This window comes from Microcaecilia unicolor, chromosome 2, assembly GCF_901765095.1.
Source record: "Microcaecilia unicolor chromosome 2, aMicUni1.1, whole genome shotgun sequence".
Taxonomy (NCBI): domain Eukaryota; kingdom Metazoa; phylum Chordata; class Amphibia; order Gymnophiona; family Siphonopidae; genus Microcaecilia; species Microcaecilia unicolor.
The window spans coordinates 359,942,589-360,519,304 of record NC_044032.1 but is presented as its reverse complement, the minus strand read 5'-3'; the positions used below and the strand labels follow the sequence as shown (position 1 = coordinate 360,519,304).

Here is a 576,716-nt window from a genome sequence, read left to right as displayed (position 1 = left end):
AAGAAAGAAAGAAAGAAATATCTGGCCCTATATATCTAAGTGGTGATTTTAGAAAAGCAGCTGCTCACATACATATATCAACAGCATGCAATTTTGACTGGGGTGTGTTCTGAGTGTAGTTTGATGGGCCTGGAAAGTATGCACTCATGTACTACCTATTTTACAACAGCAAAGTGCGGGGTACAAATGTAATAAAAATGTAACAATACATGTACACTGTGACTTAACACCTTCTGCAAGGCAGCTGTGGTCTGTCCAACTTCTCCCCTCAAAATTCTCACACATAGCGCTCCGGAGCTCTCTCATAAAACTCAAAAAGGTCTACTTGCATCCTGTTACACATGAGTGCACATCTCTACAATCTGTACAACAAATGGGCATGTGCAACTGGACGCTTTCCCCCAGATCCTTTTGCCCAAATTTGGGTGCAATCTCAAGATACGCATGCAACTTAGGGGTATGTTTACTAAGGTGCGTGAGCATTTTTAGCGTGCCTTTAAAGTTAAGGCGCGTTAAACGCTAATGCACCAATATATTCCTGTAGGCGCATTAGCATTGGACACGCATTAGCATTTAATGCGTGTTCAAAATGCTAATGTGCCTTTAGCGCACCTTTGTAAACACAGGCGTTAATGAGTCAATTACAGTCAATAATTGGATGTTAACAATCAATTATTGACTTTAATTGGCACTAATTTGTTTATGCATGTATTTGGGATCTGCATCCAAGTTTGGTTGGCCTATAGAGAATCCAGAGGGATAGTGCCTAGATTTTGGGTACTCACAAGGCATATACTAACATAACTGGTGAAGGGAGTACATCAGTCAACTACTTCATTATACTCAGCTTCACATTAGATAGATTCTTAATGTATAGAGATCTAATTAGGCAAATATTCTTTCAGTGGGATCATCAGATCAGCGAGTGTGCTTCCGTACTGGCTAAACTGAGCCAAGCGGTTTTCAAGGGGCACCACCGCAATCGGGTCTCCAGCATGAAGTGTATTAAAGCTGAGAAAGCTAAGTACTTTATTGAAGATTAAATTAATTATGAAAATAAGTGAGAAATCACTATATAATTGAAAAATAGAAAAAATAAAAATATGAACTTTGAAAATATTGGTATTAGGATCAATGAGGATTGCGGTGGTGCCCCTTTGTTACGTCTGTGGCCGTGACCACCCTCAGACTTACCCTGTTTCTGGGAGTCAGTGGCTGTGCTGGCTTCTGCTTGTCTCTGTGTCTGTCTCTGTCTTAGTTTCTCTCTGGCTCTGTGTGCTGATTGCCCTACTGAACCTCACCTGTGTGGGCTATGCCTTTTCCAAGATGGCTGCCGCCGACTCCTCTATGCCAGTATCCAAGATGGCTCCCGCTGGGCTGACTTCTCTGTGTGTCAAGCCTCTGTTTGGATGCAAGGTGATGGCTGCAGCTGTGCCTCTGGTGTGGAAGGGCTTTATTAATCACTTAGAGACTACAGCCCTGGCCTTTGCATTTCATTTAGGGCCCTGGTGTATAGAGTGCTCTGTACACTGTTTCAGTGTTTGCTCTGTGTGAGTTTCTATGTTTGACTAGATATCTTAGGCACCGTGTGGCTTGTTAGCCTGTGCATAGCTTTGCTAGTGCTCTGTGTTTGTTTAGACTAGCCAGCTTAGGCACCGTGTGGCTTGTTAGCCTGTGTATAGCTTTGCTAGTGCTCTGTGTTTGTTTAGACTAGCCAGCTTAGGCACCGTGTGGCTTGTTAGCCTGTGTATAGCTTTGCTAGTGCTCTGTGTTTGTTTCCAGTGCATGACTTGTTAGCTTGGGCACAGCTTTGTTGTTAGCTGGTGTATAGCTTTCAAGTCTCCTGAGTGTGCTCTGTGTATGTTTCTTGTGTAGGACTGGTTTGCCTGGGTATAGCGTTTCTATTAGCCTAGGTACAGTTTACTAGTCATTGTGTTTAAACCTGCCGACTGCCAGAACCCGGACAGTCCCTGCCTGTCGGCCTTGCCTGCGCCTAGGTGCCAGGGGGCACTCCTGGATCTTCATTCCTGCTGTTCCTGCTTGCAAGTTCCAGTTCCGGGTTTTCCTGTAAGTCCTACCGGCTGCCAGAACCTGAGGGCTCAACTCTCGGGGAAAGGTGGTCAAGCGTAGGTGAAGCCTAGGTCCAGTGTGTTCCAGTCCAGCGGGTTTCACTCCTGTATGTTCCAGTTCTGTGGGGCCATCCAGTGTATTCCAGTCCAGCGGGCTCCACTCCAGTGCGCACCCGTCCGGTGCGTTCCAGTTCCGAGTGTTCCGGTGTAGAACTCCAGTCCGGGGTTCCGGTCCAGTTTTGTCTCATCTCTACCTTGGAGGTGATCTTGCCTGCCACTGCCGCTCCACGGTAGTGGTCCATGGGCTCACGAACCCAGTGCTCCCGGGGAAGAAGCCTGACAGTATGCCAAGGTCCTCGAGCACGCGACAGAACCCCCACCCAGCCGACCCAGCTGGGGTCCGGCTCCGTCATTGTGCTTGATCCTTCTATGACTCTTCGTCAGTATCGTGGGAAACTGTTGTCTCATCCTGTTTTGAAGAAGACCCCTGAAGCGGCAGCTGAGAGAAAACGTGTCCGGTGGCTTGGAATCACTGAAAACCCAGTTTCAAATATGGACCCTTTCATCACGCTCTCAGAATATCGCCGCAGCCTTGTCCTGAATCCAGCTTTGTGGGATACTCCGGAAGCTGTCGCTGAGAGAAGACATCTTGGGAATTCCACGCTCTGGGCCCAGCAGGGGTCCAGTCCCATTCAAGCAGAGCGCCCAGACAAGCCTCTGAATCCAGTCCGAGCAGCACGTTCAGCCAAGCTTCAGAGTCCAGTCCGAGGGACGCTGCTGACCGAGCCTCCGATGCCAGTTCAAGGGGCGCTTCCACTCAAGCCTCGGAGCCTAGTCCAAGGGATGCTCCTAACCGAGTCGCCCACTCCAGTTCAAGTGGCACTTCCACTCAAGCCTCCGAGTCCAGTCCGAGGGATGCTTCTGACCGAGCCTCCGAGTCCAGTCCAGAGGGCGCTTTGAACCGAGCCTCCTATCCCAGTTCAGGTGGCGCTTCCATTTGAGTCTCTGAGTTCAGTCCGAGGGATGCTTTCTACCGAGTCTCCGATTCCAGTCCAAGCAGCGCTTCAAGCCAAGTCTCTGCGTCCAGTTCAAGTGGCGCTGTCTACTGAGTCTCCTAGTACCAGTTTGGATCCCAGTTCCAACCCCATTTTTGATCTGGATCCGTTTCTGACACTCCAGGATTACCGGGTTGCCCTTTTGTCTGATCCAGCCTTGAAGGATACCCCTGAAGCTGCCGCAGAGAGAAAGCGTGTCTCCTGGCTTGGGTTTGAAGAAAACCCAGTTTCTGCTATTGATCCCTCTACCAAGCTGTTCTTTTACCGCTTCCAACTCCTCTCGGAGCCAACCCTACGGGATACTCCTGAAGCCCAAGCTGAAAGAAGGTGGCTTAGTAGTCCCGGATCAAATGCGAGTTGGAGTTCCAGTCAAGATGCTGAGTCTGGATCGAGTTGGAGTTCCAGTCAAGATGCTGAGTCTGGATCGAGTTGGGGTTCTAGTCAAGCTGCTGAGTCTGGATCGAGTTGGAGTTCCAGTCAAGCTGCTGAGTCTGGATCGAGTTGGGGTTCCAGTCAAGCTGCTGAGTCTGGATCGAGTTGCGGTTCCAGTCAAGCTGCTAAGTCTGGATCGAGTTGGAGTTCCAGTCAAGATGCTGAGTCTGGATCGAGTTGGAGTTCCAGTCAAGATGCTGAGTCTGGATCGAGTTGCAGTTCCAGTCAAGATGCTGAGCCTGGATCGAGTTGCAGTTCCAGTCAAGATGCTGAGTCTGGATCGAGTTGTAGTTCCAGTCAAGATGCTGAGTCTGGGTCTAGTTGCAGTTCCAGTCAAGATGCTGAGTCTGGATCGAGTTGCGGTTCCAGTCAAGATGCTGAGTCTGGATCGAGTTGCGGTTCCAGTCAAGATGCTGAGTCTGGATCGAGTTGTAGTTTCAGTCAAGGGGTTGATTCCAGTCCGGGTCCAAATCCCGGCTCCGTTTTGGATGCCAACCCAGGTTCCAGTTCCAGATCTGCTTCTGTTCAGACTTCTAGTTCCTGTCAAGACTGGGATGCCACTTCGGGCCCCAGCCCGGCTTCTGATGTCAGCTGGGGTAGTGGCTTCAGCCTTGCTCTTGCCATTACACGGAATTGCCAAGAGGTCCAGGACATTGTGGGTTCCCTCTGGGAAGGGTTACTTTTGAATTTTGTTCCTCTTGATGCATCCATGTTCCTGAGGTTGCCCCGTGGTGATTCGAAGGAGCCTCCTGGTCACAGGTGCTACTTTTGTCTGCCAGTTTTGAACTTCCTTGTGACTTCCAGTCCAGTGATCTATGTCTGGCTTTTGAGACCCATCAGGAGGTATCACCATAGTTACCCCTGGACACCTGAACTCCTCAGGGAGACCGAGAGGGGGGTCTTGAGGAGGGGGTACTGTTACGTCTGTGGCCGTGACCACCCTCAGACTTACCCTGTTTCTGGGAGTCAGTGGCTGTGCTGGCTTCTGCTTGTCTCTGTGTCTGTCTCTGTCTTAGTTTCTCTCTGGCTCTGTGTGCTGATTGCCCTACTGAACCTCACCTGTGTGGGCTATGCCTTTTCCAAGATGGCTGCCGCCGACTCCTCTATGCCAGTATCCAAGATGGCTCCCGCTGGGCTGACTTCTCTGTGTGTCAAGCCTCTGTTTGGATGCAAGGTGATGGCTGCAGCTGTGCCTCTGGTGTGGAAGGGCTTTATTAATCACTTAGAGACTACAGCCCTGGCCTTTGCATTTCATTTAGGGCCCTGGTGTATAGAGTGCTCTGTACACTGTTTCAGTGTTTGCTCTGTGTGAGTTTCTATGTTTGACTAGATATCTTAGGCACCGTGTGGCTTGTTAGCCTGTGCATAGCTTTGCTAGTGCTCTGTGTTTGTTTAGACTAGCCAGCTTAGGCACCGTGTGGCTTGTTAGCCTGTGTATAGCTTTGCTAGTGCTCTGTGTTTGTTTAGACTAGCCAGCTTAGGCACCGTGTGGCTTGTTAGCCTGTGTATAGCTTTGCTAGTGCTCTGTGTTTGTTTAGACTAGCCAGCTTAGGCACCGTGTGGCTTGTTAGCCTGTGTATAGCTTTGCTAGTGCTCTGTGTTTGTTTCCAGTGCATGACTTGTTAGCTTGGGCACAGCTTTGTTGTTAGCTGGTGTATAGCTTTCAAGTCTCCTGAGTGTGCTCTGTGTATGTTTCTTGTGTAGGACTGGTTTGCCTGGGTATAGCGTTTCTATTAGCCTAGGTACAGTTTACTAGTCATTGTGTTTAAACCTGCCGACTGCCAGAACCCGGACAGTCCCTGCCTGTCGGCCTTGCCTGCGCCTAGGTGCCGGGGGCACTCCTGGATCTTCATTCCTGCTGTTCCTGCTTGCAAGTTCCAGTTCCGGGTTTTCCTGTAAGTCCTACCGGCTGCCAGAACCTGAGGGCTCAACTCTCGGGGAAAGGTGGTCAAGCGTAGGTGAAGCCTAGGTCCAATGTGTTCCAGTCCAGCGGGTTTCACTCCTGTATGTTCCAGTTCTGTGGGGCCCTCCAATGTATTCCAGTCCAGCGGGCTCCACTCCAGTGCGCACCCGTCCGGTGCGTTCCAGTTCCGAGTGTTCCGGTGTAGAACTCCAGTCCGGGGTTCCGGTCCAGTTTTGTCTCATCTCTACCTTGGAGGTGATCTTGCCTGCCACTGCCGCTCCACGGTAGTGGTCCATGGGCTCACGAACCCAGTGCTCCCGGGGAAGAAGCCTGACAGTATGCCAAGGTCCTCGAGCACGCGACACCCTTGAAAACTGCTTGGCTCAGTTTAGCCAATACGGAAGCACACTCGCTGATCTGATGATCCCACTGAAAGAAAATTTGCCTAATTAGATCTCTATACATTAATTAAGAATCTATTGTGAAGCTGAGTATAATGAAGTAGTTGATAGATTTTGGGTACTGGCATTTACATCTGATCAGGAGTAGGCCTAAATGTTAGCCTATAAATTATATACCTATGTACATATTTTGTAAAATACATGTGTAAAGCAGAACTCTGCCCACGATTCACCCAAACCTCTCCCCTGAACATGCCTGCTCCTCTCTTTCCCTTTTTGCTTGCTATCTCTCTCACATTATTATATGATGTAACCTATCCTCTTCTTCCTTGGATTTATATTTCCCTTTTTAAAATTTAGTTTTAATTTTAAACCACCTAGATATATCACTATAGAAGGCAAGATAGAAAATTATAAATAAACCAAACTACTTGGCGGCATTTTACTGATTTACGTATAAAAAAGAGTTATAAAATTACCCAGAGAAGGTACAGATATTGCCAATCTTAGTCATTTTCAGTGGAAAGCAACATTTATGCTGATGTAGCCAGTATGGCTGCCATATTCCCCGACTTGATACAGAGCAAGCAAATTACGTGCTCTATCACTGTGGTATGATTTATTTGGTGTTGCTAGACCTCCAGGCTCAGTCTATACCTCCCGCATGGCTTTATGACCACTCTTGCCACGTACAGACACTGCACAACCAATGTTTATCTCTGTTTCAACTGGAATCCAGTGCCAGAACCTCACCACACAACAGCATTGAGTACTACCACCACATGTGCAAATGGGTACCCCTCTCTCTCTACTTTCCCAGAATACAGGTTGGACCGTGGACTTAATCTAGGTTAATAAACATGAGTATCTAAATGTGTAGCCTAGAAACCAAACATAAAGATACCTTACCCCAAATGTTATAATGGGTCGCCTACATTGAAACTCCATTTGCAGGCTTAAATGTATTGAATATTGTCACTGACGAGCATACGTGTAGATTTACGCATACAGATGGCAGTAGTGTGGCTAACCACTATTCTGTAATTATGCACTAAAATGGCTTAGCATGTAATTACAAGTGGGGGTATTTTATAAGGGAAGAGCATGGATGTGCCATAGGCATGGACAACATTTAAGTGGACAGCTTACAGAATACTGAAGATACATGTGTAAATGTCGCATTTTGGAATGCCCATCTAAGCCAGCCATAGGCCTGTCCTACTTTTAGTTGCCAAGAACAACCACAAAAGTGGAGAAACTGGATCTGCTATGAGGGGAAGCACAGAAACAGAGGATTAGGGTGATCAACAGGATGCTTCCAAAAAACCAAGGACATGGCGATATTTTTGTGGACAAGATTTTCCTTTCAGTTTTGCTTGTGCTTCTACCAACGTATCATTCATATCTACCAATCATTAGTCTTTCTAAAGGCTCGATTTGGTTCAGCTCCACCCACTGGCGTTTACCATTTACAGACTCCTGAGGCAGGCATTTCTCGCCAAAACATGGTGCCGTGTCAAGACTTATTTTCTACTATTATTGGACATTTTTACTACTTATTCTTTGTCTCCTTGTTTTTTTGGAAGTGTCCTGTTGATCATGCTACTCCTCTGTTTCTCTGCTTTTAGGTGCACCAATGCCATTTTAAGCTAGTTTTCTATAAAAACATTTATGTGCGTAAGTGTTCATATAGAATAGGTTCACAGCTTGCCGAACTTTGGTGCTTATATTTTGGTGATCAGCTGTAGAATTGCCTCTCTTATGTGCATGAACACAGATAGTGTGCTAGTCAATGTCATTCACAAAAGTGAAATTTCTTATTCTACTGTGAGATAAGTTCCAGTGGAGTGCTGCAGGGCTCAATCTGCTACTTTTGTGGGAAATGGCTGTTCTCAATGAACCTGCCTCCAAATATATGGGTTATTCCTCCATCCTTATAGGTATGGTTCAAAAGTCTTCACATTCAGGGGTCCTTTTACCAAGCTGCAATAAAAATGGCCCTGAGCCAACGATGGGAGCAATTTTTGTCACACACTGCAGCCCTTTTTACCACAGCGAGAAAAAAAGGTTGAAAATAACCATAGCCATGCAGTAAGATTGCTCTTACTGTGTGGCCATGCAGGGGGGAGCACTTACCACCACCCACTGAGGTGGCAGCAAGGGCTCCCACACTAACTCAGTGGTCACCGGGTAGCATGCGGCGCTGCCCGATTACTGCCGGGTTAGAGCTGCACTAAAAAATACAGGTCGATTTTCCCTAGGGCTGGAAATGGCTGGATCTACTGCCACTGCCTGCATTGGGCCAGTGGTAGCTCCAGATTAGCATGTGGCAAGCCCACATTGGGCTTACTGCTACTTTGTGGCGGAGTGGCCTAGTGGTTAGAGCACCAGTCTTGCAATCCAGAGGTGGTTGGTTCAAATCCCACTGCTGCTCCTTGCAATCTTGGGCAAGTCACTTAACTCTCTATTGCCTCAGGTACAAACTTAGATTGTGAGCCCTCCTTGGACAGAGAAATATCCAGTGTACCTGAATGTAACTCACCTTGAGCTACTACTGAAAAAGGTGTGAGCAAAATTTAAATAAATAATAATAATTTGTAAAAGGGCTTATCAGTGACCCTTTGTAAAACACACTTCAAATTGTGAACATTTCAGCTTGGATGTCTCTTTTCTTCCTTATACAATCTATGAAAAATCAGGCTTTATTTCCCTTTCAGTGTGTGCTATTTTCTTACCAGGATTTGCTTGCAAATAAGTCTGGTATCAAAATGTTATGTCTATTTTTTTTTATGGGATTATTCAACTGGTTGAATGAGCACAAATCTCAGGGGTCCTTTTACTAAGGTGCACTGAAAAATGGGCTGCGCTAGTGTAGGTGCATGTTTTGGGTGCGAGCCTGTAAAAAAAAACGCCTTTTTAAAATTTTTGACGAAAATGGACTTTCGGCAAAATCAAAATTGGCGTGTGTCCATTTTGGGTCTGACACCTTACCACTAGCCATTGACTTAGCAGTAAGGTCTCACACGGTAACCAAGCAGTAATGATCTACGTGCGTAGAATGACGATTACCACCGGTTTTTGCAGCGCACCAGAAAATAAAAATTATTTTCCAGCATGTGTAGCAGACGCGCATCAAAAATGATTTACCACAAGGGCCAATGTGGTAGCCAGCAGTAACTCAAAATTGTTGTGTGTTGGGCCTCGGAGGTCACATGGCTTAGTAAAAGGGCCTCTCAGTTACTAAGAGCATCTTTTACAAAGCCGTGCTAGCGATTCCCGCGTGGTAAATGAGAGGAAGGCCCATAGGAACTGAATGTGCTTCCTTTCATTTGCTGCACTGATAATCGGCAGTGTGGCTTTGTAAAATAGGCCCTGAAAATTTTATGGAACATTTCGCAGAAACAAACTACATCCCATGAAACTGTAGTTACTTGTTTTTGCTAAACGTGTGGAAATGGTTTTTGGAGCATGGTTTAGCTGTGTGCTCGTAGTTAATGGACTGCTTTGCAAGAGTGGCTCTGGGGGACAGTTTTCTCTAATTCACACCATGGATTCATTTGATCTGGTGATCATGACATCCAGCCTCATAGTGGCAGTTTAAAAAAAAAAAAAGATTTCTTTTGACTCCAGTGCTGGAGTTTGTTTTGTGAAATCATTTTCTCTCTCCCTCCCCCCATGGCTTGAAACAGTGGCAAATTTATATTCTTTCCAACAAAGGCAGTTTGTTATCAAAGGAAATGTCCTCACAGTCAGAACTTAGTGTTTTTATGTTTTATCTGACAATACATTCCATCAAGAGAAGAAATGTAATGCCAAAGCCCTTGGAGCTGCATTCTTTCAGAATGACTGTTCTGGGTATTATTTCAAGACAAAAAAAAAAGAAACAAGCTGATAAAATACTTTTTTTTTTTTTTAACTATTTATTCAACCACCTTTCACTTGTTAAATACTACCATAAAATTCCAACGGGCAAAAGTATTTTCTCATTCTTACACTGGTAAATTCTATAGAAAACAAAGTTGTTCAACTGTAAGAAAACATAGAATTAAAATAGAAACATAAAAACATGACGGCAGATAAGGTCCAAATGGTCCGTCCACAGCAAACACTATCTCCTCCTTTCCCTAAGAGATCCCATGTGCCTATCCTACACTTTCTTAATTCAGACACAGTTCTCGTCTCCATCACCACCACCCTTTCCTTGAAAAGGTATTTCCTTAGATTACTCCTGAGCCTATCACCTCTTAACTTCATCCTATGCCCTCTCAATCCAGAGTTTTTCTTCATTGGAAAGAGGCTCACCTCCTGTACATTAACAACCACAGAGGTATTTAAACGTCTCTATCATATCCCCTCTCTCCCACCTTTCTTCCAATGTATACATATTGACAGCCTTAAGTCTGTCCCCATATGCTTTACGATAGATACCACTGACCAATTTTGTAGTCACCCTTTGGGCTGACTCCATCCTGTTTGTAGCTCTGGTCTCCAGATATGCACACAATATTTTAAATGGGGCCTCACCAGAGAGTTATACAAGGGCACTATAACCTCTTTTCTTCTGCTGGCCATTCCTCTCCCTATGCACCACAGCATCCTACTGGGTTTGACCATCGGCTTTTCTGCCTGTTTGTCCACCTTGAGATCATCTGACACAATCACCCCCAAGTCTTGTTTTTCTTTCGTACACAGAAGTACTTCACCCCCTATACTATACCGTTCCCTCAGATTTTTGCAACCTAAGTGTATGACCCTGTGTTTTTTAGCATTAAATCTGAGTTGCCAATTGCTGGACAATTCTTCAAGCTTCACCAGATTCCTCTGCATGCTATCCACAGCCTCCGGGATGCCCACCCTATTACAGAGTTTGGTATCATCTGAAAAGAGACAAACCTTACCAGACAGCCCTTCCACAATATCATTCACAAAGATGTTAAAAAGAGCTCGCCCAAGGACAGATCGCTGCAGTACACCACTGATAACATCCTTTCCTTCAGACCAAGCTCTATTTATTACAACCCTCTGTCTCCTTCCACTTAACCAGTTTTTAACCCAGTCACTTTAGGACCCATACTGAGGACACTCAGTTTATTTATCAGTTGCTGGTGTAAAACCATGTCAAAGGCTTTGCTAAAATCCAAGTATACCACATCGAGCAGCCCTCCTATATCTAACTGTTTGTTCACCCAGTCAAAGAACTCAATCTTTCAATCTTTTGACTCCTAACCATGACTCTCTTACTCAACACCCTCACTTATCACCCCTACCACTGCAATTTCCCCACCCTAGCTGTCTGTTCGTCTGTCCAATTTAGATTGTAAGCTCTGTTGAGCAGGGACTGTCTTTTCATGTTAATTTGTACAGCGCTGCATAAGTCTAGTAGCGCTATAGAAATGTTTAATAGTAGTAAGTCTAGTAGCGCTATAGAAATGTTTAATAGTAGTAGTAGTAATCTGACAAGACCTGCCTCTAATGAAACCATGCTACCTTGGGTCCTGCAGTCCATTTGATTCTGGAAACCTCACAATCCTCCGCTTTAGAAGTGTTTCATTAGTTTACTCACTACCAAGGTCAGAATAACAGGTCTATAATTCCCAACCTCCTCCTTACTTCTGCTCTTGTGCAAAGGGACCACATCTGCCCTTCTCCATTCCTCCGTGACCACTTCAGACTCTAAGAAAGCATTGAAGAAGTCAGACAATGGAGCCGCCAAAACTTCTTGAGCACCCTTGGATGTCTCCCATTAGGCCTCATCGCTTTGTCTTAGTTTAGCTAGTTACTCCCAAACAGAGTCTTCTGAAAACTGGTTCTGTTCTACCAAACATCCACTTCCATTAACAATTGTTTTCTGCATCCCTGCTCCTGGCCTTTCATCCGTGAATATAGAACAGAAATAATTGTTAAGTAGTTCAGCTTTATCCTTATCAGTTTCTACATATTCCTCCTCATTACCCTAGAGTCTCACCAGTGCCATAGCCAGACAGCCAATTTTGGGAGGGCCTGAGCCCAAAGTGGGTGGACACAAAGTTTTCTCTCTGCTTCCCCCCTCCCTAGCACCTCCCAACTCAAAATATAAATACTTTAGCTGATGAGGATCCCCAAGCTCTGTCAGCTGAAGACTTTCTCTGAAGGTACCATAACTCCCTTTTACCAAGTGTGGCAGGCAACAGCAACTCCTTGAGCCACTGATGCCGGCACCCCATGCATGCTCAATTATCGGTGGCTCAATGATGATGCTGCCTTTCCTGCTGAGCTTAGTAGAAAGGAGTTCTGGTTACCTTCAGAGGAAGTCCTCAGCTGGTGGGGCTTGGGGATCCCCACCAGCTAACAGCAGGTCCAGGGCTGGTGTTAGCCATGCTGGGGCTCAGGGAAGAAAATAAAAAAGTTCTCCTCCCCCCACCCCCACCAATTCCCTCTCCTCCCTGCCTCCCATCTAATCTCCCCACCTGCCATTATAATGAAACCAACAAACCCTCATCAACTACAGAACAATGGATCACAAATTAGAAATAAAAATATGTTGACAAAAATTAAACTGTGAACCTCAGCACACACTGAAGAAATAAAAATAGAAATGCATTTCCTTTTCTATTGAACACAGTAAAAAGACATCTGCTATGCACATTTTCCAAAGCTTCTCAATAGTCTACTGTCTTAGAACTGGTAAACTCAACAAAAAGTAGACACAATGTTCACTTAAAAATATTCTAATAGAGGAAAAAGGTCTCATTTGTCACTGGGATATGGAGTCAGTTGACAACACCAAATAAATAGGTGAATCCCACTAGTGACTGAAATAATCACTGACAAAAAAAAAAAAACCCTCCTACCTAAATCAGTGCATTACAACTTTTTATATGATTTTTACAATTATTTTGTATCTTTCTTTCCCATTGATCTATCGTTTATCAAGCTTCAAAAAACATTGCTGGCACTCAAAAAACTGTAACGGAATGGCTGGCAATTGGCACAAGGTTAACAAATGCAGTATCACTTATCTGAAAGCTCAGTGGACCCCAGCAGGCACCTGTTTTGCTGTCACTTTTTCGAGGGATCTGAGCCAGTAGATATTTGCAAAAAATAATAAGTGTCATTCTGTGAACAAAAACATTCTAGAAAACCTGACTAAGGCTTACATCGTGCTAACATGCCCTGCACTTCTGCCTCCAGAATGAAAAACGGAAGTCTATCCAATATGGCAGGAACTGATGGAATATTGATGACATCATCAGGGCAGCTTACATGAAAAAGCCCCAATGAATGCTCATGTTAAGACCCATAGGTTCTAAGGATTGTAAAAGATATACAGTGGTGGAAATAAGTATTTGATCCCTTGCTGATTTTGTAAGTTTGCCCACTGACAAAGACATGAGCAGCCCATAATTGAAGGGTAGGTTATTGGTAACAGTGAGAGATAGCACATCACAAATTAAATCCGGAAAATCACATTGTGGAAAGTATATGAATTTATTTGCATTCTGCAGAGGGAAATAAGTATTTAATCCCTCTGGCAAACAAGACCTAATACTTGGTGGCAAAACCCTTGTTGGCAAGCACAGCGGTCAGACGTCTTCTGTAGTTGATGATGAGGTTTGCACACATGTCAGGAGGAATTTTGGTCCACTCCTCTTTGCAGATCATCTCTAAATCATTAAGAGTTCTGGGCTGTCGCTTGGCAACTCGCAGCTTCAGCTCCCTCCATAAGTTTTCAATGGGATTAAGGTCTGGTGACTGGCTAGGCCACTCCATGACCCTAATGTGCTTCTTCCTGAGCCACTCCTTTGTTGCCTTGGCTGTATGTTTTGGGTCATTGTCGTGCTGGAAGACCCATCCACGACCCATTTTTAAGGCCCTGGCGGAGGGAAGGAGGTTGTCACTCAGAATTGTACGGTACATGGCCCCATCCATTCTCCCATTGATGCGGTGAAGTAGTCCTGTGCCCTTAGCAGAGAAACACCCCCAAAACATAACATTTCCACCTCCATGCTTGACAGTGGGGACGGTGTTCTTTGGGTCATAGGCAGCATTTCTCTTCCTCCAAACACGGCGAGTTGAGTTCATGCCAAAGAGCTCAATTTTTGTCTCATCTGACCACAGCACCTTCTCCCAATCACTCTCGGCATCATCCAGGTGTTCACTGGCAAACTTCAGACGGGCCGTCACATGTGCCTTCCGGAGCAGGGGGACCTTGCGGGCACTGCAGGATTGCAATCCGTTATGTCGTAATGTGTTACCAATGGTTTTCGTGGTGACAGTGGTCCCAGCTGCCTTGAGATCATTGAGAAGTTCCCCCCTTGTAGTTGTAGGCTGATTTCTAACCTTCCTCATGATCAAGGATACCCCACGAGGTGAGATTTTGCGTGGAGCCCCAGATCTTTGTCGATTGACAGTCATTTTGTACTTCTTCCATTTTCTTACTATGGCACCAACAGTTGTCTCCTTCTCGCCCAGCGTCTTACTGATGGTTTTGTAGCCCATTCCAGCCTTGTGCAGGTGTATGATCTTGCCCCTGACATCCTTAGACAGCTCCTTGCTCTTGGCCATTTTGTAGAGGTTAGAGTCTGACTGATTCACTGAGTCTGTGGACAGGTGTCTTTCATACAGGTGACCATTGCCGACAGCTGTCTGTCATGCAGGTAACGAGTTGATTTGGAGCATCTACCTGGTCTGTAGTGGCCAGATCTCTTACTGGTTGGTGGGGGATCAAATACTTATTTCCCTCTGCAGAATGCAAATAAATTCATATACTTTCCACAATGTGATTTTCCGGATTTAATTTGTGATGTGCTATCTCTCACTGTTACCAATAACCTACCCTTCAATTATGGGCTGCTCATGTCTTTGTCAGTGGGCAAACTTACAAAATCAGCAAGGGATCAAATACTTATTTCCACCACTGTATCCAAAAAAGCTCTCTTTGCAGTAAAGTTCAATCAACATTGCCTCCACACCATCCACATGATCAATCGCCAAGCAAACTAGGGGGGTCCTTTTACAAAGCGCACTGAAAAATGGCCTGCGATAGTGTAGGCGCGGGTTTTAGGTACACACAGAATCATTTTTCAACGTACCTGTAAAAAAGGCCTTTTTTGCCGAAAATGGACGTGCGACAAAATCAAAATTTCCGCGCGTCCATTTTGGGTCTGAGACCTTACCACCAGCATAGACCTACCGGTAAAGAATTTGGGCGGTAATGACCTACATGCGTCAGATGTCACGGCGCGTGTCCGCTATGTGTGCCAGAAAATAAAATATTTTCAGATGCATGTAGCGGACGCACGCCAAAAATTAAATTACTGCAAGAGCCATGCAGTAGTTGGGCGGTAACTTACGCAGCTTAGTAAAAGGATCCCTAAATCACTGAAGTTCTGTGATTGTGTCACACAATGCTGTACTAACAGTGCTCCCAAGAGTTCTCTGGTGATCTGGGAACGGTGCTCTGTAATACGAATATTTGGAGGTCTTTATGCCGTGTCTACATAAATTTTATTACAAGGACATCTCAACATATAGATAACATTAGTGGTCAGACATGTTGTATGATGTTTTAAATAGTAATGTCTATTGTTTGCAGCATTCTGAAAACTGCTTGTTTGTAATGTAATTAGGCAAGTCTTACAGCCTGGTTTTCCACATTTAAAATGACCAGCAGGTGATTTATCCCAACTTATCTCTCCTTACTGGATAGGCAATTGAGCTTTTGAGTGAACATTGTATCTACTTTTTGTTGCATTTTCCAAAGCTAGCATACAGTGGGGGAAATAAGTATTTGATCCCTTGCTGATTTTGTAAGTTTGCCCACTGACAAAGACATGAGCAGCCCATAATTGAAGGGTAGGTTATTGGTAACAGTGAGAGATAGCACATCACAAATTAAATCCGGAAAATCACATTGTGGAAAGTATATGAATTTATTTGCATTCTGCAGAGGGAAATAAGTATTTGATCCCCCACCAACCAGTAAGAGATCTGGCCCCTACAGACCAGGTAGATGCTCCAAATCAACTCGTTACCTGCATGACAGACAGCTGTCGGCAATGGTCACCTGTATGAAAGACACCTGTCCACAGACTCAGTGAATCAGTCAGACTCTAACCTCTACAAAATGGCCAAGAGCAAGGAGCTGTCTAAGGATGTCAGGGACAAGATCATACACCTGCACAAGGCTGGAATGGGCTACAAAACCATCAGTAAGACGCTGGGCGAGAAGGAGACAACTGTTGGTGCCATAGTAAGAAAATGGAAGAAGTACAAAATGACTGTCAATCGACAAAGATCTGGGGCTCCACGCAAAATCTCACCTCGTGGGGTATCCTTGATCATGAGGAAGGTTAGAAATCAGCCTACAACTACAAGGGGGGAACTTGTCAATGATCTCAAGGCAGCTGGGACCACTGTCACCACGAAAACCATTGGTAACACATTATGACATAACGGATTGCAATCCTGCAGTGCCCGCAAGGTCCCCCTGCTCCGGAAGGCACATGTGACGGCCCGTCTGAAGTTTGCCAGTGAACACCTGGATGATGCCGAGAGTGATTGGGAGAAGGTGCTGTGGTCAGATGAGACAAAAATTGAGCTCTTTGGCATGAACTCAACTCGCCGTGTTTGGAGGAAGAGAAATGCTGCCTATGACCCAAAGAACACCGTCCCCACTGTCAAGCATGGAGGTGGAAATGTTATGTTTTGGGGGTGTTTCTCTGCTAAGGGCACAGGACTACTTCACCGCATCAATGGGAGAATGGATGGGGCCATGTACCGTACAATTCTGAGTGACAACCTCCTTCCCTCCGCCAGGGCCTTAAAAATGGGTCGTGGCTGGGTCTTCCAGCACGACAATGACCCAAAACATACAGCCAAGGCAACAAAGGAGTGGCTCAGGAAGAAGCACATTAGGGTCATGGAGTGGCCTAGCCAGTCACCAGACCTTAATCCCATTGAAAACTTATGGAGGGAGCTGAAGCTGCGAGTTGCCAAGCGACAGCCCAGAACTCTTAATGATTTAGAGATGATCTGCAAAGAGGAGTGGACCAAAATTCCTCCTGACATGTGTGCAAACCTCATCATCAACTACAGAAGACGTCTGACCGCTGTGCTTGCCAACAAGGGTTTTGCCACCAAGTATTAGGTCTTGTTTGCCAGAGGGATTAAATACTTATTTCCCTCTGCAGAATGCAAATAAATTCATATACTTTCCACAATGTGATTTTCCGGATTTAATTTGTGATGTGCTATCTCTCACTGTTACCAATAACCTACCCTTCAATTATGGGCTGCTCATGTCTTTGTCAGTGGGCAAACTTACAAAATCAGCAAGGGATCAAATACTTATTTCCACCACTGTATCCAAAAAAGCTCTCTTTGCAGTAAAGTTCAATCAACATTGCCTCCACACCATCCACATGATCAATCGCCAAGCAAACTAGGGGGGTCCTTTTACAAAGCGCACTGAAAAATGGCCTGCGATAGTGTAGGCGCGGGTTTTAGGTACACACAGAATCATTTTTCAACGTACCTGTAAAAAAGGCCTTTTTTGCCGAAAATGGACGTGCGACAAAATCAAAATTTCCGCGCGTCCATTTTGGGTCTGAGACCTTACCACCAGCATAGACCTACCGGTAAAGAATTTGGGCGGTAATGACCTACATGCGTCAGATGTCACGGCGCGTGTCCGCTATGTGTGCCAGAAAATAAAATATTTTCAGATGCATGTAGCGGACGCACGCCAAAAATTAAATTACTGCAAGAGCCATGCAGTAGTTGGGCGGTAACTTACGCAGCTTAGTAAAAGGATCCCTAAATCACTGAAGTTCTGTGATTGTGTCACACAATGCTGTACTAACAGTGCTCCCAAGAGTTCTCTGGTGATCTGGGAACGGTGCTCTGTAATACGAATATTTGGAGGTCTTTATGCCGTGTCTACATAAATTTTATTACAAGGACATCTCAACATATAGATAACATTAGTGGTCAGACATGTTGTATGATGTTTTAAATAGTAATGTCTATTGTTTGCAGCATTCTGAAAACTGCTTGTTTGTAATGTAATTAGGCAAGTCTTACAGCCTGGTTTTCCACATTTAAAATGACCAGCAGGTGATTTATCCCAACTTATCTCTCCTTACTGGATAGGCAATTGAGCTTTTGAGTGAACATTGTATCTACTTTTTGTTGCATTTTCCAAAGCTAGCATACAGTGGGGGAAATAAGTATTTGATCCCTTGCTGATTTTGTAAGTTTGCCCACTGACAAAGACATGAGCAGCCCATAATTGAAGGGTAGGTTATTGGTAACAGTGAGAGATAGCACATCACAAATTAAATCCGGAAAATCACATTGTGGAAAGTATATGAATTTATTTGCATTCTGCAGAGGGAAATAAGTATTTGATCCCCCACCAACCAGTAAGAGATCTGGCCCCTACAGACCAGGTAGATGCTCCAAATCAACTCGTTACCTGCATGACAGACAGCTGTCGGCAATGGTCACCTGTATGAAAGACACCTGTCCACAGACTCAGTGAATCAGTCAGACTCTAACCTCTACAAAATGGCCAAGAGCAAGGAGCTGTCTAAGGATGTCAGGGACAAGATCATACACCTGCACAAGGCTGGAATGGGCTACAAAACCATCAGTAAGACGCTGGGCGAGAAGGAGACAACTGTTGGTGCCATAGTAAGAAAATGGAAGAAGTACAAAATGACTGTCAATCGACAAAGATCTGGGGCTCCACGCAAAATCTCACCTCGTGGGGTATCCTTGATCATGAGGAAGGTTAGAAATCAGCCTACAACTACAAGGGGGGAACTTGTCAATGATCTCAAGGCAGCTGGGACCACTGTCACCACGAAAACCATTGGTAACACATTACGACATAACGGATTGCAATCCTGCAGTGCCCGCAAGGTCCCCCTGCTCCGGAAGGCACATGTGACGGCCCGTCTGAAGTTTGCCAGTGAACACCTGGATGATGCCGAGAGTGATTGGGAGAAGGTGCTGTGGTCAGATGAGACAAAAATTGAGCTCTTTGGCATGAACTCAACTCGCCGTGTTTGGAGGAAGAGAAATGCTGCCTATGACCCAAAGAACACCGTCCCCACTGTCAAGCATGGAGGTGGAAATGTTATGTTTTGGGGGTGTTTCTCTGCTAAGGGCACAGGACTACTTCACCGCATCAATGGGAGAATGGATGGGGCCATGTACCGTACAATTCTGAGTGACAACCTCCTTCCCTCCGCCAGGGCCTTAAAAATGGGTCGTGGCTGGGTCTTCCAGCACGACAATGACCCAAAACATACAGCCAAGGCAACAAAGGAGTGGCTCAGGAAGAAGCACATTAGGGTCATGGAGTGGCCTAGCCAGTCACCAGACCTTAATCCCATTGAAAACTTATGGAGGGAGCTGAAGCTGCGAGTTGCCAAGCGACAGCCCAGAACTCTTAATGATTTAGAGATGATCTGCAAAGAGGAGTGGACCAAAATTCCTCCTGACATGTGTGCAAACCTCATCATCAACTACAGAAGACGTCTGACCGCTGTGCTTGCCAACAAGGGTTTTGCCACCAAGTATTAGGTCTTGTTTGCCAGAGGGATTAAATACTTATTTCCCTCTGCAGAATGCAAATAAATTCATATACTTTCCACAATGTGATTTTCCGGATTTAATTTGTGATGTGCTATCTCTCACTGTTACCAATAACCTACCCTTCAATTATGGGCTGCTCATGTCTTTGTCAGTGGGCAAACTTACAAAATCAGCAAGGGATCAAATACTTATTTCCCCCACTGTATTCCATATAAAACATTCAGAGTAAAATGTTTTTTTCTACCTTTTTTTGTCTGGACATTTTATTATTCCATCATGCTGGTTCCAGTTTCCCTTTCCAGCTTTCCTGTGCCTTCTGCTAATTCTCCTTCAATCAGCTGCAGTCTACTTGTCTTCTCTCCCCTCTTGTTCCATTTCCTCTCTACACATGCCTCTGACATATTGATCTTTCCATTTTAGCTCTTTCCTCTTTTTTTTCCTCTTCTGCTTTCTGTCCAGTCAAATTTCACCATCTTTCTAACCCTTTTCATTCTTTTTGCTTTTCAGATACCTATCAAATTTCCATCTCCTTCTTTCACCCACTAACATTCCTATTCCCCATCTTTCTCAGACTTCCATTCCCTTCCATCTTCAATTTACTCACAATTACCATATTTCTATCCCCTGTAATCACTATCCTCTCATTCATTTTCTTGTCATCCCCTACCCCTAACCCCTTAGCCTCTCCCACATAATTTCCACCATGCCTAGTGTCTTCCACCCTCCACCCTTCTAGCTTAGCATCTGATCCCTCTTTCTTCCCTCCCTACCCTCAAATCCTGACATGTCCCTGTCCCTTACACTCCTCCCCCACCAACATCTTCCTGACCCTCCTTTCTTCCCTCCCGCCCCTTCCCATACTCCAGCATTTCTCCCACTCTCTTCCCTCCCACCCATCCATCCAACATCTCCCTCTTTCTCTCCTACCCTCTCTTGTACAGCATTTCTCCTTCCCTTTCCTCCACCCTCATGTCCAACATCTCTCCTTCTGTCTTCCCTCCTCTTCTGCCATTGTCCACCACTAGGGTTACCATATTTTGTCCCCCAAAAAGGAGGACACATGCCCCGCCCCGCCCCTTTCATGCCCTCGCTCCGCCTCCTGTCACATTTTTCCCTCCCCCCTGTCACACACCCCGTCACTCCCCCTCCCCGTAACCCCCTCCCCTTACCTTACTAATGCCCTGGTGGTCTAGTGACCTCTTCAAGGCAGGAAAGAGCCCCCTCTTTCCTGCCAGGAGCGCTGCCCTGCATGCATCCTTCCTGTTGTTGATCTCAGCGCCGATTCAAAATGGCCACCGAGAGTTGAAGTCTCGCGAGGTCACTTCAACTCTCGGCAGCCATTTTGAATCGCTGCCGAGATCAGCAACAGGAAGGATGCATGCAGGGCAGCGCTCCAGGCAGGAAAGAGGGGGTTCAGATTTCTGGACAAACGGCCCGCCCACCAGCCTGCCTGTTTGTCCAGAAATCCGGACAAATGGGCAGATTGGCAAAACCTGCCTGGTTGCCCGGACATGTCCTCAAAAAGAGGACATGTCCGGGTAAATCTGGACATATGGTAACCCTATCCACCACCTCTCTCTCTCTCTCGCAGGCTACTACTTCACTGGCATTTCCCCCACCCCCAGCTGGCATGTTCCCAACTTCCTTCCCTCACTTACTATCATTTCTGGGCCGTGTTTTTTATTCTATAGCAAAGCCGCGCCGTACTGGGACTCTTTGCATGCTGCGGCTGCTTCCTTTGGCCCGGCCCTGCCTTCTCAGATATAACTTCCTCTTTTGAAGGAGGTGGGGCTGGCCTGTAGGAAGCAGCTGCAGCATGCAAAGAGTCCCGTTCCAGTGCGGCTTTGCTGTAGAATAAAAAATGTGGCCCAGAAGTGATAGTAAGTGAGGGAACAAAACTTGCAGAATGCTAGCTCAGGGTGGGGGCAATACCAGTGAAGTAGCAGTCAGCGGAAAAAATGTATCCCTGAGCTTTATATTTTGGGTGCCTATGGAGTGCACTGCTGCTGGGTGGGCCTGAGTTCAAAGTGGGTGAGCCCAGGCCCACCCAGACCCACCTGTGACTACGCCCCTGAGCCTCACTATGCCATTTTAGCTCTTCCTCCTATCACTTACACATCTAAAAAATGTCTTGTCCCCCAGTTTTACTGCACTGACTATATTTTCTTCCATTTGTATCTTTGCTTTCCTGACAGCTTTTCCAGCCTCTCTTAGTTCTTCTAGGTAATTTTGCCTGTCTTCTAGGTATTTGTACCTGGGTCCCATTTTTGCCTGTCTTTCTGTATCATCTTGTACCTTACGAAGGGGAATCTTTTTTCTCTTACCTTTTCAGCTACTACATTTGAGAAGCAAAACGGCTTTCTTTTCCTTTTATGTACTTTTCTAACATGAAGGTTTGTCACCTTTAAAAGAGCTGTTTTCAGTTTTCCCACTGCTGTTCTACTTCCTTCAGATGTTCCCATCCAACTAACTTCCTTGAGATATTCCCCCATTTTGGAAAAGTTAGTTCGTTTGAAGTCTAGAACATTCAATCTTGAATAAGCCCTCTCCTCATGTGTCTTAATATTGAACCACACCATCCAGTAATAGCTCAGTGCCAAATAAGAACATAAGAATAGCCATACTGGATCAGACCAATGGTTCATCTAGCCCAGTATCCTGCTTCCAGCAGTGGCCAATCCAGGTCACAAGTATCACCATCCCACACTACCAATCCTAAGCAGTGGCTTCCCCATGTCCATCTCAATAACAGACTAAGGACTTTTCCTCCAGGAACTTGTCCAAAACTTTTTAAACCCAGATATGCTAACTGCCATTACCAAATTCTCCGGCAATGAGTTCCAGAGTTTAACCATTAGTTGAGTGAATAAAATATTTTCTCCTATTTGTTTTAAAAGTATTTCCATGCAATTTCATTGAGTGGCCCTCTTGTCTTAACAGCCACATTAGGGAATCGGAGAACGGAAGAGTTGTGTTATGTCCATTACGTGCTTTAGTGTGGTTGTGTTGCAGAGATTAGGCATTTAAGTTGGATCGGTAGGGTATGCCTTTTTAAACAGGTTGGTTTTTAGTGATTTCCAGAAGTTTAGGTGGCCGTACGTCATTTTCAAGGCTTTTGGTAATGCGTTCCACAATTGTGCGCTTATGTAGGAAAAACTAGATGCGTAAGTTGTTTTGTATTTAAGTCCTTTAAGTCCTTTGCAGCTTGGGTAGTGCAGATTTAGATAAGATCTTGTTGATTCGGATATATTTCTAATTGGTAAGTCGATCAAGTCTGTCATGTAACTCGGGGCTTCTCAGTAGATGATTTTGTGAACCAGGGTGCAGATTTTGAAGGTGATGCGTTCTTTGATTGGGAGCCAGTGTAGTTTTTCGCGGAGGGGTTTTGCGTTTTCAAATCGCGTTTTACCAAATATAAGCCTAGCTGCCGTATTTTGAGCGGTCTGAAGTTTCTTTAAGGTTTGTTCTTTACATCCCGCATAAATTCCATTGCAGTAATCTAAGAGGCTTAGTACCATTGATTGTATCAGGTTGTGAAATGTTTCCCTCGGGAAGAATTGCTTCACGTGTTTGAGTTTCCACATTGAGTTAGAACATTTTCTTTGTTGTGGATGCCACTTGGTTCTCTAGTGTTAAGTTACGGTCCATTGTAACACCAAGGATTTTCAAGCTGTCTGAAATAGGAAGGGTGTGATCTGGGGTGTTGATACTTGTGGGGATGTCCGCGCTGTGTTGGGATGAGAGGATGAGACAATGAGTTTTTTCTTTATTGAGTTTTAGTTGAAATGCTTTTGCCCATGAATCCATGATGTTCAGGCCGAGCTTGATTTCGTTGGTGATTTCTGTCAGTTTGGTTTTGTAAGGAATATATATTGTGACATCGTCTGCATATATGAAATGGTTAAGGCCATGGTTGGATAAGGACTTAGCAAGTGGGGTCATCATTAAGTTGAATAGGATCGGTGATAGTGGTGATCCTTGCGGTACTCCACAGTCTGCTTTCCATGGTGATGATATGTTCGAATTTGATTTTACTTGATTTGTTCTTGTGGTTAGGAAGTCCTTGATCCAGTTAAGTATGTTTCCACCAATCCCAAACTTATCTAGTAATCTTATTAATATATTATGGTTTACCATGTCGAATGCTCTAGACATGTCAAATTGGAGGAGGAGGATGTTTTTGCCTGTTGCTATGTTCATGGATGCTTCTTAATCTTGCCACCTCTTCTCTCAGTTCTTTCACATCTTTCATGAGGGATTCAAGCTGAAGACATCTTGCACATGGAACCAGCAACTCTCCTAGGATCATATTTTCCCCCAATTCTATATAGTGCAACTTGAGTAGCACTCGCAAATCTGGGTATATTCTGGATTAGCATGTGCAATTTAATTAGCTTAGGGGCCCTTTTACAAAGGTGCTGGAGAGCTAGCGTGTGGGTAGCATATGCCAAATCGGCACTATCACAGTGGTAGCATGTGTGCTCAGTGGAAATTCAGATTTTGGTGCCCGCTGAATCCCGCGGTAGAAAATAATTTTCTACTGCAGGGGAATTCCTGGCGGTAACTGGAAGTGCCCACATTGGTGCACACTACATGGTTACTATGTGGGTAGTGCATAAGCCCTTAACCGCTAAGTTGATGGGTGTCAGTAAGGGCTCAGGCCATAAATAGGCATGCTCTAGTTTTAATATTAGTGCATGCCCATTTAAAAAATTGCCTTTTTCCCAGCCATGGTAAACAGTGGCCCAGCGCATGCCCAAAAGATGTGCCCACACTACCACAGGCCACTTTTTACCACAGCTTAGTAAAAGGGCCTCATAACAAGCCAATCAGTGCCAATAATTAAACTTAACAAACAATTATTGACACTAGTTGGCATTAATTAGAATTTACACACACAAATGTCTAAGCGCATTCTATAAACTGATGTATATAAATTCTAAGACACGGATCTGAAAATGGGGCATGGCATTGGATGGGTCGTGGGCATTTCTAGAATTTAGGCACACTGGTATAAAATACGCCCTTCTGCAAATAATTTAGGCGTCAGCATTTACACCAAGTTTTCATTGACGTAAATAGGCGCAACTAAATATAGTCGCACAAAACAGGTGTTGGGCGTATACTATAAACTACACCTAGATTTAGGCATATTCTATAAACTCTGCCTAAATTTAGGTGCAGTTTATAGAATACTCCTAGGTGGACTTCCGGTGAGGACATGAGCTAAGCAGCAACACGCTGTGAGAGCTCCAAGACTCCTGCCTAAAATCTAACTAGTTTGAGAGTGCCCTGGTACTGCCCCGTCCAGAAAGATAGCCTAATATATGGACAAATATCTAAAGAGATCTCCAGAGGCGATGGCGCAGAGGTTGGTGAAAAAAGAGAAAATAAAGATGAGCGGCATGGACAACAAGATGGCGGAGGAGGGCACCGCGCTCTCAGGAGGATTCTCCGAAGTGCAATTACTACAACTCACCACTGCAGTCGCAAAAGCCTGGGAACCAAAGTGGGCCGAGGTGGAACGTAAACTTGGCCTCACAGATGGACGGCGTATGAACCAGGGTAGGAGACCTGGAAATTAGGGTATCCACCCTGGAGGATGACAGGCATGGGTATGGCCCAGACATCACCAATTTAACGCAGAGGCTAAAAGAACACCATGAGAAAATGGAAGATTTAGAAAACCGCTCACTGCGGAACAATATCCGAATAGTGGGATTACCAGAGAGTGTCCCGGAAAGAAACTTAAAGTGTTGGTTGGAAAACTGGCTGGCCAAAGAATTGGCTTTATTGGACACTGCATGGGGCGTAAAACAGCTGAACAGACACGTCCACTTGTGGTAGTCGCCAGAATATTCAATTATCGGCACAAAATGGAAATCTTGCACGGCTTCAAGATGCGACGAGACTCTCTGGCTTGCGAAGGGAACAAAGTGATAATTTTTCAAGATTTCTCCTCAGAAGTGCAATAGCAGAGGCACCAATATCACCCGTTATGCTCAGCACTGGTGAATAAAGGAATAAGGTTCTCACTGCAATTCCCGGCAAAACTACGGATCCTGATACAGGGCAATTGGAAACTGTTTAAAATGGTAACTGAAGCGAAGGCAGGCCTACTTGAAAACATATGAGCCTTGATGACCTACTTGCAAAAAGCTGAACTGACAAAGGTGCACCACCAGCACCTAGAGTGCTTGAATGCGCAATTAACAATGGAAGAACTACAGAAGGCAGTTAAAGCATTGAAATTAAGATCTGCCCCTGGCCCGGATGGGCTATCGGGAGAATATTACAAATCATTGCACCCCAAAGCATTGGTACATCTGCTTAGCTACTTTGAAGAGGTGTTGACGGATGGCAGCTTTCCCGCTAATGCCAATAGAGCTCACATAACATTAATCCCAAAAGCCGGTAAACCGCTAGAAAACTCAGGGTCATGCAGGCTAATATCCTTATTAAATGTTGAAGTAAAGCTACTTGTGAAAATTCTTGCAGAGTGCATAGGCGGTCAGTGGCCCAACTGGGGAGGCTAAAGGGGGCGGGGTTAGGGGTGGGGCCAGGGGTGGAGCTTAAATCCATAATTGTCTGATAACACGTAGAAAAAAATAAATAAATAAAAATAAAAGTCACAATTAATACCTTTTATTAAATTTAGATATTAGATATGTATCATATGTCAAAGAATAAAGTGGTTGCTCAAAGCATATTCTAACCAGAATCGCTCAGCTGCAAAACACTATGCACAACTTTGTCCAAAAACACACTCAGAACCTTACTGTACCATAAATATTACACTGGGCAGACCTAATACACCAATATACCACCCATACGGAAAATGTAGACCGTCAATAATATGAAACAAGGGATCATATCATCACAATTCTCATGTAGAGCCACAAAACACCCTAATTCATGTTTAATGTGGGATAAAATGCCATAAATAAGTAAATAAATATAAACTTTTAATGTTGAGCACCTGATTCTCAAAGTGGACATATTCCAAACACTATAATGAAAATAGAATGATCTTTTCTACCTTTGTTGTCTGGTGACTTTTTCTGATCATGCTGGCCCAGTATCCGTTCTGCTGCTATCTGTCCTCAGTGCAGGTCAGGAAGTCATCCTCCAGCCAACCCCCCCTGCTTTCCCAGCAGTAAGGTAAACAAACCATAAACCAATTTCTACAACTGCTAGAGGGCTTTCACTGCAGCTCCTGCTGTGAGGATGGAGGTAAATCAACAATTTAATCCCCTCAGAGCAGCTGGACTCCACAGCTGATTCATTCTGCAGCAGGGGGGAGGCTTAGCCTCTCCAAGCCTCTTATACCGGGCGCCTATGGCAGAGCGGTTAGCGAATGAACTGTTTACCAGACCTGATAGGCCCGGAACAGGTGGGATTTATTAGGAAACGGAGAGCAGTGCACAATTTGCGGAAGCTACTGTTAGCAATGGCAGCGTGTAAGATCAGGGAGGTCCCAGCATGGGTTATAAGCTTAGATGCAGAGAAGGCGTTTGATCAAGTTAACTGGGATTACGTATTTCAAGTTATGTCAGCAATGGGTATAACAGGGTGGTATATGAGGGCAGTAAAAACACTATACAAGGACCCTAGAGCGAGTGTAATAATTAATGGAGAGAGGGAGAGCGAGTTTCTGATAAATAGGAGAACTTGCAACTGGAATATGGACTGTTGAAAAAAGAAGAATTCTATTACTTACAACTTAAGCATTACGTAGACCAAGGGCGTATCTGACTTTCCCTGGTAGGGGGGGCCAGAGCACGATGTGCGGGGGCCATTTTTCACCCCCCCATAGGCTTCCATTGGCGGAACAGGGGGGTTGGCGGCGGTAGCAGGGGCCAGGGCCAAATGTACGGGGGCCAGGCACCAGTTGGCCCCATTACAGATACGCCCCTGACGTAGACTCCTTAGAGTGGGAGTCCTTGGCGGAAGATGTATAAGAAGAGCTCTCCGATGCATTTTCACTGGCAGCGCAGCAAGAGGTGCACCTCACCTTCTACCATAGGCACATACGAGACACGGCGGCGGAATTGGACAATGTGACATTGGCACAGCAATGGAGTGCTGATCTCTTGGAAACTATAGATAGTGCGCAACTGAAAGCACACGTACTGTCAGACGTTCGTCCAAAGCAGCGAGTTATTAGGAGCTACAATATAAATTTGCCTTATGCCTATACATAGCCCCTAGATGAGCCTTTCACATGGGTGTGTCCCCCTGGGGCTCATGCTCGAAATGTGGCCACGAAGGAGCGACACTGGGCCGCATGTTTTGGAGCTGTGCAGCGGTGAGAAGGTTTTGGAGGGGTATCCTTTCTAACGTATCCAAGATTTGGGATTCAACATGGAGTTATGATGTAACATTATTGTTTGGCCAACCCAAATTAGAAGTACCTAGCTTCAAAGGATTTACAGAATTTGTACACAAGACTGTTATAGTTGCCAAGCAAGCCATACTAGCCGAGTGGATCTCCCCTCATCCACCCACTGGACAGCAATGGCGGGGAAAGATGCTGTTATTGATGCACCTTGATCGGATGGGAGTTACGAACTGGGACTCGGAGGTGGGGAAAAAGTTCCAATCATGTTGGGCCCCTTTCTGGGAGACCCTCACCCCAGCGGCTCGAAGTCATCTGCTGAACTGTTAAGGTTAAAGGAGAATAGCCATACAATAATGAGGAATAGAGAGTTTGTGGGGGGGGGGGGGAGGGAAGATGGGATGGGATTTAAAGAAATATTGTAAGCAATGAATGAGAAATGCAACATGAGAAATATGTAATGTGTTAGGCAATTTACGAATAAACAGGATTTAAACATAACATGCAGGGGGGAGGGGGAGAAAACGGAAAATCATTGACGTTTATGGTATCGTTGGTGGATTGTTGTTTTTGTATTATGACATTCTGTATGTATATTCATAATGGTTTGTATTGCTATTATCGTCAATAAAACAGATTAAACATAGAATACTCCTAGGCATATTTTTTTCAGCACTGATTTTTTAGACGTGATATATAGAATCTAGCCCTTTTTGTCTGCACAGAAGCAGAAGCTGTGACTGGGGCAATAGCTTTGATGGCATGTTGTTTCCCAGCCATACTGCAGTTGCAGAAGTATTCAAACCTATAGAAAGAATACAGAAAAAGTCCTACCAAAGTGCCTAACTTTTCCTCAGCTGTCCTGTAGGCAAAAAGTAGCAGCTGTCTTCTTTCCTGTAAGGTCTAATCCTCAGAAGCGTGGGGAGATTATTTAGGTCTCCTCTCCTTTTGAAATGGAGGTAAAAAAGAAATCCTGGCGCAGACAATCAAAGAAGCTCCTTAAAGAGAAAATAAACTAAGTCCTCTCTACTAAGATAAGAAAACACATAAAGCAACAGTTTCCCCAGCAATATAAAAATAAAGTTTTAAATAAACCCATTCCTAAAATAAATAAATCAAGCACAGCATCTGTTGTAAAAAAAAAAAAATAAACCAAAATATCTGCTTCAATCTACAATATTCTCCTCCTAATTGACTGGACAACCTATAAATCAAAGATCAGCCTTGGGGCAGGTGGGAGGGAGGGAGGGAATTAAAGACTAAACAGAGGCTTCCCTTAACTGGTATCTGTTCTCTATACTGTTGTTATGCCAAGCTCTAAAATGCAACCTAAAGTACTAAACTAGACTCTAAAATACTATTTTGATAAAACCCTAACAGACTTAAAAGACCACACTATTGTCTAAACTGACTTTTCTAAATAAGTAATGTAACAAAAAAAAGCCAATCCTCCCGATATTCAGCTGGTGGCAGTCAGCGTTTTTTTAAACACTGATTGTCGCCGGCTAAATTATCCCGCAATATTCAGTGCCGGGCCATGTTTGGGCACCTGCACTGAATATTGGGGATAATTCTTATGTGGGTACGGCCAATATTCAGCTGGGGTCACATAAGTGAATATTGGGCCAGGACCCGCATAATCTTTTTTTCTTAAAAAAAGCAGCTCCCAAGCCCCATTTGCCCCCCCCCATGCCAATATCCCCTCCTTCCCTGCCCCAACCCACATCAAGAAGACCCCCTGCCCCACCAACTGTAAAGGTATGACCCTGGGCTTACATACTTCCCTGGTGGTCCTGCGGGGTCGTTGGGGACAAGAGTGCAACCTCTTCCCTCCTGCCTCATGTGACACCTCTATAAAATGGCTGCTGTGACCTCTAACAGCATGCCGTAGTACTACACTACAGAGGTGCCACAAGGGGCAAGAGCTACGGGGTGGCACTCCTGCCCCCAACGACCCCGCTGGATCACCAGGGATGGGGATCACCAGGGATGTAGTTAAGCTCGAGAGCTTATCTTCCCAGTTGGGGAGATGGTGAGTCTTGTGGGGGGGTCTTCTTCATGCAGGCTGGAGGGAGGGAAGGAGGGGAAAAGGGGACATTAGTGTGTGTGTGTGGGGCGGGGAGCTAGACAGAGCTTGAGGGCTGGGTTTTTTTTTTTAAGAAAACAAAACTTTTTGCAGGTTCTGGCCCGATATTCAGAGTCCTCACCCATATTGCTAAGCAGCCTTATTTAGGACAGCTCTTGAGCTGTCCTAAATGAAGCCACTTACAGTGGTGGAAATAAGTATTTGATCCCTTGCTGATTTTGTAAGTTTGCCCACTGACAAAGACATGAGCAGCCCATAATTGAAGGGTAGGTTATTGGTAACAGTGAGAGATAGCACATCACAAATTAAATCCGGAAAATCACATTGTGGAAAGTATATGAATTTATTTGCATTCTGCAGAGGGAAATAAGTATTTAATCCCTCTGGCAAACAAGACCTAATACTTGGTGGCAAAACCCTTGTTGGCAAGCACAGCGGTCAGACGTCTTCTGTAGTTGATGATGAGGTTTGCACACATGTCAGGAGGAATTTTGGTCCACTCCTCTTTGCAGATCATCTCTAAATCATTAAGAGTTCTGGGCTGTCGCTTGGCAACTCGCAGCTTCAGCTCCCTCCATAAGTTTTCAATGGGATTAAGGTCTGGTGACTGGCTAGGCCACTCCATGACCCTAATGTGCTTCTTCCTGAGCCACTCCTTTGTTGCCTTGGCTGTATGTTTTGGGTCATTGTCGTGCTGGAAGACCCAGCCACGACCCATTTTTAAGGCCCTGGCGGAGGGAAGGAGGTTGTCACTCAGAATTGTACGGTACATGGCCCCATCCATTCTCCCATTGATGCGGTGAAGTAGTCCTGTGCCCTTAGCAGAGAAACACCCCCAAAACATAACATTTCCACCTCCATGCTTGACAGTGGGGACGGTGTTCTTTGGGTCATAGGCAGCATTTCTCTTCCTCCAAACACGGCGAGTTGAGTTCATGCCAAAGAGCTCAATTTTTGTCTCATCTGACCACAGCACCTTCTCCCAATCACTCTCGGCATCATCCAGGTGTTCACTGGCAAACTTCAGATGGGCCGTCACATGTGCCTTCCGGAGCAGGGGGACCTTGTGGGCACTGCAGGATTGCAATCCGTTATGTCGTAATGTGTTACCAATGGTTTTCGTGGTGACAGTGGTCCCAGCTGCCTTGAGATCATTGACAAGTTCCCCCCTTGTAGTTGTAGGCTGATTTCTAACCTTCCTCATGATCAAGGATACCCCACGAGGTGAGATTTTGCGTGGAGCCCCAGATCTTTGTCGATTGACAGTCATTTTGTACTTCTTCCATTTTCTTACTATGGCACCAACAGTTGTCTCCTTCTCGCCCAGCGTCTTACTGATGGTTTTGTAGCCCATTCCAGCCTTGTGCAGGTGTATGATCTTGTCCCTGACATCCTTAGACAGCTCCTTGCTCTTGGCCATTTTGTAGAGGTTAGAGTCTGACTGATTCACTGAGTCTGTGGACAGGTGTCTTTCATACAGGTGACCATTGCCGACAGCTGTCTGTCATGCAGGTAACGAGTTGATTTGGAGCATCTACCTGGTCTGTAGGGGCCAGATCTCTTACTGGTTGGTGGGGGATTAAATACTTATTTCCCTCTGCAGAATGCAAATAAATTCATATACTTTCCACAATGTGATTTTCCGGATTTAATTTGTGATGTGCTATCTCTCACTGTTACCAATAACCTACCCTTCAATTATGGGCTGCTCATGTCTTTGTCAGTGGGCAAACTTACAAAATCAGCAAGGGATCAAATACTTATTTCCACCACTGTAGCTATACGGGTGCCGGTACTGAATATTGCCGGCACCCACATAACCTGGGTCTCCCCCCCAGTGTTGCCCCCAGCATCGCCCCAGACCTTTCCATTTTTTGTTTGGGTGGTCTCAGGGGATATTCAGCGGCACTGTCCAGTTAAGTACCACTGAATATCCCAGGTTAGGTGGCAGGAAGCTATTTAAGTGGGCAGGAGAAGCTCCTGTCCTCTTAAATTGCTTTGAATATCGACTTCATTAAATTACCTATTCAACCCCAAGTTTACCTTTTCCCCAAGTTTGAATGCAATTTCCAGCAGGTAACATGTACCAACCAGTGAGGTTTTCCTCCCCTAAGCAGGTCCTCTTTCAGCACCTCTTCAGAAATATAATAAATGCACCACTGAAGGGAGTACTGTAATTGTTATGATATCAGTTTAATTGTCAGGATTATTGAAATATATGTAGCATAATTATTGATAATGCTGAATCAGATATACCAATATAAAAATGCAGCTTTAAAAGACTTAATGAAACTGCAACAGGGAAACTGATCTGAACTCCAAATCCCTCTTCCCCCTCCCTTTGGGAACATTAAACAGAGACAAAAGGTACTGGCTTCACAGAGATATAACTTCCTCTGCCCTCCCACCTAAAAGACCTAACAAGGACTGGTAACAAAAGCTGACTGGGTGGATTACCAAGACACCTCCAAAGATCAAAGATACAAGGAGACAGAAAGTCTGGAGAAGCCATTGAAGACAAAGGCTTCAGAGGAAACCATAAACTACTACTACTACTTAACATTTCTAGAGCGCTACCAGGGTTACGCAGCGCTGTACAATTTAACAAAGAGAGACAGTCCCTGCTCAAAGAGCTTACAATCTAATAGACAAGTGAACGGTCAGTCCGATAAGGGCAGTCAAATTGGGGCAGTCTGGATTCACTGAACGGTAAGGGTTAGGTGCCGAACGCAGCATTGAAGAGGTGGGCTTTAAGCAAAGACTTGAAGACGGGCAGGGAGGGGGCTTGGCGTAAGGGTGGGGGTAAGGGTTATAAACAAAACATTTGCCTGTCATCAGATGTATACCTGTCCCCTCCCATCAGCTATTAGACAGGAAGACGCCAGGACATGAAAGGAAAGACTTATAATGTGATCATGTGAACAGACTACAATAACCATAATGCCTTGCAAACTATCCAGTGCAAACCAGGAAGCAAGTGCTGAGGTTCATGTGATCCTGTCCTCCTGCAACTTGCAATATATAAAAGGCAGAAGTTGTTCCACACAGCTCTCAGATCTCTTGGGACCTGCTGCTCTTTTGCAACATTAATTACTGAAAACTGTATTATAAATAAACTCCTTTTGAAGCTAAATATATGGTCTGTTCTTTACATATGTTCTTAAACCTGGTAATGCAGGTTAATATAATCCAATAAATATACTTAATTCCTTTTATTCTTGCGATTGCGAATATTATTATCTTAATAGATAATTGGTGGAGAAATAACCAAAATATATCTTAAAGCTTATAAATAGTAGCGAGTGCTCTGGAGCAATTTCCCCAAATTAAATATTTCTTATAACGTTACATTGTAATTCTTACAGTACCTGTAGTAGAAATAAATTCTTTTTAAGGTTAAATATGCACAGCCTTTGTGTGAGACCACATGGTCGGAGCACATGCTCTTAAAGGCTTAGAAATACAGCACGTGCTTTGAGCAATTTCCCCCTGCTCTTAAATATCATATTAGAACTGTAACATTTTTATAACGTTTTAATGGATATTAGAACTATAAGTTATTTCTTGTAACATAATGATAATGCATGTCTATGATGGTTTTCTAGGGTTCCCAAAAGCCATTTTTCTAAGGTAACAGTTTATTTATTTTCCAGTATTTAATATATAGCCATCACTATCATGTTCAAACTGTATTACAATATAAAATGCAGAAAATACAGAAAAACACATTTGTTCTAATCTAACCCCAATAAAATTACCCTATTTGCCAAGTCTTTGTCTATTGTCCTATTGTGTATTTCTAATGGTAACAAGTTCCATAACTGGAGGCCTGTGAGATGTACACTGTAAATGGACTTCACTTGGAACTACTAAAAAAAAAAATGTTGTTTTCATGATCTTAGTTCATTCCAGGGACATAAAACTATATACTGACCCCCCCCCCCCCCCCCCCCCACAAATAAAGCTCAAAAGACCAACCCTTACTAAAATAGTAAAGATACAATCAAAAGACCAAACTTAACCAAAGTAGGAGAGATGTGATCAAAGAATTTTTTGTTCATCTGAGTCACTCTACTTTGCACAGTAAAGTCTGTTGAAAAAAATCCCATTTTGTTGTTATAAATGCATGGATTAAAGTAGTAAGATCTATGTGCTGCAAAAAATGTCTAAGGCAACTGAGCAACCTAAGGCTAACAAGTGACGTATGAAGAGCACTAGAAATCTTATCATGAAAAGATAAGGTAGTATCAAATGTAACGCCAAGATTTCTCAACTATTTAAGGAAATATCACTTATTTTTGGAAGAGATTTGAGTGGCTTATCATATCTACTGATCCACAGATATTCTGATTTCTTAACATTTAATTTCAGCTTAAGAAATTTGTAAAACCAAGTAGCACGAGCTGCCAAGCATTTGTTCAGCTTATACAATGGCTGTCTGAAATCACCATCCACCAATATTCTTAATTTCACATCATCTACATGTAAATAGCTAGTTTTTCTGTTGTCAGTTCCTTGTCCAACAGTGATTCATTTTACTTATAGACTACTATCAGGCTCATCTTCAAAAGAGAAGGACATCCATCTTTCGACATAAAACAGAAGATGGACGTCCTTGTCCCAGAGATGTCCAAATCGGTATAATCGAAACCCAATTTTGGACGTCTCCAACTGCAGTCCGTCGCAAAGACATCCAAATTTCAAGGGGGGAGTGTTGGAGGCGTAGCAAAGGCGAGACTTGGCCATGCCTAACACTTCGACATCTTTGACCCATAATCTAAAAAAGCAAGGACGTCCCTGACGAACACATGGATGTTTTCACTCGGATGTGGTTTTTTTTTACGAATAAGGCACAAAAAGGTGAGAGAATCGGGGATCACCTCCCGTTACTTCCCCAGTGGTCACTAACCCTCTCCCACCCTCAAAAAACATCTTTAAAAATATGTTGTGCCAGCCTCTATACCAGCTTCAGATGTCATACTCAGGTGCATGGCAACACATGGAGGTCCCAGGAGCAGTTTTAGTGGGTACTGCAGTGCATTTCAGACAGGCGGACCCAGGCCCATACCCCCCCCCCCTACCTGTTACATTTGTGGAGGAAACAGCGAGCTCTCCAAAACCCACCACAAACCCACTGTACCCATATATAGGTGCCCCCTTCGCCCGTAAGGGCTATGGTAGTGGTGTACAGTTGTGGGTAGTGGGTTTTGGGGGGGGGGGTTGGGGGCTCACCATGCAAGGAAAGGGAGCTATTTTCCTAGGAGCATTTTATGAAGTCCACTGCAGTGCTCCCTAGGGTGCCCGGTTGGTGTCCTGGCATATCAGGGGGACCAGTGCACTACAAATGCTGGCTCCTCTCATGCCCAAATGGCTTGCATTTGGACATTTTTTACATGGACATCTTTGGTTTCAAAAATCGCCAAAAGTCAGAAACGTCCAAATCTAGGGACGTCCAAATTTAAGGATTTGGATGTCTCTGATGATATTTTCGAAACGAAAGATGGACGTCCATCTTGTTTTGAAAATACGGGTTTCCCTGCCCCTGGATTTTGTTGTTTTGCAAGGAAGTCCAAATCGCAACTTGGACGTTTCTTTCGAAAAAGCCCCTCCACACCACCTGCACAGCTATTCTTTTAAGAGCCCCAGTAACCAGGGACAGGATTTGCATCCTACCACCAGTAATAGGTGACACACTACTTCAGAGAGATCAAAGAAACTTGACTCGGTCACCGTCAGTGATATGGCACGTACTATAGCAGCAATTCTATAAACTGGTGTGTGACATGACCATGCTCCACCCACATGTATGTCCCCTTGAAAGTTGCATGCTAAGAAATCTAGGTGAACTGTTTATATAATAGTGCCTAACACTTATGCATGTAAGGTTATATTCTATATATAGTGCCTGAAAAATCCGCATGGTAAGAAAAACTACCCCTAGGTGTAATCGCTAAAGTATGCCTAAAGTTTATAGAATCAACATAAATTTCCACGCGGTATATAGAATACACCGAGCGCTTCTCCATGTGACCAAATTTGATCGCATCTATTTAGGCCTTGTTTTATTTGGTGTAAATCCCTACACCTAAATTAGGTGCAGAGCAGATCTATTCTATAATAATGCACATAGATTTTAAAAACACCCAAACCCTGCATATTCCATGCCCATAGCCACACCCCCTTTTGAACTATATGCGACTCAGAATTTACGTGCATCATGTTATAGAATACATTTAGTGAGTTATGTGCGTAAATCTTAATTAATGCCAATTAGTGCTGATAATTGCTTGTTAACATCCCATTAACAGTGCTGATTAGCTAGTTAACGTGCATTGTTATAGAATACGCTTCAATTTCCATACGGAAATTAAGGCACGATATACAGAACTTGAGGGTAATGCCAATTATCAGTATGTTTATGTTTATTGTTTCTTTGACATACCACCTTTTCAAAAATGGTCAGGGTGCTTTACAATCAATAAAATACAGAAAACTTGGGTTAAAGAAACCAATGCAGTGATAGGAAAGGTACTACACACGTCTGTCAAAATAAGAGAAAAGGGGAACTGGCAGAAACATAAGGAAAGGGATCAAGCAGAGGCTAAGCATTTGTCTCCTAAGCATACCGTTATGAATAGTGGGCTTTTAATTGAGATTTCAATTTTAAGAAGGAAAATTCAGGACTAATACAATGGGGTAAATCATCCATAATTTAGGAGCTAAAAAAGGCAGATGATCTAGTCCATTCGTACTGGGCCTTTTAAGAAGCAGGAAGAGATGGACAGTGATTACCTAGGGAATGCAATGATTGGGCTGGAGTGTATGGAATCACCTAGTTAGACAGGTACAAAGGTGTACCTAAAGGATAAACCTTTGAAGCCAGGCACAAGATTTTAAAACGGAAATGTAAATCAAATAGTAACCAATTTAGGGCAAAAGAAGGCCTGCAGTGGCATCGGCGCGTGTTTGTGATGCGCGCTGAGGCCCCATTGTACTGCAGCGGGTAAAAGTTAGGTCTTTCTTTCCTTCAGAAAATGGCCGTGCGGCAAGTGAAGCACTTGTCAAATGGCCATTTCAAGGGGGGAGCCCTTACTGCCACCCATTCAGGTGGCAGTTAGGGCTCCTGTGCTAACGCAGTGGTAACCGGGCAGCACAGGGCACTGCCCGATTATTGCCAAGTACACACCTGTGCTCCAAAAATAAGCATATTTTTGTAGTGCCAGCTATGAAGGTGCACTGGGGGTGGGAACTATAACCGGGCTGCTGTGGTAGCCTTGCGACCATTTATTTATTTAACACATTTATATCCCACATTTTCCCACTTAGTTGCAGGCTCAATGTCGCTTACACAATACCGTAGAGGTAGGCTCTGGTTCAATAATACAAATACATAGTACAGTAGTAAGCATGTAAGAAACATCAGTATAAAACAACAAAGAAATAAAGAGGGGGTGGTGATAGAATTCTAGTACAGTCCATATTTTGCTGTGTCGCAGGAAGTAGGAAGTTAATTTGGGTCAGGTGGGTAGGCCTTCTTAAACAAGTTGATTTTCAGTAGTTTCCTGAAGTTAAGATGGTTATGGATAGATCTCACAGTTTTGGGCAAAGTGTTCTGCAGTTGTGTACTTATTTAAGAAAAGCTGGATGCATAAGTTGATTTGTATCTAAGTCCATTACAGTCTCCTTTTCAACCAGAGATAAGCCCGCCCTTGTTGGGCTTACCAGCACTTTGTTAAAATGACCCCTTAGGGAACAAAGCAACATGGTCGTAGTTTTTAGCACTGTGCAGAAAGTAAGCAGTGGTATTTTGTAGTGGCAGTAAATGCCTTAACTATTTTATGGTATCTGTAAGTGCCTTAACTGTTGTTTGGTAATACCTGTGTAGACTGTATTATAATATTTTTAGATTTTGCTCACACCTTTTTCAGTAGTAGCTTAAGGTGAGTTATATTCAGGTATTGCAGATATTTTTCTGTCCCAGGAGGACTCACAATCTAAGTTTGCACCTGAGGCAATGGAGAGTTAAGTGACTTATCCAAGATCACAAGGAGCAGCAGGGGGATTTGAACCAGCCACTTCTGGATTTCAAGACTGGTGCTCTAACCACTAGGCCACTCCTCCACTCCCTTACAGCCATGGTCAAACCATACAACCAGGAGGGCCTGTAAGAGTGTATGTAAGCCGAAAAACTCAGAAGATCAATCATGTATGTAAGAACTACTGTTCTATAAACTATTGACACCTAGATGTAGATTCTAGCTTAAAAAATTGCCTTTTAAATTGTTAACTGGGCAACCAAAGTGTGTGCAATCTTTTCTGCACTTCTTCACTTAAATTTTCATCAAAGCTGAATTATGTCAGTCTTTTGGCATGACATCATTCTCTAAGTTAGCCCGAGTATTGTTTTAAAATATGTAAGGTTCTGCTAGTAAAGGATGCCTGTTTTGACTTCTTGAGGATTATCTGAGGGAAACATGCAGCGTATTTGTACACCAGCTGGTTTCTACTGCTAAGCATATCTGGACTTTCGGGATGTTTTGATGACAAGTTTACAAAGTCTGTAGAGTGGCAAGAAAAACAGAAGCACAGATTTTTTAGACAGGGAGTGGAAACACGATGGTAGCTCACTGGCAAGACAAAAATCTGATTGATGCAAAACAGCCTTCCTTCCACAGTTTTCCTAGCCAGGAAAAATAGTATTGTGAAAAATGCAGGAGTCTGGAATGACTGCAGTAGACAGAAGTTGTGCTCTCTCCCAGCTTGGTTCCATAGCAAAACTTTATTAGGACAAACTGTAATGCTATTCACCTCCATGTGTTCAGCAGAACCCACCTAATCACAGAGCTGCACAAGGAGAAGGTCTTCCGAAAGGATAACCTCTTTCATGTTCAGCTCAGGACAGACATAGCAGAATTCTTTAAAAGAAGGCAGTGTTTGGGCTGCGAATGACATTAGGATATGGAGGTGTTTGCCTTCGGGTTACATATTTAAAGCTGACTCAGTTCCGTAGCAAACAAACCATTCTCATATGATATATGAAAAGAGTTGGTAGTTGTGCTCCAAGTCTTAATGCAGAGGATTTCAACTCTAGTTCTCCAGAGCCATGATAAGTTTGGTGTTCATGATCCCCCACTCTGGGAATTAGACTTCACTTGAGATCATATGTATGCAGCTAATATCTGCTGAATATTCTTTTCAGATAGCCTGGACACCAGACCGATGTGCAGCCCTTGCTGAAATCCTTTGTAGCACAGCAATATTATTATTATTATTATTAATCATCATCATCATCATAACTAAAGGGCCAATGTTCAAAGCTCCTGGCCATTTATTAGCATTCAACAACTTAACCAGAAACCTTATTACAAAATCAAAAAAAAAAAAAAAATTAAATTAAATTAAATGTGCTCAGTTTTTGTGGGGTGCTGTGGAGGGGCATAATCGAACAGAAACGCCTATCTCCATGGGCGTTTATCTCCGAGAACGGGTCCGTGAAGGGGCGGACCCAAGCGTATTTTCGAAACAATTAGACGTCCATGTTTTATTCGCCAAGTTGTGAGCTGGGCGTTTTTGCTTTTCAGCGATAATGGACAATGAAATCGCCCAGCTCAAAAACGAATAAATCCAAGGCATTTGTTCGTGGGAGGGGCCAGGAGTCGTAGTGCACTGGTCCCCCTAACATGCCAGGACACCAACCAGGCACCCTAGGGGGCACTTTTACAAAAACAGAACAAAAGGTAAAAGAGCTCCCAGGTGCATAGCACCCTTCCCTTGTGTGTAGAGCCCCCCAAATCCCCCTCAAAACCCACTGCCCACAAGTCTACACCATTACTATAGCCCTAAGGAGTGAAAGGGGGCACCTACATGTGGGTACAGTGGGTTCGGGGGGGGGTTGGACGACTAAGCATTAAGCAGCACAATTGTAACAGGTAGGGGGGGGATGGGCCTGGGTCCACCTGCCTGAAGTCCACTGCACCCCCTAACAACTGCTCCAGGGACCTGCATACTGCTGCCAGGGAGGTGGGTATGACATTTGAGGGTCAAAATAAAAAGTTGTGAAACATCATTTTTTGTGGTGGGAGGGGGTTTATGACCACTGGGGGAGTCAGGGGAGGTCATCCCCGATTCCCTCCAGTGGTCATCTGGTCATTTAGGGCACTTTTTGGGGCCTTATTCGTGAAAAAACAGGGTCCAGGAAAAGTGCCCTAAATTCTAGCTAAAAACGCATACTTTTGTCCCATTATCTGTGAAATGCGCCCATCTCTGTTCGGCAGATAACCACGCCCCAGTTCCGCCTTCGCCACACCTCTGACATGCCCCCATCAACTTTGTCCGCATCCGCGACGGAGTGCAGTTGAAAACGTCCAAAATCGGCTTTCGATTATACCTCTTTAATCGTTTTTGTGAGATAAACGCCCATCTCCCGATTTAGGTCGGAACTTGGGCGTTTTTCTCATTCGATTATAAGCTGGATAGTGTCTCAGAGTTTTGAGAAGCATTTACACTCCATTCTCACATCATCGCACGTCCTACCACCAGCCAAGTATTAATGTTAAAAATTATAACAAAAAATCTTGTTCATTAAAGATAAAATCAGCTGTTAGATATTTGAAATTACTTAGCTTGGGTGCTGGTGCAAACAAAATTATCAATGTTCATAGAATATCTTCTCAAAACCGCGCCCCAGTCATCTTGGACTTCCTGGACGCTGATCTACAACAGAGGCTCCAATAGCTTTTTTTCTTCTCAATTCATGTGATATAAATTCCTAAATTCCCTGTTCCCAATTTATTAGCATTGCCATACAGGGACAGACTGAAGGTCCATCAAGCCAAATATCATGTTTCCTACATTGGCCAATCCAGGTCACAAGTGCCTGGCAACAACCCAGAACAGTAAAACAGATTTTATGCTGCTTATCCTAGAAACAAGCAGTGGATTTTCCCAAGTCCATCTTAATAAGGTTTATGGACTTTTCCTTTAGGAAATTATCCAAACCTTTTTTAAACCCTACTAAGCTAGCTACTTTTACCACATTCTCGGGCAATGAATTCCAGAGTTTAATTACACATTGACCAGCTTATAATCGAAAGAGAAAAACGCCTATATTGCGACCCAAATCGGGAAATGGGCGTCTTTCTCCCATGGGCACCCAAATCGGTATAATCGGAAGCCCATTTTGGGCGTTTCCAACTGCAATCCATTGCGGAAACGGGTAAAGTTGATGGAGGCGTGGTGAAGGCGTAACTGGGGGCGTGGTTATCGGCCGAGGAGAGATAGGCGTCTTTAGCTGATAATTGAAAAAAAAGGTGTCTTTACTGCGATTTTGGGTTACTTTTTTTGGACCCTTTTTTTTCACGAACAAGTCCCAAAAAACTGCCCCAACTGCCCAGATGACCACTGGAGGGAATCGGGGATCACCTCCCCGGACTCCCCCAGTGGTCACGAACCCCCCTCCCATCAAAAAAAACCCACTTTAAAAACTTTTTTTCCAGCCTCTATGCCAGCCTCAAGTGCCGTACCCACCTCCATGACAGCATAATGTGTTCGATCCTCTCACAGCCTTTCCCTGGGTCAGATGTGGCTCTCGGGTGCACTACCGGGTCACATCAGCATTGCATTGTGGTGGGTGTAGGGTATTGGGCTCCAAGATTTCATTAGCTTGTGTTACAGTCTCACGATGTTGGTAGTTGGTAGGCTCTTCTCCCATGGTGCTTTTCCCCCTGCCTACTGGGTCAGAGTGTGCCCTGTTGTGTTTCCTGTTGTAGTCCATGCGGTAGTGGCCATTTTTGTAAGCCAGTTTTAGTTCCCTTTCCTGTGTTAGCCACGTTACAGAACTTAATTCTTACCTTGAATGTGGCTGAAAGAGGGCATTGCACAGCTCTTTGAGCAGGGGCTGTCTTTCTTCTATGTTTGTGCAGCGCTGCGTATGCCTTGTAGCGCTATAGAAATGCTAAATAGTAGTAGTAGTAGTAGTTGTACAGCATTCTGCCAGCTCTGACCTACTGCTCATCTCAGTACCAGGGAGACTCGTTGCCAGTGGGGCACAACCTCTGCAGATAACTGAGTAAACGCGGTTATTCCAATAAAGGACATTTTCGGAGAGATTAGTCTTCAGGTGTCAACTGGTGTGCCAATGTTATACAGCAGCAACAAATCCTAGAGGCCTGCGTGTATGCAGATCCCTGGAGCACTTTTAGTGGGTACCTCAGTGCACTTCAGCCAGGTGGCCCCAGGCCCATCCCCCCTACCTGTAACACTTGTGCTGGTAAATGGGAGGCCTCCAAAACCCACTGTACCCACATGTAGGTGCCCCCTTCACCCCTAAGAGCTATGGTAGTGTTGTATATTTGTGGGTAGTGGGTTTTGGGGGAGGGGGGTTGGGGGCTCAGCACCCGTGGTAAGGGAGCTATGCATGTGAGAGTGTTGTCTGAAGTCCACCGCACTGACCTCTAGGGTGCCCAGTTGGTGTCCTGGCATGTCATGGGGGCGAGTGTACTACGAATCGTGGCCCCTCCCAAGACCAAATGGCTCAGATTAGGACGTTTTTGAGCTGGGCGTTTTTAATTTCCATTATCGCAAAAAAAAAAACCGCCCAGCTCAAAAACGTCCATTTTTTCGAAAATACGGTTCGGCCCGCCCCTTCACGGACCCGTTCTCGGAGATAAACGCCCATGGAGATAGGCGTTTCCATTTGATTATGCCCTTCCACGTAGCTTAGCAGCTTCATTGCATGCCCTTTAGTCCTTGTACTTTTGAAAGAGTAAAGAAGTGATTTACCTCTACCCGATGCACTCCACTCATTATTTTATAGACTTCTATTGTATCTCCCCTCTCAGCCATCTTTTCTCCAAGCTGAAGAGCCCTAGTCGCTTTAGCCTTTCCTCATAGTGAAGTCATCCCCACCCCTTTATCATTTTTGCTGCCCTTCTCTGTACCTTTTCTAATTCTGTTATACCTTTTTTGAGATATGGTGACCAGAACTGCACACAGTATTCAAGGTGCGGGCGCATCGTGATACAAAGGCATTATAATGGCCTCATTTTTGTTTTCCATTCCTTTCATAATTATTCCTGACATTCAAATTTCCTCTCTTAGCTGCCGCCACACATAGAGCAGAGAGTTTTAACGCATCAACAATGACATCTAGATCCCTTTCCTGGGTGGTGATTCTTAAAATATTCTTATCTACGGTGAGGCCCTGGGATATATGATTGATTTAACAGATCTTCCAGCCAGAAACTGAATCAGTTCATCCCGTACTTAGCTGAACCTTCATTATCCAAGCTGCATTGGACTCAGATACAAGTCAACCTACGCATCCAACGTTTTTTATTTAAGTACGCAAATGTGGAATGCATTACCAAAGAGCGTTAAAATAACGCACGCCCATCAAGACTTTAAACGAACTTTAAAGACATACCTGTTTTGCAAGGCCTACCCTATTGATCCTACTTAATTACCTCAACCCTACATTGCATCCTCATATACATTGCAATGAATATTTTATTTTTAATCTCCTTGTCCCTTATTGTATCCATTTACCTCTACCTTACCTGACTCTTTTAATTATTGTATTTGTTTAAAACCTACTGTACTTGATGTCCACCAGTACGGTATTTTGTAAGCCACATTGAGCCTGCTAATATGTGGGAAAATGCGGGATTCAAATGTTACAAATAAATAAATAAATAAATAAAATTGCTTGTCCAGGGCTAAGGGATCTATGCTGGTTGCCGGGACTATATTCTGAAACGGCTTCAGACAGCTGAAAACACGGCTGCTAGACTAATACTGAGGAAATCTCGCTTTGTTCCAGCTCAACCACTACATTTTCAACTACACTGGCTCCCTGTCAAAGACCGTATTACATTAAAATTTTGCTCACTTACACACAAGATAATTTATGGAGAAGCACCTGATTACATGCTCAATCTAATCGATCTACCATCTAGAAACGCCCTAAGAACTGCAAGGACCTACCTCAATCTATGTTACCCCACCTGCCGGAATGTTAAATACAAGACCCTTTATGCTTCGTCCTTCCCCTACATCAGTCCAAAATCCTGGAATGTTCTGCCAAAACCACTTAAAGAGCTCGTCGACCACTAACTGTTTAAGAAGTCCTTAAAAACATTCTTATTCGACAAGGATTATTCCACTGGCAACTCCAATGTTTAACCTCTCTCGCCTGTTGGCTCTTCACCCCTGACATTTACCCTGTGTCATCTCATGTACCTTCCCCTCCTGTCACATTCCGATTCTGTGCCATCAATGTATTGTATTGTATCCTCTTGATTTAATGTAAGCCACATTGCGCCTGCTCATGCGGGAAAATGTGGGGTAAAAATGCACCAAATAAATAAATATTCAGTAGCACTTAACCAGATAGTGTCACTGAAAATGCCTGTTGAGCACCCAAACTGAAACTGGCTACTTTGAGGGCATTCCAGGGCACAGTCAGCACTTAGACAGCTAGGAAAACCATATAAATAAGACTGCATAAAACACAGTCCTATCTTAGCTGTTTAACCACTGAATATCACACTTAGGGCTCCTTTTACTTAGCAGCGGTAAGCCCAATGCGGGCTTACTGCTCGCTATACAGGAAGTACCACCGGGCGACCGTAGCAGCCCAGCAGTACTTCCCACCCCTACTGCGCTGTCTTTTCCGGCGCTACAAAAATGTATTTCTTTTTATAGCGCCAGAGTGTACCCAGCGGTAATCGGTTACCGCTGGGTTAACGCAGAAACCCTTACCGCCACCTCAGTGTGTGGCGGTAAGGGCTCCCCCCCCTCGAAATGGCCATGTGACAAGTGCTTTTCTTGCTGCACGGCCATTTCCTGTAGGAAAGCAAGACTTCCCTTCTACCAGCTGCAGTAAAAGAGGGCCTTGGCGCACATGTAAAACATGTACTGACGCCGACGCTGGCCACCTTTTGCTGTAGCTTGGTAAAAGGGGCCCTTAGGGCCCTGTTTACTAAGGTGCACCAGTGTTTTTAGTGTGTTCTAAAAATTAGCGCGCCCTAACCATGTAGATGCTCGTAGGAATATTATGGGCACCTACACATATAGCATGTGCTAATATTTAGCACACGCTAAAAAAACACTAGTGTGCCTGTAGCGCAGCTTAGTAAACAGGACCCTTAACCAGCTAGGCTTTATCTGGCTACATATGTCCAGATATTCAGTGCTGGTGCCTGGACATGGCCAGGCATTGAATATCCAGGAATAAAGCCAGTGGTGGTCAACTGATCACTGGGGACTGAATATGGGCCTAACGTTTATGCAACTTACATCAAAAATTAATCTTAACAAAATGAACACTGTTTACAAGTGACAAATCTCTTCCTAGAAGAAAGAAAAGAAAGGACTAAAAAGTTAAGAAATGAATCCAAAAAGAATGGTTTTTACGGTGGCAGTGTAATTTTTAGATGTAAAAGTCATCATCCATGTTGATGGTGGCAGTGGCGTTCCGACGGTGGCTGACACCCGGGGCGGATCGCCGATGCGCCCCCCCGGGTGCAGCTTGGCGCCCCCCCGGCGAAATGACACCCTCCTCCGGGTGCACGCCGCTGGGGGGGGTGCCATGGCGCACGCCTGTCGCCCTGTCGGCTCCGAGTTCGCATGTGTTCACTGCTCCCTCTGCCCTGGAACAGGAAGTAACCTGCTCCGGGGCAGAGGGAGCAGTGAACACATGTGAACTCAGAGACAGGGCGACAGGTGCGCGCCACGGCACCCCCCAGCGGCGTGCACCCGGGGCAGAGCCCCCTCCCCCTTGGTATGCCACTGGATGGTGGTGCAATTCTTGGGAGCCTAAGCTGAGAAGTTAAAGCTTGAAAAGGATGTAAAACTACTGTATGCTTTCTTCCCTGGTAAAATCAAGTCTGAAGACAGCTGATAACACACTGGAAGGGCAGCTAATTTTTTTAATTTTTTGTTACATTTGTACCCCGCACTTTCCCACTCATGGCAGGCTCAATGCCATGAGGGTTCCCCCCCCCCCCCCCCCCCCTCCTGATTGAAAAGTCATCTTCTCAATGCATTGCTCTTCAGACTTTGTGTTTGAGAACAATAAGAGCCTGGTTAACAGCAACTAAATTTTGCTTGAATGTTGCAAAGCCACGGGACTTACTTGCAGTGGCGTAGCCAGACCTGAGATTGCTAATATGGGTGGGCACTGTGTATATAGTAGTGTTTCTTGTGATACTACAAAATAATGCCTTAGAAATCCATTATCAAGGACATTCTAAGTAGTCTGCCCAACAGCCGCCCTGCATCAATATAACCACATACATATTTAATAGCTGTAAAGGGCTTAAATACAAGCAAGCACACGCCACCACCTTCTCGTATAGAAGCACACAGCTATGGAATGCGCTACCCCCAACCTTAAAAACCATGGACAATCTAAATAACTTTCGCAAATCCTTGAAGACACATCTCTTCAACAGAGCCTACAAAAAGAACCTCTAAAAATACAAATCACTATACAACCCACCCACACAACCAATTACACCTCCTACATCACCCTACTTAACACCCTCTTCTCTTTCTCTAAATATCTTCATCCTACCACTGACTTTCCACCTTATAATCGAAAGAGAAAAACGCCTAGATTTCGACCCAAATCGGGAGATAGACGTTTATCTCACAAAAACGAATAAATCGGTATAATCGAAAGCCGATTTTGGACGTTTTCAACTGCACTCCATCGCGGATGCGGACAAAGTTGATGGGGGCGTGTCAGAGGTGTGGCGAAGGTGGAACTGGGGCGTGGTTATCGGCCGAGGAGAGATGTATGCGTTAGGGCGATAATCGAAAAAATAAAGGCGTTTTTAGCGAACATTTAGGACACTTTTGTTGGACCCTTTTTTCACACAAACAGGACCCAAAAAAGTGCTCTAAATGACCAGATGACCATCGGAGGGAATCGGGGATGACCTCCCCTGACTCCCCCAGTGGTCACTAACCCCCTCCCACCACAAAAAAATGATGTTTCACAACTTTTTATTTTCACCATCAAATGTCATACCCACCTCCCTGGCAGCAGTATGCAGGTCCCTGGAGCAGTTGTTAGGGGGTGCAGTGGACTTCAGGCAGGTGGACCCAGGCCCATCCCCCCCACCTGTTACAATTGTGCTGCTTAATGCTTATTAGTCGTCCAACCCCCCCCAAACCCACTGTACCCTCATGTAGGTGCCCCCTTCACCCCTTAGGGCTATAATAATGGTGTAGACTTGTGGGCAGTGGGTTTTGAGGGGGATTTGGGGGGCTCAACACACAAGGGAAGGGTGCTATGCACCTGGGAGCTCTTTTACCTTTTTTTTTGTTTTTGTAAAAGTGCCCCCTAGTGTAACTGTGACCTCACCCTGGGCACGATACTTTACCCTACAATACCCTTAGAATACCTCGGGCAAAATACCGTGTATCGGACAGGGTTAAGGTACAGACATTAACACTAGCCACGTCTCCCTGTTTCTAAAACGGGGAGAGGAATGAAACTAAATTGGTTATATATTTTAATGTAACTCAGGAAAACAAATGACATTTACATTGATAATTCAAAAACTTATTGTTTTTATTTATATGATGGGTATGTGTAAAGTTCAGATCCGTTTAACAAATTCAATATTTTTTTTTTTAGTACATCAACAATCCAACAGATCAACTTCTCCTACGTTTTATCAGATAAGTATAATTTGATCTTAGCAAAATTCATTAACTAAATATTCATTTAATCTTAAGTTTTGTCTAAACATTCCCCTCTTCTATAAGAATTGATTCTTTATTATTATTTCTTTTTCAGGTCCCTCATCCATCAAGCAGGTAAGTATAGTTTGTGTTTTTTCTCCCTTTTCTTCTTATAGGTATATCATGGCTCACATCACCAAATCGCAAAGACAAATTAGATAAGTATATTTTACTAATCTAACAAAATTTTCTTCTCTAATATATATAACACAACAGTACAGTATTTCTTAAATTCTCAACAACTGTAAGAGCTGATTCTTTGTTTTGTGTTTTCTTTTGCAGGAACTTCTTCAAGGAAAAATAAGGTAAGTATTATAAGTAAATGTTTTTAAACAGGGCCTGGTTGATTCTGGCTGATATATTAAAGGATACTCCTCTCCAGCACTTTTGTATGAATCTCTCTCTCTTTTATTGTTGGGTACCGGTACCGTGCTGTTTTTCTTTTCAAGATGATAGCGGGTATACTGCAGGCAGGAACTGGAACTCCTCCGAAGGACCTACTACTCTAAGCTGTAACCAACTTAATAAGAAAAACCTTAAACCTTTTCTATCCAGTCCACTCATATTAATATGCAGTGGCTCATTATAATTATTCCTTTCCCTATCTAGCTGTTCCCAGGTAAAATAAAATATGATTGAACATCCCTATCTAAACCCTCCCAAACCAATAAATCCCCCAAAATGTATCACAATTTAATATAAGCACTAGGATTATTAAATCCTATGTGTTGATTTTTTTTTTTTTCTTTCTCTGCAGCAGGTCACCGCTCTTTCAGAGACAGGGGTATTATAATCATGAGACTTTTTTCCCCTCTTCCTTAAATTGATGAAGCTCACAATTACTGGGGTGATTATTTAGTTAAACCTTGTCACAAGGCAGATAACCCCTCACAGAAGTATTTTGAAACTCACACCAGTTCCTTACAAGTTCACTTCTATTAGTGAGCCAGACTGGTACTGCGCCCAAATATTTTATTTATCAAAGACACTTCTAACATATGAAGTTAAATTAAGATTCAGGCAACAGCTTTCCCATCCAAACCAAAATCACTTGCCTAAAGCCTCCTGACAACACGCGAGTGGCTTTTAAAATTAAGTTTTCCCACTGCAGACACACACCAATATTTTTAATTGATTACCCAAACCTCTCAAAACTCAATTTAAATGTATTTCTTGGCTGAACTGCGCAGAGACCACTTTTACAGGTCTGCACAGCCTTTAGCTTACCTCCCAACTGCCACACAAGCCGTTTAGAACTTAAGTATGTCATATATGGCACAAGCCCAGCATGAGCCCCTGCACTAACCTAACACTTTGCAATCCCCTATAAACATACACTTTACATTAAATTATGACATTTTCAGCAATATACAGCACTTTACACATATTTGAATACATTTTCCTTACCTCATTTAGCATTTAACTGTGTTTATTTTTAAGTTTTCTTCTGCACGCGCCTGCTGCACTGCCTGGCACAAGCCAGCATCTGGCTCGTGCCATCAGCTGCTTCTCTCCCTCCTCGTGGCTTCCCCTCAGCGCGTGCCACCCAACAGCACGCCCGCCAACACATTTAGAAAATAAAAAACACCGGAGAAGTGCACCGGAGCACTTCCCCCTTCTTACTCTGTTCCATGCTGGGTTCCCCACCCCGGAGCTCACCCTCAGAGGCATCCCAGGTAAAATAATTTAACCCTATATGGGTTACATTCGTGCGGGCTAAAAAAATAAAATTGTTACCTGTAACAATTTTTCTGTAAAATTTACTACTTAAATTTTCCATTTACTATCTTAACATCACTTCATTCCCACTTTTTTTTTTTTTTACACACTAACATCTTACTTTCATCTGTACTGAAACCATGTCATCAAATACAGTAATGTTCCGTAAGGAACGGAGGTCTCTTTCCCTTAGTTACTCTAGTGGAAGTTCTGACTCCTTCCAAGCAACTAAGGGGAACAGTTACATCTTCACCTGAATCAATTACCATATCATTTGATAAATCAATATCTGATTGTACATTCGTAACGGTTTGGATAATGTACCATTCGTTCTTTTTGACTGGTACATTACTTAGTGTAACTTCCGAATGATCATTTGTTTCCTGAATTACCTCTGGTTCTTGAAACTCATCAATATTTTTAACTTGCGACTCTGTAATTTTCCGAAGTTGATCTCTATGTAGGACTCTCGATACCCCCCCTATTCTGTACTTTGTACACATTAGGCCCCAAAACAGTGACTACTTGAAATGGTGTGGAGTTCCAAATGTTCTCCAATTTATGCCTTCTTTTGAATCCCTGATTTCTTACCACCACCCAGTCTCCAGGTATTAGCGTCTCTCCTCTGTTCCTATGGTCAAATTGCTTTTTGTTCTTCATCTCCGACCTCTGAGACCAGGTTTGCTATTTCCTGTGCTTCTCTAAAACATTGTCTTCTTTTGTCAAACCATTCATTCAACGTAACATCATTTTCCTCATATAATTCGTGTGTCTCACAAGGTCCTGGCAGGAGAGAGTGTCTACCCAGAAAAAGATAGGCTGGCGCTGGCGTATAGCCTATGGTAGCAACAGTCCTTTTACTGAACTCTAATTCTTTCCCTTTCTCCAGCAGCTCTCTCCTCAGAGTTTCTATGATATACTTTTGCGCAGATTGGGTTAACCTGCAACTCTCAAGTATCTTTTGTAATTCTGAGGTCTTCTCCTTGTGCTGAAGGACTTCTGTTTCAAGAGTGTGAAGACTGTCTTGGAGATGATCTGAAACCAAGATCTTCCCTGAGGCAACCAGTTTAACTACCTCTGCTTCCTTTTGCAAACTAGTAATAACCTTGTGCTGCTCTTTGCACTTCTGCTCCAATTCTTCCATTTTGGAATGAAGAGCATTGTTTTCTTGGACTTTTTCCTGATAAAGGTCTCGCACAGATACTGTCTCCTGTCCTCCAAGTTGAATCTTCTGCTCCAGATGCTTAATTTCTTTCTCCTTGACCAGCAGCTCAGACTTCAACTCACTTATCTTGGTTTTTCCTACAGTTATTGTTCCAGTATAACATTGTATTTCATTATTCTGTTTAGTTATTTGTTCCTTAAGCCCTTCTATGGTTGCCATATTTTCTTGCAGTTGAATAATAGTCTGCTGCTGACCTTTTATCTCTTCTTGTTTTGAAGCACCTTCTTTAAGCAACCTATCTATTTCCTCTTCCTTCTGTTTTAACAGTTCAAGAGACTGGGACAACTTTTTCTGCACGGCATGGAAATTTGCTTTAAGATCATTCATCGACTTCACCACTTCTGCCTTGGTTAAATTCTCTGCTTTAAGATCTGCCTGACCGGCCGTAAGAGACTCACAATCAACTTTTATCCTTGGAATCTCCTCCATACTATTATCTTGACCTCCCTCGGCACGTTGGTTAAAATTTGCAACCTCTTCTGGACACAAGATGGCATCTGGTTTCACCACTTCCGCAACTCGGGCTCTTGGAGGAATCATCAGTTCTTTACCGCCCACGTTCATAACTCTCACAAAAATATTACCTTGCTCAGGTGTTACTAAGGTATTTGCTACTAGAAGATTACCCGGAGAGTGTCCATTCTTGGTGGCAGTCACCATCATTGAACATGCCCTCATCCCTTGAACTTTTTGACACTTTCCCTGCAGAATCTTCTCCGATCTGGGTGGAATCACTAACGGGTCTCTCCCTACCGTTTTCACAAAACCCAGGTGTTCCACATCCGTCCTGTCAAACGTTTTCTTCCTTTCTATGGCTGCCGAAATCATTCTCAATTCTTTGTTATTCAGATCTTTAGTCAAAATAGTCAGATCCTTAAATAAGCCATCCAGATATTTTAGGACGTTCATTCCCACTATACCTGGAATTTGCTCTTCATCCTCTGCCATCGCTTTGGTGTCCCGTACCACGAAAATGCACCGTTCCGGGATCTTTTGACCCAAGCATTGCACCTCCGCCGCAATACAGCCAATAACCGGGAGAGCCGTCCCATTAGCCATGGACACATTTATCCAGCTTGCATCCTGGAGATCCTCACAATGATTAAAATGTTTGTAGAAATAACTAGCGAGGATGATGGATACATTGGATCCTGTGTCCACTGTGCACTTGGTCTCCACATCTCCAATCCGCAAAACAAGGACCGGGCTCGTTCCCATAGCCTTTTCTTGAAGCACACCCCAATCTTGCTGAAGTATTTCAGACTCTAGACTTTGTAATTTTGCTCTGGGTACAGTAACATCACCTTGACCTTTTTCTGCTACTTTTCCTTGCATGCTAGTACTCGGTTGTTCTTCCTCACATCTCTGCAGTCTCTTGACTATTTTCTCACTGTGACAATACCTAGCCAGATGTCCTGGTTCTCCACAGTTGTAGCAAGTAATGTTGGAGAAATCTCTTGGGCGGGATGCCGACTCCCCTCGCGCGGCTAGAGATAATTCTTTCCTTCTTTGTTGATACATGAACTCTTCTTGCCTCTTCTCCATTCTCTCAAGCCTCCTGATGACATCCGACATAGGATCCCTTTCCAGGCCAGACCCTAACACTGCTGCTCCTGATCCACCCCTAGGCAGTTCCACTGGTTCTCGCTGCAGTATTTTAACCGGCATGTCAGAATACCGAATGGGTCTACGTTCTTCTTCTGCCCAATTTATGGCTGCCTGCATCAAATCCTCGAAAGTCAGCTCCGGATTCAATTCCAGTCTTCGGCTCATCTCTCTCCTGAGCACATCATCACGCAATCCCAGAATCAGCTGTTCCTTAAGGACGACGTCCGGGTTTCCCACTCGATAGGCATCTCTTATTCGTATTGCCTCCAACTTCTCCTGCAGTTTATAAGAGAACTCCCTTATGGTCTCTCCCACCTTCTGTCTTTGGTCGTAGAATTCTTTTACACGGATACCTAACGGAACTTTATCTCCGTAGACATGCAGAAGTAGTTCAAAAATCATATCTACTGTGCAGTGTCTTCTTGGAGCGGAATATTTAACCGTCTCCCTTGCTTGACCCTTGATGTGATCCTTAATGGTCTCCAATTGATCCTCTGGAGGAATTCTCAAAATCTTCACCGCCGACTTAGTACTTTCTACCCATTCCTCCACAGACAGGTCCCCAGCATTCCTAGGAAATCCAAAAAAATCCGGGATCTCTTTGTCCTTTCTCAGAACAATGGTGTTCGTCACTACAGGCGCCTGGCGTGCATCTCTCAGAGCTTTTACCGTCTGTTTCAGTTCCTCCAACTCACTTCTCAAATCCTCCATATTCACCGGAGACTGGGTCGTGGCTAAAAAACAAGGCTTCAAATTTTTGCAAATAAAATTTCAAAACAGTAGTCACCTCAAAAATTGTATTCAAATTCTTATCCCTCACTTAAACAATTCTATTCCCCACACCAAAGTTCTTTAATAAACAATAAATCCTGTCACCGTGACGCCATAAATGTAACTGTGACCTCACCCTGGGCACGATACTTTACCCTACAATACCCTTAGAATACCTCGGGCAAAATACCGTGTATCGGACAGGGTTAAGGTACAGACATTAACACTAGCCACGTCTCCCTGTTTCTAAAACGGGGAGAGGAATGAAACTAAATTGGTTATATATTTTAATGTAACTCAGGAAAACAAATGACATTTACATTGATAATTCAAAAACTTATTGTTTTTATTTATATGATGGGTATGTGTAAAGTTCAGATCCGTTTAACAAATTCAATATTTTTTTTTTAGTACATCAACAATCCAACAGATCAACTTCTCCTACGTTTTATCAGATAAGTATAATTTGATCTTAGCAAAATTCATTAACTAAATATTCATTTAATCTTAAAGTTTTGTCTAAACATTCCCCTCTTCTATAAGAATTGATTCTTTATTATTATTTCTTTTTCAGGTCCCTCATCCATCAAGCAGGTAAGTATAGTTTGTGTTTTTTCTCCCTTTTCTTCTTATAGGTATATCATGGCTCACATCACCAAATCGCAAAGACAAATTAGATAAGTATATTTTACTAATCTAACAAAATTTTCTTCTCTAATATATATAACACAACAGTACAGTATTTCTTAAATTCTCAACAACTGTAAGAGCTGATTCTTTGTTTTGTGTTTTCTTTTGCAGGAACTTCTTCAAGGAAAAATAAGGTAAGTATTATAAGTAAATGTTTTTAAACAGGGCCTGGTTGATTCTGGCTGATATATTAAAGGATACTCCTCTCCAGCACTTTTGTATGAATCTCTCTCTCTTTTATTGTTGGGTACCGGTACCGTGCTGTTTTTCTTTCAAGATGATAGCGGGTATACTGCAGGCAGGAACTGGAACTCCTCCGAAGGACCTACTACTCTAAGCTGTAACCAACTTAATAAGAAAACCTTAAACCTTTTCTATCCAGTCCACTCATATTAATATGCAGTGGCTCATTATAATTATTCCTTTCCCTATCTAGCTGTTCCCAGGTAAAATAAAATATGATTGAACATCCCTATCTAAACCCTCCCAAACCAATAAATCCCCCAAAATGTATCACAATTTAATATAAGCACTAGGATTATTAAATCCTATGTGTTGATTTTTTTTTTTTCTTTCTCTGCAGCAGGTCACCGCTCTTTCAGAGACAGGGGTATTATAATCATGAGACTTTTTTTCCCCTCTTCCTTAAATTGATGAAGCTCACAATTACTGGGGTGATTATTTAGTTAAACCTTGTCACAAGGCAGATAACCCCTCACAGAAGTATTTTGAAACTCACACCAGTTCCTTACAAGTTCACTTCTATTAGTGAGCCAGACTGGTACTGCGCCCAAATATTTTATTTATCAAGACACTTCTAACATATGAAGTTAAATTAAGATTCAGGCAACAGCTTTCCCATCCAAACCAAAATCACTTGCCTAAAGCCTCCTGACAACACGCGAGTGGCTTTTAAAATTAAGTTTTCCCACTGCAGACACACACCAATATTTTTAATTGATTACCCAAACCTCTCAAAACTCAATTTAAATGTATTTCTTGGCTGAACTGCGCAGAGACCACTTTTACAGGTCTGCACAGCCTTTAGCTTACCTCCCAACTGCCACACAAGCCGTTTAGAACTTAAGTATGTCATATATGGCACAAGCCCAGCATGAGCCCCTGCACTAACCTAACACTTTGCAATCCCCTATAAACATACACTTTACATTAAATTATGACATTTTCAGCAATATACAGCACTTTACACATATTTGAATACATTTTCCTTACCTCATTTAGCATTTAACTGTGTTTATTTTTAAGTTTTCTTCTGCACGCGCCTGCTGCACTGCCTGGCACAAGCCAGCATCTGGCTCGAGCCATCAGCTGCTTCTCTCCCTCCTCGTGGCTTCCCCTCAGCGCGTGCCACCCAACAGCACGCCCGCCAACACATTTAGAAAATAAAAAACACCGGAGAAGTGCACCGGAGCACTTCCCCCTTCTTACTCTGTTCCATGCTGGGTTCCCCACCCCGGAGCTCACCCTCAGAGGCATCCCAGGTAAAATAATTTAACCCTATATGGGTTACACTAGGGTGCCCGGTTAGTGTCCTGGCATGTGAGGGGGACCAGTGCACTACGAATCCTGGCCCCTCCCACGAACAAATGCCTTGGATTTATTCATTTTTGAGCTGGGCGCTTTCATTTTCCATTATCGCTGAAAAACAAAAACGCCCAGCTCACAAATTGTCAAATAAAACATGGACGTCTATTTTTTGCGAAAATACGGTTCGGTCCGCCCCTTCACGGACCCGTTCTTGGAGATAAACGCCCATGGAGATAGACGTTTTTGTTCGATTATGCCCCTCTTTATCTACTATTCCCTCATGAATATGTCATAATAACACTCTGTAAGCCACATTGAGCCTGCAAATAGGTGGGATAATGTGGGGTACAAATGTAATAAATAAATAAATAAATAGAAATTTGATATTTTTAAATATGATTACATTATCCCATATCTTAAAATTGACCATCCATAAGTCTACTACAACGGCAAACTTCTCAACACACATGGCAGGATCCTGCAATATAATTACATAGAAAAAATGTATTCAAATTCTGGTAGCACCTCAATAATAGCAATACAAAATCCCTTCACTGCCAGGTACTTTGTGAAGTAACACTAAAGGCTGCAAAGAAGCTCCTTAACACCAATTCTGAACACATTTACCAACAGCAGTACTTTTATAAAGGCAGAAGTGAATATACATAGCAGCAACACACAAAATCCAATTGGAAAATTCAGACGTCAGACTCATACCACACAAACTACATGCCAGCAGAATCTCTCACCTCAGTTACATGCAGAACATATACCAACCCTCATCTATTACAGAATAGAGGACCAAAAATTAAAAATTGTCCTGTAGCCAGGCATCAGTCCTTCTCTGCCCTTTCCTACTCCCCCAATCCATCCCATAGCCCGGCATCAGCCCTACCCTTCCCTTCTTTTTTCCCCCCATCCATCCTCATAGCCCAGCATCAGCTCTTTCCTTCCCTTCTCCACCATCTATCCCTGCAGCTAGGCATCAGCTCTACCCTAACTCCCCCACCTCTCCCTGTAGCCTAGCGTCAGCCCTGTTGTACCCTCTACCTATCCCCCCATAGTCTGGCATCTACCCTGCTCTTCCCAATCTCCTTCTCCCTCCACCCTGAACCAAACTGCAGAGACCACCCCCACCTAACAAAAAACATACAACCTTTTTAAAAATTATTTTAATCTTGGCACTGAGCCTATCCCTGCCCAGAAACTTACCAACATACCTTCCCCTCCCTTCCCCCCTCCCCCCCCCCCACAGGGAAGACAAAGGAGGGGGGGGGGCTGGAAAGCCAAGGAAAAAGGAGGAGGCCGCACTCTGGGAGACCAGACATCTAATGGGATAAGGATGGTGGGTCCAGCTGGGGGCGCAAATCAAGGACACAACCAAACAGGGCAAAGACCATTTCTGTCAAGCTACTCAGGGTGGCTAACGCCGGGGCTGTCGCTCTTACCTCAAGATGGGATAAACCAGAGCAGCGGCACAGTCACACCACTTCTCTCTCACCTTTCATCCACCCGCCATGCAGCAAGAGATCCCTCCTGTTGCACCTCGCCAGGTCTGCGCTAATAAACAACCAAGGCAGAGGCGCGGGACCACTGCTCTCTGCCTGCCGCTACTGTTTCCTGTGCCAGTCCTGCCTCTTCTGAGGTAAACTTCCAGGCCGGCACAGAAAGCAGTAGCGGCAGGCGGAGAGCCGCAGTCCTGCGCCTATGCCTTGATTGTTTATTAGCGAGGACCCAGCGAGGTGCAACGGGAGGGATCTCGTGCTACATGGCGGGTGGATGAAAAGGGTCACAAAAGACTGGGTGGGCCTGAGCCAAGATTGGGTGGGCCTGGGCCCACCCAGGCCCACCTGTAGCTACGCCCCTGCTTACTTGTATCTGTCTTATGTCTAGTGTTGGGCAAGTCACTTTGTAAAAATGTAAAAACCATGAAGGGACATTCAAGCATAGGATAGCCAAGAGAACCTTATTAGCAGAGTTGACATGTGCCGTATTTCGGAGTCAAATGCCTGTGTCAGGAGTCACTGAAATCAAACAAGTTAAAATGGTTAAAATAATGAGCTAAAAGGTGGAGGAGTGGCCTAGTGATTAGGGTGGTGGACTTTGGTCCTGAGAAACTGAGCTCAATTCCCACTTCAGGCACAGGCAGCTCCTTGTGACTCTGGGCAAGTCACTTAACCCTCCATTGCCCCATGTCAGCTGCATTGAGCCTGCCATGAGTGGGAAAGCACAGGGTACAAATGTAACAAAAAAAATATACTCAGCAAACTGAAACCAAGTAAAGAAAAATCATCAACGAGGATCAGAAAGTGCATTGTTGCACACAGCATCCCCAAATTGGGTCTGCTAATAAAGGACTCTTGACTAACCCATGCTTGAACAGCCCTTGCTGCTTTTTGCATTTTTATTGTTGCGTGTACCTTGACCTTCTCTTTTGCTACTTTATCAAATTACTTTTTAAAAATAATATATTAAAATTACTAGTTACTGCAAGGAAAAAGTAATATATTACACTTACTAGTTACTTGCTTAATGAAAGCAATACATTATGTTACTGTGAAATTCCTTTTATGTCATTACATTATGTCACTGTGAAGTTACTTTTTAATTCCTGCATGTAAACAGTTGTTTCCACATCACATAAAATTAATTCTAGCAATCGGAAATCCATCCATTATCAAAGAAAACATCTAAACAGAAAATGCTCAAGTCCTCACTTATAGGGATCCTATACAATTAGGAGTGCACCGAAAAGTGACCTGTGCTGGTGTAGACACGTGTATTGGACACATGCCCAGGTCCATTTTTCAGCGCACCTGCAAAAAAGGGCCTTTTTTTTGGCCGAAAAAGGTTGTGCGGCAAAATAAAAATTGGTGCGTGTCCATTTTGGGCCTGAGACCTTACCACCACCCATTGACTTAGTGATAAGGTCTCACACTTACAATGCCAATTACTGATGGAATTCAAACATGTGTGGGATAAACACAAAGGAATCCTGTTTAGAAGAAATGGTTCTGTGGAATCTTGGCGGAGATTGGGTGGCAGACTGGAAAACTCTTTTTATTGGAAAAAACTAAAAACAAATAACATACAAATCAAAACCAAGCCCCTAGCTATACACGGTCCTCCTATCTATGTACACCCCCTCCCCCTCCTCAATAGTACAGTGGAAACTGTTTATTAGAAAGACCAAAGAAAAAAACCGGACATGCAAATCAAACCCCAGGCTCCTAGCTAGACATGGTCTGCCTATCTATGTACACCCCCTCCTCAATAATACAATGGATCAACCCCCCCCCCCCCCGACCCCCCACAACCCCTTCAGACAACTGGCACACAATCCCCTGGGAAGCATGTCCCCTCATGGCGGCTTAAGCCTCACGTGTCTCCACCACCTCGAAGCCACCCCCACCCCTTTTTCCACCCTTTCCCACTTCGCCGCTTCCTGCACCGCCCTTACCACATCCCAGCTGACTACCTCCGCCGGCCGGACCTCCTGGTACAGGGACACCCTGCAGCGCGCCATCCAGAGGCAGTACCGCAATATCACCGAAATCAGAAAGCGTGTTACCGGATCCCCGCGTCCCTCTCCACCCTCTGGGCCATACACCCAGTCCGCATAGCTGTAATTGCGGAAACTGGGGATCTGCAGCAACGAGGAAACCCGGTCAGAGACCTGGACTGTAAATGGGCACCTCACCAGGAAATGCTCCATCGTCTCTTCAGTTCCAGCACATTCCTCCCGTGGGCACCCTCTATCCCGCACATTGCGATATTTCAAATTTCCTCGGACGTACAGTCTACCGTGAAAGGACAGCCACGCCAGGTCTTTATACTTCACCGGGATGCGGTTCGAAGCAATCAACCGTAACCCCTGCTGCATCCGTGGGGCCGGCGCGTCCCTCAGCGCCAGAGGAGCTGAGAACACCTGCGCCCGTACTCTGTCCATCCAGACCCCCCGTTGTCCTGCCTTCACCTCCCCCACCGTCAGCCCCCACACCCTCACCAATTTCACTAGGGTCTTGCAATAACTCACCCCCCCCGGAGCCCCCCTTCGCAGTGCCACTACCCTCCCCCCCTCCCGCCATAGGTCCCAATATCTCGGCCACCACTGCAGGACACTCCTAGCCCACCCCGGTGGCTCCCGCCCTACCGCCCTCCCCAGATTGAACTGCAGGAACAAAGCGCTGAAAAACAGGACTGGGTTTATCATGCCCACCCCCCCTCCCTCCTAGGCAGATAGGTAACATTCCGTTTTAACCGGATTCGTCCTGTTGCCCCAGAGCAGCCGGAAGAACACCCCATACAAGGCCGTGTACCGGCTCTCCGGCAGCAGGCAGATGTAACTGACGAACAGAAACAAAGGAACTAAGTGTGCCTTGATGAGCTGTACCCGCTCCCCCATGGTCATTTTCCACCCCTTCCATCTATCCACCCTCCCCTTCACTTCTTGGAGACACCTATCCCAGTTGTAGAGCCTATAATCCCCCTTCTCGAAGTATATTCCCAAGACCCGTATACGTTCCACAGCTGTAGGAAACCTACCTCCCAACTCAAATTGCAGCCCCTGATCCCCAACCCACAGGCTATTGGACTTTTGAAAATTGACCTGCGACGCTGTTGCCTGCGAGTATTCCTGGATCAGGTTCTGCAATCTACCTCCCTCCCTCTGGTCCGCTACCCACACTGTAACGTCATCTGCATACGCCACGACCCTTAACTGGTTATTGTCCCCCACCTCCACCCCTTCCAGCCCCTCCGCCCCCCCCTTCTCCAGCCGTCTTATAAAAGGGTCGATGGCGTATGCATACAACAGCGGGCTGAGTGGGCACCCCTGTCGGACCCCTGCCCCTACCTCAAACCCCTGCCCTCTCCACCCGTTAACCAGGGGAAAACACCCCGCATGCCGATAGAGTAGCTGTAATTGCTCTATCCAACCCTTCGGAAACCCATAGCGCTCCAGAATGCTCCATAGGACACCCCACTGCACTCTATCAAACGCTTTTTCCTGGTCGAGTGTTACCAACAGCCTACCATGCCCTCCCACTCTACTGCGTTCTACCCCCTCCCGCACCCACGCTGCAGCTTCCAAGACCCCTCTCCCTTTAACCCCACATGCTTGCGAGGCTGCTAGCAAATCCCCAGACACCTGCCTCATTCTCTGGAATAGCATTCGCGCAAAGATTTTTCGATCCGTATTAAGCAGTGCTATAGGCCGCCAGTTGGCCAGCATCGCCGGGTCCTTCCCCTTACTTAGTAGGATAAGAGCCGCCTCTGTCAAGGAACTAGGCAAGGAACCCTCCAACTGGGCTGCCCCCCATACCCTCACCAGGATCGGCACCAGCTGCTCCTTAAAGGCCTGGTAGAACTCAGTTGTTAGCCCATCCGGCCCCGGCGAGGTCTTCCTGTGGAGCGCCCCGATGGCTTCCTCCACCTCCTGTTCTGTCCACGGGTTCAAGAGGGCCTGAAGCTGGGGTCCCCTGTGACCTATCCCCGGGGTTCCTTCCACATAACACTCCATCTGCTCCATATCAATCTGCTGGGCTGAAAGGAACGCCGCAAAGTGGTCCCTCACTGCCCCCAGAATCCCCTCCTTGGTGTCCTGCAGGACCCCCTGTGCATCCCGCACCCCCTCCATCACCCTGCGCGCCCTCCGCTCCCGGCAGCATGCGAAGGGGTCCGGGCTACACATTTTCCCGAAGTCCCGCTCATACACCAAGGAGGTGTAGCGGTTGTACTGTACCTGCTCCAGGAGTGCTTGGAGATCATGTATTTCTTCCTCCCTCCCCCCTTGTGAAATCAATGTGTCCCTCTTTTCTTTATTGCCATGCCCAACTTTGTCCTTTCCCTCCCCTCCCTTCTTGCCTGTCTGAGAAAGAATCCCCGCGTTCGTCTTTTCACTGTATCCCACCACTCCCCCAATGACTGAAATGCCCCCTGCACTGACACCTGATCTTCCAAAAACCGGCGGTACTCCTCCCGCACCTGCTCGCTACCTAACCACTTTAAATTTAGTCGCCATAACCCCCTCCCTGGCCTCTGCGCTGCCGCCCCCCCCACCTGAAGGAGGACCATGTGGTGGTCTGAAAAGTCCACGTCCACGGTTCGTGGACCCCCCAGACAAACCCCCTTCTTTACCAGGAATCTATCGATTCTACTTTTACACTGCCCTCGAAAGAACGTGAACCCCTCCTGTTCCTCACAGAAGGCCACATGCGCGTCTACCAGCTCCGCCTCCCGCATGATCCCTGCCAGCCTCACCCCGTCATAGCCCACCTGTACCGATCGTCCCCCACTATCCTTTTTCCGCAATATGGTGTTAAAATCTCCCCCCCAGACTACTTGGCGCGAAGTGTATAGGTAGGGCTTGATCTTCCCAAAGAGGAGCACCCTTTCCTTCTTGCTTTGGGGCCCGTACACATTCACCACCCTCAGTGCTCTATCCTCCCAAATCGCATCCACAACAAGACATCTCCCCACCCCCAGCTCCACCACTCGCTGAATATTCACCCGGTGGGACTTAAATAAGATCCCCACCCCACCATACCTCTCCCCCGCCCACCCCCCACACCGAGGGACCCCACTTCCAGGCCCGCCTTGCCCGCCTGATCACCTCAATGGACCGCAGCCGAGTCTCCTGGAGCAGGAAGCAATCTGCTTGGACCCTCGCGAACCAGTCATACGCTAAACCCTGCTTCTTCGGAGAGGCGATGCTGGCCACATTCAGCGTGGCAAATGTCAACACTAAGCCTGCCATCCTCATTGCGAGTCACGGGTCTGCTCACTCCCAACTTCTTTCCTTATCTCCTGGGATACCCCCTTCTTACCCTGAAGCAGGTCCTCTGCTATGCGGTCTACATCATCCCCTGCCAGATCCCCCTCCCCCCCCCCGCAGCCGTCCTGTCTGCACCTTACCCCCCCCCCCGCCCCTTTCTTCCTTCCTTTCTTCTTTGCTCTATCCGGACCCACCCCCTGATCCCTCCCTCTCCCCTCTTCACCCCCGCCCCCTACCTCCTCCTCCGAGTCCTCCACCTCCCCCAAGTCCTCCAAGTCCTCCAGATCCTCCTCTAGCTCCACTCTGTCCCCCCAAGCCTGCACTTGGGCCTTCACCACCTGCCCGGCCCCCTCAGCTTTCCTCTTACTCCCCTTTCCCCTCCCTCCCTCCCTTCCCTCTTCCTCCTCCCTCACCCCTCCCCCTCCCCCCAGAGCCTTCCCGCCCTTCTTCCTACCACCAGTACCCTCCTCCAGTGCTTCCTCATATTTCCGTTTGCCCTCTCCAATCCCCCCTGCCGCCCCCTCTTCCTCCATTAACTCCACCTCTTCTCCTTCCCCCTGTTCTTCCTCCTCCCTCCCAACCTCCCTATCCTCCTCCTCCTCCTCCAACACCTGAAATCTGTTCCTCCCCCTCTTCCCCTGCAGCGACCCCTCCCTGCCCACCCCTACTTCCCCCCCCTCCGAAACTTCCCTTTCCTCTGTGGCACTTGTACCCACTCCCCCTCTCCCCCCTGCTCCACTCCTGACCCAGCCCCCTGCCGCCCCCCCTCCTGCATCCCCTCCTTCTCCCCCCCTTGCCCCTCCCTGCCTATCACCCCCTGCCCTATCCCCTCCTCCATTACCCCCCCTCCCCGTCCCTTCCCCCACATATCCCACTCGTTATGGGCCGCCCTAGGGCAGTTCCGATATGCATGGCCTAACCCGCCGCAGAGGTTGCACCTGATCACGGTGCAGTCCTCTGTGGCATGCTGATCCCCGCATCTTCCACACTTTACCACTGGGCATGACATGCTGAAGTGCCTAAACGAACCACATCTGAAGCACTGCCGCGGCTGCCCCTTGTAAAAGCACAGTATCCTGTCACGACCGATAAAGGCAGCCGAAGGAATGTGCTGGACCACATGGCTCTCCTGTCTCAATTTGACCAGGGCTCCCCAACCTCCTGCCCAAACCCTGCTTGGATCCGGTAACTTTGTAAGTGGGGATCTCAGCTCCGCGTACCTCTGTAGCCAGTAGGCTAAATCTGCCCCAGAGATAGACTCATTTCTCACGAGCAGGGTGATCTGCACCAGGTCCGGCTTGCTGACTGGAATGGCCCTGAGGTCCCGCCACTCCCCCTTTCCCCTCACCCCCTCGTACCTTTCCCAGAATATTTCCATCCCCCTCTGGGTCATGAAGCTCAAGTCATATTCTGGGATGTTGATGGGGTGTATACACGCGTAAAAGTCCTCGGGTATAAACCCCATCCCCATCACCAGCCTCAAGACCCGATCCCTGGAGGGCATTGCCCCCTCCCCTATCCTTTTGAGCTGTACCACATTTCGCCGCTTAGGCAGCTGTCCACCCCCTGTCCCCGCTCCCCCCCAACCCCTCCCTGGGCCCTCAAAACCACCCGATCTCCCCCCCTCCCTCCTTCCCCCTCCCTGGACTACTGCCGCAAAGGACTTGGACCCCAGCCCCCACCGCCCCCCCTCCACACTTGTTCCAGCCCTTCCCTCTGCCTCCCCCCCCTTCTGTCCCTCTGCCCCTCCCCTCATCCCTCTCCCTTCCTCAATATCCACCGCCCCCTCCCCCTCCCGTTGTCCCCCGTCCCCTTCCCTCTCAGACAAACATCCAGCAACGTCCATAGTCAGTTCTGCGGCTTGGGCTGCCTCCAACTGATTGTCCTGCCCATCACCACTTCCTGGAACGTCCCTGCTCGTCCCTGCCACTGCAGGCTCCAGCCTCTGGGCTAATCGCCTCCTCTCCTCTGTCTCCTGGCGATACTCTGGCACCTGCCCAGTCAGGTCTGCAGCTGGCGATACCAGACTCCCTGCTCGCTCTGCCCCCGAACTCCCTCCAACCTCCGGCACCAGGGGCGAAGCCTCCGGAACTCCGCCGCTCCCCTTGGCTCCTCGCTCCCAGCCGTCCTGCTGGCAGGTCTGCTCCACCACCCGCTGCACATCTGTTAGACTTGCCATGTCCACTTCTGTAGTCAACGAAAGTCTCTCAACAATCGGGTTACTTCCCTCTTGCTTCTGGTGCAGTCCCTCCTGCGTTCTCCCAATGGCTGGCGCTTCCCGGGGGCATGGCTTGTCTGTTCCTGATTCCGCCACAGGCTGGCTGTTAGCACCCCCCGATTTCACCTCTTGTAATGGACAGCTGGTCAAATGAGCTCCCAGCTGCTGCCCGCTCCTATTCCTCTCTCTCCGACCCCTCTCCTGTAAACCGCCAGCTACTCCATGCTCAGGGAAGACATCCCCTGCTCCCGGACTTCGTGGGCGGGGCTTCTCCAGATGCCATGCTGCTTCGGTTTCCACTTCAGTCATTGCAGACCCGGCCAAAAATACCGGAGTCTGCCTCTGCTGACCCTTTTCCAACAGGGCCTCCTTCACGGCAACTGTCTCTGCTGTTTGCACAACTGCAGGTAAGCCCTCTGAGACTTCGACCACCACCTCTGTAGAAAACAGGCTGCTACCTGCGTCTCCCTCTGCTGCCTCCATTATCTGGAGTTTTGAAAAGTTACTGAGTTCTGTCCTCCCCTCCACAGGTAGGATCTCTACTCCAGCCCCCACCTCAGAGCCATGTCCTGCCGCTGCCTCCTTATCCTCTGGCTGCTGGGTAAGTGCTCTAGACTGTGTTGCCAACTGTCTCATGTATTTTAAAGTGGGGTCACCTCTGAACCCAGACAACTCTTTTGAGTCTAATGCTGCTGAAGACACTGAAGCTTGCTGCAACTGTAGTGTTCCTGAACCCCCAGACTGTGGTATTGAAGCCATCCTTTCTCGGTTAACATAGAGCTCCCTCAAAGGATTCACAGAGCCCTTTTTTAAACAGTTCAACAAGTGTTCTTTTTTCCCCAACAACTTTGATATCCGGGCTTCCTCTTTAACATACATTTGTCTGTGCTCCGCTGGGGCAAATTTACACATAGTTCTTGCCATTTTCAGACGTTTTCCTAGCTCCACTACTTCTTTTTCCACCAGCTTAATTCGTCTTACAATATTTACCACACTACTTGCTGGATCATCAGGGTCATAGCTCACTTCAAGGAACTCCTCATCTGACGATCCACTCTCCTCACTCTCACTCTCAGCTGCCTCCAGCAAAGGCTTCTGGCAAACTTCCATCGCCTCTTCCTTCTCCCTTCCTTGGAAGCGCCCTTCTGGGGCCTGTACTATCTTCCTCCCCCCTCCACTGTCTTCTCGCTTACCTTCCGCAAGCTGGGCCATGGAGGGGGAAATGCTCTGGTGGCCTCCACTGGGCTGCTTCTCCCTTCGGTCCACTGGACTCCTTTCCCTTCTCCCGGTAGTCAAACCAGGGAGAGAGCCACTCCTTTCGGCCTTCTGGTCCCGGGCCCCAGGAGGACCAATAGCCTGGGACTTTCCTGAGGCCTTCTCCCCAGGGACCCTCCTCATCTTTGGGGAGGGAGCTAGGTCTCACTCCCTTTCCACTGGAAGTCAGCAGAGCTCTCTAAAACACCTCCTTCCTCCTCAGCAGACTGGATGGACCGTACAGGTCTTTATCTGCCGTCATTTGCTATGTTACTATCCTGCTTATTTTCGAAAGGAGAAAGGCGCCCAACTTCGGGAGATGGGCACCCATCTCCTTAGGGCGCCCAAATTGGTATAATCGAAAGCCGATTTTGGGCGCTTTCAACTGCACTCCGTTGTGGAGACAAACAAAGTTCACGGGGGGGGGGGGGGTGTGTCGGCACAGTAGCGAAGGCGGGACAGGGGCGGGCATGGGAGTGGTTAACAGATGGCCGACTTCAGGCTATAATGGAAAAAAGAAGGGTGGCCGTAGTGAGAATTTAGGTCGCTTTTTTTGGACCCTTTTTTTTAGGTCCAAGTCCCAAAAAGGTGCCTGAACTGCCCAGATGACAACTGGAGGGAATCAGGGATGACCTCCCCTGACTCCCCCAGTGGTCACTAACCCCCTCCCACCAAAAAAAAGCACTTTAAAACCTTTTTTTCCCAGCCTTTAAGCCAGCCTCAACTGTTATACCCAGCTCCATGACAGTAGTATGCAGATCCCTGCAGCAGTTTTTAGTGGGTGCAGTGCACTTCAGGCATGTGGACCCAGGCCCATCCCCCCCCACCTGTTACACTCGTGCTGGTAAATGTGAGCCCTCCAAACCCCCCCCAAAACCCACTGTACCCATATGTAGGTGCCCCCCTTCACCCATAAGGGCTATGGTAATTAATGGTGTAGAGTTGTGGGGAGTGGGTTTTGGGGGGGATTTCAGGGGCTCAGCACCCAAGGTAAGGGAGCTATGCACCTGGGAGGTATTTTAATGTTTTTTTAAAATTTTTAAAAGTGCCCCCTAGGGTGCCCGGTTGGTGTCCTGGCATGTGAGGGGACCAGTGCCCTGCGAATCCTGGCCCCTCCCACAACCAAATGCCTTGGAGTTGTTCGTTTTTGAGATGGACGCCTTCAGTTTCCATTATTGCTGAGAACCGATGCCGACCATCTCAAACCTGCCCATCTCTGACATTTGGCAGGCCCAACCGTATTATCGAAACAAAAGATGGCCGCCCATCTTTTTCGATAATACGGTCGGGACCGCCCCTTCTCGGATCCGCCCACGGAGATGGCCGCCCTTAGAGATGGGTGGCCCCTTTCGATTATGCCCCTCTATGTTACCACCCGGTTAGCACCGCACACCTAAAAATAAAATAAAATTTCCACCTGGGCCATGCGGTAGCTGGGTGGTAGTTCCAAATTGGCACACGTTGGGCGCATATAAGCACCTAAGCGGCTTAGTAAAAGGACCCCTAAGAGAGCTATTTAAATCAAATAAGGAAAGAAAACACAAAAATAACTAGCATATGAGTGCAGAAATCAATCAAACATAATCTATATTCAGCAGTCCTCATATGGCAGCACCAGGCAGAGCCTTCTTCTGGCATCAATGCCAGCAAAGAAACAAAAACTTGTTCAATCAGAATGGTCGATCATAGGGTTCCAGTTTTTGAAGTGTCAGACATTGGAGCCGACTCTGTGGGTGCTGTGGGTGCTTGAGCACCCCCAATATTGAGAAAATTCCTTGTATGTATCCAGGGAGGGGTTATTTCCATTGGGCTTAGCACCCCCAATAATTTTGAAAAGTTGGCTCCTATGGTGTCAGAAACAGGTCCAAAAACAGTTTTGTTGTACCCGAATTGCTAATGCTTTAACTAAAACAGTTTCTATTACAATGAAAGAGCAATTACATTTCAAAATGTTTGTCTGCCATACTGCATCTTCTGGGAGTCGTAATTTGTCCACCCCTGCTGAAAAGTCTTTAACGGGAGCACTTGAAGGCAAACCTGCGTTATACTTCAAAAACAGTGCCTTAATATGAGGAAAGTGTGATACACTGATTATTTCATAAGAATTGTCATTTAAAAATAGATCCAATTTGGCAGCAATATGACTTCTGGCACTGCCATGAACATTCTGAAAACAGAGCAAGTCATCTTCATCATCGCTTTCATTGATAGATGAAGCCGGTGCAGCTTTACTGTCTTCATTGCTTCGAAAAGAAATTCTTTGTATTTCTTCACTTTCAACCCATAAGTACATAAGTATTGCCATACTGGGACAGACCAAAAATCCATCAAGCCCAGCATCCTGTTTCCAACAGTGGCCAATCCAGGTCACAAATACCTGGCAAGATCCCAAAAAAGTACAAAACATTTTATACTGCTTATCCCAGAAATAGTGGATTTTCCCCCAAGTCCAGGGCCCTTTTTATTGCAGTGGGTAAAAATCCCCCAAAACAAAATGGCCATGTGGTAAGAGAACCACATGCCCATGCAGCAGGGAGCCCTTACTGCCACCTCAGGCTCCTGCGGTAACCCAGCTGTAACCAGGCAGTGCACGATGATGCCCGATTACCACTGGGTAACCGCCAAGCTAACCATTTCTGGGTCCCCCCCCCCCCATAAATGGCATACGCCCAGCCCCAAACTACCGCTGGTGGCTGCATTGGGCTGGTGGTAGTCCTGGAATAGCGAGCAGTAACATAGTAAGTGACGGCACATAATGACCTGAATGGTCCATCCAGTCTGCCCAACCTTTTACAGAACGGTGGTAAATTGGGCTTAACACCACTCTATAAAAGGGCACCAACATTATTTAATACACTTTCTTACACAGAGGTTTCTGTGGTAAAGCCATCCCAAACCCTTAGCAGAGACAGAGAAAAAAACAAGCAAGAACTGAACCTAGCTGCTGCCAGATCCAGACAATAGCCACTGAGGGCAAGATGCACTAAACTAAATGAGCCTTTAATGAGCATTTAATGAGCCTTTAAGGAACAAGTAGATTACCCTGGCATGCACTAAAGCCCAATTCCCGACGATGGTAGCAGCGAACGAAAACGGAATGCAGATGAACAAATTGTGTAGAAACCCTATTGAAATGAGATGCACTAAGGTTTTCCGCTTGCCCTAATGCTGGAAAACTCCGTGAAAGCTAACGAGAGGTCTGTACCTCTCGTTGGGGGCTGCGTGAGCCTCGAAAACTGAAATTAAAAAAAAAAAATCGGGAGGGGCAAAAACGCTCGTCAGGAGCGTCCTTTATTGAGGGCCTTGCCCCCCCCCCGCCTGAGGTCGCCGCTGCTCCCTGCTCCCCCCTGCATTGAAATCATAACTTTAGGCAGCCCCGGCCCCCCTCCCTCTCTTTCTCCTCCTTTCTTTGAAATGACAGCTCCCACCATCCTCCGCCCCCATGCCCCGCCCCCGCCACCCCCCCTGAGGTCGTCGCCGCCGCTCCCTCCCTCCACCCGGCCCCCCTTCATCTGATACCGGGCCCTTACAGCGCATCTCACCTCTGTGTGAAGGCGCTGCATCGGCAAGAACAGCTGATCGCCTCTTCGGACTTCCCTCCTTTCCTCCTGGGCCCACCCTCTTCTGACGTAAGTAACCTATTATCCTAAAGCATGCAGCCATATTTTGGATCAATTGAAGCCTCTTGTAGTAGTCTAGCCTGCTGATGATTATGACATGTATCATTAATAGTAGATTAGACAGTGTGAAATAAGCTCTGAAGTGACAAACCATATGTAGCTGAACAAAATAGGTGCACCCTGGCAGTGTGTGCCTATTTTGTTTAGTCACATATGGTTCATGACTGCTTTACTAATCTGTCGCCCTATTTTTGATCCACTATCAAGAGTCACACCTAAACTAGCCAGTGACTCAGATATTTGCACTGGGAAGCCTGCACTTACTGGCAGAATTTCTTGCTGGAAATTATTTCTATCAACACACAAGGCAGCAGGCTTAACATTTGATTTAAGATTAACCAGTGGCATTACAGCCAGTCCTCTGCTGCAGTGACTCAGTTTCTCAATAGTTACAATCTGATTATTTGAAAAATAAACTAGCAGCTGCATGCCATCCGCAAACAAGTTTGAAGGTTCAAGTATAAGCAGTTTACAAAAAGTAAAATATTAAAAGAAATGTTTAGAAAAGGATAAGCCAGAACTAAAGGAACCCTTTTACTAAGCTGTGCTAAGAAATGTGTTTAGCATGTTCTTATGCTAGACTTTCCTGCATGCTAAACCCAGTTTTAGTGTGGTTGTAAAAAGGGTTTTTTTTTTCCTATTTGTTGAATGTATGGCTGTGCACTAATGTTGACTACACCAATATAGAAGAGAGAGATCCCTAAAAGATAGTCCTAAACTGCAAAATTATAAGTAGTAGGAATACTCAATGGAGGTCCAACTCAAAGTAATTAGGAGGGTTATGAATTTTACCAAAGGAAAAAGCCTCAAGAAGCTCCCAGCTGTGTTTAGCAGCAGGACTGCTTCATCAAAGGCACAAAAAACCTCCTGGTATCTAATAACCACTCCTTAAAAGTATATCCATAAACAAAAAAAATATATTTTATTATTTTTTCATTTTTCTGAAACTATTGCTTGTTCTTAGGCTTCATGCAATGCTATCAAATGCAGGAGAATAAATATGTCTTGTACTTAGCTTAAGGGTGCCTGCTTTTCAAAGTCCAGATGGTGACCAACGGTGCGTTTCGTCTGCCTGCTTCTGCAGGCTTGGGTAGACAGCACACCCCCTTCAATAGTTGCTTGGTACGGCCTTATGCGCGAAATGGCCAGTTGGTTACTTACCTCCCTTAGGTTCTCTTCCTCACTAGGGCAACGCCAGTATCAAGACCTATGGAGTACAGTCTCTTCTTTGCTTATGGTAGAGCATCAGGCTGAAGATGCTACCTCCTGATAGCTCTCATAGTCCCTTGGGTGAAGGTAGAAGGGGGGTGATCCTGATTCTGACAGATATAAATGAGTGGGGGCTGCCCCTTAAAGACATGGGTGCTGGAAAGTTGGGGGGGAGGGGAGGAGCAGGAGAGGGGCTTGGGGGGGGGGTTATTTCAGTTAAAACTTGAGTCAGGAGTGAATCTCTTGTGCTTTGTTTTTTCTGAATAGTGTGTCATATGTAGGCTAAGCAACTATTTGTAATCAAAATCATTTTGCATTGGCCGCAATGTGTTATTATGGTTTATATTTTATGATTGTCAGTGTTTTGCTTCTGACTTAATAAAGATATTTTAAAAAATCCCAGGGCAAGTAGTTGCTTCCCATGTCTGTCTCAATAGCAGACTATAGACTTTTCCTCCAGCAATTTCTCCAAACCTTTTTTAAACCCAGATACGCTAACCGCTGTTACCACCTCCTCCGGCAAACAGTTCCAGAGATTAACTATTTGTTAAGTGAAAAAATATTTCCTCCTATTTGTTTTAAAAGTATTTCCATGTAACTTCCTTGAGTGTCCCCTAGTCTTTGTACTTTTGGAATGAGTAAAAACATCGATTTACTTCTACTCATTCTACACCACTCAGGATTTTGTAGACCTCAATCATATCTCTCCTTATCCATCTGTTTTCCAAGCTGAAGAGCCCTAACCTCTTTAGCCTTTCCTCATACGAGAGGAGTTCCACCCTTTTATCATTTTAGTCACTCTTCTTTGTACCTTTTCTAATTCTGGTATATCTTTTTTGAGATACGGCGACCAGAACTGAATGCAATACTGAAGGTGCGGATGCACCATGGAGCAATACAAAGACATTATAGTATTTTCGGTCTTATTCACCATACCTTTCGTAATAATTCCTAGCATCCTGTTTGCTTTTTTGGCCGTCACCGCACACTGAGCAGGAGAATTCAGGGTATTATCTACAATGACACCCAGATCTTTTTCTTGAGCGCTGACCCCCAAGGTGGACCCTAGTATCAGGTAACTGTAATTCAGATTATTCTTTTCAATGTGCATCACCTTGCATTTGTCCACATTAAATATCATCTTCCATTTGGACGCACAGTCTTCCAATTTCCTAAGGTCTTCCTGCAATATTTCACAGTCCTCACGTGTTTTAACAACCTTGAATAGTTTTGAATCATCTGCAAATTTGATCACCTCACTCGTCATTCTGATTTCCATATCATTTTTAAATATGTTAAATAGCACCGTCCCAGTACTGATCCCTGTGGCACTCCACTGTTCACCCTCTTCCATTGAGAGAAATGACCATTTAACCCTACCCTCTGTTTTCTATCCAATAACCAACTCCTAATCCACACCAGAACACTGCCTCCTATCCCATGACTCGTTAATTTTCTCAGGAGTCTCATAAGGAACTATTAAAATCTTTGACTTTGTTTGAGTGGAGGAGTGGCCTAGTGGTTAGGGTGGTGGATTTGGTCCTGAGGAACTGAGTTCAATTCCCACTTCAGGCACAGGCAGCTCCTTGTGACTCTGGGCAAGTCACTTAACCCTCCATTGCCCCATGTAAGCCACATTGAGCCTGCCATGAGTGGGAAAGCGCAGGGTACAAATGTAACTAAAATAAAAGCTTTCTGAAAGTCTAGATGCACTACATCAACCAGCTCACCTTTATCCACATTTTTATTCATGCCTTCAGGTTACAGACAACTCAGCAACTGTCCACTCTTTTTCACAAACCAACAACTCCACCTCTCCACTCTCCAACTCAACAAAATCACAAATGGGTCCAAAGAAAAGTGTGGTCTTGAGCTAATGCATGTCTAATTCACAAGGTTTTTCTTTCTGGCACATGAAAATCATTTTGCTGTTATCGCAAAAAAAACCTACATCATGTAAGACTGCCCATTTCACGCCCCCAAAATGCCCACTCTCAAATAATTTTTCTTACAGCAAATATCGGACTTAAACTTTTTTTATGTGATTTAAACATTTTCCTGTAAGAAATACATCCCTTTGATCTTTGTGACATTTTTTGATGTTCTTTTCTTTTGAAAATGAGCCCCTAATATCCCTTTACTTTATATATTCACAGTAACTTAACATTCCTTTTATGAAAAAAGTAAGTAGTAACTGTAATATATTACTTTTACACAAAGAAACTTAACTTATTACTTTTATTAAACAAGAAAATTGTAAGTGTGATATACTACTTTTACAAAGTAACTTGGGCAATACTGTTTATACATGAAGGTCAATAACATTCCTAGCAGCCTGCACAAAGAAAATTAACAAATACGCCATATAATTCACTGCCATGAAAACAAAATATGATGACCGAATGAACAAAAATTGATACCAGAATGGTCTTTCACCCTATACTTCTGTCTTTCCAGGTAGTTGCTAACACTATCAAACAAGTCTTGCTTCGTTCTTGTATCCTCCAACAGTTCCACTGATAACAAAACTCAGGTTAACTAAGTTTGCTCAGTCCGCTTTCTGTGTATACTTCCCATGGCCTCACAGACCACATGTGGCCCACCCCTGTGCTAGCATGTATTTTCTGTGTAGAGATCTGTAGCAGTCCCCTTTGTTTTATTTTCTCACTAGGTGGTGTTTGGTGGTTTTGGGCCCGATGTAATACTTACAGTGCTGCCTTTTCAGATAAAATTGTTGCTCTTTGACTCCTAGGAGTTAGTGCTGTTATGGTATGGTAAGGTTCTGACTGTGCTTTAGCTATGAAACCCTGTGCTAAAACAGCACAAGTGGTAATAAAATCACCTGTCTTAATGGTTGCTCATGTTGATAACTTCCCCTCGTAGGCATGCTAGGTATTTTCCTGTCCCTGGAAGGCTTACAATATAAGACACACAAAAAGAAAAGTGGAAGAAATAGTTTCAAGAATGGCTAGAAGTCCAGTATCTCCAAAATAGGTTTATTCTCCAATGAAAGTAAGATATACCTTCCAGACCTTACACGGCCCATGTTTCTGCACTATGCCTTCTTCAGGGGTTACAACTTGATGGGATGCAACCCCCCCCCTCCCCCCACATACACAATATGGAGGAAAAACACAATATTAGCAAGCAATCCAAAGGTCAACAACTACAGCAGATGCATTGAGCTGCACTTGTTGACCTTTGGATTACTTGCTAATATTGCAATTTTTCTTCATAATGTATTTTTTTTTGCATTCCATCAAGTTGTGACCCCTAAAGAAGGCATATTGCCGAAACACGGGCTGTGTAGGGCCTGGAAGGTATATTTCTTCCACTCATCTTTTGTGTGTTTGATTACTGTGGAAGTAATCACCTGCCTTGTTTGGTTTTACAATATAAGAGGTCATTTCAAGGCTAGTTAACCATGTTGCTGCAACTGCTATCTGGATAACCAATGTTTACTGGGCCCATTCAATAAGAGTTAGTGACCTTATCCATATGCTTCTATCATGTCTGACTGCCTGGGTAGTTGCAAGGTGGTCCATAATGGAACTGAAGCAAACCCCATAAGTCATCCAGATACTGCTGATATTTGTACCAATACCTGGCTAGCAAGTTAGGACTGTCTGCCAGTTACCCTGGTCCAAGAACCAAGAAGACTATCCGAGCAAGTGAGGAGGCAAAGTACTTGTGCTAACTTGTCCATATAGTGATGCTGTTTAATGGTGCTGAATATTGGTGATACCTGGATAACTTGTGTCAGCTGCCACATACCCCCATATTCAGCACATGTATCTGGGTATGGCTTGGTGCTGAATCTGGGAATAAAAACCCATGGTGACCAATATTTTAAAAAAGATGACTGGTGCAGGTTAAATATTTCCCCCCAAAAGTTTGTACCTGAGGAAACGGAGGGTTAAGTGACTGGCACAAGACTATAAGGAGCTGCGTTGGAATATGAACCCTGGCTTCCAGCCTGCTGCTCTAACTGTTCTTATTTTACTTCAGACGATTTGCAAAAAGCAGTACAGACAGACTCTAGTTTTTTTCCCCCAGAATCGGTTACTGTAACTCTCTTTATTTAGCATTACCTTCCAAATCTCTATCTAAGCTTCAATTACTTCAGAATACCACTGCCCATTTATTGTTTTATTAGTCTAAGTATGAGCATTTCAGCTCTCTACTAAAAGCCCTTCATTGGTTGCTTGTTCAAGCTAGAATGCAATTTAAAGTTTTGTGTTCGACTTACAAGATTATACACTGTTTTTGTCCTGATTATCTTGTATCATTAATTATGATCTAAACTCCTAAGAGTACAACTAGGCTTTTGCATACTAACAAACTTAAACAACCATCTTTTTCCAAACCTATGCTGGCTGTCACTTTTTTTTTTTTTTTTTGTAATTATTTTTATTGAAGTTTTTACATATGTAACACAAATGCTGATAATCACAACTTAATCATACTTCTAGTACATTACCCCCCCTCCCCCCCAACTTTCCCCTAGTGCGGTTGCTAACCGGTATAGGTTTATGATATGTCTTTATTTTATGTCCAGATCATGGAGCTGTCATTAGTCTGGGGGCATCCAAGTCCACTCCATCCTTCAGCCTCCAGGTTGAATATTGGTCCCATTGTTTGTAGAATTGTGGAATCCTACCTGTCTTTATTGCTGTCAACTTAGACATTTGATAAACATAGTCCATTTTATGCACCACCCGTACCACCGGTGGTAAAAAAGATTGTTTCCATGCTGATGCTAATACAATTTTTCCTGCTACCAACCACATCGACGCCAAGCGATGTGTTATTGATTTTATGCCTGCCGGTTGGAATTGCAATAGGCATGTCTCCATCTTCATTGGATAATGGCTCCCCAAAAATTTCTCCAATGTCTTAATTAGTTCTAGCCAGTATGCCTGTGCTTTAGGGCATGTCCACCAAATATGTGCCATATCTCCAGGCTCTTTACACCCTCTCCAGCACCAGCTACTTTCTTTTTTATACATTCTCGCTATCTTATTAGGCGTCAGATACCACTGGTATAGCATTTTATATCCGTTCTCAACCAAAGAGCTAGAAATAGATACTTTAAGCAGATAGCTCAGTGCTTTTTCCCAGTTATTACTGTCATACTTCTGTTGCATAACCTTTTCCCATCTCTGAGTGTATTGTTCTAATGGGTTTGAGTGGGATCCCATCGCTCTATATAAACGGGAAATACATCCCCTCTGACTTCCCCCTCCTATAGCCTGTTCTAGGGCTGTTTCGTCAAGGGTAAGCTCTCTTTTAGCTTTTCGTTGTATGTAATCCTTAACCCTCTGGTAGTGATATAAGTGGGACACAGGGAGTTCAAATTCCTCTTGGAGCTCTGCAAATGGGATCATATTCCCCTCTTCCCATATCTGATGTATTGCTACCAGCCCTTTTTGTTTCCAGACTCGAAATACATTGTCTGTCGCCCCTATCGGACATCCCATAGCTGTCTGTATTTTCATTCGTTTAAAGTGTTTCCTGCCCGGGAGGTGTTTCTGTCGTAACACATTCCAAGTCTGGAGGGGAAATCTTATTGCGGGTGGTGCCCGCCGAATGCATGTTAGTAATTGATTCTGTGGAGCCCATAATATGGCATCTGGCCTCTCTATCTTCAACCAGTATTTTTCAATTTGTAGCCAAGGAGGTGAGAGATTGGAACCCCACCCCGCCAATACCCTCAATTGGGCTGCTTGATAATATTGTTTAAAGTTGGGTACCCCCATGCCCCCTCTATCCTTTGGCTGATACATAATGTCTGCCCTCACCCTGGGTGGTTTGTGCTGCCAAATATATGCGAAGACTTTACGCTGCAGGTGATGAAAAAAATGGTTTGGAATCGGTAGGGGTAATGCTATGAATAAATATAAAATCTTTGGTAGGAGCATCATTTTTACTGCCGATATCCTTCCTATCCATGATAATTCTAGCCCTTCCCATCTTTCCAGTTCCTTCAACAATTCCTTGATTTTTTGTGGGAAGTTAGCCTCATATAAATCTACTAATTTAGCTGTAAGGTTAACCCCTAAGTATCGCAGGCATCTTGGCTGTCACTTTTAAGAGACTTTTTATTCATGCATAGTTCCTTTATGGAAGTCATTACCTTCAAAAATTCGGATGAAAGCCCATTACTTGATTCAGGAACTTATTGGCTCATTACACTTAGGCTCTTGTTACTGCAGTGGGTAAAAAAACTGCAAAAATACATGGCCATACAGCAGCAGTTCTCAAACTGTGCGCAGTGGCATCCTGGTGCACCGCAGTGAACTCTCAGGGCTGCCGTGGCGCATCGCTAGCTACTTTCTCCTCCCACAGCTCTGGCATCTGCCACTTCCTCCTTTTTCCCCCGCTGCCGCTACATTGCTTGCAGCTTACATTTTCGGGCCGTCCGTGATTCACACAGGCACTTCGGAGACTTCTCTCTGCTGCATCCGGCCCTTGCAACAGGAAGATGCATCAGAAAGGGCCGGGCGCGGCAGACTAGGAAGACCCCGGAGTGCCTGTGTGAATCATGGACGGCCCGAAAATGTAATCTGCAGGCACTACAGCGGCGGCGGGGGAAGGAGAAGGAGGCGGCAGCGATCCTGGACCTACAGGAAGGAAGGTAGCGAGAAATGCTGGATTTAGGGAGGGCAGAATTGTGCTGGTGTGAGAGGAGGGGCCTGCAAGGAAAGGGAGACCATTTGGGGGGGGGTGCAGAGACCCATATGGCCAGGGTAGGGGTGCCGCGGAGACCCAAGTGGCCTGGGGCAGGTGCAGCAAACTGAAATAGTTTGGGAACCCCTGCTATATGGAAAGATTGCTCTTACTGCATGGCCATGCAGGGGGGGGGGGGGGAGCCCCTTACCTAGGGTTACCATATGTCTGGATTTACCTGGACATGTCCTCTTTTTGAGGACATGTCGGGCGACCGGGCGGGTTTTGCCAATCTGGACAAACGGGCAGACTGCTTGCCTCCCCTCCCCTTAGTTACTACTGCCCTGGTGGTTTAGTGACCTCTTCCACCTTCGGGGAAGGAAAGAGGCCCCTCTTTCCTGCCTGGAGCGCTGCCCTGCATGCATCCTTCCTGTTGGTGATCTCGGCGCTCATTCAAAATGGCCGCCGAGAGTTGAAGTGACCTCGCAAGACTTCAACTCTCGGTGGCCATTTTGAATCGGCGCCGAGATCAGCAACAGGAAGGATGCATGCAGGGCAGCGCTCCAGGCAGGAAAGAGGGGGCTCTTTCCTGCCCCGAAGAGGTCACTAGACCACCAGGGCAGTAGTAGTAGTAGTAAGGGAAGGGAAGGGGGTTATGGGGAAGGGGGGTGATTGGGAAGGAGGGTGATGGGGTGTGTGTCAGGGGGGAGGGGGAAATGTGACAGGGGCGGAGCGAGGGCATGAAAGGGGGCGGGGTGGGTGTGAAAGGGGGTGGGGCGAGACATGTGTTCTCCTTTTTGGGGGACAAAATATGGTAACCCTACCCTTACCACCACCCATTGAGGGTGGGAAATGGCACACGCTGGGGCTCAAACAACTGCCTGAGCCCACATTGGGCCAGTAGTAGCTGCAAATTGGTGCATGGTAAACCCGCATTGGGCTTTCTGCTGCTTTGTAAACTGTTCTGAGCATTTGAGTGCGAACAGTATGTAAGATTTCTTGATATGTTCTGTGATGTTATGTTACATAAAGGCCACATTTTATCAGTCTAACGTAAGCTGGACAGGGAGAAGACAGCTGCTGTGTAGCAGACTTGTGCATTCAGGGCTTCAGATTCACATTTTGTCATTTGGTATGAGGATTTTTTATGCATTATTCATTTGGTTTCCCACTATCTCATTAAAACTACATGGTTCTGTAAAAACAGCACTTTTGAACCACAGGATGAGGTAGTCACAGATGAAAAATAAACACTTCAAGTAACAGTGATTCAAGGCTACAAAAAAAATGTTTAATCCTTGTAGTGCTAAACAAACAACATAAGTAACAATAATTATATTTTATTTCAAACCTATAACCATGACGGCCAGAGGTCAAGATGGTAAAGAACCAACCAGCCTAATATTTTACTGGTCTTAAGAACAATTAGTGAAAAAAAAATTTCACGCAACAACCATACTCCTCCTTTTAGATAATTTCAAGATGCTTGTTTTTATAACTTAATAACAGGGCCCTTTTACAATGCCATAGTAGAGTTACCGCGGCATTGGCGTGCGCCAATCCGGCACTACCGCTGGCCTACCACAGGAGCTGGCGGTACTGCTGTCCCCACCGCACACCTTTTCTGGTGCATCAGAAACTTTTGTGATTTCTTAGCACCGGGGGCTTACCCAATGTTAATCAAGCAGCGGTGACCGCTGGGTTAGCGCGGGAGCCCTTACCGCCTCCTAAATAGGTGGCGATAAGGACTTCCCCTGAAAACAGCTACACGGCAAATGTACACGGCCATTTCCTTTTTCTCTTTTTGCCTTTTACCCGCTGCGGATAAAGGGGCCTAGGTGCACAGCAAATCCATGTGCCCTCACTACAGCAGGGCCCAGTTTACCACAGCTTGGTACAAGGGGCCCTATGAGATGTATTCCATGGATGGATTATAATATTGTATGCTTTAGATTACATAGAACTGTGTACGTTACCAGTAAATAAACGTTCCAGGTGGCTCTGAGGAAACCATTACAGAAGAGGCAGAACAGTTGGTATAGGTTTAAACATCTCACAATAGAGGAAGAAAGAAACCGAATACTAATAGTTACACTAAATTAGGTTTAAACATCAACAGAGTGTTAGGCAAAGGAACACTAGAGAGCTTGTGGCTGCATATGTGTGTATAATAGATCTGCTTTGTGAGCAGCAAGCCAAAATTCAGTAAACCCTTCACGTTTAAAAAAAAAAAAAAAAAGAAGCTGGCTTTTCCAAATACTTATCCTGTGAGGTAATTGTCATGGTCCTTGATCAATCAAAAAACATAGCAGTGAATTTTGTAGTGTCTCATGGAATCATCAGATCCAAACGTGGACATCTTTCACCATAGAAAATGATTGCTGGCAAAGAAACAGAAACTTCCCTTACGGAACAAAATCCCTAAAGGGGCTCATTTCAAAACAGAAAAGAGTCCAAAAAGGAGGATAAAGTAGCAGATGAACTTTTTTTTGCTTTATATACCACAATGTCCAAACCCATTTTTAAGATGGGTTTCTATACAGTTTGTGTGCAGTACATCCAAATGAGAAGGGGGTGTGCTGGGGGTGGGATATGGGCATGCTCAAAACTTTTACATCTTTCTGCCATAATGGAGTAAAGCAAAAAAGTTCTGAGCTAAAAGTTAGATGTTTGGTCTAGACGTGTTTCAATCGCAACTAAGTCACAAAATGGTGCCCTAAATGACCAAAAGACCACTGGAGGGATTAAGGCATCACCATCCCCCAGTAGTCACTGACCCCCTCCCACCCCCAAAGATGTGAAAGAAACAGTACATACCAGCCTCAATGACAGCATCAGATGTTATGGTCAGTCCTATTAAAGCAGCAAGCAGGTCCCTGGAGTAGCCTAGTGGTCAGTGCAGTGGACTGTAGAGAAGGAGACCAAAGCCCATAACCCACTCTAACTGTTACATGTATGGTAGAAAGTACGAGCCCTCCAAAACCCACCAAAAAGCTACAGTACCTACATAGAGGTGACACCTGCAGGCATAAGGGTTATTGCAGAGGAGTAGAGTTGGGTACAACAGATTTTTTTTTTTAGGGCTTCCTATATAACATAGGGAGATAATGGTGAGATGTGTACCTGGAACCTTTTATGTGAAGTCCACTGCAGTCCCCACTAGGCTTCCCCGTACATCCCAATGACTTGATTTTGTGTATTTTTACCTTGGACTTTTTATTTTTAATGGTCTTCAAATATAGATGCACTGAGCACAAAAACATCTATCAAATGGTCATTTTCAAACCAGAAAGTTAGCTATATTTCTGGTTTGAAAATGGCTATGTTCACTATTGGATTTTTGGACATTTTTTTGCAAAACATCTGAAATACCCCTCCACATGTATTAATGACTTCAAATTATGATACAAGAGGAGAAACTGCAACATAAATTACTAACACAGATTGGGAAAATCCACTACTTTTTTTCTATGATAAGCAGGATAAAATCTGTTTTACTCTTTTGGGATCTTGCCAGGTACTTATGACCTGGATTGGCCAATTTTGGAAACGGGATACTGGGCTTGATGGACTTTTGGTCTGTCCCAAATGGCAAGGCTTATGTTTTTATGTGCAGTGTCTCTGATCCTGTTTCCATTCTGGAAACTGATTTAGATGTTATTGCTGAACAATCTATATAATAATTTGTACCTCAGGTTCTCTGGCTGGCTGGCTGGGTTCATAACATCCTGACGTTAGCTTGCCTCCAGCGTTCCCATCCCTCTCACTGTCCCTGCCCTCGCGTAAAGACGAAATGACATCAGAGGAGGGCGGGACACTGAGAGGGAAGGGAACGCTGGAGGCAAGCTGACATCAGGATGTTATGAACCCAGACACCTGTCAGAGGAGGGCGGGACACTGAGAGAGAAGGCAATGGAATGCTAGAGGTGATGCGAGCCCAACCTGCCTGCATGGAACACTGGAGGTGACGCAAGACCAACCTGCCTGCCGCTGCTGCGATCTGAGGTAAGATGGACGGCTTACAGGCAGGGCGGCAGGAAGGACAGAGTCACTGGCCATGTAGGGGAGGGGAGGATCACTGGACATGGATGAGATGGGAGGGCAGGGCACAGAAGAATCGCTGCACATGGATGGGATGGGAGGACAGGGCAGAAGCGAATCACTGGATATCCATGGGATGGGAGGCAAGGGGAGAATCTCGGGACACAGATGGGAGGGGAGGCCAGGGGAGAGGAGAATCGCTGGACATGAAGGGGAGCCCAGAATCACGGGACACAGAGGGGAGGGGAGGGCAGGGCAGAGGAGAATCACTGGACATAGAAGGGAGGGGAGGGAAAAATCACTGGACATGGAGGAGAGGGCAGGGGACAGATGAGAAGCAGAGGAACACTCCAACGTACTGTACATCAAAAGTGATTACAGCACAGCGCACAGGCGAATCGCAGGATATGGATGGCATGGGAGGTGAGGGCAGAATCTCAGAACACGGATGGAAGGGGAGGGTAGGACAGAGGAGAATCGGTGACATGGCGGAGAGGCCAGAATCGCGGGAGATGGAGGGGAGGGCAGGGCAGAGGAGAATCACTGGACATAGATGGGATGGGAGGGGATGAAAAACACAAAAAAACCCCACTTCCAACACCATAGAAAAAACAATCAACATCCCCTACCCACACAACATATTCCTCATTCTGCACCCTTCCCAATTATTCCTTACCATCATACCACATTTGTCCTAACGGTTCCCTTAAAAACATAATCGCCATTATATGATAACCTTGCTAGCGCCCGTTTCATTTTTGATGAAACGGGCTTTGTTGCATTAGTGTGTTTATATTTTGTAACATAAGGACATAAGAATTGCCACACCAGGTCAGGCCAGTGGTTCATCAAACCCAGTATCCTGTTTCCAACAGTGGCTAATCCAGGTCACAAGTACTGGCAGGATCTCAAAAAAGTAGCAACATTCCTTGCTATTTACCCTCAGAGATAAGTAGTAGCTTTCCCTAGATATTCCTTAACAGTCTACTTTTTCTCCAAGAACTTCTCCAAACTTTTTTTTTTTTAAATGCATCTATTCTGTTTTTACCACATCCTCTGGCAACAAGTTCCAAAGCTCAACTTTTGCACTGAATGAAAAACTATTCGTGCGTATTTCTTTTAAATGTACTTCTTAGTAAGTTCATAGTGTTTTTGTAGTTTTGGAAAGAGTAAACAAGCAATTCCACTCCACTCAGTATTTTCTAGACTTCTATCCTTTCTCCCCTAGGCCATCTCTTCTCCAAGCTGAAGAGTCCTAACTTCTTTAGCCTTTCCTCATAGGAGTCGTTGCATCCCCTTTGTCATTTTAGTTGCCCTTCCCTCTACCTTTTCTAATTCTGCTATCATTTTTTGAGACATGGTGACCAAAATTGCACACAGTTCTTGAAGTGTGGTCGCACCATGGAGCAATATGATATATTTTGGTCTATTCTCTGTTTCTTTCCTAATAATTCCCAACAATCTGCTTGCCTTTTTGGCAGAACGTATCAATGCATTGCCCACAATGGCACCTAGATTCTTTTCCTAGGTAGTCAATCCTAATGTGGAACCTAGTATTATGCAGCTATAATTTGGGTTATTATTCCCAATATGCATCACTTTGTATTTGTCCAAATTGAATTTCTACTACTATTACTACTCGATGTACGCAGTGCTGTACACATTATATGCAGGTACTTTGTCCCTAGAGGGCTCACAATTTAAATATTTTTTTTGGACTTGGGGCAATGGAGGATTAAGTGACTTGCCCAAGGTCCTGCAGTGGGAATAGAACCCAGGTTGCCAGGATCAAAGCCTGCTAAACTAGCCATTAGGCCACTCCTCCCTCCATCTGCCATTAGGATTCCCAGCCTTCAGCTGCTCCCGAAATTTCTCATAATCAGCATGAGATTTAACAACTTTGAATAATTTAGTGTTACCTGTAAATTTGATGACCCCCTCCCCCTCCTTGTACACACTCCCAGATCATTTATAGATATATTAAAAGCACTGGACCCAATATGGATCCCTGGATCTTTCATCTTTGAGAAAATTAGCCATTTACTGGCTGATATACATAACTAATTATCTGGCCAGGAACTGATCCTGGCTGGTTAAATAGCATTTTAGCACCTAACTGTGGATATTCAGGAGTTAACTGGTTATCTACTGCTGAACATCCATGGTTAGCAGCTAGCCCCTAACTGGCTATATCTCTTGACAGAGCTGGTTAGGTGTGGATATTTGACACCAAACCGACTATGTCTAGCTTTTAAAATAAACCACATAAATAGCAGGCATCTTTAACCACTAAGCACTTAACCGGTTAGTGCTGAATATTGGCTTAACCGGATAAGTTGTTGCAGTTGAAAATTAAACCTGATATTCAATGCTGGTCACTGGAAACAGCCCGGCATTGAATATTTAGGTTGAACGACAGCAGCTGGAAGTTAAAGCACACTGCCTGCCACTAGCTAAATATCGGGGGGGGGGGGGGGGGTTAAATGGCATCCTAAACCTATACAATCACATTTACACACGTGGAGGGGCATAATTGAATGGGGACGACCATCTCTAAGGACGTCCATCTCTAAGGGCGTTCCGGCGAAGGGGCGGGGAAACCCGTATTATTGAAACAAGATGGACGTCCATCTTTCGTTTCGATAATACTTTCGGGAATGCCCAAATCTCAACATTTAGATCAACCTTAGAGATGGTCATCCTTAGGACATCCTTAGAGATGGTCATCCCCGGTTTTCGGCCATAATGGAAACGGAGGGCGACCATCTCAAAAATGACAAAATCCAAGCCCTTTGGTCATGGGAGGAGCCAGCATTCATAGTGAATTGGTCCCCCTCACATGCCAGGACACCAACCGGGCACCCTAGGGGGCATTGCAGTGGACTTCACAAATTGCTCCCAGGTGTATAGCTCCCTTACCTTGGGTGCTGAGCCCCCCCAAACCCCCCCCCCCAAAACCCACTCCCCACAACTGTACACCACTACCATAGCCCTTAGGGATGAAGGGTGGCACCTACATGTGGGTACAGTGGGTTTTGGGTGGGTTTTGGAGGGCTCACATTTACCACCACAAGTGTAACAGGTGTGAGGGGGATGGGCCTGGGTCCGCCTGCCTGAAGTGCACCTACTGTTAACTGCTGAGCAAGTTGTAAATAGGAACAACAAACATTGTTTGAAATGTCTGTACATAAATGCGAGAACATAGAAGGTGTAATGGGACAATTTCACAAACTGAAGAGTAGTGAATTGCCTGGACTGGATGGTAAACATCCTAGAGTACTGATAGAATTGAAAAATGAACTTGCAGAGCTATTGTAATTTATCTTTAAAATCAAGCATGGTACCGGAAGATTGGAGGGTGGACAATATAACGCCAATTTTTAGAAAGGGTTCCAGAAGTGATCTGGGAAATTATAGACCAGTGAGTCTGACATCAGTGCTAGGCAAAATTACAGAGCTTATGCATAATCATAGATTAAAAGTTTATATTTATTTACTTATTTATGACATTTTATCCCACATTACACATGAATTAGATTGGAACCTGGGATTATTTAAATTTTTTTTTTCCTGGAGTAATGCATTGCCCCCCCCCCCCCCAGGCTCTCTCCCCAGCTGTAGCCAGCTGTGCAATTTGGGGGGGGGGGCACAGAGGTGGATGAGGGGGGGCACAGGGGTGGACCGGGGAGAGAGAGCCTGTTGTTAAACATTTACCAGCACACCACTGCCCAAGGGGTACATGACACAGTGTCATCCAGCAAACCGCCCAATGTAAATATCAATTTTTTTGCTGCAGCTACCTGTTCTTCCCACCCACAATACATACCCTGTATAGCCTGAACTATGACCCTCCTCTCCGTCTCTTCCCTGGCCCCCATCCTCCCTGCAAACCTTGCTGTCTTTTCAAGTCATCAGCAGGAGCAGATATAATGTGAAGACATGCAGGACCATTTCCCTGCTTGTGCCACTGCCTGCTTTGCTAGTCATGCACCCCTCTGATGTAATTTTCTGCATGGGAGGGAGTGACTGGTAGAGCAAACAGAGACATGTGCAGGGAAATGGACCCATGCATCTTAACATTGTTTCTGCTGCTGCCATGGTATTTGCAGTTGATGTCTTGGAAAGACAACAAGTTGCGGGAGGGGGAATTCTTACCTGGGAGGAAGGGGGAAACAGAGAGAGACTGGGTGATGCTGATGGTGGGTGGGGGTGGGGGGTGGGAGAAGACAGACAGAGACCAGGTGATGCTAACCCAGGGAGGAGGGAGAGAGACAAAGAGAGACCGAATGATGCTGATCTGGTAAGGAGAAGAGAGACAAAGAGAAACTGGGTGATAGTGAACTGAGGGGGGAGAGACAGAGAGAAACTGGGTAATGGTAACCTGCGGGAGGGGTGGAGGAGATACTGAACCAGAGAGTTGATGACTGCTTGGCAGGAGGAAAGAGAGAATCACAGAGGAGATGGCTACATGGTGGGGGAGGGGGGAAAAGTGAGTGTCACACAGAGGAGAGGGCTCATGGCGGGGGGGGGGGGGGGAGAAGAGAAGGGCAATGTCACATGGTAGAAGGCTGCATGGCAGGGGAGAGACTGAGTATGTCACAGAGGAGACCCTGGCAAGAGAGTTAAGAGAAGGCAGAGGAAAGCAGAAACCAGATACTGTGATCAACATGATCAGAGAAATAAAATGACTACACAACAAAGATAGAAAAATTTTATTTTCTATTTTGAGATTAGGATATGTCAGTTTGTGGAATGTACATTTGTGTAACCCTGTTCTCAACACACAGTTCTGGGCACCAGCTAGCTCTTTGGCTCAGTACCTGAAACCAGGGTCACTACAAGAGTTTTAATTTCTTTCTGTGCTTGGTGCAATCTAGGGCCAGACTTCAGTAGGCCATAGGGTTTAAGCCACGCTTTTGCTTATGTTTCTTTATTAAACCAGGAGCAAATGAACTTCACTCTCACTCCAAAGAATTCTCCATGCCAGTTTTTATTATTGTTATTATTTTTAAATGAAACAAATGCAAACTTTACTTGAATAATGCAAAAAGCAGTTTATCCAGACTTCATATTCTCTGGTAACAATCAGTTCTCTCAAACACAGTTCAGTTTGTATCCACAACGGTTTATAGCTGCAAGAGATTTAAGTACTGGTCTAAGACTCTTACGCTGGGGTTTACTAAGCCAGTACTGCAGCTGGCTGTGCACTGGTGCTGACACAGCAGGGCGTAGCCAGACTTTGGCAGGAGGGGGGTCCAGAGCCCGAGGTGAAGGGGCACATTTTAGCCCCCCCTGGCGCCGCTGACCTCCCCCCCTTCATTTTTTACCCCCCCCCCCCCCGGGCACTGCCGCCACTGCCAATGACCCTCTCAACCCCCCTCCAGCTGCCAACCCTCCCCTGTCGCTGCCGACGCCGTCAGCTACCTTTGCTGGTGGGGGACCCCAACCCCCACCAGCCGAGGTCCTCTTCTTCTGGCGCAAGGCTTTGTTCTGTTTCTGTGAGTCTGATGTCCTGCACGTTGTACATGCAGGACATCAGACTCACAGAAACAGAACGAAGCCTTGCAGATCAGGCAGCAACAAGGCACGTACAACATGCAGGACGTCAGATTCACAGGAACAGAACGAAGCCTTGTAGATCAGGCAGCAACGAGGCTGCTGGCTGATCTGCAAGGCTTCATTCTGTTTCTGTGAGTCTGACATCCTGCATGTTGTATGTGCAGGACGTCAGACTCACAGAAACAGAACAAAGCCTTGCGCCGGAAGAAGAGGACCTCAGCTGGCAGAGGCTGGGGTCCCCCGCCAGCAAAGGTAGCCGACGGCGGCGGCAAGGGAGGGTTGGCGGTGGGAGGGGGGGTCGAGAGGGTCATCGGCAGGGGGGTCCAGGGCCAAATCTAGGGGGGCCCAGGCCCCAGTGGCCCCACATAGTTATGCCACTGTAACACAGCCCATTCACTTTGAATGAGCTGTGTTGGCAATGCCGCATGAAAGACGCTAATAGTTCACTAATGAATCCTAAGGTATTTACATACTTACAGCTCCACCAGTCCAATACCCAACCCTTTGGACAGAATAATCCAAAGTTGTACTTACAGCATTTTTGCAACTAGCTGTCCTGTTAGGCTTTATCCAGCTGCAGGGTCCATTTAGGTTCAGAGCTCCCTGTCTGTCCTTCCTCCACAGGTACACTTCTTTGAGTTGCTGCCTCCAGTACCGAACAGGCTCTTTCCTGTTCTGCTACCGGGCTGTGTTAACTCTTCTACCCCCCCCCCCCCCCCCCCGGAGCACCCCTCACTTTCCAGTTATTGCTTTTATTGGCAAAATCTCCTCTTAATACAGCCTTAGGTTATTGGGTCTATCTAGGACACCTTTTGTCCTGAGGGGTCCTGGTGTGTGTGTGTGTGTGTGTGTGTGTGGGGGGGGGGGGGGTAGAGGTAGAGGCAAGCCAAAACCCTGTGCTCTGCACAACAATAGTTTTTATTAACTCTTAATTCCACCCCTACATGACATCTCCTATCCATCTAAACCCACAAACATTTCCCTCAGCAACTTTCCCATAAACACTCCCCTTGCTGCTGGGCTTCTCAATCTCCCTTTACAACCCGCTCCCTCCCCATAGTAACTCTGAAGGAGGGGGTCTTTCATCAGGTCTAGTAATCGCCAATATAACAGGGGATTACATTTGCCTCAGCTAGTCAGAGTTTGGGGGTATTTATTTGCAATTCTTAGGGTGTACTTGGCTTGAAGAAGTTGGAAAACACTGTCTTAGATGATTATTTTGTAATGTACAGTATTTATATTATGAAAATACCCCATATTTTCTAGTTTGAAATCCATTCATTTACCCATCATGTTCTCTTGTAGTCATGCTGCATGTTAACCAAGTTTATTTTACCACCCCCCCCCCCCCATTTACAAAGCCGTGCTAGCAGCTGCTGGTGCAGTAATACCGACACAGCCCATTCACTTTGAATGGGCTGTGTCGGCATTGCTGCATGGCTTTGTAAACAGGGGGTTAATTTTTAATGTGGAATACCAAAGTGCCATGGCTGCCGATATCCTTGGAAACAAACACATATTTTTTTCTTGGACAGGTAGACATACAGATAGACAAAAGCAGTTTTCTGTCCCGTCTCCACAGTGAGACTCATAAGGCTAATACTGCAATAAAAAAAATTGTAATACTTATTAATGCAGTCTGTGATTTATAGTACTGTGCTGAACTACTCTGACCTTTTCAATATTCTGCATTTTGAACAGTGGACATTTTTATCTGCTTGGTATTATTTCATTACTATAGAGAAATGAGAAAGATCATCTAATCAAAATGGCAGGGTATTAAAATTCTGCCATGTGACTAGTTTTTAATGGAAACTTGAAAAGAGCAGAAAATGAATTCAATCCACTTAAAAAGGCAGTAATGAGAAAGACAATCTTTACTAACTTCTGCTCTAAAATAGCATTATAGATAGAACATTGTAGTACTCTATTTTGAGTTATATTAATACATTCTTTTCCTGCTTCGGGAAGGTATGTAGAATCTTACAGGAATTCACCTACATTTACACAAAATCAAACTTAATCCTCATTCTGTGGGTGATATGTGTGATCGACTCCACAGAGGTTACTGTAAGCAGGGGTGTGCAATGTTGGTCCTCCAAGGACAGAACCCAGTTGAATTTTCAGAATTTCTCCAATGAATATGCAAGATATCTATTTTTCTTACATTTGTACCCCACACTTCCCCACTCATAGCAGGTTCAATGCGGCTTACATATTATATACAGGTACTTATTTGTACCTGGGGCAATGGAGGGTTAAGTGACTTGCCCAGAGTCACAAGGAGCTGCCTGTGCCTGCAGTGGGAATTGAACCCAGTTCCCCAGGACCAAAGTCCACCACTCTAACCATTAGCCACTCCTCCACACTGCCTCCAAAGGTATGCAAATAGATCTCATGAATATTCATTGTGGAAATCCTGAAAACCCAACTGGGTTGTGACCCTCAAGGACCAACATTGAGCACCCCTGCTGTAAAGGAAAAATAAAGGGTCCTGATGAGCAGAAGAGAGAGGGGAGGTATCATCCCTAAGATTCTCATAGGCTGACTGACCTCCTTTTTCTAAAGACAAAACAGAAAGAGAGAAGGTCAAAGGAAGACAAGTAACGCTGCAGGAATCATACACTGGTGATTATTTTTGTTAACTAATTGACCCAACATGGTCTTGTTTCAGCATGTGCTTGCATCAGGAGTCCTAATAAGAAACAAAAATAATATAATTTTTTTAAAAAACCTGTTGGTTCTCTTAAGCTGCGCTAAAGAATGGGCTTAGCGTGGAGTGGCTTAGCTAGGGTTGAATGGACCCTGAGCAGAAAAAGTAAGATGGGTTCCCCCATTTCTCTGAAGGTACTGGGGATTGGAGAGTGGAGGAGTAGCCTAGTGGTTAGTGCAGTGCCCTGGAAACTGAGTTTGATTGCCACTGTAGCTCCTTGTGACTCTGGGCAAGTCACTTAACCCTCCATTGCCCCTGGTACAAAATAAGTACCTGAATATATGTAAACCGCTTGTAGTTGCAAAAACCTCAGAAAGGCGGTATATCAAGTCCCATTTCCTTTTCCCCTTTCAGAGCTCCAGTATCCAAACCCTGTCAGAAACAAACACATTCCAGACATCTATAGAAAACCCGTCATAACAAAGCAGCACCAGGACTCAAAAAGCAACAACCCTACCTACAAAAAGAGGCCTTTATGATAATACTAATACTAATACTTCCTGCTTGAAGAACAGAACAAGTCAGACTGCTAACTATCACTACAATGAGATTAAACACTAGGGATTCAATATTCAAAAGGGTCTAACCGAGTAGCAGAGGCTCCTGCTCAGTTAAGCCCGGCTGAGCTGGCTAATCCTGGATATTCAGCAACAGTTAAGTAGGTAATGCCACTGAATATCCCCCCTAACTGGTAAATTTAGTGGTGGTCTGGGGATGGAGGCTAGGAGTTTGGTTAGTAGTGATATTCAGTCCACTAAATGGTTAAGTAAGCATATGTAACCCAGGCCTCACCAGCCAGCTCACTCCATACTACTCAGGCCACAAACAAGCCTAAGGTCTACCAACACTTTCACTTAGGAGCCCTTTTACAAAGGTGCAGGAGGGCTAACCCGTGGGTAGCCCACGCCCAATTTTCACTATTGCCAGGGTAGTGCATTCACCCAAAGGTAATTCTGAGTTTGGCATGCACTGAATCCTGTGGTAGAAAATAATTTTCTATTTTCTACCTCGGGGACATTCCCGGCACAACGGGCTACATTGTTACTACGTGGGTAGCGTGTGAGTCCTTACCACTGGGTCAGTGGGTGGCAGTAAGGGCTCAGGCCGCAAATAGGCACACGCTAATTTTAATATTAGCACAGGCCCATTTCCTAGCCCACTAAAAAATTGCCTTTTTCCCAGCCACGGTAAACAATGGCCCAGCACGTACCTGAATACATGCCCACACTACTGCAGGCCTCTGTTTACTATGGCTTTGTAAAAGGATCCCTCAGTGCCTGGGCTCAATCACATGAGCTTGGGCACAGGCTGGGGCTGGACTTACTTCAGTAGGATATTAAACAGGGCTTGCTGGAGTATTCTTGATCAGTCCGGGAGCATGGGTGGTTTCACTCTCATTTCCAAGAAATACTCTCCACTTCAAGGATGTTATTTTATGCCAACTCTAACTTGCAGAGTTTCAGTAAAGCTAGAGTTGGCATAAAATAACATCCTTGGTGTGGAGAGTATTTCTTGAAAATGAGAGTGAAACCACTCATGTTCCCGGACTGATCAAGAATACTCCAGCAAGCCCAGTTTAATATCCTACTGCAACAGGCAGTTTAAATCCTTCTCGAAACAACAGTCCATTTGTAATCCAGTTTGATATCAGATGTGAGCTGTAAGTCCAGAACAACTTAGCAATACGGTGTATCTTCTTAACTACAATTTATAATCCTACAGCATGTTTATATTTACAGCTCCTCCTGTCCATATCCATCCCTTCTGGGTGAAACAGTCTAAGGCTGTGCCTGCAGCACTTGTGCAGCAAGCAAATCTTCCTCTTTGGACATGCCCTCCCTGTCTGTCCACACTCTTCTCAGAAGGAGTACCTCTCCGGTCTACCACCTTTGGTTATGAACAGCTCTTCACTGCTCCTGCTCTCCCGCTGAGATCTACTACTTACCACCTGGAGCACTCCTCCTTCTCATGGTTAATGCTGGAATTAGCAGAAACCGCCTGTTTGGTCAGCCTTAGTTTCTTGAACCTGTCCAGGATTCCCCCTCTCCGCAAAGGGTCCCGGGATACAGGCAACCAAAGACCTAGTGCACACCCCACCAACATTATTTATTAACTCCTAACTCCTCCCACACTGTCATTCAACAAATAGAAACATTTCCCTCTGCAACTTACCCAGAAATCCACCCCCTTGGACTGGATCCTTCACCTCCCACAACTCAGAACCCCTCCCCTCAGAAAACTCTGGAAAGTTCCACATTCTTAACTCTTAGTGATCCCCATTATAATGGGGGATTAAACACAAAGTTAAAACAGCAAAAATGCTATCGTAACTTACGCCCTCCTTTTTACAAAGCCACACTAGCGGCTGCTGTGTTGGCATTACCGCACCAGCAGATGCTAGTGTGGCTTTTTAAAAGGGGAGGTTATGTACTGACTTAATTGGGCATCAGTCTGAATATCGGCCCATGCCCTGTTAATTTCCAGGTCAGCACACAAACCTGAATATTCAGTGCTAGAAGCCATGCATGCCTTTGGCATTATATATCCAGGGTTAAGTCAGCCTACGGCTGTGAGCGGCTTACAAGCTGCTTAACAACATGAGTTGACTATTACCCCAGGAGAATACCTCACAGAAACTGCATGTTAGCAGAATATTGCCTCTTGGTCAGATGTGCAAAATACAGACAGACTATCAAGAAATAGGAAACAAAAGACCACAAATCAGTAGTAGAACTGGAAATTTCATCAAGTCAGACTCTACATGTATAGCAATATTAGAGAAATAGATACTTAAAATGCAAGATATCAGAAATGCACATTTCACAAAGCAGACATATTCTAATTAATAAATTCAAAATAAAATAGTTTTCTACTTTTGTTGTCTGAGCATTTTATTATTTTTTCATTTGTTTTGGTCCAAGTGCCTCTTTTCTACTTTTCTCTGTTTTTTTTTCTCTCTCTTCTTTCCAGTGTCTCCTATCCATTTGACATTTCTTCTCTTTCCAAGTCCAACATCCATCTTTCCTCTCTGTCCCTTACCAGTCCTGTCCAGCACATCCTCTCTGATTCCCTGTCTCCATCTTTCTCTTATGATTAACATCTGTCCTTTCACGTGCCTATTCTTCCTCCTGTGTCCAGTATCAACCTTCAATGTTCCCTGAAGCCTGCTCTCTCTCTCTCTCTCTCTCTCTCTCCTTTCCTCCCTTTGTTGTCCAGTATCTCTATATCTTTTCCCTCTGCTCCCTTCTCCCCTCCATCCAGCATATCTCCCCCAACTGGTCTCTCCCTCTCTTCCCTCCTCTCCTTGCCTGGGAAGTCTAGCATCTCTGTCACTATCACCCCCTCCTCCCCATGAGTCTGGCATCTCTTACTCTTAATCTCCCTCCCCTTCCCCTGAGGCTGGCATATCTGTTTGTCACCACCCCCCCCCCCCTCAGTTGAATATAGAAGGTGAAAACCAGATTGAAGTGGATGAAGAATACCTTGAGATACAAGAAAGTCAAGACAATGGGGGTGAATAGCATGTTCAAATAACTTGGATAAGAAAGGGAGGAAGGAGATGAGGTGATAGTTGGAAGGGCAAGTATGGTCCAATGAAGGTTTTTTGAGGAGTGGTGTAACTACAATATGTTTGAAAGCATCAGGAATAGTTGCAGTGGAAAGTGAAAGACTGACGATATAACAGATAGAAGGGATGACAGCAGGAGCGACGATAGTACTGAGTAGAAATAGACAAGAATTGAGCTGGAAACCCCAAGAAATGAAACTTGGCATGTGCTGCAACACTGGAGAAATAAAAACAGAAATGCATTTCCTTTTTTACATTGAACACAATATAAAGACGTCTGCCATGCCATTTCCCAAAGCTAACACATTCCAGTTAATTAATCCAAAATAAAATACTTTTCTCTGCTTTTGTTGTCTGGAAACTTTCCAGTGGATATTGAAAGTGATTTAAACAGACAAGAGAGGTGTCTGCCTGCTTAAATCACACTCAGCAGCTTGGCCGCTGATAATCAGCAAAAGTTAACTGAACAGTGCCTCAGTTCTGAACCAGCCATTTGTGAAATAGACCAGAAAGGGGCTTCTGAGAGTGGAGTTGGGGAGGAGCTGGCAATATTCAATGCCAGTGCCCGCATAACTAAGTGGCCTTTTTACTAACTCGTTTAGGTGCCTACGCTCGCCCAATGCTCGTCAGTTTGGAATTACCGCCCATCTACTGCGTGGCCTGGGTGGTAATTTCATTTTTTATTTGTGTCCACTACGTGCGCCAGAAAATAATTTTTATTTTCCTGCGCGCAGTGGAAACCAGGCAGTAATCATCATTCTATGCGCATAGACGATTACCGCATGGTTACCGCATGAGATCTTACGGTTAAGTCAGTGGGTGGCGGTAAGGTCTCAGACCCAAAATGGACACGGCAATTTTTATTTTGCCACACGTCCATTTTTGCCCAAAAAAATTTTAAAGGCCTTTTTTACAGATGTGTTGAAAAATGGATCTGCGTGCGCCCAAAACACACGCCTACACTAGCGCAGTCCATTTTTCAGTGCACCTTACTAAAAGGACCCCTGAGTGTTCAGATAAGGCTGCATAAATAGCAGTCCTAATTTTGGCTGCTTAGCTATGTGGGACTCAATGCAGAATTGGATCTTTCTGTATTTTCTTAAAGAATATATATTTTTTAAACAATATTCTTGCCAACAATACAAAAAACACAGGGTTGATTTTTATCTTCTTTTTTTATTTTCTTCCCTAGCTATCTTTACTTTTGTTTATGTTTTGATTTATGTTAAATATGAATTCGACCCATTTATATTTCATATTTACCTCAAGACATGTATCGTACTTATTGATTCCAATTATCATAGTGGTATGTCCATGTTTTACATATTCCTATAGATGTTATATTTTGCATATTGTATTGATGTTGATTTTACCCATGTCATATTCACCATTCTTTTAAAGTACATGTCTACATTTATTATTAATATTTATTATTATTTTTATATACCTATGGATGCTGTATACACTACAACAATGTTGATGTTACCATTATTGAATACTATGTTACACTTTAAGGTGTAAGTTCATTCTGTCTTTCTTTCTCTTATATTCTTAACTATGTGGCATGGGGCTAATGCACATATGTGATGTCATTCCCTCACCATATCACTTCATGGCGCCATTTCTAAGTTCAAATACCCATGAGCACGCCAGCACCATTTACTTTGGCGGTTTCACTGACCAACGGCGTTTTATAGGAGCCTTTGACTTTTCTCTTGTGAGTTAAGCATTTTTTAACACTCTGTGTGAGCGAATCCACTGTTTTTATCCTTGGACAATAGCAAATTTATGGCCACGTCTGTTTGGGACTCTGTCGTTCTAATTTAAGGTAACATATCTATGTGGTGGCTGTATCTTTTATTACAGTCTGTGTGAGCAGATCCACTGTGTCTATCCGAAAATATGGCTACCCCCTTTTGGGACCTTTTTGTTATAAATTTAAGATAACATATCTCGGTGGGCACTCTATCTTTTATTGATCAATTTATTTTCCCATTATGTTGGCCCCAGTTTCTCTATTCTGCTTTCTTGTCTGTCTTCTGCTAATTTTTTTTTCTAGTGGCTTCTGTCTGATTGTCTTTTCTCCTCTCTCCTGTCTCCTCCTGTCTTGTCCCATTCCTTCACTACACCTATCTCTAACTTATTGCTAGTTCCTTTTTATTTTTTTCTTCCTTTTTTTTCCTGCCTCTCTGTTCACTCAAATTTTATCCTATTTCTCACTCCATTTCTCATCCTTCTCTTGCTTTTTACATTTCATCCAGTGTCATAGCTATGGGTGTGCCCAGATGGGCCTGGGCCCACCCAGTTTGGCCTCAGGCCCACCCAAAATTCTGACACCTTTTTTATGACTGGTGGGGATCCCCAAGCCCCCCCCCCCCCCACCAGCTGGAAGAGGTCCTCTAGTGGCCACAACAAGTCATTCTCCTACTTGCTGCAGCTGGTGGCCCTGTCCACACGTTGCCAACACACCATTCCTCCCTCCTGCATGTGCTTGTTTTTTGCGCATGCATGAAAACTGAGCATTTGCGGAAGGGGAGAGGCTGGAGTAGCAGCAGTATGTTGACAATGCATATAGGCTTTGACCTTTTCTTTGCACACCAGTTTTGTGGCCCTCAAAAGATGGTAGCACGTTCTCCAATAAACTGAACTAAAACTAAGAAGTCTAGATCACAAGTGCCTGGCAGATACCAAAAAGCAGATGCATTTCATATAGCTCATTTTTTTCAGGAATCAGCAATGACTCACCCACCTACTTAGCTAATAATTTTTAATAGATTTTTTTTGTCCTGGAGCTTGTCCATACTTCTTTTGAATCCTGTTATGTTAGTACTCTTGATCATTTTTCTGGTTTGATTATGGCTGGGTGATAGACATTGGGATGAGATGTTTTCGACAAAATATCTCAATTCAGACATAGACACCATATTAAAAATGTCCCTCCATTTACTAAATTTAAAACAAATTGAAGCTCTGGATCCCTTTGCTGAAGGATGTGGTAAGAGCAGTTAGCATTGCTGGGTTAAAAAAATGATCTAGCAACATTTCTGAATGAAAAAAATATGTAATCCATTATTAAGGTAGACCTGGGGAAAGCTGCTACTTATTCCTTGGAGTTAAATAGCTTGGAATCTTACAACTTTTGGAATTCAGACAGGTACTCGTGACCCAGCTTGGCCACTGTTGGAAATAGGATACTAGACTGGACAGACCCTTGACCTGACTCATTATGGCAATTTTTCTCTTCTAGAATTTTTAAAGTTAATATCTTTATTTGAGCAGCATTTGTTTAACTTTCTGACTCTGTTATATGAGTTTTCTTTACAGACAGATTCTAAATTAACAATGTAAGATACTGTCATAAAGATTTGCCAGTCCATGTGTGAGATCAGAAAGGTACTATTGAGGCCCTTAAGTCTAACAGCACTATATTCTTTCATCCTCATTCTGGGGTCCTTTAACTAAGCTGTGGTAAAAGGGGACCTGAACTAATGTCAGCATGTATTTTTGACACATGCTGAGGCCCCTCTTTTATCCCAGTGGGTAAAAGGCTGTCTGTTGTTCTGGAAAAGAAATGATCGTGCGGTAAGTGAACCACTTGCCGCAAGGCTATTTCAGGGGGGAGCACTTACCACCACCCATTGAGGTGGCAGTAATGGCTCCCACTCTAATCCGGTGGTAACCGGGCAGCGATTACCACCAGGTAATTCCGGCGCTACAATAATAGAAACTTTTTTGTATCACCAGAAATGACACACACTAGGAGTGGGAACTACCACCGGGCTACTAGTAGTTCCAGATTGGCACACGGCAAGCCTGTTCCTGCTGCACACTAACCCTCTAGTAAAAGGGCCCCTCTATAACTTGGTATCCAACTTTATGTGCTGATTGAATGTATAGATTTATAGAATACTACCACTTCTGTAGGCAATGCACATTTTGCTTACCCCCACCCCCTTTTAAAAGTCGCTCGGTAATGCCGACACACCCCATTCACTTTGAATGGGCTGTGTCAGCATTACCGCACCAGCAGCCGCTAGCGTGACTTTGCAAAAGGGGGGGGAGGTTAGAGCATAATTGCAAGGGGGCATTCACAGAGGAGGGGCATGCGTTGGTCAAACATTTCTGTGCATAACTTAGAGAATACTGTACGTCAGTGCCACATTTGGGCATGCCCACTTAAGCCTGCTATTGATATGCCCCCTGGATTCTAGATATCACACCTAGTGTTCCATGCCAAAATCCAAGCATATTCTATAACAATGTGCATAACTTAATTGGCTTAACAAGGCAATTAGAGTTGATAACAGCACTTAATGAGCACTAATTGACAATAATGAAAATTTACACACACAACTCACAAAGCATATTTTGTAATGCAGAGCACCTAAATTCTAATGCACGCAGCCAGAAAGGGCTATGGTTATGGGCAGGGAAATGGGCATTTTATGGGTGTTTCAAAATCTACCCACAATGTTACAGAATATGCCCCTCTGTGCCTAAATCTACATGCTGGTATTTATGCCACATTTCTCTTGGTGTAAATGGAGGATGTAGTTTTAAGCACTGTGATATCAACTAAGCATATTCTAGATCTAGGCAACGCTTATAGAATATGCTTCGGTGGAGACTTATTCCACTTGGAATTTTCAGGCACCATATATATAATATGGCCCATGGTATAAGTGCGTGTGCCAAAATACAGACACAGAGATATTGACTTATGCTAATATTCTATAACAGAATCTTGGCAGCAAGATGTCATTGTAGAAATAATTCTCAGCATGTTGCAACTAGGCATGTAACTTGTGGCATAAGTTGTAGAATTGCCCCCATTGAGGGCCATATGGCTTTGCTGCAAAAGGTAGAGCACTTAGAATAATTAGCATTTTTAACCTTCCCTTTAATGGGTTGATTTCATTGTAGGATATGTTTGTGATGAACATGCAGGAGGTTTTGACTATGAAGACCATCTCGCAAACTTATTATGCTCCTGGGTTTCTGAAAAAAAACCTGACAAAGAATGGTAACCTAGATCAATTAATCATGCAAATTAAAGTGAATTTGATGGCTCCCCTACTGTAGATACCACAGTAGAGGAGTTGGTAAATAGGGAAACACTGGTTGTCTCCTTTTTTATAGCCTCCGATAGGAATCATATTTTGAAATTGATCTTTAAGTTTGAAGATGCGATTTTTCATGGTCAAAGAGTGAATGTATTTCTGAATGTTTCTCCAGCCACTCAGATAGCTAGGGGAGGATTTCTTCTCTTGTAATTCTTGGCTTGAGCTTTGGATATGGCTTTCTTTCTTAACATTCTTAAAAGGTGCACAGTAAGGTTTCAGAGGAGGGTGTATTTTATTGAGCCCTCTTAATTAGTATTTTCTTCAAGCTAAGCCAGTGGATAGAGCATGGTTTGAGTAACAGACTTGGGGCCTTGTTTATTAAGCTGCGCTGTAGGTGCACTAGCATTTTTAGCTAATGCTAAAAATTAGCATGCGCTTACACTAGAGACACCCATGGGTGTCTCTAGTGTTAGCACATGCTAAAAACACTAGTGCACCTTAGTAAACAGGGCCCTTGGTTCTCTCTTGACTAGCTGAATAGGATTTTCTTGGTACATCCTGAATTTATTTCTTTTGATTTGACAGTGTCTCTTCCTATTGGGTTCTCCTGGTGTAACTGTACTTTATTCTTTCACATTATCCTTAGTTTTGCTTTGGAAACATAAATAAGGGCAAAATAAGAACATTATTTGGGGGCCAAACCAGGGGTGTAGTCAGACCTCGAGGTGGGAGAAGACCAGAGCCAAAGTGTGTGGGGGGGGGGGCACAATTTAGTCTGCTGCCCTGCTGCCGCCCCCCTCTGCCACTGCTGCCCTCCCGCCGCTCCCCACCCACTGCAGCCGCTGTACATATCTTGGCTGGCAGGGGTCCTCAACCCCCGCCAGCTGAAGCACCATCACCACCATACATACCTTGGCATGTGGGGGTCCCCAACCCCTGCCAGCTGAAGCCTTCATCCTGCGTTGGTCTCTGGCACTGCAGCATTGCCTGCTCTGCTCTCTTTTCCCCTCATGGTCTGGCACGCTTACTTTACTGAAACTGAGCATGTGCGCGCATGCTCAGTTTCACTAAAATGAGCATGCCAGACCATAAGGGAAAGAGAGAGCAGAGCAGGCAATGCCGCAGCGTCAGAGACCAATGCTAGACGAAGGCTTCAGCTGGCGGGGGTTGGGGACCCCTGCCAGCCAAACCATGGACCCAGATTACATTTTGGAAGGCCCAGGCCTCTGTGGCCCCACTGGGCCAAACTGAAGGCACAGTAGGCTGAGAAGCATTGGGCCACCATGTTTTTAAAAAAATGGCATTTCCTGAATAAGAGGGCTTTGTTGGGTCACTCGTTAGCCCAAGCTGGCACTGAGGAGAGAAGAGCTTGCAATAGTGTTGGGGGTGTTGAAGAAGGACTGCCAGTCTGTGTACTTTCAATTTGAAATTCTGAAGGAACACTTTGACAAACTTAGGGGAAAACTCTGTGAAAGGACTTGTAAGGGTGAAGCGTAGGAAACCATGAGCTGTCCCAGGTTCTGAACTACTTCTATGTTTTATTTTATTTTTCTGTGAGAGAATGTGGGTAAGTGAATTTGTCGTTCTTTAATTTCTTTAAATACAGGAATACTTTTACAGATACAGTAAAGCTGTTTTTTTTTCTCACAAGTAAATTTATCTGAAAGATTGACTATTAAAAATTAAATTGTAAGTAGGATCATGGGGGGAAACTGTCCCTAAGCTATTGAATATTGTGATAAAGAAATAAAATGAGAATTCCTGTTGCCAATTTTGAAACTAATGTAAAAAAAAAACAAAGAAAAGAAAACCTCTGAAGTGCTGGTTGACAGAGGTCAGGAAACCATAACATTTTTGAAGTGGTTTATGAAATCAGAGAGAGAGAGAGAGAGAGAGAGAGAGAGAGAGAGAGAGAGAGAGAGAGAGAGAGAGAGAGAGAACTGACCATGCTGGGAGGAATAAGAATAAAATTCAGTAGAAACTCATTAGAATTTATTATACAGAGAAACTAAACTATTTTTTTCCTGAAGAAAATGAAAATTAATGGTTGCAAAAAAAAAGAAATGTTTTGTCTAGTAAATTCCAAGAGGGTGCAGGAAGAAGCTGGCAATATAAGAAGGTAAACATACACGGTGTGAGAGTTCACGCAGGATTATGGCATCAGCATAATTTTCAATCAAGGTAGTAAATCAGACTGCTGTAGTTGTGGCCAGTCTAGATTTTATACATAGGACTGGTAAACAAATTATTTATTTATTTGTTACATTTGTATCCCACATTTTCCCACCTATTTTCAGGCTCAATGTGGCTTACATATTACCGTAGAGGCATTCGCCATTTCTGGTATGAACAAATACAAGATGTTATTGTGGTAGAATAAGGTTCATGTAAGGTAGGTATGATGGGGTATTTAGAGAGTACGAGGGAAGTTGGGTGTGTCCATTAAGATCTTTGGTTTTGTTGTGTTGCAGGTACTCAGACTTTTATGTTGGGTTGGTTAGATATGCCTTTCTGAACAGGTTTGTTTTTAGTCCTTTCCGGAACTTTAGGTGGTCATACGTTGTTTTTAATATTTTTGGCAGTGCATTCCATAGTTGTGCACTTAAATAGGAAAAGCTGGATGCATGCGTTGATTTGTATTTGAGTCCTTTGCTACTTGGGTAGTGAAGATTTAGGCATGATCGTGCTGATCTTATTGTGTTTCTGGTTGGGAGGTCTGTGAGGTCTGTCATGTATCCCGGGGCTTCACCGTAGATTATTTTATGAACCAGGGTGCAGATTTTGAAAGCGATACATTCTTTGATTGGGAGCCAGTGCAGTTTTTGTTGGAGGGGTTTGGCACTTTCAAAACGTGTTTTTCCAAATATAAGCCTGGCTACTGTGTTTTGAGCGGTCTGAAGTTTCTTTATGATTTGTTCTTTGCAACCTGCATAGATGCCATTGCAGTCAGTGTGGGATTCTTTTACAAAGGCACGGTAGGGCTGTCATGCAGGTAGCACACTGCAGCACGCTGTGGTAGGTCTGTGTTTGCTGTGCAGCGTTTCGTACACCAGAAAATGTTTTCTAACTTGGGGTGGGGAGTAGATGTGCATGGCAGTAATCGGACATTGGAACACACTTTCCAATTACTGCCAGGTTAACACGTGAGCCCTTAATGCCTACTAAATAGGTGACTCTAAGGGCTCAGTCAGTAAATTGCTGTACATCAATATTTTTATTAGCGAGTGGCCATTTCCAATTTCCATTAAAAATAATGGAAATAACTGCTGCGGTAAAAGTGACTTCAGCACGTGGCAATTTTCACGCTCCCATCCTATCGCAGCTTTCTGAGGAATATGTTTGAGGAGGCTGGTAATATTATAGGACTGAAAGGCTGATGGTCAGTGAGATCCAATCTAGTGAAATTAGAGCAAACAACAGGGCACATCAGTGGGAAAAATGTTTGTTTTGCTTTGCTATTTTGTTTTCATTTGTCCCTCTCTGTTGGTTTTCTTTGTTTGATTTTCTGAGCTTCCAATCTATTTTCTAAGTTTTATTTTGTTTCCATTAAAGCCAAAGCCTAACGTATGTTCTGCCCTTACTTCTGCATGGGAAAATGAAATTAAATGTCTCACTGTCCAGCAAGGGGTGGGATCTTTTTTGGACAAAAACTATGCACTCCTCCTTTTCAGCTGCTCTTCTACAGTCTACCTATTATATTGTTCATAAATCCTACTGGACGCCTGTAAAGCTTGCCAAAGTAAACCACAGTACATCAAATCTGTGTTTGGTTCACTAGATCATTTGCTATTTTCCTGTTGTAACCTGCAGTCATATTGGCGTTCGGTTTGGAACACTATTCAGAAGCTATTTGAAATTCAAGATGCTCTGTCCTTCAAAATACTAATCCTTAAGGCTTCCACCCCCTGGCCTGTCAATTCCGCAAAAATATGTTAAACTGTTCAATTTAATGATTTCACTTGTGCTACATCTGATTGTTTTGCATTGGAAAAATAATCAGCTTGCTTCGTTTCATGAATGGTGGAACTTGCTGTGTTCATATAGGCGTTATGAGGAAATAACTGCCGAAAATTTGGTCATACTTTGTCCTTTCATAAAGCATGGTCACTGTTAGACAGTTATGTAGCTTTGTAAGATGGAATTAACTCTTTTGGAGTATGCTGCATACACTGTTTTGCTTTACTTCTTACCAACCCACTGATATATTTATTTTTTTTGGTTGGTTGTTTTCAGTTTAACGCTTTTTGTGTTTCACTTTAACATTGTATATTGATGTATGTTCCTATAAGCATGTACTATTCTAAAATTGCTAAATAAAGTTTTTAAAAAAGTCAAAGAAGGAAGCAATTCTTATGTTTGATTCTAATATTGTGGCTTTCATCCAAGTGCTATGGACTTGTAGCAGAGGGGATAAAACAGCATCAAATGTGGCATAATGACTGCCAATGGTCCATCAAACCCAATATCTGTTTTGCAGCAGTGGCTTACACAGGTTACAAGTACCCAGTCAGATCCCATAGAAACAATACTGCCTACTGGCAAGCTTTGTGGCCTCCTTCCTGGTTTCTGTCTGGGGTCCCAGCATTTCTAATACCAACCATGCCCTTGGTTAGTTAACATGGCTGCTTCGGGATTTGACACAAGTGACTGGCACTGCTGGTGCTTCCATTACTCAGAGTGAGTTACATATGATGTGCAAGTGCATCTCAACATGAGATAGGGGAGAGAATGAAAAGACTCAAAGGAGACAACCCGGGGGAGGGAGGGGGGAGAAGAAAGCACTGCATACAATCTGTTCACTGCACAAAACAAGACCTGTTTATCCATGCCTTGAATGCTGCTCATTAATTCTCACACTACTCTTCCTGTAGCTAGGAAGGAAAGGCATGCATATGGAGTGCATATGGAGGAGTAGTCTAATGATTAGTGCAGCGGGTTGAGAACCTGCGGAACTGTGTTCAGTCCCCACTGCAGCTCCTTATGACCCTAGGCAAGTCACTTAACCCTCCATTGACCCAGGTACAAAAACTTAGATTGTGAGCCCACTAGGGACAGAAAAAGTACCTGCAAATAGTATATGTAAACCACTATGGTTGTATCCCACAGAAAGACGCTATTTGAAATCCATGACCCTTTACACATTTGAGAGCTAGAGCTATTGTCTCTGGTTGCTGTGAGGTGCTAGTCATTGAGAAGAGGTGATTTGTCCATGCATGCATGATTCAGTCCGACAGCACATCAGTTGGAAAACTCTGCTGTAGATGATCTTACAATAGGGAAATCTGCAATTGTTAGTGCAGTGAAATTTTTAGTTGAGTGAGTTGTCAAACTTGGAGACCCAGGATGAAAATTCCTGGCCATCACTTAATTGAATGACCTAGAGCAAATGCCTTTCACTTCCTTGAGTTAAAATTTAGACTGCATTGCCTTTTGGGAGCAGTGGTATAGCCACGGGTAGACCCAGGTGGGCACAGGTCCACCCAAACCTCTTGCACCCTTGTTATAACTGGCAAGGATCCCCAAGCCTACCAGTTGAACAGGTCACTCCCTTTCTCTCTGCAGCCAGCAGCACTGTCCATGTGCTGTGCTGACCTCCCCCTTCTGCGCATACTCTTTGTGCCAAGCCGAGCATGTGCCAGCATGGGAAGGTCAACACAATGTGGCATGTGGACAGTGCCACTGGCTATGTAAAGAAAGGGAATGACCTGATCTGGTTGGCAAACCTCTTCAGCTGGTGGGACTTGAGGATCCCCACCAACTCAGCTATTTATTATGTGTTGTGGGTCACTGGGTGTTGAGGTAAGGGAATTGTGTGCCCACCCACCTTGAGCTCAGGCCCATCCAAAAGGCAGGTCTGGCTACACCACTGCTGGAGTCAGAATAGCAATGATGCAGATAATCACATATAGCATATTGCTGCAATCACCTCATTACAAAAATACTAACTATTCTTAGATACTGAGTACAAATTTCTTTCTTTCTTTCTTATTTATTTATTTAGTACTATTACTTGCCAGAGAATAACTCATATATTCTGGCTTTGAGGTCATTATTATGAACTGAGATTTTAATTTGCAAGGAAGTTCCAACAAATAAACATATTCAAGACAAAGGCAATCTCTGGTTATTTCACATAAAGAGGTTAACCAATTATGATCTGTCATCAACGAAAGAAGATACACAGGCAATCACATTTGGTAAATGGAGCACAATAAACCATTGTGCCAATAGTTATAACAGAAATTGTTCTCTGGAAATATTGTTTGACTACTGAGAGCAATATATAAGCCTCATAATTAGTTGAGAGGGTAAACTGAGATTGTTTTAGACTAGCAGAGGAGTGGTCTAGTGGTTAGAGCACCATGCTGAGAATGGAGGAAATGGGCTTCAAATCCCACTGATGGTACTTGTGAATTAGCGTGAGGCACTTCATTCTCCACTAGCTTAGGTGTAAAACTAGATAATTTCCTCTGTGGAAAGGTAAATATGTACTGTACCTGATGATGCACAATAGAACACATTTGCTTTTGTCATTGGAAATTAGGTCCACCTAGGTTGTCATGAATTGGGCTTTTCAGAGGCCTCTCTCTAAGCATCTAAAGCATTACCTTTGGCCTCACACCTGTTTGCTTATATGACATGCCCATGTTTACACTGCTTTCTTACTAAATCCCCCTGTCACAGCCAGAGGCTTTTACCCTCCCTTATCAGCCAGGAGAATAGCAAAAGGAGGTCTCGGGGGCCCAAGCCCCCTAATCTTGACTCAGGCCCCTCCCCCCAGTCAGGTGCACAGGCTTTCTGTATGTGATTGTCTGGCATTCTCTCATCTCTGTCATTGCCAGGTATCTCTTTCCCTCCTCCCACCAGTCCAGTATCTCTGTTCTTTCTGTTTCTTTCTCACCACCCCTTCACAGTCCAACATTTCTTTTCCTTCTCTCCCCAGCCTCTGGCACTACAGTCCTCCGACCTTCCAGCAGAACTGAAGATCAAGGCAGCCTTGCCTCCTGCTGGCCCAGAAGTCTGCACATCTTCCCGTACTGACATAGGTGGGACAATGCAGAGGGAAAGCTGAGTCCAGCAGGTGACAAGGCTTCCTTGATCTGCAACACTGTTGGAAAGTCAGAAAACTACAGCAACAGCACCAGCCAGCAGGGAGTGAAGGGAAACATGCCAGACCACAGGTAGGAGGAGGAGGGAAGGAAGACAGATATTGGGCTGGGGGTGGGAGGGTTCTGGAGAGAGAAATATGATGCACCTGCGAGAGGAAAAACAAATAATGCCAGTGTGGGGAAGCAGGATGGGGTGGGACAAGAGAGCTCAAATGACGGGTGGGGGCTGAGAGAGAGCAAGTTGACACCTTAGAGGCAAGATGCAGAAGTCACTTCTCCATTTACCTATGCCTAAAAACGCCATTGGAAAGTTGCACCAGCAGCTTCAATGGCAGTTTCCTCAACACCTAAGTTGATTCAAACAACATTGGAGGGTTTTGCAACTATGTCATCATCCAGGTATCCGCTACAGGCATGGTGAGCAGAAGTGTCTGTTTTGTTGCCTCTGGATAGCAGCATTTTGCTGTCCCCGAGATGCGGGAACCACTGAAGGATCCAGCTGAGCAGAAAGAGAGAGAGAGAACTGCACAGGGACCTGTGCCAATTCTGGAGGCATCGCGATCTCAGCAGTTTCCTCACCGGCTGCAGCTGTGACTTGTCATTCTAGCAGCTCAGGTGATGCAAGAAGCAATACCAATGGCGCTATGTATGTTACAACAACTGCTACAACAAGAGAGGAGGGAGTTTCTGTGACTGGCAGGACTACCTTTGCTCTGGTAGTATCATTGGGACAATCTCTAGCTGCCCAGATGAATGTAGATGCTGCTAGACTTGGTGCTTTGGAACAGCATGTGGATTCCCAAGAGTCACAATTAGAAGTAGTGCAAAATTTTACTCAGGGAATGGATACTAAATTAAAATCTGTGAGCTCATTAGTAACCTCTTTGGTGAAGGGAGCTATGAATGTGTAATATCCAGTTGAGAATTTAGAAAATTCTATTCGTAGGAGGAATCTCCATCTCATTAATTTTCCAAGAATACCTGGTATCTCCCCTGAAGAAATGTTTAGGCGATATATGTTGGAAGTTTTAAAAGTGCCTTCACAATCATTTCCACCAATTTCTAGAATTTTCTACCTTCCCTCATTTAAAAAAAAAGAAAGGTCGAGGTGGAATTGACCAGCTATCCCCTATATCTAAGGACAGTTTGGATTTAACTGCCTTTTTGGAATCATCAAAGGAGGGAACAGCTAGTCCTTCTACACTTTTGGTTACATTGACTCTGGACTATGATACAGACTGGCTCATGAAATTATACTTTAAACATTGTTTTTCTACTTTTTGTTCTTTAAAAATACAGGTATTTCCTGATGTTGCTTAAACAACTCAAAAACATAGGAAACAATTTCTGTTAATGCACCCCAGAGTTTTGGCTCTGGGCGGTTTTTTTTTAAGTTTCCTTGCAAATGTGATGTGAAGTATCAGTCTCACTTGTATATTTTCTTTGACCCAGCTCAATTAACTGTCTTTCTGAGTAATAAGGTTGTCGCTACTGGTCAGGCCCCCGACTTGGCTGAACAGAATGTCTAACCATTTTTTTTCTCACTAAGTAACAATTTATTTATTTATTGCATTTGTACCCCACATTTTCCCAACTATTTGCAGGCTCAATGTGGCTTACATTTTTCCTTAGTGGCAATCGCCATTTCCGGGATGAGAAATACAAATTGATATTGCGTTAAAGTTCATAAGTGATAGTTCATAAGATTAGGCGATCAAGTATAAAGGGTTCATTTCCGGAGTGGAAAAACAGTGGAATAGCGTTAAGGTACATTGGTGACTATAGTGAATGAGGTAGTCATGAATAGAGAGTTCGTTTTTTTCTGTTCAGGTATAGGCTTCGTTGTCTGGTGTTTAGGTTGGATCAATTGTAGTATGCCTTTGTGAACAGAGGGATGGATGCTACCAAGCAGTAGTTGGTTATGTCGTTTGCTTTTTTTTTTTTAATCTTTAGGTATCGGAGTGAGTAGTATGTTTTCTTTATCCTTAGGGAAGCGTCCATGTTGTAACATGTAGTTTAAGTGTGACGTGAGGTCTACTATGAAGCGTTGGGGGGGCAGATTTTATTAGGTTGTTGGGGCATGTGTCCAGTTTGCAGTGGGATTTGGCGAACCAGTTGATCGTTTGGGTGACAGTTTCGTCGGTAAGTAAAGCGAAGTCTGTCCATATTCGGCCTGCAGGGTATTGATCGGGGATTGGGTCCAGACAGTCAGTGTGAATTTTTTGAGGTCATTGGTATTAAGTAGTAACGTGCTTCATAGTTTTGTAATTTTCTCATTGAAGTATTTAGCAAGGTTGTCTGCTGATGGGGTGTCTATGTTGGTTGTGGTAGCTGGTGTAGTGTTGAGTAGCTTGTTCACGAGTTGGAAACGTTTTTGTATGTCTTTGTAGTCTGGTCCAATTTTAGTTTTGTAGTAAGACCTTTTGGTTTGTCTTGTTGCATATTTGCATTTTCTTTGCATTTGTTTCCATGCAGTTTAAGTCTTATCTCTAGGGTTTTTTTTTTCTTCTTAGTTCTTAGATACTGTTAAGTATAATTTTCCATTTTCTCAATTATTTCTTCCTCTCCTCTTTAATGAGGATTTCTTTTTTTTTGTTCTAATTGTATGTTTTTACCTAATATGCTTTCCTGTGTTAGGATGCTTTTGTTAAATTAGACCAATTTTCTGTACAAGTATTTTCTTTGCTTGGATGTGTTTAAAAATGTTCATAGATAAAATAATAAAAAAAAAACAAATGAGGGAAGGTGCAGAACCCATAAAAGGGGAGGGGTAGAGAGAGAAAAAGAGAAGATGGACCCAGAGAGAGAAATAGAGATGCTGGAATGATGGGGGGGGGGGGGGGGGGGGGATCAAGCAGAGGGACAAGAGCAATAGAGTGGATAGAATTTTATCTTGGGTTTATGTTATTCCCAGGGGAGATGGGGAAATACCTAGAGGGAGAGAGAGAGAGAGAGAGATGCTGGCTCTAGGGTGGGGGGGGGGGGGGGTTGCAGAAGAAAGAGAAGGAAAGAAGCTGAACACAGAGAGGCACAGGAACACAGGGTGAGGGACATGTACATAGAAAGGTATGGACAGAGAAGAAATATCAAAGGTCAGGAAACCCTGGAAAGAGCAGAAGATGGATAGGACTTGGGGGGAGGGGAAAAAGGAAACAAAGTAAAAAATGGAAGGGACTTGGGGACAAGGGGAACAGAGTAGAAGATGAATGGAACTAGGAGGTAGGGGAAGGGGAACAGAGTAGATGATGGATGGGACAGGGCCAGCTCAAGGGACTGGGGTGCCCTGAGCCAACTTGCTTTGGTAACAACCCCCATAACATCACGTCCAGCACCCCTACCCCCTCCCATGAGCTTGTCATCTCTCCTTCCCAGATGGGCCAGCATCTCCCCCCACCAGTTCAGTTTCTCTATCCCCTTTCTTGTGGGTCCGGCACTGCTCCCTCACCTCTCTCACTACCCTGTGGTCCTGTAAAGTTTACATTGGTCACTAGTGGCAGCAGCAGCAAACCTGGCTGCCTTTGGCCAGCCCCTGAATATTCCCTGTGCCTTCTCTGCCACTTGAGGTGGGACATGGCATAGGGAAGACCCAAGGGCTGGCTGAAGGCAGCCTGTCATGCTGCTGCTGCTGCAACCGGTGACCAATGTAAAACTTACAGGACCAAGGAGGAGTGGAAGAGGTGAGGGAGCAGTACTAGACTGAGGGGGGAGGAAGAAAGGGAAAGGGAGAGACCAGACTGAGGAGGGGGGGGGGGGAAGAAAAGGCTTAACCTGTACACCAGGTGAGGTCAGAGGTTGGGTATTTTGGCATTCTTAAGCGCCAGTGCCCTGGGCCACAGCCTCAGCTGGTCCAATGGTTAAGCCAGTCTTGGGATGGGACTAGGGGTTGGGGAGAGAAGGGGAACAGAGCAGAAGATAGATGGGACTGTGGGAGGGAGAAAAGAGCAGATGACTAGGAGAGGGGTAGGAAAATAGAGCAGAAGATGACTGGAACTTGGTGGTTGAGTGGGAGAGTGTTGGGGAGCAGATCAGGGAATTTTGGATTGGAGAGATGTCTATTTAGGAGATTCATTTTACAAGAAGTTTAGTATTTTAAATTAATGGTATTTATTTGGGTTTATGTTATTCCTAGGGATTTTCCTGGCTTCTTCACCACTGTGACCTGTTTAGAACTGTAAGGTGTTAGCGGGATATAAATCAGAAATGTAATAGAAATTTTGAGAGGATAGTGAGTAATTGGCAATTGGTAGATATGAGTGGCGGTATGTTGACAGTCTGGGAGAATGGGTGATGGTGTGAAATGGGGGCTAAGAGAGAGGGGATGAAGTTTAAGGAATGGTTTAGATAGTGAGAATGACCTGGAAGAATGCAGAGAGGATGAGCTGTACTGAATATTTATATTCAAACCTATTTGGCCATGAATAGTGCCCTATAATTAGATTGTAAGCTCTGTCGAGCAGGGACGGTCTCTTCATGTTCAAGTGTACTGTGCTGCGTACATCTAGTAGCGCTATAGAAATGATAAGTAGTAGTAGTAGTAAATACATTATTCATAATTAGCTGAATAGTGATTTAAATTCGAATATGAATAATCTAAGGCTCTACTGTGCACACTCTCCCTACTGCCATACCCTTCAAAACCCCTTTTAGTTTCTCCTCACTCACCTGCTCAACCACAACCAGCAGGTGTAGCATGATATAATGAATTTTCAGGGTTACTAATTTTTCTGGATACAGATATTTGCAATAACTTTGTAACTTGCTCAGAATCAGAAAGCAAATCTGACCCCCCTCCCTCCTCCTTCAGATCTTTGAAAGCCTGAAGCAAATGAACTGTTAAATGGTCAACCAGTAAGTAACAAGAAGCAGGCTGGGTGGACACAGGAGAGATAATTACCATCTGTCACAAAACGCTTAGCCACCCACCTGCTGCTCGTGCTCTACACTAGCACCCTCCTCCCATTGACTAATCACAACTGCCTCTGGGTGAGTCTCCCACTCTCAAATTATCCCCAGTGATTTTTAACTATTTGGAGGCCACACTCCCAGTGGTTCCAAGAAAGCATTCACAGACTCAACACACAAACCACCAGGATTCTTTATCAGTCCAGACAAAGAGGCAATAAACTAAATTGTTTATTGTCTTTAAAAATATTGAACAGTGAAACAAAAAATGTGCAACCAGCAAAAAATAACTGAAATATGGATCAATTATAACACTAACAAAACATTTGTTTACTTTCTAGAAAGTACCTAAGAAGATCAGGATATATAACTGTTCACAGAGCCTCAGCAAAGAGATCTGTCGAAGACTGGAGCAAAAGCCAGTAGTCCTAGGTAATTTCAAACTCCAGGCCAATCAGAGCCCAGAACAACATTAAAAAAAAAAGCTGGCCACCTCACTGCAGGCATTTTCTTTTTCTGTGTTAACTAAAGAAAGGTCAGTTCTTTGTAACATAGGGAACATCTATGACCCCAATTTCCAAAAGGTAGAATGATGCAGAATAGAACAAACCTGCTTTTGTCATTGGAAATTGGGCAAACATAGGCTGTGAACTGGGCTTTTAAGAGACCTCTCCCTAAGTATCCAAGGCCTTACCTTTGGCCTCACATCTGTTTTTCTTATCTGGCATGCCCATGTTTATACTGCTTTGTCACTGAATCCCTGTACCACAGCCAGAGGCCTTCTCCCCCACCTCCTTATCAGTTAGTAACTGAGAGAACCATTTCTGTGCACATGCACATTAACCTGGCCAGGTTCTGTATACATGTACATGTTCTGATTGGTTATCGAGGACAGGCCCTGCTCCATCTGGGCTGTGTATAGCAGGAGAATAACTGCACTATGCACTGGTATTTTTTAGGGATCTTCTTTAGAGGTTTTTTTCCTTTTCTTTTTGCTCCGTTATTCCATCTCTGAGCACTGTGGAGATATAGCTGCAAGTCTCTGCAGTACAGACCCTTCATGTCCCCTATCTTAAGGCTGCCATGGATAACCTCTATATGTATCCAGAAGCTCTGTGAGCTGATTATTCTGCCAGCATCATATTAAAGGTATCTATTGTATCCTATTTCCTGAATGAGTTTATGTGAGTCTGTAGTTTATGCACATTTGTCATCCAAAAATACAAAGGAGCTGTAACTTGTCATGAGCTAAATACAAAGCAGAACTGTAATTATCTTTGGGGTCCTTTTACTAAGCTCTGGTAAATGCTAGCATGTACACACCACAGCTTGGGGTTTACTGCAGGATGTGCTGAGGTTTCCTGCAGTAAAATGCAAAAATATATGTGCAACCATGCACTAAAAAAATCCTGAATTTTTCTTAGAGAGGGCATGTCCGGGGGACACAGCGCAAATTGGTTAGCACTGACACATTACCACACACTGAGGCTAATTTTCAAAGCACTTAGACTTACAAAAGTTCCATAGATTACTAGTCTAAGGTGCTCTTTTACAAAGGTAAGGGCCTATGCACATGCAGCATGCGTCAAATCAGCATTACCGCCCGGCTAGTGCATGAGCCTGGTGGTAATTTCAAGTTTGTCGTGTGCCAAAAACACGTGGTAGAAAATACATTTCTGTTTTCTACCACGGGGGCATTCCCGGCAATAATCTGTAGTTGGCACATGCCGGATGGTTACTGCAACATGTGAGCCCTTACCACTAAGTCAATGGGTGACATTAAGGACTCAGGCTGTAAATAGATGCGGGCTGGTTTTCATTTTGCCGCACATCCATTTCCCGGCCACAAACCCCCCCACTTTTTTCCAGACGCGCTCGAGAAATGGTCCAATGCATGTCTGATACATGCACCCATACTACCGCAGGCCACATTTTGGTGTGCCTTTGAACGTGCTTTGAAAATACGCCTCTATGTAACTTTGTAAGTCTATATTCTTTGAAAATGTTCACAATTGACTGATTAGGGCTGGATTAGTGTGTGAGTCATTATCACCCACAAAATAGGTGGTGTAAAGGCTCATGTACATATTTTTATTGATGGCAACATTAGCGTATAGTCATTAATTGGGGGAAAAATGGAAGATTGGCTATGACTGCAGTAAAAATGGCCTTGGGCATGGAAAAGAGCTACGTAAGGACATGCTAAGGCTACTTTTTACTGCAGCTTTGTTCAGCTTTGTTCAGCACTAGTTTGCCCTATTCTGTACCCTCAGCAAAGGTTTCAATGAGAAATACATCTGCTTTCCCAGAATAATACATGAAACTCATTTTCCTGGGAGATTCCTCTATCTTTATTAAATGCACCACAGAGAATTCATACATGTTTACCAGGTAGCATCAACATACATACAGAAAAGTACCCTGCCCAAACACAACCTATGGTCATTGATTGTCTCTCCACACTGCCTACTCAGTGAATCACACTTTCTACTTCATGTTTTTGACTCATTGATTGGTTCCTCTCAGAGCTTTTACAAGCTCTATCTGCAAAATTGTGCCCATATTTATTCTATTTTTCTTGGGAATTTATAACAGTTTATTGGAATTTAAAGGAAAAAAATGTGAAAACTGAGGTGAAGGACTATTTTCATATTCTTGGGAGACCACAACAACATGGCAGACATTTTCATTGCTTAATTTTCAACAACTACTTTAGAAGTCTTTGATTCTATAAAAACAGGCAGTGCCTTTCTGAAGGTAGCTATCATGAACAATATCTTCTTTATGGTTAGCACATGACCAGGTTTTGAAAGAAAACCTACAAGCTGAAAATGCAGGTCAGTGAAAATATAGCAACACAGAGGAGGGAAGTTGTCAATGTGGTCTACCATTAAAATGTGTTTTAAAACAAATTTTACTGTTGACCCTAGTTATTAGTAACTAGGAACCCTGGGGACCTTTTGCTAAGCCGCGTAGGTGCCTACACATGCCCAACACATGCCAAATTGGAGTTATCGCCCAGTTATCGTGTGGCCCTTGCAGTAATTTCCATTTTGGCGTGTGTCTGAAAAATATTTTTCAGCTACGCACGTCAAGTGGCATTTGATGCGCATAGACTATTACCGCCTGGTTATTGCTAGGTCAATGGCTTGCGGTAAGGTCTCAGACCTAAAATGGAAGCGTGGCAATTTTCATTTTGCTGCACGTCCGTTTTTGGCCAAAAAAAAGGCATTTTTTGTAGGTGCGCTAAAAAAATAATTCTGCGCGCACCCAAAACATGCATCTACACTACTGCAGGCCATTTTTCAGCGCACCTTAGTAAAAGGACTTCCCAGTTTACTAAGGTGCACTAGCGCTTCTAGTGCTCACTAAAAAATAGCACACACTGACCATGTAGACACCCATATGAATATTATGGGCATCTACATGGTTAGCGTGTGCTAATTTTTAGTGCATTCTAAAAATGTTAGCGCACCTTACTAAACAGGGCCTTAGATCTCATTGCATAAAATGGCACCTGTGCTAAAAAAGCATTAGTTAGTGGGAAAATATCGTATCTTACCAGTGGCCCCCATTGAGAACTACACTCCTCAGTACTGTATCCTCTATTTTTAGGAAGAATCCTTTTATATACATCGAGTCTTCTTGCTCTAAACTACTGTTGGACAAAAAGAGAACATTAGACATTTTTCAAGCTGGCCTCAAAGAGCCAGAGAAATAAATCTTCTTCTTCTTCGTTAACCTAAATTCTTGCCCCGGGAATTTATGGAGACAAATTCATCAACGCGGATTTTATTGATCCCAAATCCTACGTTAACCCTGGGAAAGGAAGATTTGTTCAGTGCTTTGGTTTTCACTCCCGCAAAGTGAATGTAGCTTGGCAGAAATACTCAAAACTGTATTCTAAAAATCCTTTCCAGTGATATCAGAACAATTAACATTGATAATTTTCAAAATGATTTCTCAATCTATGGTCCAGTAGAATGTGCCCTCTTTGTATTATTGAAATTTGGTCTATAATTACAGGAATTTAAAATGCAAGGATCTAATTTTCTTAGGGTTAGATTGAGTACAATGTACTCCTAACACACATTAATGCATATTGGGAACATGGATTCATTAACACACATTCAGTTAATTAGAATACCTTAAACATTTAGTGTAAGATAGATCAATTTAATGGATGTCAGCATATAAATTAATATGCATTAAGTCAACTAGCATATGTTAAAACGTTCTAATGCATATTTAAAATGTTTTATACAAAATGAATGAGTAAAATAAACTTCAAAATATTTGAAAATTGGAGGAAAGTCCAAATGAACCATTTTTTTTGTCCCTAATGCACATTGCAGGAATTTCATGACCACCAGAAGTTATCTGGGCAGTGAAGTTATTTGGGTCTGGCAGCAAACAAGAGACGGTCCAAAAGTACACAGAGTAAAGCAGCAGAAAAGGGCCTCCAGAACTGGAACAATGGTACCATCTTTAATTATAGTGGACCTGTGGTTTTTTCAGAAGCATGGCGAGGCGGATGAGAGTGCTTGGTACAATCTGCTTAAAGACCTAGAAAGAATATTTGCATTTTACCCCTGAGGCAGGCACTGTTGATCGCTGAAACACGGCCTGTGTTGGGTCCACTTTATTAAAGATCGTACCATTGTTCTAGTTCTGGAGGCCCTTTTGTGCTGTTTGGGTCCGTGCCATAATCAGTACTGATACCCATATAATAATCCAGGCAAGTTAAGACTGTTTAGGCCCTGCTTGCCCAGATAGTTATTGGCTATTGCTCAGATCACTTCCAGGCCTACTCTGACTCTACTCCCGGATCATTCCAGCACTAGCTGAAGAGTGCCGAAGTAGTGAGAGGAGATATTGAGGGCCGTTATCTGGTTCAGTGCAGCAGAATATCTACTCCCAACCTGCATAGCACTGTTTAACTGGGAAAGAGCTTCTGCTCTCTGAGTAAATAACATTGAATATCGACACTGTATTTTACCACAGGTTAACGAGTTCCATTTTATGCAATAAGACCTATTTAGTAGTAACACACATGCTGTTGTACCGTGGGGCACGCTAAGGCATTCCGTGGTAAGTTGGAAATGTGTACGCACTACCCACGTGCTAAAAAATATTTTTTAGCTGAGGGAGTGTGTCTAGGGGTGGAGAGGGGGCGTTTCTGCACTAAGCATTAGCACAGCTACATTACTGTGTGCTAACTGATTAGCATATGATTCCTTACCACCTACAAATAAAGGGGTAAGGGCTCACATACTAACTCCCCTATTTAATAAGCTGCGCTAGTAGCTGCAGTGCGGTTTAGTAAACAGGGGGGATAATTTTTGTTAATGGCTGTGTTAAGGGTGAAAAATAAAAAAATCGGCCATTGTGTGGTGGAGGCAAAAGGCAGCCTTAGCACTACTTTTTGCCACAACTTTGTAAAATGGCCTCTACATGAGTTAATATGTGGTAGTGCAGTAACACACTTTAGTAAATCTATCCCATAATAAACAGCTCCACTTTTGCATCTGAATATTTGGTTTCGTGTTTTCTATAAGATACCATAGAACTTGTGCATTATTCTGGTTTGAAATTAGTTTTTTAAGGACCTTAAAGACTACAATTTTTGTTCTTGTTGATAAATTAACAAGTCAAGCTTACTCATCCACGTTATTTCAATCCCTGTGAATGCAAGTTTTTACAGAATGTTCGATTTGTAAAAAGAACAGGCTTAGAATTCTCATGACTGCTCATTAGAGAGTATATCTTTATTCATATTTTTGGTACACTTTGTTTTGTCAAATGCTAGTCAAAATCTGAGAACTTCAGTCACTTATTGACTGACCGCAGGGAATTTTTTTTATGCCATAAAAGAACACATGTAAAGGATGTTTGTCTTTTGAAACATTAGCAAATTAGTGGTAATTATTAAGACTGGCTACAAAGGAGATCGACCCTTTTTCAAAAAATCTGCCTTATTTGAATCGTATTACTGTCTGAATAATTTTAACCTCTTAAACTATACTTCTCAATCTCCAATGGCCAGCCATCTTTTTCTGCCATCTTATCAGCAAGTATAAGCCTATAAATAAATCAAAATACCAACTACTCTTGGTTTAAACAAATCAGACATGAGAAACATGAAAGTGAAAATATCTCTATGTAGTGATTCATCAATCAACATCGAGACAATGGACTACCTGAGAAACAAGCAGATGAGTACATGTGTGTGCAACCTAAGTATCTAGACAACCAGATGGTAATGCAAGAATTCCAAGCTGGTTATCATGTATTACTCTACTACTGAAAACATGTCATACAAGGTTTCAAAGGCCTACATTTTTGTTTGCACGACAAAATGTCCAAGCTCTACAAGGTATTGTTGCATCTTATTTCCACATTATGCTTCTGAACGGAACAATAGCCTGAAATAAAACAATAACTTATTGCTTAATATTTGGGATAATAAATTCTTTAGTTTATCAGTACCTTGTGACTTTCAACTGTGCATTCTTTGAACAATTTCCATTTATAGATACATTCTTTCTTCTGAACAATAAATTATTCTTTAAAAAAAAAGGGATCAAAAGAATAAAATTTTTTTTAAAAAATAAAAAGTAAAACTTTTTAAACATTTTCTCAAAATAATATGAAAACTCTCTCCATAGATTAGATGCCTAATTATAAATAATAAAAGATAATATATTATTTACAGTGTTACACAATAAGCCGAGAGAGTAATAGTGACATATAACTCATAAAAGACAGTAAGTGGTTAAGAAAAACATCCAGGAAATGTACAATATGTATTTACAAATTAATCTTGCAAACTTACAAATCTTGGACTCGTGATATGTGGCCATTCAATTGTTTGCATATCTCTGCCATTTGTATCATCTATAGTTTCACGTGAAAGCCTACATAGTTAATGTGGCAAAAGCAAGCCTTCCTTAAGTTCACCAGTTTCAGATCTGCCTTTTTTTCTTAATCACGTTATCTATTCAGAGCAGCCATTTGTAATCCATATCTACTGTCAAGGTAGTCCAGAAAAACAGAAACATGGTTTCATTGTGTTTAAAGAGAAGAACAAGAAGAAAAGAAAGTGTAGATTTTCATTTAGCAAAGCTATTCAGAATCAGTTAAATTTTGCCGGACCAAACGCAACCAAATGAGGGAGAGGGCAACACAATTTACATATGACCTTCAGTGCCTGAATTACTAAGGCTTTTCTCCCATTCTTTGTTTTCTGGGAAAATAAAAAGCTTTGCAATTACACGTTTGCTACTATAAATACCTGAAGGATGTCACCTTCCCAGACATATTCACTGTACGCACACTTACAGAAAGGTATAAACTGAGGTATTTTAAATAGAATTAAGATACCATGAAAGAAGTGGAACATAAGGGATTGACAATGAAACTAATACTTCTTTGAAACTTTTCAGTTTCCTACAGAGTACCTAGAGACACAGAAGGCCATAAGAATCCTGGGTTGGTAACTCCCCAGGAACCAACCATTTAGTTCTAATACATTGGCAGTGGCCAGGCGATCACTAGCAAGATTTTTAAAAAAGGGAGAAAACAATAGGGCTGAAACAAGCATGATCTAAAGAAACCACAAGCCTTGGTACAGCTGGATTGGTATCATCAGGCTACATTTCCCCAGAAATCAATGAGGTCAGTGTGGACAGGTTGGTGATAGAGTGTATAATCCAGCAAGACCATAAAGATCTAGTAGGTCATATAATATAGAGGAAGAAAAGCAAAAGGGAAGGGAATGGGACTTATATACTGCCTTTTTGTGGGTTTTCCAACTACATTCAAAGCAGTTTACATATTACATATAGGTACTTATTTGTACCTGGGACAATGGAGAGTTGTGACTTGCCCAGAGTCAGTTGGAATTGAACCCAGTTCCCCAGGATCAGAGTCCACTGCACTAATCACTAGGCTACTCCTCCACTCTAGAATTTAGGGGCCCTTTTACTAAAATGCATTATAATCTGGACTTCACGCAGGACTTTCCCAAGCGCTAAGCCCAGATTTCAAGTAGAAGAATTTAGAGCTTTTTAATTTTTGTTTGCAGGTCCCACACTAATTTTTCCTATTTAGAAGGTGCTAAGTGCTCCCATGTTGTCTATGTTATCCACTAAGTGCACGCTAACCAGAATGTGCGAGCCGGATAACACTTCCAGACCCACTCCCTGCCCATGATGTGCAAATCAGAAGGCGCTAGCTGGACAATGCTTCCAGGCCCATTCCCTGCTCATGATATGCTAATCAGCAAGCGCTAGCCGGATAATGCTTCCAGGCCCATTCCCCGCCGATGCGCAACCTAGAAGGCACTAGCCAGATAACATGCATGCAAAATGGTTCAACGTATTTTGTGGTATGCATTTTCTCACACATTAAGCAGGTTAGTTAGGGCTTAATGCCCTTTAGCAAAAGGGTCCCTTAGAGCTTTCATAAGTAGAATGAAACAGTTAAATGCAAATTGCTTAATTACTCTTTCAATAAGCACAAAGATTACTGGACACTTCATGAAGTCACCAAGTAGCACATTTAAAAAAAAATCAAAGAAAATATATATTTTTTTGTACTTGACGCACAATTAAGCTCTGGAATGCACTGCTGGAAGCAGTAAGGAGGTAATACTATAAAGTATGCACTAACATTTATACACCAATTAAGTGTATAAATATTTAAAATGTTATGTGTGCACATACATGCTTAAATGCCAAAATTGCACTTAAGTGGTATTCCGTCAATATGCGTATATTTTACCTAGTGTGTATTTTACAGGTAGATATACATATAGGAGGAGTCTGCGTAAAGCATGGGCAAAACTCACACTTATATGTATAACTTATAGAATAATAGAAGTTACTTGTGTATCTCTGGCATTTCGGTGACAACTGTTCTGTAGCTGGCCTAAATTATAGGTGCCTAAATTATAGGTGAACATTTGTCCCATTATTCTAGTATTATTTTTAAAGAAAAATAGGCACCTGCTTTCCGTTATAGACTAGGTGCTACATAGGCACCTTCTATACATGCACATACAGCTGCACTGGTAAAAAAAAATTACCCCTTACCCCGGGATTCTATATACGGTGCCTTAATTTCTGCAAGGAAATTGAAGTGTATTCTATAACAATGTGCATAACTTAGGTGGTTAACTAGGTACTCAGCACTGTTAATTTGGATGTTAACAAGCAATTATCAGCACTAACTGGCATTAATATATATTATCACAACTCACTAAGGGGTCCTTTTACCAAGCTACGGGAAAAAGGGCCCTGCTCTACTGGCAGGGGCTGTTTTCCCCGTGCACCAGGGCCCTTTTTACTGCAGTGGGTAAAAAAAAGTCCCAGCACACATGGCCATGCGGTAAGAGAACTCTTACCGCATAGCCATGAGGCAGGGAGCCCTTACTGCCACCTACTGAGGTGGTGATAAGGGCTCCTACGCTAACCCAGCGGTAACTGGGCAGTACACGATGATGCCTGATTACCACTGGGTTATTGCTGCACAAGCCATTTCCAGGGGTTTTCTTTCCCCCCCCCCCCAGAAACGGTGCACGCTTGGGGCAGAACTACCACCGGGAGCCACGTTGGACCGGTGGTAGTCCGGAGGATCGAGCGGTAAGCCTGCATTGGGCTTACTGCCACTCTGTAAAAGGGTTCCTAAGCATATTCTGTAACGTGGTGCACCTAAATTCTAAGTCACATAGTTGAAAAGGGGCATAGCCATGGGTGGGGCATGGGTGTTTCTAAAATCTTTGCACGGGGTTACAGAATACACCCACTGTGTGCCTAATTTAGGCATCAGGATTGATGCCAAGTAAAACATGGAGTAAATGGCTGTGACTCCATTTGGTGACATGGAAAGACGCTCAGTGTTATTCTATATACTGTACAGAAATGTAAGCCTATTCTATAAAATTTAGATATATGTTACAGAATTTTGCAGAATTTTCAGGCCCCATATATAGAATCTAGCCCTTAGTCTAGCTGCATTTAGTAAAGACTTGGATAACTTCCCACAGGAAAAGTCCACAAACTGTTAATTAATAGGCAGATTTGGGGGAAGTCACTGCTTGCCCTTACGCGTAAGCAGAATGGGTTCTACCTACTTTTTGAATACTGTCACATATTTGTGAGTTGTACTGGCCACTACTGGTTTTGATGGACCCTTGGTTTGACCCGGAATGGCAGTTCATGTGTTTGAAAGGCCAACAATCTCCCTAGTTCTGGTAGCTGTTTAGGCAGTTTAGATGATTATGAAGCTGGGTATTAAGACAAGATGGGTGTGGGGAGGGATATGGAAAGGTTGCTGGATGTTTGAGCACGTATGGAATCCGTTGTGCTTCATCTACTCAGAAGAGTAGAGAATCAACTAGAGAAGAAAAGAAAAACTGATACAAATAAAGAATGATATCTGACAAATAATAAAATTTCTGTGGGTGGCTTCTGGGATATATCCTTAGCAGCGGGGACAGAAATACAGTTGGATACAGCAACTGATCTTTTTCTGACATCATATGCTGTTACTATATTTTAATTTTGTTTAGGAAAGTTAAAATGGGAAATGTAGCTTGGTATACACATGCAGTTATAAATCAACAGCTGGACCCCCACTCCCTGAAATTGCCTGTCAATTTGCTTCATTTGCATAAGACCACCACCAAGGGGTCCTTTTACTAAGGTGCCCTGAAAAAAGGCCACTTGGTATGCGTCCAAAAATAAAAATTATTTTTCGGCTGCACGTATCAGACACTCGCCAAAAATGAAATTACCGCCAAGCGGTAACTGGGTGGTAACTCCATTTTGGCACACATAGACGCTTACGCAGCTTAGTAAAAAGGTCCCTAAATATCCACCATCACCACTATGCTTTTTTGTTCACTCAGTGCCCCCAAATACAAACTTTAATTTTTAACAGATTACTTGAGACAAGGAATAAAGAAAGTTGGTCTGGCAATGTTTCATTCTTAGTACCAAACAATTTCACTTCCAAACAGCTCAGATATTCTTTCTAAAGTGACTGTACTCCAGAAACAAATTTAACAAGCCTCAACATCCCAAAACTACTGGAAGGAAGAGAAGTCAGAAAGAAACCAAGTTCAGGTGGTATATACATTCTTTTTTATAAGAGAAGATGAAGACACCTAAAGGAATCATGATGCTGTTTGATTTACCTACAATCAAAAGGAAAAAAAACAGAAGTAGCTTGGACACTCAATAACTAGAATGAATTGTGAACAGAAAAGGATAGTTTCTGCTTGTAAAGGTGCAATATTTCCAACATTGATACCACACTATCAAAGCCACTAACAATCACAGGTTCTCTTTTTTTTTTTTTTAGCACTGTTCACATGCACATTACTAACATATACTCATGCACACTGAGGGCTTTATTAATGCAAGCGTGCTTGTATACATACCGGGCTTTTCAAATAAATATTTGTTTGGGTTTTTTTTTTCTTTTTCTTATCAAAATAGGTTACACAACTGCTACCTCAGTGATTCTACAGCTGTGTTTTTCTATAAAAAAATTGCAATTGTTTTAAAACTGTCCTTTAAAAAGATTGCATGTTACAAGAACTTTCTATGCACACGGGCAAGTATGAAGTGTGCCCGTCACAGAGCAGTTCCACCTTGCTTTCTTTTTGTTGTTGTTGATTTTATTTCCTTAACCATGCTCTTTTTGAAATTGAGAAAGCATCACACAGTGAAAAGTAAACATAAAAATGTACTAGAGGTCAAAAATGATTGCACCTTTATTATTTTGGGGATATGTTTACTAAGGTGCATTAGCATTTTTAACGCGCCTGTAAATTTAAGGTGCATTAAACGCTAACACGTCTATACATTTCTATGGGCGCGTTAGCGTTTAACGCGTGTAAACCATTTACGCGTGTTAAAAACGCTAACACCCCCATAGCGCCGCTTAGTAAACCTAGCCCTTGATTTTTTACGCCGGCCACTTTTTTGACTGTGTGGTTATAGCTAGCTTCTATAGAGCATAGTCTGAATGGCAGGAACTGAAGTGCAGCACTGCACCTCTGGGCCTCCAGTCAACCGATGGATAGCATGGACATGTATAAGGGAGAAGAAGACACCCTGGGTGAAAAGACTTTATCCTGGATGGGTGTGTGACAAAGTAGTCATTTTTATCTCCTTTATGACCACAACAGACTCTCAGATGGGGGCCAATATTGTTTAAGGGTGGACAGCTGCCACCTCTTCAGTCACCTATAACAAAAATGATGCGGGAGCTCTTAATAGGAGAAAGCTGAGTTTGTGATTGACCATAGCATTTTATCACAGAATGACTTTTATTCCTAGTATTTATTTAACATTCCTTAATGCAGTTTTGTTATCCTGCTTTTATCAATAGTAGCATGCTGTCGAATCTACTATTATTTGCAAGTGCTCAGTAAAGCAAACCTTTGGCTGGCAGAGAGCAAACAAACCTCAGTTCATATACTGAAGTCAATAAAAACCTCTTACAGAAGGAAAACAGTCATTGCAATGGGCTGAAGGAGGGGGCAGAAGAGAGGTTACTACTACAGGCAAACAGAGGGACTGCTAAAACTCTGGCAAATCATACATTCCAGTCAACATCATCAATGCGATGCAGAAGAAGCCAGGAAAACTGAAGGTCGGAGCTTCCACAAAAAAACATTGTGGGACAGCAATCACTGGAACTGTACAAAACTTGCTCTCAACATAACGTAACATAAAGGCACCATTGATATCTTTCTCATCTCGAAATACTGTAAAAAATTGCTACATATGGCACATAACACATTTGTACATACATATATTTAATTTATAAAAGTTTTTTTTTCTGTTTTCTACTTGCTGCACTGCTAAAATAAAATAAATTGTTTAATTTAAGGTGGAATACTTCATTATATAAAATAAAGTTTTACAGACTATGTGTTTATGTTTTATACAGCAATAGGGTCTTGATTAGCTATTACATTGGACAGCCTTGCTTGCAATTCTTCCTGGGTAGAAAAGCGATTAGTTGGGTTAGTCCTGTTGTCAGACAGTCGATATGCAGTGGCTGACTCTAGGCTGGTAGCCAGAGGGTTCTGTATGCTCAGGAAAGGCGTATCCTCACCTATTCTTTCATCTTCTGTTTCGCTTTCTGAGCTACTGCTTTCTGAGCTCGTGTCAGTGTCCATTTCCAATCTATTGGAAATATGACCATTAGGCTTTGTTCTTTTTGCCCTCCGGCTGTTGACTAGTTTCTTTGTAGGTTCCTGCGTGGGCTCGTATTCTTGTGTGGTTTCATACTCCTCATCCTCCACTATCCTCAGAGGACTGGGGGGAAGGCTGTTGCTGTCATGGCCAGGATTGTGGTGGTAGGTGTTGTACTGCTGGTTGGGGTAGTCGTATCTCTTTTCTCGTAATCGAGGGGGTGTCACCAGAAGTAGAGGCCTCTCCTCTTCAATAAAGGGACTGACAGCCATAGAAGGAACGGAAACTGTTAAGCTTGACACTGGGGGAGACATTTCTGAAGGAGGGGACTTTGGAGAACATGGAGACTGGAAGTCCACTGGTGACATGCGAGCTGGTGTGGTCATAGCTGAGACATACCTGAGGAAGCACATGAAAAGAAACTTATAAATAAAGAGAATAAACAAGGTTCTTTTTCACAAAACATCACATTTTAAGTGGTATGCTAAAGAAAAAATTTCTTATCACCAATCCCAGAGCCAGATGTAAAAATGGTGATTTTTCCCATTTATCCCTTCATTCTGTTCTGTTCCAGTTATTTATATTCTGCCTAATCCTTATGGGCTCAAGGTGGATTAATAGGCAAGAAGGCAATACCCAAAAAGTGAGAATTACAAACAGCAACATAATCTATTTTTTAAAAATATTTATGGAATAAAAATGTTTTCAAATAATTTTGAAAAAGTAGGAAGGATGAACTCTAATCTGTAATGGAAGTCAATTCCAGATTTTAATGGCTTGAAACATAAATGAGTTATACTGATTTGGGATCATGCCAGGTAATTGTGGCCTGGATTGGCCATTGTTGGAAACAAGATGCTGGGCTTGATGGACCTTTGGTCTGTCCCAGTATGGCAATGCTTATGCACTTACAAATTATATAGTTAGGAAAACTCCATTTATAATAAGCCCATTCGTTGTAGGAGGAAAATGACTTCTATTGAAGGAGGAGAAAAGATAAGATATATCTAATAAAGGAGGGAAAAGCCTCAAGCAGCTCCTCTTTAATACACAACTATGTTAAGAGAGCTGGGACTGCTTCATCATAGGCAAAACCCCTCCTATTTTTATAATATAAAGCCCCCTTCAGCTAATAACTAAAGCTCAAGTGAAACAGATCTCATTAAACACGTAGCTTAGGATGTAGAGTCTCGCCATTATTCTGTCTCTTCTACCTCTTCTTTATTGACCATGGTCAACGTTGGCCACTGTTTCGCCAATGCTGCGTCAGAACCACCAGTCAAATTGTCAAAATCTGTTCAGTTATTAGATGAAGGAGGCTTTATATTATAAAAATAGGATGTTTTTGCCTATAATGAAGCAGTCCCAGCTCTCTAAACACAATCATGTATTAAAGAGGAGCTTCTTGAGGCTTTTTCCTCCTTTTGTTAGATATATGGTAAATGTCATTGGCATAAATGAATGGATGCAACCCAAGAGAGGCCAACTTTTTCCCCAGTGGAGCCATGATGATATTAAACAAAACTGGGGAGAAGGGTGAGCGTGCGGTACATTCAGATCTCCATTCAGATCAGGAAGACCCTGATGACTTCACTCTATAGGATCTACTACCCATAAAACCCTGAAACCACTGATTACACTTAATTGGCTAACTGCTGACTTTGGCCCTGGAATGCCCTCCAAAATAGCTGGTTTTCACTTAAGCACTAACCGCTAAATTTCAGCAGCAATAACCAAGTGCCACTAAAAATTTGTGAATAGCTCTGAACAAGTGATTTAACCAGTCAGCAGTCAGGTAAATCATTTTGAATATTGACCATCTAGTCTCAGGATACACAATAAGATGGAAAAGGTATACAGAGCCCAAACCATTCGAATCTTAAAAGCTAAACAGACTGTTTTGACATCAGTACACACTTGGATACTTAACCAGTGTAGTTGAATCATCAGCGGCTTAATTGTGTCAAATGTTCGGGAGCCAAAAATCAATTTGGCAGCACTATTTTGCAACAATTGAAGCTTATGTTATAATTTGCACACTATCCCAAAACAAAGCAAACTGCCATAATCAAGCTGAGGAAGAATCATTGCTTGATCTTAGGCCCTAATAGTTCACCTACATTTAAGTGCCATTTGTGTGCTTAAATTTTGGTGCCATATATAGAATTTGAGGGTGTATGTGTATATATGCACATAACTGCCAGTATTCAGGTTATTTATAATGTTCTTGGTGCCTAATCTTTGATTCTCTCCTTACAGAACTACCCCATATACGCACATAAGCCCAGTTGTAAAATAGCACATGAAGTATTTCTACAGACCTCAGTACTAAATGTTTAACTACACTTCTTGGAGGCGTAGAAAAATTATGGATACGTACCCTCCAATATTCAGCCAGCAACTGTCAGTATTTATTTTATAAACACAGACCGTCGCTGGCTAAATTAGCCCCCAATATTCAGTGCCGGGCCCCCACTGGATCACCAAGGATAGAGGTAGGCCCTCAGAGACCTACTTAATGGTACGAGGCTAGGGGTGTTCTGGGGAGAGGAGACGGGGACTTCTTGCTCTCCACGGGCTGGGGGAGGAGGAGAGAAGGAGGGGGCTCATTCAGTGGAAACGGGAAAGAGATCCAAAGGCTCATATTAAAAAAAAATTATGTGAGTGCTGGCCTGATATTCAGTGCCAGCACTCGCAACCGCTCAGTGGCCTAATTTAGGAGCACTCTAACGTTGTCTCCTCACCTGCCCATTTCTTTTGTGAATGGTCAGATGTGATATTCAGCAGCCCTGCCCAGTTTAATGCCGCTGAATATTGAGGGTTAGGTGGCCCCAGGAGATTTAAGTAGGAAGGAACCTCTCCTGCCTGCTTAAATGGCTTTGAATATCGGTTCGATAGTATTTATAAAGCTTACCGAATTGCAGGGAGAAATGACAACATTGAAGCTAAACCTGGTTTTAACAATGCTGTATTATCTGGTGCGTTAACAGATAAGCTGTAGTGATTGTCTCTGTGTTAACAATATAGCACAGTCCCCATGCATTCTGTACTCTGTCTGACTATTAACCTGAGAATCAGTGCATGTGCAAAGATGCCACTGGGGTGGAGGAGTGGCCTGAGAATCAGAGGTGCTACAGTTCAAATCCTGTGTCTCCCACTTACACTTCTTGTGACCTGGGCAGGCCATTTCAGACTCCACTGCCTCAGGTACTATTTAGATTGTCAGCCTACTTGGGCAGGGAAATAATTTTACTTAAGCCTGGATTTGGAAAAGGTGAATAATGAAATCTAAAATTCAAATCCAAACTTAAGTCAACACCTATATTAACAGATAACACAGTAAAGAGGCTCAGATTATTTTACCCTACAATAGTTCTCTCTAGCATCTTAGGATCCTTGAATTTGTGCTAACAGAAGCTGGAAAAAACAAATTTCCAAAATGTATAATAAGGCCCTTTTTATCTTCTCTGGTAATTTATAGGACAACAAAACGTAAACTGAATATAAGCTGCTGCCCAGCAAAATAACTGGTCAAATGTAATTCACAGTTTTTAAAATCTATCTGGTCAATATTCAGAATGATTTAACTGGCCAGAAATAGCCACTGACCAGTTACATTGCTTGTTCAGGGCTATCCACTAATTTTCAACACCACTTAAGCACTTATTGCCCCTGAAAATCAGCAGTTAGCGCCCAAGTGAAAGATGGCTATTTCGGGGATGTTCTGGGGTGAAATTGGAACTTGGCCAGTTAAGCGGCAGTGTTCAGCATTTCCAGGGTAATTGAATAAATGGGATCGTATAAAACACAGTCCAACTCACGGCTGCTTATGTGGCCTAATGGTTAGTGCAGTGGGTTGTAGACCTGGGGAACTGGGTTCAATTCTCTCTATAAGTACAACAGCAGTACAATGCCCTACTTAGATTGTGAGCTCACTAGGGACAGTTCCAGTACCTGTAAAATGAAACTGCAAATCGCTTAGGTCTAAGTAGTATATAAATACTTGAATGAATTAAAAGCATATTCAGTGTCATGGCCTAGCATTATCCAGGAGTAATTATGAAAGCAGTTAGTAAAATGCTCACTACCACCAGAATATTTACCCATACTGACATATGACTGTCATCACATTTTAAACCCTATTTGTATCGTGGGGAATTTTGAAGTGCTAAGCTTCAGCAGGGATAACATGCTATCTCACGCTGAATATTAACGCTTAGCTGGCTAAGCGCTGTTTAACTGGCCAGGACATATCACTGGCCAGTTAAATAGCATGGAATATTGGGCTCTGTATGACAACTTTCAACGTGAAAAGTTCCATTTGGAAGTTGACTCAGAATAATATGTTCACAGATTTGATTCTGCTATTTGTGCGGGTACTTTATCTATAATAGCTTACATGCATAACTTTTGGAATGTCAAAACTATGCACATAAGAGCCCTATCCGATCAAACCCAATCCCAGAATGATATGCATACATATGCATGCATTGCACAATTAAAAGAAAAAATTCTACCCATAAGTCCCTGTTCTATGTGCAGAAATGCCTTCATAATTGCCCTCTTTTTCCCCTCTTTGGAGTCCAACTCATAAGATTAGTACCATACCTTTCGCTGTGAGGTGAATCTCTGTAGGAATCCGGAGTATCTCTTGCATGCCTGAAGAAACTGTTGCATTCTCGAGGGCCACCAAGTCCGTTTAGGCGCCCTCTTGGCCCTGCTGGGCTGGTATGTCTGCTGTTGTCTACAGATGAGGTGACTATTACCGAGTGGCTTTCTGAGATAATGCTTTCAGTCTGACCATTGCTCCAACTGGTAAATAATAGTAAAAAAAAAAGGCCAGTAATCTTTTATTACAAAAAAGATATTCATTTTGTAAATGGATGGAGGTAACTATTTGGTCTTTTGACATACATAAGTCATCTCTGGTGGAGTTATTACACCCCTTGAAGTGAGATAATATTATTATAGCATGGGATAGTGATCCCACTGCAGATTATTTACAATAACCATAAGTCTACAACATTCCTGAACCATGTATAATGCCAAATATCTGGAAATATTCAACCTACGGCATTATTTCACATAAAAAAAGATATTTGATCAGACTCTGAATATGTTTACCTCTGTTTTGCATAAATGTATAATAAAAACAGAAGGACAAAAATCCTTGCAGAAGAAATACCACTCAGGAAACAGCGAAGATGACAATAAAACGTTGATGCTTTATGGTCCAAAACAGTTTATTGATCAGTGAAAGTAACTCATCAGTGTGTCAACTTGACACGGCCGTATTTCTTCCCACTGGCCTGCCTCAGGAGTCTTCCTGTGATGTGTGGTTGAGTCTATCAGTGTCACTTCCTGTTTTAAAGTATTACTAATCTGATTACTAAAGTACGCCAAAAGGTGGGAAGCTCTGTAAGAAGCGCCATACGCCCTGGATAAATGCTGAAAACTTCTCCTACATTTAGGACAGCTAGTCTTAGCATTAGCTGTCTTGTCTGAGAGAAGTTTTCAGCGTCTATCCAGGGCGCCGCCTTTTGGTATATTTTAGTAATCAGATTAGTAATACTTTAAAACAGGAAGTGACACCGATAGACTCAACCACACATCACAGGAAGACTCCTGAGGCAAGCCAGTGGGCCGAAATACGGCCATGTCGAGTCGACAGTGATGAGTTACTTTTACTGATCAATAAACAGTTTTTGACCATACAGCATTATCGTTTTATTGTCATCTTCGCTGTTGCCTGAGTTACATAAATTTACACCAGAATGTTCTTTGAATTTTGCAAATTCAAGGTGACAAGCACTGTACCTCATGATTTTAATAAAAAATTGAGTTTCAAGTTTATTAAAAGCAGTTCATAATAATTCAAAAATATTTAAAAGGTTAAAAAGGAAGGTACAGAGTGAAGCAAATTAGAGCAAGGAACTTCATTATTGGAAAAGGAAAGAGGAAGGAGAGACATGGTAGAAATCATGCAGGTCTGGTAGTTTCATCACTGAGGCTCTTCCCAGGAGGGGCTAATGGGAGAGAAAGGCATCGGTAACTAAAAAGGTTTCTAAGTTGGTCTTAAATCTCTCAATTGATTGTTCCATTTGTAAGACGGGAGGGAGGGTTTTCCTTAGAGAGGAGCCTATAGTGCTGAAGTGGACAAAACCATAACAGAACTGTTGAAAATAACAGATAACCAATGAGTTTGATTGAGAAGATCTGACAGACCTGACTGGACAATAAGGGGATGAGAACTGTGCAAAGGTAAGGTAGGGGGCCTGAATAATAGACTTTGGACTAGATTCTATATATCACGCCTAAAAAATCAGCACTGAAATGAAATTCGCCTAAGTGTATTCTATGAAGTACACCTTAATTTAGGCGTACTTTTTAGAATAAGCCTAAATTTCTGCATGGTATATAGAATACAGCACACGCTGGTCCACGTGGCTAAATTTAGTCATGGACAGTTACGCCAAGTAAAACTCGGTGTGAACCCTAATGCCTAAATTAGACATGGTCCGGGTGTATTCTATAACAATGTGCACAGATTTTAGAAATGCCCATGGCCTGCCTATTCCACACCCATGGCCACGCCCACTTTTCAACTATGCGACTTAGAATTTATAAGCAGCATGCTATAGAATAAGCTTAGACAGTTCTGCATGTAAATTCTAATTACTGCCAATTAGTGTCAATAATTGCTTGTTAATTGGAAATTATCAGCACTGATTGACTTGTTAACTAATTAAGTTCCGCACGCAAATACAGAATATGTTTGTACTAGCAGTTGAGCCCGTAAAAACGGGCTGGTATTGGGGTTTTCCTTCCCCCTCCCTCCCCCCCTTCACCCGGCCCGGGCCCTATCTTCGTTATTCAACTTACAGCAGCGCCAAAACAGCAGCAAGCAGCAGCTCCCGTTGGCCTTCCTTCACTGCCTGTGCCTCGCCCTCGTGTGACGTCACGTCGGCGAGGGCGGGGCACAGGCAGGGAAGGAAGGCCGACGGGAGCTGAAGCTGAGCTGCTTGCTGCTGTTTCGGCGCTGCTGTAAGTTGAATAACGAAGAGAGGGCCCGGGCCGGGTGAAGGGGGGGCGGTGGCGACTCCGGGGGGGGCGGTAGCGGCTACCTTGTGGGGGGAGCGGTAGCGACGTCAGCGGTTCCCTCCCTCCCTCGCAGTTTCCCTCTGTCCCGCCCCCCTCCCCCCGTCATCACGTATTGACGTGGGGGCGGGGCAGAGAAGGTCTCTACTGCGCATTTGCGGTGAGTACGGTCACTCGCCGTTTATATGTTTGATGTGCATGCACAGCATTTTTTTTTTAAATTATTTATTCATTTAACATATCATACAAGAAACAATCTTGTTTTAGAAAGCATCCAGTAAATAGGAAATTACATATAATAATAAAAAGAAAAATTATCAAGAAACATGACGCTCCAGTCCATAAATTGAGATTCAAGAATTCGGAAATAGGAGAGAAAAAAAAAAAAAAGAAAAAAGGAAAATATACAGGATTAAGCATTCTCTGTTAAGTAGGGTTATTATCTCTTCTTTAGCCCTTTTCCTGTTTCACTGAGGTTACAAGTGCAGAGAGATGGACAGGATCTGTAAATACATATTTCTTCCCCTCAAGCCTAATTATGCACTTGCAGGGGTATCTTAAAAAAAAGGTACCCCCCAAGTGCAAAACTTCAGGCCTAAGGAGCAAAAATTGTTTCCTCCGTCTTCTTGTCTCTTTAGAGACATCAGGAAAAAGCAATATATTAAAACCTAAAAAAGGTTTTTCTTTATTCCGGAAAAACAGACGGAAGATCCAATCTTTGTCAGGCAGTAATGCAACAGTTGCCACAAGAGTGGCAGCTGTTGCCAATTCAGAGTCAGAGGATTCAAGCAAAAGAGAAACCTCTAAAGGTTGTTCAAGCGGATTCAAGTCTTTCCCTGGAATATAATAAACTTGAGAGAATGGTGGTAAATTCTGAACTGGTATATTCAAAACAGTTTGTAGGTAACGTTTTAACATCTCAAGAGGGGCTACATTAGGAACTTTAGGGAAATTAACAAATCTCAGATTATGATTTTTAGTATAGTTATCAAATATTTCCATTCTTTGTCTTAGATTCGTTAAGTCCTTTGTCATCATTGGCTGCAAAGTTTCTATTTTCGCAATTCTTTGATCGAGTTTATTCATTTTTTCTTCCAAAGCCTTATCCTCTTCTTCTCTTTTTTGCAACTCAACTTCCAAGGAATTTACTCTCAATGCAATGTCATTATTCTGTTTGAAAAATATTTGTCCCAGTGTAGACATTAAGTCCCACAATACATCCAACGTTACTTCCTTAGGTTTAACTATCAACTCTTTAGGAAGCTCATACCTTGCAGATAACTGTCCACTCTTCTCACCCTGTTCCTCAGTTCCTCTCCTCTCAGACCGCGGCGACTCCTCGGGCAAACTGCCCTCTGTTCCTTCCATTGTAGTAAACAAACTCTCCAACCGACGTTCTTCTGAGTCCTTGATTCCCACTTGGGGCGACCCTGTCGGTTCCAGCAGGAAGGAGCTTGCACCTATCGGCTGAGGGGGTGGAGAGCGCGCGGCGGGGCTCAAGGTGGTATCCAAACCGGAGGAAGCTGATTTCTCCCAATTGCCAGCGTTCCCTACCGGAGGCATTCCGCCGTTGTGAGTAGCCCCCAATGGTCGCACAAATCGGTCTATTGGACCCGGTAATGAGGGAGTAAGCGGGGAGGGTCTGGCCGCTGTCTTCCCTCGGCGCTTAGGCATTTTCAGGACGAGTGCGATTCAAAGCGTCCTAACAGAGCGCGGCCATCTTGAATCTCCCGGCATGCACAGCATTAATTGCGCTATATAGAATCCGGGGCTTTATGTACGATTGTCAGTATTTTGTAGGTGAGTCTGTGGGAGCTACATAATCGTATTTTCACGATCCTGCTATGACTTTTCCTGTCATTCTGGACTTGCTGAAGCCATTGACTGCTAAAATTATAGACCCATTTCAAACTTAAAGAGCCAACATTTAAATAAAGCTGAGTTTCCAAATTTATGCTGCTAAACTAAGCTCCTAAAATTTGTGCCCCCATTTTCAGCCAAACTTATGAGCATAAGTTTTCAGCTGAAAATTCTTCTTAATTTAGGAACTTAAAAGTTAAGCTTCATTCATTTGTCTATATGTATAAGTCTAATTTACGAGCCCAGTGATAAAAATCAAGTACTAAACTCTTAACTTTTTTTTTCCTGCCCTTAATCCAACCCTGTTGCCATTTGCTGTTCATTGCTCCTAAATGTGAGAGTTTGATATCATTGTGAATATAGTTATGCACTCAGTCCTAGTAAATTTTTAAAGAGGTCAATTTACGAGCATAACTCTCAAAGTGGCCCTTTTAATAAACTGTGATAAGGTTTGCACTAATTGCACATTTAAAGCAAAAATTGATGCGTGCAACGTACGCAGACTGGGCGTGCTCTGAATCTACCCTGCATTTACCAACAGGACAGTTACTGCACAGCCACCATCTTGCATGTTAAGCTGCGACCCAGAAGTTAACTGAGCATCAGCCAATAGTCAAGTTTATTAAGGGTTACTATCCCGCCCATCGAGAGGGTCAGCTAGACGGCTTACAGTTTATACTCGAAAAGGGAGGAGAGGGGGGATAAATAACAAGACATGACTAAAAGGAATACGGGACAGAGAAAAGGGGGGGGGGGAACACTAGGAGGGGCAAAGTCGATCAAGCACACCTCAAATGATGAACAATTAGGGGTAGGTATCCATAAACTAAAAGGCTGTTAAATCTGCTTTAAAATTTAGAAACGAGGTGCTGGTGCCTGGATAGCTAGCTGGCCAAAGACAGGACTGCTTTTTATGTGGTCCTATCTGCTTGGTTAGCTATCTGAGAACTGGTGTGGAATATCGCTGGTGCCTGGAAAAATGCTGGCTCCATCCAGATTTCATCCTTGAACCATTCTAGCAGTACCTGGATAGTGTGGAGACATTTGCTATTGAATATCAGTGGTTAGTCAGCCCCATGAAATTTAACTGGGCAGCATTCTCTCCTTGCTGCTTAAATCCCTTTGAATAATGATCCCATACAGTAGCATAGCCAGGAAGTATTTTAGAGGGGAGAGTCTCCCCCTCACCCCCCTATGCCACCCCCATGCCCCTGTGCCGCCCCCTCCCCATGCTGTCATCCTCACTCTATACCTTAAAATCCTCCCTGAATCGTCCTGCTTCTTCTGATGTAACTTCCTGTTTGGTGAAAGGCGGGGTGGTTCAGGGAGGAAGTCCTGGTGCAGGCTGCAGGCAGCCTATGAATGCGACTGTCACTGCCTGGGGGACGACTGCAGCAGAGAGAGAGGACTTTAAGGTGGGGGAGGGGGCAGGGTCTGACCTAGTTTAAATACTCCACCGATCCCATACTTTTCAGGCTCACCCGGTGCCAGAAAAAATCTCCTTCCAAACTCTCAATGCTGTGGATATATATATGCAAATAGCCACTTTTCTATGGTTTATGGTTTATTCTACTTTATATCCTGCCTTTCACTAGCTTATAGCAAAGTGGTTCAGTCTCTAAAGTTTCGAAAGTCCCTACTTACATAAGTAAACCCACTATTTATCTGTGTAAATGCCACAGGAGCCTTGTAAAATTTACCTCAAATATGAAAGGCTCAAATGCATATAATCCCAACAATATTTGAACCCCACAGCCTGCAATTGTTTTAATATGATGGGATATTCAGATATAATATCTGGATAGTGGCCTGCAGTGACTATCCAGATTCAGTGGTCAATGCCGGCTTTATTCAGATAGCAGTGAAATTCAGAACCAAAGAACACCATTTCACTGCCCTACACTATCCAGAGAGGAACTGAATATTACCACTATCCATATAACTGGCAATTCTGCCCAGCTCTACTCATGGACCGTCCCGACAGTACTACTACTACTACTACTTATCATTATCCAGATAATACCACCAAATATGTTTATGCTTATTAAGTCCACGCAAAAGAGTGGTGAGACCAGTGAGACACCTCCAAAGACAACAGGGAGACGGGGATACAATAGAAAAACTTTATTTATAACACCTGAAACGGCACCGTGTTTCAGTAAAGTGCCTGCCCCAGCGGTCTACAGTAAACAATATAGATATACTGCCTTTCAACACAACAACCATTGTCAGAGGTAGTTATCCAGTCAGCGGGTCATGCTAACTAAATACGTGGCCACCCAATATTGGACAAAATATTTGATCTGGTGAACAGTAATAAAATCCGGTTTTCCACATATACATTCCGTGTAGGAATAATTTTCATTTTCATACCTGTGGCTCGGCGTCTGTGTGACAGTTGTAGAATGATGAGTTGTTGAAGTATAGTGACTTGTGGAGAACGATGTCTCTGTTTCTCTTTCGATGACATGCTCGCTTGATATTACATTTTTAGACACGTACTGCTGAATGAACACAGGCAGACACTGTTTAGACTGATATATATTCTCATTCTGACAGACATATACATTTATTCATACACAGCTTTCAGAAAAATATCCTAGATGGCTGTGGTGTTTACATGATCTCATGTTGGTTTTCCTTTTTGTGCTTATGTTTAAATATTTCATCATGTTTTCCCTTGAGGTGGACTATTTAATTGTAAATTGTTTCCTTTTACTGTTTTTTGTGTGTACTTCTTGTTTCATTTGAAACATTAATAAAGAAATTTAGGGGTCCTTTTACCAAGCTGCGGTAAAAGGGGGCCTGCGCTAGCATCAGCGCGTGCTTTTGATGCACGCTGAGGTCCACTTTTATGGCAGCAGGTAAAAGGCTATCTTTTTTTTTTTTAAGAAATGACCGTGCAGCAAGTGAACCACTTGCTGCGCAGCCATTTCGGGGGGGTGGGGGGATTATGTAATGCCACCCATTGAGGTGGCAGAAAGGGCTCCAGCACTAACCCAGCGGTAACCGGGCAGCGCGCAGCACCATCGGGTAAACATCAGCACTACAAAAATAAACATTTTTTGCAGCACTGGAAGTGGCAAGGATTAGCAAGTGGTAAGCCTGCATTGGACTTACCGCCGCTTCATAAAAGACCCCCTCAATGAAAATGTGAAAAAATAATAATGAATTATCTCTGTATCTTCTTCATCACTATTCAGATAGCAAACAGTGCTGAATGTGTGTGGAGAGCAGTGACCGCTGCCTTTGTGTTGTCCTAAATGAACTTGTTCCATTCCACGCATGCTATAAATGTCTACATAACACCTCTCCACCATCTCTGTTTCAGGCTGAAAAGCCCTGACCTGTTTATCCTGTCTTCATAAGGGAGACATTCTCTCCTGTATCGTTTTTGTTCCCCCTTCTTTGTACTTTTTCCAGTTCTGCTGTATCTATTTTCAGATCTGGTGACCAGAGTATTACACAGTACTCTAGATGCAGTTGCACCACAGATCGATAAAGAAGAACTATTATATTTCCAGTTTTGCTTTCTTTTCCTCTTCTATTCCTAACATTCTATTTGCTTTTTGGGGCTCCCACCACACTGAGTATTTCAACGTGCTATCATCAAAGATTCCAAGATCTTTTTTCTGGGTATTAATCCAGAACCCAAAGCCAGCATTAAGCACACCTAGTGCATTTTGCACTTGTCCACATTACATTTAATGTGCCATTTAGATGCCAGTTTGTCATTCTGAAAAGGTCCTCCTTCCATACCTCACAGTCCTCTCAAGATTTAACAGACTATTCCCACCTCCATTACCATTTACACCAGGTATTGTGAACCACCGAGAACTGGACCTACAGTAACCGCCTCTCGCCAGTGAGAGATGTGGGCAGCTTGTTTCTGCAGGGCATTCATAATAGAAACCTTGGAGAGGGAAGCAGAGTATATGAGGGGTGAGGCGCCAACTGGAATCCTCTTTTGAGGCTCTAGTCAGTTGCAGGTAGTGTGGTTTTGGGTAAGAAGATTGTAGTTATCAACTAGGCACAGCTAGGGAGAGATAAAAGAGATCAGCCCACAAGGGTAGGAGGTGTTTGGGATATTGATGGTTAGCTTATCTTAGGTCTGGATGATGAGGGCATTTGCACCATCCTACAGTATAACTGGGAAACATTTGGAGGGTGTCGGGAGGATACAATCAGACAGGAAGGAGTAGGTGAAAGAAGTGGTGATGGTAAAGATGCTGGTAGTGGTGATGAAGGGGGGGGGGAGTTATCTCTGACAGAGGGTTAGGCGTGAGGATGGTTAAATAGATTAGGAAAATGGGCATGGAACAGCAGACAAGAGTTGAGGGTTACACATTTATATAAGTTATCAGAAAGTAGGGTCTTGGCTAGAGTGGCAGCTCTAGAAGGTCTGGGATGGAACAGCAAGGTAGGGTGTGACAATATCTATGTAGTGAAAGGGAATAGGTGAGAGTGACTTAGATCAACAAGGTTTAGACATTGTACTCAATTGGCCAGCATGTTGAGCACTGTCAGTATTATGTTCAACGGTTTGGTCACACAGATGTGTCTACAGAACAGAGGAGAAGCCTAGTGATTAGTGCGGTGGATTGTAAACCAAGGCACACAGGTTCAAGCCCCACTATAACTCTTTTTTTTTTTTTTGTAAATGTGATCCCTCCAGGACCTGAAAAATATCTACTGTACCTGAATGTACACAACTTCAATAGCCTTCAGGTTTGCAGGTGTCTTATACATTTAAGATGTGTTACGTATTTTTCTATTTCTGGAAGGCTTAGAAATATCTATCTATATAAGAGATGAAGCATGATCCTGGGTCCCTTGGCTCACAGTCCACTGCACTAACCACTAGGTTAGTCCTCTGGCCTGTTTGGTACTTAGTTCAGAATGGCTACAATACCTGCCACCAACATAGAGCCTCGTTTTCCTTTCAAGTTTCACTTTCAGGAGAGAGGGAGGACACAGCAACCATTGGGGGATTAAGGAGGGGTTAGGCCAGTGGTTCCCAAACCTGGTCCTGGAGGCACCCCAGCCAGTCAAGTTTTTAGGGTATCTACAATGAATATTCATGAGAGAGTTTTGCATGCATTGCCTTCTTGGTATACAAATCACTGTCATGAATATTCATTGTGGATATCATAAAAACCTGACTGGATGGGGTGCCTCCAGAACCAGGATTTAGGACCCACTGAGTTAGGCCTTAATCTCTCCAGTGGTAGATGCTCAATGAGAGCAACGTTTTGTAACTTGGACGTGACTGAAACAGGTCTAGATAAAAATGTCCTTCTTTTTAGACATGAATGTTTCTTCCCATTCGAAAATCCCTGTTTGGAAATCCTACTCCCTAGTCCTGCCCAAAACACACCCACAGCACACCCCCTTGCTATCTGGACAAACTGCAGTGTGAAACATCCAAATTCTGACTTTCCAAAATAAGGACTTGAACATTTTATTTTAGCAGATAGATGGTTTTTAAAGGCATTTTAAGATGTCCATCTGCTTTGAAAATGAGCACCATAACGTTTTACACTAGAATATTGGGCCAGATATTATGTTTATTACATTTGATTTATGCTGATTTATTTTTACTTAGCATTAATATGTAACTTTAAGTCATTTGAGATATTATTTGAATCTTATTCTTGTTGTACATTGCTTTGGTCTAGTCTGTGAATCATAGTAACATAGAAAATGATGGCAGATAAAGACCTGAACGGTCCATTCAGTTTGCCTAATAGTCATACTCATTATCAAATCATGATTAAACCAACAATGAATGTGATATAAAATATTTGATCATTGTCTCCCTTTGGCATTTCTGGGACATATAGACCATAGAAGTCCACCCAGTCCTTTCCTTAGGTTCCAACTACTGAAGTTGCCACCCAAGGTCACTTCAGCCTATCCAACTCCATCTTGCTATAGACCGTAAAAGTCTGCCTGGAACTGCCCTCACATTCCATATTATTGGAGTTTCTGTCGAAGCCCTTTCCAGCCCATCCTAAACTGAATTGCCATATATGAGGCCCAGACCATACAAGCCTGCCCAGCACCGGTTTTAGTTCTTCACAGCCGGAATCATCATCTAAGCAACACTTGACATGCAAACACACATGCAAACATTTAAGTTTTGTTTTTTATACCATTCTTTTTCTAATTAGAGATCCTCTGTGGTTATTTGTTTAACTTAAATTAAATGACTCAGTGTGAATTGGACCCATAAGTTAAAGATCTGTATTATTACATATAAAATAAATTATGACTACCAATTAGATATGTTTCATTATCACTTGTTGTGAGCAGAAAGGGGTCTAAATTTATTTAAGCAAATCCATTTTTGTTGAATCTAACAAACCTGAATTTGGGGGTGAATCATTTGTTTACTCTTTCCAAAAATACTAGGACTAGGGGGTACAAATTAAGCTACAAAGTAGTAAATTTAAAACAAATCAGAGAAAATATTTCTTCACTCAACATGTAATTAAACTCTGGAATTCGCTGCCAGAGAATGTGGTAAAAGCAGTTAGATTAGCAGGGTTTAAAAAAGGTTTGGATAGCTTCCTAAAAGAAAAGTCCATTAACCATTATTAAAATGGACGGGGAAAATCCCTTGCTTATTTCTATGATAAACAGCCATAAAATATTTTGTACTGTTTAGGGATCTTGTCAGGTACTTGTGACCTGGATTGGCCACTGTTGGAAACCCTTCGGTCTGTCCCAGTATGGCAACACTTATGTTCTTGTGTTCTTAAAGCTTTCTCATGCATTAGAACCCAATGTAGTATGTTTTCTTTACTTTTGTTTTGCTTTGTGTATCATATATATATATATATATATATATATATATATATATATATATATATATATATATATATATATATAAAGAGAGAGAGAAAGAGAGAGAGAGATGCTTGAATTGGAAGGTAAAACCTACATTCACCAGCTGAACATTTTCTGGAGGTGGATTTGGATGGTGTGGTCCATTAGCCATATTCACCATGTTGTTCCGTTCAGAGCGAAGACTGTGCCTAAGACGATCATGCAACTTTTTTCGCTGCTTCCTATAGGTGAAAAAAAATCAGTAGTCTAAAGAGGACAATCATATCTTTTCTCTCTTACTGTTTGTGTGACTTTTATCTGAAATCACAGTGTTATATAAAATAATCGTACTCTGGGCTGATCTTGGTGTGGGTGACTCCCATCTACTTCAATAATTAACAGGAGCTCAAACCCCAAATAACAACTAAATAATCAGTGATTCTGTTCTGCACGGCTGAAATAATCACACTTCAAAGAGAAGGGCGGTATTGAAATATACTGTTCCGTATCTGCAGAAGCGCGCTAAGGTTTTGCAGTCTCTGGACATGAATAGCCAAAATTAACAGGTGATAGCTATAAAACCTCTGCGTTATCTGTTGGGGGGGGGGGGGGGGTTCTCAGCATTTTTAGAAGGGTTGTCAGATGGTAACACCTTGTGCATTAATTGTAAGACACAACCCCCACCCATCCCCTTCCTCAGAATGGTGCTTTCTGTATTAGCTGCATAGCATAGGAATCAGTGCATATCAACCATTAATGTACTGTGAGAAACTGTTGTCCTGGTCCCCTGCTAGGTGTCAGCAAGGAGAAATTCCAATATTAAACAGCTAATACAGTTTAGTAGGGGAGGCCTCCTGGTATGCTCTCTGCTTCATTTCCTGGGTATTCCTAGCCCCAACCACATGGAGATCTAAAACTGACCAATTATATCCTGATGCTATCGCAAAGCTGACTTGCTTTGATGCAGATTAATGCAGAAATCACGTACAAGGTGTTTTATTCCTAACATAGGCATTTGCACCGCAGGCACACTCCCTACAAATTTGTCACAAAGAAACAATGACCCACTGAATATGTAGCAACTAACTGGCCGCAGCTTTTATTCAAAAATTTGCATACTATCATAGATCTAAAGCTTATAAGCAATTTTCCAGTAATTAAATTCAGCAGAACTTTTCAATATTTTTGCAATAAACATGAACCCCAAACAGTGATTCAGTGACAAACTAGCCAATTAACTCAGTACCCAGCAAGGAGCCTGCGGTGCTGCAGGGACCAAACTTGCAATCCACTCGCTGCAGTGATGCCCTTGAGCCTGTTAAATTCCCTCTTTTGCTACACACATAACTTACAGTGCCATATCATCCCTTTTCTCCCATCCAGCTGCAATCAACCACCCAAAACTCAGCTCCTCCTAATGCAACCCACAACTATCCCACCACCCAGAGCCCAGGAAAGGGAAGGGCTAGGAGGGACAAAAAAATCCTCAATCTTCCCTCCTCTCCCAAAAACAAAATCCTGCCAGAAAATCTTTTGTGCTCAGAGACTCCTATCAACCCCCCCCCCCCCCCCCGGCGAAAGGCCACTCCCCCCGGGTGCATTTTTACCTGCTGGGGGGGTGCCACGCACCTGTCTGCTCCGCTCGTTCCATGCTCCCTCTGTCCCGGAACAGGAAGTAACCTGTTCTGGGGCAGAGGGAGCACGGAACAAGCGGAGCAGACAGGCGCGCACCCCCCCCCCCCAGTGGCGTGCACCCGGGGTGGACTGCACCCACCGCCCCCCCCTAGGAACACCACTGCCCTACTGACTGCACTTTCTTATTACCAATCCTAACCTGTCTAGCTCTTGTAATCATCCACCCTGATTTAACCCCCTTGGTGCCAGCAGGCTCAGCCATGTTAAACAGCTCAATGCTAGTTCCTTTTGAGCTTTCCATTATGGCTGTGTACATAGGAAGCATATATATATATATATATATATATATATATATATATATATATATATATATATATATATATATATATAGGACATTTTTTCCTTTAAGTTAAATATTCTTTTTAAAATGCATGCAGAAGAAAAGTAAGAAATGCCATCTTGTGATTACATATGAACCTTCAAATGGTGAAGCTAAGAAACTGCTGACATTGCAGTTTGCTTTCCATATGATGGTCCTCTGTTTTCCTATGCTAAAGCAGATGAGAGTTCATGAGAGTGAAGCATAAAGTATAGGTGACACTCTTATCTGTGAGTGAGGCTTGGTGTACCTCCTGCCTGAATGGGTTTAACAAAGATCCGTGTGTTAAATGTATATAAGCTAGAGGCATACTGATTTGGGTGGGGGGGGGGGGGGGGGAGGCATGGCTTCCAGGCGCCAGCCTGAGACGGACAGTGGAGAAAGCGCTGGATATATAAAAATTAAGCAAATGAATGTTTAAAAAAATACCTAATAGAGTAAGGAAGAAAGGAAAAGAAAATACAGATGTATTTTATTTTCCTCAACACTCCAGTGTACGTGATAAAGCACTTTTCTTAAAATAGAGTGATTCTCATAGCAGTTCAACACTTTTTCTACATCGCATTAATTGCTCTGTGGAGAGAACACTTTTGAATTAAAGATTCAGAGGTAAATGTCACCACCTTAATCAGCAATTTTGCCTGTCACACCACCCACATATTGCTTGCTTTTTGTTCGCTGTATGTAAAGTATCACCTTCAGTTACCCCAAATTATTTTTTGAAGTGATAAAAAAAAACTTTAAAAAAGTCTCTCGTTAACCCAAAGAATTCCTTGCATGAACTGCTACTACCAACTATGTAAGGGCTCCTTTTACAAAGCGACAGTACCGATTAATGGTGCACCGAAAGACCATTCCCATGGGCCTCTTCACATTCAGCGCATGCTAATCAGTAGCGCTGTTTTGTAAAAGGTACCCTAAGGGATTTCACTGAGTACATAAATTATACTTAGGGCCCCTTTTACTAAGCCGCGTAATCGTCTACGTGTGCCCAATGTGTGCCAAAATGGATTTATTGCCCAACTACTGCGTGGCTCTTGTGGTAATTTCATTTTTTGCGCGCATCTGATATGTGTGTCTGAAAAATATTTTGTTATTTTCTGGCGCGTGTAGTGGACACGCGCCAAGTGGCATCTGACACGCGTAGGTCATTACCGCCCAAATTCTTTACCACTAGGTCTATGGCTGGCGGCAAGGTCTGGGACCCAAAATGGACGCAAGACAATTTTGATTTTGCCGCACATCCATTTTTTTGGAGGGGGGGGGGGAAGAGAGGCCTTTTTATAGGTGCACTGAAAAATGGATTGGCACGCACCCAAAACCTGCGCCTACACTACCATAAGCCATTTTTCAGTGCACCTTTGTAAAAGGGCCCCTTAGGTTGCCAGTGTGGGACTCCCAACTGCATTTTAGTTTACCAATTTGCATTTTTAAACTTTAAAACATGCTATGAAATATAGGGGACATGTTTCATACTACCCAAATAGCTGCAAAGTCTTGGTTACCTTTTATCTGTCGACGGCATATTTTCAAAGCACTTAGCTTTCCAAAGTTCCATTGAAACCTATGAAACTTTGGAAGGCTAAGTGCTTTGAAAATGAGCAATTTTCAAAGTGAACATATGAGTGAGCTTTTATTTTGAAAATTACCACAGGCAAAAAGTATCTGAAGAAACCTATCTCCTTGTTCTGTGGATATCTCCTTTCATGAAAACAATATCTATACAGTACTTTTAAAAATACAGAAGAGACAACATTGTTGCAGACCCTGTTCTAGCTCTGTTCCTGGTAACTTGTTCCATAGTACATGCACTTTTACTTAAGCAAACCTGAAATTTTTTTAAACAGGACTTAAAACACTCTTTTACCTATAAGAATGGCTTTACAAATTGCCCTCTCTGAGGGTAAGCTTATAATTTTTGGTCATGAAAAAGTATCATGACAATTCTATAAAATAAGCACAATGACATACCAATTATGCACGTAAATCACTGAAATAATGGCATATATGCATGAATGTGTGCACATACCCAGTGCCAAAATGCCAACGTATAGTTAAGCTCTGAAACTCATTGCTGGAGCAAGTGGTAAAAGCAGTTAATGTGGCTGGGTTTAAAAAATGATTTGGACAAATTCCTGGAGGAAAAGTCCATAAAACATTAAGATAGACCTGGGAGAAACCACTGCTTATCTTTGAGGGTAGGCAGCATGGAAGCTTGTTATTTTAAGGAGTCCTTTTACTAAGCCATGTAGGTGCCTACACACGCCCAACACACGTCAATTTTGAGTTACCGTCTGGCTACCACATGGCCCTTGTGGTAATTTCATTTTGGACGTGCATCCACTATGTGCGCTGGAAAATATTTTTATCTTCTGGCGCACAGGCGGTAATCGGCATTTTACGCACATAGACCATTACCGCCCAGTTACCACGTAAGACCTTACTGCTAGGTCAATGGCTGGTGGTAAGATCTCAGACCCAAAATGGACATGCGGCATTCTCATTTTGCCGCACATCCATTTTCGGCAAATATTTTTAAAAAGGCAGTTTTTTACAGGTGCGCTGAAAAATGATTCTGAGTGCGCCCAAAACACACGTTTACACTACCGCAGGCCATTTTTCAGTGCACCTTAGTAAAAGGGCCCCTTAGACTCCTCCAGGTACTTGTAACCTGGATTAGCCACTGTTGGAAACAGGATACTGGGCTTGATGGACCTTCAGTATATCCCAGTATGGCAACGCTTATTATGCATGTACTACTGCTCTGAAAGCTACCTCAGAAGGTTTATGTGCTTACCATAGGAATGGGAAAGTTATAGCCCATATTCCAGAACTGGTCCACTGCCTTTTAATATGCCATCATTTAAAATTATTCAGCTGAATAAAAGATTTACTGGTTTGTTATCCCACAGTTCTGCAGCTGTTCCTGTTCATCAACAAAAGGCTAATGTCAGGGGCCTTTGAAGATGATGTGAACAGGGGGATCAGTGGAGCTAGAATGTGTTAAAAAAGGTGGAGGGATCTTTGACTATGCAGGGCAAGAGACATTTGTGGGTAAAGAATGGAAGAGATAGTTGTAGGCATGTGGAGAAAAAGACATGTATACCTTGGAGGAAAGGAGAAACAGGGGTGACATGATACAGACGTTCAAATATTTGAAAGGCATTAATTTGCAAACAAACCTTTTCCGGAGACGGGAAGGCGGTAGAACTAGAGGACATGAATTGAGGTTGAAGGGGGGCAGATTCAGGAATAATATCAGGAAGTATTTTTTTCACAGAGAGGGTAGTGGCTATGTGGAATGCCCTCCCGCAGGAGGTGGCGGAGATGAAAACGGTAATGGATTTCAAACATGCGTGGGATAAACACAAAGGAATCCTGTTTAGAAGGAATGCATCCACGGAATCTTAGCAGAGATTGAGTGGCAACACCGGCAATTAGGAAGCAAAACCAGTGCTGGACAGACTGGGCAGACTTCTATTGTCTATGCCCTGATTGTGAATGAATAAATATGGATGAGCTACAGTATAAATTTTAAGGGGCTTCGACGTTGGCTTCAGAACTTTTAGTTCAAGAAGAGTGCTGGGCAGACTTCTACGGTCTGTGCACTGAGAATGGCAAGGAAAAATGAAACTCGGTTAAACATTTAAAGTATCACATACCATGTAAAATGAGTTTATCTTGATGGGCAGACTGGATGGACTGTACAGGTCTTTATCTGCCATCATTTACTATGTTACAGCTGCAGTCATGAGGAGGATGTCATGGCTACAGGGAGAAAAACAGAGCCACAACTTTGCAGAGGAAGGCCGATGTGGCTACGCAAGTGGCCAATGGAGATAGCAGGATGGAGCAAAGGAAGAAACGGTTATGGCAGAAGCCTGTGGTAGCTGCTTGGGCTGGGATGAAACCTCAGAGATAGAAGGGGAGGTGCTAAAATCAATGGAGAATGATGGTGAGATGAATGGGCTCAGAGAAGAATGCTGGGGTCTGGTTTGAAGGAGATGCTGGGAAAAGTTCTGGACTTTGCTGGCTGAATGCTGGGGTCAGTAGGCTGAATACTTGCTTTCTTTTTCCACCCAGGCTCTTAATAGCTAATTTGAAGGCATGTTTGTCCTTCTAGAAATATGAATAATTAGCTTTCTCATTTTTGATCCCTTTTTTAATGAGGCTTATTTACACATTCACTGTTTCGATGGCTCTACCAAAATGTGGCATACAGCAAGATTATATTGTATTGTATTGCAAGGGCCGGACATTGGGTTTGGTTAAAGGGACTGTAGGGTTCAGGAAAGGGTGAGGTGCAGCTGAGAAGAGTACTAGGGTCACGGAGGAGGGGGTGCTGGGATTTGGATGGGGACAGGGAGGAGGGACACTGGTATCTCATTGGGGAAACTACCAGGGTCAGAATTTTTTTGTATTTTCCTCCCAGGCTACAAATCTGCCACATACAGCAAGCATTGCGAAGCATTAGTGGGTAGATATTCAAAGCAATATAAGTAGCCAGGAGAGGCTCCTGGCTATTTAAATCACTTGCCAGGGCTAAGTAGGAATATTCAGTGGCACTTAATTGGACAGTGCTGCTGAATGTTTCCGTTAACCAGCCATCCCCTAACTAGTGAGGTTAAAGGAGGGCTGGGGTGGAGTTACGGCAGAGTGATGATCTAGCCAGTCAGCAGAGATATTCAATCCACTACCCAGATAGGTAACAGCATAAAGTTAGGACAGAAAACAGGCTGTACTAATTTTATGCAGTGATGTTAACAAGGCACTGGTCTGGATATTGGCCAGTGGCCAGTTAACCTCCAGGTAGCATCAGGGAAGGATTGAGGCTGCCCCCTCTTCCAAACCACCTCTCACCCCCCCCCCCCCTGGAACAGTTCCCCCTCTGATCCCTCTCCCATCCCCTTGATGAGCTCTCCTTTTGGTCACCCTCCCTCTGGCAAGAATAGACCTGCTTCCAACCCCCCCAGTCATGATAGCCCCCCCAGGCCTACCTAATCTTTGGTGGTGCAGCAAGGGTGATAGGAACAGGAGTGGCTGCATTAACAAAATGGCATCCGCTGGGGGCAGGAGAGAGTGGGGTTTGCTCCTGCCTCCATTGCCCCTGCTGGAGCTCTAGGGATCTTAGTTAGGCCTGGAAGAGCTTATTGTGACAGGTGAGATTGGGAAGGGGGGGTCTATCCTTGTTGGGGGGAGGGAGATCAGAAGGGGCTGTTTTTTGGGGGGTGGGTGGGAGTGAAACCACAAGGGGGGGCTGTTCTGAGAAGATTGGGAGGGTGATTGGAGGGACTGAGGACCCTCATGAACATTATGTGGGCTATGGCTGAATCTCAGCTGGGACCTGCATAAGCTCTGATGACCTTCAAGGGTCCAGTGAGCTGCCTATACTGAATGCTTATGCCTAGTTTTGGCCTAGAATTGAAATTGGGGCCTAATTGCTACTGGCTGAGCATCTACCATTACATGTTTTAAAAATATTATGTAGTTTGGGAGTATAAGTTGTGTTCTTTTTTTCTTGGGGCAAACAGCCTGGCCGGTGTTCGAAGAAGGACTTCCAACCCACGGCAAGCCCACTGGATCTCTGAGAAGGATGCTCCCTGTATCCCACAGCTTTGGCTGCAAAAAAAGAGCCCCAAAAATGGCTCTGCATGTATAATGTTTACCCACCCCTGGTTTGCATTCACATCTATTCCTCAACACACAACATTTTCCAGGTTATTTTCTGCACAGATATGTGAATTAATAAAAAGAAAGTATGTTCAGTAACTCCTCACTTTCACTCACAGAAACACCTCCCCTGAGTCAAGATAAAGTTATGCATACATAGACCATACACACATAACTTTACTTACATATTGATTTTGCAAATTTATTAAAAACATATTCTACAAATAAAGCCCTGCCTTAGGTGGGCAATGCTTTTAAACATTACCCTCCCTAGGGCAATGGTTATTGATCATATATCCATAAATGCCATTGTAATAACAGTTCTAAAAAATGTTTGCTGCAACTGCCAACTGAATTAAATTTTCCCACGGAGATAGTAATGGGCAAATATTTTATAACCTTCGATATTGTGCAATGCTATATAGAAGGTCTGAGATCAGTTGATGTACCCAGATTTGGCTCATTAAGGTGGCAGGGTTGGGTGCCATTTTGAAAGTGAATGTTATGTGTGTGCTTTCATTTTGAAAATTATGATAGGAAAATAAGTAAATGGAAAAACATGTCTCCTTTTTCTGTGGATTTTTTCCTTCATGAACACAATATGCAACCAGCACTTTAAAAAAAACACACACACAAAAGAAAAAACATTGTTGCAGTCCCTACCATTAACTCTGTTCCTGGGAACATACTCCACTGCATGTTTGCTTAAGCAGAGGGTGAGCAATTTTCAAATAGGGCAGTCCACAGCACTTATCGCATGACAATGACATCAATGGCTGGGGCTCACAGTTCCTAAGTGAGCTGCATCCTGTGACCCTAATAAGAAATACTGCTGCACCATCTGGATTATAAAGGAAGTGGACTGAAGGAATGCATGCATGGGTCTAGGGAACTTCAGGTAGCTATGAATGGAGGCTTATGACACTGTAGCCCTATTTGGATAGGTTCTGGCTAAAATGGAGATTCAGAAGAGGCAGGAGAAAGCTGCAGAATCAAATTCTTCCCTCATTTCTCCCATTTTTAAAATTCTTCTTGCTTAGTTCCTGCCATTAGGGATATGAATAAAGCATCTCACCGATACTCATAAGGAACAAATATTCTATTCCCACTCTCCAGAAATAAATATATATAAAACAATATATCACTAAAAAAAAAAAAACCTTTCAACACAAATCAAGAAATGGGCGTCCTTCTCCCAGGGTCACCCAAATTGGCATAATCAAAAACCGATTTTGGGCGTACTCAACTGCTTTCCGTCACAGGGACAACCAAAGTTCACAGGGGCGTGTCGGAAGCATAGCGTAGGCGGGACTGGGGCGTGCTTAACACATGGGCGTCCTCGACCGATAATGGAAAAAAGAAGAGCATCCCTGATGAGCACTTGGGCGACTTTACTTGGTCAATATTTTTTTACAACCAAGCCTCAAAAAGGTGCCTGAACTGACCAGATGACCACCGGAGGGAATCGGGGATGATCCCCCCTTACTCCCTCAGTGGTCACTAACCCCGTCCCACCCTAAAAAAAACTTTTAAAATATTTTTTTCCAGCCTCTAATGTCATACCCAGCTCCCTGACAGCAGTATGCAGGTCCCTGGAGCAGTTTTAGTGGGTACTGAAGTGAACTTCAGGCAGGTGGACCCAGCCCCCCCCCCCCCCCCCCACCTGTTACACTTGTGGTGGTAAATGTGAGCCCTTCAAAACCCACCAGAACTACTGTACCCACATCTAGGTGCCCCCCTTCACCCCTTAGGGCTATGGTAGTGTTGTATAGTTGTGGGTAGTGCATTTTTTTTTTGGGGGGGGGGGTTGGGGGGGCTCAGCACCCAAGGTAAGTGAGCTATGCACCTGGGAGCAATTTCTGAAGTCCACTGCAGTGCCCCCTAGAGTGCCCAGTTGATGTCTTGGCATGTCAGGGGGACCAGTGCACTATGAATGCTGGCTCCTCCCATGACCAAATGGCTTGCATTTCTTCGTTTCTGAGATGGGCGTCCTCGGTTTCCATTATCGCCGAAAATCGGGGATGACCATCTCTAAGGATGACCTAAATTTTGCGATTTGCGCGTCCCTGACTGTATTATCAAAACGAAAGATGGCCGCCCATCTTGTTTTGATAATATGGGCTTCCTTGCTCCTTCGCCCGGACCTCCTGCGAGGACGTCCTCAGGAAAACTTGGGCGCCCCTTTCGATTATGCCCCTCAATGTTTCCAAATAGCATAAGACTTTGTATTTCAGGTGGGTCTGAAATACTAAACTATTTTTCTCATAGATAGAAAAAGGAAAATGGTCTCTATGAATCAGGCAGCTGCTGTCTGCCACTGTAGACATTATACTGAGTAAGGGTGCTCAGCCAACGATATTTGGTTGATGGTTCCATATTATTTAGACCTTTCAATAAGGTGATAGATATTAAAAAGAAGGAAGAGGAAAGTTTACTTGGTTTTGCAGTAGGCCACAACACACATGATGCCAACTACAAGGAGGGCAATGCAGATGCCAGTTATGGTCAAAACCCTTTTCTGGTATAATTCTTCTGCTTCTAGAAATGGGACAAAAAAAGAGAGAAAGATTATTAAATGTAGGAACAATATCTAGAAAAACGACAAAAGTTACACAAGGGACATGCTACATATCACCAATAATAATAATAATAATGAAAAAAATCACAGTGAGGACAACAACAGGATTACTACACATCTAAAAGTGACTTTCGGCCAGACATGCTGAATTCAACATTTTAACACAAGAACAAACGACAAGGAAAAGTCTTCACCAATGATAGCTATATGGCTATCAACAGGTTTGCTTTATTTACAATATAAATATATACACTTAATAAATGTTAGAAAAATTATTTTATGTAATTCTTGCAAAGACAGCTGAAATAAAGATCAAATATCAATCCAAAGGGACTTTTCTCTATCTCCATGTCTTCCCACCAAAAGCTCTTATCCCTATAGTCCAGGAATGGGGGAAAATCTAGTAAATCAGGGTCATAATTACAATAAGGACTCTGCAGCTTTCATTCTCTGCTTGTGGCTGAGGGGAAGTGTTTTTGTTGAACAGAAATGAATCTAGAATTGAATTATGGAAATCCTCCATCCCAGAAGTGACAGAATATAGTAAATTACATGACTCTGGCTGACATGAAAAGAGTAATTTTATAAGGTGTGAGGAATGGGTAGATAAACAGAAGGGGAAAGGGAGAAGGGGGGCCCTTCTTCCATATAGGAAGCTCAAGAGGAGCGAGGGGGACTACAGAGACTACAAGTCCCAGAAGCCTGAGTTGAGTAGAAAGCAGGAGGGGGAGGACTTTCCTTCCCAGAGAAAGGGGGAGGAGGAGGCTGATTGGGAAATGAAGTCTGATGAGGGGAATGAGGTACACCTGCCGGGGGAGGGAGTGAACGAGCATATGGACTGGCAAGCAGCAGGAGGGGAGGAGGAAACAGAGGAGATGGACTTGACAGCTTTTGCTCGTAAGAGGAAAGGGGCTAAGGAAAAGTAAGTCCTGGGGAAAACTGTATGAATTCCAGACCTAGTGGGTGGTTGTCAGGAAGCAGTGCTGACAAATGAGGGAGGTGGGTCCCTAGGGTAGCAAGTAGGAATTGCTAGCCCAAGGAGTGGATTCATATAGTAGAGAAAAAGCTTTGATCTGAAGAACATTTGAACTGGCAAGTGGAACTTTGTATTAGAATTCTACAGGAGGGGGGGAAGGGAAAGAGACTGAAGGGGCCTGGGCTCAGGCCAGTACGCGTAGAGAAGCATTTGGCCTCACCTGGGCTGGGTACGGGGTCTGCTCTAAGTAGATGCAGGACTACCCCTAAGGGAAAGCCCCAGGGACAGAAGGGAGTTCTCTGGGCTGCCCAAAGAGAAATATCCTGTTTGGTAGGCCGGTGGGCCTGGAACTAATTGGCTAACTGTCGACTAGAGTGAACTTACTCGAGGAAGCAGGAGTTGTGGTGGAGTACTGACAAGAAGGAGCTTGCAGCAATAATAGAAGTAGGAGGATTAGCCCAATTGGGCGGGCGAAGAAGGACAGCACGGAGGGGTGTCTAAAGGAGAGCGGACAGCACGGAGAGGTGCAAGCTGACAAATGGTGGCAGTGGTGGGATTTTGAATCGAGCCCCATGTTCCAGTGAGCCGAAGGCGGACGTGGAGGAGAGATCCAAGCCGGAAAGCTGGGGAGCTGAAACCCGCAGGCGGAAAACCCTCCAGCTTCTGGTGAGCATATCGGGAGCTGGGAGGGGTTGGAGGGAGAAGTAAGAGTGTTGTGAAAAGGCCACACTTGGTGTTTTTCTCTCCTTTTTTCTTGTAGGTGGATGGTCCAGGTAGTCGGGATGGATCCGAAGGAGATGTTCGCCTTTATGACACATCAATTCCAAAAGCAGCAAGAAATGGCACATAAGCTTATGGAGGAGTCGTTGGCGGCTTCCAGAGCTCAGCAACAACCCCTGTTGGACCTATTTCAGGAACTCCTACGAGGCGGCGGCAGAGGGCAGGTGCCGGGCGAGGGCGCTGCTACTGGACGGGTCGAGGGACCTCCTGGACTGGTAGGGCATGTGGGGGTGAACTGGCTTCCGTGGGGAAAGTTGACTGAAGCAGATAACATTGAAGATTATCTGGGAGCCTTTGAGAGGGTGGCGGTAGCAGCGGGGTGGCCGCAGGAGCAATGGACGATAAGACTAGCTCCTGCTCTGTCTGGGGAGGCTTTAGCGGCCTTTCGAGCCCTACCTACGGGACACATAACCGACTATACCAGGCTGAAAGCAGCTATTTTGGACAGGTTTGGACTAAGTAAACATGCATACAGGAGGAGGTTTCGGGAGTTCAAGTGGGTAGAAGGGGAAACGCCTAGGGTGCTGGCTCAGAAATTAAGTGATTTGGCTGGGAAATGGCTAGAGCCAGAACGAAGGGCAATACAACAAATAATGGAAGATCTAGTTCGGGAACAGTTCTTGGAGTCCTTGCCAAGGGGGCTGCAAGTAGATTTGATTAAACGGGGCTGCGGAACCCTGGAGGAAGCAATTCAGAGCATGGAGTGCTTCCTAGAATCGCAGCATTGTGCTCGCAAAGGGACCCAGCCGGGGGGTGGTTTGGGTAGTCCTAAGGGGAGCAAGGCTCCGGAAGGAAAGGCTATGAGGAGTTGGGAGGGGGGTAAGGGGGATGAGAGAATGTGTTATCGGTGTGGGAGGAAGGGCCATGTGCGGAGGGACTGTGTGGTTAAATTGCAATTGGTGGCCGGAGGGAGGAGGGGGGTCAGGCAGGAGTTCTGCCAACAAGTGGAGGTGATGGGGGTGGAGGTGGTAGGCCTGTTGGACTCCGGCGCGGATCAAACCATGATGGCCCAGTCCTTGTGGGAACAGATCAGGGTGAAATGAGCGGGAAGGGTGGGGAGGAGGCAACAGGAGGTCACTATACAGTGTGTACATGGGGCTTCGAGTAGATACCCGCTGCGGCAGGTGAGGATAGTAGGACCGTTGGGAGCTCATTGGGTCTGGGTGGCGGTGCTGCCCAGGCTGCCTCAAACCCTTATCTTGGGCAGGGACTGGCCCCCATTCTCCCAATATTTAAGGGAGAGAGAAGGTTTAGTAGTTACTCGGTCGCAGCAGAAGGGGGAGGAGGGGCAGGAGCAGACTTTATCGGGTATATTCCCTTTCCAGATGGAGGTATTGGGGGACCCCGGGAAAACCAGAGATACCGGGGGGCATAAGAAGGCAGTTCAGCGGCAGAGAGCTCTGGCTATGAAGGAGCTGGAGCAGGAGACTAACTTCCCAGATGAGGCGGGGGAGTTAAAGGAACAATTCCCTTCTTTTGAGAGGGAGCAGCAGGCAGACCCCACTCTGCAGTATGCCTGGGAGCGAGCAAGGGAGGGGGCCAGAGGAGCTCAGGGCCCGGGTTTTGTGATTGATAAGGGACTTCTTTTCCGGGAAAATGCGGGGCAGGGAAGGGAGGACGGAAGGAGACAGTTAGTGGTGCCCCGGGGGTTTCGGGATCTACTGTTACGGCTGGCTCATGATCACCCTTTGGGGGGACATAAGGGAGCCCAGAATACTGTCTCCCAGTTGTTAAGACGCTTTTATTGGCCCGGTATATATAAAGAAGTGGGAAATTATTGTGAGTCATGTCCTTTATGCCAGAAGGTATCCGAACAGGGGCCGGGGAGGGTCCCTTTACATCCATTGCCCCGGACAGGGACTCCGCTGGGGCGGATTGCAATGGATATAATTGGACCTATTCAAAAATCTACCCGGGGTTTTGCTTACATTTTAGTGATTATGGATATGGCTACGCGATTCCCGTGGGCGGTTCCTTTACGCAGCATATCAGCCAAAGTTATTGCTGCAGAACTGATTCACATTTTTTGTGAAGTGGGGTTTCCTCGGGAGGTGCTTACTGATAGGGGGTCCAATTTTAGATCACGGGCACTAGCCCAGGTATGGGAGGCCTTCGGCATTGTCCACATTTGCACTTCTGCATATCACCCTCAAACAAATGGACTGGTAGAAAGATTTAATAAAACCTTGAAGACATTGCTTAGGAAGGGATTGGGCCCTAGCTTAGAGAAATGGGATCAGTTACTACCGTTTGTCCTTTATGTAATGAGGGAGTGTGTCCAGGCCTCTCTAGGGGTGTCCCCATTCGAGTTGTTCTTTGGGCGAGCTCCCCGGGGAGTCTTAGACATAGTGAAGGAGAGGTGGGTACCCCCGGAGCTAGAAGATAGCACCGTGGTAGCTTACCTACACGATCTAAAGGAGCGCCTGAGGCGGTTGTGGGCCTACTCTAGAGAGAAATTGCAGGAGGCCCAGCAATATCAGAAAGCTTCATATGACAAAAAAACTCAAGAAAGGGAGGTTGGAATAGGGGAAAAAGTGCTGATTATGGTCTCGGATAATCCTCACAAATTTAGTGGTAACTGGAGAGGACCGATGACGGTAATCAGACGGTTGGGGCCGGTTACTTATGAGGTGAGGAATGAGCAGGGTAGGAAACAGACTTATCATGTCAATTTAATCAAACCCTGGCATGACAGAGAAGTATGTTGGGCCACTGCAGAGGACTTAGTGGAGGAGGATCTAGGTCCCCAGATATCTGAGATGAATTTCAAGGGGGAGGTGCGAGTAGGAGAGGAGTTAGACGGACACCAAAAGGAGCAAATAAAGGCTCTTTTGGGGGAATTTACAGATGTGCTGACTCCTTGCCCAGGGGAAACGCATTTGATTGTACATGATATCATTACCGGGGAAGGGAAGGTGATAAGGCAGAGGCCACATAGGTTGTCTCCCAGAAAGCAGCAGGAGGTGAATAGGCAAGTCAGAGAGATGTTGAAGTTGGGAGTGATTGAGGAGTCACATAGCCCCTGGGCAAGCCCGGTCGTGCTCGTGCTCAAAACTGACGGAACATGGCGCCTTTGTATGGATTTCCGGCAAATTAATGCCCTCTCGGCGCCAGATGCGTATCCGATGCCGAGAATAGAGGAATTGCTGGATAGACTAGGGTCAGCCCAGTATTTGTCAACACTTGACATGACAAAAGGCTATTGGCAAATTCCGCTCTCTGCTGAAGCCAGGCCGAAAACAGCATTTTGTACTCCTCGCGGCCTGTTTCAGTTCAAACGAATGCCATTTGGTTTGAATTCGGCTGCAGCGTCCTGCCAACGCCTGTTAGATCAGGTGTTGAGACCGCACCAAGCTTATGCAGCAGCCTATCTAGATGATGTCATCATTCATAGTCAGGACTGGGAGTCGCATCTGTTTCAGGTGGGGGAGGGATTGAAGGCTTTCAGGGAAGCCGGGCTTACTCTTAATCCCCAGAAATGTCATTTTGCTCAGAGGGAGGTGAAGTATTTGGGCTATAAAGTAGGGAACGGACAGATAAGGCCGTTACAGGGGAAAGTGGAAAGTATTCAACTGTTTCCGCGACCCGAGTCCAAGAAGTTGTTGAGGGGATTTTTGGGGCTAGTGGGGTATTATCGAAGATTCATTCCTCACTTCGCTTCCTTGGCCGCTCCCTTGACGGAAATGTTAAAAAAAGACAGGCCCCATCGGTTAAGGTGGGGAGAAGCAGAGCAGGGAGCATTTGTGGCCCTTCGGCAAGCGTTATGTGAGGAACCAGTGCTTAGGGCAGTGGATTTCGATAGGGAATTTATCCTGCACACTGATGCTTCGGGTACCGGGTTGGGGGCGGTGCTTTCGCAAGCTTATGGGGAGGAGGAACACCCGGTGTTATATTTAAGCAGAAAATTGCTCCCCCATGAAACAAAGTATGCAACCATTGAGAGGGAATGTCTGGCAGTAAAATGGGCCATACAGAAATGTCAATTCTACCTGGATGGGAGGCCATTCAAATTGTTTACTGATCATGCTCCTTTAAAGTGGTTAGCACAAATGAAGGATAGCAATGCGAGACTGACGAGGTGGTATCTAGCATTACAGCCCTTTCAGTATCGCATTGAGCACAGGGCAGGGAAGTTGCTGCCCCATGTAGATGTTCTGAGTAGGATTGCTAGCCCTGATGGAGAAAGTAGGAGGAGGCAGCGGGCTAGCAATCACTTAAAGGGGGGGGTATGTGAGGAATGGGAAAATAAACAGAAGGGGAAAGGGAGAAGGGGGGCCCTTCTTCCATATAGGAAGCTCAAGAGGAGCGAGGGGGACTACAGAGACTACAAGTCCCAGAAGCCTGAGTTGAGTAGAAAGCAGGAGGGGGAGGACTTTCCTTCCCAGAGAAAGGGGGAGGAGGAGGCTGATTGGGAAATGAAGTCTGATGAGGGGAATGAGGTACACCTGCCGGGGGAGGGAGTGAACGAGCATATGGACTGGCAAGCAGCAGGAGGGGAGGAGGAAACAGAGGAGATGGACTTGACAGCTTTTGCTCGTAAGAGGAAAGGGGCTAAGGAAAAGTAAGTCCTGGGGAAAACTGTATGAATTCCAGACCTAGTGGGTGGTTGTCAGGAAGCAGTGCTGACAAATGAGGGAGGTGGGTCCCTAGGGTAGCAAGTAGGAATTGCTAGCCCAAGGAGTGGATTCATATAGTAGAGAAAAAGCTTTGATCTGAAGAACATTTGAACTGGCAAGTGGAACTTTGTATTAGAATTCTACAGGAGGGGGGGAAGGGAAAGAGACTGAAGGGGCCTGGGCTCAGGCCAGTACGCGTAGAGAAGCATTTGGCCTCACCTGGGCTGGGTACGGGGTCTGCTCTAAGTAGATGCAGGACTACCCCTAAGGGAAAGCCCCAGGGACAGAAGGGAGTTCTCTGGGCTGCCCAAAGAGAAATATCCTGTTTGGTAGGCCGGTGGGCCTGGAACTAATTGGCTAACTGTCGACTAGAGTGAACTTACTCGAGGAAGCAGGAGTTGTGGTGGAGTACTGACAAGAAGGAGCTTGCAGCAATAATAGAAGTAGGAGGATTAGCCCAATTGGGCGGGCGAAGAAGGACAGCACGGAGGGGTGTCTAAAGGAGAGCGGACAGCACGGAGAGGTGCAAGCTGACAAAGGAGACACCTCGTTTTAGGGTCTAAGAACATGGGCAAATGTTGGTATTTACTACTACTACTTATCATTTCTATAGCGCTAGTAGATGAACGCAGCGCTGTACACTTGAACATGAAGAGACAGTCCCTGCTCGACAGAGTTTACAATCTAATTAGGACAGACAAACAGGACAAATAAGAGATAAGGGAATTACTAAGGTGGGAATGATAAAATAATGGTACTGAACAAGTGAGTAGGGGTTAGGAGTTAAAAGCAGCATCAAAAAGGTGGGCTTTCAGCCTAGATTTGAAGACGGCCAGAGATGGGGCTTGACGGACCGGCTCAGGAAGTTTATTCCAGGCATATGGTGCAGCAAGATAAAAGGAACGGAGTCTGGAGTTAGTGGTGGAGGAGAAGGGTGCAGATAAGAGAGATTTACCCAGTGAATGGAGTTCCCGGGGAGGAGTGTAGGGAGAGATGAGAGTGGAGAGGTAATGAGGAACTGCAGTGTGAATGCACTTATAAGTCAATAAGAGGAGTTTGAACTGTATGCGAAAATGGATAGGGAGCCAGTGAAGTACATGAGGAGAGGGCTACTATGAGCATAGTGATGCTGGTAGAATATAAGTCATGCGGCAGAATTTTGAACAGATTGAAGAGGAGAGAGATGGCTAAGTGGGAAACCTGTGAGAAGCAAGTTGCAATAGTCTAAGCGAGAGGAGGTAAGAGTGTGGATAAGGGTTCTGCTAGTGTGCTCAGAAAGGAAAGGGTGAATTTTGCTGATGTTGTAGAGAAAGAAATGACAGGTTGTAGCAGTCTGCTGAATATGTTCAGAGAAGGAGAGAGAGGAGTCAAAGATGACCCCAAGGTTATGAGCTGATGAGACAGGGAGGATGAGAGTGTTATCCACAGAAATAGAGAATGGGGGAAGAGGAGAGGTTGGTTTAAGGGGAAAGATAAGAAGCTCAGTCTTGGTCATGTTTAGTTTCAGATGGCAGTGAGACATCCAGGCAGCAATGTCAGACAGGCAGGCTGATACTTTGGCCTGAATTCCTGCTGAGATTTCTGGTGTGGAGAGGTAGATCTGGGAGTCATCAACGTAAAGGTGGTACTGAAAACCATGGGTATTTTAGTGCATATGGGATCTTTTCCTCATGGAATGATTTTATTAGGGATCTGCAGACAAAAAAAAAATAATTTTGTTTAGTTTCCTGTGTCATTTCCAGGGTTTTTCATTTTATTTTTATATATTTTCATATTTTTTTTTTTTGGGGGGGGGGGCACAATTGCAGAAATGCTCAAGTCTGCCCTAGTTCCTGCTGGGCCAATCTGAATACAGAAACAAAGATGACCAGAAGCACAAGACACAGCTAAGCATGGGCTAGCTCTGTCTTAGGAGACAAAAGATTTCCTCCTGAAAGGTAGCTATTTTTCAGCCTGTAGGCCACAAGTTCAAGTCTGGCTTGTACGTGGTATTTACACTGGAAAAATGCTGAGATATAAGGACATCGAAAAGAAAGCTGTTTCTTTGGAACTTGTTGTCCTCTCCTTTCATGTTAGACTCACATTTAGCTGAGTTCTTCTGATCCTTTTTTATTTTATACAAGTGTACAGCGCTGCGTACGTCTAGTAGCGCTTTAGAAATGATTATTAGTAGTAGTAATTTAGCTGACCAAGTCAGTCTTTCACTAACTTCACTCTGGTTGGTTCATTCTGTCATACAGCTCCCTACTAGACTAGAACATTTCAAATCATATTACAACCCTTCAGCCCCTTCAGGTAGTTATGAGATCATTTTTCCATCTTAAATAGTCTTTATAATGTTCATGTTTCAAATATTTTCTAAATATAGTTATCTGCTGATGCAGAGTATCCCTAGCCACAAGAGTCAAAATATAGCTTTGAAGTTGAAAGACGAGACAAATGATCTCATAGCTACTCGAAGGGGCTGAAGGGTTATAATATGATTTGTAATGTTAAATTTTGATATGTATTTATTATATAGTGTTGATTAAAAAAGAATATTTGTATTTGTTTAGCAGGTTTCTCATAATATGTTTGTGTCACAGGGAGAACTGTGTGGAGTTTGTTTTTCCCATTTTATTATATTTGATTGCATGCACTAATATTGCCATTAGTGCGCAGCCAATAACAAAATTTAGCACATGACCTTACTAACACCTATTTTGCAGGGCTCACATGCTAATCCTATGCTAATCGTTAGCAGACAGTACTGTAGCTGTGCTGATTAGTGCATAATCGTCTACTCTCTACCCTCTATATTTTTCAGCACCCCCACGATATGTCATTTTAAGCTGCAGTAAGCACATGCTAGTACTTATCTGGGCTTGGTAGAAGGGCCCCATAGGGAGGAAGAGTGAGATGCAGTGGCATTCCTAGGCTGCCTGACACCCGGGGCGGATCGACGATGCGCCCCCCCCCCCCCCGGGTGCAGCGCAGCCCCCCCCCCCCCCACCGGCGAAATTACACCCCCACCAGCGAAATTACACCCTCCCCCTCCGGGTGCATTTTTACCTGCTGGGGGAGGGGTGCCGCGCGCCTGTTGGCCGAGTCCGCTCGTTCCCTCCCTGCTGCTCCCTCTGCCCCGGAACAGGAAGTAACCTGTTCCGTACAGAGGGAGCAGCAGGGAGGGAATGAGCGGACTCAGCCAACAGGCGTGCGGCATCCCCCCCAGCGGCGTGCACCCGGGGCGGACCGCCCCTACCGCCCCCCCTTGGTATGCCACTGGTGAGATGTTCTGTTCTAAAGGTAGCAGGACTATTAAGGCTGCAATCATTTATGATCAGATCCCACAGGGGTTGTTGTTTCTTTATAATGTTTCATTGCTCATGTGTTGTGGTAGTCACATTACTTAGCGTGATACCACAGCGAGCGTATTTCCCAGTGGCGTAGCTATGTGGGGCCACAGGGGCCTGGGCCCCTCTAATTTCCTGTGGGCCCCTGGTTTTGCTGGCGGGGTCCCCAACCCCCGCCAGCTGAAGCGTTGTCCAGCTCCGGTCTCCGGCGCCACCGCATTGCCTGCCCTGCTCTGTCTTCCCCTCATGTCCTGCACACTCCTTTTAGTGAAACTCAGCATGCTCAATTTCACTAAAAGGAGCATGAAGGATGTGAGGTATTTGCTGTGGCTGTGGGTGGGGAGCGGCAGGGTGGTGGTGGTGGGGCAGTAGGGCGGCGGCAAGGCTGCGGCAGACCAAAATGTGCCCCCCCACCTTGGGCTCTGGTCCCCTCCCACCGCGAAGTCTGGCTATGCCCCTGGTATTTCCTTGACATACTAACAAGCTTTTGAAGTCCGCAGTTTTTGTGACCCCTGAGGAAGGCTTTATGCTGAAACACGGCCCATGTAGAGTCTTTTACGTTGTTTGTGGAACCTTTGGATAATAAATTGTTCTAGACGCTTGGACTTTGACTGTGTCTGTTTCTCCTGGAACATTTGCCCCCTTCCACTCCTGCTTTGTGCCTTGTGGTAATCTGAAGCACACTGACATGTCTTTTTTTTTTATTGCTAACGAGATTTGCCAGTGACACCTTTAATCAGCAATCTTTACAAGAAAACAGTTCAGAGCAAAACCTTGTTAAACTTGAAAACTTCAGCTTGGCTTGTAGTTGTAACAAGTGAAATAAAGCAGAAAAATACCCACTACCATCAATGCAATTAAACCCACACAAAACACAACATTAATGAAAACAATAGCGGTGCACTGTGTCTTAGAAATTCCGTCTAGTTCTGTACATGTAACCGAAAGCAACAATAGGTTCAGTTACAGCCAAAGGGCGGTCTTGCCCTCTTGATGAAAATCGTTCTTACCTCAGTCTCAAAAGCATGTCATCTCCCCAAAGAAATCATTATCACAAGTTATGTTTGGCTATGAATAACGAACACATTCCAGTGTCAAGCTTAGCCAAAGAATTTGTTATGTCGTTCACACTCAGTCTACTTTGGAATCAAAACTGTGGATTCTATTTCTCTCTGAAATGGCCCTAAGATTACTGCCTTTTAAACAATTTAGGTGAGGCACAGCAGTGCACCTGAGTGATAACAAAAATTGGAAAAGACTCCACATTTTTGTGGATACCAAGAAACAGTAGCTATTAAACCTTGAAGCACCAGCAAAATACCAAGTTACCCAGGTTTTACTCTGTTCCTTCCTCTGCCACTCTTATCTCTGAGTGGCCTCAACTTCATTTCTTCTGCTTGAAACAGTGGAACTTTTATTGTGGCAATGCTTCAACCATGTCTCCCTGAGGTAACTGCAGTATCTGCAGTATTCATAATTTTGATAGAACAGGCTGATGCCAGAACTGGTTCCTGTCACAAAGCAGCAACACTTGTGCTTAGATCTTAATAAAAGCAAAACAAAAAAGACGATAAGGTGAGTAAAACCTTCTTGTTAGACGGGTTTATGACATTTTTGACTAGTTTTCAAGCTAGCCAAGAAATGTATTAAGCTATTCAATTAAAACAACATCACCTTATAGTCTTTCAGGCTGATATCCAAAACCAGGAAGGGCACCTGGCCAGCTAAATGGTACTTAGCTGGTTATCCGCTGATTTTCAGCAGGAGATAGCGAGCTATCTCCCGCTGAATATTGCCAGTTAGCACTCAGAAGATAGCTGGTTTTATCCAGTGGCATAGCTACACGGGGCCATGGGGGCCTGGGCCCCCCAAATTTCCTGTGGGCAACTGGTTTTGCTGGTGGGGGGGGGGGGTCCCAAAACCCCGCAAATTGAAGCATTGTCCAGTGCCAGTCTCCGGTGCTGCCGCGCTGCCCTGCTCTGTCTTCCCTTCACGTCTGGCACGCTCCTTTTAGTGAAATTAAACTCAGTTTCACTAAAGGAGCGTGCCGGACGTGAGGGGAAGACAGAGATGGACATGGGGGAAACCACTGGGATTGGTAGCATGGAATGTTGCTACTAATTGGGTTTCTGCCAGGTACTTGTGACCTGGATTGGCCACTGCTGGAAGCAGGATACTGGGCTAGATGGAAAATTGGTCTGACCCAATATGGCTATTCTTATATTCTTATGTAGCATCCCCATTTATGTTATGAATCATTTCAACAAGTTATGTAAAATATCAGAACAAAAATTTTAAAAGATCACTATTAATATGCCTCTAAAACTTTTCCACACAATGCTATTTTCCAGGCTTATGTATTTCTAGGACAAAGTGCACTGCATTGAAAAAGCTAAAAAAAAATTGTTACAAGCCAAACTCATTATCATTAAAACACAATTAACAGGTCAATAAACATTGTCAAACAAAATCAATAGAATGCATTACCAACAGAGGGGGAAAAAGATGTCAGTTTGAGGTACTAGAGCACTGCACTGATTAAACCAAAGAAAACAAAATCTGAGAATTAAACGTCAGAGGGGAAGAAAACCAAGACGGACGGACAGAGACAGAAAGAGAAAAGGGAGGAAAAGGAAGGAGGGTGAGGCACAGAAAAAGAAAAAAAGGTTAAAAGTTGAGGAGTCAACTGTAGGCCTGGCACAGCATGCTTGATACTGGAAAAAACAGAGTGAAGAAATGCTTGAAAAAAAGGCTGAAGCAGAATTTGAAGGGATTTCCCATACAGCATAACTCCTATCCAAGACTAAGTAATTAGAGAATTTTGTTGAAAAGACTGAGTGAGAAGTTGCCAGCCGCTGAGTTACAGCATCACTAAACACTCAAGACACCTAATTGAAATAGTTGACTTAACTATCCATTTCTCTCAAGCAATTAGAAAGATACAAAAAATACAACTGAGCTTTTATTTAGTGTGCAATGTCTAATACTTATGATTACATGTATATTTCTGTTTAAAGAATGTGTGTTTTTCATAGCTTCTATATGTTCTATGTTTCATTGTTTGTGGATGTGTAATGTGGAGTATGTGTTATGAAGAAAGTGATAAACTGCATTCACTAGTACTGGAAGATGAAGGACAAACCAAGGGCCTTTTTTTTTTTCATCAAACCATGCTAGCGGTCCCCAGTGTGGTAATGCTGACAAAAGCCCATTCACTTTGAATGGGCTTCCTTGGCATTGTCATGCGGGAACAGCTAGCATGGCTTGATCAAAGATGCCCTAATTGAAAAGAGGGGTAATAAACACCAGACAGATTATTTCAGAATGATCCTCTGCCTCTGGCCCGTGGCAGCATAAAGTGCATGTAAAGCTGTACAAGAATCAGAGATTATCAATGGAGAACTCAAACCAGTTAACTTTGGAATAATGTTTTTACAACATCTTCACAATGGATAGAAACATAGACAAATGTAGGCACTTAAAGACCTATGGCCTATCTAGTCTGCTCATCCATGTCATCTTCTATCCTTTCCTCCCCATTAGAGATCCTAGGTATTTGTCCCCGGCTTTCTTGAATTCAGATACTGTTTTCATCTCCACCATTTCCACCAGGGGGCCATTCCACAAATTCACTACCCTTTCCATGAAAAAGTATTTCCTCAGGTTACTTCCGAGTCTATCCCCTTTCACCTTCATCCTATACCCCCTCATTCTAGAGCTTTCTTTCAAATGAAATAGACTCGCCTCCTGTGCATTTATTCCACGTAGATATTTAAATGTCTCAATCATATCACCCCCTCTCTCAATTTTCTTCAAAGTACACATATTGAGACCTTTAAGATCCCCATATGCTTTATGACAAAGACCACTGACCATTTTAGAAACCACCCTCTTCACCGACTCCATCCTGTTTATACCTTTTTCAAGGTGTAATCTCCAAAATTGTACACAATATTCTTTTGTTGTTGTTGACTTTGTTAAATGTTAAGAAAGTTAATTTAAAAAAATTGTACACAATATTCTAAATGAGATCTCACCAGAGTAACCTCCTTTTTTATACTGGCCATTACTTTCCCTACTCACCGAAGCATTCAGCTTCACCATCAACTCTTTTCTACCTGTTTGGCCACCTTAAGTTTATCACATATGATCACACCTAAATTCTGTTCCTCTTTCATGCACAAAAGTTGTTCACCCCCTAAACTGTACTATTTTGCAACCTGAATGTATAACCCTTCATTTTTTAGCATTAAATCCTAGCTGCCAAATTCTAGACCTTTCCTTTAGCTTTCTTAAGTCCTTTCTCATGTTATCCACATCATCAGGGGTGTCTACCTATTATAGATTTTGGTATCATCCGCAAAACTGAAAAAAGAACCGGCCTAAGAACCAAACCTTGCTGCACACCAATGGTACTAGTCATTTGCGAGAATTGCATTGGCTTCCTTTGAAGGGTTGTGTTGGTTGTAAACTTGCTTGTATTATTATGTTTCTTGCTTTACAGGGGCCAGCCCCTGAACCTGTTGTCAATTTCTTTTCTCAATCTCTTTTCTGCTGTTCTCTTGGACTACAGGATCAATTGTTACTGACATGTCCCTCTGTCAAAGATATTTGTTATAAGTGATTATTCAAATCTATGTTTTCATTCCAGGCTATTTATATCTGGAATACCTTACCAAGTACTATCAGGATGGTTCCAAATTATTTGCTCGTTTGAAAGCAATTCAAAAGAGCAAATAAAACATTTTTATTTGATTTAAATTAGATTTGTGATTGTTACTTAATCTTGTTACTATAACTGTATACTGTTGTTCCCCATTATTATCTGGGTTCTTTCTTATTTTGTAAGTTGCAACAGACTTTTTTTTTTTACAAATTTTTGTATCCAATGAAGTTCTGTGTTAGATTAGATTAGATACCCTTACCCATGTATAGCCCAGACAGTTTTATAAATGCCTATTTCTGCAAATATGAATGGTGACTCTATAACTGGGCACCCACATTTGCAAGGCCCTTGCATGTCTAAACACTAGCACCAATGCAGGAAAGTATACACTTCCCAAAAAGTGCCAGGAGGGAACCTAAGCACTACCCTGTAATGGGGTGACATACACATGGGTATAGCATGGGTGGAACAAGGGCCAAACATGGACCAAGTTCCCACTTATATATGTAACTTACAGAATATTATGTTATACTCACTCCTGCCGCATTTATACAACCGCAGTTATGCCAAGTATATGGCTACTATGACTAGGAAATGTAAGTTATGTCAATACCGCGGAACATGGGGGAGGCCACTGCTTGCCCTGGTGATTGGTAGCATGGAATGTTGCTACTATTTGAGGTGCTGGCTCAGAAGGCATCCACATAGCTAAGTGGCCTAATTTAGGACAACTTTTGAACTATCCTAAATTAAACCACGTTGCTATGTGGGTGCTTTTACTGAATATTGCTGGCACCCGCATAACCCCTGGCTTCTCCCCAGTGCCGCCCCTGACCTGTCCACTTTTTGGTTGGGAGATATTCAGTGGCGCTCTCCGGTTAAGTGGTGCTGAATTTTGGAGTGTAACTGCAGATGCTTAAACGTGGCAAGTGTGCATAACATACAGTATCCTACTAAGCTGTGTGTGGAAGTGGGAGGTGTCTCTGTTCTGCCCACACTCCACCCGTGTGAACTCCCCCATTGCATTGCCGTGCTATGCTGCTTACACACACCCTTTCAGAATAGTGCTTAGCTGTTTTCCACCACTTACATGTGAAAATGAAGGTATTCTGTATATTCATGCACACACTTAAACATGGGGGTCTAGTTACAGAATTGCCCTTCGCCCTGTGGATTCTATATCGGTCATGCAAAATTGGGTGCAGAGCCCAGATGTGCACAGATTTTTTAGGTGCTAACAACGAATTATTGACATTCATTGTGGTTGATTGGCACTAATTTGATTTGTGTGTGCATCTCCCTCTCAAAAGGGGCGTGGTCATGGGAGGGCAATGGGCAAGTCAGGGGCATTCCTAATATTTAGGCGCAGTCTTCTAGAACAGCAAGGTTATACACCCAACTTACGTGTCAGGGTTTACGCTAGATTTCTGCTGTCGTAAGTTCTTGATCCCAAAGTTGGGAGCAGAATTCTGTGCCCCTTATAAAATAGAACTTAGTGTGAAATTTTTCCCGGTGCCTATATCTGAGCACCATTTTCTGAATCTGGACCTACGTGCCTAAATCTAGGCACCTCTCTATCGAACTATGTGGATAATTTTATAAAAAGGTATCAGGTATAAGAGGCCATGTAGGTGCCCTGTTTAGGAACTATTTTACAAAGATACATAAAGGGGCAATTTCAAAAAGCTGTGAAAGTCAGAATTGGGATTTCTTGCTCATAACATTAAAAAAAAGAGTCTATTTCATAGCCAATTTCAAACAGGGAAAACATCCAGATTTTCTGTTAGAAAATGGCTGTGAGATAGACATTTTTGTGCTGAGAATGTCCAAAATGAATAGCCATTTTCCAAAATGAAACATCCAACCTATGAACAGCAGCATTTTGAGAAAAACGGCCACGCAGATGTACAGGAAGCATAGAGGGGTAGCCTAGTCGTTAGTGCAGTGGTTTTTAAACCAAGGGATCCTGATTCAAATCCCCCTCCAAGAACAGACAAATGCCAACAGTATCTAAATTTACACCACTTCAATAGCCTTCAGGCTTGCAGGTGGCCTATATATTTAGGTACAGTAGGTATATTTCTGTTTCTGGAGGGCTCACAATTAAAAAATACAACTGAATTAAAGTGAGATTTGAACCAGGGTCCCTTGGTTTAAAGTCCAATGCACTAACTACTAGGCCAGCGGTTACCAAACCTGGTCCTGGAGATACTCCAGCCAGTCAGGTTTTCAGTGTATCCACAATGAATATTCATGAGATAAATTTGCATGCAGTGGAGGCAGTGCATGCAAATCTGTCTCATGAATACTCATTGTGGGTATCCTGAAAACCTGACTGGTTGAGGTGCCTCCAGAACAGACCAAAAACTGGGAGAAGGAAGCAGGCTGAACAGACAATGGGATAAACAAACTAGTTTTATTGCTGCAATACGTAAGCCTCAACACGGCATTGTGTTTCGGCACAGAAATGCCTGCCTCAAAGTCGTGTAGTTTTCTGCAAAAAATGGGACTTTTTCAGCTGAGTAGACAAATGTAAGTGGCCTTTAAAAAGACCGTGCATAAATGAATACTGCACTCCTTGAAGGACAGATTGTTCTGCTTAGATGGCTTATCCCAGGAGAAGCTGATCTATAGTTGCTCAATATTCTCACTTGACTAGATCCAACTTCCTGTTATCCAAGGAAGGAAGTGTGCACCAATTTGTACATTTCTGAATTTCAAAATCAGTCTATGAGGAGAGTCATTTTCCAGAAGCCAGCATACAGTATGTCTCTGTATTCTGCGTTATTTCGGTTGCAGTACAGGCGGCACTAATACGAAATAAAAGTGCATTTTTTGTTGTTGTTTTTGTGCATTCCTGCTATTTTTTTTTCACCTGATGATTTACTTATTTTTAAAGTATAGGAGACGCGTTGAGAGAAAGAAAAGATCTGCACAAAGCTTTACACTGAAAACGTGCCTCCTGGAACACCATGGTCATGAATTTGTAACTCATCCAGGAAAAGTGAGCTTTAATTGTTGCTAACCGGTTTCGAAGTTCTAGTGACATTTCTAGCCAATCTGATCTCTCCAGGACCAAGTTTGGGAACCACTGAACTAGGCTACGCCTCACACTTCCTCCCTGTTTTGGTCGGAATGCCTATAATACCTGAGACTGTCATAGAGCCTCGTTTTCCTTTCCAGTTTCTTTTAGGGGAGAGGGAAGGGGACAGCAACCACTGGGGAATTATGGATGGGGTCACACCTTAATCCCTGCAGTGGTCAGCTGCTCAATCAGAGCACCTTTTTTTTTTTAACCCTGGATGTGATTGAAACAGGTTTTAACTTAGGATGTCCTAAATCTAAGACTTGGACGTTTCTTTCTGTTCGATTATTGCTGTTGGGAAACCCCTGTTTTTAGACCCTCCCTAGTCCTGCCCAGAACATGCCTCCTTGCTATTTGGCCAAACTGCAGTGCTAGACATTTATTTTTTTTTTCTGCCCTTCCAAAATTGCTATTTTTTGTGGATACATGTTTATTGGGGCATTCTGAGATGTCTATTTGTGTTGATAATGAGCACCATAGATATCTAAGCATCTCCATATAATACTAGCCTAAACTGGCACAGATCATGCCTCAAGGAAGATCTGGACATTCAAATCTGCTTATAAGTAAATTTTGTCCGTAGAGTATACAAGCACATGTGTAGAATAAAATATATTATAATCTAGGCATGCTATGCCCAAACTTCGCTCCTGTACTCACCTATCTGCAAAGTACCTGCCATTATTTATTTGTTTGTTACATTTGTGTCCCACATTTTCCCACACATTTGCAGGCTCAATGTGGCTTACATAATACCGTAAGGCATTCCCCAATTCTGGTACAGGATTAGTACAAAATTGGTACAAAATTATATGAATGCCTCTTCTCTTAAGCTGATAGAATAATATGAGGCCTTTTTTGTACACGTGTGGTGATGTATGGGTGAAAAAGACTTGATAAAATTACCTCCCAGTGTCTGCAAAATACCACAGATTAGAAAACTAAGGGGCCCTTTAACTAAGCCTTGGTAGGGATACTGCGTAGGCAGCGCGTGCCAAATTGACCCTACCACCGGGGTAGCACAGGTGCCTGGTGGTACTCCCAAAGTTGGGACTCGCAGTTTCCCGTGGTAGGAAATAATTTTCTATTTTCTACCGCAGGGGCACTCCCGGCAGTAATCAGCAGCACCGCCACATTGCCGCGTGTTGCCTGACTACCGAACAAGTAGCGCGTGAGCCCTTATCGCCTTCTAAATAGATGGCGGTAAGAGCTCAGGCAGTAAATAGCCATGCGCTAATTTTACTGCCCCTTTATTTTAAAAAAGGGCCTTTTTTTTGCTGAGGTAAAAAAATGGCCCAGCTTGTGCCAATTTCACATGCCAAATCTAGCACAGTCCACTTTTCACCGCGGCTTAGTAAAAGGGCCCTTAAAAGAAACTGTATGATTTTGGAAATGTCTGTTCTGCTTGACATCATATATGGTCACCTGTCCCACATGTATGACCGGGGAACCTGCTGATCTTCTGAGAAAATTACAACTATATTAGCAGTCCCAAGTATTTGCATGTTTCTTTTTCTTGTTTCTTATTCTGAATGTCTGCAATTGTATTATTTATGGAATATTAGCTTTATTATTGATTGTTGTGTTAACAAATTTAGTCATTATGATGTTGATTTTACCATTTTGCTTTGCACTGTTCTACGGTTTCATACTTTTAAATTGTTGTATCATGCTTTGAGCAATCTGACTTGAAATATGTCCACACCAGTTTAAAAGCAGATCCTACAGCCCTTATGTCTCCACAATAGTTTATTAAGTAATTCAAATTTGGAAAATAATGCTAAGCTAACTGTATACATGGACACTGATATTTCTTAAAATCTATTGACCTCATCTATGGTACAAGGAAATATATATATTTTTTTAAACTTAACTAGTTGACAGTCCTACTTAATTGATAGATTCATATAGATTTCAAGATTATTCTTGCAAGCCAGTCTTCCCTGGACTGAAGAACAGCGGATATAAAATTTTGCCTTCTAATGCAACTAAATTCAAAGCACTCACTACTACAGACTGAAAGTACAGTAAGAGTTTTTGCAAGCATAGCTTTAATGTTATACAGAACTCCTTTTTATATAATTTAACCTTCAGGCATCCTACAAGATTCAATCAAATTTAATTCATGTAGCATTAAAACTGAACTGCTCAAGCTACGAAAGCACACAGTTATATTTATCTATTGTTTTTAAAATGTAAAACTAAGACCTAACTCTACCTCTGTGCCTATTTACTTGTCCTGTGGAAAAAAAGATGGGGAAATTTTCATATAGACCATTAAGGGCCCTGTTTACTAAGCCGAGTTATAGGCACGTTAACATTTTTAACACCTGTTAACCATGTACACGTGTTAACTGTGTACATGCCTACAATATCCCTATAGGTACCTACACAGTTAGTGAGTGCGCTAATTGTAGGCGCGTTAAAAACGCTAATGCGTCTTAGTAAATAGGGCCCTAAGTTGGGTAAACAGCATTTGAAAATGGCTCTCCCCATGGACCGCGATTTTACTAAGTGAGGATGCCAACGGGAGGCTCACATACAACCCAATATCAAAGAGCAATGTTAAGCTATGTTCTTCTAGAATGTGCTGAGAACTCTATTTCTATTCAAGTAGCTACAATTAAAAGAGTATATGCTGCTAATTTTGGATATGTTGATTATGTAATTATGTCAGCTGTCACAGTGGATAAATTCTTCAGTGTTTTTCAGTACTCAGCATTAGATAATGAACATTTAACTGTGTAGGAAAGTACTGCAGAAGTGTGAATGTGTGATTTATCCTGAGTGTTATGCTAAGTAGCTTGGAAACATACAATATATTGTCTGCTTTGTTCATTTACTATCCCAGTAAGTTCATCAAAGATTGAAAGATGATAAGGAATGCTGTTATAGCTGTATGATCCCTTCTAAAGCGTAAGGAAATTGGTTAGGAATTGAAGGAAAAAAAAGAGGTTTTAAGCTTTCACGGCTCTAAACTCTGCAGGCTAAAAGGAATGAGTGATCCATACCCATAAATCCAATCCCAAGATGCTCTGCCAATGCAGAAAGTTGACAAAAAGAAAGAAAAAGGGAAAAAGTTTAAGAAAAGAGCAATACACTGTACTCCAAAACAAATTACACAAGAACATGGCTAGGCTGTGCTTGCACACTGAAACAAGACATGTGGCTCACGGTTAAAACAGCAGTGCTCAGATAGGCTCCCTTAGGCTCAGGCGGAAAACTGGACTTGCTTTCTCTTAAATCATGGAAAGCTGAGACTCAGATCAATGCACTAAAGAGCACATCTGTAGGTTTTAATCCTTCAAGATGTTTTTTTTACAGAGAATTAAGACATGTGGTATTAGGATGCCACATGGAAGGCTTCACTTTAGTTATTTCATAGTGGTTCTTCTGAGAGTTGAAATCATAGCATTAAGAACAGGAGTTTTACTTCATCATTATATATAAGCTAGAGTGCAGCCTATTATTACTTTAAATATATGCTAATCATTTACTTAACCATTTTTTTAAAACAATAAATGTCCCTCCATGACATGAATTTTCAGAAGCCACATCCATATGGTCTAAATCTGGACATATCAGTACTGTCTTTTCATATGCTAAAGTAAAAAAAGTAGTGTAGGGGAGAATATTTGGACCAGCTCAAAGGGTATTAAGCTATGCACAGAATAGTCTACCTCCGTTCATAATGTCCTTTGCACATCTCTGAGTTTCACAGCATAGAGGCCAAAGTGACATGTTAAGCCAAGGCCTCAGTACTGAAAAGGATTCTACTATCTGAAAATAAATACCCTGTTATTTGATCTAAGCCAAACTCAAGGTAATTTTGGAAAGCCAAACCCCCCCTCAATTCATCTGACATCAATGCTCTCTACCAATAAGACTACTGATTGTGGTAGCCAAAATGGCATGAAAAGCATAACTCTTAATGAATCGTCTTCTTTATCGTTTCACTGCCACATTTGCTGTGAAACTCCAGTGGTTGGCTAAAACAAACCATGCAGCTTCTACTATACAACATACATACGAGTTGGAAAATATCATTGGTTTTTATTTCTACCATGCTAAATCTGTTTTTCAAAATCTGCAAAATAAAAGCCAACAATATTCTGTGTGCTGAGTTCAGAATGAATCACGAGGTTACTCTAGTTATACCAACCAGAACAAAACGTTTTTCTTTAGTCAGAGTTAAGGCAGAGTTTTAGTTTACTGGGTCTTGCATTCTTGTACTCCATTTTGGCAAATATTTAAAGCAGATTTCAAGTTTTCACTTACTGATGGTCAACGCTGGGACCCAAGAGTCAAAGTAGAATAATTTTCTACAGACATCGGTATTCTATTGCAAATATGTTACACAGACTGGTTAAAGTAAGTATTGTATATGACTTCAATTAGTAATACTTTAAGGGTTAAATCAAATGAAATCCATTCAGATGTCTTTTTTTCCAAAAGAGCCATTTCTCCATGCCTACATGAGCACTGCTATTGATAGGTATTAGTTGCACATAAAGCTTGATTAAGTTCTCGATAAAATTAGTGTCATGCCCATGCATTACTATCACTCTATTTACATTAGTTAGCTCACGGGTAGGATTGCTAACCTAGAATCTAGTTTCATTTCACTGGATATCATTCACATCAGGCAGCTTCCATTTGGAACAATTTAATGGGGAATTGGTACTTAAAGTGGGACATATTCTGGTCGTGAGACCAAACTGGACAGCATGCTGAGGGAACATGCATTGCCTGAACTGAGCACGGTGCTAATTTATGTCTACTATTCATAATGATTGTGTTTTATTTAAAATATGATTAAAGGAAGCAACGTATACCCAAACGTTTCATTTGAGAAAGAAGTTATTTGGTGTCGACTACCATTGAAGCCAGTGTTGTCACTTGTTTGCGTTCTTTGGCATGCTTTTCACTAAACTTCTTTCAAACGTTATTTTAGTTTTGGGCCCGGATTCCTGTCAGTAAGACGCACATCTTTTTACTTAATGGCTCTCTTTAGGGAGTCTACCAAACTAGGAAAAAATATGTGTTATGACTCGTTCTAGATGGAGATATTGGACAATACAGGGTATCTTTGCATACACAACCACTGAATGCACTCTGGCGGTCTTTTACTAAGCAGCGGTATGTCCAACATGAGCTTACTGCTCGCTAAACCTGAAGTAACGCCAGGCTACCGCAGCAGCCCGGCGGTAGTTCCCACCCCCAGCATGCACCACTTCCGGCACTACAAAAATATTTTCATTTTTGTAGCGCTAGTGTATACCCGGCAGTAATCGAGCAGTGCCATGCGCTGCCAGGTTACTGCTGGGTTAGTGCAGGAGCCCTTACTGCCACCTCAATGGATGGCGGTAACTGCTCCCCCCGAAATGGCAACGCGGCAACAAAAAAACAGCCTTTTACCGCTGCTGTAAAAGGGGGGCCTTACCGCATATCAGAAAGAATTTTTGCTGTAGTTTAGTAAAAGTAGCTTGGCATGCTATAGACTGTCCGCTATTTTTGTCTTGATCTGACAAGACATACAGTTGTGTACTGGTGGTGGGAGAGAGGGAAGTTGCAATGAATAAATGGTTTCATAGAAGGTTCTACTTGTGCCTTGTCTATTTAGTAACCTTGGTAGCATCTTAAGAATTTCAAGAAACTGATTAACCAGTTTATAATGTAAAAATGCTGAATACATTTTTAACTTGCAGTGTTTATGCCAAAACTTTAAATTAAAATATATTATAAAATCTTTCCGAATGCACTGAAGCACAGAGCACAATGTAGTTTAACTACTTTTGCTTTTAGGAGGGGGGAAAAAGGAGCTGAAGGGGCTGAAGGGGCTATTCTAGCCTCCAAAAAATTGTCTTGTGCAGCATAAATGCCTCTCATATTAAAATCATATTTTAAAGTCTACTGATTTTTTAATGCAGAAGCTCTGGTTAAGAACAATAAAGGTCTCTGTTTATTTGTCTCATATCAGCTCTGCAAATCATCTTGATTCCATGTGCATGACATTGTGAATACTCGGCAAATCAATTATTCAAGCAAGTAATGTAAATTATAACAAGTTTATTATGTCGACCACAAAATAAAAACAAGTAATAAGTCATAACCCGACATAACACAACCACTCAAAGGTATTATACCCTTGATGCAGCCCTTGATAGGGCAAAACATGGCCATGTCAGGTTACAATTCTTAACTTGACTTTATGTGTTGTAGTTGACACGATAAACCTGCTATAATCTGTTGATTGTGTTGTTCTGGGCTTTGACTTCTGCGGATCGTAGCCTCTATCTTTGGTTTTGGCATTATGAATATTTGTGTGAATCTAGCCCAAAATACTGAAAACGTTGCTCCCTTAATCACAGTGGCCTCAATTCTGAAAAACTCCCAAGCTGCGCCAATAACCAAACCTCTGGAAGTGTCTGGACAAATAACATTTTCTTTGCTGGGGAAAGAAATATATATATTTGGGCTGGTTCAGCAGATATTATGATCAGTCCCATAGGTGTTTACTCCTATATGTGATAATTTGTAGAACTCCGAATTTCACAGAATTGGGCCGTTTAATTATACGAAGCTTGACAGGCGCCCTAAACAATGCCCCGAACAGAGAATGTAGGAAAACACACACACATGCACCCTAATATCTAGCACTATTTAAATAAAGTAACCTCTTATTAAATGATTATTGGGCACTAATTTTTGAGCTCATGTTATTTTTCATATAATTCAGATCAACTAAATTAGGCCTGGTTTGTTTGAAGTGTTTTTCAGCCCCAAAGAATGACCAGTAAGACATAAATACTAGTTTATGTGAAACAGTCTTTGTTAATAGTACCCTGGCAAACTGCAGACAGTTAAGTAGAAACAGAACACACAATGAACACAGAGTGCATCTAAGCTTTTCGCTTCATTTTCTTCAGTTATGGAAGGGTTTTTAAAATCTCTAGCCTAAGTTGAATTACATTACATAAACCACCAAAATAATTTTAGCTTCACAGACAAGATCTAGGGCCCTGTGCGTTTGTTATGGCTGCTGTAGATTCATTCTTTTTAAAGATATCCATTAATTAACCTAATATTTGCCATCGTCATCATATGTCTAGTGAGTGTAATGATGTTTTTTTTTAAGCCATGTATAATTTTCATGTTCCAGCCTACAATTTTATAACCTTTCTGCTATCAGTAGTCATCACCAGTCTTTGGAACTTCATAACACGCCATTGCTTTGGTATATCTTATGGATATAAAGACAAATTTCCTTTCAAATGTTCCCATTTTCTAATGTATTAAATATTATACAAGCAGGGGAAGTATATTCAGTACATTATTTATCTGTGATCTTTCAACAGCTTTAATTTTCATTCCAAGGCTTCACCTAAACATATTGCCTTTTTCGTGTCTTTTTCCCACAAAGAGATATTGTATTAATGTTACAATAACACTCTCCCCTCCCACCCCCCCCAACCAGGAAATGTTTGGGAAAGTGTCTAAGGAAATGGAACAGAGGTTATATTTGCCTTGAATTATCTGCCCCTTGCACTTGTCTATCACAACTAAGCTGCTTCAAACATCACAATTTCAGTTCCCTTTTCATTATTGTTATTTCCTATGACTTAGATGTAATTTATTTCTCTTATTATTAGGAGACGTAAGAGTTTTAATTACTAATCTTATCCCTCATAGACATAAAATGGGGAAAATACCTTATCAAGCTGTTCCTTCTCCTTCCTAGAAGGTAACGTATGTGTGCTTTCACACCAAAGAAGTGATTCTCTTGTTCGTTACTATTGATGTATACTTCCTGTTAAGAAATGCTAAAATGATTTTATTCGCTTTTTAATACAGATGGCACTGAATGTTTGCATCATGATGCCATTCTTTGCCTCAGCATTACTATTTATCCTACATGGTCTATCAACACCTTCCATACCCTATACATGCCAACGGCAATGACAGTTATTATTGTTACGAGCGTTGTTACTGTTTTCATGCTACAATCAAAGACAAACAGTATTAGGAGCTATTAGAGAAAACATCCGGTTCTAGAAGAACTTTGAGGAAAGACACAGCAACAAGAAAGCAGCACCGACAGCATGCTCCTATTCAGGCAGAGACAGAAAGGAAGTGGACGTACTGTAGAAGCTGGCCATTACGTAGTTTTGGCAGCGATCACCAGTAAACTCATTTGGGCACCTGAGAGGAAAGACAAAACAAAATAGCAGAGAAAACAGAGAAGAGAAGAGTTGAGTATATGCCAAGAAAGAGGGTCCTTTCAGTGTAAACTTACTGAGCTTGACTGAGTACCTCCAAGGACGGCAACCCATCTCTTCGTGCCAACATGGCCTGTGGTCTTGAAGCCTCGTAAATTTAAGATTTTGTCCAAACAAAATTCAGTTTTGAGCTAAGCGGATGCAATCACCTTATTTTCTTGTCAATGTCTATATCATGTAGGCAATAGGGAAACTTATGTTCCCCTTGGTCATCCATCAAATGTTTTATTCTTTTAACATGAAGTTCTGATTTGATGATGCACATTTGACCTGGGTTAAATTGGATCATCGAGAAATCTTTAAACCAGGCTTCAAAATACTTAAAACAATGCTGAAAGAGGCCGAGGCTAAGGCACAACAGAGAACTGTTGCAGTCTGAACAGGGAAGACACCAAGCCAAATAGCATTTTTGTTGCTGTAGTTGGGGGAAGAGAAAGCAAAGATCAGATTATTTTGACATACTTCCTGTGCTTACGATTCTCAAGGGAACAGTGTCAGTACATCTTGCTCCAGTGAATCCAGGTGGGCACCTAAAGGGCAAAAATGTGATGAGCAACACAGCACAAAACTGCTGATCTATCAAGACTGGCATTCATTCTATGAGCAACCAAGAGGATTCCTCCAGATGACCTCAAGAAAAAAACAAGTTAAAGATACCCTTAAGGTACATATAAAGGGTATTTAAAAAAAATAAAATATTTAGGCTTTTATGACATTTTGTTTAAAATAAAAAGAGCACAAACCCACTCTTAATTACATCAAGGGCTATCTGGTAAAAAACAAACATTCCACTGTAAACAGACATTTAGGGGTTAATTTTATAACAAGGTGCCTATAAAAATGTCCAAAATGCAAATATTTTATAAAGACAAAAAAAAAATCAAAATAGTGGCAGTCTCCTGATGCAATTATAAACTGATAAGTAAGTACCAAACCAGAACATCAAACCCTTAAAAAAATGTTTTGTCTGTATGCTTAATTGACAAGTAACTATCACACTGTGAAGACCCCTGAAGCAGGTGATTGCTGAAATACTAATCTCATGTCACTGAACACTGCATTTCTAATCAAGCTAAATGTTGTGATTGATAACTTGATTTGGACATTGCCTTGATATTTTTTAAAGTGATTTTTGGGGAACACTGCGATACATTTTGGTTTACAGAGATCTTGTAATAAAATATGGGGCAATTTTTATTAATTTACTTTTAATTTCTAATATACTGTCTGCAAGCTTAAAAGCTATCAAAGTATCTACATTCAGGTACACTAGATACTTTCTGTCTCTGGAGGGTGGAATCAGCACCAGTTTAAAACAATCAAAAGTGCTCTGAATTTGACAACTGTGGGTCCACTGTGTTCGATTTAGGCGCCAATTATAGAATATGCTTAGTTGATATTTCAGCGCCGATATCTGCTCACATCCATTTACGCCAAGGAAAACCTGGTATAAATCTCAGCGCATAGATTTAGGCGCACTGGGCCATATTCTATAACTAGGCGCCTAAATTTTGGAACACAGATGAAACGCCCATTTCCCCGCCCATAACCATGCCCCTTTTTGCCTCTGCACATTAGAAGTTTGGCGCACATTGTTACAGAATATGCTTAGCAAGTTGTGCGCCTAAATTCTAATCAGTGCCAATTAGTGCTCATTATTACTTGTTAAGTGCTGTCATCAGCGCTCATTAGCTTGTTAAGCCAATTAAGGTACGAGCGGTGTTATAGAATCTGTACCGATTTTGGCACCTAAAGCTAAGCACACTATACAGAATCTGGGGGTAAGCTTGTTTCTTGGTCGTACCTACGTTTAGGAACCACTATATAGAATTACTCCCCGTAGGTAACTTGGTATGTAGATATACAACACAGTTCTCTGAGGATTTGGTATTCTAGTTTAGTACTTACATATTGGATATTTCATAACGACATGTTTATTAAAAGCAGGCTGTTAAAACGATTCTCAACTGTGGACAAATACTTTTGGCAAAATTTACCCCTGCTCCAAAGCAGGTACAGCTATGTGCATATTCCCCAAAATTCAATGCCCAAATATGGGCGTGCTTCCGAGATGCATGCAAAACTTAATTGGATAACAGGCTATTATTATCCACCAATAACTGGATGCCAACAACCAATTACTGATGTTAATGCACGGTTATCTGCAAATCCCATATGTGCAACCTAAAAACAGTACAGTCACGGGAGGGGCATGGATGGGGTCATGGGCATTCCAAAAAGTTGCATGCGGTGTTATCAAATATTGGGTTTCTGTGCCCAACTTGGGTGCCAGGATTTATACCGGATTTCAGAAAGTGTAAGTCTGGCCATTACAGAATATTGCTTACTGCCAATTTTTTCCGGTACCCATGTTTCAGCACCCCTTATAGAATTCCCCCCATACTCTACATATATGTGCATAGTTTGCAAACTATCCTCTGGATTCTATATAGCGCACCTACTACTACTGCTACGTGCAGAAATCCATGCATATTCTATAATACTGTGCATAACTTAATTGACTTAACAAGCTAATAAGTGTAGATAACAGCACTTAACAAGCAATAATAAGCACTAATTGGTAATAATTTGAATTTACGTGCACAACTCACTAAGCGTGTTCTATAATGAACTGCACCTAAATTCTAATGTGCACAGTTCAAAAGGGGCGTGGCTATGGGGCAAGGAAACGGGCATTTTGTGGGCATTCCAAAATTTGCATGCATAGTTATAGAATGCAGCCCAGTGCATGTAAATCTAAGCACAGGGATTTATGACACATTTTTGTTGGTTTAAATGGAGGCGCATAGTTTTAGGTTCTGGGATATTAACTAAGCATATTCTGTATACCGCACCTAAATCTAGGCGTCGCTTATAGAATACGCTTAGGCGTAAATGTTTAACGTGCGGATTTTTTCGGGCGCCTTATATAGAATGTAGCCCTATATGAGTACCTCAAAACTCTGCCCCTGCTTCACCCAAACTGTGGTCCTGTGAATGACTTCACAAGTAGGTGCAGCATTACTTTTTAAACTCCTGCTTAATTTTACAATAGCCATTTTCTGCTCCAATGGCAACATATAGAAAATTATCTTACAATCATTTTTGGTATTTATTTCAGCAAATACATGATAATAATAAAAAAAATCAAACACAATATTAGTACCTTTCTTTTTCTCAATGTTTGCTCATTTTAGGCTCATAGTTTTGTTTTGTTTTTCTTGGCAAGTGATACAGGGACAGTGAATCAAGTATTATTAAACTGGGCTTATTTTGACACAATATTCCACTATGTGGTTCCATTAGAGGCTAAGGGGGTCTTTTACTACGCCACGTAGGTGCCTATGCACAACCAACGTGCCTATGCACAACCAAGATTTTGAGTTATCATCCAGCTATCGCATGACCCTTGCGGCAATTTCATTTTTTACGCACGTCCGCTACATGCACCGGAAAATAATTTTTATTTTCTAGAGCGTGCGGCAGAAACTGGGCGGTAATCGCCAGTCTATGCGCGTAGATGATTACCACACGGTTACCGCACGAGACCTTACCGCTAAGCCGATGGCTGGCGGTAAGGTCTCAGAACCAAAATGGACGCACACCAATTTTTATTTTGTCGCACGCCCATTTTCGGCAACATTTTTAAAAAAGGTCTTTTTTACAGGTGCTCTGAAACATGGATCTGCGCGTGCCCAAAACACGCGCTTACACTAGTGCAGCCCATTTATCGGTGCACTTTAGTAAAAAGGTCCCTTAACTCACACTATAAATCAGCTGGAGCTAAAGGCTGAGATGCCCATAGGAATATAATGATTCATAGCATGAGCTAGAAATGCTACTGCGGCTTTAATAAAAGACCCCCTAAGTACTTAAAAAACAGGAAAGGTGGACTTCCAGTACTACATGTGCAAAAAGATATGCTGTTTAAAGCCAGCAGAACCTTTAGGGTGGAGGAATGAGACCCACTGCTAGATCATAGCTACAAGTCTGCCTTGCACAATCATGTGCAGCATCTCTGAAGCGAGGCGTGCACAGACATGGTATTCAGGTACTGTAAGGGCTATTGGCATTTTGAATATGTGAACAGGTATCACATAAGAAGCAATTTCTAGAGCAAATGCATAAAGTAGCATGTTTACTAGGTTGCACTAAGTAGTTAGCACAGGTTTTAGTTCATGCTAAATAAGGTAAAAGTCCAGAGCTAACTGCTTACAGTGGGATGGGGAGGGGACATGGGGGGGGGGACATCACCTCAAATATTGTGTTCAATTCTGGTAACCGCATCTCAAAAAAGATATAGTGGAATTAGAAAAGGTACAGAGAAGGGCAACAAAAATGATAAAGGGGATGGGACGATTTTCCTATGAGGAAAGGCTGAAGCGTCTAGGGCTCTTCAGCTTGGAGAAAAGACGGCTAAGGGGAGATATGATAGAGGTCTATAAAATAATGAGTGGAGTGGAATGGGATGACGAAAAATCATTTGTTTACTCTTTCCAAAAATACTAGGACTAGGGGGCATGCAATGAAGCTACAAAGTAGTAAATTTAATACGAATTGGAGAAAATGTTTCTTCACTCAATGTGTAATCAAACTGGAATTTATTGCCAGAGAATGTGGTAAAGGCGGTTAGATTAGTGGGTTTAAAAAAGGTCTGGATGGCTTTCGAAAGGAAAAGTCCATAGACCATTATTAAATTGACTTGGGAAAAATCCACTGCTTATTTCTGGGATAAGCAGCATAAAATGTATTGAACCTTTTCGGGATCTTGCCAGATATTTGTGACCTGGATTGGCCACTATTGGAAACAGAATGTTAGGCTTGATGGACCTCTGTTCTGCCGGACACACTCCCAACAGTTACTGCAATTCCTTTGCACAAAGGGCAGGTTACTTTTGGCTGCTAACCTGCCTTAAGTGCGAACATCTAATGCCTTTTAGAAAACATGCCTCACAATTTGCGAAGTGCCGCGAGATTTTATTTTTGAATTTATGTTGCTCAGAGTTCAACAGCCATGCACATTCCAAATTTGTTCATATATTTGGATATGATGAGTCATGAGGGCACAGTCTTCAGTTTAATAATGCTGAATTGTGTAACTAGTGAATACCTTAGTGCTTTAATATCCTTTTTTTCATACAACTGTGAAACAGAGAAAATAATTACGACCTTAGCATTCATTAACCTGACAGTGATTAATCAGGATGGCATGGTACAATAATATTGCATGGCTGTTTCTACTGTGAGGTTAAATGTTGTTCATGCCATTCAGCTGTGCATAGCTATGCCACACAAAAAGTCCGATGCTGCTCCATTAGAGTTGTAAGAAAAATGACGAGAAAAGGCCAGAGACTAGATCAGAACCAAGATTCCCCTTAAATCACATCCTATCACAAGTACCCTATGTACATAAAGGACAATTCTTTAATAGGACGCTTGAACAGACCCCCTTACTCTCCTGAAGCAGCCCTCCTTGGCACCCTCACCCCCTGAAGCACTCTATGTATTCCCAAGCATGACTAATAGTTGTTAATAGTGATGGTCTCTCTGCTAGTAGGCGATTCTAGGACTTGTAGTCTTTAGTTTTATTCTTAAACAGCTAACAGCGAAGCCAAAAACCCTGTGACCTTCTATATCTTACTACCAAAATCAAGAAAAGCCTCTCCATATCCTCCGCATGCTCCTTAAAGTGAAGTTTCAACTATCGTGCCTCAATGCAGAACACACCAGCCTTCTTAATAGTCCGATGCTGTTGGAGTAACAGTTACAACACTAAACAGCAGTGGTACAACAGCATAGGACTATTAAGATTACCCTGATGCCTTCATGGATGCACAATGCAGCTGAACCATCCTTTAATGAAGGGTTCCATAACACTTTATAACTATTCTTTCTTTACTAGGGATCTCACATTTTTTTTAGAACTCTGTTACTATTTATGCCTGCACTACATCTGCAAAGAAATAATTTATTTTTTCTGGTATTACTTTATCCTCCCTTTCACCCCTTGGTTATGCAGTTCAACTGACTATGTGATGAACTTTTTGTTTTGGATGTATTTGAAAAACAAGTTCTAGGCTCTATAGTAAGCTTCTTTTCAAAGCTTCTCTTGCCCTACCTTATTTGTGCTAATCCTTATTTTCTGAAAGATGTCGTTTTGGCTTTCATTGTCTCTTCCACCTCACCATTTTATTTGGCCTTCTTTCAACTTTTTTATTTTTTAATATTTTAATATATAGAATATGTTTTGTCTGGGCTTCCAAAATGGTCTTATAAAATAATAACCATACATCATGCAAACTTTTTAATGGCAAGTGTTCCTTTTAGCTTTTTTTTTTGTAATTTCATCATTTTTTTCATAGATTTCCTTTTAAAATGAAGAGCTACATCAGTGTACTAGTAAGAGCTAGATCTAAAGTAGTTTATCCTCTGGTAAGTTCATAGATGAGATGCTCCACAAAGTAGTCATGTATGGCATCTAGACATGTTACCTGCTTAGCATGTACCAACTGAGTGTAAAGAGGCCCTTTTACTACACTGTGCTAGCACAGCTTAAAATGGCATACCCTGGGACGTGCTCAGTTATCCTGTGGTAAGGCTAAATGGGTACATGCTGTGTGCTAACTTTTTCTGTCTGAGGGGGCATGTTGGGAGGGGGGAAGCAAAGATCCCCAGATTCTATATAAGGCACCTATATTTGTGGTGAAAGCACGTCTATGTTCAAAAATTATGTTCAAAAATATTATCACCAGGACTTAGACTTGCTATCCGGGACATTTAGGTTTCAGAAAAGGGCTCATATTGAGCAATACTCCACTGGAGGGATTAGGGAAGGTCAACCCCCTAATCCCCATTCTGCCCATCTACTATCCTTTCCTCTCCTTTAAAAAAAGGAGCAGTTTGAATTATTTTGAATGCTTTGGTTTTAACGTATGTGGAATATTATAATTATTTGTTTTAGGGAATTAGTCGGAGAGAATCGAAGTGTTTACAGCCAATACAGAACACAGCTGAGAAATTGCTATTAGGAACGAAACATTGGATCATGTGACACCACTTTTACAGGAGGAGCTCTGGTTGCCGGTTAATTTCCGGGTTTTATATAAAACTTTGCTTCTGGTGGGTCTTCGAGAATAGTGTAAAAGGAAGTGGGGAGTGGACCAATGACCCCAGGGAAAACGGGATATAAGTCTACAAGGTATCACTTTATTCAAGGACTCGACACAGTACCATGTTTCGGCCACAGGCCTGCCTCGGGAGTCTTAAATGATCCTTGGTATTTGCAATGAGTCTCGAAGTTGATTGGTCTTGAAAAAGACCTTTGTAAACCTGCTGTGTCTTAGCATTGCAGTGTGATCTATACGACCTGTATAGGACAAAAATCAACTTCGAGACTCATTGCAAATACCAAGGATCATTTAAGACTCCTGAGGCAGGCCTGTGGCCGAAACACGGTACTGTGTCGAGTCACTGAATAAAGTGATACATTGTAGGCTTGTATCCTGTTTTCCCTGGAGTCATTGGTCCACTCCCCACTTCCTTTTACACTGTTATATCCTCGTGGGAGTTAGTGTTCATCCACGTAGGTAGATTACTCTCTTCTTGGGTCTTCCAGAATTTCTTGTTAAATTTCTGGTTCCTTATGTTCCATCACGTTTGTTTCATTCAGCGCAACAGCATTTACTGTTGGCACCTTCCTTCCACCAAGTCTCTTTGGCAACTTATACGAAAACCATGTTTAGTGTGGTAGGTTCAGAGCTTTGGAACCAGCTTCCACTATTTTTACGTTCCGAAGTGTCCTTGCCTGCTTTTAAGAAGTTACTTAAAGACTCATTTTTTTTCATGAAACCTGTTCTGTTGATTAACGATCTATTCTTTCGCGAGTTAAGCTGGGTTGGCTATTGGGGGATTCCTGAACCTGAGATCCTATGTGCTTGTCCTGCGCTTTATTCAGTTGTAGTCTTCAAATCCATCACTTCGTACCCATCACTTCCACCAAGACACCATTTCTCACGTCCACTACCCTTTCTGTAAATAAGTATTTTCTTGGACTACTCCGGTGTCTGTCCCCACTCACCTTTCTCCTATGCCTCCTCATTTCACAGCTTCCTTTGAATTGAAAAAGCCTGGCCTCCTGTGCATTTACGGCACTGATATATTTAAATGTCTCTAGCATATCTCTCCTGTCCTGCCTTTCTTCCAAAGAATACATATTGAAATCTTTACGACTGTCCCCGTATGATTTGTGGTAAAAGCCGTTCACTTTTTAGTAGCTGCCCTCTGGACCGACTCCTTCCTGCTTACATCTTTCTGGAGGTGTGGTCTACACTCTAAGGGCTCCTTTTTCTAAGCTGTGCTAAAAAGTGTCCTTAGCGGTCATTTTTAGCGCAGCCAGAAAATGGCTGATTTTCCGTTTTCCAAATCATTGGCCATGCGCTAAGGTCGTTATTATTGTGTGGCTATTAACAAAAGTTAGTACATGAGCACTTTTCGACACCTATATTGTCGGCAGTAAGCGCACACGTGCTAATCCTACGCTAATTAGTTTGCATAGGGTAATGCAATTGAACTTAAACGCTTACTCTCCTCCCCCAGACATGCCTCCTCTGGGAACACGATTTGCGCATCCAGATTGTAAGATAACTGCAGGATGCCTCAGTGCATCCCATGGTAAGCCCTTTTCAGCTACAATAAGAAATGCACTAGTAGCTTAGTAAAAGCACCCCTGCTTGAGTCTCATCAGAAACAGAGGCACTATCACCTCCTTTTTCCAGTCTCTACCTATTTTCCACCCTATCCCATGTTAGCTATCATGTGGAAATTAGCACACTAATTTTAAAGGTACCATTAACTGTTAATGTGGCAGATGATGGACCCCTAAAATATCTCACACACGTGCTAAAAAGTGTTGATGCTGGTTTTAGTGCATGGCATCCATAATATCATCCTAAAATCTTATATCCCATGAGCTACTACTGCAATAAGTTCCAGGCTTGAAGAATGATTGTTTCACTGTTAGCATTTTTAAAAAATATCTAATTTCCTGTTGGCTCCAATGTAGAGTTCTAGAACAATACTATTAATCTAACAGATTGATGATTAATATTTTGAAGTTTTAAGAACCAGAGCCAAACTGTATTAGTGTTGGATGTCTATCCAATCCGCATCCACTGATAGTTTTACTCTTCAGACGGAATGAATTCAAGTCCAAATGTACAATTCTGATCCAAAATGCCATTACTACATCACATCACATCACATACTATTGCACCACCATTTTACACTGAAAACGCATATTTGGGCAAATGATATAACAATCAATCAGGATGTCTAGAACTGATCTGCTAGTGTGTAAAGTTTCCGTGAATTTTCCTAAATTATTGAAATCTGGCTGCGGAGACATCCAAAATTGATAGCCAGGGGATGTATTGTAGGGACTTATCAAATTCAGGTCCGGATTGTAGACTAAAAGGATCACTTGGAAGGGATGGGGAAAGCAGGTGGCTGTCACACTATTCCATGCTTGGCATGCTCTTTCTGCACTGTAGCCCCCAGTTTTCTTCCCTTCACCCCAATGGCATAGAAAATAGAACAGTGCACATGTACTAAGAGGGGATGAGTCTTCCTACTACATTGAGGGATGCTATATGACAAAAAAGTTCAAAATACCATGTTATGAGCCAGATACTGTCCACCTACAGAAATTACCAGGTTAATAAAGGAATGGATAAAAATGATCTCCAAATGCAAAATATAACCACTCATAACAGCCACATCGTATGGAGAGGAAAATGAATGAAACTCTTTCTTACTTGCACAGGTATTTCGAGCTGCTTGTAATACCGTTGAGTATGTAACACTCGCCTCCATTGACACAATAGTTTTTCTCATTCTCCATACATCGTATGAGGTGTCCGGTCATGACGGGAGGAGGACTAACAGCTGCAAATGCAGAAAAGAGAGAGAGAGAGAAAGAAAGAGAAGAGAAAATAAAAACATTCAGACTTTAGTAATATTTACACTTCGATTTCGGTACAAGTACTATACTTAAACAGGAGTTTGGCAGAATAAGAAATGAATTCAGCTTCCAGGGCAGGTCAAAAAGAAACGCACAGAAAAGCGTAACTAGATGCAAAATATATCTTGTATTATTTTTGTCCGGAAAAATATTGCACAAATGTTTTGAAACTTCTGCTGACAATATTTTAAACTTCTGCAGCACTCTTCATATTTTCAGCCTCATTGGCTAATGTGTTTTACAGTCTTAACACACAAAATAATACACATTAAAGGGAATGGGACTTGATGTATTGCCTTTCTGTGGTTTTTGCAACTATATTCAAAGTGGTTTACAGAGTATATACAGGTACTTATTTGTATCTGGGACAATGGAGGATTAGGTGACTTGCCCAGAATCATAAGGAGTTACAGCGGGAATTGAACCCAGTTCCCTAGGATCAAAATCCACCGCACTAACCACTAGGCTACTCCTCCACTGCCTCAATGCACTTTAATGCATGTTAAATAAAGCAAACCCCATTATTCTCAATGGGCACATTTACTAACCATGAGGGTAATTTTTTAACAAGCCATCCAGACTTGGAGTACAAGTGCATGCCTATCTGGTGCCTGTTCCATAAAGATGAATACCTACCTATGTGTCATTATAAAATTACTCAATGAACTGCACCTGCCACAGCTATAATGAAGCTGCAGATATTAATGCCTGGTTGGGAGCAGATGTAAATCAGTGGCTCCCAAACATGGTCCTGGAGGCACCTCAGCCAATCAGGTTTTCAGGATATCCACAATGAATATTCATGGGCAGGTTTCCATGCAGTGCCTCCACTGCATGCAAAACTCTCTCCTGAATATTCATTGTGGATATCTTGAAAACCTGACTGGCTGGGGTGCCTCCAGCATCAGGTTTGGGAACCGCTGGTGTAAATGTTCATGTATAACATAAGCATGGATGCATTAATTTTATAAAGTATACATAAGAGGCAGTATATGCACGTATGGAGGCAGATTTTAGAGATCGGAATTGAGATGCCCAGGTTGATAGATGTCAAATTCTAGCAGCATTTTAGAAAAGAATCTGTTAACAAAGGGGGTCTTTGACAAAGCTCTGCTAGCGATTTTAGCTCGCCGTAAAAATCAACTGATGGTAAACGCCGAGACGCTCATTATATTCCTATGGGGGTCTCAGCATTTACCGCCAGCTGATTTTTACCATGAGTTAAAAATGCTAGCATGGCTTTGTAAAATGCCCCCATAGAGTCTGTATGTGCCTACTATGTACAGCATGGTCATTTTACAACTGTCATTGTCTATAATATCAACGGCAGCAATGAGGAAATATATATGTCTAAGGGCCGTAGGCTATCAACATGGGCGTTCAAATATGTTCTTTTACCACCAGTTTATGCCTATTTTAGCACAGGTTCCATTTCATGAAGTGAGTCGTAGTTACTGATAACCCAGTGGAACCAAGAAAGGTCAACTCTCAGAAAAGCTGCTAGCAGGAGGCATGCAAGGCACAGACTGAGCCTCTCACACTCAGCCTGTGTGGGGGCAAAGAAAGAGGGCTGGCCTTAGCTCAGAGCTCACAACCAACAGAAAAAAAGCTGACAAGGAGCCAATCACAGGACACTGCACCTGTAGACAGGGGGGGAGGGGAAGCCCCAGTAAACAGTGCTGTCTAATAATATTCCTATTAAATATACACAATAATGCCTTTGGCTCCCATGAATATGGGGGCAACACACCTCCATTTCCTTAGGTACAAAATTTAGGGGCCCTTTTACTAAGCTACGTAGGCGCCTACACGCGTCAATTTTGCACTACTGCCCGGCTACCATGTGGCCCGGGTGGTAATTTCATTTTTTATGTGCATCTACTAAGCGCACCAGAAGGTTTCTGGTGTGCGGCACTAACCAGGTGGTAATCGGCATTGTAAGCGCAAAGACCATGACCTCCTGGTTAACGCATGAGACTTTACTGCTAGGTCAATGGGTGGCGGTAAGGTCTCAGGCCCAAAATGGAAGCGTGCCAATTTTTATTTTACTGCACATCCGTTTTTGGCTTTAAAAAAGGCCTTTTTTTTACAGGTGAGCTGAAAAATGGAGTTGCATGTGTCCAATACACGCGTCTGCACCAGTGCAGGCCACTTTTCGGCACACCTTATTAAAAGGACCCCTTAGATGGTGAGCCCACTAGGGACAGAGAAAATGCCTGTATATAATAAATGTAAACCACTTTGTACCACAGAAAGATGGTATATCAAATGTATTACCCTTATTCTATAATCTTTTTTATTTTTGGAAAAGGTTTGTTCATTGATACCTTTCAAGTATATAAATGTCTGTATCACTTCTTCCCCTATTCCTCCTCTCCTCCATGGTTCACATAATCAAGTCTTGAAGTCTTTTCTCATAGATCTTCTGGCACAGGACCCACTGCTTCACTGTTTGCAAATTTAGCCTTTGCATATTCATGAGACAAAAGCTGACTGACTGGGTGTGTCCCAAGGATTGAGTTGAGAACTCTGACAGCCTGAATCCCTTCCTAGACTTGATCTCCTTTCCCTCCCCTACCAGCTTTCTCTGCTACTTTTCCAGTTTACATATCTCTAAGGATTCTCTTTCTATTTCTCTGTACCTCTTGGTTTTTTTTTTACCCTCTCTCTCTCTCTGCAATCCTGTTTTTCCCTACCTCATAGCAAGACCTCCACGTCTTTCACTCTACATCTCAACTCTCTTTTTCTTCCCCACCCCCCCTGGGGCACACACCTCCAGCTCATGCCCTCCTTCTCTCTCTCTCACTGGCAACCATGTAAATTACCATGGCCACTGCTGCCTTCTGGCTATTGGTTAAGGAACAATACATCTATAAAATGCTGTATTCAACTTGGTGTACAAAATTAAAGCAAGGTGCCCTGTTGCTGCAAAATCCATACTTGTAGTTACCACTCTGTGTTCTTGATATTTATTGTGCCTGATAGATTCCACACTATTATAAACAGCAGCATAAAATGTTATAAATAAATATTGCTTTCTGATATGCAGGGCCGCCGAGAAGGGGGCACAGGGGGGACAAAAGTCCCAGGGCCTCCGGGGGGGGGGGGGGGGGGGCCCGGCACCGCTGCAGTCCAGCCCGCCCTCCTTAGCTCCCGGAACTAACCTGAAGCGCCTTCACGTTTGCATCGCAGCAAGCAGCAGCAGCAAGCAGCAGGGCAGGCCACTCCTTCCTTCCATGTCCCGCCCTCGCCTGATGTAACGTCCGCAAGGGCGGGGCACGGAAGGAAGGAGAGGTCTGCCCTGCTGATGCTGCTGCTGCTTGCTACGATGCGAACGTGAAGGCGCTTCAGGTTAGTTCGGAGGGCCTGGCAGCGGGTGGAGGGGGGCCCGGCGACTTCGGGTGGGGGGCGGGGCGTGATGCGACCTCGGGTGGGGGGGGGGCCCGGGGGTGGTCTTGTCCCGGGCCCAGCCCCGGCTCTCGGCGGCCCTGCTGATATGATTTCTTTCTTCAGTTCCTATACACTGTTCATTAAGATATTTGGAATAGGCTTCCTCACTCTGATCTCCGATGAGTCTGAGAGCCAAGTACAAGCTGAAACAATATAAAAAAAACAAATTGCAATCATGCAGTTAAAACACATTTCCATTCACACATAGAACCTGCCTTGTTATAAAATTGTCCAGGATACATGTTCCTATGTGTATAAAACCCTGTATACACATCTGTTTGCCCAAACTTGTCACACACATTCTCGGGGGTGGTGTTTGCATTTACGTGAGTATTTTATCTAGTATGGGGATATATCTTGTAAAGGTTGTTCTATGCATGGATACAAATTTACATGTATGTAAAATGCATCATATAAAACGCTAACTGAGGTGTGGAAAGGTCTGTGCATGTTTAGAAACTTCAAGTTGACAGAGCTACTCCATCCCAATGCCACTGGATGACATCATCAACTTGTGTAGCTGTTTCATCCTGCTTGCTCATAAAGAATACCAATACTGCTTTTATTGTAAAAAAAAAAAAAAAAAAGAAAAGAAAAAGCCAGTCTTGAGTTTTCCATTTTTGTGGATGAAGACTTCCAGATGTAGGCCACATCTCATTGGTTTGCAGAAAAGATTTTTTTTTTAAATCTATATGAGAGATAAAACACTGAGGTTGGGCCTAGTGGTTAGGGTGGTGGACTTTGGTCCTGGGGAACTGAGGAACTGAGTTTGATTCCCACTTCAGGCACAGGCAGCTCCTTGTGACTCTGGGCAAGTCACTTAACCCTCCTTTGCCCCATGTAAGCCGCATTGAGCCTGCCATGAGTGGGAAAGCGCGGGGTACAAATGTAACAAAAAAAAATTTCATAGTACTTAAAGTTATGTCAGTTATATGCATATTTCTTCTGATTAATTTTCAGAAACGTAATAGGGCTATAAGGTAGTTGTGTGTTTATGAAAAGAAGATACAAATACTAGAAACCTTATAAATGCTGTATATCTAGGCTTGAAATGTACTGTCAGATTGCTACAAGATGGATACGTCAGAACTTCGAAGCGTATAAAGAATTTATTCTGACAGGAAATGAGATGCAGTTCTGATTTATTGTTGTTTTTAGAGTTTAATGTGTACCTTGCTCTACAACTACTTTGCAGAGGAGAAATGGTGAAAGAGCATGACAGGTTTATCTGTTCAGAACACAAGGTATAATTGTTTCAGGAAATTATTTATAACCGTAAGAGCAGACAGAGTTTATAAAACACATTATCTAAAGAGAGGACATAAATCTGTGGCCGGTAAAACTCTTTTTTTGCTTGCTAAGGTACATCTTCGTTCAAAAATCAGTGTGTTGTGAATTTTTTTTCCAAAATGTCACTTTGGCAGCACTGATACCAATTAAAATGCTACTTCAAAGCTAATGCTTTTTACATCCGTTGCATAGCTAGATGTTGAATTTTAGGGGTGGACCTGAGCACAAACGTTTGCCCTCCCCTGCTCCCTGCCCCTACCCTGTGATCCCCAAGCCCTGCCAGTGAAAGAGGTACTCCTCCAGCCCCAGAAACTCTCCATTGCTGGCAGTTGGTAGCACTTTACTCGCAATGTCACGGTGTATATAGGAGACTACCTTGAAACAGCGTGGAAACGCGAAACATGGATCTATGTCGGTGACATCCTGTCTCCAATACTTGAGAGCTTTACAGAAGCTAAGTACTATTTCTAAATCTGTATATAGATATAGAAGAAAGAATCTGAAGTAATTACATACATAATGGATTCGGCCTGATGTTATATTGCTATAAAACGGCTTTAGCCTAAGAAAAAGAAAATAAAGGAAATAATTTGAAAAGAAGTACTTATGAACAAAGTAATTATAAATATAATAAGGATTGATGAGGATTGCGATACCACCCTTGAAAAGAATGCTTGGCTCATTGAATGATTTAGCCAAATAGGGGCGGGTACACTGATCTGACAGGTCCTATTATGATTCCCTGGTTCTATTGATCCTTAGGGTTTAATTGATTGATATATAGAAGCTGAGCGTATCTTGAATCATACTACTGAGAGCTCCCTTCAACTTATAATTGTAATTGGTGCATGTAACTCTTTGCATAAAAACTGAGCATGTGATGGTGGTGGTGGTGGGGGGGGGGGGGGGGGGGGAGCAACAGCCCTTGAAAAAACTGCCAAACTGCCAGCGTTGAACAATTTCTGCCCACAGAGGACCTCTTACACTGGTGGGGCTTGGTGTTCCCTGCCAGTCATAGCAATGGAAGGTATCGCAATTTTGGAAGGACCTGAGCTCAACGTTTATTTATTTATATATTTTATTTGTTACATTTGTATCCCACATTTTCCCACCTATTTGTAGGCTCGATGTGGCTTACATAGTACCGGAGAGGCATTTGCAGACACTGGTGTAAGTTGAAGGGGGGAGCAGATTCTTTAGGCCCCCCTGTGGCTATGCTACTGTTTTACATATTTTAAGCCTTGTTCTGTGGAGTTCCCTTTTGTGCTTGCAAAAAAAAAAAAAATCAGTGATTACCTCCCAGAAAACAAAATCTGATTTGTTTTGTCATGTGTGATGCCATTGCTAATACTACTGAGTAACTAACCCTCTTGGTAACAAGGCTGCACCTGAGACACGAGGAATTATAAGGATGCTATTTAAGTGCATTACTGATTGACTTATTTCAGGATGTGTTAGATAAAGCATGATTCTAATGTATAATATTAAGGAGCTACTTTGAGAAGAGATTGCAAAAGGGCATGGCTTGGGGTCGGCTGAAAATGCATGTGTAGTTGTGAATAAAGGCCCGTTTTTCATAGAACATAGAGGTCAGAATTGAGACATCCAGTTATGACGTGTTCATTTTATGCTGTTCTTACAATGTGTTTCCATGCATCATTATACAGCCAGTTAAACCAAGTTAACATCCAAAGGAAGACTCGCTTTCTTAATTTCCAGCTGTCTATTGAAATAAGTGAAATGCATACCCCCAGAGTCTATATTGAAGTGTATTCCATAACAATGCGCATAGCTTAATTAATTAACAAGCTAATCATCACTGATAATTGGATGTTAACAAGCAATTTATCAGCACTAATTGACATTAATTATAATTTATGTGCATTAACCTTATTCTGCAAATCGGTGTAAGTTGTAGTGCGTTCTGCTGAAAAGGGGGCAATGCTGTGGGTGTGGAATGGGTGGGTCATGGGTGTTTTGGAAAATACACCTGCTTTGTACCTAAATTATGTTCTGGAATTTACACCAAGTTTTATTTGGCGTACATGGCCACACCTAGAGTTAGGCGCTGTCATGGCCGCTTGGCATATTCTATATACCATGTGGAAATTTAGGCTTATTCTATAAAGTATAGAAATAAAAACTTTCCACTTGCTGGATATGTTTAAAAATACTTGTAGACATATTGAAAGTTCAACAGCCTCTTCTGCCAACTTACAAGATGTTCTAATCCAAAAGCCAAGAGAAAGGGAATGGAACAGGTCTGAAAGGACAGCTTGCAGCAGACTGCTGTTTTTTTTTTTTTAACCAGAAAAATCCGAAGAAGTTCTTATTTCTCCTGAGCTACCAATGAAGAGGTGTGAGCAAAATCCAATTCATAAAAGAAATAATTAAATAGTTAATTTTGTCTAGGAACGTGACTAGAAATGGGTATTAAAACTGTTTTTTTTTTGTTTTTTTTTTTTTAGAAATCATGATGTGTTTTCCTTTCATTTGAAAATAAAAGTTTTCCCTGATGTGACTAAAACCACTCAGAGAAAAAAAAGAGTCATTCTTCCGTGGAGGACAAAAGCATTATTGCTTGGGGCCTCTTACTTATTAAAACTTCCTTGTAAATGCTACGTACAGTGGGGGAAATAAGTATTTGATCCCTTGCTGATTTTGTAAGTTTGCCCACTGACAAAGACATGAGCAGCCCATAATTGAAGGGTAGGTTATTGGTAACAGTGAGAGATAGCACATCACAAATTAAATCCGGAAAATCACATTGTGGAAAGTATATGAATTTATTTGCATTCTGCAGAGGGAAATAAGTATTTGATCCCCCACCAACCAGTAAGAGATCTGGCCCCTACAGACCAGGTAGATGCTCCAAATCAACTCGTTACCTGCATGACAGACAGCTGTCGGCAATGGTCACCTGTATGAAAGACACCTGTCCACAGACTCAGTGAATCAGTCAGACTCTAACCTCTACAAAATGGCCAAGAGCAAGGAGCTGTCTAAGGATGTCAGGGACAAGATCATACACCTGCACAAGGCTGGAATGGGCTACAAAACCATCAGTAAGACGCTGGGCGAGAAGGAGACAACTGTTGGTGCCATAGTAAGAAAATGGAAGAAGTACAAAATGACTGTCAATCGACAAAGATCTGGGGCTCCACGCAAAATCTCACCTCGTGGGGTATCCTTGATCATGAGGAAGGTTAGAAATCAGCCTACAACTACAAGGGGGGAACTTGTCAATGATCTCAAGGCAGCTGGGACCACTGTCACCACGAAAACCATTGGTAACACATTACGACATAACGGATTGCAATCCTGCAGTGCCGCAAGGTCCCCCTGCTCCGGAAGGCACATGTGACGGCCCGTCTGAAGTTTGCCAGTGAACACCTGGATGATGCCGAGAGTGATTGGGAGAAGGTGCTGTGGTCAGATGAGACAAAAATTGAGCTCTTTGGCATGAACTCAACTCGCCGTGTTTGGAGGAAGAGAAATGCTGCCTATGACCCAAAGAACACCGTCCCCACTGTCAAGCATGGAGGTGGAAATGTTATGTTTTGGGGGTGTTTCTCTGCTAAGGGCACAGGACTACTTCACCGCATCAATGGGAGAATGGATGGGGCCATGTACCGTACAATTCTGAGTGACAACCTCCTTCCCTCCGCCAGGGCCTTAAAAATGGGTCGTGGCTGGGTCTTCCAGCACGACAATGACCCAAAACATACAGCCAAGGCAACAAAGGAGTGGCTCAGGAAGAAGCACATTAGGGTCATGGAGTGGCCTAGCCAGTCACCAGACCTTAATCCCATTGAAAACTTATGGAGGGAGCTGAAGCTGCGAGTTGCCAAGCGACAGCCCAGAACTCTTAATGATTTAGAGATGATCTGCAAAGAGGAGTGGACCAAAATTCCTCCTGACATGTGTGCAAACCTCATCATCAACTACAGAAGACGTCTGACCGCTGTGCTTGCCAACAAGGGTTTTGCCACCAAGTATTAGGTCTTGTTTGCCAGAGGGATTAAATACTTATTTCCCTCTGCAGAATGCAAATAAATTCATATACTTTCCACAATGTGATTTTCCGGATTTAATTTGTGATGTGCTATCTCTCACTGTTACCAATAACCTACCCTTCAATTATGGGCTGCTCATGTCTTTGTCAGTGGGCAAACTTACAAAATCAGCAAGGGATCAAATACTTATTTCCCCCACTGTAAGCTATTATGATGTTAATTTTATATTTCAAGAACCATCCTAGATGGCATTATTTCTAACCAATGAGCAAGCCCCAGGGATAAATCCTGTTAAACCTTCTGAATCTTCTCAAATCCATTTGATGTTATTGTTCAGCATTAGTTATATCAACTTAAAACCCCACTATGCTATGTTTACTACAATTTGTAATATTCTCATTCAAAACTTGTAATTTTATTTACTATGTAAGCCGCATTGAACCTTCTATGTGTGGGAAAGTGCGAGGTACAAATGTAATAAATAAATTTTGCTACTCCTTGCTGCTTTGGCTTCTCTTGTGTTCAGGTTACATGGATTGCCCTGACTGGGCTTAACACGTTCTTACATGGGATTTTCCCACATGTTAAGCTGATTTCTGGTGTGACTGTCAAAAAGGGCTTTTTTTTTCTCTCTATTTGTTTTGTTTATAGCCAGGCACTAATGTTAGCATGGCATGTGGCATTTTAAGAAAATTACCATGAGGGCACTTAGGGGCCCTTTTGCAAAGCATCGGTACACCCAACGGGGCCTTACCACAGACTAACCCGGAACTACTGCCCAACATGGCCGCCAACAGTAGTTCCACTTTGAGCGTGTGCCATTTTCAGTGCACCAGGAAATTTATTTAATTTTATAGCGCGGCGCTGACCTGTCAGTGACTGGGCATCACCGCATGCTGCTTGGTTACCGCCAGGTTATCATGAGAACCCTTACTAACATCTCCCCATGGCCACGTGGTAAGAGTAATCTTACCACATGGTCATTTTTTAGGGGCTTTTGGCAGCTTAGTAAAAGGACCCCTTAATATCTCCTATTTAGAAGGCGGTAAGGGCTCCTACGTTATGTATGCGCTAACTGGCTAGCATGCTGGAAATGGCAGCGTGCTAGCTGATTAGTGCATCCACACTCATTCTCCATCCCTGACACGCCCCCTCCAAAAAAAAAGGAAAAATAAATACCGCACTCTTTTATGCCTTTTCAACTATCGCCTTGTCTATTTCTTTTCTCTTTGCTTTGAATTGTTGTAGTTCCTTTCCTACTGTTTTTATTGGATTTTAATAATTGTGAACTGCTCTGACCCCCATAGAAAGGTGGTATACCAAGTGATAATAAACTAAACTAAACTTAGAGTGTGCAACTGGCACAAACTAATGCAGATTACTTTAGGGGGTCTTTTACATAGCCGTGCTAGTGTTTTTAGCTCGTGGTAAAAATCAGCTGGCAGTAAACGCTAGCATGTCTTTGTAAAAGGCCCCCTTAGTGTGCCCTGTGTTACGCCATTTTTGCTGCATTAGGTGTGCTTTAGCTCCTAAAATGTGGTGCCCTGTTCTGCTCCTGCTTGAGACAATGCGGAGACCTCCTGTGAAACAGCCACCAATCTGTGTATGATGTCACCCCATGGTACTCCACTACATACCAGTTGTAAACCAGGGCAGGGAAACTGATTTAAATATCTGAAAACAACAACAACAACCCAATAGCATGGGGGTATAGTGTTACACTATTGGCAGGAACGGGGTGGAGGGGGAGGGGGGATGTCAGTGTTCTAAGAACTCAGTTTGTGCCCCCCACCCCATGTCTACTCAGAGGAAACACAGGATCAGTTTACATTGATGCTTTTGTCATTTGACAGGCTTATCATTTACAAAAGATACAAATCACAGGATGGCAGTGGAAAATTACACACCTGCTCCCTCGGCACATTTATCCTTTGGCACTTTGTACTGTGCTTTCAACATATCCAGCATGTGAATTTTTGCCTTTATGATTACACGTTTGTTTCAGAAACTACTAATTCAACAAATGACACCCCCCCACCACCACCACCACCACCACCACCACCACCAAACTTCACTGTCTGGAGTGCCTGTCCCTAAGTGATTAATTAGTCACTTGTACACATTTGGATAAGATTCAATTATTTTATTGCAGATGAAATCAGATTTGTGATTTTGGATTCAAAGACCTCTAATTAGGAATTGAGGGGTCCTTTAACTAAGGCCCAGCAAAAAGTGGCCTGAAGTAGTGTAGGTGCGTGTATTTGGCACGCACCAGGCCAGTTTTTAACGCGTCTGGGGAAAAAGGGCTTTTTTTTCAATGGGCCGGGAAAAGGGCTTGTGGTAAAATTAAAACCAGCATGTGCCTGCCTATTTACAGCCTCAGCCCTTAACACCACCCATTGATCTAGCAGTAAGGGCTCACATGCAACACATGTGGTGACCACTCGGTGCAAGCCAACTGCCAATTAAATCTGGAAATGCCACATATGGTAGGAAATAAAAAAGGAATTTATTATGGCATTATGGGTCCACACTAAATCTGAAATTACCACTGGGGGGTGAACTAGCCTGGCAGTAGTCTCATTTTGCACATGCTACACGCATGTAAAGCCTACCATGCCTTTGTAAAAGGATCCCTGAATGATTCCTAAAGTGATTCTTCTCTGAATATATGTGTATGTATGTTTATCGTTTATTCATTTACTAGACCGTCACTTATTACAAAGGTAAATCAGAACGGTTTACAATATAAAATAACATTAAAATAATTTTAAACAGTAGATAGACATACTCTGAAATCCATTTGTAATAGGAAAGCACTACAAAAAGACAATGCACATGCAGATTTCACAGACTGTAGTTATAAAAACATTAGTAAAAATACAAAGTTAATAATTCTTTTTCCCTAAGTTTATCCTTTATTTCTGTTTTAAATGTTTATTTCAAATGACTCTCGAAAAAGATATGTTTTTAAAACTTTACGAAAATGAGTATAAGAGTCCTCAAGCCTAAGTTCTTTAGGAAGACAATTCCAAAGAGATGGAGCTAGAAAGAAAAATGCCGATGTCCGTGTTGATTCCCATCTAGCTTTAGACAGAGAAGGAATTACAGGTCTATTATCTGTCAATGACCGAAGTGTCCGAGTTGGAGTATAGGGGATAATAAGGTTAGACAAATATGATGGACTGAGTGAATAAAAAGCTTTGTGTGTTAGTGTCAAAACTTTAAAATTTAACCTTGCTTCCACTGGTAGCCAGTGCAATTGATATAGTAGTGGAGTAATCCTATCATATTTTGACGCTCTACAGATGATACGAGCTGCTGTATTTTGTATCATCTGTAGGAGTTTTAAATTAAGTTTTGAAAGATCTGTATACACTATATTACAATAAACTAAACGTGATAGAATATAGGCATAGGTTAAAGTATGCAGGGATGATTTATCTAAGGAATTTCTGATCGAGCGTAATTTCTTTGTCACATCGGAAATTTGCTCATTAAAAGATAAAGAGGAATCAATAATAATACCTAGGTATCTAAATGATTGTACCGTAGGTATTTGTTTGCCAAACAGGATTGGTATTAAAGTTGGAATAGGTCCCAAACTCGTTATCCATGATGTTATCGTTTTTTCTGGATTTAATACTAGTTTATGCTTTACTAGCCAGTCAGCCACCTTCTCAAGACAGTTTTGGACTGGCGTTAGATCTATATTTATTGCCTTCACATAATGAACATATGTGTGTGTGTCTGTGTTCATACATCCATATACAGACAAATACAGTACATCACTGGACAGTTTTGCTTTTAACGTGGAGAAAGGAAGACAAAATGTTTAATATACATCTCTGGAAAAGATCTTGAGACTCAGAGACAGAAAAGAGCTCATGAATGCTTACCGATCCATGCTACCTCCTTCATGCTATAAACTGATATTCCCCACATAGCCAAGCAAGTTCAGCAAGATTCCCTTGCATGAAATACTTGTATGCGAGGAAACAATATAACTTATTTCTATACGTGCTAAAGGAAAAATGAGAAAACATCATGCCAGAATTCTATAAAATAGAAACAAATCCATAAGAATGCACAATGTAAGGATAAAATGTAAAATAAGGTTATTTTTGGAATCTGTAATATTGCACGTGCACAGATGGGATGAAAATATATCAGGTATACGGTTGAAAGGGACTACAATGATATGACTATTGGTTGCGAGGCTATCTTGCTAATACTTCACTATAACCCATCTGTGTCAAGGAGGATATGTTTGAACGACCATCAGGGGAAATGATACCACAACATCCCAGCCTGAACTGTGACAAGTATTATCTTACAGAGGACAAACAGTTATTTGTTCATTCATTCATTCATTCATTTTTGTATCTGGATTTAGCTCACACCTTTCTTTTCATAGTTCAAGGTGAAATTACAATAATATTACATAAAAATAGCATGAATACAAGATAGTACAGCACATCAAGAAATGACCCAGTCCTAGCAGGTCAAATTGTTTGGTTCTGTCTCATCCCCTGGACTCCTGACTGTGGTGTACCTCAGGGTTCTCCTCTGTGCCCCATTTTATTTAAGGTCATGATGGCATCTTTGGGTAGTCTATTGAAGGCACAAGGGTGCCATTCCTTTACATCCCTTTTACATGGGACTTTCAAGAAATTCTGTTAGAGGTTAAATCAGGTTTAGACCTGATGGATTCTTGAGCATCTAAATTCAAAATTAAATTCTTGGTCCACACTAACCCTTTTGATCATACCCCTTTAGACAGTTTTACGGTAAACCACACTGTTTATCCACTGGAGTCTGTACCAAGAGTTCTGGGAGTGGCTGTTGATTGTCATATAACTTTTACATAACTATTACTACTACTACTACTATTTAGCATTTCTATAGCGCTACAAAGCATACGCAGCGCTGCACAAACATAGAAGAAAGACAGCTTACAATCTAGTAGACAAAAAAATAAAGCAAACAAATCAATTAATGTGTAGAGGAAAGAGGAGAGGAGGGTAGGTGGAGGCGAGTGGATACAAGTGGTTACGAGTCAAAAGCAATGTTAAAGAGGTGGGCTTTCGATCTAGATTTAAAGATGGTCAAGGATGGGGCAAGATGTAGGGGCTCAGGAAGTCTATTCCAGGCATAGGGCGCAGCAAGACAGAAGGAGCGAAGTCTGGAGTTGGCAGTAGCGGAGAAGGGAACATATATGAAGGATTTATCCAGGGAACGGAGTGCACGGGAAGGGGTGTAGGGAAGGACGAGTGTGGAGAGATACTGGGAAGCAGCAGAGTGAGTACATTTATAGGTTAGTAGAAGAAGTTTGAACAGGATGCGAAAACAGATAGGGAGCCAGTGAAGTGACTTGAGGAGAGGGGTAGTATGAGTAAAGCGACCTTGGCGGAAGACGAGACGGGCAGCAGAGTTTTGAACCGACTGGAGAGAGGAGAGGTGACTAAGTGGGAGGCCAGCAAGAAACAGATTGCAGTAGTCCAAACGAGAGGTGACAAGGGTGTGGATGAGGGTTTTGGTAGAGTGCTCAGAAAGAAAGGGGCGGATTTTACGGATGTTGTAAAGAAAGAAACAACAGGTCTTGGCGGTCTGCTGGATATGAGCAGAGAAGGAGAGAGAAGAGTCAAAGATAACTCCAAGATTTCGAGCTGAGGAGACAGGGAGAATGAGAGAGCCATCAACAGAAATAGAAAACGGGGGGAGCAGGGAGGTGGGTTTGGGGGGAAAAATATTTAATTTCAGGTGGCGTTGAGACATCCAAACAGCAATGTCAGACAAGCACGCTGAAACTTTGGTTTGGATGCAAGGTGAGATATCAGGGGTAGAAAGGTAGATTTGGGAGCCATCAGCATAGAGATGGTAGGAAAAGCCATGGGATGAGATTAATGAACCAAGGGAAGAAGTGTAGAGAGAAAAGAGGAGGGGACCAAGAACAGAACCCTGAGGTACGCCGACAGGCAGAGGGATAGAAGTAGAAGAGGATCCACCAGAGTGAACACTAAAGGTGTGGAGGGAGAAGTAGGAAGAGAACCAGGAAAGGACAGAGCCCTGGAATCCAAGTGAGGGCAGGGTATCGAGAAGTATGCTGTGATCGACAGTGTCAAAAGCAGCGGAAAGATCAAGAAGAATGAGGATGGAATATTGACCTCTGGATTTAGCCAGTAATAGGTCATTGGGGACTTTAGTAAGCGCAGTTTTGGTTGAGTGGAGAGGGCGAAAACCAGATTGTAGTGGGTCAAGAATAGCATGTGAGGAGAGAAAATCAAGGCAGTGGTGGTGAACAGCACGCTCAAGTAATTTGGAGAGAAAGGGAAGGAGGGAGATGGGTCAGTAATTAGAGGGACAAGTAGGGTCGAGTGAAGGCTTCGTAAGGAGAGGTGTGACCACAGCATGTTTAAAGGCAGCAGGGACAGTCGCAGTGGAAAGTGAGAGATTGAGAATGTGACAGATAAAAGGAATAAGAGCAGGAGAGATGGCATTAAGAAGGTGGGTGGGAATGGGATCAGAGGAACAGGTGGTACATTTTGAGGAAGAAAGGAGAAGTGTACATAAGTGTTGCCATACTGGGATAGACTGAAGGTCCATCAAGCCCAGTATCCTGTTTCTACCAGTGGTCAATCCAGGTCACAAGTACCTGGCAAGATCTAAGAGTTAGAAAGTAAGGTGACTGATTTAAAGAAAAGTTGTACATGAGGTCAGAGAGATGGTTAAATATTATCTCAGCTAGGGTAGGAGTGGATATCATGTCCTGGTGCAGTATTCTATATATCACTTTAAAAAAAATTGGTGCAGAAAAAAGTGCGCCTATGCATATTCTATAAACCGTGCCTAAATTTAGGAGCGGTTTATAGAATATGTCTAAATCTAGGCTTAGTTTATTGAATACACCCAACACCCATTTTCTGTGATTATATTTAGTCGCATCAATTTACGCCAATGAAAGCCACCGCCTAAATTATGTGCGGAATGAGCATATTCTGTAACAGTGAATGTAAATTCTAGGAATGCCCATGACCCATCCATGGCCATGCCCCCTTTCCAGATCCACGACTTAGAATTTACGCACATCACTTTACAGAATATGCTTAGACATTTGTGTGTATAAATGTTAATTAATGCCAATTAGCGTCAATAATTGCTTAAGTTTAATTATCAGTGCTGATTGGCTTGCTAAGCTAATTAAGTTGCCCACATAAATCCAGAATACGACTGGATATGTGCATGGAACTCAAGACGTACCATATAGAATCCATGGGATTATGCTTATATTTTGGGCTAAAGCCCTAAAGGCGGTTCAGTACTCTAAGACAGACAAATCCTTTTTTTTCTGGTTTTATGATTCCATATTGGAACTCTTTTCCTACTACTATTAGAACTGATAATAATTACTTATCATTTTGTAGGAAACTTACGACTCTTTTGTTTCTGTAAAGTTGATTTTTTAGCAATCTTTTTTGTTTTTAATATACTTTTAGATTGTATATGACTGATTGAACGTTGTAAACCACGCTGGACCCAATTGGGGGATTGTAGTGGTACATACTGCATACAACAGAGAGGGTCAAAGTGCACAACAGAGCAATCCTGAAAAAAGCACAGCGTAAAACAACACCTGCCTCAAGGGTCGATTCAACAGAACAGCACAACTAATAATTCTCAGAGAGATAATAATCCGCTCTCCAGGTTTAGACAACCGCACTGTGTAGCAGACTCTTCACTGGGTCCGGACTTACATGACAGTCACCCAGACCCGTGGAGAGTCTGTTACATCATTAAACTTGAAACCTGATATTTCATGGGCTGCACTCAAGAATACATTCCTTTTTCCCTTCTTATGTGAATGAACCTAGTACAAGTCTGAGATAAAGTATCTCTAGCACAAACATTTAAGAGATAATAAAATACAATGCACTTCCTGAAAGCACTTCTGACAGAGGACAAGAAAGGTTTTTGTTTCCAGTCATTAATCTGTGCAATATGGGTTTGATTTTATAGTGTATTTGCTAATGTTCTGAAATATCACCAGTTGCAATTCAGTGCTGCTAAGCAGTCTACAGATCTGTCATGAAATTCAAAAGAAGAAAAAGAAAACTGAGGGCAAGGAATGGGAGAGAAGGGGAAAGAAGAGAGACAGGTCCTTGTTGGTCATCAAAATTAAGAGGTGGGACGTTACTTATCAGCTCTGGAGGATTGCTGGAGAAGCCAGGTTTTAACCAGTTTTTGAAATTTGGAATATGAGGGCTCCAGTCTGATATCATGGACAATAAGTGCTGTCCAGAAAATTGAAGGCAGTGTCACATGAGATATCAAGGCACAGGTGGGAGGGAGGAGGTAAGTGGACAAGAGCTTGCTGCAGTGAGTGAAGTGACCACAATGGAGTACAAGGGATCAGGAGACTAGAAAGGCAGTGAGGTTTATATGGAATCTTCAGAAAGCCAACATGGGCACCTAAGCACCTTAATGAGCAATTGCACAAGTCTATCTCATTAAGGTGCTTAGGTGCTCATGTTACCTTTATGTTGGAGGCTCAAATTTACATGTGCTCTGAGGCAGGAATAAGGTGGGGGGGAGTTTCAATGTGGACTACCACTTTTTTGTAAGCACAAGTCATGTAATGAGACCCTATGCTACAATAACATGACTTGTAGTAAAATAACCTGTCTTAACAGTAGCCCATGTTGATAACTCCCCCCCCCCCCCCCCCCCCCCCCCCCCCCCCCCAATATATGCGTACACTCTCTGCACGTGTTTGCTATATTATACAGGGCTGCATTTCGGTTAATATTTTTAATTGCGATTAATCATGTGATTACAACATTTTAATTGTGATTAATCACAAAATTAAAGGTATTTATTTATTTCCCACTGCAATTCCTTATGACTCTGAGCAAGTTACGTACCTGTACATATAATGCAAACAGCGCATATCAAATCCCATCCCCCATTCCCTAGCGACATAAACCTGGTAGTGAGCAGCATCAAGCTCTTCTCGTGGCTGCAAGAGCCATCAGTGGCCCCTCAACTTCTGTTCACAGGTCTGCAGCTCACTCCTCTCACCTTACCTGAGGTTCAGCATTTGGCCCCCTTCTAAATTCCCTCCACCCCCCCCCCCCCCTTGCTGGTCTATCTTAAAGTTGATCTTGTGTAGGTTACTGGAACTGGTAGGCACTACACATACACTGCCTGTGGCCTGCTCCACAGCTTTCTTTTTGGCCTGTCTCACCTCCGCTGACATCACTTCTTGATTCTGCATTAGCAGGACGGGTCAGAGGAAAAGCTTTGAGCCAGGCTGTAGGCAATCAATGTGCAATGCTGCCGCTGCCAAGAATTAACAGAAGACCACCTTTAAAGTTGGCTGGTGCGAGGGGGTGATGTTGAATCTCAGGTGGGGGGAAAGATGATGGATCGCACCAAGAACAGGGGTTGGGAGTGGAAAAGGGCAGAAGAGATGTCTGGAGGAGACAGGAGACAGTGCAACATGATTAATTTTTCTAATTGTGATTAATAATTAATGCATTAATCAAAGAGTTAACTGTGATTAACTTGCAGCCCTAAATTTATATAATACACATGTACACTGAAAACTACAACTAGACCTTTACCTACACCATTTATTTATTTATTGCATTTGTATCCCACATTTTCCCACCTATTTGCAGGCTCATGTAGCTTACATAGTTTTGTTATGACATTGTCATTCCAGGATATCAGATACAATTAGTGATGTGCAGAGATTAAGTAAGGGAAGAAAGAAGGAAGTGATTAGGGGTAAGTATAGAAGGTGGACTTTCAAACTGGGTGGTTTGGTGAAGTGGATTAGTGAGGTTATAGGTTCTCTTTGTAGGCCTTGTTGAAGAAATATGTCTTCAGAGATTTGCGAAAGTTAGTTATTTGTCGATTGTTTTCAGGTCTGTAGGTAGTGCATTCCATAACTGCGTGCTCATGTAAGAGAAGATAGTGGCATGCATCAGCTTGTATTTTAGTCTTTTACAGCTGGGGAAGTGCAGATTGAGAAATTTGCGGGAAGATCTTGTGGCGTTTCTGGGAGGTAGGTCCATGAGGTTTAGCATGTAGATTGGGGTGTCTGCGTGAATGATTTTGTGTACAATCGTGCAGATCTTGAACGCAATGCGTTCCTTAAGTGGGAGCCAGTGAAGTTTTTCACTTAGGGGTTTTGCACTTTCATACTTAGTTTTTCCAAATATGAGTCTGGCGGCAGTATTCTGGGCTGTTTGGAGTTTTTTGATAGTCTACGCATGATCTGTGTAAAAGTAGCTGTACTCTTTCCATGCGCCTGTTTTTAACACCTGTTTACCTGCACAAGAATAGCCTAATGGCAAGAACCAGGGGAACCCGATTAAAATCTCACTGTGGCTCCTTATAACCTTGGGAAGTCATTTAACCCTCCGCTGCCTCTAGTACAAATTTAGAGGCCCTTTTACTAAGTACCTTTAGGTGCTAACTTGCACCTAATGCTGAAAAAAATGGCCTAATGGAGGACATGCTGAAGCATTCTATGTTAGTTTTGCCATGTGCTCATGCTAACCGTGCGCTAAATATTTTCTGCATTTTTTGAGGGGGTGTGTCAGGAGTACAGAGTGCACATTCCTGCTAACTAGTTAGCACATCTACATTACTGTGCCCTAACTGGTTAGTGCACAGATAACACAGGAGACTTAACTGCCTACAAAATAGGTGGCAGTAAATGCTCATATGGTAATTTTTAAAAATGGCTGCATGTCAATGGAATCATTAGTAAACAGCCATTAAGGGGGAATTAGAAAATCTGGGTCATTATGGCAGCGGTAAAAATGCCCTACGTGTGAGGGAATTTTTCATATACGGGCATACTAAGGCCACTCCTTACTGCAGCTTAGTAAAAGGACCCCTTAGATTATGAGCCCTCCAGGGACAGGAAAAAAAACACCTACTGTACTTGCATATGCACTGCTTGAACAGCTTTCAGGCTTGCAGGTGATATACTAGAAATTCAATACAAATACCCATCTTTTACATGCAGAAAATGCTTTGTGCAGTTACTCCCAAAGAGCTAAGTAAAATACAGTAAAGTAAAGCAGAGTAAAAGTGCTTTCCATGTACAATTTTTCATTTCAGAGACCAACATACAGTATAACGGATACTTATAATTTGTCTTGTAACACGCTAACAAATATTCTGTAATTCATTTCCCTTAGACTATTACATCTCATAAGACATAATAGCACTTTGAACTGCAAATTATAGCATTGTCTAATAAATGCTCAGCTATAATAACCAAACAAAAGCCAGTCTTCATGCACTTTCAACCCCCCATTATCTCGCCCTTCTCCACACCGCAGCCGAATTCTCCTCTTATAACAATGGCTTCTGCAGCTGTAGATTAAGTTGACCCTATCACAGGATTTCCTCTGCAAGCTGCAAAGCGAAAAGCATTCACTCTCTGGATAGCTTTATCAAGAGACCTTATGTCCTCCTTGGCAGTGGCAGACTGGCAGGTACAACGGATTTTCCTGTACAAACCAGAAAAATGCTAGATTTTCAGGCTAGCGCTACCCATCAGTATCTGATTCCAAGACTTAAGAACATCTCAGGCCATCTGAAGGGGTAAGAGCGTTCTGAAATGTTCACCCCCACGTGCACAGTTCAGAGCTGAAGATTTTCAAACAGCTGTCTGCTTCCCAGTTTCTAAATGGAATATCTGTATGCGGTTGTTTATCGGATAACATTTAATTCCCAGTGGCTCACAGAGCAAACTTCATTTGTGCAGCACATTTGTACTTGCTAAAGAGGAAAAAAATAATGTCACATCATTGAACAAGGTTTAGGACATTGTCCTCTGCCCAGTCCTAAATGTTACTGCATTAGAGGGATCTTTTACTAAAGATTAACTTGACTTATCTGAAGCAGGGCCCATTTTATTCCTATGGGCCTTACTGCAGATAACTTTGAGTTCATCTTTAATAAAAGACCCCCTAGACCAGAAGAAATTGATCATCTTTGGTAAAACCTGAAAGATCTACTAAACCTTTAAAATGGCAATTGTATTAAGGTTTTCTCATGCATTTAAGCTGCTTTTAGATACGGAAAAGGTCTTTTATAAAAGTGCACAGCTGTTTATGTGCATTTACATATGTATACATATAGCAGCAAGGAGGCATACTGCATGTTTCTGAACATAAGGGGTGCCTATCACTACTTCCCCCCCAGTTCAATCCATGAACAAAACCAAAAGAAGGGGGGAGGGAGTATACACCAAGTTGGCACAAACAGCTCAGCCCACCTTTGAAGGCACCATTCTGTACCTTTCTCTTTGGTACACTCAACCACCAACCCACAGTCCAACAGTTTGGCCCTTCCAACCTCGGAGAATAGAGACTTCTCCCTAAAACCCTGCATGTGCAGGTCAAGGTACACAACAAACCATCAAAGAAGTGAAACATAATCTAGAAAAAGAATCTTCCCCCACTCACTGGATCTTTTCTTTCTTTCTTTTTTTACTGGGGAGTAACAGTGGATATAATGGAAGGACAGGGAAAGGAAGGTCTGGGGAGAGACCAGGAGGGGGAACGACGAAGAAAGATTGGGAAACACAACTTCTGGCCTTAACTTCTGAGCTGTCATCTCAAATCTGCAAGCTGAGGCCTATAAGCCAAGGGAAGAGAGGGGGATTACCTTTATCCCCAACTAACAGAGCCCCCGAGGGACTGCAGCTAGATCAGACACATCGAGCCATGATCCATGGGTTGAGGCTCATTGCTGAGGAGGCAGATCAACTCTCTAATCCCAGTTGAGGAAAGGTCCATGCACTGATCCCTGATAGCACTTCCAGATCAAATGACTCTACCATTCGGACATAAGCTGCAATCTGTGACCCAGGGCGTGAGGCCTTTTTTGATCCTCTTGCTGAAACAATCCACCTGCACCATCTTCTGGAGGCAAAGAAATATTGGCAACTTCCAGGGCTGCACCACACCTTATCCTGGTGATGACATCACTGAATTGCAATGTTCTCTGTCTCCATCTGCTGGTAGGTGAATGTAACACACTCATCTGGACTGGTCTAACAGGATGATAAGGAAGTTGCATTTTAACCTCTACTCATTGTAGCCCTTTCGTCACATGAGAGCTCTCAACTAGGGGCCACAGACTATGGCTTTCTTGGGAACCCACCATGTGTACATCCTGCATTTGGCCAATAAATGCAATTATTAGGCAAAGTCTAGAACTTTATTTATTAACCTTTTACTTATCACAATGTTTATGATTAACATCACATAATAGTGACTTAGGAAAAAGGAAATCTAAACAAAAAGAAGAATAAATCTCAATTATCTTTCATAATTTGTTCACAAACTTAGGAGGAGGTAAGAAAGAAAATGAAACAAAGGAAAATGAAAAATTTTGGTTAAGGTTTATCAGGATGGGCCCTACAGCCAGCTTTATTCAACATTATTAATTTGGGAAGCTACTCCAAGTGTCTTACATGCTTCTTGTAGTCTCAGAAATTCTAGGAGTTGTTTGGGATCAAAAAAACATAAATGTGTTATCTTCAAATGTAATCATACAATTAAAGGGAACTTTTTAACAAAAAGCTTACTCCTAGGGTCAAGACTCTTGGCTTACAAGCCAAGAAGTTTAATTTCATTTTGGCATTTATATTCCGCTTAACCGTTAAATTCTAGGCGGTATACAATCAACTAATAATTTACAATAGAACAGTCTTGTCTCCTCTTTTGTGTAGCCTTAGAAAAAACAGCAAAAGTACAAAGAGATGATCCCAAGAATAGTTCCTGCATATGTCTGAAATATAAATTTAAAACCATATTGCAGTCCATCTCCCAAGCAAAAGTAACCACCAGTGCGTCAGTCTCTGGGTGATTAATTCTAAAGATGATTCTAGAAAATTAATTAAGTCCAAGGATCTTTGATTTCTTATTGCTTGGTCAACTCCCAGCTTCTTCAGGGGGTCTTTTACTAAAGCTTAGCTCGAGTTATCTGCAGCAAGGCCCATAGGAATAAAATGGGCCCTGCTGCAGATAACTTGAACTAAGCTTTAGTTAAAAAAAAAAAAAAAAAAAACCCTCAGTAAAGAAAGATAATGTACTCCCACCATAGGTGGTAGGGCATTCTTCAGATATGCCCAGTACCTCTTTTAGGTATTTTCTGACCACATGCAACGGGAATATTAGTGGTGACTTGAGAAAAGTCAAAAATCTAAGGTTGTTTCTCCTTATTTCTACCTTTTGATGAATAAAGTCCTTGGGCCAGATATTCAGACCATAGGAGGCAACCTGCATAAGTGCCACAATTGGTGCTGACCCTGGATTTTCAATGTTGGGTCGTTTCCGGTGATCGGCATTGAATATCAAGGTTTGTTTTTTTTTTGGCCAGCTGGAACTTAACATGCTAAGTGAATATTCAGCACTGGCTAGTTGTTTATAATGGCCAAGCTATTTAGGCTGTCAGATTTGGCTGCTAAACTTAGCTAGCCAGTGCCTCAATATGCGTGATATAGCTGGTTAGTAGCTATCCCCCGGATTCTATATATGGCACCTAGATTGTGCACAGAGATATGAGCATAACTTAACCGGCGTAACAAGGTAATCAGTGTTTTTAATAGCACTTAACGAGCAATAATGAGCCCTAATTGGCAATAATTACAATTTATTATTATTATTAACTTGGATTTTGTTCACACCTTGATCATGATTTACTGGGTCTGAGCACTAATCATTTATTAATAGTATGTTTACATATTTTAGGGTTGATATGATTTGGGGGGTTTTTTTTTTTTTGCTTTTTTGTGTTAAAATGTAATGCCAAGAAGTGTAGATTGATGCACTTGGGGTGCAGAAACCCAAAAGAGAGATACCGAATAGGAGGAGGGAGATAAGTAAACTCGTCTCATGAGAGAGATCTTGAGGTGTTGGTGTCCGAGGATCTGAAGGTGAAGAAACAGTGTGACAAGGCAACAGCTGTGTCCAGGATTCAAGGATGCATAGAAAGAGGTATAGCCAGCAGAAGAAAGGAGGTGTTGATGCCCCTCTACAAGTTGTTGGTGAGGCCCCATTTGGAGTATTGTGTTCAGTTTTGGAGGCCGTATCTTGCAAAAGATGTAAAAAGACTGGAAAAAGTGCAAAGAAAAGCTACAAAAATGGTATGGGATTTGCATTGCAAACTGTACGAGGACAGAATTGCCGACCTGAACATGTATACCTTGGAGGAAAGCAGAAACAAGGGTGACATGATATAGACGTTCAAATATTTGAACGGTATTATTCCGCAAACAAACCTTTTCTGGAGACGGGAAGGCGGTAGAACTAGAGGACATGAATTGAGGTTGGAGGGCAGACTCAGGAGTAATGTCAGGAAGTATTTTTTCATGGAAAGGGTGGTGGTTACATGGAATGCCCTCCCGCAGGAGGTGGTGGAGATGAAAACGGTAATAGAATTCAAACATGCGTGGGATAAACACAAAGGAATCCTGTTTAGAAGGAATGGATCCACAGAATCTTAGCGAAGATTGGGTGGCAATACCAATAATTAGGAAGCAAAACCAGTGCTGGGCAGACTTCTATGGTCTATGCCCTGATTGTGACTGAATAAATATGGATGGGCTACAGTTAGCTTTAGAACTTTTAGTACAAGAACAGTGCTGGGCAGACTACTATGGACTGTGCCCTGAGAAAGGCAAGAAAAAAATCAAACTTGGGTATACATATAAAATATAGCATACCATGTAAAATGAGATTATCTTGGGAAACTGGATGAATCGTACAGGTCTTTATCTGCCGTCATTTACTATGTTACTATGCCATCTTGCCTCCCTAGGCTAGGGCTTTAAATATTCAGTTAGTACTGACTCCCCTCAACTAAGTCCATCTGTAGGTACCAAAACAGTTCCTGAAAGAGTCTCTTGAAAGGCTTTTATCATAATTCATTAAACATAAGATCTTTTCCTACAGCAAATCAATTTTAGTTTTCTTTTAGAGATTTATAGATGCTTCAGCAATTTTCTACTCAAGCATTGCTGGATTTCCATAATCATAGTGATATTTATTTATTTATTTATTTATTTATTCATAACATTTAAAATAAGAAAACAACCTGATATCCACAAGAAACTAATTTGCTGTGAAAACAAAGAATGTCTTAATTTCCTACCAGATGTCCTGTATTATCTCTTCAGTTTTTCATAGCATTGCCCACCGGGGGGGGGGGGGGGGGGGGGGGAGAAAAAACATTATCAAGAAAACCTGACAAACAGATCATTAAATCAAGCAAAGCTGCTGGATTCGGCCTGTGCTGTCCACTTGGGGAAACACCCATGGACCTACTGGTGGGTAAGCAACTCAACCGTAAAACCAGTATGCAAATCACTTCTATTAGAGGGCAGAAGAATGCCCCAGTGAAGTACTCAATCAAGAACAATTTTATGCTGAAACAGCTTTCCAGCTTAACATAGACCTCTATTTCCAGTCTCATTTTCCATTATCAGAGTTTCTCACAGTAGAAGACTAGGACATAAGATGATTAGTTTTTATACTGCTACACATACACACACACACACACAAATCTTCTTCCAGTAAAGTGATGCCCTTCCTTATCCTTGTATTCTCCTTGTACTGTTAAATGTATTTTTGACTGTCTACAGAGAGATCCGTGTGTGTCTAGAAAGGGTTTTCAGCTCTCCCTCAATTTCTTTTTGATATTTCCTGCTCTTACATGTAACCTCAAACTCATGAATGGGGGGAAAGATACTCGCTTCTGAAATTATATGCAGTGCTATTAACAAATTGCAAAAGCAGTGAAATAAAAATCTAAAAAGCAAACAGGCTACCCTAAGTTATCCAAGGTCATGCAAGGATCCAAATTAGGAAAAGGATCTAGGTATCATCAATGAAGTCACTTTGAAGCCCTCTCCTCCCTCTACCTGATTATGCCACTTCTTCCCCTGATCCCTATAGTTTGTATGTTTGATCCCTGCTTGTTATTGTATGAATGAGGTACATCTTTTCTGTCTAAAAATGGAATTCTTTTCCCATTTTTAATGTTGAGTTTATATCATTTTATGTACACCGCCCAGTCTGCTAGTTAGTTCGAGCGGTATATTAAATTCTAATAAATATGTAGCAGAAGCTAAGAAAGCAAATAGAATGTTACAAATTATTAAGGAAGGAATGGAGAACAAAAATGAGAATAATATAATGTCTTTGTATCACTCCATGGTGCGACCACACCTCAAATATTGTATACTGTTTGGGCCACTGCATCTCAAAAAGATATAATGGAATTAGAAAAGGTACAGAGAAGAGTGACAAAATTGATAAAGGGGATGGAATGAATTCCTTATGAGGAAAGGCTGAAGGGGCTAGGGATCTTCACCCTGGAGAAGAGATGGCTAAGGGGAGATATGGTAGAGGTCTATAAAATCCAAAATTTATAGAATGAGTACAGGTCAATTGTGTGTTTACTCTTTCCCAAAAGGACAAGGATTTTAGACAGAATGTGATGAAGCCACTAAGCTGTACATTTAGAACAAATCAGATAAAATATTTCTTCACTCAATGTGAAGAAGTGGAGGAGTGGCCTAGTGGTTAGGGTGGTGGACTTTGGTCCTGAGGAAGTGAGTTCGATTCCCGGCACAGGCAGCTCCTTGTGACTCTGGGCAAGTCACTTAACCCTCCATTGCTCCATATAAGCCACATTGAGCCTGCCATGAGTGGGAAAGTGTGGGGTACAAATGTAACAAAAATAAAAAATGTGTAATTAAGTTCAGATATTCACTGCCAGAGAATATTGTAAAAGCAGTTAGTTTAGTAGGATTTAAAAATCTGGCAACTCAATAATAATGAGCAATTTCAACTACCATAGTATTGATTGGATAAAAGCTCTTGAACGAAATAAAAGACTGCTTCATAGGGCAGATGGTCGAAGAACCAAGAAGAGGGGGAGCTAGTTTAGATCTAGCTGTTGGTGTACTTCAGAATTCGGTGTAAGATGGGAATAGTGATCATATCATGATGAAATTTGAGTTAATAACTGGAATGAAGACAGTAAGGAAATCTACTGCATTAGTATTTTACTTCAAAAAGGTGACTATCATAAAATGAGAAAAATGGATAAAAACAGATGAAAAGGAACAGCAGCAAATGTTAAGATGCTACATCCAGCATGGACGTTGTGTACACATAAAATCTTGGAAGCTCAAGTCAGGTGAATCCCATGTATTAAAAGAGGTGGAAGGAAAAACAAACATTATCCAGCATGGTTGAAAGGTGCAGTAAAAGTGGAGTGGAGAAGTGTCCTAGTGGTTAGAACACCAATCTTGCAATCCAGAGGTGGCCAGTTCAAATCCCACTGCTGCTCCTTGTGATCTTGGGCAAATCACTTAATCCTCCATTGCCTCAAGTCCAAACTTAGATTGTGAGCCCTCCTGGGACAAAGAAATATCCAGAGTACCTGAATGTAACTCACCTTGAGCTACTACTCAAAAAGGTGTGAGCAAAATCTAAATAAATAAAAGAGGCTTTGGCGTTTCCCAAATTCATTCTAATAGTGGTTTATGGACTTTTCTTTTAGGAACGTGTCCAAACTAGAAAAAAAAACATTTTTATGGCTGTGGTAAAAATGACAGTGCATGGGAAAGACCTACATAAGGGCGCGCTAAAGACACTTTTTACCGCAGCTTAGCAAAAGGACCCTAAGAAGTATTTTATTAGTAACTTCCTTTAGACTATTTCATCTCATAAGACATAACAGCAAATGATGGTACTGTCTAAAAAATGTATGGGATGTCTAAGTGCATACTGCATACTACACAGAAGAAGGCACTATATTTTCTGAGCCCTTACTTTCATTTTATGATCGCCTACTTGAGCATGAAAGATGATATTCTACATGCTCGGTACCAATCAGATTACCTCCTTAATGTTTAAAATAAGATAGGGAAGAAAACCTTTACTACTAGTAAGAGTACATATTGTAAAGTTATTGCCATGATACATTATGCTTCAGAGGAGCAAAATTCCAAGGACAACCAAGCACTGCAAAGGCAGAATTAATCTTAACTTTGCCTTTCTTCAGGGTATTTATTACAGTGCAGTTGAGCTGACTTTTGCTTTTTCGTCAGAATTTCTTTGGAATCGGACACCTAGATCAATTGTGTGCATCCTAAGCCTAGACTAGAAAGAGAATGTGAGACTCGGTGTCAGGAAAAGAACGCCACACTGACACGGCCAAGGGCTTGCAGGTTTCTCTTTCAAGTGACCTATTTATTCCACCCCTTAATATTTCACTGCTGAAACTACATGTCTGCAATAAAATATGGACATATGGATTCAGCTCCAAGTATACCATGGCACAAGCCTGCTTGCATTCCCCATTATTGTAACAGGGGAAAGAGGGTAAAGATGTAAATAGTGTGTATAGCTGAAATTAACAAATCACTGCAGGGAACTAGATGGGTCTTTATTGCTTTAATCTGCCAACCTTTACTAGGGGGCCCTTTCACTAAGCTGTGCTAGGTGCTAATGCCTGTCTAATGCAGCTCAAAATGGTGAGCAGCAGGATGCAGTCAGGCGTCCTGCAGTAAGTGCCATTAAGTGCCTTTTTAAAACGCTCTAATCCATGCACTCAAAAATGTTTCTTTTTCTTTAGAGAGGGCATGTCAGGGGGAGTGGCCAAGTGGTTAGAGCACCCATCTTGACATCCCCAGGTGGCCAGTTCAAATTGCATTGCTGCTTCTTGTGATCTTGGGCAAGTCACTTAACCCTCCATTACCTCAGGTACCAACCTAGGGGCCCTTTTACTATGGCATGTAAGAACCTACATGCATCCAACAAGTGAAAAATTGGCACTACCGCTTGTCTACCGTGTGCTCTGGGCAGTAATTCCATTTTTTTTGGCACGTGCCCAAAACACGCGGTAGAAAATATTTTCTATTTTCTACCGCGAGACCCTTACCTGGTGGTAATCGGCAGTTGGTGCATGCTGCATGCTTACTGCCTGGTTAGCATGTGAGACCTTACTGTTAGGTCAATGGGTGATGTTAAATTCTCAGGCCGAAAATTTTACCGCACATCCATTTTCCGGTACATTAAAAATCCCCTTTTTTCCAAGGAGTGCTCAGGAAATGGACCAGCCTGCATCCAAAACACACACCTACACCAGCGCAGGCCACTTTTGGGTGCGCCTTAGTTTCAGGGCCACTTAGATTGTGAGTCCTCCAGGGACAGGGAAATACCCTGTGTAACTGAATGTAACTCACCTTGAGCTACTACTGAAAGTGGTGTGAGCAAAATCCAAATAAATAAATTTAAAAAAACAAACAATTAGCACAGCTACATTACCACACGCTAACTGATTAGCACAGGATTATTGCATGAGTCCTTACTGCCTACAAACAGGTGGCAGCAAGTTCTGATGCAGTAATTTTTATTTTAGCACAAGGCCATTAATACCAAAAAAAAACCACAAAAATTTGCCATTTTTTCCCGAATTCTATAAAAAGTACTAAAAATTGCAAGTGCTAATTTGGGCATATGCCCAATTTGTGCATGCAATTTCATTGAATAACGAGCCAATTAACACCTATAATTGAAATCTTAACAAGAAATTATTGGTACTAATTAGATTTAATTAAAATTTATATGCATAAATTTAGGCACAGGAAGCATGTGTAAATTTTACACATAGGTCCAAAAAGGGTGTGTGGCCATGGGCAGGTCATGGATGGATCAGGGGCGTTCCTTTAACTTACACATATTATTATAGGATAAAGGAGATCCATACCTTAATTTACACCAAGGTTGATTGGTGTAAATGGTCATGCCTAAATTTAGTCATCGTTCCCGGCATTAAGCGCTACACACCTTTGAGACCTCTAAGATCCTCTCAAGGTTCATCACTATCTGTTCCCTCATCAAATGAAATTGTATGATGTGATAACCACCAGTGAGCCTTCTCAGGAGTAGGCCCATGCTCTGGAATTTACTCCCAGAGGGGCTACATCTAACTCGAGACTACCTCTACTTCAGGAAGCACGTGAAAGCCTGGCTCTTCTCCCAAGCTTTTAACACGTATTGTGATTGACTTTACACTCATTTTGCACCTGGACTAGCTTGTTACACACACTGCAACTCACATCAGTTCCTTATACCGTGCTTAACTATACAAAGAACTTGCGTTGAGTTTAGTCGCCCATCTATTTACCCCAACTGACTCTGTACCACCCATCTTGTCCTCATCTGCATTTGGCCCCTCAGCTATACGGTAAGCTGTATTGTAGAAAAGCCCTATGTTATTTGAATGTTCTAGTTGTGTGCTTATTAGATATTCCATCACTATTATGCTGACACCATATTATATCTCTGTTATTTGAATTTCAGTGCTGTTAAATGTGTTTATTTTTGATCTTGGTTCATGGTAGTCTTATTACTAGGTTTCAGTTTGCTGTTTTCAAGTTTTCCTCTTTCATTGTATTTATATTTATACTTGTTCATTTTATTGTAAGTTTGATGTTAAACTGTACCTGCTGTATACCACCTTGGATGAATCTCATCTTAAAGGCAGTTAATAAATCCCAATAAATAAATAAATACTCTATAAATGGCTCCTAACTTTAAGCGCTGTTTATAAAATAGTGTTTAGTGCTATTTATTTTGGGCATCAATTTTTTAGGTGCCATTTACAGAATTCAGTCCTTTATGGCTGCGACAAAAATGGCCTTAGCACATAGGGAAAAACCCATGCAAGGGTGCACTAGGGCCATTTTTGGTTGCAGCTTAATACAAGGATCCCTAAGTTAATATAATAAAGTTGTACAATTTGTATGGTGCTAGTCTCTGCATGTCACTAGTGGGTTCTTTTACTAAGGTGTGCTAATGACTTGGGGGGCCCTTGTACTAAGCTGCGCAAGTGTCTACGCGCACCCAATGCACGCCAAAATGAAGTTACTGCCCAGCTACCATGTGGCTCTTGTGGTAATTTCATTATTTTTTTAATTTGTAGAAGCCTTTATTAGATTTTGAGAGACATTACAGAAGCAAATAAGTCACATCCATCAACATAGGCAAAAACAACGCAGGTATAAAACCGTGCGATTTCAAATGAACAGCAGAAAGAAATAAACAGTGTATTAATCTCTCAAAACTAGAGAGTTCGCTTACAAAGTACTCCTAAGATTTGTAACAAGATTTTACATGATACCTCCCCCCCCCAAAGGAAGGAGAAAAAAACCCCCCAGCCCTCCCCCCACCTTCCAACCACAGACTCTCAACACGAACAATGTGACACAAAGGGTTCCCAAATAGCTTCCCACTTGGACAGAGTTTTGTGACGTATGGCCCAAAGCCTCTCCATTTCACAAATGTTCCACAGCTTATTTAACCATTTTACCAAAGAGGGAACCTGAGGTGAATGAGCGGCCAGTGTGACCCTAGTGGCCGACATAGCATGGTGAACCAATAAGGACTGGGATGTAATAAGGCCAGGAGGTTTTTTAGGAAAAAGAAAAAATTCAGGTGACCACTTTATAGGCTTAGAGAGCCAATTCTGGAGTCTGTATTGAATTGCCTTCCAGAAAGCCGAGGCCTTAACGCATGACCAGCAGAGATGACCCATAGTACCCTTCTGTCCACACTCCCTCCAACACAATGGGGATGCCTTCGGAAACATGTGATGAAGGCGCGCTGGAGTCAAATACCACCTGTATAAAACTTTTACAGCATTTTCTTTAAAAGCAACATAAATAGAAATCCTTGATAAAGCGTATTCCATAAAATTCCAATCGTCATCACCCAATGTCAAGCCCAGTTCCCGATGCCAGCATAATTGATGCTCAACGGGAGGCTGCACCTGCCTAAGCTGATAAGTATATAAGCAAGCAATAAGACCCCTCGTTGTGGTAATTTCATTTTTGGCATACATCCAATACGCGCATCTGAAAAATTATTTTCGGACATGCACCAAGTAGCATTTGATGCGCGCAGGTCATTACCGCCCGGTTACCGCGTGAGACTTTACCACTAGGTAAATGGCTGGTGGTAAGGTCTCAGACTCAAAATGGACGTGCGACAATTTTGATTTTGCTGCATGTCCATTTTTGGAAAAAAATGTAAAAAGGCATTTTTTTACAGGTGCGCTGAAAAATGGTTCTGTGCGCACCCAAAACACGCATCTACTACCACAGGCCATTTTTCAGCACGCCTTTGTTATGTGCCATGCAGCACATAGATATACAATGGGCTATGCAGCATTTAGCACATACTAATCGTTTGCATGTGCTAAATCCATTAGCTTACCTTAGAAAAGGGACACTCTAGTGAGGAATGGGAAGTGGGAGAAAGCAGTAGTGCAAGGAGGTAGGGGGTGTCATAGTTGGGGGATTGAAGGTTGTTAAAACAAATGAAGAGTATATTTTAAAAAATAAAGGATGCGGGTTGAAAAAGAATGAAAACACAGAATTAGCTAAAGATATCAACAAAATAAATATTTAAATCTCGGCACAGTATCTACATTTTTCACTTCATACAGATTGTTTGCAGATTAGTCACAGTAAGAAACACCAGCCTAGGTTTTGCAAGGTTGTCATTTTTCCCGTGAAATTCACAAGTGAAATAAAAACAAAGTGCTATCTTGAATCACCTCTGCCTTAACAGTCTTCTTCCTACCTTTTTTCCCCAAATTAGATGTTAACAATTTCCGTAACGCTGTCTGGGAGCCAAAGCCAAGAAGAAGAGTTTAGAAACAACGGTTTAAGGGGGAAAGTTATCAACACGTACTTCTGTGAAGATGGATTATTTTACCTCAACTCATGCTATTCTATCACAGGCCCCATTTTATGCAATGAGACCTAGGAAAGTAGTTATCAACGTGCTTACCATTAAGATGTGTTCGTTTACAGTTAACCTCGGGTATTAGTTTTATTACATAAAATGGGACTTGTGTTAAAATAGCATGAGTTAGTGGTAATCATATATCTTACGGTAGCTCACATTGATAACTGCACCCCTCTGTGGGTATGACTCATTTCTCATAGCCAAAAAAATTATAATAATATTGAATTCAATTATTTGAGAACTATGTGGGGATTAGAACACTGCTGATGTCAACAAGTGGATATGGTTATTTTAATGTCCTCCTTTTGAAGGTAGGTACAGTCATTCCTACTGGGTTGTTTTTTTCTTTGTTTTCTGTAACTTTTTACATCTATGTGATTTGAAAATGAGCCTCCACGTATGTTAAATAAATAAGGGGTCCTTTTACTAAGGTGCGCTAACAAACCATTAGCCCGCACTAAATGCTGAGAAGCCCATATATATATATATATATATATATATATATATATATATATATATATATATATATAATTAGTGTGAATAATTGCTTAAGTGGCAATTATCATCACTGATTGGCTTTTTAACCAATTAAGTTGTGCGTGCAAATCCAGAATGCAACTGGATTTCAATGCACAACTTAAGTCACAATATATAAAATCCAGGGTAAGGGTGCGCTAACAATTAGCTAAGGGGTCCTTTAACTAAGGTGCACATGTATTGGACGCTCGCAGGTCCATTTTTCAGCGCACCTGCAAAAAAGGCCTTTTTTTCAGGCCGAAAATGGACATGTGACAAAATAAAAATTGGTGCATGTCTATTTTGGGCCTGAGATCTTACCGCCACCCATTAACTCAACGGTACGGTCTCACGTGTTAACCGGGCGGTAATCGTCAGTGCATGTACACTACGGATTACTGCCTGGTTAGTGCTACGAGGTAGATAATAAAAAATATTTTCTACCGCACGTATCAGATGCGTGTAAAAAATGGAATTACCGCCTGGGGTTCGCAGTAGCCGGGCGGTAGTTCCATATTGAAACGCGATGGACATGTGTAGGCGCCTATCCAGCTTATTTTCGAAAGAGATTGCCGGCCATCTTCCGACACAAATCGGGAGATGGCTAGCCATCTCATGAACCTGGCCAAATCGGTAAAATGGAAAGCCGATTTTGGCCGGCTCCAACTGCTTTCCATCACAGAGCCGGCCAAAGTTAAAGGGGGCATTTAGGAATGGTATGGAAGGCGGGATGGGGGCGTGGTTATGAGATGGCCGGCTTCGGACGATAATGGAAAAGAGATGGCCGGCTCTGACGAGCATTTCGCCGGCTTCACTTACTCCATTTATTTTTAGGACCAAGCCTCAAAAAAGTGCCCTAATTGATCAGATGACCACCGGAGGGAATCGGGGATCACCTCCCCTTACTCCCCCAGTGGTCACCAACCCCCTCCCACCCAAAAAAAAAATTTTAAAAACAATTTTTGCCAGCCTCTATGCCAGCCTGAAATGTCATACCCAGCTCCATCACAGCAGTATCAGGTCCCTGGAGCAGATTTTTGTGGGTGCAGGCACTTCAGGCAGGTGGACCCAGGCCCATCCCCCCCTACCTGTTACACTTGTGATGGTAAATGGGAGCCCTCCAAACCTCCTCCCAAAACCCACTGTACCCACATGTAGGTGCCCCCTTCACCCCTTAGGGCTTTGGTAGTGGTGTAGAGTTATGGGGATTGGATTTTGTGGGGGATTTGAGGGGCTCAGCACCCAAGGTAAGGGAGCTATGCACCTGGGAGCAATTTTTGAAGTCCACTGCAGTGCCCCCTAGGGTGCCCGGTTGGTGTCCTGGCATGTGAGGGGGGCCAGTGCAGTACAAATGCTGGCTCCTCTCACGACCAAAAGCCTTGGATTTGGCCGGCTTTGAGATCGCCGGCATTGGTTTCCATTATCGCCGGAAACCGATGCCGGCCATCTCTAAAGCCGGCCCAAATGCTGACATTTGGCCGGCTCCAACCGTATTATCGAAACAAAAGATAGCCGGCTATCTTTTTTCAATAATACGGTCGGGGCGCCGCTTTACGGCGCCAGCCAAATAGATGGCCGGCCATCTATTTGGCCGGTGCCATTCGATTATGCCCCTCTATGCGACTTAGTAAAAGGGCCCCTATATCCACTAATGCCCTTATTAAAACAAATCATTGAAATATTTTAGGGAATATGATGCTATTATTGATAACATTTCTTTGTCCCTTATTTCTCACAGCTTCATGTGTTTGTTCCATCTGCTGAGGTTGCACCCAATCATCACTTCATATGGCTGGCATGACGGACTCCAACTCAGAAAAGATAATGATCTCAAGCGACAAATGACAGCAGTGTCTGATTTGTTCAATAATGGCAACACAACTACTGTGTGCACATCCTTGGGAGTGCAGGAACAGAGCGAAGCTTATTTGCCTAAACCACTAACAGGCTCTGTTTCAAAAGATCTGCATTCCGATTTCTGGCTTCACCAAACAGTATGATAATACTAGCTGAGCGCTTGACAGGCATTACTTTAGCAGCATAAAACAAATGCATAAAAATTCATAAAAACATTCCAAATCTTCAATAAAAATCATATCTTTACAGTATTTTATGCAAGCGTAATGAGTTTGTAAAGCATGACCTGAAATACTGAGCAACCCTATAGCTTCAGAACAGAAAAATCCCTTACCATTTTTTTTTTTTTCTTTTTGTACTAAACACATTTAGTTTCATGGAAAAACCAAGCACTCAATGCTGGACAGAAATGTAAAAAAAAAAAAAAATCAATAAAGGGTAATTAAGTAGAGTGTTTTATGTCCTTGAGGCTTTGAGAGGAAAAAACAGTTACAGAAGGAGGAAAAAGAGGAAGAAGGGCATAACTAGAATTTAGATGTAATTTGTTTCTTTTAAATTGAAAAATAAGCCAAAAAATGTTTTTTAAAAAATTATGTATTTTCCTTACAGGAAATTAGTCCAATAGATATCCAACAACATCTGATTTTAGTAATGTTTTATACTGGGAAAAATACTATAGAACATTACGTGATACTTAACCTGGTAGACTGTCACTGTCGTAAGTACAGGAATCTTTCACCTCCACTAGAATTAATTGTTGCAGCACATTTTCTGCTATTTTATGAATAGGGTAAGTTGAAGATACTTTTAAGTAGTATGTTGAGGGTTCACAGCTAGTTCATGACAGAATGCCTATGTGAACTGCTTCACACTCTCCACGGTATGCCAGTTTGGAATAGGAGTTTCTGATCTGGTGCCTCCCCAACACAGGCTAGCCTCCCTCCCTGGATCAGAGGACCCCTCCCCCTCCCCGAGGACAAGCACCACCCAAGCAGAGGACCTTCAACACAAGCCTCCCATCTCCCATAGCAGAGAACTCATCTCTGCAATCTCTGACCCTAACTCCATCCCCAACCCCCTGACTCTCAAGGCTTACCAGAGGGTTGCCCTGTTAGCCTAGTGGATGGGGTCCAACCCCCTAACTGTTTTGGATTCAGAATTGCAGCTATGACCCTTAGCAGTAGTCTCCAAGCTAATGAAACTCAGAGGGCATGTACAATTGGGAATCACATCTGCCCCACTTGGAACAAGACACTGTTCTTCACTGTAAAGCCTGGGAAGCAATGACAGCCATTATCGAACTAAAGTCAAGCTCCCTGACTTTTTTTTCCCAACACATACTCCCTGCCCCCAACTTCTAGTGGGATTTCTCAATGAGTTTGAGCCCTATGGAGTCTGACCTCCCATCTATTCTTATGAGACTGAGAACAGTTGTAGGAGTTTGAGTTCTGCATGGCTCAAGCTCACTGACAGACATGTGGAGCTAGAACCCCCCCCCCCCCCCCCCGAAGCAGCATTGATAACAAGCTTCTGGGGAAGGTGGGGGGAAGGGAAATTAACTGACTGGATGGAAGGGGTGATTCAGACTGGCTGGGATGGGGTTAGGGGAGTGTGTATATACTAGTACAAGAGTGTGTAGAAGGGAAGAGAGGTCTTGGGGGAAGTAAGTGTGTATAGGGGAGACAGGGTAAAGGCTAACGGACCCACACCACTGGACCAGCGTGGGTCCATTTATACGTCATTAAATTGAAAGCAAAGCTAAGTAGCATTTTATTAAAAATTATAAAACGTTTTTTTAGAATTCATTAAAGTTGGAAGAACGATGACGACTGTAGTGAGCCAGTGATACCAGTGTGAAATGAGTCACTGCTGAGGTCTGCTGGACAAGTCCACAACTTTAATATTTATGTCATGCCAGTGCTGGGTTGTACAACTATTAAAGGGTTATTGCCCAAGCTGTTCTAAAGTTTGACTATTTAACTTGTTTTACACAGGAAACATAGGCATACATATTTATCTCATACATGCTTACTGTGGATATTTTGAAAACCTAATTGGCTCTGGGATAGTTTGGGGAAGCCCTGAATTAATCTTTGATTTAGAATATAGTTTGAAAAATACACTTTAGTTAGAGAACACAGTAACTCTAAATGCATATAATTAAAAATTATTATAAATAAGCTAGTAATGAATTATATTTACCCAGTGTGTTTTTTCTAGCAAAAAAAGGTGTCACTACTCAAATGCTAGGCCACCCTTCAGGGGTGAGGTGATCGCTGAAGGACCTACCCCACAATGGCCAGGCTTCCTGCAACCAGTCACAGAATCTATGACAAGGTAGACTTGCAGGCTTATTTTCGAAAGAGAAGGATGCCCATTTTTCAACACAAATCGGGAAATGGGCGTCCTTCTCACAGGGTCGCCCAAATCGGCATAATCAAAAGCGGATTTTGGGCATCCTCAACTGCTTTCCATCGTGGGGATGACCAAAGTTCCCGGGGGCGTATCGGAAGCATAGCCAAGGCAGGACTGGGGCGTGCCCAACACATGGGCGTCCTCGGCCGATAATGGAAAAAAGAAGGGCGTCCCTGATGAGAACGTGGCCGACTTTACGTGGTCCACTTTTTCTTGCGATGAAGCCTCAAAAAGATGCCCGAACTGACCAGATGACCACTGGAGGGAATCGGGGATGACCTCCCCTTACTCCTCCAGTGGTCACTAACCCCCTCCCACCCTAAAAAAAAACCTTTGAAAATATTTTTTGTCAGCCTCAAATGTCATACCCAGCTCCATGACAGCAGTATGCAGGTCCCTGGAGCAGTTTTAGTGGGTGCAGTACACGTCAGGCAGGTGGACCCAGGCCCATTCCCCCCCTACCTGTTACACTTGTGGTGGTAAATGTGAGCCCTCCAAAATCCACCAGAAACCTACTGTACCCACATGTAGGTGGCCCCCTTCACCCCTTAAGGCTATGGTAGTGTGTACAGTTTTGGGGAGTGGGTTTTGGGGGGCTCAGCACCCAAGGTAAGGGAGCTATGCACCTGGGAGCAATTTCTGAAGTCCACTGCAGTGCCCCCTAGGGTGCCCGGTTGGTGTCCTGACATGTGAGGGGGACCAGTGCACTATGAATGCTGGCTCCTCCCACGACCAAAGGGCTTGCATTTGGTAGTTTCTGAGATGGGCATCCTCGGTTTCCATTATCGGCGAAAACCGGGGATGACCATCTCTAAGGACGGCCATCTCTAAGGTCGACCTAAATGTTGAGATTTGGGCGCCCCCGACCGTATTATCGACACGAAAGATAGACGCTCATCTTTGTTTCGATAATACGGGTTTCCCCACCCCTTCACGGGGACGTCCTGCGAGGACGCCCTCAGGAAAACTTGTGCGCCCCGTTCAATTATGCCCCTCTTGGTGTGTAGAGCCTGAGATCTTTCATTATAACTTGGGGTCTATAGGTCAATTTTAGCAGACAACGGAAAAAGTACAGGTATTCAGTACCCCCAAGTACCCCCTCAAAAAAGCCCTGTATTTACTCAATGTTATTCTGAAACCTGCCTTTCTTGTGACTCTTGCTAATCTGAATTGTGTAATAGCAATCAATACATATATAATACCAGAAGGGCTCTGTGTCTGTCTGTGTGCAGGCAGATTGTACATGAGTGTCTTGCCACATTCAGGCTCCTATCTTCATATGTAAACACTAATGCTCACCAGCCACAGTGTATACACCATCCTTCACTCATCACATACCCCAATTATTCACCCTTTACACAACACATCCCTATACCAAACATCCATATCCCATTTTAGGACTAACATCCAGCAGGTACAACCAGGGCAATTGCCCTGGTCCTTATTCCATAGGAGGCCCAAGCCTGTCTGAAGCTGAAGGAAACAGAGCCTAGAAGTGGTCTCTGGAGATATCTGAATTTGGATTTAGCTCATGTCTTTTCAGTAATACCTCAAGACAAGTTTAATTTAAGTACATTAGGTATTATCTCTCAAATTTATGCCCTGGGCACCATCATATCTAACAATGGCCATGCCTCATACAACTGTATGTGTCAACTTTTTACATAGCAACTACTCCACAACTATTTACCCCAAATCCCATATCCTTTTGACTCCTATCCCCTTTATGATCTCCAGTCTCTCTCTTTTAAGTAGCAACTCCCTGCAACTATTAACCCCTGACCTCCTCTCTCTCTGCCCCCTCTCCTTTCACTGTTGGTCCTCTTTCTCCAGGTCCCCTTTACTAAATCTCTTTTGCCCCTACCCCACCTCACACCCTTCTCCTCAGGTACATCTTTATGTTTCCAAATCTCTCTCTCTCTCAGTTATTCCCTGCTCTTATCCTTTTCCCCTCAGCATCCCTGCTCCTGAAGTATTTATTGCCTCCAATATATATTTCCCCTGTTTAACCACCCCTCTCTTAAAACAGCTTATCATCTTAGCCCAGAAAAATATCTCCCAACACTTTCTTCCTACCTGCAGGTCTCTCTTTATGTCCAACAGCCTCACCTACTACACATCCCTTAAAAATCTACAATAGAGGCAGTAACTAGTGGGCACTGGGGGAGGGGGCGTTCACAGAAAGTCACTGCAGAGAACGAGTGTGCATTGGCAGTCAGAGAAGCTGGATCTGTCCTTCACCTCAGCTACTGAACAGTCCCATCTGCTGAGTTTCAGTGGGTCCAGCTAGCCTTACATGCATGGGCTATATACTAGCCTGCCTATGTACTGGGATTATTTTTTTTTTCTGACAGAAAATTAATCTCATATAAATATTACACCAAGAGAGAAATACCCTCTTGTGCCAGTTTTGTACATTCCAACTGTATATTTATCTACAAATTATGACTGAAATCATCAATGCTACCACTTGCTTAGGCTTAGAATCACAATGCCAGCTGGTCTAAAACAGTTTGAGAGCCTCTGTCTAATTATGGATTCTTTAGCGACAGCTTAACATATTATACAATATTTCACTATCATTCTAAAAATAAATATACCAGTAGGATTACCTTGCTAGAAGCTGATCTCATATCACAAATATTTTTTTTTTATCAAACATTGAAAATTCTAACCAGAGATGCTGTTCTGTTGAATGATTAGGACACAGATACAATTTGGAATTTGTATACATTATGCGAATGAACTACAAAGGTAATTTTATCATCTAGGTACCAGAATTTAATGCCCTTTGCACACTTAGAGGCCCTTTTACTAAAGGGTTGCCGTGTGGCAACCTGGAACTAATGTTGGCCCAATGCGGTCACTGGTGGGAGTTCTGCCTTCAGCATGAGCCATTTCTGCTGCTATGGAAAGTAATTCCATAATTTCTAGCACAGCAGTAATCAGCGCTGCCCGGTTACCACTGGGTTACCGCCTGAGCCCTTGCCACATCTATGGGTGGCAGTAAGTGCACCCTCCCCCCCTACATGGTCACGTGGTAAGAATAATCTTACCACATGGCCATGTCTTTTTAAGGGCTTGTTACCCGCTACGGTAAAAAAGGCCCTGGCATGCGGCAAAAACAGCTACCGCAGGGTCCTTTTTACCGCAGCTTGGTAAAAGGACTCCTTAAATGTGTGAGCATACCTGTGAAAGTGCCAGCAGGGCAAGAGTAGTGGGAACCAAGGCTGATGCCGGACAGACTTCTACAGTCTGTGCCCCACAAATGGCAAGAGACAGGTGAAGCTTCAGCAACTCCAGTGTTGCAGATCACTTTATTGCCATGTGCTATGAGTGATGGTGCTGTGCAGCTCAGGGGGGAGGGGAGGACATCTTGACTGGTAAGCTGAATACTGTCAGCAATTTTTGGAGTTAATATATGGTTACAACCAAGACTCCATCAATCATGTTTGGCTGCCTATATGTGGCTGGCATGGTGGAGACTTAACAACCAGTGTTTAAGTATATATGGCTGAAGTCTGCACAGAGTGGTAGGTGTGATTCTGGCCACCTTGCTGGGAAGACTGGATGAACTGTGCCGAGTCTTTATCTGCCATCATTTACTATGTTACTGTGCAATCTGCAAATACCCCCCTTAACTGACACAGCACATATTTGAAGTAGCTTTCCTATGTCGGCTGCCACCTTTGAGGGATCACCGCTGTGCACCCCCCCCCCCCCCCCAGTACATCACCCCCCCCCCCCAGTCCATCACTTCCACCCCTCTGGTGATCACCCCTCCCCTGGCGCATCATGCCCTGGGGAGCAGGGAGCAAGTCGGTTCCCTGCTCCCTCTGACGTTACTTCCTGTTCCGGGGCAGGGAACTGGCACAGCCGACAGAAGCTCGGCTGCTTCCTGCACCCCCTTGCAGTGTGCACCCGGGAAGGACCACCACCACTGCCCTGTCCTTGGTACGCCACTGCGTATTTGCAAAGGGAGCATACACGAGTGGAATATGGGTAGGATTCCCCCTTACATGCAAAAGTTACAGAATAATGTAATGCCCCTCTACTGAATTTAGGTGCTGGTATAACTATTAGCACTTAACTGTTAGGTGTGCTGATACTGGGTTATCCTAGTATTCTATAACAGCACCTGGGTACCCATCATTGAATAGGCTCCTAACACATGGCTTTGAGGATAACTAAATAAAAGCAGTTGTAGAATTGCTCCTTAAATGCAAGTGGTTGAGAGAAGGTATTCCTATTCTGTATTTTATTTAATGTTTGTAAGCCACATTGTGCCTGCATGAGTGGGAAAATGTGGGATATAAGTGAACAATAAATAAATAAATAAGGTACGAGACCCCTGTAAAAAGTAATCATGATACGTAAGGGAGAAAGATACTGTTTAAACCATGTTGACCAAAGCTGCAAGTACAAGAGAATGAAACAATCAGGAAACCCTTTGTGGATTTATGTTTAGCAAAAACACAAATTCAGCTTCGAGGCCTCATCTAGAAAAGACAGCCATTCATTTAAAGAAACTACTTTAGATAATGAGAAGTTGAAGAATTGTCCCCTACACATTCATTTTGGGTTTCAACATGACAAGCTGTAAAGACAGCTTTAGGTACGAAGACTTGCGCATAAATTATGAACAATACAGCACAATCTTTCAATATTGATCAGACACTCAAATTTCTTCCCCTCCCCCAACATGTGTAGAAATCTGAGCAGCAGCAGCACAAGTACAAAAAAAAAGATAGCTGAGAACCTTTGAGCCAGCACAGAAGCTGATAGGCCCAGTGCTGTCCCATATCTTGTGGATGTGCAAGATAAGCAGAAGCCCAGGTGGGAGCAGGAAAGTAGACCACCACTAGAGTTAAGGCTGACTCCACTGCCCCACTTCTCAATTTCACTGGTGTCAGGAGGCCTCTCAAAATCTTCCATGGGGTTCCAAGACAAGTTAGGATAGCACTGGCTGCATTTGTTGTTACTTGTTTAGGAGTACTTTATACAGTGCAATTTTTCTAGCAAAAAAGGTGCCAGTACTCAAATGCCAGGCCACCCTTCAGGGGTGGGGTGATCACTGAGGGACTCACCCCACAATAGCCAGGCCCCCTGCAACCAGTCACAGAATCTATGACATGGCAGAATTGGTGTGTAGAGCCTGAGCTCTTTCATTAAAACTTGTGGTTCATGGGTCAGTTTTAGCAGACACTGGAAAAGGTGCAGGTACTCAGTACCCCCGAGTACCCCCTCAAAAAAAGCACTGACTTTATAGAATACACCTAGGCGTATTTTGTTTCACTGCTGACTATTTATGCGTGATATATAAAATCTAGTCCAAAAATGGTCTTTTTTTCTACTTTTGTATTAATAGCCGTGTGCTATTGTTGCCATTAGAGCATGGCCATTTTTCAAAATCACCACATGAGTACTTACCACCATTCATTTAGGCAGTAAGGGCTCAGGTGGTATTCATGTGCTAACCAGTTAGCGTGTAGCAATGTAGGGGGTCCTCTTACCAAGCTGCAGAAAAAATTACCCTGCGGTAGCGGCGGGGGCCGTTTTTCCTGCACGCCAGGGCTCTTTTTACCGCAGTGGGTAAAAAGTCTCAAAAACAAAATGGCCATGCGGTAAGAGACCCCATTGAGGTACTGGTTACTACAGGAACACCCACTCTCCGCCCCTGATATAATCCTTCATAATAAAAAAAAAAAAGAAAAAGAAAAACATTTTAGCACGTGCACATTTTGAAGTTGCTGCAGGATGCCTGAGCATATCTCGCAGTACTCCATGTTTAGCTGTGTTAGACCACATTAGCACCTAATGCGGAAAAGTAAAAGGGCTCCTAAATGTGAAACTTATCAACTGTATTTTGATATTTTGGATCTATGATGTGAAAATTGGCCATTCTCAAACATTTTGAATCCATGACTTTAATCATACTACTACTACTACTGATCATTTCTATAGTGCTACTAGACGTATGCAGCACTATACATGTTATACACAGGTATTTTCCCTGTCCCTAGAGGGCTCACAATCTCAGGGGCCCTTTTACTAAGCCGCATAAGCGTCTACGCGTGCCCAATGCACGCCAAAATGGAGTTACCGCACAGAAACTACGTGGCTCTTGCGGTAATTTCATTTTGCAGCGCGCCCGATATGCATGGCCAAAAAATAATTTTTATTTTCTGCCACATGTATCGGATGCGTGCCAAGTGTCATTTGCCGCACGTAGGTGATTACCGCACGGTTACCACATGAGACTTTACAGCTAGGTCAATGGCTAGCAGTAAGGTCTCTTACCCAGAATGGACGCGCGGCAATTTTCATTTTGCCACATATCCATTTTCGGCAAAAATAAAGGCCTTTTTTACAGGTGCGCTGAAAAATGATTCTGCGTGCGCCCCAAACCCGCGCCTACAATACCTCAGGCCATTTTTCAGTGCACCTTAGTAAAAAGAGCCCTAAGCTTTTGTACCTGGGGCAATGGAGGGTTAGATGAATTGCCCAAGGTCACAAGGAGCTGCAGTGGAAATTGAACCCATGTTGCAATAACCATTAGGCTACTCCTCCACTCCAAAACAGCATCCTTCCAGCTGGAATTGAACCAGCAGCTGGATATCTTGATCTTCTCTACGATTTTCTGCTCTACCAGCTGAGCTATCAAGGGAGTCATGTTTTCCTAGAGACGGTCACATATAAAGAAACACATTATTTAAGTTTACTTGAGCCGAAGCCAAAGATTAAACATCTTCAAATCCCATCAATATCCCTTTTAACTATCCAATACCAGAACTGCTAATTACATGAATTCTATCTTTGCATAATTTCACACTGTTCTGCTAACCAGTCCCTTCAGTTTTCATGTAAATCTAGAAAAAATCTACTTCTGAAGCAGTGAGTATTAAAGTAATAATGCACTTAGGAGCGTGTTTCTATCACTCAAATTGTCTCAACATCTACAGTCATGTACATTACCCAGTTTACTCAACTAGCTTTTCTTTATACTCCGCAATTGCTTTTAATGATTAAATTCTCTTCTGTCATTGCATAAAAGGACCTCATGTCGGTAAATGCTAGAGACATCTTTCATGGCGCTGCAGCATTAAGGAAAGCTGAAAGCCTGCATACTCTAATACTGACCTTGAACATAAGGGAAGCACAGGCTTTCTCTTTTCCCTTCCTCAGCACTATTATTAATTCCCTAGCCAGATCAACACTGGAAGCTTGGGTTCGGCTTATATGGAACCTTTGGGAGGTTAGATCCAATAGGACTCATCAACTGTGAAGGAAAGTGCCCTTGGATAAGCACTTACCACCCTCCCCCAAGAGAGACAAGGTTAGGAGTCCGGAAGCAGAATAAAACAGGAACCCATTGTGTATATGAATGTGAAAGAGCGTAGCTAGATGTTTTCATCACAAGGTCAAATGGAACGAGGCTAGATTATTCCCATCGCTTTTTACTCTGCTCCCCTGAGCTGATTCAGCTTAAGATTTGTTACAATATGGACATCTTGTTCCATTAAAGAATTCTAAGAAAGTCAACCAATCACGTACCATTTGGAAAGGTAGCCTAAATATCCAAAATAATTAATATTCATAGATATCTCTAGCAAGATTTTAGTTTGTAAAATCTAAATCCAGTAGATAAAATATATATATGGTAAAACATGTTCATATTCATCTTTGCCTTGAATGTGGAATACAGATACAGCCAACACAATGAACACAATGTATGTAGTAAAAATCACTGAAGTGGGTATTATAGGAAATAATGTGATGTACCCCCCTCATTCTGTAACCAGCCACCTAAATGCAGGAGCCATTTGTGTGCCTACATTTATAGATTACTGTCATTTATATGAGTAAGGGTGCAGTGCTAATTAGCTTGTTATTCAATTAAAATGCATGCGTAAATTGTGTGTGTGCTCAAATTTGCATGCACATTTTTTAGCGCTTTTTGTAGAATTAGGAGAGTTAGTGCTCAATGTATAGAACCGAGTGGCCTATATTGTGTCACCCAATTACAGAATTGTTCCCATAGGGGCCCATTTACAGAGCTGTGGTAAACCCACCGCAGGTTTACCACGTGGCAATCTGGAACTACCACTGGCCCAATGCGGGTGCCAGCGTTAGTTGAACCCCCGGCATGCATTTCTGGCGCTAGTAGAAATATTTCAAAAATATTTCCGCAGGTGGATCAGGCAGCGCCACGCACTGGCCTATTACCTCAATCGGTAGCAGTAAGTGCTCAACCCCCGCATGACCATGTGGTAAGCACAGTTAATGCATACATGTTGGCACACACACACACATGTATGTTCTGAAATAGCAACACACATGTGTAAGTGCCAGAAAATATACATTTGAAATAGTCATTTTAGAAACATACATGTGTATTTTTCCCAATACTGTCACAGAGCCCAGTATCCCTTGTCTGTTTTACTTTGGGGGGGGGGGGGGGGGGTGTATACCACAGAGGAACTAAGGGGAAGACCGCCTCTAATCCCTGCAATAGGGCACTGCTCAATATGAACATTTTTCTGAAATCTAGATGTCCCAGGAACCAAGTGTAAATCCAGATGTTGGTCTTTTTGGAAATGGACATATATTCTCCTTCTGAAAAGGGGAATGCACATTTATTTTTTAGTTCTGCCTAGTCAAGCCCCAAACACACCCAGAACATGACCCTATTTTTTTAGTTTTAGACAAGTACATCCCAGCTTTGTAATATCAGGAATTAGGTGTGTATGCAATATAAACATGTACAATCTGTTCATGCATGAATAAACCAGTTGTGAATATACATTGTTTATTCAGTTCCACATTTTTATGCAGATCAGAATAAATATCCTTTTACATATATTTAACATATCATTATTACTATTATTTCCATAGCACATGTGGCTTTAAAATCAGAAAGTGTTGCAATACTATTGGAACAGAATAAATGGCTACCACCCTGGCCTCAAATCCTACCCCTGGTATATTAAATGGGAAATGGGACTTGATATACTGCCTTCCTGAGGTTTTTGCAACTACATTCAAAGTGGATTACATATATTCAGGTACTTATTTTGTACAAGGAGCCATGCCGCCGAGAGGGGGGGACAAAAGTCCCGGGGCCCGGGCCTCCAGGGGGGCCCGGAGCGCCGCAACCTGGCCCACCCTCCGTCACTCCCAGAACTAACCTTAAGCCTCCTTTCACTTCGCAGCAAGCAGCAGCAGGTCAGGCCACTCCTTCCTTCCATGTACCGCCTCACCTGATGTAACGTCCACGAGGGCGGGGCACGGAAGGAAGGAGTTGAGGTATGCCCTGCTGCTGCTTGCTGCGAAGTGAAAGGAGTCTTAAGATTAGTTCTGAGGGCCCGGCCCGATAGCGGGTGGAGGGGGCCCGGCGACCTCGGGTGGGTGGGCGGCGGGGGGGGGGGCCCGGCGATCTCGGGTGGGTGGGGCCCGGTGACCTCGGGTGGGGGGGGCCCGGGGGCGGCCTTGTCCCGGGCCTGGCTCTGGCTCTCGGCGGCCCTGCCAGGGGCAATGGAGGGTTAAGTGACTTGCCCAGAGTCACAAGGTGCTGCAGTGGAAACTGAAAGCAGCTCCCCAGGATCAAAGTCCACTGAACTAACCACTAGGCTACTCCTCCACGCGCTAAAAAAACTAATGACCCTGATTTGATTGTCCCCTCAATTTTTCTTACTGCCCCAAACTAGCTTTCTGACCCTTGAAAAGTGCTTCCCAAACCTGATCTTGGAGGCACCCCAGTCAGTCAGGTTTTCAGGATACTCACAATGAATATTCATGAGAGAGATTTGCATAAACTGCCTCCACTGCATACAAATCTATCTCATGAATATTCAATGTGGATTTCCTGACAACCTGACTGGCTGGGGTGCCTCCAAGACCAGGTTTGGGAACTACTGCCTTAGATTATGCGAAGTGCCAGTATTCTAGCAAGTTTTACAAGATCAGGGATAAATTAAACAAAAAGAAAAAAGGCCGTGAAGCCAATAAATCATGAGGTTGTGAGAAAGAAGACAGTAGGAGGGTTGCAAATCTACTGGCAAAAATATTTTACTACATTTTACCAAGCAGCTGTTCTCTGATTTTCATTGTTATCTGGAAATACTCTGAAAGGAAGACAAATGCAACTAATCTTCCATGTAACTGAACGGTTAATCCTTGAAATGATGACCCTGGGGCTGGTCCGGCGGCTCAGTGACAGTACTGTGTACTACTATGAGAAAGGACTTTGGTTACATAAGAACGTAAGAGTAGCCATACTGGGTCAGACCAATGGTCCATCTAGCCCAGTATCCTGTTTTCCAAACAGTGGCCAAGTCAGGTCACAAGTACCTGGCAGAAACCCAAATCATGGCAACACTCCATACTACAAGTCCCAGGGCCAGCAGTTGATTCCCATGTCTGTCTCAAGAGCAGTTCTTGGTTCAGGAATTCCACTCTCAAGGCTACATGTGGCAGGAAAAGTTGCAACTGTCAAACATCTATAACATGAACAGGCTCAGCACAGTAAAATACACGTCTAAGTGTTGGCACCTACATGTAAGGTTGGTAATTAACATTCTAGATGTGCAAGTGCCAACAAGTAAGATGGTATTGTAATGGCTCAGAGGCTCAGCCCTGATAAGATAAATAAGATCTGACTCCTTTTCTCCACAGCCTAGATACAGAACCACAAAATAGGTTGAAAATCTGGAATGGTCCTGGAAGGGAAGGGAACCCAGCCCTATAGTCACTCCCCGGAAGCCCAAGGGTCAGTCTGTAGGGGCGGGCCAGGATGCAGAGTTAGCCCAGTATCCCTGGCTCACTAAGCAATATAATATGGATTCACATCGAGGCTAGGAGGAGGAGGAGGAGGGGCCCGCATGGGCTGACAAGAAGCACCGCTGACATGGGAAGTGAGGAAGCTGAGATGGACTAGTTCGAACAGGGGGAAAGCTTCAGACTGCCTCAGAGTTACCCTTCCCTGGAGGAGAAGATGAAACAGAGGTTGCTACAGAATGAATTAAACAAGCAGCAAAAGAATCACAGACTGGATAGGGATCTGGATTGTGGTGTTTTTGTTTGCCATTTCCTGCGTCTCAGTTTCCCAAGGAAGTGAAAAGTTCCTAACAAGGTTTTAATGTGGTGACACGACCAAGGGGCTCGTTACAGTATGTCTGCCGTTTATAAAGCCTGCAATTATTCAGCACAATTGATTATTGGAAGGGGGGGGGGCAATATACACTGGGAGATGATGGGGTGACCTTCCCTAAGCCCTTCAGTACACTGCAGCCCAAAACCAGCACTTTCTTAAACCTAGATGCACCTGGTGGCAGCTGTAAATACCGACATTGATCTTGGTGAGCATAGACATGTTCATGCTTTCCCCTTCTGAAATGAGGAGTATATGTGTATTTTTGGCCCTGCCCTAATTCTGCCCACAATAGACCCAAACCACATCCTCTTCAATGTGTTGCAGGTTTACGTGTATGTATCCCCGTTTTTACAATCAGATATCTACATGAATTTGAGATAATGTGTAAATTCTTATGATTATGATTATTATGGTTTGATTTATTTACTTGATATACTGCAAAATACTGCAAAGTATTTCTATCCCAACTGTATCCTCCATAGAGGTTTGAGATAGCTTACAATTTACATCCATAATATTTCATTTTATATCAATCAAATGATACAAAAAGCCTCCTGACTAACCATAAGCCAAAAAAACAAACAATACATTACAGATTAATACAAAAGGTCTCTTAACAGTTTAAAATCTTCAATAAATAATATCAACTCAGGCAACATGCTGTGCTCATTGTTCAAACAACCATTTTTAACCAGTTTCCAAAATTTCAGAAGATTCCTCTCCAATCTTAATTCCCTTGGAAAGTGGTTCCTACATTGCCTCGTTGATGTTTTAGAAGTTGATAGTTGCAAGGTGGCTGCTCCCTCTGCCTGTAGCTGGCACCTATTCCTACATGTATTTTAGAAAGGCTCCGTGAGGCACTTTTACTAAGGCACGTAGCCGCCTATGTGCATACCACACACATCAAATTGGCACTACCAGCAGGCTACCGTGAGCCCCGGGTGGTAATTCTATATTTGGCGCCCGCTCAAAACATGCAGTAGAAAATATTTTCTACCATGTGGCGCTTAGCCAGCAGTACTCGGCAGTTTACACGCATTGAATGCTTACCGCCCAGTTAGTGTGTGAGACCTTACCACTAAGTCAATGGGTGGTGGTAAGGTCTCAGGCTAAAAATAGATTTGCGCTGGTTTAATTTTGCCGCACGTCCATTTTCTGGCACAAAACAATTGCCCTTTTTCCAGGTGCACTGAGGAAATGGACCAGCATGTGTCCAAAATATGCGCGTTTGTCCAGCGCTGGTCTCCGCCACATTGACTGCCCTGCTGTTCCCTCATGTGCATACTCATTTTAGTGAAACTGAGTATGTGCCACACTGCAGGGCAGGGTGTCGACATTTTGAGGTGGAGCTCGCTGTGGAGGAAGGAGTGTTAGTCCCTCCTCCTCCTCCAACTTTCAAGGTATTGGGGAGGAAGTTGGGTTGGGGGGACTCCTCCACCACCAGCAGCTACCAGGAATACTTTTCAGTAAGGAATGGGGGAGGGGAATTGGGACTTTTGCTGAGGGGGACTTGTGCTCAGAAATGGGGGTGCTACTAGGTGGGAGTTGTGCTGAAGGGGGGGGAGTAGCTTGGGGGTTGAAATTGAGGGAGGGAATTGTGAGATGGACTTGAGATTGAGAGGGTGTTGGAAGTGGGGGCAATGCTTGGAGGGTTGCGGATGAAATAAATGTAGGGAGAGTGCAGACCACATCCCTGGAATTTACTGCACAGGCTTTCCACTCATTCTAAGGGGAGATGTTATCAATGTGGGCCCTTAAGACAGCACAACATGTTATACAATGAGACCTTGTGAGGTAAAATAACTCATCTTAACAGTAGCCCACGTTTATTTTATGTATTTGTTTCATTTGCATCCCACATTTTCCCACCTATTTGCAGGCTTAATGTGGCTTACATGGTACCGCCACGGCGTTCGTCAGTTGCGGTATGAACAAGTACAGGTGTTATTGTGGTAAAAGAAGGTTCGTGTTTGGTAGATACATTGGGGAAGTTAGGGATAATGTATGTGCAAAACTTTACCACTCTTCAGTAAACATTTCCAACATATGTCTTTAATTTTTCAGAAAAAAATATAAAAGATAAATTAATACACTTGACAAAGAAGCATCTTAGTGCAATTTTCAGTAGTTTATCTTACATACTACATTTGTGCTTGCAGGCTTTGTATTCACCTTCAAAGAGGAATCAACATGGGTACTTTGAACTTGCTATTATAGTGGTTCATACTGATGGCAAAGCATCATGCCTATGTTGGAAATCCTAATATATGTATGTTGTTCTTCCTTACCACCACCTAAACAAACCCCCATGTACTCCTTTCTAAAAATCTAGCTAAAATTACATGTGAAGCCACTCTAAGGGATGTACATTATTCAGCCAAGTCAACTGTCTCCTGTTTAACAAACCAAGTACTATGGTTGTCTCTTCAGTACTTTGAAACCTTTAATTCTGTAGATGTTCTGGAAATCAATGGAAAACCACTTAATACCTCACTCCTTGGATACATATCCAAGATAACACTGGGACAAGTCAATTTTACACAAATCTAAGAAACTCCCTTCATTACAATGTCAAATATTTCAATAAATGGTTTTAAGTTGTTGGATCATTGTTTTTTTTTTTTTTTTTGATAAACAAAGAAATGCCTTTTTATCTTGTTCCAGCATTGATTTTTTTTTTTTTTTACTTATTTTAACCTGAAATTTCATTGTAAAGTGAGAAAGATTTAGACATCGGTATCATCCTCAGAAAAGGTTAAACTGCAACCTGCTTTGTTAATCAGTCAAGAGTGAACTTGTATGGCTTCTGATATTCTCTGGACAGATGACTAACAGGATTGACATCTATTAGAAAACTGATAAAATACAAAGAAACACAATTTTAATCAAATTTTCCATGCAAAGAAAAGAGGCCACAGCCACATCATGGGGCCTTTTTACTAAAGTGTGTTAGTCTGTTAGAGATCCTTTTACAAAAGCACGCTAGCATTTTTAGTGTGCACTGAAAATAAGCACACGCTAAATGTTAGAGACGCCCATATATTTCTATGGGTGTCTCTAGCGTTTAACACGACGCTAGCATGCCTTTGTAAAAGGACCCCTTCACACATTAACAGCTAACACACAATGCATCAACAGTCTACGAGATATATTTACAGTTGGCATGTGGTAAATTGTTTGTTAAGGCCATTTTTGGGAAAGGGGTGGAATTCGGCAGGGCATAGGAGGAGAATGGGCATGGAGAGTGTTTGGCACTGAAAGTGCTGTACTTACTGTTCACTGAATAATGCACAGTGAGCGCAAAACTACTTAACGTCTCCTACATAGAAGGTGCTAAATGCTTCTGCACCGAATGCCGCATACTAATGAACATTTTAATGCAGTAACTGAAGGTTACATGCTAGGCACACTGACTGCTAGGTACCATCTTAGATTTGACTTGGCGTACATTGATTTTGGGGCCCTTTTACTAAGCCACATAACTATGCGCACCCAATGTGTGCCAAAATGGTGCTACTGCACAGTTACCGCGTGGCTCTTGTGAAAATGTCATTTTTGGCACCCGTTTGATACGCGCACTCGAAAAATAATTTTTATTTTTGGACGCGCATATTGAACGTGTGCCAAGTGGCAATTGACATGCGTACGTCATTACTGCCCGGTTCCTGCGTGAAACTTTACCGCTAGGTCAATGGCTGGCGGTAAGATCGCAGACCCAAAATGGAAGTGCACCAATTTTGATTTAGCCGCACGTCTGTTTTTGGCAAAAATTTTAAAAAAGGTATTTTTTGCAGGCACGCTGATAAATGGATCTGTATGCGCCCAAAACACGTCTACACTACCGCAGGCGATTTTTCAACGCACCTTAGTAAAAGGACCCCTTTGTGCTTTAAAGTGTGTAAAATGCAAAATCTAATGCAGTTTAGTAAAAGACCCCAAAAAACACCACCCCCCCTAGCCCCCCTGCCACCCATCTCCTGGCTTATGTTGTATTCTCCACTTCATTTTTTTACCTAACCCTTGTAAAATGGCCTCCCACGTATTATCGGATACCTCCTCCATTCCTAATTTGCCCTCATCATGTCCAAAACTGATCACCTATGGCTTTAAGGGGGCCAAGAAAGTCATTAGATCTGGAGACAGTCTGTGAAGAACAGTGACAGCTCAGTTTTCCTGCTAATAATTTGCAGAGAGATTGAATTCAATTCAAATTCAAATCAATTCTTGTATACTGCTAATATCCCCTTTTCAGTGTTCAGTGTGGTTTACATTCTAGGTGAGATAAAAGCAAATAGTGTTAGTGTGAGGTATGAGAAACATTAGAGACCACTGGATTAATGCATGAGACTAAAAAAACATTAAGGAAATGATAATGGATGTTACTAGGAGGAAGGAGTCATGATGGATTGTTAAGAAGCAGTCTTTGGGAAGAGAAAGACATGACATACTAGTTTTACGTATGGGATGTTGCAAGATTCTGATCAAAGACTTTAGGTCAGAACTCTATATTTTACCATTCACACGCTACAGCAATTCTCTCTGAAGAAGACTAGTCCACTTTCCTTTTATGGAGAGAGAATCTCTACTACGGTCTGACACATCAAAATCTTTCCCCATGGACACAGAATTGGCAGAATGGTCTCAGTGAATCTGGTCCTTAAGGGGTAGTTCTATACAGGAGTGCCAATTTTTGGGTGCCATGTACATGTGTGCTGGCACTAGGATGAGGAGCCAGACAATTTTCAGTTTGTGTTGTTCCCTGTGCCATTTCTGGTGTATTCATTTTTGTTTGGCCACTCTTTTGTCATGGGAGCAAAGTTATTGAGTGTGTACTCTTTTGAAAGAGGGCACATTGGGGAGAATTCTATAAATGGTGGTCAAAAACCTGACCCAAAGAAATAAGAACAAAGCACTATTGTATAAAAGTACCGATTCCGATGTCTAACTTTAGGCGCCAGACTTACGCCTGCTGAAACCTGGTGTAAATGCTGGTGCCCAAGTAAGCTGCACTTAAGTGGTATTCTATAATTATGCACGTAAGTTTTCAGAACGCCCCAGACACGCTCATGGCCATGCCCCCTTTTGAGTTACGTGCTATGGGAGTTGGATTCCCTGCCTTATAGAACAGCATGGAGCCAGATGCATGCGCAAATTTTAATGAGTGCCCATTAACATCAATAATTGGTTATTGGCTCCCAGTTATTGATGGTTAAGCGCTCGTTAACCAATTTATTTGCATGCACATCTCAACAGCCTGATAAAATCTGGACACTATGGGCCTTATTCTATTAAGTTTATGATCCTAAATTTAGAAGCATACATTTTAGCAATGTAAATCAAGGAGTATAACCTTCATAAAATATGGCCCCATATATGGAATCCAGTGGTAAATGTGAAAAAGGATGCACAGATTTAAGCATATGCCATAAGATTTAGGCAAAGTTTAGAGAATACGCTTAATTGATACTGTAGCGTCTAAATCTACACGCACCCATTTACGCCAATAAAAACCTGATGTAAATCCATGCGCGTATATTTAGGTGCACTGACCTGAATTCTGTAATTACGTGTGGAAATTTTGGCATGCCCATGAAACGTCCATAAATACACCTCCTTTTAAACTACACGCATTTATTTTGAACTGTGTGCTTTTCAATTTAGGTGCACTTCTTTATAGCATGTGCTTAGCGATTTCTACGCATAAATTCTGATAATAGCCAATTAGTGCTTGCTATTGCTGTTATCAGCACTCATTTGCTTGTTAAGCCAATTAAGTTACGGGCGGTGTTATAGAATACGCAAATATTTTGGCACCTAAATCTAAGCGCACTATATACAATCAGGGTGTATGTGTGCGTGTGAAGAAGTTCATGCATGCGTTATAAACCTGTGTGTGCAACAGGCGCCCTCTTTGCAAACAGCATGCACAATGTCTAAAGAGTGCACGCTACTGCTGGCAAACAACAAAATGTGATTTTTTGTGTTTTTTTGCTTGTTTCTGTTGGATATGCAATGTGTTGTTGACATTTCTCGTATCGTTGCCAGTGAATGTCAATCCTTAACTGCCATAAATGTGTGGCAGGCACTTAGAATCAGACGTGCTGTTGACACCAAGCAGTTCCGCTAACCAGGACCCTGAAGCAGCAGAACGAAACACTGGCCATCGTCGGCCTGGGGCGTGGAAAGAAGAGATTGGCGCAGCACAAGTCTTGGAAGTGCCTTACTGAGATAAGTGCTTTATTTTTGCATTTATCACTGCTTTTTGACAAATATTAAGATTTGGGACTTTGTCAACCTATGGTAGCTTGACACCGAATTGCTTGTTTCATTGAATTTTCCTTGATACCGAATTTATTGTTAAACTGAATTTTGGATCAACAGCATATGCACATTAAGACATTAGAGTATATATAGAAAAGGAAGGTTTTCTGGCTGATGATGAAGAAAGAATCTTGTTGATCCGTTCATAGCTCTGTAAATCGTCATGATTCTTGAGCTCTTTGAAGCTTTTCCCTTCCTTTAATTAATCAATATATTTTTGAAGATTTTCATATTGTGCATTTTTTTTTTGTTTTTGCTTTGGTCTAGCGATATATGTGTACATGTGTACATATTCCTGTGTAAATGCCAAGATTTTCACTGCGCACTCTTCTATACAATAGTGCCTCAATGCAATGTTGTGAAGTTTGAAGGCAGGTGTACACCTGGGTGGAGACTGGGCAGAGTGAGGGCAAGGCCCCGGTTTGCCAAACATGCCATTTATCTGTGTAAGTAGCATCATTTGCATATATGAAGCCCCCAAGTGATGCAGGTCTGTGTTTGTACTTTCTCTTTTGTCAAATGGCTTCTTCTCACCAAATACATGTAATTTCCAAGACAGCATTTGATGCGGTGTCCCTGGCAAGAAGCCTTTGAAAAGTACAGCCAGACAGAAAGTCTCCCATTAGAGGAAAATTATCAAGCGGAACAAGATTGTCGGTGATTACAGTTTCTACTTGTATGACTTTCTTTTCAGCAGCAGATCAGAAACTGAAGACCGCTTTCATTTTAATGTGCTCGCTGTATGCTTGTAATGCAGAAATCCATGCTCTGAGGATGATTTTAAATGATTAGATGGCAAAAGGTTAACGGATGGACTGAAAATATACTGCATACAATTGTGTAATATGCTATAGCAGTTAGCCATGCAAAAACTTGTTCTTCACCTGGGAAGCAAATACTTCGCATTCTGCTAAATTGTAGTATGGTAAATCTATCATAAAATCATAAGGGCCTGAACAAAGTTTCCAGGGAGCGGCTTTTAAAATTGTTCTCCCTGTGCAAAGGGGGGGGGGGGGGGTGAGGGGAAAATGACCCCTTTGGCACATGCTTTTAAGGGCATCTGTGCATAAAACATCAAGGCAAATAATTTTAGGTATGAGGGGTGAGGATGTAATTTGGGGACTGGGTGGATGATGGTTGGCTATTTTAGTGTTATATTGTGTTCTGAGACTATGTGTATGTGAGGTTTATATGAATGAGGAGGGTGGAGGATGGTGATGATTTGTGATTTTGAAATGGTAGCATGGATCTATATGTATGTGGATTTTTTTTTCATGACTGTGGATGGGTTGCTATGGTTTGTATGTTGGATGACTTTTGTTTGTCCTCCTAAATTATCATGGCTTTCCGAGCAAATGAGCAATTTTCTTCAGGGGCTGAGGAGGAATGGAACAGAAGGTAAGATGGGGATGCTCCATGGGGCCCTTCTACAAAGCGGCAGTAAGACCATGTTGTTGGATAGACTGGATGGACCATACAGGTCTTTATCTGCTGTCATCTACTATGCTAGTAACTGTCTTAACGCAGAGTTAAAGCGGGAGTATTCCCACGTTAACTTTATAATGCAAAGATTAGCACATGAAATATTTTTGTAGTGCCGGAAATAGCGTGCGTTGGAGGTGGGAAATACCGCCGACCTCCTGCGGTAGCCCGGAAGTAGCTCTAGATTGGCCCACGACAAGTCTGTTGCCATGCACCAACCCTTTAGTAAAAGGAACCCTAAAAGCATTAGTATCATACTTATATTATTTCAGTGTTTTAATGTGTGCTTATGAGATGTTTTATTAGTGTTATGCTGACATCGTATTATATCTCCATTGTTTGAATTTCAGTGCTGTTAAATGCATATATTTTGATACCGTTTCATGATAGTCCTGTTATTAGATTTTAATTTGCTGTTCTCATCCTCATTTAGGGCCCCTTTTACAAAGTAACGGTAAGCCCAACGTGGGCTTACCACTCGCTAAAAAAGAAGTACCGCCGGGCTATCACAGCAGCCCGGTGGTACTTCCCACCCCCAGCGCTCCAGGATATCCAGCACTACATAAATATATGTATTTTTGTAGCGCCGGTGTATACCCGGTGGTAATCATGCAGTGCCGCGTGCTTCCCGGTTACCTCAAAGGGTGGCGGTAAGGGCTCCTCCCCAAAATGGCCCCACAATAAGTGCTTCACTTGCCACATGGCCATTTCTTAAAAAAAAGAAAGATCTATCTTTAACCTACTGCATAAAAAGGGGGCCTTGGTATGCGTCAAAAGCACGCGACACCACCACCATAGGCCCCCTTTTGCCGCAGGTTGGAAAAGGGGCCCTTATTGTATTTATGTTTCTATTTGGTCATTTTCACTATCGTTATGCTGTTAAAATTATAACTTTTTATGTTAAACCTTAGCTGTTTTACACTGCCTTGGGTGCATCTCTTCATATAGGCAGTTAATAAATCCCAATAAAATAACTGCCAAACACTTGCTGCGCCCACTGTCTACCTGTGCCATGCTCTCGCTGATACAAAAAACAACTCTGCCACGTGGCAACCCGGAAATACTGGCGGCCCAGTGCTATTTACAGTACTATGGAAAATGATTCCGTAATTTTTATCACTGCCCGGTTACCACTGGGTTACTGTGGGAGCCCTTAATGCCACTACAATGGGTGGTGGCAAATGCTCCCCCCCCCACCCCGGATGGCCACACTGTAAGAATAAACTTACCACATGGCCATGTCTTTTTAAGGGCTTTTTACCAGCTGCAGTAAAAAGGGCCTTGGCGCAAGGCAAAAATGGCCCCTGCTGCTACCGCAAGGGTCTTTTTTTACTGCAGCTTGGTAAAAGGATTCCTTAATGAGTTAACTGCACAGATTCCACAGAACCCCCCATAACACAGATCTGCATTAGCAGTTAACACGGGATAAACCGGGCATTAATCCCCAGATTCTATACAGGTTGTCCAAAGTTGGGCACGGATTCCAGATATGCACAAAACCAATTAGTTAATTAGGTGCTAACAATCAATTACTGGAGTTGATTGGCACTTAATTGGCAGTAATTAATAGCTATGCGCATATCTGTCCTACACCCTATTTTATAACATTTCTGCCTAAATTTCACTGGGCGCAACTCAAAAGGGGTGTGGCCATGGATGGGTCAGGAGAGAATACTAGGATTTATGTGCCCAACTGCCATCGGTTGGGTGTGAGGATTTTCACCAGGTTTCAGCAGGCCTAAGTCTTCATGCCTACAGCTGGGTGCGGGAATCTGCGCTAAACGCTATTCAATAAAGGTTGCTTAGCGCTAAGCAATGTTACCAGAATTAGCACTTAGTGCAGATCTTAGCGGCACCTAACTTTTGACGCTATTATTGAATCCGGCCCTATGTGCTTAACATGGATTTGTACAAAGACCTCTTCGTGACTAATGAAAGTGTAAAAAAAATATGTGGCTTATTTCTAGCGAATGTAGAAGCTCCTTTTTATAGTAGGTAGTACTGGATATTATAGCTCAAACTTTCATAAAAAGAAGCTTCTATATCTGCTAGCAATAAACCACAGATTTTTGTCTCTTGTACCTGCATTAATCACTAATTAAAGTAAACTGCTTAACTAATCGGAATCTGGGTCTTTACAACTGCTCTAATTTAATGATTCAATTTCTCTGTCATCGTGGGTACGCAGGGCCACTCAATCACTGTCACCCAACGCACTGAAGGAAGTGAAAGAGTTTTGTTCATAATGATTACTTAATTAAGGGCAGAACAATGTGTTTTGCAGGGTACAGCTGTATCTCCGTTCATGCAAATGCTCTAACAGGGAAGGATCTCTCCATCGCCCTCTTTAAAACAGTGTCACCGGTGAGGAGAAAAAAAGTCCTCAGACACATTGTGTCTCTGGAACACTAATCAATCAAATGGCAGAACTCTGCTTACCAGAGATGCCAAGGTACCTAGTTCTAGACTGGAGATTTTAGGACAGTCCTGGATTTCTGACCACCTCATCAAGGTGCGTTATGGGACTTGCAGCACTGATGTAAATGGGCAGGATCAGGAACTACAAATCTCACATTGCTTTGGGATCAGAGGCGTAGCCAGACCTCGGTGGGAGGGGGGTCCAGAGCCCAAGGTGGGGGGGGGACACATTTTAGCCCACCTCCCCCAGCCGCTGACCCTCCCCCACCACTTTTGACCCCCGCCGCCGCCAGGTACCTTTACTGGCGGGGGTCCTCAACCCCCACCAGCCTTAGTCTTCTTCAATGTCGGTCTCCAGTGCATTCGCTGATCTGTGCTGTGAGTCCTGACTGATGTGTAGGATTGCATGCAGGACGTCAGTCAGGACTCACAGCACAGATCAGCGAATGCACTGGAGACCGGCTCTGAAGAAGACTAAAACTGGCAGGTTTTGGGGACCCTCGCCAGCAAAGGTACCTAGCGGTGGCGGGTTGTCGTCGGCGACGGCAGGAGGGGAGGTCAAAAGCGGGGAGGGGAGGTCGAAAGCAGAGGGGGCCAGGGCTAAATCTGTGGGGGCCCATACCCCCGTGGACCCACCTAGCTACATCCCTGTTTGGGATGTGAGTTCAAAACCAGTACTGGCCAAAAGGTCTCCAGACTGGGACTAGGTAACTTGGTATCTCTGGCTCACGGTAGTAAGAAAGCAAATGTATGTCATGGCACTGGCAATGAAACCAAACAGTAACAAGATTTGGGCATTCAACACCAAATCTTGGTTAGTTCAGTATTAGCAGCGGTAAGTTTTCAAAGACTATAGCCCAATTTAATAGAACGGAAGCTTTTTCTCTGATGCAAATCCTATTTTAAACACAGGAAAAGGCTAGTGTAAAATTGTAGGGTCACACACATGCATAAAAATGTAAACACACAGGGGAAGATGCTATCAGTAGTGCCTAAAAATTGACACTGAAAATTTAACGTGCTTAGCGTGATTCTATAAAGAGTATGCATCCTTTATAGAAACACGCTTAGGCATAAACTGCGCCTAACTGTAGGCGCCTGCAATTAGGTTGCTATGAGTGGGCTTGAGTACCAGCACCTACAGTTAGGTGCATTTTGGCCATATTTTATATCAACGTGCATAACATTCGGGAACATCCCCAAAAATGCCGCTATACACCCCCCCAAATATGGACACGCATTAGGATTTACACGCACATCATTATAGAATATGATATGCACATAAATCCTAATTATTGCCCATTAATGCAGATAATTGGTTATCACTAATTATCAGTGCACATTACTCAATTAAGCTGCACGTGTTAAATTGGGTGTGTACCCAATTTGACATGTGTAACTCTTCGCACCATATACAGAATCTGGCCCACAGTCCCTGCACATAGGCATTGCCAAAGCAGACACACAGTTGGGATGTCTGCATGTGGTAATAAAACACACAGGTGCCTGCAGACACTTGCATCTTATTTGGAACAGGTGCAACACTTTTTATGTGGCCATGTGTGCACTGTTGAGGCTGGCTCCGGGTGCCTATTTTAAACAGGCATGTGAGCATCTATGTCACCATAAGAACATAAGAGTAGCCATACTGGGTTAGACCAATTGTCCATCTAGCCCAGTATCCTGCATCCAACAATGGCCAATCCAGGTCACAAATACCTGGTAGAAACCCATTTAGTTGCAACATTCCATGCTACCAATCCCAGGACAAGCAGTGGCTTCCACATGTCTGTCTCTATAGCAGACTATGGACTTTTCCTCTAGGAACTTGCCCAAAACCTTTTTTAAACCTAGATACGTTAACCGCTGTTACAACATCCTCCAGCACAGAGTTCCAGAGCCTAACTATTCATTGAGTGAAATAATATTTCCTCCTATTTGTTTTAAAAGTATTTCCATGCAATTTCATTGAGTGTCCCCTGCTGTTTGTACTTTTTGAATGAGTGAAAAACCGATTCACCTCTACCTGCTCCACATCTAGACCTCAATCATATCCCCCCTCCCCCTTCAGCCATCTCTTTTCCAAGCTGAAGAGCCCTAACCTCTTTAGCCTTTCTTCTTATGGGAAATTAGGTGTCTCTTTGGACCTCTCTGTTTTCACCCACACACCATGTGGCTCAGTATTACAAGAGTAAAGTGTTTGAAAATTTGCCCTGGATAGTGCTGGGGTGAAGTGGGGGGCATTATCCCTAATACTGTGGATCGTCACTGATATTCGGCTACTCTCTGTGACAGAAAAAACATTGCATTACATTGACGGACATTGTAAAAAAAACAGCAGCAAGAACAGCACAATACATTCCCTCCGATATTCGGCTGACAGCGGACAGCATTTTTTGGTCTGCCGCCAGAGCTAAACCAGGAATTGAGTTCCAGGCCCTGTCTGGGCTTCAGCATTCAATATCTGTTTTTGTTCTAAAGCCGGCTAGCACATGACTGGTTAAGTTAATATTCAGATTTAACTGGCCATGGGTTAGGACATAAAGGTAGGGCAGCTATATCTGCAGTCTTATTTATCCGCTAAACCTGGTTGGTTACGTCTGAATATCAGGATGTAAGTGGACTCCACTCTGGAACACCCCTGGCATAGCCGGCTTGAAGCTCAGTGCTAACCGGTCATTTTCAGCAGTATTAACCATTTACGTGCCACAGAAAATGACCGGATAACCACGGACAAGTGAATTAACCGATCGGCATCTGATCTCAACCGTTTAACTCGCGTGGAGGGGCATAATCGAACGAAAACGTCTATCTCCATGGGCGTTTATCTCTGAGAACGGGTCCATGAAGGGGCAGACCGAACCGTATTTTTGAAAAAAATAGACGTCCATGTTTTATTTGACAATTTGTGAGCTGGGCGTTTTTGTTTTTCAGCGATAATGGAAAATGAAAGCGCCCAGCTCAAAAACGAATAAATCCAAGGCATTTGTTCGTGGGAGGGGCCAGGATTCGTAGTGTACTGGTCCCCCTCACATCCCAGGACACCAACCGGGCACCCTAGGGGTCACTTTTACAAAAACAAAAAAAAAGGTAAAAGAGCTCCCAGGTGCATAGCACCCTTTCCTTGTGTGTTGAGCCCCCCAAATCCGCCTCAAAACCCACTGCCCACAAGTCTACACCATTACTATAGCCCTAAGGGGTGAAGGGGGGCACCTACATGTGGGTACAGTGGGTTTAGACGACTAAGCATTAAGCAGCACAATTGTAACAGGTAGTGGGGGATGGGCCTGGGTCCACCTGCCTGAAGTCCACTGCACCCCCTAACAACTGCTCCAGGGACCTGCATACTGCTGCCAGGGAGGTGGGTATGACATTTGAGGGTGAAAATAAAAAGTTGTGAAACATCATTTTTTGTGGTGGGAGGGGGTTAGTGACCACTGGAGGAGTCAGGGGAGGTCATCCCCGATTCCCTCTGGTGGTAATCTGGTCATTTAGGGCACTTTTTGGGGCCTTATTCGTGAAAAAACAGGGTCCAGGAAAAGTGCCCTAAATTCTAGCTACAAACGCATACTTTTTTTCCATTATCGGCGAAAGGCGCCCATCTCTGTTCGGGTGATAACCATGCCCCAGTCCCGCCTTCACCACGCCTCCAACACGCCCCCGTCAACTTTGTACACTTCCGCGATGGAGTGCAGTTGAAAATGTCCAAGTTCGGCTTTAGATTATACCGCGTTATTCGTTTTTGTGAGATAAACGTCCATCTCCCAATTTAGGTCGGAACTTGGGCATTTTTCTCGTTCGATTATAAGCAGGTTTGACTATTAGCTGCATTGTCATTAGATCAGAAAGATGATCTTACCGGGGGCAATAGAGACCAGCACCAAACCCTGGAAATAGTTCTTGCTATAATATGAGCCTTCTTGTCACTGCACACACTTTAATACACAAATGCATTTGCGCAAGCTTATAACCGCCCTTTTCTGTATGTAAAAAAGGATTTAGCTGAAGAAGAAAACACTGCATAGATGTCCCTGGCTTTACATCCCTGCTTTACTTTGCCCTTTCAGCTTGCATACAGGTTAGGCTCTGTTTCACCTTCCCTCAGCTCCGGATTACCTATCTTGTCTTCTTCTACCTTACATCCCCTCTCGTTCTCTTCGCTCTGCCACCGCTGGTTTTCTCCAACTCCCTCCCCCCTCTGTTGACTTGAGTCTTCCCATACCTCTGCCATGTGTTATACTGATCCCAAACTCTGGGGAAAAACAAAATGAAAAGGGGTACGATCGAAGGAGTGCCAACCAAGGGATATTTAATAAAAATGTCACAAACAAAGATCAACTCAAAAAATCTTACAGTCCATAGGGATCTATATAAATGATATCAGGACTTAACACATTCTGGGACGCACTGCCTGCCCACCTTCATTCTGAACATTCCTACCGTAATTTCAAATCTGCCTTGAAAACTCATCTTTTCAGCCTTGCCTATCCTGCTCATCACCTTATTGTTTTATAAACCGCTTAGAAGGCATATTTCGGCTTCTGCGGTATAACAAGTCTTTGTAAATAAAAGAAAATAAAATAAAAAGGTGTGTGCATGCATGTACCCTCCTAACATCCCAGTTTTCAAATTGAATACACACAATCTTCTGTTTGAAAATCCATTTGCTTGTTTATACTTTCAAGGCCTTTTGCAGTTCAGAGCCGTACTGAATACATTCTCCACAATGACTAGCCGAGAGAGCACATGAAGTCCAGAACTTTCAGAGCAAATGTATTATTATGTTACAACAGAGGCATTAGTCATGCAGTCCCTTGTGTGTGACATTTTCTTGCAGACATTAGCTATCCTCATCGCTGGTCACAAAAGATCAAGTAAATTGATTTCTTTATTGAAGGGATGCTTTGTGATGTGTTAGTGCCTGCACGGTACAGAAAATCTTCAGGAGGAGACAGGCGGATCTCTTCACTGAAGATTTTTTGGAATAGGCATGTGAGGGTAATTTTATAAAAGGACACCTATGTGAAAAGTCCAAAGAGGGGGCCTGTTTTAAGTCTATTTATAAAGGCAACATAGGTCTTTTTGTGTCTTTAGAAACTAGGTTCACAGAACGAGCCCCAGAGAGCACAAATATTCTCACATATGTCTAGACCTGCTCAAAGAAAAATGTATGTGTGTGTTCCCTATGCATGTACATGCATATTTAAAATATGTATGTGCTACTGCTAACCATGTTTATAGTGCTACTCAATGTATGAAGTGCTGTACACATTATGGCGGAGATTCTATATATGCTGCCTAAAAAATCGGTGAGTAAATCAGTTCTGACTAGTTGCCACTTAACAAGCAATTAACATAGTAACATATAACATAGTAGATGACGGGAGAGAAAGACCTGTACGGTCCATCCAGTCTGCCCAACAAGATAAACTCATGTGCTGCTTTATGTGTATACCTGACTGATTTGCATCTGCCATTTTCAGGGCACAGACCGTAGAAGTCTGCCCAGCACTAGCCCCGCCTCCCAACCACTAGCCCCGCCTTGACACTAATTGGCATTAATTAGAATTTATGCACACAACTTGCTAGGCGTATTCTGTAATGTGGTGCACGTAAATTCTAATGTGTGCTGCCAAAAAGGGGGCGTGGCCACGGGGTGGAATGGCTGGAACGTGGGCATTCCGACAATCTACGTGCACGGTTATAGAATACATCTCATTACACTTTGGCACAAATGCATGTGCCTAGAGTTAGGCGCAGGCACGGCCGCTAGGCATGTTCTATAAACTGTGCCTAAATCTAGGCGTAGCTTACCGAATACAACTAGACAAAAGTATTTTTGCTGCCAATTCTTCAGGCACCATATACAGAATCTAGTCCAAAGTGACCAAGTGCTGTTTTGTACAGGTGCGTTGGAGGGGCATGGGCGCAATTGTGGAATACCATAAGTTATGCATGAACTTGCTGCAATTAGGCAACCACAGTTACACTAGGTCTATGAGTTACACTATGCTGCATTATGCTAGCATTCTATAATGGAATTTGGGCACCCAGATACCATTAGGGGGGTAAAGGTAAAGGGTCGTGGATTTTGATATACAGCCTTTCTATGGTAAAGCCACAGCAGTTTACATTAATTATATGCAGGTACTTTCTCTGTCCCTAGTAGGCTCACAATCTAAGTTTTTGCACTTGGGGCAACAGAGGGTTAAGTGACTTGCCCAGGGTGACAAAGCTCTCACCATGTGGTTCCAGCATGCCCAAAAGGAGGCACTCATTTATAGAATTGCTCCCATAGATCTGAGGCGAAGTGAGGTGTTCTGCTAACTCTAGGACCTTTTTACTAAGCGGCAGTAAGCCCAACGCGGGCTTACTGCATGCCAATTTGGAGGTTCTGCCGGCCCGTGGGCGCGGGCAGTAGTTCCAACCTTAGCACATACCATTTCTTGCGCTAGGGAAAATAGGGCCCAATTTTTAACGCAGCGGTTACCACACGCTAGCTGATTACCATCCAGTTAGCGCAGGAGCCCTTACCGCCACCTTAATGGGTGGCGGTAAGTGCCCCCCCCCCCCCCCGCATGGCCATGTGGTAACAGCAATCTTACCGCAGCGTTTTTACTCATTACGGTAAAAAGGGCCACAGCGTGTGGCAAAAATGGCCCTGCTGTTAGCGCAGGGCTCTTTTTACTGCAGCTTAGTAAAAGTACACTTCTACGAATAGTCAGTGATATTCACCTGCTGACTATTCGTAGAGGGAAACAATTTAGGGCACCAAAAAGGCTATTCTAATTGAAAGCACCCAGCTATGCAGACGGTGGCTGAACACCACCTCTGTCCAGATAGTGGTGCTGAATAAACATAATATAATTGACCACTACGGCTAGTTTTTAAAACAAATGAATGAATATTTCCCTGTTAAAGAATATTTATTTACCCCAAATTACCCATTCCAATCTCAATATTACTCCAGAATCCTGAGCACCAGATGAAAAGCATGCTTCTCCTATAAAAAGAAATTGAAACATGGCTTCATGTGCATTTCTGTTGTTCTCAGTATATCATAACTTCCCAGACCTTCATTTAGACCCTAATCATGACTGTCAATACAGAAAACGTACACAGCGTGTACATTCTTATACAAGAAATAGCAACATAGCAGAGAATGAATATCAAAAGCTTTTCATTTCAGTTGCAAAAATCAGATTTTTAGAATTAGACTTCTTTTTAGACCTGTGTCGATAAAGTTACAGTGACAAGTCTGGAGCGTACTGCCATCTTCCATCCATCAGAACATTTCAGATTTGAGGAGAAATGCAAAACTTTATTAATCACTATCATTCACAGACAAAGGAACACAATCCCCGAAAATGAATTTTGGACACAAAGGAAATACTTATTATGCAAGAAGAAAAAAGCATATAGCATCTGGGTACCTTAGAGATGTGCATTTGTGAGTGCACTGAACTGTCAGCATGCCTTTAAAAATTAATGCATGCAAAATTGATTTAAAGCATGGCAGCCTATGAGATAACACACACGAAGCTGGTTTGTGTATGTTAAATTCTACTTCATATTACAACATTTATTAATATGAATATGTACTGTAATTATTTTGCTGGTATCAAAGAACTTGCGAGCAATGGGTCTGATATTCAGCCCATAGGGGTCAACGAATTTAAAGGCGTTAACTGTCGTGGACTGAATTTGACTTGGACATTCACTTTCAGGCTTAATCTGTGCAACGACACTGACAATCTAAGTCTGGTTAGCTGCTAGAGGTTTTCTGGATCACAGCCAATAAATAGACAGACTTGTGTACAGATAAAGTTGTCCTCGCTTTATTCGGACACTTACCAGGTTAGTGGACTGAAATTTGCTGTTAATGCTGGCTCTTCTCTGAGTTTGCTCCAGTTAACTGCCACTGAATATTAGTGGCAGAGCTGGCCAGGAGGGTTTAAATGACTAGGAGCCTTCCTACACAGGTACAACCTTTTAAATATGTACCCCAATATTTAGTACCAGAAGCAAAGGAAAGTAACATGCTTAAGGTCATACACTGAAGAAGTTTGTGAATCCTAGTTTCCCTGCTTCTCAGTCTGCTACTCTAGCACTAAGCTATTCCTTCCCTCCGGAAACCACATCTATGGAACCAACTGTGACACTGCATTTCTTCCTGTAGTGGTATATAGAACTGTGCTGCCCAGTCCTGACCTGAAGACACACCTACCCGTTTGGGTTTGAGGACTGCCACAGTGTGTTATTAGGAATGTGCACAGGTCCAAACAAAAAAAAGCAGTTCCTTTGTAGATATTTCCTTGAATTTCAGGTGCTTTTTCAGATTTAACAAAAATATTTAAAGTCACAAATTGACTTAACATGCATTAAATAGATTTTCAATGCACTGAAAGGTTTAAGGCATGTATTTTGTTGAATGTACATCCCTAATGCACATCCACAGGTATGCATATATTGGAGACCCAGTGTTACCAAATTTAGCCAATGAATACTCATTGTAGCAATCCTGGAAACCCAGCTGAATAATTTGTCCCTACAGGATACAGAGACTACTCAGTTATAATCCACAGCCAGGTTATTGCCTATAAAAGATTCAGGACTTCAATATATTAGAATCCGATCCTCAGAGGCTCAGTTTGTTACAAATGTCACTGCTCACCTTCTTTGCGAGAAAAGAAAGGAAGAAGGTTTCTGCAATAGTGGAACCAGTATAAGAAGCAGTGATGACAACCAAAATCAAGAGCGAAAACAGCAGAGGAGATGCAATATATTAGTCCAAAGTTTTATTGTAAACCATCAAAATTCATCTAGTATTCAAAAGTCCCATCATGGCCGTGTTTCAGCATGTCTCGCCTGCATCAAGGGTCTTTAATCTCCCAAATACACATGTACAATCAATAGTAGATGTAAAGGAGCTTTCAATTTTGTGCAGTTCGAAGAAATGTACCGCTCTCACTGAGGGCAACAACTTTCTCTGTGGGACCTTCAAAATCTATCACCCAATCATACAAACCTAATGAAGTTTAAATCACTTCTGACCACAGATGTTATGTTTTTTTTCCCATAGTATAAAACCCTGACACAAGCAACATGCCAAAATATGGTCATGTTGGGATTTAATTGACTTTTTTTGATATTATCTTAGTTCTATACTTTATAGTGTAGTAGTTATACATTAAAAAATGGCAGACAAATATCTCCCTTCTCCCCAATTGTTAAACACCATGGTCAGTGTTGGATTTAAAAACTAGCTGCAGCGTTTAAATCAATGATGGCAGTTCTATCAATTGGTGCCAAGATTTAGGCACTCCAATGGCTTATCCTTAGCTCCAATTCTATAACGGCATCTTGACGCCAAGATTCCATTATAGAATATTAGCATAATCAGGGAATTGGCACATTTAAGAGTTAGGCACCAACATTTATGTAACATCAATGGCAGTGGTAACTGTTAATGCCTCATTGTGGCCTGAATTGTGGGTAATGTAGTATTTTATAAGTTAAGGGCCAAATCCTATCAATGGCGCCTTAAAAATCGGCAATGTAAAACCACACGGTTAGCGTGATTCTATAAAGTATGCCTAAAGTTAAGCGTAGTTTATAGAATACTAGTTAGTATAGAATGGGGGGGGGGGTTTGAAAGGCCCCTTCTCCTCGCCGCTGCAAGCCTCCCCCCCGCCACCGCTGAGCTCGCTGCTGCCCCCCCCCCGGAGTCACCGCCACCCCTCCATCCGGGCTAGGCCCTCGCTTCGCTATTGAAACAGCGCGGGAACGCAGCACACAGCTCAGATGAGCTGCTGTCGGCCCTCCTTCTTCTCTGCCTGTGTCCCGGCCTGTGTGCTGCGTTGGCGCTGTTTCTATAGCGGAGCGAGGGCCTGGGTGGAGGGTGGGTGGCGGCGGCGACTCTGGGTGGGGGGAGTGGTGGCTGTGAACTTGGGGGGGGGAGCGGTAACGATGGTGGTTTCCTCCCTCCCCTTGCGCAGTAGAGACCCTCTCTGTCCCGCCCCGTCATCACGTATTGACGAGGGGGTGGGACAGAGAGGGTCTTTACTGCGCATTTGCGAGTGAGTTCGGTCACTCGCCGTTTATATGTTTGATGCTCATGTGCCATTCTTACGACTAAAATTTAGGCACACCCATTTAGGCCACCTAAAACCAGGCCCAAATACCTGTACCTAAGTTAAGCACAGATCAGACGTATTCCATAATTTTTTTTTTAAGTGTCCACAACCCGCCCGTTTCATGCCCATGGCTATGCTCCCTTTTCGACTGAACGCATGAGAACTTACATGCACCGTAGAATGCTGCTAATTGGTTGTTAAGTGCCATCGGTGCTGACTGGCTTGTTAATCAATTAAGTTGTGCATGCAATTTGGCCATATATAGAATTTGGAGGTAAGAGCATATCTCAGTGACACATCCATGAGCACCCATAAATAGATTTTTGACATTGCTGCTGATCTCACTAAAAAAAGATGCATGTTCAAAGGGTAGATGATTCTGATGACAGAAGGGATGTGCAGTTGTCAGAATGCTTGGAGGAAAGCCCTAGCAGATAATGTGCATGCCAAGGCCAGAAGGATGCTCAGCTGCACGGAGAGGCATAACCAGTAGAATGAAGGAGGTGATAATGCCCCTGTGGAAGTCATTGATGAGACCTCGCTTGGAGTACTATGTCCAGTTTTGTAGGCTGCACCTTGACAAGGACATAAAGGTGGCAATTCTACAAGGGGTACCTCCTAGTAGACAACTTGATGCTCCGCAGAGAGCACCTAGTAACCCAAAACCCTCTGTAAAACCAAATGTATATTCTCTTCTATTTCCAGTATCCATGATGAATTGTAAGCCGCATTGAGCCTGCAAAGAGGTGGGATAATGTGGGACACAAATGCAATAAATAAATAAATAAATAATAGCATCTGGGTGCCTGGATTTCATTATAGAATACTAACTTAACCTGACATCGGTATGCCTTACATTAAGGCACACCAGGTGTGGACTAATAGTGATCTGGGCCCCCAAGCAGAAGAGGTCATTGGGCCCACACTACCACCCCTACCCTTGTTTACAGCACCCCTCCTGCACACTACAGCCCCCCAGGCCTACCTTGAAGGGCCCTGGTGGTCTAGTGGCCTCTTCGGGGGACAAGAAAGAACTCCATTCTTTCCTGCCTATCGATGCTGCTCTACCTGGTGCTGCCACTTCCTCTTAATGGCCGCCAAAACTTCCCGCAGCAGTCTTGCATGTCTCGGCAGTGCTGAATACAGCACATAGAGGGCCAGATTCTATATAAGGCACCTAAAAAATCTGCATGGTAAACATTTCTGCCTAAACGTATTCTATAAGCGCGGTATATAGATTTAAGCGCGGTATATAGAATACGCTTAGTTGAAATCCCAGTGTCTAAAACTACAAGTCTCCATTTACACCAATGAAAATGTGGCGTAAATCTCCATGCGTAGATTTACGTTCACTGGGCCGTATTCTATAACTACGCATGTAAATTTGGGAGCGCCCACAGAACGCCCATAGTCACACCCCTACTGAACTGCATGCTTTAGAATTTAGGCATGGTTCATTACAGAATATGCTTAGTGAGTTGTGCGTGTAAATTCTAATTATTGCCAATTAGAGCTCATTATTGCTTGTTAAGTGCTGTTAACAATGCTGATTGGCTTGCTAAGCCAATTAAGTTATGCGTGTTGTTATAGAATATGCCTGGATTTGAGCGCAGATCTCTAGGCGCGCTATATAAAATCCGGCAGAGAGTGCTTATGCACATAGGTGCTACTTTTGCCACATATAGTCACAAAAGGGTGCCTAACGTCAGACGTTTAGTAATAGAATGAGCCTTTAAAAGATTTAAAACAGTTCAGAGGAAAGTAACCAAAATTGTTGGGATCTGCATCAGAAGACATATGAAAAAAGACTTTAAAACCCGAATTGAATATGTATATCCTGGAGGACAGGATATACATATCCCTTAAATCCTTGAATGATATTAATAAAAAAAAAAAAAAAGAGAAGAGTTTTCCTTAAAAAAAGAGGAAACTGAACCAGAGGACATGGAATGAAACTGCAAAGGGAGAAACTTAAATGCAGCATCAGGGGAGTCCAAGATGGCCGCCGATTAGGACGGACGCGTTTTTTCGTCTCTCCTTTTCCTGAAAAAAAATATCGTTGTTATGCCTAAGAGGAGGGGAAGGGCTGCGGCGACTGCCTCCCAGCAGCCGAGAAATGTACCTTCTCTTGGTTCTATCGAACCATTTTTGCAGAGAGCCGCAGGCATGGTTGTTCCGTCAATGGGTGGCCCGCTTGTTCGCACACTAGCTGGAGAAAGTGAAGCGAACACAGGGCTGGAAGTTTCGTTGAGCCCAGACGGCAGAGAACCGCCTCCTCAGCCAATTGGAAGCAGTTCCCCGATGAGTGCGCACTCAGACGCGAAGACCGGAGGGTCAGGTAGCGGAGAGGAACGGGAGGCTATTCTATCCTCGATGGAAGGTTTGGGAAGTTTGTTAACTCCCACCCTAACTGCTCCCATACAGAGAAGAACCACTGAGGAGACCGTAGGAACAAATGGGAATGTAAGTCCGATACACACTGAGACAGAAGATATATTTCCTTTCAAAAAACCTACTGAAGTAACTTTAGACAATCTTTGGCATCTAATTGTGGAACTTGGTAGGGCTTTATGCCCTCAGACAAAAAAAATCTCAGAAGAAATTGTTTTATTGGATGGGAAATTGAAGGAAGTAGAAATTAAACTTAATACTGTGGCCTCACAAACTGAAAATTTTGAGAAAGAATTACAATATATACAATCTGTGCAAACAACAATTGTTAAAGATTTGGTAAACCAAAGGAGGAAATCGGAGTTTCTTGAAAACAATCTTAAAAATAATAATTTACGTTTTATAAATTTTCCTGCTCAGCCTCTGATTTCCCCACGGGAAATGTTAAGAAATTACTTCAGAGAGGTCTTGGAAATTGGTGAAGATCAACTCCCTCCTATTTCCCAGGTTTTTTATATCCCGGGTAAAAAAGATGAACAACTTCCAAGTAATCAGGCAATAGATGTATCTGCATTGTTAGAAAGATCAGATAATGAAATAATTACAGCTTCAACTTTACTTGCTACTGTGGCGTTGACCTCTGACAAATCATGGATATTAAAGAAATTTTTCCTAAAGAAAGAAAAAACCTTTAGAGGGTTACAAACACGGATTTTCCCGGATTTGTCGAGAGATACGCAGAAGCGTAGGCAAAAGTTTTTGCAGTTGAAACAAGAGACTCTCCAATTAGGAGCAACGTTTTATTTAAAATATCCTTGCAAATGTTTGGTTAATTATCAGAATGTCAAATATGTGTATTTTGACCCTTCCCATTTAAGTTCCTTTTTAACATCTAAGAAAGCTCTGTAAATGAATATATACCTTGTCTGGAATGCTGATGTCTTAGTTTTGGTAACAATTTACTTGAAATGTTTAATTTCTTTTCCTTATATCTCCAGTATTTTGAATACTTGGACTCCCTATTTGTGGACTTTAAAGCATCTAAAAAGGAGATGTTTTCTCTTTTTTTTTTTTTTTTCTGAAGAAAATTGTGTTATTTTCCTTTGTAAATTAGTACTCTTTGGATGCTTTTTTCCTTCTCAAGTGGTATTGGCTTGTGATTATTGAAATACTAATAAATATAAATTAAAAAAAAAAATGCAGCATCAGGAAATACTTTTTCACAGAAAGGGTAGAGGATGCCTGGAATGCTCTTCCATGGGAGGTGGTGAGAAGAAAAACAGTGACACAATTCAAAAAGGTGTGGGATAAACATAGAGCATCCCTACAAGGCAAGCGGATGGAATAAAGTACAGAACATTTCCATTCAAAGCAAAACTCAAATGACTTTCACACTTAACAAAAAAAAAAAAAATACTGAGTAAGCAACCTGAAGGGAGCAGCAATTGCAACTCCCCCAAAAAGGGGGGGGGGGGGGGGAAGGGTGGAAACATGCACAGAGCAGGAGGTTCAAATAGGCGTAAATAAAGCTTAATAAATAGATAAGTTTAATGGGAAACGTATTGACCAGTGATTATTAATACCAAGGGTTTTCTGGGTAAAGTTATGAGGTCTTTATTTACCATTTCTACACATAGTACTCATAGGGTATAGACAGATTGCATTATTGCAGGATTTGGTTGTGTTTTGGCAACTATAGTGAATCCCAGAATTAACCCATTAGTGCCCAACATTCCCATTTGGGATTTTATTATGGGAACATTGGGCACTAATGCATTAAGAAAGCTAGATCAAGAAGGATCCCGTATAGGACTAAATTGTATATATCATGCCTAAAAAACTGGCATGGAAATGAATTTCACCTAAGCTTATTCTATAAAGCAGGGGCGTAGCCAGACTTCGACGGGAGGGGGGTCCAGAGCCCGAGGTGAGGGGGCACATTTTAGCCCCCCCCCCCCCCCGGTGCCGCTGCCGCCAACTTTCACCCCCCTGCCACCACCGATGCAACCCTCTCGACCTCCCTTCCCACTGCCAACCCTCTCCCGCTGTGTACTTTTGCCAGTGGGGGACCCCAACCCCTGCCAGCCAAAGTCCTCTCCTCGGCCGCGCGGCGTTGCTCGCTGAATGATCTGATCAAGTTTCTGTGCGTGCGCCAGCAAAGGTACGTGACGGTGATGGGAGAGGGTTGGCGGCGGGAAGGGGGGTCGAGAGGGTCGCAGCAGGGGGGTCCAGGGCCAAATCTACAGGGGCCCAGGCCCCCGTGGCCCCATAGTAGCTATGCCCCTGCTATAAAGTATGCCTTACTTTAGGTGTACTTTACAGAATATGCCTACATTTCCATGTGGTATATAGAATACATTGAGCGCTGCTCCACACAACTATATTTAGTCATGGGCACCTACATTATGCACAGAGCAGGTGCACTCTATAACAATGCGCACAGATTTTAGAAACGCTCATGACCCGCCCATTCCATGCCCACACCCATTTTTCAACAATGTGACAGAATTTACATGCAGCACGTTACAGATTACACTTAGATGGTTCTGCGTGTAATTTCTAATTAATACCAATTATTTATTTATTTATTAGGATTTATTTACCGCCTTTTTGAAGGAATCCACTCAAGGCAGTGTACAGTAATTAGTGCTGATAATTGGTTGTTAACCAATTAGCTTATGCTGTTAAAGAATACGTTTCGATTTCCACACGGAACTCTTGGCACAATATATAGAATCCCGGGGATAGTGTGCAGAAAAAGTCTGGTAATCTTTATCTGCATTCAGGGATGTAGTTATCATCACGGACTACCGTTAAGACGGGTTATTATACTGTTTGCCCAGTAACTAGGTCTCACTGCATAAAATGGGATCTGTGCTAAAATAGCGTGACTTAGCGGTAAAATAACCCGTCTTAATGGTACCCATATTGATAACTATCTCCTCAATTTCTGTATTTCAGAGCTAAAATCATGCTCTCTTACTAATTTTCTCTGATACTTTAGAGCACATAATTAATCTCCTTGTGCCATATCCACCAAATTATAACTGACCTTTCACCTCTTTAAAATAATGACACTTGAAAACAAAATTCATACACAATATAAAGCTTTATAAGAGGAGAAATCTGGAAATGTTTTGAGAATGGCATGAAAGGTTCCATGGGCATTAAAAGCAGTTTCACATGTTCTGACATATTGCTTCTTAATATTGAGTCTATAGCCTGCACAGCATATTTAAATCCAGTTCCCAAGCAGAATTCAGTTTAGATCTAATTGACAGAAATCGGAAAATTACTATATTTCTCAGGGTCCAACAAGATGCCCTTCAGTGATATTTTTCCAGATTTCTTAGGAAAATCTAACATAACCCGTATGAAGAACCAATTTAGCAGTCAAGCACAGCCTATCCGATTCCATGCCACAAAACTGATTGAATTTGCCTCCAGGAAGAATGTGCAAATTGACTTGATCTGACAGGGAAGAATCGATACCTGGATTTACTTATCTAGAGCTAAAGCTAACCTTAGCAATTAAGCAAACAGGAAGGGCTAATCTCAATTTGCACACATTATATAGAATCAATGGCCAATCATTATTCTTCGACTTGTTAGCATGCTGATGTGGGAAAGTAATGATGAGCAACAGTATAAACTTCACTAATGAGCCATCCTGTAAATTTACTGTATGTGGAATATGCCTACCATGTCACAGTATGGAAATAAATTATACAATTTATATCAGTCACAATCATACCCCCCAATATTCAGAATAAAATGACCACTTAAATGGCACTTAGACAGCTATCCGGCAATATTCAGCGGTGGATAGCCTGCTTTCATCCACTAAATATCACTGGCTAGCAGCTAAAAGATAGTAAGTTATATTGTCCGATATAACTGGCTGTCCAGTGATTTTTCAGCACGGAGTCAGCTAAGTTTCGCAGTCATATTTGGTCTAAGAAAGCAACAAGGCAAATGGTCCACCAAATCCAATGTGGAGGATAAAAGCAAGAGGCATACGTTATAAGAAGGCAAACAGTCTTTATTAAAATTCAAAAGCTCCCAGAGATTCAAACATCTGTGACCGACATGCCATGTTTCACCTGAAAATGGGTGCGTCAGGGACAACGTTACCAGCTGGTTGAAAATTACACAAACACACCCAGAGGAAGGAGCATTGCTTTTAACCTTTTTATCCTTTAACCTTTTAGTCTTTTGGACCAGACGTGTTGAAGGTCGCAATTTTTCAGCAGCTGGTAATGTTAACCCTGATGAAGCCTTTTTCAGGTGAAAAAAGGCCATGTGGGTACAAATGTTTAAATCTCTGGGAACTTTTGGATTTTAATAAAGACTGTTTGCCATGTTACAATGTCTGCCGATTGCTTTTATCGTCCCTATTGGATTTGGTAGGGCATTTGCCTTGTTGCTTTCTCAGGCCAAATATGGCCGCCAAACGTAGCCAGCTCTGTGCTAAAAATCGCCTTCTTATAATGTCTGCCTCTTGTTTTTATTGGCTATATTTGGCCATAACAAGCTCTAAGTTAACCAGTCAGCACTGAATATCGGCTTGGCCGGTTGAGACTGGCCAAACTTAAACCAGTTATTCAATGTCAGTCACCAGAAATGGCCCGGCATTGAATATGCAGGTTCACTGCTGACCATGAGAGGCAACCCGGCTATTTCCCGTGGTCTGAATAGCGGCCCCATACTATCAGATTGACTAATGCTGCTGTTCAAGTTAAAGACTCTCCAGATGCATAGTCACCGCAGGTCTAATTTTATAATAAAGTGCTTTTGTGAAAAGCCCGTAAAGGTATGTCAATGTGGGAGCCTATAGTTCTATATAGGCAGCACTTATATGTTTACATTGCAAAATTGTGCCTTATAAAGTAGATTTTAGAAAGAACAAACAAACTGGAATTGAGACATCCAGGTTCCACTTATACAACTATGCTCATTTGCGTATATGAAAACAGTTTTTACATATGCAAACATCAGCTTTCTAAAATGCACTCCTATGAATATAACAGCTCGAGGGGGGAGTTTATCAAAGTGGGATATTGTTAAAACAGGTTATTTTACTGTTAATCCATGTTATTAGTAACTAGATCTCGTTGTATACAGTGGGACCTGTGCTAAAACAGCACAAGTTAGTGGTAAAATAACTTGTCTTAATGGTAACCTGATCATTTCCCCCCTGAATGTTAAACAAAATGTCAGTTCAGTGGTCAGCGTTGTAGCTATGGGAAGAGAATGGGTGGCTTGGGGGGGGCATTCCCAAATATTAAGTACAATGTTATAGAACAAGTGCACTCAACTACCATAAATCAGGGGTGAAGCTACTATGGGGCCATGGGGGCCTGGGCCCTTGTAGATTTGGCCCTGGACCCCCTTGCCAACGACCCTCTCAACCCCCCCTCCTGCCGCCAACCCGCCATCTGCTACCTTTGCTGGTGGGGACCCCAACCCCCACCAGCCAAAGTCTTCTTCCTTCATTTTGTTTCTGAGTCTGGCGTCCTGTACATACAACATGCAGACTCAGAAACAGAACGAAGGAAGAAGAGGACCTCGGCTGGCAGGGGTTGGGGTCCCCCGCCAGCAAAGATAGGCGACTGCGATGGCAGGCGGGAGGGGGGGTCGAGAGGGTCGTCGGTAGGAGGGGGTCAAAGTTGTTGGTAGTGGTGCTGGCTGCGGTGAGGGGTGTCGGCCATGGCGGCGGGGGGGGGGGGGGGTCAGCGGTGCCATGGGGGGGGGGCTAAAATGTGCCCCCTCATCTTGGGCTCTGGACCCCCCCTCCCACTGAAGTCTGGCTACGCCCCTGCCATAAATTAGGCACCAGTATTTATACCAGGATTTGGCAGGCATAAATGCTGGCACCCAAAGTTAGACGCTAAATCCACACCATGCCAGTATTCCATGCAGGGCGCTCCGTGTGGAGCACTCTATAGAATACCAGCTTAGTGCAGACCTTCCTGGCACCTAAATTGGGCACCATTTACTGAATTCCGCCCTGTGTTTCTGCATTAACCTGGAGTAGGTACCATGTGTTAATCTGAATGCTCAACCTGCAATCAAATATACTGGGAATTCACATTAAGCTCAAAACGTAACACCTTTTAGTAGAAGGACCCCTTGATCAGGCCGTGATTCCTCTAGCCTTCTTCCACATGTGCTCAATGTGCCATGATTATCTTTTAAAGGCTCTAAGTTCCCTTTAATGTCATTGAAAGAAGTTAGTTTATAGTGTATGATTCAGTTTTACTGGAACTATCAAATTCAAGATGGAGGAGTGGCCTAGTGGTTAGAGTGGTGGACTTTGGTCCTGGGGAACTGGGTTCAATTTCCACTGCAGGCACAGGCAGCTCCTTGTGACTCTGGGCAAGTCACTTAACCCTCCATTGCCCCAGGTACAAATAAGTACCTAAGCCGCATTGAGCCTGCCATGAGTGGGAAAGCACGGGGTACAAAAATAAAATAAAATAAAAAAAAGACCCCTACAATTTCTATGTTCCATGCCAACAGCATGGAATCTAAGGTGTCTTCCATATGGTAATGAGCACACACATTTAAGCATAAATTTAAATAAAATACTAATGACTGTCCTCTTAAAATCTTTGGGATACACTGGCCATATAGCACTGTCATACTTGATCTGATCTATTAAGATTAATTGAACAGAGCTGCTGATCTAGAGTATGTCCTGCCTTGAATGTAGGGGAAATTAATCAACTGTATTAAACCAGCAATAGCAAGAGTTGCCAGAAGATTCTGTGCCAGAGAACTGTGAGGATCATCGATGTACAGATTAAAATCACTTGGCACCAGCAAGGGTGAGAGCTACATGTTGAACTGTAACAAAAGTTTAACAAGAGTGTCTGTTTTCTCCAATAGCATTATTGAAGGACATCCTTATTCTGCTCCAAATAAATTCACTCACACACATGAGCCTGGGATGGACACATTTCAACCTCTTCTAGGAGGAGGGACTGACAAAAATTAATGGCTACCCTACCTCCTCTCTGTCCACTTTGGCTTAATGAAAAACAGAATAATGCAAAGTCCAATGCTGAGTCAATGCTATGTCACTGCCTCCCCTCAGCCAGATCTTTTAAAGAAATTAGACATCTAGATTTTTCACAGCAATAAGGTTATTCACAATCACCAGCTTATTTAGTTCCAATCTCATTACTGGTATGTCATACACTTGGAGGGGAAGTTATCAATGTGGGCTACTCTTAAGATGTATTATTTTACCCAGTGCTTTTTTTGTAGAAAAAAAGGTGCCGGTACGCATTATGGGCGGGGTCACCACATATGGATCCACCCCTATGATAGCCACACCCACAGTAGCCACACCCCTTACACCAGCCATGGCGCATATAAACAGACGTATAACAAAAAAAGTGTGAGAGCGACCAAGGATACCAAAGACTGGAAGATGTATATTAATAAGAAAGTTTATTGAAGAAAGAAGACTCAACACAACGTCGTGTTTCAGCCGTTAGGCCTCCATCAGGAGTCTATAAAAATGTGTATATATGATGAAAACAAGTCAAATATTAAATAAATACATATAGATTACACACATATATACATAAATATAAAAATATAATCAAGTATATATAAATGTGAAGATAAACCATAATTAAATTTCAATATATTTGTGTTGATTGCAATAAAAAATACAATTAATTATTATATTTATGTTTCAGGCATTGAATCTATATCAAAAGATAATAAATATTTATATATGCAATAAAAATTAATATTAAAGACACATCAAATCCAAAAACGTTTTTTATATATAGATGAATCACATACATATACAAAATTATGGAAACAATGATAAAATGTGTGTGAATGTATATAGTAATAAGACATGACTTATAGTCCTAAAGCCGTGTATGAATAGATGCACAAAGGCCATGTTCCTTCCAATGAGCCCCATTAATAATGACCCAATGACTGCACCCTAAGAACCACCTGGCTTTTACTTCCTAGGTCGGGCAGAGATGATTAAGAGGGAGATGCATCAATCAAACGTTAAAAAATAAAAAACGTAAAAGTGCTTAACGATTTTTAAAAAATGAGGAATGCAGTACAAAAACGCTCCAGAAATGTTTGGATCGGTATTGCTAAGTAGGATTTATCACAGAATCGTTAAACCCGTCATTAATCAGCGCCAAAAGCATGCGCAGAGCAGCCGAGCGTTATGCTGGCTGCTCTGCGCATGCCACAAAGATGTCACAGATGTCAAAACAAAAAAAAAAACCACAAACACGTGTGTTTCGGGAGGGGGCAAGGGCCCTCGTCATGAGCATCCTGTATGGACGCTTTGCCCCCCCCCCTGCTGCTCTCTGCTTCCCCCCTCCCCCGCACGAAACAACTCCAATTTTAGCAGCCCCAGCCCCGGGCTGGCCCTCCAACCTTCCTGTGTATTCTCCCACACTTGCTCCGCCTCCCGCCATGCTCTGGTCCCGTGCCCCGCCCCCGCCGCCCCCCTTTAGGTCATCAGCGCCGCTCCCCCCCTTCAACGACCCCCCCTTTGCCTTACCGGCCCATGCAGCGCCTCTCACCTCTGCTGCACGGGCAATAACAGCTGATCGGCGATTCAGCAGGCCTCCTCAGACGTCCCTTCTTTCTTCCTGGGCCCACCCTACGTTTACCTACGTCAGAGGAGGGCGGGCCCAGGAAGAAAGAAGGAGGCCTGCTGAATCGCCGATCAGCTGTTATTGCCCATGCAGCAGAGGTCAGAGGCGCTGCACGGGCCGGTAAGGCAAAGGGGGGGGGATCGTTGGAGGGGGAGAGCGGCGGCAATGACCTAAGGGGGGGCGGCGGGGGCGGGGCACGGGACCGGAGCATGGCGGGAGGCAGAGCAAGTGTGGGAGAATACACAGGAAGGGAGAAGGGCCGGCCCGGGGCTACTAAAATTGGAGTTGTTTCGTGCGGGGGGGGGGGGGGGAAGCGGGGAGCAGCGGGGGGGGGGGGGGGGGGCAAGGCGTCCATACAGGATGCTCATGATGCGTGCCCTTGCACCCTCCCGATTTTTTTTTCTTTTGGTGCTGAGGGAGAGGGGAGCAGCGGCGACCTGGGGCGTCAATAAAGGACGCCCCTGGCGCGCGTTTTCGCCCCCCTAGTTATTTTTTTAAATAGATTTCACTTGTAAACTTGTAGCAGACAGCCCTAACGAGAGGTACAGACCTCTTGTTAGATTTCCTGCCTTTTTCCTGCGTAAAGGCAATCGGAAAAGGTTAGTGCATCTCGTTTCAATGGGGTTTATACACTAATTGCTCATCTGCATTCCGTTTTCGTTAGCTGCTAGCTTCCTCGGTAAAAGCCCTTTGATGCATGCAACGGATCAAAATTTCCTCGTTGGAGGGTCATTAAAGGCTCATTAAGCTTTAGTGCATCTGCCTCTAAGTCACTTCAGTGCTGACACAGGCAGAGTACGGGGTAAAACAGGTCCAGCTGGGTATTACCATCAGAGGGATGAATACCTTCATAACACACTGGGACCCAGGGCTGTGCCAACACGGTAAGCAAGGTAAGCACGGCAGGAGGGCGCCGTCCTCTGGGGGGTGCCCCGCCGCACCATGCTTACCTCGCCCTCCTGCTCCAGTGTTCCGCCTTCTTCTGACGTGAAGGAAATGACATCAGAAGAAGGCAGGACATTAAGCGAAGGGAAGACTAGTAGAGACGTCGGGAGCGCCGCCTCCTTCACTGACGCTGCGCCTTCATTGCCGTACGGAGGTAAATTTAAAAGGGATCTTGGGGGGGGGGGAGAAGAGGGCGGGCAGTTGGGACATGGGAGCGGGAGGGCAGGGGAGAGAGGAGCGTGGATGGGAGGGCAGCGATCATTTTCACGGGGGGCAAGGGGCGCGCGCGTGCCAACTGTTCGTCTGCGGGGGGCGCTGGCGGCACCAACTGATCTTCTGCAGGGGGGCGCCACAGACCCTTGGCACGGCCCTGCTGGGACCTTTTACAAAGTGGCGGTAAGCCCAACACGGGCTTACCGCTTGCTGAAAGGGGAAGTGGTGGTAGTTCCTACCCCCAGTGCACACCATTTCTGGCACTACAAAAATATTTTTCTTTTTTGTAGTACTGGTGTGTTCCCGGCGGTTAACAGGCAGTGCTTCATGCTGCCCGGTTACCGCCAAGGTAGTGAGAGAATCTCTACCTTAATGGGTGCACGGCAAGTGCTTCATTTGCCACACATCCATTTCTTTAAAAATACAAACAAAAAAAGCTTGCCTTTTACACACTGCAGTAAAAGGGGGCCTCAGCCAGTGTCAAAAACACACGCCGATGCCAGCGCTTCATAAAAGGAACCTACAGCTGGTTACTGACAAAAGGTTAATAGCCAACAGAGCCCCCTAGTCTTAACCCACTGGCTATTAGCTGAAGGCAGAGATCACTCTCCTTAGCTTCTCAGATATTACAGAGTACTCAATACAGGGCACACTTGGCTTTTACTAGATATAATGTAAGGCCAAATCAAGCATTTCTGGATTTAATCTTTGGAACTGCAGGTTGACACAGGGCTGTTACCATAAACTCTTCCTAAAATGTAGTTGTCACTTTATCTTTTGCATAGGATTAGTGAGATGCAAATGCAATTAAATTGGATTTGAATTTCTGGCAATGGTTCAATGTTTTTCCAGACTGTGCCTAGAGATCTGTGTAGTAACAGCTTTCTTCCATTTTGAGACCATGCAAGAAAGTTTAATGTGCATTTTACGATCTTTTTTTGCATAATGCAGTTAAGACCTTAATGTGCATACCAAGTTGGTACATCATCACCTCGACATGTTAAGTGCTAAACGCAGTATTTACCCATATGTAACTAAATGCTTAATATGCAAATGAGTATTTATGGAAGCATAAGTCCAGATGCCAGGAGCACAGCGGGAGGGAGACTTTCTGTCCTCTCCCCCATTATATTTTGGCCACTTCTGAAGTGGTAAACTGGAGAGGGGGAAAAATGTTTTGGCAAGTGAGAGAAAAAGGTCTTTTTGGACTACTCATACAGGACCCCACATTACTACTTTTTAAGATGCTGTTTTTACATCTATCTGAAATGGTGCAAAGACTGATTGACAAAATGTGATTATTCATGTAGATTGCCCCAATTGAGCTGTCACGTAAGTCTGTGCATATTGAAAAGATGTCATCTGTCTGATAAATATCTGTAAAAACTACAAGTGTTATTATTTAGCTTTAATTTATTGTCTGAGCTCTAGTCATCTCAGTGGGGTCATCAAACCCTAGTCTTAAAATGCAACATGTGCCAAGGATCCGTGAAGTCTCCCAAGAAAGCATTTTGATTCCAAGGAAAACAAGATAGGATCTTGAATGTGCACAGGGGTTCAATATGACAAAGAACATCTGTGCAAGCCGCCCTCCAAGTACTACAAGAAAAAGTGGCCATGTTTCTTGGAGAGGTTTTATGAATTTTTTTAAACTAAATTATAGGATTTCAAAATATTTCTCCATGTGATAAGATCTTTAGGTTCATTTGTAAATGTCTGTTTCTTCGGCAGGCTTTGGATTTGCAGCAGAAAGATAATCCAGTTTTATTGCGACAGCAGAGCATTGTAGAGAGTTCATGGATTTTTCATGTCCTTGACCGTCTGTATTTTGACATGACAAAAATACATTTGATATTAACTCATTTGGTGTTAGGTGGCCAATAGCTTCTGCAATGTTTTTTTTGCCTGTGTTTGGGAATGAGACCAAAAAACACAGGCAGTTTTTCTTTGAAAATATGCATAAAGGAGTGAATTCTATAAACTGCACCTAAAAAAAAAAAGCACGGAAAAAAATCCGTTTATGCGCTATTCTATAAGCTGTGCCTAAAGTTACGCGTATGTACATTTGGATGCATCCATTTGAACCAAAGAAAACGTGGTGCAAATGCCCCCCCACCTAAATTTTCACAAACACTCTTATTCTATAATTGGGTGTGTAACTCGAATCCACGCCCACGACCCTCCCATTTCTGTGCTCTTTTTCCGGAACGCACATAAAATTGTGGCACTGATTTAGGCAATTTTACACACATAAAATTTAGGCACAATTAATGTCACTAATTGCTTGTTAAAAAGACAACTATCGGTACTAATTTATTTATTAGAAATTATTTACTGTCTCTTTGAAGGAATTCACTCAAGGCGGTGTACAGCAAGAATAAGTCAAACATAAGCAATAGACAATTACAGCAGTAAAATATTCAAACAACAATACAAAGTATGGCATAGTATGCTACATTATTAGGTATAAGCAAAGATGGAACATATAGATAGATAAGACAGAGTAACAGGAGTAAGAAAATAACGGTACTAATTTAAAGAAAGTTGCAAATGGGGTCGGAAAGGTGCTAGAATATTATCTTAGTTAGGTTGGTAATTGGCTCATTATTCAATTAAATTGTGAGTGCAATTTTTGGTGTCTTCTATAGAATTAGGGAGCAAATGTGGGCATTAACTGCTGGATTCTATGTGGAGGGGCATAATCGAACGGCGCTGGCCATCTATATGGCCGGCACGTAAAGCAGCGGCCGAACCGTATTTTCAAAATAAGATAGCCGGCTATCTTTTCTTTCGATAATACGGTTAGAGCCGGCCAAATGTCGGCATTTGGGCTGGCTTTAGAGATGGCCGGCATCGTTTTCCGGCGATAATGGAAACTAATGCCGGCGATCTCAAAGCCGACCAAATCCAAGGCATTTGGTCGTGGGAGGAGCCAGCATTTGTAGTGCACTGGTCCCCCTGACATGCCAGGACACCAACCGAGCACCCTAGGGGGCACTGAAGTGGACTTGAAAAATTGCTCCCAGGTGCATAGCTCCCTTACCTTGTGTGCTGAGCCTCCCAACCCCCCCCCCCAAACTCCACTCCCCACAACTCTACACCACTACCATAGCCCTAAGGGGTGAAGGGGGGTGCCTACATGTGGGTACAGTGGGTTTTGGTGGGGGAGGGGGTTGGAGGGCTCCCATTTACCACCACAAGTGTAACAGGTAGGGGGGGGGGATGGGCCTGGGTCCACCTGCCTAAAGTGCACTGCACCCACTAAAAACTGCTCCAGGGACCTGCATACTGCTGTCAGGGAGCTGGGTATGACATCTGAGGCTGGCATACAGGCTGGCAAAAAAATTTATTTTGGGTGGGAGGGGGTTGGTGACCACTGGGGAAGTAATCACCTGTGTCTAAATGTGCGCAGTTCAAAAGGGTGTGTGACTTTGGGCAGAGAAATGGGCAATCCAGGGCCATTCCCAAATTTATGCGCATAGTTATAGAATATGGCCCAGTGCGTGTAAATCTACATGCAGGGATTTACACCTGGTTTTTGTTGGTATAAATAGAGGCGCATAGTTTTAGGCACAGGTATATCAACTAAGCAAATTCTAGATAACGCGCCTAAATCTAGCTACTGCTTATAGAATACACTTAGGCGGAAATATTTACTGCCTGAATTTTTTAGGCGCCTTATATAGAATCTGGCCCTAAGAGGGTAATTCTACATAGCATGCTATTAGTTAGGCACCAATTAGGTACCTAAATATAGGCGTAATAACAGCAGATAAAGGGCCTGTTTTGTCAAGTCGCGCTAGTGGTTCCTGCACAGCAATGATGACAAAGCCCATTCAAAGCCCCTCTGAGTGCCTAAGTTTTAGTGTCCTTTATTTATTTATTTGTTGCATTTGTATCCCATATTTTCCCACCCATTTGCAGGCTCAATGTGGCTTACAATGTTCCGTCATGGCAGTCGCCATTCCAGAGTAAAGGAAACAACTGGTATTAACATAAAGAACATGGTTAACATAATAGAATTAAGCAGTCAGGTACAGAGAGATAACATTCAAAATATCAGGTAAATGGTGGTGCGTTACAGTTAATATAATGGATCATTGTGGTATGCCTTGTTAAAGAGATGGGTTTTCGGTGATTTACGAAAGTTGATTAGGTCAATCATTGAACTGACCCCCTAAATATGCCCAGGGTATTTGAAAATTGCCCTGTATACTTAGTAAACACGGGTTTCTCTAGGCATCTCTTGCCCTTGGCACCATACATAGAATTTCCCCCTTCGTGTATCCGTAATAGCAGGCGTAAGTTCTTTCGCACTGACTCTAGGCAAGTACCACGCGCTAATGATGTCGTTCGTATACAACCTGCAGTAAACTATTTTAAAAATCCTCCAAAAGAGCTGTGTTAAATCTGGGCTTAGTGTGTGGTCAAATCTCATATTACCACACGTTATGCCCAAATTCTAGCTATTTTACTAAAAGATCCCTACAGTATTTATTATACAAATGTTCTTAACCGGTCAGTTATTCTTTCAAGCTGACTGATGGGAGAATCTCTGACTGCAGTTTCTTAGGTTGCATTGCTTTAACCAATTACCTTTGGGTGAAACCTTTTTGTTTCCATTAATATGTGAGCCCACAGACTTCTCCCTCCATCCATATCCCCCACCAATTTGGGAATGAAGTTAATTAATTAACTACAGAAGATACTGACTTTTTTTCACATTAGGTATTCATTGCTTGCTTATGGCTTAGTGGTGAGTCAGCAGCAGAGCAGACATTATAAATCTATGGATATTACAGATGACAGCACTTTACCAACCTTGCGCATTATATCAAGGGACAAATGTAACAAAGTAAGCCAATTTTTGGTGGCTGAGGGGTTCTTATTTTAGTCAGCCAAAGCTGGAGAGGGGGAGCAGACCATAAATAAAATAACAGTTATTAAAACTGTAACAAGGAAGGGAGTGGAATGAAAGAAAGAGACAAGCCTAGGATGATTTACTGGACAAGTAAGCAGAAATGTGGTTTGTCTATCTTCTTCTTAGAAAAAATATTTATAAAATGGGAGAAACCCCTTTTGAAAATAATATTGCAGATAACATTTGAGCTTGTCACAACATTCTAATTCTGATGTAGATAGCAATTTAGATACAGTTGGTAGAAATATTATTAATTACCATATTAACATGTCACAAAAGCCCGTAAAGCACTAAGGGCCCCTTTTATCAAGCTGCGGCAAAAGGGGGCTGGCACTGGTGTCGGCGCTTGTGTGTAGCACGCGCCGACACCAGCATCAGTCCTCTTTTACCGCAGCTGGTAAAAGGGAAGTCTCGCGTTCCTACAGGAAATGGCTGGACTGTACATAAAGCACTTACTTCCTATATAGCGAGTGGTAAGCCCACCGCTTAGTAAAAGGAGCCCTCAATTTTTAAATTAAAGAAGTCTTTAGTAAATAATTAGAGACAATACAAAGAGACAATTACAACAGCAAATGCAGAAAATAATAAACAGCAGAAAAGAATCATAAACCCCTAAATAATATTAAATAGAACACAATATAACTACTTCTATATTTTATAACAATTTTCTTGAAAGGAGCCCTCAATTTGAGTAAAACACCATAAGAAGCTTCAGCTAAGTGAATCTATGTCTTGCTATAAGATGAAAAGAAAGAAATGACAAAACTGTCCCCAAAGATAATTGAGATAAATAATAAAAAATGCTTTAGTGCAAAGTATGAGGGTCCTTTTTCCCCCAGCTAGATTTCAGTAATAACCAAAGCAAAAGTCTGCAAACAAATTTTACTCTCAGCGACCATGCCTTATTTCTCTGACAGTAATCTTTCCACTGAAAATACTGCCCAAATTCCTGTGGTCTGCAAGTAAATGTATGTACATTGTTTAAAACTGCATGAATTTTTAACCTTTTTAATTTTAATCTGCTGTATGTTTTCATTTTAGAGTAACCTAGTAATTTTTGTATAGTTTGCTGTGTAAAGAAATAATTTTTTATTGTTCTGTCCTTTTATATTTTGTATGTGACTTGTTCCCGGCTTAGACTTTTATAGATGTGGAGGGGCATAATCGAATGGAAATGCCTATCTCCATGGGCGTTTATCTCCAAAAACGGGTCCGTGTAGGGGCGGGCCGAACCGTATTTTCAAAAAATGGACGTTTTTGAGCTGGGCGTTTGTTTTTTTTTAGCGATAATGGAAACTAAAAACGCCCAGCTCAAAAACATCCTAATCCAAGCCATTTGGTCGTGGGAGGGGCCAGGATTGGTAGTACACTGGCCCCCCTGATATGCCAGGACATCAACTGGGCACCCTAGGTCAGTGCGGTGGACTTCAGAAAAAGCTCCCACATGCATAGCTCCCTTACCAAGGGTGCTGAACACCCAACCTCCCTCCCCCAAAACCCACTACCCACAAATGTACAACACTACCATAGCTCTTAGGGGTGAAGGGGGCACCTACATGTGGGTACAGTGGGTTTTGGAGGCCTCCCATTTACCAGCACAAGTATTACAGGTGGGGGGTGGGCCTGGGGCCACCTGGCTGAAGTGCACTGCGGTACCCACTAAAAGTGCTCCAGGGACCTGCATACACGCAGGCCTCTAGGACTGGTTGCTGCTATATAACATTGGCACACCAGTTGACACCTGAAGACTAATCTCTCCGAAAACGTCCTTTATTGGAATACCCGCGTTTACTCACAGTTAACTGCAGATCAGAGGTTGTGCCCCACTGGCAACGAGTCTCCCTGGTACTGAGATGAGCAGTAGGTCAGAGCTGGCAGAATGCTGTACAATGCCCTCTTTCAGCCACATTCAAGTTAAGAACTAAGTTCTGTAACGTGGCTAACACAGGAAAGGGAACTAAAACTGGCTTACAAAAATGGCCACTACCGCATGGACTACAACAGGAAACACAACAGGGCACACTCTGACCCAGTAGGCAGGGGGAAAAGCACCATGGGAGAAGAGCCTACCAACTACCAACATCGTGAGCCTGTAACACAAGCTAATGAAATCACGGAGGCCAATACCCTACACCCACCACAATGCAATGCTGATGTGACCCTGTACTGCACCCGAGAGCCACATCTGACCCAGGGAAAGGCTGTGACAGGATCAAACACATTCTGCTGTCATGGAGGTGGGTACGGCATTTGAGGCTGGCATACAGGCTGGAAAAAAAGTTTGTAAAGTGGGGTTTGTTTGGTGGGAGGGGGTTAGTGACCACTGGGGGAGTCCGGGGAGGTCATCCCCGATTCCCTCCAGTGGTCATCTGGGCAGTTGGGGCAGTTTTTTGGGACTTGTTCGTGAAAAAAAAGGGTCCAAAAAAAGTGACCCAAAATCGCGGTAAAAACGCCTTTTTTTTTCGATTATCAGCTAAAGACGCCCATCTCTCCTCGGCTGATAACCATGCCCTAGTTCCACCTCCACCATGCCTCCGACATGCCCCCGTCAACTTTATTCGTTTCCGCGATGGAGTGCAGTTGGAAACGCCCAAAATCGGCTTTTGATTATACCGATTTGGGCGCCTTTGCGAGATAAACGTCTATCTCCCGATTTAGGTCGCACTATAGGCGTTTTTCTCTTTCGAAAATAAGGCAGATAGTGGGTTATAAATAAAGATTTATTATTATTATTAAGCACATCAATGCTAGACATGGAGGGGCATTTTTGATATGATATCTAAGTCCGACTTTGGATGTTTTGCACAAAAGGCCCTGTTTACTAAGGCGTGCTAGCGTTTTTAATTAACAATTAACACGCGCTAATGCTAGAGACACCCATATATTCCTATAGGCATCTCTAGCATTAGCACATGCTAATTTTTAGCATGTGATAACGGTAGAGCGCCTATAGCACAGCTTAGTAAACAGGGCCCAAAATGTCCAAACTCTGAATAGGAAAAAAGGTCGTTTTTGAAAAAAGAAAAATATCCATCTTTTTTTTTTTTTTTTTAAATACCATTTTGGACAAGGTTTTGTGCTTTGTACTCTCTCTCTCTCCCCCCCCCCCCCCCCCCCCCCCACCCCCCCCCCGCTTTGGACCATTTTCGAAAAAGAAATGTTCAAATGAAAAAATGTAGAAAATCAAGCCACTGGGATGTAGGAGGGGCCAGCATTTTTACTAGACTGGTCCCCCAGACATCCCAGGAAAGCAATGAGGCACCCTAGGGGGCACAGCTGTGGACTTCAAATAAATGCTCCCAGGTACACATCTCACCATTGCTCCCTTATCTTGTCTGATGAGCCCCCCCAAACCCATCAAAAACCCACTACCCCCAACTGTACACTACTACAGTAGCCCTTATAGGTGAAGGGGGAACCTATATGTGAGTACAGTGGGTTTCTGGTGAGTTTTTTTTTTGGGGGGGCTCACAGTTTCCACCACAAGTATAACAGGTAGGAGGAGGTACGGGCCTGTGTGCACCTGTCTGCAGTGCAGTGCACCCACCATTAGACTACTCCAGGGACCTGCATGCTGCTCTAATGGACCCGAGTATAAGATCTGAGGCTGGTAAATGGCCACTGGGGGAGTAAGGGGGAGGTCACCCCTGATTCCCTCCAGTGGTTATTTAGGGCACCTTTTTGTGCCTTATTCATTATAAAAACAGGTCTAGCTCAAAACTTCTTAGTTTTAGTCCTGGATGGTTTTGTTTTGTTCCTTTATGGCTCAAAAACATCCAAGTCTTAGGAACACCCAAATCCCGCCCTTATGCCCACTTGAAATCTGGACGCACTGCAGATGAACAGCATTGAAAAACCTCTGAAAAATAGGTTTCAAAAATACCGATTTGGACGTTTCTGTGAGGAAAAATCATCCAAATGCTGCTTTATGCCACTTTTTGGATGATTTTCTCTTTCAAAAATGAGCCCCCGAGTCATCAAAAAGCCAATTCCATAATGAAAAACCATTTCAGCAGCAGAACTGTCCTTCTTTAGTGCCCCTTATATGGGAGCTGCATAGCTATGGCTAGGACTACCTAAAGATATTCCTGCTGTGGGATTGAGAGCTCTGGATAGTGCACATGAGTGCTGCAAATTTGTTAGTTAACTCATGGGCAGAAAGTTTTAATGGACTGTCTTTCATGGTTCAGCCTCCTACACACCTTGAATTCCCTTTTTTCCCCACAAATTCAGAATATTTTTATCCATCCTGTGTATCACCAAATATAACAGTCCTTTTACACTGAAAAGTGGCCTGCGCTGATGTACACGCATGTATTGGACGCGTGCAGGTCCAGTTTTCAGTGCACCTGCAAAAAAGTCCTTTTTTTGGGGGGGGGGGGGGGGGAATGGATGTGTGGCAAAATGAAAATTGGCGTGCGTCCACTTTGGGCCTGAGACCTTACGGCCACCCATTCGCTTAGCGGTAAGGTCTCATGCGTTAACCGGTTGGCAATCGTCAGCACGTGTACAATGCCGATTACCGCCTAGTTTGTGCCGCATGCCGGAAAATAAAATATGTTTTCTGGTGCACGTAAAAAATGAAATTATCGCCCAGGCCACATGGTAGACAGGCGGCAGTTCCGAACTGGCGTGCGTAGGCGCCCACGCAGCTTAGTAAAAGGGCCCCATACCCTTTTAAGTCAACTGCTATTTTTATAGCTTTTTGATATGCCATGGCCTGTACCATATTGCCATTTGCCCTCTCTAAGCATTAATGACTCAATAGTATCATGGTCTATGGGTAATGAGTTGTTACAAACATGATAGCTGAGGGTGGGAAACAAATCAGTAAAAATAAATCAAAAACTGTCCCTTCCTTTCCTGTCTGTTTTCTCATGCCAGCATTCATCTAACCACTAAAGAACCTCATCATCTTCCAAACATAAAAATAAAAACTGGCAAAGACGGCAGGGTGCTCACGCCATCCTGACTTGCAGCTACTGTTTCCCCATGACAACTGCCTTTGAAATACTCCCACTGGCACTAAAGGCCTCATGTTATCACCACAATCTATTAACGTTCATTGAAAAAGAGGAGTCAGACATCAGAAACAGGATAATGCAGACTGCTGATGATGCATTGTGGTGATATTTCATTCATGACTAAGCTGTTTTTTGACTGACTGGGCTTTATTGCACATCACCCAACTCATCCCCGCTTATCTATTATTCTGTATATCAATGCAAATGTAATCAGGCTTGGCAAAGATATGGCCTAGCCCCAACAAAATAATACAAAGGAAAGACAAATCTGTCTTCATATTTGTTCCAACTTGTAATCTCGCAAAAAGACAGAGATATTGGTGCTTTAAGTTACTGCTAACTTAAAGTAAGGATACAATAACCTGGATTAGGTATTCATCATACTACATGGTCTTGTTTTCAAACTATGTACCAGATTTATTCAGGAGGCACATTTGCATAAAATTACTCTAGGCGGACCTGGTCTTCAGTTTGAAACAATTCCCAAAATACAAAATTCAAATCTTATCTTCCACTGATACTCTATGGCAGTGCTTTCCAAACTTTTTTCCAATGTGATCCCATTTTAGGCATTACAAAATCATGTGACCCCTGGTGAAGCCAATTATTATTCAAATAAGCATATTCATTGTGTTTCTTACATTTGTTACAGTAATTATCTGATGTACTCACAGGCATACAAACACACACAAATTGTTTGTCAGACAGAAACGGAGCCACTGATTGGGTCAGCCTTCCTTTTTTTAAGTGGATTCTGTAGATGGGGGGGGGGGGGGGAGGGAGAAAGAGAGTGGGTATCTACAAGTGTATAGCTGAGGTCTCTGTGTGCAAGTATGTACATGTGAGTGCTAGACCTATCCAATCAATTAAAGACTACTTACCCTTTAGAAAAATGTTGAAAACTCATTTATTTAAGCAAGCCTACCCTAACGACCCAACTTAATCTTTCAACCTACCCTCCCAACTCTGTTCTGACACTGATACCGACTTCATCATTGGTTATACCTTACCCCATCTCCCTATCTCCCTTTACTCATCCCAACCTTTTCTTCTCCATCTCTCCTTTACCATATCCCCTCCTTACCCCATTTACCCAACCTATCCTATCCTGTTTACCTTCCCTTATCCTAGTCATACACTCTTAATCTCCTTATAAGACTTTATATTTCTAATTATAAGCCGCATTGAGCCTGCCATGTCTGGGAATGCGCGGGGTACAAATGTAATAATAATAATAATAATAATAATAATAATAATAGAGGTATGTGTGGGTGTATGGGTGACTGAGTAGATTTAGGTAGGGGCTGTCTATGACTATGTATGGATGGAGTGTGTGTGTGTGTGTTCAACTGGATGCTGCATGATTTTTGAGTGACTAGGAGAAGTCTACAAATATATATGTGAGGTCGGTGTTTGTATGTGCTGTGTGTGGCCAAGTGTGTAGCAGAGTGAATTTGGAGTGTATGCTCTCTTCCCCTTTCTTTCTTTTCCATTTATTCTGTCTCCTCTCAACTTCTTCTTTATCCATTTCTTTTCCTTTTATCCCCTCTCCTGCTCTCACCCTCCAACCTAAGGCTCATGACTCCCAAGAACCCAGAATCAGCAACTCCTCCCCAGCTCATCCCTTCCTCACACAACCTGGGGCACATTTCAATCTGGTCTTTTCTAGGCTTGTTTCCTCTTTCTTGCCCTTCTTCTTCAGACTGAACTTCTCAGACTCATCCTCTCAATTAAAAAAGCTTTTTATGTACTCCCACCCCAACTTGCCTCTGATAGATACATTCATGCCCTAAGTTTGTCCTCCCCCAAGTTTCATGCTTTATCTCATCCCCTGCAAAACTGACATTCACTCTCTCTCTCTCTTTCTTTTTCTGACTGTCCCCCTACTATGCAACATCTTCTTTTTGTTTATCTCTCAATTTCTCTGTTCTCATCCTCATGCATCTATTCTCTGTCTCTCTCTCTCTCTCTGTCCCCGTCCACATGCAGTTTCTCTGTCTGTCTGTCTCTCTCTCTGATCTCTCCTCATGTAGTTTCTCTCTCCTTATGCAGCATGCCTTGTGTCCTCCCTCTCTCCCTGATGTCTTTCTGGTTTGTTGGCACTTGGCAGAGGAAGCAGCCGCAGTAAAATAAGATCAAGCCGCATGAATCCATCACCCTCAGTGGGTGGCGGTAAGTGCTTCCCCCTGCATGGCCATGTGGTAAGAGCAATTTTACCACATAGCCATGTCTTTTTTTCAGCCTTTTTACCCGTTGCGGTAAAAAGGGCCTCAGCACATGGCAAAACTGTCCCCCATCGCTAGCACAGGGTCCTTTTTACAACAGCTTAGTAAAAGGGCCCCTAAGCTAGTATTTGGCCTAGGGTGCGTTCCCTTTGCAGAATATTGGTTTAGGGTGGATCTTTCTGGCGCCTAACTTTGAGCGCCATTTACTGAATCCGGCTCATCATATGTTCACATTATTCCAGCATTTTGAAGGTTTGTAGGAAATGACAAGAATGTTCTTTGCATGACACAAGGTTTGCTCAAAATATAATTACCTAGGGTGTAATAACACAGGATCTGTGATTGAATGATTTTTTTTTCTTTCTCTGATTTGTATTCTTTCTTTTAATAGGTTTTAATTTTAAATTTCTGTTTTTGTTTCATTGTCTGTTTTTCCAAAGCTCAGTACCCATGTGGTTTCCTTTTGAAAATCTGGACAGAACTGCAAGTGGAAGACCTGCCTGCAAAGTTTTCAAGCACATGGGCGGTTTGAAAATTGTCACTGTATTGTCCTGTCCGTCTGACTGTTGGTTCACTATTGGTGAATATTTTAGGATAAATGATGAAACTTACTAAGAGTGTATATCTTAATTAATGCCTGACAGAAACGGCAAATCAATATTCATTAGTTTTGTTGGGAGCAGCTGCAGAAATCAAAAGTCTGAAAACATGCCACAAGGAAAGAGAAAGTTTATTTAAAGAGCTAATAACAATAGACGATGTGGTGTTTCAAATCAAGGGGAAAAACATATACAACAAATTCTGGAACATAATTCTGAAAACAGGACCAGAAAGCTTAGAGTGTCCCAGTTTCCTTTCCAGAACATACAATCTGTTTGTCATGCTATGCCAATAAAACTCACAAATCTCATACTACTGTACGCAATTCTTCATTCAATAACATACAAGAACAGGCTACTGTGTTAACACGCAGCAATGAACAGCAGAGGTGGCCCAGGGAAGGAGAGGACAATCATGGATTAGTCACATGCAAGTTTTATTATGCAATGACCCAACTCAATCAAGTTTCGGCTCAATGGCTTCTCCAGGGATCAGCACATTCTTCAATGTTGAATAATGCAAATTTTAAGTACGGGCACTCTCCTCTACAAATCTCTCACCAAAAAGTCCTCTGCTGATTTCCAAACACTGGTCGTTGCATATTAAAAATTGCATGTGGCTAATACATGATTATCTTCTCCTTCCATGCTGGAGTTTTCCCTCTGATCTGCTCGGCTCTAAGTATGGGTAGGGCCATGAGCGTGTTGTAACTTATAGAATACAGAATATTATCAGTTGTGCACATTGGAGGGCATTGTATAAATGGCACTGCAATTTCAATGCTGGAAAAAAATTGAAATGGAGCACTATTCTATAAATGATGCTCAGGGTTGAGTGCTATTTACAGAATTTATTTATTTTATTTATTTAGATCATTTATACCCCGCCTATTACCACATAAAGCAGCCTCTAAGTGGCTTACAATGAACTAATGAAACAATTACAATGACAGTAGAGAGGGAAGAAGGAACAGAGGAAGAAGGGAAGGGAAGTGGAGTAGCCTAGTGGTTAAGGTGGTGGACTTTGCTATTCCACTAGCAACATTCCATGTAGAAGCCTGCCCTTGTAGATCGGCTGCGCAGGCTTCCGTTTCTGTGAGTCTGACGGCAGGACGTCAGACTCACAGAAACAGAAGCCTGTGCGGCCGCATTGCTGATCTGCAAGGGCAGGCTTCTATATGGAATGTTGCTAGTGGAGGAGTAGCCTAGTGGTTAGTGCACCAGTCTTGCAATCCAGAGGTGGCCAGTTTAAATCACACTGCTACTCCTTGTGATCTTGGGCAAGTCACTTAACCCTCAATTGCCTCAGGTACAAACTTAGATAGTGAGCCCTCCTGGGACAGCAAAATATCCAGAGTACCTGAATGTAACTCACCTTGAGCTACCACTGAAAAAGGTGTGAGCAAAATCTAAATAAATGAGCCACATTGTGGCACCTACTTTTAATGCCAAGGTATAGAACTACTTGCAATGTCTTTCTTATAGTACGGGCCAAGAGAAAACTTCTAGCTCCTGTTTAGAATCACACATAAATAAACAGAATTTAGAAGTTTGAATTCCAGTTTAAATCTTTTTTTGAAATTCAGATTAGAAATACTAGCTGTACAATAGCTGGGCATTTCAGTATCTTTCAAACTACCAACTACAAAACAAACACACAAGTTACTTATTACTTCCTCCGTCTTCACTTGGCTATTGTTGTTGGAAAGTGTTGGCAAGGGATTAATTAACGGAATCTAAAAATATTTCCTACACTTTCTATGGCTCAACAGTATACATTCATTACTCTATAACCCAGGGGCTAGATATTCAAAATCATTTAACTAGGCAGGAAAGGCTTCTATCTGGTTATACTGCTTTCAGTTGACTATCATCTGTGACCATCACGGCACTATCTGATTAGTGCTGGGGTGGTCTGGGAGCGGAGTCAGTGCAGAGCAAAGATTTACCTGGCTAGCAGTGATTTTCAGTCCACTAACTAGGTAAGCACCTGGATAAAGACTGTCCTAAATTTATCCACTTAGTTATCTGAATATCAGCCGGCAGCTGGATAACTGCTGGCGGCTACATATGACCAAGATATTAAATACCAGCACCCAGATTAAGCCTGACATTGCCTATCTGGATCTAATTCAGCCTACGCCTGTCAAGGGATTTAAAACCACCAACTGCAGCAAGCTGAATATTGAGGCGCAGATTTCCATTATAAAATTTTTCAAGCTAATCTTTCTTTTTTTTACAGATCAAAAAATCAGTAGAGGTTGTAAAAGGGCCACTGTTGGTCTCATCTCTCAGTTCTTTCCTTCCTGCTCTCCATTACAAGGATGGACTTTCCTATTCTCCTTACTTTGGATTAGGTCTGTTTTTTTATTCGGCCATTTCTTCTTCTTGTCTGTAAATCCAGATCAGTAGGAACCAGGACTAAGATGTGACACCATGAGTCTTCATTCACAACTATGCAGGACTATTTCCTCCTTTCTTGTCCCCCCCACCAACAAAAAAACCCTCTAATCTGGGCTAAATTTGTGCACGCAATTTTTAGCAATTTTTACAGAATTCAGGGGTAACTGCCTTTAAGCGGACAGGTTAAGTGCATAAAAGGAACTGAATATATTGTACTCTTATAATAGGAGGGAATCCCTCAGAGGGGACACCCAATATCTCATGCACATATTTCCTCAACATTTCCAGTGCTGGGATGAGTGGAGATTTAGGAAAATTAAGAAAACGTAGATTATTTATGCGAATTTGGTTTTCAAGGAAATCTATTTTACGCTGCTGAAAGTTGAAACTTTTCATCAACATTTCTGTTGAAGATTTCACTGCCTTAAAGTCATTGTCCAAAACATTCATTTTAGATGTGTGCTCTGCAACTTTAAGAGAAATATCTTTTTGAGTTTGCTTTACCTCTGCCAACTCTCCCGTTAGAATTCGGGCAATCTGTTGTACGTTGGAATTTAGGCCTTGTATCGCTTCCCATAAAACTTCTAGGGTAATAGCTGAAGGTTTTTTCAAATCTCCCAGCACGACAGAGGACGCATTCAGATTCACTGCAGGCAGTACACTTGCCTGCATCGATGTTCCTTCTGGCGTTGAGGAAGCAGCGGGGTCTCCGCAAACAAGCGCAGGGGACCGACTCCCGGATACCACGCTCCATTCCACCGCTGAATCCTGCCTCTCTCCTGGCCTTGGGGGTACAGCCATTGGGGGTGGGCTCAACGAGACTCCCTCAGCGCTCAGGTCTGTAAGATTTTCCGGACCGCCCGTAGCGAAACCGCCAGCTCCCGGCGTCAGCAATCCCATCTCTACCAGAGTCATCTGCCGCAACGGGGCTGGTTCCACCCTGCGCGCGGAGACAAGTGCACTGGGTTTACCCTTTCGCTTGCCCATAACGGCAAGCGAAACTCTGTGTGCAGGTTTCAATGGAGGGAGGAGAGAGCTCGGCGCACATCCGTTCAGCTAGACACCATCTTGGATCTCTAGACGCCATCTTGGATCTCCTTACTATTGAATCTATATCATATATTTTTTTTGACCCAGGAAAATTACAAGAATTTATTACCTCTAAAGAATAATGTTGTAATAGGCACTGTATTAAGCGCTATTCGGCTGCGAATCTTCGCCATCTCTCTCTGTTCACTTAATTTGATTGCTTTTTGATTTTAGCTATTTTCCTAGATCTTGGATCATAATTTGTGGTCGATATAATGTAGGATAATTTCCGTTTTGATTTAAGTTCCTTTAATGTTATCTTGATTGATTTATGTTGTATTGCATAAATGTAAATTTGAAATAAATATAAATAAAAAAAAAAAAAAAAAAAAGGAACTGAATAAATGTTCTACCTTTATGTGCTAACCCATGGCCGCTTAAGTGCTGAATCTCAATTTAAGCGGCTATGGACCCTGTTTACGAAGCAGCACTAAGGGCATGTGTGAAGAAACAGTGTGTTTTAAGACTGTAAAATGTATTGGATATTTTCCTGTCTTAAATAAGTCTGAAGTGTATTTCTCCTCTTTGGCTAGCAGATGGTGCATGTTTATGCTTAAAGCTGTGATAGAGGACTGACTTCTCTTTCTGTTAGTTGGCACACAGATAATAGGAAGTGCCTTGCAGTGACGTAACCATTTTTTATTTGAAACTGGACTATTCTGGGCTCTTATTGGCCGGGAGTTTTGAAATTACCCAGCAGATGATGGCTGTTACTTCAGTTTCAGCCCGGAAAAAGGAGAGAGAGAGAGAGAGATCTCTTTGCTGAAGCTCTGTGAACAGATATATGCCATGATCTCCCCAAGGAAGTATGCAAATGTTTAGTTAGTGTTATAATTGATCCATATTTCAGTTACTTGTTATTGATTGCCAATTGCACTATTTTGTTCCATTGTTCAATATTTTTTAAGAGAATAAACATAATTGTTTGATCGCCCTGTTTGTCTGGACTGGTAAAGAATTCCAGTGGTCTGTGTGTTGGGTCTGTGAGTGCTTTCTGGGAACTGTGGGACCACTGGGAGTGTGGCTCCAGTAACCTAAAAATCAATGTGGATAATTTGAGAGCAGGAGACTCACCCAGAGGTGGTTGTGACCCAGTTGGTGGGAGGAGGGTGCTAGTGTAGAGCACAAGCTGCAGGTACAGGTGGACCTGAGCTGTGCTGGGGATAGACCCTCTAAGTGGCCGAAGGGTAACCCCAGGCATGTGGCTAGGTATTTTGTGACAGCATGCTAGCGTTTTTAGTGCACGCTGTTTAACATATGCTAAACGCTGAAGTTGACTATAAAAACATATGGGCAACTCTAGCGTTTAGTGTGTGCTAATTTTAGCATGCATTAAAAATGCTAGTGCACCTTAGCAAGCAGGGCCCTATGTATTAGCTGGCTCAAAAATAACTGGATATTCAAAGCTGAAGCCCAGACAATGCCCAGTTTTGAATATCCGGGAATAACTCCTTCGTCAGTGAGCAAAATGCTCACTGCTGCCAGCTGAATAATTGACCCCAATATCTTGAAAATGCAACCTTTCCAAAAACAAAACAATGTAACAACATTATTATATAAATATAATTTGTAGCAAAAAAAAAAAAAAAGAAGGACTATCAGAACGGGTGTGAGCAGAATCACAGTCTTGCTACCTCAGCTAATTTCCCACAATTCAATCATCCGTCTCAAGAGCAATACAAGTCATCAATTGTGCAAATATATCCCCACCCCTCCTATTTTTTTATATAGGTTTATTGCTTAACTTGAAAGCCATCACAGCAAGCACTGACACAATCACATTTCGAGCCCCAAGGGTATAGCTCTCTCCAAAGAGTATTTATCTATTTTTTTTAAAAAATACCCTGACGCAGAGCTGGGGCTTGAAATGTGATCACATTGGTGCTTGCTGCGATGGCTCTCAAGTTAAATAATATACCTTTATAATTTTTTTTAGGAGATGTATTTGCATAATGGGCAATACCTTAATGGGCTACATGTCCTCTCTCCCTCTATACATTCCCACATATTTAGCTGACTCATCAATTCTGCCAGATGCTCCTAGCAGTACTGAGGATACATGATTTCTGTACAGAATGAAATTATCAAAGAAAAGATGGATTCTGTCTTCCATACCACCATCTTTCTCCACAAAAATATAAAAAACCTGTAAGTGCATAAACTCATTAAAATCCTTCCGTGTGTTCTTTCAGTATTATGAATCATTGAGAGGCCTTCCTGGGCAATTTAGTAGATATTAGTATTACGGTTCTACATACAAATGGTAAAGATAAGCAGAGTGTGGCTCATACAGGACAACTACTCAAATGGCCTGTGATCTTCATCAACAAGCACATGGCAACAGAGTTAAAGATGTAAACGTGTACAGCCTAGAGGAAAGGAGAGATACACTGAATGCAGAGGAGAGGCCTCTTTGGACTTTAAAACGAATCACCTCTCCAAATGTGAGCTCAAAGCAAGTTAAATTCAGGTAAGTAGGTACTTTCAGTGGTGTACCAAGGGGGGGGGGGCGGTGGGTGTGGTCCGCCGCGGGTGCACGCCGCTGGGGGGGGGGGGGTGCCGCGCGCCTGTCCGCTACATTCATTCTGTGCTCCCTCTGCCCCGGAACAGGTTACTTCCTGTTCCGGGGCAGAGGGAGCATGGAAATGAACGAAGCGGACAGGTGCACGGGACCCCCCCCAGCGGCGTGCACCCGGGGGGGGGGGTTCTTTCACTGGGGGGGGGGGGCGCTGCGAATCGGCGATTCGCCCCGGGTGTCAGCTCCCCTAGGAAAGCCAATGGGTACTTTACCTGCCTCAGAAGGCTTACACTGAGCATCCATTACAGATACACCAATGGAACTTACGTTTCCCAGAAGGATTATAGTTAGCTGTTGTAGCTACTTGGCTACTTTTCCACTGACTAGAAAAGAAGCTCCTCAATGAGAGACCATAGGATAAGGGAGAAAGAGAATAGACTCAGAAGTAATCTAAGTAATATCTTTACAGTTCTCTTTTTTGTTATTCTGTTTGTTTGTTTGTTTTTTTAAGATGGTAGATGCAAGGAATAGCTTCTCAGTGGACATGGTGGAAATGAGAACACTATGAGGGAGAGGAAGGGATTGTAAAACTATGCAGGAAGTATTAATGGGTACACTTTATGAGTCATGTAGTCTTTATCTACCATCATGTTCTATATTTCTATGATATATTTAATCAATTTGGATCTTAAGATCCTTCTTAAAATACTGCAGTTGTGGCTATGAACTCCGATGTGATTGCTACTGATTTGTGATCAAACTGGGTTTGCAAAGGGATGAATATCCAAATCAAATACCCAATTCCTTTTTCTGCATTTTTCCAATACTTAAATAAGAAAATGCTTCTTGGAATTATAATCCAGCATGCTAATAAGCATCAACTGATCTTTTATGTTTGTCATAATGTAAAAGTTTCAGTTTCCTGATGGAATTATTAGCTAGATAAGAGCATTATTGTCTAACTGCAGAGCTATATGAATAGCTAATGGTTTCCCCTCCTTTATATTTGCTTTACAATGTGATAGAATAAAGCAGTGCTCCTTATCTCAACACCTGTTTGATTTTATTACGTTACGTCTCTGGCACAGCTGATTAGCCATTCTCTACTAATTAAAGGCTTCATAATTAATAGCATTTTGTACAACATTCCGATTTATGTCGATTAAGGGGCTCGTTTTCAAAACACTTAGACTTACAAATTTCCATAGGTTACTATGGAACTTTGTAAGTAACTGCTTTGAAAATATGCCTCCATGTATACCTATTTCTTATATACTCTTAAGTTATCAATCTAGAAGATTCTTAGAATTCTAGCAGCATATTGATAGACTGTCAGGTTATATAAGAAATTATAATAAATCAAACATATTTTCAGTAAGATCCAAACAGCATACCATTTTGCTTGCTAGATTTGAATTAAAAAGTGAGTATTCATTTTAACAGAGATTCATGTAAATTGCTTAGAGGAAATTATGCGCCAATAATCGTACAAAATGCAACAAAAAGGATCTAGTGGATTGGGCAGTTCTACCTTTATCTTGGTCTGAAAAGATTAATACACTTATAATAAAAGTTCTGCCTCACCTGTTACCTTCTGCAAAATTTACAGGGTCACTTGCTATCAGTTAGTGTACGTAATACTGTTATTACACATTACTTGTTACAGGCCCCACTGCATAAAATGGCCTTGAGGCAAATAACATGTATTAATGATGTTAGGGTGTGCTATTGGTAAAAGACCCACTTAGCATAAAAGTAGGCAATTCTATAACAGGGTGCCCACTTTTAGGTGTCTTAGTGCTGTGCAGAGAGGGGCCTTCTATAACGGCATCTATGCAGTCTTTGGCCTAAGTGCAGAAGAAACACAGAAACATAGAAACATGATGACAGATAAAGGCCATATGACCCATCCAGTCTGCCCATCCTCTGTAACCCCTAATTCTTCCTGTTCCTAAATGATCCCACATGCTTATCCCATGCCTTTTAAAATTCTGGAACAGTCCTCGACTCCACCACCTCCACCGGGAGGTCATTCCACGCCTTCACCACCCTTTCTGTGAAATAATACTTCCTTAGGTTACTGCTAAGCCTATTCCCTCTCAACTTTGTCGTATGCCCCCTCATTCCAGAGCTCTCCTTCATTTGAAAAAGGCTCTCTTCCTGTACATAAATGCCCTTGAGATATTTAAACGTTTCTATCATGTCTCCTCTCTTCCAGCGTATGCATGTTGAGGTTTATAAGCCTGTCCCTATAATTTTTGCATTCAAGACCGCTTACTAATTTCGTAGCCACCCTCTGGACCAACTCCATCCTGTTTATATCTTTCCGTAGGTGCGGTCTCCAGAACTGCACGCAGTACTCCAAATGAGGCCTCACCAGAGACTTATACAACTGCACTATCACCTCCTTTTTCCTGCTGGTCATGCCTCTCTTTATGCACCCAAGCATCCTTCTGGCTTTGGCCGTCGTCTTTTCTACCTGTTTGAAAGCTTTAAATTTGTCAGACACAATCACCCCTAAGTCCCGCTCTTCCTTCGCACACTGAAGCACTTCACCCCCTATACTGTACCATTCTCTCGGATTTTTGCGACCCAAGTGCAAGACAACAGAAGAAACTTACAGTAATGGTCTAAGCATGTCATAGGCATGTTACCATGAATACTGTCAGTTGTGCACATTGTATGGCGTAGTTAAGCACACCCACTTATTCCAGCCTTGGCCTGTAGACAGTAGGCATGTCTACCTTTTGGTGCTTATGCAGCTTTGCACTAGAATTCTATAACAGCTTAAGCCGTTACACAATTGGTGATAAATGAACTCCTTTGTGCACATAAAATAAGATGCAAATTAATAGAATTCCCATCTAGACAGATATGTGCCCCCTCTCGGAATTTTCTGTGGAATTTACTCTCTGTAGGTGACACATGACCAGATGAGCCAGTAACCAAAATCTGAATAAACTAAAACAAATGTAGAATCCAACATGATAACATGGAGTGGCATTTGTAAAAAGAATGTCCAATTCAGAGTTTGAATGTCCAAGTTAGTAAGTCACAAATGGACATCCATCTCACATGCATTTTAAAACAGGATACAGCCTGTTCACTTGGCCTTCCTGCCTCCTTTTTTAATACATGGAATACAACTGTCCTGGGCTTCCAGGATGGTATTTTTAAACAGCATCCACGCCTGATGTAAATTTTTGACCTTTGCAGTTGCTCCTCCTCTAAGTTATTTTTTCACCGTTCTTCTTATTTTGTTATAGTCTTCTTTTCGAAAATTAAACACTAACACATTAGATTTCCTGTGTGTACTTAATCCAGAGACGATAACAAATCTGATTATATTATGATCACTGCTATCAAGCAGCCCCAGCACCATTACCTCCCGCACCAGCTCATGCGCTCCACTAAGGACTAGGTCTAGAATTTTTCCTCCTCTGATGGCTCCTGTACCAGCTGCTCCATAAAGCATCCTTGATTTCTTCAAGTAATTTTCTCCCTAGCATGCCCTGATGTTACATTTACCTGGTCAATATCGGGGTAATTGAAATCACTTGTTATTATTGCGCTCCCCACTTTGTTAGCCTCCCTAATTTCTGATAACATTTGTACATCTGTCTGTTCATCCTGGACAGGTGGACAGTAGTACACTCCTATCACTACCCTTTTCAATTGTCAGGACCAGGATGCATTTCAGCATATTGTTGCTTTCATCAGGTGAGGTTTTTGTTTTTTTAATTATTATTTTCAATCCTGCGATGCAGGTTATAGCTTTAAGAGCTGCACTGCTAGACTGCACAAACCTGATTTTGAGTGGTATGGACAGCAACTGCAATACATCCCCGACAAAATCCACATCTACTGGATCTTGACAGCATTTAGCACGCAGGCTGGAAGCTAGCACAATTATGACATTTCAATCGCAGGCTGAATTTTTCCTCTATGAAACCCCATTATCAGTTTTAAGCCAGTCTCCATCCCAGATTCAGCTGAACGATGCGCTTTGCTCAACAGTTTGGAGTGTAATACATCTTAACCTACAACTCTGGTACTCTGTCAGGGGACGGTCAGAGAGGAGAAAAAGATGAAAGTGTTTTTTATCCAGCCAGCACATAAAACAAAACTAAAAGAGGCAGTATATTCAAGATGTGTTATGAGTGCCTAGGAACACTTCTATTTTCCCTTCATCAATCTGATGACACTCAAGTGAAACGGAACGTAGTCATTGTGCTGAGACCTCATTCATACTATAAAGAAAAGTCCCTGAGCCACAATGCTTGCAATTGCACCATAGCAAGGTATCATGTGGCCCTATTCACTGTTTCTCCCTTCTGCCTGATTTCCCCTTAAGTCCATCCCATGAAGGGGTTCATTAGCAAGAAGTGCTGGGGTGTGACACAAAGGAAACAAGGGGCAGATGAAGATCTTCCACCTTACCCCATCTCTGTGTGGAAATGAATCGAACCTTGTTAGCAGTAATTTTACATGGCAGCACACCCTCTTACTCTGATGCACAGAATGTGTTCTTCCCCCTTATTTGCATGGAGGCAGTATATATATAATAAAACTACAAATCCCTGTAATCCTGTAGTTCCCTGTAATAGGACTCTTTCTATTGGCTTGCCTTGTTCTCTGTGAATGCTGGGCAACTTCTTTTTCCATTGGGTCTGTAAGAGTTAGTCTGCAGCATTTCTCCTCTATGAACTGAAATTGCCTATGCTGTATTCAGTTGTATGATCCTTTCAAACATGGAACAAGAGACAAAGAGCAAACTTTGCTGAAGAAAATGAAGTCTTTATTAATGCTCCCAGGATACCTCTGTTCTAAATAGACCCAGGGAGATACACACTGATGTTGGTGGAATGTTGAGATTTGCACCAAATGGTATTGTATGCCTTTGACGCAGCCTGTATTCTAGGAGAAACATGGCCATGTCGGGCATTTCAGAGTGTATCCTGGGAGCATTAATAAAGGCTGCATTTTTTTTCAGTAAGGTCTGCTCTTTATCTTTTGTTCCTCAGTGGATATTGTGGACCAATTGCCTTCTTGCTTTCTGGATCCTTTCAAGCTACAATGTCTCTATCAAGATTTCACCAGTGTAAAAGTATAAACAGCATCTCTACTCAGCATGTTGCTGAATTTCTTCCAGCCTCTTTTGCTAGGCAGCTGATTGAGAACAGACTCCAAGTTTGCAAGGCAAAATTCGTGTCCAGCACATCTGAACTGTAAATTCGTTTTACTTGCTTAATTACTGCATTAAAGAAGATTTTGGTTCAACAGTTCTGAGTCTTCTCAAAGTGATGTTCTATACTCTGGATTAAACTGCATGTCAATCACCCCAGTGAGAGGACAGAACAGGATGAGTGTAGTCAAACCTTCAGTAAGAACATGCAACTGGAGCTGAGCAAAAGGGCTGATGGTAGTAAATCCACTGGTGTGGCAGCCAGGGCCCAGCCCCCCCCCCCCCCCAAAAAAAAAAAAAAAAACCCAGCAGATACTAGGTGCAGCATTCTGGACCAAGGGGCAGTTATTTCTGTGATGAGACATGACCTACGCAAACATGGAAGAGGAGGAGAAAGATATACCTACATACCAGAGATAGAAGAAATCATGAAATCATCTGCTGGTGGAGTTGATGGGTGAGCTGCTCAAGAGGGGATGCTAGTAATACATTTGATACCACCATTCTGCAGTACAACCAAATCGAGTTACATATTATATACAAGTACCTTCTTTGTCCTTAGTGAGCTCATAGTCTAAGTGATGTAAATTAATCGCAAGCAGCCCTGTAGTGCAGGAGCACAAGGAAGGAAAAGGCCCCTTTCCAGCTCCTCTTGTGTATTCTAAGTTAGATCCTCTCCACTCTGGGGTCATTTTTGATATTTTAAGAACATAAGAACAGCCACACTGTGTCAGACCAATGGTCCATCTAGCCCAGTATCCTGCTTCCAACAGTACTGCCACTGGGGCATGCCAAGCTATGGTCCAGGTGTGTGGAATAAGGACATGCAGCAGGAGTCATGCGCAGTTGGATTTGACCTTGAGCTAGGGTCATGGTGAATTCAGCCTTACAGAAGAATGAGGGGAGGGGTATTGATGGAAGGGAATTTGATGCCAATTTGGCATGATCCTTGCATTGCCACAAGGGCAACAGCCTTGTATGGAAGCATAGATCTGCCACTGAACCCTGCTTACACTTCAGGGTAAGGAATGGGGAGAGCGCTGGAAGGCATGGCAGTGTATGGGCACAGACAAACAAGGAGGCCTCATCTATCGCATGGTGGTGGAGAGTAGAGCATGATATTCCCACAACTGCAACAGGCACTGGAGATATGGCAGGGGGTCAAACACAACTCTCCATGGGGAGTATATCTCAGAAAACTGACATCTTGAATGGTGCCACTGAAGGCACTGTGAAGAAGTACAAAGGGATAAGGTACGCAAGGTTCCTAGTGACTGGCCATCAGGACGAGTAGTTGCAGAGCAGATCAAGTGTGCATTGCAAGGGCTCAGGGGGGTCAGGCCTAGACCTTCAAGAGGAGGGAATGAAAAAGCTGTACAATGTAAAGCAACAGCAATAGTTGGGATATCAAAGTACCGAGGATCGGATAACTTCCAGTGGTAAGAGTGCAACTGGGAGACTGAAGGGATCATGCTGGCTGCAGAGAGGAAATAGACTGGGCAGAGGAGAAGAAAACAAAAAAGATTAGGGAACAGAATTGGTGCATGAAGGGTCAGGGACAAAAGCTAAGATACTTGTAATATGAATCATGGGCAAGTCCTTGAGTCCTCAGCACTAAGTAGAGCATTAAGGTTCGATTTTGTTTTCCCTGACATAGTGGTCATTAGATAGTGCAATGCTGGCAAATGTTGGAAACTGGACTTTTTCAGATGTGTTTATGGCTCATAGTTTTGATTATTCGTGGCGCATTTTCACTGCATTAAGAAGGAAGGTTTTTTGCCAATAAATTTTTTTCAGTCGATAAGCACTGGTATTGTGAGGCTTTGGCCTTCCTAATTTTTGAAGTATTGACCCCTGGGTGTATGAAGTTTGGTAGAGTTTTTAGTTTCATAGTATTGGTTTTGTAATATTGACTTTGCTTCCTCAATGGTGGTGATCTGTAGAGATAATTCTGTAACATAAGTGCTAACAGTTATATGCCAATTACACGAATAAATTGTTAGAATAATGATATTTATATGCACATATATGCATAATGGCCAGAATTCCAGCTAAGTGCTTAACATGCATAGCACATTTTTGCAAGAGGGTAAATAGGGCTGATGCATGGGCAGAGCTCATATGTGTGTAACTTACAGAACACTAAAGGACAGAGGCGGACTGAAAGTGATCTGTGCCCCCAGGAACTAAGGGTGATCTGGGCTCCCCATCTGGCTGCTGCCCGACACCCCCCCCTACCGCCGTGCTGCTGCCCCCCCTACCGCTGCAGCCAACGCCCCTGCTGCCCCGGTCCTACCTGAAGGGCTCTGGTGGTCTAGTGGTCTCTGCGGAGGGTGGGGGGAGTATGTTCTTTCCTGCCCTCTGTGCTGCCACTATTCCCCCCACCCTCCAGCACCGCTGTGTTTTCAAAATGGTGGCCAAGACTTCCCATGGTAGTCTTGAGGATCTCAACAGACTTACGAGACTTCTGCAGGGAGTCTTGGCCACCATTTTTATGAACCTATTATGCTAGTGCTGAAAATTAGTGCCAAGTTCCTACCTTCTTTTCCCCACTCTAAATCCACCCCCAGTGCCATCTATTTTTTATGTTCCTAAATACAGGATTTTAGTGAATTTTTTAATATAAATTCAGGCACTCAGACCTCATAAATTTTCAAAGAGGCCCACTTAGGAGCATAATTCTTTACGGGGGTCTTTTACTAAGCAGCGGTAAGTCACTGCTCACTAATTTGGACTACCGCCAGGCTACCACAGCAGCCCGGCGGTAGTTCTCATCCCCAGCATGCTCCATTTCTGGCGCTACAAATTTTTTTTTTAAACTTTTGTAGCGCTGGTGTTTACCTGGCGGTAAGTGCTCCCCCTAGAAATGGCCACGCGGCAAGTGGTTCACTTATCGCATGGCCATTTTGTAGAAAAGAAATTGACAGTCTCTTACCTACTGCAGTAAAAGGGGGCCTCAGCATGCATTAAAGACACACACTGACGCCAGCGCAGGCCCCCTTTTACTGCAGCTTAGTAAAAGGGGCCCTAAATTAGGAGTATAAATCCTTTGACTATCCGACCCAGATTTTATTTATTTTATTTGTTACATTTGTATCTCACATTTTCCCACCTTTTTGCAGGCTCAATGTGGCTTACATAGTACCGGAAAGGCGATCGCCAATTCTGGTATGAACAAATACATTAATGTTTTGGTAGAATAAGATTCAAGTGTAACAGACATATATAGGGAATTGTAGAGAGGAAGAGGGTCGTAGAGAGGGATAGTTCATATGTGTCCATAAGAGCTTTGGTTTTGTTGTGTTTCAAGGTGTCAGCATTTAAGTTGGGTCAGTGTAATATGCTTTTTTTGAATAGGTTGGTTTTTAGTGATTTCCGGAATTTTAGGTGGTCATATGTTGTTTTCATGAGAATCCCTACTCCTTTGAGCTCACAGGTTTAGTCAAGATAAATTAAGTGAATTAACTTTTGTAGCCAAATGTATGCAAACATATCTCATGAGTATTAATTGTTGATATCTTGTATACAAGAACCAGTTGACCACCATCCTTTTCCTCTCCCAGGGTTCCTTTTACTCAGGTGCGCTGAAAATGACCAGCGGTAGTGTAGATGCATGTTTTGGGTGCGCGCAGAATCATTTTTCAGCGCACCTGCAAAAAAAATGCTTTTTAAAATCTTTCCCCAAAAATGGATGTGCGGCAAAATGAAAATTGCCGCGTGTCCATTTTGGGTCTGAGACCTTACCGCTAGCCACTGACCTAGTGGTAAAGTCTCATGCGGTAACCGGATGGTAATGACCTACGTGTGTCAAATGCCACTTGGCGTGCGCCCAATAATTTTTCGTACGAGTGCCAAAAATGAAATTACCGCATGAGCCACGCAGTAACCAGTTGGTAACTCCATTTAGCGCGCATTGGATGCGTATAGACACTTATGCGGCTTAGTAAGAGGGCCCCCCAGAGACTGCCACTATAAAACTATCAGGTGTCTACAGCAGTTGTGCTGTACATGTCTGAATATTAATGGAAGAACTGATACACGAGCGCAGGAAGTAACTGCTCAAAAAAATCAGTTTGCCTTTCTGAACCAAAAGCGACTGAGGATAGAAAAGAGATCGCTCTTGAACTTTAAAATTATGTAAAACGGCAAACAGAATATAAGGACAGAGCAAGTCATAACTGGTCTTTTATTTGCAGAATTCACCACCCATTCCTCACAGGATGGCATTTTTTTAAAAATAACCTTTATGTCTCAGCTTGAACAGTCCTGCACGGAAATAGCTTATTATAGCTAATCAGCAGTTATAAATCTTGGTTCAATTAAAGCACACAATGTTCCAAACATGGCTCTCTCTGGCTGCTCTGAAAACGGCAATATTTAAGGAACTGTTTTCTCTGTCTCCCTGTCCTAGTCTTCAAAAATAAATTGTTTTCCTCTTTTATCTTTGGAAAGCACAACAATACATCATGCCCTATCTAGAGAAGCTTCAACATGATATACCTGAAACCCTGATGCACTGAAGACAATGTATGTTTAAGACACTATCTATGATTTTATTTCTTAAGTTGAAAATAGCCATCACTCCTTGGCACAAGGCTCCATGAGATAGCAACATATGGAGCAATTTTTACATGGCCTATGGTGCTTGTTGTCATATTTTCAAAGGGAAAGCCCATGTTGCGTTTCCTTTAAAAATCTGGCCAGTGATGGGACAAAAGATCTACCATATTCATTTACATTTGCACCTGATTTCAAGCAAGTGGCAATGTGCCTGGGCGGACTTTTCCCCCTCTCATTCCAAAGCACTCCAAGACTGAAGATTATGCTGTACCAGAATGGATACACCTGAGGATGAAGAAAGCTGCATAAACCTCAGAGTGGTGCATGATGAGTTACTGATGGATGCATGGAAGCCGGCTCTGTGGGTGCTTGAGCACCCCCAATATTGAGAAAATCCCTTGTATATGTCCAGGGAGAAGTTATTTCCACTGGGCATTAGCACCCCCAATAATTTTGAAAATTTGGCTCCCATGCATGAAAGCCAACAGACCTGGTATGTTTACAACCAATGATTTCAAGGTAGCAAAACAGTGCAATAAGGTGATGGCTAAACATGGTCTATAAGGGTTTTTCAGAAACCATACCTGCAGCCTTGCGTGCCACAAACTGGAGGCTTGCAGCTGAGCCACAGAGGGTGCTTACCTGCAATGTGATCTCTGGGAAATGTAACAATGAGCAGCAGCAGGAGAAACTCCCCCCCCCCCCCCCCCCCTCCATTAGACCAACAAGGTGCATCTTATAAAGTGCAGTATATAAGGAAGACAAGCAAGCCACACTATGGCTAGTTCAACAGTTTTTAGTGGCCCTGTCCTGTGTTTACAGCCATCCCAGCTCCTTGTGCTGCTTCAGTGCAAGTTCATTTCTACTTATCCCATGCTTGGTTCCTGTTTCACACTTGATTTCTATTCCATGTATTACTTCCTGCTCGACCTGTGCTTCCTGTTCCACGACTGACTCCTCCTCCATATTTGGTTCCTGGCCCTACCTGTCTTCTGCCTTGCTTGACCCTGCCCTGGGCCTAATCTCTCTATCCATGCTCTTGCTCAAGACAGGCTGTCAAATGACCAGGGCTAAAGGGACATTAGGGTGCAAATGGACAGAAATAACTATGTCCAATTCTGGAAGCCAGAGCTCCAGAAGAATTTTGATAAAATGGAGCCTGCCCAGCGAAGAGTCACCATAATGCTCCAGAGGCCCTGTAATATGATATTTGAGGGTTTAAATATGTATACAGTAGCATGGTGGAGAAAAAAAGACAGGAGAGATGTGCTAGGTGTAAACTTAACAAAGCCAATTTCCACACTCATCTACCTAGGATGAAGTACAACGGAAGAAAATGAGAAAAACTGTCTTGTCTTGAAGTAGCATCCTATAGAAAGTCACGCTGTATGGCTGGCAGCTGGGATATAACCTTCAAAATGTGGACAAGAATTACTAAGCAGCCTGGTTGGCTTGATTTTTATTTTTGTTTTCTGCCACCATCTACTATGACACTGTTACTATGTGATACGGATAAAGGAAGGCAAGTCCCATTGAGCATTATACAGACATTAAAAGAAAGCCTGGCCAAAATTCATACTGGATAAGGGGAAATCTATTCCAAATATAAGTACTGTGAAGTAGATCAACAAAGTATTTTTACACCCTCGTTGCATCTTTTTGGCTACCATTCACAGAAACCAGCTGGTGATTGTTGTCCTCAATCGGCTACCAGCTGCTCATGAAGACTCAGCTTCTCCATCTTAGCCAACCAAATATTAATAACTTCAAAATGCAGGAGCAGGGTGACAAAGCTGGAAATATACAATGACATTGGACATGTAATCAACTGATTCATTGACTGAATTCAAGATGTCGTTTCAGGTCCGTACGACTATCTCAAATTAACGTTTAATAGAACAATAGTCATCAAGACTTTGACAGTAAAAAAACATAACATTGATAGATGGTGCTTTAAGTGCGGTACTCCTCATCAAAGAGTAAAATACATAAAGTTCATAGACTGTAAGTTAACAAAGTCAAAATGTTCCAGCTTAGTGTGCTGTGACGTGATTCCGTATTAAATGCCCTTCGGCAGGAAGCTGAGAGGGCTTTTGAGAAAGAAATATCCTTTTAATCATTTTAGGAATGGACTCAAGCTGGTTCATTCCTAGTTTGCTATTTGCATGCTGCATTTACAATGTTTTTCTCAGAGTCCTAGGTCTTTAATCGGAGCCAGAAGGAATTCGAGAACAGCTGAATCAATGAAGGAAAAGTTCCATCTGCTACCACCCTACCAAAATAATTTCACAGGCAAAAAATAAATATTTAAAAGCTTATTGGCTGGGGGGGAGGGGGTAGAATCAAAAGCTATGTAGGTGGTGGAAGAGAGCATGCATATTTTTAACAAGGATGAAGGTGGGTGGCACAGGAGGGCAAGGTTTGAACAGAACAACAAAAGATGCACGGGTCTTTCCTGACGAACATCTCTTGTGTACCTCTCCTGTTGGCTGCATGAATTTTGTTTTGTGGTTATTCAAGCCTTAAATGTAATGAATCTCCTAGAAAGGAGCTACAAGAAAGTTTTAAATATAAAAGTAGTTCAGAAAAACAAACAAAAAAAAATCCATCTCGCTGACTGACTGGATCTCTCCTTCTCTCCAAAGGAAAATGAGAAATACACTTAGAAAGAGAAAACTCTTAGGGGGTCCTTTTACTAAAGCGTAGGGCCTTGTTTACTAAGCAGCGTTATAAGCGTATTAATGTTTTTAATGAATGCTAACCATGTACAGTGTTAATCATGTACATGCCTACAATATCCATATAGGCGCCTACATGGTTAGCACGTGCTAAGTGTAGGCGTGCTAAAAACACTAACACACCTTAGTAAACAGGGCCCTTAGTGTGCATTTAGCGCATGCTAATGGAACTAGAGCGTGCTAAATGCTAAGAAGCCAATCTATGGGCTTCTTAGTATTTAAGAAACGCTAATTCCATTAGTGCACACTGCTGCCCCTTGTGGCACCTCGGTAAAATGGCTGCTGCAACCTCTTGCAGTAGATTGCGATACTACGACTCCGCTGGACCACCAGGGATGTGGGTAGGCCCGGGGGCCTTTGGTGGGGGGTGGGGGATGGAGTGTCTTGATCCGCGGGAGGGAGGGAGGGAGGGGGATTCAGGGACTTTTTTTTAACAACAAGTTAAGAAAAGTTATGTGGGCTAGAGCAACCTGATATTCCACCAGGGCCTGCATAACTCTTATGTTTCAAGTTTATTAAAAACTTTCTACTCCGCCTAACAGAACAAACCATCTAGGCAGCGTACAATCTAAAAGAACAAAAAGTAGGAGAAGGAAAATAGGAGAGAAATCAACATACACAATGGCATGATACAATAGGTGCTTATGTGGACCCGGCAGAATATCAGCCAGGCCTTGCAAAACCTCTGGCAGCCTGCCCACCCCTAATTATCCCCCGATATTCGGTGCTGGTGCCCAGACATGGCCCGACACTGAATATCGGGGGATAATTTAGCCGATAATTTAGCAGATATGACAGAGGTCTATAAAATAATGAGTGGAGTTGAACGGGTAGATGTGAAGCGTCTGTTTACGCTTTCCAAAAATACCAGGACTAGGGGGCATGCAATGAAGCTACAATGTAGTAAATTTAAAACGAATCAGAGAAAATGTTCCTTCACTCAACGTGTAATTAAACTCTGGAATTCGTTTCCAGAGAATGTGGTAAAGGTGGTTAGCTTAACGGAGTTTTAAAAAGGTTTGGATGACTTCCTAAAGGAAAAGTCCATAGACCATTATTAAATGGACTTGGGGAAAATCCACTATTTCTGGAATAAACAGAATAAAATGTTTTGTACTCTTTTGGGATCTTGCCATGTACTTGTGGCCTGGATTGGCCACTGTTGGAAACAGAATGCTGCGCTTGATGGACCTTTGGTCTTTCCCAGTATGGCAATACTTATGTACTAAGCTTTAATAAAAGGGCTCCTTAAACAATGGCATCAGTTATGGATCACAAGGTCTATCCTGTCTGCCCATTCCCAATAAAGCATCACAGAGCCATCACCTTCACCCTTATGTCCTCACAACTAAGAATCTTCTCTGCTCATCCCCCAATTCCTTAAATTCTGTTCCTCATTTCCCTCCTCTGCCTCCACTGTGAGACTATTCCATCTATCCACCATCTTTACGGTAGTTCTCCCAGGCTCTACTCCCTTTTAGCCTTATTGTGACCTCTTGTTGTAAAACTTCCTTCTGACTGGAAAATGCATACTTCTTGTGCATTATTTATACCTTTGAGGCATCTGAATGTCTAAATCAAATTCCCCCTGTCCCTCCTGGATTATAAATATTTAGGTCCTTAAGTATATCCTGCAGGAGAGGGGAGATATATGATTGTATATACATGAAATAATTTCCCTGAGAGAATTTGATAACCATGAGGAATATTTTCTATTGAATATGCTTTTTTTCCATTTTCTGTGCAGGCCTTTGCATACCAAATTGGTTACCTTCTTTTTTTTATTTTTTTAGCTGGTGGCTTTGAAAAATAGACTGCATGCACTTTCATATTGATTCCCTCTTTAATCTTGAAATATTGCTTTTCTTAGCATACAACTGAATGCATCTATAGCAATATATCACCAAAATTACATGGCTGAAGGATCTACAAATTGAGAATATTGTTATTGATAAGCTGCAAGAATCTATTAATAACTGCACTGCAGCTCTGTCATAAGCTAGGAAATGGGCCTTCCATTCCGAAGGTTCAATTTGATTCATCTAGAAATAATTATACATTCCTAATGGGATCCAGAAAATGCTCAGTCACACAGATTTGCTCATCTTGTTGAAGGTTTCAACGAATTAGAGTGGAAATTCTTTGTCATGAGTATTCTTTTTTCCTTAAGTACAAGAAAGTACCACTGATCTTTTTAAGACCTTTGGAGTTCTATGCTGGCGCCAAAAGAATAACTCAGGCTACCAATAAATTCATGGGATTAACAACATGTCCCCCATACAGGTTCTAAATAATTACCTCATCTGGAGACTTTTTATGACCTATGACTATGTTCAAACAGATGACATAAATATTAAAGCTAATCGTTGGGGATATTAAAGTTGGGCAAAGCCATTTGAATCACTGCATCCTATTTTGTGCTTGTCATCTTATGTAGACAGTAATACAGATCGTTCATCTCTTTTTTCTTCTTTGCTGACATTTTTGAACTTCTAAAAAAAAAAAAAAATCAAGCTGATGTATAATTACACCCAATTCTCCAGAGAAAACCAAGGGACCCTTTTACTAAAGGACTGCTGCGCAGCAACAGGCTTGCCATGTGGCAATCCAGAACTACCGCTGGCCCAACACGGCTGCCAGTGCTAGTTCTGCCTTGAGCATGCACCATTTCCGGCAGTACAAAAAATACTTCCATAATTTCTAGCACGGCACTAATCCAGTGATAATCTGGTAGCGTCACGTTATGCCCAGTTACTGCAGGGTTTACACGGGAGCCCTTAATGCCACCTCAGTGGTAAGTGGTCCTCCCCCATATGGCCATGCGTTAAGAGTAATCTTACTGCATGGCCATATCTTTTTTAAGAGCTTTTTACCTGCTATGGTAAAAAGGGCCCTGGTGTGCAGCAAAAACAGCCTCCGCAGCTACCGCAGGAGCCTTTTTACCGCAACTTGATAAATGGACCCCCAAGTAAGCAAACACATTTGTATGGGACATACTCCAATAGCACTCACTACACAAAATGGAAGACATTTTTCAACTGGATGCATATTAAATAATGATAAAACTTGAATGTCTTTACATTGTTTTTATTTGGATTTAGTCAGGGCTTTTTTTGAGGGGGTACTTGGGGGTACTGAGTACCAGCACCTTTTCCACTGTCTGCTAACCTTGACCCATGGTTCTCATATTTTAATGAAAGCGCTCAGGTTCTACAAACAAATTCTGCCTTGTCATAGATTCTATGACTGGTTGCAGGGGTCCTGGCTATTGTGGGGTGAGTCCCTCAATGATCACTCCACCCCTGAAGGGTGGCCTGGCATTTGAGTACCGGCACCTTTTTTGCTAGACAAAATGCACTGGATTTAGCTCACACTTATCCAGAGGTAGCTCACAATGAGTTACATTCAGATACTGCATTTCCCTATCCGCAGAGATCCAATTGGCTAATGTGAGTTAGTAAATTGATAAGAAGCTCACATTAAATTGCTTCGAAGCATGTTAGAAAATCTAGCCCTCCATTTTATACATGAGACAATAGAGGGGGAAGTGACTTGCTCAAAGTTGCAGGGTACATCAACTGGAGAAGTGAGATATGAACCTTGGCTTACCAGCCCAATTAAGCTACTTGTCCAGTAGCCCGAGGGAAGAACTCTGCAAAAAGCTACCAGTCATTTTCTTCAAGCTCGATTTGCATATGATGCAATTCATTCTGACTGTTGCAGTGCTACTAAACAATGCTCTACCGGGACTGGCTCTACAAGAGGGGGGTGGCATACTGGCAAGGGAATGCAGCAAGGGAAAATGTTGGCATTTAACCGGATACTGCCACTGAATATACCCGGTTAGCGCCCAAGCTGAAACCCACTATTTTATAGGTGGTCCGGGGGCAGAGTTGACCCTTATCCAGTTCAGTACTGATATTCAGTACTTAACCGGATAAGTTAAGCAAATACATAGGATCACATAAAACACAGTCCTATCGTTACCTGGTTAAGTTCTGAATATCGCACTTAACTGGCTAAGTGTTATCTGGCTATGTATAATCGGATACTCAATGCTACTGCCTGGACATCGGCATTGAATATTTGGGGACCCTGCAGGCTGTGGCCAAATAACGCTGACCACCAAAGGCTGAATACTGACCCCTTTGTTAATATTTGCTCTTCTTTTCTATCTTGTTTGCTTCTGTTTTGTCCTCTCCATTCTTTTGTTCCCCTTCCCTCTTCCAATCTTCTTCTTCTTCTGTACCCTCCTTCTAGCGTCACCCTCACCTCTATCACTTCATTTCTTTCACGCCTCTACCTAGTAGCCTCTGCCTTTCTTCTCCCCTAGCTCTTCACCTAACTTCACTGTCTGCAGAAGCCCAGATCTCCTCGTCATAGCAGAGGTGGCCTTGGATTACAACAGCAATGGCCTCTTTCCATGGTAGCACAAGAGCAGTCCAGAGCCAGCCATGTGTGCATTTCAGGCTGTGGTACAATTAACATTTACTGCCAAAAAATGTAGTCTTCTACTTGGGACAAAGAAATCCATGACAGCAGTGCAAGATAGAAAATAAATCTCAGGATGATCATATCTGACTTTATTTTTATTTTTGTCTGCTAGTTTCCTCTTGCTTCTTTGTGTACATAAGAACATAACAGCATAAGAATAGCCATACTGGGTCAAACTAATGGTCCATCTAGCCCAGTATCCTGCTTCAAACTGTAGTCAATCCAGGTCACAAGTACCTGGCAAAAACACAAAGAATAGCAACATTCATAAGTATTACCATACTGGGAAAGACCAAAGGTCCATCATGCCCAGCATCCTGTTTCCAACAGTGGCCAATCCAGGTCACAAACACCTGGCAAGATATCAAAAGGTACAAAAGATTTTGTACTTCTTATCCCAGAAATAGTGGATTTTCCCCAAGTCCATTTAATAATGGTCTATGGACTTTTCCTTTAGGAAGCCATCCAAACCTTTTTAAAACTCCGCTAAGCTAACTGCCTTTACCACATTCTCTGGCAATGAATTTCAGAGTTTAATTACACATTGCTACCAATCCCAGGGCAAGCAGTGACTTCTCCCATGTCCATCTCAATAACAGACTTTGGACTTAACTTGTCCAAACCTTTTTTTAAACCTAGAAATGCTAACTGCTGTAAACCCCCCCCCCCCCCCCCCCCCCACCCATCCTCTGGCAATGAGTTCCAGAGCTTTTACTATTCATTGAGTGAAAAAAAGATGTCTTCCTATTTGTTTTAAAAGTGCCAAAGCCTTCATCAGAATAAATATTTGTAGTCAAAAGAGTGGCCAAGGGAATGAATTACCCCCAACCCCTTTTACAAAGCTGCACAACAATGCCGACACAGCCCATTTAATTGAATGTTCTGTGTCATTGAATGTTCTGTGTCAGCACTACCGCACCAGCAGTAAAAAAAAGGGGGGGGGAGGGGGTATTTAATTCCTTTCAATCTAAATCCACAAGTACTCAAAAAGTCACTACAAGGAGCGGATGAGTTATGACTGGAGAAACAGCGAGATAGTAGGTTGTTGGTTTTCTCCCAGAGCTGAAGAGAGAAGGGGGGAATTTCCTGGCTGGTGTGGAGATGCAAGAGAAGAACCTGCAAAAGTGGTGTTAAGAAGGCAAACATCTCACTGCAAGGGATTATGAGACCTTTCCAGATTTGAGTAGGAATAAAGGATATCTTGCTATTCTGACCAGATATTTTAGAAAAGTGACACCTTTCTTTACGTTCTTTAAAATAAATGCATTTACAATAAGCTATGTTGATCACAAATACCTGCAAAAACAAGTTTCTGACCACATACAATAACTTGTGAATGCTAAAGAATATTTTCCTTTGGACATTTGAAGTGTCAAACCACACGTTTTCTTTTTCATAAAAGCAGTATCAAAAATTAGGAAATGAAATCAGACTCCTTCAAAAATGTAATCATGTTGCTTTCATAGTGAGACCACACAATTAAAATTACATGAACATCATTTAAAACGGTTGCCTTTTAGTAATCATTACAGTACTGCACTGCATGCCCTTCACAAGCACAAAAGCATCTTTCCCACATCTCCTGTCCTGCATCTCCCAGTGCACGAAGCTTGAGCGGCCAATGCTACAGAGCACTTCACATGCTATTTTCCTGACGCAGATGCCTCACTGCATCAATATTGATTCAGAATTAGGTTTCTACAACAAATCCATTGCATTTCCATTAGCAAGAGTACAAATTATCCAGCAAGAAAAAAATATTAAATAAAGAGCAGCAGCATCCTGAAATGTGGTTTTATAAGCATGCTCTGTTCTGGCCCTGATTACAGTCCATATCTTAAGCTTTTCCCCAACATGCTTAATTCTCTATTTCCTGATGATTTTTCACAAAAGCCTAAAATGTATATATGTACTGTATTTAAAAAAAGCCCACATACTTAAATGCCCATATCACTGATGTGAATGGATAGCTAGAGGTGAATTACTCTTTCCCACTTTAAAGCAGCTAAGCAGGGCTTCAAGAGTAGTTTTGAATGTGCTTGTGAAAGCTATGAGAGAATATGATAGAAAGAGTTATTTAACTGCCCATGCCAAAAAAAAAAAAACCCTGAACATGATAGATAGGTTAAAGGTTTGCAGGCACAGCTCTTTACAAAACACTGGGAAAATGTTTTTTTTTTTTTTTTAATCTTGCTGCACATTTAATAGGTCATCTACCCTCAAATGTTTTAGTTTTTTCTATTTTCTGGGAAAGATGGTTGAATACACCTGACCCACGGTAACACCTAGAGCATGAAGTTCCTAAATTCGTATCAGACCCATCATACTCTGTGGTTGAGGGCTACCAACAGGTCAGGCTTTTAGGATATCTCTAATGAATATGTATTTTCCATTTTGTTTGACTAATACTAACTTCAATACAACTTCCTCATTAGTACACTCAAAAATATCAACAATAACCGTTGTTGTATTTATTGAACATTAACTCATACAAACACACCAGGTAAAGTCCTCACTCAGATGTTTTACCACAAATCAACCTTACAACAGCTGTAATAATATCCAACACTGCTTGTTTGCCTAAAGTTGACCTTATGATCTAAACATAGTAGCATATGCCACCTCCATGTGTCCATCTGAAAATGTTCTATAGATTGCAACACTCCAGTGTATTCAACTTCTATTGCCAATCACTTGTCCAAGTTCCAATAGTCAATCAAGTGAATCCAATAAGTAATAAGCTGATGCTATAAGCATAAACCTTCTTCACAACGTTCTTTCACAGCTGCTGAAACAAATTCATCACAAAACACTTCTTTTAGTGGGGCTCCATCTGGATGTTTTCACACGTTCCAACATCAACTCAACCTCTGTCTGGTCTCAACACAGGCCATGTTTCATATAACTTCTTCAGGAGACCTTATATAAACAGCATATAAAGCACACACAATCCCATACATTGCTCCACACTTTTAATCTGAAATCTATTTAAACAAAGTACCTTTAGCAGCCTCATTAGAGCGTTAGGTGCACCATGGCTTCCCTCAGCTTTTGGCGTGACGACAGCATCACGTTAAGTCAGATGATCCTACGTCAGACATTCCTCTTTTTTATACCGACATTAACAAGGGCCAGTCTATCTCCTTATTAAGACCATGGGGTTCCATAGTCCCCCGATTAAATATTAGTCGCTGCTGCTTACGAATTAACTCCCGTTCAGCGCCGCCCCTATCTCTCTGTATACTGAATAAAACCATGAATTGTAGATCATCCACCAAATGTTGAAATTGCAACCAGTGACTAACTAAGGGACTGTCTATTTTCTTTAATCTGATATTACTAAGATGTTGTGCTATACACATTTTAATCTTACGTGTTGTTTCACCTATATACCATAACTGGCAGGGACAACATATGCCATCTTTAGGCAAACACGCAGTGCTGGATATTATTACAGCTGTTGTAAGGTTGATTTGTGGTAAAACATTTGAAAGAGGACTTTACCTGGTGTGTATGTATGAGTTAATGTTCAATAAATACAACAAAGGTTATTGTTGATATTTTTAAATGTACTAATGAGGAAATTGTATTGAAGTTAATATTAGTCAAACAATATGGAAAGTTGATATGTATATGACTAATTAACAAATGTTTAACCCTTTCATTTGCAATAATGAATATGTATGAGAGATATTTGCATTCCTATTACTTCCATAGTATGCACATCTTTCTCATACATATTCATTAAGGATATCCTGAAAACCTAACCCGAGGGTGGCTCTTGAGGCCTGGGAGTGAATATCAAGGCAGTAATGAATCGGTAGATGACACAGTTCTCTTTCAAGACTGCCGCAATCTCTTTCAGCACCTCACAAAGAGGCCAATATAGCTGCTATCAATTGATGTGAAGGGTAAACTGTAACCTAACCACTAACAATTTAGTGCCACTAGAAAAGAGACACATGTGCCCATTCCTCCATGTGGCTGGGTGGGGGTTTCTCCTTTGTCAGAGGAACTCCTTGTTTTAACCAGTCTTTCCAGTTTCAAAAAACATGCATGCTAAAAAATCTACGCAAGAATTCTATAAAAAAAAAAGTGCCTAGAGGTAGACAATACTTATGTGTGTCAAAGGCACCCTTAATTGACAGGTGTTTATCTGCACTAGGCGCTATTCTATAAGGTATTGCCTATGTGCCATAGTGCCTAACTGCAAGGGGGGCTACACGTGAGCAGAACACGAACAGGCTATGAGGGAAAGGGAAATGGGACTTGATATACTGCCTTTCTGAGGTTTTTTGCAACTACATTCAAAGTGGTTTACATATATTCAGGTACTTATTTTGTACCAGGGGCAATGGAGGGTTAAGTGACTTGCCCAGAGTCACAAGGAGCTGCAGTGGGAATCAAACTCAGTTCCCTAGGATCAAAGACCTCTGCACTAACCACTAGGCATCTCCTAGTTACACATGTAGTTTATAGAATATTATAAATGACACGTTTCACTTAAGATGTGACAGCTTACACCTGCCACTGACATGGCGTAAGAGGGTGACCTAAACATGGGGCGCCAATGCTGACATCACACTATGATTCCATTCATTTTTGATTTGCTGTAACTCGCCTTGATCTTAATTTTAAGAGAGTTGGCGAGAAATGGGTCCTCAATAACATAACATAACATGACCTTAATCTCTCCAGTGGCCATCCAGCCACTTAAGGCACCTTTTTGTAACTTAGTTGTTCTTGAAACGGTTCTAGACAACTGTCTCAAATTTTGCCCCATCACAGTCTTATGAATATCTTTTAGAGCAGACTTCGGACTCCAAGGGCTGTCCTGTTAATTGTTATTAGACCCATTTTGTGTTATTGACACCCAATGATGTTAGACAATTAATTCATAAATATGCAAAACCAAATTGTGTTTTGGAGCTATGTCCTGTTTATTTGATGAAGTCCACTTCTCAGGTATTTTAATGTGCTATATCAGAATGGATAAATCGGCACTTAAGTAAAGGGACTTTCTATGAGTTGGGAGGTAAAATTGTACTTACACCTATTATGAAGAATAAAAAAGGTGATCCTGTAGATGTTTCAAATTATAAGCCTGTTGCCTCAATGTGCCTTCTAACTAACATCATAGAAGGCTGGGTAATGCAGCAATTGGTGACCTAGCTATGCCTCTGTTCTTAGGACAATTAACTTCACTCACCAAAGGTTATATAACTTTTTTGAAGAGAAGTGTTCATTTCTGCAGTGACTCCAAAATCATAAACAGTGGGTCTTTTCATCACCAGAATCCCAGTTTGCAGTTCTCCAAAACACTTCTCAGGAGATAATCCTTTGAGGGAAAAAAAACTCAATCCAGAGATGCTGTTCCATTCCTAGTCCTGGAGAAGAAAATGCTGGAGGGAGACCCTTCAGAGAGAATGAAGTCTACACCACTTTGAGAACCCCATGTTACTCTCTCCCCTCAGCCATTGCACTTCCAGGTTAATGGGATACTGCCAAAATGGTTCTGAAAGAGTCCTTGTAAAAACTGCGTCCAGTGTAAATAAAAACAAAAACACAGGACTGGTTGAAGACACCACCAATTTTGTTGCCTCGGTCCCAGCTCCACAGCTTCCAAAGTCAACTGCCTGGACAATGAGGAAGGACCAGCTGCTGGAGGTGTAAACTTGACTGCTCCTACCCTCTTCTTTCCCACCATTAGGAAAGCACTCACAGGTTGGTTTCTCAGAAGCAAAACGGAGCTCAGAACTGAGCGACCAAGCTAGATGCCATCTTGGCTCCTTCCCCTGGTCTTAATGTTTTGATGCTGTCTCTGGGCCAGATTCTGGAGAAGATCAGTGTGATATCATTTACTTATGCAGATAACATTACTGTTTTCTTTCTGAGTCTAAAGACTAGCTCAGACATAAGCATTCATTTGAGGCAGTGTTTGGATGTTTTGGAAAAATGGGTGATTAGTCATCAGTTACGCCTACATAAACGTAAACACAAATCGAGAGGGTAGCCAGAACACCAATAAAGGACAACAAAAAAGAACAGCAGCGCTAAGGGCCTCCAGAACTGGGAAAGCAAGTGGATCTTTATTGTGAGACCTGACACAGGCCGTGATTTGGCATCTATACCTGCATCAGAGTCTGTTAAAAATAATACAAACATGTATAAAACTATATAGACACGTAAAGGGCAGAAAAAGCAGACCTGTGTCGGGTCTCACAATAAAGATCCACTTGGAGACCCTTAGTGCTGTTCTTCTTCTTTGAACCTCAGGTCTTCTGACTCTTTCTGCAATCATTAGTTCTTTCTCAGATTATTTGTTTGTTCTTGAGATAATCTACATCCCTGGTTACTTACTGCACATGTATTAATTTGCTTCTTGAAGTTATTGTAATTTGTGTTATATTCTGTATATTATTATGTTTTATTCACTTTGTTTGTAAGCCACATTGAACTTATCTATTTTGGGCTAATGTGGGGTATAAATGTCACGAATGAATGAATCTGACTCAAGCCCTCACTTATCCTCTTATTAAAGCAACAAACAATGGCACTACAGGTTATTTTGAATGTCCTTCCAGTAATCTGATATTAGGGGGCTTTCCATAATCAGTTTACAGTTATAATTTGTCATGATTCAGCAGCAGAAAGCAAACTGAAAGTAGCTTGACAAACTGCAGGAAAACACAGGAGGGAAAATAGAGTGTATTAAACACAATTGTTGCCCATAAAAAACATGTATGAAATCATACAGGGTGTACATGGGCACGGCCAAGTGGTTGATCCAGCTAAAGTGAGAGCGAGGGGGGGGGGCTCATTGTAACTGGAAGCCTCTGTGGTTCCTATTCTATAAAAGAAAAGCAGGTCAACGAAGGATGATTCCACTAAGTTCAATGTACCTAGTTCCTAGAAGGGGGGGGGGGGGCGAGGGTTTGGAGTCTAAGTGGCTGGTGATGTAAGGGGGGAAGGTTGGGGAGAGGAGAGGGGAGGGCCAGGGCTTCTAAGGAATTGGGAGGGTAGGTAATTCTGTTCAATACAGTTCTCTTGCTGCATGGTTTCACTGAATGTAAAGTTGAGTGTCATATGGAATGGTAATTGTAGTACTTGGGAACAGCGGGAAGAGGGGAAAGTTGTTAAACTTTGATGATGGCGGATTTTGTTCTGTTTGCATAAACACCGAGGAACCCTCAATGTATGTAAACATATATATGTTCATGCTAATAGACTCTTCAATCAAATTTCTTGAGGAAACCTTGAAGAGCGTTTGAGGATCCCTAGGGTTCTACAAAACCCCATTTGGAAATTACTGGACTAAGGTGTGGTTGGTATGTATAGATGGGCAAATGTATAGATAGATAGATAGATAGATAGATAGATAGATAGATAGATAGATAGATAGATAGATAGATAGATAGATAGATAGATGTGGTATTTGTATTCCACCAACTCCCAAAAAATGTTCAAAATGGATCACATAGAACTGTGAAAAAGTTCACATAGACTTATATTAAGACTTTTCTGAACAAGTAAGTCTTTAGAATTCTCCTAAAGGAATAGTAAGATGATAGTTTCAAGTTAATTGGAAGAGATTGCCGCATCTGAACTGATTTATAAGAAAAAGATCCCTCTAGTGTCTTCTTATAATGAATTCTTAAAAGGGAAGGAAACTAGAGCAAACATGTGGCATTTGCTCCAGAATTTCTGTTACAGAGAGGTAATGATAATAAATTTGATAGATACTCTGAAGTACAGCCATCAAAAGTTTTGAATACCAAGCAGGCAAGCTTGTAAATAATGCGAGCTTGTATGGACAACCAGTGAAGTTTAATAAGTGGAGTTGCTCTATCAAATTTCTTCAAACAGTAATCAGCCTTGCAGCCGTATTCTGAAGAGTTTAAAGTTTGGATAAAGATTTCATCATAAGACAGCCATGAAGACTATTGCAATAATCCAGAGATATGTTGCAGTTGTGTTTGGTTTGTGTTTTTTTCACTAGGTAGTGCATTGGTGTTCTAGGGCACAGTGTAATAATGTTGCTTTTTCAGGAATAAAGTTGTTGATTTTTGAGTCATGGAAGTTAGTGCTGTTCAGTATGGTAAGGTTCTGACTGTGTTTTTGACAAGTTTGTGCATAGTGTTTTGTAGTGGAGGGTTTGTGTGTTGGTCTTAATGAGGTGACATCAAAACTTTAATTTTAATTTGTCATAACACCAGACAGGGTTTTAGAAAATGTTGCAGAAACTGTTGTGGATTGAGATGGTTGTCTTTATAACAGACATGTGTGTGATCAGGTTTAAATTATAAGATACTGCCAGATGAGGGATCTTTAAATACAATTCAATTGTTTCTATAGGTTTGCATAGTTTAGTGTTAAGAGTTTGAATTGAGTTTAAAATATGTAACATGTCATATACTTGTCAATAAGAGTAGCCAGCAGCTCTTGCTTGGGCTTCAGTCCCTTCACCATTTCAAATTTATACATTGAATGCACTGTGAGAAAAACCTCGCTCATGGTCCTTCAGTTTCACTTATTGGGGTGGTATATGTCACTCTTCTGGATAAGCCAGCCTTGGCATCTCTGCACTGTGGTCCAGCATATTCCTTCCCTCCACTGCTCCCATGTACATCATTTTCCTTACCCCCTTTCTCCTCATGCCTTCCAATTGCATTGTGCAGCCAAGGGGCTCTCAGACAGTTGGAGCAACCTGAGTTTCATGAAGAACCTGTTGATCTTGTCATTCCCAATCTCATGAGCCAGCAAAGTCAAGAAGATCTCTGAGGGTCAGAAGGGAGGGAAAAATATGTATGTGAGAGAGAGGGGCAGGGGGGTGTGAGAGAGAGTAAGAAAGAGAGGGGTAGATGGGCTGCAGGCCAGTGGGAGAGGTGAGAGAGGAGGTTGACTGGCTGCCAGCCTCTATAGAGGCGTATGATTCATCTATGGACCTTTTTAAAATCCACTTGCCTAAGCGACCTATATATATTTACTGCAGTGTGCAATGTTTAATTTTTTTGTCACTTTATTCCTTGGCATTTGATGCATTTTATTAAATTTAGATATCAAGAAGATTAGCAAAATAATTGCAGATAATATTGTATTATCTGCACCTATTTTGCTAATCTTCTTTCTGCATGTTGTCAAACTCAGGTCCCACCCTAGCCCTGCCCAAGCCTCACCTACTTTAGCCTCTCCAAACAGCTGAGCCAATGACCACCCATGGGAATTTGTTAGTGATTTTATTTTTACTTGTTCCACCCTCCCACCTCTCTCATTGTCAAGGCGATGCCATCCTAATACTAGCTTTGCTGTGGGGTGAGCAACATACATATTGAGTATGTAAATTTCTTTGAGAGATCATTTAAAGCAAGAGTTAGTACTTCTTTTACACTTATCCCATCCCTGCCTCACTCTTCATTTACCTCCCTCTCAGCACATACCATGTGTCTCTTTTTATTTCATTGTTCTCCTCTGGCTCCAAATGTCACCCTATCACCAGCCCGTCCCATGGGCTCTTCCTTGTTCTTGTCACTCCTCATTCCTTTCCACAACTGCAGCCCCAACCTCTAGGATTGCAGTACTGGTGAAGTTCCCACCTGCAGTTTCCAGAGCGCCAAACACCGCTTTGCATATTTTTGTTTTATGTTTTTAGTCTCTTTCCTTTCCAGCACAGTGCTGCCATATTCACCTCTAGGCTTATAGCTGCTCTCAAACCACTGGGACCACAACCTCTTTCTGTAATGTGCTAACCTCTACTGCTTCCAAACTCCACCTCCTCTCAGCCTGAGGCTTTCCTAATGGCTTTGTTTCCCTGCAGCTCTCTTCCTGCCATCGCCATGGCCTGCTCTCATCACCACTGTCTCCGTGATCCTTGCCACATGAGGCTGCAGCTTTTCCTATCTCCCTCAAGCTCCACCCAGTCAGTCCCATAGGCCTTGCCACTCATTTTCTGTTCCAGTCACTTATCACCAATGTGTTTTTTTTTTAATGTAGTTTCAACTCCTTTTTTCTAATTAAATTTAAGCAATAATAGAAGATGCAGTTAAGCTGAGACAAAATGAAGAACATGCAATTACTTGAATTGCATTCCTCCCACCTTCTGTCTCCTAGTCACCATGACAAAAAAAAAAAATCAATTAGCCCTCAACAGAAGATGACCTTGAAGAATGTGTCACACAACAGAATGCACTGATTATACTGAGGAAGACAGAAGGGAAGGGATATGGTGATACACCGAAAGGTTCAGAAACAATATGCCGCGCACTGGGCTTCTTTAACAAAGCCGCACTACTGATTCCCGGTTCGGCAATTGAGAGGAAGCCCATTCAATTCCTATGGGTTTCTGTTCATTTGCCGTGTGGGAATCGCTAGCGCAGCTTTGTAAAAGAAGCCCACTCAGCGTACACCACTGCTGGTCAAAAAAGTCAGAAATGACATTTCATAACTGGTCTGATCCATTTTGAGCTCTGTGTTCAAATTGGACACTACTCCCCAGATTCTATATATGGCACTGACTGTTAGGCACCAGAATTTGCAGGCGAAGCCGAGATCCACGCACAACTTAACAAGGTAATAGGCACTAATTGGCCAGTTAATTGACGCTAATGGGTGCCTAATAGAAGTTGTGCACAGATTTCCCCTGTGTGCGATTCTATAACTTGTCGCCTAACTTTTCAGACACACAATCACAAAGGGGGTTGGGCCATGGGCAGGTCATGAGCATTCCCAAACGTTAGGCATCGAGTTATATAATTCAGCTGATCTGGGGGAGATTCTATATATGGCGCCTAAAAAATCCACGTGAAAGACATTTGCGCCTAAGTGCATTCTATAAGCGGTGTCTAGATTTAAGCACAGTATATAGAATAGGCTTGGTTGATATCCCAGCACCTAAAACTACATGCGTCCATTTACACCAATGAAAACATGGCATAAATCCTGGCATGTAGATTTACGTGCAAAGGGCTATATTCTATAACTATGTGCATAAATTTTGGAATGCCCACAAAACACCCATTTCCCCGCCCATAACCACACCCCTTTTGCCTGCGCGCATTAAAATTTAGACACTCTGCATTACAGAATATGCTTAGCGATTCTTGTGAGTAAATTCTAATTATTGTCAATTAGCGCTCATTATTGCATTTTAAGTTCTGTTAACAATGCTGATTGGCTTGTTAAGCCAATTAAGTTATGTACGCTGTTATAGAATCCGCTTGGATTTCGGTAGCATCCGGGGATCTGTGCCTCAGGGGCATAGCCAGACAGCAGATTTTGGGTGGGCCTAGGCAAGAAGTGGGTGGGCACCACATGTTCTCTCCCCCACCCCCACCTCAAAAAAAATATCTCAGCTGGTAGGAAAATGCTTCTCTCCAGTCTCCATCTTGGTAGTCTGCAGAAGGCATGTGCTGAAAACTGAGCATGTGAAGGTGCCAGTATTGTGGAGAGCAGCATTTTCATTACCATGTGCTACTGTTGGATGGGCCTGAGCCCTAAGTGGGTGGGCCGGGCCCACCTGTGGCTATGCCACTGCTGTGCCTAACTTGTTTCCATCACATGTAAGTCCAGTGTCCATAGTTAGGCTCGATCTGCGAGCTATTCCGATATTCTATAAAGGTTGAATGCCCTTTATACAATACCAGCTGAGCGCCGATCTTTCCAGTATTTAAATTTCAGTGCTATTTATAGAATCTCCCCCTATGCAACTACTGAGTGAGAAAGTAATGTTAGATTTGGCATTTGATCAGTTGATGGTTTGTGGCTGTCTTACCTAATTGCTTTCTATATTATGGTTATTGCGCATCATGAGCAGAGTGCTTGGCTGCACTTCTGTTTGCCATGAATAAGCTCCCCCCCACCTTCCTTAAAGAGATTACCTTTCCAAAACTGGGAAATGAGGTGAACAAGATGCACATCGGCTGAACCAATAGAGATACAGCCTTGCCTCTGCATTCACTGCACATTTGTTTTCTTTCATTGTAAATACTTTTAATATGAAAAGGTGTATTAAAGCAAGAACCTGATTCATTATTTTTCTAATGGAAAAAATATTATATCCTTCTTAGAACAAACATAGATATGTCCTGGGCCTTTGAAAATCCAAACACTAAAATATAGGATGCTCCTTCCCAAGGTGCTGAAATCTTATGCTGACAAGGTCTCACTGACATTGCTCATTGCTCTTCAGCAGTCAGGCCCCCATCCTCATTTCTAAAGGAATTCAGAAGCCCCCATTGGTGCCATTCTAGCAGGTAATAACAAATCTGTGCCTTTCTATTCACCCGTCCAGACTCATGCTCTCCCATACTAATCAATAAACTGACTGACATGCTTATTGAGCAAAAAAAAAAAAAAAAACCAAAAAACAATTGCAGAATATCAGGGAAAAAATATATGTATAGATAGATAGATATAATTGCAGATAGATATAATTGCAGTGAACCCTGTATTTCCTTTGCTTCAGAAAAAAAAAAGTTATTTTTATTTATTTCTACCATGGTTGGAAAAAGGAAAAACCTGAGCTACTTTGCTGAAGTGGAAATATATCTTAGCTAGGGCGTGTTTTTATTCCTTCTGTGATTGTGGTAAGTCTGTCCTTTTATTTTATGGAGCTCTTTTCATATTTATTTAATATGTTCTCATAAAGGTAAGTGGTATCTCAAACTAAAACATAAACTTTCTCCCTCCCACCCACCCTTTGTCTTACCAATATCCTGTGGCTGCTTTTCATAAGCAGAACATCTCAGGTGGAATTTATTTCCCTTTTCGTTTTATCTAGTGGGGGAGGGGCAGGGTGAGCTACAGGGATGTCTGTCATAACTTTAATGGTACCTATGGGAATCAGTGCCAGTAAAAGCAGTTTCTGCAAATGGGAGTTCCTATTCCCCAAGCTAATTAAACCAGGGAAAAAAAAGAAAGAAAAAAAATCCATAGTTTTGCATTTATGATAACCATCAGAAAGAGTTGAAGGTTCTATTGCTTTCACTCCCAACCGGAACTTAGGCAAAGCAAGTTATTCTGTTCTTCTCCAGTGCTAAAAAAACTTTCATCCTTTAACTGTCTGCAGTTTTAATAACAGTATACAGAGCTCTCCATAAACATGTACCACAACCCATACTGGGCATGTCTACATAACAGAGTTCCTTACAGTTAGGTGCCTTGTTCAGAAGCCCTTTTTACTGAAATAGGTAAAAGGCTGAAAAAAGAAATTGCCATGCAGTAAGATTGCTCTCACCGCATGGCCATGCAGGGGGAAGCACTTACTGTCATACATTGAGGTGGTGGTAAAGGCTCCCACGTTAACCCATCAGTACCCGGGCAGCGTGCAGCGTTGCCCAATTACCGACAGGCAACCCCCTGCAGAAATATTTTTCAAATATTTCCACTAGCGCCAGAAATGCCACACGCTGGGGGTGGAACTACTGCCGGCATCCGCGTTGGGCCAGCGTTAGTTCCAGATTACCGAGCGGTTGGGCTTTACTGCCGCTTAGTAAAAAGGCCCCCCTAAAATAATGTAGGTGTCTTTCCTTTACAGAACACTAGCCTAACTGGCAATATACAGACGTAGCATTTAGACGTCAGCATTTATGGGTAAATGATTGCACCCAAGTGGCAGGAATACTCATGTAAGTTATAATATTCCATACATTACATACGTAAGTGGGAATCCTGCCCATTCTCCATCCTGGCTCCTGTGTGTGTGTCCCCTCCTTGCAAATATATACTGTCCAAGACAGGGGCGTAGCTACGTGGGACCACGAAGGCATGGGCCCCCATAGGTTTGGCCCTGCCCCCCCCCCCCCCCGCTGCCAACCCCTTCGACCCCCCTCCTGCCGCAACCCTCCCCCGCTGCCGCCATCGCCGTTGGGTACCTTTGCTGGCGGGGGTCCCCAACCCCCGCCAGCCGAAATCCTCTTCTCCGGCGCGTCCGCTTTGCTGATCTGCAAGGGCAGGCTTCTATTTCTGTGAGTCTGATATCCTGCATGTACATGCAGGACGTCAGACTCACAGAAACAGAAGCCTTGCAGATCAGCAACGGGGCCGTGCCGGAGAAGAGGACTTTGGCTGGTGGGGGTTGGGGACCCCCGTCAGCCAAGGTACCCAACGGCGATGGCGGCAGTGGGGGAGGGTCGAAAGGGTTGGCGGTGGGAGGGGGGTCAAAGGTGGTGGTGGCCAAAAATGGCGGAGTCGGCGGCGCCAGGGGGGCTAAAATGTGCCCCCTCACCTCGGGCTCTGGACCCCCCCTCCCGCCGAAGTCTGGCTATGCCCCTGGTTCAAGATATATGTGTATATACAGAATAGTACTTAGCTGGAATATTGGCATACAACACACACATATATACACCAATGTTTGAAACGTTATGCGATTGTTATACACGTCAATGTTAGCACCTATGTAACAAAATTGCCCCCAGGATGAGCATCTAGAAGAACCTCCAAAACAACTGGCACACCAAGGACAAAAAATAATAATCACTGATTGTTTAATCAGAGGCTAACAGAAGAAGAAATATCTTATAACAAAGTGCCAGCAGAATGTTATTACAGGGGATCTACAGATGAAGACATATGCTCCCAGTATCATACACAGTTTCTGTTTTTAGAAGTGTAAACATATTTCACAGGTTAACCTGGCTGTCTGCAAACTGACAGTTCAAAGTGGCATGTACTGGATAATTTATATCATGGGTGGTTTTCACACTCTATAATGCTGCCACGGAAACTGGCCCCATTGATAAGCACAATTTCTGAAAATGCCCTTTCCTTCAGATGAATTCCACGTGCTGAATGAAAAAGACTAAGGGGAGGTAACTAGAATCTTCAGTACTTTTAATGGAGAGGGGATACTGCCGGGGACAGGACAGCCCTCTGTGGAAGAGCACTTTAAACAAAAGCTTTTGAATTTGCAAAGGGAAGGTAATGATGATTCTTCTGCAAACATATTAAACTTACAGGAATACACAAGTACCAGCTGATGATTATGATGGGAGACAAAGGGGGTAAGGACACGATACGAGTTAATTGCACATACAGTACAGTACAATATATATACAAGTTTGGGACAGTGAAACCACAAAGGAAGACACATTGTTAAAGTAACTGAGAAAATGTAATCCAAGAGTGAAAATCCTCTAAGCATTGCCTTTTTTGTTTGTATCCTTCATCAATATACCCCCTGAAGGCACTCGATAGTGTGCAGACAGATGTATCCATATGGAGCGGGAGGGAAGTGTGGCCTCTAAAAACCCCTATACACGCTCCTGCAATGCCTTTCAACCTGTTGAACTGATCTGTTCACCTGTATTAAGAGACTCTTAGTCCTTTGACCCCCACAACAGAACTTTCCTACCTCTTGTGGCTTAATTCAAGGAACACACCCCAGTCCTGTACAGAAGAGACAAACTAATTGGCATATGTTAAGAAAAATAAAGAGCTTGTTTAATTGACTTACCACGTTTTGTAGCCGTCTGGAGATTAGTTTCACTAGACTGTTGTGAGTATGCCGTGGTGGACTCAATCACCTCAGCAACCGGGGTAGGTAGAGATAACGAAGGCGCAGCCGAGGACAGAAGTGTCAAAGTAAGGATGCGATTATGTGGAGATGGTTGGACATAAGGTTCCAAAGATTTCAGTGAGTAGTTGGCTTGCTGTGTAGTTTGAACCCAGGCTTCAGTGCTAGATCCTGGGACAGAAGAGGATTGCGCTGTGGAAGGGATCCAGGTAGACGGGGTGGGCGAGTCCACATAGATGATGGGGTCTTGGCCCCTCCGCCCAGGGTCAGGGTGAGTAGGGGAGTCATATTCAAATATCTTGTCCACAAACACCCACTTGAGGCCAGCAATACAGAGGCAAAGGCTGACTAGGCAAGCTATGATGGGAACGATGCAGATCTTTTCAGAGTTGAGGCAGGTCCTCAGCCTCTCTGTTTCCAGACAAATGCAGCAGGTAACAGTGAGGCCTGACACCCCCTGAGCTCTTCCGTCTTCTGTTTCGGTAACCGGTATGCTTTCCTCTGCTGGGAGTCCATCGGATGAGGGAGCGGCGCTCAGGTTGGCAGAGGGGCTGAGAAAACTCTCTGCAGTTCCCTCGTACATCTTTGATGCAGGGGTTTCAAGCAGTTCACCTCCAGAAGGCCTCAACCCTAACACCGTCCACCACTGTGCCAACCAGAAGCACAGAATGATGGAGCATCTTACAGTGCAAATCAATAAACAGTTCAAGTCTAAGATTAGGATCAGAAGCGGGAAGGAAAACAGGAAACAATAAATAAAAACTTCTGTTAAATAAGAAATAAAGTGTCCAGTGAAGATTTGGCTCCTGTTCCTTTGCTCTTATATACATATGTATATGTGCTAAAATTTTACCTTTGTTTTTCCAAGCAGTTCTCAAGTCATCCACGCTCATCCAGAGATGGAGAGGGAGTGAAACAAATGAGAAATCAACCAGTTGCTGTTGGGTTGAATGGAGCAGCAGGCGAAAGCGAAAGACTGGATTCTCACCTGGGGCATCGGAGGCTGGTGGCAACTCAGAAGAGGAAAACAACTGTCATTCAGGGGCAGCAAGAGCGGCAGAGCGAAGAACAAGAGAAGCAGCAGCAGCAGCAGCCGGGGGAGTGACAAAAGAGGCAGGAGCAGCACCAGCATCCTGTTATGCTAAAGCAAGGGCTGAGAGAAACTGGATCATTACAGAGCAGCAGGTGCCTGCTCTCTTCCGAGCATCACTGCAACCGGTATCACCACCCAAAGAGATCTGAGAGCACCAGTGGCACTGGAAAGGCGATAACTCCCTTTTTCCCCTCAGCCCCTCCTTTATGTTTTGGAGCACCCCTTCACTTTCTTTCCTGCATCCTGTTCTCCTCTCTCTCTCTCTCTCTCTCACTTTCTCCACCCCTCTGCAGGGTTGGTCCAAGTCGAATCCGTATACCCAGCAACACAGAACTGCCAGTGACTTCCTGCTTTATCCAATTAGAGAGAATAAAGGCCATCAAATGAAAAGGAGGCAGGCAGGCAGCAGTTGTCTCCTCTCATTCTCTCTCTTTTTTTTTTTTGTGCCACTGTGGGCTAGGAAAGAGACACAATCGATTCCTGCAGTCCAGCAAGGCCGAGATGGGGAGGAGGTGGAGGCTGTAGCCTTCTGGACTAGACCTAAGGCTTGGAAAGTCTAATATCTGATACCTCCCAAGAGAGAGAGGCTTTTTAACTGCAGTTTCTTCCTCTCTGCTGCCTAGAGATTGCAATCCTATTAGCTTAATAAGCTTTATTCTTCAGGGGGAGGGGAATGTAGTGCCAGGTTTATTTTTTGACTAACAAGAGTAAAAGCTTTAGAAAACTTCAAACTGTAATGGGAAAGGGCAGAGCTACACAGAGCTTGAACAAGGAGTTTTAAACATCCATCTAGGCAAATATTATGTGGTACAATATGTCAAGTTTTTGACATATGATTGTTGCCATTTTAAAAGACAAGTTGGGAGTAATGTGTTAGAGACACGAGACACCAGCACTGAATGTAATGTGCTGTGGTAGAATCTAACTTGACAGAATTATCTCTCTTTACATGGACACAAAACATAAGCAAAGCTGAAGTGGTGCATTTATCTTAAATCAAATGGAAAAGCTTTCCTATGAGCCATTTAACTCTGTGGTACTGCAAGTTTCTTAATAAACTAAACTGTGCCTTTCTGTATATAAAAGCGTGCTCTTTGCATTTGACCCTCCAGAGCGCTATGTGTGTGGAATACATGAAAACGGTAATGAAACCGAGGGATTCCACTAAACTGCAGTTCGTTGCAGGCAAAATTCCTTTTCAGCTATGTGAATTTACTGCAGTGGGCATGAAGCCATTCAATAGGGTTTATGATTTTATTTGTTCATTTCTGTACCACCTTTCAGTGCAAAATATCAAAGCAGTTTACGAGTCAAGCAAAAATACCAAGAAGGAAGTGGGAACATTACGGTGTCTTTGAAATGCAAAATATTAATATATAATAGTCTGTCAACTTTAGCAAATCCCCTCTCTTACCATCCACATCCCGCATGTGCAAGTGCCATAATAGAGGGCTATATTCTTTTGGGGATATGTTGATAAAAGGGCAATTCTATCATTTAGGTGCCTGTATTAACATACCCCTTGTGCACATAAATTTCTAGAAAAGTAGCATTACACATATAGGTCCAGATTCTAGATAAGGCACCTAAAAAATCTGTGTGGTAAACATTTCCAGCTAAGCATATTCTATAAGCAGCACCTAGATTTAGGAGCAGTATATACAATATGCTTAGTTGATATCTCAGTGCCTACAGATATGTGCCTACATTTACACCAACGAAAACATGGTGTAAATCCTGGCACATAGATTTAGGTGCAGAGGGTCATATTCTATACTACGTGCATAAATTTTGGAATGCCCACAAAATGCCCATTTCCCTTTCCCATGACCATACCCCTTTTGAACTGCGCGCTTTAGAACTTAGGCGCAATTCATTGCAGAATACGCTTTGCGAGTTGTGTGCATAAATTCTAATTGTTTCCAATTAGTGCTCATTATTGTTTGTTAGGTGCTGTTATCAACGCTGATTGGTTTGTTAAGCCAATTAAGTCACGTGCATTGTTATGGAATACGCTTAGATTTCAGCACGGAAAATAGAATCTGGCAGATAATGTACACTCCTCTCCAAAAGTGACAGCAGCATACCTATGCACTAGTATGTATTGGCACATGTGAGTGGCATGGTCCAGCTGATATTCAGCCTATGGGAGACAGGCCAGCTAAGTCCCCCGATATTAGAGCAACATGAAAGGCATTGGACCAGCAAACCTCTGATTGTTTAATCCCCTTTCTTGCCCCTTGCTTTTACAACTGATACCTTATCAACTGTACTTAGATTTGTAACATGGTTTCTAGAAAATCACAGAATGCGTGCTCTAAGAAGGCACTGATGACCTGAGTAGAACATTTGACATTGATTCCTCCTTGCCTTGCTTCCAAGACCTGAAGCAACACTTTGACGTTGCTCCTATGGTCCTTCAACATCCAGGATCAGAGGACTGAGCAGGGAGGACCAGGGCAGGAGGCAGCAGTGAGGCAGGACATGCTTTGATGCAACTTCTGAACTGAAAATGTTGTTCTTGGCTTGTTCCAAGGTATAAAACAAGTAAGTCATGATGACTAAAGAGAATAAAAATGGTTTATTTGAAAAACAAATCCCTATCATATCTTTAACATAGAACAGAAATAAAGTACAGACATCTGGCCAGTAAAAAAAAAACTCTCCAAAACACAGCAGGTGGTTTTGAGTCACGCAATAAGAAGAATCCTATGTAGCAAGTAGCGAGATAAGGTTAAAACTGAGAGAAAATTAAAGACCCACCAGTTAGTAAAATACTACAGTGATTTGGGGTACCTACAAAGAATGGATGTACAACAATACCAAAGCAACCCATGAACTGGAAGCATAAGGAAAAGAGGTCCAGGAAGGCCAAGACAGTTGAAAAGGACCTCATTGAGCTGGATATCAAATGGTCAGAAGTAGTTGATAAAACACAAGACCGATTACGTGTGAAAAATGAATCTGTCTGCCTTGTGTGCCAACTGACTCAAGAAGACATCATCATCATCATCTTAATCTTCAACATATGAATCAAGCATCTTCATGAGTTGCTTTAGGAAATAATACAAATATTGGCTCAATGAGTGAACTAATGAGCCTATACCACTACCAATGAACCTTCCAGTTGATGACATAAGCCCTTGAGAATTTCTGGAACGTTATCTACAGCATTACCTGTCAGTTAATTGTGCTTTAAAAATTGGCTTCTTCAGTCACAGTTCAGCAATTCTGTAAAATACAGAATCTACACAAATGCATTGAAGGTCCACCCACAGCCTGACCACGCCTCCTTCAAATACAAACGTAAGTAATAGCCTTTCTAAAGTCGATATTTAAATCTGAATGCTGCTGCTGTACAGATGTGTAAATGATGCCTAACCTTTCAAAATCAATTCCATAAAGGCTAATTTTGTAAAAGGCACCTAGTTGCACACGTTGCACCTATTTTAAAAGAACAGCACATGTTCAAATGGCTTTGCAAAACCAGCTCCAGCAATCAAGATCACACCTGCTCCAAGGTAGGAGTGATGTTGTATATACATGTGTCAATAGGAATCAGTGCATATGTGTGGATTTTACACAATAGCCTCTGGGTTCTGTAACATTGTGCACTCATATGTCCAGCTAGCATACCAATTTGGGCATACAAATTATAGAATAGTGCCAGTTGCATGCCAAACTTAATTGTTAAATTAGGTGCCAGTTGAAATAATAGCCCTGAAGTGGCATTAATTAGTGCTAGTTGGCACTAATTAATGCCACTTGGGAGGAAACAACAACCAGAAATGCCAACATCGTTGGACAAGTGGCCAAAAAGAAGCGAAAGGTAGTGGTGGTTGGAGATTGACTTCTGAGAGGTACTGAAGCGCCCATCTGCCGACCAGACATGTTGTCCAGGGAAGTGTGCTGTCTGCCTGGTGCCAAGATTTGTGCTGTTGTGGAAAGATTGCCTAGACTCATCAAGCCTACAGACCACTCTCTTACACCACTCATCCATGTTGGCACAAATGATACTGCTAAGTATCCTACTGAACATATCATACGAGACTTCATGGCTTTGAAACACCTAGGTACACAGGCAGTATTCTCATCTATCCTCCCTGTCGAAGGTAAAGGTCAAATGAGAGAAGCTCGCATCCTGGAGATAAATGCGTGGCTGCGTGGATGGTGCCGACGAGAGTGCTTTGGTTTCCTAGACCATGGGATGATTTTCCAAGAGCTACTGAGCGGTGATTGTGTCCATCTATCAGCAACAGACTGGCTAAAGTACTAAAGAGGGCTTTAAACTAAAATTGATGGGGATGGGCAAAAAAGGCCACAAAGCCATAAATAACTCCAAGGAAGGTAGAACATTGAATGGCCGTACAGAAAAGGAAATAAAGAGTAACATCTGGAGATGCTTGTATACTAATGCCCGTAGTATGGGAAACAAACATTTAGATCTAGAGACTACAATGATGGAAGCAGACTTGGATTTAGTGGCGGTCACGGAGACATCTGTCACAGAGAACCGTGACTGGGACATTGCTATACCTGGCTATAATCTATTCAGGAAGGACAGAATAGGAAAAAAGGTTGGAGACATGGCATTATATGCTAAGAATGATATTAAAATGACGGAACTGCACTTCCTTGAATCTATCCCTGCTCACTACCTGTTGTCAAATCTATGCTGAAAACCCAGCTTTTCACTGCTGCTTTTGGCTCCTAGCTACTACTCATTTGCCTCCCCCCCCCCCCTTGTTCCTTCTCACCCAGTACTTCCCTCGCCCTTAATTGTCTTGTCTTGTCTGTCTGTGTTATTTTAGATTGTAAGCTCTATTGAGCAGGGACTGTCTCTCTGTGTCAGGTGTTCAGCGCTGCGTGCATCTGGTAGCGCTATACAAATGCTAACAATAATAATAATAATATCACCTAAAAGTAGGCCTTATGGGGGTATTTTTATAAGAAGATTTGCATGCAAAAAGTCCAAATAAATGCCTAAGTTATGCTTATTTTACAAAGGTACATATATTTCTTTTCAAAAAAAGCTCCCAGAACCAACCCCAACAGCACAAAAAAGTCCTCACACAAAGTTGCTCCAGCTCAAAAAAAGGTGTAAATATGTGCATGTACTCTAGGTGTGTGCTTGTGTATTATATAACATATGCATGCATATCACAACTGCACTTCTGCTCCGTCCAAAATAGCGCCGGGAACGCCTACACTCGATAACAGCACACTGTTTCCACTTGTCTACTTTTTACAAGCACAAGCAGCCATGCGGTTTTAGAAAAGTCCTTTTCAACAAATAAAACAGACTCCTGTATAAAATTACCTCCTATGTGTTGTAAATGTCTACCTTTATGCATTATCGTCTCGGGCAATTTCAAAAGCACCTTCTTCATAACATACAATGCTGTTCTACATGTGCCCCATAGTTAGGCTACTATTCTCCCTATGAGCATCAAGGGGTAAGATGATAACATGGTAAATGTCGGCAGATAAAGGCCAGATTCGCACTCTGCACAGCTTCCACTTCTTCATTATTGAACACTGGCATACTTAATCTCTGTCTATCCCTACCAATTCTGGGGCACAGACTGCCTGGCATTGGTACTATTGGAGTTCCCATCAAAGCCCATTTAGCCTTGATTCTGATCCATCTGTGCCATTTATGGGCAATTCTATACAGTGCACCAAAAAGCTAGTTGAGAAAATGCTGGGCGCTAACCCCAGAAATACAAGTGTATTCTATAACATTGTGCATAACTTAATTTGCTTAAAAGCGCTATACAAATGCTAATAATAATAATAATAACAACAAGGTAATCAGTGTTGCTAACAGGTCTTCTCGAGCAATAATATAGGCTCTGCTGACAGAATACGCTTAGGTGGAAATTTATTCCGTGCTGAGTTTTCAGGCACCATGACCGACAGTCCTCATAGACCTACCAACCAGAAACGCATCAAGATCAACACAAACATACCTAAATCTCCACCACTCAAGCTGCAAAGGACTCAAATGCAAATCAACCTATTCATCCAGCTTTTCCTATATAAGCACACAACTATGGAACGCATTACCAAGCACCGTAAAAACAACAAACAACCACCTAAAATTCTGGAAATTACTAAAAACTAACCTGTTCAAAAAGGCATACCCTAACGATCCAACTGAAATGCCTTAACCCTGCAACACAACGAAACCAAAGCTCGTACTGGACATAACTTAACTCTTCCCCCTTACGATTCCCTCACGTGTCTGTAACACATGAACCGCACTCTACTACAACATCACTCTGTATTTGTTCATACCGATATTGGCGATCGCCTGTACGGTACTATGTAAGCCACATTGAGCCTGCAAATAGGTGGGAAAATGTGGGATACAAGTGTAACAAATAAATAAATAATGAGCACTAACTGGCAATAATTATAATTTACATGCACAACTCGCTAAACGTATTCTATAACACAGAAAGCCTAAATCCTAATGCATGCAGCCAAAAAAGGGTGTGCTTATAGGCAGGGAAATGAGCGTTTTGCGGGCATTCCAAAATTTACACGCACTGTTATAGAATAGGCTAAATCTACGTGCCAGCATTTATACCACGTTTCCCTTGGTGTAAACAGATGCATGTAGTTTTAAGCACTGTGATATCAACTAGGCGTATTCTATATGCCAAACCTAAATATAGGCTTTGCTGACAGAATACGCTTAGGTGGAAATTTATTCCGTGCTGAGTTTTCAGGCGCCATATATAGAATCTGACCCTAAGCACAAATTCTTTAATGGAATCTGATTGCCCAGATTCTGTTATAGACTGACTAGCACAAGTCGGAATTTATGTGCCAACATTTAGGCGTGCCAATTTATTCCATATCTATGGCGGGATAAATATGCCCATCTAAATGCAGCACTTTGGCCTCTAAATAACACTATGCTATAACACATGCATGTAATACTGGGAGATGCCCATCCCCACTATGCCCTGCCCATGTTAACACCCTCTTGCAATTCCGCATTATGCAAGCTGCATACAAAGATTATAGAATACTATTTAGCACCCAACTAGCACTTATGCGCACGCACATCTGCAACATTCACACGTGTAAATACTAGAATTCTATTAACCTTTGCACTCAAATGGCGTGTATATTTAGGCACTCATGTAACAGAATGAGAGGGCAAGTGAATTCATGGAAAACTCTAGTACTCTCACCAGCTATTCTTTAACTGTACTCTGAGGCAAGCAGAAGTCTGTGCAGAAGTAGCAGCCACTGTTTTTCCCTCCTTGGGCTTCAGCATGATGGGAATTGTGAACCCTACAGGGAAGGGGCCCAAACCTGAACCTCTTGCAACACTGTGCACAAAACTCTTGCATATATGTATAAGCAGAGCCTGCTCTAAAAGCACTTATACATAGATGCCAATTTAAGGGTCCCGTTTACTAAGCTGCGCTAGCGTTTTCAGCGCGTGCACAAACTTAGCATGTTCTGTGTAAGCACCCATAGGAATACTGTGGGCGCTAATGCGCCACTAGCACGGCTTAGTAAACAGAGCCCTAAATATGTAAATCTGCTTTTTACATGTGTAAATGGCACCTGAAGTTTCTAACATGTACTCCAATGGGAATCTTTAATGACAGAGCAAACAAGACAGTTCAAAAGGCATACTGTGCTACTATTAGGATATGATCTTCAGACCAAAGACCTGTTCCAAACCTAGAAGTAATTACACGTATGGTAGTTCCCACACCTCTCTGTATTTTCTTCCAGGCAATTTAGGAATATTCTAGAGCTCGGTTTCAGAATGACTTCAGAATCTCTCTCTTCCTCCGACAGATACACATGCACATCCAGGTCCATACAATGAAGCCACACGAAAGGAAGCAGGTTTGGACTTGTGAACTGAGTTTTCACAATGAAATTACAACCTTAAGTTCTGTGCAAAAAATTCCTGATTCTCACAATCGGTCTACACAGTAATACTTAAACAACCAACTCAATAACTAGTCATATGCGAGGACTTCAAGGTTTGTACTTAAATCTGCATCATCGTGAATCAGGTTGTTCATTTAATGAGATTGTCTGGTTCAGCCCATCTGTGCATAAATTTTAACAGCGTTGAAATCACACACCTAGGCAAATCTAATTTTTTGTTTGTTTATAAGCAGTATAACACTGAAAATTTATTACTCAATTCCACTAACTACAAAAACCACAGAGAACTATGGAATATATCACATACCGAGAGTGTGACTGGGAACCTAAACATGTAGCTGTTGAACAGGGAGTGCTTTAAATCAAAACTATGGGGCCAATATTCAGACCGCGGATGGGAGCCCAGCTAATTCCCATGGTCGGCATTCAGCCTGGATATTCAATGCCAGGCTGTTCCCGGTGACTAGCACTGCATATCCGGTTTATTTTTGGTCAGTTTAAACTTAATTGGCTAAGGGGTCCTTTTAATAAGGTGCGTCAAAAAGTGACCTGTGCTGGTGTAGATGCGTGTATTGGATGCACGCAGATTCATTTTTCAGCACACCTGCAAAAAAGGCCTTTTGGGGGGGGGCCTGAAAATGGATGTGTGGCAAAATGAAAATTGGCAGTAAACGTCAGCACGTGTACAATGCCAATTACCGCCCGGCTAGCGCCATGTGCCGGAAAATTTCTGGCATGCCTACTGGACGCTAATACAAAATGAAATTACCGCCAGGGCCACGCGGCTTAGTAAAAGGGCCCCTAACTTAATATTCGGAGATAGCCAATTAAGTTTAAACTGTCAAAGATATGCCAGCTATTTATTTATGTATTAGGATTTATTTACCGCCTTTTTGAAGGAATTCACTCAAGGCGGTGTATAGTAAGAATAGATCAAACATGAACAGGAGGCCCGGTAGCCTCTTACAATAACCGACTATGCCCTCACTATTTGGGGTTAGCCAGCTATATCGTGCAATAAAGCTAGTTTACTTCCTAGACGGTACCTGGGAATATTCAAAGAGGAATAGCCAGCTATCCCCTGCTGAATGAATATCACTGGATAGCGAGTTAATATCGGGGGGGGGGGGGGGGGATAAGAAACTAAAAACCAACAGAATGAAAAGAAATTGGGAACCCTATTATGTTTTCAACTTGACTACATCCTCTGGCAACAGATTCCACAGCTTAATTTTGTGTTGTGTGAAAATTTTTAACATTTAAAAAATTTTTACACAACACAAAATTAAGCTGTGGAATCTGTTGCCAGAGGATGTAGTCACATTGAAAACATAATAGGGTTCAAAAGAGATTTGGAAAAGTACATTAAAAAATGTTTAGCCAAGTAGATTTGAAGAATGCATGTGAAGATCATGCCTGGTTTGGTCAAGTCTGTGGTTATGTAGTGGAAGTGAAGATCTGTTCAAGCTCCTGGGAAGAGTGACGGTTCAAGCACCAAGTGGATTGGATTACAATTGTGAGATTTTGAGAGTGGGGATTTCATCCGCGCTCATCATTTATGGTGAAAGCAAAACACTCAACAGGAGGGGTAATGAGTTATAAATTGTGGACTGTATCTCCTACATAACGGACTATTTTGCGGGACTTGATATGGGAAATGTGGGATTTTATGTGATGGTGTTGTTTAACTATTTTGGTAATAAAGAATAGTGTATTTTGATTTAGATATATGATTTGCAGTAGTTTAATTGAAGTAGGTAATAAAGCAAGATCTACTGATATTTATTATAACCCTTGTATTGTATAAATAGAAATGAGCCATGAGAAATAGATCGATGTTTTGGGATCTCCCAGGTAGTCATGACCAGGACTAGCCACTGTCAGAGACTGATGCTCAATGGATGCTGGTCTGGCTCAGCTGATGGCTTAAATAGTGTTTAACAGGCTAACCGCAAATATTCAGCAAGAGATAACTGGTTATCTTACTAAATATTTGTGATTGGCGCATAGGGCTAGTTTCTACATATCATACCTAAAAAATTAGTGCTGAAAAAAATATGATTAAATGTAGGAGTAGTTTATAGAATACGCCCAACACCCGTTTTCTGCGACTATATTTAGTCACGGCCATTTTCGTCGAGGAAAATCTAGTGTAAATGCTGATGCCTAAAATACGCATGGAAAGGGAATACTCTATAACACTGCGTGTAAATTCTAGGAACACCCATGACCCCCCCCCCATTCCATGCCTGTGACTACGCCCCCTTTTTAGATCCACATCTTAGAATTTACGTGCATCACATTATAGGCATTTGTGCATGTAAATTCCAATTAATGTCAATTAGTATCAATAACTGACTGTTCAATTATCAGTGTGATTAGCTTGTTAAACTAATTAAGTTGCACACACAAATCCAGAATATGACGGGATTTGCATGCACAACTCAAGTCGCACTACATAGAATCCGGGGGATAGCAGCTAACTGGCTATATCACATGATATAGCCGGTCAGTGTTGATCTTCAGCGCTGGGTTAAGTGGTTAAATAGGACCCACATAAATAGGAGTCCTATCTTTAACTGCTAGGAACTTAACCGGTTAGTGCTGAATATAAGCTTAACCACTTAAGTCCTGATGGGAAAAATAAAATTGGATATTCAATGCTGATCACCAGAAACGGTCTGACTGCACACTGAGCTGCCTCCTGCCAGCTGAGTATTGGTCCCTACAATCTTACTTTTCCCCCTCAATTCCTGAGAACTATGAGAATCACAAACTCTATTACCTTTCCTATCCCCTTCTTCTTCATTTATGGGTGTTGAGGATTGGGTGGTCATGGCTCTCCCATGATGCCTGTGACCTTGGCAGAATTGTGCAACAGGCTTGTCATTGACCTTGGCTGCCCTCTAAACCAGGTATTTCCTGTGGGTTTTTACATCAAAGTTTGACCTTGTTTATTTATTTATTTCATTTAACAACTCTATCAAGACTGAAAGTGATTGATAATCATAAATTAACACAATATTCATCATTTACAGAATAAACCAATCCACCTTCTTCTCTACCCCAACCCTTACAACAACAATATCTCCTAATTCCAACCTGTCCTTCCCTTCCTCTCACTTCAATAATCCAAAAATAAATGTACTTGCTCAGTGCACCCCAGCATAAGCCTGAGTAAATAACCAAAATGTCACTCATTTCCTAAACAGCAGATACTCTGAGCAATCCAACATATTGGCATCACCATTAGAAAAGCATACTCCTTGTTCATAAGAATATAAAAACATAAGAATGGCCATACCGGTTCAGACCAGTGGTCCATCTAGCCCAGTATTCTGTTTCTAATACTGGTCAAGCCAGATCACAAGTACCCGGCAGAAACCCAAATGGTGGCAACATTCCATGCTAACAATCCCAGGGCAAGCAACGGCTTCCCCATGTCTATCTCGATAGCAGATTATGGACTTGAACTTGTCCAAACCTTTTTTAAAACCCAGATATGCTAACCACTGTTACTACATCCTTCGGCAAAGAGTTCTAGAGCTTAACTATTCGTTGAGTGAAAAAATATTTCCTCCTATTTGTTTAAAAAGTATTGCCATGTAACTTCCTTGAGTGTTCCCTAGTCTTTGTATTTTCGGAACGAGTAAAATAATTAATTCACTTGTACTCTTTCTATACCACTCATGTAAAACTGTATTGATTTATTTATTTTATTTATACAATCTTATATCCAACAATTAACCAAAAACAGGTTTTGCTTCAACGTGGTTTAGAATTAGCAAGAGGGATTACAGTGTTATTTTCAGTTCAGGAACATCAGTGACATATGAGATTAATCATAAACTTTCTTAAATAGATATGTTTATGATTCGCTTCTGAACTGGAGATAGTTGTTGGTGTTTCTTATGGCCTTGGGGATTGAGTTCCACCATTTTGAACCAAGGTAACTAAGCCCAGCTGTATTACTCCTGTGACCACTAAAAGGCCCTTAGCTGCAGACCTCAGAGATTGTTCATCCAATTGTTCATGCAAACACTTTGGAACAATCCCACTTACCATATTAAAAGCAACTACAAATATTTTACATAACTACGTAAGTATTGCCATACTGGGAAAGACCAAAGGTCCATCAAGCCTAGCATACTGTTTCCAACAGAGGCCAATCCAGGTCACAAATACCTGGCAAGATCCCAAAAAAGTACAAAACGTTTTATACTGCTTATCCCAGAAATAGTGGATTTTGCCCAAGTCCATTTAATAATGGTCTATGGATTTTTCCTTTAGGAAGCTGTCCAAACTTTTTTTAAACTCCGCTAAGCTAACCGCCTTTACCACATTCTCTGGCAATGAATTCCAGAGTTTAAACATTAAACTGCTGGCCACTAGTAACCAATCTAAGGTTTTATAACAGGAGATATGATTCCTTATCGTAAGCCCCCCCCCCCCCTCCTTTTGCCAAACTTACTGCTGTATTTTGTAGAAGTTGTACATGACAAAGATTTTGTTGCAGGAAATCCATGGAGACTGAATTACAGTAATCCAAACTCAATAATACCAGGGTTTGTGGGGTCTCTTCAAATCTTTACCTCATATATATGGACAAATCTGATGAATCATTTTAAACTTCTACTATGAACATCTAGTCAAAGCTAAAGCCTGATGACACATCATTAAAGTCAATTCCACCTAAATCTTTGACTTTCTGTGTCCAAGGTGTAGGTAATCTGTGATCCTGGTCTCCGTCCATTCCTAGTAACCCACAAAGCTTCCAATTTAGCTACATTTAATTGTAACATGTACCCACAGCCACTCAGTCATCTGTACTAAATATTTATAAAAGGTATTCAATATTCCCCAGGCCATCATGGGAACTGGCCAGAGGATTTGGATATCATCTATTCTGCCCCTGAAATCTGAATATTCAGGCTCTCTCAGGCCAGTATTACTGGATACCAGTTTTAGTAGATCATAAATTCCCTGTTAGTTGCTTAGGTGTGATAATAGGAGAAGCTTTTTATTTTTTAAAATTGTTTGTGGGATTCTTCTTCTAGATATTTTTTATAGCTTTTCATTTTCCCATTTAAGTGTAAATTAATTAAGCTGCATTTTGGTCTTAACGCACCCTAACACACGCTAAATGATTAAAAGCCCATGGGTATAGAATGGGCTTTTCTAATTTTGTGTGCACTAATTTTTTTAACGTGCTTTAAGGCCATAATGCCTCTTGATGAATTCCACCCTTAGTGATTGTTAAATGATTTTAACACATACTAACTACTACTAATATTTAGCATTTCTATAGTGCTACAAAGCGTACGCAGCGCTGCACAAACATAGAAGAAAGACAGTCCCTGCTCAAAGAGCTTACAATCTAATAGACAAAAATAAAGCAAGCAAATCAAATAGTTTTAGCATGCAATAAACTATTTTAGTGCACAGTATTTATTTAAAGCATTTATAAACCACTTCATCCAGTCAAAGACTATTCAAGGCACAAGACAGCAAAATATCCATAATCAGTAAAACCCATTATAATATAGGAAATAAATAAAATAATGGAAAACAACTAACCTGTATTTAGCATGCACTAAAAGGACACAAAAAAAGGAACAGATTTTGTAGTTCTTTCTAGGTTGTTTTCAAATGAATGCACATCTTTAAGTTATCGCAAAAAAGGGTTTTCAATGTTTGCAACATGTGCCAGGGGCAGTTTGAACTTAGATCTTGGAATCCAAGTAGGCTCAACCCTAGATGGCTCCAGTTATGAAGTTTTATTTTACCACTAACATATGCCATTTTACCACAGGTCTAATTTTATTCTCCGAGACCGAGGGGTCCTTTTACTAAGCCACAAAGCGTCTATGCGCACCAAAATGGACTTAACGCCAGACTACCGAGTGGCTCTTGCGGTAATTTCATTTTTGGTGAGCGTCCGATACATGCATCAGAAAAATATTTTTTATTTTCGGGAGCACGTAATGGATGTGCACCAAGTGGCATTTGGCAGGCGTAGGTCATTACCGCCCGTTACCACGTGAGTCTTTACCGCCAGGTCAATGGCTGGCAGTAAGGTCTCAGACCCAAAATGGACGCGCAACAATTTTCCTTTTGCCACACGTCCATTTTTGGCAAAAAAAGGCCTTTTTTACGGGCATGCTTAAAAATGGATCAGCGCGCACCCAAAACCTGTGACTACACTACCACAAGCCACTTTTCAGTGCGCCTTAGTTAAAGGACCCCTTAATTACTAATAACGGAGGTTAACTGTAAATTAACATGTCTTAATGAATGGCAGTCCACGTTGATAATGTTTCCCCTAAATCTGCACACTCAGCAATGAGCAAGAAGATAGGTAAAACAATGTTTAAAGAGAATGTTTCTTCTAAAATTTGTGAAATAGCCCATCTGTTGTCTACTTCTGTTTCTGTCCAGTTCGCTGAATCTCTTTACAGTAGTATTCCTATACGCTTCTTTTTTTTAGCAATGCTGAACAATGCCAAAACCACTGTCTGGAATGGGCACGAGTACTTCACGGCCTTCAGACAGAAGAGAAATTAGGCAATTTTTGCTGTAGCAAGATATCAGAAGAAATATAAATAGCAAAAGACTCAATTCTATGAAATTAAGATGTGCCCCAAAACAGGATGCACTCGAGCCCTTCTGCAGGGGACTGAGCAGAATATCACCTGAGTCAGCTTAAATGGCGCATTTCTGCAGCATAGGAAAAATGGTCACGGACCAGCAACCCAAAGAAATACGCTGTCTGACCGTTTACTGGTCTAGAAATTTTGCTGAACAGTGGCAGTTATTGTTAATGGTACAGTGCAGAGAGCAGAGAAGATGCATGAATGCAGAACAACATTAGTATTATTATCAGTGTTATACATCATCAGACACCCAAACAGAAAAGTGATTAAAAATATATATCGATAATTTTGCAGATAGTATGAATAGTGACAAGGCACCACTTCAAGTCTATTTTGGTAAAGGCAACACAGGTGCTTATGTGCCTCTCCATTAGCATGCAAAGATCAATGCACACATTCACTCCAACACAGCGGTAAATATATGCATGCAGTCTAACCCCTGGATTGTATATATTATTTATTATTATTAATTTAGATTTTGCTCACACCTTTTTCAGTAGTAGCTCAAGGTGAGTTACATTCAGGTACCTTAGATATTTCTCTGTCCCAGGAGGGCTCCTCCATGCAGATTGGAAACTGCATGGTCAGCAGTGACTAGGGATTGCTTTAGACCACCAAGGGTTCAAAAGGTATACCTGGATGGGGGAGCTATCTTTGCTCAAGGAGGAGGCTGCTACAGTTTGGGGACGGGACCAGTTTCAGCCAAACTCGAGTGGCAAATTTGGCTACAGATTTGGTTTGGCTGAAACGAAAAAAAAAATGGGTTTCAGATTTCAGTCAGCTTCTAATGTGTACTTTCTAACCCAGAAAGCTTGTAGCAAATTTTCAGAGGGAGAATACCCAGGTAAAATTTTCCCAATGAAAATTTATGTGGGTGGCCACACACTTGCAAATGTACATTTATGCACAATATTTACTCCCCCCAAACCTCAACCCTCAGAATGGCTTACTTTCTAACTTGACAAAGCCACACATACTGCTACCCACTCTCAGGAAGCAATTTTCCCACATGGCACTCAAATTTGAGCATGCTGCCAAGATGTGCATACAAATTAATTTGTCAACAAGCTCTGAACCATCAATAATTAGGGGGCCCTTTTACTAAGCCACGTAAGCATCTACGCACGCCCAATGTGTGCCAAAATGGAGTTACCGCCCGACTACCGCGTGGCTCTTGCGGTAATTTCATTTTTGGCGTGTGTCCGATACGCGCGTCTGAAAAATATTTTTTATTTTTGGGCGTGCATAATGGACGTGCGCCAAGTGGCATTTGACGCCCATAGGTCATTACCGCCCAGATTCTTTACTGCTAGGTCAATGGCTAGCAGTAAGGTCTCAGACTCAAACTGGACGTGCGGCAATTTTGATTTTGCTGCATAAGCATTTCAGCCAAAAAAAAGGCCTTTTGTTTTTTTTACAAGCATGCTAAAAATGGATTGTCACACGCCCAAAACCCACGCCTACAATACTGCAAGCCATTTTTCAGCGCTCCTTTGTAAAAGAATCCCTAGGCACTCATATCAAAATAGGACGTGGGAAGTGGGCCAATGACTCCAGCTATTTCCTTTTATCACCGTAGTCCCGTTTCCCTGGAGTTCGTGTTCATCCACCCCGGTGGATAGCTTTCTCCTAATTGGCACTCATTAAAATTTGAATTCATATCTGGCTGCATGCTAATGAGGCAGGGCGTCTAACTCCCATAGAGTGTATTCCAATAGAGGTCCTCGCCATGGGAGGGGCATGCATGGGTGTGTCAGGGGCATCCTGAAAAGTTATGTGCATAGTTACAGAATACTGGGTAAGCGAGTCTAACTTGGGTGCCAGCGTTTACACTAGCTTTCAGCAGGTACAAGTCTGGTGCTCTAAGTTAGGCATGGGAATTGGCATGCTGCACTATTTTTATAAAAGAAGCGTACCCTTTATACAATAGCGCTGAGTTCCAATTATTTTTTTTGGGTGCCCATTTTTAAATTCTATTTATAGAAAACAACCAGTTCTGTTCAGCAGCAGCACATCATTACTATGGGCACTAAACTGTGGGGTGCCACATGGATCCATACTGTCTCCCATTTTATTTAATATCTATCTCAAGCCACTGGCTGAGCTGCTTTGGTCGATGAACACAAAATTCTGTATCTGTGCTGATGATGTGCAACTACTCATACCCACAGCTTTGAGTAAACTGTCTGCCTGCTTAACCGCAATTCAAGTAGGGGGAAAACACAACAAACTCTGCCTGAGCCCAAGCAAAACTGAGATTCTTTGGCTGCCTAAAACAAGTGGACAAATACCTGACTTCAAAATACCTGTTGGGAAGTATGAACTCCCCCTAAAATCACAGGTCACCAATCTTGAGATACTGCTAGCCTCATAGCTGACTCTGATCCCGCAAATTCAACCTTCAAAAATTGTCTCTATCACCTTTGGCAACTAAGAAATCTCTCTCCATATATTGAAAAGACGAGTTTGACCAGAGTGGTCCATGACATAATAACATCATGACTAGACTACTGTAATGCCCTGTACACTGGTCAAACCAAAAAGAGTTTGTATCAGCTCCAACTAATTTGGAAAGCTGCAATGCGACTGATAGAAGGCTGCAAATGGTGTGACCACATCACACCCTTCCTGCAAAAACTACAACCTTACAGGGCTAAATTTAACTCTATGTTTGATTTTCAAGGCCCTTTACACACCTTTGAAAAGACTGCTAAGGTCCTCTCAAGGATCATCATTACCTGTCCCCTTATCAAAAGAAATTGTAATGATACCCACCAGTAAGCCTTCTCATGAGTAGCTCCCACACTCTGGAATTTACTCCCAGAGGGACTACATGTAACTCAAGATTACCTCTACTTCAGGAAGCAGGTGAAAGCCTGACTCTTCTCCCAAGCCTTTAATATATAGGGTGACTGACTACTACTACTACTTATCATTTCTATAGCACTACAGACTATACACCCTTTCTGCCCCTGGGCCAGCTTGCTACACACATTGTAACTTAGACCAGTTCCCTATACCTTGATTAGCTATACAAATAACTTGCCTTTAGTTTAGCCTTGCCTTTAGTTTTAGCTTCAAATCTAAGCTAAAAGCCCACCTTTTTGATGCAGCTTTTAACTGCTAACCCTTATTCACTTGTTCAGAACCCTTATTTTATCATCCTCACTTTAATATTCCCTTATCTCTTGTTTGTCCTGTTTGTCTGTCCTAATTAGATTGTAAGCTCTGTCGAGCAGGGACTGTCTCTTCATGTTCAAGTGTACAGCGCTGCGTATGTCTAGTAGCACTTTAGAAATGATAAATAGTAGTAGTAGCCACCCATTTATTTATCCCAACTGACTCTGTACCACACATCTATATATCTGTATTTGGCCACTTACACACCTAAGTGAACACTTAACCACAAAGGTGCTGGGCATCCTATACAGTTCTGTGTGCAAGTGGTGCATAAAGACGGGCATCACAGTGACTTGTTCTGGAGAAGCTGGCTAACAGGAATTCATGAAAATTTCTTTCCTTTTTCACATCCAAGTTTACTTTATACTTGATATACCGCCTAAGGGAATTCCATCTAGGCAGTTTACAAACTATACCAATAGGTAGGAAATGGAAAGCAACTACAATATGGATAGAAAGTCAGGAGAAATAGAAAGAGGCAAAGAGCTAAGAGGAAGGAGAGAAGCTAGAATAGAAGATTAGTGCAGAGATATGTCATTACCTGGCCCCATTTGACCCAGCAGTCGACAGTGTGTGACATAGTGCAAAAGCTGTGGTGAACAGGTGAGCTTTGAGTGGATTCCACCCGAAGGACTAGGGGAAGGGCATTCCAGAGCGTAGGTCCAATTATACTTAATGTCCAGAACAGTATAGAGAAAAGATGGGTCATGTGTAAAGAGGGAACTTGGAAAGAATAGTTCTATGAGGAACGGAGGAGTCTAGAAGGGCAATAAGGAGTCAGATATTCAGTTAAATATGTAGGTTGGCCAGACTGAAGAATCTTGTATACTAGAAGAAGTACTTGAGATGCAACTGGTGGCCAGTGTTCGTCATGAAGAAGTGGTATAATGAGGTCAAAGCACTTTGCCCTGGTAAGGTGAATGGCCGCATTTTGGGCCAACTATAAGCGCTGGATATGTTTCTTATGGATACCTTGCAGTAATAGAGTCCTGAGAGAAGGAGTGCATAAGGATCTGAAGTGCTGAGGTGGTAAATAAATGATGGACAGAGTAGAGCATTTTTTTTACTTACACAAACAAGTATGTTCAATTAGCTGCATAATACAATTGTAACTTTGATTATTGTTTAAATGTAAACCACATTGAACCAAAACTAGCTTTTGGATAATTGTGGGATACAAGATCGAATAAATACATAATTTGGGAGATGTAGGGCTGAAAATTTAGCGCTTTGTTTAAGATGACTTTCAGAATCTTGACGGAGGATACCAGAGAAAGAGGGCAGCCAGTTATAGCAACAGGGTCACTAAGGGGAGAAGGTTTCAAACAAAGAAATATAGTGCTGGTGCATTTGCTATACTTAAGAGTGAGCTTGTGGGTGGGCAACCAGTAGGTGATTTGGTCTAAGTTACTGTTAAGTGCGTGGATGGAAAAGCTATTAAAGGGATCGATGGGCGCAAGCATTTGGATGTCATTTGCATACATAAAAATGTCTAGGCCAAGGGACTCCATGAAAAATAAGAGTGGTGAAAGGAAAATGTTAAACATGGCTACTACTACTACTTCTACAAATCATTTCTATAGCGCTACCAGTCGTATGCAGCGCTTCACAAATGAACATGAAGAAAAGACAGTCCCTGCTCAAAGAGCTTACAATCTAAATCAGGACAGACAGACAGGACCAATAAGGGATAAGGGTAGGACAGACAGAAGGATACATAGGGAAAGGGACTATTAAAGAGAGGAAGACAAGATAAAGGTTACGAGCAAGTGACAAGTTAAGAGTCAAAAGCAGCATCAAACAGGTAGGTCTTTAGCCCGGATTTGAAGGCGGCCAGGGGGCCAGGGATGGAGCTAAACCCTGAAGAACTCCACGGGGGGGGGGGGGGGGGGGGGAAGGGGGGGATGGGGGGATAGGGGGAGGAAGTGGATCCATAGCATTGAAGTTGCTTGGATCTATTGTAGAAGACTGATTGTAGCCAGGCTAAAACCGTACCTTGAATGCCTATAGTGGACAGATGATTGACAAGTAGGGTATGCTCTATTGTCTCAAATGCTATGGTGAGATCTAGAGAAATAAGAAGCACTGGTTGCTTTTTATCGTAGTATTCATAGATGCATGTAAGAAGGCCCAGAAGGGCTGTTTCGGTACTTTGGAACTTTCTAAAGCCTGTCTGCTGAGGGTGTAAAAATGTGTGTTGTTCTAAATGATGTTTTTGCTGGGGTGAATGATTTGCTCAGCCAGAACAGATACAAAAGGTAGTTGGGCAATGGAGCAATAATTAGTGACTGGTGAATGACTGAGTGATTTATTTTTTTGTTTGGGCATAATGGCCCCCCTCTTTCCAGAGCATCAGTACCTTTCCTAGAGTCAGGAGGATGTGATTAATAAGTGAAGAAAGGGGAGCAAGATATTCCCAAATTGTTTTATGCATGTAGATGGGATCAGATCACGAGGGGCAGTTGTAAAATGGGCAGATGCGAGAATCTCCGCCAGCTGGGAAGAGACAGGAGAAGTAAAAGCTGAGAGAGCGACAGAGAGAGGCAGCAACTAGAGAAACTGGGGAAAGGGGAATGCAAGAGGAGGGGAATGGTGGTGGAATGGCTGTGATTTTGGTATGGAAATGAGAGGCCAAAGCACTGAGCGATGACAAGGACGCTTCATTAGTACATACATAAGTAATGCCACACTGGGAAAAGACCAAAGGTCCATCGAGCCCAGCATCCTGTCCACGACAGCGGCCAATCCAGGCCAAGGGCACATGGTGAGCTTCCCAAATGTACAAACACTCTATATGTGTTATTCCTGGAATTGTGGATCTTTCCCAAGTTCATTTAGTAGTGGTTTATGGACTTGTCCTTTAGGAAACCATCTAGCCCCGTTTTAAACTCTGCAAAGCTAACCGCTTTCACCACGTTCTCCGGCAACAAATTCCAGAGTTTAATTATGCGTTGAGTGGAGAAACATTTTCTCCGATTTGTTTTAAATTTACTACACTGTAGTTTCATCGCATGCCCCCTAGTCCTAGTATTTTTGGAAAGCGTGGTTGGGTCTGGAGGTGCTGAGGTTAAAGAATGGAGTATGTAGTAGTACTCATAGTGGTACTCATAGTTTTCGGAATAATGTCAAAAACTGCAAAATTTTATATGATTGCTATTGGTAGTTTCCAGAAGAGGTTCTGAAGCCATTCCTTGGGACATACTCAGCCAGTTCAGCTCTCGAAATATCTATAATTAATATTCATGATATATATATATATATATATATATATATATATATATATATATATATATATATATATATATATATATATATATATATATATATAAAAGGATAGATAGATAGATATATACATACATACAATGGGGGTAGTAAAAAAATGAGCAGGAAAAGTGTGTCCCAAGCATTGTCTTGACAATCATTGGCTAAAGGGTAAGACAGGCTGCAATGTAATAATGATCTCTGCTTTCTCTTTCTTTGGTAAATGACAAAATTGCAGAACAAATAAGAAACCACTGCATTAAGAGACACTTTTCATTTACTTAAAAGTTATCTAACCCTGCTCAACAAATTTACACATTTCCTTTATGGACAAGTCATGACATCAAGAATAAGCAAAATACAGAAATCTAATGAAGAGACTTCGGGAGGTGGGTGGGGAATTCTTTATCTAGGTGTCCCTTGTAAGATCCCTGATGCTGTGTGATAAAAGCCTATTCTACAATTAGGCAGACAAACCAGTGTGTAAGCCCTTATAGCCTAATGGTTAGTGTGGCGAACTTTGATCCAGGTGAACCGGGCTCAATTCCTACTGCAGCTTCTTGTGATTCTGGGCAAGTCAATTAACCCTCCATTGTCCCAGGTACAAATAAGTACCTGTATATATTATGTAAAGTGCTATAGTGGAGGAGTAGCCTAATGGTTAGTGCAGCAGGCTTTGATCCTGGCAACCTCGGTTCAATTCCCACTGCAGCTCCTCGTGACCTTAGGAAAGTCACTTAACCCTCCATTGCCCAGGTACAAAAACTTAGATTGTGAGCCCTCTAGGGATAGAAAAAAAAGTACCCGCATATAACATGTACAAACACTATGTACATCTAGTAGTGCTATAGAAATGATTAGTAGTAGTATAATGGCATCTGGGCATTCAGATCCCATTGTAGAATACTTGCATAACTGGGAAGTGGCATGCTTAATATTTACATGCTTGCAGTTACACCAGCAATAGATCTAGGATTGTATAATTGCAGCTTTGGTGTGCATAGCCTACAGTATTCTGTAAGCTGTGCATGTCTCTTCCATGCTCCACCCCCTTATATGTAAGAACATAAGAACACAAGTGTTGCCATACGGGACAGACCAAAGGTCCATCAAACCCAGCATCCTGTTTCCAGCAGTGGCTAATCCAGGTTACAAGTACCTGCCAAGATCCCAAAACAGTACAATACATTTTATGGCTGTTTATCCTAGAAATAAGCAATGGATTTTCCCTAGGTCCATCTTAATACTGGCTTATGGTCTTTTCTTTTAGGAAACTATCCAAACCTTTTTTAAAAACCCCGCAAACTAACTGTCTTTACCACATTCTCTGGCAACGAATTCCACAGTTTAATTACACATTGAGTAAAGAAATATTTTCTCTTTGTTTTAAATTTACTACTTTGTAGCTTCATTGCATGCCTTCTAGTCCTAGTATTTTTGGAAAGATTAAACAAGAGATTCACGTCTACCCATTCCACTCCACTCATTATTTTATAGGCCTCTATCATATCTCTCCTCAGCTGCCTTTTCTCAAGCCGAAGAGACCTAGCTGCTTTAGCCTTTCCTCATAGGGAAGTTGTCCCATTCCCTTTATCATTTTGGCACCCTTCTCTGTACCTTTTCTAATTCCACCATATCTTTTTGAGATGCAGTGACCAGAACGGCACACAATATTCGAGGTGTGGTCGCACCATAGAGCGATACAAAGGCATTATAATCTCCTCATTTTTGTTTTTCATTCCTTTCCTAATAATAACTAATATTCTATTTGCTTTCAACGTATCATTAACTATGACACCCAGATCGTAATGTGGAACCTTGCATTACGTAGAAATAGTTGGGGTCCTCTTTCCCACATGCATCACTTTGCACTTGCTCACAATAAACGTCATCTGTCCCTTTCACCCCTCTGTCATCTACCGGTCCAACTGATTCTTTTGCTGGCTTATTGCTTTTAATATACCTAAAAAAATTTCTACTACGTGTTTTTGCCTCCAACACAATCTTTTTTTCAAAGTCCCTCTTTGCCTTCCTTATCAGCGCTTTGCATTTGACTTGCCATTCCTTATGCTGTTTCTTAGCCGCTGCTGCATATTGAGCAGAGAATTTCAACGTATCATCAATGATGACACCTAGATCCTTTTCCTAGTCGGTGACTCCTAATTTGGAACCTTGCATCATGTAACAATAGTATTTATAGTATTTATGCACTATGCCAGATATATACAAATTTACAGAATAGTGCTCAATTATGTGCCCAACTCTATAAAGCTGAGCACCCAAATTTGCAATAGTGTGCAAAATTGCACCTGCAATTTATAGAATAAGGTAAGTTGTGCATATAATTTAATAGGGCTCTTTAGCTTGGAGAAGAGACTGCTGAGGGGACATATGGTAGTAGTTTTTAAAATACTGAGTGAAGTGGAATAGACAGACATGAACACTGTTCCCTCTAAGCTGAGCGGGAATCCTCCATGTATAGTCTTGCCAGTGGGTGGTGGTGTTTTACTATCACATTTTCATTAGTGAGGGACAGTCAAGCTCTTTAGGATTCCAGGGAACCTGCCTGTCCGTAGGAATTGAAAACGAAATATTGAAGCACCTTTCCCCACTGGCAGCAATGCAGCTGGAGGACTCTCGCTTAGCTTAGAGGGAACAGTGAACATGAATCACTTGTTTACTTTTTCCAAAAAATACAAGGACTTGGGGGGCACACAATGAAGCTATTAAATAGTACATATAAAATGAATCAGAGAAAAAATTTCTTCACTCAAAATATAACTAAACTCTGGAATTCATTGCAAGAGAAAGTGGTAAAAGCAGTTAGCTTAGCAGGGTTTAACAAAAAGGTTTACACAATTTCCTAAAAGAAATATCCATAAGTCATTATTAAGATGGACTTGGGGAAAATCCACTGCTTATTTTTGGGATAAGCAGCATAAAATCTGTTTTAAATCTTCTGGGATCTTGGCCCAAATGCTCACAACTTTGGTGCTATAGGAAACAGCACCAGAAAACACCAGCCCGAACACTGAAGAAAAAGTACTGCACAATGCTTAACACTAACAACATGACTACTACTACTACTACATATCATTTCTTTAGCGCTACAAGATGTACGCAGCGCTTTACACTTGAACATGAAGAGACAGTTCCTGCTTGACAGAGCTTACAATCTAATTAGGACAGACAAACAGGACAAATAAGAGATAAGGGAATAACTAAGGTGAGAATGATAAAATATGGGTACTTAACAAGTGAGTAAGGGTTAGGAGTTAAAAGCAGCATCAGAAAGGTGGGCCTTTAGCCTAGATTTGAAAATTATAGGCACACTGTTAGTGCTGAGCATTAAAAGTAAAAGGGGGAGGAATGTGCCTGACGCATGCCCACGAGAGCTGTGTGGTGATGTTTACATAAGGACACCCTATTATACAATTGCTTTCCTAATAATGAACTCAAAATCAATGAAAACTAGAAGCCAATTGAATTTCAGTTTCATTTACAGTACAGAAACTGACCCAAAATCCTTTTTCTTTCTGGTTTTGGTTTCAGCCGAAAGGTTATTTTTATTTTCAAATACTAATAATGAGCTGAAAAAATGCTTAACTATCGCAGTCTTATTCAAATGCGATATCAAGAAAATAAACTGCACTTTTTTTCTTATTTAAAGTTGAAAAAAACAACCTCAGTAATCAAAGCATGGCACCAATACAATACTTCTATTCAATATCAGCATTCACTTGATTCCGTTTTTATCATTGGTCTGAAAACTCCACTTGCGTGCAGATAACGGCTCTAAATGGGAGTTATATATGTCCCATTGAGATAATCTTAGGTGATTGCTTAGATAATAACGTTATCTTACACTTGAGATCCAAGTTAAGTCCATTATAAAGAAGATGTTTCATTCTATGTGGAAACTTAAACGTATAAGACCTTACTTCCCGAGGGAAATTTTCCGTAACTTGATACAATCAATGGTTCTGAGCCACGCAGATTACTGCAATGGATTATATGCGGGATGTAAAGTACAGCTTATGAAGAAACTCCAGACAGCCCAAAACACAGTTGCCAGGCTGATATTCGATAAAACACGATTCGATAGCGCTAAACCTCTCCGATTAAGGGCTCCCAATCGAAGATTGCATTACCTTCAAAATCTGCTCTTTGGTCCACAACATTGTCTACGGTGATGCCCCAGGATATATGATTGACTTGATAGATCTTCCGACCAGAAACAGAACCAGAGCATCATGTACCTATTTGAACCTCCACTATTCAAGCTGCATTGGACTCAGATACAAATCAACATATGTATCGATTTTTTCTTACTTAAGTACACATATGTGGAATGCACTACCAAAGAGTGTGAAAACGATTCACGACCATCAAAACTTCAGGCGATCATTAAAGACCTATCTGTTTTGCAAGGCCTATCCTACTGGTCCTACTTAAATGCCTCAACTCTGCAATGCATCAATACCTTACATCGCATTGGACATTATATATTCCTTTATTTCCTTGTCCCTTTTTGTACCTGTTTACTCTAACCTTACCTGACCCTTATTTTAAACTATATTTGCTTAACATCTACCAGACTTGGCGATCGCCTTTACGGTATAATGTAAGCCACATTGAGCCTGCTAATGGGTGGGAAAATGTGGGATACAAATGTTACAAATAAATAAATAAAATAATCCTGCCCATTTCAGCTATGCTCTCAAAATGGCTGCTGGGACTGGGGCATTGGTCCTGCCCTGACTACACCACTAAACCACCTGGGAATATATAGTACTCCTGAGGTGGGGGGGGGGGGGGGGCTACTCTTTCTATTCTATTTTTTCTTTGTACTGTGATTGCAAGTAATACAGTTATGATCTTGCACAATTGTTTATATGGCAAATAGAATGCTCTAAATAAATGCTTTTGATGCAAAATTTTAGCAGGAATTTAAGGCTGTGAGGGGCCCTTCCCGCAGGTTAAAAAGCACTACCACAAGGTATGCTCAGGCATCTCGTGGTACGTTTTCCATGTGTACACGCTACCCATGTGCTAAAAAAATAGGTTTTATTTTTTAGTGATGGGAGTAAGTCTGGAGGGGGAGAGAAACCGTGTTTTTCTCTGATCAGTGCAGATACATTGCCGCATGTTAACTGATTAAAGCGTGGTTAGCACATGAGTCCTTATCGCCTAGAAAGTAATTGTCGGTAAGTGCTCATGCGCTAAAGGGACAAAGCAAGGAGTAGGGAAAAAGTCCACAGACTTCCAACTAAAACAGGTGGATTCACAGGAGTCCAATGTTTGCGGTTTATTCAAAGTCATACACAATAAAATCAACAGTAGACTCTGCCGTTGAATTTGTTGTGTGTGATTTTCAATAAACCGTAAACATTGGGGGGCCCTTTTACTAAGCCGTGGTAGGCTCTATGCGTGCGCGGTGTATGCCCAAGTGAGACTACCAACAGGCCAGTGTGACCCCTGGTGGTACTTTCAGATTTGGCCAATGCCCATAACACCTGGATGAAATTATTTATTTCTTTCCTCCCATGCGTGCCGTTTCTGGCGGTAATTGACCGTTGGCACACACCGACTAGTCACCACGTGTGTAGCACGTGAGCCCTTACCGCTAGATCAATGGGTGGCATTAAGGGCTCAGGCTGGTTTTAGACACATGCTGGTTTCAGTTTTACCCGTCAGATGCGGTAAAAACTGGTCCGTCACACACCTAATACACATGTCTACACTGCCGCAGGTCACTCTTTACCGTGGCTTAGTAAAGGGCCCCTGGACTCCTGTGGAGCCACCTGCTTCATTTGGAAGTCTGTGAACTTTTTCGCCTACTCCTTGCTTTGTCCTGATTCGTTCTTTGTAGGGGATGTACCTCCTTCCTGGTTTTCTGTTCTCACATACTCAGTGGCGTTCCTAGGGGGGCGGACACCCGGGGCGGCACCCCGCCCCCCCCGGGTGCAGCGCGCCCCCCCCCCCCGATGCAGCGCGGACCCCCCACCGGTGAAAGACACCCCCCCTGTGAAAGAGCCCCCCCGGGTGCATGCCGCTGGGGGGGGTGCCGCAGCGCGCGCCTGCTGCGAGTTTACTAACTTTGCTCGTTTGCTGCAGCTCCCTCTGCCCCGGAACCTGTTCCGGGGCAGAGGGAGCTGCAGTGAACGAGAGAAGTTAGGGAACTGTCGCAGCAGGTGTGCGCCGCGGCACCCCCCCAGTGGCGTGCACCCTGGGCGGACCGCCCCCACCGCCCCCCCCCCTTGGTACGCCACTGCACATACTACTGGCCATGCACAAATGGGAAAATTAGCATGTAGCCACTATTGGCTACATAGAAAAATTTGCTAGTTCCTGGCGGCCTTAAAAGTGGACTTAGTGAGTGGTAAAGACCCACACTGGGGTTAGCGCAGGCCACATGTTAGCGCTGCTTAGTAAATGGGCTCCTCAATCTTGGATTCTAAACTTCCTTAAGAATTAGCCTCCCAGTGGAGTTACGCAGTCAGCTGTCACTCCGAGTGTGGTGCAAAGTCAGTCACTGTAAAAGCACTGTGACTTTTAGTTTCAGTTTTCATTAGCTGCAGTCCATGTGTGTGGAGGCTAATTTGCTTCACATAAATTATTTAAATTATTACATTCTGGCTCGGATACTGTGAGTTTAGCAGAAGGATGCAGACAGCAAGCTCTGACAATCTCCAGCAGCCCTCACTGGTTCACAATCACACAAGCAAACTTAAGTTTTCAGTTTTGGTTTTGGCTGAAACCAGGCGATGAGTTTTGGTGGCAGTTTCAGCTGACACTGAAAAAAAAGGAGTTTTGGTTGGCCTGTAATGAAAACTATTACAAGGTCAACACATTGACTCTGCAGCTGAGTCTGCCCTGAAATTCAGCTCTGATAACAAATCCTCAAGCTTAAATAACAGACACACAGTGCTGAATCGCAATATAAAAAAAAGTATGATCCGAATTAAGGAACCAGCAATCCACTCATTCAGCTGTGTGCACAGCAGTGAACATGCAGCAAGATAAGGACTTTTCAGAGTTTAGGAAAACATTGACAAAACAAAATTTTATTTATTTATTTATTTACTAATGGTCACATGTGCTGAAAATGAGAACCTGTGCAGTCACTGAATGCTTCTGTCTGGCTTAGTACCAACCTAGGATCTGTTAAACAGTCCCCTCATAGAAACAAAACAAATTTGAGTACCGGGGGATTCTGGAAATTAAACCTGTAAGAATGAGGATAAGAGCTGACAGTTCTACAACCCGTCTTTCTTTCTCAACTTCTATGTGCACACGTGTTACAGCAAAAAAATGCATATTTACTATCTGTCATAAATATATTGTGGTGCTCAAGATCAAAAGTCCTCTCATCACAAGCAATTAGCTCTAAAATAAGCCTCCTCCAGTTTCTGTTAAGCAGGTGCTCTTGAACGGACGCAAAGTAAAAGCTAATTTGATTCCCTCAAGTGATGTAATGTCACTTGCCCAGTAAAACAGAGAACTTAAAAATCAGTAATGTATGAATGCCACATGTCCTAGAAATGGGTGTCTATGTATACAGCACAATCTATGCATCCCTGACTTAACAAGCACTAAAGATATCCCAGCTCTCCCATTAGGGTTAGACAGCGTCTCCTGAATAAGACATGAAGCAAGGCCCTTAATCAGCAATAATTATTACTCACAGCTGTGTCCGCGCCTTCCATCCCCCACCCTTTTCTCCCCAGTAAAAAGAAACAAAAACGAAAGTCAGTCTGCCTGTAGTTACAGGAAGCGGAATATATTATTTATAGAGATGCATAGGCTGCTATTCGGCTATGCAGCTTACTGCAGCAACGATCATATCCAGCCGGCAAGAACAGGAATTTTGCCAGAACATTAGGAGATGAGAAAGATTTTAACCTTGCCAAATAACGTACTGCAGTTAAGCAAAAATCATTATAAAAAAAAGAGAGCGACAGAATGCCCTTAGGTATAGAGGTCATTCTGAATTCACTACAGGCAAAGAACAGTGCAAATTACTGGGTCTATTTATAAGCTATGCTATGACCATAACTCGCCATATTTAGCAAGAAGGGCCAGATTCTGTGAATGGCATCTAAAATCTAGATGCATTTGATTAATGCACCTAGCGCTATTCTATTTAACACGATTAACGTTGACGTGGTGTATAGAATAGCGTATAAGACCGGGGAATGTGCCTGCATTTAGGCACGGCCAGTTACGTCACTGAAAACCTGGTGTAAGTACCCAAAAAGTGTCATAGATCACCATTTCAACTGATTTCTTCTCAAAACTTCCAAATCTGTATTTTTGAAACTTATTTTGCAGATGTGTATCTATGTATTCTGTCCACGGTGCATCCAAGTCATAAGGGGGCATGTCAGGGGCATTATGAAGGCGGGCTTAGGGCGGACCTAACATAGCCTCAGATGTTATACTCAGGTCCATTAGAGCAGCATGCAGGTCCCTAGAGTAGTCTAGTGGTGGGTGCAGTGCACTGTAGACAGGTGGACCCAGGCCCATACCTCCTCCTACCTGTTACACTTGTGGTGGAAACTGTGAGCCCTCCAAAGCTCATCAGAAACCACTGTACCCGCATATAGGTGCCCCCTACACCCATAAGGGCTATTGTAGTGGTGTATATTTAGCGGTAGTGGGTTTTGGAGGGATCAGCAAACAAGATAATGGAGCAATGGTGAGTTATGTACCTGGGAGCATTTATATGAAATCCACAGCAGTGGCACCTGAGATGTTCCACTGCTCTCCTGGGATGTCTAGGAGACCAATCTAGTCAAAATGCTGCCCCTTCCTACATCCCAATGGCTTGATTTTCTCTGTTTTTCACTTGTGCATGCTTTTTTTTTGTTAATGGCCCGAAAAGATAAATGCACAGTGCACAAATCCTTGTTACAAATGGTATTAAAAAAAATAGATGTTTTGCTTTTTCAAAAATGGTTGCATTTGCTATTCAGATTTGGGATGTTTAAGGCCTTATTCTGTAAAGGTTATGCTCCTAAATTATGAGCATACTGCATTGCTGCAAGCTAACTGGTTAGTGTATGAACCCTAAATTTATGCTTCAAAATAGATTTTTCTTGTAATTTAGGAGCATATATTTAGGAGTGTAAATTATGCTCGTAAATTAGGAGCATAACCTTTATAGACTAAGGCCCTTAGTGCAAAACGTCCAACGTCCGACTTAGATGTCATATCAAAAATGCCCCTCTTTAATATACATATATATGCATATACACATAAACATACACAAACGTATACCCATTTCAGCAAAAGGGTATTTTTCACAACGTTTTTCATCAAACAGATGGTAAAGCTGATACCTTCAAAGAAATCCGAATATCATTTTCTTCTGTAGAAAATAACACAATCATTTTAGATGGGTATATTAGCAAACTCCTCCAGAGTTCAGAAACTGAACTTTAATGTACAATGAAAAAAGTTTAGAACGTCCCCGCATAAGAGATTCTGTCATAGGAATATATAGTATCTGGCTGTGCCCATTTCTTTCTCTAATAGCTGCAACCTGTTAACACTGGCGCATTAGTCATACAGTAGTGCTTTGTGGCAGCTCTGAGACTCGACGGCAATCTGTTCTTTTCCTGTTGCCCACCAGTAATGGAGATCGAGGCAGGAAAGGATGTAGCTGCCTATCTCAAGGTGACTCCATCAGCCCCAAGTGGCCATCAATTAAAGGCAACCTCATTACAAAGATTTTGCCCTTTGACAGATCTGTCCTGGAAGGACCCCTTCAGCACCAACAGGAGGGAACAGTGCCTGACTGAAAAGGCTGATATTCTCCAGCAATTAGCTGGACAGAAAATACGATTCATTTGCTAATGTAACATCTACTTCCACAAAATAAGCACATACTTGAAGTTAGGGCTTCTAAAAGTGACTAACCTTTGTCACTGTTAAGATGCAAATTAAAGATATGAGAATCTTGCCTTTATAATATTTTGCTATCAGTGAGTTTCCATTTCAGTTAGGGACTATTGAACTCCTGAACCCTTTGCTTGGCTGCAGTTAATAAAAAATGCAAAGAGCTTAGGCAGAATGAGTATGCATGAAAAGAAGGATTTTTTTTTTCTTCCTGTGGCTCTAATTGAATAGTTTGGCAATGATGATCATAAGGCAAAATGATCACAGTTAAATGTGTTTATGTGATGCTTGTGGTAGTCGTCTGTTCAGTAAAGCTGTTTTGCCATGTTAATGTAAAGATGCAATATGCTCCCTGCAGGCTTCGAAGTCAATCCATCTTCAAATGCCAAGCTTACGACTACGGCTCAAATAGGTTTTAAACGCCATTCATAGCTCAGGATGTGCTGAGAAGCACTTGCAGGTTTGTTTTTTTCCATATTAATTACAATTTTGTTACAGAACAAACATAATGAAAACTGTAAGGGGTAGACTTAGGAGTAATTTAAGTCAATGGATATGCAATGTGTTATTTCATTCAGTCCAAGATTTGGCTTATGTTGTGTTCCTACAGTCCCTCAAAAACCAGATCCAAATTACATTAGTTTAAAAACAGGTTTAGTTCTGCTTCTTTGCAGACTTTCAAGCAATTCAATAAGGCACATCCAAATGTTAGGCATCTATCTGCACCAGGGGCGTAGCCAGACGTCACGGTGGGAATGGGCCAGAGCCCGAGGTTGGGGGCACTCATTCGCGCAAGTGTTAGACATGTATGTCACTTTCGGCTAGATTCTATATATGGTGTCTGAAAATTCACACGGAATGCATTTCCGCCTAGTATTCTATAAGTGATACCTAGATTTAGATGCGGTATATAGAATGTGCTTAGTTGATATCCTAGTGCGCATCCATTTACATCAAGGGAAACATGGCTTAAATCCTGGCACGTAGATTTAGGCACAGAGGGGCATATTCTATAACGGTGTGTGTAAATTTTGGAAAACCCACAAAACACCCATTTCCCTGCTCATAACCATGCTCCCTTTTTGGCGCCACACAATTAGCTTAGCGGGGTTTAAAAAAGGTTTGGATAACTTCCTAAAAGAAAAGTCCATAAGCCATTATTAAAATGACTTGGGGAAAATCCACTGCATATTTCTAAGATAAGCAGCATAAAATCTATTTTACTGTTTTGGGATCTTGCCAAGTATTTATAATCTGGATTGACCACTGTTAAAAAAGAATGCTGGGCTTGCTGGACCTTCGGACTGTCCCAGTAAGGCAACACTTATGTTCTCAGCATGTTATGCACATGAATTCTAGTTATTACCAATTAGTGTTCATTATTGCTTGTTAAGTGCTGTTAAAAATGCTGATTGGCTGGTTAAGCCAATTAAGTTACACACGTTGTTATAGAATATGCTGGGATTTTGGCGCAGAACGCTAGGCGCGATATCCAGGGGGTTTGTGCATAATTGCAAGTGTTCCCATGGGCAGAATGTGGGCGTATAATGCACATTTCACACAGCAATGTGCATAATTTATAAAATATTACCAGTTGCGAGGTGCACCAACTTTCAGCACCCATTGACCTGGCATAAGCAGTCATGCCTAACTTTCAGTGTGTCAAATGTGATTTGCATTAGTATTCAATAAATGGGTTAGGTGCACTCTAATACCAAAATTGATACTCGGCACATGCCCTGGTAGCGCCTAAATTTAGGCACTACTTTCTAGATTTGCCACCTTTCCATCCAACATTTTTAAAAGGACCAGTGAACCATTCTCTGTTTACCATATATGTAAGAAATAATCCATTACAATGTTGTAACCTTGTAGTTTATAATTGCCATGGTAGTAAAGAGTTATGAACTACATAAGTACATAAGTATTGCCATACTGGGACAGACCAAAGCTCCATCAAGCCCAGCATCCTGTTTCCAACAGTGACCAATCCAGATCACAAGTACCTGGCAAGATCCCAAAAAAGTACAATACATTTTATGCTGCTTATCCCAGAAATATTTTCCCCAAGTCCAATTTAATAATGGTCTATGGACTTTTCCTTTAGGAAGCCGTCCAAACCTTTTTAAAACTCTGCTAAGCTTACTGCCTTTACCACATTTTCTGGCAATGAATTCCAGAGTTGAATTACATGTTGAGTGAAGAAACATTTTTTCCGATTTGTTTTAAATTTACTACTTTGTAGCTTCATCACATGCCTCTTAGTCCTAGTATTTTTGGAAAGCGTAAACAGACGCTTCACGTCTACCCGTTCCACTCCACTCATTATTTTATAGACCTCTATCATATTTCCCCTCAGCCATCTTTTCTCCAAGCTGAAGAGCCCCAGCCGCTTTAGCCTTTCCTCAGAGGGAAGTTGTCGCATCCGCTTTATCATTTTCATCACCCTTCTCTGCACCTTTTCTAATTCCAATATATCTTTTTTGAGATGTGGTGACTAGCAATACTCAATGTAATCATCAGGACAGCTATTATCTACAAGAGCCACCAAAGTTACTATTTACTCTTTTTTATCCATTAACTTATAGAAACTCCATTGATTTAACATCAAATCACATAGGGGCCCTTTTGCGGATCGGCAGTAAGCCTAACGCGGGCTTACCACTCAGTCTTCCAGGACTACCCAACACGGCTGCCAGCAGTAGTCCCGCCCTGAGCATGCGCCATTTCCGAGGGAAATAGAAAACCCCCAGAAATGGCTTGTGCGGCGGTAATCCTGTGCTAATTGGGCATCGCCATGCACTGCCCGGTTACCGCTGGGTTAGCGTGGGAACCCTTATCACCAACTCAATGGGTGGCGGTAAGGGCTCCCCACCACATGGCCATGCGGTAAGAGTTCTCTTACCGCATGGCCATGTGTGTCTGGGGGATTGTTTACCCGCTGCGGTAAAAAGGGCCCTGGTGCGTGGAAAAATGGCCCCCGCTGCTAGTGCAGGGCCCTTTTTCCCACAGCCTATGTATTCTTTGGTAATAAATCTAAGTGTAAACCTCCTAGAACTTTCAGCACAGCTAAGTGAGAAAAAGAATTGTCAATTTCAACTCCAAACTGGAGGAGCGGCCTAGTGGTTAGGGTGGTGGACTTTGGTCCTGGGAAACTGAGTTCAATTCCCACTGCAGGCACAGGCAGTTCCTTGTGACTCTGGGCAAGTCACTTAACCCTCCATTGCCCCATGTAAGCCACATTGAGCCTGCCATGAATGGGAAAGCACAGGGTACAAATGTAAAAAAAAAAAAATTCATTTTTCAAATTGCTTGAAAAACAAGCAAAACCTCCAAAAGGTAAAAGGAAGGAATGAGATGACTTCCAAAAAGCAACCTTTTGCCTTCTTGAAAAACTATAATTGTATTTATTTTTCCAACAACAAGAAAATACTTTCCCAGTTTTCAATATGATTTTTTTCCCATGGAATTACTGACCTCCTGATGATCTTAGTAAAATGAGACAGTGGTTTCTTTCCTTGAAACTGCTAAACATAAATGCTCATAAATTTCTGGGAAATTGTAAGGGCAAATGAAAATCGATTTGGTCTCAGCATCAAGGCAATCTAGTTAGAGCTCTGTGGTCTCTTTGGGGGAGGATTCCTGCCCCTCTGGCTATCTGAAACTGACAACTACTATCAGGAGCAGGCAATGCAAATCTCTGGAGCTCAGGCAGCACACAGTTCTTCGCCAAACAGCAGTAATAAACACAGATGATGGAAACCTGCTACAGGAGGATACCATTGCAATTGGTCAATTTGTTAGACAGGTTGTGTAGAATAGTTTGACATGAAGTAGCCTGTATAGAGTGAGGAAAAAGCCTGGTAAGTGCCTACTTACAACAATAACAACAGCATCAAAATGCAGTTCCATACGCTCTGAATATATAACTACAAATTTTACTTTGCTGCTGTTCAGTAATTTTTCCTTTCATTTCTTCATTTATAGTCCAACTACTGTATCTTTACAACACTAACGGGTGGCATAATTATACATTAAAACAAATATCTCTATGTTAGGTAACTAAGGGGTAGAAGTTATCAAGCTGTGTTAGGCCATAATTCACTCAGCATTCGTGGGTGATTGCCAAGGGTAGAAGCTGTGTGACTTAAAGGGCATTAATGCAGATTGTCTTGCCCTAACACAGTGTCAGTTGTCACCATGGGGTAAACAGTAATGAGATTCAAAACATGCAAATGCAAGTAAAGCAGCACATTACTATGTAATGCTATACCATAAGCTGTGATACAGCCTGTACAATAATATCAACTAAAAGATGGGATTATTTTACCATCTTGGGAGCATTGGAGCTCAAAACTGTGGCTTGATGCTCTTGAACCGCATCTTAAAGGGGCCATGGTGCTGTACCTACCCCCCCCCCTCTAATCATCACCCCAACCCCCCCCCCCCAAATCAGAATCCCCAATGCCCCCCCCCCCCCCGATCCAACATTCCTAGTGGTGTAGTGGTTCCCAGGGCAGGAGCAATCCCCAGCCAGCATCTTGTGACAAAATGGCATGTAGCCTTGTGGTACTACCAGTAGGTGTCTGTCATGTTCTTGACCCCTAGAGGTGGTACCGTGAGACTGCTGCAGGGCACAATTTTTGTCAGAAGGCGTCAACATGGGCAAAAGCGATTGCTCCTACCCAGGGACCCATTACACCACCAGAGACTTTCCAGGAGGACAACAGGAGTTGGGGGTGGGTTTTTGGAGGGAGGGGTTTGAGGTTTCCGATCGAGGGTTGAGGTAATGATCAGGAGTTGGGGTGATTGGGGTGGAAGAGATACTACTGATGCTTCCAGGCTGCCAGAATAACACTGCTTGTGAGGTGGAGGTGGCTTGCGAGCAGCGCTATTCCTTTTACCATGGTAGTCAGCAGGTTGGTGACTTATGTGGCAAATCAAGGTGCAGTAAAAACTTGCCTTTTACTGCACCTTGATAACTTCCCCTTAAATGAAATAATGTACAGAACCACCTTTTATTTACTCTCTCTACTCCATCATTAATATTTCAGCTTTATCTCCACACCTAAAATTTTCAGATGCCTTAATGGCCCAGTGTTCATGATCTGAATTGCTTTAGGATATGGTATGGGCAATTCCATGCATTTCCCCCCCCTTAAGGATATCTGGGCCAATACTGATATTACCCTAATGAAGCAGGAAGCAACCTCTTAATTTGCTATTTCCTTTAATAAGGTCTCAGGCATGTGGTCTTGCTCTGCAAATGTATAACTTACATCAACTGTTCATATGCTGTACAAGGAGACCAAAGAAAAGATTTCCTCTTTCAGTGGCTAATTTTCCTTTTCTCTTATATAACTCTAAAAATAAATCTGATCAATTTCTTTGACTGGGTGATCAGAGTGTTAGATAAAGGAAGAATGCGTGATGAGATGTATTTAAGTTTCAACAAGGCCTTTGACACTGTGCCCTCATTAAATTAGTTGCCAGAACTATATACTATAGCAAAAGAAAAAAAAAATTAGGAGTCTTTTTCCAGGGCGGCAGTAAGCCCAACGCAGGCTTACCGCTCGCTCTTCCGGGACTACTGCCAGCCCAATGCAGCCACTGGCGGTGGTCCTGCCTCGAGCGGGTGCTATTTCCGGAGGAAAAAGAACACCCCCCCCCCCCAGAAATGGTTTGCACAGCGATAACCCGGTGGTAATCGGGCAACGCCACTTGCTGCCCAGTAACTGCCGGGTTAGCACGGGAGCCCTTATCAGCACCTCAATAGCTGGCGGTAAGGGTCCCCACCACATGGTCACGCGGTAAGAGTTCTTTCACCACGTGGCCATTTTTTGGGGCGTTGGGCTTTTACCAGCTATGGAAAAAAATGGCTCTGGTGCACGGGAAAAATGTCCTCTGCTGCTAGTACAGGGCCCTTTTTCCCACAGCTTGGTAAAAGGACCCCTTATTGACCAATGGTAAGAGTGCAAATGCAGGTTAATGTGTGGTGAATTGTAGGAAATGATGGGCTTTTTTCCCTGAGGGGTCCAGATGTTATTTGATGCTTTTAACTCTATTCAGTCCTCTTCCTTTTCATTTAGATTCCAGAATTATTATTGGAAATGATCTTGGGCTAGTGTACAGTTCTCATTTGAGAACAGGTATTGCACAGTCATAGGAGCCAACTTTTCAAAATTATTGGGGGTGCTACACCCAATGAAAATAATCCCTCCCTGGACACATACAAGGAACTTTCTTAATATTGGGGGTGCTCAAGCACCCACAGCACCCACAGAGTCGGCTCCAATGCACACAGTCAAGAGCTACGAACATAAGAATTGCCATACTGGGTCAAATCAAAAGTCCAACAACTCCAGCATCAAGTTTCCTACAGTGGCCAATCCAGGACAATATCTTGCAGGATCCCAGTAAATTCTGGGTTGCTTAGTCCCCAAGTCTCCCTTAATAATAGTTTATAGACTTTTATTCAAGGAACTTACCCAAATCTTTTTTAAACTCAGCTACACTAAGGAGAAGGCGGACAGGCACAGTTCTGGAGCCGGTTTTCATCAGGTGCATGCCCCAGGACTGTAAGCACTTTGGTTGGAAGGTTAGGTTACAGGGCGGGACTAAAGGGCCCTTTTACAAAGGTGCGTAAGGGCCTACTCACGTCCAGCATGCACCAAATCAGCATTACCACCAGGCTACAGTGTGCTCCAGGTGGTAATTCTGAATTTGGCGCATGCTGAAAACACACATTAGAAAATATTTTCTATTTTCTACTGTGTGGCGCTTACCCCACGGTAAACAGCAGTGGATGCGTGCTACATGCCTACTACCTGGGTAGCATGTGAGATCTTACCGCTAAGTCAGTGGGTGGTGGTAAAGTCTCAGGCCAAAAATGGATGCACGCTGGGTTTTATTTTGCTGCATGTCCATTTTCCGGCCCCTTAAAAAAAAAGATTGTTTTCCAAGACGCAGCAAAATCTGGCCCAGCGAGTGCCCAAAAGACGTGCTCGCACTGCCGCAGGCCACTTTTTTTGCCACGGCTTAGTAAAAGGACCCCTGAATGAGCTAGAATTAGTGAATAATTTTTATTTTTTTAAAAGATGATCAAGGCAAGGAAGATTGGCTGGCTCAAGGGGAATGACGGGGGCTGGGTTAAGCTACAGTTTTACAACCATGTATGAGCTTCTTGGATGCCAAGCTCCACTGTTTGCAGCTAGTAGCATGGTGCAGACTACAGTTGAAAGTTCCTTGATCTACCTTGGTGAGTATCAGCTAGATTGGAAGTCATGGGCCACCTAGCTGTTAATATAGCAGGTGGCCATTTTTCTGGTTGAATGGTTATTTGCTTTATCAATTAGATCAGGCTAATTTTGTTCTTCCTGAATAAAACTGCATCCAACATTAAACCACATCCTACCATGAATTGTGGGAGTTGGGGGAGGGGGAGAGGGAATTGGGGGGGGGGGGGACCATGATGAAAGAATGGGTGCCGGCAACAAATTCCAAAGCTTAATAATCTATTGAGTGAAAAAATATTTTCGCTGATTTGTTTTATAGTACAGTGCACTCCATTTAAGTGCACGTCGGATAAGCGCATGCTGTTTAACTGCATGCCGTACTTCGGTCCCATTTTTGGCGCCATCAATTTCTATGGGGACAAACTTTGGTTTAGCGCACCACTGATAAGTGCAAGATTCACTTATATGCATGGTTTAAGACCGCTGCTCTGCAGGAAAGACTCCGCATAAGCGCACGCACGGAATATGGAAGCCGATTGGCACGTGACAAAGGGGCAGTAAATTTGAAATCTCGTTGGTTAACTGCCACAGGCAGAATATGCGAAAGAAAGTTGTTAGAGTGTACACTGGAGTCTTCGTCATCGCGCAACTGTAAGACTTTAACACTGGTTGAACGAATAGAAGTTCTTAAAAAATTAGAAAACAAAGTCAAGCATCTATTGCTAAAGAATATGGTGTCAATCCCAGTCAAACTTCACATATCTTGAAGCAGATAGATCATCTTCTGGAAGACTGACAAAACAATACAAATCCACACCGGAAACAAAAACGGGTGGGAAAAGCTGAGGATGTAGAAGATGCTCTTCTTCAGTGGTTTTCTCAAGTCAGGAGCAGACAGTTTCCTGTCAGTGGTCCACTGCTTATGGAGAAAGCTAATCAGCTAGCTGAAGGTCTTGGACTAACTGAATTCAAAGTCACTGTTGGATGGTTGGAAAGATGGAAGGAGAGGAACAACATAAAATTCAAGAAACAGCATGGTGAAAAACAAGACGCTGATGACTTTGGTGCTGAAAATTGAGTTGTTTCAGTTCTTCCTTCAATCTTGAACGAGTTTGCACCTCATGACATTTTCAATGCTGACAAAAACGGTCTCTACTGGTGAGCGATTCCTGATCGAACACTTGCATTCAAACAAGCCGAAACTACAGGTAGTAAAACATTGAAAGACCGACTGACGATCCTCCTTTGCTGCAATATGGGTGGGAGTGAGAAGTTGGAATCACTCGTCATTGGAAAGAGCAAACAGTCCCGTTGCTTCAAGAATGTTAAGCGACTTTCTGTGTCATACGAGGCTAATGCAAATTGATGGATGACTGGGGAAATTTGGAAGCAGTGGCTAAAGAAGTTAGACACTAGAATGCGGGCACAAAAGCGTCAGATTTTGTTGCTTTGTGATAATTGTGCTGCACACAGTGATGATGTCATTCTGTCTAATGTCAAGGTAGTCTTTCTGCCACCAAACACTAACTCTCTGATCCAACCTATGGATCAGGGCATAATAGCCAATTTCAAAAAACATTATCAGGCTCTTGTGCTACGTCATCTGATGAGCGTTATGGATGACCAAACTGGCAAGGATAAACATGCTGTTGAACTGGCTTGTAATCTATCATTGTTGGATTCCCTACATATGCAGAAAGAAGCCTGGAATCATGTTATACAGGCAACCATTGTGAACTGCTACAAGCGGGCAAGCTTTGTTAAGGATGTGGAGAGGGACAAAACAGATGCAGCTGTTGCAAACGCGTTAGATGAGCAGGCTATTGACATCCCAGCGGGTGTTACTGAAGAGGAATTTCATCACTACGTAACTGTTGATTACGATCTACAAACAACTGACGACAGCACTGATGTCGAGATATGCGTCTACACGCAGGCAATGGCTGATGATGAAACAGATGATGAAATGAGCAGCGAGGCACATGCTGACGAAATTCAACAACCTCCTGTCACGTTTGCAAGAGCGCTGGAGAGTCTCAACACCGTGCGGGCCTATCTGGAGGCCACTGGATGTCAGTGCTATGACAGTTTTTACCGTCTAGCAGTTGTAGTCTATGGAACTCACAGACACAATAGTCTACAGAGGACTATCACTGATTACTTCAAGTAAGCCTAACGTCAGTTAATGGAGACTGTATACTGTACGTATAATAAACAGTACTGTACATATGTTTATCAGATGCCAAGCTTCTTTGGGTCACAACGGTTAAATGCACGCTCCGGTTAACTGCATGTATTTCTTTGGTCCCAGACCCTTGCACTTAAGCGGAGTGCACTGTATTTAGCAACTTTATTTTGGCAAGTCCTTAAGCTTTTGTACTTATTGCAAAAGTAAATAACCAAGTTGCATTTACCTGTTCTACTCCACTCATGATTTTACAGAATTTTATCATTTCTCTCCTCAACTGTGTCTTCTCCAAGCTGAAGAAATGTAACCTCTTTAGTTTTTCCTCATAGGGAATCATTCCATCCCCCTTTTTTTTCTCTGTTCTCTACTTCCGCTATATCTTTTTGGACACCCAGAGACCAGAATCACACACAGAACTCAAGGTATAGTCACACCATGAGGCAATATGGAAGCTTTACTATATTCTCTATTTTATACTCTATTCCTTTCCTAAAAAATCTATTTGCTTTTTTTGGCCACCACTACACACTGAGCATATCCATGATGACACCTAGATCCATTTCCCTGGTGGTAAACTCATAACGTGGAACCTAGCATTGATCTATTGTTCTGTATGTACATCACTTTGCACCTGGGCACAAAACATTTCATCTGTTATTTGGGTGGCCAGTCTCTTTGTCGTGAAAGATTTCCCTTCAATTTCTCACAATCCACTTGTGATTTAACAACTTTGAATACTTTTGTGTCATCTGAAAATTTGAGTTCCCATGTTCAGATCATTTATAAATATGCTGAAAAACACTTGTTCCAGTACAGATTCTTTTGCTACTCCAGTACTCACCCTTGCCCACTGAAAATTGACCATTTAGCTGTTTTCTTTTAACCAGTTTTCAATCCACAACAGAACGTTGCCTCCTATTCTCAGGAATCTACCATGAGGGACTTTGTCAAACACTTTCTGAAAATCCAGATACACCTGGCTCACCTATATCAATCCACATGTTTATTCGTATCTTCAAAAATAATGTAGCAGTAATCTTTTTCTTTATAATAGCTTCTATTATTTTGCCTGGAAATGATGACAGACTCGCCAGTCTGTAGTTTCCCACTGATTACACTGATAAACCCATAATTTTCAAGTCCTGTACATGATTTTAATAAGAGTTTACAAATTACTAATACCTGTAGTAGGTCTTCAATTTCATTTTTGAGTTCTTTCAGCACTTTGTCTCCTACCTGATGACTTTTTAATTTCCTTAGGATTCTCTCATGAAGGACTTTGTCAAATGTTTTCTGAAAATCCAGATACACTCATGCCTTCAAAATAATTCTGCTCTTCTATTATTGCACATCCCTGACCCCTTAATGTTATTAGAGGATTAAAAATCACTTCCCTTTTGTGACAAGCGTTGTGAATGTCTCCCTTAGATGGAGGATAATTCCAGATTTATTGAAGAGGACATTGAGTTATACTCTTCTGGAAAAAATCAACATTAGGTCAGGATGTTGCCTTAAATTTTAGACCTGTATCTAATCACCCATGAGTGGCTAAACTATCGGTGCTTGTATTATTAGTCCATGTTCACGAGATTATAAATGAGCGTGGATTGTAAGACCTCTTTCAGTAAGGATTTAGAAAAGGATCATAGCACAGATATCCTACTGCTTTCTAACTTGAATAACTTTTATTTGGGATTGGGCCTGGGAATTCGTTGTTATTTTTTAAAAATATTTCCTCCACTTTTGCGATTATTATATTATTAAATTACTTAAGACCAACTTATTCCGGAAGGCCTACCCCCTGGATCCAACATAAAACCCAAAGTACTGCGAATCAGCACATAATTGAACCACTGTGGACTCTCATATCTTTCCCGCTTTCTCTCTACATTCTATTCTTTCTATCCTCGCTGCCTACTATAATCTATTGTATTTATTTTCTGCTGGATTGGTGATAGCCTTTTCGGCTTATTGTAAGCCACACTGAATCTGCAAACATGTGGGAGAATGTGGGGTATAAATGTAATAATAAATAAATGAATATTAATACAATATAAAACTACTATGTCATTTAACAAACTTTAGGGCCCTTTTGCTAAGCCACATAAGCATCTACGCGTGCCCAACATGTGCCAAAATGGAGTTACTGCCTGGCTACCGCATGGCTCTTGCGGTAATTATGTTTTTGGCATGCGTCCAATACGCACGTCTGAAAAATAATTTTTATTATCGGCCGCGCACCAAGTGGCATTTGACGCGCTTAGGTCATTACCGCCCGGTTACCGCATGAAACTTTACTGCTAGGTCAACAGCTGGTGGTAAGATCTCAGACCCAAAATGGACACGCAACAATTTTGATTTTGCCGCACGTCCATTTTTGGCAAAAGTTTTAAAAAGGCCTTTTATACAGGTGCGCTGAAAAATGGATCGGTGCACACCCCAAACCCACGCCTACACTACCACAAGCCGTTTTTCAGCATGCCTTTGTAAAAGGACCCCTTTATTTGTATAAATTTTCTGTAATGTCACACCAATTCTTGGGGCTCATTGTACTATTTTTGCTGCCTCAAACAAAATCATCAGGATTCACCTTTTTTATATTGTGCATTTCATTGGTGGGAGATATCAGTGCTTAAAATGATCGCCAGTATTAACAATCCAAGTAAACCGAGGACGCTGCTGCACTAATCCTCATCAAAACTCCATGCAAACATCACCAAGTTACGTGTACCGCAGTTTCAATTATCTGAGAATAACAGGAGTTTCAAAAATGTAAATGTGTCCTTAGTTCTCTCCTAGTTGAGAAAAAAATGACCTTTTCATGACAGGTCTCCACTTGCTTGAAGAAAAATTGACGGATTAAGCGTATGGTGCAGAAAGCTGAAATGTATTCAGAATTCATGTTCAAAAACAGACAAAGCTGGTGATCTGACTAACCTTTTCTTTTTAATAATGTTAATGTGCCATATTCAAAAACCTACTTTGATTTCTGAATCTTGTAGGTCAGCTGAATACATATTTGCTCAGATAATTAAAATATAAGAACTAGTCTTTAAATGTGTTTTCTGACTGTGATGCAAGGCCTTTATTTGAGCTCTTTAAGTGTGTCCTAGTATCTTGGACTGCAGTGACATGTCATTTTGTAAAGTTAAGCCTTATCATCTTTATCTGCCACGCCATCTCCTATATGCATGCATCCTCTCAAGGTCAAAACGCAAATGAGTCTGTAGCATGGCACATCTGTAGCTATCCAATATACTATTAGTATAAAGGTAACCTCACAGAGAATAAATTAACTTTTGTCTTGACATTAAAGGTCAAAAAACAGACCATGCAGCCCCTAACTAGGAATAGGATGGACTACTTCCATTATAAATAATAGGTAAGTAGCCTTGATTTTATGATTACGAACACAGAACTGGGTGGGAGTGGGGTGGGGGAGGAATCTATCATATTTTGGAATGTAGGCTAATTAAAATAAGAGTAGTCCGTCCTGTTTTTTATGACTTGGAATTATGAGGTCATCCTGTTTTAATTTATTTGAAGGGAAAATAGAGATGAGCAAAAGCTAATCCACATCATTGTAGTACAATATATAAGTTACCGATTGCTGTCTATAGTTGGAAAGCCATTGAAAATGCCCAAAAAACATTTAACACTTCAATAGTGTAACAATTGTGAGAACCGTCCCTGACCCACCTCATTTCCTTTTCCTCCCCCCCATAAAGAAAGTAAAAGATAATACCCCCCTTCTAAGCTCTCCCCCCACCCCCCTCCCGTCCACTGATTGGGAACCTTATATGCCTGTTTGTTCTGTATACCTGTTGAAAATGGGGGGGGGGGGGCAACATGGGTGCCCCACTCTGATGTCATGACAGTGTTGTAACAGGAAGTTTATTGTTGCTTTGCCACTGTTGTGATACTCTACCTCTGACTCAATAAAGATATTTAAAAAAAAAAAAAACCATATAACACAATTTGTCGTCAAGATGGTCAATGTGCACGATTATGCACTAGCTTTATCTCACTTAGGGGCCATTTTACAAAGCCACGATAGGGCCTACATCTGTACAGCAAGCACCAAATCGGCAATACCCCCCCCCCCCCCCCCGGCTAGCACGTGAGCAGGGCAGTAATTCTGAACTTGGCACGCGCCAAATCCCATGAAAGAAAATAATTTTTCTATTTTCTACCGTGGCCCTCTTACCCAGCGGTAAACAGCAGTTGGCGTGCACTGCATGCTTATCGCACGGGTAGCATGTGAGACCTTACCACTAGGTCAGTGGGTGGCGGTAAGGTCTCAGGCAGAAAATGGATGTGTGCTGGTTTCAATTTTAGCACACGTCCAATTTCTGGCCCCTTAAAAAGGCCCCCCTTTCCTGGACACGGTAAAAAAAGGCCCAGCACGCGCCCAAAAGACGCATTTACACTACCGCAGGGCACGTTCTACAGCGGCTTTGTAAAAGGAACCCTTAGTACTTCTATGATATACTCAGTGTGTGTGGAGGGGAGGGGTTATTTTAGAAGCCCTACTCGTGATTTCCACATGGAAATCCTAGCATTTACCTGTGTATATTGTATATATACCAGTATAAAAACTGATTTCAGACAGCTGCTATTTACACATGGAAATCCATCTATGTAAAGATTTCAAGGGAGCACAGTTTGGCCAGTCTGAGATGAGACTAAAATCTACACGCCTATTTCCCATTTTACAAAGGGAATACACAGGGGCACTTTTACAAAGACGCAGTCGGTTCTACACACATGTAGTGTGTGCCAAAAAGAGACAACCGCCAGGCTAGCGTACCCCCTGGCACTCATTTTGGATTCGGTGTGTGCCCATAACACCTAGACAAATTATTATTTTTTATTTCCTACTCACTTCTTATGCTCTTAAATTTGACTTTAGTGAAATTTTAAGCATAAATTTAGGGACTAGCCTAGTGGTTAGAGCAGTGGACGTTGATCCTGGGGAACTGGGTTCAATTCCCACTATAGCTGCTTGTGACTCTGGGCAAGTCACTTAACCCTCCATTGCCCCCTGGTACACAATAAGTACCTGAATATACTATGTAAACCACTTTGAATGTAGTTGCAAAAGCATAAACCACAGAAATGTGGTATATCAAGTCCATTTCCCTTTCCCTAATAATACATTTTCCAAGAGCATAATTTTCAAGCTTTAGGAGCATAAACCCTTTGAATATCAGGGCCTGAGAACAAAGATACTCAAAGGAACTGAAGACTCTGAAGCAATGCTGTAAGCATAGGGTGGGGGTTGGGGCCCTGGGCTCCCCCAATTTGGTTCAGGCCCCTCAAAGTCTGCTGTTTGCCACTGTGCTGCCTGCCCTTCGTCCTCCTCCCCCCCTCATGCATGCTGAATTTCATTAAAACGGAGCATGTGCGCAGGAGTGGAGGAGCAGGAAAAGCAGCATGGCGGCGAACATCACTGGAGGAACGCTTCTGCTACCAGGGCTTGGAGACCCCCACCAACCCATGTATGTGGGGTTGCAGTAGGGGCGGAGACCAGCAAATGGGTAGTGGTGTGCTGGAGAGGGCTCTCACAGGCTCGTCAGAGCCATTTCTTAAGTTTTTAAGAATTTTGGGAGCCAGTTGTTAAAGTAAGCCCCCTCCCCCATGGCTACTTTACAGCTGGCTTCCAAAATGTGGGGTGGACCCCTTCCTAAATTCTCTTTTACTTTGTTTGCGGGGATACTGAGCCCCAGCCAAGTAAATAGACTGCTGCTGCTGCTCCCTGCTCTTTGTTTCCAGCCCTGAGCAGCAGGCTGGGACTTCTTGTGCAATGCAGAGAAGTCCCAGCATGCTGCTCAGAGCCAGAAACAAGCAGCGGGAAGTGGTGGCAGCCCATTTATTGGCTGGTGGGGTTCAGTATCCCTGACACCAAAGGTATTCCTACTGTGCCTGCACAAGGGGGTGGAGAGAGAGGTATGCATTGCCCCCGCAGTTGACCCCTGCCTCTCCTCCCCCCGAAATTGCAGGGCTGGCTACATCCGTTGAGAGAGCCCATTGTTAAAAATTTACCAGCACACCCCTAGAGGCGGGGCAAAATATGTCCTCTCCATTTTGGGCTCAACTCTCCCCCCCACCCCCACCCCCAAAAAAGAAAAAAATCTGAGGTCTGGCTACGCACCTGAAGTATGTTTAATAGTTGTGGCTACTGTGTTCTGTTTGTAACACAAATGAGGACACATTTTCTTTTGCACTTTTAAAGCAAGAATGTATGCAATTGGACCTACTGGGGTTTCCGATTGCTTCTCACTCAGCACAGTCAAAAAGAAAAACAAATTGTAGCTTGTGAGAGACTCTTCTCAGGTCACTGCAGCCCCATGAAGAGAAGAAAAATGACTTCCTTTCCCTAACTACTCATACAGTGGGGGAAATAAGTATTTGATCCCTTGCTGATTTTGTAAGTGTGCCCACTGACAAAGACATGAGCAGCCCATAATTGAAGGGTAGGTTATTGGTAACAGTGAGAGATAGCACATCACAAATTAAATCCGGAAAATCACATTGTGGAAAGTATATGAATTTATTTGCATTCTGCAGAGGGAAATAAGTATTTAATCCCTCTGGCAAACAAGACCTAATACTTGGTGGCAAAACCCTTGTTGGCAAGCACAGCGGTCAGACGTCTTCTGTAGTTGATGATGAGGTTTGCACACATGTCAGGAGAAATTTTGGTCCACTCCTCTTTGCAGATCATCTCTAAATCATTAAGAGTTCTGGGCTGTCGCTTGGCAACTCGCAGCTTCAGCTCCCTCCATAAGTTTTCAATGGGATTAAGGTCTGGTGACTGGCTAGGCCACTCCATGACCCTAATGTGCTTCTTCCTAAGCCACTCCTTTGTTGCCTTGGCTGTATGTTTTGGGTCATTGTCGTGCTGGAAGACCCAGCCACGACCCATTTTTAAGGCCCTGGCGGAGGGAAGGAGGTTGTCACTCAGAATTGTACGGTACATGGCCCCATCCATTCTCCCTTTGATGCGGTGAAGTAGTCCTGTGCCCTTAGCAGAGAAACACCCCCAAAACATAACATTTCCACCTCCATGCTTGACAGTGGGGACGGTGTTCTTTGGGTCATAGGCAGCATTTCTCTTCCTCCAAACACGGCGAGTTGAGTTCATGCCAAAGAGCTCAATTTTTGTCTCATCTGACCACAGCACCTTCTCCCAATCACTCTCGGCATCATCCAGGTGTTCACTGGCAAACTTCAGACGGGCCGTCACATGTGCCTTCCGGAGCAGGGGGACCTTGCGGGCACTGCAGGATTGCAATCCGTTATGTCGTAATGTGTTACCAATGGTTTTCGTGGTGACAGTGGTCCCAGCTGCCTTGAGATCATTGACAAGTTCCCCCCTTGTAGTTGTAGGCTGATTTCTAACCTTCCTCATGATCAAGGATACCCCACGAGGTGAGATTTTGCGTGGAGCCCCAGATCTTTGTCGATTGACAGTCATTTTGTACTTCTTCCATTTTCTTACTATGGCACCAACAGTTGTCTCCTTCTCGCCCAGCGTCTTACTGATGGTTTTGTAGCCCATTCCAGCCTTGTGCAGGTGTATGATCTTGTCCCTGACATCCTTAGACAGCTCCTTGCTCTTGGCCATTTTGTAGAGGTTAGAGTCTGACTGATTCACTGAGTCTGTGGACAGGTGTCTTTCATACAGGTGACCATTGCCGACAGCTGTCTGTCATGCAGGTAACGAGTTGATTTGGAGCATCTACCTGGTCTGTAGGGGCCAGATCTCTTACTGGTTGGTGGGGGATCAAATACTTATTTCCCTCTGCAGAATGCAAATAAATTCATATACTTTCCACAATGTGATTTTCCGGATTTAATTTGTGATGTGCTATCTCTCACTGTTACCAATAACCTACCCTTCAATTATGGGCTGCTCATGTCTTTGTCAGTGGGCAAACTTACAAAATCAGCAAGGGATCAAATACTTATTTCCCCCACTGTATATGCTTAAAGATGACCTCTGTGGCTCTTAGTAATGATAGCAGGAAGGGTTCTATTTACTGAACATTTGTTTGACTTATTTCCTCAGTTCCTGAGGGACATCCTTATCATCAGGAACTATTAAACTATATGTATTAATATTTTTCAATTATTATGCATAAACATTTTTCTACTAATGCAAAAAAGAAAAAAAAAAATCTCTCAAAATAAACTCAGACTATGTTCCTGGTGAGCTGTAAGCCACACTGCAGCAAGCAAATGAATTCAGAATTGTCGTAAAATATTTTTTTAAAGTCTATATAATGACAGATATGGAGAGTGAATCATTGTTTTCAGCACTGCAAATCCCTTACAGCCTATCTTCCAGACACTTTTATTAGGCTTATTGTTTTCAAAACTTTCCCTTTTTTCTATTAGAGCAAATTTACTTAACCCAGCCTCCTGAATTGTGTGGTTTTCTCTGTCTCACTAGCTTCGCCTCCCAAGTGGCATGTGCCATCTAAGGTGTTGGAGCCAACATGATTACAAAACAAAACTCCGGTTTTAAATACAGGCTGGATTCTCCCCCAGGGGCACAGCCGGAGTCTGTCTTAACTGCGTATTTGCAATTCAAGTTAGATCATTCTGGATACTGCACACTGAGGAGAGCGTCTCTTGCTTTTGCAGGCTGTGCACGTCAGCTGCCTTCCCTAGGGCCAGTCTGTTGCAGTTTAATCCATGCCTCGTAATGGCCTCTTTACTTTCCTGGAGAGGCTGAGATCTATGATAATTATTATTCTTTTAAAATTACAGTTCAACGTGATATACTCTTAGTGCCACCATGCTGGAGACTCGTGCCTGATAGCCAAACCGAGCTCCTTTCCCAGACACGGTAAAAACAGCATTCTCTGCCTCTGTTATCTTTCAGGCAGACCACTCTAGGGGCCACGTTTACTAAGCCACGCTAAAGATGTGTTAGCGTTTTTAGCGTGTGCTAAGCATTAGCGCATGCTAACCACGTAGACGCCCCCATATAATATTCCTATGGGCATCTACATGGTTAGTGCACGCTAATTTTTTGTGCACGCTAAAATCTCTAGCGCACCTTAGAAAACAAGGCCATAGTGTCTCTACTTTGGTATGGCAACCAGCAATAAACTGGGAAGACTTGAGGAGAATAATTCTATAAAGAGGCCCCTATTTGGAGAATATCCTATCAAGACTATTCTATCATTTCACCAAAAATGCTTCGTTTAGATCAAGGATGGGCAGCCATGGTCCATAAGAGTCACAACCCAGTTGGGTTTAGTTTTCAAGATCTATTTGGTTTGTATGTACTGCTTGCATCGTGTGCAATCTCATGCATGTTCATTGTGGAAATCTTGGAAAACAAGACTGGGTTGTGGCCCTTGAGGACCATGGTTGCCCATCCCTGGTCTAGATTGTTAAAGAAAGTAAATACATTCTATAGTCTGGTATATAAAGGATTTATGCTACTAATTTTGAGAGTTATTATCATAATTGGCCTCTTTGAAAATGAGTGCCTAAATTTATACTCAACATTTTAATTCAATTCCTAAATTTAGGAGCATAACGAGTAGGTGGCAACAGGGGCAGATTTAGGGCACAGAAAAAAAATGCAAAGCTTAGCATTAATTTTCAGCACCAGGCTTATAAATTAGGTTCATAAATCTAGACAAATGAATGATAGGCCTAAATTTACAATCATCGCTTTTAAGCTCCTAGATTAAGATGAATTTTCAGTCGAAAACATGGATGGGGCATTTTTGAAAGGATGTCCAAGTTAGAAAAGGGACGTCAGACGTCCATGTCAGAATGTCCCAAACGGAGTCTATCTCGCAACGTATTTTCAAACAGGAAATAAATAGAGATTTCCTGTTTAAAAATATGTGAAATGGATGTCTGTGTGCTGGTGATGTCCAGCATGAACAGTCATTTTACAAACTAGAATATCCAAATTATGAATGGGGCGGGGGAGAGGAGGGATGTGGACGTCTGTATGGCAGCATTCATAGAAAATGGCCACACAAAAGTCCGCTCAGAGCAGAGGGATAAGCCTACTGATTAGTGCAGTGGAGTGTGAACCAAGGGACTCAGGTTCGAATCCCACTTTAACTTTTATTTTGAAATTGTGAGCCCTTCAGAAACAGCAACATATTTACTATACCTGAAAGTACACCAATTCCATAGCCTTCAGGCTCGCAGGTGGCTTATACAGTGGGGGAAATAAGTATTTGATCCCTTGCTGATTTTGTAAGTTTGCCCACTGACAAAGACATGAGCAGCCCATAATTGAAGGGTAGGTTATTGGTAACAGTGAGAGATAGCACATCACAAATTAAATCCGGAAAATCACATTGTGGAAAGTATATGAATTTATTTGCATTCTGCAGAGGGAAATAAGTATTTGATCCCCCACCAACCAGTAAGAGATCTGGCCCCTACAGACCAGGTAGATGCTCCAAGTCAACTCGTTACCTGCATGACAGACAGCTGTCGGCAATGGTCACCTGTATGAAAGACACCTGTCCACAGACTCAGTGAATCAGTCAGACTCTAACCTCTACAAAATGGCCAAGAGCAAGGAGCTGTCTAAGGATGTCAGGGACAAGATCATACACCTGCACAAGGCTGGAATGGGCTACAAAACCATCAGTAAGACGCTGGGCGAGAAGGAGACAACTGTTGGTGCCATAGTAAGAAAATGGAAGAAGTACAAAATGACTGTCAATCGACAAAGATCTGGGGCTCCACGCAAAATCTCACCTCGTGGGGTATCCTTGATCATGAGGAAGGTTAGAAATCAGCCTACAACTACAAGGGGGGAACTTGTCAATGATCTCAAGGCAGCTGGGACCACTGTCACCACGAAAACCATTGGTAACACATTACGACATAACGGATTGCAATCCTGCAGTGCCCGCAAGGTCCCCCTGCTCCGGAAGGCACATGTGACGGCCCGTCTGAAGTTTGCCAGTGAACACCTGGATGATGCCGAGAGTGATTGGGAGAAGGTGCTGTGGTCAGATGAGACAAAAATTGAGCTCTTTGGCATGAACTCAACTCGCCGTGTTTGGAGGAAGAGAAATGCTGCCTATGACCCAAACAACACCGTCCCCACTGTCAAGCATGGAGGTGGAAATGTTATGTTTTGGGGGTGTTTCTCTGCTAAGGGCACAGGACTACTTCACCGCATCAATGGGAGAATGGATGGGGCCATGTACCGTACAATTCTGAGTGACAACCTCCTTCCCTCCGCCAGGGCCTTAAAAATGGGTCGTGGCTGGGTCTTCCAGCACGACAATGACCCAAAACATACAGCCAAGGCAACAAAGGAGTGGCTCAGGAAGAAGCACATTAGGGTCATGGAGTGGCCTAGCCAGTCACCAGACCTTAATCCCATTGAAAACTTATGGAGGGAGCTGAAGCTGCGAGTTGCCAAGCGACAGCCCAGAACTCTTAATGATTTAGAGATGATCTGCAAAGAGGAGTGGACCAAAATTCCTCCTGACATATGTGCAAACCTCATCATCAACTACAGAAGACGTCTGACCGCTCTGCTTGCCAACAAGGGTTTTGCCACCAAGTATTAGGTCTTGTTTGCCAGAGGGATTAAATACTTATTTCCCTCTGCAGAATGCAAATAAATTCATATACTTTCCACAATGTGATTTTCCGGATTTAATTTGTGATGTGCTATCTCTCACTGTTACCAATAACCTACCCTTCAATTATGGGCTGCTCATGTCTTTGTCAGTGGGCAAACTTACAAAATCAGCAAGGGATCAAATACTTATTTCCCCCACTGTATATTTAGGTAAAGTAGGTATTTTTCTGTTCCTGGAGTGCACACAATTTAAACATATAAAAATAAGTTAAATTGGAATTTGAATCTGGTACCTTTGGTTTACAGTTCACTGCATTAACCACTAGGCTACTCCTCAGACTTGTTTACTGCTCTGTTAATGTCCATGTCTGAAGCTGTCACAGAGCATGGTATTCCTGTCCAGTTCACTTTCAGGGGAGAGGGGGGGGACAGCAATCATTGGGGGATTAAGCAGATGTCATGCTTTATTCCCTTCCAGTTGTCAGCTTCCCAATCAGAGCACCTGTTGGTACCCTAGATGTGATTGAAAGAAGTCTAACTAAGGACATCCTTCTTTTAAGACTTGGAAAAATTTCCTTCCCTTTGGTAATCGCTGTTGGAGCCTAACTTAGCAGCATGAATTTAGGAGCTCAGTGTTTTTAAAATATCAAACCCACCCATAATATTTTATATCCTATGCATGCAAATGTGTCCCCCGCTCATTCGATGTCCAAGCTCTGCTGCCTATGTGAATACCCAGCTGCAAATAATACACCGTTGATTACTGACACACACTTATAGAAAACTGGGTAGCTGGAAAATAGCCATTTACATGTGTATACGTCCATAAATCTAGGCAACTCCTTATAGAATTACCCTCAATGAGTCCCATTGCCTTAATCTTCCAACATATTCCACAAAAAAAACCTAAATTTTTGAAAATTATTATCGAAGGAGATTGGCGCTATTAGGCTTCTGTGATTTCTCATCCTGCAACATGTCATCCCTTATCCAACTACCGGTGGTCAGTCCAACAGAAATGGTTATGGGTTGCTGCCTTAATGCATACTTAGGGTTCCTTTTTATTAAGGTGCGCTGAAAAATGGACTGCGCTAGTGTAGGCACGGGTTTTGTGCGCTCGCAGATTCAATTTTCAGCAACACCTGTAAAAAAAATGCCTTTTTTTTTTTTATTTTTCCCGAAAATGGACGTGTGGCAAAATCAAAATTGGAATGCATCCATATTTGGTCTGAGACATTCCGCCAGCTATTGACTTAGCGGTAAGGTCTCATGCGTTAACCGGGCGGTAATGACCTACGCACACAGAAAGCCACTTGACATACATCCACTATACACAACAGAAAATAAAAACAAATTTTGGGACGCGCGTAGTTTAGTGCACACACGACAAAAATGAAATTACCGCAAGGGCCATGTGTTATCCGGGCGATAACTCCATTTTGGTATCTTAAAGTGTTCAGTATTCAAAAGGTGCCTCATGGACCTCCCATCTCTCCCCCCCCCAAGACACAAGATAAGCCCCCTCACCTCCAAAGACGCCCTCTCCACTTTGAGTGAAATGGCCCTCACCTCTATGAAGAACCTTCTGGTCTTCAGTAAGGCCCCCACCCCTCCCCAAGGGACATACTGTAGTTTCCCGGGACCTAGTGGTTGGGGAAGGAGCAACTCTCAGTCACTCCTGCCCCATCTTGCTCCAGATGCAAAATAGTGTCAGTCTTTCTTTGTGGGGAGGGGGAATACTTGAATAAATTCAGTTATGAGCAACATCCAGAGGAATTAATAAGCCAGATACCTGACATCAACTTACAAAAACCCCTCTGACAGCTAACAATATCACATTTTAAAAAAAGCTTATTAGAATGTCCTGTAAACCTGACACTGTGATCAAATGTTTTAAAACAATAATTTCCTTCTCTTCTTTTTATAATATAAAAGTTAACACTTACTAAATCTTCATGCTGTGAAAACTACAGAGCAGCAGGGTATATTAATTATAACATAAAGTCCTAAATAAATAAAAGTCACCTTGACCTTCATTGTAGATGAAAGCAGATAATTCACTAGAGAATAAGTAAAAGAAATTCATAAGGTCAAAACCTCCCTATGCCCGTACACCATGTACGTCAGTAAAAAGCTTAAACAAATGAAAGACCTTGCAAGTCCACTGAATATTTGTTTAAATATGGGGAAAAGAACCTCAGAAAATGACCGGTGATATCTGCCATCATATCCTGTGGTTTGTTTAATCACTTTCAGGCAGCCATTCAATCATTGGTTCTGAAAAACTCCAGAGTAAATTTTAATTATCATGCTGTGTGCTTTCATTAAATATAACTTCTTTTTTTGTGAATTCTCTATGGGGCCCTTTTACTAAGCCACGTAGGCGTCTATGTGCACCCAACATGCGTCAATTTGGAGTAACCGCCCGGCTACCGAGTGGCCCTTGCGGTAATTTCATTTTTGATGCACATTTGCTATGCGCACCAGAAAATAATTTTTATCTTATGGCGTGCGGGAAAAACCTGGCGGCAATCGTCATTCTACACGCGTAAACGATTACTGCATGGTGAGTGAGACCTTACCGCTAAGTCAAAGTCTCAGACCCAAAATGGACACGCGCCAATTTTTATTTTGCTGCACGTTCATTTTCGGCAACATTTTTAAAAAAGGCCTTTTTTACAGGCGTGCTAATAAATGGACCTGTGCATGCCGAGAAGACGTGCCTACAGTAGTGCAGCCCATTTTTCAGCGCACCTTAGTAAAAGGACCCCTATGATTTTTTATAAAATAGTCAACACAATCTACTTACTGGTACAAATACCCCTGCAGAAATTTAAGTTTAAAAGCCCATTATTAGCACTAGTTGGCTCGTTATTCAATTACATTGCACACACAAATTGAGCACAAGCCCAAATTTGCACACACAATTTTTGGCAATTTTTATAGAATTAGGGGATTAATGTATACTATTAATAAATCCATCCCATCAGAGAAAAATGCACCTGCAGTAAATAACATATGTCAAAATATGTTAATGTGGGAATAGGGAATCACCTAGTGCACCTGAATGTAACTCATCTTGAGCTACTGCTGAAAAGGTGTGAGCAAAATCAAAATAATTAAAATATAAATATATCAAATTAGTAGAGGTTTTGAGCAAATCTAGCCCTTCATGATTTTCATATTTTGATGCTGGCATATTGAAAACAACAAAAAGAGCAGACCATGTAGAAGCTGCCGTTTTTATTCACTTGTTTAGCTCCCAGGTTTATATAAACACGCCAGACATGGCCATGTTTCAACAAAATGGCTGCCCGAGAGGTGAATGAAGACCAGCTAGTATAAAATCCAAACTTCATCAAACTGATAAAAACCATATCTCTGACCTAGGCTTTTATGTAGTGAGTCAGACAAGTTCATTCACCCCTGAGGCAGCCATTTTGGTGAAGCAAGGCCATGTCTGGCATGTTTTTATAAACCTGGAAGCTCAAGCAGTGAATTCTACAATGTCTGCTCTTTTTTTTATTACCATATTGGAACTTTCAAACTATTTGCCTTGTTGCTACATTGAAAGTAATCCAATTGATTGGGTGGGTTACCGTGAATAAGATCAAAATGTTCATAAGTACATAAGTATTGCCATACTGAGACAGACCAAAGATCCATTAAGCCAAGCATCCTGTTTCTAACAGTGGCCAATCCAGGTCACAAGTACCTGGCAAGATCCCAAAACAGTACAATACATTTATGCTGCTTATCCTAGAAATAAGCAGTGGATTTTCCCTCAAATCCATTTTAATATTGGTCTATGGACTTTTCCTTTAGGAAGCCATCCAAACCTTTTTAAACCCCGCTAAGCTAACTGCTTTTACTATATTCTCTAGCAACGCATTCCAGAGTTTTATTACACAATGAGTGAAAAAATATTTTCTCTGATTCATTTTAAATGTACTACTTTGTAGCTTCATTGCGTGCCCCCTAGTCTTAGTATTTTTGGAAAGAGTAAACAAGCGATTCACATCTACCCGTTCCACTCCACTCATTATTTTATAGACCTCTATCACATCTTTCCTCAGCCATCTTTTCTCCAAGCTGAATAACCCTAGCCGCTTTAGCCTTTCCTCATAAGGAAGTCATCCCATCCCCTTTATCATTTTAGTCTCCCTTCTCTGTACCTTTTCTAATTCCACTATATCTTTATTGAGATACAGTGACCAGAACTGCACACAATATTTGAGGTGCGGTCATACCATGGAGTGATACAAAGGCATTATAATGTCCTCATTTTTGTTTTCCATTCCTTTCCTAATAATACCTAATGTTCTATTTGCTTTCTTAACCGCTGCCGCACACTAAGCAGAGAGTTTCAACGTATCATCAACGATGACGCCTAGATCCCTTTCATGGTCGGTGACTCCAAATGTGAAACCTTGCATTACATAGCTATAATTCGGGTTCCTCTTTCCCACATGCATCACTTTGCACTTGCTCACATTAAACGTCATCTGCCGTTTAAATGCCCAGTCTCGCAGTCTCATAAGGTCTTCTTGTAATTTTTCACAATCCTCTTGTGATTTAACAACTTTGAATAACTTTTTGTCATCAGCAAATTTAATTACCTCACTAGTTACTCCCATCTCTACATCATTTATAAATATGTTAAAAAGCAGAAGTCCCAACACAGACCCCTGGGGAACCCCACTATCTAGCCTTCTCCACTGAGAATACTGACCATTTAACCCTACTCTCTATTTTCTATCTTTTAACCAGTTTTTAATCCACAATAGAACACTACCTCCTATCCCATGACTCTCCAATTTCCTCTGGAGTCTTTCATGAGGTACTTTGTCAAACACCTTTTGAAAATTCAGATACACAATATTGACCAGCTCACCTTTACCCCTTCAAAGAATGTAATAGATTGGTGAGGCAAGATTTCCCTTCACTAAATCCATGTTGGCTTTGTCTCATTAATCCATGCTTTTGAATATGCTCTGTAATTTTGTTATTGATAATAGTCTCTACCATGTTGCACGGCACCAACATCAGGCTCACCAGTCTATAATTTCCTGGATTTCCTCTGGATCCTTTTTAAAAATCAGTGCTACATTGGCCATCCTCCAATCTTCCGGTACCGTGCTTGAGTTTAAAGATAAATTACATATTACTAACAATAGTTCTGCAAGTTCTTTTCAATTCTATTAGTACTCTGGGATGAATACCATCCAGCCAATGAGATTTGATACTCTTCAGTTTGTCAAACTGCGCCATTACATCCTCCAGCTTTGAATATCATTTTTGGCACAGGTATCTCTTCCAAATCTTCCTCGGTGACGACCAAAACAAAGAAATCTCTCTGCTAAGGCTTTGTCTTCCCTTAGTGCCCCCTTTTACCACTCAGTCATCTAGCGGTTCAACCAATTCTTTTGCCAGCTTCTTGCTTTAAATATACCTAAAAACATTCTTACTATGTGATTTTGCCTTCAACGCAATCTTTTTTTCAATGTCTCTTTTTGCCTTCCTTATCAGAGCTTTGCATTTGACTCGCCATTCCTTATGCTGTTTCTTATTATTTTCAGTCATTTCCTTCTTCCATTTTTTTGAAGGATTTTCTTTTCGCTCTAATAGCTTCCTTCAACTCACTTTTTAACCATGCCAGCGTCGTTTGGTCTTCCTTCCTTCCTCCTTTTTTAATACACGGAATATACTTGGCCTGGGCTTCCAGGTTTCTTTACAAATTAATAGCACCAAACCTCCCTATGCTTGTACACAGTGGAAAGCAATGGAGTTTCATCAATCTGTACTTGCATATCTCTTGCAAATATTTGAACTCTTTAGTAATCTGCACTTCAACTTCATAATTCACGACTTGTCTGCTATTTTGTTGAAGGATCATCTTTAAAAAAAAAACAGTCTGTCTGGAATGTTGCTCTTGTGCTTTACTGCAAAGTTAGCTGCAAATACAGTAAAAGAACTCTGTATGAAAAAAAGTTGCATGCAGTCTGTAGAATGATTTAATTTTGTGTACATGTAACAAGTCCTCCTTCTGCTCTACAGTGGACAAGGGATGGAAGAGACTCAATTGAACCCCTCTGCAATTGTTCCTTCCTTAATTCTGTTGCAAAAACATTTTAAACCCAGGGAAATAACCTTGAAATAGAAACTCCTGAGGAATGTATGTTTCTTCCAACTGTGATCAGTGATATGACAAAGTACACAGGGTTTTTGCAAGCACACCCACTAAAGCACCAATACAGTATTAAATCCACAAGGTGGTTTCATGCATCTTGTCTACTAAAATCCTAAAAATGATTTCGCTGAAAGAGGCAAATCAATCACTGTTTACCCAGTACACAGTCTAGTGCTCATTTTTTTAAAAATACTTTCTGTGGCCTTCTTCTAAAAACTAGAATGAAAAAAAAAAGTTTTAAAGGGCCTGAAAGATTTTGAAGTAGGAGGAGGATGAAATTCTAAACCACTTATGCAGCTGGCATTTAAAAAAATAATTTTGGGCTCTTCTACTGCACATTGGCCATTTTGGGCTTTATTCTATAAAGGTTATTTATGCTCCTAAATTGCGAGCGTAATCTATGCAATTCAAAGGAATTTTTTCATGTTTGATGGTAAGCTATTTCAGCAAAGGAGAGGGGTAGCTATGGGGGCATCGTTCGCACCTCCCATAGTTAATCTCTTCATGGCTAATTTTGAAAAAAACGTTGGTTTACACTATGAGGTGGTTTTCAAGCAGGCCGGTGTTGGTGGCGATACATTTACGCCATCTTTTTGCTATGGAAGGATACTAAAGAAGATTTAATACAAAGAACTGAATAATTTGCACTCTACTATATATTTTCAATACGAATGTTATCCTAGTGAATGGAAATTTCTAGATGTGTCTGTTCAGTTACAACAAGGCGAGTTCAGCATCACGGTATATTCTGAGCCTACAGACTGTAATTCTCTCAAAGTTTGAAAGAATGCACCCTCAGCATATTAAGGTGTGCTTCATTAAGATGTTTACCACCAGAGGTTATCTAAAGAATGAGTATAAGTGGGAGCTATTCAACAATAGAAATGTGTTATTACAACCTAAACCTGCAGAGAAAGACAGTAAAGCATTTAGCTGTATCAGTAGCGTAACTACGGGGGGGCACAGGGGCCTGGGCCCCCCCAAAATGGATCCAAGGCCCTTGGTTTGGCTGGTGGAGGTCTCCAGCCTCTGCCAGCTGAAGCGTTTCTTCAGCACAACTCTCCTTGCATTGCCTGCACTGCTTACCTCTCATTGCATGCATGTTCAGTTTTAGTGAAACTGAGCATGTGCGACACCGCACATGCTCAATTTCATTAAAATAGAGCATGTGCAATGTGAGGGGAAGCAGGGCAGGCAACGTAAGGAGAGCTTCACTGGAAAAACGCTTCAGTTGGCAGGGGCTGGGGACCTCCGTCAGCCAAGGTATGTGGCTTTGCAGTGGGAGTAGGGAGTGGTGGGGAGGAGGGCCAAAATGTGCCTCACTTCAAGGTCTGGCTACATACAAGTTACAGCACCATATATAGAATTTGGGGGAATGTGAGTAGTTGGCATATGCAATTAATTAAAACAGCAGTACCTACAACATAATTCTGCTTCGAGCTAAAACCAAACCGACATGTTTTTGCTTTGACCCACCAGTTTCCTCCTACTCCTTGGTGGGTGGTCTTCTGGCTCAGTAGAAATACTCAGGAGTTATCCCACCATTTTGATATCCCCTCCCAACTTTCTTTAGTCCAGTTACTTTAGTGACAGTCCTTGATCAAGTGCCATGCGACAGGTTTCCTTCATGAACACTGCAATTAAGGACCCTAAATACAGCCAGTAGATGTCACTCTGCAGCACTCCTAGCCCTGCCCAACCCAGGTCCTTTCTTATGAGAGGGCACAGCACAGCAGTGCCAAAGAGCCACCTACACCCTGATATTTTTATCTTCATTTAATTTCTAATTTATTCAGTGCATTTCTTTTAGCAAAAAAGGTGCCGGTACTTAAATGCTAGGCCACTCTTCAAGGGTGGGCTGATCACTGAGGGACCCGCCCCACAATAGCCAGGCCCCCTGCAACCTGTCACAGAATCTATGACAAGGCAGAATTGTTGTGTAGAGTCTGAGCTCTTTCATTAAAACTTGGGGACCATGGGTCAATTTTAGTAGACAATGGAAAAGATGCCGGCACTCAGTACCCCCAAGTACCCCCTCAAAAAAAGCCCTGAATTTATTACTAGGGATGAGCAACAGTCCACAACAACACAGCATACCCTGTGTAATTGCATGCCAATAACAAATGAAATGAGCAGAGAAAAAAATACACAACATTTTGCATTTTTGGTTTGCTGATCACAGCACAAACTCTTTGCAAATAATGCATACTTTTTGCAGTATGCACATGGGTGAAGCATCCTGCATGTCTGGGCCATGCAAATTTGTGAATTAGTGTGCAGATGTACGCACTCTTTCCAAATAACTGTGCCCTCTGTGCAAACCAATAAAATGAAAATTCTCATACAGAACACAGAAAATGACACTGAAATCATCTCTTAATTCTGCCACTCCCATCATGATTGGTTTAGATAAATCAAGGTCTACATGGCTGTACCGTGATTTACCTAGGTTAAACATCAAATTCCTGTTTCCTGTTTCATGACAAAAGTTGAACTAATACTCAACCAGGTATTGCTCCAAAGCACTGAAGTGAAAAGAGAAAAAAAAAAATTGTTTTCTTACTTGGCTTGATGGTAACGTTGAATCTGATGCTGTCATTCCCAAGTTTGTTGAACACCATGCATTTGTACTCCCCACCATCCATCCATAACACTTTGTTAATATGAAGCTCTGACAGCTTCCTGTGAAATCAAGAACAACGGGTTATGTGTTTTCTCCCAAACACACACCTAACAGAGTGATACCATTCAGTTTTATCTGAACTATGAACCACTTAAATACATTATTTGTGAACCTAGTGTATATGAAAAGTGCCAGGCTAGAAGTCACAGGTATCCATGTAATCATAACACATGAAGCAACACTACATATTGGCACATTTACATTACTGTAACATCATGTATATTGGTTGCACTGAAGTTATTCAACAGAGACTGCAGACACTACAAAATACAGCAGCCCGTCTGATAGGCATAGCCGCCGACGGGGGGGGGGGGGGGGGGGGGGGGCAGGGGGGACAAAATTACCCGGGCCCGGGCCTCCAAGGGGGGCCCGGCGCCGCAGTCCCACCTGCCCTCCGTTATCGACCGTCTACCCCCTGCATTGAAATCGCAGTCTCAACTCCATGAAAGCAGTGCTGCAGGCCCGGCCCGGTGGCGGACGGAGGGGGAGTGGCGGCAGCGACCTCGGGGGGGGGGGGGGTGGAGGGGAAGCAGTGGTTGCGGCGATCTTGGGGGGAGCAGTGGTGACCTTGGGGGAGGTGGAGGGGTGGGAGCAGCAGCGGTGACCTCGGGGGAGGGGCGGCGAGGGCGGCAGGGGCGGGACTTACCCTGGGCCCGGCCCAGTCTCTCGGCAGCCCTGCTGATAGGTACAACCTCTAAATTTGACAGTGCTAAACCACTGCTGCGCAGTCTTCACTGGTTATCAGTGGAGGCATGGTCCATTTTTAAATGATGCTCTTTTGTCTTTCTGATTCTTCATGGCTTGGCTCCACAGTAAATGGTACCTTTGGTTCTTTTGCTTGATAAAAAAATTATTCAAGTAGCTCAAGACACTTCCTTAGGCTGCAATTTCCCTCACCTCATGAGGTAGTATATAAAACTGAGTTAGAACTGACCTTCCCTTAAGTTACTAAGTGGTGGAATCAGCTACCGACATGCATAATTCATCAACCTCAATATACATTATTTTGCAAATCATTAAGAACTTGGCTACTTCATAAATTTGTTTTGTTATGAATATACTGATCCTTTACTTTTGCAGTTTAGCTTGGGATGTATTAATTTTAATATTTTTTTGTTATTCTTTGCTATAATTGGTATCTAGTTGTTAAATTTCAGCATTGAATATGGATTGTTATATTCTAGGATTATATCCTATTCCCTTACAAATGTGATCTGCACTGATCCATCTTTTGGTGTGTGCGGCATATAAGCACTAACCCCGGGATTTTGGTCTTATTCTGGATTTGCACCTGCAACTTAATTAGTTAACAAGCCAATCAGCGCCGATAATTGCCAATTAACAAGTAACTATTGACACTAATTGGCATTAATTAGAATTTACATCCACAGCTGTCTATGCATATTCTGTAATGTGATATGAGCAAATTCTAAGTCGCTTAGATGAAAAGGGGGCGTGGCCATGGGTGGGTCATGGGCATTTCTAAAATCTATGCGCATTGTTATAGAATACACCCGGTCCCTGACTAATTTAGGCATCATCATTTATACCAAACTTTACTTGGCATAACTGCCCATGACTAAATTTAGTCACATGGATGGGCACTTGACGTATTCTAAAAACCATGCAGAAATTTAGGCGTACTTTATAGAATATACCTAGGCGTATTTTTATTCAGCGCCAATTTTTTAGGTGTTATAAACAGATTCTAGCCCTAAATGTAATGTATATTCCTGCAGTGTACTGATCAAACTTCTCATACTATGATTTACAAATAAGTCAGTCTCTATGCCTGTACAATCTAGCAATCCTTTTATCGAGACTGCCAAGATTGAGGCCAATTTTCATTTATTTATTTTATTTATTTGTTACATTTGTATCCCACATTTTCCAACCTATTTGCAGGCTCAATGTGGCTTACATTGTACCGTAAAGGCAATTGCCTATTTCGGTATGAACAAATACAAAGTTATGTTGTGGTAGAACAAGGTTCAGGTGTGACAGACGAGTTGGGGAATCGTAGCGAGGAAGAGATCGTTTATGTCATAGCGAGAAAGAGATATTTTATGTCCATTATGAGCTTTGGTTTCGTTGTGTTGCAGGGTTCACGCATTTAAGTTGAGTTGGTAGGGTACAGCCTTTTTAAACAGGTTAGTTTTTAGTGATTTCCGAAGGTTTAGGAGGTCATATGTTGTTTTCATGGCTGTTGGTAGTGCATTCCATAGTTGTGTACTTATATATGGGGGTAGCATTACTATAAAGTGGCACCTTTGACATTACAAAGTGATATCAAATCTAGGTGCCACTGTTTGACAGATAGGTTGTTTATGTCCATTAGGCTCTATTCTTAAGATAGAGCCTAAGTGCCTTACTGCCTAACTGCAATGGGTACGTACACATGGTCAAAGCATAAACAGAAAAGAGGTGTGCCTTCCAGGTACGTGTGTAGTTTATAGAATACTAAAAACAACATGCATCACTTGGCTCACCTAGGAATGCCACGAAATTAAACAAAAAAGTGAGGACAAGTTGAGGAGGAAATCCAAAATATTAACTTTATTGGTGCTCAAATAATGACCCGACATGGCCGTATTTTGGCATCAAAGCCTGCATCAGAGGTCAAACAAATCTTCTTAGGTTGTCGCTTGATAAAAAACCAAAGAAAATATGGCATAGGAACTTCCTTAAAATGCAAGAATTGTGAAGTCAACTATGGAGTGCCTGTACGGCAATACACAGAAACAACGTTAATAGTGTCGGGTCATTATTTGATCACCAATAAAGTTAATATTTTGGATTTCCTCCTCAACTTGTCTTCACTTTTTTGTTTTCATTGCTGTTGTTTTGCGTGAGGACCTTCCTCCCCGCTTGTTGTTTCTTTTTTCACCTAGGAATGCCAACATGCACCTGCCATGGACAGAAATTGCAAACTTACACCAGCATTCTATAACAGAATCTTGGTGCCAACCTGCCATTACAAAATTGATGCTAAGTGTATGGCATTAGGGCACCTAGACTGATGCACCAATTTATAAAAGTGTTGCCTTAGTAACTTGTACTAACAGTGTTAGTCCACCAAACCATCAAATATTCCTAGTAATCTCTGTTCTTCTAAAATTAAAGGAACACTCCACATTTTATTATAGTGTCTGCAACAATGTGGTCTGTGGTAGTGTGGTGATTCCAAGCCGTCCTGGTCCCAGATCCTCATTGTTCAGGGCCTAGCGCCCTCTATAAGCCACTGAGGCAACCCTGCCAATGCCTTATTAAGCAGTCACTAATTTAAAGGGTCCTCACACAAAGCAGAGACACATTAAAGCTTCTCAAAATCAAAAGCTTTAATGTTTCTTGCCATCTTCATATCACTGACTTGAGATTCTTTCTGTTCCTAGTTACAACCATCCAACAGGTAATCCCTTATTTCTCCCTTTTACAACTCCTGTTTTACATGGCATTCCAGTCCAGGTTTTCTGACACACACAGCAGTGCCTTAATAGTCTACGCGCTGAACTGTAGTCTCCCTTTTCCGGTACTGCCCAGATTTAAAAGACCTTCCTTATTATGCACCTCTGTTTCATATTTCAGGGCAATTTGTTGCATCTGCAGGTGTACCTAGAATCTGGATAACAGAGCAAATCTCCCAAACTCGAACCAAGGCTTCCTATAAAGCCAACTCACAGATAGTTTCCTGCATACCTCTTTCTTCCTAGACTGGTTTTCACTCTTTCACCTAAGGGCTTTTAAATACCTTAAGCTCCTTAAGCAGCTGACTTGGCAGTCTGTTGGAGACGAACCTCTTCTCCTTCCTCAGATTTCCAGCTACCTATTGTGGAGACCAAACAACTCCCCAGGCTCATCTGCCTGAAAACAAGCAAGTGGATATCTAACACAAGAGGTGGAAGGATGTTAACTCACAAAGCTAAACCATTTGATGGTCTATGTTATTTATTTATTATGGAGAGTTCTCAGAGTAATAACTCACCCAAACGAGACTCTCAACTGTTAGTCTCTAGGGGTGGTTGAGCTTCTCAATCATAGAACCTCTCCGTGGTTTTTTAAAATTTATATTTCTGAAAACCACTCACCAGTGCTCAGATATATATTCCAGAATTCAAAAGTAACTTAATCTGAAAAACATTCACCTTCACCTCGTGTTCCACTTGTCCTCTTACACCGTAATATCAAAAATGACCCAAAAGAGGTCTAAAACACAAATAAAGAGGCACTTATCTCATTCTGTTGATGTTACGTCGATTGGCTCTATTTTTAGCTACAATCGAATGCCTTCTTATACTATATTGTCCCATTATTTGTCAACCTCACATTGACATCATGTTTGTTCTATTTTTCAATCAACAAGAGTCCAACTCTGCAGAGTTTCGTAAAAAAACTTCCTCAGGAACTCCGGTATGATTTATGATATCCAACGGAAGGCAAGCCTCTTCTTCTATGAATGCTAACTCCCAATGTAGAGGAGGATTATATCTGTTCCCAGCCAGGAAATGATGTCACACTTCATCTGTGCCTATATAGAATGGAGTCTATAGGTAGCATGCAAAGAAAATTACACCCACATTGTTGGATCCACCCACCTAGCCTGGGTGCTATTAGGTTAACAGGAGCAGAAATCAGCTAATACAGAAACTATGGGGGTTTGGGATGTTAACCTTCTAAAAAATATACAGTACAATCATCAAAACAGCCATAGCTTAGTATCTTGACTTATGCCCCTTCTTTCTGGAGCTTATAGTCTAGTCAAGATACACAAGAGATTTCATTGAGGGGGTAAGTTATCAACGGAGCTACCATTAAGACGTGTTATTTTATTGTTAACCCCAGTTATTAGTAACTAGATGTCATTGCATAGCACAAGCTAGTGGTAGAATAACAAGTCTTAACGGTAGTCCACATTGATAACTATGTTACTGAGTGTATTTATTACAGAAAAATCAGTTAACATCAACAAGAATTTGATCCAGGGGAATCAAGTTTAAGATCTAAAAGCAGCTTCAAACAGGAGGGCGTTTAGGCAAGATATGATTAAAGCCCCAGATGGCGCATGGAGCACTACCTATGGAAGACGATTCCAGGCAAACAGTATTTCAAGGTAGAAAACACAGAGTTGGGAGCTGACTAGAGGAAAAAGCACAGATAAAAGCACCTTTCATTTCATTTATTAATATTTATAAACTGTCCTTACCCAGAGTGGTGCACAGATAAACATACATAAGAAAACATCACAAAAAACTCTGATAGCTAGAGGATACAGCATAGTGCACGCATGTCCATTTTGGACACTTCAAATTAGACATGCTTGTACTATGCTGTATCCTCTAGCTATCAAAGTTACTGTTTAACCTGCAACAGCAGATGCTGTTTCAGTAGTTTCTTACAATCCTGAATTCTTTTGAATCCTAAGAGGTCCAGGAAGTTTATTCCATGCTGTCGGGCCTGCTATAGAAAAAGCTCTTCTCCTCGTGTCCTCCAAACGAAACAACCGAAAATGTGGGATCTCCAGCAGACAAGTATTATCTGACCGAAGTGCTCGCTTCAGATAGTACAAATGAATACAATCCAATAGTTATCGGGAGATATGTTATTCTACCCTGATGTAAGGAGTTTGCAAGGAGGGGTGTAGGGAATAGAAGAGAAGACAGGCAATAAGGGGTTGTAGAGTGAGTCCACTTGTAGTTTGAATTGTGGGGGGGGGGTGTTTTACTAAAGCTTAGCTCGAATTATCTGCAGCAGGGCCCATAGGAATAAAATGGGCCCTGTTACAGATTATGCGAGCTAAGCGTTAGTAAAAAAAAAAAAAAAACCCTGTATGTGGGAGCAGATAGGGAGCCAGTGTACTGTCATCAAGGATTACATGGTTATATCTAGGGGTGTACAGCCTGAACATTTTCGGTCCATATAGCTTCCCATATTGTTTATGGGAATTTTCATTTTATTCATTTATTTAAAATTTTCATCATAGGTGAAACATTGTTAAGCCTGTGCACTCTTTTGGAAAACCCGTACACTTTTCTGAAAACATGCACACTATTTGCAGAGAGTGCATACAATCATTTGAAAATTATGCACTCTCTCAGATAAGTGCACACTCTTACCCAGTAGTGCACGTACACATACACTATTCAAGCATGCACAATGGTTCACACATGCACACGTTATTGGAAAACAGTGCCCATTCTTTCTGAAAGTAAATTGTGTGCACTCATTCAGAAAGAGTGCACTCTCTGTGAAAATACACAGAGCCTATAGGTTAACTGTGGCCATGATAACATTGGCTTCACTGCTGCATTAAATTCATTTAGATTGGTGGTGGGGTGTGGGGAAAAGGAATTTAAGAAAATAATAAAAAAGGAATAAGTACTTCAGGAAGGGTAAAAGTAGCCTAGTGGGAAAAAAAGGAGGAGCTGATGACATAAGAGAAGGAATGCATTTAGTTTACAGTGAATTAAAACATAAAGAGCTAATAGGAAGATGGTTATAGGGGATGGGAAGGTATATTAAAAATTGATTTAAAAGGGTTATAAGAGCAGTTGTTGCGATGTTGGGATGAAAGGTTTGGAGATTGGGGTCTGGAAGCAAATTGATTTGTTAAGCAGAGTCTTGGGGGAGGAGCATGATGAGAGCGAGGGATGCTAAAAATTTGGCGGGTTTTGTTGTGAGGAATTTTGAGGGTGGCAGGTGGCTGGGAGGAAGTTCAGGTTATTTGAAGTTTAATTAATTTCTTATTGAATTTGTGCTTATCTGGAATTTAATAGCAGTGTCAATGAAGCGGTTCCGGAGAGGAGTCTGGAGTTTTGTGCTGGGAGGGGGAATGATTTCTGAAATTAACTGTTGCTATTCCAGTTTCCTGTGAGCTGCAATAAGAGAGAGCTGTGTTTATTCTATTATCATGGTGTCTATAGTATTTGGGCCCTTAGGCACCTGCTAGGATTAATTCAGGCATCTGGGTGCAGGGGTGGAAATAAGAAGTGCAGTTGTTGTGGTGGCACATCTGCTACAGTGCGAGGGGGGAGGAGCAAAACGGCAGAGAAGGGAGTCGAGCATCAGCAAGGCCAGCCGTTTTAGGAGTAGAGGGAGCCCGCAGGAAGAAAAAAGCAGGCTCGGGGACTGAGTTGGTTGTTCATCAGCAGCGGACTGCTAACAGAACCGTACAAGTGCTGTAGCTGCTACAGGTTGGGATATCCAATGTGATACCTTCAGCTGGAACTTCGGGTGAGTTGAAGGAACCTCTGGATGAACAGGTTGGGTGTGGGACAATAGAACAAGGGCATAATGTATCAGGGATTGGAAAAAAGGATGGCAAATCATTTAAAAAAAAAAGGTTTAAGTGATCAAATATTTCTGAGACAATTACAACACGTGGCTAAGTGCTTAGATAAAGAAAAGGAGCGGAGGCAGGGTGAAGGTGACCTGATGACAGTCTGGGAGTCTACAGATTCATGGGATTCATCATTGTCACTGTCTTCTCAGTCAACTTCTGAGGTAGAGGTAGTACTACCTAGAGTAAGCGCTACTGATGCAATGGCAGGAACGTTGAGTAATGTAGCTCAAGTGTCTCAGTGTGGGCATACTGTGTGTGAGGTTGCTCCACTATATTGTCACATATCAGCAAAGTTGCATCAGAGGATTTTAAGAGGACGTTATATTGATATATTTTCTTTATTAGAACAGGAGTCTGAGGGTGGTGAGCACAAGAAAGTGAGACTAAACATGAAGGTAAAAAAAAAAAAAAAAAAAGGAAAAGACTATCTTTAATTGGTTACTGGCATTTCTTTTCTGGCATTTATTTTTTAACATAAGACCATAGCTGTATTTTAGACCGATGGTTAAAGTGATACACAACATTACTTTCGTAGTTGTAAATAACAAGTACTGAATTCTATCAAAAGTGGATGTTAAGCATATGTAGATTTTTGAGATTCATCATAATCTGCTGAAGAGCCACTGCTGTGAGTATATGCAAAAGGTGTACAGCACCATCTTCCATGTGGATGTTAAACATTGCAATGCAATATGATAGAGGAATATTAGTAGCAAGGAGGTTTTGAATATAAGACTAAATGCCAGACCAAAAGTGTTGCACAGGCTGGCAATCATAAAGCAAGTATTCCAAAGTGCCAGGATATGTCTGACGTCCAGTGTTTATTAGAAATGGAGGGATCAAGTCTTTGCAGTCTCACTGGTGTCCATATTATTCTATGGCCAATAAAATAGTTTGTGTAATTAATGCAGATTGTACACATCAGACTCATCTTGTCCAAAATAGTGACCAAATGTCATCTGTCATATCTTTTTGCAACTCTGCTGACCATATCTCGTGTAAGCTCGCTAGGCCTTTATAATTAGGTTTGTCGTTCAAGATTTTATACCAGTTAGAAGCCTCGTGTCTCAGTAAGGAAACATGGCAGCAAAAAGAGTAAAGAGTAATTCTGCTTTTTTTTTTTTTTTAGATACGGCAACCAGAACTGAACAAAATACTGAAGCTGCAGTCACTCCATGGTGTGATACAGACACATTATAGTATTTTTGGTCTTATTCACCATCTCTTTCCTAATAATTCCTAGCATCCTGTTTGATTTTTTGGCCGCCATTGCACACTGAGCAGAAGATTTCAGCGTATTATTTGCAATGACACCCAGATCTTTTTCTTGAGTGCCGATCCCTAAGATGGACCCTAGCATCAGGTAACTATGATTCTGATTATTCTTTCCAATGTGCATCACTTTGCATTTGTCCACATTAAATTTCATCTGCAATTTAGATGCCCGGTTTGTTCAAATTCCTAAGGTCTTCCTGCAATTTTTCACAGTCCGCACGTGTTTTAACAACCTTGAATAGTTTTGTGTCATCTGGAAATTTAATCACCTCACTCGTCGTTCCAATTTCCGTATCATTTATAAACATGCTAAATAGTACCAGTTCCAGTACTGATTCCTGTAGCACTCCACTATTCACCCTCCTCCATTAAGAGAAATGACCATTTAACTGTACCCTCTGTTTTCTGTCCAATAACCAATTCCTAATCCACTGTCAGATATACACTGGAATTTTCAGTGTATATTTTGGTTTCTTTGTTTGAGTGGTAAGCATGGTTGTTCACGTGTGGTGCAAATGGCAATGTTATTGAGATTCATTAACCATCTTTTGAAGAAATTCACTCAGGATGGTGAACAGCATGTGACAATGGACACAGGCAATTTACAATTTCAGTAATTCAAATCAAATTCATCCTGCTTTTTGACTAGTGAACTAAATCATGACTTAAATTGAGAGATATGGAAGATTAACAAGGCCTTATGTGGTTCAGTGGGCTTCCAATGTTTCTATACTGCCTTGTTTTTCTGTTGGTGGCAACACAGTTAATTGGGAAACAAAACCAGTTCTGGCAGACTTCTATGGTCTATGCCCTGATTGTGACTGAATAGATAGGGATGGGCTGGAGTGTAAATTTTAAGGGGCTTCAACGCTAGCTTCAGAACTTAGTACAAGAGCACTGCTGGGTAGACTTCTACAGTCTGTGCACTGAGAAAGGCAAGGACAAATCAAACTCGGGTATACAAATAAAGTATCACATACCATGTAAATGAGTTTATCTTGTTGGGCAGACTAGATGGACCGTACAGGTCTTTATCTGCCGTCATTTACTATGTTACTATATTACAATGTTGGGGAATGCTGGGGGTTAAAGACTGAGAAGGCTTGCGGTTCTGTTATGGGATTTGGGGGCAGAGAAATTATCCTGTGATGCAGAGTCAATCTTCTAGCCTTTGCTCCCTCCAACCCCAGTCGTTAATTTTCTCACAACTATGCAACCATAGGAAAGTTACTGAATTTTTGTGCATAGAGGATATGACTTGAGAAGCTTATTATCACCCTCATTTACACAATTTGGATCCATTTTATTTGTTTTCCAGCTATACGGTAGCAGCAAACGTTTTTACTGCACTGCTAACTGCTAAGCAGTCATCCTCTGCCCATGTGTTCACCGAGAGACCTGAGGAAGTTTAATCTAGCAATTTCTTGAAAACTGAATTTATCACATTTCATCTTTATTTCAAAGATATGAGTGTTATACATGATGCAAGTGTTTAATTACAATGTGTAAGACAGAGAGGGTGAGGTTTTAACTCCTGCAAGAAATACCAAAATATTAGCCTACTTCCATTATTTATTACTTCATCTACCACTCTGTTTTATGTGTGAGATTAAGAGCAACCTGAAATCTCTAGGATCTATTTCACATCTTTGTTATGTTAATGGAATGCGCCAGTTTTCACTTACTTGGATTTTTTCCGTATCTTTATGTTGTCAGGTTTGTTCTTTCCATTGATTTCTTTTTCATCTTTGAACCACTTGAATTTGAGGGAGGGCTGCTCAATGCTGGCTTCACATTTCAGCACTAGCTTCTTCCCCACAAACACCTCCTGATCTTTAACTTCCTTCAGTTTGGGGGGTACAGCTAAAAGGAAAGAGAAATGTGGTTATGATTAGGCATGGGAAGGCCAAAATATACCAGAAGTGTAGAAAAATATCTAGGTCAGGGGTGGGCAACCTGCAGCCCATGAGACCATGGGACACATACACAGAAAACGGCCCACACAAATATTAACCAGAGTTTTGGCAATTTTAAATACTGTGTTTCACAAATGTTTGCATAATAACAGTAGCGATCTCATTAAACTTTTAAGTAATGACAGAAATATACCATTCTGGTGATAATTTATGTTCATTCAGTCATCACACTGAATTTTGTAGGCAGTGAATTACATGATGCATTTGTTTATTTTGTGTGTGGCCTACTGACGGTCATGTGGCCTTCTGTGTTGCCCAACCCTGACCTAGTTAATACTTAAATTGTAATAATGCCAGCCAATTCATAACAATAGCTGAAGTACAGTAAAAACTCACGCCCATACTCAGTTGAGTGAAAAAAATGCACGTCAATAATAAAATCATCATCATTTTATAGTTAAGTTAAGTGTAACTTTTTAATCTCACTGGAAACTTTCTGTGTGACTAGTGGGCCAGGTTTCAGAAAAGTCTGACCATCCAAGTTGATTATCAGTCCAATCGAACAGGCTACATTTCTGGTTGAAAATCTCCCTAAATCTAAGTGCTCTAACTAGCGATGTACAATAAGGACATTAAATTTTGGGGCACCTAAACTTAGGAACCCTTTTACTAAAGGGAACGGGGATGGGACTTGATATACTGCCTTTCTGTGGATACAATCAAAGTGGTTTACATATTATGTACAGGTATTGATTTTTGTACCTGGGGAAATGGAGGGTTAAGTGACCTGCCCAGAGTCACAAGGAGCTGCAGTGGGAATCAAATCCAGTTCCCCAGGCTCAACACCTGCTGCCCCAATCACTAGGCTTCTCCTCCACTAAAGCATTTTAAGCAGTTGACTTGTGAATTGGGATAACAGCTACCGTAGTGGCATGAGTCCACATTAGGGGGTGGGAACTAGATGGATCATGGGTGGGAAAATGGAAGGCATACTGCAGTCAGTGTGTGGTATTTACCATGCGTTGGTCACTTCTGCAGATAAGACGAGCTTACTTACCACCTCCTCGAGAGGAGGCGCAAGGAGCATCTGGGCTAATTGTAACTAGGTTTAATGCAGCCTTTCCACTTGCTGAGCGTTATTGTTTGCTGTTAAGGCATGATAAGGGCACAAACTTAACCCATTTTACTAAGCTGTGACAAAAAATAGCCTTAGCACCATTAAATAACTTAGGGGGTCTCTTACAAAGGTACATTAGCATTTTTAGCGCATGTTAAGTTTCAGTACGCGCTAAACGCTAGAAACACCCATATATTCATATGGGTGTCTCTAGCATTTAGCGCATCCTTATTTTTACGTGAGCTAAAAATGTTAGTGTGCCCTTGTAAAAGGAACCCTTAGAGAGTAAGGCAGTACTATGCAAGGCCATATTCCAAGTGCCCTAAAATGTTTGAAAGAATAGAGAAAAGAAAGCAGATACGAGCAATCTCTGTCTAAATGTGCACTACAGAAATCTGGGACCCTTTTACTCAGCAGCGTAGATGCCTAAGTGCGCCCAATGCACGCCAAATTGCAGTTACTGCCCAGTAGCGCTATAGAAATGTTTAATAGTAGTAGTAGTAGTAGTTACCACATGGCCCTTGCGGTAATTTCAATTTTGGTGCACATCCACTACGCGCATCTGAAAAATATGTTTTATTTTCTGGCGTGTGGCAGCTCCGTGCGTAGACCATAACTACCCGGTTACCGCAAGAGAACTTACCACTAGGTCAATGGCTTGTGGTAAGGTCTCAGACCCAAAATGGGCACGCAGCAATTTTCATTTTGCAACACATCCATTTTTGGCCAAAAAAAAGGCATTATTTTTTGTAGGTGCGCTAAAAAATAATTCTGTGCGCGCCCAAAACAAGCGTCTACACTACCGCAGGCCATTTTTCAGCACACCTTAGTAAAAGGACCCCCCTCTGTTATTTCATAGCTTATATGAGATTCATATCATCTTACAGTTCTACAGTCTGCCCCTCTCCCAACCCATGCTGGCTCATAATCACATGGAACGATATATGAATCACTACCATCTAACTTTGTGAAATGATTCCATACTCTAAGCATGTTAATTTGCTCATTACCAAGTCATGCTCTGCTGCCACATCAAATATTGCCACATATTGTTCAAGACAGGAAATAAACTTTGCTACACATCCTCTAGAAAGATACGTCGATAGTATACAACGTGAGATAAGTTTATTATCTTGGTTTTGACAAAGCAAAGGTTTTTCCTATCGCTACACCAGTGCTGAACTAAGTACAGTATTGTTAATCAGTCTTGATCCTCAACACGTTCAACAGGAAACCTGCAAAATATTATCACACTGAAGCTAGCTTTCCAGCGCGATGCCTCGACAGGTTCTAGAAAAGAAAAATAACTTTCAGGGGACTTGTGTGAAGGAACGAGTTTGTGGTGCCCTGCTGCCGCAGTTGCTGAATGGGCCAAGTGGAAATTCACGACTGGTGGTTAGAGTTAGTTAATAGAAGGATTGAGAAGAACTTCATTCAGGCCTGGAACCTTTTGGCGGTTTTCTAAACAGATAGCGTCTGGCTTGATTTAATGAAAGTCTAGCAGTTGCTGGCACTCTTATTTTAGACTGTCTGAAAACCTTTGCACATATACTGTGAAGATTCACTCTGACCCCTGAGGCAGGCGCTTGTGCGCCGAAACACAGCCCATGTCGGGTCTTTCTCACAATAAAGGACAGCTATTATCTCTTTCTTGAAGGCCCAGTGTTGCTTTTCTTGTTTGTGTTATATGCTTGTATGCTGTACTACCCTCTCTTTTGTAATTGTATAGGGAATGTCAACAACATTTCCCATGTTGTTTTATGTTGTTTTTAAACCCAAAGACAGGAAACCCCAGAAATCTCATTTTCTAAACTGTCTCATCAATAATGTATATTAGCTGTACATAGAGGCCCTTTTACTAAATTGCACAGGCGCCTACGTATGTCTAATGCTCATTTTTACGCGCGTCCACTACATGCGCCAGAAAATAATTCTTATTTTATGGCGTGTGGCAGAAACCAGGTGGTAATCGTCATTCTACGTGCATAGATGATTACCGCACGGTTAACGCGTGAGACCTTACTGCTAAGTCAATGGCCGGCGGTAAGGTCTCAGATTCAAAATGGACGCGCGCCAATTTTTATTTTGCCGCACATGCATTTTCAGGAAAATCTTTTTAAAAGGCCTCTTTTACAGGGGCACTGAAAAATGGATCTGCTTGCACCCAAAACACGTGCCTACACTAGTGCAGCCCATTTTTTGGCGCACCTTAGTAAAAGGTCCCATAAATCTTTAAGAGGCCTGCTGGTAGCCATTCGCTTGATCTTCTCTTTAAATAAATTCAAGCCCCTGTCTTCCTATTTTTTGGAATTACATTGGCTTCCGGTAGAGGCCCGGATTTATTTTAAGTTAGGATCCTCTCATCTCAACACAATAAGTATAAACCCACAACCATAAACACCCCAGACCACACCCTCCCTATCTCAGACAGCCTTAAAATACTCGGCGTCACAATCGACTGCAACCTTACTCTTGAGAGCCAAGTAAACTCCGCAACAAAGAAAATGTTCCACTCAATGTGGAAACTTAAACGCGTAAAACCTTTCTTCCCGAGGGAAATATTTCGTAACCTAATACAATCAATGGTACTAAGCCATGCAGACTACTGCAACGGAATCTATGCGGGATGTAAAGAACAACTCACAAAGAAACGCCAGATTGCCCAAAACACAGCAGCCAGGCTGATATTTGTTAAAACATGATTCGAAAGTGCTAAACCCCTCCGAGAGAAACTGCATTGGCTCCCAATCAAAGAACGTATTATCTTCAAAATCTGCACCTTGGTCCACAAAATTATCTAAGGCGAAGTCCCAGGATACATGACAGACCTAATAGATCTACCAACCAGAAACAGAACCAGATCATCACGAACATACCTAAACCTCCACTACCCAAATTGCAAAGGACTCAAATACAAAACAACCTATGTATCTAGCTTCTCCTATATAAGCACACAACTATGGAACGCACTGCCAAAAGCTGTGAAAACAATTCATGACCATCTAACCTTCAGGAAATCACTAAAAACCAATCTGTTCAAAAAGGCTTACCCTATCAACCCAACATAAATCCCTACACCCAGCAAAACAGCAAAACCAATGATCGTACTGGACAATATACAACCTTCCCTTTCTTCGACCCCCATGGTGCCTGAAACACACCAACCTTATTCGACCACAACTTAACCTTGTATTTGTTTCTCTACCGGACTTGGCGAACGCCTTTACGGCATAGAAGCCAAGTTTTCAAAATTATTGGGGGTGCTAAGCCCAATGGAAATTACCCCTACCTGGACACATACAAGGAATTTTCTCAATATTGGGGGTGCTCAAGCACCCACAGCACCCACAGAGTCGGCTCCAATGCTTTACGGTACTATGTAAGCCACATTGATCCTGCAAATAGGTGGGAAAATGTGGGATACAAATGTAACAAATAAATAAATAAATAAATAAATAACAGTTTTCAGGATGCTGCAGGGTGAGGCTCCGTTTTATTTAACTACAGCGATGAATGCATTCTTAGGAGATAAATCAGATCGGTTGCTAGGTCTATAATCGGTGCCTAAATCTCGGAGCTGATTATAGAATACGCATAGCCGGCACTGATTTCAACTCCGATTTTATTTTAGGTGCCATATATAGAATCTCCTCCAAAATGGCAACTCTGAGAGTCCCACATGAGTAACTGTGTATTGCATGTTTATCAATTAAAATGGAATCTGTGTACTTATGTTAGCATCTGCCTCCAATTCCATTGAGAAACAAAGTCCTTTTCCCTCTGCCTCCCAAATAATATACAATTACAAGACTTGAACAGCAAATACTATAGTTCGTTACTTGCTTTTTCTCTGATTTATCAGCGAGAGGATGAAAAAGTTATTAATTTGTTTGTGAGCGCTCAAAGGATCTACAAAATTATTATTTACTGAATTTATTCATTTGTTCTCAGAAAAGCCGGTTATTTAAATGCAAGAATGTCACATTTTTCATAACTTTTGACAAGCAGAACAGATGTGGTTTTAAAGAAGTGGTAACAAGAAAATTGCTAATGTTCCTTCATGATTCAGTTACTGCCTTTTTCACTTCTACCCCTTCACCTCTTTTCAATTCTTTCATCACCAATTTAAAAGAAGCTTAAGCAAATATATATATATATATATATTTTTTTTTTCTCAGTGAATGCACGATTACACAATGGAATCTGCCGCAAGAAAATCTAGGCAAGGCTGGCAGTATACTTGAGTTTGGTAAAGATTTGGAGAAATGATGAAGGACAGGCCCACTAACAGTTATTAGCCTGTTAGATTATGGTGTCTCGCTTCTTACTTCAGGGAAGAGGAAAACATCGAATGGACTTTCATACTTTGATTTGCCGGGTACTTTTCAGGCGAGCTAGACTGGTCACTTTTGGAAACAGGATGCCGGATCTACAGAACAGTCATCTGACTCAAAATGGCACATATTCCCCCAGATTCTATATAACGCACTGAGATTTACGTGTGGAAATCAGTGTGTATTCCGTAACAATGCGTATAACCTAGGGGACCTTTTAGAAAGGTGCCCTGAAAAATGGCCTGTGGTAGTGTAGACGCTTGTTTTGGGCGCATGCAGAATCATTTTTCAGCGCACCTGTAAAACATGCCTTTAAAAAACAAATTTTACGAAAATGGATGTGCGGCAAAATGAAAATTGCCACGCATCCATTTTGAGTCTGAGACCTTACCGCCAGCCATTGACCTAGAAGTAAAGTCTCACACTGTAACCAGGCGGTAATGACCTATGCGTGTCGAATGCCACTTGGCGTGCACCGGGACGTGCATATCGGACCCACGCCAAAAATGAAAATACCGCAAGAGCCACAGAGTAGCCAGGCAGAAGCTCCATTTTGGTGTGCATTGGGCGCACGTAGACACTTACGCAGCTTAGTAAAAGGGCGCCCTAATTGGTTGACAATCTAATCAGTGCTGATAACTGGATGTTAGCAAGCAATTATCAGCAATAATTGGTAATAATTAGAATTTCCACTTGCTAAACAGTTGACACGCTGCATGCTTCCCACCCATTTAGCAAATTTCCACTTGCTAAGCGTATTCTGTAACATGATGCGTGTAAATTCTAATGTGTGCAGCCACAATCGCCAATATTTTCACCAAGTTTTACTTGGTGTACGTAAGTATTGCCATACTGAGACAGACTGAAGGTCAATCAAGCGCAGCATCCTGTTTCCAACAGTGGCCAATCCAGGCTACAAGTACCTGGCAAGATCCCAAAACAGTACAATACATTTTATGCCGCTTATTCTATAAATAAGCAGTGGATGTTCCCCAAGTCCAGACTTAGGCTGTCATGGCCACTAGGCCATGACAGCACTTAAGTCATGGAGTAACCTAGTGGTTAGTGCAGTGCAGCAGCGTAGCCAGACCTGCCATTTTGGGCGGGCCCCGCATTAACCTGGGTGGGCTGTTCCCAACCCCACCCCTACACAGTAATTTTAAAATATTCCCTCCCCCCCCCCCCGGCATTTTCTTCTGTCTCCCTCGGCCTACCTTGACAGCGCTTTCTCCCTTCGCCATCCCCTCCCTTTCTTCTGACGGCTCTCCCCGTCCGCGTGGTCTGTTTATTTTTAGTCCTTGAAGCGCCGTTCTCCCTCCAGCACCGCACCGGCGATTCCGATAACCTTTTGCCAGCGTGCGTCATCGGGGACGGGGCCTCTCAGGCGCATCCTGAGGTGGGATGCGCCTAAGGAGAAGCCCCGCCCCCGACGATGCACGCTGGCAAAAGGCTATCGGAATCGTCGGTGCGGTCCTGGAGGGAGAACGGCGCTTCAAGGACTAAAATTAAACAGACCACGCGGATGGGGAGAGCCAGCAGAAGAGGCAGGAAAAGATAGCTTGGGTTGGGGCTTGTTAGGGTGGGCGCTGGGCGGGCCTGAAGGAAAAGTGGCTGGGCCTGGGCCCGTCCAGGCCCACCTGTGGCTACGCCCCTGGTGCAGTGGACTTTGATCCTGGGGAACTGAGTTCAATTCCCACTGCAGCTCCTTGTAACTTTGGGCAGGTCACTAAACACGCCATTGCCCCTGGTACAAAATAAGTACCTGAATATATGTAAACCATTTTGAATTTAGTTGCAAAACCCTCAGAAATGTGGTATATCAAGTCTCATTTCCCTTCCCTCCCTATATACTGTACCTATATCTAAGCAGAGTTTATAGATTATGCCTTGATTCTGCACCGATTTTTCTGGCACTAAATATAGAATCTGGTTCGTTATGCTACATTGAAATAAATATTTTAGGCAATTCCAGTTTTGACCATATTACTTCAGGTTTAGCAGTGTTGCATTGGCTTTCAATTGTTGAGCATGCAAAGTTAATGCTTATGTTTAAGGTGGTTTATATTTGCATTCACTGTTGCAAACATACATAGAAGGTTAATCCCTAGTGGTAATACTGAGAGACTAGTGCTAGAGGTCAGCACTGCCATTTTAACACCCAGAGCCAGATGGGGCAGGAGCGGAGGGGACTACTCTCTGCAAACCCCCCCCCCCCTGAAAAAGAAATTCCACTATGATGTCAGAGATGGATCCAATGTAAGTCCTTGGGATGGCTGGAGGCTCCAGGGGGTGGAGAGATTTTAACTTAACCAGTTAACGGCTGAATATTGACACATCTGCTGAAATGCTGGCTGTCTACACATAGCCATGGAATCAAGACATGGCTTTCTGGGTACAATTTTGGGGGCAGCAGTCAGCATTTAAAAAACGCTGACCACCCTCAGCTGTATTTTACCCCCTAATGTTACAGAATGAGGGACATACTGTAATTTAATAGTCAAAAACACTTATATAAAATCATCTACAAGAGTAGAGGAGAAACTGAAGCCCCACTTCCCTATTGTAAAGACATGTTTTGGATGCCACAACAAAAATATGTGCTATCTGCCAAATCATTTATGTTGAAGAAGTTTCTTTTTGAAACACCACAGCTATGTGGAGATTTTTTTGTGACAAACCAGTCCGTCGCTTTGGTTGCTGAAGGGAATTATCCTTTCCCTCATCAGATAACCCGGTCAGGTCAAGAGATGTGAACTAGGACCAGCGCGTGTTTTCTAGCAAAAAAAGGTGCCGGTACTCAAATGCCAGGCTACGCTTCATGGGTGGGGTGATCACTGAGGGACCCACCCATCAATAGCCAGGCCCCCTGCAACCAGTCACTGAATCTATGGCAAGGCAGAATTGGTGTGTAGAGCCTGAACTCTTTCATTAAAACTTGAGGTCCATGGGTCAATGTTTGCAGACAATGGAAAAGGTGCCGGTACTCAGTACCCCCCAAGTACCCCCTCAAAAAAAGCCCTGGCTAGGACGCAGCCCTGCCACCAACAGAGTCTCCTCTCTGTAGGACAGAGCCGGAAGCAGGTCATAGATATTATTACCTGCACATATGAAAGAAAGAACGCAAAAGTAATGATTCAGTAGCATCCAAACCAGGCTTTGCTATAAGCATGTACACAAATTTGACATTGAACAGTGCTATCACCTAAACAGATTACAAATGGTCATTAGCCAAAACCTATTTTATCACGGACAAATAAGCACAACCTAGATAGTGCAGGAGTGACATAAGCATGGGTTGCTCCGCCTAGAGTCCTACTCTCTCTTGACAGTATGAAGGTGACACTCTGCAGAATGACAATCAAAAGTGCTTGGTAGCAGTTTTTAAGGAGCTGTTCACCACATCTGTTTAATTAAATCTGTCAGAACCACAGCTGTGCCTGACTCCACTGACATCTCATTCAAACATGCCTTCTCCAACGCTCCATTTGTATTCCACACCAATGCACACAATTAACATTAATGTCTAAATATTTTCACAAAAGCATTACTTCAGCATATTCTGTCTTAGTGAAAAGCACCTATTGTCACAAAGCACATATGCCTATTTTTTTCTTTTTTCTTTTTTTCACATACCTTTCCTTGATCTTCACCTGAACATATTATTTTAATTGGAAGATCTCAAATGACTGTGTTCATTTCTGAGTTATGACAGTTTGTGTGTTTGCTCTTGTTACATTCTCCTGTGGATTTACTTATCAGTGCAGACAATATTTACTCTGTGTCAGAGGAAGACAGTTCCAGAACACTAGAGATCCAGGTTTCCAGGTCAGCTAAAATTTATGTCACAGAACTACCAGCGAATGTTTATGCCACAGATTTGCCAGTGGAATTTTTTAATGATTGCTGAAGATTAGGCCTTCAAATTGTTGAAAACTTATATATTTTGGCTTAGAATTGATGGGGGGGGGGGGGGGCAACATTTAGCAGGACTTATCCAGGTAGAACAAATTCCAATGTAAATAAATCCCTCTGGCTAGGTCAATTATGCAGTGGCGTACCTACGCTGGCTGCCACCTGGGGCAGGTCACCGTTATGCCCTCCTGGCACATCACCCCCTCCCCCTCTCGGCGCATCACCTCCTTCCCTTCTCTGCGCATCATCCCCAATCCCCTCCTCTGAAGCACATCATACTCGCCACTTGGGGTGCACAGAGCAGTCATGCAGCAGTCAGCTCTGCCCCAGAACAGGAAGTAATGTCAGAGGGGGCAGGGAACCGGCAGAGCTGACTGCCGTCTGACTGCTCTCTACACCCCCTTGCTTCCTGCACCTGGGGCAGACCGCCCCCACCACCCCACCCTTGGTGTACTGCTTCAACTATATAGTGGGAAGTCTGGTCATCATATGTGTATCTACATGAGTATTAAAATCCCATAATTGAAACTGTTAGACTCGTCATCCTATTTTTAATAGAGTTCCCTTCTTTTTTTTATTTTGTAGTATGTACACCCTCTGTTCTGCCAGTCAGAGCGATACAGAAAGCTTTTAATAATAAATAATAATAAATAATCCCTCTCAGATGTGAGGCTAAATATTAAGGATAGGCTGTCATTTGGAATGATATAGGATATGTCAACAACAGATTCTATGTCGTTTCATATCGTTACCAAATGAAAACAAAGCAGAAAAAAAGACACGATATTTTCTCATTTGCCAGTAATAGTGCACATTATTTGGAAACAGTGTGTACTATGTGGAAATAGTGAGAACCTTTTCAGAAATAGCGCAGTATATTTCCTGATAGTGGAATCTCCACACATGTGCGAACCATTTGCATGTACAAACTCAGGAAAAGAATGCTCCCTTTTTTCGGAAATACTGTGCCCTCTTTCCACATTGTGCACACCACTTTTAAAGAGTGTGCACTATTATTGAAAACTGAGAAAATGTCCAGAAACCCCCAAGTAAAATCAAGATTCCGATAAAAGACCTGGGAAATTTCACAAAAAGAAATAATTACCATGTAATCAGCACTTAGATATGCTTTACAGATCATATAGAATGTTTATCACTAGAGGGAAAGGGGGTGGGATTTGATATACCACCTTTCTGTGGCTACAATCAAAGTGGTTTATAATTTAGTACCTGGAGCAATGGAGGGTTAAGTGACTCACTTGGAGTCACAAGGAGCTGCTGTGGGAATCAAATCCATTTTTCCTAGTTCTCAGGCACTGCACTAACCATTAGGCTACTCCTCCACTAGAAGGAAGACAGGAAGCAGAGTCCCAGCTTTTTTGCAGAAAAGTTAAAGCCTGGATCTTTGTTAGATTAGAAATGTTTTTAATTGTATGTTTTCATTCGTGTATGATTTAGTCTTCTTAGGTTGTATGCCACCCAGAGCTTTTAAGAGGATATGCCACTATAAATGTAAGATATAAATAAATTTGCAACAGCATTCAGAGAATGTGATAAAAGCGGTTAGCTTAGCAGGGTTTAAAAAAGGTTTGGCTAATTTCCTAAAAATCCATAAGCCATTATTAAGATAGACTTAGAAAAACCCACTGCATATTCTAGGATAAGCAGCATAAAATCTGTTTTGCTGTGCTGGGATCTTGCCAGGTAATTGTGAACTTGATTGGCCACTGTTGGAAACAGGATACTGGGCTTGATGGACCTTCATTCTGTCCCAGTATGGCAATGCTTATGTTCTTATGTTCAGGTAACCAGATGTGGATGATCCAGGTGTGGGACAGGTGCATATCTGATCAGCCCACCTAGATGACCTGTTCTATACTGACCCTACCACAGTCTATCACCTCTACTCTCCAGTTCCTGAAGTCTTTGTAAAAGAAAGTGAACTTGCACTTTCCTATTCATGGCAAACCAAAGCAGCAATGTGTCAGAGGATGCTTGGCTGTACAGCACTTATATAGAACTTTATTTGTAAAGGCAGCTCGTAGATTAATAAATTAGAGTGTGCAAAACAGCCAAGCAAGCAATTCATAAAATGCACCATCATGAAGATAGAGATTGTGCAGTGGAACTAGTAGGAAATAAGTCTTAGTGTGGTTAAGAAAAACATTCTCCTCATCTTCTCACTCCCAAACACTGTTTCCCAAAACATTTTGCTGGATATTCAAATGAAGGGTTAACATGGGAATTAGTTTGTGTTGTTACTGGAGGACCACACTAACAGTTAATGCAGCAGCTTGACACTTCCAGATCCAGATGTGTCCTTGAGTCAAACTGACTCCTGGGCCTGGCAACCACACAATGCTCTTATGGTTAGCTTGATACTTAGGACTTGCTAATGACGTAGAATGGGGAAAGGAGTGATGCACCTTGCTGCTTAAACACAATCCCCTTCCCTCCACCCCCCCCCCCCCCCCCCCGATATTCAAAAGCATTTAACGGGCCAGGATCGGCACCTGGCCAGTCGAATGCCCCATAACCACCTATCTGGCGATATTCAGAGGGGGACAGCAGGATATCTTCTGCTGAATATCACCAGTTAGCAGCTAGCAGATAGCTGGTCCTATCAGCCAACAAAACCACAATATTTGGCCGTGTGACTACCTGGGATATCTTTGGCCAGTTACAAGATAACTGGCTGAGTCAGAATATCAACATAGCCAGTTATCTTCTAACCGGACAAGAATAAACCGGGTATTCAATGTCAGGCACCAGGAACGGCCCGTCATTGAATATCCGGGTTTAGTGGTGACCAAAGCAATAATCCGAGCTAACTCCCCAGTCTAAATAATGGCCCCAGTAACTCACCATGCATAGATTGTTAACACAGCAGATAATATAGGTGGTATGGTGCAATGCAGTTAACATGAACTAATCCCTGGATTCTATATAGGTCACCCAAAGCTGGATGTGGAAATTTGGGTGCAGATTACAGCGTGCAAACTCATTTGTCAATGAGCCATTAACAATCAATAACTGGTGTAATTTGGCAGTCATCTGGGTTTACGCACAGATCTGCCATGCATGCCTAAATTTTACAGCGTGCAACTGAAAAGAGGGTGTGGCCATAGGAGGGGCATGGGCGGATCAGGGCTGTTCCCAGAAATTAGGTGCAAAGTAATAGAATTTGGTCATTCACATAACCACCCGCCATTAGTTGAGTAGGAATTTGTTCTACCTGGATAAGTCATGCTAAATATTGACCCCCATCAATTCTAAGCCCAAATTAACACATTTTCAACAATTTACAGCAGGTTTCAGCATGCATAACTGCCATACCCATAGTAAGGTGTCAGATTCACACCTTTTAAAAAGGCGCGGTAGCGTTTTTAGTGCACGCTAAATGTTAGAGATGCCATAGGAATATAAGGGAGTCTCTAGCATTTAGCTTGTGATTATTTTTAGCGTGTGCTAAAAACGCTAATGTGCCTTTGTAAACAGGGCCCCTCACCAATTCCCATCTGGAAAATTGCTGCCTAGGACAATTATCACCTAACCAATTCCCACTGCTCCAGGGAGGAGACCGGCCCCACCCTTAACAATCATAAAGCATCACAGTCAAAAATTTCTCTCTTTCACTTTCACCTTCTAGATCTTTTTTTGGTGGTGGTGGGGGAGGGGGGCAATGCCTGTCACGCCCCCAAACAAAAGTAAGTACTTTGAAAATACATCTTTATCTCTCTTTATAATTAACTAATTTTTTTTTTTAATGCAAGATCCAAAATTTCAGAAAACAGTAAAAACAATTAGACAAATATTACCTTTCAAAAACATTAACAAATTACCTTTAAAACTATCACATTTGAATCTCACTCTCACCCACCAGGTTCTGCTACAAAACAAGCTTTTTTTTCACACAAACCTTCCAGCCTGTCAGCAATTCCAAACATCACCACTGGTGGCAACTCGCCGGATATCCTGTAAAGCGTGCTCCACACAAAGCATCATTTACAGAATACTAAGGACACCTTATTTATTTTATTTATTTGTTACATTTATATCCCACATTTTCCCACCTATTTGTAGGCTCGATGTGGCTTACATAGTACCAGAGAGACCTTAGAGACTCCGGTGTAAACAAATACAGAGTGATGTTGTGGTAAGATAAAGTTCATGTGGCACAGCCACACTAGGGAATCGTACAACGGAAGAGTTGTGTTTATGTCCATTACGTTGTGTTGCAAAGATCAGGCATTTATGTTGGATCGGTAGGGTATGCCTTTTTAAACAGGTTAGTTTTTAGTGTTTCCCTTTTATCAAGCTGCGGCAAAAGGGAGCCTGCGCAGGCATCAGCACGTGTTTATCATGCCCACTGAGGCCCCCTTTTACTGCAACAGGTAAAAAAGGAGTCTCTCTTTCCTGCAGGAAATGGCCGTGTGGCAAGTACAGCACTTACTGAACACCCATTTCGAGAGGGAGCCTTTACCGCCACCTGAATGGGTGGCGGTAAGGGCTCCAGCACTAACCTGGCAGTAAATGGGTAGTGATTACCGCCGGGTTCACTCTGGTGCTATTTTTGTAGCACCGGATATGGCTGCACACCAGGGGCGTATCTGGAATCCGGCGGTAGGGGGGGCCAGAGCCAGAGAGGGGGGGCACATTTTTGCCTCCCTCCCCCCCCCCCGCCGCCGCCGCCTCTCTCCACCCCCTCCCCGCCGTCAACCCTCCCCCGTTGCTTACTTTTGCTGGCGGGGGGCCCCAACCCCGCCAGCCGAGGTCCGACCCGCAATCTCCATATTTCGTCTTCCTCCGTGGCCATGTGCTTCCAGGAAGTAACGCTGCAGTGCTGATTGGTTGAATCCAGTTCGGCGTCTGACGTCGCAGCGACGTCAGACGCCGAACTGGATTCAACCAATCAGCACTGCAGCGTTACTTCCTGGAAGCACATGGCCACGGAGGAAGACGAAATATGGAGATTGCGGGTCGGACCTCGGCTGGCGGGGGTTGGGGCCCCCCGCCAGCAAAAGTAAGCAACGGGGGAGGGTTGACGGCGGGGAGGGGGGCCAGGGCGAAATCTGCGGGGGCCCAGGCCCCTGTGGCCCCACGCAGATACGCCCCTGCTGCACACTAGGGGTGGGAAGTACTGCCGGGCTGCTGCGGTAGCCCAGTAGTACTTCCTGTTTAGCAATCGGTAAGCCAGCGTTGGGCTTACCGCCGCTTAGTAAAAGGGGCCCTAAGTTAGCATGGATCTTTCTAGCACCTAACTTTGGCCGTCACTTATAGAATTTCTTCCTAAATGTATTTTTCTCTGCATTAATTGCACTGGCCATTGCTGGAAATGCCCCCCAACAGAGGCCTTGCAGTTACTGCTCAGTATCTGCAGAACTTTACCACACTTTAGTAAAAAAGGGCTCAGTAAAGCTTGTTAATTTGAAATCTAAGAATCGTTAACTTGAACTCACTTTACTACTACTACTACTACTACTTAACATTTCTAGAGCGCTACTAGGGTTACGCAGCGCTGTACAATTTAACAAAGAGAGACAGTCCCTGCTCAAAGAGCTTACAATCTAATAGACAAGTGAACGGTCGGTCCGATAGGGCAGTCAAATTGGGGCAGTCTGGATTCACTGAACGGTAAGGGTTAGGTGCCGAACGCAGCATTGAAGAGGTGGGCTTTAAGCAAAGACTTGAAGATGGGCAGGGAGGGGGCTTGGCGTAAGGGTTCAGGAAGGTTGTTCCAAGCATAGGGTGAGGCGAGGCAGAATGAGCGGAGCCTGGAGTTGGCGGTGGTGGAGAAGGGTACTGAGAGGAGGGATTTATCCTGTGAACGGAGGTTACGGGCGGGAACGTAAGGGGAGATGAGGGTAGAGAGGTAGTGAGGGGCAGCAGACTGAGTGCATTTGTAGGTAAGAAGGAGAAGCTTGAATTGAATGCGGTATCTGATCGGAAGCCAGTGAAGTGACCTGAGGAGAGGGGTGATATGAGTATATCGGTTCTGGCGGAATATGAGACGTGCAGCAGAGTTCTGAACAGACTGAAGGGGGGATAGATGGCTAAGTGGGAGGCCGGTGAGGAGTAAGTTGCAGTAGTCCAGGCGAGAGGTAATGAGAGCGTGGACGAGAGTTCGGGTGGTGTGTTCAGAGAGGAAAGGGCGAATTTTGCTGATGTTAAAGAGGAAGAAGCGACAGGTCTTGGCTATCTGCTGGATATGCGCAGAGAAGGAAAGAGAGGAGTCAAAGATGACTCCGAGGTTGCGGGCAGATGAGACGGGGAGGATGAGGGTGTTATCAACTGAGATAGAAAGTGGAGGAAGAGGAGAAGTGGGTTTTGGTGGAAAGACGATAAGCTCGGTCTTGGACATGTTCAGTTTCAGGTGGCGGTTGGACATCCAGGCAGCAATGTCGGATAAGCAGGCCGATACCTTTGCCTGGCTCTCCGCGGTGATGTCTGGTGTGGAGAGATACAGTTGGGTGTCATCAGCATAGAGATGATACTGGAAACCATGAGATGAGATCAGGGAGCCCAGGGAAGAGGTGTAGATTGAGAAGAGAAGGGGTCCAAGGACCGATCCCTGGGGAACACCAACAGATAAGGGGATGGGGGTGGAGGAAGATCCATGAGAGTGAACTTTGAAGGTGCGGTGGGAGAGATAGGAGGAGAACCAGGAGAGGACAGAGCCCTGGAACCCAAATGAGGACAGTGTGGCAAGAAGTAAGTCATGATTGACAGTGTCAAAAGCGGCGGATAGATCCAGGAGGATGAGGATGGAGTAGTGGCCTCTGGATTTGGCAAGGAACAGGTCATTACAGACTTTAGAAAGTGCTGTTTCTGTCGAGTGAAGAGGGCGAAAACCGGATTGAAGCGGATCAAGGATGGCATGAGAGGAGAGAAAATCAAGGCAGCGGCTGTGGACTGCGCGCTCAAGTGTCTTGGAGAGGAAGGGTAGGAGGGAGATGGGGCGGTAGTTGGAGGGACAGGTAGGGTCTAGTGATGGTTTTTTGAGGAGTGGCGTGACTACAGCATGCTTGAAGGTGTCGGGGACAGTTGCAGTGGAGAGAGAGAGGTTGAGGATATGACAGATGGAGGGGGTGATAGTAGGAGAGATGGTGTTAAGTAAGTTGGTGGGGATGGGATCAGAGGAACAAGTGGTGCATTTTGAGGAGGAAAGAAGGCGGGCGGTTTCCTCCTCGGAGATATCAGGAAAGGAGGAGAAGGAGGTCTGGGTTGGTTGGTTGAGGGAGAGGGTTGAAGGGTGAAGAGGAGGAGGTGGCTTGGTAGTGAACTCAAGGTTGATCTTTTGCACCTTGTCGCGGAAGTAGTCAGCCAGTGATTGAGGAGAGAGTGACGGGGGGGTGGGAGCGGAGGGCACTTTGAGGAGGGAGTTAAGGGTGGCGAAGAGACGACGAGGGTTAGAGCTGAGAGAATTAGTCAATTGGGTGTAATAGTCCTGTTTGGCAAGGAATAGTGAGGACTGGAAGGAGGATAGCATGAATTTGTAGTGAAGGAAATCTGAATGGGTGCGAGATTTCCTCCAGAGGCGTTCAGCAGATCGGGCGCAGGAGCGAAGGTAACGGATGCAAGGGGTCAGCCAGGGCTGGGGATTAGTACGCCTTGTGGGACGGGAGGTGGATGGTGCAAGGGTGTCCAGAGCAGAGGAGAGAGTGGCATTGTAAGCGGAGACAGCCTCGTCAACAGACTCGGAGGACATGATGGAGGGGAGGAGATTAGAAATACTAGATGATAAGGTGGGAGGGTCAATAATCTGGAGATTCCTGGAAGTAGTGGTTAATGTTGGGCGGGGCTGAGGGGGAGGGTGAAGAAGTGTGAAGGTGATCAGGTGATGATCAGAGACAGGAAGAGCTGAGGTGTGGAAATTGGAGGGTGAGCCGGAAGAGGAGAGGACGAGGTCAAGGCAATGGCCATCACGGTGAGTAGGGGTGGTGGAACAAAGCTGGAGGTTGAAGGAGGATGTTAGAGTGAGGAACTGAGAAGCGTGAGAGTTGGACAGGTCATCAACGTGTATGTTGAAGTCTCCGAGAATGAGGGATGGAGATGAGGGTTCAAGAAAAACAGAAAGCCAGGCATCGAAGTCGGTGAGGAAGGAAGGGAGGGATTTATCAGGGGGGCGGTAAATGACTGCCACTCTGAGTGGCAACGGGTAGAATAGACGGATGGAGTGGACTTCAAAGGATGAGAAGCAGTGAGACTGTGGTAGGAGGAGGGGTTGGAAGCTACAGGAGGGCGAGAGTAGTAACCCGACGCCTCCTCCACGGCCAACTAGGCGGGGAGTATGGGAGAAGAGATAGCCTCCATGGCATAGAGCCGCAACTGAGGCAGAGTCGTCAGGGGAGAGCCAGGTTTCAGTTAGGGCAAGCAGGTGAAGGGAATGAGAGATGAAGAGATCGTGGGTGAAGGGAAGTTTGTTGCAGACCGAGTGGGCATTCCACAGTGCACATGAGAAGGGGAGGGAAGAGGGGGGGAGGAGGGGAATAGATATGAGATTGGAGACATCCCGGAAACGTTTGCATGGATAGGACGAAGACAGGTGTGGGGGACCTGGATTGGGATTGATGTCTCCTGCGGATAGCAGGAGGAGGAGCAAGAGAGTGCGGAGGAGGGTGGGGGAGGTAGGGCGACGAAGGCGACGAAGACGGGATGCGCTTAGGAGGAATGGGGATGGGTTAATGGCAGGAAGGAAGTGTTGAAGGTTGAGAGCTAGGAAGGAGGAGGGGGACAGGAGAGATGGTGAGGTGGTGAGGGACGGGGTGAGTAGGGTATTGCAGTAGTGAGCAAGATGGGAGAGGACATGGGTGGGCAGTGAGTTCCAGTGGTAGACAGCGGTAGGGGGAGGGGAAAAAGATTAGGAAGGGACAGGGCAAGGAAGAGAATGTGTAAAGGGGCCATAAGTAGTAACTGAGGTGTTATGGGTATATATGTAGTGACTGAGGTGTTAAGTGATAGATAGAACGGCAGAGCTGGATTAGAGGCTTAAAACTGGAATGGTAGGCAGCAGGCAGGTAGGCACTGCCCAGTAAGAACAAGTCACACCCACTATGTTTGAAAAATGTGGGAGGAAAGGAGGTGAAGAGCCTGAACACAGAGACAGAGCAGTTATCTGCAGGCAGATTAGGTTGCTTGGGAGGGTATATAAGAACTATCACCCTAGGGGTGGGTGGGAGGGATCTAAGTCTAAAATGTACAGACAGAGCTGCAGCACAGCCAGTTAATCTGTAAAAAAGATGGATTTCTCAAGAAAAACTGGTATAGAAGGCTGCCCCTCTAACAGAGAATCAGGTCACACCCACTAAGTTTGAATTTGTGGGGGAGATTCAGAGACAGAGCTGCTAAGTCTAAAATGTACAGACAGAGCTGCAGCACAGCCAGTTAATCTGTAAAAAAGATGGATTTCTCAAGAAAAACTGGTATAGAAGGCTGCCCCTCTAACAGAGAATGTACAGACAGAGCTGCAGCACAGCCAGTTAATCTGTAAAAAAGATGGATTTCTCAAGAAAAACTGGTATAGAAGGCTGCCCACTTTAACTTGAACACAGTTCGGACACAAATTCATTTTAATTTGGTTTGAACAATCCAAAGTACACAGATCGTTTTAGATTTGTAGAAGTATTTGAACAGTGGAACTGCTCAAGGTGCTCAGAGAAAGTTTACCTGCTTTGAAGGCAAACTGTGAATGTTAAAATATCCGCCCTCAAACCAGATTGAGGAGATATGATCCAAGCAGTTAAGTGGATCTGTGACACTGGGAAATGCATATTATTTGCATAAAACTTGAGCACTTTGTTTTGGGAGGGGCAGTTGGGGAAAACATAGTACTCTGGTAAGATGAATATCTGAAAGAAGCAAGGAAACCTGATTCTGTTTCTCTTTGTTGTGCAGCAATCTTCCCCTTGTTTTCAGATGATAACTTGATAGAGCGCACAGAACAACCAATAAAACAATGAATTGCTAAAATAGCCATTCAGAATGGATGACATGACGCATGCTAGCCTTGATTACTTGGTGGTGGACCCGTAAATCTATTGGACTGTCAGCAGAGATGTTGTGATAGTCATATCAAAAATGATTAGGAGAAGAACACCCAAAGAACAAAGTTTACAGAAAAGATTTTCTGTTGTTGCTGTTGTTATACATGTCTACATATATATATTTTTTTTCCAGTTTACTGATTGAAGTACATATCTAATGGTTGGTGCAGCAGGATTTGATCCTGGCAACCTGGATTCAATTCCCACTGTAGCTCCTTGTGACCTTGGTCAAGTCACTTAACCCTCCATTGCCCCAGGTACAAAAACTTGACTGTGAGCCCTATAGGGACAGAGAAGGTACCTGCATACAGAGGGAGATTCTATATCTGGTGCCTACAAAAATCGGCACAGAAATTCCTAAATCAATCAAGTTTACAGATTATTGTAATTTGTGTTATAGTCTCTACATTATTATGTTTCATTCACTTTATTGTTTGTTTGTAAGACACATTGAACTTGTTTATTTTGGGCTAATGTGGGGCAGGGGCGTAGCCAGACCTCACAGTGGGAGGGGGCCAGATCTCTAGGTGGGGGGCACATTTTAGTTTGTCGCCCCACCACTGACCTTCCGCCGCCTTGCCACTCCCCCGCTTCCCTGCCACTCCTCACCCACTACTTAAGCAAAGTACCTTGGCTGGCGGGGGTCCCCAACCCCTGCCAGGTGAAACCTTCTCCATCGCCAGTCTCCGGCGCCAACATGTTGCCTGCCCTGCACTCTCTTCCTCCTCATGTCCTGCACACTCCTTTAAGTGAAACTGAGCAATTTCACTAAAAGGAGCGTGCAGGACGTGAGGGGAAAGAGAGAGCAGGGCAGGCAACGTGGTGGCGCCAGAGACCGGCGCTGGACAAGGCTTCAGCTGGTGGGGCTTGGGGACCCCCGCCAGAAAAACCAGGGGCCTGGAGGAAATTTGAGAGGGCCCAGGCCTCCGTGGCCCCACGCAGTTACACCACTGATGTGGGGTATAAATGTCATGAATAAATAAATAATTGGCTTAAAAAGCAATTATTGGCACTAGTTACATTTAATTGGAATTTATGTACATAAATTTAGGCGTGGGATCTACTCCTAAATTTTATGTGCAATCTGAAAAGGGGGCACAGAAATGGGAGGGTCATGGGCGAAATGGAGGTGTTCCTAACATTAATGTGTATTGTTACAGAATAAGGGGGATACACGCCTAATGTAGTCGAATGCATTTACACCACGTTTCAGCTGGTGCAAATGACTGTGTGTAAAGGTAGGTGCAATTCCCTGGCATAAGTGCTATTCTATAAACTGCATGTAACTTTAAGTGTGACTGATAAAATAGCGCTTTTTTCAGTGCTGACTTTTGTCAGCACTATCGCCGGGATACAAGCAATCAACAGTTATTGGCATTAATCAGAATTTACATGCAGATCTGTCTAAGCGTATTCTATATTGTGATGCACCTAAATTCTAAGATGCGTAGTTGAAAAGGGGCTTAGACATGGCCGTGGAATGGGTGGGTCCAGAAGCGGAACCAGGTTAAGCCAGGTTGACGGCGTGGGGGGAGCGAGAGCGGACTTCCACCAGCGCACATTTTCAGAAACAAAGAGGTGCCGGCACCGGCAGAACTCCGTTTGGAAACTACAGGCCGGTAAGCCTCACTTCAATTATTGGAAAAGTATTGGAAGCGATGCTGAAGGAAAGTATAGTGAATTTCCTGGAAGCAAATAAGTTGCAAGATCCGAGACAACATGGTTTTACCAGAGGGAAATCGTGCCAAACGAATCTCATTGGGTGACCGGAGAATTAAATCAGGGACGTGCTATGGACGTAATCAACTTAGATTTCAGCAAAGCTTTTGACACGGTTCCCCACAGGAGGCTCTTGAATAAACTAGATGGGCTGAAGATAGGACCCGAAGTGGTGAACTGGATCAGGAACTGGTTGACGGACAGACGCCAGAGGGTGGTGGTAAATGGAGTTCGCTCAGAGGAGAGAAAAGTGAGTAGTGGAGTGCCTCAGGAATCGGTGCTGGGGCCAATTCTATTCAATATTTTTGTGAGTGATATTGCCGAAGGCTTACACGGTAAAGTTTGCCTTTTTGCGGATGACACCAAGATCTGCAACAGAGTGGACACCCCGGAGGGAGTGGAAAACATGAAAAAAGATCTGAAGAAGCTAGAAGAATGGTCTAACGTTTGGCAATTAAAATTCAATGCGAAGAAATGCAAAGTGATGCACTTAGGGAGCAGAAATCCACGGGAGACGTATGTGTTAGGCGGTGAGAGTCTGATAGGTATGGACGGGGAGAGGGATCTTGGGGTGATAGTATCTGAGGACCTGAAGGCGACGAAACAGTGTGACAAGGCGGTGGCCATAGCTAGAAGATTGCTCGGCTGTATAGAGAGAGGTGTGACCAGCAGAAGAAAAGAGGTTTTAATACCCCTGTATAAGATGTTGGTGAGGCCCCACCTGGAGAATTGTGTTCAGTTTTGGAGGCCGTATCTTGTGAAGGATGTTAAAAAAATGGAAGCGGTGCAAAGAAAAGCTATGAGAATGGTATGGGATTTGCGTTACAAGACGTATGAGGAGAGACTTGTTGACCTGAAGATGTATACCCTGGAGGAAAGGAGAAACAGGGGTGATATGATACAGACGTTCAAATATTTCAAAGGTATTAATCTGCAAACGAACCTTTTCCGGAGAGGGGAAGGCGGTAGAACTAGAGGACATGAAATGAGATTGAAGGGGGGCAGACTCAAGAAAAATGTCAGGAAGTATTTTTTCACGGAGAGAGTGGTGGATGCTTGGAATGCCCTCCCGCGGGAGGTGGTGGAGAGGAAAACGGTAATGGAATTCAAACATGCGTGGGATAAACATAAAGGAATCCTCCTCAGAAGGAAGGGATCCCCAGAAGCTTAGCCGGTGGTGGGAGGCAGGGCTGGTGGTTGGGAGGTGGGGATAATGCTGGGCAGACTTATACGGTCTATGCCCTGAAAAAGACAGGTACAAATCAAGGTAAGGTATACACAAAAAATGGCACATGTGAGTTTATCTTGTTGGGCAGACTGGGTGGACCGTGCAGGTCTTTTTCTGCCGTCATCTACTATGTTACTATGTTTGGGGGAGCGGCCGCTCCCCTGGTGCCCCACCTAGCAACGCCACTGGGTGGGTCATGGACATTTCTAAAATCTATGCATGTTGTTATAGAAAACACCCGGTCCGTGCCTAAGTTAGGCGTCAGCATTTACACCAAAATTTGCTTGGTGTAACAGACCTTGACTAAATTTAGTTGTGTGGATGTGCACTCAGCGTATTCTATAAACCGTGTGGAAATTTAGGCTTATTCTATAAAGTGTGTTAGGCATTCTTTATAGACTATGCCTAGGCATATTTCGTTTTGTGCCGGATTTTTAGATGTCATATATAGCATCTAGTCTTATATGTAGAATTCACCCCTAGGTGCAAGTATTTACACTAGCTCTGTAGCTGTCATGAGTGGTCAAACCTAAGTGAACAGACATGTGCAGACCCAATTATGCTAGTATTATCTATTTTCCTTTTATAGAACAGGCACCACATAGACAGTCTCTAGCATAGGGATGATCAGAAGCCAATGCCGGCACAAGAGGCTGTTAGCGCCACACTAGCGCCGGCGTTTGCTACCGCCCCATGATCAGAGTCCCCGAGAGCGTGAAACAAAGCGCTTGAGGGCTCTGAACACAACTAGCATGAAAATGCATGCAAAACAGGGCTAAACATATTCATCCCCAATGATCAGCGACCAGCGCATATAAGAGAGTTGATATGAACCTGGGGGGGGGGGAGGATCGTTGGGGGGACTGGAGGTCCACCGGACCTCCGGCCCCCGTTTTGCCTTGCTTGGGGCAGGGGTAGTTGGGGTCTGGTGGTCCCATGGACCACCAGCCCCTGTTTGACAGGTTTGGGCTTTTGACAGCCCAAACCTGTCAAACAAGTGCGGGAGGATTGTGCTGAGCGCATGCTCAGGCACAAATCTCTTGCACTTCTACCCCATGATCAGAGATAATTGCATGCAAATAACACCCTGTGCTGTTCCAGCGCTAGTTTTGGAGCACTGTTTGGAACAGCAGGGGGCTTTTGATCATCTGGCTGTTGGTGCCTAAATATAAGCTCATTGCAGTTTTAGGCAGTCGGAAGGCATACAAATGACAACATTCTAGTTATTTACATGCATGAGTGGCCACATAGGCATGTAAATGACCTTTTACAGAACACTACCTAGCGGGAAATAGGGCCCATGATTTCATTGCACACACATTTTGCTGGTGGGCGTGCACCATGGGCGGAGTTTGGAAAGAGTTTTTGCAGAGTGACCAGGTACATACATAAATTACACAACTGTATCATTTCCATGCATATGGGATAACATCTAACACAGGCATTTACAGGTCTGGTTTAAGTGAGTGCGCCTTAATGTACTTGCGTTTTTGAACTATTCTGTAAGAAAAGTTGGCAGCTACTTAGGAACCGTGAAGGGGCATAATCGAACGGAAACGTCTATCTCCATGGGCGTTTATCTCCGAGAACGGGTCCGTGAAGGGGCGGACCGAACCGTATTTTCGAAAAACATGGACGTTTATCTTTTTTTGAGCTGGGCGTTTTTGTTTTTCAGCGATAATGGAAACCGAAAGTGCCCAGCTCAAAAACGAATAACTCCAAGACATTTATTCATGGGAGGGGCCAGGATTCGTAGTGCACTGGTCCCCCTCACATGCCAGGACACCAACCGGGCACCCTAAGGGGCACTTTTACAAAAAAAAAAAAAAAAAAAAGTAAAACAGCTCCCAGGTGCATAGCACCCTTCCCTTGGGTGTTGAGCCCCCCAAATTCCCCTCAAAATCCACTGCCCACAAGTCTACACCATTACTATAGCCCTAAGGGGTGAAGGGGGCACCTACATGTGGGTACAGTGGGTTTGGGGGGCGGTTTGGAGGGCTCCCATTTACCAGCACAAGTGTAACAGGTGGGGGGGGATGGGCCTCCACTGCACCCCCTAATAACTGCTCCAGTGACCTGCATACTGCTGCCAGGGAGATGGGTATGACATTTGAGGGTGAAAATAAAAAGTTGTGAAACGGCATATTTTGTGGTGGGAGGGGGTTTGAGACCACTGGGGGAGTCAAGGGAGGTCATCCCCGATTCCCTCCAGTGGTCATCTGGTCATTTAGGGCACTTTTTGGGGCCTTATTCGTGGAAAAACAGGGTCCAGGAAAAGTGCCCTAAATTCTTGCTAAAAACGCATATTTTTTTTCCATTATCGGCGAAAGGTGCCCATCTCTGATCGGCCGATAACCACGCCCCAGTTCCGCCTTCACCACGCCTTCGACACACACCCATCAATTTTGTCCACATCCGCGACGGAGTGCAGTTGAAAACATCCAAATTCGGCTTTCGATTATACCGCTTTATTCGTTTTCGTGAGATAAACGTCTATCTCCCGATTTGGGTTACAATATAGGCGTTTTTCTATTTCGATTATAAGCAGGATCGTCAGTTTCTATAAGGAATGCCCTGTTATAGAATTACTGGCATTAGCTGTATGTATACTGCTGCTGCATAAACCAATCATTTGAAACATCTAAATTAGACATTTCCAATTATTCCCAAGATCTTTTACTGAAAATTGACCTATTAGTTTCTAAGGCTCTGGGTTTTTTTCATTTGCATTTGTTAAGCTCAGTTCACCAATCTGTTAAATGACCTTGTCGTAGAATGATGCCCTAGATTTAAAAAATTGGATGTCTACAAAATTAATTGAATTCATTCTCAGTTGTACTAAGTGGAGGGCTATTTGATGCATTTTCAAAATATTGTAACTATAATCCCTCTCAAGAGAGGCAACAGGAAATTCTCTTTTGCAGGGCTCCAAACAGGAGCGTATGAATAATCACTGTCCTTCATTGACTGGGCTGAACTGGCAGCTTAACTTCTCTAGCATTCTCCTTCTGTCCTGCTCTTAAACCACAGCCCAAAGTTTCCTAAGATTTATAGTTCAATTTGTCAGAAAGGCAGGTCTAAAATTCCTCGAAAGACTAAGGAGTCCTTTTACTAAGCTGCAGTAAAAAAGTTTTTCCTGCACACTAAGACCATATTTTAAAACTTTTGTATCAATAGCCAACGTGCTCACAGCTACGCGCCAATTATGCACAGCCTCCATTACGATAGTAGCATAGACCTGCACATGTGCCAAAATCCGGCATATGTGCTATTCCGTAAGTGCATGTATATTGTACAGGAGGGCACATACATATGCGGAGTCTGGGCTGAACATGGATAGGACTCTAAGGGCCTTGTTTACTAAGCCTCACTAGAGGCATGCTAGCGTTTTTAGCATATGCTAATGATTTGCACACATTAAACATTAGAAACACCCATAGGAATATATGGGTGTCTTCATCATTTAGCACACGCTAACTTTTAGGACGCACTAAAAACGCTAGAGCACTTTAGTAAACAGGGTCTTAAGTTACATGTAGATCTCCGACACTTAGGCATTTACACCTGCTCTTTGGTTAGTGTTCTATATGAAAATTATTCACCTGTGCTCTCTTACAGAATAGGCTCCAACCAGAAGCATAGCCAGGTTGTGACACCAAGGGGAGTGGAGAGCAGACTACATAAGCGCATGCACGCACTGCATAGGCCCAACAGACCACCTGAAAAATAGGTGCCGGAGTTGTCAGAACTCCTTTTGGGGGAGCAGTCACTCCCCTGGAGCCCCACCTAGCTATGCCTCTGGCTCCAACCAAGTGCCCTCTGGGTGTCTATTTAGGGAACTGTTTCCATCTATATACACATGTATATCAGTACTCCATTCCCAGGACCACCAATATCTGAAAGGTGCACCCCATCATATCTGAAAAGTGCTGGACAGTCCAAGGTTAGCAAAGGATGAGACAAAATCAAGCTCCCCACTTTGGCAACAAAGTGAGAAACTTCAGCATTCACCCTCTTATAGAGCTTGTCAATCGCTCGCACCTTCTTCGCATCTTTCCAACCTTGCCATGGGAAAATAGCAATGAGCATTCAACAAAGCTCGCTTCATAAGGTGAATGAGTTCAATGTCCTTGACATAGCAAAGGTCATTCCCTCTCAGAGCCTCACATCAACACTTCTGTCATAGCCCTCCCTCTCCTCTAGGGGATACATCTCAAATAACTCTCTTTCTAGACTACCAAGAAGCATTAGCACCACTAACTGATTATATATTTCTCTATGGATCTTAACATTCCTCTGCTCTGACCACCCTGTGGTCTCTTTTCTCATGTACTGATGTCTCATGCCCAGTCCGGTACTGCTTCCTTGGGTTAATGCATGGTCAACATTTTGAATTGAAATTTAGTGGCTTTCTTAGTTGATTTATTCTATGTCACCAATATTTATTTATTTGTTACATTTGTATCCCACCTTTTCCCACTTATTAGTAGACTCAAAGTGTCTTACATAGTTCTGGAGAGGTGGTTACAGACTCCGGTGTGAACAAATACAGTATAGGGGTACTATTATAGTGACAAGTACAGTAAGGAAGTATCGGTAAATAGGTTGGGGTGATTCAGACAAAATGTTAGGGTGTGATCATGCTTCAGGGTTGAAAACTGTCCATTTCCTGATTAAAATGCCATATTTCATTATTCGGTGTTTATGTCAGATACTGTGGGGTATGCCTTCTTGAGTTTTTAGGGTTTTTCGGAATTCTAGATGATTATTCATAGATTTCAGGCGGTTTGGTAGAGAATTCCAGAGCAGTGTGCATATGTAAGAGAAACTTGATTTTTTTTTAATGTTTCAACGGTTTTTATTAATGGTTCAGCATGTTACACATGGACATACATTTCAATATTTGATTGTTTAAATAACATAACATACTTATATGCATAGATCATTAACTTCTGCTATCTAGGTTTTTTTTCCCCCATTTTCTCCCCCCTCCCCTCAAACCTTTGTTACTATGAACATAATGTTTATATCTTTGTTGTTAAATGAACTTATAAATAAAATATTAAATTCAAATATTAACTCTTGTTGTGCATTGCTTACTTTTACCCTGTCCTAATCTGCTTCCCTCCCCCCTTCCCTTACTTAAAGAACTTATCTCCATACTTCATGGTTTCCACTTCCCCAATCCCTCTCCAATCCTTACTTGACCTGTTAAACTTTCCATAGCTATCCTGTTAATTGATTACTAATAACCCCTCTACATATTAACCTCACTATCTTGTTAGTTTCCTATCCATTCCTTCCCGATGAATAGTTGCAGACACTCCCATTACCCTGATGCATATGTTGATTTATACTTCAGTCTTTTACAGCTTGGGAAGTGAAGAGTTAAGTACATTTATCATCAAGGTCCTCACATGCCGTACATTAGAACAAAATGTTGGTTAAGACATATAGCACCACCATAAAGGCAATTCTATAACTGGGTGTGTGCAGTTACATGGGCATTGCATTTGAAAGTGTACAGAAATGCATCACTTATGCATGAAAGTGTACTACACAATATTCTGTAAAATGTAACTGAAATAGCACATAATTGCAAGGGACGTACACCTGGGTGAATTTATAGACTACTGTAAGTGACACCTGATGCATAGTGCACCTCAGTTGTGCCCACTTATGCCTGCTATTGTCCTGTCATAAATGGTTATGCCAAAATGTAGATGCATCAATGCGGGTTTATGCAACAGAATCAGGGCACCTGGAAGCTATTATAGAATAGGCACTCCCCTGTGCTACACTGGGGTGCCCTGTTATAGAATTTCCCCCTATATATTTATACCAGGGGTTCTTAACCCAGTCCTTGGGACACTCCAAGCCAGTCAGGTTTTGAGGATTCCCACATAGAATATGTAGGAGACAGATTTGCACACAATGGTGGTAGTGCATGCAAATTTACCTCATAGATATCTTGGAAACCAGACTGGCTAGGTGTGACCTGAGGACTGGGTTGAGAATCCTTGGTTTATATCTTACAACTAAACTACAAAAGCATAATGCTTCAGACGTATCCTTGCCTTGCAAAACGAAGGATGAGGATTAAATGAAACCTACGCTGATTTTGGTAGTTTTAAACAAACTGATCACGTTCGGCAACTTTTGCCGTCTCCCAGACTCAAACAGTAGCTAGCAATCCTAAACCTGTCTATGTTCATGTATAATTATAGAGAGGAGACACCAGGTCATAATGTTCATTTGGCATTCTTTCAGAGACACCGTTCTAACCCTGAATGTATTGCTGTCTCCTTTTAGCTGGAAGAGGTATGTGGAGCATTGTTCACCTTGAGAAAGGGCGTTGCTCACTTTTCTCTGCAACTGGCTTCTGTTTGCCGCAGGTGAGAAAAAAAAAGGTCAGCTGCAAATTATTAATGAATAGCTGTGTTCTTCACCATAATTACTCAAGTTTACACTGAGAGATTTACTGGTAAACATTATAATCATACTAGCTGCACTAGGGCTTACTAGTGAAATCTGTTTCCAAGTAATCTTGACAGTCTAAAACTGGGGGAATTTTCCAAAGCATTTCCAAGTGTAAAAGAGGGATTTCTGTGGTGAAATGGGCTTTGTGAAAATTGCCCAATCTTTCTGTCTGCAATGCTATGGAGCCAATTCTATCAATTGATGCCTACAAGTTATGTGCCACTTACACATGTCACTGCGAGAAAAATGGCAGTTTATTTTTATTTATCTTATTTTATTTCATATTTGATACACCACAATGGGCCTTAAAGACATCTGTGAGGTTTCCAAAAATATAAAATATAAAATTAAAGGGCACAGGAAAGAGTGGGGGAAAAGAGAGAGGAGCGAGATGGATGAGTAAGAAGGATTTCAGTCCATTGGGTGGTTGAAGGTTTCTGAGAATAAGTGAGCTTTGAGTACTTTCTTAAAGGCAAAAGTTGTTAGTTGGGCCTTGATGTGCAACGGGAGTGAGTTCCAGTACTTGGGACCTAGACAACTGAAAGCAGGCTATGGAAAATGGTAAGATATGATGCCGAGGAAGACGGGACAAAAGATTTCTGTCAGAAGAGTGAAGTAAGTGGGAGGAGATGTAGGGAAGAAGGTTATTTGAAGTAAAAAGGAACAGTGGGGTGATTGCCATTATATACTAGAAGAAATTCAAATTTTAGTCTAAGTGCACTAAGCATCATTCCATAAAGGCCTGCACGTAACTGGCTTGGTATGTAAGTGCTTGGGGGCATGCCTATGGGTGGAGCTTAGGCAGGGGAGCCAAAAATGGTGCAAGTCCTAAGGGTGAACCTCTTCACCAATAGCAGTCTGCTGGGAAAGGTGACTGTATAGATATGGAAATTCCCCGTATTTCCTGCACTCAAATCAGTTCCCCTTTTGTTTTATTTTGTTTTGTTTTTTTCATAGTCATTCAGGGCCTCTTTTATCAAGCCGCACTAGCAGCTCCCAGTGCAGTAATACCAACAAAGCCCATTCACTTTGATTGGGCTCCTTCAGCATTGCTGCGCGGGATCTGCTGCGTGGCTTAACAAAAGAATCCCTCAGTTTATACCAGCTCTCAGGGGTCCTTTTTCTAAGCTGTGGTAAAAAGGGGCCTTAGCGTGCCCTTACACAGGTTTTTCCCCGCGCATTAAGGACATTTTTAGCACAGTAGTAAAATGGCCAATTTTCCATTTTTTGCATTAATTGCCATGCACTAATGTAGCCATTAAAAAAAAAACAAATTTACCAAGTGAGCTCTTACCAACATCTATTTTGTAGGTGATAACGGCTCATGCAGTAATCCTGTGTTAATCCGTTAGCGTGTGGCAATGTTGCTGCGCTGATTAGTGCAGAAATGCCCACTCTCCACCCCCCAAGCATGCCCCCTCCACACAAAAATCAAAAATATTTTCTTCGTGCACAGTTAGCACAAACGGATTGGGCGCTCACCACAGAAAGCCTGAGTGCGTCCCATGGTATGCCATTTTAAGCTGTGCTAAGCAGGTGCTAGCGTTTACCGCAGCTGAGTAAAAGGACCCCTCAGTCTTGTTCTGATTTTAATTGAATTTCTGAAACTGCAGTTATTCACTCAAATATCTGAAAGCTCCACCATGTAACTACTTTCACCATTCTTTTTATGCGTTAATTAGGATGGCGTGTTAATCCCTATCAGAATAAAGAGTGTAGCAATACTTAATAGATTAAATAAAAGAGGTGACACCGTTAGTATGTGTTATTTATTTATTTAATACATTTATAGCCCGCCTATCCAGCCATCTAAGCAGAGTACAATATAACACTCATAAAATAGCACATAAAACATCACGTTATTCACCACAAGTCCCATGTTATGTCATTCAGAGTGGAGGAGTGGTCAGAGGTGGCCGGTTCAAATCCTACTGCTGCTCCTTGTGATCTTGGGGAAGTCACTTAACCCTCCATTGCCTCAGGTACAAACTTTTGATTGTGAGTCCTCCAGGGACAGAGAAATATCCAGAGTACCTGAATGCAACTCACCTTGAGCTACTACTGAAAAAAAGTGTGAGCAAAATCCAAATAAATAAAACTTGACCAAATATACACACTAACATGATAGCACGCTTTAATAAATCTAGCTCTTAAACATTGAAACACTTCTGCTAAAGGGACTTCAGGCTGTCAATAGTGGGTCAATCAGGTCCAAGAATTCATAGTCATATAAGCTCTTGACAATATGCTGTGCCAGTTGTAGGTTTTTGCAGTCTAAGTGTTGGTACACCAGTATCTTTTTTTTTTAGTGCTTTCTACTACTACTACTTGACATTTCTAGAGCGGCTACTAGGGTTACGCAGCGCTGTACAATTTAGCAAAGAAGGACAGTCCCTGCTCAAAGGAGCTTACAATCTAAAGGACGAAATGTCAAGTTGGGGCAGTCTAGATTTCCTGAATAGAGGTAGGTGGTTAGGTGCTGAAGGCGACATTGAAGAGGTGGGCTTTGAGCAAGGATTTGAAGATGGGCAGGGAGTGCTTTCTGTGGTATTGTGTTACCCTTGATACTGTGTACTTTCCCTGTCTGATCCCCAGACCTGCAGTGTCACTTAGGGTCTGATGCGCAACGCTTACCGTGATTGCAAAGTTTGTGGTCTAAAGCACATGTTATTTAGCATCTAATGCACAAATGGGTTCTGTGTGGCTTTAAGTGTTTGCTGAGGTTAGCTGCTAGTGATAATCCAATGCAAATGTATTACAATGGCTCATTAGTATCAAAATGAGCATTCTGTGCAATGCGCAGAAAGGAGCACCTACCTTTACAGTACAAAATTTTCCAGCAGGTCTGGAGCTGTCGGTTGTGCAAGGGCGACTTCTGGGAGGAGCACTCAGCTTGCATTTTTCAATAACAAAACATGCCCAAGAGCAGAGAACAGCTTAGAGGGGAGGAGAAACAAGCAGGCAGCCCATGGGCTGGGGAAAAGCCCTATGATATCAGCTGGGGTGGAGGGGTGGAGAAACAAGCAGTCAATTGGCCGAGGAAAGCCCCTACGATGTCAGCTGGGAGGCTTTCAGCAAGGATGAGATTCCCAAGCGAAATCGGGGACAGCCTGAGGGAACTTCGCAAGTAAGCTGCAGGAGGAAGGTGGAGACAGAGGGACAGTGGAGCCAGAAAACTGAAGGGGAAAGGAGAGAGTACAGCAGCAGGATTCCTGGGTATGTGCAGAACATGGACATTTACCGTTCTGGACATATTCTAGACGCTTTCCCGACTGAACTACTTGCTGAATTTATGTGAATCTCATTTGCATGTGAGTTTCTTTGAGCATTGCTCACCGTTTCAAAATTGGTAGTTTCTACCGTGGATCTAAACACACTTGGTTTTTAACGGGGACTTTTGAGCACTGGCCCCTCAGTTCCAGGGGGAGACTTTTTGGCTGGTCCTACTTTTGAACTTACATCCCAATGCAGGGTAAATATGTGTAGTCTCTTTTAAATCGAGGTTGTAAGTCTCATAACTCATATGGAGAGGGTTGTCAGAAATCCATGTGGTCTAAAATCTCCCTCCTGGAACTGGGTATCTTGGCAGTACTGAATCACACTAGTATATGCCGAGAGAAGACACGTTAACTGATATGTAATTAGGGAACGGTATTTTTAAAATTAGGGGCATGGCAATAAACGAAAAGATGCACTCCATTAATTCCCCCACCACTACCAGGAAAGTCTAAAAACATAATAAAACTATGATAAAAAGGGAGGGGGGAATCCAATCAAGGGGCTTAATACATGAATGAGAAAGAAATGATGTCACTGAAGCTTCTCTGTCTTCACAGAGCAGCTATGTTTGCCAGCAGCATTACTCCAAATTTCTACAGTCCAGCTGTTCATTAATTTCACAGCAGTGTGTCCCAAAGGAATAGGCCTTTAAGATCTATGGCATATGCATGAAACCACAAATTGAAAGTGACTTTAAAAAAAAGGGGGGGGGGGGGGAATACGATCACTTTTCATTTGTATGCAATACTTCCTTCGCTGAGGAATTCTCTGATGTCATACCAGGGTATGAGAACTCAAAAGTCAAAGAGGCATATCTGAGTCAGCAGCTCAGCCTGCCCCTGATGAGGGAACCTTGTGGGCGATGTGTGCATGAAGCGGCCTTGCTATATGGTGTATCTTCTGCAAAAGGCACTACGGAATAACAAGAGACCATGGGGTTTTTTTTTTCCCTATTCTGCTCCACCTGAGAAAGAAGAGCTTCCCAGTGGTTGTTTAATCTATTATTCAATATTGTGCTTCAAATCTTTAAAGGCATTAGGCCTACAAAGTCTGCAAAAGAGGCCTGATTGATTAACCATTAAGATAAAGAGGAACCTCATTGCATGCTTCACTGGGCTCACTACCAACAGAGAAGGGTAACAGCAGTGATGGCTGATATTTCAGCTCTGAAGAAATTAAGAACTCCCTCATTTTGGAAAGCCTACTTTCCTTTCAGAATATTAGCTTAACAGATGAAATATGTGCCTTTCATTTTGGTGAAAGCACTTAAATCAGCCACAGAGCTCACTGAAGTGTTCTTACCTGAATGCCAGAGATATGAACATAACTTACGCCATAAGCAGGGCCACCGAGAGGGGGAGGGCAAGATTCCCTCAGGCCCAGCCTCCAAGGGGGGGGGGGGGGTGCCAGAGTCTGTCTCTCTCCTGCTCCTGACTGGACCCGGGTGATCGCGTCCCAACAGGAGCAGGAGAGAGAAAACTCCGGCGCTGGGCCCCCGTTAGAGTTTGGGGAGGAACAGACTCAGGGCTTCGCGGCCTGTGGTTTGGCTGGCAGGGGTCCCCAAGCCCTGCCAATAGAAGCCTCCCTCCAGCACTGTTCTCTGCCACATTGCCTGCTTTTCAAATGCCTGTGAGGGGAAAAGCAGCCACAGGGCAGGCAATGGAGTTGCAACGGAGGGCAGGAAGGTACGGCAAAATGCCCCCCCCCCCCACTTTGAGCTCTGAGCCACCCCCCCAAAAAAAAAATATTGTGGTCTGGGGGAGGCAGCAGCGGTAGTCCTGGGGGGGGGGGCACAGCAGCGGTGGCCCTGCCCCAGGCCCAGCTCAGTCTCTCGGCAGCCCTGGCCATAAACGTGATTCCTACCCATGCTCCACCCAGGTTCTGCCTATGTGTACATCGACCAGTAAAATAAGCACTATTTAAGATATGTATGTATTTAAAGCATAGCGTGTAGACAGACGTCTGGCATTTACACTCAGATGTGCACACAGCAGTAGTGTGCCTAAGAGCTAATCCATAATTACCAACGAAAATGGTTTGGAGTATAATTGTTAGGTGGACATTCACAGGAGAGGGGCCCACATTCAAGTGTGTAACTTACAGAGTGCTGTAAATGATGTGCTTTCATGTCGCATTTAGGTGTGTTAGGGGCCCTTTTACAAAGGCACGGTAGATTCTACGCGATTGCGGGGCACGCCAAAACGAGACTACTGCCAGGCTAATGCACCCCCTGGTGGTAATTTTGGATTTGCTGCGTACCCATACTGTTGGGCCAAATTATTATTTTTTTATTTCCTACCGCACGCAGCGTTTCCAGCATTAATCAACAGTTGGTGTGTGCTGACCGGTCACCGTGCATGTAGCGCATGGACCCTTACTGCTAGATTTTACCTTTCCTATCCAATCCTTGTCTACCTTCCCTATTCCAATTCATATATTCTTGAGCATTGTTGCCACTGTGTTTATCACAGTTTAAAATATTCTTCTCACATGTTCTTTGTAATTTTTTTTTTTACTACGTAAGCCGCATTGAACCTGCTGTATGTGGGAAAGCGCGGGGTACAAATGTAATAAATAAATAAATAAATAAATAGATCAATGGGTGGCATTAAAGGCTCAGGCTTTCAATTTTACCTCAGGCCCTTTTCCTGGCCCATTGAAAACAAGCCCTTCTTCTCAGATGCGGTGAAAACTGGTCCAGCGTTCACCAAAAACAAACGCCCACACTACCGCAGGTCACTTTTTTGCCGTGGCTTAGTAAAAGGACCCCTTAATGACTAAATGTAGCTGCATTGATGCCGGCTCATGCTGGTGTTCTAAGAGAAAATTATGTATGTAATTGAACCGCTCGCTTACTTTTGTCATCTAACTGTGGTGCCCAGTTACAGAACTGCCCAATTTAGATGTCTTTGTCCTAGTAAATGAAAGGGGGAAGAAGGGTGGTTGGGTTTTCTCTGTAGAAATGCAGAGGAGTGTGGCAGCCGATCTGACGAAGAAGGGCAACCTTTGAAAGCTAATCAAGAAATGTATTAAGTTATGTCCAATAAAAAAGGTATCTTTTTTTCTTTTCCATGTTTTATTTTGTTTGATTTCTATTGATAACTCTGTAGAAATGGATATCAGACTGCAGTTCCTATGGGTCTTCTTTTTTTTTTTTTCCTCTTTTCAAAAGCGTCACCCCCCAGGTTCTGCGGCTACCTTGGAGACATGCAAATGAGTTGTCTTGGGAGATATTTTAGGCCTCTCAAAGTACTTCAGATAGTGAATAGAAATATTCTAGTATATGGCAACAGGAAGCACAAATATGTCATATGTTCCTAAACGGCTACAGGAAACGACTCTAAGGACAAACACTTAAATACAATTCAACATAATTTTACCACTCTCCATTATATTAGCATAAAATCTGCTACCATGATAGCAGCTTTAGCCTGAATGGAAAACTATTTATTCCTAGCCCCAGTGCAAGATACTACTGGTATCACATTGTTTATGACATTGCAGTTTTATTCCCGGAGCCGCAGGCAGGCCTGTCATAAACTGAAAATTACAGCTATTATGGTTGTAAACAGTAGATTAACAGAATGTGAAAAACAATGGAGTCTATTTTCTTGCAAATGCACTTTACAGTAAGTGAGGGGGAATGGTTAAAGACACAAAGACCAGTCAAAGTGTGCTAGTGTTAGTAACTGGTTATCTGCCAAACCATCAATAGTTCTCAGTCTGTGCTGTAGGAGCAGGTTTAGGGGCCCTAATGCATGGTTCCCACATGGTAAAATCCGCAACCGCGGGACACCTGAGTAGTTTTGTGTTCGGCCCATACTACCCACTTGCTAAAAATAGAAAAAATATATTTTTTTAGTGCTGGGAGCATGTTTGGGGGAGGAGAGTAGGAATGCCCAATGCTAATCAGCACAGCCGCATCACTGTGCACTAAACAATTAGCGCCTGATTAGTGTGGGAGCCCTTACCACCTAGTAAAGAGGTGGCTGTAAGGGCTCACATACTAGTGGCCACTGCTAATTGGGAATTTAGTGCATGGCCATTAATGGGGGAAATAGAAAATACAATCATTTTACTGCCTACCATTATACCTGCTACAAATGGCCTCAGCACGTGGGAAACCCACGCCATAGTAATAGCGTAGGTCACTTTTTAACGCAGTATAGTAAAAGGGCCCCTTAAATTGGGGGAAACAAATTAGGGAAGTGATTTTGTTAGAATTACATGCAGTTTGAATGTGTAAATTGTCATGTATATATTTAAGTGGATTACAATATGACATACATAATCCATCAATTTACAAAAACACTAGCATAAAATATCTAAAACAAATGTAAAATGAATCATATTATAAAAAGGCTTGGGTAAACAAGGATGCTTTTTTACTGCTTCTTAAATGCATTTCCTGTACAGATATTTGCCTCAACATGCAAAAATTTAAAGGAGGCGTTTTCTAGATTTGGCTTCAGCAACCCTTCAAAGCATGGGTGTATACTGTATTTAAGAATGGTAATACTGTATACATTAGTTCTGGAGAACATAGAAAATAATCATGTTCTGTACGAATGAAAATTGGTTAAGAATAAAACATTTACAGATCCGAACAGAATATGAACTAAAATTATTAATACCCCTTAACGAAAATTCCTGAAGTAGAACGAAAATGATCAGTGCATAGTGCTGTCCACAGTACCTCCCCCTTCTACGACTCCTCCTACCTGAGCCAGGGCTGAGTGCCTGCTGCTGATGCTGAAAAACCGCTGCTCTTTTGCTCTTCAGTCTACTGCATTTCCCTGAGACCTCTGATGCAGGCAACCACACACATGCTCAGTTAACAGTGTGGGCGCAGGTCAGGAAGATGCAGCAGACTGCAGAGCTACGATTTGCAGACTGTGTGCCCGCTGGCCCACCCAATCTGCCATCTGCGTGCAGTGCTGGCCTACCTGGGCCCACCCAATCTGCTGTCTATGTGACTGCTGGTCCACCTAGGCCTACCCAATCTGCCATCTAGGTGCCAGGTGCTTGTTCCTGATTGTCCACCCAGATATTCTTTTCTCTGTTTATGCTGTTTTGTTTCTTACTGAAAATGCACAAATCCATGTGCTATTGGTTAAGATTACTGCATGTAAAGGTTTTAAGATTCTTGGAAATGAGACTACTTACATAAGTACATAAGTATTGCCATACTGGGAAAGACCAAAGGTCCATCGAGCCCAGCATCCTGTTTCCAACAGTGGCCAATCCAGGCCACAGATACCCGGCAAGATCCCAAAAAGTACAAAACATTTTATACTGCTTATCCCAGAAATAGTGGATTTTCCCCAAGTCCATGTAATAACGGTCTATGGACTTTTCCTGTAGGAAGCCGTCCAACTAAATGCTAAATTCAAACAGTTTTATGTTCATGTGATATTCTGAAGGCTGTTTCTTGATGTGTCTGTTCTGCTCTCAATAACGATAATAATAACAATAAAAACTAGAACTAAAATTATTTGTCATGAGATTCCTGAACTGAGGGGTCCTTTTACTAAGTTGTGATAAAAAGGACTCCTCAGTTCAGGTACCTGTAGTTGTGTCAGCACATATTTTTGACGCCTACTGAGGCCTCATTTTACCGCAGTGGGTAAAAGGCTGTCTTTTTTTCTGGAAAAGAAATGGCCACGCGGTAAGTGAGCCACTTGCCACATGGCTTTTCTCGGGGGGGGGGGGGAGCACTTGCCACCACCGAGGTGGCGGTAAGGGCTCCTGTGCTAACTTGACAGTAACCGGGCAGTGTCGCGATTACTGTTGAACAAGCACTGAAACTACAAAAGTAGAAAATATTTTTATAGCGCTGGAAATGGCGCACACTGGGGGTGGGAGCCACCACCGAGCTCCTGCGGTAGTCCAGCGGATTGACACGTGGAAAGCTTGTTGCCCCGCAACAACCATTTAGTAAAAGGGCACCTGAATAAGAACTAAAATGTTTGGGAGAAGACTGAATAAAAACTTATATTATCATTGCAGCCAAGAACTAGCATACAATAAGAATAAAAATTATAGGGCTGATATTTATTTATTTAGATCTTGCTCACACCTTAGTTACATTCAGGTACTCTGGATGTTTCTCTGTCCCAGGAGGGCTCACAATCTAATTTTTATACCTAAAGCAGTGGATGGTCAGAAGAAGCAGCAGTGGGATTTGAACTGGCCACCTCTGGATTTCAAAACTGGTGCTCTAACCACTAGGCCACTCGCTGGAAATAGCTGGGCTATCTCCCTTGGTGCTGAGCCTGCATATTCAATACCGGGTCATTTCCAATGACCAGCTTTGAATATCCATGTGTTTTTTGGCCAGTTGAAATTTAACCGGCCAAGCCGATATTCACTGCCGTCTAAGTTTAAACCGGCTAAAGATATTCCAGAAATTTTGGCGGCCTAATTTGGCTGCAAAACTTAGCCAGCGATGCGCTGAGTATCAACGGATAGCCGGTTATATCGTGCGATATAACTGATTATCCACTAAGTGCTAACCGGCAATATTCATCGGGAGATAGCCAGCTATCTCCCACTCAATATCGCCAGATAGCCGGTTAATGGCTAGGAGCCATTTCTGACTAGTTGAATGTTTTTTTATTTTAAAAAAATCGGCGTGTACATGTTTTACAAATTAATAGAACTAAAATTATTTTCCGGACTAAAATATCACTGATGTGCACACACTAACCCGGAACTTACCATAGAATATCTGAGCGTGCCCTGCGGTAAGCCCTTTTAAGTGGCGGTAAGAATACATTAGTGTTTATCACAGCTTGGTAAAATGACCCATATGACTTTCAGACACTCCTCTGCATCACTAGTTTTACAATTCAGAAGCTTTTGATCACTTCTTCGCATGAATAGAATAATGTGAAATTTTTGTAACCTTACATTTCAATTATGTTTTTATGTCAACAATTAGACATTTAGGGGTCCTTTTACTAAGGCAAGCTAACGGATTTAGCGCAGGCTAAAAATTAGTGCATACTAAATGTGACGACGCCCATTATATTGCTATGGGCTTCTTATCACTTAGCATGTGCTAATCGTTAGCATGCGCTAAATCCGTTAGCGTGCCTTAGTAAAAAGGACCTCTAAAATTCACATTAGCTGTTGCTGGCATGCATTTCTTAGTTTTGATGTTTTCTAACACACAACTACTGGAGTAGTCTGTTGCTACTAAGCACTCTCTCTTTTAAATGCACAATTCAAAAAGGGAAAAAAAATAGTTCGCATTAAACTTCTACAGCTTAAGCCAATTAAGAACCATGCAGGTCTTACTTTCATACACACGGTACTTGAGTTACAACTTTAAAGGTGCACGAGTCCTTTTCTTCACACCCAATTGACAAAATTGGTTAAAGAAGTCCATTCATTTGGGGGATTAGCGCTGCCTCTTCCTACTGCACATGCTGCTGTCATGATTAAAAACCTAATTCCATCTGTCCGCTTCCTCTTGGCAGGACTCCAGCAGCTGCGTCTGTTCAGGAGGTACACTAACCCACATGCCCAGTGCTGATCTGTATTCTGCTTGCATTACTGCTCTGCAATGCAGTGAAAGAGTAGGGTGGGCTGAGAAGGTTCAGGGCTTATCTTGTGCTGTCAGATACCATTTTTCCCTCTCGCACACTTTCAGGTTGATATATATACTTTTTACCTGACTTATGACAGGACAGCAGATGAATGCTCTGTGTTTTTTATGGTGTATAGTCTGATGCCAATGTGTGCAGGTGGGTTGCAGAAGTGAACATTCCATCCTGCCTTTTTTTTTTTTTAGTTCTTCTTAGTTTTGATGAGGAAATAAAAAAAAAATTAGTCCAGCTTTCATTTTAGCAACTCGAGGGACCCTTAATACACGGTTAGCACATGCTGACAGGCTACTGCAGAATGCATTAAAGTGTTTTGCGGTATTATGCACTACCAGTAACCTGTGCGGAGTGGAGGAGTAGCCTAGTGGTTAGTGCAGTGGTCTTCGAGCCTGGGGAACTGGGTTGAATTCCAAACACTAGATATAATAGTGCTCAAACGCAGGAACCCAGGTTTCGCAACCCGAAATACTTTTCATGGTGTCATGGTGAGATCTAGCAGCACGGGTTCCTGAAGAAGCCTTAGAGGGGTGAAACGGAGGCCCCATAGAACATTTAAGTGCTGTCTCATCAGTACAATCAGCGAGGTTAAGGTTTTGACAATGATTAGTATTCATTTTTCATGCTGCGCTATAAACGGTAGCACAGAAAACAAGGAGATTTTAGTCCGATGATAGAAACTGAACACCAGTAGAAAGTGAGACCGGGTTTAACCAAGGACTGCCATCCGATTGGTTTATGAGGGCTTTTTCTCCTTTAAAATAAATAATAGCTGAATTTGAGCATTATCATATCTAGTGTTTGGTGTTGTCAGTATTAGGTTACTTCATTTCAGAACTAGTATTTACTGCATTTATACAGAACTGAGTTCAATTCCCACTGCAGCTCCTTGTGACTCTGGGTAAGTCACTTAACCCTCCATTGCCCCAGGTACAAAATAAGTACCTGTATATATTATGTAAACTGCTTTGAATGTAGCTGCAAAAGGCAGTATATCCCTTACCTATTTTTTGTAAGGGACAGTGGGCATTCCCACATTATCCAAATAGCATGTTCGGATTAGCATGCACTAACTGGATAATACAGGAGCATTCAGCAGCTCCTAAATAGGAGGCAGTAAGGAGTCCCACATTCATTTTTTGCAGGTACCACACGTTCATGGGAATATTAGCACTTGACTTGCAAATTAAAAAAAAAAAAGCCCTTCAAAAGTGCCATGTTAAATCTGGGCTTAGCGTGCAGGAAAATCCCATGTTAGAACACTCTGAGCCCAGATTTTGCCACACCTTAGTAACGGGGCCTCTTCATGTTAATAGGAAACCACAATTTTAAGTTGTGTCCTGCAGCAAAATGACTCAGGGAATGTTAGACAGAACTTTTTCACAGATTTCCTTTTCTGAATGACCTTAGGTTTTGTAAACCTTTGGTTTTTCACATGGAAATGAGCACCTTGGGTAGTGACGGCGGGTGGGGAGGGGAAGAAATAGAGGGATACAAGGCAGGCCTGAGCCACAGCCAAGAGATTTCGAGAAACACAGCTAAAGAAACATATCACATAAGGAGCAGAGGATAGTTCACTGCTACCCCCCTCTAGTGGTTAATTTAAGAGGCACATCTTTGAGTGTCACAGGAGCACACTGCTTCTTTCTGAAGCAAGTCCCTAGAGGTGCAGTATTTTGTATGCAAAACAGGACCCCCCTCTTTACAGGCTGTCTCTGCTTACATGTACAAACTTCAGGGACTTACAGGGGTAAGTTTCTATCAGGAGGCCTATGTCCAAAGTCCAGAAGGTGCTTATTTTATCCCTACTTGATTAAGTTAATGTGTGTGCCTATGTGCCGGTATGAAATAGGCATTCAGAATCAGCAGTATAATTTTTAAAAACCTTTTCTGCATGTAAAACAGGTTTTGCACACAGAAACCCTTTATAAATTACCCCCATAAGGTTAATGGTAATTTTTTAGTGTGGATTTAATTTAGCTCTCAAGCTTTTAAGCTTTCAAGCCATCTGCAGCTGGATGAAAAACAGCTCTTTGTACTCATCAGAACTGCCTGTCCAATACTGAAGAGTTACGAATGCGAAATAGCAAACTCGGAGTGAAGGAGATGTATGTATAGTGATTAGAGCAGCAGATTGAGAGACAGGGATGCCCGGTTCAAATCTCACTGCTGCTCTTTGTGATCTTCAGGAATCACTTACCCCTGGATTCTATATATGGCACAGAAAAAGGTGCGCTGAAATTTGCATGCGGATCCAAGGTGGGCATGCAAATTAATTAGTTAATGGGCCATTAACTTGCAATAAATCAATGTTATCAATTACTGCAGATAACTGACAGTAATTGGAAAATGCTCATGCATCTTCCTGCGTGCTATTCTATAACACTGGTTGCTCAAATCCACTAACATGAAATTCAAAAGGGAGCGTGGCCAAGGATGGGACTGGACCATTCCAAAAAACTGTATGTGTTGATATAGAATAGCCCAAGATACAACAAAAAACACCAAGAGCTTTCAAAAACAATTTATCAACGAACGATAGGAAGTTTTGTGTTCCTAACATGCCAAGCAATCACTTTATCAAGCATATGGAATTCTTTTTATTTCATAAAGAGGAAGGTTTGTTGCTGCATACGGCATTTATTTTGCATCAGAACTCATTCGACCCCTGACGCAGGTGCTGTGCGCCGAAACAACACAGCCTGTGTCTGGTCCATATTGGAAGATTGATTATTAAAGGAACTGTGTACCCTTTTTTGATGGCTCTTGGTGCTTTTGTTGTATCTTGGACTTTGGTTTGTACTAGGGGCGTAGCTACGTGGGGCCACGGGGGCCTGGGCCCCCATAGATTTGGCCTTGGACCCCCCTCCTGCCGCCAACCCGCAATCTACCTTTGCTGGCGGAGGACCCCAACCCCCGCCAGCCGAGGTCCTCTTCTTCCCGCGCAAGGCTTCATTCAGTTTCTGAGAATGAAGCCTTGCGGGAAGAAGAGGACCTCGGCTGGCAGGGGTTGGGTTCCCCTGCCAGCAAAGGTAGACGACAGCGGCGGTGTGGCAAGGTTGGCGGTGGGTCAAAGTTGTTGGTGGTGGTGGCGGTGGCGGGGGGGTCGGCAATGGCGCGGGTCGGCAATGGCGGTGGGGAGGTCAGCAGTGGCGGCGGGGGGTCGGCTAAAATGTGCCCCCTCACCTCGGGCCCTGGACCCGCCTCCCGCCGAAGTCTGGCTACGCCCATGGTTTGCACTTTGGACCCTCTCTATGCTGTTTTGATATATAATAGCGATATGCCCCTGCCCAAATACCAAGAGTTGGGTGTCTGCATTTACACCTGGTTTCTGAAGATGTAAATACAGAAACCCAGCCGTAAGCACAGTAACTGGCTCTAAGCACTATGCTATTAACAGCGCTGTTTAGAGAATAGTGCTCCATGCCAATTTTTCAGCATCATTATTGAATTTTACCCCTTAATCATCCACTGCTTCAGGTTCAAACTTAGGGACCTATTTACTAAGTCGTGTTAGCATTTTTTAACTCGCCTACAATTAGCGAGCGTGCTAACCGTGTAGGCACCTATAGGGATAATGTTGGCACGTATATGGTTAATGCATGTTTAAAAAAACACTAACGCGCCTATAACGCAGCTTAGTAAACAGGGCTCTGCATTTATTTTTCCAGTAACACACGGGACTTGGAAAAACAAAATAATGATTAATACAGGAGCATTTACTGCCTTTAGCATTAGCCAGTTAAATCACACTAATTCAAATGCATTCGCTGGTTTATGGTTCCACGCCCATTCTCTACCCATGACATGCCTCCTCTGTGCGCTCAGCACTTGCTATCAAGAAAATACCACAAAAGGCTTTAATGCGTTTTGTAGTAGCCTATTCTTCCCACGCTAATCACCTGATAGGGCTTAGCATCTTCTATTAAAGAGCCCCTTAGATTTAAAGCCCTCTGGAGCAGAGGCATATCTGGAATCCGGCGGTAGGGGGGGGCCAGAGCCAGAGAGGGGGGGGCACATTTTTGCCTCCCTTTCCCCCCCCCCCCCCCCCGCTGCCGCCACCTCTCTCTACCCCCTCCCCGCCGTCAACCCTCCCCCGCTGCTTACTTTTGCTGGCGGGGGGCCCCAACCCCCGCCAGCCGAGGTCCGACCCGAAGTCTTCACATTTTGTCTTCCTCCGTGGCCATGCTGCAAGGAAGTAATGCTGCAGTGCTGATTCGTTGAATCCAGTTCAGAGTCTGACGTCGCAGCACGTTGTACGCAAAAGTAAGCAGCGGGGGAGGGTTGACGGCGGGGAGGGGGGCCAGGGCGAAATCTGCGGCGGCCCAGACCCCTGTGGCCCCACGCAGATACGCCCCTGCTCTGGAGACAGGGAAATTCCTAATACAACTGAATGTAACTCACCTTCTGCTACAGTTGGAGAGACGTGAGCTAAATCCAGCCCCCATGATTTTAAAAACATTTGCTCCCAATCTATTATGGGCAAAAAACATTTGAAGCAAAAACTCGAAATGACAGAGAAACCTGCTGTGTGTCTAAACATCACTTTTGATCACCCTAACCCCCAGTAGCATAATCAATAATTTGTTAATAGTGAGGGGGGAAATGATATATAATATAATCAGCCCTTTAGGCAGTGTTTTTCAACTGTCTCCTGTCGGTCAGGTTTTCAGGATCACCACAATGAGTATGACTGGGACAGTTTTGCACCTAGTGGGTCTCTGCAATGTACAGATTTATCTCATGTACAGGGGCGTAGCCACAGGTGGGCCGAGGCCCACCCACTTACAGCTGAGGACCACCCAAACAGCAGCACACATTTAGTGGTAGCTGGTGGGGATCTGAAGCTCTGCCAGCTGAAGACCTCCCCCTGATGGTGCTGAAAAACGTTGCTCTCCACTTCAGCAGTCTGAGCTTTCTAAGCTGCCAATACGGGCACCTGTGCATGCTCAGTATTCAGTGCATGCCTGCTGTAGACTGCCAAGGTAGAGAACAGCATTTTCCTGCCAAATGAGTTTTTTTTGTTTGTTTTTTTAAAGTTGGTGGGGGAGTGACAGAGAACACTTGGTGCCCACCCAATTCTTGCCAAGACTTACCCAAAATCTTCTGTCTGGCTATGCCCTTGCTCATGTATATTCACTGTAGTGATCCTGAAAAGCTAACTGGCTAGGTATGCCTCCAGGAAAGGGTTGAGAATCACTGCCTTTAGATGTCACTAACAGGAACCTTCAGATAAGGTCATTTGAAGAAAAAAGAAATGAACCTTTTCAAGCTCACAGTAACAGGATTTTCATCTTTGCAGTGCTTTGACAGCTGAAATCAGACAGGTTCCGTTCCTACCCACCGTAACTTTGCCCAAGAGCGAGGTCCCTTTCTCTCATGGCATGTACAAAACGAAAAACACAGCAAAAAAGAAACAACCCTACATGTAAAGTCTAAACAGGAAAAAAAAAAGTAGAAATGCACGAATAGACGTCCAATCCAGCCAGAGAGACAAAAGTAATTCTGAAAATATTTTGTTTCTGATTATCGTTTAAATACGCACGTTGACTCAACATGGACCCGTGTTTCGGCGCCTGCCTCCGGAGTCGTGTATCTTTTTTTTTTATTAACTTTAAATTTTTATTGAAAATAATTTTGGAAGTTACAACAAATCATATCAAGAGGGAGACATATCACACCACATGACTTCATATTGTCAGAACAATAACTACCTCCTAATACTAGGATAAACTTTCCACTACTCATACCATTCCACACTTTCAAATTTAGAAATGCCCCCCCCCCCATATCCCCCCAGTTCCCTCCCACCCCCTTACCACCCTCCAACCAAACTCGTATAACCCCCAAGAGTCCTGTATCTTATGCAAAACTTGCTGTTTCTCAATTTATCAAAACAAACACCACAAGGGTGCAACAGTAGGAAAAGTGTCTTGACAGTACATTCTTACTGCACTTTTCCATGGGCTCCAGTAAGGATATACTGTCAGGCAAATCTATGGAACCTCTGTGAGGAATTTACATCGATCCCTATAGCGTGGCACTCCTGCCTTTCAGTTATTTTTTCCAACTGTGCAAATGACAAATGTTTTGTGTTAAGAAACCAAGCTGTAGGAAGACTTCTTCCACGGTCAATATTTACTTGACGGTCAGTACGTTTCCGTGCTAATTGTGAATGAAACTGTGTGCGCACAATGTTTGCTTTACAATTCAACCACTGATATCCTTGCATACATTTCATTCTTGTTTGCATTCCAAAACTGCTGGACCATTCATTTCCTGTTGTGCTAACAGATATGATTGGAAAGGGGACTAAACTCATTACTAGAAGCAATAAATAAATAAAAACAGTAATGACAGAAAGAGGAAGTTTTAGCAGCCCAAGCCTGACAGTGCCCCAGTAATCAGCAGCATAAGCATTACACATTAACAATTTCTTCTTCAAAAGGAAACACCGCCGATGACGCAGCATTGTCCAGCAACAAAGTGCAAAGAGCAGTGACAGTGATATTCTGCCTTCCTTCCAGCTTCAAAGCAGCTGATTTTTGCAATATACTGTGGTAAAGCAACAGTAGTCATAAAACCTAAGCTGCAGAACTATGATTTGTCAATGTGGTTCAACCAACAATATATGATACATAATAGTACAAACATCTGTGAAATACATTGTACAAGCGTAAACCACAATGGCCTAGTCAACCCTCAGCCCTGCACCTCCCTCAATTAGGTTTCAGGCCCTTTAGATGTCGTCTGCCCACCAACATCAGAAATTTTGATAATTATACTCAATAATCATGCTGCTCCTACCAGAACAATCATGTAATAGCACATACTTGGACAACATACTTCTGAATATTGAAAATTTTTTCTATATATATATATAGGGCCCAATATTTAAAACAACTTAAATGGTCAGGAGAGGATCCTGGTCACTTATTTGGGGCTAACTAGGTACATTCATCGGCACTTAACCAGTGGCTACTGCTGAAAATATCCAGCTAACACCCAACGTGGAATAAGTTATTTTTGGGGTGTTCCGGGGACAGAGTCAGCATTTGGCACTTAACCGGCCAGGTTAACTGCATAAATAGGACCACATATTATCATTATTATTTGTTTCATTTGTATCTCACATTTTCCCACCTATTTGCAGGGTCAATGTGGCTTACACAGTGCCGGAGATGCGATTGCAGACTCCGGTGTAAACGAATACAGAGTGATGTTGAGATAGGATAAAGTTCATGTGGAATAGCCACATAGGGGCATAAAAGTCTGTCCTATCTTTATGTAGTTCACCATAGCCGGTTAAGTACTGAACATTGCACTTAATGGCTATGTTTTCACCAGCCTCATATACCCGAAAATTCAATGCCTGAGCCTAGAAATGGCCTGACATTGAATTTCCGGGGATAATGCTGGCAGCAGTCAGTAAAACGCTGGTTGCCGCCGGCTGAATATCGGGTCCATAGATATTAGGGCAATTTCCAAAAGCCATGACCGTGGGAAAATAAGCAATTTGAAAACTGCCCATCCTCACTGCATGTCAAAGTATGTGCTGACAGTTCTTTAACTCTGTGTAGTTGTTACGACTTATTGTTTAATATTACAGTGTGTCTTTGTTCTCTCTTTCCCCTCTCCCCTGCTCCACAGAAGCTGTTGTCAAAGGTGACCGTCTAACAGTTAAGCTGTTCCTGAAAGTTAGATTCATAATCAAGAAACTGAGCAACAATTTATGCAAAGCAGGATCAACCCAACAGCATAGCAGCCAACCACAGAGCATACCAACTGCTTAAAAATGGCAAACCAAACAAATAGCACAGATGGAAACTGCAATGACAAGAACATCAAGAAAAGAAAAGCTTCAGTGACTGCTTCACAATTGCAAAAAGGGAAAGACCCTCAAGATCCTGAAGAGTGGCAAGGCCATAGACCTTGAGGACATCTTCAGTGAACAGATTTGTACCAGCAACCAGGGGCAGGCTTCTGAAAGTGTTCCATGACTGTTGGAGGACAAGTTGTTCGTGGTCTGGAGACAAACACATATTATTTCACTTTTCGAACTGTGATCCTTCACACCTATGACAGAACAGTGGTTTTTTTAAGCCTATAAAACTGCCTAATTAATTCTTGTTGTGTATTTCTCTAGTTTGGGCAGCAGGTGGTACATGTTTATGCTTAAAGCTGTTACAGAGAAAAGACCTGCAGTGATGTGGCCAGCTTTTTATTTGAACTTGATGTTCTGGGCTCTGATTGGCCTGGAGTTTGAAGTTACCCAGAAGTTACTGGTTTTGTCTTCAGTCTTAGCCAGGAAGAAAAGAGAGAAGGCTCTCTTTGCTGAGGCTTGGTGAAGTTATATTTCCTGATCTTCTCAGGTACTAATTAGTTAGTAAACAAATGTTTAGTTAGTGTTATAATTGATCCATATTTCAGTTACCTGTTACTGTTTTGCTGATTGCACTTTTTCTGTTTCACTGTTCAAGTTCTGACAATAAACCTGATTAGTTTGTTGACTCTGTCTGTCTGGACTGATAAAGAATCCTGGTGGTGTGTGTTGGGTCTGTGAGTGCTTTATGGGAACCCCAAGTGGGTGGCTAGGCGTTTTGTGACAACACCCATAGAGCTTTCAAATATATAGTAACATAGTAGATGACGGCAGAAAAAGACCTGCACGGTCCATCCAGTCTGCCCAACAAGATAAACTCATATGTGCTACTTTTTGTGTATACCTTACCTTGATTTGTATCTGTCATTTTCAGGGCACAGACCTTATAAGTCTGCCCAGCACTATCCCTGCCTCCCAACCACCAGCTCTGGCACAGACCGTATAAGTCTGCCCAGCACTATCTCCGCCTCCCAACCACCAGCCCCGCCTCCCACCACCGACTCTGCCACCCAATCTCGGCTAAGCTTCTGAGGATCCATTCCCTCAAATTAGTGGTGTCGCTTTTTCTGAGCTCTCAGTGGAATGATACTGTCAACAATTGAAAGCTGCTTGGAAGAGATTACGACTTACCACAGAAGTGCCATCTAATTCATATAGGGCTTGATTCTGTATATGGCGCCAAAAAATTGGCACTGAAAAAAAATGAGCACTAATGGCACTCCGAGTTGGGTGCATTTATCCTGCCTGGATCTACGCCTAAATTTGGGCATGAGGACTTACACCAACTGAAAACAGGTCTAAATCCTTACGCCTAAATTATTTTTCTAGCGCCAATGTGTATCCAGCAGTAGTCGGGCAGTGCTCAAAATGGTTGTACGGCAACTTGTGCTTCACTTGCCGCACTGCCAATTCTTGAGTAAAAAGAAAGACCTACCTTTTACCCGCTATGGTAAAAGGGGGCCTCGGTGCGCATCAAAAACACGCACTGATGCCAGCACAGCCCCCTTTTGCCACAACTTGGTAAAAGGGGCCCTATATTTCTATGTAAGGTATGTGTGTATTTACAAAATAGAGCTTAGGCAGAATTTTGGCATTTTATATGCGTATGCGCAATTATTCTAATGATTTGCGCGCACAATCAGAACATAAATGTTAGCACATAGTTTACAGAATTACCCCCAACAATATACCAGCACTGAATATATGTCTTAATGTAAGTACCGGCACTAGCATTTAAATTAACAAGGTCACTGCCACTGCAGAAAAATTGACCCCCTTCTGTCACACAAGGCAAAAAAATAAGAGTAACCAATATTCAATAGCAAAAGCTGAGGTTCTATATTTAGGTGCCTACATTTGTCCCCTATTTTCAACCAAACTTAGGAGCCTAAGCTTTCACCTGAAAATCCACATAAATCTAGGAGCTTAACTATTAGGCTCCTCAATTTGGGCCTGCCATTCATGTTTCTAGATTTAAGAGTCTAATTTAAGTGTCTAAAGCTGGAAACCAGTGCAAAGTTCCTAATTTTCCACCAGCCCTAAATTCATCCCTGTTGCCACTCACTTTTTAAGCTCCTAACTGTATAAGTTTAGCGAACTTTTGAGTATAACTGTAGGCCCTCAGCCCTATTTTCAAAGAAGCCAACGTAGGAGCCTAACTTATTTCAAACTTGACGCAGAAAGGTCTAAAGTTGTACAGAAACTTCCTTACGATTGTAGACGTTATTTATACCACACCTGTGAGATGTGGCAGTAAGGATGCAATCGACACTATAGTTTCTGGACAGATTGACGTGGTCCTGTCTTTTTAATCCCATTGCATGCAAAGACTTGTAGGCTTTCTTTTCTTAGTGAATGCAATCGGAAAATCAGTACTACAAATTCCTGCAGGCAGTGGAGTAAAACATGGACTGGATAGAGCTCTCCTGAAAATACAAAGCGACTTGGCAACCCTAAGCATGATTTGGAGCAGGGGCACAGGAGGAAAGAACCATATGGAAGGTTCAAAATGCTTCTGCACCTAAGTTGACGACAGCCAACGTGGTGAAATAGATATACTCTACCAGATGTAATATGTGCAATCGTAGTGAGAGACAGACCTTGCATCACCTTCTGGTTAACACATTGCTTGTGGATGGTCTCTACATAGTGCAGGATCTTGCTGACACCAAGTCACAAGCACTGAAATGTGCTTGTCAGGGGATGGACTTTGGTGGATGGACACAAGAAAGACAAGAATGGAAGTCTTTATCTCCTGTCATCCTTTCGCCTGCAAATTCTAGAGTTGCACGTGCAAATCTGGGCATATTCCGATTTGCACATGTAACTCAATTGGTTAACAAGTCAATCAGCACTGATAACTGGATGCCAACAAGCAACTATCCAATTAATTGACCAAAAAGATTTTTTTTAAACAAATGTGGGGACTTAAATATAGCTAAAGTAAACTGGAATAAACTTCCTGAGCCGTTACGTCAAGCTCCATCCCTGGCCGCCTTCAAATCCGGGCTAAAGGCCTACCTGTTTGATGCTGCTTTTGACTCCTAACTTGTCACTTGCTTGTAACCTTTATCTTGTCTTCCTCTCTTCAATAGTCCCTTTTCCCTATGTGTCCTGCCTGTCTGTCCTTCCCTTATCCCTTATTTGTCCTGTCTGTCTGTCCTGATTTAGATTGTAAGCTCTTTTGAGCAGGGACTGTCCTTTCTTCATGTTCAATTGTGAAGCGCTGCGTACGACTGGTAGCGCTATAGAAATGATTTGTAGTAGTAGTAATGTAGTGTCCCAAACATTGATATTACAGCAGGAAACTCAACTACAAAATCTACAACAATATGACATTTTTATACAAGAATATTTTTTTATGGGGGGGGGGGGGATCATCAGATCTTAATGCAACTCACACCATTATAACATCTTGTTCCTGCTTCATACTGAAAAAAATGGTTGCGGTGCAAATCGTCATTAGATCACCCTGATTTTGTGATTTTTTTTTGGCATATATCTTATGCAGTATTTTATAATTCTTTACAAAAAATGTAGTATAGCACAGCATAACACTTATCTTAATAAGCTGGTGACAGTATCTAGTAGCAGGAGAACCTCCACCGACATGGCCAGGTTTCGTAAGAAAACTTCCTCAGGGAAGAGGTTCTCAAAACATATGTCTCTTATACTCCTGCATAGAAACAAGCAACTATCGGCACTAATTGGCACTAATTAGAATTTGCACGGACTACTCACTAAGAGTATTCTATAAGTAGTCTGTGTAAATTCTATCGTGTGGATCTCAACGTGGGTGCGGCCATGGAAGGAACATGGGCGGGTCACAGGTGTTCCTAAAATGTATGTGAAGAGTTATAGAATAACCCGTTCTGTGTCTAAACTTAGATGCGGGCATTTACACCAGCTTTTGATTGGTATAAATGGCTGCACCTAAATTTTAGGCACGTGCTTGGCACTATGCACATTCTATAAACCGCACCTAATTTTAGACACGGTTTATAGAATACAGTGATACCTCGGTTTTCATCGATAATCCGTCCGAAAACAATCGGCGAAATCCGAAACTGACGAAAACTGAGGCAATTATTTCCATATGGAATTGTTTGGCTAGACGCGCGGGGTGATGCTCACACAACGAGAAACAACGCCACACTGAGCGGCAGAACGCGTGGGTCGCCCTTTGTTTTTGCAAAATTAGCAGCGAGGTCATGTGGGCACGCCAACGAAATCCGAGACAAATTTTTTTGCAGAAAAAAATCGACAAAACCCAAAACCGACGATAAGCGAAGTCAACAAAAACCAAGGTACTACTGTACACATAGGCACATTTTCCATTTGCACCAATGTTTTACCCCAAATATAGAATCAGGCCCTCGGTGGCTTCTGAGAGATGAATTTGTGGTTTTTGATCCATTTCTTAGCAAACAGTTGTTAACAGCATAAAATCCACCATAATAGAGCCAGTGTGCTGGTTACCTATCAGCCAAACACGGAGGGCAGGACTGCAATTAAATCTGCAGAGGAAAACTGAGTTATTCTCTGCAGCAGACATGGCTCCTCAGCGGCAGCAATTTGCTGCTTATACTTGGTGCAGCCTACTCTGCTTTCATACATGTTTCCACTCAGGAGCACTTGTAGGCTAAACAGGCCTGTTTTACTAACATGTCCACAATCAATATTTGCATGTGATTGGTTCAAAAAATGGGTTAATGTTCAAAGTCTGGTTATGCTGAAATCTAGATCTGGTCCTCAAGGACCAGAGGATATACTACTACTACTTATCATTTCTATAGCGCTACTAGACGTACGCAGCGCTATACACTTGAACATGAAGAGACAGTCCCTGCTCAACAGAGCTTACAATCTAATTATAGCTGCTATTTGCATAAATGATGTACTCCAGTTTCCAGTCCTGTCAATTCAATATCTTTTCACAAAACAACATGTACTTCAAAGTTTCTTCGGCTAAAGCAAAATATCACACACTAGTGAATAGGAGAAGTATTTGTTCATAAGTCTCATCCCTCGAGATGTGGTAGTAAGTATGATTAAACTCTGGAATTTGTTGCCAGAGAATGTGGTAAAGGCGGTTAGCTTAGCGGGGTTTTTAAAAAGGTTTGGACGGCTTCCTAAAGGAAAAGTCCATAGACCATTATTAAAATGGAGTTCGGGAAAATCACTACTTATTTCTGGGATAAGCAGCAAAAAATGTTTTGTATTTTTTGGGGATCTTGCCAGGTATTTGTGACCTGGATTGGCCACTGTTGAAAACAGGATGCTGGGCTTGATGGACCTTTGGTCTGTCCCAGTATGGCAAAACTTATGTACATATATGTTCTTATAAGTGAAGCGACTTATGCTGTGAAAGGTAGGTAGCACTTCACATGCCATAACTGAGCTGCTGTCATAAGAGCTAATTAACACTTACAGCACAGACCATTTTCCTATCTCACACAATATTCTTCACAGGAAGAGACAGGAGAAATGGGCACATTTTTTGTTTGTTTGTTTGTTTTCTAGTAGCCACAGAGGGAAAGCCAGGGGATTTGATATACCGCCTTTCTGTGGTTACAATCAAAGCAGTTTGCATATTATGTACAGGGACTTATTTTGTACCTGGAGCAATAAGGATTAAATGACTTGAACAAAGTCACAAGGAGCTGCAGTGGGAACTGAATCCAGCTCCCTAAATCTCAGGCCACTGCACTAACAATTAGGCTACTCCTGCACTCCACGGATGCTCTTCTTTGCAAAACTGTAATGTGAGTTTCTGCTAGATGCCTAGGGAGCCCTCCACTGGTGCCAGGACGTTAACCAGCAACATTTAGCTTGTTTGCAAACTTACTTAGCATTGCAGGTCGATGATGTCATGCGGAGAGCCTGCTGTCAGCCTCTCAGTTTTTCCACCACCTGCATTTTTATGCTGCTTATATGTCCCTGCTGAATAAAGGCCGCACTATAGTTTGGACAAGCCAAATAAAACTGATTTGTTTCAGCTCATTTGGGGACAAGAGAGAGAGAGTTCCTTTCTGAACTCTTGGAGAGAAGGAAACCATGGTAACAATATCAAACCTATTGTCTATAATGATATCAGCTCTTGGCCCCTGGTGCCTTTCCATGCCAGGAACAAAAGAGTGAGAAAGTGCCTGCTTCAAGCAGAGTGCAGTAGTGCATCTCCTGTCAGGCACTTTTGCCCCTTCCCCCCCAAACAGGAGACTACCACAGTAAAGGAGGCAGAAGCAGCAGCATAGATATCCTGCCCACTTCCCCATTCACACTGCCACTGTGTTAGAGATGGGCAGTGGCCAGGGCAGGTCTTGTTACTGTGCCTCCCCGCTATCCTTCTGTTTCCTTGAATGCATGTGAACTGCTTGACAAAGTGCCTCCAGCCATGCAAACCCACTGAGGCCTGGATGTGTGCAGACAGAGACATGGAGAAACTTTACTGCACCTAAAGATCTGGGTTTTCTAGCCCATTATAAACCATAAAGTTGTAATGCTCTGTTTGTCTCCAAGCATATCTACCTGTCTCTCACCTACCCACCCCTATCCTGTTAGACTGTGACTGAAATGCTTTTATGTCTCACTTATATATACTGTCATCTACCAACATTTGCTTATTTCCAATCTGACGAAGAAGGGCAACCTTCGAAAGCTAATCAAGAAATGTATTAAGTTATGTCCAATAAAAAAGGAATCATCTTATTTTCTTTTCCATGTTTTATTTTGTTTTATTTCTATTGATTACCTTTAAAAGTGGACTAACACAACTACCACACCTCTCTACTCACAGATGTAAAATGGATGAATAGCTACAGAAAATCATCTCCAAATGATTTTATTTTGTTCTGCCTCTTTTAATGCTTGGGAAGTACAAATGGTCAACATTTATTTTACGACATAAAATATCCTAACTGAGAAATAACATTTGATAGTGAGAGGTGTACAATTTGCTAATTTTAAACAAACCATGAAAATAAAAATGTGGGACCCATTGCATGAAAAGGTACCAAAAGTGGGGTATACGACTTAATTATAAGTGGTAACGAGATAGAAGGATATCAACCTCATAACCCTGCCAAATTTCAGCCTCAAAGTAATTTATTTATTGGGAATTATTAACCACCTTTATGAAGAGATTCACCCAAGGCGGTGTACAGTAGGAATTTGTCCCCAGAAGTCACATACTCCACTTTAGGTACCTTTTAGGCACCTGTAGTTTTTAAGCTGAAAAACATGAAAAACATCACAGTTGCGAAAAGTATATACAAAACTTTCAAAAATGAAAGTTGTCCAAATTTACTCCTCCAAACTTTTATAGCCTCCACTTTCGGTACATTTCCACTCAGCGGGCCACAAATATTAGTTACAACACCAGAACAAAACCTTTCCTAGTGACTAGGCACATCTTTCCCCTGTCTACACAGATTAACAGTTTTGGTGCCGGTTTACTGATTAGCCACCTCTCCAAAGAGCAGCATGAGGTAAACCCTGCAGGTAGCTAGCTACAAGCAGCATTGATAGCCTCACGTGAAAGGATGGCAAATGCAAAATGTTACCAATACTGCCCCCTGATGGTTAAGAATGTACTACAGCTAACAATAAGGAGTGCACTTATTTTTATGTGTGTGAGAGAAATTGACAAAACTATGAAAGGTATATTTAGTAAATATATTAGGAGCCCTTGCAACTTTAGATGGAGGTTACACCAAACCCCAGGGATCAGCTATGAAGCAACATTCAGACATTTTCAGTAGAGCGCTCCTTGCCAGAAGATCTCAGTGGGCAGCAGCTGAAGTGACTGTGTGAGGCAAGTCTATTGTAGCATGTATTAAAGGCACACTGCCACTGAAAATGTGCTGTCATTCTGTCTTCCCTGTTTCTCTCCCTTCATCTTATCCCCAGCTGTGAGTCTCTCTGTCTGTGGCCCTATCTCCTGACGCCTCTTCTTCACAAAGAACTATACCGCAGTTAACTCTGACCCCATCGACCTGAACATTAGCCTGGGCAGAGGCTGCCCAAAAAGTACAGACAGTAAATCTCACACACAGGCAGATGGACACACAATATGACCATAAACTGCCCGTTCCTTACTTGGCACAAACGCCTAAAACTTAAGAGGAACACCAAAATACCAAAACATCACACGCAGTGGTGGCACAAATGAATGGGAAGCACGCCAAATTTCTAACAGCCATTCTTCACCTGTAAAACAGACTTTCCACGTGGTTATGTAATTACCCCTTTCATGTGGCTATCCATTAATGCATAAAATCACCAAACGTTTTCTTGCATCTAATTATGTACGAGGTAGACCTCTAAAAAATGGACCAAACATTGCACTTTCAGTTTTTACACTATTATTAATGTAAAACTTTCAAAAGCCGGCTGCGTAAAACAAAATACATAAACTGGGAGAAATATCTTCACTGACCCACACTAACAGCAAATGTCAGCCACGCAGGGGGCTGGATCTCTGCAAGATAGGATTCCTGGTACTGAAACATCAACTGGCTTCAGTGAATTCGAGGAATCCAAAGTATCCCGAGCAAAGTTGTCCGTATAAAATATAAGACCAGAGAAGAAGCACTCCGACACTGCAGCTTTCCCTTTGCCCGCTAGAGGGCAGATTGGTCCTACGGTTACATTTCCACAAGCCGCAGGGAAGAAACAGCGAAATCCGTCTGTGATTGCTCTCAATCTACACTCCAGTGCTGCCAAGGGATCCCTAAACACCGGCACCCCGGGCCTTGTCAGTCCCTATGTTTTTAATTCCTTAGGATCATGCATTAAAGCTCCACACTGATTTTTCTTTTTCTTTCTAGGATCTGGGAGCTGTCAGCACCTGGGAGCTACCCTCAGCACTGGAGTTGTCCCCCAAAGTGCCAGCCATCCCGATCCTCCACCTGCCGCAGTTGTTTGGGGGGGGGGGGGGGGGGGGGGAGAAATGAAATACAGCCTAAGGGGGGCAGTTCATTGCTGATGGAGGTGTTTCGAAATGGCAACCCCTAGTATTGCCGGCCGGTGCCTGCTGCAGCTGGAGTTTAGCTCGCCTGACAGAGCTGAAGCTCCCGCGAATCTTACCTGGGACTTTTTCTGCACCGCCTTCCGGAGCCGGCTGCTTTCTATCTGGTTTCTGCTTCTTTTTCCCTTTCCCCTCTTTTTTCTTCTCGGACATCTCGACGGTTCTCCCCCTTCCCTCTTCCAAACACGAAGCACAACACAAAAAGTCTTGTGATCCGAGACAAGTGCTTTTCTTGCGCGCGCTCCTTATTATTATTAGATTTTCGCTTGATTTGCGCCCGGTGACTGGGGAATCCTTGGCAGTCAGCAGTTCACATCCACTCGAGGGCAGGCAGGGGCTCTTTTCGTATGCCAACCCCCCTTGCTTTTTTTTTTTTTTCCCAAAAGGCAGCGTTTAACCCGAGAAGGATTTTTTAAAAATGTGCATAAAACTAATGCGATTTTTTTAAAAAAATGTTATAGTAAGAAAACAAAATGTAGGCAACCGAATCAGCTGCTAAAACTTTTCCTTAAGTTTATTTGCCAGTCTTCTTCCAAAAAGAAAATATCTAGATATAAACTGAAAAGTTCTGTCATGTGCACACTAAGCAACAGCAGAGGTTTAAAAAAAAAAAGTGACAACTTTCTTTGCCCTCCTGTTTGCTCTTGTATCTTAGTTAAAAGTTAGCTTTTGCAAAACTTCGCTTTGCCCTTTTGCTCGCTGCTGTGGCTTTTGCCCAAACCGAGGAACACTTTCTTGCATCCCCTGCGAGTTTTTAAAACTCTTTCCCTCCCACCTAAGGTTACTTGATTTTTTTTCCCTCCCTAACCCTTCCCCTTTCCCCCTCCTGCTAGCACGGCCGGGGTGGAGCGAGCGCTTCCTCTCCTGGGTGTCAGCTGTCAAGAAGAGTGCAGACGAAAGGCCTTTAGGGGGCGCTAAACTTTCCCGTAGCCGAAGGGGAAGAAAAATCCAGTGAAAAGAAAAATAAAAGAAGGGGACATGTTCGGACACCAAAAGAAACGAGGAAAAACTGTTTTCTAAAGTCTTCCCTACCTCACCCCTTCACTCACAAAAGAAAGCAGAATTGCTCAAGCGTTTGCAGGATGTTAACACTATACTTCCTGCCATGTGGAGTGGCTGATCTGTCACCTATGTCTCGTATGACACATAGATCGTCCTGATTTGCTAAGCATGTTGCCCCGTGGGCACATAATAGAGGTCGAAGGATTAGGGGATCGTAAAAATAAAGATTGGTTTTCACGGAAACCAAATGTGCTATGGATCGTTCATTTTGTTTTGTCATCGAGGTTTTTGTCGGATTTTTTTTCAACTCTAGGATCTCACTTGCCCTTTTTTTGTTTTTTTACTGTGCGACTGGGTGGACCAGTATCTTCCTGTACCACGGCTCATTTTCTTATGAGCTTTAAAAAGTACAGTGAAGTTTTCTGTGCCCTTTAATTAGAGCTCAGGTAACTTTGGCGAGGACTCACTGGGGGCACCTGAAACCAACGTTTTAATCAATTACCGTATGTAGGTGTGTTAGTATAGCCTCTTCAATATCAACTTAATTTCAGACATTATATGATACGCTAAAAGGAGAAGAGGGGTTTTGATCAGTCAGCTTTTTAGCTTTCTCCTCAGATGTGAGATGTGTCCCTGATTTTCAGGGACATCCTTTTTTTTTTTTTCTGGTATTCTGGTATTTGTGTGTTCAGTTTGTTAACTCTGCTGTACCTGGTAGAAAGACTAACAGGTTAAAACACTGCTGTTTTTCAAAGGCTGGTTTCCTTCTTTATGCATTCATTAAAAATGAAGTGAATATGAAACACTTAAAGTGTGACACAGTGGATATGGGGTTTGTGTTAGTGGTTTGGTTAGCTTAGCAGAGTTTAAAAAAAGGTTTGGATGGGTTCCTAAAGGAAAAGCCCATAGACCATTATTAAATGGACTTGGGGAAAATCCACTATTTCTGGGATAAGCGTTATAAGATGTTTTGTACTTTTTGGGGATCTTGCCACGTATTTGTAACCTGGATTGGCCACTGTTGGAAACAGGATGCTGGACTTGATGGACCTTTGGTCTTTCCCAGTATGGCAATACTTATGTACTTATGTATGTTTAAGGGGGTACTGGTAGAGGGGGGTGTGGCTGTAGAGGAGTCTGCTGTGGCTGTAGGAGTGTGTTTGTGGCTGGAAGCATGAGGGGGGAGTTGGGGGCGTATGGGGTTGGAGATGGAGTTGTTTATGTGTGGGTGGGTGCATAGGCAGCAGAATAGGGCGGGCCAGTGAGGCCACAGCCTGAACAATATTTTTGTCCGACACAGAATCAGCAATTTGAGAGCTTGGGGGTAAAGCTGGAGATTGGTTTGTTTGGCTTCTCAGAGCAAAAACGTGTTCCATTCCCTGTGGGTTGGTGTTGGGCGAAGGGACGGGAGTGTTTGAATACACATGCATGGCGGGGGCAAAGAGTGGAATGTTGAGGTATATGAAGTAGAGACTTGTACTACAAACTCTTTTTGACTCCTTCTCCTTTCTAGAATTCCCTCTTCCCCCTCTGAGTCCGTGACACCTCTCAGAGCCGCCGAGAGACTGAGCCGGGCCCGGGGCAGGGCCGCCACTGGTGGGCCTAGGGCAGAATTGTCATCACCATTGGCCTCCCTCCCCCAAAATCATCAGTGCTGAAAACCACATAGAAATTTAGTCTTTTACTATAATAAAACTCACTCTCAACGTTCTGAGGACACTGACGTCAGTGAAGCCAAGCCCTGACTTCTTTCAAAAAGGTTCGAAGGTTCGTGGTGGTGAAGCCACCAAAATCGCTCCGGGCCCCGCCCTCGAGGGCGGAGCAATGGCAGAACAATGAAGGGGTTGGCAGGGAGGGAGGCGGGGGGGGGGGGGGAATCGCTCCAAGCCTCGCACTCGCGTCAAACGTCATGACGGGGGCGGAGCAATGGAAGAATAATGAAGGGGTTGGCCAGGGAGGGAGGGAGGGGGGGGGGGTGTTGGCGACAAACACCTTGCTAGCGCCCGTTTCATTTGATCTGAAACGGGCCTCTTTTACTAGTGTTCTATAAAGTACGCCTAAATTTACTTTCATTTCTGCACCAATTTTTTTAGGCATGATATATAGAATCTAGTACCATATGTATTAGCCAGGTAGCCACTTCTCAGTGTGTAACTCAGTTTATGGATTTTTCTCCAGAAAATAAGTAACTTCCCTTGTCATTTCCTGCATCAACAGACAGGTTTTCCATGACATTTTCACAGTAACATAGAAAATGAAAGCAGATAAAGACCAGCATAACCCATCCAGTCTGCCCTGAAAAGCAGCCAGGGTTGTACCTGCAACTCTGTGCAACTACTACAACTACTACTACTTAACATTTCTAAAGCGCTACTAGGGTTACGCAGCGCTGTACAATTTAACATAAAAGGACAGGCCCTGCTCAGAGAGCTTACAATCTAAAGGACAAGTGAGTAGTCAATTCGATAGGGGCAGTCAAATTGGGGCAGTCTGGATATCCTGAAGGTAAGAGTTAGGTGCCGAAGGCAGCATTGAAGAGGTGGGCTTTAAGCAGAGACTTGAAGATGGGCAGGGAGGGAGCTTGACGTAAGTGCTCAGGAAGGTTGTTCCAGGCATAGGGTGAGGCGAGGCAGAATGGGCGGAGCCTGGAGTTGACAGTGGTGGAGAAGGGTACTGAGAGGAGGGTTACCATCCCCCCTCACCCCCTCCCCCACACACTTTATCTAATGCCTGATGCCATTGACCAAATAATAAACAAAAAAATGGAAGTTACCAAAAAACCACAAGTTCTAAGGCAACCAATATAAATGTTACAAAATCTTTGGGGCCCTTTTACTAAGCCACGTAGGCACATTAAGTGCGCCGAACACGTCAATTTTGAGTTACCACCTGGCTACCACGTGGCCCTTGTGGTAATTTCATTTTTGATGTGCGTCCGCTAGGCGTGCTGGAAAATATTTTTATTTTCTGGCACACGGGTGGCAATCGTCATTCTACGCGCATAGACCATTACCACCCAGTTACCACAAGAGACCTTACTGCTAGTTCAGTGGATAGCGGTAAGGTCTCAGATCCAAAATGGATGTCCGGCAATTTTCATTTTGCCACACGTCCATTTTTGGCAGAAATAATAAAAGGCATTTTTTACAGGTGCGCTGAAAATTGATTCTGTGCACACCCAAAACATGCATCTACACTACCACAGGCCATTTTTCAGCACTCCTTTATAAAAGGGCCCCTTTATTCTTCTGTGGTAACTATTCCAAATACAGGCAATATCCAACATAGGCCGTGATTCGGCATGCAAACCTTCACCAGGGGTGTCTGTAATATAACATTAAAGGCTTCTCAATGAACACCAGTATCAGACACTGAGAACGACGGGCAAAAATTATATAAACAGCACACTTGAGTGCAGCACAAACTCAACTTTTCATTACATCGTTGGCAGCAAGTAAAAAGTTAGAGTTTGCTGCTACATTATATCTAATATAATAATTTGCACTCCCAACGTTCCAATGTCTCTGGCTGCGTTTGTAACCACCAGCTGACGTCACCAGAGACATTGGAACATTGGAACTGCAAGTAAACTTTAGGGAGATGGGTGGAGAGAGACAAATATCTTTCTCCGGCTAAACAAAGGCAAAACTACAAAAAAAAAAAAAAACTACAAAAAAACCCATTTGCTAGCCTCCCTCCCAGTTCCAGGGTCCCCCGTCCATCCCTCCCTTCCTCCCTTCCACTTCCAGGCCCCCTGCCTCCGAAATTAAAAAGTCATGTTGGACTTACCAAGTCGGGGCTACATCATCCGGCAGTAGCGCTAAAAGCTGTGCAAGTTCAGCCCTTCTCTCGCTGTCCGTCTATCTGTCTCTCAGCTCGAGCTGAGAGACAGACAGACAGCGAGAGAAGGGCCGAACCTGCATGGCTTTTAGCGATACTGCCAGACGACGTAACCCCAACTTGGTAAGTCCAACATGACTTTTTAAATTCGGAGGCAGGGAGCCTGGAAGTGGGAGGGACAGACGGGGGACCCTGGAACTGGCAGGGAGGGACGGAGGAACGACCCTGAAACTCGGAAGGAGGGAGGGACCCTGAAACTTGGAGAGAGGGAGGGAGGGGGGCCCTGAAACTCAGAGAGAGGGGGGCAGGGGGCCCTGAAACTTGGAGAGGGGGGAGGGAGGCAGGGGGCCCCTGAAACTCAGAGAGGGGGGAGGGAGGCAGGGGGGCCCTGAAACTCGGAGAGAGGGGGGCCCTGAAACCGGGAGGGAGGGAGAGAGGGACCCTGAAACTGGGAGGGAGAGGGAGGGAGGGGATGACCTTGGAACTCAGAGGGAGGGAGGGGGTACGACCATGGAAGAGGGAGGGGGGAATGACCATGTGATTGGGAGGAAGGGAGGGAGGGGGATGACCATGGAATTGGGAGGGAGGGAGGAGGGCCCCTGGAACTGGGAGGGAGTGAGGGAGGCCCCCCCCAGCCACAGCCACACACTTATTCTCACACACACTCGCACCCAGTCTCACTCTCTGTCACACTCACATACTCACACATTCACTCTCTCTTACATACAGTCACTCTCACACACACTCTGTCAAACATACACACTCCAAGGAAAACCTTCCTAGCACCCATTTCATTTGTGTCAGAAACGGGCCTTTTTTACTAGTTTCTTAATAATATCAGCAAACTCTATCTTTTTACTTGCTGCTAGCAATGTAATGAAAAGTTGAGGTCCAACGACCTAATATTACAAATGGATACAACTCCAACATTGCTTAAAAGCTGCTTTTCCTAATCTCGCAACAATATCTCTGCTTCCCGATGTGATGAAATTATGCAGTCAGCTCTCTAGTGGCAAGTGTATAGCTTCCAAATGGTACAAATTTATCCAACTAGAAAAATTTGGTAAATTTTCAGGTATAGAATGTACCCGGAACAAGTTGGGTACCTCTTAACCCCCTTAAACCTGCGACTGTATGCAAGAATGAAATAGGTACTCTCACAAGATTTTTTCTTGCATCTACTTAAAATTCTACTGGAATAAGGTTTGGACCACCATTTGGAAATTACTGGAATACAAGAACCTTTGAATATTATAGTTGGCCAGTTTTGACTGAATTCTATCATATCTGAGCACAAAGCTAAATTGCGTCATATACTTCTCTTCCTGGCTATCAAAAACCTTTTCATTCCTGGAAAGACTTTTCCAATGTGGAATATAATACATGATGGAACGCTATTTGCTTAATTGTTAAATATGAAAGGGTTACAGCTGAAAAAGAAATAAATTATCCAAATTATTGGATACTTTTCAAAAACTTGGACACCACTATAAACCTTCTGAAGCATAACCTAATGATGTTTTCCTCAGTCAACTGAATACAAAAATAAAGAAAAAAAAATGTTTTGGTCACAAAATATGGAAGTTCACAAAAATAGGAACACAAACAAGAATACCACATAAAGTTGAAAGAGATGAAGAAAGAAATTAGGGCAGCACAAGCCAGGGCAGAATTAAAAACGACAAAAGACGTGAAGTGAGGTAACAAGACTTTTTTCAGTTACAATATATTAGTGAAGCAAGGAAGGCCAAAGGTGGAATTACAAGACTCAAAGATAATGATGATCAATGGTGTGAGGGAAAAGCAGAATTACTCAATGATTACTTCTGTTCGGTATTCCCAGAAGAACAATCTAGATGTTTGACGGGAGTAGATACCACACTGTTCACGGAAGAAAATGTTTATGAACAACTTGCAAAACTGAATGTGCACAAAGTCATAGGGCCAGATTAGATACAATCCGTTGGCCACTTCCCTTGGATATGACTTGGACATACACTGTCTCTCTTAGAATCTCAGGGGTGACTATAGATATGGGTCTTACCTTTACACATCACATTTCTACTCTACTTTCTAAATGTTTTTACAGGTTGTGTCAGATCAGATCACTATGTCCTTTTTTAGAAGGAGACACACTTTATATTGTGACAAATGCTTTGGTCCTTTATTTATTTATTCATTTATTTATTGCATTTGTATCCCACATTTTCCCACCTCTTTGCAGGCTCAATGTGGCTTACAATATATCATGAATAGTGGACATATATAAGAAAGCATACATTTAGTATAATAGAGGGGTCTTGGGTACCATGATAATGATAGAACATAATAGTAGATTAACAAATAGAACAAGTAAAAAGGCAGTTCTGAATATATGTATAGGAGGAGTTCATATTTGTTCATATTGATTACTGCAATGCATTGTTTACTTGCATAAACCAAAGAGAGTTGAGGCAACTGCAAACAATACAGAACACTGCAGTAAAACTAATCATTGGTGGACAGCAATATGATCATGTCACTCCCCTCTTGAGACGAGAGCATTGGCTTCCAGTACAAGCTCATGTGCAATTTAAAGTTCTGACACTGATCCATAAGACTTTCATATCAGGTCATCCTATCCCAATATTTGCTGCCCCACAGTCCAGCCCATAATTTATGTTCAGGAGACCAGTGACTTTTGGTGGTTCCCACATCCCGTATAGTCTCATTAGACACCCTATGGAAAATAATGTTCTCTGTTGCTGGTCTGACTCTTTGAAATTCCCTCCCAAATGAGATGCACCAATTGCAATCCGAGTCAGAATTGAAGATAATGCTCATAATGTACTTTTTAAAACTGACATATGGGTTGGATCCCTGATTCACTCTTCTTTTCTTTTGTCAGTCGTTGGACTGTGGATTGTGACTATGACGCTGCCTGTTAACTTTTAGTGTCTTCCGACTTCTCCTGTCCATTGTGTCTCGCACAGCTCTCCTAATTTCCTTTCTTCTCTCCCCGCCCTTTTGTCTTTGTCTTCTTTTCTGTTTCTTCCCTTGGACCATTGTAGTTCTTTTCCGTTTTCTTTTACAATGTTATGTATATTTAGTTTTGTGAACCATTTTGATGGTATTATATCTTTAACGGTATATGAAGAATAAAGAAACTTAAAACCTGAAACAATCCAAGGATAGTGAGTGAGCTCAGAGAGGTTCTGGCAGGTCCTCTGGTCTAAAAGATATGTTTAACAGATCCTTGAAGACTGAGGAAGTATCACAGGGCTGCCGAAGGACTGATGTAGTCCCTTGTCACAAAGCTGGTAACAGAAAAGAGGTGGGAAACTACAGACCAGTGAGCCTATTTAATTTACTATGGGGTCCTTTTTCTAAGGTGTGCTGAAAAGTGGATTGCCCTGGTGTAGATGCGTGTATTTCAGCGCACCTGCAAAAAAGGCCTATTTTTGGGGCCGAAAATGGATGTGCATCAAAATGAAAATTGGCATTTGTCCATTTTGGGCCTGAGACCTTACCGCTACCCTTTGGCTTAGCAGTAAGGTCTCACGTGTTAACCTGGCAGTAATCGTCAGCGTATATACGATGTATCCTCTTTAGTTATCGCTTATAATTTCCTTTAAGGACTTCAACGCTTCAAAGATTTCTTGTGTAGGATTCTCATCAGTTTTGCCAGTAGAGGATTTTAAAGGTAAAATTAACTCAGACTTGTTGCTTACAACTTTTCCATGTTGACATGATGATGATGGATTTAGGATTCTGAGGTGAGATAATCATATTTCATATATTTATTGGTTGACTTGGTTCTTTATAGTGGGGCCCTTTTACCAAGCTGCGGGAACAAGAGCCTTCACTGGCGGTGGGGGCCGTTTATGTCGCACGCCAGGGCCCTTTTTACAACAGTGGTTTAAAAAGCCCCCAGCACACATGGCCATGCGGTAAAAGAACTGTTACCGCATGGCAATGCGATGGGGAGCCCTTACCGCTACTCATTGAGGTGGCGATAAGGGCTCCTGCGCTAACCCAGTGATGCCCGATTACCGCCGGCTTATTGCCACGCAAGCCATTTCCAGGGGTTTTATTTTCCTCCAGAAATGGTGCACGCTCGTGGTGGGACTACTGCTGGTGGCCGTGTTGGGCCACTGGTAGTCCTGAAAGAGTGAGTGGTAAGCCCGTGTTAGGCTTACTGACGCTCTTTAAAAGGGCCCCATAGTTTGCAGGAGCAAAAATCCTGTGTTGCCATCCTAGATGAGATCACCAATGCCCCTCAAAAAAACCAAGTTGTAAGATTTTTCTTAAAAGAAAGTAAATTCACTTCTGCCTGAATCTCAAGAGTATCTCATTCTACAGCTGTAAATGGAAGTAAATATAAACTGTGTTTCTGGTTGATCTTAAGATCATAATTTTAGAGATATGATCTTAATAATACACGACTATGAGGGCAAAATATTTATTTCAGGCTTCCCACCAGCTTAAAGGCATGCATAGATTTTTAAAACTCTTCATTTCAGCCAGGGCTTTACATGAGGGATCAAAAGGAATCATTCTTCTTAATCCCCTAGAGGTTATTTCCACCTCCAGAATGAGGATAAGTTAAAATTGAGGCCTCAGTCCTTAACTGGCAGCACTTACATACATGACCCTGTAAAATGGGGCACCTACATGTAGACGTGGTGCAACTTGCATGTGGAATTTGCAGAACCGCCATTCTCATGTGTAAGTGCCAACAGCTCCACATGGAAGCTGCCGAATTCATGAACTTCCTTTTCTCAATGGATACATTTGGAAAACGGCTGCTCCTGCTGAAAGTGCTGGCAAATTAATGAGTGCTCCTGCATGCATTTGGGAAGGGGCTCTACATTAGAAGACTCATTTCTAAAATACCATCAGACCTGAGTATGTCTAGACCTAGGCGTCTCGATTCTAACCTCTACATTCTGTGTAAAAAGGGATCCACATTAACTACAGAAGGAAGAGGAGAAAATAGTAAAAATTGTTGGGATGAACTAAGAATCTTCTTGTGGTCACAACATGCCAACAAGCTTGCAAGATTCTATGACATGGCCCGATGAAGACTCTGAACACAGCACTTTAAACTCAACCCTAAATTCAATTGGAGGCCAATGACGAGAGTATAGGATAGACGTAATATGATCACACTTCTTAGAATTAGGTACCAAATGTATCACAGTTGTTTTTGCAAAAGTTAAAGTTTTTTTGGAGTGCTTTGATGGAACTCATAGTATAATGAATTAAAGTAGTAATACCATCTGCAAAGAGCAAAATTCAGCATGGACAACTCCCAAAGTCTGAGAATAAAGTGTCAATTGGGAGTCTAACCAAAAATTGACTGACAAGTCACTCTGGATCTAAAAAGCATGCTTACCCTTGTCAGTCTACCTACAAATCCTGTCCATATCAGACAGTGATTTAGGTACATATTTTAGAAAATCTGTGCATAATCACGTAAAGTACATGCTCACATTTACATCTGCTCTGGAGCAGGCATAGATGCTATTGCTGATGCCTTTTGACTAGTCACATAGAACCCTTTGTCCCTTATTTTATAAGATCCCTATTCATAGTTAACATGTATAATATCAGTACTTGGGGGGGGGGGGGGGGAATGATCAAGCTGCATTAGGGCACTAATTCGCGTTATTTGCCTCTTAACTCATGTTAATAGGCTCTAATGCTGTGTGTGGTGCCCTAACACAGTTATAACTTAGCAACCCGTGTTACATTGAAAGGGAAAGGGAAATGGGACTTGATATACTGCCTTTCTGAGGTTTTTGCAACTACATTCAAAGCGGTATATTCAGGTACTTATTTTGTACCAGGGGCAATGGAGGGTTAAGTGACTTGCCAGAGTCACAAGGAGCTGCAGTGGGAATCAAACTCAGTTCACCTGGATCAAATTCCACTGCACTAACCACTAGGCTACTCCTCAATGAAAAACATGCAAATGCATGTAAAGTAGCTCATTACTATGTAAATACTATACTGTGGCTTACAATGTGCACCTAGTTTAGAGAGCAAAGCACAATATAGCAGATAAATAACCCCAACTAAAAGCTCTTATATGGAAACATGACCCCCCCCCCTAGCTGTAGTACCACAAGACTGCCACTAGGGGTCACTGGTGACATGTTGGAAAAAGACACTGGTGAGAGCAGGAGTGACTGAGCATTGCCACTAGACAGCAGGGATTTTGCCTAAGGTAGGGCTGGGGTCTTTCTGGAGGGTGGGGGAGGGGCTAATGGAGAGGCTACTACCTTGGGGAGGCTAGCATTGGGATAAGAGACACTTGTAATTGGGGTGTTTGGCTGGGGATGTGTCCTGCAGAAGCACAGTGGGTGTTATAGATTTGGGGGAAAGACCAAGGTGGGCTTTCAGCCTGGGAGGGGGGTGTATTACCCACCGACTTAGGATTTCATGTGCCAGCCCCTTTACCATGCAGCCTGGGAGCACTGAACGGCAGTTTGTTGGCCTATGCTACTGAGCCAATGGAATAACACTGTTTGTGAGCTGTCAGCACCTTCCAAGCAATGTAATTCTTTTACCACAGGAGTCAGCAACTTGCACTACTGAAATACTGCAGATTGGCCACTCCTGTGATAAATCTAGGTGCAGTAAAACCTTGCCTTTTACCACACCTTGATAAGTTTTCCCTCTTAAACATATACTCCAAATAAACATGGAAAACCCAGTTTAAGAAAGCTGGGATTTACACACCTAAATCTGAACTGCGTGCATACAGTAATGGGCATGATTTGTGTGTGACTTGGGAAGGACTAGGGTGGGTCATAGTAAATGATGGCAGATAAAGACCTTTACAGTCCATTCAGTCTGCCCAACAAGATAAAGTCATTTTACACGGTATGTGATACCCAAGTTTGATTTGTCCTTGCCATTCTCAGGGCACAGACCTTTGAAGTCTGCCCAGCACTCTTCTTGTACTAAAAGTTCTGAAGCTAAAGTCGAAGCCCCTTAAAATACACTAGTATTCCCCATCTCAGAAGGCGAATGCACGTCTATAATCACAGACATCAGTACTTTCAGATTGGCAGCTGCTCAAGGGTGCATATAGGTTTTGTAAAAGGGCTCATTTTGGGCAGTGCTCTACAGGAGGGTTTAGGAGAAGTTACCCTCTTAATCTCACAGTAATTTTTCACTGTAATATTAATGGTACCAAATGATTGTGGGCTCTGTACTTAATTGGGAGCACTTAGAAATGTAAGTTTTCAAAATGGCATATGTACACCTCTAGGTTCTGAAATACCAATTTACACATGTGAGTGGGACATTTAGACATGTTCACTTGGTAAATCTCTCTTATCTGCACCCTTCTCCTCCACCGCTAACTCCAGACTCCGTTCCTTTTATATTGCTACACCATATGCTTGGAATAGACTTCAAGCTCCATCTCTGGCCATCTTCAAATCTAGGCTAAAAGCCCACCTTTTTGATGCTGCTTTTGACTCCTAACCCTTACTCACTTGTTCAGTACCCATATTGTATCATTCCCACCTTAGTAATTCCCTTCTTCTTTGTCCTGTTTGTCTGTCTTGATTAGATTGTAAGCTCTGTCAAGCAGGGACTGTCTCTTCATGTCCAGTGTACAGCGCTGCACATATCTAGTAGTGCTATAGAAATGATAAGTAGTAATAGTAGCAGTAACTGGACGCATCCCAACCTGGACATGTGAATTCTGACTTCTATGTTCTGTCTAAAATGGAGCTGCAGGTGCCTACATGAAATATAGTGCCAAAATAAGGGCCTTCCTGCATGCTTAGCCCTAGGCACCTCGCTATAAAATGACCCTCATAAAGGCCACAAAACAACCTCCTCCTTATAAAGTGAAACAAAATAGATACTCTGGAATATGCAAGTCTATGCGCACTAATGCAGATGTGTCACTGAATTTTGATCTCTTGCTGTGGAATCTATATTTGAGCTGCGCAGTGGGGGCAGTTCTATAAGTCAGTGCCCCGATGCCAGGTGCTGGGAGCCTATTTTATAGCAGCATCAGGGTGCCCAGACTCTCCTAGAATACTAGCATAACCCACCATTGGCGCAACTCACATTTACATGCCTGCAGTTACACCAGCCATACACTTGGGGGTCACTGCAGGCAGCTAAATGTGGCAGAGGCATGTGTAATGTACAATATTCTGTAAGGTACCTTCACCTGTGAAAGTGCTGATGTTCTGTACATTTATATGTGCATAAAATCATACTACTTAAAGGAACCTTCTTTAACTGTTCTTTATACCCCTATTTGCTCTTTATGTTCTTTGGATTCCAATTGATTGTTTCTTCCTAACCCTAAACCAGCGTATTACGAATCTACCTGTCAGCTTTCGTTTTTCTTGCACCTAAGTTGTGGAATGACCTTCCACCTCCAATTTGTAATGAAGCTTCCTTTCCTCAGTTTAAAACTTTTCGGAATACTCATTTTTTCACCATGGCCTTCTCTCCTGAAAACCAACAGCCATTGGTGCTTTCCTATGGACTTTGGGAAGAATTCGGTGTGTGGATATACTTCATAGGGTTGGAGAACAATTGAATGATCTTGTTTGGTTTGTGGTCTCTTTCCTATTTATCTATGGTGTTCTTTTCTTTTCTTTTATGTGTTTTTAGGTTGTACACCACTTAGATCTGTTAGTCAGTACAAGCGGTATAAAAAGTTTTAGTAAACGTAAATGCAGGCCCCCAGTTATTGAATTGCCTTTTCTATGTACTCCTTCCAGCTATCTGTGGGCTTTCTTAACCCTGTTCCTTAAAGAATGCTCAAACAAAATATTTCTTCTTTGAATCTGCTTTTCCATATCACTTGCCACATATTCTTCATTGAAAAAGGATTTCTAATCTTAGCTATTTTCCTTCTGCTTGTACCTATGTGGTTCTGACTCCTTGCTTTCAGCTGTTTCCGATATTCCTCTCTGTTCTGCCTGGTCTGAGATCCCTTATCATTTGGAACGTTAGTCGATTTGTCTTTCCTTTTTGAGGCATGTGTCTTTAAAAACCCTACTGTTCTCCATTTCCTCTTTCTTTTGTTTCTTTTCATAGTATAAATATGTTTAATCCTCACTATAGCACTTTTAATTTTAGTCCCCATTCAACATTCTGCCCCTTGCTTTCCAGTTTAAGATTATTATTGTTACTCGTCCTTCTCTTTTCATTGACTTTGTCATTCCTGAAGAGACCATCACCTATGACTTTTCCAGTGCATTTCAGCTTTAGAGATCGGCAGCTATCACTTCTCTCCTTGTTTTGACACTAGAATTCTTTCCTTTTCCTTGCCTTCTTGTTGTTTACTGCTAACTTTGTGAGATGCCTGCTTTTGCACGTTTCTCCAGTTCCCTCATATGACCCATTATTCAGATGGGTTTATGTGTTTACCACTGGTGAGCTGAAGGCTTTTTGTGCATTATTCAGTGCTCTGTGTGACAGTATTGTGGTCAGACACTGACATGTGGCTGCTGTGTTTCCTCTATCCCAGAAGAGGTCACTGCCCAGCAAGCACAGAAGTGTGCAAAGAACATTTACATAGTTAGAAATGCTGCATTTATCTTTTGGTTTACATATGAGTGAACAGGGTAGGATTATTGCATAGACAAACTAGGCATCTGCCTACGGCCCAAATATTTAGGATGGGCCCTCTTACAAATGCTAATTCAGTAGCTCCAAGACAGATTTTGCCCTGGTAAATCAGCTGCTGGCAAAAAGAAAAGTGAGTGTATGTTTGTTTTGGTTTTGTGTACGTGTGTGTGGGGGGGGGGGGGGGGGGGGGGGGGGGGGGAGGGGGAGAGCAGGGTTTAGAGCTACCATTGCCCACAGGTGTCTGTCTATTTTCTGCATCCCCGTACACTGACCTCCAGTAGAGAGTTGCACAGGGACAGAAATTTCACCCATCCCCGCTCATCCCCAATGGAATCTAACCCATACCCAACCATACCTGCTAAGATCCATTCCATCCCCACAATTAATTTCCTTTGTACCCACCCATACCAGCAGGAGTTGACGCTATTATTTACTTGCTTGCAACCCTCTGTTTCCTCTCAACCCCAACAGCCTCCAGTGGGTTTTTTTTTTGGATGGTATTTACTATTCAACCAATGAGTGTTCCAAGCCTCAGTCTGCTATTCCTGCTCCTTCTCTGGGCATTCCAAGCCTCATTCTGGCACTCCAAATGCCTCTCTCTGTACATTCCAAGCTTCATTCTGGTGCTCCAATTACCTCTCTCTGTACATTCCAAGCCTCATTCTGGTGCTCCAATTGCCTTTCCCAGTGCATTCCAAGCTTCATTCTGCAGTCACAAGAGATTTTGACTACACTCCTTTGGGAATCCCACAGCAACTTCTTCCATCCCCGTGGGAATCCCATAGTAACTTCAATCACCAAAGGAATCCCCATGGCAACTTCTTCCATACCCATGGGAATCCCACAATGCCCATTCCCGTGTAGCTCTCAAACTTCCAGTCAGTAGGCTGAGTTGGCAAGGAGAGCTTCTTAACTGCTGCTTTCTCGCCTGTCCATTTTCCTCTGCATTTTTTGGAAGTTTTAAAATGTGTTAATATTATAGAGGGCCCATTGTGCTTGTTTGCCTAGGGCCCACCAAAAAGTTAATCTTGCCTTGGGGTGGGGGGGGGGGGGGGGGGGGTGAGGGGAGAGAAATACCATTTTAAAAACCTTGTCTCTAGGTGAAACAAAGTTGGACCCTTGGAAATTGGCTATTTCAAAATTGTGATCCTGTATACGAGTACAATCATGTAGAGCAACACACAAAGGGACAGATGTACTGAAGTGTGTTAGAAGTAAAATGGGACCAGCAGTAGCAGCTTTTACTAAATGTAGCCTAGACTGTAATCCACATTCGCTGGAGGCATTCCCTGGCAGGAGTTAGGGTGGGGCACATAGCAACATATGGAGTTTTGTATTTTCAAATGTTCATAGATGCCGCCTGCAGAAAAAGGTGGTGCACATCTGCTGGTCCTTTTTCCTCATGCAGTTTTGGAAAAGTGATGAATAGTCCATGGATGAAACGTGCAGAGCAACTATGGAGGCAGCATGAGCGCTGCCTTCATAATATACAAATGTTAGGATAAAAACATAGGCAGGTGTTGAGACTTCTGGGGCACATGGCCTCCACAGTTCACGTGACTCCCATGGCACGCCTACACATGAGATCAGTTCAATGTACCCTAGCTTCCTAGTGGTATCATGCTGCGGGGAGTCTAGAGGATATAATCCAACTGTCCATCGACTTCCGGAATTTTCTGCAGTGGTGGACGATTCGATCCAATTTGACCTTGGGACGTCCATTCCAAATTCCTCAGCCACGAAAAGTGCTGATGATGGATGCATCTCTCCTGGGGTGGGGAGCTCATGTAGATGGGCTTCACACTCAAGGAGCCTGGTCCTTTCAGGGAAAAGGTCTTCAGATCAATCTCCTGGAATTGCGAGCGATCTGGAATGTTCTAAAGGCTTTCAGAGACTGGCTGTCCAACCAAATCATATTGATTCAGACAGACAATCAGGTTGCCATTTATTACACCATCAAGCGGGGGGGGGGGGGGGGGCACCGGATCTTGCCCTCTGTGTCAGGAAGCCATCCAGATGTGGCTTTGGGCAAGCAGTCATGGCATGTTTCTCCAAGCCACTTATCTGGCAGGCTTAAACAACACCGACAGGCTGAGCAGAATAAAGCAACCTCACGAGTGGTCACTGGACATGAATGTCACCCGCAAGATTTTCCGAGCGTAGGGCACCCCCTCGATGGATTTTTTGCCACTCAGGTCAATCACAAGGTCCCTCAGTTCTGTTCCAGGCTTCAGGTCCATGACAGCCTAGCATCAGTTGCCTTTCTCCTGCATTGGGGAACAGGCATCCTGTATGCGTATCCTCCCATACCTCTGGTGGGGAAGACTTTGCTGAAACTCAAGCAAGACTGCGGACCCATGACTCTGATTGCTCCCTTCTGGCCGCATCAGATTTGGTTCCCTGTTCTTCTGGAGTTGTTCTCCGAGGAACCGTGGAGATTGGAGTGTTTTCCAACCCTCATCACCCAGAACGAGGGGTCACTTCTGAATCCCAACCTCCAGGCTCTGGCTCTCACGGCCTGGATGTTGAGAGTTTAGAATTTGCCTCCTTTTGTCTTTCAGAGGGTGTCTCTCGAGTCTTGCTTGCTTCCAGGAAAGATTCCATGAAGAGGTGTTACTCTGTCAAATAGAAGAGGTTTGCCGTCTGGTGTGAAAGCAAGGCCCTAGATCCTCTTTCTTGTCCTACACAGACCCTGCTTGAATACCTTCTACACTTGTCAGAGTCTGGTCTCAAGACCAACTCTGTAAGGGTTCAGCTCAATGCAATTAGTGCTTATCATCGGCTTGTAGAGGGTAAGCCTATCTCTGGACAGCCTTTAGTTGTTCGCTTCATGAAAGGTTTGCTTTTGTCAAAGCCCCCAGTCAAACTTCCATCAGTGTCATGGGATCTCAACATTGTCTCACCCAGCTGATGAAAGCTCCTTTAGAGCCACTGAATTCCTGCCATCTGAAGTACTTGACCTGTAAGGTCATTTTCTTGGTGGCTGTTACTTCAGTTTGTACGGTCAGTGAGCTTCAGGCCTTAGTAGGGCATGCACCTTATACTAAGTTTCATCACAACAGAATAGTCCTCTACATGCACCCTAAGTTCCTGCTGAAGGTGGTGTCAGAGTTCCATCTGAACCAGTCAATTGTCTTGCCAACATTTTTCCCCATCCTCATGCCCACCCTGGCGAAAGCAGCTTGCACACCTTGGACTGCAAGAGAGCATTGGCCTTTTATGTGGAGCAGACAAAGCCCTTCAGACAGTCCGCCCAGTTGTTTGTTTCTTTTGATCCCAACAGGAGGGAAGTCATCATCGGGAAACGCACAATCTCCAATTGGCTAGCAGATTGCATTCCCTTCACTTATGCCCAAGCTGGGCTGACTCTGGAGGGCCGTGTCACGGCTCATAATGTTAGAGCCATGGCTGCGTCGGTGGCTCACTTAAAATCAGCCTCCATTGAAGAGATTTGCAAGGCTGCAACGTGGTCATCAGTCCACATATTCACATCTCACTACTGCTTTCAGCAGGATACCCGACGCAACAGTCGATTTGGGCAGTCAGTGCTGCAGAATCTGTTCGGGGTTTAGAATCCAACTCCACCCCCCTAGACACATTTTTGTTTTGTTCCAGGCTGCACTCCCAGTTAGTTGTTTATGGTTTCAGGTCAATCTATGTTATGTCCTCCCCGTTGCGAGGCCCAATTGACCAATGTTCATTGCTTTGAGTGAGCCTGGTTGCTAGGGATACCCCATATGTGAGAACAAGCAGCCTGCTTGTCCTTGGAGAAAGTGAAGATACTTACCTGTAGCAGATATTCTCCGAGGACAGCAGGCTGATTGTTCTCACAAGCCCGCCCACATCCCCTTTGGAGTTGTTGTTGTTTATTTGTTTTTATGCTTTTCGAATAAACTGAGGAGGCACGCTCACGCGATGGGCGGGGAGTCATCAGCACATGCGCGGTGCGCGCTGTACAAGCACCAGAAGACTCTGGCAAAACTTTGTTTATATTTTGCTTGCAAAATGCCGATTCCTGGGCCGCCGTGGACGTCGACCCACATGTGAGAACAATCAGCCTGCATCCTCAGGGAATATCTGCTACAGGTAAGTATCTTCGCTTTATTGCTCATTAGTGCTCACTATTGCTTGTTAAGAGCTATTATCAAAAGCTGATTAGCTTGTTAAGCCAATTAAGTTAAGCACTATATAGTGGTAATATTCAGCACAGATAACTGGCTATCTCACTCTGAATATAAGCATTTAGCCAGTTAAGTGCTATTTAACTGGGCAGGAGCCATTCTCAGCTGGTTAGTAAATAAACGTTAATGCACAATAATACACATTAACATATTAATGCACATTAGTAAACCAGGCTCTTCCTTGTAATTTTGCCAGATCCTTCAATCATGTCCGTAGCTTATTCCAGGTTTGATCAGTCAGCTCCATTGTATGTCAAGGATGACACCCTGCCTGTTATAATCCTTCAAGATGGTAGTTTAGTCAATTACAGCTAGGAATTTTCACCTTCCTACCTGAAAAAAAGCATAAGTATCTTCTCATTCCATCAGCAAAGATGATAAAAAAGCCTATTTTTGAGAATTACCAAACTGACGTTGCTCACAGTTACAGCCCAGCAGACAGGTAAGCTTTTGTTGGTTACTCAGTTCTTTAAGGGAATGGCCGTCTACATGGTATGCGAGATATAACATATTCTAAATGAAGATCATAAGCTTGATATTTAGAATCACTTATGCAATTGGCATCAATTTTGACCACATATGTCTTTAAAAAAAATTGCCCTGGTGAGATGTATAATTTTACCTGTAGACTAAGGGAGTTTGGGGCAGGCAAAGGGGCTGGCACAAAAATTATATACAGAGTAGTGAAATTCAGCTGCTCTGTGTATAACTTCTATGCATAAATTAAACCAGAAAAAAAGGAGGCCTAACTTACGTGTGGGAGCTGCAACCACATGTCTATTCAGCTGTACCATTTAAACAGCTGGCACTGCCGAAAATTAGGGATTAGCAATTGTTTGCAACAATATGGGAAAAGTCAACAACATATCTCATTTTGTTGCATATTGTTATCAAATGAAATGAGCAGAAAAAACCCATGAAAATAAATGTTTTTATTTGCTGATAATTATGCGCATTCTTTCGAGAGAGTGCGCACTGTTTGCAAAGAAGGCATCCATTGAGCATACACAAACTATCATGCATCTACAAACCACTGAGCATGTCTGCATAGTGTGTATTCTTTTAGAAAGAGTATGCCCGCTTTGCACATGCCCTCAAATTCTATATATGGCGCCTTAAGTTGTGCACGCCAATTTGGCTGCATGGCCAAATTACGTGTACTACTTAATTGATTAAAAAGTCAATCAGCGCTGATGGTAATTAATAACCAATTAGCAGCACTAATTAGCTTTAATTAAAATTTATATTGAGATTGTTGTTTTCCCAGGGTTCCGGGTATGACTCCTAAAGATTTCCTTTGAAGTATTTCCTAAAAATTGTGTTATTTTCCTTTGTAATGATTCCTCTTAGTAATATAAATTATTACTTAGTAATATTAATTCAAAAGGAGTGAGGCCTGTGAAACTGGGATTACCTTAATCAGTGGGAATTGGATTAGAGACGCAAGTGTTCGCATTGTTAAATAATTTCTGGTTTTAAAAGAGAAAAATGAAATAAGGTGTATTATTTTTACTAATATTGGACATTAAGTATGTTTCCAACGAAATAAATTGAATATACACCGTTTTGGGTTTGAAGAAGCCAACTAGATGATCAATATGGAATAATGATTCAGATAAATAATAACTGGGGATAATCAGGTTAATACCACGCTTTTTCTGTTTACTGTTTAATTGATCTCCTTGTCTTGTTTCACTCTCCCTATTTTGTGGTCTAAGGAAGAGTATAGAATTACCTGATTGAAATAATTCTTGTGTATTATTTTCTCTGTATTTCTGGCAAGTTATTGTATTGCTTCTAAATTTGAATTCTTATAAAAAAAAAATTAAAAAAAAAATATATATATGCATAACTTTCTAGGCATATTCTAGAACGCAGTGCATGTAAATTCTAATGTGCACAGTCAAAAAGGGTGTGGCCATGGGCATGGAAATAATGGATTGTGGGCATATTATAAAAGTATGTGCACTATTACAGAATACACCCGATTTATGCCTGACAAGCGCAAGTATTTAGACCTGGTTTTAGATATCCTAAATAGATGCGTCTAAATTTTAGTCTCAAGAACGGCGTGTGAGCATAGTCTATAAACTACGCTTAACGTTAGGTGTAGTTTACAGAATCATGCTAACCGCATGGTTTTACAATGCCAATTTTTAAGATACCATATATAGTATTTCCCCCATAGTGTGCCCATGCTCATCGACTTTGCACCTGTGATGAAAAATTGCCAAATGAAAACAAAAAAAAAATGAATATGCCCAGAAACGACATGGGAAGTGATACGAAACAAACATTTTCTGATTGCCCATCCCTACTGCTGATTTATTTCACCTGTATCTGAGGCCACTGTAAGTGCAGCCCCTTCATTCTTGATGATTAGGCAAAGTATTAGGATTGCCCTGTTAGTCCACATGAATATTTTCAACAACTGTTCTACCTGCTCTGTATTTTGCCCTATGATTGTTGCTATATGTGTTAAATGTAATTTGATGCTTTTGAGGCAGGTAAATGTGACACGATTGACGCTGACCCTGTATATTTAATGCTGGGCCATTTCCGGCAACCGGCCTTGAATATCTGGGTTTATTTTGGCTGCTAAAACGTTAACCGACTATGTTGATATCCAGGGCTGACCAGTTAACGTTTTAGCAGTCAAAGATAGACCTGCTATTTAAGCAGCTTATTTTGACCATTCAACATAGCCAGTTTGATACTGAATATCGCTAACAAAGATATTTAATATTTAAAGACCAGACTCTTCCCATTTCAAAGAGCTTAAAACTTCTAGGTGTTGAGCTGGACCCTTACCTTCAACTGGATTTGCAAGTGCGAGCGGTCACCAAGCGGATGTTCTACGCAATGTGGAGACTGCGGCGCATTAGGTTTTGTCTCACCAAAGAGCTCTTCCGCACACTTGTTCACTGGTTAGTTCTCTCTCACCTTGACTACTGCAGCGGGATTTACACAGGCTGCCAGGAGCAACTACTGCGAAAGTTCCAGACTGCCCAGAACACTGCTGCAAGACTCATCCTGGGCAAATCGCGCATGGTTCCCGCGCAACCTCTACGTCTCAATCTGCACTGGCTCCCAGTTAGAGAGCGAATCGCTTTCAAGCTCTGCACCTTAACGCATAAAATTATCTACGGTCTAGCTCTGGAATACATGATTCCTCTAATAGACCTTCCACCTAGAAATGCCATCAACACAGCCCGCACCTATCTCCAACTTCATTATCCGTCTTGCCGGGGTGTCAAATACAAGCTTCTTTTTGCCTCTACTTTTCACTACTCCAGCCCGAAGACTTGGAATGCTTTACCTCTGAACCTAAAATCTCAATCTGATCATCACCTTTTCAAGAAGATGTTGAAAGCGTTCCTTTTTGAAAAAACTTACTCCGTTAGTAATTCTGCTTATTAGTCACCCTAATTGTTGTTAGTGTTCTCTCCTTATTCTGCTGTAAAATTCATGTGTTATACTTCTCTACTTTTGTAATTCATGTAAGCCACATTGTGCCTGCAATTGTGGGAAACTGTGGGGTATAAATGAACCATAAATAAATAAATAAATCTCCCACTGAATATTTGCGGTTAGGCACTTAAATGCTATTTAACAGGCCAGGAACCATTTCTGGACAAAGCGTTTTGAATATTGGGGGGAATGGTCTCTTCGTCAGGTCTATGGTAACATCCACAGCTTGTTTGAGGATTATATTGATTAGTCTTCCTTTTAGGGAAACCTACTTTTTCACCCAGAAAGGTATGCACAACAGCTGTAATGACTATAATGTAACAGTCTGATAGTACTGCAGCAAGTGAGGGTTTGGAAACCCCCTATTTGTAGCCTATTAATAAATGTTATCCAATCATGTCTTGCGTTGCTTCAATGAAGTGATTCTCAGCCTAGCCTTTGGGATAGCACTACTCAAATTTCCAGGCTACCTACAATGAATATGCATGATGTGGCCAAATAGGATGGACTTGGTCCATAATTTTCAGTGCACTTTGTCATAAACCCCTGGATTCTATATATGGTACCCAGGGGTGAACCAACAATTTGGGCAACTGGGCAGTGCCTGAGGGCTCAGAGGCTCTAGGGGGCCCAGAGGCTCTGCTCAGATGCCCGACTGATCGCTGGTGATCTAGTGGCCTTAGTGGGGGGGGGGGGGCATGTTCTTTCCTGCCCAGCCCGCTGGGCTGCAGTGGCGGCCAAGACTCCCTGCTGAAGTCTCATGAGACTGTCGAGACCTGTGAGACTACAGTGGGAAGTCTCGGCTACCATTTTGAAAACACAGTGGCGCTGGCAGGTGGGGAAATAGCAGCAGTGCAGCAGGCAGGAAAGAACATTCTCCGCCCCCCCCCCCCCCCACACAGAGGCCAACAGACTACCAAGACCCCTCAGGTAGGACTGGGGCAGCAGGGGCGTCAAAAGCGGTGGCGGGGGGGGGGTGTCAGGCAGCAACTGGGCAGGGGGCCTAGACCACCCTCAGTGCCTGGAGGCCCAGACCACCCTCAATCCATCCCTGATGGCACTCAAACTTCAGTGCCTAAATTCGGGCATGCTACTGAGATGCACATGCAACTTAATTGGCTAACCAGCCTATAATGAGTAATAATTGGCCATTAACAACCCATTATTGATGTTAATTGGCACTAACTAGGATTTGTATGTGCATCTGGCTGTGTGCTATTGTATAATCCTCACTGCCCAAATCCTATAGGGCCTTATTCTATAAAGGTTATGCTCCTAAATTACGAGCATACTCTATGCTCCAAAATAGATTATGTTTCTAAATTAAGAGCATAAATTTAGGAGCATAACCTTTATAAAATAAGGCCCATAATATGCAACTCAAAAGGGTGTGTGGCCACAGGAGGGGCATAGGTGTATCAGGAGCATTCTAAAAAATTGCGCTCATTATTACAGAATAATGGGTCAGCACACCTAACTTGGATGCCAACATTTACAGCAGGTTTCAGCAGGCGTAAGTCTGGAGCTCAACATTAGGGCTTAGGAATCAGTGCTAAATGTATGCCCCTTATAGAATTGTGCTTAACGCCAATATTTTACAGAGCCCCGTTTTCAGTACACTTTATAGAATCTGGCCCACAGTGTATGGGAACAGACTTAAAGGTCTGAATATGTATACTCGGAAGAAAGGGAGAGAGGAGATATGATAGAGACATTTAAACAGCTCCATGGCATAAATGCACAGGAGGCGAGGTTCTTTCAATCGAAAGGAAACTCTGGAATGAGGGGGCATAGGATGAAGGTGAAAGGGGACAGACTCAAGAGTAATCTGAGGAAAACACTTCACAGAAAGGGTGGTGCATCCCTGGTGGAGACAAGGACTGTACCTTAATTCAAGAACGCAGAGGAAAAGCACAAAGGATCTCTGAAAGAAATGAGAACCTTATGAGATGGCATGGATGAGCAGACTTGATTGGCCATATAGTCTTTAACATCATTTTCTATGTGTCTATGAAGTACATTTTCATGCATTGCCACCATTGTGTACAAATCTATCACATGCATATTCATTGAAGATAGTCTGGGCATGAGACTGACTTGGTGTGCCCCGAGGGCTAGGTGGAAAGCCCATACTTTAGTGTAATTACAAGAGAGTCACAGGGCCAGCAGTCTTTCTACTTGACATGGTAAGTCTTGCATTTGTTATAAAAAATAAATAAATTACAGACCCAGTTATAAGCAACACCGATCCAGATGGGAGCAGCTCCTACCTGGATTGTGCTGCTCACCTGGGCCTTATCTGAATTTTTGGCAGCTTTATCCAGATATGGCCCTAAAAATCATCTCTGACTGCCTTGGCATTATCCTGGTAGTCTCATCACTCAAAAAATGAATAGGGTAACTCTCACATTCGGTTTCTCCAATTGAATACAATCCTTCTTAATTCAGAAACCCCAGTGACCATAAAAATTATTATTAAACCAAACTTTTTGTCATACTTTGATTACTTTCTGATGTACTGTTTTAACAATGATATTATTAATATTAGAGCTCAGATTAGTGCATCACCCCAAACATGGGACAGAAGCCATCTCCTTCATAACGCACTCCTCCACCATCACTGCACTGAGTCCAGCCTCCCTACCTACTGAATTTCAACTTCTGTTCAAAAGTTCACAATTGTACAGATGAAAACATGTACTTATCTTGAGGTGTATTTTCAGGCTGAGTCGTTCTCTCTCACAGTGTCATTGTGGAAAAAGGTTATGTCCACATGTGAATCCCAGTGTTAATAAACTCAAATTATGTTAGTGTTTCTTTCAAATTTGAATATCTTCTGCTTGTATTTGTTGTTCCTGTCCCAAACGTGATGCACTAATCTGAGCACTAATCTGAATATTAATAATATTATTGTTAAAACAGTACAGCAGAGAGATTAATCAAAGTATGACAAAATTTTTTGTTTAATAATAATTTTTAAGGTCACTAGGGTTTCTGAATTAAGAAGGATTATTCTGGTAGTGTCCGAACAGTTTGGGGTGGGGGCGGGAAGACAGACCATGAAGTTATCCAGGTACCATCAATCTTCAACACTGAATATTGGTATGCCCACATACCTCCCACAGGCTGTTCTATACCTGGACATTCGGAACCAATATCTGGGTATCGACTGGGATATAGATTTAAATTTCATAGTTGGTGTTTAAATCCAGTGCTTTCCACGGTGTTCAAATATCGAGAGGAACATTTATACTCGCTTTTTAAAAATGTTTAGCAGCAGAGAAGCAAGGACGAGGTGCGATTTAGAAGAACAGGCTTGCTGCAGTGGAAACCATGACCTCTGTGTGTGATAAGGTTATAGAACAGAAAGCCTGTTTTATGCTGTTTTACAAATATCCAGTTTGTTGCCACTGTTATCAAAGCCTTTTTATGCCGAGTTCAACTAAATGTAACTTCTTATTATATACAACGATGCATTTCTGTAAACATGCCATTAATTATAAGGTTGTTCATGTCATCCGGCAATAAAAATGATATGCAATGTTTTTATATTAGGTTAATCTAGCCAAAGTCATTGTTAGTGAACGAATTAATATTTTAAGAAAATATGTGAGGGAAGGAACAGTTATGTTGTAAAACCAAAAGTAACACAAGCTTTGTGACAACTCTTCCCTGTCTAATTTTTTATTTTTAAATTTAGCTCAGTACCCAGTCCGGTTAGATCCTGTTTCCAGCCCCACTCACTGTTATTTATGATAGTAGACTCAAAGGTTTTTTTTCTTTTCAACTTCTGACAGCTGATCCCCATTAGATTGTGCTTCAGTGACCTAAGAGTTTTAGATGCTGTAATTACTATCTTGCTAGCAGATTATGGAGACTTGATTTCCGTAAGCCCTTCAGATGACCCCTGAGGCAGGTGTTATTGCCGAAACACAAGCCATGTCAGATTTTGGTACTCAATAAACTTCATCTTTGTACTCATCTGGGGTTGGCTGCACTTTCTTTGACCTACTCTATATGAGTGTTTCAGCAGGGGTACTATTTGTATTTGCCTAATGAAATAGAGCAATGATTCTGAAACCTGTCCTGAGGGAACCCCAGCCAGTCAGCTTTTCAAGATATCCACTTGGGGTTTTTATTCACTCCCTTGTTATTATCAGTTTGGATTATTGCAACAGCCTCTTACATGGAATAACCCTCTCTAAATGTTGTTGATTTCAATTAGTACAAAATACGGCCATAAAACTGCTAACTCAAGAAAATGTGATCATGTTTCTCCCCTCTTGAAAGAGGAACACTGGCTTCCCATGTTACATCGAATTGTTTTCAAAACCCTGATCTTGATTCACTAAAGTTTTCTTCTCAGGATCACCACTCTATTTTTCACAATACCTGCTTCCATATACTTAATCCAGGACCCTGCACTCATCGCAGTTCAACATGCTGTAGATGCCCTTGCTTCATCAAATACGCTTTACCTCTTTACTCTCCAATGCATGTATAAGCACTCTGTCCCTTTTGATTCTGATCTTCTCTGTCTTGTGCTTAATGGAGTTCCTGCTCCTTCTCTCCTCCTCCTGTCATCTTCCTTTCTCAACCTCTGTTTGACTTACTCATTATAGTTATTATACACGTGTGCTGCTCTGATGGCCTGTACCTTAGAGCGGTATATCAAAAGTTAAATAAACTTGAAAGGTTTGAAATTCACTGGAAGAGAGAAAGGAGCGATTTTTGTAGTTGTCTCTCTCTACTGGGAAAGGCTAGAGAAGGAGCGGTAAGATCACCACATTCAAAACTAGAGTTTGGGGGTGGGAGGGGGGGGGGGTTGTAGAGGAGCTTTGTCTTTCCTCCATTCTACCAAGCTGGCAAGAGGGAGCACTGGGCTTCTAAGCCAATGGGGTCTTGAATGCTGAATAAGACCATGGAGAGAGAAAGGATGGGTGGAAAGTTGTGCCTAGTTCCACCTGCTTCTACTACCTACGTGTGAACTGCAACTGCTACAATCAGGTAGGCCAAACTCCACTTGGAATCTTGCAGATTGTGTATTTTTGCCTTAGTTAATTTCTAAAGACTACACTGGTAACTTTGGGGAGCTAGGCCAGGGACATGCAAAGTGTGCTACTGTACTGAGAGGCAGTAAGGTACACAGTGGCCCTGCAGGACCAGGCCACACAAGGACATCGTTACATTTATGGACTAGTTTTGTGTTGTCTTTTTGTCCTACCTGTGAATGGAACAGGACCCCTGACTTAACAACTTTAATAAATGTTATTTACCTCCACCTGCAACCGCTGTGTGACTCTGCCTTACCTGGGCTTGAGGCCTGCCCTTGTTCACATTACACACTGTGAAAAAGAGCCTATATGAGCTCAGTCTTTTACCCAACGGAGCTGGTGAAGAGTAGACATATTATTGTAGGTAATGTCCTTCAGCTCTGATGTAGAAAGGGAAAGATGGAAATGGATGCCACTGCTGCTATTATGCCAAACCCTGTTAGAAGAAGAGCTGACAGTTGATCTTATGGTATCCATCCCTTTCCAGCCCTCGACAAAAGTTAAATCATATGGAACCGTCGCCTAAGTGGGGATATTCAGCAGTGGGGAGGAGCCTGGGGTTATGCAGGTGCTAACAATATTCAATGTTGGCATCTTCATAGCTAAGGGACGTAATTTAGGATAGCTTTTGAGCTGTTCTAAATTAGACCGCTTAGCTATGCGGGTACCGGCACTGATCAGTGGGCTGGCACCCAAATAACTAGTTTTAGTTTTTAAAACCCTCCTGATCCCCCTCACAGCCTATCAAATAGATTCCCTTCTCTCTACCCCCTCTCTCCCAGGCTGTGATGCTCCAAGCCCCTCTCCACCAAATGAGCCCCCTGACTCTCCTAATATCTAGGTAGGCCCCCAGGGCATACCTGTCTCCCTGGCAGTCCAGTGAGAAGTCGTTGGGGGCAGAAGTGCAGCCCCCACACACCTGTCCCTTGTGGCTTCACTTTTAAATGACTGAAGAACTGCGAGAGGTTGAGGCAACCATTTTGAAGTAGAGCAGCAAGGGCAGGAGAGAGGGGGCTGTGCTCCTGCCCCCAATGACTCACACTGGACCACCAGGGACATAGGTAGGCACAGGTGGGGCCTACCTAGATATCGGGGGATCAGACTGTCTTGTTTGGGAGGAGGGAGGGGCATGGAGCATCACGGTCTGGGAGAGAAGTGGTAGGAGGGAGAGGGATCTATTTTACAAGCCAGGAGGGATATGGGGGGGGGGGGGGGAAAGCTAAAAGTAGTTATGCAGGTGCTGACTTCATATTCAGCCAGATCCTGCAAAAGCTCCAGCAGCCAGGGCTACCTAAATTAGCCCTGGATATTCACTGCCAGTGCCCGCAAATGGCCCAACAGTGAATATTCAGGGCTAAACTAGCTAGGAACAGTCGGCGTTTTAAAAAATGCTGACCGTCACTAGCTGAAAATTGGAGGAATAATTCTCTTTTTACAAAGGGAATACACATTTATGGGAAAAAGTTTCCCCATTAGTTTTTTCACTAGCTCAAAGGCACTCACAGAGTTTTAAAAGGTGCTTATTTCAGTCAGGTCTTTACACGGGGGATTAGGAGAGTCATTCTTTTAAAATGAAAATAAATAAACATTTCCAGCCTCACTACATAATGGATGACACTTACATGCATAGATTTGTTAAATTGGACAGTTATACATGGGCGTTGCTCCACTTACATGTGGAGGTTACACAATTGCTCCTTGCACATGGAAGCCAACACTCCTGCATGTCCTTATAGGTATTATAGAAAAGGCTCCACATTTGCTAGCCTTTTGTAAAATACCACCAGAACTGACCTGGACATCTTAATTCCAATCTCCACATTCTATGTAAAATAAGCCTTCACAGCTCAGATTTTCTGTAGGTATAACCCTGAATTAAACTGCTTTGCTACACAGATAGCAGGTGAATGTCACAGATTATTCACACAGTGGTGGCAGCTGCTGCTGTTTATCTATATACCTTTAACACTGCCAATCCCACAGATAGCAGAGCTTTAGCTTAATATATATATCTAAAATATTTAAATGCTGCAGTGAGTGTTAAAAAAAAACAACTGTCCATAGGGTTACAGTCATAAAGCAGGTTACAGTCCTAAAAGGAATCTCCTCACAGCAGCAATGATGGAACCAGATGGCAAATTTTGGGGTGGCAATGTGTAGAATGAGTGGGCAAGACTCATTTCCTCTCCACTCTCTGTCCTCCCCAACTTCCCACTCCCTCCACCCCCTGCTCAACTTAAAATTAAATATCTTAGCTGGCCGGGATCCCAAAGCCCTGCTGGCTGAAGACAACTACAGTCCACCATTACTCCGCCCCCCTCATACAACTGTGGCACTCAGCAGCAGAATTCTCAGCCACCGACACCAGCATGCTGCACATACTCAATTCTTGCAGATGAAGTGAGCAGTGGGAGAACTGAGCATGCACAGTGTGCCTGTGTCAGCAGCTCAGGAGCACTACCACTCATTGCCAAAGTTGTCTGAGAGGAGTTGGACTGCAGACATCTTCAGATGGTGGGGCTTGGGTGATTCCCAGCTATACCAAGGATGTGCTTCTGCTGGGTGGGCCAGAGCTGGTTTTCCTGGGCTCATCTGTTGCTACACCCCTGACGGACAGTTGTACCCAGATACTCCTCTGAGTACAGAGAACTTCCAGTCAAGACTTCGTGCCTCTTCCATCAGTGGTAAAGCTCCAGATGCCTTCTACTGTATCTCAGGCTCAGATTTCTCCCGTTGCGGCTGCAATCTATCCCTGAGGCTGGTTTAAATAAAATCATTTTCCCCTTTCCTGCTTCTAATTGACCATCTCTCTTTGTGCTCCATTTGGCTCGCAATGTTAGGGCAATAAAGGGCATTTGTAGCAGGTTTTTAAGTGTCTAATACCACTTCTGGAAAATATCTTGTCTGCACCCCTCTGCCAGGGGCAAATGCATGGAGATAGTGCACAAAGGGCCAGGTAGAAGGATACTACAGTAAGCATTTTTTATGATTATTTTAAAATAAATCTTTTATGACTTATGCCCCCAGCCTGATAAATTTCTGCAGACAGCTCTGTCAGAAAGCAAACACTGTTCTATAAACAAGTTAAGAGACATAGATGAGGAATTATAGCACTAAATCCATTTGAGGAAGAGTGGCGTTATTACACATATGCAGTGTGGAATTTATAGCTAACAGATTACAGCAGGCAGCTTAATTAAATGTCTTTGAGATCATAAGCAGAGAGATAGAGTCAACCATAAATATATCATTTACCTGAACAAAAAGCTAAGTGAAGGGACAGCACTATGTTATTTTTAATTAAGAATGGATGCTTTACTTAAATGGAATTTTTTAAATGACTTGCACATCCACTTAAGCTAAAGATACAATAGTGTCAGCCAGTTGTTTACCCCTCTCAACTCTTAAAATGATAAGCAATGAGGACAGGGAGGTGATATGACTGAGGAAGAATTACACAGACCTTGTTTGGACCATCTTCATCACATCTCCGATATGCCCCTTGAGATTTGGACGTCCTTGTCTGCAGCATACCAAGGGCGGGGTGGTGGGAGCGGGCAGCCCTGGGTGCACGCTGCTGGAGTGGTGCAGAGAGCAGCCGCGCGCCTGTCGGCTCCGCTGGTTCCCTGCTCCCTCTGGAGGGAGCCAGCAGAGCCGAGAGTCGCGCGGCTGCTCCAATGCACCCGGGGACGGGGGTGGTCGTGCTGCACCCGGGGGGGGGGGGGGGGGGGGGGGTTGTGCATCGGCGATCTGCCCCGGGTGGCAGCCGACCTAGGATCGTCACTGGTCCTTGTGACGGACGTCAGTTGGAGACGTCCAAAATTGGGTTTCGATTATACCGATTTGGACGTCTCTGAGAGATGGACATCCAAGTACCGATTTTTGTTGGAAGATGGACGTCCATCTCTTTCGAAAATAAGCCTGATAGGCACCTCTGTTTTCTATATAAGTCCACATGTCTACTTGGTCTTTCTAGCTGTTATCAAATTTTACTGATGTTCCCATCATGTAGAAAATGAATTTTAAAGATATTTTTAAAGAGCAAATATTACTTATATTTTTTTTTCTGAAAAATGGTGTAGGAAATTAACATTCTATACTTCAAGCTTTGTTTTTCCTTGTGGTAAGGAGTAAATCGGTCAGGATGAGGTATATCTCTTGGAAGAGCTGCTCTGAATTAATAATGGTTAAGGTTAAAGGAAAGAAAGCAGAGTTTATTCGTTTTAAGGAAATAGGAAAAAAATGTCAAGAATTAACAGACAAGTTTTAGCAAAGAGAGATCCTGAATCAGCCTCTCTAGTCTCTATGTGGTCTAAGTGGCTAGTTAATGATTCAAGTTTCTTAAGAACTTGCACAATTCCCATTAATGCTGCTGTTTAAAACGGAATGTGCTACCTGAAGTGCTGAGACACAGAGAGAGCAATAAGGTTTGCACCCTGATGCTGTGTGTTCTGTGCTTCATGTTTGTTTTCAACATACAGCTAAGTGAAAGTCATTTGTTACACGTACAGCACATTTGCTGAGACTAGAAAGGGGCCAACTCATTCAATCAGATTTACCTTTTTGAACCACAGTCTATGAATCACTGGGTGGGACCACAGGAGTCTGCACGAATTGCGGATCTGTAGTTGGGAGGCTCATGAATGACAAATTTTGGCTCCTGAAAGTCTTCAGTACCAGCAAGAATAACTCAGAATGAGGGTTTTGACAACCCTTCCACCTCACCTTATGCTTTATCAAATAACTTCTCAAATGTGAAGGTGCATTTTTGATATGACATCTAAATCCATCTTTGGACATTTTGCTGACGATGTCCAAAAATGAAGTGGTGAACATAGCCATTTTGGAACCTGAAAAACGTCTATCTTATACTTTTTGAAAATAGCCATTTCCTAGATGTTTTTAGACATTTTGTGCTCAGTGTGTTTTTCTTTTGTGACCATTGTCAAAAAAAAAAAAGTCCATGGGAAAAATGCACAAAAATAAGCCATTGGGATGTCAGCAATTTTCATAGGACTGGCAGCACAGACATCCCAGTAGAGCAGGGGGCACCCCAGGAGCTGCTGCAGTGGGCTTCACATAAAAGGTCTCATGTATATATCTTACTATTACCCCCCCCCCCCCCCTTATATGATATTATATAGTGAGCCCTCCAAACAGCACCAAAACCTACTCTACCCAACTGTACACCACTACAATAGCAGGTGCCACCTGTATGTGGGCACAGTAGGTTTTGGTGAGTTTTGGAGGGCTCACACTCTTTATATATATAGTGTAAATTCTATACTCTTTGTGGGTAGTGCATACAATTTCTCAATAGTGCATATTTTTTGTGTATATTGCACATTATTTCTAAATAGTATGCATTCTTTGTGTAAAGTGCACACTGTTTCCCAATAGTACCTCTAGATAACAGCAATATATTCTCAAAATTCTGTCAATATTATCATGCCACTCATTTACTTTTAGTGTTGCTCATAATTCTGATGCTAGGGCCAAGTTTGGTCTGTTATCCATGAACATTACAGTAGTACTACTTAGCTACAAATAGCCCACTGGAGCTGCTCTGAATACAGTGCTTGCATGTTCTAAGTGTCAGGGTGCTAGGCTGCATAGAGACGGGTATAACCAGCAGAAGAACATAGGTGTTGGTGCCCCTGTAAAAGTCATTGGTGGGGCGCCAGTTGGAGTATTATGTTCAGTTTTGGAGGCCTTATCTTGCTAAGGATGTAAAAAGACTTGAAGCGGTTCCAAGAAAAGCATCGAAAATGGTTTGGGGTTTATATAACAAGACGTACATGGAGAAACTTGCTGACCTAAACATGTGTACCCTGGAGGAAAGAAGAAACAGGGGTGATATGATACAGATGTTCAAATATTTGAAGGTGTTAATCTGCAAACAAACAGTTTCCAGAGAAGGGAAGGTGGTAGAACTAGAGGATATGAATTGAGTTTAAAAGGGGGCAGACTTAGGCATAATGTCAGGAAATATTTTTTCACTGAGAGGGTTTAGATACCTAGAATGCCCTCCCATAGGAGGTGGTAGTGATGCAAACAGTAACAGAATTAAAAAATGCATGGGGCAAACACAAAGAAATCCTGTTTAGAAGGAATGGATCCAAAGAAACTTAGCAGAGATTAGGTAGGAAAGCCAATGTTGTGCAGACTTCTACAGTCTGTGTCCTGATCGAGGCTGAATAGATTTGGATGGGCTGGAGTGGAGCTTTTCAGGGACTTAGACAACAACTTCAGAAATTTTAGAACAAGGTCAGTGCCAAGCTCGTTGAGTGAAGAAATATTTTCTCCAGTTCATTTTAAATTTACTACTTAGTAGCTTCTTTGTGTCCCCCCTAGTCCTAGTATTTTCGGAAAGAATAAACAAGCAATTCACATCTACCAGTTCCACTCCACTCCACATTTTTATAGACCTCTATCATATCTCCCCTCAGCCGTCTCTTCTCCAAGCTGAGGAGCCCTAGCTGCTTTAGCCTTTCCTCATAGGGAAGACGTCCCATCCCCTTTATCATTTTCGTTGCTCTTCTCTGTACCCTTTCTAATTCCACTATGTTACGTTACATTACATTACATTTGGGCTTGTATCCCACTAACATCTTTTCAGTTCTAAGCGGTTTACAAAAGTCTTATAGGGATATAGAGATCAGAACATTCTTCTGAGAATTACAATGGTTGATTTGGAGATAGGCAGAAATCTAACTACAATACATATTTCCTAAATAAGAAAGTTCTTTTTATCTTTTTTGAAATGCAATGACTAGAACCGCACACAGTATTCTAGGTGCTTTCACACCATGGAGCAATACAAAGGCATTATAATATTCTCAGTTTTATTATTATTATTATTTATTGCATTTGTACCCCACATTATCCCACCTTTTTGTAGGCTCAATGTGGCTTACAGAGTGTTGTTATGATGCAGTCATTACATGATCTTAAATACAGACGATAATAAGCTGAAGGTAAATGAATTAGATGCAAGGTGCTAGAGAGGTGTTGTGAGAAGGGTATTTCCATTCCTTTCCTAATAATTCCTAACATTCTATTTGCTTTCTTAGCAGCCACTTCACATTGAGCAGAGGATTTCAATGTATCATCAACGATGACACCTGGATCCTTTTCCTGGGCAGTGACTCCTAATGTGGAACCTTGCATTTTGTAACTATGGTTTGGGTTCTTCTTTCCTACGTGTATCACTTTGCACTTGCTCACATTAAAAGTCATCTGCAATTTAGATGCTCAGTCTCCCAGTCTCATAAGGTCCTCTTGCAATTTTTCACAATCCTCTTGTGATTTAACAACTTTGAATAACTTTGTGTAATTAGCAAATTTAATTACCTCACTAGTTATTCCCATCTCTAGATCATGTATAAATATATTTAAAAAGCTGTGGTCCCAGAACAGACCCCTGGGGAACCCCACCATATACCCTTCTCCATTGAGAATACTAACCATTTAACCCTACTCTGTTTTTTATCTTTTAACCAGTTTTAATCCACAATAGGACATTGCCTCCTATCCCATGACTTCCTAATTTCCTCTGGAGTCTTTCATGAGGTACTATGAAAATTCAGATACACAATATCGACTGGCTCACCTTTATCCACATGCTTATTCACCCTTTCAAATAAATGTAGTAGATTGCTGATGCAAGATTTCCCTTGACTAAATCCATGTTGGCTTTGTCTCATTAATCCATGGTTATGTATATGCTTTGTAATTTTGATCTTTATAGTAGTCTCTACCTTTTTGCCTGGCACCGACATCAGGCTCACTGGTCTATAATTTTCCAGATCACCTCTGGAACCCCTTTTAAAAATGGTGTTACTTTGGCCACCCTCCAATCTTTCGGTACCATGCTTGATTTTTAAGATAAATTATATATTACATACAATATATTATATATTACATACAATATATTACATACAATAGCTCTGCAACAATAGCTCTGGGATGTATACCATCTGGTCCAGGCGATTTGCTACTCTTCCATTTTGTCAAATTGCTCCATTACATCTTCCATGTTTACAGAGATTTGTTTCAGTTTTTCTGACTCATGAGCATTGAATACCATTTCTGGCACCGGTCTCTCTCCCACATCTTCCTCAGTGAAGACTGAAGCAAACAATTAATTTAATCTCTCTACTATGGCTTTGTCTTTCCTGATTGCCCATTTTATCCCTTGGTCATGTAGTGGTCCAACTGATTGTTTTGCCGGCTTCTTGCTTCTAATATACTATTTGAGTCCTCTGATTTAATTGAAATCTGAGTCGTAAGAGAAGACTATTATGGGGTATTTAAACACCTCAAATAAGTGAGATATTCAGCAGCACTAACCATTTCACAAGAAACTCAGGGCCGTGTTTACTAAGCCACGCTGTAAGCACACTAGTATTTTTAGTGCGTGCTAAAAATTAGCATGAGCTAACGCTAGAGACACCCATATATTCCTATGGGTGTCTCTAGCGTTAGTGCACGTTAAAAACAGTAGCTCACCTTAGTAAACAGGGCCCTCAATGTTCAATCCACGAAATTCTATATATCGTGCCTTAATTTCTCTGCTGAAATCAAAGTGTATTCTTTAACGATACGTGTAACTCAATTGGTTAACTAATCAGCAGTATTAATTGGATGTTAACAAGCAATTATCAGCACTAATTGGCATTAAGATTTCTGTGCACAACTTGTTACATGTATTCTGTAATGTGGTGCATGTAAATTCACATAGTTGAAAATTGGGCATGACCATGGGTGGGATGTCAGCGTTTCTAAAATCTATGTGCATTGTTACAAAATAGACCCACTCTGCACATACTTTAGGCAATGGGATTTACGGCAAGGAAAACATGCCTAAATGGATGTGACCAAATTTGGTCACGTGGAGAGGCACTCAACATAATTCTATATACTGTGTGGAAATACTACTATAAGCCTATTCTATAAAATGTAGGCGTTCTTTAGAGAATTTGGAGGTATGACAACACATATGCTTTTGGGGTACTAGATAACGTTTATTGATATATGTAATGGTTAAGGGGTCATCAATAAAATTATATAACTTTAATTTTGAGGGGGGTTATGGGATTTGGTAAGGGGAGGGGAAAAAGTTAAAACTCTGATGATGAGATTATTACTTTGCACTAATTCTGATGCTTTTGTTTTCAATTCATTGTAACGTGAGCTGATGGCTGTTTTTTTTTGTTGAATCATCAATAAAAATGGTTGAACTATAAAGATAGCACTCTGTGTCGATTCCCATGTTCCTTGTTGGGCACTGGTATTTATGCCAGCTGAAACCTGGGTGTAAATGCCAGCACCCAACTCCTGGTATTTTGGCATGGAAATGGCATTATTCTGTAACCCTATGTGCAGCTTTTTGGAATGCTTCTGCTCCTCCCCTGGCCACACCCCCTTTTGAGTTGTGCGTAAGGGTGTTTCGGCGTATAGGGTTATAGAATATTGGGCGGCATATATGTTCACAAATCACAATTATTGCCAATTAACTACAATAATTGATTGACACCATTAATTGCTAGTTTATGGTTCGCTAGCTAATTAAGATGTGTGCACATCTTGCATCCGTGCTAACCTAATCTAATCTAATCTAACAATGGCATTTTTATTCTGCTTTACCGAAATGGATCAAGGTGGATCGCAATCAAAAAAGAACCAAAGTGATAATCCCTCTTATAATAATAAATGTTAACATTGTTTTTAAATCTAGATATCCATCAGATATTGAGTGAAAAGATAACCTATAACAATTCTCCGACAAGTGTGATAACAAATGATATTATGAATATTACATGGGACTTCATTCCACAAAACAGAGCCCCTGCCAAGCAAAGATCTCTGTCTAGTAGTCGATTTCTGACAAGTTGATATTGTTGGAATACATAATTTAATTTCCTGAGTAGAGCGCAACACTCTGGAAGGGCAATAAACATGAATCATATCCTGAAGATGTTCCAGAGCTAATCTATATAAAATCTTAAAAACAAACGACAGTTTAAAATGTATCTTAGCCTTTACCGTTAGCCAGTGCAACTCAATGAGCAAGCGAGTAGCATGACCATTAAAATTTCCACCCAAGATCAATTTTGCTGCTGCATTCTGTATAATTTGAATTTGACGTATTTGTCTTTCAGGTAATCCCAAAGGAACGATATTGGAATAATCAGTCTGACGATTGTGTAATTATCCTAAAATGAGACAACTCTAAGGGGTATGTTTACTAAGGTGCATTAACATTTTAACGTGCCTGTAAATTTAAGGCACGTTAAATGCAAGCATGCCTATACATTTCTGTGGGCGCATTAGCATTTAACATGCGTACACCATTTAGACACATTAAAAACGCTATCGCACCCATAGCACCACTTAGTACACTCAGAATGCTCTGATTCGATGAAGTAGTTGTAGTTAAAAAAAAAACTAATCTGAAATCTGTAACCGTCTCTCTAGTAATATGTAAGCCACATTGAACCTACCAATGAGTGGGAAAATGTGGGATGCAGATGCAATAAATAAAGGGAAGGGAAATGGGACTTGATGTACTGCTTTTCTGAAGTTTTTTTTGCAACTACATTCAAAGTGGTTTACATATATTCAGGTACTTATTTATACCAGGGGCAATGGAGGGTTAAGTGACTTGCCCAGAGTCACAAGGAGCTGCAGTGGGAATTGAACTCAGTTTGCCAGGATCAAAGTCTATTGCACTAACCACTAGGCTACTCGTCCACTAGCAACATTCCATGTAGAATCCTGCCCTTGTAGATCAGCAATGCAGCTGCGCAGGCTTCTGTTTCTGTGAGTCTGACATCCTGCACGTACGTGCAGGGCATCAGACTCACAGAAACAGAAGCCTGCGTTGCTGATCTGCAAGGGTAGGCTTCTACATGGAATGTTGCTAGTGGAATAGCATCATTCCATGTAGAATCTCAAATAGGGAAAGAGAAATGGGACTTGATATGCCACCTTTCTGGAGTTTTTTGCAACTACATTCAAAGTGGTTTACATATATGCAGGTACGTATTTTGTACCAGGGGCAATGGAGGGTTAAGTGACTTCCCCAGAGTCACAAGGAGCTGCAGTGGGAATTGAACTCAGTTTGCCAGGATCAAAGTCTATTGCACTAACCACTAGGCTACTCGTCCACTAGCAACATTCCATGTAGAATCCTGCCCTTGTAGATCAGCAATGCAGCTGCGCAGGCTTCTGTTTCTGTGAGTCTGACATCCTGCACGTACGTGCAGGGCATCAGACTCACAGAAACAGAAGCCTGCGTTGCTGATCTGCAAGGGTAGGCTTCTACATGGAATGTTGCTAGTGGAATAGCATCATTCCATGTAGAATCTCAAATAGAGAAAGGGAAATGGGACTTGACATGCCACCTTTCTGGAGTTTTTTGCAACTACATTCAAAGTCGTTTACATATATGCAGGTACGTATTTTGTACCAGGGGCAATGGAGGGTTAAGTGACTTGCCCAGAGTCACAAGGAGCTGCAGTGGGAATTGAGCTCAGTTTGCCAGGATCAAAGTCTATTGCACTAACCACTAGGCTACTCGTCCACTAGCAACATTCCATGTAGAATCCTGCCCTTGTAGATCAGCAATGCAGCTGCGCAGGCTTCTGTTTCTGTGAGTCTGACATCCTGCACGTACGTGCAGGGCATCAGACTCACAGAAACAGAAGCCTGCGTTGCTGATCTGCAAGGGTAGGCTTCTACATGGAATGTTGCTAGTGGAATAGCATCATTCCATGTAGAATCTCAAATAGGGAAAGAGAAATGGGACTTGATATGCCACCTTTCTGGAGTTTTTTGCAACTACATTCAAAGTGGTTTACATATATGCAGGTACGTATTTTGTACCAGGGGCAATGGAGGGTTAAGTGACTTCCCCAGAGTCACAAGGAGCTGCAGTGGGAATTGAACTCAGTTTGCCAGGATCAAAGTTTATTGCACTAACCACTAGGCTACTCGTCCACTAGCAACATTCCATGTAGAATCCTGCCCTTGTAGATCAGCAATGCAGCTGCGCAGGCTTCTGTTTCTGTGAGTCTGACATCCTGCACGTACGTGCAGGGCATCAGACTCACAGAAACAGAAGCCTGCGTTGCTGATCTGCAAGGGTAGGCTTCTACATGGAATGTTGCTAGTGGAATAGCATCATTCCATGTAGAATCTCAAATAGAGAAAGGGAAATGGGACTTGACATGCCACCTTTCTGGAGTTTTTTGCAACTACATTCAAAGTCGTTTACATATATGCAGGTACGTATTTTGTACCAGGTGCAATGGAGGGTTAAGTGACTTGCCCAGAGTCACAAGGAGCTGCAGTGGGAATTGAGCTCAGTTTGCCAGGATCAAAGTCTATTGCACTAACCACTAGGCTACTCGTCCACTAGCAACATTCCATGTAGAATCCTGTCCTTGTAGATCAGCAATGCAGCTGCGCAGGCTTCTGTTTCTGTGAGTCTGACATCCTGCACGTACGTGCAGGGCATCAGACTCACAGAAACAGAAGCCTGCGTTGCTGATCTGCAAGGGTAGGCTTCTACATGGAATGTTGCTAGTGGAATAGCATCATTCCATGTAGAATCTCAAATAGGGAAAGAGAAATGGGACTTGATATGCCACCTTTCTGGAGTTTTTTGCAACTACATTCAAAGTGGTTTACATATATGCAGGTATGTATTTTGTACCAGGGGCAATGGAGGGTTAAGTGACTTCCCCAGAGTCACAAGGAGCTGCAGTGGGAATTGAACTCAGTTTGCCAGGATCAAAGTTTATTGCACTAACCACTAGGCTACTCGTCCACTAGCAACATTCCATGTAGAATCCTGCCCTTGTAGATCAGCAATGCAGCTGCGCAGGCTTCTGTTTCTGTGAGTCTGACATCCTGCACGTACGTGCAGGGCATCAGACTCACAGAAACAGAAGCCTGCGTTGCTGATCTGCAAGGGTAGGCTTCTACATGGAATGTTGCTAGTGGAATAGCATCATTCCATGTAGAATCTCAAATAGAGAAAGGGAAATGGGACTTGACATGCCACCTTTCTTGAGTTTTTTGCAACTACATTCAAAGTCGTTTACATATATGCAGGTACGTATTTTGTACCAGGGGCAATGGAGGGTTAAGTGACTTGCCCAGAGTCACAAGGAGCTGCAGTGGGAATTGAGCTCAGTTTGCCAGGATCAAAGTCTATTGCACTAACCACTAGGCTACTCGTCCACTAGCAACATTCCATGTAGAATCCTGCCCTTGTAGATCAGCAATGCAGCTGCGCAGGCTTCTGTTTCTGTGAGTCTGACATCCTGCACCTACGTGCAGGGCATCAGACTCACAGAAACAGAAGCCTGCGTTGCTGATCTGCAAGGGTAGGCTTCTACATGGAATGTTGCTAGTGGAATAGCATCATTCCATGTAGAATCTCAAATAGAGAAAGGGAAATGGGACTTGACATGCCACCTTTCTGGAGTTTTTTGCAACTACATTCAAAGTCGTTTACATATATGCAGGTACGTATTTTGTACCAGGGGCAATGGAGGGTTAAGTGACTTGCCCAGAGTCACAAGGAGCTGCAGTGGGAATTGAGCTCAGTTTGCCAGGATCAAAGTCTATTGCACTAACCACTAGGCTACTCGTCCACTAGCAACATTCCATGTAGAATCCTGCCCTTGTAGATCAGCAATGCAGCTGCGCAGGCTTCTGTTTCTGTGAGTCTGACATCCTGCACCTACGTGCAGGGCATCAGACTCACAGAAACAGAAGCCTGCGTTGCTGATCTGCAAGGGTAGGCTTCTACATGGAATGTTGCTAGTGGAATAGCATCATTCCATGTAGAATCTCAAATAGAGAAAGGGAAATGGGACTTGACATGCCACCTTTCTGGAGTTTTTTGCAACTACATTCAAAGTCGTTTACATATATGCAGGTACGTATTTTGTACCAGGGGCAATGGAGGGTTAAGTGACTTGCCCAGAGTCACAAGGAGCTGCAGTGGGAATTGAGCTCAGTTTGCCAGGATCAAAGTCTATTGCACTAACCACTAGGCTACTCGTCCACTAGCAACATTCCATGTAGAATCCTGCCCTTGTAGATCAGCAATGCAGCTGCGCAGGCTTCTGTTTCTGTGAGTCTGACATCCTGCACGTACGTGCAGGGCATCAGACTCACAGAAACAGAAGCCTGCGTTGCTGATCTGCAAGGGTAGGCTTCTACATGGAATGTTGCTAGTGGAATAGCATCATTCCATGTAGAATCTCAAATAGAGAAAGGGAAATGGGACTTGACATGCCACCTTTCTGGAGTTTTTTGCAACTACATTCAAAGTCGTTTACATATATGCAGGTACGTATTTTGTACCAGGGGCAATGGAGGGTTAAGTGACTTGCCCAGAGTCACAAGGAGCTGCAGTGGGAATTGAACTCAGTTCCCCAGGATCAAAGTCCACTGCACTAACCACTAGGCTACTCCTCCATGATTAGAGTCCAAACCTATTCCTAAGATTTTGATATCCTTTTGAGTTGAGACCTCAGCAGAGGCTAATTTTCTTTTCTTTTGTGGCAATTTCATGTTTTTACCTGTTACCCATAAGAGATTTGTTTTACCCGGATTAATTTTCAAACCATTTACAAATATCCATGTCAAAACAGAATCAAATACCTCTGGCATCTGCAGTATAATCTCCTGAAAATTCTTCTCTATGGGAAATACTAAAGATATTTCATCTGCACAAGAAAAGTATATACCCCCAGATTCTATATAGCGTAACTGAAATTGCGCACACAAATCTGGTTGTATTCTGGTTTTGCACATAGAATTTAATTACTTAACAAGCCAATCAGAACTGATAATTCCCACTTAGCACGCAATTATTGACACTAATTGGCATTAATTAGAATTTATGTGCACTATGTACAGTTGCTAGGTGTTTTCTGTAAAATAGTGCACATAAATTCTAATGTACACTGACAAAAAGGGGCATGGCCATGTTTGGGCCATGGGCATCCTGAAAAACTATGTACAGGGTTTTATAGAATACATTCTCCGTGCCTAACTTAGGTGTTGGTATTTACACCAAGTTTTGCTTGATGTAAATGGACACACCTAGAGTTAGGTGCAGACATGGCCGCAAGGCGTATTCTATAAACCCGCTAGTTGTATTCTATAAACCATGCCTAAATCTAGGTGCAGCTTACAGAATACGCCTAGGCAGAAATAATTTCAGTGCCGATTTTTCAGGAGCCATATATAGAATCTAGTCCATTACGTCTAAAGGACTAAGCACAAGTTGTAGTTCACTCAGATATACATTGAAAAGAAATAGAGAAAGTGGTGAGCCCTGCGGGACTCCTCAAACCATCCTCCATGAATTTGATATGAATTTGTTCCACACTACCTGGATGTTTCAAAAACTGAGATAATCTCCCTAACAAGATGTCATGATTGACCAAGTCAAAGGCTGCACGATCAGAGTTGGTATACCTTTATCCAAGTTGATTCTCAAATTTGTCGTCAAGGCCAGTAAGACAGTTTTGGTGCTATAGAAATGATAAGTAGTAGTAGTAGTAATTAGGACGGAATCCCAACTATCTAGAATCTAATATTTGGAACGGAAAAAGATTAGCCACTGCTGTAGAGTTGGAACAAAGATTTGGGTTAACATTAGAACCCTTCAGTAATGGGATCAACAAGATTTGCCCCAAATGAACTGGCATATCCCTTCCTTCCCTCAACAACTGATTTAGCAACTGAGTGAGCATAGGCACTAGATGTGAAGGCACAAATTTCAGAATTGTAGCTGGGCAGGGATCTAATTGACAGGACCCTTTTGCCTCATCTACAACAGAAAAGGAATTCTAGACCCGATCAACAGAGATTCCAGAGGAAACCACAGGGGCATCATCCATAGAATCCAGGGGATAGTGATTAAATGCAAGTGGGCATTTACATGGGTAGAGCATGGGAGGGGCTGCAATCTACACGCACAACTTACAGAATACAATAAGTTACACATGCCCTTAAGTATTTGAGCACTTGCAGTTACATATTATAGAATAGGCTCTCATTGTGCAGCATCAAGGCACACACTTATATAATTGCACCTAAGCATTTAGGAAGGAACGGTAGGTCCTATTGGCTCAGGCAGACTGCAACTACAGATTACACTTTCGGTTTGAGAGGGAGATGGCTTTTAGCGCAATATGCAGAGATTGCCAGTGTGAGATATAGGCAATAGAATTTGTTCATAAATTAACTGAAAGCCTCTTACTCACTTTGGACTAGATTCTATAAATGGCGCTGAAAAATGTAAACGCTGAGCACTACAGAATAGTGCTAAGTGCATAAACGATGCCAAGCTTCAGGTGCTGGCAATTACTTTTCCTGTTTCCCTCTGGACTGACTACTGTTATGAAGAGTGACAAATAAATTAGCTTTCGTCAATTCTGATTGTATCTGCTCAGATTCTGACTCTCACTCTGTTTGATGCAGGCCCATGTCAGCAGCTGAGCCTCAGGGAAGCAGTCTATAGTGGCTACCCACCCACCTCCCAGCCAGGGATTCCTGACACTAATGCTGGTGCAGTGGCAGTGCCAGGGTATTGGAGGAGTGGCCTAATGTTTAGTGGAGCAGGTTGTGGACTTGGGGAAACTGGCTTCAATTCTCAGTTCTACCTAAAGGTCGGCAGTGGGTTGAGATACCGGGGAAACAGAAAACCGGGTTCAATTGCCTCTGCAGCTTGTTGTGACTCTAGGCAAATCGTCACTTAGGGGTTCTTTTACTAAGACATGTAGGCGCCTATGCGTGTCCAATGCACGTCAAATTGGAATTACCATCCGGCCACTGCATGCCCCGGGTGGTAATTCCTTTTTCTGACGCACGTCTAAAACACAAGGTAGAAATTTACTACCGCGTGGCACTTAACCCGATGGTATTCGACAGTGTACGTGCGCTGATGATAACCGCCCAGTTAACATGCGAGACCTTACTGCGGTTTTAATTTTGCCACACATCCATTTTCACCCCCCCCCCCAAAAAAAATGGCCTTTTTTGCAGGTGCACTGAAAAATGGACCTGTGCAAGTCCAAAACACACGCCTACACCACAGCAGGCCATTTTTCAGCACACCTTAGTAAAAGGGCCCCTAAGACCCCCCCCCCCCAAAAAAAAAATAAGCATCATGCTTATAAATATTAAACTCTGTTCTATGTCTGTGTATATGTTAGTGTGGGTGTATATATCACACACACAAATAAGAGCAGTTTCCAGAAGTCATTTACACAGTTCAATGGGCTATTTGAAAATTGCTCACGCTTTCTGCATGTAACAGTACATATTGATGGTTCTTTGAGCTTGTGTGACTGTTAGGATCTCTTGATTTGCTTTGACTGCAGCTTCGTTGTCCAAAGCAAATGCCTTGTCTTGCTTAAAGGTGGGCTGGCCAGGTGCATTAGAATGTTTACATTTCAGCCTTTTGTAGACTATGATCAAGTCGGAGCATTGTGCCAAGCACAGTCTGTTCTAGAGCTAGGGTCCAGAGTAGAAATTGAGGAAGAAGCCCCAGAGCCCACTGTTAGGCAGTGCCTTCTTTAGCTTGAGGCAATCTTGGGCCCCAAACCAGGGCCGCCGAGCGGGGAGGGCAAATTTCCCCGGGCCTGGGCCTCCAAGTGGGGCCTGGCACCAGGGTCTCTCTCTCTCTCTCTGCTGCTCCTGACGGGACCCGAGTGATCGCATCCTGACAGGAGCAGAAGAGAGAGAAAACTCCGGCTCCGGACCTTCCTTGGAGGCTGGGGAGGAACTAGAGCTTCCTCCAGTGCTGCTCTTCTGCCCATTGCTGAGCGGCTGCTTTTCCTCTTGGGCGCGCATGATCAGTTTTGAAACCAAGCATGCCCTGAGAGGAAAAGCAGCCGCGGGGGCAGGTAGTCAGCGCTAGAAGAAGACGTCTTCTGCTGGCGGGGCATCCCCACCAGCCAGCAGCGGTGGTGGGGGGGGGGGGGGGCGGAATAATGATTGTGTGTGGGGGGAGGGGATGGCAGCGGCCCTGCCCCAGGCCCTGCCTGGGGCCTGGTTCAGTCTTTCAGCAGCCCTGCCCCAAACCATTGCCCTGGTTGCACCTCCCTGACGTTGTTTCTCAGTCCTTTGGCTGAGACTGAAAACCCTGCTGTCTGACCCCGCTGAGGACATGAAACTGTTTGGATCCTGACCAAACCCTGGAGATATCTCTCCCAGTTCAACAAAATATACAAGAGGCATAGAAATTCATAATACATCTAAAAGATATTACAAGAAAGTAAATGAAAATTGAAAAATTCATCACTTACTCAGAGGAAGCATTTCAAAGATAAAATGAATGCAAAACTAACTAAATGACTGGGAAGGGCAAAAAGATATTTGGAGCGCTATGCAAGATAATCAACTGTGTCCCCCATGGATTTTTGCCCCATATTCCTCATTTCTTTTACACACTTGTGATATTTTCAAAATAGAGTCCTAAGGGGAAAGGGCATGCAATGTGCGACAAATATTACAGGATCAATCATACTGGCACAAAGGAACTCTAGAACTGATTTGTGTGCTTTTATCAATGGTGCTTTTATGAACTTTTTATCTTTTTTTTTTTTTTTACTATAATTTAATAATAAATGCCCACAGTCAGTAGGAAGCATCTCTCTTACTGTCAAAATGGTGCCCCCAGAGGCTTTTGAAACAGGGAGCAGCTCTGCCTAGCTTTGCCTTTCCTGAATGTTCCACAGTTTTCACAAGACTCCATTCCGTCCAAAAAACAATACTGTCTACAGTACACTGTATTCTATTCCACATCTGATTCCCTGACTCAAAGATCCTTTTACTAAGAAGTGTTAAACCCTAATGTGCACTTAGCAAGTGAAAAGCTACCACAAAACGTGTAAGAAGTTTTGTGATATTTTGTCTGCTTGTATGCACTAAGCTGCACAATACTTATTTTTTCAAAATATTCTTTCCATGAACTGGTAAGTGCTTCCATGTTAACTTTTTCCATGGCAATATTAGCAGGACACACTAAGATTTTATCACACTTTAGTAAAAGGGCCCCTAGGTTTGCAAACAGTCTGGCCGCTTTTCAAATGCAGTTATGAACTAGCCACTGAATGACAAAAATGTACCTGTTCTATCTGTGCATTTAAAAACAAAGAATCCAAGATGGTTGCTGAGCAGATGTGCTGAAAAGGTGCTCCTGATCTTAGAATTGTTTCTACAGTTTTGAAAAAGTACATGATGCCAAAAAGGAAGAGAAAGGTACGGAAACCCTCTCCTACCTCTACACCCACCTTACAGGCTGGTCAGCTGCTGATCTGCAGCTTCATAGAGTCAAGCATTGGGGTGCACTGGCATTGAAGAACTGACCAGAGACCAGCTCTTCTCTGGGCAGTGAAGTTTCACTGAGCATCGGGTTCCCTAATCCACCATCTGCAGAGCAGAAGGGAGAAGATCTCCAGAAGCGAGAATTTCTAAAAGAAGCTCAAGTGAGTGTCGGGGTGAATTCCTCCTTCCAGGCCACCATGGAAACTATTGAGACTTCTGGAGCATTGGTGGTGCCCCCTGCTCAGATTTCACCCAACCCAGAAGATCTTGTGTTGCACAGAGAAAGGGAAAAGGAAATGAGAATTGATACACCACCTTTCTGAGGTTTTTGCAACTACATTCAAAGCAGTTTACATATATTCAGGTACTTATTTTGTACCAGGGGCAATGGAGGGTTAGATGACTTACCCAGAGTCACAAGGAGCGGCAGTGGGAATTGAACTCAGTTTACCTGGATCAAAGTCTACTGTACTAACCACTAGGCCACTCGTGGAACTGGTACCTGAAGTTGGTGGTTTGCTGTCCTTGCCAGTGGTGCCTCCTTTAGTTCATCCTGATGAAATATCTATTGAGGACATTTAGACTTCATTCATAAGGGGGTCCTTTTATTAAGGTGAGCTGAAAAATGGGCTGCCGTGTGCTAATGCCAACACAGCCCATTCACTTTGAATGGGCTGCGTCGGTACTACCGCATAGCAGCTGCTATCATGACTTAGTAAACAGGGAGGGTTAGTCTGCTTTTTTTCTATTCACTTATTTTTCCTTAAATTCTCTTTGGGATTTTCTATAGGATTTCCTCCCCCATTCCCTCTTTCCTTTTTTGTGGTCTTTAATTTCCTATTTCCTTAGCTGATTATGCTATATTAGGGCCCTGCTCGCAAAGCCATCTAAACATTAGCATGCGCTAACCATGTAGACATCCATAGGAATATTATGGGCATCTACACAGTTAGCTCGCATTAATTTTTAGCGCACACTAAAACGCAAACACACGTTTGTAAACAGGGCTGTTAATGTTTCTTGTTTAATATCAATTTTCCTTTATATGTAAAATTTTCTTGTTCAAGATGTTTATCTCATTTTAATATGCAAAATTGAATAAATATAGAATAAAAACATATAAAAATATACAGATAATATCAGGATGTTCAGATTGTTAAATAACCCAATATTATGTGTATTTAAAAAGGACAGGGTAGACAAGGAAAACATAGGAAGAGACCTACAGAAATTAGAAATTAATTGAAAATTTAGGGGCCATGTTACAAAGCTGCAGTAAGCATTAATGTGTGCTTACCATGGGTTAAGAACCATTACCAAGGGGTGAGCTCAGGCGTCCCACTGTACTTCTGGAATCTGCGCATGCTTCTCATGCAATAAAAAATCATTTCTTTTTTTTAGTGCTGGGGGTGGAGAGTAGGTGTGTCCAGCAATAATCAGCGCAGCTCTATCACAACACATTAACCGATTAGAGTGTGAGCCCTTAACCTAGAAAATTGGCATAGCTAAGGACTCATGCACTAATGGGACAATGAGTATGTGGCCTTTATTGCAAAAAGGAAAAATGCAGCCATTTGACAGCTGTGCTAAACGTGGCATCAGTGCGTGGGAAACCCACGTGCTAGTCATAGAGCAGCCCACTTTTTAGCACAGCTTAGTAAAAGGACCCCTTAATGTGAAGAACTGCAGAGTTATGCATTTGTATTGTATTGTATATATGAGATTGTAGGCGAGAGTTGATAAGTATGGCTTGAGAGAGGCCTTGAGGCGATGGTGTGTGAAGATCTGAAGGTGGCGAAACAATGTGACAAGGTGGTGGTTTAGCCAGAAAGAAGCTAGGCTGCATAGAGAGAGGTGTAACCAGAAGATGAAAAGAAGTGTTCTTTTCATCTGCTGGTTGATGCTTCTGTACAACTTGTTGGTGAGGCCTCACTTGAAGTGCTGTATTCAGTTTTAGAGGCTTATCTTCCTAAGGACATAAAAAGACTTGAAGCGATTCAAAGAAAAGTGACAATTATATAGGGCTTGTGCCAAAAGATGTATGAGAAAGGACTTGAGGACTTGAATATGTGTACCCTAGAACAGTGGTCTTCACTAAATTAAATAAGGGCCACTATGGATCCAAATGACCTGAAAGAGGGCCACCAATTATTTTCCCATGTGGATCTGCAACACTGCTGACCAGCCTGTGTCAATGAAATCTATACCTTCCAGGCCCCCTTCAAACCTTTCACTGGTAGTGTCCTCAAGGAGGTGGATGCTTCCAAATGCATTCTCTTTTAATACTGGCAAATGCCTTGTCCTTCAAGCATTTGGCTCTCTCCCTCCTCCCCCCCCCCCTTTCACTTCACTCTATCACAAGCTTGGGTAGAAAGGCTGGTAGCCCCCCCAAAAAAGCCATTCTTCCCGTGTGAAATTCTAGCTTGTATCCTCGATTAATATTTTATCCACTCAAGTTGGCTCACCACAAGAGAGGAGGAAAAGACTTCAGTGACTAAACTGGACATTGACCAGGACAAACAGAGAATAACAGGCTCATTTTCGAAAGAGATGGACGTCAATCTTCCGACATAAATCGGTACTTGGACATCCATCTCTCAGAGACATCCAAATCTATATAATCGAAACCCAATTTTGGATTTCTCTAGCGAACATCCATCGCAAGGATGTCCAAATCTCAAGGGGGTGTATCGGAGGCATGGTGAAGGCAGGACTTGGGCGTTCCTAAGACTTGGATGTCTTTGAACCATAATCGAAAAAAGCAGAGGTGCCCAAGACTAAAACTTGGATGTTTTCACCCGGACCTGTTTTTATTACGAATAAGGCACAAAAAGGTGACTGAAATGACCAGATGACCACTGGAGGGAATTGGGGATGATCTCCCGTTACTCCCCCAGTGGTCACTAACCCCCTCCCACCCTCAAAAAACATATTACGTGTCAGCCTCAGATGTCATACTCAGGTCCATGACAGCGCATGCAGGTCCCTGGAGCAGTTTTAGTGGGTGCAGTGCACTTCAGACAGGTGGACCCAGGTCCATACCCCCCTACCTGTTACATTTGTGGAGGAAACAGCGAGCCCTCCAAAACCCACCACAAACCCTCTGTACCCACATATAGGTTCCCCCCTTCACCTGTAAGGGCTATGGTAGTGGTGTACAGATGGGGTAGTGGGTTTTGGAGGGGTTTTGGGGGGCTCAGCACACAAGGTAAGGGAGCTATGTACCTGGGAGCATTTGATGAAGTCCACTGCAGTACCTCCTAGGGTGCCCGATTGCTGTCCTGGCATGTCAGGGGGACCAGTGTACTACAAATACTTGCTCCTCCCACATCCAAATGGCTTGCATTTGGACATTTTAGACGTGGACATCTTTGGTTTTGAAAATCGCCGAAAATCAAAGACGTCCAAATCCAAAGATGTCCAAATCCAAGGACATCCTTGGTATTTTCGAAACGAAAGATGGACGTCCATCTTTTTTCAAACATGACCTTTTCCCTGCCTCCGAATTTGGACGTTTTACAAAGATGTCCAAATTCCAACTTAGACATTTCTTTCGAAAATGCCCCTCTAAGTATTGCAGGGAGAAAGAGGTCGATGTTAGTATAACTACATTTTTGAAGCAGCTCCTGATGAAGCATCTAGTGAAATGGGCAGCTCCGTTGAGCAGACGAGATAAGTTTCAGAGATAAGTGTTTGAAGATTGTTTGTATTCTATACATTCTATGGATTTAATATTGAAAATATCCCTGCTTAAGAAGTTTATTTTGGGCCATTTACAAAAGAAAAAAAAATTAAAAGATAAAGAAATTGACAGGGGTCTCATCTAAAAGACTGGAATTAAAAGGCAAAGAAATTGATAGAAGTCTCACCTAAAAGACTTTAAATAAAGCGAGAGGAGGTTTTTCAGTCTGAGGATGTGTCAGTTGTGAGGCTATTTGGCAAATTTTGCAAAAAGCCCATTTAGTGACTGAAGTTTTTTCTTCCTTTCATGTGGTGAGCCAGTTTGAGTGGATAAGATATTAATCCAGGATACAAGCTAAAATTTTACACAGGAAGAGTGGCATATTATAAAATGGCCACACAGAGGTCCACTCAGAGCAGAGGGAGAGTCTAATGGTTAGAGCACAGGGTTGAGTGTCAGGGAACCCAGTTTCAAATCCCACTTCAGCTGTTTGTGAATTATTTCAAAACTGTGAGCCCTCCACAAGTAGGTTAGTGCAGTGGACTTTGATCCTGGGGAACTGAGTTCAATTCCCACTACAGCTCCTTGTGACTCTGGACCAGTGGCGTAGCTACATGGGGCCTGAGGGGGCCCAGGCCCCTGTAGATTTGGCCCTGGCCCCCTGCCCCACGATCCCCTTCAACCCCCCTCCCACCACCAACTCTCCACTGCCGTCACCGCAAATGATACCTTTTTTGAAGAGAGACTTCCTTCCGCGCTCGAGTAGCATCTTTCTTCAACAAAGTTCGGCAGCGTCGCCGGCGTCGAAACAGCTGATCGCCGGAACTTCGTTGAAGAAAGGCGCTACTCGAGCGCGGAAGGAAGTCTCTCTTCAAAAAAGGTATCATTTGCGGCAACTGGCGGGCGGCGGGGGAGAGTTGGTGGCGGGAGGGGGGGTTGAAGGGGATCGTGGGCAGGCCGGCAGGGGGGGGGGGTCTGATGTGGTGGTGGCGGCGGCGGCTCGGGGGGGCAGTTAAACAGTGCCCCCCCCCCCACCTCGGGCTCTGGACCCCCTTCCTGGCGAGGTCTGGCTACGCCCCTGCTCTGGACAAGTCACTTAACCCTCCATTGCCCCTGGTACAAAATAAGTACCTGAATATATGTAAACAGCTTTGAATGTAGTTGCAAAAACCTCAAAAAGGCAGTATATCAAGTTCCCTTTCCAGGAACAGAAATACAGCACTTCAATAGCCTTCAGCCTTTATGTCTTGTATAGTAGATATTTTTCTGTCCCTGAAAGGCTCATGATTTTTTTTTAAAGTTAATTTAATAAAAAAAAAAGAGCTGAAGTAGGATTTGAACCTGAGTCCCTTGGTTCTCAGACTACACTAACTGTTAGGCTACACCTCAGATCTGCATGCTACACTGTTAAGCATATCCATAGTGCCTGAAGCTGTCATAAACCCTGGTATCCCCTTGTGGTTTCACATTTTGGGGAGAGGATGGCAGATAGGAACCACTGGGAGATTAAGGAGGTATCATGCCTTAATCTCTCCAGTGGACAGGTGCTTGATCAGAGCACATTTCTGTTACCTGGATGTGCCAAGAATCAGGGTCTAAATATATAACGTCCATCTTTTTAGACATGGATGTTCCTTCTCCTTTTGTGATTGGAGGTGGACAGCCAGGCCATTTGGACGTACTGTAGTATTAAATGTCCATACCTTGGCTTTGCATAAGCGGGCTTTGGACGTCCATGCAATATGAATGTCTGCATGTCAGTTTTCAGACATCCAAAACCAGAAAAGAGTTTCTAAAATAATCACCATACAAAAGTGTGTGTGTGGGGGGGGAGGGGGTGGGTTCACATGGATGCAGTATGGAAGGGCCTGCAACTTATGCATGCAACTTATACAGTACAGTAAAATTCCATGCATCATTCTTGCAGATAGGCATCCACAGTTCTGCTAAGTCTATGCCTGGCGTAATGGCAAGTGTCTAAATTGTAGATACCAAGAGAAACATATGTCATCAAATAAATTGTGTTTGTATTATTTCAAAACATAGAGGGAAAGGAAATGAGAATCAATATACTGCCTTTCTGTGGTATTTTGTAACTACATTCAAAGCAGTTTACACACATACAAGTACTTATTCTGTACTTGGGGCAATGGAGGGTTAAGTGACTTGCCAACAGTCACTAGGAACTGTAGTGGAAATTGAACCCAGTTCCCCAGTATCAAAGTCTGTGGTATTAATCACTAGGCTACTTCTCCACTCCAGGATAACAAAAGCTGGGCTTCCAGATGCAGTTATAAAATAGGTTCTCACCTTACAGCATTGGTGGGCTAAAAGGAGACGCCCAAAATTTGACAACAAAGCCACTTACACCAAAAGCTGTGTATTTCTGAAATATTACATGGGTAACACTGAAGCAGCACAGAATGGGTTCAATCAGTTCTACCCTGTCTGACCTGGAATTGCCTGCTTTCAACACACTCTTCATTCTTGTTAATATTTCAGAAGTCCAGTAGCATCCTAGCTTTATGCACATTAATTTGGAGGTTATCCGCCCAGTTCTATAAAAGTCACCAAAAATTGTGTGCGCAATTTAATTGAATAACAAACCAATTAGTGCAAATAATTAGCTTTTTAACAAGCAATTATGGGCACTAATTAGATTTAATTGGCATTTGTGCACAACCTGAAAAAAGGGACATGGAAATGGGACGGTCATGTCCGTTCCTAAAATTAATCACGTTGTTATGAAATAACAAATGTACGCGCCTAATGTAGGCATGTACATTTGCACCATGTTTCAGTTGGTGCAAATGTAGATACCGCGGTAGCCCAGTGGTAGTTCTGGATTGGCACACAGTAAGCCCACGGTGGGCTTACCACTGCTTAGTAAAAGGGCCCTTAAATGCATTAGGGCTCTTTAGTTTGAATAAGAGACATCAGGGAGAAGATAGAGGTTTGTAAATTCATGAAAGGTGTGGCACAGGTACATAGAAAATGGTTGTTTACCCTTTCCGCTAGTACTAAGATGAGGAGAGAGTCCATCAAGCCAATAGTAGCACTTTTAAAACAAATCAGAGAAAGCATTTTTTTCACTCATCATGTGGACTTTGTTGTCAGAGAATGTGGTCAAGGCATTTAGCATAGGTGGATTTAAAGAAGGGTTTAGACACTTTTGAGCAGGAGAAGTCCATAAAGTATTATTATTCATGTAGACTTTTGAAAGCCACCAATTATATCTGGGTGTGAGTGGCACAGTATGGATCCACTTTGGGGATCCTACCAATAGGGAGATGCACAGTTTCAGATTTTTCCGACCTTTTTTTCTGAATTTCAAGGGGGTCCTTTTACTTCACTGGCCTGCGGTAGTGAAGACGTGTGTTTTGGGCACATGCAGAATCATTTTTCAGCGCACCTGCAAAAGATGTCTTTTTAAACTTTTTGCCAAAAATAGACTTGCGGCAAAATGAAAATTGCTGCGCGTCCATTTTATGTCTAAGACCTTACCGCCAGCCATTGATCTAGTGGTAAAGTCTCACGCGGTAACTGAGCGGTAATGCCACTTGGCGCGCGTAGCTGATGCGTACCAGAAAATAAAAAAATATTTTTGGGGAGCATGTAGCGGACGCGCACCAAAAATGAAATTACCACAAGGGCCATGCAGTAGCCGTACAGTAACTCCATTTTGGCTTGTGTTGGGCACGTGTAGACGCTTACACGGCTTAGTAAAAGGGCCCCCAAGTGGTTTTCTTGGGGGGAGTGGGTTCATTTTGGGCTTTTCTTTTAATAATACATTTTAAATGTGCATTTAAATGGTTTAATGAATGCAAATCAATTTTACCCATGTTAATTTACAGGTAAACATGCAATATGTAGATTTTATTTATTTATTTATAACATTTATATCCCACACTTTCCCACCCATGGGCAGGCTCAGTGTGGCTTACATTAGTTCAAAAAGACTAACATCAGTGTAAAAAGGCTTACATCAATCTAGTAACAAACAATCAGATACATTAAGGGTGAAGTAGTTGGTGAGTAATGACAGAGGGGAAGAAAGGAGAAAGATGCAGAAGAATTCAATATGGCCGCATAACAGTAACAGTTCAGGAGTCACTAATGCAATGCGGGACTGTAGCGTAAGCTTTTCTAAATAAGGTGGTCTTCAGTGATATTCTGAAAGCCTGTTGTTCGGAAGTAGTTTTAACTGATTTGGTTAAACCATTCCACAATTGTGCGCTGATATAGGGAAAGGTAGATGCGTAGCTGGTTTTGTACTTGAGGCCACTACATGTGGGGTAGTGGAGATGTAAGTAAGAATGAGAAGATTTGTAAGAATTCCTGGGTGGTAAGATGATAAGATTATCCATATAAGCTGGAGCTTCGCCATAGAGGATTTTATGCACCGGGGTGCAAATTTTAAATGTTATACTATCCTTGACAGGTAGCCAGTGCAGTTTTTCACGTAATGGTCTGGAACTGATGAACTTCGATTTACCATAGATCAATCTTGCAGCTGTGTTTTGGACAGTTTGTAATTTTTTGAGAAGCAGTTCCGTGCACCCTGAATAGATTCCATTGCAGTAATCAAGATGACTTAAAACTAGCAACCGCACTAAATTGCAAAATACTTCTCTAGGGAAAAAAGGTTTTATACGCTTTAATTTCCAAAGAGTGACGAATACCTTTTTGACGGTTGCGTTTGTTTGTTCTATCAGTGTTAGATTTCTATCAAGTATTACCCGCACTAAAGTTTTTAAATCTCACTATTGAACCAAATGTGTGGTAACGAATGCACATTCCTACCTGTCAGGTACTTCTGATTGGAACTGGCTACTGTCAGAGACAGGATAATGGGTTCAACGGACCTTTGGTCTGGCCCTCTATGGTATATCTTAGAAGTTATTTTGAAAGCCTTATTGTAGATGTAAGTACTGGCATTTTACATATGCATATCAAATACATGTAGAAACCCTGCTTATAAAAAGCAGGGATTTATATATGCAAATCACAAATCTGTGTATGTGGCAAGGGGTACAGCTTGGGTATGGTTAGGGTGGGACTAGGGTGAGGTCAAAAGGTACACATGCATTCTACATTTCAGAAGGGAAATGCATGTCCATGCTCACCTTTCAAAATGTTGGGATTTACTGCTGTTCTGGGGGATCAACTATGTATTTTTGAAAGTGCTCATTCTGGACAATACTGTATAGGAGAGATTAAAGGATGTTGCCCCCATAATTCCTCTGTTCTCCCCCACCCTACCCCCATGTTGAGTCTGCTGAAAAATTGTAGCAGTTACATGTGTATGTTCTGAAATGCCGACACTCATGTATAAGTGCCGACAGATGTGTATGTTGTCGTCTTGGCCCGGTTGATGTTTTAGATGTTGACACTTTCAAATGAATGCTCCCACTGCATGCGGCCAGCGCATGCATGTCCATTCTGGCACCTGTTTCAGAAAAGGTTCTGTGCTGGCAGATCTTTTCTAAAATACTAGCAAAACTTGACACGTCCTGACCTGAATGCCTCAATTCTTATTTCTTCTTTCTGTCTAAAATGGGGCTTCACATCTTTTAAACTTTGGACCCAGATACTACTATAAACCCATTATACCTATTCATGGTAATGGGAATCGTTTTTAGACTCTAAAATATTCTACCTCAGGTTGAAACCAGGAGATTTTCTTGTGGTTAGAAACATGGAAACATTAACATAAAGACCATATGGCTTATCCAGTCTGTTCATCCATGCCACTGGGTGTCACTAATCTTTTAGGGGTCCTTTTAAGAAGCTGCGGCGAAAGGGGGCCTGCACTGTCGTCGGTGCGTATTTTTGGAGTATGCTGAGGCCCCATTTTACCGCAGCAAGTAAAAGGCAGGGTTTTTTTAAAAAAAGAAATGAGCATGCAGCAAGTGAACCCTTTCCGCGCTCCCATTTCGGGTGGACGCTCTTACCTCCACCCACTGAGGTGGCAGTAAAGAGCTCCCGCGCTACCCCAGCAGGAACTGGGCAGGGTGCAGCCCTGCCCGATTACCGCCGGGTACACACCGGTGCTACAAAACTAAAAGTATTCTTGTAGTGCCAGAAATGGCGTGCATTGGGGGTGGGAACTACCGCCGGGCTGCTGCAGTAGCCCAGCGGTACTTCCCTTTTAGCGAGCAGTAAGCCCGTATTGGGCTTATCACCGCTTTGTAAAGGGCCCCTTAATCTTTTACTCAAATCAAAACATCTTCTGCTCTGATGATACATTTCCTATAAACGTTTTCTCCTTTCCTTCATTCTTTCTTTTTCTTTGCTTTCTTCACTTCTATCTCTATCACATTCAGTGAATCCCATCTCACACAGTCACACTGACATGCAAAAGACTGTCTGGATGGATGTGAACCTTTTATTACATATTTATCTTTAATCTACCCTAATAAACAGCAAAATTCCATGACACTATGTACTCACAGTATTATACAGATATCTTAAAATGCAGCTATATCACTGTGTTATTAACAAACATGACTCACTCACACTGAGTATTCAGCCTACAAGTACATACATGAATTGTTCTATCATACAGGCTGTTGTACAGTTCACCACATCCCCCTTCATCCACACTGCATGAACCACTGAGAGTTTGATCTTTCTTTCCATACAGCACTGTACAAGCAGGTTCTGTCATTGAAAGCCTTAGAGGAGAGGAGGCTTACTCATCATTCAACAGTGACACCCAGTGGACTGACTCAGAATACACATATACCAGGCTCAGCAAAGAGGCCTAAACCCCAATTTTCAAAGGGTTGTCTAGGGACATTCACAATGTCCAGCGAATTTTACTGAAGGCTTGCTGAACACAGAGCATTTTGTCAAATATGAATAAGGCTTTGAGAAAAAGTATATACAGTGCAATCCGCTTAAGTGCAAGGGTCTGGGACCAAAGAAATGCATGCAGTTAACCGAAGCATGCACTTAAGCATTGTAACCCAAAGAAGCTTGACATCTGATAAACATATGTACACTACTGTTTATTATTATACATACAGTATACAGTCTCCATTAACTGACATTAGGCTTACTTGAAGTAATCAGTTATAGTCCTCTGTACACTATTGGGTCTGTGAGTTCTATAGACTACGTCTGCCAGACGGTAAAAACTGTCACAGCACTGACATCCAGTGGCCTCCAGATACGCCCATACGGTGTTGAGACTCTCCAGCGCTCTTGCAAAAGTGACAGGAGGAGGTTGTTGAATTTCGTCAGCATGTGCCTCGCTGCTTATTTCATCCTCTGTTTCATCATCAGCCGTTGTTGCCTGCGTATAAGTGCATATCTTGACATCAGTGCTGTCATCAGCTGTTTGTAGATCATAATCAACAGCTTAACACCAGCTGGGATGTCAATAACCTGTTCATCTGACGCATTTGTAACAGCTGCATCTGTTTCGTCCCTCTCCATATCCCTAACAAAGCTTGCCCGCTTGTAGCAGTTCATAATGGTTGCCTGTTTAACATGATTCCAGGCTTCTTTCTGCATATATAGAGAATCCAACAGTGACAGATTACGAGCCAGTTCAACAGCACGTTTATCCTTGCCAGTCTGGTCATCCATAACTCTCATCAGACGACGTAGCACAAGAGCCCGATAATGCTGTTTGAAATTGGCTATTATGCCCTGATCCATAGGTTGGATCAGAGAGGTAGTGTTTGGTGGCAGGAAGACCACCTTGATGTTAGACAACCTGACATCATCCCTGTGTGCAGCACAATTATCACAAAGCAACAAAATCTGACGCTTTTGTGCCCGCATTCTAGTGTTTAACTTCTTTAGACACTGCTTCCAAATTTCCCCAGTCATCCATGAATTTACGTTAGCCTTGTATGACACAGGAAGTCGCTTAACTTTCTTGAAGCAATGAGGCTGTTTGCTCTTTCCAATGACGAGGGGTTCCAACTTCTCACTCCCATCCATATTGCAGCAAAGGAGGATCGTCAGTCGGTCCTTCAACGTTTTACCTCCAGTAGTTTTGGCATGTTTGAATGCAAGTGTTCCATCAGGAATCGCTCACCAGTAGAGACCGTTTTGTCAGCATTGAAAATGTCAGGAGGTGCAAACTCGATCAAGATGGTAGGAAGAACTGAAACAACCCAATTTTCAGCACCAAAGTCATCAGCGTCTTGTTTTTCACCGTGTTGTTTCTTGAATTTTATGCTGTTCCTCTCCTTCCATCTTTGCAACCATCCAACAGTGGCTTTGAATTCAGTTAGTCCAAGACTTTCAGCTAGCTGGTTGGCTTTCTCCATAAGCAGTGGACCACTGACAGGAAACTGTCTGCTCCTGACTTGAGAAAACCAATGAAGAAGAGCATCTTCTACCTCCGCAGCTTTTCCCGCCTGTTTTCGTTTCCGTTGTGGATTTGTATTGTGTTGCCAGTCTTCCAGAACCTGGTCTTTCTGCTTCAATACACGTGAAATTTGACTGGGATTGACACCATATTCTTTAGCAATAGTACTACTACTACTTAGCATTTCTATAGCGCTGCCAGGGTTACGCAGCGCTGTACAAGTTTAAACATGGGGAAGGACAGTCCCTGCTCAAGAGAGCTTACAATCTAAGGATAACGCCCCATCTTGGTCTGTCCCATAGGAAGAAGGGATGATCCAGAGACTGGTGACAGCCACACGCTCATTCATGCTCGCCCAATAGATGCTTGACTTTGTTTGTTTTCAAATTTTTTAAGAACTTCTATTCGTTTAGCCAGTGTTAAAGTCTTACAGTTCCGCAGCGATGACGACAACGACCCCAGTGTACACTCTAGCAACATTCTTTCACTTATTCTGCCTGTAGCAGTTAAAGGGGCAGTAAATTTGAAATCTCGTTGGTTGTCACATGCCAATCGGCTTCCATATTCCATGCGCGCACTTATGTGGAGTCTTTCCCGCAGAAGAGCGGTCTTAAACCATGCATATAAGCGAATCTTGCACTTATCAGTGGTGTGCTAAACCAAAGTTTGTCCCCATAGAAATTGATGGTGCCAAAAACGGGACCGAAGTACAGCATGCAGTTAAACAGAGCATGCGCTTATCCGATGTGCACTTAAATGGAGTGCACTGTATTTGACAGCATGTACAGCATCCGTTTCACAATAAAACAGACAAAAAGAGAGTTGCATGATTAAAAGCTCTGTAAGTGGCAGATTTTGACACGGTGGCATAGTTGAGTTTCGGCTCAGGCCCATCCAAAATTCTGGCACCCTTATGGCTGTTGGGGATCCCCAAGCCCCGCCAGCTGAAGATGTCCTCTGGCAGCTAGAACAAGGATGAACAGAGAGATAGAGTTATGTGTGTCCTATACTTTGTGTGTGTATTTCATCTCCCTCCTTACCTTCTCTTTTAAAAATGCTTTTCTACACAGCTATTTAATTTATTTTCTATCATTTGAATTTAGCTCACACCTTTTTCAGTGGTAGCTCAAGGAGAGCTGCATTCAGGTACAGTGGATATTTTCCTGTCCCCAGAGGGTTCACATTCTGATGGGCTGATGCTCAAAACCTAATGCTGGCACTAAAGATGATTAGCACCAGCATCAGTGTGCTGCCCAATGCTCTAATGGTTTCGGTGTGGGCACACCAACCATTAGCACAGACTGTATTTCAATAAATTTAAATGCTGTCATTTAGTACCCCGCTGGAAGTCTTTAAAAATAAACGCTTTAAGGCATGTTTAGCGCTAGAAAAAATACCGCCAGGTCTTGGGCAACATTAGAAGGGTTGATTGAGAGAATTAACAACACCTCTTTTATCTCACCAACCTGACCACCCTGTCTTAAATGGGCTTACCTGCTTCTGTGCCCCTCCACTGAGCATCAGCCCAAGCTCTAAAAAAAAATCTCTGGTGGTCCAGTGGACCCATGAACACCCCCATTTCCATTTGAAAAGCCCTGGTGGTCCAGTGAGGCCCCAGCCAAGCCAGGCCAGGACCCTTCCCCCAAGTCCACCCTGGTGGGCGACCCCCCCCATCCACAAACCCCTTCATACTTGATAGAAGGCAGGGGAGAGAGGGTTGCCCCCTCCCTCCTTTTCTGGGCACATCATTACAATGGGAACATCCTGTTAGGCCCCGCCCAATGCTTCCCAGGATGCACAGGGTATGGTGGGGCAGGAAAGGCTGGTGTTAGACATTCAGGGGCCAAGGGTTGAAACTGGGGAGGGAGACCCAAAGCTAGTCTTCAGTCTATGCCTTCTTCAGTTTGAGGCAGGTTTGGGGGTCCCCTGTCTTATGGGGGGGCCCAGGGCAATTGCCCTATTTGCCATCCCCTAATATCGCCCTGGGGGCGGGGCACTGCCTTTTGAATGATGCGCCCAGAGCAGGAAGGAGGAGGCAGTAATCCATACCAATATACTGAGGCCCGATGCTCAAAACTCCAGCGCTGTTACGAATAATGCCGTAAACATACCGCCAGAATAGTGCAGAAGAACATCCTAATGCTCAATGCTAATAAGATGCAAATATAGGTGCGCACATAGCGCCTCTGTGGGAGGATTATGCTTTGGCGTGGGAGGATTGTGCTTGGCGCATGTGCAGAAGAGTCCTGCGGTAAGCTTGGCTCCTATGTGCATACGCCTGGTAAAACCCAACTGTGAAGTTCTACGACATAAATAGAAACATTTAAAACTTTTATTTAGCTTGGATGCCTATATTTAGATGCAGGAAACAGATGCCAATGAGTGTTTTCACTGGGCGTTTTTAATTTTGTTTAGCATGAACTCTTTACATTCAGATACAGGAAACAGAAGCTTGGGTCTGATGTTTCTCATGACCAGCGCTTAAGGGCTTGCACAGGCTTCCTCCTGCTTCCAAAAGCAATCAATACCGGTAGATTTTGCAGAAAGAATCACGAGAGAAGCATAAGAATCACGAGAAATCCTCTCTTCCAGCACCCTAGCGCCTGCTCTGACCTGGTGTTATTTTTTGCAGCAGTAAGGCAATTTTGTTTCGTGTGCTCTTTTCTGTGCATTAGGGAGGAATACAGAATGACCTGATTTACATGAGCTTCACTACATTTGTTTGCTACTTGCGTTGTTCGTTCCTGCGCTTTGGACCTCCGAACATTCTGCTCAGTTAAATGTGGGAACTACACGGCATTCATGGCCTCTAATGCCCCCATTTACTTTTGAGCATCGGGGCCTGAGAATCTAATGAGTGAAAGGCTCAAAGAGTGTGAGAATGAGCAAGTCGTCAAAGGAGTGTGACACTACTATTAAGACCTGGCATCTCTGTTAAAGTTGTGCCTGGGGGTGAGATAAATCCCTTGACTGTGCTAACACCATTAGAAATAAAAACTTAGAAGGGGTTAGACGTAACTAATTACCTCTGATCTTGTTTTCAAGCTGGATAAAATGAGATCAGAGGTAATTCTCTGCCTTGGTACAAGCTTAGTGAATGAAGTTTTAACTTTTGCTGTTAATAATCAGATTAACTCTAGTCAAGCTGTGATTACCAGCTTACTTCGTTATTTACATATGATGAAGGCTTTATTAAGAAGTGGAATGCTATATTGAACAGATGTAGCAGAGATCTGGTGTTATCGATTGTAGAGACTACAGCATCAGTGGAGCAGTAGTTGAAATTGAAAGTATCAACGGTTTCTGATCATTTACAGCAAAGTACTCCCCCTGATGACTATTCAAAATTTATGTTGGATTTAACTAATAAACTGAAAATGGCTCGAGAATCAATTAGACAATTCAAAGTGAAAAAATTAAAAAGGGATGAACGTGATTACGCTAATAACCAGGTGTATTTCTGGATGAATAAAGATAGACCCTCAAAAACAACCCCGAATACGGTATTTAGTGGGATGACTAGTGATAGTGACTCTAATGGTGAAGAGAGAAGATATGAGCAATCAACTATGAATAGAAATCAAACTTTTTTAGAATCTCAACGTCCCTTCCCTCGAGGAAGAAGAGGTTGACAGATCAAATTTCAAACCCAACAACATCATGGGGATCCTCCAGCCACGGGACGATATTATCAGACCCGGGCTTGGACCATGCAAAATCAGCAATAATCAATATTTCTTCCTATGTATTGACTCCTTTGCAGGAAGGACTTTTAGATCTTGGGCTTGGGTTCGTGCCATCGGTTGGTTACGATCCATTTGCTACTAGAGTATCTCTATACAAATTTTTTAGAAAATTACATCTCAAAAGAGTTTTCTTTTTCACCCACCGTCTTTTGATGAATCCATTGTTCAACCTAAATCCTCTTGGAAGGCTTTTGAAAATCTGGACCCTTCAGTGGTAGCTTTTCAGAAATGCGTTATTCATGATTTAGAGATGTTGGAGCGACAGCTGAACTGTAACATAAATTTTCAGAATCTATCTGGAAAACAACGTGAGGTGTTGATGCTATTACAACAACAACGAGAAACATTAATAGTGCGAGCAGACAAAGGAGGAGCCGTGACACTTTGGGACTGTAATAAATATCTTACGGAGGGTTATAAACACCTAGAAGTTGCTTCAGTTTATAAAAAATTATCCGTAGATCCTACTGAAGAACTACAGCACACTATTAAAGATCTGGTGGAAAAAGGGATTAAAGATGGTATGCTGACTTCACGTGAAGCACGTTTTCTAAACATGATGCATCCCAATACCCCGAGGATATATTTTCTCCCGAAAGTACATAAAAATTTGGAAAAGCCTCCAGGCCGCCCAATTGTGGCCCTATGTAATACAGTCTTGGAGCCTTTGTCTGAAGCACATTTTCTAAACATGATGCATCCCAATACCCCGAGGATATATTTTCTCCCGAAAGTACATAAAAATTTGGTAAAGCCTCCAGGCCGCCCAATTGTGGCCCTATGTAATACAGTCTTGGAGCCTTTGTCTAAAATACTGGATGCTTTCCTGAAACCTGTTTCTCATCCAGTCAAATCATTTGTGCAGGACACAACAGATTTTTTACGCTGTCTTCAAACAATAGATCTGCTGACAATTCAATTTTTGTGACAGTTGATGTAACCTCATTGTATACGGTGATTCCACAGAATGCAGCATTGGCAACTATTTTTGAAGTATTGGAAAATCGCCCTAAACCACAACGGATTTCTACTGAATTTCTGATGAAATTAGCAACCTTGGTTCTTGAGAGAAATTATTTATTTTTCCAGGGTGAATACTTTGAACAAAAGTGTGGGGTTGCCATGGATGCCACTCTAGCGCCATCTCTAGCTACTTTATATTTAGCTACATTTGAGGAGCAATTTATCTATAACTCTAGAGAGTTTCAGTATATATCATGTTGGAAATGTTATCTTGATATTTTTTTTATCTGGAATGGCACATTACAGCAATTAGATGCATTCATGGAGTTAATGAATTCTTTTCAACAAAATTTACAATTCACATTTCAATACCACCAACAAGGTATCGCATTTCTGGATGTTTGGATCTTCAGAGTGGCTAATCAAATCCATACTACACTGTTTCAAAAATTTACTGCTAGAAACACTTTACTGCATTTTTCAAGTTTTCACCCTTATCACCTTAAAGCGAGTTTGCCCATAAGTCAATTTATTAGGATTAAAAGGATTTGTTCTGATGTTACTTCATTTGAAACTCAAGCTACATTAATGACAGGGCGCTTCCTTGAGAGAGGATATCCTAGATCCATCATTTAAAAAGCATATTTACACGCTAAATTTGCACAGCGGGACCTATTGCTTCAATATAAATCTAAGATCGAGGACAACAGATTGACTGCAGTAATACCCTTCTCAGCTTTGAGTGGGAGAATCAATAAACTTATCCATCTTCATTGGCGTACATTGCAAGTTGATGATTAGAACTGTCTCACTATCCTGCTTATAATCAAACAAGAAAAACGCCCAAGTTCCGACCTAAATCGGGAGATGGACGTTTATCTCACAAAAACGAATAACGCGGTATAATCGAAAGCCAAACTTGGACGTTTTCAACTGCACTCCATTGTGGAAGCGTACAAAGTTGACGGGGGTGTGTCAGAGGCGTGGTGAAGGCGGGACTGGGGCATGGTTATCACCCGAACAGAGATGGGCGCCATTCGCCGATAATGGAAAAAAAGTATGCGTTTGTAGCTAGATTTTAGGGCACTTTTCCTGGACCCTGTTTTTTCACGAATAAGGCCCCAAAAAGTGCCCTAAATGACCAGATTACCACCAGAGGGAATCGGGGATGACCTCCCCTGACTCCCCCAGTGGTCACAACTTTTTATTTTCACCCTCAAATGTCATACCCACCTCCCTGGCAGCAGTATGCAGGTCCCTGGAGCAGTTGTTAGGGGGTGCAGTGGACGTCAGGCAGGTGGACCCAGGCCCATCCCCCCCACCTGTTACAATTGTGCTGCTTAATGCTTAGTCGTCCAACCCCCCCCCAAACCCACTGTACCCTCATGTAGGTGCCCCCCTTCACCCCTTAGGGCTATAGTAATGGTGTAGACTTGTGGGCAGTGGGTTTTGAGGGGGATTTGGGGGGCTCAACACACAAGGGAAGGGTGCTATGCACCTGGGAGCTCTTTTACTTTTTTTTTTTTTTTTTTGTAAAAGTGCCCCCTAGGGTGCCCGGTTGGTGTCCTGGCATGTGAGGGGGACCAGTGCACTATGAATCCTGGCCCCTCCCACGAACAAATGCCTTGGATTTATTCGTTTTTGAGCTGGGCGCTTTCATTTTCCATTATCGCTGAAAAACAAAAACGCCCAGCTCACAAATTGTCGAATAAAACATGGACATCTATTTTTCTCGAAAATACGGTTCGGTCCGCCCCTTTACGGACCCGTTCTCGGAGATGAACGCCCATGGAGATAGACGTTTTCGTTCGATTATGCCCCTCTATATCTGCTTGTATATTATAACTCTGTTTATATTATCATCATGCTAACCAAGACTCTGTAATACTAAATGTCTATTTACAATATTCTTCACTACTCATGATGTATTGTAAGCCACTTTGAGCCTGCAAAGAGGTGGGATAAGGTGGGAATACAACAAATAAATAAATAAATAAATGATTGTTTCTTGGAACACCCCATATGTGCTTATAGGCACAGTAAAACCTTAGGGGAACTTTTCTCTTTTAAAAGAATGGACTATGAGATTGAAACTACTGTCTTGGGACATTCGGGATGTGGCTCCTGTCGATGGTGCCACACTACTATTGCAGGACCGAGCTGGCAATATTCATTGGATGCGCAACCAATCGGATACCAACTGTATGTCTAAAAACGTGGTCTATGCTATAATTTGTCCCTGTCAAAAGATCAATGTGGGGCAGTCGAGCAGACCCGTTAAATTAAGACTGAATGAACATAAATCCAGAATTAATAATGAGATCTTGACAGCGCCTTTGGTCCAACATTGGTTGGAATATAAACACAAAAAAATACAGGGAGTGCAAACTTTGGTGTACTCTGCTTGAATGTTGGGGTGAAAGACGGCAACTTCTCCCCTTGGACACTATCAGGAGCCCCCGTTGGGATCTGGACTGATTTATGCCTTGCAGCTATGTACTCAAATACCCAAGCTGTTAAAATTTTGTTTTCCTTGGGGGGTCTAAGAGCTCTAGAAGATGGATGTTGTTTTCCTGGGGGCTTTTAGTTCAGAAGGGTGGTGAACAATGAATGCAATTGTCTTAGGACATGTTTGTTTAGTTTGGTGATTGGCGTACTCCACATTAGGTGTTAGTAAGGAACAGGAGGAGGTTTTTTAAGTCGCTCGTTTTTCTCACTTAGAGTGAGTTTTTTTGAGCGATTGGTTTTCCTCCTCTTTTGTCCCTTACGGAACCTATGATAATAAATGGACCCCTATGTTGGTAGTGGTAGTTCTGTATTGAAATTTTCACTACCGGGGGATTTGAGGTTCCATTTGTTTAATTCTTTAATTGTCATTATAAGGTGGAAAGCGCCCGCAAACTAATTGCACAATCTGGTATTTATTGGAATATAAACATCAATTGACAGATATTAAATGGAAAATTATAGAACATGTTCAAGTAGGGCGGGAGGGTGGCAACATTGATCATTTATTAAATTACAGAGAGCAACGATGGATTTTTTCATTACATACTTTATATCCTGGCAGCCTCAATTCTGAGATTGATTGGTGGTCGCTGGTTTAACTTTTGATTGGTTGATGGGGTAGTTTGAACTGCCTATCAGTGCCCTGTAGTTTGTAGTCAGCTGTAGCCTATTTAAACTTTAACTCCACGCTGAGATGCCGCGGCCATTTTGTTTTTGGAGACAGGAGAGAATAGCTAATGCAACGGTATGTAAGCTCTTAATCTTATTTTGAATAATAGTGGATATGATATAGGATTTTTGTCTTTTTTGAATAATAGGTGTATTTTTTGAATAGAGAGCCTCTTCCCTGAGGAAGTTTTGCGAAACCTGGCCATGTCGGCGGAGGTTCTCCTGTGAACTGAATTGCTGCTATTGCTGCTATTTTTTCAAGATAAGTGCTGAGCTGTTTTATAAATTGCATATTTGCATATTTTGCACTTCATGATAATGTTTACTAAGATTAAGCCTTGAATTTTGAATCGATGCAATATGATTTATATTTACATAAAAAAGATTTTAAAGGGAGATCAAATGAGGATTTTGCACCACAACCATTTTCTTTGAATTATCTAAGAAATGAACTTATTGTTCTGTATGGTGTGAGCTGCGATTATATCTGATGATCCCCAAAAGAAAAGAAAAAAGGAAATATTTTCTCATTTCCGTGGTATTATAGAATTGAATGAAAATTAGATGAAAGATTGATGTTTGGGATATTTTTTATCTTGGCAAAATAAAAATTGGCACGCATCCACTTTGGGCCTGAGACCTTACTGCCACCCATTCACTTAGCGGTAAGGTCTCACGCGTTAACTGGGCAGTAAAGGTGCACGCGTACCAATGCTGATTACTACCTGGTTAACGCCATGCAATAGAAAATTTTCTGGCATGTGTTGCAGATGCACGTAAAAAATAAAATTACTGCCTTGGCCATGCGTTAGCTGGGTGGTAGTTCAAAACTGACGCACAAAGAATGCGAATAAGCTCCTACACGGCTTAGAAAAAGGGCGCCTAAGTGTGATATTCAGTACTTAACCGGCTATTGCAAACCACCTAAAGATAGGACTGACTTTTACGCCCTCCTATTTTTGCGGTTACCGTTAAGTGCTGAATATCGGCACTAAACCAGCCAAGTACTGACTTCAGCCCCAAAACAGCCAGTTTCGAGTTGGGCACTCTAACAGGACATTTTCAGCGGCACTAACTGGATAAGGGTCCTTTTACAAAGCGGCGGTAAGCCCAATGCAGGCGCTGGAGGTAGTTCCAGCCATAGCACGAGCCACTTCCCGCGCTAGGCAAAGTAGGGCACTATTTTCTAATGTAACCAGTTACTAGGCAGTAATCGGGCAGCGCCATGTGCTACCCGCTTACCGCCAGGTTAGTGCGGGAACCCTTACCACCACCTCAATGGGTGGTGGTAAGTGCTCCCTCTGGCATGGGCAGGGAGTAAAAGCAATCTTACCACCAGTGGCTTAGCTACGTGGGGCCACGGGGGCCTGGGCCCCCATTGATTTGGCCCTTGACCCCCCTGCCGATGACCCTCTCGACCCCCCTCCCGCCGCCGCTGTCGCCATCCGCTACCTTTGCTGGCGGGGGACCCCAACCCTCGCCAGCCGAGGGCCTCGTCTTCCGGTGCAAGGCTTCATTCTGTTTCTGAGAGTCTGACATTCTACACATACAACGTGCAGGACGTCAGACTCAGAAACAGAACAAAGCCTTGCGCTGGAAGAACAGGACCTCTGCTGGCGGGGATTGGGGTCCCTCGCCAACAAAGGTAGGCGGTGGCGGGGGAGGGTTGGCGGCGGGAGGGGGTCGAGAGGGTCGTCAGCAGGGGGAGTCAATGTTGGTGGCAGCGGCAGTGGCGGGGGGGGGGGGGGGGGGGTTGGCAATGGTGGGGGGGGGGGGTTGGCAATGGTGGTGGTGGGGGTCCTCCCGCCGAAGTCTGGCTTCGCCCCTGCTTACCGAATGGCTAAGGCTATTTTCAACCTGTTTTACCTACTGCAGTAAAAAGGGCTCTTTTTACCACAGTTTAATAAAAGGGTCCCTAAGTGCCTCTGAGTATGACCAGTTAGCCTCCCACATGCAAACGATTAACTGATAACCTGACATTTTACACTTGAATTGTTAATAATTATGTATGAAACAGATACCTGTTATCTGAGGGAGGTTTCATGCCCTTTTTTTCTGTTTTCCCTTCATTCCCAACAATGTTCCCTTTTTTTTTTTAGGAAATGTTTCTTAATGAAACTAAAAGCATTCCCAATCTTGCTCAGTATCAGTGGCAGAAAAAAAAAAGACAGATGTTTGCATTATACGTGTTTTTTTTCTTGGGCCTGAATGAACCTGAAAGGTTGGTGTTGTACAATAGGAGACTGCTTCTTTAAACGGCTTGCAACAACGATGATAATTTTCCTACTGACACTCAGAAACATGTATTCTTGGGAAAAGATAAAGGTCAGACGCTTGTTTTTTTTTAAGGGTCAGGGAGAAAAAAAGCCCCTGTTTAGATCTGAATCCAAACAATGACTCGCTCCTTGGATCGGAGGAAGGGAGCACTCAGAAAATTTATTTTCTATTTTTCCTTGTAATGCTCTCTGGCTGTTGTAACCATCGCTCTTTACCATCTGCAGAGTGGCGTGCTGTGTGCAGATGGCGGTACTGTACGCGTTTATATGATGACAGTCCATGTGGGAGTACGAGCAGGAAGGGCATTCAGATTAAGTTCATGTTTTTTTGGTGGAGTCAGTGTAACTTTCAAACATTATGGTTATGACTACAGTTTAGTCATGCTAAAAATTTGTGCTTAATGTTTTAATGGCTATCTTTATTTCATTCTGCATTACATACAGACCCTTACAGCATACGGAGCTAGATATTCCCATTTTGAAAATAGGACAGACACTCCTGATGGTGTGGTTAACATGAGGAGGCATATAGCAACGCAAAACAAATGTTCCAGAATTTGGCAGCTAAGATTTAATGCTAAAAAAAAATAACAGGATCATGCATTTTGAGACTTCTAGGCATGAAAGAAAAGTGAGGCTTGGGGATGATCATATATGATGATCTTAAGGATAGCAAACAAGTAAAAAAAAAAAAAAAGCGATGCAAAAGCCAGAAGGATGTTTGGGTGCATAAGGAAAGGAATGGATATCAGGTAAAAGGAGGTGATAGTGGCTCTGTATAACATTTGGAGTGGAGGAGTGGCCTAGTGGTTAGGGTGGTGGACTTTGATTCTGAGGAACTAAGTTCAATTCCCACTTCAGGCACAGGAAGCTCCTTGTGACTCTGGGCAAGTCACTTAACCCTCCATTGCCCCATGTAAGCCACATTGAGCCTGCCACGAGTGGGATAGTGTGGGGTACAAATGTAATAAAAATAAATAAAAAAATGTAGGTCCCTGTTTACTAAGCAGGTGGTGGATGTGTGGAACGGCCTCCTCATGGAGGTAGTGGAGCCAAAGATTGTACCTGAATTCAAGAAAGCTTGGGACAAGTACATAGGATCTGTAAGGGAGAGGAAGGGATAGTAGATATGCTCTTTATCTGCCTTCATTTTCTCTGATTCTATGTAACTGTTACTTTAATGAGGACAGTGTTAAGAATTCCTACTGGCTATGAGGGTCACATAACACAACATTCATCCACCCACTATTTTGGCCTCCAGGACTTAACAAATATTCTCTCTGATATTCAACCTGCCACATTCGTTATTTTTTAAAAGTGCTGGCCGCCACGTGATTTTTATACATGGATATTCTCTGCCGAGTCATACACAGATAACAAAGCTAAATATTTGGTGTAAAGCAGCCGCTGGCACTTATCTGGCTATCAGCAATATTCAGATTGGCACCCAGATACCTGCCTGGATAGTTAGGGCTGCCTTTTTGCTGTCTTAACTTTATCTGAATAGTTATCTGGTTAGCAGACTGCATATTGGCGCTAACTAGATAACGCTTAGATCCGGCCCTGCATTCTCTGGAACTGTCTGGATAGGGCTCGGGTGGCTAGTGATAATTTTCAGCAGCCTTATCTGGATCTTCTCCTACCTAGAGAAGTGCTGCTGAAAATTGACCTTTTTCGGTTTTGCTGCCCATTGACTAAAGAAAAAAAAATAGCAAACTCTCCAAAAGGTATTTGGAAAGGCCTTAATAAGTATATTGCATGCAAGGATAGAGTCTTCCTATACACTCCTCTCCACGTCTACTTGTAGCCCCTAAATGGGAATCATTAGCATTCATTATTTTAATTCGTTTCGTTTTCCATCAAAAAAGGACAAATAAAGAGAAAAAGCAATAAAAATTATAAATGAAACCAACATAAAATGAAATAAGACTTTTCCCATGCATAGCCCTATCCCAATGACTTAGGCACCCACCAAGATACTCTGGGACCACATCAGTAGCCTGATATCTGGTTAAAATTAAACAAATGAATTCTCCAGTAAACTTTAACCAGATATGCAGAAAATGTATCCAGTTGCATCAGGTCACTGTATATATATATATATATATATATATATATATATATATATATATATATATATGATTAAATTGAACCAGATAACCTATCCAGTTATTTTTAGGACAGGTACCTGTGTGGCCCATTAAAGTGCATTCAATTCCCGAGCAGGCCTCCTAATTTTAACTTATTAAGGGGCCCTTTTGTTAAAGTGAGGTAAACTCTGGGCTTAGGGCAGTGGTTCCCAAATCTGGTCCTGGAGGCAACACAGCCAGTCAGGTTTTCAGGATATCCACAATGAATATTCATGACAGAGATTTGCATGTAGTGGAGGCAATGCATGCAACTCTCTCTCTCTCTCATGAATATTCATTGTGGATATCCTGAAAACATGACTGGCTGTGTTCCCTCTGGGACCAGGTTTGGGAACCACTGGCTTAGGGTATTTCAATATAGGCCTTTCCCATATACTAAGCTCAGATTTAACGTGTCTTCGTGCATGGCATTTCTTTTCTTTTTTTGCAGGCCATGCACTAATGCTATCATTATTGCGAGGTACCTGCAAAAAATTCATGCAGGAGCACTTACCACCTCCTACATTGAGCTCAAAATTGCATGGAAAAATGTGGGGTATAAATGTCATCAATAAACAAATAAATAAATATACCACCTTTCAGTGGTACAACCAAGGCAGTTTACGTTTAGTATAGTAAATAAGCCCCTAAATGTTTTCCAGCCAGTTCATCGGTTGCCCAAAATGAAAGCAATCTGTGTACCGCATTTTTCAAAAGCTATGACTTGTTAGGATAATTCCCAAAGTTACTCAGACACATCGTATAAATATGTGCCCACTGTTTTTATGTGCTTTCCTAGGACCTATACCAGACATATACTTAGTCTAGCTCAGAGAAGAAGTTAAGCGCATCCAGTTTCCCTTTCTAGCTTCCGGTAATTAATTTGACAGAAAAAGATAGGGACCAGTATTGAAATGCAGTTGTAGAGCTGATATAACTGCCTTTTAAAAAATCTAGTCACTTGTATGTATAACTTTGGTCAACACAGTCCTGTTGATTGATGCCAAAATTAGGCATCAATCATCAGGACTGGATTTTGGCAGGGCAGAGGTAGGTTTTAAACTCATCACAGAATGACAACATTCTGCCGCTTATACGGATAACAAGCATTCAGTAGGGTGTTGATTCGTTTTCAGTTCATTTGTCTTTTGGTTCATTTCACACATTCATTTCAATAACTTATATGCATTAAAACTTTCCCCCGATTCTATAAAAGTTGTGAAAAATTACATGCGCAAATTTAGGCATGTTTCCTATTTGCGTGTACAATTTAATAGAATAATGAGCCAATTAGTGCCAATAATTGACTTTTTAACAAGCAATTATGTACTTATGGCGGTTAGCTTAGCGGAGTTTAAAAAAGGTTTGGACAGCTTCCTAAAGGAAAAGTCCATAGGCCGTTATTAAATAGACTGGGGAAAATCCACTATTTCTGAGATAAGCAGTATAAAATGTTTTGTACATTTTTGGGATCTTGCCAGGTATTTGTGACCTGGATTGGCCACTGTTGGAATCAGGATGCTGGGCTCAATGGACCTTTGGTCTTTTCCAGTATGGCAATACTTATGTACTTAATTATTGCCACTAATTAGATTTAATTAGGACTTACCTTTGTAAAGTTAGAAGCGGGATCTGCACTTAAAGTTTGCATGTGGTCTAAAAAAGAGTTGCGGAAATGGGATGGTCATTGGTGTTTTGGGGTGGATCGGGAACATGTTTTTGAGTTACGCTCGTAATTCCTGAAATCAAGATCTTGAAAATGAAAGGAACCTTATCCTCTCCTTGGTCACCGGACTGTGGCATCCCTCATGGTTCTCCACTATCGCCCATACTATTTAATGTAATGATGTCACCACTAGGTAACAGACTAGAAACAGCAGGATTCAAAACATTCATATATGCTGACGATGTTACCATATACATAACCTTCAGAAAGAACATTCAAGACATCCTACAAAACTTGACTTAAATTTGATGGAAACCTGGACCTCAGAATCCAAACTAAAGCTAAATAAAGAAAAAAAACTAAATTCATGGTTATTACCAACCTATTTGACAAAATGACTAGAAAAATTTCACAACTAACAACATTTCATTCCCCATTGACAATAACCTGAAAATTCTAGGTAGAATTATAGACAAACATTTACCATTTGATACTCAGGTTTCCTCAGTAATCACAAAATCTTTCAGGTCTTTTTGGAAACTAAAAAGAATTAGACCCTATTTCTCATTCAAAAACATTCAGACTATTGGTACAATCATTAACATTATCACAATTTGATTGTTGTAATGCCGTGTATGCTGGCTGTAAGGAATACCTGTTGAAAAAACTCCAAACAGCTCAAAACACTGCAGCCAGGTTCATATACAAAATCTTTCGATTTGAAAAGTCCTTCCCTTTATTAATCAAATTACACTGGCTTCCCATCAAAGCGAGAATCACCTCCAAATTATGTATCTTTATCTTTCAAATACTAAATGGCAGAGCTCCAGACTATATGGTACCATTAATAAACTTACCTCAAAAAAACACTAAATATGAGGCAAGAAACTATCTCATTCTACACCTCCCAAATTGCAAAAACGTTATCTACAAAACTGTCCACTCTGCAGACTTCACTTACTTAGGAACTAAATGGTGGAATTCCTTACCATCCAAAATAAGAAATATATAGGAATATACTAGATTCTGCAAAATCCTCAAATCGTTCCTATTCAAGCAAACCCTCACAAAGAACAACCATATCTCAAACAATTTGTTATTACCTGAATTGGTTATTACTCTATTTACCATTAATTTTCTCTTTGCTTCATGTACAATTTCTCATTCATAATAGATTTTCTAAATGTTAATCATCCATAGCTATCCCAGTACGTTTATGATACTGTATTGTAAAATTGGATTCTTACAACAAATTACTTTCTTATGCATTATTCTTTGTTATGTATCCTATACTGTTTATTGTAAGAGACATTGAACTCATACTTCTTAGGGAAATGTGGGATATAAATAAATAAATTTCAGAATAACGGTGCTCCATGCGCAAATTGAGGCTCAGTCAGCTGTACCACATTTTCATTGGTGCAAATGGCTGCACCTAAATTTACATGTGATCTCTCCGCTTAAGCGTTAATTCTTATAAACCAGACCGAATTTTAGGCATGGCTTTTAGAATACCATTTACGTGGCAGTTTTTTGCCACCAATGTTGTAGGCATCAGATATAGAATCTAACCCTTTGTGTTCACTGTTAAGGTGCATTAAATCATTTTTGTACACAACTAAAATTTTTATGTTGTGTTACGGAACCAAATGTGTGCTTTCTAATGCAGCTTCTTACATCTGGCTGCAGAAATAGCCAAAATGAATTTATAAGGATAACTTCTCTGTATAGGTAGCTGTGTATTTTCACTGGCCCAACCTAGACAGAGAGGTTTGCTGAAAATCTGTATAACGTTGTAAGGGTAATGGGGGCGTAGGTACGGGTGGGCCTGGGAGGGCCCAGGCCCACCCAATCTTGGCTCAGGCCCTCCCAGTTTTACAGCAGCTGAACAGCCACAGCTTTAGTTTCTGCCATCCAGGGGTGTGGCTAAGGGTGCCAAAGGAAGGGAAAAGGACGTCAAAAGGAATTTTACCTGTTTTGCTTAATCAGGCATTTACATTTTTTATAAAGCAAAGTAGGAGTGGCCTAGTGGTTAGGGTGGTGGACTTTGGTCCTGAGGAACTGAGTTTGATTCCCACTTCAGGAACAGGCAGCTCCTTGTGACTCTGGGCAAGTCACTTAACCCTCCATTGCCCTATGTAAGTTGCATTGAGCCTGCCATGAGTGGGAAAGCGCAGGGTACAAATGTAATAAAAAAAAATGCCATTGCTGTAATTATACTGCAGGATCCTGTTATGTGTGTTGATATATTTGCCATTATAGTAGACTTGAATGTTAAATGATTTGCTGAAGGACACAGGGAGCATCAATGGGGTTTGTTCTCTGTCTTTCTGGCTCTCAGCCCAGTCATTAGGCTACTCCTCCACTTGTTAATAAGTCTTGCCCTGCACATGCTGCTCAATGAAGTATCCACATATATATTCCCACTCCCTCCATTTATACATCTTTCTCACAATCTCAGTTACAAATATACAATATTGGCTCTGTCCTTATGAACACACACTCCTCCATGCTCATTTTTTCATGCCCAATATACCACCCAAGTCTAGAAAATACCACAAAAGAGAGCATGTCAACATCAACAAAAAGAAAATTATTTTAAAACATTATTATAATTTGTTCAACTTTCCCAGTGGGGGATCAGGAACGAGCGTACCAGGTTTCTAGAGCCTGAGAGTGAAGTAAGGGAAACAGTCTCCTCACTCAGCTCTGTGAGGCAGAAGATGAACATGTCAGTGTGAGACTAGAAGATAGAAAAAGGTTACTCAAGCTGCCTTGTAACATGATGCAATGAATTTACAGAATTATTGATTGTGCTGGATTCAGAAATATAAAAATTGCTTTCTCTGAAACTTGTCCAGCTCTGAGCAGATCTGGCTCCCTCCTCCTCTTTCAGAGCATTGATGGCTGGGACAAAAGAACTGTTAAGTGGTCAAACACAGCCTGACAAAAGGAGGCTGGGTTGGTAGAGAAGAGCTAATTACCACAATTCTCCCCAGGTAGAGGATATGCCATCTCCAGACAATAGCTCTCCTCAAGTACTCTCTTAATCTTGTCAAGTATATTCTGGGATATGTACCTCAGTACCTGGCCAGCCACAAAATGTGACCAGCCAAGCCAATTTAAACTGATTCTTCCTCAGACCTTGAGGCCTCCATCTCCAAAATCACTTTAAACAATCCTTGAATTAGGACTGGATTACTACATACCAGGTGATCTCAATTCCTATGGCCCAATAAGAATTGCAAAAACAGGCTTCATTTTCTCTCTTTCTCTCTCTCTCTCTCTCTGGAACTTTGCTGCATTTCTCATCTGCACCCAAGACAAGACCTTCTCCATGTTCTACTCCCATCCACTCTGCAAACAGAAGACCTTCTTTGCCACCAAAGAATTAACCTCAAGCTACTCTTTGCCAGCAAGAACCTCCTTCACCACTCCAACTAGCAGCAGAAACAGGAAAGAATACATCTGGGCCTCAATCAGAGTTAAGTTCATCCTGATCCAGGCTTTCTAGTAATATTAATCTTTTGGCACATTTTCCTTATATAAGATCCCTAAACTGAGTGCTAAAATTAATGCATTACTTGAAGGAATTCACTCAAGGTGGTGTACAGCATTGCAAATAAACCTGCTCTGCACCCAAGAATAAAAATCTAGTCTTTCCTTAACTTTATGAGTGCATTTGACTTCAGTATTATGCAGTACAGGCTGGTGCTATTCTACTACTACTACTATAAATCACTTCTATAGTGCTACCAGTCGTACGCAGCGCTTTACAATTGAACATGAAGAAGACAGTCCCTGCTCAAAAGAGCTTACAATCTAAATGAGGACAAACAGACAGGACCAAAAAGGATAAGGGAAGGACAGACAGAAGGACACATAAGGATAAGATAAAAGTTACAAGTCAGGAGTCGAAAACAGCATCAAACAGGTAGGCCTTTAGCCCGGATTTGAAGGCAGCCAGGGATGGAGCTAGACGTAATGGCTCAGGAAGCCTATTCCAGGCATAAGGTGCGGTGAGATAGAAGGAGCGGAGTCTGGAGTTAGCGATGGAGGAGAAGGGTGCAATTAGGAGAGATTTGCCTAGTGAATGGAGTTCTAGGGAAGGAGTGATGCGGGTGGAGAGGTAGTGAGGGGCTGCAGAGTGAATGCACTTATAGGTCAACAAGAGGATCTTGAATTGTATACGGAAACGGATAGGGAGCCAGTGAAGTGATTTCAGAAGAGGGCTGATATGGGCATAACGACTTTGGCAAAATATTAGTCGTGCGGCAGAGTTTTGAACAGATCGAAGAGGAGAGAGATGGCTGAGTGGAAGACCTGAGAGAAGCAAGTTGCAGTAGTCTAAGCGAGAGGTGATGAGAGTGTGGATGAGGGTTCTGATAGCGTGTTCTGAAAGGAAAGGGCGAATTCTGGCGATGTTATAAAGGAAGAAACATCAGGTTTTAGCAATCTGTTGAATATGGGCAGAGAAGGAGAGGGAGGAGTCGAAGATGACCCCAAGGTTGCGAGCAGACGAGACAGGAAGAATGAGTGTGTTGTCGACAGAAATAGAGAATGGGGAAAGGGGAGAGGTTGGTTTAGGAGGGAAGATAAGGAGTTCAGTTTTGGACATATTGAGTTTCAGGTGGCGGTGAAACATCCAGGTAGCAATGTCAGAGAGGCAGGCAGATACCTTGGACTGGATTTCTGCCGAGATTACTGGTGTGGAGAGGTAGATCTGGGAGTCATCAGCGTAAAGGTAATACTGAAAGCTGTGTGATGAGATCAAAGCACCAAGGGAGGAAGTATAGATGGAGAAAAGGAGAGGTCCTAGAACAGATCCTTGAGGTACACCCACTGACAGCGGGATAGAGGAAGAGGAGGAACCACCAGAGTATACACTAAAAGTACGCTGTGAGAGATAAGAAGAGAACAAGGAGAGAGCAGAATTCTGAAATCCAAGTGAGGACACTGTATGTGCGCTAATGATTTTTGCCTGGTTAATGCAGGAAAAGGGAGATGATAGTACCGTTGTATAAGTCTCTGGTGAGGCCCCATTTGGAGTACTGCGTGCAGTTCTGGAGACCGCACCTATGGAAAGATATAAACAGGATGGAGTCGGTCCAGAGGGCGGCTACGAAATTAGTAAGCGGTTTTGAATGCAAAAATTATAGGGACAGGCTTCTGAACCTCAACATGTATACGCTGGAAGAGAGGAGACATGATAGAAACGTTTAAATATCTCAAAGGCATTTATGTACAGGAAGAGAACCTTTTCCAAATGAAGGAGAGCTCTGGAATGAGGGGTCATAAAGTTAAGAGGGAACAGGCTTAGGAGTAACCTAAGGAAGTATTATTTCACAGAAAGGGTGGTGGAGACGTGGAATGGCCTCCTGGTGGAGGAGTCGAGGACTGTTCCAGAATTTAAAAAGGCATGGGATAAGCATGTGGGATCGCTTAGGAACAGGTAGAATTGGGGGTTACAGAGGATGGGCAGACTGGATGGGTCATATGGCCTTTATCTGCTGTCATGTTTCTATGTTTATATAATGCGTGAAACCTTACCACTAAGTCAATAGGTGGCGGTAAGGTCTCATGCTGAAAAAGGACGTGTGCTGGTTTTAATTTTGCCACACGTCCATATTTGGCCACAGAAAAATGGACCTGCGCACGTCCAAAACACGCGCCTACACAAGTGCAGGCCATTTTCCGGCATGCCTTAGTAAAAGGGTCCCTGAAATAATGGCTGAAGCTCAAAAACTGTAGAGATGAAGAAAACTGAAGAGAGAGATCTCAAAATAAACTATATAATGAGAACCTAGAACAATTCTACAGGAAACTAGGGAAGAACATTAGTACAGTAAAAACACATAAACGAAAGCTGAAACAAAAATATTCTGGGGAAACTTTGAAGGACCATGTCAAGCACAACCAAGAAGCAGAATGGCTACCCTGCATTCAAAAGAATCCATAACTGGCAAACATTAAAGTTATGAAATGGCCTGAAATAACAGCATAAGAATTGGAAAACAGGATAAATAGAGTCTCAAAATAAAAGTCTTGACCAGATGGAGTGACCAATTTTGGGTTCAAACAGTTAACATCACTCCACTAGGACTCGGAGGACTTCAAAAATCAGTTGATCAGGCAGTCAAACAACTCAACGATGATTAATAACAGGAGGAACACTTCTTCCAAAGGGAAATCCAAGTAATGTTCCCAAAAATTACAGATTCATTACTTGTCTACCTACAGTCTACAACACAAGTTGTTCACTGCAACAGGTGCTGAGAAAACGCACATTCATATTATGGTGAAAGGCAACAAAAAAGGGAGCATATGGAAACAAAGACCAGTTAATGATAAAGACATTCTGGCAATACTAAGAACAGCTGAAATCTCAGAATATCATGGACTGACTATAAGAAAGCTTCTGATAGTGTTCTACATTCCTGGACAATAAAATGCTTTTGAATATATAAAATAAACCTTGGATTGACTGAGTACATCAAGTTTACTATGACAATGTGGCAAACTACACTCCATGAAGATAGAAAGTTTGTGATTCCTAATGTCAAGATCCAGTGAGGAGTATATCAGGAAGTCTCCCTATCACCACTCTTGTTTTATTTTGTATGGCACTTAATTCCACAATGACTTAATCCACTGAGTCAACATGGGTAACCATTAAGATATGTTATTTTACTATTAACCCCAGTTATTAGTAACTAGGTCTCATTGCATAAAATAGGACCTGTGCTAAAACAGCATGAGTTGGTGGTAAAACCAGGGGCGTAGCTAGGTGGGGCCACACAGATTTAGATCTGGCCCCTGGTTTTGCTGGCAGGGGACCCCAACCCCCCGCCAGCTGAAGCCTTTTTCAGTGCAGTCTCTGGTGCGTTCGCTGATCTGTGCTGCACTGCAGCTGTCGTGTTGAGTCCTGAAGTCTTGCACGTTCCTTAAAGGAAGCCAACAGTCACCCAGGAGCGCATGGTTCAGTGTGGAGTATCCTTGAAAGATATTACTGAAACAGGATCTTCAGGGAATCCCATTAGATAGGTTTCAATAATGGTGAAAGAAAGCCAGGAGGGTTCAATGGGAGATCAAAGTAAAGGATTCAAATTATCCCCATTAACTTCAAAGCAGCCTGTAGATGCAAGGGGGAAAAAAAAGACAATTTGAAGTGTCTATATATAAATGCTGGATGCCTTAAAAATAAGATAGCACTAAATGAATAGTTAGATATAACAGGCATTTCAGAGACCTGGTGGAAGGAAGACAATCCATGGGACACTGTGTTAGCAGAGTACAAATTATATCACAACAATAGAATGGATCAAATTGGAGGGGAGGGGTGTGCTATATGTTAAAGAGGGAACTGAGTCAAACCAAATAAACATTCTATATGAAACAGATAGCAGCGTGAAATCTTTATGGATAGAAATTCCATGTGTGAAGGGAAGGAGTATTCTTGTAGGGCTGTACTGCCGTCCACTAGGAAAGAACGAACAGACAGATGAAAATATGCTTACAGAAATTAGGAAAGCTGGCAAACTGGACAACATTATAATAATGGGTGATTTCAATTATTTAAATGTTACTTCAGGGAGTGTTAGGGAGGTAAAATTTCTAGATGTAATAAATGTCCAGGAACTAACGAAAGGGGAAGCTAATTTGGATCTAATCCTTAGTGGAATGTGGGGCATAGTATGAGAGGTAATGGTTTTGAATCTGCTGGGAAAAAGTGATTATAACATGATCAAATTTCAGCTGATATCTGGAGTGAAGTCACTACGGAAATCTACTGTAGTAGCTTTTAATTTTCAAAAGGGCAGTTATGACAAAATGAGGAAAATGGTTAACAAGAAGCTGAAAGGACCAGCCGCAAAGGTTAGGACATTAAACCAGGTGTGGACATTGTTCAAAAATACCATCATGGAAGCCCAGACTAAATGTATTCCATGTATTAATAAAAGTGGAAAAAAAATCAAACAACAGCCAGCGTGGTTAAAAGGTTAGCCAAAAGAACATCCTTCAAAATGGAAAAAGGATCCGAATGAAGAAAATAAGAAGCAACATAAACACCGTCAAGCCAGATGCAAAGCATTGATAAAAAAAGGCTAAAAGAGAATATGAATAAAAACTTGCTGTGGAGACGAAAACCCATAGTAACACTTTTTTCAGGTATATCAGAAGCAGGAAGCCTGCGAGAGAAACTGTGGGGGCCATTAGATCAGGAAGGAGCAAAAGGAGCACTCGGGGAGAACAAGATCATAGATTGAATGAATTCATTGCTTCAGGGCCAGATGCACTAAACTTAATGAGCCAGCAACATGGTTTTTAAACTGGTTCTAGCCAGTTTAGCGCGCTAGTAAACCAGGACATACACAAAAGGGTTCTCTGAACCATTTTCCTGTCACGGTAGCAGCTAACGAAAACGGAATGCAAATGAGCTAATTTTTATTATAATATGAATGTGATGCGATGCACTACCGTTTCTGACCCCATGCACAAAAGCAGTCCTACCTTTACCGTGGAAATTTTAACGTGAGGTGTGGACCTGCCAGTTCTTCATTATTGCAAGTAGGAGAAGGGGAGAAACAAGGCAGGGAAGATGGAGCACAAAAAAAAAATAGTATAACAGCTTACACGCAGCTTCTTTGTGTGTATGAAATCTGTGCCACATATGTTTCTTTTTCAAATTACATTTACTGGCAAGAAATTTGGGGGGGGGGGGGAGTACTGAAATGTAAAGCATAAAAGTAATGATGACTTACCAAAAAACAAAGAAACAGCGTCTGTGGGACACGGGCTTGGTTCCACCCCCAGCTGTTCCTGCTGCTTCCTTCTATTGGCCGGCTGACATCCTAGAACGCCCATCTCCCTGAAAATGGACTCTCATTGGCTGGCTGCTGTCCCAACTCCTCCTCCCTGCAAGGCTTCCCTGATGACATCACTTTAGAGCTGTGAACTGATTGGATCCGAACCCTTGGAGGCTGGAGAGCACCCGGAGGAGCAGACACTGGAGGTCTTCCTCCAGTGCTGCTCTTCACTCTGTCCATTGCTTGCTAAGTGGCTGCTTTTTCTCTCAGGCATGCATGCTCAACTTTGAAACCGAGCATGCTGTGAGAGAAAAAGCAGCTGCTGGCAGCAGATGACGATTCTGTGTGTATGTGGGGGGGGGGGGGGGGGGGGGGGAGGGGGCAGCAGTGGTGACGATTGTAGGGGGAGGGGCGCAGTCCTGCCCTGGGCCTGGTTCAGTCTCTCAGTGGCCCTGGATCTCAATATTGGTATTTATCCAGTTAAACACCGACTCCTCCACCCTCAGACCACTCACACAATAGCTGTTTTCGGCTTTAGCAATTAGAGGGGATATTCAGTGGCACTATTGGAGTAACTGTTGCTGAATATTCCCTCAGTACCCACTTTGCCTCAGTCAATTCTATGATAATGTGGGGAAAGGTATAAGGAAGGTACATGATGTCTTTTTTGGCAGTTAATCCACATTTCCATTATGCAGGTTAAATTCAGAACTGACAGATAATGCAAAACATTTAGCAACACCATTAAAGGCGTCGTTAACTGCATTTGTGTTTGTCCAGTGCAGCAAAGTCATGCAGACCACTCCCCCGCACATTACTGCAGCTGTTTTGCCCTGAAAGCACGGTCAAAGTTGGTGTTAACCTGCATTAAATGCAAATTCATAGCCTGTTTTACTATGCAGAGCACCTTAAATTCTCAGCTGCAACCTTTGATGTTTAGTCTTGTGTGTGCTACAAGTTCTGCAATGTTGTAGCACTGAAGAAAGTGGTAACTCAACACTAATTCTGAAGGAGATGGTACAATTTCCTGCTCTTTCCAGACTTCTGAAAATGCCCTTGGGAGCTGCTGCTGATGAAAGGTGTAAACTGCAGCAGACACTTCATTAAAATCTATACATAGCTCAGAACCATTTTGCAGGAAAAAAAAAAACCACACACAAATTGAATGTGGACTTTTCTCACACTCCTTTTACTCTGGTCCCGGCCAGGAAGGTGGGCCCTCCTCCTCCTTTATCCCAGCAAACAAGATCAAAATGAGAAATCTCTTCAGCACAGTTTATGTAATGCTCTAGCAAGTGAACAGCCTTGGCAGGTTCAGACAGGCAGTTTGCAGAGGTGGTTTTCAAGCTCAATTATGTTCTTTTTACTGAGCACCCTCACGCACGCACACACAGATATACACCAAAGAGGCAGTTTCAGTATGTGGGCGTCAGGTGAAACTTAAGAGAATACTGTGGGTTAGGAATTGTCGTTTGGTTAGGTTTCTCTTGTAATTTTGGCCTACATTTTGGGTAACTAACTGTTACAAACCAAATCCTAGCAAGGCTGGTTATTTCCTTGAAGCTCTATAGACCACTCTCAGACTTCATGAACATACTACTACTGCTGCTAATAACAATATTAGGGCTGCATTTTGATTAAAAAATTTTATCGTGATTAATCGCCAAATTTAAGGTATTAAATTTATTTATTTGTTTATTTTCCACTGCAGCTCCTTGTGATTCTGGGCAGTCACTTAATCCTCCATTGCCCTAAGTACAAAATAAGTACCTGTATATAAAATATTAACTGCTTTGATTGCAACCACAGAAAGTATTATATCAAATAAATCCCAACCCCTTCCCTTCCCTAAATGACTGATAATCTCCCTCCCTCCCTCCCACTCCAAGATCCAACATCTCTCCCTTTCTCTTCCTTCCCTTCCTTTCCTCTTTACCCAGGTCCATTATCTCTTTCTTTCCTGGAGTCCATTCTCAAAAAGCTCTTCTCGTGGCTGCTGGAGTTCACTACCTTGGCCATAACTTCAGGCCCCTCTATTTCTGCTTGCAGGTCTTTAGCTCACATCTCTCCACTCACCTAGGGTTTAGCATCTACTCCCCTTGCTGGTCTACCTTAAAGGTGGTCTTATGTTGGTCCCTGAAAGCAGCAGCCAAGGCGATTTGATAACAGGAGACAGCATGATGTCACAAGGCTGAAGCCAGTCTCCACCCCAGGAGATATTAATTCTCCCCAGTGCAGCCGCCACTATCTTGGTACACCCAAAACAATGAAATTGATAGGGCAACATGCTCTGCCTGCTGGCTTCAGCCCACATTATGGGCCAAATAGGCCCATGCCTTCTCCTGTTATCAAACCTCCTTGGTGACAGCATTGCACATACACTGCCTGCGGCCTGCTCTGAAGTGTTCTCTCTGGCCTGTCCTGCCTCCTCCGACATTATTTCATGTTTCCGCATGTGTGGAACAGGCCAGAGAGAAAGCTTTGGACCAGGCTGCAGGCAGTGTATGTGCAGTGATGCTGCTAGGGACCAACAGAAAACCACCTTTAAGACAGACTGGCATTGGGGGTGGGGGCTGGGGGGCTGTGGTGATGTTGAATCACAGGTGGAGGGAAAGATGCCAGATTGCACTGAGCACAGGGATTGGGAGTGTTAAAGAGCAGAAGGGACGTTTTGAAGTGACAGCAGATGCAGCAACAGGATTAATTTTTTAAAATTGTGATTAATGATTACTGCATTAATCTCAGAAGTTAACAGTCCTAATAATAATAATATCACAGTACTACATGTGTTCTGATGCTTCTGTCTATCCATTTCCAAGATCAAAGCTACTTTATGGGCTGAAGTGTTCCCAGTCCTGCAATGACTCAGCAGGAATCCTTTAAAATGCATCTTTATTACCCTCCTCTATAGCAAATCATTTTCAATATATGAAATGGAAACTAATATGCATATATCTTCCAACAGATTATTTCTGTCAGATGATTCTGGAGTTGTGATTTTGTTTACCAGTTCAGTTCATACTTCCCTTGTTTATCATTAATTGCATTAAATATATCTACACAGGAGCTGGCACATTCCTTTTTATGCCTGAAAGCAGGTGAATATATAAATAGACCTGACTTTAATATCTCAGGCTGTCATAGAGACTGGTAAGTAATAGTTTTATTCACATTTTTGGAGAGTGGGAGGGGGGGGGTCAGTGACCACTAGTGTGGGGGGGGGTATTAGAGTCACCCCTGATTCCCTCCATTGGTCATCTGGTCATTTAGGGCGTCTTTTTGTGCCTTATTCATTCTAAAACCAGGTCTAGCTCAAAACATCTTAGTTTTAGTCCTGGACAGTTTTGTTTTGTTCCATTATGGCTGAAAAATGTCCAAGTCTTAGGAATGCCAAAATTCCACCCTTAACATACCACAACACACCCCATTGAGATTTGGACGTACTGCAGAAGACGTCAAGGTGTTGAGGCACAACCACTGAGGAAACTGTTAAAGTGAAACAGGTCTGGCCACCATAGGGTGTCAGTTAAATGTTTGTCTCTTTAATTAATTTCAGTTGGAAATATTGCTCAAAAGGTATACGCTATATTGAATGCTGCATTGAAGATTAAAGATTGGATTTTAAATATAAGTAATTTTTTAATCAATTCTTTACATTTTTTTACATAAATATTTTATAAAGTCTTTTAATTTATATGTTTCCAAATATTTTCCGATCTGAGGAAGAAGGGCAACCTTCGAAAGCTAATCAAGAAACGTATTAAGTTATGTCCAATAAAAAAGGTATCATCTTATTTTCTTTTCCATGTTTTATTTTGTTTGATTTCTATTGATAACCTTTAAGAATGGACTAACACGGCTACCACACCTCTCTACTTATTTTTCCAAAAAAATAAATAAATTAAAAGAAAAAAAAGAAATAAAAATTAAATCATCACAAGGTTTTTCTGACTGATGATGAGACTCACAACCCCAGTGTAAGATGCTGAAATAATAGTAAGCATTTGGGTTCTTGAGGTCTTTTCCTTGTGTTTTATTAAAGTGTCTCAAACAGACGTTATGATTTAAATCACTGGGTTCATCAATTTATGAACTTTGGGGAGTATACTATCGTCATCAGGCCAGCATGAACAGCCAAATGATGAAATGTTAACAAAAATTAAGGAAGCAAACAAATTTGGCAACACCATAATAAAAGGTGATTTCAATTACCAATCAACCCCCTCCCCCCCCCAAAAAAGGCAGCAGAAAATAAATTCACTATCTCACTGCACAATCATTTCTGCTGAAAAGTGACTTAAAAATGAATAGCTGAATACTCAATAATGAGGGAACAAAAAGAACTTAGTAGGAATACCAGTACTGTGTGACAGTCACTATTATAGTGCTTAACACTCAGTCACTGGTCTAGTTCCTCTCAAGCACAAGCAAATCTGGAGAAAAAGACCATAATCAGTGTAAGTTATGCCCCCCCCCCAAAAAAAAAAACAATGACAAAATAGAAATAACAAGTCAAAAAATCAGCCATTCAAAATTAAGTCCATAACTAAAAATAGCAGTCTATGGATAGATAGAATTATACTATAATTTCATGTTGTACATTTCTCTTAATATCACTCACATTTAGTGGCCCTTTTACTAAACTATGTTAAGCACTAACGCACGTTTAATGAAGGGAAAAAGTGACCTTAGAATCCCGTTACATAGGTCTTTCCTGCATGCTAAGGACATTTTTACCAGTGAGGTAAAATGGCCAAATTTTCTATTTTTTGTGTTAATGACCACACGCTAATTTTACTTTAGTGATTACTGCAATTTTGAAAAATGCTCACTAGTGTGAGAGGTAATGGTGTTGAGTCTGTTTGGAAATTGTGATCACTGCATCACCAAATTTTAGTAATAATGGGAGTGAAGGCATTGAGAAAATATATTGCACTAGCATCTAACTTTCAAAAGGGCTGCTATGATAAAATGAGGAAAATGGTTTTTAAAAAAGGTAAAAGGAACAGCTGCAACTGGTAAGTGTTTAAATCATGCATGGTTGTTGTTTAAAAATACCATCTTGGAAGCCCAGACTGGACGTATTCCACATACAGTACAGTCTCAATTATCTGACCTTCGCTAATCCAACCATCCGGCATATCTGTCAGAAACTCCCCCCCCCCCCTCCCCCGGAGACATCATCACATTTATTTCTATTAAAAATCTTTGTTTTAGAACAATTTTTGAAAATCGGTAACGCTATGCCTTGTTTATGCTTTGTTTGAATGGTTTATGCAGTGTTTTCTGGTATTATCTGACTTTTCATTTATCTGACGAGTCGGTCCTGTTTATGTCGGATAATCAAGAGTGTACTGAATTTTAAAAAAGGTAGAAGGAAGGCCAAGCGATAGGCTAAATGATAGCCAGTATGGTTAAAAGGAGAGTGAAAGAAGCTATTAAAGCCAAAGAACATCTTTCAAATAATGGAAAAAGAATCTGAATAAAAAAAACAGGACGTAGGATAAGAGTGAGCAAGTTAGATGCAAAGATTTGGTAAAGAAGGCTCTATGAGAACTTCAAAAGAAGCTTCCTATAGAGGAAAAATGCAATAAAACCTTTTTCAATAAAGTATTTAAAAGCAGAAAGCCTATGAGGGAGTCAGTTAGACTTTTAGATCATCAAGGAGTAAAAGGGACACTTGAGGAGAACAAGGCCATAATGGAGAGATTAAGGGGGTATTTTACTAAGGTGCGCTAGCATTTTTAGCTCATCAAAAAAATCAAATGCCACTAAACGCTGAGATGCCCATTATATTCTTATGGGCATCTTAGTGTTTAGCACCAGCTGATTTTTAGCATGAGCTAAAAACACTAGCATACCTTAGTAAAAGATCCTCTAAATGAATTCTATGTTTCAGTCTTTACTGAGGAGAATATAAGGGAGCAACCCATGCCAGAAATGGTATTTAAAGGAATATGTAGAACCTGAAAGAAATCTTGTGAACCTGGAAGATAAAGAGTAGTAAATCACTTAGGCAGGATGGTATACACTCAGAGTACTGAAAGAAATCAAAAATAAAATTGCAGATCTATTATTAGTAATCCGTCATCTATCATTAAAACAATCTATGGTACATGAAGATTGGAAAGTAGCAGATGTAATGCCCATTTTTTAAAGGGCTCCAGGGGTGATTTGTGGTACTACAGACTTATTTTCCAATGACAGATTTTCAAATAACAGTCCCCCCCCCCTCGTGTCCCCTCAATCCAAGTAATTCCCTCCTCTCTTATTGTCTAGTGGAGACCATTGGCACAGAAGTGATGGTAATGATGATGATTGGCTCCTCCTCATGGCCATGGTTGCATCCAATATGATAGCCATGACACTGCTCTTGCCCAGTGGGCCTTGCTGGACCACCAGGATGAAGGCCTGGGGGTGTGCTTAGATGGCAGGAGGAAGGCTCAGGGGGGATCTTGGATTGTGGGGGTAACACTGGGGCAGGGGTTCTCTCAGATTCCAGGGGAAGTCAGAACATTTTCTTTTTGTGTTTGTCTCAAGTGACGACATAACGGGGGGGGGGGGGGGGGCTAAACTAAAGAAACATTCCACTAAATGACACAGGAAATAACACAAAAGGAAAATTTTCTGGCTGCCCATCCCTACTACAAACCAGTGAGTTTGACTTCATTGTAGGCAAAATGGTAGACTATTATAAACAACAAAATCACGGAATACATAGACACACATGGTTTTCTGGCAGAGTCAACATGGATTGTGCCAATGGAAGTCTTGTGTTACCAATATATATATATATATATATATATATATATATATATATATATATATATATATATATATATATATATATATTTATTTTTTTTGAAGGCTGATTAAACATGTGGATAAAGGTGACCCGGTTGATATAATGATTCTGAACTTTCAGAAAGTTTTGGACAAAATCCCTCATGAGAAATTCCTGAGGAAATTAAAAAGCCATGTGATAGGAGGCAAAGTCCTGTTGTGGATTGGGAACTGGATAAAAGAAAGAGAATATGACTAAATATCCACTCAATGGGGGCAGATGAAAAGTGGAGTACCACAGCGATCTGTACTGGACTGGCGTTTATTTTAATATTATAACTGATCTGAAATTTGAATGAATAGTGAAGTGATCAGATTTGCAGATGAGACAAAATTATTCAAAGATGTTAAATTGCATACGTACTGTAGGAAATTGCAGAAGGACCCTGGGAGACTGGAAGACTGTGCATCCAAATGGTGGATGAAATTTCATGTGGACAAGTGTAAAGTGATACACATTGGAAAGAATAACCCAAATTATGGCAACATGATGCTCGGTTCCAAATTAGGAGTCGTTACCCAGGAAAAATATCTAGTTTCACTGTGAACAATAAGTTGCAATCTCTGAGTAGTCAATGGAGGTGGCCACCTTGAATATTCTGTGCAATTTGGGATGCCACATCTCAAAAATGTTATAGTGCAATTAGAAAAGGTACAGAGAAGAGCAGCAATATGATTAAGGGGATGGAGCTCCCTTCATATGAGGAAAGGCTACAGATGTTAAGACTTTTCAGCTTGAAGAAGAGATGGCTGAGGGGAGATATGATAGAGATCTATAAAACCCTGAGTTAAGTGGAATAGGTAATTACAATTAGATTGTTTATTCTTTCAAAAATTACAAAGACTTGGGTACACACAATGCTAGATCAATGGGTGGCGTTAAGGGCTCAGGCCGGTGTTAGGCGTCTGCTGGTTTCAGTTTTACTGCATGCCCTTTTCCCACCCCACTAAAAAAAGTCCTTTTTGCAGATGAACCCAAATCATGCGCCTACACTACCACTTTTTTCCGCGGCTTAGTAAAAGGTCTCCTCTGGAGCTTATTGCCAGATGTGGTAACAGCAGTTAATGTAGCTGTATTTAAATAAGGTATGGACAAATTTCTGCAAGAAAAGTCCACAAACCATTATTAAGGTTAACCCGGAGAAGGCTACTGCTTGTCCTTGGGGGTAAGTATCATGGAATCTTGCCACTTTCTGGGATTTTACCAAGTATATGTGACCTAGATTGTGAACAGGATACTACTACTACTACTTAACATTTCTAAAGCGCTACTAGGGTAGTCAGCTAGATGGACCTTTGGTTTGACCAAATATGGCAACTCTTATGCTTATGTTCTTAACAAACTGCAGAGCAAATCCAGCGCATGGCCATGCAACAACAGAGATGACCTCCCCTGACTCCCCCAGTGGTCACTAACCACCTCCTACCCTGAAAAAAACAACTTTAAAAACTTTCTTTGCCAGCCTGAAATGTCACGCTCAGGTCCATCGCAGCAGTATGCAGGTCCCTGGGGGGGGGGGGGGGGGGGGTATGTGTGTGTTAGTGGAGGCATAGCAAAGGCGTGGATGTCCTTCTTTCAAACATTTTAGATGTCCTGAACTGCCCCCCCCCCCCCACAGGGATGGCCAAATTTCAAGGGAGTGGAGTGGAGGAGTGGCCTAGTGGTTAGAGCACTGGTCAGTTCAAATCCCACTGTTGCTACTTGTGATCCAAAATCCAAATAAATAAAGGAGGTGCTGGAGGCATAGCAAAGGCATGGACATCCTTCTCACAGAAACATCCATATAGATGACAGAGGCATAATGAAGGATGTCCCTCACCCATACTCCAAAAAAAAAAAAAAAGACATCCCTGACAAGCACTTGGACATTTTCACCTGGACTTGTATTTTTCTAAGGTTATAGATGGCAATTTATTTAAGGTTGTAGACGGCTATTATACACGCAGCTTGTATGCACATATGACGCCATCTTTGACATGCGCAGAGCAGCCATGCATAATGCTTGGCTGCTCTGCACTGGCTTCCCCTCCTTAGGAAGGAAATCGTGTGCAAATGAGCTAACAGTGAGCAGCTCATTTGCATGCGATTTCCTTCATGCATGCCCGTTCCTTTCTGAATCGCTAGGGGATCGGTAAGGGAAGGGCTTTTTCCGTTCAGTTAGTGCATCACTTAGTCCACTGCAGTGCCCCCTAGGGTGCCCGGTTGGTGTCCTGGCATGTCAGGGGGATCAGTGCACTACGAATGCTGGCTCCTCCCATGACCAAATGAGTTGGGCATCCTCAGTTTCCATTATCGCCGAAAACTGGGGACGACCATCTCTAAGGTCCACCTAAATGTTGAGATTTGGGCGTCCCCGACCGTATTATCAAAACAAAAGATGGCCGGCCATCTTGTTTCGATAATGTGGGTTTCCCCACCCCTTCGCAGGGACGTCCTGCGAGGACGCATTCAGGAAAACTTGGGCGCCCCGTTCAATTATGCCCCTCTGTGTTTCTACAGATGTGTTTTCATCTGGTATCTATTTCTGGCATTGGTGTGGCATCTACTATGTTCTTTTGTCTTGCCTGTGTGAATAGTTTGGTCCAACTTATTGAGTTGTTCATATTTATATGAAGTGTATATTGTGGGTGTGGTCCTCTGTTGGGTGAAATGAGAAGTCACGCACTGATTCTGTGTCTCCTGAGATAGTGGCTGCCATGATGTTTGTCTTTCTTTCTTGTGGTTATATTGCATGCATTCTTCTCTTCTGTGCATCTGTCTTGTTTGTTCATAGTTTAAATTCTACCTCTTAAATCTTAGGGGTCCTTTACTAAGGTGCACTGAAAAATGGCCTGCGGTAGTGTAGAAGCGTGCTTTGGGCACGCACAGAATTATTTATTAGCGCACCTACAAAAAATGCCTTTTTTTGCCAAAAATGGACGTGTGGTAAAATGAAAATTGCTGTGCGTCCATTTTAGGTCTGAGACCTTACCGAAAGCCATTGACCTAGCAGTAAGGTCTCACGCAGTAAGAGGGCGGTAATGGTCTACGCACCTCAAATTCCACTTGACACGCATAGCTGCCCCACGTCAGAAAAAAATAATTTTCAGTCATGCATAGTGGATGTGTGCCAAAATTGAAATTACCACAAGAACCACGCAAAATAATCGGGCGGTAACTCCAATTTGGCACGTAGGCGCCTACACGGCTTAGTAAAAGGGCCCCTTCGTTTCTTAGAACGTCTTTTCTTTTCCCAACTATCTAAAGCATATAAAAAGTTGGCTAAAAGAGCAATGTCTTGCAGACCAGACATTCATGCCAACCACAGATAATGACATAGATTCCCCTAGTCTTTGTTCTAGAGGTATAGAAATTCTACATACTGAGGATATGGCTATATGAACTGACTTTTTCCTGCATTGCGTGTCTTCATTACTGAATTTAATCAGGATAATGTTTCCAAATGAGTTAGTTTTGCACATACAATGACAGGAATGGATTTCATTCATAAGCCAGAGTATGCTGAATATGCTTTCCATGTATTGGGTGCTATATGGCATTCTGCAGCAACTGAACAAAGAATCCTGAGAACTCATCCACAGCTCCATAGGCATCTCTGTAGGTGCTCTCCCTCTGCACCAGGGACTATTGCCTGAAAATGAGCCCACTGGAAATGAAAGACAGAGCATCAGCAATTTCATTATAAATGTCAGGCACAGGCCTGGCTTCTAAGGTCAAATTTAACTGCAAAACCAATCATGACAATGCAAACAAAAGAGGACAACATGCATATGGCTTATTCACAGCCTGCACCACTGCTGTGTTATCAGAATAAAGAATCACTATCCTGTTAAACAAAAGATCTCCAAAGCATTAAAGCCACCCATACAGGAAAGAGCTCTATAAAAGCCACATTTGCACATAAACCCATATCCCTCCACCAGTCAGGCCATTCTTGGGCACAACAAGCACCCTGAAAGAAAATACTAAAACCACGACTTCCTACAGCATCAGTGAACAACTGAAGGTCACTATAAAACACAGGTGGTTCAGGCCACACTCGCACCCCTTTAAAATGAAGTAAAAAGGTCTTCTACATTTTCAAATCTTCTAGAACTTTTCTAGTCAAGCGGATCCTCTGATATTTTTTCTTCAACCCCTGGTCAAGAACGCCAATCTCCGAGCAAAAGTTCTCCCCACTGGAATCATTCTAGCAACAAAATGTAATTGTCCTACTAAAGTTGTAAAGACAACTTTTTTTTTGTAATGCTGTTGCAGTCACTTCTTGAAGGACACAAACATTTTCCCTTGGCAATCTAGATTCCATTCGGACTGAATCTGATTCAATGCCAAGAAAAACTAAGGAAAGGCAAGGACCTTCTAACAGAATCCCAAAATCCACAGCCACTCTGCGTATAATGGCCAACAGATGCACACACTGATCTGTATAAGCAGCACTACCAAACAAAAAATCATCTAAATAATGAACAATATTAATTGATTCAGATTTTTGCTCTGTCACCCAGCGAACAAAAAACAAAAAAGCTTCAAAATATGCACATGTGAACGAGCATCCCATGGACATACATTTATCTACAAATAAGTGATTGCTAAATTGAAAATCCAACAAGTGAAAACATTCTGGATGTATTAGGAGCAAACGAAAAACAGCCTCTATATCAGTTTTTCCCATCAATGCTCCAGGGCCAAGCTACTTCAACATTTCAATCACCCTGTCAAAAGACAAATACTGCACTAAACAAAATTGTGGGTCAATATAAAAGTTCACACTATTACGTTCCGGACATGACAATTTGTGAATTAAACAATACTTTCCCATCTCCATTTTTGGTATCAATCCTAAAGGTGAAACCGCTAAGTCATCAAAAGGTGGAACTGAGCAAGTCTACCCAATTTCAACCCTTTTAGTTGTGTTTCATGGACCACCTCAGCATGAACAACAGTAGAATAGGCATTTTTGCAGTGATGGATTCATTGTAGACCTTCATAAGGAATTAAAAAAGCTTCCAAAAAACCAAACCATAACAAGTGGGCATCTTCTTGATTAGGATAAGCCTGAAACCAGGAACACATAGCCTCTAACTTAATGAGGGAGGGAGCCTTGACCTGACATGCTAGAGGCAATTGGCCATGCTGGTCATAAAGACTGTCCTCTATCCCATCCTCCAACACATCGACTTGAAGGATGCAACCCATTGCACTGACTGCATTTATGTCGGAATCTACATATAATGCACTCACATCAGCCAGAGTTAAACTGGAAGCAGGCATTGGCTAACAATCCAACACATGGCCTGTTCATAGTACTGACATCTCCCATAACTCTACTGTCCAAAAATGGAACTCCCTCCCCCCAAGGGCACTGAATCTCCTGAGGAGGCACCTGTCTGAAAAATGATGAACGGGCCACTGTCATCTCCACCAGCTATAGATCTACATCCTTCCATCCGCATGCCACCTGCCACCCACAAAATTCCTCACAACAAAGCCTGCTAATTTTATTATCGTCCCTCATTCTCATTATGCCCCTCCATAAGACTCTGCTTAGCCAATCAATTTGCTTCCAGACCTCAATCTCCAAAACTTCCATCCCATCACAACAACTGCTCCTATACCCCTTTAAAATAAAATTTTAATATACCTTCATATCCCATATAACCATCCTCCTATTAGCTATTTATATTTTAATTCACTGTAAATTAAATGCATTCCTTCTCTTATTTCATCAGCTTCTCCCTTTTACCCACTAGCCTACTTTTAACCTTCCTGAAGTACTTATTCTTTAGTATTATTTTCTTTAAATTCTTTTTCCCACACCCCACCACCAATCTAAATGAAGTTACTATAGCAGCGAAGCTAATGTTATCATGCCCTCAGTTAACCTGCGGGTTCTCTGTATTCTAAATGTATACATGCATTACACACGGGTAAATGTGAGGGCCTACTTAATAACACTGCCTTTTATGTGCAGAAAAGATCCAGATGAAAGAATGCTTCCACCTCATCATGAGAAAATCCTTCCAAGTTTAAAAGGAGAATGCTTGATTCTTCAGACTTGTAGACTATAAGAATATCATAGTCATAATTCTAGGGAACAAATGACTTTCCAAGAACTTCACACTAAGTGATTTGCTGGAATTGCAATTGTGATAGTCTTACGGGGGAAATTCTATAAATAGTGCCTAAAGTTAGGCTACGTTAAGATAGTATTCTGTGAAGGGCGCTCTGCACGAAACAACCTATATAGAATTCTAGTTTATCATTCCTAATCTTGGGTGCGAGCATTTATGCCTGCCAAAAGCTGTTGTAAATGCTCATGCCCACTGATGATAGGTGTGTAAATGCAGGTATTCTATAACATCATGCCTAATTTATGGGCATGCCCCTGACCCACCCATGCCCCTCCCATGGCCACGCCCCCTTTGGAGATGCACACTATGAAATTTAGGCACACATTATAGAATAGAGTACAGAGCAGATCTGCACATACCACCTAATTACTACCAATTAAGTGCTTGTTAATGCCGATAATTGATTGTTATTACCTAATTAGTTAGTTTATGCAGTGACCTGCAATCCATGCCCAAACTTGCGCCCAAGCTTGGGTGGCCTGTACAGAATCTGGCAGTCTATGAATTTGAAGAATCTAGCATTCTCCTTTTAAACTTGGAAGCTTTTTTGTTTTGTTTTAAATGATGAGGTGAGACTATCCTTTCAACTGGATATTTTTTGCATATAGTATACTATAATGGTTAATGGTTAATAGTTTATTATCCTTAACCAACGTGGATCACAATGAAACATATATAATAATATATAAATAAACTACAACCATCATCTGATGCTATCTTCACTCCTCAAAGTTCTTTAGCTAAGTGTGGATCATAGGAACTTTGAGTTATCTATAAACAGTAAGTGTGATGTTATTTGCCCATCCTTGGTGTCTCTAGGCTTATTACTACTTAAGATATAATATCTCACATCACTTTTTGTACTGTTAATTACAATAAGTTGTTAGCCGCATTGACCCTCATCTATTGGGATATAAATGAAATTAATTAATTAATTAAGGTTAAATCTGTAGCCCAAGGAATTCATACCATCATTGTTAGCCCTGACTTGCTTGTCAGAAAACTTGAATGATTGACCTTTTTTCTCTCTTTGTGTGTCCAAAGATGCTCATATCACACTTCTAGGAGAAGGAGCACCCTGGAGTCAGATGGGAAGACTCTTTCTCCCAATCTCCTCCGAGGTATGGAAAGCCCAACCAGAATCTCCTTCTCCATTGGAAAGGAAGAAATATTTAAAAAGCAATTCCTTGGAAAATAAAGCTTGATGGATTTGAGTGCGAGTGTCAGTATGGCTGAGGTAGGTTCAGATAATATACACTATACTTTTAACAGAGATTGTGAGAAAGAAATATCAATGGAGTGAGAGAGGAGCTGAGAGGAAATGGTTAATTTACTGTGATACTAAATTTCTGCATCAGGCCTCCCCCTGCTATATCAGCCAAGTGAATCTACTTATACATTGGAACACTTTAAAGAAAACCTCACTATAGTACAGCGAGACAATACTCATGATCCTATCATTATGTGCAAGTTCACTACATCACTGGAGGATAAATCATTACATCTTCTATTTGTGGCAGTTTTGCCGCCTAGGCTTCATCGGCAGTATTTGATGAAAGGGTTTTATCGATGAGAGTCAGTGCAATTCCTTCAAAAGAAGAGAATGCTTCTTTCAGAAGGGATTTGGTCCCTCTTTTCCATTAGGGTTTGACAAATTGCATGGCAGATATATTTTGTGCTGGCTTTACATTATTCAATCAATGTGTCTGTGTCACTTTCTGCAACAAAGCTGGTTTGTGGCCTATATGTAGTCCTTGATCAATGAAACTCTTTAGTGAAGTCCCTGCCAAATCGGCTAATCAACAAAATGTACTCATAAAATTCTCTTGACTTACTTATATAGTCACCAACATGACTTGAAATAGATTACTGCTATTGGATTCCATTATTTGATCCTAAGCACAGGAGAAAAACTGCTGTTTCTTGAGATTTGAGTATCATTGAAGCTTCAAAGAGTTTGGCTATTAATTTATAGCATATTTGTCATACGAGTCATATCCACAGCCTATTCATCAGTTTCGTAGACCTAATCCTTTAAATCAATAGTGTTTCCTGTGACTAAGGTAAGAAAGGTTTAAAACATGCAGTTAACTCCCACCATAAATTAATCTTTAGTGTTCCATAGCATAGATATCTCCAGTCTCCTGCAGTGTCTTATAGTGCCGAGCTTCAATCTTCTATGGGTTTCTCTCTTGCACAAATAGTACCAACAACAGAACAGAAAGGGGGTCATTTGCTAATAGTGTATGCTAACACTAGAAAGAGAGGTTATTTACCCCAGGGCCCACCGCATTAAATTAGGACCTGAGGTAATGTACATTAACCCTTAAATTCTATAAATGGCGCTCAAAGTTAGGTGTGCAGTTATAAAATAGAGTCAGGTATGTGCATAACTTAGGGGGTTGTTTACTATAGCTTAGCTCGAGTTATCTGCAGCTGGGCCCATAGGCATAAAATGGGCCCTGCTGCAGATAACTCGAGCTAAGCTTTAGTAAACAGGGGGGTGGGGGGGGGGGGGTTAATTAGCTAATTGCTGCTAAGAAGCACTTAATTAGCAATAAGTACCAATAATTGGCATTTGGAGTGGAGGAGTAGCCTAATGGTTAGCACAGTGGCCTGAGAACCTGGGAAACTGGGCTCAATTCCCACTGCAGCTCCTTGTGACCCTGTGCAAGTCACTTAATCCTCCATTGCCACAGGTACAAAATAAGTACATGACGTAAATCCCGGCGCATAGATTTAGATGCACTGGGCCATATTCTATAACTAGGTGCCTAAATTTTGGAACGCCCACAAAACACACATATCCCCGCCTGTAACCACATCCCTTTTTGCCTGCGCATGTTAGAAGTTTGGCACACATCTTTACAGAATACGCATAGCAAGTTGTGCGGGGGGCAGACTCAGGACTAATGTCAGGAAGTATTTTTTCACGGAGAGGGTGATGGATATGTGGAATGCCCTCCCACGGGAGGTGGTGGAGATGAAAACGGTAATGGAATTCAAACATGCGTGGGATAAACACAAAGGAATCCTGTTTAGAAGGAATGGTTCCGCGGAATCTTAGCGAAGATCGGGTGGCGATGCCGGTAATTGAGAAACAAAATGGAAGCTGGGTAGACTTCTACAGTCTATGCCCTAATTGTGACTGAATAGATAGGGGTGGGCTGGAGTGTAAATTTTAAGGGGCTTCACCGTTAGCTCCAGAACTTAGTAGAACAGTGCTGGGCAGACTTCTACGGTCTGTGCCCTGAGAAAGGCAAGTACAAATCAAACTCGGGTATACACATAAAGTATCACATACCATGTAAATGAGTTTATCTTGTTGAGCAGACTGGATGGACCGTACAGGTCTTTATCTGCCGTCATTTATTATGTTAATATGTTACTATAAGTACCTGTATTAGATGTAATCATGTTTTGCTGTATGATGATAATAAGCCTACTGCTGATCCACTATTGATTGTAAGCCGCTTAGAACTTGTTGGTAAAGCGGATTATATAAACCAAATTAAACTAAATTAAATCAACTCTCATTCCCTTTAATTGGCAATAATTTGTAATTATGTGCATAACTGGTTTATCCCCTATTCTATAAACTAAGTGCCTAATTTTATTGGTGCACAACTCCAGGGTGGTGTGGGAATGGGAGGGTCAGGGGTGTGCCATGGAATTAGGTGCAATGTTATGGAATACTTTTATTTATGTGCCTAACTGTCAGTACTTGGTGTAAGTTTTAGTCCCTAAAGTTAGGTGTGAAAATGTGGACTTATGCCAGTATTCTACAAGGCAGTTCCACACAGAACTCTCGTTAGAGAATTTCCACTTACTGACCACATGTTTGCCCCCTGGATTCTATAAGGTGCGCTTAGATTTAGGCACCAAAATCAGCGTGGATTCTATAACACCGTGCATAACTTAACAAGCTAATGAGCACTGATATCAGCACTTAACAAGCAATTATGAGCACTAATTGGCACTGATTAGAACTTAGGCGCACAACTTGCTATGTGTATTCTGTAAAGATGTGCACCAAACTTCTAATATGCGCAGGCAAAAAGGGGTGTGGTTACAGGCGGGAAATGGGTGTTTTGTTGGGTTCCAAAATTTAGGCGCCTAGTTATAGAATATGGCCCAGTGCACCTAAATCTATATGCTGGGATTTATGTCATGTTTTAGTTGGGGCACAGAGATGCGCACTGATATTGCCGTTGAAATATCAACTAAGCGTATTCTTTAACTGGCACCTAAATCTGGGTGCCGACTATAGAATATGCTTAGTTGGCATTGATTTCAGCACCGATTTATTTAGGCACCATATATAGAATCTCCTCCTTGGCGCCCATCTTTAGCTGACCTTTCTTGAATTGAAGCCAAATGATGTTAGTCTGCACAAAGGGGCATGTTTATTAAAGTGTGGCAGGCTTTTGCACTTACCTCATTTTAAGTGGAAAAGTTAAGGTGCAGTAAGTGCAAAGCCCGTGCAGTATATTCAGGGAGTGTGAGCAGCATCTGACCTGCATTTACCAGACAGAGCAGACACTTACCGCATAGGCCTGCGTTACATGTCTTGACAATTGCTTCTTTTATGGCAGATTGACCTCTAGCTGTAGTATTGTGAGATTGTAACTGCCATTTTGAACTTGAGTGGCTACAGAGCAAAAACATTGAGGGACTGCTCCTGCCCTGTCCATTAGACTTCTAGATAGACCCTAAGGATGTTCTTTGGGGGCTTGGGTTTGAGAGAAGGTGGTGGTGGGGGGAAGTTTGGTTTGTGGTTCTTCAGAGGTATTTCTTGATCAGAATTATGGGGTCCATTAAGAAGGAGAATTGATCATGGGGGATATCTTGAGGGGGTACCTAACTGAAGGATGTTTTGAAAGGGACTTAATTGAGGCAATGTCTTAAGTGGGGAAGGGGGTTCATAATCAGGGGGATATTGTTTTGAAGGGCATCAGGATGTCCAACCTTTTTTGGTCTTTGATCACACAATGTGCTGCTGGTAGTGCGGCAGGAGGAGTGGCCTAGTGGCTAGAGCACTGGTCTTGAAATCCAGAGGTGGCTGGTTCAAATCCCACTGCTGCTCCTTGTGATCTTGGGCAAGTCACTTAACCCTCCATTGCCTCAAGTACAAACTTAGATTGTGAGCCCTCCTGGGACAGAGAAATATCCACTGTACCTGAATGTAACTCACATTGAGCTACTACTGAAAAAGGTGTGAGCAAAATATAAATAAATTTAACACCTCCTCTTGGGGTAGCATTAAGTGCAAACATGTGCTAGCTGTAGGCTGAGATGCAACAACAAAAAAAAAACACCAAGAGCCTTCAGAAACAGGAAACAGCTTCATTTAATTGTAAACATTAATTTTCCAAGGTAGATCCAACACAGGCCCTGTTTCGGCACACAGCGCCTGCATCAGGGATCAATTATTTTCAGTCGTGTAGTGAGTACTACGTACAACAACCAAACTTCTTCCTTATGAAATGCTTTGTCTCCTTACTAAAATATGAAGGGAACCTTTTTGCTCTCGACCTGTTGAGTAACCACGACACATGGAGGGGCATAATCGGAAGGGACGTCCTCGTTTCAATTTGGACGTCCTCGCAAAACGTCCCCATCCAGGGGTGGGGAAACCCGTATTTTCAAAACAAGATGGATGTCCATCTTTTGTTTCGATAATACAGTCAGGGACACCCAAATCCTGAAATGTGGTCGTCCACAGAGATGGCTGTCCCTAGACTTGGTCGTTTCTGATTTTCGGCGATAATGGAAACCAAGGATGTCCATCTCAGAAATGACCAAATGCAAGCCATTTGGTCATGGGAGGAGCCAGCATATGTGGTGCACTGGTTCCCCTGACATGCCAGGACACCAACTGGGCACCCTAGGTACATACCTCCTTACCTTGTGTTCTGAGCCCCCCCAAAACCCACTACCCACAACTGTACACCATTACCATAGCACTTACGGGTGAAGGGGAGCACCTAGATGTGGGTACAGTGGGTTTGTGGTGGGTTTTGGAGGTCTCGCTGTTTCCTCCGCAACTGTAATAGGTGGGGGGGGGGGGGGTTGAGCCTGGGTCAACCTGTCTGAAGTGCACTGCACCCACTAAAACTGTTCCAGGTACCTACATACTGCTGTGATGGACCTGAGTATGACATCTGAGGCTGGCATAGAGGCTTTCATGGGGAGAGGATCCCATTGCGAGGGTGCCCGGAGAAGCGGATTTCCTGCCAGGAGAGGAAGTCTCCCTGTCTCCACCATCTGTATCACTGATCCCTCCTAGCTCGGCGTCGAGAGCAGCCCTGGTGGGAAACCCCGTCGACTCTGTGTCAATAGGGGGCGTCTATTGAGGACCCAGGCATGCAACCGATGACTCGTGGCGCTGGGGGAAGTTTTCCTTCCGCAGCGCAGACCTCGGAGGTGACTCTAAAAACGCTTAAGGTGATGTTGGACCAGATTACTATTACACTACAGAAGGCGTCAGGTGATGTACTTAACCTCAATACTAAATTTGAAGAATTGAAAAAAAACTGTAGACTCTGTTAAAAATGACCTAACAACGCAAGTTCAATCTATACAAAAAGTGGTAGATACTTTAAATGTCTTTAAAAATGTAGCTATTAAAGACTCTATGGACATTAGACGTAAAATTGAACAAATTGAGAATTTTAATAGGCGCCTCAATCTCCGTTATTTGAACTTTCCAATAATGGCGGGGGAAACTCTGATAGACACTTTTCGGAAATATATGACAGAAATTTTGAATATTGCTGTGGAGGCAATACCCCCACTAAATAAAATATACGTCATTCCTAAATCTAGAAGTGGAGCACAAGGCCCTGAAAAAGATATTCCTGATTTGCAAAATATCTCCGAAATCTTGGAACAATCCTCTGATATTATAATGACTAGAGCTACAATGATTGTATCAATGGTTTTTGAGCAAGATTACAACACCATCTTAAGACTTTACTTTAAAAATCTTAAAGCTCAATTCTATGGTTCTAAAGTTTGGATCTACCCAGACATCACTAAGTTGACTCAACAAAAAAGGAAACAGTTTCTTGTTTTAAAACAAAAGACAATAAATATAGGTGCTTCCTTTTTTCTTGCATATCCATGCAACTGTATAGTTAAACTAGGTCAAACAAAATATACTTTCTTTTCACCGGAACAGCTTAAATCGTTTTTAGAATTGAAACATGTGAAATGAAATAGAACCTGGAGAGAATGCAGCCTTTACCTATAATTTGATTAATTTCTTTTCTTCGTATTACTTCTCTAACTCTCCCCCCCCCCCCCCCCCGCCTATGATTGGGGTCTAGGAAAGGTTTCAAAACAATATGTTTGTGTAAACACTCTAGTTATTGGTTTCTTTATGATAGTGAAGTAAATTATTATATACATGAGTGTTTGGAATACCTTTATTTTATTTCTGCCTGTATTTCTATACAAGGTTATCCTTGTGTATTGTCATTAAAAGTATAAATAAAGAATTAAAATAAAGTAAAAGATGTTTTTTGAGGGTGGGAGGGGGTTAGTGACCACTGGGGGAGTAAGGGGAGGTCATCCCCGATTCCATGACCAGGTAAAGTTGTCCAAGTGTTCGTCAAGTGTTTCTTTTGATTATGGGTCGAGGACGTCCTAGTGTTAGGCACGCCCAAGTCTTGCCTTCACTATGCCTCCGATATGCCCCCTTGAACTTTAGCTGTCCCTGTGATGGAGTGCAGTTGGGGACATCTAAAATCAGCTTTCAATTATACCGATTTGGATGACCCTGTGAGAAGTACGCCCATCTTCCGATTTATGTCGAAAGATGGGCATCCTTCTCTTTTGAAAATGAGCCCAATAGTGATTGGAAATCTTTCACATTTCATAAGGAAGAAGTTCGGTTGTTGTACGTAGTACTCACTACACAACTGATAATAATTGACTCCTGCTACAGGCGCTGTGCGCCGAAACACGGCCCGTGTCAGGTCTACCTTGCAAAATTCATGTTTACAATTAAAGGAAGCTGTTTCCCATTTCTGAAGGTTCTTGGTGCTTTTTTTGTTGTATCTTGGACTTGTTCTGTACTTTGGATCCTCTCTGTATTGTTTTACTAGCTATAGGCTGGCCATGTCTCCACTTCCACCCATGACCTGCCCAGATCCCACCCTACCTGCGCTGAGCCTAAGACTTTTATTGCGCAGGCTGATTTTAAACAGGCAGTAGCTGATAGCATGGCTCAGTGCTACAGCTTCTGACACTAAAACTCATGCTTAGCTTGAGTTAATATCTTGTTGATAAGTGACCCTGAGAGCATGATAGAAAGCTTCACGTCACTTGAATTTCATAAAGTATGTATCTTCTATCTATAGCCTTTACAACAAATACTTCATCACTACAGCCAGAAATAAAACACCATAGCAAAGCACACTTGTATTGAGGTAACAGACTCCTAGGAAAGACTTGTGCTCAACAAAGAAAGAAGTAAATATTTGTCCCCCTCCCCCAGTCCTTCAAATGGTTTGTTTGCTTCAGTGCATGTCAAAGGACAATTAAGCTTGCCCCTTTTCTTCTCTCCCAAATATCACTGATCAGAACTTTCAAATGCTGTCCCCACAGAAAAGTAACCTCCTTAGAGAAACAAAAAATAGTCAAAATGCAGTTTTACTAATCTCAGGCATGGAAAGCAGCGTTCAGTTTTTTTTTTATTAGAAAAAGAATTGGGAACTTTATTTAGAAACAAAAATCTGAAGCATGTAATTCTTATTTCATTTTCAAATGTCATGAGATAGCATTTTTTTTTAAGTGTTGCATTGTCCTATAGTATAAATCTGAAGTTGTATTTCCTGATGCTCATAAACTTTGATCAGTAACACCTATCAGATTACACGTTATTCTTCTAATATTGGTTTCTTTTCCCCTTAGCCATACTTAACACAACATGTTATGGACTAGATTCTGTACATGGCACCCAGACTTGGGTGTAAAAAAAAATGAGTGCTGTGTGCTGTTCTATAAATGGTGCTCCAAGTTGTATACTATTTATAGAATAGTGCATAGCACCAGAATTGCCCAATTTTAGACATGAGGGAAGGGGAAAGGGAAATAGGACTTGATATACTGCCTTTCTGTGGTTTTTGCAGCTATATTCAAAGTGGTTTACATAGGGTACACAGGTACTTATTTGTGCCTGGGGGCAATGGAAGGTTAAGTGAGTCACAAGGAGCTGCAGTGAGAATTGAACCCCTGTTCCACAGGATCAAGGTCTGCACTAACCACTAGGCTACTCCTCCATTAGTAACATTCCCTGCAGAATCTCAATTAGGGAAAGAGAAATGAGACTTGGATATACCACCTTTCAATGGTTTTTGCAACTACATTCAAAGCAGTTTACAAAGTATGTTAGTATATACAGGTACTTATTTGTACCTGGGTTAAGTGACTTGCATAGAGTCACAAGGAGCTGCAGTGGGAATCAAATCCAGTTCCTCAGGATCAAAGCCCACTGCACTGTCCACTAAGCTACTCCTCCACTCTATGAGTATTTACACCAACTGAAATTTGGTATAAATCCTTGTGAATAAATTGGACAAGGATCCCCCAAATTCTGTAATACTGCGTGCATCTTTAGTGAATGCCCCTTACTTTTGCCCAAGCCCCACCCATGGCCAGGCCTCCTTTTCAGTTGCATGCTAAAAGATATATGCGAGCACCTTTAGAGAATAGCACTTAGCAAGATGTGTATGTAAATCCAAATTATTGCCAACTAGCACCAATACTCAATTGTTAGCTTCAAATTATTGGTGCTAATTGGTTCATTACTCAATTAAATTGTGCAAATAAATTGGGCGTGCACTCAAATTTGCACATGCACTTTTGAGCACCATATATAGAATCTAGGGGTATGACTAATATACTGATAATTTAAAATGTAAAAAAATTTAAACAATACACGTCACGAAACCCCTAGCCACCCCTAGACACTTAAAGGGTCTATCCCCAGCACAGCTCAGGTCCGCCTGCACTTGCCGCTTGTGCTCTACACTAGCACCCTCCTCCCACCGACTGGGTCCTAACCACCTCTGGGTGAGTTTCCCGCTCTCAAATTATCTCCAGTGATTCCTAGGTTACTGGGACCACACTCCCAGTGGTTCCACAGTTCCTAGAAAGCACTCACAGACCCAACTCACAAACCACCAGGATTTATTGCCTCTGCTTGTCAGTCCAGATAAGCAGAGGCAATAAACTAAAATGTTTATTGTCATGAAAAAAAATATTGAACAGTGAACCATAAAAACAGATGGAAGAAAACAGCACATAATAATAGGTAATTGATTATAGATTAATTATAACACTATCTAAACATTTGTTTACTATCTAAATAGTATCTGGGATATATAGCTGCTCATAAATTATCAAATAACAGTGTTCACAGGGCCTTAGCAATGAGATCCTTCTCTCTTTTCTCCCTGGCTAAGACTGAAGAAAAAGCCAGTACATTCTAAATGAATTGAGCTCCTGCTCCAATCAGAGCCCAGAACAACAAGTTTTAAAAATAACTGGCACATCACTGTAGGTTACACCTCTTATCTGTGTTAACTAAAAAGGGAACAGTCATTTGTCGGTAGCAGCTTTAAACATAAGCATGCACCACCTGCTGGCCAAACTAGAGAAATACATGGGCTTAAACCGCCCTGTTTCATCACACCACACAATGAAGTCTAGTCTCTGGGAAGCTGGTAGAATAGTGACTTTTCAGGTGTAACATGTAACCCATGATACTTGGCCTACAACAGTTGGCATTTTCTTTAAATATTGGCTGCCAGAGGCAAAATATTCACATATTCTGAATATGCATATACTACTTTTTCTCCATCCTAAGTAATCCAGATAGTTATATGGGAAGCAGACTGAGTATCATTATGTAAGATATTCTAATGACACAAATGTGTGTGAATGAAAGCGAGTCCTTATGAATAGCTTTTGAAGCAAAATGGACATTTGCAGTAATTTGCTAGAATTACTTTTGATATGAGTCTGTTGAAAAAAGGGGAACCTTTTACTAAAATGTGTTAAAAACTGGACAATGTATTTTAATGTAGGCCTAGATTTAACGTGTCAGTATTGACAGCTTAAATTTTTTTTTGATTGTGCACTAATTTTTCCATTAGTGCACAGGACATGCACAGAAATTAATGCAGGAACACTTACCACCTCCTATGTAGGAGGCACTAACCCCTGGATTCTATATAGCGCACCTAGAGATCCGTGCCAAAATCTAGGTATATTCTATAACAACATGCATAACTTAATTGGCTTAACAAGCTAATCAGTGTTGATAACAGCACTTAACAAGCAATAAAGAGCACTAATTATCAATAGAAATTTACATGCACAACTCGCTAACCCCCAAATCCTATATAGTGCACTTAGAGTTACGCATGATTCCACACATAAATCTAGGCGTATTTTATAACTACACATGTAGATTAATTATTTTATCAAGCGTTTCATGGGTGTTCCACAATCTGTGTGCATTGTTATAAAACATGGGCCAGTGCGTGTAAATCTACTTGCACGGATTTATACCAGCTTTAAGTTGGCGTAAATGGATGCACATAGATTCAGTCACATTAACTATGTCTAAGTGTATTCTAAATACTGTGTGTAGATTTACATGCAGTATTCAGTAGTGCTTAGGCGTAATTACCTAGCACACGGTAATTTTAGGCGTCATATATAGAATTGGGCCCCAAGTGTACTCTGTAATGAACTGCGCCTAAATTCTAAAGCATGCAGTTCAAAAGGGGCATGGCAATGGACAGGGAAATGGGCATTTCATGGGCGTTCCAAAATTTACACAGGCAGTTATAGAATATGGCCCAGTGCAAGTAAATCAATGCGCAGGGATTTAGGCCACGTTTTCATTGGCCTAAATGTATGTGTGTTGTTTTAGGTGCTAGGATTTCCACCTAAGCATATTCTATAAACCACACTTAAATCTTGGTGCCACTTATAGAATAGGCTTTGGTGGTAATCTTTACTGCATGGAGTTTTTAGGTGCCATATGTAGAATCTGGCCTTAAGTGCTCCCATGTTAAGTCTGTGTTATCCAGTTTGCACATGCTAGCGCAAATGCACTAGCTGAATAATGCTTCCATGCCCTTTCCCTGTCCATGACATGCTTCCTCCCCAAACTATTTTTAAAAATTAAATAAAGCATGATTAGCATGTGTAAACTGGCAAATTACCGTAAAACACTTGTTTTTCAGTTTCATGGGCCAAACATGCATTAGGACTTAACACCCTTTAGTAAAAGGGCCTCAAAGAAAACAACACTGTAACATGCAATTCTAAAATATTCTGTTCTTCAGATCTTCCTGGTTGTAAGTAACACGTCAGACTTGAACTGATAGAGAAAATCAGTGTCCCTGGACATTTTCTAACTCTGGAGCAGGGCAAGACTCTCTAGATTTCACACATTCCTAGAGGAAGGCTTTGCCCCATATTTCTAAGACAAATGAAAAGGAAAAGGAGTCTCCTGAATAGAAGGCCTTGGAAAAGACCTGTTCCCTAACACATTGACTGACCGTCAAATGAATGTTTAACTGGATTGGTTTTCTGCTTCCTTGGTCATCAATTTGCCTTCACATTTTATGAACTCTTCCTAAGACACTTTCTTTGATCCACAATCATTGTTTCTCAATAGTTGCTTTTTTTTTTTTTTTTGCTTCTCACAGGTTAGCTCTACTGAGTTCACCTTCTAAATAAAGTACAACACAAGAATGAAATGTTTCTAAAACAACAAAAGCTAGGTCTGCACGCTTCAGCGCATGCTTAAAGACTGCTTGAGCCATCCATCTTATTGGTTATTGTGGAGGTTAACAAGCGGTTTATCCAGCTGGGTCAATCAATTATCCACTAAAAATAGCCAATGATGATAAAATTGAGTCTGACATTAGATCTGTACGCATGACCAATCAATCTATAAACAGAGGGTTTTTAGGAAGTATTACATAAAATTTATGTGCATTATAACCACTTTGGCATTTTAACCTTTTTTATGGGTTCTGAGTGCTGAACTATACAGCATTTCCAAAAAATGCTCCACAAATCGAAATAAAAAGTTCCTTACCATGAGGTTTGGTGCTGCATGCATTCCATATCTATTTTAGCTTTATGATACATTACTAGTCATTGTGTAAAAAAATACCACTCAGCCATTAATATTAATTAATTCATTGTATTTATTTATTTATTTATTTATTTATTAAATTTGGTATACTACTTTACCGGATGAATTGCAAACTGGTTCAGAATATTTAAAAAAATCTAAAAATTAAAAAACAAAGAAACAATAAAAACATTTGCAAATGAATAAAAACATGGTGCCTAATTTGCTGACTGCCCCTGCCGTTCAACCTGGCCATGTACGAGCACCGGCTTTGAATTTCAAGGGTAATGTAGATATACTAACTGGTTAACACAGGAACACCCACTCTCCGCCCCTGACACACTTCCTAAAAAAACACACAAAATTATTTAGCATACACACATTTGTAAGCTACCATGTAGTGCATCCCTTGATAGTCTTTTTTTTTGTTGTTGTTGCTGAATTAGGCATGTGTGAGTGCTTAATGCAGCTTAGTAAATGGACCCCTAATTAGGTACTTAAATTTAGTACCTATTTTCAAACATAGGGGCCTTAAGCCAAAAAGGGCAGCTTAACCCCTAGCAGTAATACTGTGAAATTACCCCTAGGGATTATGGTCACCATTTTGGAACCCAGGGCCATAAGAGCAGGAACAAGTGGGGATTGTTCCTATTCCCACTAGTATCTGCATATAATATGCAAAAAGCTTTGATTGTAACCACAGAAAGGCGGTATATCGAGACTCACTCCTATTCCCACTAAGGACCTTGATAAAGCTGGGAATGGGGATTAGGTGTGGGGATGTGCTGGTGGGGGCTTGAGGGGTTCTCTATTACTGGAGGGCTGACTGGGGGTCTTTTGGGATGGTATGCCTGGAGGGAATTGGATACTTTTTAGGAAGGGGGATCTGATGTGTTGGGAGGATTGGCTGTGAGAGGAATTCAGGGAATGAATCATATGTTTTGGAGGAGGTGTGGAAAGATTGAAAGGCCATCAAGGATAAAGGGGAGGGAGATCAATTCCAGGGGAGGTGATTAGGAGGAAGAACTGGTGCAGCAGGATTGGGGGTCAATGTGAAGATGGGGAGCAGCAATCTGAAAAGCTCGCATGAATATTTGGGTAGGGAGTAAGGAGTGTTACATGTTTCTTTTGCCCAGGTACAGCTTTTTAAAATCACGGTCCCCGCTGGATGTGGGGTGTCATCAATGTGCAGTCTTGGACCTATTTAACAAGAAGCTCCACTTTTTGGCAGTGCTTCTTGTAAAATACTATGGGAATTCTCCACATTCCAGTCTGGACATCTGAAGTCTTCTCTCTTCGCCTTATTTAAATGTTTTCTTTACAAGTTAGGCCCCTAAAAGTTTTGAATCTAGACCAGTGGTTTTCAACCATCTTTGCAAATAGTGTGACCAAAAAATCTTGAATAAAACAAAAATTTCCATTAACGACACAAAAAAACAACACAAGTCAAAACGTTTCCAGCTGCCCATCCCTAATGTAGATGTATTCTCCCTCCTTATCCACGAACATGCACACCTCATTAAGTTCTTCTACTTAGCTTTGACCCAACATAAGCCTATGAAACAGCATTATGGCCTAGATTCTATATATGGCACCTACAATCTAGGCGCATCCGATAGAGACGCCTAGGCATATTCTATTACACATGCCTACATTTAGGTGTGGTATATAGGATATACCTTGGGCTGGTTGAATGCACCTACATTAAGGCATGTCCATTTACACCAGTGAAAAGCTGGTGTAAATGCATGTGCCTACATCTATGTGCGTTGGCCCAAATTCTATAACCGCATGCGTAGATGTGATTGATAGCCCCAGCACACCCACACTCCTCCCCTGACAGAGCATCCATTTTGGCTGTGCCCATTGGAATTTACATGTGCTGCTTTATAGAATATGCCTAGCAAAGCATGCGCGTAAATTCTACTATAGTCCCATTAGCGATCATAAGTGGTCATTATCGGCCACTCACCATGACTAAGTGGCTCATTAAACAATTGAGTAGCAATTGTAAATTGGCCGCATGCACAAATTTACGTACGCTACCTGGCACGACATATATAGTATCTGGCAGTAAATGCAGATTATCTACATGCACTGATCATGGATATGAACCCATGTGTTTCAGTTATGAGAAAATTAACTGCAGAAGGGTTAACAAGTAAACCGGATTCAGAGATCTTTCTTCACTGGTTATTTAGTTGGATTTTGCTCACACCTTTTTTTCAGTAGTAGCTCAAGGCGACCTACATTCAGGTACACTGGGCATTTCCCTATCCCTGGAGGGCACACATCTGAGGCAATGGAGGATTAAGGGGGTCTTTTACTAAAGATTAGCTCGAGTTATCTGCAGCAAGGCCCATAGGAATAAAATGGGCCCTGCTGCAGATAACATGAACTAATCTTTAGTAAAAGACACCCTCAGTGACTTGTCCAAGGAGCAGTAGGGGGATTTGAACCAGGAATCTCTGGCTGTCAAGGCTGGTGCTCTAACCATTAGGCCGCTCTTCCATGGCACTGTTGTACTTATGTCTCCATTGTTAGAATTTTATGCATACAAATGTATTAGCTAAGCATTATACAAAAAACTGATTGGTAATGAACAGTTAAACTGAAAGTCTGCTAGAGTTCATGGAGACCTGGATTCAACAAGTGCCTCCCCTTTATTAATCAAATTACACTGGCTTCCCATCAAAGCGAGAATCACCTTCAAATTATGTGCCTTTATCTTTCAAATGCTAAATGGCAGAGCTCCAGACTATATAGTACCATTAATAAACTTACCGCAAAGAAACATGAAATATGAGGCAAGAAACTATCTTAGACAACACCTCCCAAATTGCAAAAAAGTGATCTACAAAACTGTCCACTCTGCAGACTTCACTTACCTAGGAACCAAAAATGGTGGAACTCCTTACCGCCCAAAATAAGAAATAAACAGGAATATACTAGATTCCGCAAAATCCTCAAATCTTTCCTTTTCAAACAAACCCGCACAAAGACATAGTAACATAGTAGATGACGGCAGAAAAAGACCTGCACGGTCCACCCAGTCTGCCCAACAAGATAAACTCACATGTCATTTTTTGTGTATACCTTACCTTGATTTGTACCTGTCTTTTTCAGGGCACAGACCGTATAAGTCTGCCCAGCACTATCCCCACCTCCCACCGCCGGCTAAGCTTCTGGGGATATCTCAAACAATTAATTACTACCTGAATTGGTTATTACTCTATTTACCATTAACTTTCTCTTTGCCTCATGTACAATTTCTCATTCATAATAGATTTTCTAAATGTTAAACACCAATAGCTATCCCAGTATGTTTATGATACTGTATTGTAAAACTGGATTCTTACAACAAATTACTTTCTTATGCATTATTCTTTGTTATGTATCCTATACTCTTTATTGTAAGCCACATTGAACTCAAACTTGTTTGGGATAATGTGGAATATAAATGTCACAACTGAATAAATAAATAAACAAGCTGGTATTAGTGAGTCTAACTTTCCCACTTTCCCCCAATTAGTTGCATTGATGAATCATAGATTGCACAATATGATGCAGGAAATTGACAAACTGCAAAATAGGTGTAACTATACAAGTAGCTTAAAGGCTCTTCCTTGTCAGGGTTTTTCCTTCTTTTTTTTTTTTTTTACTTACTGGCAATTAGTAGCCATAAAAACTGCAAATGTAGTTTTCCTTCTTGATCTATTTTCTATTAAGAGATTTTAATTGCAAAGTAAGAAAAAAATACACAAGCAGCAGAATCAGAGAAAACTTTACAGTGTTCTTAAGAAATGTTCAGTATAATATTAGGGTAAATTTACAGAAGTCATTTTTTTGTGTGTACGTGCATATAAAAGGCAATTCTATTAATAGATTCATGCAGTTATATGTGCCTTGTAGCGTAAGTGCACAGAAAAGCGGCACTTAGCACGAAAGTGCACTACATGCTATTATATAAGATTGTGAGGAAATGCTATAGCATGTCTCCAAATGAGGCAACTTACCGTACAGAATACTATAAGCTCTGAATGTTACATGTAGCTCTCAGTTGCATCTATTTACAGCTGGCATAAATGATTGCACCTAAACTGATCATGTTTCAGGCTCAATGAACAAGCTGCATTGGCTTCCATTGCAATTTAGAGTGCAATATAAGCTATGAATGCTAATTTTTAAGACTTTGAATGATGCTGCTCCTTGACTGCTTTTTTGAACAGGCTCTGAGAATCTATGATCTGCCATGTTCTCTGAGGCCAGCAGGCACTCGGCAACTGATGCAGCCGGTATCCGGCCAGTTGCCACCCGGCCAGTTGCCACCTACCAATTCCCGCCTGGACATTTCCCTCTTAGGACTGTTCCCCCCTGGCTATTTCTTACTGGCATGTCATTTTCATAGTTTTTTCTTCTGTTGGTGTTCTGTTGGGGGGGGGGGGGGGGGGAGTTATGCATTATATTTTTTAATGAGAAATGTTGCGTGACGTGGATGTGCTGATATTTTGTGTAAGTTTATATATAAATATATATATATATATATATATATATATATATATATATATATATATATAAAATATGTTATGCTCTTTATTAATTTGGATTTTGGTTTATTCTAAATTTTTGGGGTGTTGAATGGCATGTTAAAAGTAATGTTTGAGAGTGTGTGGAGGCATTGCCCCCCCCCCCCCCCAATGATCTGGAAGGGGAAAGATAAGGAGATAAATTTGAGACTGTGATGCTTTGATGATTGAGGGTGGGAATTGTACTTCCTGGAGTGCTGGGAACTGGTTAGGTGGCCATTGTCCTAGGTGGCAATTTTCCAGATCGGAATTGGTGAGTGGGAACTGTCTGGTGGGAACCGACCTAGAACCGGTGCAGCCTTCTCTGCTCCTAGTGTGATATGCTGATACCCATGACAGTGCATGCTTTTGGAATAAACTGCTTGACAATATCCACGTTCTAACAACAGTATGTGAATTTAGAAGAAGGCTAAAAATGCAGTTGTTTGAGCAGGTATATGCTTGAGATGTTGCAGGACTGTTAGGGCCCCTTTTATCAAGCTGTGGCAAAAGGGGGCTGGCACTGGAATCGGTGTGTGTTTTACACATGCACCAAGGCCTCCTTTTACTGCAGCTGGCAAAAGGGAGGTCTCACTTTCCTGCAGGAAATGGCCTTGCGGCAAGTGATTCCACGTTAACCTGGTGGTAACCGGGCAGCACGCTGCACTGCCTGATTACCGTCAGATACACTCTGGAACTACAAAAATAAAGAAAATTTTGTAGCACTGAAAATGACGGCGAGCTAGGGGTGGGAAGTATCGCCGGGCTGCTGTGGTAGCTGGCGCCACTTCCTGTATAGCGAGTGGTAAGTCTGCGTTGGGTTTACTGCCGCTTAGTAAAAGGATCCCTTAGTCTTTATTGTGATTTGTTAAGCCTGTTGGTATAATTTTAATGTTTTTTGTTACCTGCGTAGATAATAAGCGGGATATAAATGTAATAAATAAAATAAATCAATTTAGGCATGCCAGTGTGGGTTTACGCTAGTGTTCTAAAAAAAAGGCGCCTAGAATTTATAGAATAGATACTTCCCATGTTGCACTGGAGAAGCCCTGTTGCAGAATTATCACACAATGTCCCTTCTAATATTACCCTGAGTATAAAAGTATGCATGATGGCAAGATCAGATTTATTTGTACATGTGTTCAGTGCAGGCATGATCTGGGGCAGAGTTTGAGTACAGCGTGGGTGTAGTAGTGACTTACGAGATACTTTATATTAGTTATATAAAGTGATTCGGCTCAATGGGCCTGCCTCAGGAGTCTGAAAGTGTTTACCCAATGTGTACAATCATCTGCGTACTCTCATAAAGCACGCATCCAAACAAAAAGCACCACAGCAAAAAGACGGCGATGCCAGATTCAGGTGCCAAAACATTTCTGCTAAACTGCTGGTGTATCACCGAGTAGCACTACAAAAGGTCAGATGTATTTGTACGTGGTTTCAGTGCTGGCATGATCTGGGGCAGAGTTTGGGTACAGCGTGGGTGTAGTTGTGATTTACGTGATACTTTATATAATATATTACATTTACACCGCTTCTTGAGCAGGTGGCACTGTCTGTACCTTCGACCTAGGTGCAGTTTCTGCAGGATTTCTGCAAGCATTTTATAAAGACACATGGGGCCCTGTTTACTAAGTCATGCTGTAGGCATGCAAGTTTTTTAGCATGTGCTAACACTAGAAACAACCATAGCAATATAGAGGGACATAATCGAAATTGACGCCCAAGTTTTTCTGAGGATGTCCCCGTGAAGGGGCGGAGAAATCCGTATTATCGAAACAAGATGGACGTCCATCTTTCGTTTCGATAATACGGTCGGGAATGCCCAAATCTGGAAATTTAGGTCGACCTTAGAGATGGTCGTCCTTAGACTTGGTCGTTTCTGATTTTCGGCGATAATGGAAACCGAGGACGCCCATCTCAGAAACGACCAAATCCAAGCCCTTTGGTCGTGGGAGAAGCCAGCATTTGTAGTGCACTGGTCCCCCTCACAATGCCAGGACACCAACCGGGCACCCTAGGAGGCACTGCAGTGGACTTCAGAAATTGCTCCCAGGTGCATAGCTCCTTACCTTGTGTGCTGAGCACCCCAAAACCCACTCCCCACAACTGTACACCACTACCATAGCCCTTATCGGGGAAGGGGGGCACCTAGATGTGGGTACAGTGGGTTTGTGGTGGGTTTTGGAGAGCTCACATTTACCACAACAAGTGTAACAGGTAGGGGGGGATGGGCCTGGGTCCGCCTGTCTGAAGTGCACTGCACCCACTACTAGACTACTCCAGGGACCTGCATACTGCTGCATTGGACCTGAGTATGACATTTGAGGCTGGCATAGAGGCTGGCAAAAAATATTTTAAAATAATTTTTTTGAGGGTGGGAGGGGGTTAGTGACCACTGGGGGAGTAAGGGGAGGTCATCCCCGATTCCCTCCGGTGGTCATCTGGTCAGTTCGGGCAACTTTTTCGTGGCTTGGTCGTAAGAAAAAAAGGACCAAGTAAAGTCATCCAAGTGCTCGTCAGGGACTTCCCTTTTTTTAGATTATGGGTCGAGGACGTCCATATGTTAGGCACACCCAAGGCCCGCCTTCGCTACGCCTCCGACATGACCCCATGACCTTTGGTCATCCCCGCGATGGAAAGCAGTTGGGGACACCCAAAATCGGCTTTCGATTATGCCGATTTGGGCGACCCTGGGAGAAGGACGCCCATCTTGCGATTTGTGTCAAAAGATGGGTGTCCTTCTCTTTCAAAAATAAGCCTGATAATGGGTGTCTCTATTGTTAGCGTGAGGTAAAATGTTAGTGCGCCTACAGTGCAGCTTAATAAATAGGGCCCATAGTGTATTGCCAAAGCACTTAGACTTAAAAACTTCCATAGGTTACTATAGAACTTTGTAAGTCTAATTGCTTTGAAAATGAGCTCCTTAGGCACCCAGTTGTTTTTATAAAATAGGTTAACAATCAGTGCTTTCCTGCCTTATTATCTTAACTCCCTATTATAAAATTACCCCCTAGAATATTTTGAGACGTATTTTCAAAGCACTTAGACTTACAAAGTTCCACAGGTAACAATGTAACTTTTTAAGCCTAAGTGCTTTGAAAATGAGCCCCTTTATCATCTATGATCACGTTTATGGAATAAATCAAAAATGTTTCCTTGAAATACAAGAAAAACCTGTCTTTGAGGAAAATATGCATTTTAATTGATAAGCTACTGTGACTTGCTGAATGCATTTTCTGACATGCATCTTTACAACAACTGGTGCGCAATTCCTACTTTAAGCTTAATCTTTTACGTAAGTTGTGGAGATGTCTGCCAAAAATGGATTTAGTATGAGTGGTTGAATCCGTGGTTTTGAGTGGCATTGATTATTGTAACACAGCTCCCTTGGGTATACCTGTTACTGGTGTCAAATCTATATAGATGGTACAGAATTCACCGGTCCATTTGTTGTTTGATTTGCTAAAGTTTGAACATATAACAGTATTTTTGAACAGACTGACGTGGTTGCCAATTGCTTGTCGTATAAAATTTAAGCTATTTTTGTTGGTACATAAAGTTTTGTATCAGGAATATTCTATGTATTTGACACATGCTGTACAAAAATATGTACCATCTCATCAGTTATGATCACTGATGTCCTGTGATCTTGTAAATGCCTGAGTACGTCTGGACCTAAACTGTCTTGATAACAGGACCATCTTCCCTACACCCCTTCCCGTGCACTCCGCTCCATGGATAAATCCTTCTTATCTGTTCCCTTCTCCAATACTGCCAACTCCAGACTTCGCGCCTTCTGTCTCGCTGCACCCTACGCCTGGAATAAACATCCTGAGCCCCTACGTCTTGCCCCATCCTTGGCCACCTTTAAATCTAGACTGAAAGCCCACCTCTTTAACATTGCTTTTGACTCGTAACCACTTGTAACCACTTGCCTCCACCTACCCTCCTCTCTTCCTTCCCGTTCACATTAATTGATTTGATTTGCTTACTTTATTTATTTTTTGTCTATTAGATTGTAAGCTCTTTCAGCAGGGACTGTCTTTCTTCTATGTTTGTGCAGCTCTGCGTACGCCTTGTAGTGCTATAGAAATGCTAAATAGTAGTAGTAGTAAGTTACCCACATATCATAAAAATGAATGTCTAAACAAACATGTAAACGCCAACTGAAAGCACACTTATGCCTGGCATATTCTTTGCCCACACATGTTACGTTGTGATCTAGTTGAGAGACCTGGACATTGAATTTTTCTTTTTGTGTGTATTAAGAAGAATTTGTATTGTATTTTTCTCTTTATGTGATTTTATTTATGTTGCTTTTGTAAGCCACCCTGGATAAGGGCGGGATGAAAATAATAAATCCAATCCAATCCAACCTTTACCTTTGCAATGTGTTCTTAGAAACAACTGGGAATTTTTATTGCATCATACTTGGCTAATATGCATTAACCTCATTACCAAATGTTGTGACTAGAATATTTTTAAAACAGGTATCACCCCTGTAGATAGCAGATTTGCATTTTAAGGAATTGGGAAATAGTATCTTGCACAGTGCATTAAGAAAGCTTCAGTAAACAGTTTATTGCATATACAGTGCACATAAACTAAAGTTATCCAGTAGTCTTACTGCCATTTCCCGCATACAAAACATGCTTCACATGCAGAAAATGGCTCTTATAAAATTCAACGGATGAGTATGCAGGTATAAGGTCATGCATTGCGTGTAGGTGATTCTGGTGAGGCACTTTGGCCAGAGCAGGGGAGGTTGTTCTGGTTTTTACACAACTTTTATACTAACTATGATGAGATACTAACATCATACACACATATTCAGCAACAAAGCATAAAAGCAAAATGCTACAATAGCCATCTCTCTATATAAAACGCACCTCCAACGTTCTATGAAGCCTCAACAACTCCGAACGTTCCACATGCATGGTGGTGAAACCCGAAATTCACCCATGCCTGATTGCCCCGCCCACGCATCAAACGTCATGACGTCGAGGGCGGAGCAATCACACTCAACAAATCGGATCGCCGAGCTGTTACTAAGTGACACAACGTCACGTAAGACGCATCGAGGACGAATGAAAACCAGCAAAACAAACCGTTGCTAAGCGAAACGTCACCAAAGACGCATTGCGGACCAACCCAGCTATGGAGAAACCAGAGAAGGGCAGAGACTAGTAGACTAAAGGCGGAGAGAATGGACTCCCCCACCCGCTTCCTACAATCAAGGAAACCATCGCAAGCAGGTACTTCCCAGACCCAATTGAGAGGAATGGTTGTGGGGGGGGAACAAGAGGAGACAGCAGAATCCCAGCCACATCAAATACCCCTCCCCCGCCCCGACACACAACGACCCCGCCCCCCAACGCCAACATCAACACCCTCGCCACCCCCCTTTCACTGGAAACGCAGAGCGGCTGCTGCTGGCTCCTCACCAATACCAGCAAAAGTGCAATACCAGCAATACCTTCCACAATGCCTCACCCCCCGGGACCGCACACACTCACACCTACACCCCCCCCCCAGGGCCGGAACATCGAGATGCTAGCGGAGGGGCGCAACTATGAGGAAACCAGAGAACAGCAGAGTTCTGGAGACTAAAGAAAAGTAGTTTCTAACAGCATTCTGCAAAGCCTGATGTTCTTATATTATTCCATAATAGGACAACTTCTAAGGCATTTGTGAGTTTTGCACGAGACCACTCCTTCAAACTTAGACACCCCCAAAGCTACGAGAGAAGTAGCATCAGTGAGACTGGATCATGGGGAGTGATTGGCAGGGGGGGGGGGGGAACTTCAGAGCTTCTTATTTATTTAAGGTGGACCTGCATCAACTTACATGTACTGATCCCATGCTATCTGCCATACCATATATCACAGAGCCTGTGGTGCATTAACTGTCACTCACATATGCACTTGCACACCCTCATTCTCACACACACTCTCTCTCTCACAGACACACTCCCACCCAGACTCACTCTCTCTCTCTGACACACATACACACACACTTGCACACTCACACACACTGTCACAAACACAGTTGCACCCACTCAGTCACACACACACACACTTGCACATTCAGTCTCTCACACACAGTCACTCACACAGACACTCTCTCTAACATACACACTCAACGGAAAACCTTGCTAGCGCCCATTTCATTTGAGCCAGAAACGGGCCTTTTTCACTAGTAATCTAATAATACCTTTACACCTTATAGAGGGTAATTCTATGAATTAGACACTAATATTCACATGCCAGTTATAGGCCAGGCTCTATATATGGTGCATAAAATTGTATCCATATAAAGCAATAATTCTCTCTCCTGTCTCTTCCATTCAAGTCCAGCATTTCTCCTCTCTCCCTGCCAACCCCTCCATTCATCCATGTCCAGCAATTCTCCTCTATCTCCTGCTCTCCTCTCCATTCATTTCCAGCATTTATCCTCTCTTCCCTGCCCTCCCATACATGTGCATCTCCTTCCTCTCTTCCCTCCCCTCCATCCATGTCCAGCATGTCTCCTCTCTCCCCTGCCCTGCCCTCCCCTCCCATGTCCAGCGATTCTCCTCTGTCCCCTGTCCTTCCCTGCCATCCATGTCCAGTGATTCTCCTCTCTCCCCTTCCCTCCCCTCTCATCCATGTCCAATGATCCTCCTCTCTCCCCTGCCCTCCCCTTACATCCATGTCCAGCGAATCTCTCTTCCCTGACCTCCCCTCCCATCCATGTCCAGTATGTCTCCTCCTTCCCCTGCCCTCCCCTCCTATCCATGTCCAATGATTCTTCTCTGCCGCTTGTCCTCCCCTGCCATCCAGGTCCAGCGATTCTCCTCTCTCCCCTGCCCTCCCCTCCCATCCATGTCCAGAAGTTCTCTCTTCCCTGCCCTCCCTTCCCATCGATGTCCAGCAATTCTCCTCTCTCCCCTGCCCTCCCCTCTCCCATGTCCAGCGATTCTTCTTCCCCCAGCCCATCCTCCTTCTCCCAGCCTGTCCTCCTTCTCCACTGCATGCCAGCGAAGCAATAGAAAGGCTGCCATCATCGGGCTCAGCAGCGTGAACGGTGCAACGATTGAGAGAGGCTGGCAGCGTTGGAGCTTCCCTCTGCGAGTCCCGCCTATGTGGAAACAGGAAGTTGAAACATCATAGGCGAGACTCGCTGAGGGAAGCTCCGATGCTGCCAGCCTCTCTCAATCGCTGCCTGCATCATTCGCGCTGCCGAGTCCTAGAAAAACAGTATGTAGGGGAGTGAGAGGAAGGGTGCAGGACTCGGCGGGGGAAAAAAGAGGTGCCAGTACGCCGTACTGGTGCATACCGGCACAAAAAAATCCCTGGCTATTATCAACACTAATGAGCTTGTTAAGCCAATTAAGTTACATACATTCTTATGGAATTCGCTTAGATATTGGTGTGGAATGCTAGGCACTTACTTTCTTTTAGAAAATAGGCTCCTATCAGTGTGGCATCATTTTTGTCTAGCATTGCTATATGTGAAGTGATAAACATGGTACAGAAAAATAGACTCCCCCCCCCCCCCCCCTGTTTACTAAGCTGCACTAGCGCAGTAATATTGACACAGCCCATTCAAAGTGAATGGACCCCATTGGCATTAGTGCACGGCAGCCACTAGCATGGCTTATTAAACAGGGGGACAAGTTTGGAATTGTTTTAATTTTTCTCGTAATTCTTTCTTGTATTTATGTTTGAATAGAAATGTATGCAAACAGTACCTATGTTCTTATGAGTACCAGCATTAGGGATTAGAACAATTCTTGTCCATAATACTGATACTCATAAGAACACAGCATAAATACAATTCCATCATCACCATTGTAACAGCGCCATTGACATCTTTCTATTTTCTCCCATTCCCTCCCACTCCTCTCCAGGAGTCTCTCCCACCCAGTGGGTTTTTTTCTAGCAAAAAAGGTGCCGGTACTCAAATGCTAGTCCACCCTTCAGGGGTGGGGTGATCACTGAGGGACTCACCCCATCATAGCCAGGCCCTCTACAACCAGCCACAGAATCTATGACGAGGCAAAATTGGTGTGTACAGTCTGAGCTCTTTCATTAAAACTTGGGGTCCATGGGTCAATTTTAGCAGACAGTGGAAAAAGTGCCAGTACTCAGTACCCCCCAAATACCTCCTCAAAAAAAGCCCTGCTCCCACCATTCATCAATCAAAAGACTGTATAATAAGTTCCTTCAATGAATGCATTGCTTCTCGACATTCAAAATGTGTCCATACCTTTTTATGTCTCTGCCCCAATGTATGGCTGTCAACCAAACCATCTAGTATATCTTTCTATTTACATAGAGCTCTACCCATGTTAGGTGCCTCCCAAAGTTTCCAGCTCTTGACCAGCAGCAACCTTGCAGCAATCAATAAATATGTAGTGAATTGGGTCATCTCCTCCCCCTCCATGTCTGCCCCAAGCTCCATCTCTTTCATCATATTTGTTTCAGTTTGGAATTGTGAAAGAGCATTACACATAGGTTCAAGCAGATACCTGTGAGCTGAATGTATAAATATGTATAAGTAGGGTTAGAGTATGTAATGGTATAGTAGATCTACGTAGTGCATAATATATGATAGTGTTGGAGTTCTGAACGAGTGAGAGGTAGCTATAATGAATGTGTGTGATTTACACGTCAACCCCCTAATTCTATAAAAGTCACCAAAAATTATGCGTGCAAAGTTGGGTGTGCACCTAATTTGCAAGGACAATTTAATTGAATAATGAGCCAATTAATGCCAATTGGCTTCTTAACAAGCAATTATTGGCACTAATTGGAATCAAGTAAGATGTATGCACATAAATTTAGACATGTGATCTACACCTAAATTTTATGTGCGTCCAGAAAAATGGGGCATGGAAATGGGAGGATCACTGGCAGTTCGGGGTGGATCGTGGGCATGGCTTTGGGATACTCATGCAATAATAGAATATGGGGGTTCTGCACATAAATTTAGGCAGGGGTATTGGTGCAAATGGATGTGCCTAGATTTACACACGGCCCTCGGGACTTAAAAGCTATTCTATAAACTGCGTCTAATTTTAGGCATGGCTTATAGAATAGCACTTAAGTTTTTTTTCAGTGCTGATTTCTTAGACATCATTTATGGAATTCATCCCCAACTGTAAAGTGACTAAGTGCTATTCTGTAATGATATGTGTAAGTGGCATAGGACTAGATTCTATATATCACGCCTAAAAATCCAGCACTGAAATGAAATTCCCTTAGGCATATTCTATAAAGTATGCTTTAATTTAGGTGTACTTTATAGAATAAGCCTAAATTTCCATGTGGTTTATAGAATATGCCGAGTGCCAGTCCACACGACGAAATTTAGTCGCTGTCAATTATGCCGGGTAAAACCTGGTGTAAATCGCAATGCCTAAATTAGGCGTGGACCGGGTGTATTCTATAACAACGCACATAGATTTTAGAAATGCCCACAACCCATCCATTCCACTCCCATAACCACACCCACTTTTCAACTATGCGACTTATATGTACGCGCAACACATTACAGAATATGCTTAGCAAGTAGTGTGTATAAATTCTAATTAATGCCAATTAGTGCTGATTATTAGCTTGTTAAGTATGTTATGTGCATTGTTATGGAATACTCTTCAATTTCTGTGTAGAAATCTCGATGCAATATATAGAATCCTGGGGATAGTGCATAACTGCAGCAGGTGAAGCATGGATGGAGCATGGATGGTGCTGTCACCTATGTACAACTTATAGATTACCAAAAGAAATCCACTATAACCAAAACAACCATAGAAAAAAATAGAAGGAAAGGGCTCAAAGAGCTGAAGAATCGCAATCGATCTATCGAGCTAAAAGGATCCAATGATCACTTATTCCTTCATCATCAACATAAAAACCTTCCATGAAAAAATGTCAAAATGCAAAAATCTATCAAAAGCAAATACATCACATACTTTCTCAGTCTTTCTCAAAGGATAAACATCTCAAAAATCTTTGCAGAGATAAATCAAAGTCCACTTATTTTTGGAAGATCCATGTCACAGTGTGTCCACAATTAGCAAATGGGGCTGAGCTCACCAACTAGCCACTATTGTACTGTGCTGTATTGAAAATTCACTCGCTTCTGGGCCAATGATGGCCAGCGTTTCGCTATGCTTCCTCAGGGTCCCCGGCAACAGGATGTCTTAGGCACAGCACATTCATGCTCTCCTCAGTGGGATTCTATGTTTACATTTTTGTAATCTATACCCGCTTTTTGATCATTTGCAACGTATAGAATGCTGCAAACTATGTGCTCCCTTGCTGCTTTAATGCAAGCACAGTTATGCCAGGTCTATGACTACTGTAACTGTGGGCATGTTGCATCCATGCTGGCTTAACTAGCATCCTATAGCAGAATCTAGATACTCAGATGCTGTTCTAGAATAGGGTTTCACTGCATGGTACTGGCATGCCTAAGAGGAGGTGCTCACTCATAGAACTGCTCCAAAGTGTGCAAACATGAATAATGTAAGTGATAATCCATGTGCATATCTAGAGTATTTGTACTATTACTGTTTGAAAGAGAAAAGGTGGTAACTTAGGGAAAGAGGGGCATAGATAGAAGCGACAGCATCAGGATGGTTGTGTAGGATGCAGAGAGAGCTTAGGTTAGAAGATAGATTTGTGCATGCACAGTTGTAATATTATTTTATACTTGCTGAAGGCACAGCCTTGTATAAAACACTTGCAATGTCATATTTAGCATGGCACACATTTAGGGGAAAGGGAAGGGAAATGGGACTTGATATACTGCCTTTCTGTGGTATTTTGCAACTACATTCAAAGTGGTTTACATATATTCAGGCACTTATTTTGTACCTGGGGCAATGGAGGGTTAAGTGACTTGCCTACAGTCACAAGGAGCTGTAGTGGGAATCAAACCCAGTTCCCCAGGATCAAAGTCCACTGCACTAACCACTAGGCTACTCCTCCACATTTAGAAAAAAAAAATCATCTTACAAAAGAGAAATACAAGAGAAAGGAAGCTTCATTCGGGGCTTCGCATGTGTAAATACAGGTACAAACACGTGAAAGTGGTGAGTATGCTACTATCACGGGTGAATGGCAATGTGGCATTACTTATACATGGAAATGGTGCATTTTGCAAAATTGCACATCCAAAGGGATACAATTAAGAGCCATTCTCTAAAACTCTCATTTTTGCAACTTCAAAGAGGTTTCCATTGGTAGAGAGATAAGCACAACTCTCCTCTCAAGAACAGGCCCAAACGAGAAGCTCGGCCACAGGCACATGTGACTTGAAGCGGGTGTAAAAGCCGATAGGGGTCTTTTCTGGTATATATGTATACTGCAGTTGTAAAAAAAAAAAAAAACCCAGAATGCATGAATACCTTAAAGTTTCGGCCACACCAAATCCAGAACATGCTTCCTTCATACCTCTACGTGCCATCGTCATATAAATATAAACGAGCTATTCCAAAATGACTACTTATATATGCACTATGCCAATTTGCATGTGTAAAATCACCTTCTTAGTCTACCCATGCAAACTGTGTTAATCAACCACAGGAACTGACTTAACATCCTATGCGCTGCTTAACCACAATATCAGCACCACTGTTCCCAAACAATATCATGTACTTCCATGTTCTTCTGTTGATTTCCCCTTCTGTACTCCTTATTTGTGTGTAAAGCTATTTGAGCTTTTATATCCTTTTCTTGTTCCATTCTGTAATATTCATTTGCCGTGTACAAGTCTATGTATTTCAGTGTTTCTTTTCCCTTCAATATGTCTATTTTATACCACTAGAGGTCATGGCCACCATTTGAAATCCAGAGCCAGCATGGGTAGGAGTGATTGGGAATTGTTCCTGCCCAACTACTTTAGACCACCAGGAAAGCTTTAAAGAAAGCCTGGGGGGACCTGTGTGTGTGCGTTTGGGGGGGGGGAGTGGAGGGAAAGATCTTCAGTAGGGAGCATGTTCTTGGGGGCAGAGTCTTTGGGAGGGGTGCTGATCTTGGAAGGAGGACTTTGGGAGGGAACCTGATCTTATAAGAACATAAGAGTAGCCATACTGGGTCAGACCAGTGGTCCATCTAGCCCAGTATCCTGTTTCCAACAGTGGCCAATCAAGGTCACAAATACCTGACAGAAATCCAAATAATGGAATATTGGCCTTGAGCCAGTATTCCAGTCATTTGACACAGCTTGTACTGCCCTAATGTTTTTTTTGCGACCCATTTGATAAACCCTGGAAGCAGGTCATTGGTCCAAACTGCCGATTATACATGTTGCGGGCGTCGGGTGTGTTGTACCACTTTTGTGGTAAAGACATCTGAAATAGCAGCTAAGTGGTATTGATATGTTATATGAGATCTTCAATAAATTTGTTTAATAAAATTAAGGGAGGCAGGTTGGTTTGGGCAAATAATTGAATATGTGATTTAGGCTCCAGCCCTACCTTCTCAAAGAAAATATCTGATGCCCTTCTGCCCTTCGTCCTCCATTTGCTTGTTTGAATTTCTCTGAAGTTTTTCATATAATTGTTTGCTTGCCACGTTTTCATTGCTCCTTTTTTTGTTATTGGAAATAAGTGATTTTCATCCCATATGTTCCTCTAGAAAATAGTAGCAACTTTGCATGCTATCGATTCCAGGGCAAGTAGTGGCTTCCCTATGTCTGTCTCAATAGAAGGCTATGCACTCTTCCTCCAGGAACTTGTCCAAACTTTTTTTAAGCCCAGATACGCTAACCACTCTTACCACGTCCTCCGGCAAAGAGTTCCAGAGCTTAACTATTCACTTTTTGAAGGGGGAGTAGAGACTTCTTCAGGAAGGAACCTGATTTTTTTTTTGGGGGGGGGGGAGGGGGTGGATCTTTAGAAGGAGGTTGCTCAGGAGCAGGGGAAGAAATTCCAGATCTGTTTTATTTAACCCATGATATTCAGCCCACTAACTGATTAGCTAACCAGGTAATTGAATAATATTGCCACTATTGGTTAAATTATGAGTTCCTTCCTGACTCTACCCCTGCACCTCCTCTGGACCCCCAGCACTAACAGGACAGTGCTGCATCAGTCAGACAATATTCAGTGGCAATACCTGGTTAGGTGCCACTGAATATGGAAGACAGCTCAGCAGGGTTTAACCAGCTAAGAGCCTCTCCTGTTTGGTTAAACCTGGCAGAATATCTACCCCTTATGGCCTGTACAAACCGATTGATCAGCTTCTTCAGTGCCTTGTTCTCTTTCAGAAATCCTCTGTGCTGGTGGAGAGACTTTCTTAGATTATTCCTGAGTATACACCTTTCACACTTATCCTAATGTCCCATTATTCCAGAACTTCCTTTTAACTGAAAGAGGTCCATGTTCTCTGCACGTATACCTTTATAGAATTTCAATATCTTATCTTTCTCTATTTCTCCTTTTGTTTTAAGATGAAGACCATTTTGGTAGCTGGCCTCTGGACTAATTCCATCCAGTTTATATATTACTACTAGTAGTAATCATTTTTATAGCACTACTAGATGCATGCAGTGCTGTTCACATTATAATCTGATATTTTCTCCGTCCCCTGGTGGATGAATTACTGAAAGAGATATTCCCATCCCCACCAGTGCTGGCTTTCCGACAGCCACCCATCTTAAAACACAAGCTAATTAGAAGTAAGCTCCCAACACAGACTCAAAAAGAAAAGAATGGCACACATCCTTGCAATATATCCAGCTGCAAACTATCCCAAAACATTTCTCAGGACCCCACGGTCATTCACAATGGAAAAATATTCAACATTAAGGAATCTTCCACGTGCTCATCTTCCAATGTGGTATATATCATTCAGTGTGAAAAATGCGATGAAGGCTGCTACATTGGAGAAACCAGTCAGATGCTAAAGAAGAGATTTAATTTACATAGACATCATATGAAAAATGCCAGTACAAACAAAGATGTCACGCCTGTGGGACAGCACTTTACAAAACCAGAACACTGTACCAGTGATTTCATGGTAAGGATCCTGAAAGGGAACTTTAAAACAATACAGGAACGTATGACCTTTGAAGTCAAAATGATTAAATATTTTGACACCCACCAGACAGGACTTAACCAAGATCTGGGTTTTCTAGCCCATTGCAAAGCATAAAATTGTATGCTTTATAAATTGTAGAGCTCTCCTGTCTCCCTGACTCTCACCTATCCACCCCCATCCTGTTAGATTGTCACTGAAATGCTTTAATGTTTCACTCATCCACTGTCTCCATGCATATAGACTGTCACTGAATTGCTTTGATGTTTCATTCATATATACTGTCATCTACCAACATTTGCTTATTTCCGATCTGATGAAGAAGGGCAACCTTCGAAAGCTAATCAAGAAATGTATTAAGTTATGTCAAATTAAAAAAGTATCATCTTATTTTCTTTTCCATGTTTTATTTTGTTTTATTTCTATTGATTACCTTTAAAAGTGGACTAACACGGCTACCACACCTCGCTACTCAAGAAAAGAACAAAACCAAGAGAGAACCGTACTGGAAATACCAATAGAAGAAAGACAGGAAAGGAACAAACCATGATTAACTAGATTGAAGGCCGCTGTGAAATCAAGTGATATTAGTAGAACGATCTTACCATTATTGAATGCAGTGTGAATATCATTCTCAAGAGGGAGGCCATGATAGTTTCCGTAAAGTGGCCAATCTGGAAATCAGATTGCATAGGATGCAGCATATTTTACATTTCAACATGGTCCGATAGCTGCCAGAAAACAATCTTCTCTAAGATCTTCAGAAGAAATGGTACATGGGAAACAGGCATATAATTACTGGGATCAAGTGCATCAGGAAATGATTTTTTTCAAAATGGGATGGACTACGGAAGTTTTCCATAAGGGATGAGACCCAAGAGACAAACTATTCATTGAATGAATGAGAGGAACCAGACCATGTTTGAAAATATTATGGCTTATAGTTTAGTTTATGGTGTAGTATATTTGATATACCACCTCTCATGAGGAGCACAGCAAGGTGGTTGTACATATTAAAAAACATGTAGATAGGATGCAAAGAAAAGAACTCTATTTTGGTTAGGAAAGAGAAAATGAAACCAGACATTCAAAGCATACAATAAGTTATGTTAAAGACATGATTATAATCATTCATACAGAACAAGGTGGAAATCAGTGCTCCCCAACAGTCTCCCTACAGCCCAATCTATCACCAAAAGCCATCTTGAAAAAGTATGTTTTCAGTGTGGCCTTGAATTTGGGAAAAGATAGTTCAACTAGGAGGGGGGCCAGCAAAACATTCCACAGTGAGGGCACAGTGCAGTAAAAAATATGGATTGCTTTGTAGAACTGAGTCTTGCTTTGTACACTGAAGGAATATGAAAGTGACAGTCTGATAATGAGTGCAAGAATCTGGGTGGGGCATATGGTATTATAGATGATGAGAGATAAGAAGGGATACCAATATATGAAACTTAATGGGTCAAAGTGAGAATGTTGTGCTGAATACAGTAAAATACTGGGAGCCAATGATATTGAAGAAGAAGAAGAGTTGTGATGTGATCAAATTTGCTGACATAAGAAAGGATATCAGAACACTGCTATTAGGATCTAAATAGAAGTATTCTGTACTGATTGTAGATGTTGAAGACGCATCTGTGTAAGCTCAGAATAAATTATGTTGCGGTAATCCAAGCAGGTTACAAATATTGCATATAAGAGTAACATTTAGGACTTCTCCAGGAAAGACCTTACAGAACAAAACTGATGTAAGGGGGGGGGGGGGGGGGGGAAACCCCTAAAAGGATTTAACAACTGCTGCAATTTGGGAGTTTTTGAGGGGTTTAGAACTAATCAGTTCTCCTATAACCAGGTGGAAATTTTGTACAGATCTGTCTGGAGGTTTGAAATATCTGGGGAGAGTGAATCAGTACAGTAGATCAACAAAAGCATAGTAGGGAGAAGTGATAGGATTTGATAAACCCCCTTTCTGTGGTTACAATCAAAGCAGTTTACATATTATATACAGGTACTTATTTTGTACCTGGTGCAGTGGAGGGTTAAATTTTTATTTATTTATTTGTTACATTTTTATCCCACATTTTCCCACCTATTTGCAGGCTCAATGCGGCTTACATAGTACCGGAAAGGCATTCGCCAAGTCCGGTAGAGAAACAAATACAAGGTGATATTGTGGTCGAATAAAGGTACATGTGTTTCAGATACAATGGGGATCGAGGAGAGGAAAGGTATAGTGTCCATTACGAGCTTTGGTTTTGCTGTGTTGCAGAGTGTAGGTATTTATATTGGGTCGGTGGGGTATGCCTTTTTGAACAGGTTGTTTTTTAATGATTTCCTGAAGTTTAGGTGGTCATAGTTTGTTTTCACAGCTTTTGGCAGTGTGTTCCATAGTTATGTGCTTATATAGGAGAAGCTAGATGCATAGGTTGCTTTGTATTTAAGTCCTTTGCAGTTTGGGTAGTGGAGCTGCAGTGTGAATTGAACTCTGGCTCCCCTGGTTCTCAAGCTGCTGCATTAACTGCTAGGCTAAGCCTCCATGACATTTATGAGCAAATCCTGAATTAAAAGTGTTAAGGGACTTAAGAAAATGCTAAATAGCAGTGGAGCAAGGACAGAGCTCTGAGGGACATCACAATGTAAGTGTTGTTTGGATGACATCCAGTTGGTGAATGAAACTACGAAAGGCCGTTGCTGGAGAAAGGACGAAAACCATTGAAGTACTGTGCCCAAGAGCCCAATTGCTGCAAATTGAGAGAGTAACAAAGGATGGTCTACAAAGTCGAAGAACATAGAGAAACAAGTAGCACTATCATACCATAATCAATTGCAGAGTGCAGGTCACTAATCAATGCTGTTATGATAGTTTTGGTACTGTGACTGGGAAGAAAGCCTGACTGGTGAAGGGGTAGAGTATTAGCTCTGTGTTATAGTGTGTTAACCCCAAAACAACACATTTTAGTAGAAAGGTCCCTAAGATACAGTGAGATTGGATCTTAGGGATAAATAAAGGAGTCTGAAGTCTTGATCCACAATGCTTCTCATTTTTGTTGATTCAAAAACAGCTTGTGATCCTTTTATCATTGTGCTATCCTGTATAGTTTATTTTCTAAATCTGAAATGATTAGTTGGATGCCATTTGTATAGAAATATGCTTTTATGCCTAAGTCTTGAATAAGTTACAGAAGACAAAAAATATTAAGCAGGATTGAGGTCAACGCTGACGCTTGTGGAACTCCACATGACAAAAGAACAACTGCTGAAAAACCCATTTCTTCCAGTCTCCTCAGGAGCAAGGAATGGTCATTCACATCAAAAGCTACTGTTAAAAACCAAATGTATTATATCTGTACTCCCACTTCAATGATTTATCTAACAATTTCACTAAAAAAAAGTTTCTGTACTAAACCCAGATCAAAATGCTGATTGACGAGGATGGAGTGCATTTGTTGAGTCCCAAAACTCTACTAGCTGTTATTAAGAGCTGGTTCTCTGCAGGTTCAGGAAATTCAACAAATTCCCATTACAAACAGTAGAAACTACATTTTCCACCTTAAGGGACTTGTGCAGTCCTGTGCTGTAAATAACACCTATCAATTAATCCGCAAACGAACCTTTTCCGGAGATGGGAAGGCGGTAGAACTAGAGGACATGAAATGAGATTGAAGGGAGGCAGACTCAAGAAAAATGTCAGGAAGTATTTTTTCACGGAGAGAGTGGTGGATACTTGGAATGCCCTCGCGCGGGAGGTGGTGGAGATGAAAACGGTAACAGAATTCAAAATGCGTGGGATAAACATAAAGGAATCCTGTTCAGAAGGAATGGATCCTCAGAAGTTTAGCGGAGAGTGGGTGGCAGAGCCAATGGTAGGAGGCGGGGCTAGTGGTTGAGAGGCAGGGCTAGTGCTGGGCAGACATCTACAGTCTGTGCCCTGAAAATGGCAGATACAAATCAAAGTCAGGTATACACATATGAATTTTTTCTTGTTGGGCAGACTGGATGGACCGTACAGGTCTTTCTCTGCCGTCATCTACTATGTTACTCATGTTATCAACCAACAAAATGGTATTTTCTAACCAATATCAACAGCAAACTTTTCAAGCTATATAAATCAATCTCATAGGGTGTGGTCACAATAGGATATAACATGACCTCTCCTTAATTTTTTGCATGCATTGCTGATGGTTATCTTACTAGCTGATTGACCCATGACTGATGTTATGAAGGGTTATTTTTCCACAAAGTCATGCTATTTTAGCACAGGTCCCATTTTATGCAATGAGACCTAGTT

General features: G+C 42.7%; 1 protein-coding gene across 4 annotated transcripts; it reads right to left on the bottom strand.

Annotated features, from left to right (window-relative positions):
- Positions 1-121,886: 121,886 nt before the first annotated feature.
- NRG1 (neuregulin 1) lies at positions 121,887-447,116 on the bottom strand. Of its 4 annotated transcripts, none has more exons than XM_030194496.1 (10): positions 446,462-447,116; positions 389,543-389,720; positions 379,127-379,245; positions 184,755-184,884; positions 175,405-175,472; positions 149,066-149,168; positions 139,062-139,188; positions 134,489-134,619; positions 127,766-127,969; positions 121,887-123,556 (listed from the first exon to the last, which is right to left on the bottom strand). In XM_030194496.1, exons 1-10 carry the CDS (start codon positions 446,553-446,555, stop codon positions 122,902-122,904), a joined length of 1,809 nt encoding a protein of 602 aa, XP_030050356.1. In that variant the 5' UTR covers positions 446,556-447,116; the 3' UTR covers positions 121,887-122,901. The 4 variants fall into 4 exon arrangements, with proteins under 4 accessions (XP_030050356.1, XP_030050357.1, XP_030050358.1 ...); XM_030194497.1 differs by having other exon boundaries at positions 134,489-134,616; XM_030194498.1 differs by lacking the exon at positions 175,405-175,472 and adding an exon at positions 174,807-174,865.
- Between the last annotated feature and the right edge of the window lie 129,600 nt (positions 447,117-576,716).

Bases quoted from the DNA above. Each gene is read 5' to 3' on its own strand.
- NRG1 (XM_030194496.1), bottom strand. From the start codon at position 446,555: ATGTCCGAGAAGAAAAAAGAGGGGAAAGGGAAAAAGAAGCAGAAACCA. The intron at 389,721-446,461 runs GTAAGATTCGCG...CTTTCCTTTTAG, and splicing joins CGGTGCAGAAAAAGTCCCAG to CTGTACCCCCCAAACTGAAG. The intron at 149,169-175,404 runs GTATGTCAAAAT...TCCCATTTCTAG, and splicing joins GAGAATCGTAAGCACAGGAA to AAGCAGAAGAATTATACCAG.